General features: G+C 38.1%; 4 protein-coding genes and 1 long non-coding RNA gene across 6 annotated transcripts; 3 read left to right on the top strand and 2 right to left on the bottom strand.

Annotated features, from left to right (window-relative positions):
* Nucleotides 1-9,184: 9,184 nt before the first annotated feature.
* Nucleotides 9,185-11,463, top strand: MARS2 (methionyl-tRNA synthetase 2, mitochondrial). The gene has a single exon (XM_060151375.1). It carries the CDS (start codon nt 9,206-9,208, stop codon nt 10,985-10,987), a length of 1,782 nt encoding a protein of 593 aa, XP_060007358.1. The 5' UTR covers nt 9,185-9,205; the 3' UTR covers nt 10,988-11,463.
* Nucleotides 11,464-25,691: 14,228 nt separating this feature from the next.
* Nucleotides 25,692-31,052, top strand: LOC132521707 (uncharacterized). The gene is made up of 3 exons (XR_009540940.1): nt 25,692-25,761; nt 30,765-30,829; nt 30,982-31,052. It is a non-coding gene; the product is annotated as an uncharacterized LOC132521707 (long non-coding RNA).
* Nucleotides 31,053-36,098: 5,046 nt separating this feature from the next.
* BOLL (boule homolog, RNA binding protein) lies at nt 36,099-90,618 on the bottom strand. The gene is made up of 11 exons (XM_060151374.1): nt 90,482-90,618; nt 86,650-86,793; nt 84,018-84,109; nt 81,899-81,953; nt 80,577-80,652; nt 76,936-77,063; nt 70,863-70,934; nt 66,374-66,421; nt 65,450-65,578; nt 60,011-60,109; nt 36,099-36,247 (listed from the first exon to the last, which is right to left on the bottom strand). Exons 1-11 carry the CDS (start codon nt 90,500-90,502, stop codon nt 36,224-36,226), a joined length of 888 nt encoding a protein of 295 aa, XP_060007357.1. The 5' UTR covers nt 90,503-90,618; the 3' UTR covers nt 36,099-36,223.
* A 676-nt stretch (nt 90,619-91,294) lies between these two features.
* PLCL1 (phospholipase C like 1 (inactive)) lies at nt 91,295-484,302 on the top strand. 2 transcript variants are annotated; one of them, XM_060152383.1, is made up of 10 exons: nt 91,295-91,465; nt 91,666-91,706; nt 114,700-114,789; nt 122,512-122,610; nt 123,054-123,819; nt 411,868-414,342; nt 417,045-417,248; nt 437,162-437,237; nt 439,303-439,412; nt 482,598-484,302. In XM_060152383.1, exons 5-10 carry the CDS (start codon nt 123,496-123,498, stop codon nt 482,778-482,780), a joined length of 3,372 nt encoding a protein of 1,123 aa, XP_060008366.1. In that variant the 5' UTR covers nt 91,295-91,465; nt 91,666-91,706; nt 114,700-114,789; nt 122,512-122,610; nt 123,054-123,495; the 3' UTR covers nt 482,781-484,302. The 2 variants fall into 2 exon arrangements, with proteins under 2 accessions (XP_060008366.1, XP_060008365.1); XM_060152382.1 differs by lacking the exon at nt 91,666-91,706.
* LOC132521705 (RNA-binding protein 3-like) lies at nt 245,868-246,638 on the bottom strand. The gene has a single exon (XM_060151373.1). The coding sequence runs from the start codon at nt 246,568-246,570 to the stop codon at nt 246,184-246,186; it is 387 nt and encodes a 128-aa protein (XP_060007356.1). The 5' UTR covers nt 246,571-246,638; the 3' UTR covers nt 245,868-246,183.
* Nucleotides 484,303-508,248: the final 23,946 nt, after the last annotated feature.

Here is a 508,248-nt window from a genome sequence, read left to right as displayed (position 1 = left end):
CTCATATCTTAACATTATGCCTGGCCAATAGCATAAATTTGTTAATGTGCTTACATTATAAAACAGTGTTGAGAATAGTAGTAGAAGGGAAGTGATTCTGCCACCATTCCCATTATTTACAAAATAAATCTCACATTTCAGATTTTATAGAACACAAGCCTGGAAAGATTTTTCAATTACATTGAAGAGTGCACATGAAAACTTTCAAAAGGGTATGGATTATTTAGTTTGTATATCACTATGACCTCTTGTCTCTTCCTTCTACCTCCTTGTCTTTAAACAATTTACTTTTCAGAAGTGTTTTTTAACAGAGGAAAATTCCATAGTCCTTCATTCTCAAGGGTGAGCATGGTTGGCGGTAGCAATTTCTGGGTAAATTTGGCTAAAAAGATAGCAGACTCTGACCTAGTGTGACTCATTTGACTATTCCCAGTGCTTCCATGCCTGTCATTTTTCATGTCCTCTTTTGCTGTGAGCTCCTGGATGGCAGAAATAGAATATTTGAAGTTCACTAGTTCCTATTGCAGAGCCTGGAGTATTATTTATGAAATATTCATTATATTTATTAAGCGCCTGCTATTTTCCAGGCACTAAATTAGATGCTGTTTGGGTACACAAGTTGACTAAACATGGCCTCTGCCCTAAAGAAACTTAAGGCTTAATGGGGAAGAAGACAGACTTATAAACAGGTAATTTCAATTTGATTTGGTAGCTGCTAAGATAGAAGTATGCATAGGTTGCTATAGAAACCCTAGAAGGGGTCTCTAACTCAGCTTGGAGGATGATATCTGAGCTGTCTTGAAGGATGAATATGCATAAGATAGATAAAGAAATGTGGGGAGCATGTGCCAGGAAAAGGGAAAGGCATGAGCAATGTTATGGAATCATGAAACAGTATGGCATGAACTTGAAGGGACATGAAGCAGTTGAGAATTACTAGAACATAAAGAAGTAACATAATTACTAGAACACATCTAGTAACATAATTACTAGAACACGTCTCTAGTAGTCTTCTTTGAAAGAAGACTAAGCTATAAGGGAGGTAAGAGCCAGTTGTAATGGGTTGTATATGCTGCATAAAAGGAATTTTGACTTTATTTTGTAGGCAGCAAATGAGAATCAAATAATACAATGGAAAATTCAAACGAGGAGCTTGAAATAGGCAAGTGACATAAGTTTGTGTTTTTGATGGGTTACTATGGCTGCTTTGAGGAAGATGGTCTTAATAGGAGCAAGAATGGGGGGAGACTAGTCATTCAGGAGAGTATTGCAGTAGTCCAGTTGAGTTGATGACTGAACAAATGAATGAATAGGATGCATTATTATGTCTTTAAAGAATTTATTTTATCTCTAGTGAAAGGAACTGTACTTCCTTTTGTTCACAACTAAGCCATCACTTAATCATTTTTCTCTCCAAAAATCCAACAAAATAAAATTTTATTTGACCCTTAATGATGTCTTAAAACACATTTCCATGTCCATATGGCACACATTCCCTCTATTTTAACAATTATATGGGATTTCATTGTATTAATATTATGTTTAATAAGCAGCATTTTGGCTATTTTCAAAGTTTCATGGTAAAGAATTTTATAAAGATTACTTTTTTCTCCACATTGGATTATTTCCTAAACACTTAGATTTTACTTCATAAATGGTCAAAGGAAAGAGTTTACATACAAGGAAATCAGTTAGAAAGTAATAAGCAGAGAAAATGTATTCTAATGGGTAAATAATTCATTTACATTACTTACATAAATATGTGGTTGGCCATAAACTGTTTAAGATATTAACCTTATTATTATTTTTTTTTCTTTTGTCCACACTCTGCAGCAGGTGGGATCTTAGTTCCTTCACCAGGATTGAACACGTGCCCCCTACACTGGAAGCATGGAGTCTTAATACTGGACCTTCAGGAAAGTCCCAGATTTTTTTTTTTCCTTTAAAACTGTATTTTGGGCAGTAAGATTTTGTTGGTTATCACATGTATTTGCTCCATGCCTCTTTAATGCTTGTACATTTTTAGACAAATACTTTTAGTCAAAAATTTTTCTGCATCTCCAGAAATATGTACATTTCTTCAATAACATATTTCTCCATTTGAAACAAATGTCTGTTTTCTGTTTTTTTATTTTGTTTTTTAAATAAATAAGCTTGATATTTTAGAATAATATTAGGTTCACAGCAAAATTGAGCAGAAAATACAGAAAGTTCCCACATACCCCCTTATCCTTACTCATGCACAACCTTCCACTAATATCCAGCACCATTGTGGTGCATTTGTTACAATCAATGAACCTTCACTGACACATCATTATTACCCAGAGTCCATAGTTTACATTAGGGTTCATTTCTGGTGTTGTACCGTCTATGGGTTTTGACAAACATATATTGACATACACCCACCATTATAGAATCATACAGAATAGTTTTCACTGTCTTAAAAAAATCTGTGCTCCACCTGTTCATCACACCCTTACTTCTTGCTTAAATTAACTCTGATGTATCTGGCAATTGTAGTACACACGGTAAGATGTGGATCTAAGTCTGTTCTCCGCACCCCAGCACACTGATATCCAGCTGTCACAACTACATTTGTTTTCATAGAAAATCTTTTATTAATCGTGTGTCCCCAGGCTTGTCGTATATTGAGTACTTACAGTAATTAGGATAAATTTTTGGAATAAATGTTTTCTAACATTGGTCATTATTTCAGTATTGATTTACATTTGCTGCCAATTGTAGATTTCAGGGACAGCTTTCAGTTCTGTATTGTAAAGGGGGTTTCCCCAAGTGCAGACTCTTATGTGGCTGGATATGATGGAGATATAGTACCAGTTCTTATCTGTGTTCTAGTATGAGCTCACTTAGTCCTTGAATGAATGAATGAACCTTATGAAAACATTCTCCATAACTGGTAGCATATTATTCTCATAGTAACTACTCAAGTTTGGAACACTTGAGTTTACCAAAGTCTTAAAGCTTTTAAGAAATAATATGGGGCTTCCCTGGTGGCGCAGTGGTTGAGAATCTGCCTGCTAATGCAGGAGACACGGGCTCGAGCCCTGGTCTGGGAGGATCCCACATGTCGCGGAGCAACTGGGCCCGTGAGCCACAACTGCTGAGCCTGCGCGTCTGGAGCCTGTGCTCTGCAACAAGAGAGGCCGCGATAGTGGGAGGCCCGCACACCGCGATGAAGAGTGGCCCCTACTTGCCACAACTAGATAAAGCCCTCGCACAGAAATGAAGACCCAACACAGCAAAAGTAAATAAATAAATAAATAAATAAACTCCTACCCCCAATATCTTCTTAAAAAAAAAAAAAAGAGAGAGAGATAATATGTATCATTCAACCCATTCCCTACAGAAAAAAGTTTTTGCATAATAGTAATTTTTGAATCCAATCTATTTTATGTGGCTCTGATCCAAAAAAATAAATTAAACAGTGTTATGGAGTGCCTACTATATAGTAAGGCACTACATGGACACAAAGATGAAAAAGCCAGTTTATGCTCTCCAGAATTAACAAGCTAGCAAACCAACATTGAGTTTTAACTATTTAAAGTACTATTAGTTTCATAATGTAGTCAAACTTCCTAAGTAATGACTTATTGAAAGTACTACTTATTGAAAGGGCCATTCTTTCTTTAATAATTAGAAATCCTACACTCATCACATACGTAATAGTTATATAGACTAAGAATTATATTTTGACTTTTCATTTTGTTCTATAGTTGGGCTTCTCAGCATTACATATTAAATTTTTTTTATGGCTTTATAATCTTTCAATGTCCAGCAGTTGACAATATTATTATTCTTTAAAACATGTTGACTATTCTTAACTATTTATTCTTCTAGATCAGAAGTTTTGAAACTATGTATGACAGAGCCTTCTGATTCCAAAGAGGTGCCACCTTTGGTGAAGAGAACAGGCTTTGATCACGTGGGGAAGCTGAGCAGGCAGGGCTCTGGGTCCCCCTGCCACTCTTTCTTCAAACAGAATATCTTAAGATTTTATCAGTTTCATATACCAGTAACAGACAATAAGGAAATCATAATTTTCAGAAAAGGACACCATTTGCATTATTGATAAACTATGCTGTTTCTAGGAATAAATCTACCAAAATATAAGCCAGACTTGCACTTAGAAAATTATAAAACTATAACAGCATTAAAGGAGTCTTAAGCGTATGGAGCGATATGCATAGTCATTTTTAGGAACACTTAATACTGTAAGTATAGGGCTTCCCTGGTGGCGCAGTGGTTGAGAATCTGCCTGCCAATGCAGGGGACACGGGTTCGTGCCCTGGTCTGGGAGGATCCCACATGCCGCGGAGCAACTAGGCCCGTGAACCACAACTACTGAGCCTGCGCGTCTGGAGCCTGTGCTCCGCAGCAAGAGAGGCCGCGATAGTGAGAGGCCCGCACACCGCGATGAAGAGTGGCCCCTGCTTGCCACAACTAGAGAAAGCCCTCGCACAGAAATGAAGACGCAACACAGCAAAAATAAATAAATAAATAAATTAATAAACTCCTACCCCCAACAACAACAACAAAAAATACTGTAAGTATATCTCCCTCTCAGCTCTTAACACCTGTCACTGAGCTATAGATTTAATACAATGGTGACCTTAACCCCAACAGGCTTTTTTTTTTTTGCATGGAATTTGTCAAGTTGATTTTAATATTTATGTGGAAGATAAAAGGGCCAAGAAGGTCCGAGATACTTCTGAAGAAGAATGAGGAGAGGTTAGTTCTCTGTATATTAAGACTTATTATAAAGCCATAGTAATTAAAGCTATTTTTAGCAAGGCATAGACAAATTAACCAATCCAACAGCATAAAGAGCCTAGAAACGGGAACATACATATGTGGAGATTTAACATATGATGGAGGTGGCATGGCAGATGGTGGGGAAATGGTGCTGGGACAATCGGCTATCTATATGGAGAAGAAATTGGATCCCCATCTCATATCATATATAAAAATTTTAATTCTACAGAAACAACTTGAACATCAAAAGCAAAACTGTTATACTTTTATATGAAAATATGAATATTTATTGACATCAGAGTACTAAGAGCATTTTTAAGGCAAAAAGATAATCATAAAATAGTCCTAAATGATTAATTGTGACAACCATAAGATATATGTTGATAAATTCTATATTAAAATTAAGAACTTCTATTCATTAAGCCTCTTTAGTGTGAAAAGACAAGATACAAAATGGTAGATGATATTTGTCAACCATTGAAGGAACAATATCAAGAATATGTAAAGAACTCCTGCAAATAAATAAAAAGACAAGCCAATAGAAAAATAGACACAAAATATAAATAGGCACTTCACCGGCAAAGAAACATATGTAGTTAATAAATATATGAAGAGATGCTCAACTTTACTTCTATTTAGGGAAATGCAAATCAAGACCAAAGTGAGATAACATTTTATTGCAGTAAAATTCAAGTAAAAAATTTACCATTTTAACTATTTTAAAGTGTACAGTGAGTTAAGTACAGTTAACCCTTGAACAACATGGGGTTTAGGGACACAGACCCTCCATATGATGGAAAATTCGAGTATAACTTTATAGTCAGCCCTCTGTATCAGTCGTTCTGCATCTGTGAATTCAACCAACAGTGGATTGTGTAGTATGTATGTATTTATTTTTTTAAAGATAATTTAAAAAAAATTAATTAATTAATTAATCTTTGGCTGCATTGGGTCTTCGTTGCTGCGCGCGGGCTTTCTCTAGTTGCAGCGAGTGGGGTATACTCTTTGTTGCGGTGCACATGCTTCTCATTGCGGTGGCTTCTCTTGTTGTGGAGCACCAGCTCTAGGTGTGCGGGCTCAGCAGTTGTGGCACTCAGGCTCAGTAGTTGTGGCTCGTGGGTTCTAGAGTGCAGGCTCAGTAGTTGTGGTGCACAGACTTAGCCACACTGTGGCATGTGTGATCTTCCTGGACCAGGGCTCGAACCTGCGTCCCCTGTATCGGCAGGCAGATTCTTAACCACTGCGCCACCAGGGAAGTCCCCAGTAGTATGTATTTATTGAAAAAAATCTGCATACAAGTGGATAAACCCATGCTGTTCAAGAGTCAGCCGTACATTCACACTGTTGTACAATGATCATCATTATCTAGCTCTAGAACTTTTTTATTACCCTCAAAAGAAAACTCATATCCTTTAAACATTCATTCTCTATTCCAACCTTCCTCCAGCACCTGACAACCACTAATATTCTTTGTGTTTCTGTGCATTTGTCTATTCTCAATATTTCATATAAATGGAATCTAAAACATATGGTCTTTTGTGTCTGGTTATTTTCAAAGATTTATCTAGGGACTTCCCTGGTGGCGCAGTGGTTAAGAATCCACCTGCCAATGCAGGGGACATGGGTTCGAGCCCTGGTCCGGGAAGATCCCACATGCCGCGGAACAACTAAGCCCGTGCTCCACAACTACTGAGTCTCCGCTCTAGTGCTCGTGAGCCACAACTACTGAGCCGACGTTCCACAACTACTGAAGCCCACGCGCCTAGAGCCTGTGCTCCGCAACGAGAAGCCACCGCAATGAGAAGCCTGCACACCACATTGAAGAGTAGCCCTCACTCACCGCAACTAGAGAAAGCCCACGCGCAGCAACGCAGCCAAAAATAAAATAAATAAATTAAAAAAATAAAGATTTATCTATGTGTTGGCATTTATCAGTACTTCATTCAGTACTTTGTATGGCTGAATAATATTCCACTGCGTGGTTATATTCAATACCACATTTGTTTATCTAGTCATCAGATGATAGATGTTTGGGTTGTTTCTGTCTTTTGGTTATTGAGACTAGTGTTTCTATGAATATTAGTGAGATAACTCATTTTATACTTAGTTGAGCTGACAAAAAATTAAGAAGTAGATGATATCAAGAATTAGGGAGAACTCTTTAAGGGTATGTCGCTGATGGGAATGTAAATTTGTTTAATCATGTTGGAAAATAGCATTATCTTGTGAAACTGAACTTTCACATCCTCTATGATCAAGCAATAGCACTCCTAGGTATACACCCATGAGAAACTTTAGCATATAAGTACCAGGAGATATATGTAGATGAGAAAGTTAATAGCAGTACGATTTCTAAGAGCAAAAAACTTGAACCACTGAAGTGTGCATTACCAGCCATTTCTTTTAAGAAGCTCTGCTATAAAGGAAAGGAAAGAAATGCAGCAGTAGTGGAGATTGAGAATTTTTTTCTTTTTAAGATGGGAGAAAAAATAGCATGTTTGTACACTGAAGAATTGATTCCATGGACAAGGGTGAAAAAAAGAATTGAGGGAGAAAAAAAATAATTTCTGGAGAAACTGATTTCTCAGATACTTAAACTGGGTTTGTCTCGTAGTTCTGGAGGGTACCGTACATACCCTCCAGTTTTAAGTTTTATCTATCCTTCTCTTGCCCTTCTTAAACTGCTGGATCAAATAGCACATTAACTAAGTAGCCAAAGGATATTTGTTGTATCTATTGTAACTCCTAAAGAGCATTTGATTGGTCTACTTTCTATACCACCACGGAAATCAGATCCAACTTACCATATGCCTCAATTCATAAATTATTATGCAGCAGTCAAAATGAATTAACTAGTTACAGGCAAAAACATGAATACACTATACGTGGCATGGTATCTTTTTTTGTTTTTTGGCCGTACCGCGTGGCTTCTGCGATCTTAGTTCCCGGACCAGGGATTGAACCCCAGCTACTGCAGCCACTGCCAAGTCCTAACCACTGGACCAACAGGGAATTCCCATGATATCCTTTTTTAGAATGTTTCATACAAGCAAAATTAAACAATATGTTGCTTAGACATACTTTATATGTAATAACATAAATGCCAAAGTACAAAATTCAGGACAATGATGACCTCTGGGAGGAAGACAGGAAGACAAGGAGAAAGAGAGCATATAGATCTAAATCACTGGTAATCTCCTAGTTCAGTGGTTCTCAAACTTTGGTGTGCATCAGAATCACCTAGAAAACTCATTAAAACCTAGACTGCTGGGTACCACCCCCAGAGTTTTTGATTCAGGAGGGGAGTGTGGGGCCTAAGAATATGCATTTCTAACAAGGTCCCAGGTGCTGCCAATGCTGTTCTTTTGGGACCGCATTTAGAGAACCACTTCTAGTTCTTAGGTTGGCTTGTGGGGTCACAGGTGTTCCATTCCATTTTATTATTAAATTTTATTATTAAATTAATCAAATAAAATTTTTTATTACTAAATTATTATTATTTTAATTATTAAGTTAAATGGGGGAAAAAAAAAAGACAGACCGAAGATGAGAGTATGTCAAGAAGCAAGGGTTAATATTAATCCAATTCTGGGCTCCCGAGTCATCCTTTTCGAAAAGAGCTAGGGTTACTAAAGCAAACTTGAAAAACACTGCTCTAGAAGAACTTCAAGACCATTTAAAAAGAATATTACCAACAACAACATTGAGAAATAAATTTGAAGACTGCTTTTTCCTTAGGTGCAGAGTGACAACGTACTGCATTCCAGCTTTCTGGATCTCAGTAATCTTTGCAAAGACTGGGAACATCACAAGCCTACCTCTTTTGTTGATTCAACAAAAACTGCGTTTAGAGAAAGGATTTCTCTTACTTTTTCAGTTGTTATCCTTCACTCAAGTGCTTTAGGTCATTGTTTTTCTTCCTTCCCTTCTCCCCCCTCCCTTCTGGATTTATTGTGCCCACTAGGCTCTGAGAGGAAACGTATATGATATTTCAGATCCCTACATTTACCAGAGCCTACGTAGAGGGCACACTCCTGCAATGTGCCAGCCACTGGCTGGTGTTTCAGAAATGCCTGAATACAAAATTCTTGCCCACAAGCAACTCAGTCTGGAGAAAAAAACCAGATTCATAAATATAAAATTACAAAGCAGGACACGCAGTATGATATAGAAAGATAAAGATTTATCTGCTTCATAACCTCTCCTTCAGCCAGTTCCTCTAAGCTACCGTTCTCGCTCGCTCCCACAATTCACAACCGCTGTAACCGAGGCCCACGGAGGGGGGAGCGCGGGCGGAGCGGCGGAGGGCCGGCGCTCGGGGCCGGACTTCATTGGCTCTCTGGACGGAAGCGGCGGTGCGGCTCGGCTGCGCATGCGCCCCTCACACGTGCTTACAGAACGCCCTCACCGCCGCTTCATCTCCGCAGGCATCATGCTGCGGATTTCTGCCTTTCGGCTGCTAGGACGCACGGGGGCGAGTAGGCTCTCGCTCCTGGAGGACTTTAGCTTACGCCACTACAGTTCGGACCCTCTCGGTGTCCGGGACGATACCCGCGACGCGCGCGCCTATTTCACCACACCCATCTTCTACGTAAACGCGGCGCCGCACATCGGGCACCTGTACTCGGCGCTGCTGGCTGACGCCCTGTGCCGACACCATCGCCTCCGAGTTCCCAGCGCCGCCGCCACGCGATTCTCCACTGGTACCGATGAGCACGGCCTCAAGATTCAGCAGGCAGCAGCCGCTGCGGGCCTGGCTCCATCCGAGCTGTGCGACAGAGTCTCTGCCCAGTTCCAACAGCTTTTCCGGGAGGCTGACATCTCCTCCACCGACTTCATCCGCACCACTGAGGCCCGGCATCGGATGGCTGTGCAGCATTTCTGGGGGGTGCTGAAGGCTCGGGGTCTTCTCTACAAGGGGCTCTATGAAGGTTGGTATTGCGCCTCCGACGAGTGCTTCCTGCCTGAAGCCAAGGTCACCAGGCAGCCCGGCCCGTCGGGGGATTTGTGTCCTGTATCTCTGGAGAGCGGGCATCCCGTCTCCTGGACCAAGGAAGAAAACTACATTTTCAGGCTTTCCCAGTTCCGGGAGCCGCTCCAGCGGTGGCTGCGGGGCGACCCTCAGGCCATCACCCCGGAGCCATTCCATCACGCAGTCCTTCAGTGGCTGGAAGAGGAGCTGCCTGACCTATCCGTCTCTCGAAGGAGTAGCCACTTGCACTGGGGCATTCCGGTGCCAGGGGACGATTCGCAGACCATCTACGTATGGCTGGATGCCTTGGTCAACTACCTTACTGTAATTGGCTACCCAAACGCTGAGTTCAAATCTTGGTGGCCCACCACCTCTCATATCATAGGCAAGGACATTCTCAAATTCCATGCTATCTATTGGCCTGCCCTCCTCTTAGGGGCCGGCATGAGCCCACCACACCGCATCTATGTTCACTCCCACTGGACTGTCTGTGGTCAAAAGATGTCTAAGAGCTTGGGCAACGTGGTGGATCCCAGGACATGCCTTGACCGCTATACTGTGGATGGCTTCCGCTACTTTCTCCTTCGTCAGGGCGTCCCCAACTGGGACTGTGATTACTATGGTGAAAAGGTGGTTAAGTTGTTGGATTCCGAGCTGGCATTTGCTTTGGGAGGTCTCTTGAACCGATGCACTGCCAACAGAATAAATCCTTCTGGGACCTATCCGGCTTTTTGCACTACCTGTTTTCCCAGTGAGCCAGGGTTGGTGGGGCCATCAGGTCGTGCTCAGGCAGAGGACTATGCTCTGGTGAGCGCAGTGGCCACTTTGCCCAAGCAGGTGGCAGACCACTATGATAACTTTCAGATCTATAAGGCCCTGGAGGCAGTATCCAGCTGTGTCCGGCAAACTAACGGCTTTCTCCAAAGGCATGCACCATGGAAGTTGAACTGGGAGAGCCCAGTGGATGCTCCCTGGCTGGGTACTGTGCTTCATGTGGCCTTGGAATGTTTGCGAGTCTTTGGAACTTTGCTCCAGCCTGTCACCCCAAGCCTAGCTGACAAGCTGCTGTCTAGGTTGGGGGTCTCTGCCACAGAGAGGGGCCTTGGAGAGCTCCATTTCTTGCCTCGATTCTATGGACATCCATGCCCTTTTGAAGGGAGGAGGCTGGGACCTGAAACTGGGGTCTTGTTTCCAAGACTGGACCAGTCCAGGGCCTGGCTGGTAAAAACCCATAAGACCTAGAAACTCAGTTCTTATTAGCTGTGGTAAAAAAGCAAACATCTTATTTTCTTATTTTTCATTTTCAGGAAAGTTATACTAATGCTTTCTGAAGTGTTGCATCAAATGAGCACATAAGTAATGTCCCTGTGAAAAGAGGTTTGTAGCCTTTCAGGAGCCTACTCCCTACTCTTCAGTTCTCTGTGTCCATTAACCACTGTCCTTTGCACCCCAGTGTCTCTAAGATGTCTCCAGGGGAAAGGTGGGTAAGAGACAACTTTGCTGATACTACTCCTTCTCATTGTGCCTCTGTCCAAACCACAGTTATTTGCCCAGACTACCTCTCATGGCTTGTTTGTCACTGGCCTGGCCTCTGCTGGGCAAATTAGTGCGTGTGGGGGTTGGAGGCCCCCTCCCTCAGCTTTTACTTTGTTATATATGTTGGGTCTCCTGTTAAAAAGAGGTTGTTTCATTAAACCTTTAAAAACCAGTGTCCTAGACTAGATGATTTTTGCCTATGTTTATATTCTCAATTCTTAACAACCATGACTCCCTGCTTTGCTAGTTAATAATCCTGTAGTTGTGCTTTGTAACATTACACTTTAACCAGTAGATGGCTCTAGTCTCACACATTTAATTACTTAACATTGAGGTTTCAGAATATTTAGAATAGGTTTTCTGCTTCCTAATTTTGCAAAATTTAAATTTAAAGAAAAAATTTTATTGCTTTCCTTAAAATAAGGATAACTGCAACCACTGCTGTTTTACAGTAAGCAATAGAAAGATCAGAATCCTTAGTTTTTTTCAGACTACTGAAAAAGGACATTTACTCTATTAAATGTTTAGTAAGCTAATAAGTAAAGGTATCACGTTTGTTTGGACTATGATGAATTATAAAGCTCTTTTTTTTTTTTTTATGGTACGCGGGCCTCTCACTGTTGTGGCCTCTCCCGTTGCGGAGCACAGGCTCCGGACGCGCAGGCTCAGCGGCCATGGCTCACGGGCCCAGCCGCTCTGCGGCATGTGGGATCTTCCCGGACCGGGGCACGAACCCGTGTCCCCTGCATTGGCAGGCGGACTCTCAACCACTGCGCCACCAGGAAAGCTCCTATAAAGCTCTTTTGAGGTACTTGGTATGTTAAAAATTTTTTAAACTTTAATAACAGGTTTATAGGTATGATTTTTTTTTTAAATAGGTATGATTTTAAAAATCTGTAGATAGTTCAAAAGGGCAATATTTTCTTTATATTTCTTGGTCTTAATTTTGTTATCCACATACATAATTTACCTTATATGATTTCTTTTGGTCAATCAGGATCTATAATACAATATAGAAACTGTGGAATAGCTAATATAAATGTTAATACATTTACTTTCAAGTAGTTTTTACTAATTTCCCTTTGCTCCTTTAACTTATTAAAGTTTAAAAGTTTCTAAGTACCTTATCCAGATCTCTTCTGTTGCATTTGTTGAAGGTGATGGTGAAGGGAGGAAATGATCAATGCTCCAGGAATCTCAAACTGGATTTAGGGATCTCTCCAAGGCTCCATAAGAGAACATCACAGAGAAGATGTTAAGGTATCAACTTATACAATGACTACAACATAGTAAGCCAGCATTATATCTCATAGGTGATTGGACAGCTAGGGCAAAGTTTAAAATGAGAACTTGCCTTGAGATATCCATTCTAAGCATGGTAGCAAGCAGAGAGGGCTCACCATGAAGTAAACTGTGCTGGTAGTTCCCCCAGATTTATTCTGGGTGCTACTGTTTAGCTCCAATTTCTGTTTATTAGTTGGTGTGGCGAAAGATTTATGGTTACTTGGAAACATTGCTTAGAAAAGAATGCTTGAAGGCATTCTAAAGGTGGAAGGACCGTTTCTACCAGTTCCTTTAGATCCTCCTTATTCTTCATAATGGAATCCTGGGCTTTCCATATGACATATTCCAGTTACCTGCTGGGATTACTAGGGTAGATTACTGGGACCTAGGATGGAGTGTAATGTCTCAGGACTGGATAGCAGAGTAGTGAAAGAGATGGGATGTGTTTACATGGATGAAGGAAAACAGACTTGGAAAACCAGCATTGATAACTTCTGCCTTCGAAGTGCCATTATAAGTCTTACAGTTCCTATCATGAACGGAGGGACAGTGTCTTCCACTTGAATGATCTTACCTATGGCCTAATGCTGGTCAGTACACTGGACATTGGCTTGCTGGGTGTTAATAGAGTTCCTTTTGTGCAGTCTGTCATTTGTGTAGGCACTTAACTTCTACCAGAGTATTTGTGGTACTGGAGGACACAGGAAAACAGGGAAACCAAAGAGGAGAGGGCATAATTTTTACAGAAGACAGGATATTTTGAGTGAAGAAGTGTGGTAAGTTGGATATGACTTATTCTGTGGTGATATGGAAGATGAACCAGTTGGATTCTCTGTAGGAGGCAAAACAGGTAAAGCAAATACCCTTTGGGTACCAAGGTGATGTGTTATTTAATCCAGCAGTTTAAGAGTGACAAGTGGAGGATAGGCGAGACTTAAAACTGGCAGGGATGCACTTCCAAGAGAGGACATCCTAACCACTTGTGGGAGAAGATGATGATAAACTTGTAGACATCTAAGAAGTCCCCTATTCCAGAATTGCTAACACCTTATCTGGCATCTTGTGGGTTCCTTGACCAGAAAGAAAGTTTCTCCCAAGTACTACCCTAAGGCTGTCAACTATTCATTTTCGAGTATTTTTGGAGGCAGTGTTGCATGAGTGATAGAGCACTGTTCAGGTGTTCATGGAATGTCACATTAAAGTAATAATAAGCTGTCAACCCAGTAGACTACAGTCTACTATGAAGTCATGCAAGAAGTTGTGGGCAATGTATATGTGTGGCACCATTGTATATTAGAGGGCTATTCCACAAGTGAACTCGTAGATTAGGCACCTCAGAAGTCAGAAGACCTATGGCTATGTGGAGGTCAAGAATAGGCAGGAACAAGAAATAGTTACAGTCTCATTTCATTGAAATCTCACATTTACTCTGGAAGTAGGCCTCATTATTTTTCTTAAGCACCTGTGTGGCTCTATAAGGGCTGAGAAGAGCCTGATAAATTGAATTTTAAGTTGATGCGCTCAAGAAGGCATAGGCTGAGACATGGGCTCTGAGGCATAGGCCTTTTTTCTTTTTCCCCTATACCTGTATCTATGATTGGCACATAACTCTTTAGATCTGGGAAGTTCCGAAATTGAAGTAAAGTTGGTCAGGTTGTGGGCCTCCAACTAGGAAGACTTATAATCATGAAGTAGCTTGGGTAGCAGGTGGCAGTACCAACCATTCAACAGATTACTCCTTGGGGATTATGGTAGGGATGGTTTCCTGGCTGGCTGTTTCACCCCTAAGTGAGTGTGTAGTTGCAGTGTTGGCCTGCATTAGTGTAACCTTGAGTTACAGTGGGGAAGCAGCCATGCCTCTTGACTAAAACTTGGTCTATAAAGCTGCTGTCTGAGAATCTATAATTGCCTCCTAGAGGCAGTCCCCCACTATCCATAGTTCTACCAGATGGAGAACAACTGTTCTTGCTGGTAAGGTCTGGGACGCTGTAAACCTTGATGGGTCCTTGCCCTCATCTTTTGCCAGAATGAGTAATATCAGTGGATCTGAAAAGGTATGGACCTACTGGCAGTCGTGTGTCTATTTTTGCTGAGAAAGTTACCTAGTTCAGAGAGCCTGGGGGGAGCTAGGGCACAGGTCGAGGTAACCAAGAGTACAAGTTAGGGGGTTCAGTTCTAGAACAAAGCCTTGGAGCCCCTTGCAAAACTAAGACAGTATGAAATATGTAATTTCAGCACTACACAGCTGGCCCTGCCCCTTCTTGTAGGAGCTTTGGATAGGACTGGTTAACTTCTATCAATAGGAACACACTAAATTTGGAGGTTAACATTGCTGGAAGGGCCAGAATAGTAACAACCAAGTTAATTAAGGTTAATTAGTGGGGATTTTAGCCTTTCAAGAAGAGGGTCGTATTCTTTTTTGAGATAGAGGATAGGAGAAGCCCAGCCTAAGCTGCTTTCTTCTATCATCAGGAACTACTTTGAGCTGAGAAGAAGGGACTAACCAGTGTTGGCCTGCATTAGTGTAACCTTAGAGGTGAAACTGACTTATTTTTTAGGTAGTCCTGGGTTACCCAGTATAGATCCTCTGAATTAAGGGGAACCATCTAACGGAATAGTTGACCATATGTAAAATACCTTGCTTAAGATTATATCACATTAATCAGTTTCTACTTAAATTTCCATGATGAGTAAAGGGGATTGGGAAGAGGTACACACCAAGAGGATCTTCCTATGGCCTTGACAACTACAAACAATATCCTCTCTACGGTGCCTCTTCTCATGAATAGCTACTGGGAGCTTCAGCCTTACTTGGAGCTTCACCAAAGTAAGGTGAGACTATATTATAGAAGTTCCATCCTTGGCTACGAACTATTTCATTCCCATTTGGTTTATGACACAGTTCACTCACCATAGATTTTCAAGTCCACACAGCTCCTCACTTAAGAACAGTATGGTATGAGATGTCAGAATGTTTCAGGAAACCAAATGTATGATCTGCAAGAAGAAAATAACTCCAAGGAGAGATGAGCTCTGCCTTCAATTCATTAAGGATTTTTGGATGAAACATCTGCAGAGGGCCTGGAAGGCTTACTGGGTAAGCTGGAGGGACAGCTCTAGGAATAACTGTGGGAATGGATGTTGCTAATTTTCTTAGTGTATGGTAGGGGTAAAATGGTACCAACCTCCCTATGCTACCACTCTTAAGGCCATGCCTTGTACATATACCCCCTCATTGGTTGACAGTCACTGGTTTGTGGGATTGAACAGGAAGATGAACCTTCAAAAACTAGTTTATGGTTGACTGTTACAGATTGCAATCATTGTTCTATTCTCTTAATTCAATACATTCAATAAAAATATGACTCATTACACATTTTTTCCTGATGAAAATACTTTTAAAAGGGTAATAACCTTTACTCTGGAACACATTAAATATGATAGTTTCAGTAATCTGACTTCCTTTGAACTAATCTAGAAATGTCTACTGGTTAAAAGCCTGTAAATATTAAATAATAAATATTAAATAATTAAATAATAAATATTAATTGTGTAAATATTACACAATTTAGTTAATCACTAAAATAATACAACTAGAATGTATTTCTTCTTAGCCAGATGAAATGTTTAAAAAACTCAGTCCAACAGAAGACAGGAAGGTGAAAAAAGGGCAAAGAAAAATGAAAAATATGGTAAAAGAAAACCCATAATAAGATGGCAGAAATGCATATAAATATATCAGTAATTATAATAAAACAAAATATCATAGGATGGACTTTCTGTCAAAAGACAGCAATATTCAAGCTTAAAGTTAGCTATATGTAGTTAAAAGGTATATACTTAAACGTAACAAAATAAGACATGAAGAAACACTAGGCATATGTTAACCAAAAGAAAGCTGGTATCATAATATTAATAGTAGACAATCTATTTTGAGGGGAAAACCATTACTAAAGATGAAGTGAGACTTAATATAAAAGGAATAATGTACCAATAAGTTATAACAATTAAACTTGTATAATCTAACAACAGCCTCAAAATATAAAAAGTTAAAACTAAAATGACAAGAAGTGTTCAAATTTGGAAAGAAATGAGACTGCCATTTGTGAGTTCAGAGAAACCAGGCAATGAGAAAGTAAAAATTAATAACTTACACTAGACATTAGCATTTCAGTCTTTAATGCTCACTACCCAAGTGTATCATCACTGTTAAGGGTAGAAAAAAATGAAAAATTTATAGCAGGTAAGGTTTTGTGACTCTAACACCTTATCTTTTCCATGCATGCTTCTGCGAAAATAATAACTTGCTTTTTGAATAGAAATGTCAGCAAATATACTTGTTCAATGAGTCCTCTCTAGATTATCAAAAGGGGAGGATCCCATGGCCATAATTCTGCCAAATTTTCTAATTGAAGAAATCTTCTAATTGAAGATAAATGAAGGTGAAGGAAGAGGACCAACCAGTTCTGTGTTCCTTATTTGTGTTCTCTCATTTACTTTTTCCATCAACCCTATGAAGTATTATTCTAACTCTGTTTAACTGATAGGACATTGAGACACAGAGACATTAAGTAACTTGGCTAAGGTTATACAGCTTATAAAACAGGAGAGCCTAGACTCAAACTTGTTATAGTGCCAGAGCCTCAGCACCATCCTTAACATCAACACCACGACAATCCCTGAGTGTGTACTGAGGGAACTGTACTGTGGGGAAGAGGAAGCAGTAAAATCAGATCCAAAGATCTGAAGATGAAAAGTCTAAATAAGAACACTTAATTAAAATACATTCAGTGTTTCAAGAAGAGGAATTGGTTCTTGATAGCTAGATTATGAAACATAAGAGTGCCAAAAATGAAACTTAGAAAAAATGCTTACCTTATCATGAAATATATTTCTTTTTTTGCTTTCAATAGTTTCCTTTGTATTTGAAGCCTGCTTATGTGTTCTAGTGTAAATTGTTAAAAATTTAAATAACTCTATAGTCTCTATTTTTCTTTTTCCTTAAGATTATTGTGTTTCTTATTTTCAGAAGTGTTCCAAATTTTTGAATCCAACAGTTCCCTAAGTGAAAGTATGTTGTCATAAATTCATAAATCTAAGTATTTAAAAATAACATTTTACTAATCAATACTTTATATATTTATCTCTAAACATGAAAACATATCAATATTTAAGAGTTTTATTTGAATTAATTATTAAAGTAACAAAGCCAGAGAATTTTATTAGAAGTCACAAACACTGAAATTTTTTCATTTCATACATACAGTTTTAATACAAATGAACTAATTAAGACTCATCTATTTATTAACAATTTAAGTTCTATGAATTTACTGAACATTTCTTACTATATTCTTATGACATCTTTCCTAACAAGCTTGCAGAAACCAGATTAAATGCCCTTGACTCTAGTTATTACCAAAGCAAATACCACCCTGTTAGCTAAAATGCCACATACTGGATAATTCCTGGTAAATTGTATCTGATATATGTCATATATGATGGTCAAGACATGTTTTAACTTCCACAGATTAGAGACTTTATTATGAATTGCATAAAGAATACTCTGTCATATTTTACTTTTTAAATGAAATGTAGCTAAAGTTGGACATGGGCTATACCTTGAAGAAGTTCAGGATGAAACCTATGTGTATATAGGTCTCTTAGCTATCATCTGAATTGTATTTTTAAAAATATATCAAAAGGTATTAAAGTCCTTGCTAACTTGGAAGCTAAGAACATCTACACCTTTATTTTACATTTTAAATAATTTCTTCAGAACTCTGTTTAAATCCAAGCTATATAATCCCATAGTTAGCAAGGCATGATGGATACTTTTCTAGTATTTTTTGCATGGTAGATTATGACTTGCTTATAGAATCAGACTGATGTATTATAAAAAATACCCTACATATAGCATTTTTAAGATTATCTTTAAAAATCACTTGCTGAAGGAATTTATATAGGCATTCCTAAAGCAAAGAACCTTCAATCCTGGTAAACTGAAATTACTGCATTAACTTTTTATATTTAAATTTCTATAAAAATTATTTTATGAAAACGCCCTACATTTTTAAAAAGCAAAACTTTTTAGTCCTGAGTTCAGTTTCATTTTACAGCTCATTACTGGAATGTAATTAAATAAATCAAGTTACAATGTGTAAGAAGCCCATTTTGGTATTATAGAAGAAGATCATTAAGTACTAAAATAAAATGAGTTATTGAAAATATATATAGTTAAGTGCATGAAAGCTGATGGTTGGATTTTCACACCATTTTAAGATTTAGAAGGAGTATTTTTTGCTGAGTATAAAGGAAATATTTTTAACATTCATTATGACATTGACCCAGTTAAAAAAAATCTATTAGTTAATAATCAGTCCTCAAAGAATAAATTTTTTTCTTATTAAAATGTTGTCCACATAAAAATCAGCTTCTAGAAGGTAATTAATTCCTAACAAATTTTAAATAAAACATCTTTGGATGTAAATACTGTCATAAAATTGGTTTTCTAGCCTAAGGAGAGTATATAGCACTTCTTCATTTTTCCATAGTTCATGGAGACCATCTAGAAGTGAAGCTATGAGTTATGGGGCACAAAAACCAGTATAAATATATAACTGTGTAGCTAAGTGTAAAAATTAGGAAATCAACCTAATCTCAGACAGAAAAACAAAGGAAAAATAATGAAAACTTACTGCTTAACATCTAACGTAGTGTGAAGGGGGCTAGCCAAGTTCAACTAAGTTATCAAAACCCATCACTGGTAAGTTTGTAGAGGTAGATGTTTTAAATATTCAATATGTGAAGGGAGGTAAGTCTGAGCTTGAGTTTTAAACAAGTCATTCTTTAAAGACAGACACACAGCTAGGGCACAGGCATAAAAATGTATTTGGTAAACATAGGATTGTTGCTGAGTTTATTTTCATTTTTCCTTTGGCACAGACATTAGGATATTAAATGTGTTATTTTATTGAGAGCCATTCTCACAAACAATTGGATATTGCCTGAATAAAATAACCCTAAGGTTGACTTTACTAGTCAGTATTTGGGTATGTATAGGGTAGGAAAGATTAACATCTATTAGTATCTTTTAAAAAATAGTTTGCATAATAGATCAGATACTAATAAGGATTTTAGGAAGTTTGCTCTGTGTGTTGCTAAAAATATGTAAGTGGATATTGTGTAGCTTTCTTTGCTTTGGTACCAAAGTTAAACATGTTAAAAACAAAAATCCTAAATATCATTAGCAAGAAACACATTGAAAGTATTAAAAATAACCTCAAGTTGTTAGTGTATACTTTAAAATTGTTATCCTTTAGATGTTTTCTCCAAAATACCAAAGGAAAAAAAAAAAAGATATGCTTTCTTAGGTAATACTATTTCCTTTATGTACTGTCATTGGTTGTTTCAGAACTATATGAGGCTAAGCATGAGGGTTTAGTTTCCTTATCTTTGTTCATTTTTATATCAGGACATAATAAAAAGGACCTTGATAATTAAAAGCTAAAACGTTGATCTCTTATAGTTATTAAAGCTGTTTTTGCTATCATGGATATGTTATATTAGCTATAAAATAAGAGGAAAACATCACAATGTAAGCAGAACAGGTTTTTTTGGGTACATTAACTTTCATACTACCTCCATTTTTTCTGTATTTTATATCTGGAGAGAAAAATGAAGTAATGTAATCTTTACAGAATTGAAAGAATGCACTGTGGAAGTACATCAGAACATTTTGGTAAAGAGCACAACTGCCTACAATATATTAGCTAAGAAAAATACCAATGTAAATCTTTTTTTGAAGCAAAATGCAATTATTCTTGGACTCTAGAAATTTATAAAAGTTTTAGAACAAAAATGCCTTGTTATATACTGAATAAGCCTGAATTATAAATATGGGATTAAAATGTATACTGAAAACACCAGACAAGTGGAGTATTATATTGTTTCATGATCTTTTTTTTTTTTTTTTTGCGGTACGTGGGCCTCTCACTGTTGTGGCTTCTCCCGTTGTGGAGCGCAGGCTCAGCGGCCATGGCCCACGGGCCCAGCCGCTCCGCGGCATGTGGGATCCTCCAGGACCAGGGCACGAACCCGTGTCCCCTACATCGGCAGGCGGACTCCCAACCACTGTGCCACCAGGGAAGCCCCTGTTTTATGATCTTTTTGACTAGGGCTCTAATTATAGAACACTGGACCATAACATACAGCATACTACTTTCAAAATTAATGTAGCAAAATAAAATACTCTCAATAGGTGGACTGGCCTTTGGTTGTGCCAGAATATTCTTTATATTCTTTATTCTATAACTGTGCTATTACATTTTATTCCTCAACATAAATATTTTAGCCCAGAAACATTTTGGTGATATACTCCAAAAATATATACATCAATGGATAGTTCATTATTCTTTATGAGACAGGGTTAAAAAAAATTAACTCAAGTTATAACTGGGTTATCTAATATTGTAAGAAAGTTTTAAAGTATAATTAAAAAAAATAATTCTTATTCTTTCCTAACAGAAGTGCAAACCAACTCTAGTTCTTTGAGTGGACATGAAATTAAAATAGTGAAAAAAATAAGACTCCTAGCATTGTGCAATCAAATTTAAATAAATGCTGTAATTTCCATGTAGTCAATTTAAATATTGCTTACTTATATAACAATTTTTATTCTTTATTATTAGCCCAACCTTCTATAAAAGGAATATAATGTTTTTGCAGAAGAAAGTTGGGATATATATTAAACAGGTAGCATTTAAAGAAAAGTTGGCATGACCATTTTTTAATTTAAAAAGTTCTACTTAATGTGGCACTTTTTAAAATTATAAACTTTTCCAATTCTGTAAGAGCAGGCAATCAAGCTTTGTATTTTGTTTTTTTCAAGCTTTGTATTTAAAAGATGAAAAATAATGTTGTGGTTAAGTTTTATTTAGTCACAGTTAATGTTTTTAAAGTCTAAAGACCTCACAAACTAAGACCTGAATGAAAGATAAAAAGTAATATTGACAGTGTCACTGTGTTGAAGGAAGAAATATGTATTGAATCGGACATAATATATGCAGTGAATGCTTATACTTGCTAAGATGCTATAAGAACCCTTATACTTCTAGTATGAATAACAAGAGGGCCAGAAATAAATATGGAGATATCTTTAAGTATATTTAAGAATTGTATCAACTTTGGCCATAGTAATTAATATAAAATAAATGGTCATAATATGACAGATTTCCAGATATTATATATACAAATTATATATATATATTAATATCTGGCAAAATTTCTAATGTAAACCTAGAATTTGAAATGTTTTATCAAAAACACTTAATATAAGTAAAATATACACAAACCTAGGTATACTGAAAACAAAATACTGTGGAAGCTAGAATCTTCTATACATATTATCTCCCTAATTATCAAAATAGTGTTGTTTTGAATTTACCGTATTACAACAAATGGTTTGTTGCTATGTATATTCTGTATATGCCATGCTGTGTCTAAAAACTATAAAACATCTGGAATAAAACTGTAAAATCCAAACACCAAAGACGTTTTTAACTGGTTGTATATGACATTATCATGTTGATAAGATAGCCAGATGATGACCAAATTTTTCACACTTTATCAAGATACTTGTTTTATAGATATAACCTTTGTTCTATTTGTTACAGATTATAAGTCTGTGTTACTTAAGTGTGTGTGAATTAATAAAGGAAACCATGATTTTATCCTGTAACTCCAGTGTTCTGGCTACTAAGATTTCTTTACTTCCCTTAAAAAAGCAAAAACATTTAACCTTAAGTACATCCAAAACCTCATACTTGTTACCAGACCACACATGGGGCTGGTTGTTTTCTATTATTGGATAAACTAGTTATCCAAGACTCTACTTAACAGAATCAGTAGAGGAAGGTGGAGTAAGAATTGAATCCTCTGCTCTGAAATCTTTTCTAGGATGAAAGTGTGGGCTTCGAGAATATCGAGGTTTCAAACCTACAGATGAAGGTTGAGAAAAGCTTCTTCTCACAGAATGTAACCTTGGTTCCTATTAAGAGATTTAAAGAAAATAATGGTTTTAATGCACTTTAAATGGCTCTTATTTTATTATTACCTAAGGGGAAGATTTAAAAAATAATATTAACTGGTCCTGCATTCTGAGGAGAGAAGGTGTACTTTAGGAAATTCCCACTAGGAAGAGTAGGTTACCTTATAACCTACTGCTAGACAGGGAGGCATCTTAGGGCTATAAGAAAGACTCACTACAAAGGATCTGAGAATAGCCACATCAAATGGTATTTCTAAATTATTAGGTTATACTTCCTTCTTTGTGCCAGCCCTGAACTTTGGTAAAGATTTGTTAAAAAAAAAAAAAAGATTTAGGTACTCAAGTGATATACAAAATTAGAAGGCAGATCCTATGGTTGAGAAAGTGACTAACTAGAGAAAATCAGGTAATTATTAATAAACTTTTGTGTTAATAGAGTGACATTCTACTGTTAAGTAAAACTTCCATGAATAGAATAAGTCCCAACAAATGATTTTTATTTCATTCACTGCTGAACATAAGGATTGCTGGAGATACTGCTTTTCTCAATGCACTTGAGAATAGGAAAATGTTAGCTAAGGCATCTCTAATGACTAAATGCCTACTTCAGAGCATCAGTGTTTAGACAAATCCTTTTGTCTAAAAAAAATCTCATCATTTGCTCTGCCTGCTTTAGATGATTTGAGTTTAAATATTGTGATTCAAGAAGAATGTATCAAGGAGCCCAAGTTTATCTCATAAAGCTGAATAAAACACTGGAGGTAGCATGTAGGCTAAATCAATTGCCCAGCTTGAATGTGACAACAGAAATGGTACAAGTGTTCTAGTAGTTCTTCTAAAAACTAGCAATTTATATTTAGTTCAGGGAAATGAACTAAAGCTCCTAAGGTAAGCCCCATTTCTCTAAAGAGGCATGGTTGATTACCTATTGTACTTTCCAGGATTTGGGCATATATGCCATTCTTTTGACTTAAGACTGAGCATGTCTACTAACAATTTAGTAGAAACAATTTACCAATGGTAGAATAGTTAACTATCAGGAGTAAGTCATAAAAGCAATGGGTAATATTTTAATGGCACATCAGACCTAGATGCTTCTAGGGTTTAAAATGTTTTAAATTGTGCAGTTACACAGAGAGTTTACTGTATCACTTAAGGATACTTTGTGAAGGTACAAAATAGTCTCCTAACCAGAAAAGAAACATTTATAAAGTATTGTAAAATAAGTTAAAAGATAGTTACCAAAGTAAGTGTTGTGAGAAAATTCATTTCAGTGACATTAAGCTATATTTAACTGTGGGCACTGTTAGAATTTTTGAGCTAAGGAGACTTCAGTAGGCAATTATGATAGTGATCCATTTGTCTTGGAATCACACATTTTATCAGTATAAAAAGTAGCATGAGTTTGGTACTTGTCATTAGGATGTAAAAAAAGATAACTAAACAAGAATAACCCTTACCCCAAATAGCAAACACTACATGGAGGGTCTGTACAAAGACTGATAAATGCCTATATTGCAGTTACTAGCAAGAAGGATGGAAAGGAAGAAGAAAAGCAACCAAAGGTTCATTTGTTTTTGTTGGTGGACTTTATGTTCTCAAAAACATGTGGAAATGTGCCATGTTCCCAAAATATAGAGTAGATGGCACTGCCTATAGGTGGGTATCTTTTGCTCTCAGAGGGATTAAAGTTTTTCTGGTATACTTAGAAGGCTTTTCTCACCTTGTGTTCCTTATATTTCCCAGAGTGCTGAATTGCACAACACTTTTAAAGAAAAATTTTGACCAACAATCTAAAAAATTAAATTCTAGGGTAATTCTATTACTACTGTTTTGGTTGGGAAACTGTTCACACTTAGGTTACTTGATAAAAGCATGATTAAACAGTTTCAGGTTTATTACAATTTATTTATTTTAGAATTGAAATATTTTTTGATCCTGACTCCAAGATGATTAAGGGATTAGAATAGACATTTTATTTGTGTCTTAAGATTTAATTTTAGTGATTCAACGATAGATGGTCTATAACTCTTGAATAAGACAAAAATTATTTCTGAAAAATATTGTGTTCTCTAAGGATCTTCTCAGGTCCCCACCCAACCACTTCCCACTTTGCCTCCTTACAGGTGACAATTAGTAATCAGAAGTTCGAGGTTCTATCACTTAATAGTAATGTCATCTTTGGCAATTTTCTTAACCTTTCTGAGCGTCCCTTCTCTTGTAAAAAGTTGCCTGATTATGTCACAAAAATATTGAGTGGATAAAATGAGATTATGTGAAGTGCTCGTAAATTTTAAGGTGCTATATAAATATGAGGTGTTATTCTTAGAAAAATATAGTAAGCAAAAACGTGATATTCTAAGCATGATTTTATAGCAGATTATCATCAACATCAACAAAGTTAAGGCAGTTTTTATAAGGAATGTTATCATGGACTTTAAACAATCTTCAGTGACTAAACCGAAGCTTTTCTTTAGAACTACCTAGAAATTATATAGCAAATTTAGTTACACAGGTTAAGTTACCAATATTTTAAGACTAACATTGTAAGGCTATTCCACAGTTGTAGACCCTGTAGTCCTTAGGTTATATGATTCTATGATTTCATGTTTATAACACAGGGAAACAGGCTTATTATACCTAAACATAATTCAGTTTATTTATATAGCTGTATCAATGGCTAAGCCAGAAACCTTCAAGGGTTAAAGTAATAGAAGAGTTCACACCTATTCCTTATGGCTTAATGGCTTTCAGACTATATTTTTTGATCCTAGTTTAATATTACCTTAATTTTTTTAATGTATTAATAGGGTTACCTACATTCTGATTTCCTGGGGACAGTCTAGGTTTATGCCTTTTGTAATATTAGAATTTAAGTTTTGAAAAATAGCCTTTGAATAGAATGATTTAATGGATTTATTAATGTGATAAACTTCTTTGTTGGTCAATAAGTACATATTTAAAAAATTATGTAATTTAAATTATTTTTGGTGTCCCCTTTCAAGTGTCCTGATTTGAATGATAAACATATCATTTAGTAAGAACTTGGGGCAGAGATGAGCAAGTCAAGAACTTTCTGACTACTACAAGGAGCAGAAGTGAAAATGGAACTTGATATGATTGATAAAACATCAGAGGATCTTGTCTATAGGTAAATGGCTTTCATTTGTATAAGATAATCAAATCAAGTCTGTCTGCTGCTCATCAATGAAGGTGGGAGTGAGATTCAAGAGGAAATAAGTGCTAGAGACAAGGACTCATAATTCTGAATCCATATAATCATATTTCAGAGAAGGTTAAGCTGATATTCATATTGGAACTTGACAAGTTGCTGAGAATGTAATTATCTCTGAGAAAAGATGAAGTTACATTCTTACACCTGACTCTATTCAGACAGACTCTAATGACAAGCTTGTCTTATTAGAACAGACTGTATTTATTGACAATAGAGACAAGAGTCTTGAAACTGCATGACCAGAGATTAAATCATGTCAGTGAATACTATATTGTTGGCTACCTTTACCTAGAGTGTATAAAGATGTTTGGTTTGAAGGATGTCTAATAAAGAAAATAGACCAACTGGATGATTTACATGAAGAGATGATCTTTAGAGTGAATTTTGGATATTTTCCCCAATAATTCATCATTTAGAAGAAAATAAGGGAAGCTGAATTCTCTGTAATGGGTATACAAAATTTAAGCAAAGGTGATGATGATTTAGAAAGTAATTTTCAAGAAGCAAGTGAAAGGATTCAAAAGTTTTTAACTTCAAAAGTACAAATCTGGGGCTTCCCTGGTGGCGCAGTGGTTGCGAGTCTGCCTGCCGATGCAGGGGACGCGGGTTCGTGCTCCGGTCCGGGAGGATCCCACATGCCGCAGAGCGGCTGGGCCCGTGAGCCATGGCCGCTGAGCCTGCGCGTCCGGAGCCTGTGCTCCGCAATGGGAGAGGCCAAAACAGTGAGAGGCCCGCATACCGCAAAAACAAAAACAAAAACAAAACAAATCTGTTAAACTACAAAGCAAAATGTCTGTATTTCATTATCTAGGGTTATACTTATGAGATCCATTGAGGAAACAGGACAGCCCATTTGAAATCTAGTAAGATACAGATTTACAAAAAGATGAATATTAACTAACATCCTTTTTTTTTCTTTTTTAAATTTTCTTTTATTTTTTTATACAGCAGGTTCTTATTAGTCATCCATTTTATACACATCAGTGTATACATGTCAATCCCAATCTCCCATTCATCACACCACCACCCCTGCCCACCGCCACTTCCCCCTTTGGTGTCCATACGTTTTTTCTCTACTTCTGTGTCTCAATTTCTGCTCTGCAAACTGGTTCATCTGTACCATTTTCTAGGTTCCACATATATGCGTTAATATACAATATTTGTTTTGTTTTGTTTTATTTTGCGGTACGTGGGCCTCTCACTGTTGTGGTCTCTCCTGTTGTGGAGCACAGGCTCTGGACGCACAGGCTCAGCGGCCGTGGCTGACGGGCCTAGCTGGTCCGCGGCATGTGGGATCTTCCCGGACCGGGGCACGAACCTGTGTCCCCTGCATCAGCAGGCGGACTCTCAACCACTGCGCCACCAGGGAAGCCATGATATTTATTTTTCTGTTTCTGACTTAACTTCACTCTGTGTGACAGTCTCTAGATGCATCCACGTCTCTACAAACGACCGAATTTTGTTCCTTTTTATGGCTGAGTAATATTCCATTGTATATATGGGCCACATATTCTTTATCCATTTGTCTGTCAATGGGCATTTAGGTTGCTTCCATGACCTGGCTATTGTAAATAGTGCTGCAATGAACATTGGGGTGCACGTGTCTTTTTGAATTATGGTTTTCTCTGGGTATATGCCCAGTAGTGGGATTGCTGGGTCATATGGTAATTCTAATTTTAGTTTTTAAAGGAAACTCCATACTGTTCTCCATAGTGGCTGTATCAATTTTCATTCCCACCAACACTGCAAGAGGGTTCCCTTCTCTCCACATTCTCTCCAGCATTTGTTGTTTGTAGATTTTCTGATGGTGCCCATTCTAACTGGTATGAGGTGATACCTCATTGTAGTTTTGATTTGCATTTCTCTAATAATTAGTGATGTTGAGCAGCTTTTCATGTGCTTCTTGGCCATCTGTATGTCTTCTTTGGAGAAATGTCTATTTAGGTCTTCTGTGCATTTTTGGATTGGGTTGTTTGTTTTTTGTAATATTGAGATGCATGAGCTGTTTATATATTTTGGAGATTAATCCTTTGTCTGTAGATTCATTTGCAAATATTTTCTCCCATTCTGAGGGTTGTCTTTTCATCTTGTTGATGGTTTCCTTTGCTGTGCAAAAGCTTTGAAGTTTCATTAGGTTCCATTTGTTTATTTTTGTTTTTATTTCCATTACTCTAGGAGGTGGATCAAAAAAGATCTTGCTGTGATTTATGTCAAAGAGTGTTCTTCCTATGTTTTCCTCTAAGAGTTTTATAGTGCCTGGCCTTACATTTAGGTCTCTAATCCATTTTGAGTTTATTTTTCTGTATGGTGTTAGGGAGTGTTTTAATTTCATTCTTTTGCACGTAGCTGTCCAGTTTTCCCAGCACCGCTTATTGAAGAGACTGTCTTTTCTCCATTGTATATCCTTGCCTCCTTTGTCATAGATTAGTTGACCATAGGTGCGTGGGTTTATCTCTGGGCTTTCTATCCTGTTCCATGGATCTATATTTCTGTTTTCGTGCCAGTACCATATTGGCTTGATTACTGTAGCTTTGTAGTATAGTCTGAAGTTAGGGTGTCTGATTCCTCCAGTTCCGTTTTTTTCCCTCAAGATTGCTTTGGCTATTCGGGGCCTTTTGTGTCTCCATACAAATTTTATGATTTTGTGTTCCAGTTCTGTAAAAAATGCCATTGGTAATTTAAAAGGGATTGCACTGAATCTGTAGAATGCTTTGGGTAGTATAGTCATTTTCACAATATTGATTCTTCCAATCCAGGAACATGGTATATCTCTCCATCTGTTGGTATCATCTTTAATTTCTTTCATCAGTGTCTTACAGTTTTCTGCATACAGGTCTTTTGTCTCCCTAGGTAGGTTTATTCCTAGGTATTTTATTCTTTTTGTTGAAGTGGTAAATGGGAGTGTTTCCTTATTTTCTAGTTCAGATTTTTCATCATTAGTGTATTTCTGTGCATTAATTTTGTACCCTGCAACTTTACCAAATTCACTGATTAGCTCTTGTAGATTTCTGGTGGTACTTTTAGGATTCTCTATGTATAATATCATGTCATCTGCAAACAGTGACAGTTTTACTTCTTCTTTTCCAATTTGTATTCCTTTTATTTCTTTTTCTTCTCTGCCGTGTCTAGGACTTCCAAAACTATGTTGAATAATAGTGGTGAGAGTGGACATCCTTGTCTTGTTCCTGATCTTAGAGGAAATGCTTTCAGTTTTTCACCATTGAGAATGATGTTTCCTGTGGGTTTGTCATATATGGCCTTTATTATGTTGAAGTAGCTTCCCTCTTTGCCCAGTTTCTGTAGAGTTTTTATCATAAATGGGTGTTGAATTTTGTCAAAAGCTTTTTCTGCATGTATTGAGATGATCATATATTTTTTTTTTTTTGCGGTACGCGGGCCTCTCACTGTTGTGGCCTCTCCCATTGCGGAGCAACAGGCTCCAGATGCGTAGGCTCAGTGGCCATGGCTCACAGGCCCAGCCGCTCCACGGCATGTGGGATCCTCCCGGACTGGGGCACGAATCCGTGTCCCCTGCATTGGCAGGTGGACTCTCAACCACTGCGCCACCTGGGAAGCCCTTTGCCTCCATTCTTTTTCCAAGGTCCTGGATCATCTTCACTATCATTCTGAATTCTTTTTCTGGAAGATTGCCTATCTCCATTTCGTTTAGTTGTTTTTCTGGTGTTTTACCTTTTTCCTCCATCTGGTACATAGCCCTCTGCCATTTCATCTTGTCTTTCTGTGATTGTGGTTTTTGTTCCACAGGCTGCAGGATTGTAGTTCTTCTTGCTTCTGCTGTCTGCCCTCTGGTAAACTATCATCATTTCTAATTTCATCTGATCTTTAGGAATTAGACACAAACATAACTGTGGTTGATCATCATCTTTCAAAGTTTCCTTTTATAATGTTTATAATACATAAAGCAAAAGAAAGAAAAGGATAAAACATTCCACGTTCAAGCAAAAGCTATCCTGGTTCTCTCTGTTTTTTTCATACTTCCAAAGTGCTCGCTCTGTTATTATTAGGAAGCATTGTGAACAATATGAAGCTTTAAGAGTACCAATGGGGGGTGCTTCCCTGGAGGCACAGTGGTTAAGAATCCGCCTGCCAATGCAGGGGACACGGGTTCGAGCCCTGGTCTGGGAAGATCCCACATGCCGCAGAGCAACTAAGCCCATGTGCCACAACTACTGAAGCCTGTGTGCCTAGAGATCATGGTCCGGAACAAGGGAAGCCACCACAATGAGAAGCCCGCGCACCAGAACGAAGAGTAGCCCCTGCTCGCTGCAACTAGAGAAAGCCCGCGTGCAGCAATGAAGACCCCATGCAGCTAAAAAAAAAAAAAAGAAAAAAGGAGTACCAATGGGAGCTTCCCTGGTGGTGCAGTGGTTAAGAATCCTCCTGTCAATGCAGGGGACACGGGTTCGAGCCCTGGTTCAGGAAGATCCCACATGCCGCGGAGCAACTATGCGCGTGTGCCACAACTACTGAACCTGTGCTCTAGAGCTTGTGAGCCACAAGTACTGAGCCCGTGTGCCACAACTACTGAAGCTTGTGTGTCTAGAGCCCATGCTCCGAAACAGGAGATGCCACTGCAATGAGAAGCTCGTGCACCACAATGAAGAGTAGCCCCCCCTCGCTGCAACTAGAGAAAGCCCGAGCACAGACATGAAGACCCAATGCAGCCAAAAAAAAGAAAAAAAGAGTACCAAGGGGTTCAGAAATGGAAGAAGGAAGGAAGCTGTGAAAACCAAGAATGACATTCTCTTAAGTATGAATTAGCTACTTGTAAGCTGGATTCCTTAAGCCAAAACATTGTTACCATATTGCCTGAATTTTTTCATGTTACATTATACTGTTGGAAATTCTACTAAATTGGATTGAGTGTTTGCATTAACTAACATTCTCTTTATTCTTAGGGAAGTCAAGGAGGAGAAAGATCCTTTTTTCTCCCTTTCTTTTATTCCTCAAATCTAGAATTCAGGTTAGTATTATTAGATTACGTACTTAGCCCAATATTGACATCTTTTCTGGGACTATCTTTTGAATTTAAATATCATCAGTAATATGGTTGGAATTTGGCAAAACTCTTCCAAAATTAAGTATGCTTGATTGCTTTCTTTTCTTTCATTTTAGAGCCATATTTGAAAATGAAAGCAGAGGTGACAGTGTACATATAATGGCTACATAGAAAATATACTTAAGCTCTATCATTTTCAGTCAATGAAAATTAATTGGGGGCTTCCCTGGTGGCGCAGTGGTTAATAATCCACCTGCCAATGCAGGGGACATGGGTTCGAGCCCTGGTCCGGGAAGATCACACATGCTGTGGAGCAACTAAGCCTGTGCACCACAGCTACTGAGCCTGTGCTCTAGAGCCTGTGAGCCACAACTACTGAAGCCCACGTGCCTAGAGCCTGTGCTTCGCAACAAGAGGAGCCACAACAATGAGAAGCCTGCGCACCGCAATGAAGAGTTAGCCCCCGTTCGCGGCAACTAGAGAAAGCCTACATGTAGCAATGAAGACCCAACGCAGCCATAAAAAGACAGGAGAGCATGCATTAAAAAAAAATCTTTGTCTGAAAGAAAAAAAAGAAAATTAATTGAATTGGGTGGATAAGAAAAGACTCAGGGTCCCTAAAAATTTGGAGAAATTCTATCCAAAATAGAAAATAGAGGTCCTCAGAATGCTAAGAGCCAGAAGGGGGAAAGCCAGATGGAGGGGGAGGTCTTTCTCATGGCCAGCACACTCAGTTTCTTTTTTTTTTTTAATTGATTCAAACATCAAGGATATGGTACTTGGCAAACAAGTTGGAAAAGAGATATTCAGGTGAATAGACAGTGAATTGTTTCCAGATTGAAAGAGTACAACTGATAGGCTTAGGGAATTCAAGGGACAGGAAGAATATATAGTTGACTTTTGAATGACACACAGGTTTGAACTGTGAGGCTCCATTGGTAGGTGGATTTTTTTCAATAAATAACTACAGTACTAATCCACCATAGGTTGAATTTACAGATAAGGAACAAGGGAGGAACCACGGATACAGAATGGTGGATATGGAGGGCCATAATTATGCATTATACTCAGGGTGTGTGTGTGTGTGTGTGTGTGTCGGTGTCCCTAATCCCCGTGTTGTTTAAGGGTTAATTGTAGTTTGATTTTTCACTTGTAATTTTCCAAAGGGAAAACTGCAAAACACTGAAACCTATTAAAGACAAAGGCCTAGAGAGAATGCAACAAAACCTGTTGATGGTAAGTAATGGGAGGAAAATAAATGCTAAGAACTTTGAGACATTTCCTTTGAAGCCTTTGTACTTGAGTCACTTTAAATAACAAAATAACACAAAAGAACTACCATTTCCTGAAAAGTGTTATTTTCCCCAGGAAAGAAAAACTCTCAGAGATGTATTTTACCCTCTCTATTCCACAAAAAAAGAAATGAAGAAAAAAGTTAGAGTCTAATAAAAAAACCTCTTTTTAGAAATTCTCTCTTTAAGCCTAAGAGCATACTGGAATCTTGTAGGTACATACATCCCAAAGGAGTGTGAGGATCTAGGGTCCCCCCAGTTTTCTCTGATGAGGAACAAAAACCAACAAATAAGAGGGCTGAATTGAGGAAAAGACTCTTAGCAGGGGAGGAAGAGAAGGACTTTAGTCCCTGTGTATAGAGAGGTGGCTTCTTACACCCCTTCTTTCCAAAGGGGAGAAAGTGCACAACGATATTTATGACTTATATCACCTTTAGAGAAGTACTGAATGACCATTACTCATGGGTACACACCTTGACAGAAATGCAAAACTGAGGTTAACATACTAGCTTCACTAAGGAAATTATGCACCAAAATATGAGTAGATAATCAAGTATTGGCTTCTTTTAACTAATAAATACATACCAAATGAGGAAAACTGACAAATCAGTAAATGGAAAATTTTAAAATTACATGTTTTAAAAATAAGTCAGATGTCAATATGGTATCACTCACTAGCCTGAGTAAAATGTCTTAATGACTATTCATACTGTTACTATGTATCTTTACTTTGATAGATTCAGACTTGTCATTATATTAGTTGATACTATTTTAAGCACCATGCCTAAAAAGAATGATAAAATGGGAAATCCTTAATCTGTTATTTCACTAGTTTGAAATCTACACCTTCTATTTTATATCTGTGGATCCTCACAGGTCAGAAAGCAGGTAACATCAAGATAACCATGAATCTTGTATATAGAAAACTAAAGAAGGATTATGTCACATGGAAAGGAGAAATAATGACAATGTTAAATAAATGATCTTGAATGGTACTTGATTTCTGAGAGGAACCAGGAGGATGCAGAAAATATTAGCAAATTTATGCAATACATAAAAGCAGAGAGACAGAAACACACATAGCAGGTCCAACAACAGCAATAACTGTAGCTGTTAATCAGAGAGTAGTACTCAACATGCAAGTACAGAAGCTGATAGCATAGTTTTAGGAATTTATATACAGGAATGAAAACACGGAATAGGGTTGAAAGAAAAAGTACCAGAGATGAATATTATATCCATCCTTTTTGTATAATTTGGCTCTTTCCCCCTGAAGTCTATAGGGATTTCAGAGTATATTTTAGTCGAAGTATAGGTTCAGGGTCCAGCAATTTACTATTATAACAATAGGGCATGTTGAAGCATGATATCAACGTTGAATTCGATGCCCTCCTAAAATTTTTTCTAGTCCTTTGATTCTATATTTTAATACTATTGAAGCACTACTTCTGGAAAAAATACAAAGAATTTTTGTGTGACCCCGATTCATTATTTTATAGTTAAATATAGCATAAATCCAGGAAACACACTCCTAACATATGGGAGTTATCATGTATAAACGTGTTTGAAAATAATGTACTGCCATTATTGGCAGAAATTTATAAAGCAATGTTATAAACTAAATCATACATCTTTTTCTAAGCTATCCTGATAACTCAGCTGAGAGGAAGTTAAAGTCTTAATTTTCCAAGATGCTTTATCTTTTGACATGCTACCATCTTTCTATCTCTGATTGTATTAGAGGTTTTAGGAAAATAGGTTGCAAATTTATTACCTTGTGATTCTGGTACAGGGACTAATAATGTATTACCCATTTCATTCTAAAACAAAGTGAACTGCAGCTGTCTTAAGATTGGCTTTTCAAAATGGGTACTAAGTAAGTAAAAACTTCGTTTCAAATTTACCTATAGGAGACATACTACAGGGAATTCTGCCGGGGAATTAGGACTCGGAGCTTTCAATGTTGTGGCCCAGGTTCGATCCCTGGTAGGGGAAGTAAGATCCCACAAGCCGTACGGCGCTGGCAAAAAAAAAAACCCAAAAGACAAAAAAACAAAAAACCTACAGAAAGGAAAAAAATAAAATGAGCTTTATGTAGTATATGTCGGGAGAATTTTCATCCTCCTAATCTGTTTTTAGAAAAACATGTTTGGGCTATCAAGCTAGGCCATGAAGAAGGTTGATGATATCCTCCATATATTTAGGTTTCAATAAATTCTACAGTTTTGATTAGCTTCTCAAAATAAAGCTAAATTCTAAGAAAGTCTATATGTGTGAATTATATATGCACGTATATATATAAAATATGTACGTGTGTATCATATTATGTATATATATTAGATGTGTGCATACATATAATCTATATAGCTCTGTAGAAAAACACGCCTGGGTATGCATAATTATCAAAATTCCTTATCCAATAATACATCATTAATTTTTATTAACAGTCCAGGATTTGTTTAGCATCATGTTTAACATTTTGAAAATCAAAACATTAATTTTTTTTGTTCTCAAGGATAGTACTATTAAAAGAAGATCTCTAACACTGGTAGTTAATAATTTTTACTTACAGAACAAAAAACTTGAAATTTCATTGTGGGACTTTAGTCTTTTTACATTTCTAAAAACTGAGCGTAATTAATGTACATGGAATCCTCATATGCTAGTATATATTTCATATGGTCCTGCTGTTCTCATGAAACCATTTGACTGGCAAGCACATTCACTACGGTTTCAAAAGAAACTCCCTGTTTGACTCATGAGGAAAAACTTTGGGGTCCAAGTCTTATTATTTCTGTTGCTGAGCATGGAATATATTTGGGGATGGAAAAAGAAAGGAAAGAGATTTATTAGGGTAATGCCAATATTTATGGCTTTTCCCCTTCTTGCCTAAAATTAGGAGGTCAGTGAAAGAACTGCAAATGGATTGAAGAAGCCTTTTTTCATACTACAAATAAATTTTAGTGATAAAAACACTTATGATTTGTTCTGTAACTTTTGAACAACGGCTTCTCCTCCCCACCTATTTTCCAATTTTATAATAAGAATTGGCTTTAGAATCAGAATTTAAAGTTTTTCTTTGGTGTAAGAAATAATTTTGCTTTTTATGGAAATAATTAATTGTCCTTTTAAGAACTGATAACATATATAACTGAATATATTGGTAAAACATAAGGAAAGGTCAAAAGATTAAAACATTAAAAGAACACCAAAATATAGTAAAATATTAGTCAATGTTATGAGATCATGTCAGAGGTGAGCCTTCTTTTATCAAAACACCTCTACTAGGTGATCCATATTATATAAAATTTGGTACCAAATGGCTTATGTTATAGGAAGGCTGGAGCATTATCTCAAATATTAGAGAAAAAATTTACTATAGTCAAATTAATCACATGAAAAGGCAAGAATACTGATCATGTTGATGGTATTTCCAATGTTTGGAAATGTTATTTAAAAAGGAGTATAAGTACTATTCAAATTCTGAAAACCATGGTAAAAGCAAAATTAAATAAGGAGTAGCAGTAACAAATAAATAAAAAAATAGACAAAAAATGACAGAATTACAAAGTAGTAGAACTGATTCATTAAGATTAAATATGTGATAAAAGGCATGAAAGTACTAAAAATTCTATTAGAATTAGAAATGACTCTTATCCTAAATATTAAAATAAATATCAAAGAATATGAAACATAACTTCTAAAAGATTGAGAGGAAAAGAAATAACACAAAGCAGAGAAAATGAAAGATACCTCACTATTCCCAATGTGGTTATTATTTATGGAATGGATAAAACATGTTGTAGAAAATGTCACTACAGTTAGATCAACACATTAAAAAACCAACATGCCACATCCACCTAAATAATTTTGTAGAACAGCTGAAAAAGCAAATTTTATCAAATTTAGACAGCTTATAGTGGAATAAATAAGTATGGCGAGGTATTAACTAACCCTAAGTTTCACAACGGGCAGCATCTAGCCGGTTCGTTGAAGCTGGGTCTCGGCCACACAAGGATCATAGGACAAGAAATCAGTTGAGCTAGACTAGAGCTGCCCAGTTGTCTTAATAATGAATGCTCCACACTGTCTGTTAAGTAAAGAGAAAGAAAATATAGATCAGAAAACCTGAATGGGAAAAAAAAGAATAAGTTAGAATAGATGAGTGTAGGACATCCACGAACATTTACTAAATACTTGCAGAACATGTGGTACTAATAGTATTAGAGTGTTAAGAAGTGAGAGGGTAGAGATTAGGAGGGGTCCAGCACTCAGGAAAGGCTTGCTCTCTCTCTGAGAGCTTACAATCTATTTTACACACTTTAGTCTAGTGTTACAGTATAAATGTTCCATATATAAAAATGAGAAATAGGTCAACAGAGAAACAAGTGAGTTACAACATTCCTTCTATTTTGAAAACATTATGTTTCTAAAAAAGGGAGTGGAGATAGGCAGAAGGCTATTTAGAAAGTTGTCTAAAACCCCAAAAGTACTCTTCAAGCTGGCGTTGGTAGAACAGGCACTTAGGTACCTATGTCATAGAATACAGAGTAATTCCATATATCTGTGTTATTCTGAGAATTTTTTTGTGCTAATGCTAGTTTGGGCCAAAGAAACAACCTAGTCCCTACCACCTTTTTGGCACTTTGAGCATAGGTCCATTCCTAATTTAGGGAACCAAGTTGTCCTATGACATATTTTTACATTTTGTATAGGCTCAAAATTTTCCATATTCCAATTACTTTAGAGAAGTACTATCTGACAGAAATTTCTATGTTGATGGAAACGTTCTATATCTACATTGTCAAATATGGTAGTCAGTAGCCACATGGGGCTATTTAGCACTTGAAATGTGGCTTCAACAAGTGGTGCTGGGAAAACTGGACAGCCACATGTAAAACAGTGAGATTAGAATATTCTCTCATACCATATACAAAAATAAACTCAAAATGGTTTAAAGATCTAAATGTAAGACATGAAACCATAAAACTCCTGTAAGAGAACATAGGTGAAACACTCTTTGACATAAATTGTAGCAATATTTTCTTGGATCAGTCTTCCAAGGCAAAAGAAGTAAAAGCAAAAATAAATAAATGGGACTTAATTAAACTGAAAGGCTTCTGCACAGCAAAGGAAACCATAAACAAAACGAAAGGACAACCTACAGGATGGGAAAAAATATTTGTAAACAATGTGACAGATAAGGGGTTAATATCCAAAATATACAAATAGCTCATCCAACTCAATATAAAAAAGAAAATCTAATCAAAAAATGGGCAGAAGACTTGAACAGACATTTTTCCAAAGAAGTCATACAGATGGCTAATAGGTACATGAAAAGATGCTCAGCATTATTAATTATTAGAGAAATGCAAATCAAAACCACAATGAGGGACTTCTCTGGTGGTGCAGTGGTTAAGAATTCGCCTGCCAATGCAGGGGACACGGCTTTGAGCCCTGGTCCAAGAAGATCCCACATGCCACGTAGCAACTAAGCCTATGTGCCACAACTACTGAGCCTGCGCTCTACTGCCCACGAGCCACAACTGCTGAGTCCACATGCTGCAACTACTGAAGCCTGTGCGCCTAGAGCCCATGCTCTGCAACAATAGAAACCGCTGCAATGAGAAACCTGTGCACTGCAAGGAAGAGTAGCCCCTGCTCGCCACAATTAGAGAAAGCCCGCGCAGCGACAACCCAACGCAGCCAAAAAATAAATAAATAAAATAAAAAAAAAATCAAATACTTTCTCATTAGAAAAAACAAAACACAGTGAGGTATTGCCTCACACCTGTCAGAATGGCCTTTATCAAGTCTACAAATAACAAATGTTGGCGAGGATGTGGAGAAAGGGGAACCCTCTTGCACTGTTGGTGGGAATGTAATTGGTGCAACCACTATGGAAAACAGTATGGAGTTTCCTTAAAAAAACTAAAAATAGCAGTACTATATGGTCCAGCAATTCCCCTCCTGGGTATATATCCAGAAAAAAAAAAAACCACTAATTTGAAAAGATACATGCACACCAATGTTCATAGCAGCACTATTTACAATAGCCAAACAATAATCTAAATGCCCATCAATAGACAACTGGATTAAGAAGATGTGATATATATATATATATATATATATATATATATATATATCACATTATACACACACACAATGGAGTATTACTCAGCCATAAAAAAGAATGAAATATTGCCAGTTGCAGCAACATGGATGGACCTAGTGAATATTATGCTTAGTGAAGTGAGTCCGACAAAGACAAATACAATATAATAGCTCTTATACGTGGAATCTAAAAAAAAAAAATACAAATGAATGTATATAAAAAACAGAAACAGACTCACAGACATAGAAATCAAATTTGTGGTTACCAAAGGGGTGAGGGAAGGGGGAAGGGACAAATTGGGGGTATGGAATTAACAAACTACTATATATAAAATAGATAAGCAACAAGGATTTATTATACAGCACAGGGAGTCATACCCATTATCTTGTAATAACCTATAATGCAATATTATCTGCAAAAGTATTGAATCAGTATGCTGTATACCTGAAACTAAAACAATACTGTAAATTAACTATACCTCAATTGAAAACAAAATAAATGTGGCTAGTTGCAATTGAGGAACTGAATTTTAAATTTCATTTAATTTTAATTAATTTAAAATTGGAATTAGCCTCATGTGGCTAGTGGTTACCATGTTTTGGGAACAGCATGACTCTAGGGGTTCAAACTTGTCTGGTTTGCTAAACTCTATAGACAGGCCAGGATTTCTCTGGCCTGTTCAATACTGTCTAATACCACTTAATATAATTCACTGCTGTATTCTCAGTGTCTTGAGTACTGACTAGCAAATGGTAGATGCTTGACAAATATTTGGTAAATGAATGAAAGATACTGTGGTAATATATAGCTATTCATGCCTAATCAACTTTTACTTGCAATATGCCCTGGTTCTCTCAGAAAAAAATAAGAGAAGCGAAGTTAAACTCTTCTCTGTATGTGGAATTGCTTGACTGAAGCTCAATAAGCCTAGAGAGAACAGGAGCTAACTTCATTACAGCTCAAAGAAAAAAAATATAAACAGTTGTATATGAATAATTTAGGTCGATAATTATGGGAATATTGAAGGAAGAATATGCAATGGCAAGGAATTTGGCAAGGAAGTATGTGGATAAGAGTTGATGAGAATGATAAGAGGAAAAGAAACTACAGATTAAAAAACTAAATTCAGATTTTATGCATGACTAAAGGATAGAAACTGAAGATAGAGAAGTCTTGAAGAAATAAATATACAGTAATCTGGTTAGTCCATAATAGAGCTTAGAAAAGGGATTTGGCAGTGGAAAGAGAAATGAGTATATTATTTTTAGCAAGTTAGTGATCTGAAAAAGGACACAAAACAGTACAAATAGACCATGCGGCTTAAAGAAGTCAGAAAAAGTCACTGGTATTGTTTTGATTTCAGGGGATAAGGGAGATGGGCAAACTAAAATAAAATAAAAGAGGTGAGGATTCTGAAAATAAAATGTATGAAATTGTGTATTCATGATTTTCAGTTTGAGGAGGTAGTGACCATCCATCCAGGTGTTGTTGTTTTAGAGTTAAAATAGGGACAGAATCAAAACACTAGGGTCAGAATCACTATTAAACACTACTAAAATTCAGAAGAAAACTGGAAAACTCCCTGAGAAGACAATTTAGAGGACAAAGAGAATCATGCCATGATTAGCTGGTAAAAAAGGAAAAAATATATTTTTTGAAAGAGATACTGAAAGATCAAACAGAGTGCAAGGAGAGTCACATATAAGAATGAATAAAATTTGAGCACAGGTTAGTTGACAGTATTGTATTAAAGAGAATCTAAGAGGACAAGCACTAGGACAAGACCCTTGCGGTTTGGCTAATAATCATCAAATCTTGGCAATAAATCTTAGGTAAGTGCTTTGACTAGATCTCAGTACTGAAAGAACAGTAATTTCATGAGTGAAAAAGATACCCCTATATTCCTCCTTCATGCCTTTCCAAAACAGATAAATATAAAATATTTTTAGTGAAGTGTGGAATACAAAATCCTATTGCTTATTATCCTGTGTCAAAGTGGGGAAAGATGTTATCCAAAAAAATTCAGGGGGCTTCCTTGGTGGTTGAGAGTCCGTCTGCCAGTGCAGGGGACACAGGTTCGTGCCCTGTCTGAGAAGATCCCACATGTCGCGGAGCGGCTGGGCCCGTGAGCCATGGCCGCTGAGCCTGTGCGTCCGGAGCCTGTGCTCCGCAACGGGAGAGGCCACAACAGTGAGAGGCCCGCGTACCGCAAAAAAAAAAAAAAAAATTCAGGAAGCAATTCTGTAAGGTATTAAGGTTTGATGAGTTCAGTCGTGAAAGTAAAATGCTCATCCAAGTAGTATGGGTGCTACGAGGAAAGAAAATAGATTGGGTAAAAGGAGGAAAAATGTTCAAATAGAGGGAATGACAGACTCAGAATGCAAGGGAAGTGAGTGCTAAAACTAAGAATGGGAATACGTAATTGGATTGTGCCACACAATGAGACAGAGTTCCCCCTCTAAACGAAGCACAAAATTTACTCAGAATACTGTGTCAATTAGTACCTATCCTTACACATTAATTAACAAATACCTCGAATTCTCTGGTGGCCTAGTGGTTAGGATTTCGGGTTTTCACTGCTGTGACCCAGGTTAAATTCCTGGTCGGGGAACTGAGATCCTGCAAGCAGTGTGGCCAAAAAACCCCCTAAAACAGAAAAACAACCCCCCCAACCCCCCCAAATATCTCAAATTATCCTTATTCACATTTCCCCCACATTGACTAAGTATTCTGACTGGTAAGAACTTATGGACAATGTGAAATTAAATCAGTCTAGAAGCTAAGGGTCAAATAATCCATGTTAGGTTAAACATAGATCAAAAACAAATAATTAAAAATGGAAATATAATATAAATATGTATATAATATATGATATTATTTTCTATAATATAAAAAAGAATGTACATATGTGTATAACTGAGTCACTTTGCTGTACAGCAAAGACTGGCACAACATTGTAAATCAACTATAGGTCAATAAAAAAAATGGAAATATAACCAAAGCATTTGTACTACATTTCACATTACACTTTAAGACGGTACATGAACCTGACAGTGGGTTAACCCAAGGGTTGTAAAACTATAGCCTATAGGCTAAATCTGGCCTATCATCTGTTTTTGTAAATAAAGTTTTACTGGAACATGGTCACAGTCATTGTTTATGTCTTATCTGTGGTTGTTTTCAAGCTACAATTGCAGTGAATAGTTGAGCTAGAGACCATGTGGCCTAAAGAGCTTACAATATTTACTATTGGACCCTTTACACAAAGTTTGTTGACCACTGGGGTTTAAACTATTCAGTCTGGAAAAAAAATTTCAGGCTGAGAACTTCTGAAAATCTTTGAAAGAAAACATTAATAAGGTGCCTTAAGAGTGTATCTACTCTATTGTGGAAATAAATTATCACTACCCTCAAATATATTGGATTCACCTTAATTAAAGTCAAAATCAGAAATTACAAGTTTAATAGAAACTTAAGAGAAACTAAGAAGCTATTGATACTAATGCTTTTGAGACTACAAAGAACAGGGATTAACTAGGTTATATATTTAGGTATATAAGAAGTACCTAAAGCACTTAAGTATTGGGACTTCCCTGGTGGTCCAGTGGCTAAGACTCCACACACCCAATGGAGGGGGCCCGGGTTCAATCCCTGGTCAGGGAACTAGATCCCACATACCGCAACTAAAAGATCCCACAGGTCGCAACTAAAAGATCCCGCTTGCCTCAACTAAAAGATCCTGCGTGCTGCAACTAAGACCCGGCACAGCCAAATAAATAAATAAACAAACAAACAAAAAAGGAGATAAATATTAGTGCTCTAGTTACCACAGTGTTTAAGTTAAATCTATACAACAGTTATTCTATGTTTTACTGTCAGAAAGTCTTTACAAAAGCACAAAGAGCTTTCTTGTAATATTAAAAAGTTTAATACTTCTTAAGGCCTTGACTTTTTAACGTTGAGACTATTAGTGTTTTTTTAATAGAAAATTACGTTTGTTATAATGTTTGTTGTAGAAAGTTGTGTTTACTTAATGTGGTAAACTGTATTTGCAATATTTGGTTGGTATTATTCCTCATCAACCTACTTCCTATGTCACTGCTTATCTAGTTGAATAACCTCAACTAGTATGGAAGACTAAAAAGCTCTCTTAGAATTAGGTGAACATGTAGCTAAAGAAATTCCTCCTGTTAAAATTTATGTTACAAATGAAATAAAGTGATTCTAACACAGAGGTTAACTGTTTTTATTTTTTAAAAATGTTTGTTTTCTATATACTTATTATAGGTACAATAGAGGTCTTCATAAATAGTTAATTGTTTTTGTATATTTGTGCCATGGACTTCTTTGGTAGTCTACTGAGGCCTATGAACCCCTTCTCAGAATCATGTTTTTAAATATCTAAAATAAAATACATAAGATTATAAGGGAAACAAGCTATACTGTAATACACATATCTACAGACTCTTTAGGAGGGGATCTTCGGAGCAGATCAACTTTAAAACTCAGTGCAGAATCTTAGTATCTCTTTTCCTTGAACTCAAAGATTAAATGTAAATGATTGGCATGGTGATTATTCTATAATATCATCAAGAATCAGTATATCACACTTTTTGCTGCAAAGGTACTTAATAACATATAGACCCCCATCTTGCATACTATCATCATTAACATTTCAAGTATAAAAAGTGACATAATATTCAGTTTGGCTCTCTTAAGGCAATCTTAGATTAGATTTTAATATTTCAGGAAAACCAAGGACAACAGTATTCAGGTCTATATATTTTCTTAAGAGCAGCAACTAACTTCTGAACTTAATTAAAAATGTAATTCCCTAATTGTTTTAGAGAATTTGATTGAGCTAGGATATACTACCATTGAAAATGTGTTAATAAGATAAAAAGTAAAGTGTGGTGATATAAATTGCCATTTATGTGGGAAAAAACAAAAACTCTCAACAATTATATAATATTATATATAAATATATAATATATACTGCATATATAGATACATGTAATATACACATATAAGGCATTATATTACCTTTTTTTAAAAAAATATTTATTTATTTATTTGGCTGCACCAGGTCTTTTTTTTTTAAACATCTTTATTGGAGTATAATTGCTTTACAATGGTGTGTCAGTTTCTGGTTTATAACAAAGTGAATCAGTTATACATATACATATGTCCCCATATCTCTTCCCTCTTGCCTCTCCCTCCCTCCCACCCTCCCTATCTCACCCCTCTAGGTGGTCACTATATTACCTTTTTTTAAAATTAATTTTTATTGGAGTATAGTTGATTTACAATATTGTGTTAGCTTCTGCTGTACAGCAAAGGAATCAGTTATACATATACACATATCCACTCTTTTTTTAGATTCTATTCCCATATAGGTCATTATAGAGTATTGAGTAGAGTTCCCTGTGCTATACAGTAGGTTATATTACCTTTCTAAGAAGACAGGCGTATAAAGAAAAGATTGCCATAATTATTAGCTATGAGGGACTAATGGGAAACGATTATTGACACTATTTCAATGTTTTCTTTCACACTGGGCACATCCACAACTAACTGTAGTACTTAACGTATAAAATCAACAGTTAAAGGTTCTGGGTTGAAACCTGGGTACCTTAATAATTTTTAAAAAAATGGACTTTTTTTTAGAGCTGCTTTAGGTTCACAGTGAAAATTGGGCAGAAAGTAGAGAGTTCCAATAGACTCCCTACGATCATATATGCACAACGTCCTCTATTCACATCTGGTACCAGAATGGTGCATTTGTTACATTTGATGAACCCATCATTATCACCCAAAGTCCATAGTTTACATTAGGGTTCACTCTTGGTGTTAACACATTCTATGGGTTTTGACAAATGTATGATGACATGTATCTATCATTATACTAACAGACAGAATAGTTTCACTGACCTAAAAATCCTCTGGGCTCTGCCTGTTCAACTTTCCCTCCCCACAACACCTGGCAACCACTGACCTTTTTACTGTTTCCAGTTTTGCCTTTTCCAAAATGTCATATAATTGGAAACATACAGTATGTAGTGTTGTCAGATTATTATTTGTTTTACTTAGCAATATGCATTTAAGTTTCCTCCATGTTTTTCCATGGCTTGAAAGCTCATTTCTTCTTAGTGCTAAATAATATTCCATTGTCTGGATATACTGTTTCTCCATTCACTTACTGAAGGGCATCTTGGTTGCTTCCAAGTTTTGGCAATCGTGAATAAGCCTGATATAAACTTCTTTGTGCAGGGTTTTGTGTGGACATGTTTTCAGCTCACTTGGGTTAATACCTGAGAGCGCAGTTGCTAGATTCTATTGTATGAGTATAGTTAGTTTTGTAAGAAACTGATGAACTGTCTTCTAAAGTGGCTGTGCCATTTTGCATTCTACCAGCAATGAATGAGAGTTCCTGTTCTTCCACATCCCTGCTTGCATTCAGTGCTGTCAGTATTGTGGATTTTGGCCATTCTAATGTGGGTGTAGTGTAGTGGTATCTCACTGCAGTTTTAATTTGCGATTTCCTAATGACGTATGATATTAAGCATCTCTTCAAATGCTTCTTTGCCAATTGTGTATCTTCTCTGGTGAGGTGTCTCTTAGGGCCTTTGCCCCATTTTTAAATTGGTTTGTTTTAAATTGTTTTAAAATTTCTTGTTGTGGAGTTTTAAGAATTCTTTGTATATTTTGGATAATATTCTACAAATATTTCCTCTTAGTCTGTGGCTTGTCTTCTCATTCTCTTAACACTGTCTTTCACAGAGCATAAGTTTTTCATTTTAATAAAGCCCCTGTATCAATTATTTCTCTCACGGATTATGGCTTTGGTGTTGTACCTAAAAAGTCATTGTGAAACCCAAGGTCATCTAGATTTTCTCCTATGTCGTCTTCTAGGAGTTTTATATTCTTTTTTATATTTACGTCTGTGGTCAATTTTGAGTTAATTTTTGTGAGGGGTGTAACATCTGTGTTTATATTCACTTTTTTGCATGTGGATATCCACTTGTTCTAGCATCATTTGTTGAAAAGACTACTTTTCTCCATTGTATTATATTTGCTCCTTTGTCAAAGATTAGTTGACTGTCTTTTTGTGGGCATATATATATTTTATCTGATTTAGTTGTGTGTAGAAAAACTCAAATTCACAGACTCCTATCTTAAGTCTGGGTAATGAAAAAGTAAGCAGAAAATTACTGCTTTAATAAGATATACAAAAGATATGGAAGACATTTCTAAGTGAACCACTGATATACAGCATGGTGACTATAATTAATATTACTGTATTGTATATTTGAAAGTTGCTAAGAGAGTAGATCTTCCAAGTTCTTATCACAAGAAAAAAATTGTAACTATGTGAGGTTTTGGATGTTTAACTAGACTTATTGTGGTGATCATTTTGCAATATATACATATATTGAATCATTACATTGTCACCTGAACTAATACAATGTTATATATCAATTATATTTCATTATAAAAAATAAACATTTAATGAAGAAAAAAAGTGGACCACTGAGATGTGTAATTATTTCCAGGTTACATAAATTTGATATAAAAGTTATCTGTAAACTTTATTTTAAAAAATGTATAAGATTAAAAAAAGGAGAAAAAACTTAAACATGATTGTGGAGTCGAGATAATTCAAAGATGCAAAAAGCTGATGGTTTTATTATTTATTTAAAAAATTACTTCTTTTATATATATATATATATATGGAATAGTACATGTGTAAGGAATAGCAAATTTCAGCTGTTTTTTTTTTTTTTTTTTGGTCACTTACAGTGTTGTTCTCAGATGTTCTGGGATTTTTACCTTGAGACAGTTTTCTCCTAAGGGTATTATCATCAGTTAAGATAGTAATACTTACAGGGGTAGAGAAAAATACTTAGAGGGTGGATAGTGGGCCAAACCAGTTCCACTAGCTTGTGCTGTGGTTTGAGAAGGAGTTGGGGTGTGTCATGTCCAGACACAGAGCACTTGGCATCTTCACCTAGGCTATCTCAACCCATATGTGCCATTTTGCCATTTCAACAGGGTGAAATGAAGGATTAAATGAAGGATCCTGAAGGATGCCTGCCAGGGAGTCAATCTCTCAATAACTCTGAGAGTTAATAACTCTCAAAAATCTCTCAATAACTGTTCCACAATATTCTTCTTTGAATATACTCGTTAATGAGTTACACTCATTAGAGAATATGGCCAGTACAATTTACTGTATTTATAGAGATTTACTTTGTGACTAAAATATTATCAACTTTTAGAAATGTTCTATGGATGCTAGAAAAGAAATAGCCTTCTCATTGCAAGGCACAAAATTCAGTATGTATTATTCATATATAATATTTTTTAGGTCTTATTTATTCAAATCTGAGTTATGATCATCATATTAAAGTCTTCCATCACAGTTATGTTTCTTTCTTCTAATATTTCTAACAGATTTACTTTATATTTTTGATGTTACATTATTAGACTTATTCATTATAGATTTAAACTTTTATCACAATAAACTGGTCTTGTTTACTGCTTTTTACTTTGTTTTTTTTTTATTATTATTTTTGGCTGCATTGGGTCTTTGTTGCTGCACACAGGCTTTCTCTAGTTGCGGCGAGTGGGGGCTACTCTTCGTTGCGGTGCGAGGGCTTCTTATTGTGGTGGCTTCTCTTGTTGTGGAGCACAGGCTCTAGGAGCATGGGCTTCAGTAGTTGTGTCACACGGGCTCAGTAGTTGTGGCTCATGGGCTCAGTAGTTGTGGCTCATGGGCTTAGTTGCTCCACGCCATGTGGGATCTTCCCGGACCAGGGCTTGAACCCATGTCCCCTGCATTGGCAGGCGGATTCTTAACCACTGTGCCACCAGGGAAGCCCACTGCTTTTTACTTTGAAATTTACTTTCTTATATTAATGTCATCCTGTTTTTCTTTTTCCCCTACTGTTGTTCACATTTGCCTGACATGTGTTGGCTGAAAACACTCAATCTGGTGTTCTTTGCACTTTTGAAGTTAATTTTTATCTTTATTAAAGTAATATATAAAAGTTTTGAAAGTCAAAGAGTGATTAAAGGGTAAGAAACTACCCCTCCCCTGCCACTGCACTCCTATCCTGAAATTTCACCATAATCTTCCTTTTGCAGTAATTGTGCCAGGTAGTTGGTGGACCCTTTTGTTTTTTTAGTTTTAATCTGGTTTTTTTTGTTTTTTTTTTTTTTTACTGATGTATAGTTGATTTACAGTATTATATTAGTTTTAGGTTTGTAACATAGTGATTCAGTATTTTTATAGAGTATACGCAAGTTGAAGTTATTATAAAACATTGGCCATATTCCCTGTGCTATACAATATATCCTTGTAGCTTATTTTATACATAGTAATTTGTACCTCCTAATCTCCCACTCCTATCTTGCCCCTCCCTTCTCCCATCTTGCCCCTCCCCTCTTCCCTCTCCCCACTGGTAACCACTAGTTTGTTTTCTATAACTGTGAGTCTGTTTTGTTATATTCATTTTTTTATTTTATTAAAAATTGTTTTTATTGGAGTATAGGTGATTTACAGTGTTGTGTTAGTTTCAGGTATACAGCAAAGTGAATCAGTTATACATATACATATATCCACTCTTTTTTTAGATTCTATTCCCATGCAGCCATTACAGAGTATTGAGTTCCCTGTGCTATACAGTAGCTTCTTATAAGTTATCTATTTTATATATAGTAGTGTGTATATGTCAGTCCCAATCTCCCAATTTATCTCTCCCCCGTCGCCCCCCGCCCTTAATGCCTGGTAACGATAAGTTTGTTTTCTACATCTGTGACTCTACTTCTGTTCTGTAAATAAGTTCATTTATACCTTTTTTTCAGATTCCATATATAAGCGATATCATATATTTGTCTTTCTGTGTCTGACTTACTTCACTCAGTATGACAATCTCTAGGTCCATCCATGTTGCTGCAAATGGCATTATTTTGTTCTTTTTTATTGCTGAGTAATATTCCACTGTATATATGTACCACACCTTCTTTATGTATTCCTCTGTTGATGGACATTTAGGTTGCTTCCATGTTCTGGCTATTGTAAATAGTGCTGCAGTGAACATTGTGGTACACGACTCTTTTTGAATTATGGTTTTCTCTGGGTATTTGCCCAGTAGTGGGATTGTTGGATCATATGGTAGTTCTACTTTTAGTTTTTTAAGGAACCTCCATACTGTTATCCATAGTGGCTGTACCAATTTACATTCCCACCAACAGTGTAGGAGGGTTCCCTTTTCTCCATACCCTCTCCAGCATTTATTGTTTGTAGATTTTTCAATGATGGCCATTCTGACTAGTGTGAGGTGATACCTCACTGTAGTTTTGATTTGCATTTCTCTAAAAATTTGTGATGTTAAGCATCTTTTCATGTGCTTTTGGGTCTTTGGAGAAATGTCTCTAGATCTTCCACTCATTTTATGATTGGGTTATTTGCTTTTTTGATATTAAGCTGCATGAGCTGTTTATATATTTTGGAGATTAATCCCTTGTCAGTTGCTTTGTTTGCAAATATTTTCTCCCATTCTGAGGATTGTCTTTTTGTTTTGTTTGTGGTTTCCTTTGCTGTGCAAATGCTTTTAAGTTTAATTAGATCCCATTTGTTTATTTTTGCTTTTATTTTCATTACTCTAGGAGGTGGATCAAAAAAAGATCTTGCTGTGATTTATGTCAAAGAGTGTTCTGTCTGTGTTTTCCTGTATGAGTTTTATAGTGTCTGGCCTTACATTTAGGTCTTTAGTCCATTTTGAGTTTGTTTTTGTATACGATGTTAGGGAGTGTTCTAATTTCATTCTTTTTTTTTAAATTTTATTTTTGGCTGCATTGGGTCTTTGTTGCTGTGCATGGGCTTTCTCTAGTTGCGGCGAGTGGGGGCTACTCTTCGTTGTGGTGCATGGGCTTCTCATTGCGGTGGCTTCTCTTGCTGCAGAGCACAGGCTCTAGGCACGCGGGCTTCAGTAGTTGTGGAGAGCAGGCTTCAGTAGTTGTGGCTTGCAGGCTCTAGAGCGCAGGCTCAGTAGTTGTGGCGCACAGGCTTAGTTGCTCCGTGGCATGTGGGATCTTCCCGGACCAGGGCTCGAACCTGTGTCCCCTGCATTGGCAGGCGGATTCTTAACCACTGCACCAACAGGGAAGTCCCTAATTTCATTCTTTTGCATGTAGCTATACAGTTTTCCCAGCATCATTTATTGAAGAGACTGTCTTTTCTCCATTGTATACTTACATCCTTTGTCATAGATTAGGTGACCATAGGTGTGTGGGTTTATTTCTGGGCTTTCTATCCTGTTCCATTGATCTATATTTCTGTTTTTTTTTTTGCCAGTACCATACTGTCTTGATTACTGTAGCTTTGTAGTGTAGTCTGAAGTCAGACAGCCTGATTCCTCCAGCTCCGTTTTTCTTTCTCAAGATTGCTTTGGCTATTCGGGGTCTTTTGTGCTTCCATACAAATTGTAAAATCTTTTGTCCGAGTTCTGTGAGAAATGCCATTGGTATGTTTGTTTTTTTAGACTTGACGTATAAGTGGTAACACACAATAATTGTCTTTGTGTGACTTATTTCACTAAGCATAATACCCTCTAGGTCCATCCATGTTATTGCAAATGGCAGAATTTCATTCTTTTTTATGGCTGAGTAATATTCCATTGTGTGTGTAAATATATATAAACAAAATAAATAAATAAATAAATATAAATATATGTAATACACCACATCTTCTTTATCAATTTATCTATCAATGGACACTTAGGTTGCTTGCATATGTTGGCTACTGTAAATAATGCTACTATGAACAGTGGGGTGCATGTATCTTTCCACATTAGTGTTTTCATTTTCTTCTGGTACATACCTAAGAGTGGAATTGCTGGGTTGTATGGCAGTTTTATTTTTATTTTTTGAGGAACCTCCTTTTGGAAAACATACTGTTCTCCACAGTGGCTGTACCAGTATACATTCCCACCAGCTGTGCATGAAGGTTCCCTTTTCTCTACATCCTTGCCAATACTTATTTGTTGTCTTTTTTTTTTTTGGCTGCATTGGGTCTTTGTTGCTGCATGTGGGCTTTCTCTAGTTGCAGCAACTGGGGGCTACTCTTCAATGCAGTGCCTGGGCTTCTTATTGTGGTGGCTTCTCTTGTTGTGAAGCATGGGCTCTAGGCACATGGACATCAGTAATTACAGCACACAGGCTCAGTAGTTGCAGTATGTGGGCCCTAGAGTGCATGCGCTTCAGTAGTTGTGGCATGTGGGCTCAGTAGTTGTGGCTTGCAGGCTTAAAAGCACAGGCTCAGTAGTTGTGGCACACGGGCTTAGTTGCTCTGTGGCATGTGAGATCTTCCCGGACCAGGGATTGAACCCATGTCCCCTGCATTGGCAGGTGGATTCTTAACCACTGCACCACCAGGGAAGTCCCTGTTGTCTTTTTGATGATAGCTTTTCTGACAGGCATGAGTTGACATCTCACTGTGGTTTTCATTTGCATGTCTCTGATGATTAGCGATGTTGAGCATATTTCATGTGCCTATTGGCCATCTGTATCTCTTTTTTGGAAAAACGTCTATTCAGGTCTTCTGCCCATTTTTTTTAAAAAATAAATTTATTTATTCATTTTTGGCTGTGTTGAGTCTTCGTTGCTGCGCGAGGGCTTTCTCTAGTTGTGGCGAGTGGGGGCTACTCTTTGTTGCCGTGTGTGGGCTTCTCATTGTGGTGGCTTCTCTTGTTGCAGATCACGGGCTGTAGGCATGTGGGCTTCTGTAGTTGCAGCAGGCGGGCTCAGTAGTTGTGGTGCGCGGGCTGTGGAGCGCTGGTTCAGCAGTTGTGGCACACGGGCTTAGTTGCTCTGTGGCATGTGGGATCTTCCCGGACCAGGGCTCGAACCTGTGTGCCCTGCATTGGCAGGTGGATTCTTATCCACAGCACCACCAGGGAAGTCCCTGCCTATTTTTTAATTGGGTTGTTGGGGTTTTTTTGGTATTAAGTTGTATGAGTTACTTATTTTTGATATTAACCCCTTATTGGTCATATCAATTGCAAATATTTTCTCCCATTCAGTGGGTTGTGTTTTCATTTTGTTGATGGTTTCCATTGCTGTGCAAAAGATTTTAAGTTTAATTAGGTCCCATTTGTTTATTTTTGCTTTTATTTCCTTTCCCTTAGGAGACAGACCCAAAAAATATTGCTACAATTTATGTCAAAGAGTGTTCTGCCTATGTTTTCTTCTAGGAGTTTTATGGTTTGTGGTCTTGCATTTAGGTATTTAATCCACTTTGAGTTTATTTTTGTATGTGGTATGAGAAAATATTCTAATTTTTATTTACATGTAGCTGTTCAGTTTTCCCAGCACCATGTATTGAAGAGAGTGTCTTTTCTCCATTGTATGCTCTTGACTCCTTTTTCATAGATTGACCATAAGTGTGTAGGTTTATTTCTGGGCTCTCTATTCTATTCCATTGGTCTATGTGTCTGTTTTTGTGCCAGTACCATATTGTTTTGAATACTGTAGCTTTGTAGTATAAAGTCAGGGAGTGTGATACCTCTAGCTTTGTTCTTTTTTCTTAAGACTGCTTTGGCTATTTGGGGTCTTATGTGGTTCCATATAAATTTTAGGATTATTCGTTGTAGTTGATTTAATTCTTTATAGTTTTCAGAGTATAGGTGTTTGACCTCCTTGGTTAGGTTTATTCCTAGGTATTTTATTTTATTTTATTTTAATTAATTAATTTATTTTAATTTTATTTTTTTGCGGTATGTGGGCCTCTCACTGTTGTGGCCTCTCCCGTTGCGGAGCACAGGCTCTGGATGCACAGGCTCAGCGGCCATGTAAATTTTTTTTACTCCCCTCCTCCATGTTTTGTGTTTTTGATGTCATATTTTACATTTCATGTTTATCATTTCACTGTCTAAGGTAATTATAGTTGGTTTTACAATTTTTTATCTTTTAATCTTAGGACTAGCTTATTTAAGTGGTTGCTCCACAGTCTTTACTATGTATTTGCCTTTACTAGTGGTATTTTTCCTTTCCTATAGATTCTTACTTTTTGTGGCCTTTTCTTTTTCACTTAGAGAAGACCCTTTAACATTTCTTTTAGGGTAGGTTTAGTATTGCTGAATTCTTTTAGTTTTTGCTTGTCTGAAAAATTCTGTATCTCTCCTTTTATTCTAAATGATAATCTTGCTTGGTAGGGTGTCCTAGGTTGCAGGTTTTTCCCTTTCAGGACTTTGAATATATTACACGACTCCCTTCTGGCCTGCAAAGTTTCTGCAGAGAAATCAGCTGATAGCCTTATGGGGGTTTCCTTGAACTGACTCTTTTTCTCTTGCTGCCTTCAGAATCCTCTCATTATCTTTAAATTTTGCCATTTTATTTATGATATGTCTTGGTGTGGGTCTGTTTGGGTTCATCTTGTTTGGGACCCTCTGTGGTTCCTGTAGCTGGATATCTCTTTCCTTCTTTAGGTTTGGTAAGTTTTCAGCCATAATTTCATGAAATACATTTTCAACCCCTTTCTCTCTCTCTTCTCCCTATAATGTGAATGTTTTCACACTTGATGTTGTCCTAGAGGTCCCTTAAACTGTTCTCATTTTTTAAATTTGTTTTTCTTTCTGCTGTTATGATTGGGTGGTTTCCATTATTCTACCTTCCAGATCACATATGCATCACCTGGTCTGCTGTTAAGTCCCTCTAGTTTCTTTTCATTTCAGTTATCATATTCTTCTGTACTGATTGATTCTTTTTCATATTTTCTAGTTCTTTGTTACAATTGTCACTGTGTTAATCAATTCTTTCCCCTAATTCAGTTAGCATTCTTATTACTAACGCTTGAACTCTTTATCTGGTAAATTATTTATTCTGTTTCATTAGTTGTTTTTTCAGGGTTTTTCTCTTATTCTTTCATTTGAAACAAACTTCTCTCTCTTCTCATTCTGCTTAAATTTCTCCATTTCTATGAAATTAGCTCAATCAGTTACCTATTGTGGTTTTGAAAGGGTGTCCTTATGTGGGACTGTCCCTATACAGTCTGTTCGTGCCCAGTGGCTTTGGTGGGAAAGCTGGATCTGATGTGATCATGAGTTACGTCTTTCCCCAGGGTATGCTGGCAGCTATCACCTTGATAAGAGGTGGGGCTGGACATGGAGGGGACAGAGCTAGAGCCAGAGCTAGGTGTGAGCCAGGGATTCTCCACTGCTCAGTGGCCAACACTACCCTATTGAAGGAAGGGTCAGGTCCCAAGTTCCTGGAGCAGAAGTCCTGAAGGTCAAGTCAGAGCTGGCTCCCTTCCCTCTAATTGTGTTCTCCCTCCTCCCAGCACTGTCACCCTTGCCCCAAAAGGGAGCAGTGCTGGAACAAGAGGGGCTGGAACAGGCTTTTGGCATGGGTTGGGGTGTAGGCTGTGGTGGTCCTGGCAGCAGTCTGCATTCCAGACTGCTCCCAATCCGCTGACTCTGCTGGTGCCAGCAATGGCTGCCCTTGCCCTGTTTAGATGCTGTATCAGGTCTGAGCCGGCTCTGTTCCCCAAAACTGTGCACTCCCCTCGGCTGCAGTAGCCCTTGCCTGGAATGGAGCTGCACCACAGAGTAGGTGGGGCTGGAGTGCCCAGTGTGGGTCGGGGTATGGGCTGTGGCAGTCCCAGCACCAGTGAGCGTTCTGGACCACTCCCGACCCACTGCCTCCACTAGTGCCAGAAATGGCCACCCTTGCCCTATTCAGATGCTTTTCTGTGTTTGAGCTGGCTCTGTCCCCCAGAGCTGTGCAATCCCCTTGGCCATGGAAGGCTATGAGCCAGTGTGAAGCTGTACTGCAGAGCAAGTGGGGCTGGAGTTGGTGTTTGTCTCAGGCCGGGGTGCACACCGGGGTGGTGGCAGGAAACTGGCCAGAGTCCCAGGCAGTTTCTATCTGCTTCCTCTGCCTTGTTTTGGTAGTGTGTGTGATCTTCACAAGTGGAGTATAGGTTTCTTACAGCCCTGCTGTCAGTCCCTCTGGTTTTCAAACCTGCTAAGGCAACTTGTCTTCTCAGTGTCAGACCCCCAGGCTGGGGATACCTGAAAGGTGGATTGAACCTCTCACTCCCCAGGGAGTGAGCCTGTGTAATCCCTCTCCTCTTCCCTGTTCCCTCCCGACCTGATCATTTCTCTTCCCTTCCTACCCAATTCCATCTGGATCTTGGATCTTCGTTACGACCTTGGTTGTATAAGAGTCTTTCTGCCAGATGACTTCCAGTGTGTTTTCAGTGAGAATTGCTCCACGTGTAGATATATTTTTGATGTGTTTGTAGTGGGAGGTGAGCTCTACCTGCATCCTCCTACTCCACCATTATGATCTCCCTCTGGGCCCTTTTAATCTAGACACTCCTGTCATTAACTTCCTAGGGAATTTTCTTGTACTAATTTTTTCCTAATTTCCCCCAAAACATTTTCTCTATGTCTTTTTCCAGAATTAATATTTGACTTCTTGAATTAATCTTCTGATTTTATCTTTTTCTCTATTATTATTCACCTCTGTCTTTTAAAAATCTGTTTTCTAAAATCTTTTGCCTATAATGTCTAACCCTTTCACATGTAATTTATTTCAGATATCACATTAGTGGTAAAACTAGCGAAATCTGAAGAAGGTATATAGTTAAGAGAATTGTATTATTGTTCATTTCCTGTACCAGTGCCCTCCAGTCAAAGAACAGCAGGGTGAAGTATACATAGAAACTATTATTTCTGTGACTTTTCTGTAAATCTGAAATTATTTCAGAATACAAAGCTGAAAAAAATTAAAAGGACTAAGATTTTTTTTTTTTTTTTTTTTTTTTTTTTTGCGGTATGCGGGCCTCTCACTGTTGTGGCTTCTCCCTTTGTGGAGCACAGGCTCTGGACGCGCAGGCTCAGTGGCCATGGCTCACGGGCCTAGCCACTCCATGGCATGTGGGATCTTCCCGGACTGGGGCACGAACCCGTGTCCCCTGCATCGGCAGGCGGACTCTCAACCACTGTGCCACCAGGGAAGCCCAGGACTAAGATGTTTGAGAAAAAATAAAGTGTTTTCTGGGATGACTATGCATGGACCACTTCTCATAAATTTTCTCTTATCTCTGAGAGGATATTAATTATAGTTTCTTTGATTTTTTTCTGCTCCCTGAATTATATGTTTTGTCTGAATTTCTTTTTTTATGTTTGTTTTGGTCTCTCATTCTGAAAGCTTTCTTCTAATGTGACTGCACACCCATATTTAATAGGGCAGACTAAAATCCTAATGGGAAGTTCTTTGTGAATGATGGGTTTGTCAGTGAGCTTCACTGTAGGTATTTCAGAGGGCCAGCCAACTTTTTCTCAGTGATATCAAGCATGCAGTAAAGACAAATTTAATTCTTTCCATCATATTAATAGTTTCATACAGTGTTTTCTTACACTGGCTAGCAACCATTTTATCTTTCCTCTTTTTTAGTTTGTAATTTCCAGGAACATGGGATATATTTTTGAAAATTAATTTAATTTCCTCTTATATATGTTCTTATACATTATATATATATGCTATTTATCCTTATCTTCAATGTACTGCCATATGCAAAAAATTTTTCATGAGACCCATGCAGTGTGTACTTTTCTGTTTATTCATCACTGAATGGAGATCCACGACAATTCTAAAAATTGGTTTCATGAGTCCTTGACTCCCCTTACTGTTCTCTGTCCCCTCTGAGGCTATCTATAGTTAGACCTATGCACAGTCCATGAAAATTTTTACCCTCTTGTATGCTCAGAGCTGCAAAGCACAGGTTTTTCCTATTCCTGCCCTCCAGAATGCAATACTTTACAACTGTCCTCCTCTACCCTGAGGATCTGCTGAATATGAAGGAATTTTAATCTCTAAATGCTTTATAGGAAGTGTTAATGATACTGAAATGAGGAAATGGTTAGGAAGAAGACAGTAGTAGAATTTTTCTGTAAGGTAAGATAGTTGCTAATGTTTAGGTGAACGCACATTATGGGTCTCTGAGCTAAAAAAACAGACAGTGGTAGTAGGTCAAATCCCTTTCCAATTTACTTTTGAATCATTCTGTCTTTCCAACAAGTAAGGTCTAACAGGCCAATAGTTGTGTTTTTCATTCAAGCCCAATCAGTGCCTTAATTAGAAGAAATTCCTCATAGCCTGGCAAGTGGTTAAATATTATCCTTAATATCAAATGTTTTCATGAATAGCTAGTAATACATTGGAGTTAAATAAAAAGAACATTTAACTTAAAGGTTAATTTCAAATTATAATTTACTCACTTTCCAGTATCTCAATTAATCCTCATAAGAATAAACTTATTAGACACTTAAATTAATGTAAAAATGGAAAAACACTGTAAGGAAACATAAATACTTTACAATTCTCCACTTACACCCTTATTACCTAGGGATCTGATATTCATCTTAAAAGCTTCAAATGCCCAAATAGACAAAGATTTTCCTTTTGTTCCTTCCTATAGTCTAGTTCAATGGGATAATTTTAACATTATGTGATTTTGCTTTATTGACTTTAAAATTAATTCTGTATGTGACTCTGCTGAACTAGGGAATGATACCCTAATTAATACCATGTTAATCTAATAAATAGTTTCTATATTGGTCTGATTTACAATGTATTGTTTGATTTGACAGAATACAGTAGCCTGTGGCTTACCGTCAGTGAGTAGCTTCTGGCAAACAGTCATTTATAGCAGTTAGACTTGTGCTCTGAACTCTGGATAAGGTCTCTATTTTATTGATTAGATTTGTTGCTTTAAGATAGTTCTGACGTCTGAAATCACTACTTCTGGATATATACAATTAACATCCTTAAAATTATAATAGAGTTTTAAAAACGACTTACACCTTACACTTTTTTATAAAAACAATAGGCTCAAATTCTTCCAAGGAGTATTTCTACAATTGCGGTACGCAGGCCTGTCACTGTTGTGGCCTCTCCCATTGCGGAGCACAGGCTCCGGATGCGCAGGCTCAGCGGCCATGGCTCATAGGCCCAGCCGCTTCGCGGCATGTGGGATCTTCCCGGACCGCGGCACAAACCCGTGTCCCCTGCATCGGCAGGCGGACTCTCAACCACTGCGCCATCAGGGAAGCCCAACTTTTCTATAATTTTAAGTCACCAAGGTTTTTGGTACACCAGGGAAAATTTGCATAGGAAGAAAAAAGGTTAATGTTTCAACTGTCAATATTTTAATATTAGTCTACTTTAATAAATTTTAGGAAACAATCGTCTCCTATTGATTTAGTAACATTTGTGGATTAATATTTCTATATTATAATACAAATGCACTATAAACAAAAGTAGATAATTTTACACACAGCAAAATTTGTATAGTAAAGTATGTCTACAAGATTGTATAGTTTTAGAAAACTATAGAATTGGTTTTGGAGTTTCTGTTGCTGAGTGGGGCACCATTTTCTATTGAGTGCCATCAAATCACCTAAAGAAAAATATTTGAGTATAAAATACATGGAACCTTCAACCTTGAAAGATAAAATAGGAAATATAAAACTCTATACAAAAGCCCTGTGTTGCAGTTTTGATTTTGAAGGTTTATTTAATTGAATTTTCTTTGTTTCCCCTCATCTCTAACAAAAGGGGAATTGTGTTTTTTTTTTTCTCCCCTTAACTCAAGCTTCCTACAATCCTGCATACCTAAATTAAAAATAAAACATGACAGGGACTTCCCTGGTGGTCCAGTGGTTAAGATTCTGTGCTTCCAATGCAGGGGGCATGGGTTCGATCCCTGGTCCGGGAACTAAGTTCCCACATGCCGCACAGCACGGCCAAAAAATATAAATAAATGAATAAAAATAAAACATGCCAAACTTCATTGATTCTGAGATATACATCTTTTCATATTTCAAAAACTCTGAATCAGTATACATTTACAATTGATGGCAAGTTTTTCTTCTTTCATAGTGATACATAAAATAATGGTGTGTTGTATAATCCATGTTAGCTCAGATTCGATGAAATCTAATTACAGTTGTGTGAGACGTGGGCTTTGGAGTAAGCTAGTTAACCACAGTTCATAGCTCTTAAACTCTTCCCTAGTCCTGAAATCTTAACTCTGTCAGGACCAAAATCTTCCGTAGGATGTATCCCATGTGAAAACCAGAATTATTATAAGCCTTAACAAGACAGATTAAATACAAATAGAAACAAGTCAGTGGTTTTGTTAGCCTTTAGCCTGTGGCACAGCAGAGCAAAGATCTGTATCAGGATAGAAAGGGTAAAGTTCCTCTTAGCAGCATTTCTCCAGACAAGCAAGAGGCAGATTTCTGATTCCAGTTTTATGCTTATATGCACAAAGAAAGGTGTCTATTCACACCACTGTTATGACTTATATTCAACATATGTATAATTTTTATATGGTAAAGAATAAGATACCAGTTTCTCTGTACAATTTCTGAATTACCTACTCACAGATTTAAGAAAATGTAGAAAAGTGTATACTCTTAAACTAGAAGAATTAAACTTTAAATCAAGGATGTTTAACATTAATATTCTTTGGAAATTTCTCCTATCCAACTACCACTCTATCCTCTATTGGAATTATTTAGAAGTACAACTTCAATCATTTGTGTTTATATATATATATAAAGTGTGTGTGTATAATATATATATAATCTGCAATTGATTATCTAATATGGCATAGCTATTTCAGATATTTCTAAAGAAGTGTATCTGGAGAAAGTATTAACATTAGGAGAAGTTTGTTTTAGAAGATTTTGATACTATAATGCGCTCTCTATAAGTAACGTTTACTAACACTTTAGGCTTTGGTATTAGGTCAAAATTATGATTTTAGTCCATGTTTGCAGTACAGTGGCAAGAGCAGTGAAGGAATGCAGTGAAGGGGTGAGGAGATTCGAAAGACTGTGGAGGCTCCTTAAAGTAGACTGTCCTGGTATTGAGTTCCAATATATGGTCTGGGTCAGAAGCAAAAATATGAGTATGAAATCGCTAACCTCCATCATTTTACTGTAAAGAGTACACTGCAAGCAAGATTCATAGTACCATCATAATAGTTAATCAGTTTGGGTTCTTAGAGGTGTAGTCACATTTCCCTAATATATTTATATATTGAATACACACATGGATCTAACTAGATTACCACTCCTGGCCTGGATCTGATTTAAGGTGCATGAGCACAAAATTCCCAAACTGGAAGAGTAGATCATTAACTGTTTTCATCTCCCCATAAATGTTACATGCCATTAACATAATAAAAATCTTAGTATATGAAGTATCTAGGCAAATTCATAGAGACAGACAGTAGATTAGAAGTTACCAGGGACTGCAGAGAGAAGAATATAAAGTTATTGCTTAATGGGTACAGAGTTTCTATTTGGGGTGATGAGAAAGTTTGGAACTAGATAGTGGTGACATTTGCACAGCAATGTGGATGTAATTAATACCACTTAGCTGTACACTTAAAAATGGAGGATTTTAAGTCATATATATTTTACTACAGTAAATAAAAAGTTTTGACCATGTGTGGTTTATAAGTTGTTCAAAACTAATTCATAGAAATTATAGCTAGTTTAGAATTGTATTTCCTTCACATGGAATAATTAACTAATTCTGTACTTCTGATTGCAAATGTGACATAAATATCCAAAGTTGTTTCTTTTCAGAAGAGAAATCTGGAAAACTTGAAATATGACTGAGAATAACAGAAAAAAATCCAAACAAACTTCTTACTTTAATTGGTTCAGGCTGCATCACAGGTGCAGGCATAGCAATGGCACTTGGAGCATAAACCTGGTGATATGTTGCTTGAACTCCATGATCAGAATAAGGCTATAACAAAACAAAGAAAAAAATATTGTTTTCCATTTATTAATTAAAAATATTTATTCAGCATTACAATTTACTAGGCATTTTGCTACACAATGGAGAAACACATTCTCTATCTTTAATTCACTTATAGACTTATCTGAGACAGACTAGTCAAAATTATCCTAAGTCCTATGACACATATATAGGGATCCATGGGAAAGAAAAGAATTACTTGATGTAGCTTTAGAAAGTTGGGGAGGGGGTCAGGGGAAGTTTTCTAGTGGAGTTTATGCTTGAATTTGAAGAATTAGGGAGAGAAGGTGGGAAAACTATGTGAAAAGGCAGAGAGGCAACTAAGAGCACACCTCATTTGGGAGACCTGTGTGGGTTGTTTGGTACAGCTGGAAGGAAGATTATTCACCGAATGACAGCTGAAAGATGAGGCAGTAGAGTAACAGGCAGGGAACAGATCACGCAAAAGCAGATTTATGGCTTTTCCAGCAGATGGTGGCACCATTCAGTGAAATATGGAATATAAGAAAAGCAAGTTTGATGTTTATGTTATTGTGAGGGGGTTAAAGAGAAGAAGTTAGTTTTGTAACACATAAAAGTTGAGATATTTGTAGGACTTCTAGTAGAGGTATACAGTCAATCAAAAGCTATTGTAGATGTGGCTCTAAAGCAGCACTAATAGAAATAATGTGAACTACATGTTAATTAAAATCAAGACAGTCAAAAGGTACAAACTTCCAGTTATAGGTAAATAAGTACTAGGGCTGTAATGTACAACATGATAAATATAATTAACACTGCTGTACGTTATATAGGAAAGTTATTGAGAGTAAATCCTAAGAGTTCTCATCACACACAAGTTTTTTCCTATTTCTTTAATTTTCTATCTATATGAGATGATGGATGTTCACCAAACTTGTGATAATCATTTCATGATGTATGTGAATCAAATCATTATGCTGTACGTCTTAAACTTACACAGTGCTGTATGTCAATTATATCTCAATAAAACTGAAAGAAAAATTTCCAGTAGCCATGTTAGAAAAGTAAAAAGAAACAAGTAAAATTAATTTCCAGTAATATATTTTATTTAAATAAATATATTAAAAATATACTAAAGTGTATTCAATATAAAATTAGTGATAAATTTTACATTCATTTTTCATACTACAAAATTAGTGATAAATTTTACATTCATTTTTCATACTATGTCATTAAAACTTGGTGTGTATTTTGCACTTACAACACATCTCAATTCAGACCAGCCACACATTTCAAGTGCTCAATAGCCTCATGTGGTAATGGCTATTGTTGTACTGGAGAGTGCAGGTCTAAAATTCAGAAGTGAGGCTGGGGCTAGAGAGATGAGTATGGATGATAACATCAGAGTGTGTATGTAGGGTGAAACAATGTAGAATCGAATATGAAATCACGGGGAGCAAAAATTCAGCTTACAAAGGAAAATGAAAGGAGGTAAAAGGATTGCCAGAAGAGAGCAGTATCATGGAAACCAAAGGTAGGAAGAGTTTCAAGGAGTATGTCCAATGTCTCTGACAGGTCAAGAAAGACTGAAAAGAAAGGAAACTATTTGGCAATTAGGGAATCACTGAGGAACTTTATCAAAGGCAGCTTCAGTGGAAAGGTAATGAAGTAGACTTCAGCAGGTGAGGGGAGGATGGGTAGTGAGGCAGTGGAAATACTAGATGTAGAGTAATTTTTCAAGCTTAGCTTTGAAAGGTAGAAGAGAATTAAGGCATTGGTGGGGGTGTGTCAAAGGATAGTAATTATCTCCTACCAGGTGCTAGGCACTATACAAAGAACTTTCTGTATACAACAACTCTAATCTTTGCATCAATCTTGCAAAATAGATTTTCCGGATGTCTTTATGTTATTAATGTGGATATTACAAAACCAACCCTGTGAAGAGTTAAGTGATTACTCAAAGAAACACACTAGTAAGTGGTGAAGCTATGAACCAATGGAGAGAAAATGTCTTAAAATACATGAGAAAAGAAGGATAATAGTGGAATGAGGTCCCTGAGGAAGAGGGAAGTTATAGTATCCAGAGCAAAGAGGCACAAATAACCTTGGAAGAGAAAGGTTACTAAAAAAATATAAGAAGCTAAGGATGGGTTATGAGTCAGGTAAGTTTGTATGTTGGGGACTGGAAGCTGAGTTGGTTTCCACAAAGTAGTTTCTATTTACTTTGCAAAGTAGAAGGCACTATATTCTAAGAGTGAAGGGGGAAATAGCTACTGAAATAAGTGAGAAATAATGTTAATTCATTTTTATATTTTAGGGAATCTAACTATCAAACTCATAAGAACAAGCCCTATGTTTTTTAATTTTAGGGAAAAAACACTTAAAATATAAACCACCCCACCCTATTTATTAAGTTATATATTAGACTTATATCTTCTACCAGAAACAATATTAAAATAAAAATATGCTTATATCATTTTGTATGGAAATATCATAAAATTAATGGTATAAGTTATAAGCTAATAGAAGCAATATTTCCAGAAAAGTCTTATTAGAGTCCACTATATAGTGAAATATAACCTGCTAAGTTACCTGATGTCAGGAATTAAGAATATGATTCAGTGCCAAAGTAGATTGTGGCTAAAAACCTAATGTAAAAGCATTCTTACCTCACTGTTCCCCTCCTTGAAAACCAGAAAACAACAAAAAGAACAAAAGATAGATTTTTAAAATGCCATCATCAAGTAAACAAGGAAGTGTCCACGATCCTGAATCACAATGTAGAATGTCTGCCAAATGCTATGCAATTTGGACCAATATAAGGGAGAATTCTGAAGCCTGAGGAAGGTTATAATTTCCCTGAAGGTAAATGTTCTGAAAGGCCTATTCAAAGATTCTTTAGAGTCTCAAGTGTAGGGGTGTGTCAGGCCAAGGCAGAAGGAGGAAAGATCTTCACAGAGATCCAATTTTACTTAATAGCAGGGGAGGCAGAATTGAAGGAGAAATTAGGTTTTCACTATTTTGTGGTCTACTACCTTGCATTATAGCTGAGGAACATTGCTGGAGGTGAAGCAGGGTGCAAGTGGAAAGTGAAGTAACAATTATTACACTCCCATACAGAAAATCTACAAAAAAAGAGACTTTGCCAGGAGCCAAATGATCTCCAGAATGCTAAAAACTGAGGGAAGAGCATCTCAAGCAGGAGACATAAGCAGACTTGGTGGTAGGCTGTTTAAGATAACAGCATGCTTCTCCTACCCTGTATTTCAAAAAATAGCTGGCATCATTTAAAGACGTGTAAAGATATGAAGGAAAAGGAAGCAACCTAAGACTCTTCTCATCCTCTCCAACTCCATCAAGGGAAAAGCAAAAAGGGGGAAAAAAAGAAAAAGATGAGAAATCACTCCAGAAAATAGTAGAAAAGTTCAGATAAATATAATTCTTTAGCTCTTAAAGAAATTATAATAACATGATCTCTATAAAGAGCTCCAAAAAGATTTTAAGCCAACAGACAACATTTACAGGCAATGATGTAAGCAAAGCATCAGAGTTTGGGATAAAAAAGATAAAAATAAAATAGAGATGAAATCTTCATTAGTCATAATAAAAAGTAGACTAAACACAATGAAAAATATAGTCATAATTGTCTTGAAAAAGCATATAAAACAACATTAAAAACTACTATGATAAATTATCTCAGAGATGACAGATATGAAAGACAAAAAAGAGATCTAACATATACATAAATGGTGTTCCTGAAGAAGAAGAAACACACTGGCATAAAAATTTTTTTTTCAAAGTTCTAACAGGAAAAAAGAAACGAATAAAAACTAGCCTGAGAATCAAAGGAGCAAACTGTGTCCCAGGAAAAATATTATAAAGACTGATAAATTCCAAGACATATCCTCGTGAAGTGATTTCAAGTTAAGACAGACTTTTCAGGCACGCAGGAAGAAAAAGCAAATTACGTATAAGGGGTAAAGTCAGGCTGGTTTCAAACTTCTTTACAGCTATACTGAACATCAGAAAACAGTAGACTAGAAGTTCTAAGAGAAAAAAGTGTTGTTATGGGTTGAATTGTGTTCTCTTAAAACTTATGTGTTGAAGTCCTAACCCCCAGTATGTCAGAGTATGACCTTATTTGGAGAAAGGGTCTTTACAGAGGTGAGCAAATTAAAGTATGGTTATTAGGGTGGAAACTAATACAGTATGACTGGTATCCTTATAAAAATGGGAAACTTGGACCTAGAAACAGGAAAGATAATGTGAAGACACAGGGAGACAGTGGTCATCTACAAGCCAAGAAGAAAGGCGTGGAATAGAGTCTTCCCTCACAGTCCTCAGATGGAACCAATTCTTCCAACACCTTGATTTTGGACTTCTAGGCTCCAGAACTGTGAGAAAATACATTTCTATTGTTTAAGCCATCCAGTTCATGTACTTTGTTCCAGCAGCCTTAGCAAACTTATACAAGTATGATGCAGCTATTTTATAGCTAGTCTTAATTTCTTTCAGACTTATAGACAACAAACATGTTGAACAAACAAGGATGTACAAACTCAGAGAGTATATAGCACATATAAGCCTTCTTTAACAAAGACTGCTTGCAGATTCAGTCAACCAAGTGATAAATGGAGGGTGAGATGAAGAATGGAGAAATCATAGTAAAAGTATTGATAGTAAACATTAAGATCCAAAATTGTGGAAATTATTGTTCCAGAAAAATTATGTTATAAACCTTAGCAATAATAATAATAATTATAAAGTAATTGTAATAATAATTACAAAAATACACTCAAATTGGGACGTGGGTATTAATAGATACCCAATAGGTACCCAATCTTTCACAACATATTTAAAACATACCATGTACAGTTTCTGGCATATAGATGATGAGGTTATTAGTAATGGTTTGCAAATATAATTTAAACACATGGAAGATAATATTTACAGTTTACAGTTATAAAATAAATTTGATTTACATTTTTGAAGGAAGAATTTTTTAAAGATTATTTTCTTCTTTGACTTCATTTTTATACACTTTTAATTGACAGACTGTTAGTAACAATACAGATTGACAGGCAAACCAGAAGGAGAAGCATTTATCTTACTCTTTCAAGGGGACTGAGTCAGGGAATAGCCTAGTAGAGTGAACAGATTTGAGAAATGGTTCAGCATTAGTTAGTGAAGAAGTCTAAGATGAAGCATTCTTAGATATAAAAAAGGGGAAGAGATGTGAATAAATCAAAGAAAACATAAGATGTTCAACCTCAATGAGGGTCTTGAATAAATATCTTTAGAAAAGAAAAATAAATAAGTGTTAAGAGGAAGTGGTTATAGATAACTTACTTTGAGACTAACACATACCTCTGGAACTGAAGCTTCAATCAGAGACAGCGGAGGAGGAACATATCCACCATCCTGTGCAATTTCCACTGGTTGATAAATAACCTCAGAAGGTTGCAGGTGTAAGAATGGAGCAGAAGAGGCAGGAGACTAAAACACAAAACCATACTTCTAATTAAAATCGGATTGGTTATTTCAATTAAACCAAATGACTTACCCAACACACAAGAGAAATATTGGTTTCACATTTTCCTAAAGTTGTTTTTCAGGGACAGAACAGAAGTATCTTAGCAACAAACCAGGAACTCTGGGTTGTTATAAATTCCAATTGTGTAGATGTTATTAATAACTTTATCACTTACAAGTACTAAAATTTCTTAGCACTTTAGAACCTTATATATAAATTAAGATAATCATTAAGATCACAATTAAAGGTTGTAATAATATAACCTATAGTATTTAAATTGTCATAAACGTCTATTCTCGGCTTTCCGACTTCCCATGGAAGTGGGACGTATCATTAAACAATCTTTTTGATGGTACACTATTTGTTATCAAAAGTTGGGAGATGGAATACTTATTTAGGAGCATAAATAAAACAAGCAAAATCTGAAGTAAAGCTATAAAAATGCTAAATTTTCTAATAATACTAATAGTAAAAAGAAGTAAATGTTCATTTCAGTTTACATAGCGCTCACTTATTTATAAAATGCTTTCACTTAAATGATCTTATTTGACCATCACAAAAATCATGTGAGAAAACTTTCAACAATATAGTATCATTACTTCCACTTTGCAAATGAGGAAGCTGAGAAATAAAGTGATTAAATGAATTGCCAAAGGTATCACAGTTAATAAATACAAGAGGAAGGTCTCAAATCTAGTTCTCCTGACTTAAATATTCAGGCAGTCTTCACAAAAACAAGGAAAAAAATTAACATTTACCTGAGGAACACCCCACTGCCACTGACCTGGTAGACACTGTGCAGGGGCCTAAAATGAAAAAAAAAAAACACCCACCCACATTATAAACAAGGGTTAAAACTGAATATCAACATGCGATAGTATGAAGCTGGACCCCTACACCTCAAACCATATACAAAAATTAACTCAAAATGGAACAAAGATCTAAATGTAAAAGCTAAAACTATAAAACTCTTATAAGAAAACATAGGTGCAAATCTTTGTGACTTTGAACCAGGTAATTAAAAAAATTATGACCTCAAAAGCACAAGCAACAAAAGAAAAAAAGGATAAACTGGATTTCATCAACCTGAAAAACTTTTGTGCTTCAGAAGACACCATCAAGGAGGTGAAAATAAACCCACAATATTGGAGAAAATATTTACAAATTATAAGAAACTTATAAGATTATAAGAATCTGATAAGAAACTTGTATCTACAATATACAAAGAACCCTTATAACTCAATAGTTAAAGGTAAGTAACCCAATATAAAAACTGGTAAAGGATATGAATAGACATTTTCTCAAAGAAGATATACAAAAATGGCCAATAAGCATATAAAAGATATTCAACATCATTAGCCTTGGGCTGTGGAAATCAAAACTACACTGTGATATCACTTCACATACACAAGGAGGGCTATAATCAAAAAGGTAGATAATAAGTGTTGGCAAGGATGTGGAGAAATTAGAACCCTCATAAACTGCTGGTGGGAGTGTAAAATGGTGCAGCCTTTGGAAAGTATGACACTTCCTTAAAAGGTTAAACACAGAGATACCATATGACTCAGCAATTCTACTCCTAGGTATAAGACCTTAGAGAAATGAAAACATATGTCCACACAAAAATTTGTACATGAATGTTCATAGCAGCATTATTTGTAAGAGCTGAAAAGTGGAAACAACCCAAATGTCCATCAACGTAAGACGGATACACAAAATGCGGTATATATCCAAATAATGTCCAGAACAGGCAAATCTATAAAGACAGAAAGTATATTACTGGTTGCCTAGGACTGGGAGGAGGGGTAAGGGGAATGCCTACAAATGGGTAAGCTTTTTTTTTTGGTGGTATGGTTGCATAGTTCTGTGAATTTAGTAAAAACCACTCTGTTGTACACTTTGAAACGATAAATTGTATGGTATGTGAATTATATCTAAATAAAGCTGTTATTTAAAAAAAAGAGGGTCAAATTACTTAAGGTACTTATTGTAAGATGATAATATAGAACATAGACTTACTATTTCTTAAATTAGTTGTATTATTCCTTAATAATAAATGTTTTACTTTTAACTTATTCTCCACATTTAAAAAGGCTTTTTTTAATTATTAAAGTAAAAAAACAGAAAAAAGAAGATACCATGAATCTACCATCTAAACTGTTAATTTCATGCTGACCACATCAATTTCTAATGGATTACATCACTGTGTTATAATGATGACCAAGATAACGTGAGGTCTATGTTCTGTATACCATATTAAAAAAGGCAGGATAATGTATAATCTCTTAAGAAAATATTTTAATAAAAAATCTGAAATAAAATGACATATATGTAGATTTGTTAGATAAATAAAATCACTATCTACTTATGAAGTAAGAAATACAAAGGAGATAAATACTGATTGAACCAGGCATTATCTGATTTGACTAACAAAAATTTCTGTTTTGCTTGCTAAAGGATGCTGCTTATTTATTATTTTTTTGTAAATTTTTAAAATTTTTATTGGGGTATAGTTGTTTTACAATATTGTGTTAGTTTCTCCTGTACAGTGAAGTGAAGCAGAGTTCCCTGTGCTATACAGCAGGTTCTCACTATTTATCTATTTTATATTGACTAACAAAAATTGATAAAACTATCAATCTCAGAATTTGTAGAAAGAAAGACCAAGGGAAGATATTATCAGAGTGGCAATTTTTAGGGCAGAATGATGATGAATAAATATATAACTGTAAAGAAATATGTGAAGTGAAATTATTTCTTACATTGCAAAATACTATGTTACAAATTGGTACAAAAATCTTTCCCGAGTATATCTAGGTAATATACTTCCAATTTTAAAATTTGTGTCAAGTGGAAAACCAGAGCCAAAGTATAAAATTAAATTGTATCAGAGTTCTATTCAGAATACATCTATGTCATGTATGTATATATGTAATCAATTAATGAAGGAGGAGCTGGTCTCCACAAGGTGCAAGCAGAAAGAAAGCAACTTTAGTCTTTCTCATCCCTGGCACTTTAAAAGCATTGTGTTGAAGCTAGTGGTTACCAGTGGTGAGAGGGACAGGGGGAGGGGCAAAATAAAGGTAGGGGGTTAAAAGGTACTAACTACTATGTATAAAATAAATAAGCTATAAGGATATATTGTACAGTACAGGGAATATAGCCAATATTTTATAATAACTATAAATGGAGTATAATCTATAAAAAATTTGACTCACTATGTTGTACACCTGAAGCTAATATAATATTGTAAATCAACTATATTTCAACAAAAATAAACTGAAAAGGGTAAAACAAACAAACAAATAAAAACCACTGTGTTGAGCTGTTTTTCCTTGCCCCTGGATAAAAATTAGGATAGATCACTGTTTGGTGTGTGGCAGATTGCAAATGCTGACACTCTGGTTAGGTACTTTGTTCCTTTGGTGATCTCCCTGCTGAGAACTTCTGACTGCAAATCTAGACCTTGATTCTAGGACTCTACTTCACACAGATATTTTTCTCTCCTGGGGTCACCTTAAAGTTTTTTGGAAAGAGTCTCTTCTGTGAGGTTCGTATCTTGCTCTTGGGAAACATAAACCTTTGCTTGCTGTGAGACGTGCAGCACATTCCTACCGTAGCGCTTCTCTTCTGGCTCTGCCTCCATAGACCACTCTAGCTTCTTCTTCAGGCCTTTTTTTAAGGAGAGGTCACGCCTAAGTGATACTGTCTCACAAATTTCAGGGGACAAATATTAAACTCTCTTAGTCATTCTCTGAAGTCACCTTCACTTGGTTGAGGAGAATGGGAAATGCCATAGCACTCTAACAACTCTCTTGTTAAAAAGCCCTCATTACCAATCTCCCTTTTTAACCTCATCCTTTCACATGCTCCAGATGGGCAATAAGCTAAGGGTCCCAAAACTGGTTTCACAACTTTTGGCTTATCATGTTAAATGGCCTGGTACTTAATGTTGTCTTTGAGGCCTCTCAAAAGTTTGAATTAGGAATAGTCACACAACATATATACTTTATTTATTTTTAATTTTGGCTGCGTTGGGCCTTTGTTGCTGCACCCGGGTTTTCTCTCGTTGCGGCAAGCGGGGGCTACTCTTCATTGCAGTGCGCGGGCTTCTCATTGCGGTGACTCTTCTGGTTGCAGAGCACAGGCTCTAGGTGTGCAGGCTTCAGTAGTTGCAGCACGCAGGCTCAGTAGTTGTGGTGCATGGGCTCTGGAGCACAGGCTCAGTAGTTGTGGCACTTGGGCTTAGTTGCTATGCGGCATGTGGAATGTTCCCAGACCAGGGATCGAACCCATATCCCCTGAATTGGCAGGCAGATTCTCAACCACTGCACCACCAGGGAAGTCCCTACATATATACTTTAAATAAATGCCATTAAGTTACTTTCATTTTTACTAAGTGAATGAAACACTTTAGATAATTTTATATTTAGCATAGTAACAGAATTTAAAAATAAGTGACCTCCCCAAAACCTAGTCTAACACTAAAAATAATTCCAGTAACCGTAACATTTCATGTGGGTCTATTTTAAAAGTCTAAAATGAACCCCCCCCCAGAAATAAAGTCTCTTCCACTAGTTCAAAGGTATAAAGGAATGCGATATTATTTGTGAATGCTACAGACAAGAAGTTGGCAAACATTTTCTGTAAAGGGCCAGAGGGTAAATATTTTAAGCTTTGCAGGCCGTATATCTCTGTTGCAACTACTCAACTCTGCCACTGCAGCACAAAAGCAGCCACAGACAATATGTAAACAAATATGGCTGTGTTCCAATTACACTTTATCTACAAAACACCAAAATGGTCTGGCATTAGAGTTCACTTACCCTCAGTCTCCCACAAGAATTAATGAAGAGTGTTGGTTAACTAAAAGGGGCTGTCATAATATAAACCATAATCTATTACTTATTCTAATATATACTTATTAAACTGACATAATGGTCACAGTAGCATTAAACAAATATCAGCTTGTGGTCCAACATCTTTATCTTACTTTGGGAATTATTTCTATGCTAACCAGGGGAGCAAAACTGACCTCATTACATTTGATAAAAGGAAGTAAACAGTCCATCTTCTTGTATGACATTGTTTAGATCCCTCATCAAAAAAGAAGAATGCCACTGTTATCAAGGCTTAACTACCTCTTTTTAATTACGAGAGTATTTGCATGAGAAAGATTAAAATGAAACTTACTCAAAAAAGGACTGAAAGTATCAAAGAAGATCTTCATTGTAATTTAATGTTTACCTGGTAGTGATTTGCAGGTTGCTGATAAACGGGCTGAGCTACCATCACAGTGGAACTAGATATAGAACGTGACTATAAGAGGAAAGAAAAAGAAAAATTATTTTAGGCAAGATTCTTTAAAATAGTTTATAATGAAATTTATCTCACATTGTTACCTAAACCCAGTCAACTTATGGCTTATGATTGGAAATGTCATTTTTCCACCTCTTATTGATATTATTACAACTCCACTTTAAGTCTATTGAAATTATCACAGTATTTCTACTTCCATGTGGTTTCATTTCCATAGTAATGCTAAAACAACCACCAGAAAAGTTGCTTTTAGTCCAAATATTATGAAAATATAGTTCTAAGAGAATGTTTAGAGGAAAAATGGCAGCTAGACTTAAGGTGACACTGCCTATTTCCATTGTGGAGACCAGCAGTAGATAATGTTTACATAGCATTTAGAGCTGAATGAATAATCATATCTGGTTTTGCCACTAATTTCCCACTATTTATGAATAATCAACATCCTATTCCTTTGTTATACATTCAATTAAAGCAAATACATTATTTATTGAAGAATTTGTTAAATTCTATTTTATCATTTTGATATTTAAATGAGATAGTCATCCAATAAATTTACAGGTGATTTATTACGTCTTAAAAAAGTACATGCAACACTTGATTATTCAAATGGAGTAAACCCCAAAATAGGTTATTTATTTATTTATTATTATTATTTAAAAAATTTATTTTTGGCTGCGTTGGGTCTTCGTTGTTGCACATGGGCTTTCTCTAGTTGAGGCCAGCAGGGGCCACTCTTCACTGAGGTGAGCGGGCTTCTCATTACAGTGGCTTCTCTTTGTTGCGGAGCATGGGCTGTAGGCACGTGGGCCTCAGTAGGTGTGGCACGTGGGGTCAGTAGTTGTGGCGCACGGGCTTAGATACTCCGCGGCATGTGGTATCTTCCCAGACCAGGGCTTGAACCCCTGTCCCCTGCATCGGCAGGCGGATTCTTAACCACTGTGCCACCAGGGAAGTCCCAAAATAGGTTATTTAAAATCAGATCATTAGAAAAACAGGCAAATTGTATTACAATATAGGTAAAATAGGCTTTAATGATAGCAATTAAAATTTAGTTTCTAACATGGGATCTAATTTGCATTGTTTTGTTTTAATGTTCACCCCTCCCCCCAAAACTGAAGAAAAGTATCATAGTTTTGCATAATTTTCAGACTATCATGTGCTAATAAAATTGTACCACAGATTAACATTAGAAAATAATAATGTAATTTATATTAATAGATTAAAGGAGGAAAAAATGATAATCTAAGCAGATGCAGAAATTGCATTGTTAAAATTCAATACCCTTTCATGATAAAAACTCTTAGTAAACAGAATAAAAAGTAACTTCCTTAATTGACTTCGGGCAATAATTCTCAACCAGGTGTGACTCTGCCACCCCCCCCCAGGAAACATTTGGTAATATTTTGGTTTTCATAAATGTAGGGAGGCTAGGATACTGCTAAAAACCCTGCAATGTACAGCACAGTCTCCCACAAAAAAGAATCAGTTATCTGGCCCAAAATGTCAATAGTGCTGAGGTGGAGAAACCTTGGTTAAGGTTAAGAGTATCTTAACATATATATGTAGGTTTTGGAAGATACTCATATAAAGCTTAATAGTGAGTTACTGAACTTATTTCTTCTTTTAAGAAGAAGTGTCATATAAATACTGTAGCAGAGACATTGCCAGTCAATAACTTGATGAGAAAAAATGAGAAACAGAAGAGCAGAAAGAAACAGAAGTATTCTGAGTCCTAAATGATTGCCTATATGAGAGTTTGGCAGGGTTACTGATAAAAGATCAACATTTACAAATCAAAAGCATTACTACACACCAGTCACAATCTATTAGGAAGTGTGATTAAAAAAATACACCATTCATAAAAGCAACAAGAACGACAGAGTACCTAAGAATAAATCAAACAAAAGATATGCCAAACATTTTTTACAGAGAAAGAAAATTTTATTGATGGATGGAAACTCTAAATCATGTTTATGAATGGGAAAATTCAGTATTATGCCTAAATGTCCCAAGTTAATCTACATATTTAATGCAATTCTAACAAAAACTAAGGCTTTTCACAGAGCTGAACAAGCTGAATTATGAAATTTATATTTATAAAAGCAAAGACTTAAGGATAGATGAGGGACTCTTAAAGAACCGAGTAAGACTATGGCCCTATCAGATTTTAAGACTTATTATAAAGCAACAGGAATTAAAACAGAATTGGGCAGGGCAAACAAATACACCAATGGAACATAACAGAGAGCCCAGAAAGAGACTCCACACACAGAAACTCAGCATTTGACAGAGGATTCATTTCAAAACAGTGGAAGAGGATGGATTAGTCAATATGTAAACTGCAGATTTAAAATCTAGATGTGAAAAACAGCAACAGCATAGTATTTTTTTAAAAAATACTAAAAGCTGAAACCATAAAACATTAATACATCTATCAACATTAAAACGAAAAACTTGTATATCACAAAAAATACCATAAAGTTAATGGACAAGCCACAAATTAAAACATATTTACAACCCATAGAACTCATATAATGAACTCAAGAAAAAGATAACAATCCCAACAGAAAAAATGGGCAAAACAAATGAAGAGGCAGCTCATAGAAGAAACTGAAATGGCAAATAAATATATGAAAATGTGTTTAATCTTACCACTGACTAGGCAAATGAAAGGTAAAACAAGATACCATTTCATAATAATATTGGCAAAAATACAAAAATCTAGTAAATTAAAGGACTGGCAGATTATGGAGAAATTGAAGCTCTCATAAACTGTTATCTAACCTTTATACTGGTACACTTTAGAAAGATATCTGGGAACATTTAGTCAAAGATGTGTATAGTCTATAAAGGTGAAATTCTACTTGTACACGTATGTCATAGCCTAGACCAATGTCAGAGAAAACAAAAATCTTCCAGTGGTGCATGAGCATGAATAGGTTTAAGAGTATTAATTTTCAGATATTTCATATGGTCTCCTTTCTGATTTGATCTGTCTGTGAATGTATCTGTGTACAATGGATTCTTCTTTTCAAAACTCCCCTTTTACAACACTTTTCCCCTTCACTATGAAAGGCACACTCTCACTCATTCTGGATCTTGCTATAATGCTTTGTTCTGGAATGTAAACATTAACAGAGCATCAAACAAACAGACAATTCAAAAAGGCAATGCCCTTCAGAAAGAGGAAAGAGCAAAGCAAAAAGAGTTTGTATAAGAAATATTAAGGGGAAGATGGTACCTTATTTCATATCCAGGGAACAAAATAAATTACAAGATGGTCACAGGGATACATATTAATTCATTTATTTGAACTTAAAAATAGAGTCAGAAAAAAAAATAGAGTCAGAATTTTCTAATAGAGAGTAAGTTTTATTTGATTGGTTAATTTTATTTGGTTGACTAGTTTTGTTAACTGAATTATAGAGCAGGCATTTTCCGTTTTTTTTTCCTTTTTTTTATTGCGAGATATTTGACATACAACATTATCCTAGTTTCAGGCGCATAACATAATGACTATATACATATATAAAGAATGAAATGATAACCACAATGAGTCTAGTTAACATCCATCACTACATGTAGGACATTTTCCAGTCTTAAATGAAATCTATAGCTACAGACTTTTATAAAATATATATCTAAAGCAAACCTACAATATATAATGTCTAAATTATTTAAAATTATGGTAAATTTTAGATTTCAACTTAAAAATGAGAGTATTCATAATTTTTCAAAAAAATTTTAGAGGCTATATAAGCAAAAAACTTTGAAGATTACTGTCCTAGACAAACTCTCACACAATACATACAAAATCTAGATGTTCAATTTAGTCTGCTTAAAAAAATTTTATACTGTTTATTATTTATTTACTGTTATGCAACTTGCAACTTTTCTAAGTGGGGTAATGTATTATAATAAATAATTGTATTTATTATATTTGTATATTCAATATATTATAATCATAAACAATATATTAATTATATTTATAGAATTATATTCATACATATATATTCTTCACTCTCAGACCTACTAAATGTAGATCAGTAGGGGTTGGTTCTGCCCATTTTTTAAAAAAAATTTTTGAATTTTATTTTTTTATACAGCACTTTCTTATTAGTCATCAATTTTATACACATCAGTGTATACATGTCAATCCCAATTGCCCAATTCAGCACACCACCATCCCCACCCCCCCGTGGCTTTCCCCCCTTGATGTCCATATGTTTGTTCTGTACGTCTGTGTCTCAACTTCTGCCCTGCAAACCGGTTCATCTGTACCATTTTTCTAGGTTCCACATACATGCGTTAATATACAATATTTGTTTTTCTCTTTCTGACTTACTTCACTCTGTATGACAGTCTCTAGATCCATCCACGTCTCAATAAATGACTCAATTTCGTTCCTTTTTATGGCTGAGTAATATTCCATTGTATATATGTACGACATCTTCTTTATCCATTTGTCGGTTGATGGGCATTTAGGTTGCTTCCATGACCTGTCTATTGTAAATAGTGCTGCAAGGAACATTGGGGTGCATGTGTCTTTTTGAATTATGGTTTTCTCTGGGTATATTCCCAGTAGTGGGATTGCTGGATCATTTGGTAATTTTATTTTTAGTTTTTTTAAGGAACCTCCATATTGTTCTCCATAGTGGCCGTATCAATTTACATTCCCACCAACAGTGCAAGAGGGTTCCGTTTTCTCCACACCCTCTCCAGCATTTGTTGTTTGTAGATTTTCTGATGATGCCCATTCTAACTGGTGTGAGGTGATAGATACCTCATTGTACTTTTGATTTGCATTTCTCTAATAATTAGTGATGTTGAGCAGCTTTCATGTGCTTCTTGGCCATCTGTATGTCTTCTTTGGAGAAATGTCTATTTAGGTCTTCTGCCCATTTTTGTTCAGAAAAAAAACAAAACAAAACTCCACACGTGATTCTCTGAACTTGTGGAATATGACCATAGAATGTACCCCAAGAAAGCTCCAAACGGATTAAAGACTTAAGTATAAAGTAAAATGAAATCATGGAATAACTAGCAGAAAGTAAATCTGAGTAGTTATCAGATCCCTAGTGGGGCAAAATTTTAAGTGATGAAGTAAAATGAAAAAATTAATTGATTCAGTTATAAAACTTTTAAACTCAGAAAGAATGAAAAAGATTAAATAATACCGTATAAAATTTATATATAAAATGATGAAGTTTTGATTCTACATTGTCATGCAAATTGACTAGAATAAAAAATAGGACCTCGATGGTTAAATTTTAAAAAATCACAAGCAATTTAAAAAGAGTACATGCAATATCAAAACTGCATTGAAAATACTTCATCTTACTAAATTTTTTTATTGACGTATAGTTGATTTACAATGTTGTGTTAGTTCCAGGTGTACAGCAAAGTGATTCAGTTATGCATATATATATAACTGTTTTTTCTGAATTTTTCCTTTATAGGTTATTACAAAATATTGAGTATAGTTTCCTCAATGTAGTCTTGATTGTAGGAAAAAACTTACAATGTCCATCAATAGGGAATATACACTCATACAATGGAATATTATAAAAAATTTAAATAAATGAACTAGATATGCTAGGATCAACATGGTTTAATCTCAAAAACATAATGTTGACTAGGAAAACCAGATTATTTATATAGTGTTTAAAAACCGCCTAAAGCAATACTATGTATCTATTGTTTAACAATCTCTACATTTGTAGTAAAAACATATAAAATGGAAAGAAAAGATACTCTGGTTAACCTCTAAGGAGGAAAAGAGGGTAAGATAATTGGGGCAAGGAGAGTTTACTTGAATTTGTCATATTTTATTCCCCCTATTAAAAGAACTTAAGTAAATATGGTAAAATGTTAACCTCTATTAAATTTGAGTGGTAGCTACATGGCTCTTATTATTTGTAATTGTCTGTGGTTGAAATATTTCAGAAATAAAAAATTTAATAGTAATAGATGGAAACCCTTCTAAAATGAAATTACTTACAGGCCAAGGTGGTGGGACAGAAGCTACCTCTGGAGTATGAAAATAAGCAACACCATTATGATAAGTGTAAGGATATCCAGTTGAAGTTGTTAGATACATTGTTCCAGCAGCTGGCATTACACTGGGACCTAAAACAAAGTGTAAATAGTAATAATTGAAATGTTCAGTTTGACATTTAAAAATGTAATTTCTGAACAATGGAAGATGTTTATCTTAACACATATATATAGTTACAGTAAAAATTGAATGTTATAAGTTCTTTAAAAAATTCCATATGTTAAAGTATATTTGAAATATATATTTTCAAACTCACTACCTTAGAGCTTTCATTAGCTTAAGGTAAATGAAAGAAAAAGAAACAAGTTTAATAAGGAATACTAAAAATTCACCAATTCAGATTTTAATACTAGTATAATGAAACACAAAACTTAACAATTGAGATTATTATCAGCAAAGTCATTATTATTACAAATATAAATTACATACAATTTAGAGTTTCCTGAAGACTATAGACACTGTAGTGAAGTTCCTAAGATCTTAGTAAGACTGTCTATTTGTAAAAGGCCAAAGAAAATGGAGGCAGTGAAATTAGACAAAATTCTACTTTCCTCAAGACACTTGTTCCACCTTACAAATTCTTTGGATCTACTATCAGCAAGCACTCACTCATGCTATGACTATATTTTATTCTCTAGTCTCCCTTTGCTACAACTGCTGCTATTACAAACATGACCACAGACCTTTATGTTGCTAATTTTGGGTCCTCATCTCTTTTCCTAGGTGAAAGTTATATATACTCCTCCCCCCCAAATTAAAAAAAAAGACTTTAAAAATTTTATATGCCAAGTTAGATTTAAGTACTTGACCAACAGGTTATATAAATTACTGAACTGGCAATCCTCCTTCCACTATACTAGTGCTTCTCAAAATTTAAAATTCATTATAATAACCTAGACAGCTTATTAAAATACAAATTCCAGTTCTTTCAAGAGATTTTGATTCAGGAGGCCTGAGATAGGGCCTGAGGAACTGCATTTTGACAGATTCCAAGTGAACTGTTGGTGGCTGCAAACCACACTGTAAGCAGCACTGGCCTGCCACTCTAAATAGCAGTACTACTTCTCAGCTTTTATATTTTCACCACATTTTATCTAGTATTGTTATAGCATATTTTAGTGGTTCTTAATCCAATGCTTTTGAGAATCTGATGAAAGCCACAGACACTTTTCTCAAAAATACATATATTCAAACAAAATTTTGCACGTAATTCAGAAGGTCCATGAATTTCCCTCCAAAGATCATCAAGGAACCACAGGTTTATCTGTTAAATAAATAAATTTTGAGTGTTTACTATTACAAGGCATTGAACTAGGCCCTAGTGATACAGCCAAAAAGAAAAAAGAAAAAAATGAGCATGCCATGGCCTCTATCTTCATAGAAGTTAGGTTCTGGTAAGGAAGATAGTCATTAGCTAATTATACAATTAATTAAATACAATTTTGATAAAGACATGAAGAGGTAGTATAGGGTACAATGGTGAACATTTCAAATATATATATATATATATGTATATATGTAGCATCTGTGAGGAAATGACATTTGTTTTGGGCTGAGCTTTAAAGAACGAATGGGATGGCAAAGATCACTCTAGGTAAAGAAAATAGTATATCAGGAATATGGTTATGTTCTGAAACTGAGGGAAGACTAGATGGCTAAAGCATGGAAAGAAAAGAGAAGGACAGCTCAAAATAAGCAGAGAATAACATGATAAGATGTGCACTTCTGAAAGATCACTCTGGCTGCCTTGTGTGTGATAGGTTGGAAGGTAGCATGACTGGATTCAGAGAGACCAGTTAGGAGGCTTTTCTAGAAATTAAGGCAAGAAAAGTGGGTAGCTGGGTCTAGAATATTGGCAATGGAGATGGAAAAGAAGTGATAGATTTGAAAAAAAATGAGATAAGAATCCCTTATATTTTGTAAATATATCTTTAATACTTATCCTTTCTTTGTAGACAAGTAAAAATAGCTTTGGAGTCAAACTGTCCTGGATTTGAAGGCTAATGCTACCATTTGGTTAAGTTATTTAACCCCATACTTCTCAAATTTGGGCCTAGCATGGTTATGTCAGGAAACATGAAAAGGCACAGGCTGAACATGGTGATCTTCTTACAGAATCAGTCTTATTCAAACAATTATTTTTAGGAAACATTTTAATAAACAATACAGTGTTATAGAACAGAATCCAAATTGCACATGAAGTTTTATATAAACCATGAGACTTTAAAGACAGTTTAAAGAAAATTAAAGAATTTAAAGAAAATTTATAATTCTGGTATGGTGCCATTGGGTTAAGACCCACAACATGACCAGATTAACTCTCCCCTACATTTAAGATTATTTCAGCAGAAATGTTTCTAAAACAATGACTTTACCTTTATAAGCTGAATTTTCTATTTACAAAAATAGAACTAATAATACCTCACAGATTGCTGTAAAGATTAAATGAAATAAATGAAAACCCATAACACTGACCCTTGCGCTGAATAGTTCTTAAATAACTATACATCTGTTTGAAAGCATTCAGCATACTGCTGATTTATGTTCTATTTTTAGCAACTTGTGGGTCATAATATGAACATTACTAGTTGTTCCTACTGATGGTGATAATGGGCTAAAGAACTGCTATTACATGTTATAGCTTAACTCTTGCATCTAACAATAGTAGTCTGAAAATATTCAGCGTTCTGCCATATTTACTGCATTCCATTTTGGAGTATCAACTTACTAAGGACATTTCAGTTATCTTCTGAATTAACAAATACTAAGTCAAAATTAAACTTGATATCTGTTAACTTCTAAGTCAAAAACAGAACAGTCCAAATGAGCACAATCTATTAATTTGTTAACAGATGTACAATATCCACCTAATGTTTTAAACATCCCAGTAGACACTAGGACACAGCTAAGGAAGAATAAAAAATTGAGTTACAAATTTTATGCGAAGTTTCTCCTTCTAGCCAAAGATTCTGTTGGAGATTTTAATAAATATTATAGGTAAAAGTTAACTGTAAAGATGTCTAACTTAATAAATGGGAAGAGTGAGGAAAAAAAGAGTAGAGTCGAAAGCATTACCAAAATTTGAGGAAGGCATCTAACTTAGCCAGTTCCTAAAGCTTTAGGGATTGTTTCCTCTGTTATGATACATGTGGTTGGGTTACAGTATGTACCATACAACCAGAGTTTCTGATATTTGTTCTATATTTTCACTTTCTGTAATTTTACTCTAATTTTAAATTACTTTGTTAATTAGAAAATTTTCTAAATAGTAATTAACTACTTTTAATTTCTTTTGTAATTTTAAACTATATTTTTATCATAAAAGATTTTTCCTTTAAAGATGTAACTATATGGAATATAGTTAAACACCATTATTTATATAAATTTTGCCTAGTCCCCCCTACCCTGCAAACTAATATATTTTAATTTGTGGTAAGAAATATTCATTTGACCACCAACTTCACTAAATTTACTTTATTAAATGAAAGAAAGCTGATATTTTAATGAAGTTCTATTAAAACTCTAATATTTCAAAAAAGAACCATGCAAAAATACTGAAAAATACATTAGTTCTCAATACATACGAGGGATCCCTACTTGTTGTTTTCTTATTGCTGGACCAATGTTCAGTTTCTTGTCCTTGTAATTAAGTTTTTCAGCCTAAAATAAGAAAAAATAAATTATTTTATTATCATTCTTTGAAAGTGGCAAGGCATAGTGGAAAGGGCAAAGTCTTTGGATTTAAATAGATCTGGGTGTAAATCTTGGTTCCAGTGCTCTGGCCCTAATTCCTCATCTGACAATTTACTAGTTATTAGTGTGTGTGAGCAGAGAGGTGAAAAATTTGAGTCTCCTTACACACGTGGTCCCAGCTAAGGTCAAACAGGGTGATACTGTTTTCTTTTTCCATCTTTTATACTGTAAACAATTGTCCTTTTCATGTTCTATTTAGTGTCATGTTTTTCACATTTTTGTGACTTATGTTGGTATTTTTGCTATTTAAAATGGCCCTCAAGTGTAGTGCTGAAGTGCTTGCTAGTGTTCCTAAGTGCAAGAAGACTGTCATGTGACTTAATGGAGAAAAATATGTGCTAGCTGGGTTTAATTCAGGCATGAGTTATAGTGCTGTTGGCCACGAGTTCAGTGTTAATGAATCAAAAATATAAATTAAATATAATATCTTTAAACAGAAGCACACATAAGACAAAGTTACATATTGATCGGCTGATGAAAATATTGTGAGCAGAAGCTTGTGGGACCCTAGCCCTGTATTCTTCTAGGTGCAGCACTTCAATATTTGCTAATTCAGTGTTCGTGGTGATTTTATAGAACACACCACTGCAAATAATGAGAATCGACTGCATATGACTTAAATACAATTTAAATAAAATGTTTTCCTAAAAAATTTAAATGTTACAGTTGCCAAATTTAAAGTTATTATATATTGAACTGCAGGCTATAGACTTTTTCTATGAGTGCTCTTAGTTTATATAAAGTTTTTCAGAGGAGGGAAATAATCTCAGATAACCTCACTCTAGGAATCTACATTTGTAGTGTTTTTTAGGAATTCAAAGTGCTATTAACACTTCAGGAAAGATACATCCTTAAATTCTTAGTTTAAGTAAATAAAGTGAAAAATTATATACAAACTTCACAACCATACTTACATAATTATTTGGAATTTGTTTTTCTGTAGATAAAATTTCTCTTTAATCTTTTTTTTTTAATTCATTTTTTTGGAGACCAATGTCAATCTTAAGATGCAAAGAAGATAAAATTTTTTTTTTTTTTTTTTAGCAATCAATCATTGTACTGGAACCCTACTATTATTAAATTAATACCTTAAAGGATTAGTTTCAGAGAAAGAAGTTCTAAAAATTAAGTTAAATATACCAAAATATCTTACCTCTTGTAAAATTTTTTGTGCATCTTCTTGTGTTTCAAAAGTGACAAAGCCATACCTAAATAAATGCATTAATTATTCTCTTAGAACATTACATTGGAATATATTAAGATTAAATTTTTTTTTTTTTTTAAGAATGGGCCATTGCGGGGGACTTCCCTGGCAGTCCAGCGGTTAAGCCTCTGCATTCCCAATGCAGGGGGCATGGGTTCGATCCCTGGTTGGGGAACATCCCACAAGCCTCAAGAAGCAGCCAGAAAAAGAAAAAAAACAAAAAAGAAAGAATGGGCCATGGTAGGAGTGAACATTTTTCCTTGGTGCACCAGTATGCAAAACTTAGGAGAATCATTCACAGCTTAACACTGTCACCTCCTCTTAAAGGGAGGGGCCTAAAAGAAAAAAAAAACCCTGGGGATCTTGAAACAGTTTCAGACCTGAGCTGTAAGTAAGGCAGGAAAGCATGCGAGATTTGTATTCTGGTTTACAAATTGGAATGCAATAAATTTCAGTCCAGAGCACTAATATCCTTTTAAAATGATAGAAGTTTGGTTTAAATAGAAATCAAAGTAGAAAAAAACCTTTAAAAATTTAAAAGTTTCAACATAATAAAATTTTTTATGTGGGTAAATGAGTATACAAACATATTATTTACTATTATCAGCATATATAAACTGATAATGCAACTATTAGTATATTTCCCAAATAAAATCAATTAAAAATATGTACAACCCAGACTTTATATATGCTTTTTCATATATACTTGTTACCTTCAGAGTATAAATCATGATCAAGACACAAATACACAATGTATGCCATGTCCAAAAAGCCAAAATAGGTAGAAAAAAAGGAATGAAAGAAATAAAAAGTATATCCCCCGAAAATGTAACCTCTATTTGTATAACTTAAGGAAACTCTTCTTTGTAGTGCTAAACTATTATTTTCCTCAATTCATAATTACTATTATATAATTATGTATTGTGTAATTAGTAAACATTTACTGTTTCTTCAATTCATAATTGCTGTATTATATATGAATTTTCTTTTTCAACAAAGGAATTTCTTTTTTTCTATTTGCCCAAACATTAAACAACGGCTAAAGAAATATTTTTACGTTATTATTAGTTTTTTTTTTTTTTTTGGTAGAACACATATACCACCCAGTGGAAAAAGCATAAAATACAGCCTACATTTCTATGTGTGTTTTTCAATGATTAAAAAATGTATATTACAAATTCTATTAAGCCAAGTAAAAGAGGTACAATCTCACTTCATCCTAATATTGATTGTCAGTCTCAGGAAATATCTCATTTGTTTAAAAATAACCTCTGCAGGATCTCATCTCTTCCAAAGTGTCCACCTGTCATACTTACATGTAGTTTCCCACTAATATAATTTTCCCTCCACCTTATTGGTCCCTTCTTTTATGCCTATAAGTATGTATATATTGTCTTTTTTTCAAGAAAACAAACATAATCCTTCATCCATTTCTTTAACTTTGCAGTCAAACTTCTTAAGCGAGTACCCTATGCAAACTACCGTTTTCTTCTCTGGTATTTGGCTTTTGAATATACCAATCCACTGAAACAGCTCTAAGGGCACTAGACAGTTCTAGACAAATCCTACTGCTTTTTTCCCTTAATTTTCATTCTCCTTGATTTGGCAATTAAAAATCATTCTCATTAAGAGTTATATTTCTCAGATTAGTCCCCTAATTAGGTCTTTGAGGCACAACCTATGGACGCTCTTTTGTGTCAGCCTTTTTCAGGTAAAGTTCTCTCTAGTCTAAAGCAGGTATACAATTCCAAAAATATCAGATTCCTTTAGCTTCTGGTGCCTTGGCTACTGGACAAGAGCTACTTGACATTAAGTGCTTATTACCGAACAATGAATGGTCCCTCAGCCTTTGCAAGAATAACTTTCCAATAGATTAAGGAATATTATAGTGTCACTATTCCTCCAAAATACACAAACACACACACACTGAAATCAAAAGGTAGGAGGAAAGAAGAAGGCATGAAACTCTCTTTTAAAAAATGGAACCAAAGTAAATTAGTATACAAAACCTAGTAATCCAATAAAAATACAATTGTCAATTCCATGTACTATCCATAGTGATACTAACCCTTTGGGCACTCCAGCTCTGTCATTTACAATCTTCACTTCTTTTACAGACCCATACTGGGAAAAAAATTTTCTTAAATCATTTTCATTTGTCTAATGGTATAAAAAGAAAACACACAAAAACCATTTTAATTGATAAAAGATGAAACAACTCCTATGCTTGGTTTGGAGACACAAAAGGTAACATAAATAACAATATGGATGTAAGAATGCCTCTCATCATAAAAACAGTGCATGAAACCACTAGGTTATTAAAATCAATATGAATACTTTGCTTTATGCAGAGTTGTTAATACTATGTCATAAAATATTACACTGCAATAAACTATTTTAAGCTGAATTTTTAAAAAACTACAAAGAAAGCTCACTATTTAAAGGAATTCTTGTTCTCTAGTTAGCCAGTTTTTAATAAAATGTACTAGGCATGGCTATAACTATACTAAGGGCATACTACTATTGGTTCTTGTGGTTCAGAGAGGCCCACAGTCATAGCAGTGGAACTAGGTTATGCTGGCCTATACCAGTCACTCTATTTTAATCAGCAGAGTCCCCAGGAAAAGTAAGGTCTTAGGAAGGAAATATATTTCCAAAAGTACCTGAACTCAATTTGTGATAACAACAGAGAGGCTACAAGATTTAAAGTTTTTAGATGCTTTATCTGTATTCAATATACATGTCAGCTAAATACAGACATTATGATGATATGCAAAAAAAATTGAGTCATAATTAGACTATCATGTACAAGATGCCTACAAAGATAGTTTGGCATATCTGGTTTTAATTGAAATAGTCTCAAAATAGACCCATATCACCTTTCTCTAGAGTATTCACACTAAATTCATTGCAATTTCATTTTCTGGTTCAGCTATAAGTGTTTGCCCCCAAGAGGTACTTTAAATATCCATAGAAAAATTTTTTCTTTATATATCTAGGAAAAGACACGCCTAACAGCAGAGCAATATTTCTTGAGTTCCACTGCTACCTCACTACTTACTGGTTTTTAGTTGGTAACCTAAAGCCTGCTAAACTGGATGATGACAAATACTGAGTTAATCTGAGAATAACTGACTGCCTCATTTCAATAAACACAAAATGGAATCAACGTCAGAATAAGGTTTCTATTAGAGACTTGAAAACAAATTAATTCAAACTATTCTCTGATAGAAAAATCACTAGCTCAATTTTGCAGCTCCATTTCTTTGCTGAAAAGTAAGGACACAGAAAGTCAAGATGATTAAATATTAAAAGGGATGGGCTGTAGGGTTCTAAAAAGAAGAATTTTAAAAAGTTTGAGACTGCTTGCTACTACGGTAAACTATTTCCTTGCTGGAAATTACCTATGGTTTTGCGAAAGGTGTAAGTATGAGGGAGAGAACCCTAGCAGTTATGTTAAAGCTATGACTGTATTGTAACAATGGCCCCCAAAGTTCATATTGTAGCTGATTGGCTTCAATAAAAACCTACACTAACCTAGCCATATAAATTATTACATTTATTATTTATTTAAAAGTATACTGAGCTAATATAATATAAATTCTGAACAAGAATATTCAACTTGAATATTTATGGTCAGCTATTAATATTTGCTACAGAAACAGAAATTTTTTTTTTAAAAATAAGCATTTCATAAGAAATTATTTTCCTTAATTTATTTTTAGTGAACCAATCACATACTTGCTTAAGACTCACAGTTTTGACAAATACATTAAGTGTAACATTTATCTTGAGCAGGAAAAAAGTAATTCCATACAAATTGTGAGAGATTGATCATTGGAAGATAGCGAGTATTAAATGTCAAATATCATACCCTAATTGCACAAGTTTTTTTTTTTTATTAAGACAACTCCCCCTGAAATTTCCAGTATGTAATATGGAAGCTTGGAAATCCTTCGATATATCCACTTGGAAGTAAGAGTGTTCCTAAATTATCCATGCTTGCCTTTCCTGTAGGTGTTTAACTACCACCACCCACATGGGGGTGCTGCAAAACATCTCACAAAACCATGCCTCTCTGAAAGAGTGAAATGGCTATTACATTATTTAAACATATTACTGTTAAAATGCTTTATTCTGACTAGGACACAGGCCTTTTTTAGTGACCAAATTCTAAATTAGGTGATAGAAAGCAACCTGCAAAAGACAGAAATCTAGGAAGTTACTCAGGAGCCTAAGATGAAAGTTGGGATAAAGAAACAGGATTTCATAAAACTGCTGTGTTTTTGTTTTTTTTTTCCTTAATTGAGTCTTCTTTTGAAAATTATAGTCACTCATTATTTGGGCTATTAGAGTGTTATGTAAAAAAGTATAATTAGTGTGGTATGGTGAAATAAAGCATGTGGAGATGAGTCAGAAAAACAGAATTCTAGTTTTCACTTTGTCACTAAGTAGCTAGGAGCTTATAGATATGTCAGTGAGCCTCAATTTCCTTGTATGTGAAATTGGACAATTATATATACTCTATTTAACCTACATTGTTGTTGAAAAGATTCTTTGTATTAAGACAATTTGAAACCTACTAATCATTATGCAAATAGCAAATATGTTATTTTTAAAGTTGCAAGAAGAAACAATTTCTGAGAAATAAAACACTTCTAATACAAAGAATACACTATGTTGCATGCATAATTAGGTACCTTAAGGTCGATTCCTCCTACAAAGATGCGATTAGGGACCACTGTTCCATATCTTGGGGCACTTGTTGGGTTATTCAAAGGCACAGGTGACACAGGATTAGGGGATGGAGATAATGAATCTGTTTGCATCTGATTCGATGTTTGCTGTAAAATAAAATTCTTTTAAACTCTTAGTACTGGGTATAAGTTTTGATGCAGGATGAAAGCATATATCCTTCAAAAAGATAAGTCATTGACAAAATGTAGTATTTCAGACTTTAATTTTATGCTAATATTATGAAGATTATAATTAGAGCTAATAACTTTTGGGGGCAACAAAAATATAAGAAATGTAGAATTCATTCCTCTACAGAGATGATCTTAAATCTTAAATATATTATTTAAACATACATATGTTAGTTATTATTAACTGTACTATTTAAATATTATAAGCATTAAGAAGGAATATTAAACTCAAAAAGAAGTTTGAAAAAGAGAAGAATAACCCTGGACAGCTAGGAGCTGGCCTGGCACAACCAACTAGGCCCTGGTGTTAGGAGTTGGCCAGGAACTCACAGCTAGGCTGTGGTGTTCTCTTGTTAACAGAACACCAACATCGGGCAAGGCTCCTCTGTGATTGTGGTGGATGAAGATAAAAACAAGATCACTCCATAATCGTATCTGTACATTGACAAAAACAAAAGCATTACCCAAACCACAAGAATGACCAAACGTCCTTCTATCCTGCCTGATAAGACTGCTCCTTTTTTTAACAATCACAGCTTTAGCTTCAATCTATTTTTCTTGTCTCCTAGGTAAGAATTAACATACCCAATTATAGAATTACTCCCACCTCCTGATAACACGTATTCAGAGTAAAGCTTTCTTCATTAAACCCTCTCTAAAAAGTGCTTAATATAAGCTTAAATCCTATAATAAGTTCTTCTAACACCTTGCTGAGAGGCTGCATGGTGTATGTTCTTCTTTGTTGTTAATTCAGAAGATCCAACTTTAATAAACTGCAGGTGTATTTGTGGTAGTCTTTGGCTAAAGGGCATTGACAAGTAAACAGACTCCGACACAAGTTCACGGTTTTTCAACTCTAAAGTCAAATTTTTAAAATGCACTTGGCAATTGGAAAAGTGGACCGATTTAGTAAAAAAAAAAAAAAAAAATTGTATACCTATAACTCATAGGTATAAATTTTTATACTAAAATTTTTTATACTAATTTTTTCTTTATGCTAAAGAATTGAGTTCATATTCATATGTTCACAATTCTAAGTCGGCAACCTAATTTAGATTCTAATAAATATATATTAACATATACACCTTCGCACAATGGCAAGATAGTAGACTCCTCAGGTACACCTGAAAAAAAACAAGACTTGAGAATAGAATTTTAAAGAGAAACTAATTTAAGAACTTGCTAATTATTCTCCTTCTGGGAACACGAAACAGACTTTTGAGACCCTAAATGAGTGCTTCAAAAAGCTTGGAGTTGATGATTTAAATTCTCTGAAAAACAAATTCATGAAAATGAATTTCCAACTTAGATAATGGAGTTGTTCTTTTTCACATTTGCTCTCCTTTCACTTCATTGACCAATAAAACCATAATCCCTAAATTAATCTCTGCAAGATGTACAGAGAAATGACTAGGCCAGTAGTGACTATGGGGCTATAGGCTGGACCTTATGGGCTCTATTCTCCATCTAGTCTTAAGGGGGAAAAACACTCCCTAGTAAGGGAGTTCATAAAAACATCTCTTAAACCACAGAGTCATCATATTTAATAATTGCTATGTTGTAGTTGCCAATTAAAGAAACTGGGAATCCTAACAGCATCCTCCCTGGGCATCTGGACGTTATTTGTAACTTCAGTCACTTTACTTGTAAGACATAGTGCCCAGACTGGATGATTCTGGGATGCTTAGTTTTACTTTTCAAGTGTGGATTTGTATTGCTAGAGATAATAGAACAGCTCTGGTAGATACAATCTTTTCTCTCTGCCGGATTACAGAATGTAGTCATTACCTATTTGCAAAGTTAAAAAAAAAAATCAATCTTCATGTAATTCTCTTCTTAAAAACAAAATGAATTCAATGGATGACCTCTTTTGTTCCAAATTTGTTTAAATAAAAGTCAACTCCATTAGTTTTCATTAAGAGAGGAATGACTTGAATGGAAGAGAACAGTGCTTTACTTCCAATCTTGAGAAATCAGTTAAATGATACCGAGGAAGGAAAAACATGAACTTTTTACATATCACTCACTTCATTCTTCATTTTCTAAGACTCCTGTTCTATTGTGGGTTCCAACTGTTTTATTTTTCTCCTTACCACTTACCAACATGTAATACCATGTAATTTATTTATTATGTTTGTTATCTGTCTCTTTCCACTATAATGTAATGTTCAAGAAGGAAGAGGGTTTTGCCTGTTTTGTTCACCGCAGCATCTAAAGTAGGGACCATATATAGCACATGTTCAATAAATATTTGTTGAACGAATGAATAAATGAGTAATTTCTTCCTGCTCACGATATGCCAACCCTTAGGTTGTGGGCTGAAGACTACAATATGAATAATAGCCTAGAAAATATTTTAATCTTGGTAGTAGCAAGGCTCAGGTAGAGACGATCTTTAAGTTCCTCAGAGAAGGTTAGCGATTCACTGAGTTAATTAAGAAAGCCTCAAATTCTACTGGCAATAATTTTGCAAACGTATGAAAAGCACTTAGATTGGTGCTGTTTTAGGGTTAGAAGTAAGGGTCCTTAATAAAACTTCTAGTACTAGTTTATTTAAAATTTCCTCCAAAGTAATGTGCCCCCACTGCCTCCTCCTCTCTAAAATTAACCTCGAAATCTATCATCTACTTTGCCAACAAAGACAACAGGAAAAGGGCGGGCTAACCGTCGCAGTTACGGCCTCCGTGCTCCTTCCCCTCCGAAGCCAGCAAGCTGAGGCGGTGGGGGAAACGGCTGAGGCGACAACTCCCTTGGGTTCTCTCGGGTCATCATGAACTTGATCACTGTCTCGAGGATCCACCCCCTCCCCACCAAAGTGCGGGAGGGAAAAGAAAGCTAGCCAGCGAGAAATTTTGCCCTGCAAACCCGCCAGCAGCAGTGGCGGGAACCCTCAACGGCACCGACCCCGACGCCGGCCTAGTGTGCAGCCTGCCCTGCGAGCCTCGCATGGCGCTCGCTGATTGGCTGCTGGCGGGCGCCGCGCGGGGCGGGGCGGCACGTTGCCGCAGCCCCTCGGGCCTAAGCGGTCTCCCGCCCCTCCCCAGCCCAGCCCTGTCTGGCTTGGGCGCGCACCTGGTGCTAGAGGTTCCGGTCCGACCTGGGCACAGGTCCCCGCTACCCAGCCCCGCCCCCGCCCCCTGCCAGGTCTCTCGGGCCTTCTGGTCCCCAATGACCAGTCGAGGAGAGGAGGCGTCAGCCGCCAGGGCAACGCCTCAGGGGGGCGGCTGGGCGGAGTCCGGTGGGAGTGGGCGTCAAAGACGCAGCAAGCCTAATTTCGGCGGGAAAGCTATTTCTCTAGCCTGGGCCCGGCCTGGTGCACAGGGCCCAGCCACCCACCGCCTCCGGTCGCTGCCGAGGTCTCCCAGCCCGTCTACACCCCGTTCAGGCCCGGTGGCCGCACCTTCCCGACCCCACGACACAACCCGACGGGGCCTGCAGGCGGGCCGCTCTTCGTGGCAGTCGATGGGGCTACCTTGACCACGTTACTTCCCGACAAAATCGCAGGCTCTAGACTCGCCCTTCCAGCCCCTCACAGACGGAGTCCACATTTCTCCTTCTCCCCACTACCCCGGGGCCCAGGACTCCGGGCCATGACCGCCGTACTCACCGCCCCGGACTCGGTCTCCATCCTCCTCTCTGTTCTTCAAAAGCCAGGGGCAAAGGAACAGAAACCTAAGGTTTGAAAGCACCTTCACACCCAGGAAGCAGCACCACGTTTGCCGACGGAGACTCTCTCCCACTGGCGGCGACGGCGTTGGTGGCAGTTGCAGGGCCGGAGACTCGGACCCGGGTCCTGAACCTGCCACCCCGGGGGGTGAGGAGGGACAGGCGGCGTCGCCTAGGGCGGTTGACTGCGGTGCGGGCGGGCGCCACAGCCCGGGGAGGGGCGCGGACGGGCGGGTTTCGGCAGTGGCCCGTGGTCGGCGAGCTGGGCCGTTTCAGGGGCAGAGCGTACAGCAGGTCGGGGCGGGCGTGGAGTGTGCGGAGCGAGGGCTCCCTTCTGGAGCCACTCTCGCCTGTTTTCGGACGGCTGGGGAGGAGAGAGCGAACGGTTATGCAGAGTTCCATGCACCGCACGCCCTTCACGCCTTTCCTTCTCCCCTTTGGAGAAAAGTTGGCCTCTGGGACTGGTGAGTTTCGAGAGGTGGAGGTGACCTCAGGCTTTACTAAGGTGCAAGAAGCCTGTTGAGGGGCGACTTCGGAAGGCTGGTGCGGGGCGAGGAGGCCAGTTTGCAGAGTCAAAGTGTGACTCCCTGGGGCCTGACGCGCCAAACTCGGAGGCTCCGGAGAAGCCGCGGACGCCGCGCCGCACCGCACCTGTTGTCGCCGTCACTCATCCCAGCCGAGCGGGCGGGGCGGCGCGGGAGGCTTGTCCGGGGCCCGCCGCGCCGCGCAGTCCGGGCTCCGGCGCCCGCCCCAGGCCCGCGCCCGCTGAGCACCGCCCGGCCGCCGCACAGCCTGGGGAGCCGGCCCGCGACAGAGCCACCCGCGCGCCCGAGGGGTGAGGACTGTGCCACTTGTCTGGAGTGGCTCTAGCCACCTTGGGATCTCCTTTGGAAGAAGACTGCTTCGTAAAATATATTGCCAGAAGGTAGCTGCGATTTATTTACATATCTCGCCGATATCACATATTTTATGTATATAAAATATATAACCAAGTTCTAAATAATTACAACTAGGTTAACTTCTGTAATAATGATGATGATTATGGCTACCATTTATCAAGGCCTCACTTTGGTGCCAGGCGCAGTGCTTTACAATCAGTATCATTTAATCATTTCATTTTTACAGCAACCCTTCAAATAGATGCTCCTGTTATCTTCATATTACAGGTGAGCAAATGGAAATATTAAGTTAAGTAATATTAAGTTAAGTTAATTAAGTTAAGTTAATATTAATATTAAGTAATTTGGTCAAGTTCTAAAGCTATAGATGTAACCCGGGTGTCTCTCTGACAGCAGGTCATGATCTTAACCATTTTGACATATATTTTTAAAGAATTAACAACAACGACTGTTAAAAGTTACCTCAGTAATAACTTTCGTACTCTCTATTATAAAAGTTTGTTTTTTTTTACTTTCAAGATAGTTAAAAATTATTATGTATTTAATTTTTAATCTGTTCAAACATTAGCTCTTCATATTATTTACCACAAATAAAATGGGAAACGTAATTATTTTCATTGAATACAGTTCAGCTAAAGCATCCTAATATACATTTGTGCATACAATTTAAGCTCAATTTCTCAGGTTTTAGTTTCTTTGGAAACAGAGACTACAAACCTATTAAAATTAAAACTCATGTTTCAAAGCAGAATAATTTTGCTGTTCAATACCATTAGAACTGATCTTCTTTGGGCATTTTTTTCCAGTAGTAATGATGGGTTTAAGTAGATATTACTGACATCTCTTTTGTCCAAGTCTTTTTTGACTAAAAACACTTATTTTTGAACACTGTATTCACCATACTAGGTGTTCAGTCTGTGACACACAATTTAACCGACACAATTTAGGGAACACTGACTGTATATTTCAAGACCCGTGTTGGGTGCTAGGGGGCTATACTGTATTTGCAGTATGGTAATTCTCTGTTCTCCTTCTAAGTCTTTTAATCCTTAAGCAAAACGTTTTTTTTGTTTTAAAACTTGCATAAAACATGTAGAATTATACAATTCAACGTAGTACACGTTTATAGAGTTCCTATTATGTTCAGTACATAATACTATATGCAGTGAGAGATAAGAAGATGAACAAGATCAAACCTCTGTCCTTGACGTGTTTTTAATCTAAAAAGAGAGAAAAGACTAATTACTCAAAATAATTACATCTAAATTGCTTATAATAAATAGGATACATACAAAATAGGGTAAGTGGTACGTGAACTATGATCAAAGGCCTGTGGGAGTACAGAGTACAGCACTGTGGAGCACAGTGTCCAGGGCTGGGTAAGGGCACCGTCAAAGCTGAAATACTAGCGTGAGTGGGAAGGGGAGAAAAGAAATTGATCCGCCATGTACCCAGCAGTGGGCAAAGCACATAAATTTTTAAAAAAAAATTTTTAAATTTTATCTTATTTTTTTATACAGCAGGTTCTTATTAGTCATCAGTTTTATACACATCAGCATATACATGTCAATCCCAATCGCCCAATTCATCACACCACCACCACCACCCCACTACTTTCCCCACTTGGTGTCCATACGTTTGTTCTCTACATTTATGTCTCAATTTCTGCCCTGCAAACGGGTTCATCTGTACCATTTTTCTAGGTTCCACATATATGCGTTAATATACGATATTTGTTTTTCTCTTTCTGACTGAATTCACTCTGTATGACAGTCTCTAGATCCATCCATGTCTCAACAAACGACCCAAATTCGTTCCTTTTTATGGCTGAGTAATATTCCATTGTATATATGTACGACATCTTCTTTATCCATTCATCTGTAGATGGGCATTTAGGTTGCTTCCATGACCTGGCTATTGTAAATAGTGCTGCAAGGAACATTGGGGTGCATGTGTCTTTTTGAATTACGGTTTTCTCTGGGTATATGCCCAGTAGTGGGATTGCTGGATCATGTGGTAATTTTATTTTTAGTTCTTTTAAGGAACCTCCATACTGTTCTCCATAGTGGCTGTATCAATTTACCTCCCCACCAACAGTGCAATAGGGTTCCCTTTTCTCCACACCCTCTCCAGCATTTGTTGTTTCTAGATTTTCTGATGATGCCCATTCTAACTGGTATGAGGTGATAGATACCTCATTGTACTTTTGATTTCGATTTTTCTAATAATTAGTGATGTTGAGCAGCTTTTCATGTGCTTCTTGGCCATCTGTATGTCTTCTTTGGAGAAATGTCTATTTAGGTCTTCTGTGCATTTTTGGATTGGGTTGTTTTTTTTTTAATATTGAGCTGCATGAGCTGTTTATATATTTTGGAGATTAATCCTTTGTCTGTTGCTTCATTTGCAAATATTTTCTCCCATTCTGAGGGTTGTCTTTTCATCTTGTTTATGGTTTCCTTTGCTGTGCAAAAGCTTTGAAGTTTCATTAGGTCCCATTTGTTTATTTTTGTTTTTATTTCCATTACTCTAGGAGGTGGATCAAAAAAGATCTTGCTGTGATTTATGTCAAAGAGTGTTCTTCCTATGTTTTCCTCTAAGAGTTTTATAGTGTCCAGTCTTACGTTTAGGTCTCTAATCCATTTTGAGTTTATTTTTCTGTATGGTGTCAGGGAGTGTTCTAATTTCATTCTTTTACATGTAGCTGTCCAGTTTTCCCAGCACAACTTATTGAAGAGACTGTATTTCTCCATTGTATATCCTTGCCTCCTTTGTCATAGATTAGTTGACCATAGGTGCGTGGGTTTCTCTCTGGGCTTTCTATCTTGTTCCATTGATCTATATTTCTGTTTCTGTGCCAGTACCATACTGTCTTGATTACTGTACTGTACTTTGTACAAAGCTACTGCAGTTTTGTACTATAGTCTGAAGTCAGGGAGCCTGATTCCTCTAGCTCCGTTTTTCTTTCTCAAGATTGCTTTGGCTATTCAGGGTCTTTTGTGTTTCCATACAAATTGTGAAATTTTTTGTTCTAGTTCTGTGAAAAATGCCATTGATAGTTTGATAGGGATTGCATTGAATTTGTAGATTGCTTTGGGTAGTATAGTCATTTTCACAATGCTGATTCTTCCAATCCAAGAACATGGTATATCTCTCCATCTGTTTGTATCATCTTTAGTTTCTTTCATCAGTGTCTGATACTTTTCTGCATTCAGGTCTTTTATCTCCTTAGGTAGGTTTATTCCTAGGTATTTAATTCTTTTTGTTGCATTGGTAAATGGGAGTGTTTCCTTAATTTCTCTTTCAGATTTTTCATCATTAGTGTATAGGAATGCAAGAGATTTCTGTGCATTAATTCTGTATCCTGCTACTCTACCAAATTCATTGATTAGCTCTAGTAGTTTTCTGATAACATCTTTAGGATTCTGTATGTATAGTATCATGTCATCTGCAGTGACAGCTTTACTTCTTCTTTTCCGATTTGGATTCCTTTTATTTCATTTTTTCTCTGATTGCTGTGGCTAAAACTTCCAAAACAATGTTGAATAATAGTGGTGAGAGTGGGCAACCTTGTGTTGTTCCTGATCTTAGTGGAAATGGTGTCAGTTTTTCACCATTGAGGATAATATTGGCTGTGGGTTTGTCATATATGGCCTTTATTATGTTGAGATAAGTTCCCTGTATGCCCACTTTCTGGAGGGTTTTTATCATAAATGGGTGTTGAATTTTGTCAAAAGTTTTCTCTGCATCTATTGAGATGATCGTATGGTTTTTCTTCTTCAGTTTTTTAATATGGTGTATCACATTCATTGATTTGCCTATATTGAAGAATCCTTGCATTCCTGGGATAAGCCCCACTTGATCCTGGTGTATGATCCTTTTAATGTGCTGTTGGATTCTGTTTGCTAGTATTTTGTTGAGGATTTTTGCGTGTATGTTCATCAATGATATTGGCCTGTAGTTTTCTTTCTTTGTTACATCTTTGTCTGGTTGTGGTATCAGGGTTATGGTTGCCTTGTAGAATGAGTTTGAGAGTGTTCCTCCCTCTGCTATATTTTGGAAGAGTTTGAGAAGGATAGGTGTTAGCTCTTCTCTAGATGTTTGATAGAATTTGCCTGTGAAGCCATCTGGTCCTGGGCTTTTGTTTGTTAGAAGATTTTTAATCACCGTCTCAGTTTCAGTGCTTGTGATTGGTCTGTTTATATTTTCTATTTCTTACTGGTTCAATCTCGGAAGGTTGTGCCTTTCTAAGAATTTGTCCATTTCTTCCAGGTTGTCCATTTTATTGGCATATAGTTGCTCATAGTAATCTCTCATGATCCTTTGTATTTCTGCAGTGTCAGTTGTTCCTTCTCCTTTTTCATTTCTAATTCTATTGATTTGAGTCTTCTCCCTTTTTTTTCTTGATGAGTCTGGCTAATGGTTTATCAATTTTGTTTATCTTCTCAAAGAACCAGCTTTTAGTTTTATTGATCTTTGCTACTGTTTCCTTTATTTCTTTTTCATTGGTTTCTGATGTGATCTTTATGATTTCTTTCCTCCTGCTAACTTTGGGTTTTTTTTGTTCTTATTTCTCTAATTGCTTTAGGTGTAAGGTTAGGTTATTTATTTGACATGTTTCTTGTTTCTTAAAGTTAGGATTGTATTGCTATAAACTTCCATCTTAGAACTGCTTTTGCTGTATCCCATAGGTTTGGGGTCATTGTGTTTCCATTTTCATTTGTTTCTAGGGTGTTATTGACTTCCTCTTCGATTTCTTAAGTGATCTCTTGGTTATTATGTAGTGTATTGTTTAGCCTCCATGTGTTTGTATTTTTTACAGATTTTTTTCCTGCAATTGATATCTAATCTCATAGCATTGTGGTCGGAAAAGATACTTGATACAATTTCAATTTTGTTAAATTTACCAAGGCTTGATTTGTGACCCAAGATATGATCTATCCTGGAGAATGTTCCATGAACACTTGAGAAGAAAGTGTATTCTGTTATTTTTGGATGGAATGTTCTATAAATATCAATTAGGTCTGTCTTGTTTAATGTATCATTTAAAGCTTGTGTTTCCTTATTTATTTTCATTTTGGATGACCTGTCCATTGGTGAAAGTGGGATGTTAAAGTCCCCTACTATGATTGTGTTACTGTCGATTTCCCCTTTTATGGCTGTTAGTATTTGCCTTATGTATTGAGGTGCTCCTATGTTGGGTGCATAAATATATATAATTGTGAAATCTTCTTCTTGGATTGATCCCTTGATCATTATATAGTGCCCTTCTTTGTCTCTTGTAATAGTCTTTGTTTTAAAGTCTATTTTGTCTGATATGAGAATTGCTACTCCAGCTTTCTTTTGATTTCCATTTGCATGGAATATCTTTTTCCATCCCCTTACTTTCAGTCTGTAAGTCTCCCTAGGTCTGAAGTGGGTCTCTTGTAGACAGCATATGTACCGGTCTTGTCTTTGTATTCATTCATCCAGTCTATGTCTTTTGGTTGAAGCATTTAATCCATTTCCATTTAAGGTAATTATCAATACGTATGTTCCTATTACCATTTACTTAATTGTTTGGGGTTTGTTATAGTAGGTCTTTTCCTTCTCTTGTGTTTCCTGCCTGGAGAAGGTCCTTTAGCATTTGTTTTAAAGCTGGTTTGGTGGTGCTGAGTTCTCTTACCTGTTGCTTGGCTGTAAAGGTTTTAATTTCTCCATCAAATCTGAATGAGATCCTTGCTGGGTAGAGTAATCTTTGTTGTAGGTTTTTCCCTTTCATCACTTTAACTATGTTCTACCACTCCCTTCTGGCCTGCAGAGTTTCTGCTGAACGATCAGCTGTTAACCTTTTGGGGAATCCCTTGTATATTGTTTGTTGTTTTTCCCTTGCTGCTTTTAATATTTTTTATTTGCATTTAGTTTTTGATAGTTTGATAAATATGTGTCTTGGCGTGTTTCCCCTTGGATTTATCCTGTATTGGACTCTCTGTGCTTCCTGGACTTGATTAACTATTTCCTTTCCCATATTAGGGAAATTTTCAACTATAATCTCTTCAAATATTTTCTCAGTCCCTTTCTTTTTCTCTTCTTCTTCTGAGACCCCTATAATTCGAATGTTGGTGTGTTTAATGTTGTCCCACAGGTCTCTGAGACTGTTGTCAATTCTTTTCATTCTTTCTTTATTCTTCTCTGCTGTAGTTATTTCCACTCTTTTATCTTCCAAGTCACTTATCCGTTCTTCAGCCTCAGTTATTCTGCTATTGATTCCTTCTAGAGAATTTTTAATTTCATTTGTTGTCTTGTTCATCATTGTTTGTTTGCTCTTTAGTTCTTCTAGGTCCTTGTTAAACATCTCTTGTATTTTCTCCATTCTATTTTCAAGATTTTGGATCATCTTTACTATCATTATTCTGAATTCTTTTTCAGGTAGACTGCCTATTTCCTCTTCATTTGTGTGGTCTGGTGGGTTTTTACCTCACTCCTTCATCTGCTGCATATTTCTCTGTTTCCTTATTTTGTTTAATGTACTGTGTTTGGGGTCTCCTTTTCGCAGGCTGCAGGTTCGTAGTTCCTGTTGTTTTTGGTGTCTGCCCCCAGTGGCTAAGGTTGGTTTAGTGGGTTTTGTAAGCTTCCTGTTGGTGGGGACTAGTGCCTGTGTTCTGGTGGATGAGGCTGGATCTTGTCTTTCTGGTGGGCAGGTCTGCATCTGGTGTTGTGTTTTTGGGTGTCCATGACCTTATTATGATTTTAGGCAGCCTTTCTGCTAGTGGGTGCGGTTGTGTTCCTGTCTTGCTAGTTGTTTGACATAGGGTGTCCAGCACTGTAGCTTGCTGGTCATTGAGTGGAGCCGGGTCTTAACGTTGAGATGGATATCTCCTGGAGAGCTTTCGCTGTTTGATATTACAAACATCTGAGCTGGGAGGTTTCTGGTAGCCGAATATCTGGAACTCGGCTCTTCCACCTCAGAGGCAGAGGCCTGACACCCAGCGGGAGCACCAACATCCTTTCATCCACATGGCTCATAATAAAAGGGAGAAAGAGAGAGAGAGAGAGAGAGAGAGAGAGAGAGAGAGAGAGAGAGAGAGGGAATAAAGTTATTAAAATTAAAGGTAATTATTAAAAATAAAAAAATTTGAAATGTAATTTAAAAAAAAAGGAGAAGAGAGCAACCAAACCAAAAAACAAATCCACCAATGATAAGAAGCACTAAAAACTATACTAAAAAAAAAAAAAAGGGCAGACAGAACCCTAGGACAAATGGTAAAAGGAAAGCTATACAAACAAAATTACGCACAGAAGCATACACATACACACTCACAAAAAGAGAAAAAGGAAAAAAAAAATATCATTGCTCCTAAAGTCCACCGCCTCAATTTGGGATGATACCTTGTCTATTCAGGTATTCCACAGATGCAGGGTACATCACACTGATTGTGGAGATTTAATCCACTGCTCCAGAGGCTACTGGGAGAGATTTCCCTGTCTCTTCTTTGTTAGCACAGCTCTAGGGGTTTAGCTTTGGATTTGGCCCCATCTCTGTGTGTAGGTCGCCTGAGGGCATCTGTTCTTCGCTGAGACAGCACGGGGTTAAAGTAGCAGCTGATTCGGGGGGCTCTGGCTCACTCAGGCCATGGGGAGGGAGGGGTGCGGATGCAGGGGGAGCCTGCGGCGGCAGAGGCCGGCCTGACATTGCAACAGCCTGAGGTGCGCCGTGTGTTCTCCCGAGGAAGTTGTCCCTGGATCACGGGACCCTGACAGTGGTGGGCTGCACAGGCTCCCGGGAGGGGAGGTGTGGATAGTGACCTGTGCTCGCGCACAGGCTTCTTGGTGGCGGCAGCAGCAGCCTTAGTGTCTCATGCCCGTCTCTGGGATCCGCACTGATAGCCGTGGCTCGCGCCCATCTCTGGAGCTCCTTTAAGCGGCGCTCTTAATCCCCTCTCCTCATGCACCTCGAAACAAAGAGGCAAGAAAAAGTCTCTTGCCTCGTAGGCAGTTGCAGACCTTTTCCCAGACTCCCTCCCAGCTAACTGTGGCGCACTAGCCCCCTTCAGGTTGTGTTCACGCAGCCAGCCGTAGCCCTCTCCCTGGGATCCAACTGAAGCCCAAGCCTGAGCTCCCAGCCCCCGCCCGCCCCAGCGGGTGAGCAGACAAGCCTCTCGGGCTGGTGAGTGCTGGTCGGCACCGATCCTCTGTGTAGGAGGATTGCTTTGCCCTCTGCACCCCTGTTGCTGCGCTCTCCTCCATAGTCCCAAAGCTTACCCTGCGCCCATCCTCCGTCTCCGCCAGTGAAGGGGCTTCCTAGTGTGTGGAAACCTTTCTTCCTTCACAGCTCCCTCCCACTGGTGCAGGTCCCGTCCCTATTCTTTTTTCTTTTGCCCTACCCAGGTATGTGGGGAGTTTCTTGCCTTTTGGGGGGCCTGAGGTCTTCTGCCAGAGTTCAGTAGGTGCTCTGCAGGAGTTGTTCCATATGTAGATGTATTTCTTTTTTCTTTTTCTTTTTTTTTTGCGGGTCTCTCACTGTTGTGGCCTCTCCCATTGCGGAGCACAGGCTCCGGACGCGCAGGCTCAGCGGCCATGGCTCACGGGCCCAGCCGCCCCGTGGCATGTGGGATCTTCCCGGACCGGGGCACGAACCCGTGTCCCCTGCATCGGCAGGCGGACTCTCAACCACTGCGCCACCAGGGAGGCCTGTAGATGTATTTCTGATGTATTTGTGGGGAGGAGGTGATCTCCACGTCTTACTCTTCCGCCATCTTGAAGGTCTCCTCCTCCATTATTTTATTCTTTTTTAATGGCTGAGTAATATTCCATTTATATATATAACTGGACAATATATTAATATTCCATTTATATATATAAATGGAATATATATATATATATATAGAGTCACTTATATACATATCAGAGTGTTTCCATGTCTTGGCTATTGTAAATATTGCTGCTGTGTACACTGGGGTGCGTGTATCTTTTTGAATTAGAGCTTTTTGTCTTTTCCAGATATATGCCCAAGAGTGGGATTGCTGGATCATATGGCAACTCTATTTTTAGTTTTTTGAGAAACCTGTATACTGTTTTCCATAGTGGCTGCACCAATTTACATTCCCATCAACAGTGTAGGAGAGTTCCCTTTTCTCTGCACCCTTTCTCCAGCATTTATTATTTGTAGACTTTAATGATGGCCATTCTGACCAGTGTGAGGTGATACCTCAATGTAGTTTTGATTTGCATTTCTCTGTTTGCCACATGTATGTCTTCTTTGGAAAAATGTCTATTTAGGTCTTTTGCCCCTTTTTTGATTTTTGTTTGTTTGTTTTGTTATTGAGTTGTATGTGTTGTTTGTATATTTTGGACATTAACCTCTTGTCAGTTGCATCATTTGCAAATATTTTCTCCCATTCTGTAGGCTGTGTTTTCATTTTGTTCATGGCTTCCTTTGCTCTGCAAAAGCTTATAAGTTTGACTAGTTCCCGTTTGTTTATTTTTGCTTTTATTTCTATTGCCTTGGGAGGCTGATCTAAGAAAACATTGCTACTATTTATGTCAGAGAATGTTTTGCCTATGTTCTCTTCTAGGAGTTTTATGGTGTCACGTCTTAAGTCTTTAAGCCATTTTGAGCTTATTTTTGTGTATGTTGTTTGGGAGTGTCTTAACTTCATTGATTTACATGAGGCTGTCCAGTTTTCCCAATTCCACTTGCTGAAGAGACTGTCTTTTCTCCATTGCATATTCTTGTGCTCTTTGTCAAAGATTAATTGACTATAGTTGTGTGGGTTTACTTCTGGGCTCCCTATTCTGTTCCGTTTATATGTCTGTTTTTGTTCCAGTACCTCGCTGTTTTGATTACTGTAGTTCTGTAGTATTGTCTGAAGTCTGGAAGGGTTATGCCTCCAGCTTTGTTCTTTTTCCTTAGGTTTGCTTTGTCAATTTTGGGTCTTTTGTGGTTCCGTATAAATTTTAGGATTATTTGTTCTAGTTCTGTGAAAAATGTTATGGGTAATTTGATAGGGATTACATTAAATCTGTAGATTGCTTTGGGTAGTGTGGCCATTTTAACTGTATTAATTCTTCTAATCCAAGGGCATCAGATTTCTTTCCATTTTCTTGAATCACCTTTGATTTCCTTTATCAGTGTTTTATAGTTCTCAGCGTATGTCTTTACCCTCCTTGGCTAGGTTTATTCCTAGGTATTTTATTTCTCTTTGATGCGATTTAAAATGGGAATATCCCATTTTCTTATATTTTGTGCTAGTGTCCCAGTGTCCCTCAACTTTTTCCTTCACACAGTCTGTTAAGAGATTTACCCAAGCTTACCCTCTTTCTTGTTTGCCTTCCCTTACTGGCAGTTCTCCTGTTCCTGCCTCTTAAGTTTGCTAGCTTCAGATTCTAATGCCTAATATCTATTTTCAGCAGTCCTCTTCTTGATAACCCTTTGGATGCTTCTCTAGCTTATAGACCTAGATAACCATTTGCTTACCTCCTGTGGACCAGCCTTTAAGGCAGGGGATATGGCAATGATTAAGACCTGGTTCTCGCTCTTCCATAGCCTGTGGTCTAGTGGGAAAAGGAGCTAAGTAAATAGAATGTTTATACACTCAGTGTGCTAAGTGGAAGCATAGAAGAGTTGCGAGGTTCAGAGATACCCCAGACCAGGGAGTGACTTAACTTGGTAGATAGAACAACATGAAAAGACATATTTAAAAGATGCCTCTGCTTCCATTTTATTTATTCCTTGTTCTAAGGTCTATTAACCTATTGTTGTATTTTGGAGGATTATTAGGTGCTTTCTTTTTCTCTGTGCTGGTTGGATATTTGAAATAGGAGAGGTGAGAGACAGGATTGAAAAACAATCTGCCTTAAGGAAGCAAAGAGGTAAGATTTCCTTTTCTTCTACCAGGAACACAATACTTCCATGTAGAGAGAATATTATAGAGATAGTTTAGAGCAATTTCTGATTTATTGGAAAATTCCTTATAAAAATTAATGGGTTTATTTGATTATGCTGTTTACTTTGAGCAATTACTTAGACACAAGAATATACAATGTAGAACCTGTTGTGCAGCATAAGGTAGGAGCTCATAAATATTTATAGAATAAGAGACTAAATTAATAGACAACCCTCACTGCACCCTCCACCTAACTATTTTACTCTTCCTTCTGGACTGAGAGTGAAGAACAGTCAATCATTGCCAGAGAACCTTTTTCTTTTCTTTTCTTTTTCATATCTTTATTGGAGTATAATTGCTTTACAATGTTGTGTTAGTTTCTGTTGTACAACAAAGTGAATCAGCTGTAAGTATACATGTATCCCCATATCCCCTCCCTCTTGAGCCTCCCTCCCACCCTCCCTTTCCCACCCTTCTAGGTGGTCACAAAGCATCACGCTGATCTCCCTGCGCTGTGCAGCAGCTTCCCGCTAGCCATCCATTTTACATTTGGTAGTGTATATATGTCAATGCTACTCTCTCACTTCGTCCCAGCTTCCCCTTCCCCCCCGTGTCTTCAAGTCCATAGAGAACTTTTTTCTTGATTCATTCACACAAGTATGGTTTGATAATTATACACATGTTTTCAGTTGCTTTTTAGGGAAAGACCTCATGTTTGGAACATCTCACCTGTATAATTCTTTGAACATTCTCAGATAGTTCCTTAAGAGCAAATCATACTACTGTGTACAAAAATAAGACCCACAGGGCTTCCCTGGTGGCGCAGTGGTTGAGAGTCCATCTGCCGATGCAGGGGAAGCGGGTTCGTGCCCCGGTCCGGGAGGATCCCACATGCCGCGGAGTGGCTGGGCCCGTGATCCATGGCCACTGAGCCTGCGCGTTCGGACCCTGTGCTCCGCAACGGGAGGCCACAGCAGTGAGAGGCCCGCGTACCACAAAAAAAAAAAAAAAAAGACCCACAGCAAGACTTAAGGACAAGAATGATTACCCAGAACATATTGTTCCCTTGTAGACTCAGTCCTACAGTGTTTGCCTCACCTCCTGACCACTAAGTTTGCTGGTTTTTATTCTCTTCCCATTCTTATCTCATTCTTGGATTTGAACTGTAAGGGAGGAAAAAGTTTTCCTCGACCTTCTTAGGGTCCTTGGCTGGGTCTGAAAATTAAACTGACAAAGACAGATTAACAGGAGAAAAGCATACACATTTTATTGAATTTTCACATGTACATGGGAGCCTTCACAAGAGAATGAAGACCTGGAGAAGTGACCAGAACAGGAAGCTTTTATACCTTTTACACAAAGAAACAATAAATTTGTAAGGAATTGACAAGATGAAAGGGTTTGGGCTAGAGATAGTAAGTGGTGAAGAAGTAACTAGTAAGATAAGGGTTAGTTAAACAAGATTTGTTTGCAGATTCTTCTAGGCTGATAGGAGAATTTGTTTTCTTTCTTTAGGAAGAAAAAGGGGGGCTTTTTCTGCATTTACTGCTTCTTAATTGCTTTCAAATTAAAATAATTAGTATGTCAAAGAGACATATTTTGGGGTGACATATTCTGGTTTCCTTCAAATGCATGAGATATTTTCACAGCTACAATCATGACACCTCTTAATGAATTTTTCTTACACCCTTAGGCATCTTGGCAATACTCATGTCATGTCTCTAGTGTTCTTCTCTCCTTGACCTTTCAAACATCTGTGTATAAACATTTATTGAATTGAATTGTCACTGGTCTGCCCTCCTCCAGCAACTACATTGTTTGAGTAGCATGCAGTTGTTGCCTTGGTGCACACTGATCTTTTGTACCTAAGGCAGGCCACCATGTACTGTTGTGTAGATTATTCAGTGCGTAAGGGTGTCTGGCCAAAGGAGTGAGTAGGCTGAAATCCAGTCCTTGCTGCTCCACTCACATCACCTTGTAGCCATAGGGCCCCATCCGTTCAATGGGAGAGCTTTTTTCTAATTCATAAAAAGGTGCTGAATGGGTCAGTTGCAGCCCTGCCTAAATATAGCTTCTGCACATTATAAGATGGTATCAGGAAACACTGGTTTATATTCATCATATTTTACTATCACATTCTCAGAAATAAGTAACTGCTTGACATTTGGAAAAATTTTCATCTGGGTGAGTGTTTCAAGTTGAGTTCCTCAGGAAACAGACTCTGAGATTTGCAGGCAGGAGTTTTTTGCGGACCTGTGCTTGGGAACAGCACCTGAGAAGAGTGAGGGAGACAGAACTGGGCAGAAGAAGTTCAATTGTGATGTTGCAATAAAGTCCTCAGCATGGATGACTTTCAAAGTTGTCCCTAGTGACCAGGATTCCCCCTCCCCACCCCCTACAGTCTATAGTCGCTGAATTCAACCTTCTCTCAGGGAGTAGACCTGACTTTGGGCATGATGGCTCTCTTCAGCTTATGGCAACTTCTGGAAAGGGGCTGAGCTGAGAACAACCCACACTCCCAACATCTGGTGGAACAAGGGCTCAGTACTGAAGTGGATTTGGGCACACCACAGCATATACTAAAGTAACTTCATAACTATTGAGTGACTTTTTCTCCACAATGGGATTAAGCAAGTTACCACTGCTTGCTTTTGGTTGAAGGAACACATGATAGAAACAATAATTCCAGGAAAAATTCAAACTTTTTTCTTAGAGAGGGCACCTCAGAGATCACAGTGAATACCAGTAGCATAGATCCAGTAACCTAAGATTGTCTGAAAATCCAGGTTGCACATTGTATTTAAGGACTGTAGGCTTGAAAATATCTTTCCGTGAGTTTGTCCTCTGTTGGTTCCATGCTCAAGAAAACATCCATATTGGTTATCGCTGGGGAAACATAATTAAAAAACAAAACCTTCTTGCACCCAGAAAACCTCTCCACAAAAGTGATAGAGACAGAAAACAATTTCATTATTGAATAAGCATGAGACCTGTGGTACCCATGACAGGCAATCCACCCTTAAGAGACTGCAAAGACAGAAAAGAATCTTACCCCCACCCCCTTATATAGCCAAGCATATACAACCCATTACACCACACATAGTCCATCCCAAATTTACCTGGTAACTGGGGTGACCATCTTATTGGCTTTATCCAGAGGAAAAACAAACTTCTCATATCTTTGTAACAGGAAGTAGTTTTGCAAATTAGAGCCAGGCAACCACCTAAATTAAGCTCTTACCTTCTTACTGAAACTGAGAGATAGGGGAGCTATAACTCTTGAAATTTGAATTTCCAAAAGTTGCACTAAAAAATGATGGTTCTTGAGGAAACATTTCTGAGACTGGCAAGAGGCTTATTTAGCCACTATACAGATTTACATACATTTGAAAAGCACAGGGAAAGAAAGTCCGAAAGAAAAAGAAGGGGAGAAGTCTCTTCCCTTATTTTCAGAAGGGAGAATTAAGCCTCTTATTTTTAATTTGTATTTTCCCTTTCACAATATATGTGGATGTGTTTAAGCCTGGGTCTCCTTGAAGCACTGAAAATTTTTAGAGGCAACCAAAATTCAAAGCCATCGTTTAAGCATCTGGAGTAGCTTCATTGACTATCATGTGATGATAAGTTTGGGAGATGTCAAGTTTTGAGGGGGTAGTGTTATAATATAGTGATCCAGTGGTGGTGATGGTGAGGCTTTGGATTCTGACTCTGCTGTGTGCCCTGGAGAGAGTTATATAACCTCTGTTTTCCATCCCCCAAATAAGGATGATAGCATTTACTACTACAGTCTATAGATTAATTGAGATAATGCACATAAAAGTCTTAGCACAAAACCTACATTCAATAGGAGCTCAATGATTGATTGATTGTTGATGTTCTGTTGTTCTGCTGAGCTCTATTTCCCCACAGTAGTAAAAATATGATTAACTTAAGGACTTTGTTTCTTTTTTTAAAAATTTTATTTTATTTTTTATACAGCAGGTTCTTATTAGTTATCTGTTTTATACATATTAGTGTATATATGTCAATCCCAATCTCCCAATTCAAACGACCACCACCACCTCCCCTACCCCCACTTTCCCCCTTTGGTGTCCATACGTTTGTCCTCTACATCTGTGTCTCTATTTCTGCCTTGCAAACCGTTCCATCTGTACCGTTTTTCTAGATTCCAAATATATGCGTTAATATACGATATTTGTTTTTCTCATTCTGACTTACTTCACTCTGTATGACAGTCTCTAGGTCCATCCAGTTCTCTACAAATGACCCAATTTTGTTCCTTTTTATGGCCGAGTAATATTTCATTGTATATATGTACGACATCTTCTTTATCCATTCGTCTGTCGATGGGCATTTAGGTTGCTTCCATGACCTGGCTATTGTAAATAGTGCTGAAATGAACCTTGGGGTGCATGTGTCTTTTTGAATTATGGTTTTCTCCAGGTATATGCCCAGTAGTGGGATTGCTGGGTCATGTGGTAATTTTATTTTTAATTTTTTAAGGAACCTTCATACTGTTCTCCATAGTGGCTGTATCAATTTACATTCCCATCAGCAGGGCAAGAGGGTACCCTTTTCTCCACACCCTTTCCAGCATTTGTTGTTTGTAGATTTTCTGATGATGTCCAATCTAACTGGTATGAGGTGATACCTTATTGTACTTTTGATTTGCATTTCTCTAATAATTAGTGATGTTGAGCAGCTTTTCATGTGCTTCTTGGCCATTTGTATGTCTTCTTTGGAGAAATGTCTATTTAGGTCTTCTGCCCATTTTTTGATTGGTTTTTTAAAAAATATTGAGCTTCATGAGCTGTTTATATGTTTTGGAGATTAATCCTTTGTCTGTTGCTTCATTTGCAAATATTTTCTCCCATTCTGAGGGTTGTCTTTTCATCGTGTTTATAGTTTCCTTTGCTGTGCAAAAGCTTTGAAGTTTCATTACGTCTCTTTTTTTTTTTTTTTTTTTTTTTGCGGTATGTGGGCCTCTCACTGCTGTGGCCTCTCCCACCGTGGAGCACAGGCTCCGGACGCAGAGGCCCAGCGGCCATGGCTCATGGGCCCAACCGCTCCGTGGCATGTGGGATCCTCCCGGACCGGGGCATGAACCTGCGTCCCCTGCATCGGCAGGTGGACTCTGAACCACTGTGCCACCAGGGAAGCCCCTCATTTTTGTTTTTATTTCCATTACTCTAGGAGGTGGATGAAAAAAGATCTTGCTGTGATTTATGTCTAAGAGTGTTCTTCGTATGTTTTCCTCTAAGAGTTTTATAGAGTCCAGTCTTAGATTTAGGTCTTTAATCCATTTTGAGTTTATTTTTGTGTATGGTGTTAGGGAGTGTTCTAATTTCATTCTTTTTCATGTAGCTGTCCAGTTTTCCCAACTGCTTATTGAAGAGACTGTCTTTTCTTCACTGTATATCCTTGCCTCCTTCATCATAGACTAGTTGACCATAGGTGTGTGGCTTTATCTCTAGGCTTTCTATTCTGTTCCATTGATCTATATTTCTGTTTTTGTGCTGGTACCATATTGTCTTGATTACTGTAGCTTTGTAGTATAGTCTAAGTCAGGGAGTCTGATTTCTTCAGATCTGTTTTTCTTTTCTCTCAAGATTGCTTTAGCTATTCGGGGTCTTTTGTGTTTCCATACAAATTTTAATATTTTTTGCTCTACTTCTGTAAAAATGCCATTGGTAATTTGATAGGGATTGCATTGAATCTGTAGATTGCTTTGGGTAGTATAGCCATTTTCACAATACTGATTCTTCCAATCCAAGAACATAGTATATCTCTCCATCTGTTTGTGTCATCTTTGATTTCTTTCATCAGTGTCTTATAGTTTTCTGAGTACAGGTCTTTTACCTCATTAGGTAGGTTTATTCCTAGGTATTTTGTTCTTTTTGTTGCAGTGGTAAATGGGAGTGTTTCCTTAATTTCTCTTTCATATTTTTCATCATTAGTGTATAGGAATGCAAGAGATTTCTGTGCATTAATTTTGTATCCTGCTACTTTACCAAATTCATTGATTAGCTCTAGTAGCTTTCTGATGGCACCTTTAGGATTCTCTATGTATAGTATCATGTCATCTGAAAAGAGTGACAGTTTTACTTCTTTTCCAGTTTGTATTCCTTTTATTTCTTCTTCTTCTCTGACTGCTGTGGCTAGGACTTCCAAAACTATGTTGAATAATAGTGGTGAGAGTGGACATCCTTGTCTTTTTCCTGATCTTAGAGGAAATGCTTTCAGTTTTTCACCATTGAGAATGATGTTTGCTGTGGGTTTGTCGTATATGGCCTTTATTATGTTGAGGTAGTTTCTCTCTATGCCCACTTTCTGGAGAGTTTTTACCATAAATGGGTGTTGAATTTTGTCAAAAGCTTTTTCTGCATCTATCGAGATGATCATATGGTTTTTCTTCTTCAATTTTTTAATATGGTGTATCACATTGATTGATTGGCATATATTGAAGAATCCTTGCATCCCTGCGATAAATCCCACTTGAGCATGGTGTATGATCCTTTTAATGTGTTGTTGGATTCTGTTTGCTAGTATTTTGTTGAGGATTTTTCCATCTATATTCATCAGTAATGAATGTAGGTCCTTTTTTTGTATATCCTTTTCTTCTCTTGTGTTTCCCACTTGAGAATTTCCCTTAGCATTTGTTGTAGAGCTGGTTTGGTGGTGCTGAATTCTCATAGCTTTTGCTTGTCTGTATAGCTTTTGATTTCTCCACCGAATCTGACTGAGATCCTTGCTGTGTAGAGTAATCTTGGTTGTAGGTTCTTCCCTTTCATCAGTTTAAATATATCATGCCACTCCCTTCTGGCTTGTCGGGTTTCTGCTGAGAAATCAGCTGTTAAGCTAACGGGAGTTCCCTTGTATGTTATTTGTTGTTTTTCCCTTGTTGCTTTTAATAATTTTTGTTTGTCTTTAATTTATCTCAGTTTGATTACTATGTGTCTCAGCATGTTTCTCCTTGGGTTTATCCTGCCTGGTACTCTCTGTGCTTCCTGGACTTGGGTGCCTATTTCCTTTCCCATGTTAGGGAAATTTTTGACTATAATCTCTTCAAATATTTTCTCTGGTCATTTCTCTCTCTTCTCCTTCTGGGACCCCTATAATGTGAACATTGGTGCATTTAATGTTGTCCCAGAGGTCTCTTAGGCTGTGTTCATTTCTTTTCATTCTTTTTCTTTATTCTTTTCTGTGGCAGTGAATTCCACCATTTTGTGTTCCAGGTCACTTATCCGTTTTTCTGCCTCAGTTATTCTGCTGTTGATTCCTTCTAGTGTATTTTTCATTTCAGTTATTATATTGTTCATCTCTGTTTCTTTGTTCTTTAATTCTTCTAGGTGTTTTTGTCTTTAGTTCTTCTAGGTCTTTTTTAAACATTTCTTGCATCTTCTCGATCTTAGCCTCCATTCTTTTTCTGAGGTCCTGGATCATCTTCAGTATCATTATTCTGAATTCTTTTTCTAGAAGGTTGCTTGTCTCCACTTCATTTAGTTTTTTTTTCTGGGATTTTATCTTTATCTTTTATATTCCTTCATCTGGTACATAGCCCTCTGCCTTTTCATTTTGTCTATCTTTCTGTGAATGTGGTTTTCGTTCCACAGGCTGCAGGATTGTAGTTCTTCTTGCTTCTGCTGTCTGCCTCTGGTGGATGACGGTATCTAAGAGTCTTGTGCAAGCTTCCTGATGGGAGAGACTGGTGGTTTGTAGAGTGGGGTGTTGCTCTGGTGGGCAGAGCTCTGTAAAACTTTAATCCTCTTGTCTGCTGATAGGTGGGACTGAGTTCCCTCCCTGTCAGTTGTTTGGCCTGAGGTGACCCAGCACTGGAGCCCACAGGCTCTTTGGTGGGGCTAATGGCTGCCTCTGGGAGGGCTCACGCCAAGGAGTATTCCCCCGAACTTCTGCTGCCAGTGTCCTTGTCCCTGTGGTGAGCCACAGCCATCCCCCCCGCCCCTGCCTCTGCAGGAGACCCTCCAACACTAGCAGATAGGTCTGGTTCTGTCTCCTATGGGGTCACTGCCCCTTTGCCCTGGGTCCTGATGTGCATACTACTTTGTGTGTGCCCTGACAGAAACAGTGGAGGCCACACACAGAGTGGAGTCTCTGTTTCCCCCAGTCCTGTCAAAGTTCTGCAATCAAATCCCGCTAGCCTTCAAAGTCTGATTCTCTGGGAATTCCTCTTCCTGTTGCCAGCCTCCCAGATTGGGAAGCCTGACATGTGGCTCAGAACCTTCACTGCTGTGGGTCGACTTCTGTGGTATAATTGTTCTACAGTTTATGAGTCACCCACCCAGTGGTTATGGGATTTAATTTTATTATAATTGCGCCCCTCCTTACGTCTCCTTGCAGCTTCTCTTTTGTCTTTGGACGTGGGGTATATTTTTTGGTGAGTTCCGGTGTCTTCCTGTCGATGATTGTTCAGCAGTTAGTTGTGATTCTGGTGCTCTCTCAAGAGGGTGTGAGCGTCCGTCTTTCTACTCCGCCATCTTGAACCAATCTCCAAGGACTTTGTTTATAAAACAAATATAGGCACACAAATACCTCAGTTTAATTTAGGCTTTCTTGTGATACTAGTTACTTTGGCCCACTGAATTTATTAGTTTGGTTTGGGTACAGCTTATTTGATTATGCACTCAAAATGCAAATTTTCCTTTTGCTTGTTCCTTTTTCCTTTTGAGAAAGTGGACTCAAGCAATGGCTGTCTAGTGTAGGGGAATGCCTTGGGAAATACCTTGACAAATTTGAATTGTTCTGATGGCTTGAATGCCTTGACTGCTGTGCTGATTCCTAATGAAATGGACCAGTTCCTCTTCATGAGTTTTTTGCTTTGCTCCTGTTTACTTTCCTAGACTCTCCTTCAAGCTTCCCTTTATGATTCTTCTTTCTACCATTAAGTTCCTTCCCATCCTTTCCCCATGGTAATTCATGGTAAAGGATTTCCTTTCATCCTCAACATGTTTGATGAATACTTCCTCCATCTTCCTGACCTAATAAAACATGAATAGACCCTGAGGACCTCACTCATCTGCAGGGGTCTCCACACTTTAGTTTCACTCTCTTACTGGTTTTTGAGGATATCCATCATTTATATTTATTTATTTATCTATTATATGTATTTTTTTCTTTACTAATATTTATGCACATCATAAAACATACACAAAAGAGTTTTTAAAAAATGAAGCAAATATTTCTTTAAAATGTTTTGTCACTGGTCATGGTTGTTTTCAGAAGTGAATATGTATCTGCATGTCAAAAAGTGAAAAAATTATTTTGGCTGACTTCTTGTCAGATATATGGTCATTGTTTTTTCCTCTTAATATAAGCAATTGTGTCCTTGTATTGAACAGGAGAAGAGTCAGCTCTGCTATTTTGAAATGCTCACTAGAATTATCTTCAATTCAAGATGTTTTCTAGGAATATTTTAAGCCATCCATCCATTTTGGGTTAGTTTAATTTAAACTATACAATATAATTTTAAAATTTATTTAACTGGATTTATGTACCAGGTAACGAGTTGGCACTGTCAACTTCTCCAAGTTCTGGAACTCCCAATCATCCCTCAAAATACCTCTTTCACCCCCATAGGGATCAAGTGGTGGTGTCAGTGGAACCTGCATATTAACATGGGCAAAGCTTGATTTACTTCTTATTCAATTTAGATAAGTATAAATATAAGTCCTAATATTTTCTTCCCACATCCTCAGAGGGGAATGGCCAGAGGACCATTGCTTTAATTTAATAGTTTAAGAAAAATGTATTGAATGCTTTTTTTGTATCATAGGGTCAAGTTCGAAATGTACAAAAATGAATAAGAAATGAATTTTACAGCCTAAAGCAGAAGGCAGACACACTTAAGAGATGTATCAATGTAGTGTAGTAGGTACCAACATATTAATGGAGGGTAAAGTGTAAGCTGTGGGTTTTGGAAAGGCTTCCTGGAAAAGATGAAGTCTGAACTGAATTTTGCAGAAGGAATAATGGTTAGTTCAGTGAAGAGAGGTGGGAAAGACTTTTCGTGTAACCAAAATGTGACAGCATGAAGCAGCATGTGGTATTCAGTGGACTTTAAGTAACCTGATAGTCCTAAAGTATGAACGAAGAGAAGTGGAGTCGTCAGAAAGGAAGCCAGGGATGTAGATAGGAGCCATGGCCACATATGCCAAAGAGCCTGGACCCTATTCAGCTGGCACTGGGAAGCCAATAAAGCTTCATAGTGGGGAGTTGGGTTTTTTTCTTTAGGTAAGTCCCTCTAGCTACAATATGGAGTGAGCATGGGTATAAGAACATACCACAAAGTCACTATAAACAAATTAATATGTATTGGATGGGAATCAGAACAGAAAACTCAGAAGTAGACTGAAGTACATGTAAGAATTTAATATATGACAAGAAGGATAATTCAATTCAGTAAGAAAAGAATAGATTAGTTCATGAAGAAAATAAAAAGTAGACCACCATCTTATTTTTTAAAAATTTACTTAACTTTGTACACACTTATATAGACATACAAACTAAATTTAAAAATAAATTATAGAAAAACCAAATACTTAAATGTTAAAGAAAAGCAATAAAAATCTTACAAAAATGGTAGGAGATTACATGTACAATCTAGGCGTTGGAAAGTGTGTCCTAACCAATGCTGAGAAGAGACATATTTGATTATATGAAAATTAACATAATGCATATGCAAAAATACCATAGACAAAGTCAATAAACAGTTCTGGAAAAAATGTTACAAAAGCAGATAACGTAATAACTGTTAACATCTATAATATGTTGGTTGGGTTCTTTGAGAAGCATGATGAGTTAGAGGTACAAAAGGTTTATTGGAAAGTAACACAATAGAGGAAAAAGGGAGGGGCAGGATTGGGCAGGAGGAGCCTAGGTACAGACCTGACAAAGTCTCAACCAGCCCAAGGGGCAGCTCTGGAGCAGTGATTGCCTGTTGGAGGAGCCCTGCCACGGTGGAAATGGCCAGGACCCATTGGCTGGAGATTGCCCAGAGAAGAGAAGAGCTTGTCCTCAGCCATCAACGCCTCACTCATTCATTGGCAAGGGGCTTCTTCAAGAAGAATAAGACCATGGGTCAAAAGTTGACGTGGACCCTAAGTTACTGGACAGCTGAAGGCTGCCAGTGAACCATACGCCTTGCAGCTGCAGAGTGAGCCCTTTATTGAAGCAGAATCTGAGCGTGGCATCTCTGTGTTTGACATCTAACTCTCACAAACTGAGAAGAAAAAGGCATTTAATCCAAAGGAAAATTAGGCGAAGCACATGTATAGTTTACTGAAGATTAAGTCTAAATGGCCAAGAAACATTTGAAATGTGCTTAGTAATCTGGAAAGTGCAAATTACAATAATGGAATATAATTTTATACCTATAAGAGGCAGAAATTAATGAGAACTACAACACTCATTGGGATGGAATATAAAGTGTTGTTACTCTTTGGAAAATCTATCTGGCATTATCTAATAAAATAAAAAATACATATACCCTTAGACCCAAAATTCTACTCCTGGGAATCTATCTGATGGAAATGAAATGACTGATTCATAAAGATGTGTGTACAAAAATGATTATTACAACATTGTTTGTAGTGGTAAAAAATTAGACATAAATTGAATACCCCAAATAGAGAAATGCCTGGATGAACTATGATATATCCATACCATGGACTATTATGCATTAATTTAAAAGAATGAATTAGTAGATATTGCGGATGAGGTGGTGGGATCCTTACCAGGTATTGTTGAATGAGAAAAGGAAGTTTCGAAATAGTATGTATAAAAATGTCTCCCCCTGCTTTTTTTGTAAATCAAACAATGACAAAAGCACACTCTATTTATATGTGTATATCTACATATATGCATGTAAACCAAAACTGAAAAGATGCATACTAGGTTGTTAATTTGAGTTATTTTGCAAGGAGGGAGAGGGTTGAGTGGTTTGAGGAGTAGAGAAATGTGCAACACAGGTAAAAGAAGATTAAAAAATTATATGAAAAAATATGCATATGACCATATTTATGCTGTTATTTCTAAATCTCTTAAGAAAGGCAAAACCAGGCTTATACAGCTTGCAGGGTAGAAATAAATGAGAAAAATATGTCACAGAAATGGAAATGATCATACAAAATTTTATTGAATATACAAAAATTTTTTAGTTTTTACTGGTTTAATAGATGCCAAGATTGTTTATTCGCTGCGCAAATCAAACAGTATCTGACCATATGAACCAATAGCATGGTTGTGGAAAGAACAGGGCTTTCGGTAAATTTATGTGTCTGTATCAGGAGAGTTTAGAGACTACTATAGTAACAAATGACCTCCAAATCTGAGGGACTTACCACAAAGGTTGCTGTCTTGCTCATGTTTCATGTTCATTGCAGATTTACTTCAGCTCTGCATCGTGCCATTTTCAAGATCCAGCCTATGTCTGGTGAACAATTAATACTGTGGCAAAGGAAAATGAGATAATGGTAAGTATATACTGGCTCTTAAATCTTCTGTACACAAGGAGTTCTTCCACTCATCTTTCATTGGCCTAAGCAAGCCACATGCCTGTGCCTGCTGTCAATGGGATGAGGATGTATTAACTCTTGCATAGAGAAGCATCAGTGAACATCTCCCAGAGTAGGATGATCTGCTTTACAACAAAGAGTATTAATGAAGTATTTTTATGTGATCATAATAATGAATGTTGTTAATGATTGGTGAGTGAGTAGAATTAATGATGAGAAATAAGAGAAAATATTTTTTATAATTCATTAAGTGCTTGTTTCTCATCCTCTGGGTGTACAGGTAAGAGACACCCTTTTGATTTTAATTTAGTTTCAGTCACAGATCACAGACTATTCTTGACATTTTCAGAACACAAACTAAAACCATTTTAATCTGTATTTTGCATAGGAAAAATTCAGGTAGATGGAAGGGTAAGATTCTATTGTATCCACATATTTTATTTCTCTGAAGTTTAGAATTAATAGCAGTAGGTTGATGAGAAATGTAACGTTTATCAAAAATCAGAAAAATATTCCTTCCTTTAGAAGTGATAGTCTGGGGACTTCCCTGATGGTGCAGTTGTTAAGAATCTGCCTGCCTATAAAGGGGACATGGGTTTGAGCCCTGGTCCGGGAAGATCCCACATGCCGCAGAGCAACTAAGCCCATGCACCACAACTACTGAGCCTGCACTGTAGAGCCAACGAGCCACAACTGCTGAGCCCACATGCTGCAACTACTGAAGCCCATGCACCTAGAGCCCGTGCTCTGCAAGAAGAGAAAACACCGCAGTGAGAAGCCCGTGCACTACAACAAAGAGTAGCCCCTGCTCACTGCAAGTAGAGAAAGCCCGCATGTAACAACGAAGACCCAACACAGCCAAAAATAAATAAATAAAATTAAAAAAAAAGAGAGAAATGATAGCCTGAAAATAATAGTGTTTGGTACTTTTTGCTTAGAGTTTAAGTATTTGCTCCTAAAGAATCTTCCAAATAAATTCTATCTGCAGTTATCAGTTTAGTTATTGAAAACTCAGTTTGGCTAGCAGAAACTTTAAAGAAAGCTCTGTAACCTCTCATTAAACTAATTATAGTATTGTACTATGTTTGTTGTTTGTTATCTCACTTCACAGTTTCAATTAAATTTTAGTCCTGTGCTTTTGCTCAATATTTCAGATGATTCTTGCAAGATGTTTTTTCCCCTAATCTTTATTTTGTTTGGCTGTGTTGGGTCTTCGTTGCTGTGCGCGGGCTTCCTTTAGTTGCGGTGAGTAGCGTCTACTCTTTGTTGTGGTGCGCGGGCTTCTCATTGCAGTGGCTCCTCTTGTTGCGGAGCATGGGCTGTAGGTGCGCGGGCTTCAGCAGTTGTGGCACGCGGGCTCAGTAGTTGTGGCTCCTGGGCTCTAGAGTGCAGGCTCAGTAGTCGTGGCGCACGGGCTTAGTTGCTCTGCAGCATGTGGGATATTCCCGGACCAGGGCTCGAACCCGTGTCCCCTGCATTGGCAGGCGGATTCTTAACCACTGCACCACCAGGGAAGTCCCTCCCCTAACCTTTGAAAACAATTGTGACATTATCTGAACAGTTTCACCAGGACATTTTATAAAGAGCAGAGAATGGCAAAATTCCCAAGTGCAGTTCAACAGCTGTTGCTCCTCCACTGTGGGTTAAGGGTAGAGGCACTGTGTCCATGGTGACCTATTTGAGTCAGTGAGGGTGGGAACTGTGAGATTCTCACAGAGGTTAATGACAGAGCAAATGCTAGCAATCCAGTTTTCACTAGACATTTGGCTTCTTAAGGGAAATTTATGTTTTTAAAGAAAGGATCCACTCTCTAATTTCCTCATTTTAATAAAGCAGATAAACTTGTACTAAACCAGAGTTATACACCTGAAAACTTATTTGGAGCCAAGAAGTGCTTATGAAAGAGACCATACTTTACTCTTGTCTTACATTTTAATTTAGAACATGCATTATGATTTTGTGCTTATTTAAATATCTCACTCTGCTTCTTCCAAAAGATTTGAGGTAGGCTACAGCAAAGGCATAATAAGGCTAACAAAATAGGTATAAGAGTAATGCATCATGATCAGGACTTCCCTGGTTGTGCAGTGGTTAAGAATCTGCCTGCCAGCAGTGGTTAAGAATCCACCTGCCAATGCAGGGGACATGGGTTCGAGCCCTGGTCCGGGACGATCCCACATGCCGCGGAGCAACTAAGCCAGTGCGCCACAACTACTGAGCCTGCACTCTAGAGCCCATGAGCCACAACTACTTAGCCCATGAGCCACAACTACTGAAGCCCACTCACCTAGAGCCCGTGCTCTGCAACAAGAGAAGCCACCGCAATGAGAAGTCTCCACACCGCAACGAAGAGTAGCCCCTGCTCGCCGCAACCAGAGAAAAGCCCCTGCGCAGCAACGAAGACCCAATGCAGCCAAAAATAAAGTAAATAAAATAAATAAAAAAAAGAATTTGCCTGCCAATGTAGGGGACACGGGTTCGAGCCCTGGTCCGGGAAGATCCCACATGCTGCGGAGCAACTAAGCCCATGTGCCACGACTACTGAGCCTGCGTTCTAGAGCCTGCGAGCCACAACTACTGAGCCTGCGTGCGCAACTGCTGAAGCCCGTGCGCCTAGAGCCTGTGCTCTGCAACAAGAGGAGCCACTGCGATGAGAAGCCTGTGTACCACAACGAAGAGTAACCCCCTCGCCACAACCAGAGAAAAGCCCGCGAGCAGCAACGAAGACCCAATGCAGCCGAAAATAAAATTAAATAAATAAATAAATAAATAAATCCGCCTGCCAATGCAGGGGACATGGGTTCGAGCTCTGGTCCGGGAAGATCCCACATGCTGCGGAGCAACTAAGCCCATGCGCCACAACTCCTGAGCCCACGCACCGCAACTACTGAAGCCTGTGCGCCTAGAACCCGTGCTCCTCAATAAGAGAAGCCACTGCAATGAGAAGCGTGCGCACCGCAACAAAGAGTAGCCCTGCTCGCCACAACTAGAGAAACCCCGCACACAGCAACAAAGACCCAACACAGCCAGAAGTTAAAAAAATAAATAAATTAAAAAAAGTAATACATCATGATGAAAGGAGTGCATTAGAGAAAGAAATATGACTCTATATTTTCTTCTAGTGGGTCCTGTGATACTGACAAGCATTAATGAACTTCATGTCTTGGCAAAATTGGAGGAAGAATCCCCATCACATGCGGATGAATTAGATTTGGGGTTTGTACCTGGGGTGGGGGAAGAGGAGGAGGAGGAACCTACCCCATATTCACTCCTGTATCACAAGTGTCAGGCATTGGGTGTATGTTTGATTTGAAGAGGTTTATATTATAAAACCATACCTGGAAACAGCTCAAGTTGTTAAATAAAACAAATAAAGAAGAGAAGCAAGTTTTCATAGGGGTATCATTAGTGCCATTCTAGTGGTACTTTTCATAAATGCCTTTGTGGCTTCTGCATCTGTAGGGAACATAACCACGACCTGAGCTCCAACTGCAGGATCTGTGTCAAAGTAAATTAACACATAGAAAATAATTCAACACTGACTCTATTTTTAAAAGACCTTTGCCCTGAACATACAGACTGTTCCCAGACGACTGGCCTGGGGCTCCTGATAGCATATTTTAGCCTCAGGGTCTATGTGGGGTGATTCTTGAGGGGCAGTGGTAATGGACAAACACCTGGCATTCTGTTCTCATGCAGGTAGTACAGGTTTGCAGCAGCCATCAGACATTGAAGAACATTGTAATTAGAGATTTCTTAAATATTTATTGTCTTTCAGTACTTGGAAGATTTATTAAACTGATGAACCTAGATCTATCCTAAACAATTAGTAGCTTCTCATTTTTTTTTTTTTTTTTGGCTGTGCTGCGTGACTTGTGGGATCTCAGTTCCCTAACCAGGGATTGAATCTGGGCCACAGCAGTGAAAGCCCGGAATCCTAAACAGTAAGCTACCAGGGAATTCCCTGTAACTTCTCATTTTTGTAGGACTGTTATCAAGAAGTGGAGTGTCCTACTTAGAAATGAAAGTAGTTGATTTTTATGTTTTAGTTACTGAAATAGAAGGGATGAAGGAATACCTGTTGAGAAAAGGTAATCTTGAATTTTAAGAGGTTGTATTAAGTTTTGCTTATCTTTCATTGACTTAGCATATATTTGCTCTACTATAATACTTATACTATAAGTTACCCTGCAAATTGCTTTTTCTTGAACTAGCAAATCAAAATGACTACAATGTGTATTGGGGAGCTCGGTGACTGAATATAAAGATATATGTGGCTCATTTGAAAATGCTGTACTCATATTAAATGCATCTTTGAACTGGCTCTTAATATCAAAATATTCTTTCTTACGTATATGTGGATCACAGGATAAATGTGTTTCTTCACACACTGATAAATCAATCAGCCTTATACTCCGTCATGATGAAACAGAGGTAATGCTGGTGTTAAGAGAAGAGGTAGTTGTGCCTAATGTGAGTGGTCCCAGATTTGAAGGAGTGGTTCTTCAGAATAACTGAAGTCTCCAGGACCATCCCGGGACTTGTACCCTATGAGAGCCTTGTAGTACAAAGAGCCACAAGCTTCAAAGTCATCATCTGGGACTCAAATCCTGGTTTTGTCACTTGAGCAAGTGAATTGACCCTTTTGATCCTATGTTTCCTTATCTGTAAAGAATTCTTCATAGAGGATTATCTGGTACATAGAAAGCAGTGATAAGTTCTCTTCCCAACTGTGATTTCCTGGTAATGTATGGAAAGTCTTACTATTCTCACTGGATTTTTCTTAGGCCCAGGGTTCTGAAGTGACTAACCTGAGCTGGAAGGACTACATTGACATACCAAGCCTTCAGTTCTGGGCTAGGTATTTTCAGGTTTGCTGCAGCTGGCTAGGTTCCCATCAGTTGTTTTTCAGTCCAATTCTAGATTTCATGTTACTCCAATTTATAAGCATCCTTCTAATTTTGCAACTACTTGCTTTGGGTCTGCTCTGATTTTTGCCCTAGGATGGAATTCCAGGATCCTTGACGATAAGAAGTCCTCAGTGACAGAGCCCTTTTTCTTTATCAGAAGTGGTTGTTTTATTCAGCTAGAGAACTGCAAAGGTAAAGATTCTGTCCACAAATATTTATTGAGCACCTACTCTGCCAGGCATGGTTTTGGGAGCTGGAGGTACAGCACTGAACAAAATAGACAAGTTTTTTATGCACATGGAGATTACATTCTCCATTTCAGTGGGGCAGAGACAGGAGGTCAGCGTGAAAGACTATATAAGTAAACAATTCCATGGATAGGACAGTTTATTTACAGTGAAAAAATCCTATGAGAAAACAAAACAGAATAATATGAGTGACATGGTATGTGTGTGAGGTTGAAGGGGCAACTTGGGACTTGTGGTCAGAGGAGACCTCTCTGAGGTGGTGACATTTGAATTGACAATTTATGATTCTTACGCACATCCCTTCTCCCTCTCCCTCCCATTCCCCCAACTTCCAATTTGCCCATGAAGTGGTTGTCACATTACTTGGTGAATGATTGGGAGACAGGAGTTGTGGGTCATAGTAACTTGGAAAGGGTTTTTTTTTTAAATGGAGGGTAGGAGTGTTTATATGGCTGCTGATCTGACCGAGTCTGGCTACACCTTGCTCTCAGTCTTGGGAGTGGGGCCACAGAGTAGAATCTGTGTATGGGTAGGAGCAGGTTCAATGGAGGGTTCTTTATTTTTAAACTGGAAACATGAATATCAAGAGAAGCCTTCTGAGCTTATGCTAGAGGACAACAGTATGAAAGACTTGATAGATCAGGGTCCAACTATATTCTCAAGGCAGAATGAATTAGACAACAGTCTGAACAGATGCTCAGAGCAAAGATGCGTGTGTGTGTGTGTGTGTGTGTGTGTGTGTGTGTGTGTGTGTGTTTGCCTTCACATGAGGGTGAGAGAGAAGGCTGCTAAGGGAGAAAAGAGATAAGAGAAGATTTCAATTGGCCATCATCTAGTTGAAACACACAAAAAATTTTATACACTGCATGCTATACTTTCTGGTTTATTTTTTTGAAGACCACTGACTGTAAATGTTAGTAAGGTGACACTAATTTTTCTTTTTTTTTTTTGCGGTACGCGGGCCTCTCACTGTTGTGGCCTCTCCCGTTGCGGAGCACAGGCTCTGGACACGCAGGCTCAGTGGCCATGGCTCACAGGCCTAGCCGCTCCGCGGCATGTGGGATCTTCCCGGACCGGGGCACGAACCCGTGTTCCCTGCATTGGCAGGCGGACTCTCAACCACTGCACTACCAGGGAAGCCCCTGGTGACACTAATTTTAATATCAAAAAATAATATCAGGATGGTATACACAAACCATTTACATGGGAAATCCCTGTAAATGACATTAATATCATAGAACAAGATGATGAGTGAGATAACCACAGTTTTACATTTCTCAGAGGACAACCCAAGAATGGAATTTTTATGAGGGTAACACAGAAAAATAAAGCTCTGAAAGCAACTGTAGAAGACAGAAATAAAACATAGTAATACCTGAATACCAAAGAAAAAAGTGGTAGGTTAAAATAGGTTATATTTGTGAGTATAGCAAGTAAAAATATTTCTGAAGATGAAGGACATGTATGGCTGTTTTAAGTCTGGGTGACCTTCTACTTCCTCTTGTCTGTGGGTTATAAGGGCAGATCAGTTGAAAGGAAACTAACTGAGTTTCCTCTCCTGTCTTTTACATATGAGAAAGAAAGAAAAAAGCATTTGCTATTATGGATGCAGTTCTCAGAATCTCACTAGAGGGTGGTGTTGGTTCTAAAACCAGAGATTGCTAATCTGGTACATTCATTACCAGGCTGCATTTATATTTAAAGAAAAGGTAAAATCAAGCCTTCTCAGTCTTCCCTAAAAGTTGGTAAATGTCAAGTCTGAAAACTCCCAAGGGCCTCATCCAGTTCTGGCTGCTTGCAGCCCCAGAGGAGCCAGATAAAGTAGTGAAGAGATTACCGGAGGAGTTAAGTGGCAGATTCTAATTTCACCTCTTGCACTAACTAGTAGACAAGAAACTAAAGCTCTGTGGGCCTTCATCTCATCTGTAAAATAAAAGAGTTGCGCTAGATGATCCCTAAATCCCCTTGCATCTCTAAAATTCTGACATTCTAACAAATTCTGGGTCTAAAAGGCTGAAGAATTTCTCATGTTCTTAGTCAAAGGAACAAGTAACATCTCAAATTATAAAATTATTAATAATTAAAATATAATTTAATGTTATAAATAAGGTTTAACAGAGATTCTAATATTAAAAAGCCTTTAAATTAAAATGTCAAATCTTCTGTCCTACTAGGAAACCTCAGAGCCATCCTTTTTTCACCTATCTGAACATTCTGTGGTTAATTTCACTGCCTTAATGCATCATTCAAGGATATCGCTCCTCTTGCTAACTTGCTGGAAATGAGCAAAATATGTTTATACAGGATTATCTAGAGAAAGGAGGTTAAACCATTCATTATCAAATAGGGATGTTTTAGGATAGAGATTAAATCCCCTACCTCACCTTGTGCTTAGCCAACATGCATCATATCTACGCTTTGTGAGGAGCCACTCTCCAGAGGATTTAGTTGGTTTGGCTTCCTATTACTCTCACCTCTTTTTATCTGATTTCATTTCCTTGTTATATTTATTCACATTGCAGAGTGAACTGAAGATGTTTACACGGAAACTGAAGCAAATTATCCAACAACAGGGTCCCAGTAAACCCTAATTTATCTCTGCATGGACTTAACTTCTAAAGGTGAGAGCCTGCAATTAACCCCTGATGGTGCGAAGCTGCACTCCGCGTCACGCCAAAGGCTTTGACCTTAATACTCAACACCCCATTTCCTCCAAATTGCTTTGCTTTGCAAACGAAGGTTTCCTTTCCCCCGCCTCTGTCCCATCCCCGGATTTTGTTGCAACTTCAGGTTCGTTTCGGACATCTGAACTTCCCAAAATACACACGGAGCGCCTCCGGGTGCGCACACGCGCGCTCTCACACCCCACTCGAGTACACAAGCCCGTCTGGGTCGGCTCCCGGTTAGAGAACACATTCCATTCTTCGCGCTTGGGCACACCCCTCCCTAGTGGGGATTGGTCGGGCCGACCCCCCCCTCGGCGAGGCGAGACTCCTAAGTAGCCCAGACGCCTGCCAATCCCCACGGGCTGTCAAAACAAGTCCTTCCCTCCCTGTCACAACAGAGCGGAGTGGAGGTCGTCGCCGCCGCCGCCGCCGCCGCCGCCGCCGCCGCCGCTGCCGCAGCCGCCGCACTTCCTGGGGCCACTGCGCCGCCGTCCGCGGGCAGGTGGTTGGTGCGCCGGGCAGCGGTCGCCGGGCTCCAGCCCCTTTCAGGCCGCGCGCGTCCCGGCCTCAGAGGCAGCCCGGCCAGGCGCCCGATGCCTTTTGTCTGGCGCAGAGCGGGCGTTTGCATCACGTTTCGGACACCTCCCTCTCCTTTTCGCCTCTCCTTCTCCCTGCCGCTCACATCTCACTCCCGCCGCGGTCCCCCCAAGGACTGCCGGCCTCCTGGATCAAAGCCCGCGGACGTCTCTACTCGAGCGATGTCTCCTCTCCAGAAAGTTGCCGCCACCGCCGCAGCCACCGGGCGGTGAAACAAAGTCTGGCGCGGTCGCCTCCCGGTGCATGAGCGCACCCGTGCCCAGCGGCTGGACTCCGCTGCCGGGCGTGCCGCCTCCCCCCGGGGAGCCCGAAACGCGCTCGGCTATGGCCGAGGGCGCAGCCAGCAGGGAGGGTCCAGCGCCGACAGACGCGGCCGGGAGCGAAGACGAACCCCGAGTGGGCCCGGACGCCGCCTCCGGGGATGGCGTGGCGGCGGCCCCTGGGGGCCAGTGGAGGGACCGTCGCAGCGGGGTCGCGCTGCCCAGCGCTGCCGGGGCCCCGGCGGACAGCGAGGCCGGCCTCCTGGAGGCTGCGCGGGCGACCCCCCGGCGCAGCAGCATCATCAAGGTAAGCGAGGCCGCGCGACCCCGGGAGCGTGGGTGTGGATGGTGGACCGTGGATGGGTCATGGGCCGGGGCAGGATGTATGGTGTCCGGAGGCCACGCAGGCTTAGCATTGTTTTCTCCCATCCCCTTCATTACCGAACCTTCCTTCCTTGTCCGGAGGTTCCCAGACTCAGTTCTTGGCTGTGAGAAGCAGAAGTGACCTTTTTTTTCTTGACAGAGGAGGAAAAGTTCCGCTCTGCGTCTTTGCGTTTTCATGGATGCTTTTCCTCATCTTCTCTGAAAGTTTCGCTAAGCCGTTGATATGCGGAGGAAGGGAGGACTCAATATAAATGCAGACCCGCGGGATGGTTGTGCACTGCTCTCCAACGAGAAGTTAGCTTTTGCCGCCCAGTAAAGGAAATGCACAGTTTACCCTCAAGTGAAGCAAAACAAAACAAAACAAAAAACCCCAAACCCTCGAGACTCAAACTGTCCTGAGATCTCACGAAGCGTGAGCTTTCCCCGTAGGCAGGCAGAGTTTTCAGTGGCCCCTGCAGCAAAGTAAAGAGCGATGTTGGAGCCCAGAGTTTCCGCGCTGCAGAGAGCGCAACCGAAAAGCAGCCAATCCACCAAGCAGCACCCCGGGGCCTTGTGGTTACCACCACATGCAGGGAAAACGCTTCTCGACCCCTCAACTACCAGTCAGGGTTTCTCTCCATCCATCTTCCTTCCACTTGGGGCTTGTTTCCTGTTTGAGATTTCATCTTGGTTGCATGACATCGGGTTAAGGTCCCCTGGAAGTCAGAACCCTTCCACAGGCTTTGGAAAAGGGCCTTTTAGCGTAAATGCACGTGGGTAATCTTTGGTACGCGATGTTAAAACCGATCTTGGTAGAACAGTCAGTATGAAACTACTTCCATGTAAAAGTAAGCCAAAGATGATAATGAAGGATGGACTTGGAACTACTTACTATTCAATGTACTTGTGTTAATACATTAAAAACCCTTGCTCAGGTTTAAGCTGTGTATACACCACATAATACGTGTCTCTTTCTCAAGCTCTAAACTGGAGCTCCTAGTGCCGGTGTGGGTAGACTGCTCCCCTAGTCCAGCCAGCCAGCTCCAAGTATAGTCTAGGCTTTTCCCCAGTACTGACACATGGAAGTTTAAAGCCACACAGGGAGATTTCTATATTAAAAGAAGAGTGGGTGGTAGTTACAAATGACTTGTAGTAGTTTCTGTTATTTTGTGACTTTTAGATTATGTGAAAAGAAGTGTTCTATTCTGGGTGTGAATTTGGATAAAAAGGAAATGATCACTTTTTTTCCTTTTAACCCACAGGTCAGAAAGCATATTGTTTTGAATCTTAAAAAAAACATCACAATTAGATAGCACACATTTTGGAATCTAAGATATAGACACTACATGTGTTGTGTGAAAACAAGAGCCTCAAGATAGTTTAAAATATACCATCATAAAAAGCAGTGGGCTTTTTTGTTGTGTTGTAAAAAATGAAAGTAACAGAGCGTAAAGGAATATACAAATTCTTGCAGCTAAGTTTGCACTTTTTAAATTTTAGTTATGTGCTGGTTGATATTCTCAGAAGAGTCCTTGCTGAGTAATGATGCCTCTGTTGTTTTGAAGTTTCTTTTTGTGACAAAAAAGGAGGGAGACAACAGAGTAGCAGCTTGATTCTTTCCCTATTTAATAGTAAAATAAATATTTAATAAATGACCTTTAAAATTAAAGATACCAGAAAATGAAGTAATTATTATTATTATCTTAAGCTAACTCTTATTGAAAAAGTAATATATGCATATGATAGAAACAAATGTTGCAAAGGAGTTTGAAGGGAAAACTCCCAGCCACTCCACATTCCCACTTACATGGTCCACCCCCATAGCTGTTAACACTTTCTTGTGTATCCTTCCAGTAATATTCCATGTATATATAAGCATATGTATCTGTACTTATCTGTGGTGAACTACTGATGCTGCTGACTTATGTAATAAAGTTTCGCTAGAGTTTACAGGCCTCATATCTTCAGATTTGCTCCAAACATTTTGATGTCTAGAGGGTTGTCTAAGGTCATTGTGGTGGGTCTGTTAATCTTCAAGGATAAGCTGGTAGGCCATTGGTGGGTAGCGGTCCTTGGGGTCTATTCCCAGAGCCCTTCATTATCTTACAGTGGGGAAAGAGGCAGTTGGTGGACTCTGTGCCACTCCCTCTCTGAGATTAAGGACCTTTCTGTTGACATCTTGAATCTGCTGCCCCATGGTTTGTTCACTTTAGCATAGTAAAAATGAGAATTTCTAAAAAAGGTCTAGATCATGTAAGAAATAAGTAGCACATGTTCTGTATTGAGAAAAGATTGCATTCTTCATAGTTTTGCCAAGAGTTCTTTTTATTTGGCACTGAAACATACACAAAAAAGAAAGGCTCTAGTACATTTTATATTAATCAAACTATTAAATGCTGTTCCAAACAGCCTTAGTACAGGGATAATTGATATTCATGATCATAACTCTGAGCCACTGAAAGATCGTGAATCATCAAATATCAAATTATTTTCAGCTCAATTTAGGTATTGTTTCTAGTCTAATTGTTTGACTGCTAATTCTCTATAAACATGGATATTAGATAAATCAGAATAGTGCATTCCTCTATCATGCCAGAAAACAGACTGTCTTGTATATTAATAAAAGGAATGTTTTCAGTAAATTTGCCCTCCCTAATTTGCGAAAATATGTGTTTAGTTGAGAAAACAATTTCATTCTGAGCTGATGAAAACAATAGCATTTATCTTTACACATCTTTGGAAAGTCTTCTTTCTACTATAATTATGTTTCTTCCCTTATATGCCCAGTCCTAAGTTTTAAAAAATTTAATGTGAGAGTTAAACTAGGTTCTCTTTAACCTGTCCATTTTTTCCCTGTGTTTTCCTGTGTGAGCTTTTGGGCAGCATTGACGTTGATAAATGTTGCATGTTTTTTGGTAAGTTCATTGTTATATACCACAATATTGCAGTAGACTCCATCTTAATTGCTTCTTCATGACTTGTGGTTTAAAATTGCTTCTTCATGACAAGTTAGTTACATGCAAGGTTGATAATATCTAAAAATTATGTACTGTTGTAGGTTCAAATATATTTCTCCTTAAGGAATTAGACCATTTAACTATCTGGTACATGATATCAAATTTATACATTTAAAATATTTAACATTTTAGATTATAGTTTACAGCTCTATAACTCTATAATAGAAATTTTTGGAAACAGAAAGCAGTGTAGCTTATTCCTTATGCCAGATGGCAGGAATTGAGATATAAAAGAGCAGTTGTGGGACTCCCCTGGCCGTCCAGTGGTTAAGACGCTGCACTCCCAATGCAGGGGGCGCGGGTATGATCCCTGGCTGGGGAACTGAGATCCCACATACTGTGCGACCAAAGGAAAAAAAAGCAGTTGATTTGTCTCCCACTATATGTAATGTATTGAAGAGTTCTACTTTTTTCCTTTTGATTCTACTTCAGTATGAATTCTTGAGAAGAAATTATCACTTGGATCCCATGGACATAGGTGTGTGGGATGAAGATAGGAGCTGGAAATGAGGTGCTGAGACGTGCACTGAAGCAGCTAGAGTAGTGACTTCCATGTTCATGTCTCTTATTTTATATTATGGCCAGTCTCATTCTGTCATGTTCATTGTGGGGCTGGTGTAGTGAGTTTCTGAGCTGCAGCCTCAAAAATGCACCTTGGGTACCTATTGACCCATGTAAAAGTTATGGCTCTCCTCAAACGGGCAAGGGAAATTTTATTCACTTTTATGAAATGCTGCCTACTATGAGTCAAGTACTAAACTAGGAGCTTTCATACATTATAATCAATCCTCATAGCAAACTCTCTAAAGTAGAGAAGGGAGGCATGGACAGCTACTGATACAATGTGGATTCAGGATTCATACCCATGTCTGCTTAACATGCTGATTCTCAGATGCAGAAAGCCCATAACCCATGAATACTTTTTTAGGTTAGAAACAACATGAACATCTAAGAACGGGGCATATTCTTCGGCTCCCAGGCTTGTGGGCAAACTATCTTGTCTCAGCTCCACCTCTCCAATTCAGAACACCTGGAAATGGATGACTCTAGAAAGGGATTGCTGTTGCTTTTGTCTTTGGTCGTTTTGTTAGGCCTGTACTGTATTTTAAAAGGTAGAGCAGCTTGGCAGATGTTCTACTTGCTGTCAGTATATGAAAGGTACACCTGTTCTTTTACGCCCGGCCCACTTCTCCCCTGCCCATGCACACAATTGAGTTTGTGAAGGACTGTATTCTCTTTTAGACTGATATATGGGGCATAGGAATATGTATTATTCTAGAGGAATGATGCAGTAAGGGGTATTGTGTGGGAGCTCTGAAAACATTCTGAAAACATTTCTTATAGAGACAGTTATGAAGGGAATTAAGTGTGATTGAAAAATAACTCAAAAATTTTAGACACATTATAAGTTAAATAGGCTTCTGTAGATTGGCGTGGGAATTAATCAGAATTTATAGACCCTTTTTCCTGTAGAAATATGTGTTAAAAATTCCAAATAATCGACTTATGGGTGAACTTTGGCTAAACAACCTGATTGTACAGTGGGGCTGGCCAGCCTTACTGCGTGCAGTTAGTGTGCCTTGGTTGTTTCAGTCGTGGGTGCTCCTCCTGAGGAATGATTCATAAATAGCGTTGAATTTCTTGCGTGGATTTGTTTTATTATCCTAGTAACTTCAGTCAGAGTGTTTACTTTTCCTGAAATTGCCATAGAAACATGGTCACATTTCACCTTAGAAGTGGTTGCTTCTCATTGTGGTGTTTTTCTGATGTGATTTCTTATAGCATCTCTCAAGAGAATTCAGAATAAAATTTTGATAGAGAGCCTTGTCATGTTTTGATGAGAGATTTTAGAAGTACCTGTTGATTAGTGCTTGCTACTACTATCAGAATTTACAAGAATTTTTTTCCTTCTTGGAAAATATATTAAGGTTTAAAAGGTAGACATTAATTGCATAGCCACTGAGAGGTCAAACATACATTGCAATTAAGACTGAAGAGTTGTTTTCCCAGCCTTTCCCCTTTTACAGTAGAGAAAAAAGGTAATTAAATTTTGTACAGTAAAATGTCAATTGAACATTTATTACCAAATAACACCTCAGGCACCACAGGGTATTATGAGAAGACATCAGGGACAGCCGACTTTACCTTTGGTGCTACTGAACAAACAATCCATGAATGCTTCTAGGTAATGCCGGAGCAGCTGGTCAGGCAGCATGCTGGGGAGTAATTCAAAGAAAGAATTACAGCAGGTTTCCCTGCTCCCCCAGTGACTGCTCAGCTTTAATAACTGTGAGCATTAAACATAATTCCATTTTCAGTAGCAATGTCTAAACTGAGACCTGTATAAGATTGTACATTAAAAAAATTATCCAGCTGAAGATGACTAAACAGAAGTAAGAGGCAAGAGTAAAGTTCCTTTCTGAGTTTCCACTGGGGTCTCAATGCTAGTAAATGAACCATTGTTTATTAGATGGGGAGAGAGAATAATTTGATTACACTTCCAATCTAAACCTAAGGTAATAAATCAGTAAACCTATTACAGTGGAACCTGTGAGTTCTACAAAATCTCATATTTTGATGTTTTCTAATAATGTAAAAAAGGTTTATTTGTAGTATTATCAAATCTTATTTATCTTTGCATCCCCAGTTCATCTCTGTATCCCAGTTCCTATAAAGGTTATGATAGACAGAATTTATTATAATTAATGAGTATACTAAATTGATAAAAACAATTAGAACTGAATAGTCAAGTTCTATAATGACAACATTCTGTTTTGTTTTAATTCTTGGCCAATGTGTTGTGTATTTCAGCTAACATTAGATGGCAACAAAATTATAGTGTGACAAAGTATTGGAATAGTCCTTTGGATTTAAAATTGGATTTGATTTCTAGTTTAATTTGTAACATTTTATGTGGATGTGTTGAAGAGAGATATAATCTAGTTTATTTTCAACAGTACCATTTTAATTTACCTCACTAATAATTAAACTAGCATTATTTTGAGATAAGTAGGATTGTACATTGTGAGTAGAAAAGAATCATATTTATATTATCATTATCACTCCAGGAAGAAGAAAGGCAAGTTAATTTTGAAAACAATATAATCCATCCAAAACAAAACAACATAACAACTAAACTATTTTAGTAAGTGTGCTTAGTTCCCAAAGATTTCTTAATTTGTATTTGTGAATTTATGATACCTGTTACTGGCAAGGATATTGTGTTTTTCCTTAACCACACAACTTTGTATTCAAAAGTTTAAAATCTTTGAAAGATAATATCTGCTTTCTTTTTTTTTAACATCTTTATTGGGGTATAATTGCTTTACAATGGTGTGTTAGTTTCTGCTTTATAAAAAAAGTGAATCAGTTATACATATACATATGTTCCCATATCTCTTCCCTCTTGCGTCTCCCTCCCTCCCACCCTCCCTAATATCTGCTTTCTTAACTCTTTCACACTGACTTGTTCAAAAGCCTGTTAACAGGTGCTAAATCTATACTAGACTAAGCTCAGGCAGTATGTATAAGTAGGCACACTTGTATCATTGTATAGTACTATGTAATGGTTAGAAATGATAGATTATACTCAGAACACCTTCCCTGTGAGATGTTGAGGAAGATAAAAGCACAAGGAAGTAAAAAAGAGACAAAAGCCAAACAAACAAAAAAACCCCTTTACTGTTAGCTGGGACCAAGATTACAAGGCAGAACTCTAGAAAGCTGGACCTGATCATGTTGTAGGTACTTTTCTCTGAGGCTCAAGTGATTTCAAACCAAAGCAGGCCAAGTAGCCTGTGTTCTTAAAGCCCATATCTTTCATATCAGATCTGACAGCTGATGATGAGGGTGGGCTGCTCAGGAGCTCACCCCATCGGGCTAGAGAATAAGGAGTCAGCAGGAGGAGAATGTGTTTCCCCTCCAAACCTCCCTTGGCTCAGGCTGGGTTAGGGTCTGGCTCAGGAAAAGGGCAACTGTGTGGGAAGCGTGAGTGTAAACTGCCTTGCTCTGCTCCCCTTCAGGTCAGCACGTTGTTGGGTGAGGGGAGAAAGAGGATACCATGCCATGTGCACTCTGACCTTTATCTCCTTTGAAAACTTCACCTCCACAAAACAGATTCTATCAATGTCCTTGAACTTGCAGTCTTGTAACCATTTATCATGACTAATTTTTGGAGGCGGTAGTAGGGGCAGAAGTGGGGGATGAAGGTTGGCAGAGTCTGTGCTCCCCCTGGAGACTGACATGCAAGATGCAAAGACATCTTCAGCACTTAGTGAACTCCCCTTTTAAAATACTTTGGAATTATTGATTCCATGCTATAATTATTATATATTTAGATATGTTATTAATAATTAAATGCTTTATTTTGATGTTTAATCTAATAGATAAAACACCTAGTACATCTTGCAGAGATTTTCCTGTTGAGAAATTTTCTTATAGCAAATGCTTATATAAGTTGTATGATGAGTCTGGCATTGTTCAGTTAATGTGTATTAATTCATTCAATCCTCACAATAACCATATGAGTTTAGTATTTTTAATTGTTATTTCCCTTTTTACAGTTGGAGAGATATGACTTGCCTAAGGTCACACAGCTAGTAAATGCAGAGCCAGGAAATGGACCCAAATGGTCTAGCTCCAGAGGTTGCTTTTAATCTTTATGCTGTACATCCTCTTAAATAATATTGATTTAAACCTTAGCTAGTATGCATGAAATAGCAGACATTATATAGCTACCTTAAAAACTAAGTTTAGCTGACAAATCGAAAAGAAACTATTCTGAAAACAACTTCGGGAAACTCTGATAAGGATTCTTTGATTATGTTTTTTTAGCTTCTTAACCTTTCATGTAAAATACCCATGACTTTACAATAATATCGTACACTACTTTCCCTTGAGACGACTGGAAGTCCTCTTAGTACATTTTTACTCTTTTATCAGAATTAGCATCTTTACCATGTAGCAAGAATTTATGATCCAACTTTGCTGTAAATTACACAGACTAAGGATGGACTGTTACTTAATCAATGCAAACTGATATGATTTATTTTATAGTTTGATAGTTTTGTCTTCCAGCATCAATAAATCAGTAAGGAGTATCTGAGTCTCTAATACAAGGAAGTTGGAATTTTGATAAGTGGTAGTGGATATGATGCTTTACTATTAATATTTCTTCCCAATTACATTTGAGGTAGGTGAGTTCATCACACATATGAGGAATATCTTAGGAATTCCATTAAACTGAAAGTCTGTTTAATCATTTACTTCCTTTTTTGGGGGGTGGAAATTCCAAAAAAAAATGGGAAATTTAAATATGTGAGTATGTCATGAAATTACTGTGCTTGTGGCTACTCTATTGTGTTGATGGTAGTGAGTCCATTCTGCTATGCAGAGATACAGTACCATGGCCAAATCGTACCCAGAGGTTTGTCCCCATCACTTGGAGACTGGCCAGGTGTTAAAGGCACAGTCAACTCTCGTGTTGAAACACTCCTCATATGTCAGGTTTAATTACCTATGTGCCGTTATATTAAATTATTGAAAGGACATAGGACTTTGGCTTTTTCTTTCTCTTCTCTCTCTTTTTTTCTATTGCAGCATTTGCACAATAAGGTGTTTAGTCACATTCTCTTAAAGTGGAATTTTTTCTTTTGGAAAAAACAATAAAGCTTTCCCCAAACATCTGAAATTTACAAGAAATATTTTTCCTAATACCTTCTCATATTCAGTTAGTATGGAATCAACCTGGTTTTGTGATAAATGCAGTGGTATGTATGTGTGTACACACTTAATGCTAGACACATTGGAAGTCAGAAGCCTCAACAGCAGGTGACCTTTTTTTCCCCAGCTTTATGTCCTACAGCTGGGATGATGGTCTTTATCCCAAGACATGTTTTTTATGAAAGTAACTGCGTGGGCTATGAGAAGCCACACTCAGAAATGTTAGCCAAACTCAGAAAAGTTTGGTCAGAAGTTGAGATTTTTGTGGTTTGGGGAGAAGAGAAAGAGGATCAATGTGTGCTAAAGAGAATGGAGTTGGATGGGACCATGTTTATAAATGGAAAAAGTAATGCTTCAACAAATAGCTCTCTACCTAGATCATTCTGCTGGAAGTTGTACATTTGGGAATTCAAATTTTGGGGATTTTGATGGCTTTTTGGTTCTTCTGGAGAGTCTTTTAACTAATTAACACCTCACACCTTAACACACCTAATAGTGAATACTCAGCTTAGGGCCCTTTGAGCCTAGAGATTCCTGGGAAGGATCTAAGAAGGACTGGTCTAGTTTGTTGGTGGGAATGCATGGCATTAAAGACAAGTTTTGTCTATTTTTCTGTTTTTCTAGCCCTAGCCCTAAGAAAGTCCAAGGAAATTCTTCATAGTTGCACCCTTAGCATGGCAGGGTCACCAATACAGAGAAATGGCTTCTGGTAAACAAGATATCATAGCAGTTGGTGTAACAGGATGGAAGTAGTTGTGAGTGCTGGAATTAGCCATCACAGCTTAAAACAAAAGACTCTAAGATTCCATAGACTCAGGGGACCGTGAACTGTTGTGTTCAGCCACCATTTCCAGTCTTACAGAGAGGCAGCCTTTACTACTGCTCTTGTCCACCCCTTTTCCCCAGGCTAAATAAGGGGAGGACTTCGAGGGAGGAGGTAACCTTGGAAGAGGGTTATGGTTTCTGAAGAGAGTCTTTTCCTTCCACTTTCCTCATTTTGGGTGGAAGATCTCATGACCCTTTCTGAAGTTGAGAGAGAAAGGACTCAAGAGAATCATGTGTAAAGATTGGGCAGGTAATGGTGGTGGCATGGAACAGTTCCCCTCTCCACCAAGTCTCCCTGTAAGTTGGGACTGATGCTCATCTCTTCTCTGGAAGATACTGAATTACCAGACCATCAGAGCCCTGATGCCATCTTGATTGTGGAGGAAGATGGCCAGGCATCTTGCTGTGCCCCACCCAAAGAACCCATTTGAGCATAGGGACTCTAGTAACAAGAGGCTGGGGCAGGGGCTGGGTAAGTGGTGGGAGGAAGAGGTCAGTGTCCAAGCCAGATCTCTAAAACCAATATGATGAATATGCAGGAAGAAGGGCACTATGGAGAACCATCAACTCCACTCAGAGTCAGCATTTGCATGCCTGCCTCACAGAGAGAACCAACAGTAAGTTCAGTGTTAACCTGAGGAGCAGAGAAAGCCAACCCAGTGGGGCCTTCAACTTCCCTACGATGCCATCTATGGAGAGACTGTGGCCTTTCCTATGCCTCCTCCAGCCCAACCCTAGAAGGGAAGTGTAGGGAGGAAGAGAAAGAGAGAAGCTGGTAGACCTACCCCCAGCCATGGCAACTGCCACCACCATTTTAGCTTGCTTTGGGGGCTATGGGATGGAAAGAGGACCTTGAATTGAACATCAGATTGAAGTTTTAAAATGAATAGGAAAGAGTTTTTAAGGACTTGAAAGAACCCTTCTAATAACTGAAAGAGACTGAAACACTGTAGAATCTGAGTGAGTTCAGTTATTAGTGGTAACTGGAGTACCCAGGGGCAAGGGGATCTGAGATGGCATAGTTGGGAGGGAGCAGTTGTGGGAAATATAAAACTCACTTGTTTGTACTCCAGCAACTTAAGACTGCTTAATTATCCAATTACATTATCATAGAATGTAATCTATCCCATTCTTCCAGGGAGCTACTAGAGAGATTGTTTATGACACCGTGGATAGGTTATGGAGGCTTCTTTTACAATTTCATGGTATAGAATAATAACAGGCACGAACATTGTCAAGATCTTACATTATTTTTAATTCTTACAAGAGTCTGGCAAGACATAGCTATGGTTATCATTTCAACCTTACAGAAAAGGAAGCCAAGGCTCTGTGAGGTAGAGAAACTTGTTCCAGGTCTCACAGATATTAAGTCTGTGTGTCTTTGGTAGGGTAGAGGTGGGGGAGGGCAGAACTTTTTCCTCTCTATTTTCTTTATCCCTCAAACCTGCAACCCCCAGTATCCCAAATTTCCAAAAAACAAACAATGATTTAAGAATACGTTGATCTGGTTGCATGGGGCCAGTGTTAAAACTAAGTTAAGGTGGTTCAACCCTGCATTGTTCTGCAGTGAAAGCAACCACCACATCTACTGTGCTAAGGACACATATTTCAGTTGAAAGTCAGAAGGATCTAAGAAACAACAGTAGGTTTGAGGGGATTGTTTTGGCATACCTTCTAGATGGCAGGTTTAGGTTTCTTACTCTTCAAAACCTACATTTTAGAAACCCTAAATGTTAGTTTTCTATTGTTGCTTTGACAAATTATCATGGTGTCTTCAAACATAAACTTATTATCTTACAGTTCTAGAGGTCTGTAGTCTGAAATGTGTCTCGCTTCGCTAAAATCAAGGTATTGGCAGGGCCATGTTCCTTTTTGGAGGTTCTAGGGGAAAATCCTTTTTCTTGCCCCTTTCAGCTTCTAGAATCTGCTGCATTCTTTGGATCACAGCCCCTTCTGTTTTCAAAGTCCAGCAGCAGCCAGTGGAGTCTTTCTCGTCTCACACCACCTTTAACTTTTAGTTTTTACCCTGCCCCATTCTAAATCTTCTGTCTCCCTCTTCCATATTTAAGGATCCTTTTGATTAAATTGGGTTCACCCAGATAATCCAAGATAATCTTCCTATTTTAAAGTCAGTTGATTAGTAATCTTAATTCCCCTTTGCCATGGAACCTAACATATTCACCGGTTCTGGGGAATAGGACATAAAGACCTTTGGATACCATTATTCTATCATATCCTGGTTTTAGAACTAGGTCATTGTTGTAGTGATGATTTTTTTTCCCATTCCAGATGAATTTTATTAGATTCTTTAAATACAAATATAATTTGTTACCAATATGAACAGTCCACTGGATTAAGATTTAGGATTTTGATAGTAGTGTTAATAAAAAACAATTAGTTTATGGATTTTGTGAACATTTCATTTCTAACTGCATCTGCATTTTTACATGATATACTTTTTATACATTAATATATAGAGCTTTAATAGAAAATTAAACTAAAATATCCTTAGAGTTTACCTCATAATCGTTGAATCTACCTCTTTACAGATTTGGAAACTGAGACTTAGGGGGATTACTGACTTCCACAAATCATAAAGCAAATTGGTGGAGAACTGGTACCAACATCTTTCAACTTTTTATGACCTCAACTTCATAAGATTTAAAAAGAAGGAGATTCAGATTTCTAGATTTTATTCTTAGTATATCCTTCACAAGAACTGAAGAATGACTTTCAGGTTCTCACAACATTCTTGTGCATTTGTTTTGGTTCTGAGTAGAAAGTACTTCTGAAAACTCTCTGGGAAAATTGATTCAGCTGATCTGTTTTGGGCAGATATCCTCTACTGTCTTCACTGTTAAAAGTCTAAAACTTTATAAATTATAATTGGAAAGAAGAGATGATGTTCCAGACAGAGGAAGATTTTTTTTTGTGGTTAAAGATGTGGGTCTTCCTTTTTTTTCTTTGAGAGGTATTTTGATGAGTCCTGGTGGCTAGTGTGTAAGATCAATTATTTATTTTACCCGCTTTCAACTTAATTGAATGAGTTTCATTAGAAGAATCATATTGTGGAAGCTACTCATAACAGCCATATACAAAACACACACTTACCAGGGTCATTACCTGTGTTCCTGTATGTATTGTCAGAGGAAAGGAGTTTGCAGCCTGTATGGCAATGCAAGATGTTAAAATAAGAATAAAGCCCACAGTTTCCTCAGTGGTGCATATATTAAAGAGTAATTTCCAGGCAAGCCCACATCATAGAGAGTGAACTACTGTCCGGTTTCATGGATAGTAAGACCAGCTTATGGAATATTTTCCATTGTATAAAGCCTGTTAAAAGCCAGAAGAGGGAAATAGCATTCTCCACTGACATTGGGATCAACTGAGGATGGGGTGGGTTTAGTGGCATTAAATAAAATTTAAAAAGTTGGAATCATAATTTTTAAAAATCCTGGATGTGGTTATTAGATATTTATTTAGATAAAATGAAAACTTTCCTCCAGATATTTTTGTTGTTCTGAACTTCAAGAAAAGTCTGGAGAAACCAAACTGTGACTTACATCCTTTAACAACTATGCCTAATATGTTATTTTCTTTGAAAAAATCTGCTTTCTTACAAGGTACAAAACATTGCTCTGAGGCTTTTTATGGACGTAAAAGCTCAACTTTGTGTTTATCTGATTATGTCTTAGATCCTTCTGAACTCTTATTCATGGTTCCAGTTTTGACAGTTGAAAATGATTTGAACATTTTAAAACATTTTTAAACATTTAAAGGATTTAAAGTAGATGACTAAGGTAGATTATTTGTCTTGTTCCTATAAGGATCTTGATACTATGACCCTCGAGGAACTGTCTTTGTAGTTTTCTTCAAGCGCTCTTCTTCTTTCATAATTTGGGTGTTTTCCTTCATAAACTATTCTGTTTCTATCTTCCAGAAGTATATCATTGGTGGTACAAACAAAAGCATTGTTTGCTTTAGATGGCTGGCTCAACCTACATCAGAATTTTAACTTTCACTATTAAAAGTCTTTATTAAAAGAGGAATTTAGCTGAGAATATTTATACACAAATCTCTGAGGCTTTGGAATGAGGGAGTTCATTCTTCATATTTATAAATACTTGCATTTATTGGGAAGCTAAGTTGCTCTACGAAACATATGTTTTCTTGAACAAGATAGAAGTTTATTTCTCTAATAAGTAACATTCCATAACTAGGCTGTTTCTTCTGAATCAGGTAAGTGGCTCTGATCCATAAAGTAATTCAGGGATACAGTTTCCTTTTGTCTTCCTTTTGGCCATCCTTTAGGATGTTGTTTTGTCCCTTTGATTAAACTGGCCCACTACCACATCCCCCTTCTGTCCCATAGGAAGGGGGAAAAAGAAAGTGTGGGGCAAGCAGTTTGCTTTTAAGGAAGTTATCTGTAAGTTGCACATATCACTTCTACTTTTATCCCATTGGCCTGTTAGCGATATAGGTATACCCAGCTGGGAAATGTAGTCTCTATCTAGGTAGTTATGTGCTCAGCTTAAAGTTTAGGAGATTCTTATTAGTAAAATGAAGAAAAAGAGACTGTAAGTTTTGTTAAGGTTAAAACGGTTAGTCACAGAATATATTCTTAACTGGAGAAGGAATCAAAGTATTTTGTGATCTGAGGGAGTTAAACAAGACTCTGATATGTTTTTAGGTTCCCACTGTTTGATCTGGTTAGGGCTACTGATGAGAATATGACTCATGTGCTATTAGGTCCTATTCCAATACCTGTATGAACCAGTTAACTTCAAAATTATGTTTCACAGGCATGAACCACACTTTGCATCCTGACTTGCAAATTCATACCATATGTGAAATACAGAGAAACCCCAAACAAGGACAATCCAGGATATCTAGAGTAACTACCGTGTACCATACATGGTGGGAAGGAATCTGATGGACTGTCTTAGGTGAGCATTTGGAGGGTGTCAGGTGCATAACTGCACTAGAATAGGAGCCTCTGTAGATGTGGGGATAGTGGCCTCTAGTCAGCAAGGAGCTCCCTTTCTTACAAGGGAGCCAATACCATTTTCAGGCTGCTTTTGTTGTTTGAAAAATTCTTATGTTGAGCCCAAATCCAATTCTTCTCTGATGCATTTCCTAGTCAGTCCGATTTCTCCCTCAGGAGCTAGAAAGAGTAAGTGAAATACTCATGTGACAACTCTTGACATAGTTGAAGGGAGTTATATGGATGTCTCCTCCCACACTCCCACCATAGCAGTGAGCCCTGACATTTATTGAGTGCTTACCATGTGCCAGACACTGTTCTAAGCACTTTACATGTATTAACTAATATAATTCTCACTAGGTTTATGAAATGGTGGATATCTACCCTATTTTCACAGATGAGGAGATTGAGGGACAGGCAGGTTAAATAACGTGCTCAGATTCACATAGCAAATAAGTGGTATGTCCTGATTTGGCAGTGTTCCGTTTAAAATGTTGTTCCTAGATTACAACATTGGTTACAATACTAGGGGCTCTGTGGTCCACTATAGTGGACTGTTTTACCTCCATTTTTCTGGAGGCTGTATTTCTATGAATATAATCATCAGGGGAATTTTCTTTCTGGGGAAAAAAAAAACCCAACATGTTCCATTGACAGCAGTTCAGCAAGTTGTCTTTGTGTTCCAGATGCTGTGCTTCTGAATTTGGGAGGATCTGATGGGTTGAATGGAGCCAGGCTTGATATGGCAGCGGCATTCAGTTTAATATGATATATAAAGGCATTGTATTTTTCTTAAATAGGGGCATAATTGGTAAAAAAAAAAAATAGTAGTTAAGATTTTCTTAATAGCTGTGTGAAACAATAGAGGTAAATTGGGATTAAGAGAATGACTAGAAGTTTCCAGAATTTGGTGCTAAGTCTAGGAGGTAATATAGCACTGCCATTAAAAGGGTAGGCCCTAGAATTGGACTGCCAGAGTTGGAGTCCCGATTCTCTGCTTACTAGCTCTGTGATATCAGGCATGCAGCTTAATCTCTTTGACCCTCCTTCAGCTTCATTATTGTAGTAGAACCCACCTCATAAGGTGGTTGGGAGGATTAAATGAGAGGAGTCATGTAGAGTGCTTAGCTAAGTAAGCTAAGCACATAGTAGGCAGTCAATAAATGTTAGTTATTATAATTTGGAAATGGAAAAGGTAAAATCTGAGACTAGTATTGAGGTACAAATAGTCAGGACTTTTCAAAGACATAAAGGAATAAAGGAATCATTAAATAAAAATAATTCTTAAGATTTTGGTCACAGAGGACTTTGAAGAGAGTGGTATCTTTGAGTCATGGAGCAAAACCTGTCTTGTGGCTGTTGTGTATAACCTGATTAGGGTTGGGGTGTTCACCTTTCTAAAGTGATGGGAACTCCACTGTCTCTGCTCACGGTCTTTGGAGTTGTAGAGATTGGTTATCATTGTTTTTTCTCTGATTTCTTGCAGCATTACAAAGAAAAATGCACAGAAACTTTGATTTTAATTGATATAGTCAGTTATTAAAAAAGAAAAAACAAACCTGCCCATCCCTACCAAAAAAGTTCTGTAAACCAACCAGCAGTGTTTCTAATTGTTACCCTCTTTACTCCTTCTTGACAAGACAATTGCACAGGTTTTGCTAGAGGGTCAAGTTTGTGCAAAGATGGGTTTCAACTTCCTCAAATTCTAGAGTAAAAGAGTGAGCTATATGTGAAAGTTCAACTTAGTTCAGTGAATGATTTTTAAGTACTTACTGCTTATGACACAGTGCTGTGTGCTCGGCTTTGATTATTCTCTTGTCTAAAAATCTCATAATAATGAACTTTTTTCTTGCTAAAAGTTGATTGAAATTTTAGAAAAAGCTCCCATAACCTCCACCTTGGCATTTACTCAGCCTTAAGGGACACTTAAAACTTGATAAAGACGTCTATTAGAAATAGCTTCCTCATTAATTTAGCTAAACCTTTCACATTTCAATTTCCCTTTACAATTCAACTAAATCTTTGCTTTTATTAAACAGAGACCTCTCACAGCTAATTACTTCTGACTCCTTTTTTTCTCCTGGAATTAGGCTTATTTTGGGAAAGTTTGTGAGTATAAACAAAATGTGAATGAAACCTTGGCTCAAAGTATTAAAAAAATCATGTCTGACTCAGACTCAGGTTTACTGTGTGTTTAAATTTGTTTTCCTTGTTAGATTGTAAATTGCTTAAAAGGAAGAACTCATTCAAACCTCTCAGTTTGTGGTCTTTAAAAGAGAGGGTATAATGCTCTGTAAAAATGGAGACCTTGAGCTGTGTGTCACTTCTCCAGTTGCAAACCATTCAGAAGAGGACTTGGAGAAATGGTGGAGCACAAGATGGAAAAAAGCCTTGGTCTCTTAACCACCATGTGGAAGCTTATCTTCTGACACTTAATGATTGGAGATTGGCTGCCTGGCAACTGCTGACCAGGCTTGACATTTAAAACAGACATAGCTGTGTGGCTGACAGGGTCTTGGTGCTCCGGCCTGGTGTCAGGCCTGAGCCTCTGAGGTGGGAGAGCCAGACCACCAGAGACCTCCTGGCCCCATGTAATATCAATCGGCAAGAGCTCTCCCAGAGATCTCCATCTCAATACTAAGACTCAGCTCCACCCAACAGCCAGCAAGCTCCAGTGCTGGATACCCCATGCCAAACAACTGGCAAGACAGGAACAAAAACCCACCCATTAACAGAGAGGCTGCTTAAAATCATAATAAGGTCACAGACACCCCCAAACACATCACTGGAGGTGGCCCTGCCCACCAGAAAGATAAGATCCAGCCCCACCCATAAGAACACAGGCACCACTCCCTGCCACCAGGAAGCCTACACAAGCCACTGAGCCAACCTCACCCACTGGTAGCAGACACCAAAAACAACGGGAACTACAAACCTGCAGGCTGAGAAAAGGAGACCCCAAACACATTAAGTTAAACAAAATGAGAAGACAGAAATATGCAGCAGATGAAGGAGCAAGGTAAAAACCCACCAAACCACACAAATGAAGAGGAAATAGGCAGTCTACCTCAAAAAGAATTCAGAGTAATGATAGTAAACATGATCCAAAAGCTTGGAAATAGAATGGAGAAAATACAAGAAACATTTAACAAGGACCTAGAAGAACTAAAGAGCAAACACACAATAAGGAACAATACAATAAATGAAATAAAAAATTCTCTAGAAGGAATCAATAGCACAATAACTGAGGCAGAAGAACAGATAAGTGACCTGGAAGATAAAATAGTGGAAATAACTATTGCAGAGCAGAATAAAGAAAAAAGAATGAAAAGAATTGAGGACAGTCTCAGAGACCTCTGGGACAACATTAAACACAGCAACATTCAAACGTTAAGGGTTCCCAGAATAAGAAGAGAAAAAGGGTCTGAGAAAATATTTGAAGAGATTATAGTTGAAACTTCCCTAACACGGGAAAGGAAATAGTCAATCAAGTCCAGAAAGTGCAGAGAGTCCTATACAGGATAAATCCAAGGAGAAACACACCAAGACACGTATTAATCAAACTATCAAAAATTAAATACAAAGAAAAAATATTAAAAACAGCAAGGGAAAAGCAGCAAATAACATATGAGGGAATCCCCATAAGGTCAACAGCTTACACTTCAGCAGAAACTCTGCAAGCCAGAAAGGAGTGGCAGGATATATTTAAAGTGATGAAAGGGAAAAACCTACAACCAAGATTACCCTCCCCAGCAAGGATCTCATTCACATTCAATGGAGAAATTAAAACCTTTACAGACAAGCAAAAGTTAAGAGCATTCAGCACCACCAAACCAGCTTTACAACAAATGCTAAAGGAGCTTCTGTAGGCAGGAAACATAAGAGAAGCAAAGGCCTACAAAAACAAACCCAAAACAATTAAGAAAATGGTAATAGGAATATACATATTGATATTACCTTAAATGTAAATGGATTAAATGCTCCAATCAAAAGACATAGACTTGCTGAATGGATACAAAAACAAAACCTGTATATATGTTGTCTACAGAGACCCACTTTAGACCTAGGGACACTTACAGACTGAAAGTGAGGGGATGGAAAAAGATATTCCATGCAAATGGAAATCAAAAGAAAGCTGGAGTAGCAATTCTCATTTTAGACAAAATAGACTTTAACATAAAGACTATTACAAGAGACAAAGAAGGACACTACATAACGATCAAGGGATCAATCCAAGAAGAAGATATGACAATTGTATATATTTATGCATCCAACATAGGAGCACCTCAATACATAAGGCAAATGCTAACAACCATAAAAGGGGAAATTGACAGTAACACGATCATAGTAGGGGACTTTAACACCCCACTTTCACCAATGGACAATCATCCAAAATGAAAATAAATAAGGAAACACAAGCTTTAGATGACACATTAAACAAGATGAACTTAATTGATATTTATAGGATATTCCATCCAAAAACAACAGAATACACTTTCTTCTTATGTGCTCATGGAACATTCCCCAGGATAGATCGTATCTTGGGTCACAAATCAAGCCTTGGTAAATTTAAGAAAATTGAGATTGTATCAAGTATCTTTTCCAACAACAGTGCTATGAGACTAGGTATCAATTACAGGAAAAAATATGCAAAAAATACAAACACATGGACGCTAAACAGTACACTACTAAATAACCAAGAGATCACAGAAGAAATCAAAGAGGAAATCAAAAAATACCTAGAAACAAATGACAATGAAAACATGATGACCCAAAACCTATGGGATGCAGCAAAAGCAGTTCTAAGAGGGAAGTTTATAGCAATGAAATCCTACCTCAAGAAACAAGAAAAATCTCAAATAAACAACCTAACCTTACACCTAAAGCAATTAGAGAAAGAAAAACAAAAAGAAAACCCAAAATCAGGAGAAGAAAAGAAATCATAAAGATCAGATCACAAATACATGAAAAAGAAATGAAGGAAACAATAGCAAAGATCAAAAAAACTAAAAGCTGGTTCATTGAGAAGATAAACAAAATTGATAAACCATTAGCCAGACTCATCATGAAAAAAGGGAGAAGACTCAAGTCAATAGAATTAGAAATGAAAAAGGAGAAGTAACAACTGACACTGCAGAAATACAAAGGATCATGAGAGATTACTAAAAGAAACTATATGCCAATAAAATGGACAACCTGGAAGAAATAGACAAATTCTTAGAACAGCACAACCTTCCAAGACTGAAACAGTAAGAAATAGACAATATAAACAGACAAATCACAAGCACTGAAATTGAGACTGTGATTAAAAATCTTCCAACAAACAAAAGCCCAGGACCAGATGGCTTCACAGGCGAATTCTATCAAACATCTAGAGAAGAGCTAACACCTATCCTTCTCAAACTCTTCCACAGTATAGCAGAGGAACACTTCCAAACTCATTCTATGAGGCCACCATCACCCTGATACCAAAACCAGACAAAGATGTCACAAAAAAAGAAAACTACAGGCCAATATCTCTGATGAACATAGATACAAAAATCCTCAACAAAATACTGGCAAACGGAATCCAACAACACATTAAAAGGATCATAAACCATGATCAAGTGGGATTTATCCCAGGGATGCAAAGATTCTTCAATATATGCAAATCAATCCATGTGATACACCATATTAACAAATTGAAGAAGAAAAACCATATGACCATCTCAGTAGATGCAGAAAAAGCTTTTGACAAAATTCAACACCCATTTATGATAAAAACTCTCCAGGAAGTGGGCATAGAGGGAACCTACCTCAACATAATAAAGACCATATATGACAAACCCACAGCAAGCATCATTCTCAATGGTGAAAAAGTGAAAGCATTTCCACTAAGATCAGGAATAAGACAAGGTTGCCCACTCTCACCACTATTATTCAACGTAGTTTTGGAAGTTTTAGCCATGGCAATCAGAGAAGAAAAAGAAATAAAATAAATCCAAATTGGAAAAGAAGGAAAACTGTCACTGTTTACAGATGACATGGTACTACACATAGAGAATCCTAAAGATGCTACCAGAAAACTACTAGAGCTAATCAATGAATTTGGTAGAGTAGCAGGATACAAAATTAATGCACAGAAGTCTCTTGTATTCCTATACACTAATGATGAAAAATCTGAAAGAGAAATTAAGGAAACACTCCCATTTACCACTACCACAAAAAGAATAAAATACCTAGGAATAAGCCTACCCAAGGAGACAAAAGACCTGTATGCAGAAAACTGTAGGACACTGATGAAAGAAACTAAAGATGATACAACAGATGGAGATATATACCATGTTCTTGGATTGAAAGAATCACTATTGTGAAAATGACTATACTACCCAAAGCAATCTACAGATTCAATGCAATCCCTAGCAAACTATCAATGGCATTTTTCACAGAACTAGAACAAAATGTTTCACAATATGTATGGAGGTACAAAAGATCCCCAATAGCCAAAGCAATCTTGAGAAAGATAAATGGAGCTGGAGGAATCAGGCTCCCTGACTTCAGACTATACTACAAAGCTACAGTAATCAAGACGGTATTTTATGAGACTTCCCTGGTGGTACAGTGGTTAAGAATCTGGCTGCTAATGCAGGGGATACAGGTTCCCTTCCTGGGCAGGGAAGATCCCACATGGAACAGAGCAGCTAAGCCCATGCACCACAACTACTGAGCCTGCGCTCTAGAGCCCATGAGTCACAGCTCCTGAGCACGAGTGCCACAACTACTTAAGCCCACGTGCCTAGAGCCTGTGCTCCGCAACAAGAGAAGCCACCACAATGAGAAGCCCGTGCACCTCAATGAAGAGTAGACCCCACTTGCTGCAAGTAGGGAAAGCCTGCGTACAGCAATGAAAACCCAACACAGCCAAAAATAAATTAAAAAAAAAAAAGAAGTATGGTACTGGCACAAAAATAGAAATGTAGATCAATGTAACAGGATAGAAAGCCCAGCGATAAACCCATGCACATATGGTCACCTTATCTTTGATAGAGGAGGCAAGAATATACAATGGAGAAAAGGCAGCCTCTTCAATAAGTGGGGTTGGGAACACTGGACAGCTACATGTAAAAGAATGAAATTAGAACACTCCCTCTCACCATACACAAAAATAAACTCAAAATGGATTAAAGACCTAAGTGTAAGGCCAGACACTATAAAACGCTCAGAGGAAAACATAGGCAGAACACTCTATGACATAAATTATAGCAAGATCCTTTTTTACCCACCTCCTACAGAAATGGCAATAAAAACAAAAATAAACAAATGGGACCTAAAGAAGCTTAAAAGCTTTTGCACAGCAAAGGAAACCATAAACAAGATGAAAAGACAACCCTCAGAATGGGAGAAAATATTTGCAAATGAATCAACAGACAAAGGATTAATCTCCAAAATTTATAAACAGCTCATGCAGCTCAATATAAAAGAAACAAACAACCCAATCCAGAAATGGGCAGAAGACCTAAACAGACATTTCTCCAAAGAAGATATACAGACTACCAACAAACACATGAAAGGATGCTCAACATCACTAATCATTAGAGAAATGCAATCAAAACTACAATGAGGTATCACCTCACACCAGTTAGAATGGCCATCATCAAAAAATCTACAAATAATAAATGTTGGAGAGGGTGTGGAGAAAAGGGAACCCTCTTGCAATGTTGGTGGGAATGTAAATTGATACAGCCACTGTGGAGAACAGTATGGAAGTTCCTTAAAAAACTAAAAAATAGAACTACCATATGACCCAGCAATCCCACTACTGGGCATATACCCTGAGAAAATCATAATTCAAAAATACACATGCACGCCAATGTTCATTGAAGTACTATTTACAATAGCCAGGACATGGAAGCAACCTAAATGTCCATCGACAGATGAATGGATAAAGAAGATGTGGCACATATACACAATGGAATATTACTCAGCCATAAAAAGAAATGAAATTGAGTTATTTGTAGTGAGGTGGATGGACCTAGAGTCTGTCATACAGAGTGAAGTAAGTCAGAAAGAGAAAAACAAATACCGTATGCTAACACATATATATGGAATCTAAAAAAAAAATCGTTCTGATGAACCTAAGGGCAGGACAGGAATAAATACGCAGACAGAGAATGGACTTGAGGACATGGAGAGGGGGAAGGGTAAGCTGGGATGAAGTTAGAGTAGCATGGACATATATACACTACCAAATGTAAAATGGATGGCTAGCGGGAAGCTGCTGCACAGCGCAGGGAGATCAGCGTGATGCTTTGTGACCACCTAGAGGGGTGGGATAGGGAGGGTGGGAGGGAGGCTCAAGAGGGAGGAGATATGGGGATACATGTGTACATATAGCTGATTCACTTTTTTATACAGCAGAAGCTAATACAACATTGTAAAGCAATTATACTCCCATAAAGTTGTTAAAAAAAATGGGACCTTAAATAATGACCAATATCAAAATAAATCCTTAAAAGTAAGAAGAGATGTGAACCATAAAATTGGCAGCTATTACTCAATTTGTTGTGAGTAATAGTATGGTTAAGGGGCAATGCTATCTATTTTTTTCTGCAGGCTTTTCTGCTAAGGCTGCTGAGAATCCGAGGAGCATCCCTCTGGTCTTCTTTCTTAGGTATTAAGAAGGGTTCTTATGAGTGAGGTGCAAGTGGATATAAAGGACGTAACATTTTTGGCCTCTCTCTCTCTCTTTTTTTTTTTTGCGGTACGCAGGCCTCTCACTGTTGTGGCCTCTCCCGTTGCGGAGCACAGGCTCCGGACACACAGGCTCAGCGGCCATGGCTCACGGGCCTAGCCACTCCATGGCATGTGGGATCTTCCCGGACCGGGGCACGAACCCGTGTCCCCTGCATCGGCAGGCGGACTCTCAACCACTGCGCCACCAGGGAAGCCCTGGCCTGTCTCTTTATACTCCTTAGATTTAAACACAGCCTCCTTTGTTATTATTATTTTTGGTATTACGTTGTTTTGTTTTTAAAATTGAGATATAATTGACACGTAACATTATACTTGTTTCAGGTGTACAGCATAATTCTTTGATATGTGTATATATTGTGAAATGATCACCCAAGAAGTTTAGTTAACATTCATCACCACATATAGTTACAAATTTTCTCTTTCTTATGAGAACTTTTAAGATCTCTTAGCAACTTTGAAATATACAATATTCTTAACTATAGTCACCATTACATCCCCCTGACATTTATTTTATAACTTAAAAGTTTGTGCCTTTGACCACCTTCATCCATTCTCCGCATTCCATATCAGCCCCCCACCCCTGCTCCTACCTCTGGCAACCCCCAGTGTAATCTATTCTCTGTATCCGTGAGTTCAGGTTTTTTGTTTGTTTGTTCTATTCCACATATAAGTGAGATCATATGGTGTTTGTCTTTCTCTGTCTGACTTATTTCACTTAGCATAATACCCTCTAGGTCCATTCATGTTGTAATAAATGACAGGAACACCCTTTTTATGGCTGAATAATATTCTGTGGCATATATACCACAAATTCTCTATCCATTCATCCATTGATGGGCACTTAGGGTGTTTCTATATCTTAGCTACTGTAAATAATGCTGCAATGAACACGAGGGTGTAGATAGCTTTTCGAGTTAGTGTTTTTGGTTCCTTTGGATAAAAATACCCAGATGTGGAATTGCTGGATCTGCAGCTTCCTTTATTAAGGCCTCTGAAAGAATTGGAATTTTGGCTGGAATCCTTGTGCAAACCAATCATGGATTCAATATGAACTGGAGATAATGTATTGCAGCAGCTATGTGGGGGCCCAATCTTAGCCCCCACCCCCAATAAACGTAATTGAGGAGCCAGTGTTCTTGGAAGTTTAAAAGCTGTAAGCCTTTTCAGTAGAACATATAGGCAGTATTCCCTAAGTTTATCAGCTATAACCTTGATTTTGACAAGAAGGATCTAAATTAGAAAATATTCTATAAACACTGGGGGGACTTCCCTGGTGGAACAGTGGTTAAGAATCCACCTGCCGGGCTTCCCTGGTGGCGCAGTGGTTGAGAGACCGCCTGCCGATGCAGGGGACACGGGTTCGTGCCCCGGTCCGGGAAGATCCCACATGCCGCGGAGCGGCTGGGCCCGTGAGCCATGGCCGCTGAGCCTGTGCATCCAGAGCCTGTGCTCCGCAACAGGAGAGGCCACAACAGTGAGAGGCCCGCATACCGCCAAAAAAAAAAGAATCCACCTGCCAATGCAGAGGACATGGGTTTGATCCCTGGTCCGGGAAGATCCCACGTGCCGTGGAGCACCTAAGCCTGTGCGCCACAACTACTGAGCCTGCGCTCTAGAGCCCGAGAGCTACAACTACTGAGCCCGTGTGCTGCAACTACTGAAGTCCGCGGACCTAGAGCCTGTGCTCTGCAACAAGAGAAGCCACCGCAAGGAGAAGCCCGTGCACTGCAATGAAGAGTGGCCCCCTGCTCACCTCAACTAGAGAAAGCCTGCACGCAGCAATGAAGACCCAACGCAGCCAAAAAAATAAAATAAAACAAAACCAGCAAGGAAAGTGTATTTATATATATAACAAAAATTGGGAAATGTTTACATTACCCTTGGTTTATTCTTTTTTAGTCTCATCTCACCAACTCTGAAGAGAGAGACACCACATATTAGACTTTGTGTCCTCTATAGCTCCTACTAAGTGTCAGGCATGTACTTGATTTATTTCTCTCCTGAGATTGAATCGATGACTTATTTTCTTCCATATTCCTGGAAGGATCCTTTATCTGAGTTAATGCAGTCTACCATTTCTAGGTTCACTTTCCTTAGTAGGAACTTAAATCTTTGGGAGACAGCTTGGGCAGGGAAGGGAACACAGACTTCAGAATTTGATCTGGGATCCTGGAATCTCAGCTTTGCTACTTACTGTGTGATCATGAGCAAATTTTTCTGAGCCTCGGTTTCTTCGTTGGTAAAATGGTATTTATAATGGCTGTTCTGCTAATTTGCTGTAAGGCCTGGAGGTGAGGAATATAATAAATATATCTATAGATATATTTGAGATATATCTTAGGCTGTATGTAAAAAAGAGAGGACTTGGCGATCCATTTCACTAGCAGCTCCTCTAATAAAAATACTGCCTATTGGCCAGTAATGGAAAGTCTATAACTGTACAGAAAATTTTAAGACATGGTTTATATACATTCCCAGTAGCTGTGGTCAGTATTTCCTTCTGAGTGGTTTTTCACGCACCCTCCCAACAGCAGTGTACTAGTGTTTTAAGAAGCAGTCCTATTGGCTGCCACCATCTCTTAATCAAACCATGTAGGACATTCATTCAGTCACATTATCCTTCTGTTATCTGAAGATGCCTTCCCTGCAGTCCCTTAGGTTAATGTGTGTAAATGTGGGCCATGTCTGGCATCTGAGGTCTGTCATCTACCTGTATCTCATTCTGTGAGCTACAACTAAAATAAAAACAATGTTAAATCTTTAGGTAATTATACATAAAGGAATTTCTTAGTTATGACAGATCTTGACTCTTTCATTCAAATACTGAGAAATTGAGTTGATACATAATAACACATATGCCAGGGCCGGGAAGGATGTGGACCTCGTATCTCATTATTCAATGTTTTATATTATTAATTCATTAGATATATGTTTAATGTCTCTGTCGTGGAGCCAAGGCCATTGAAATTTGACTCTGCTAACAGCCTTTTTGGCAATGTTCATCAAATTTTTTTTCATGCCATAGTACACTTGGCAAACTTACTTTTAATGATTGATTCATTCATCTGTTCATTGATGCTTCTGTTATTGTGCCAAGACTATACTTTGTAATACGGAAATTCAAAAGTGACGCAGACATACTTTATACTCAATGTATTAAAATCATAATCCCAAATAGAAAGTAGTTGCTGTAAAAGGGTATAGATCTGAGCTAGATGCTTAAAAATGCTTATTGAATAAATGAATGCACCCAGGCCTGTATATGTGTTTGCTGGATATTTCTATACCCCCGCCTTTGCTCTCCTCTGTGTTCCCCATCTCATGAATAGCACCACCATTCCCCCAGTTGCCGTTGCTAGCGATCTGGATGTCATCTTTGTCTCCCTCCTTCTCTCTCCCGTCACATGCGATCTATTACCATATTCTCTTTATTCTATCTCCTGAATAGTTGTCACTGCTACTCTGGTTCTGGCTACTTCCGCGTTTAGCTTCTATTACCATGGCACCTTCTTCGCAGGCTGTCTGCCTCCCACCACCTTCTTTTTCCTAATCTATTATCCAGAAAATAGCTAGAGTCATGTTTCTAAAAGGCAAATCTAACTGTATCACGTCCCTCCTTAAAACTCTGTTGACTTCCCAATGCCCCATGAATAAAGTGCAAATCCCTTCAGGTGGCTCAGGAGGCCGGCTACAACATAGACCCCTCCCCCCGCCCTTATCTGTCCAGGTCCATCTCCTACCACTTCCTACTCTCACATTCTGTTCTGTGAGATGATACTATATACAAAGCATAGGGCCCTGCCCATAGCTGCTCTATATACGTTAGCTATTCTTATTCTCGACGTGCCGTCTCTGGAAGTGGCACAGCTGGAAGAAAATGTTTTTAGTAGCATTAAACAAGGAGGTTGGAAGGGAGAGAAGTTCATAGTTGACAAGAGGATATAATAAATTTGTGTAGGTGCTGGCAATTTGGATAACAGGTAACATGATAGAGATTAAGAAATTATTAAATCCACTAAACTTTTGAATAACCTTTTTTGGGGGGTTGGTTTTTGAAAAATAAGTCAGTGTAGCATATGAAAAAGGACTCTGTTGGATCTTAAGTTTGTTTCCTGAGATTATGATCTAGTTTAGAAAAGTTGCCAGATATTCACTTTTTAAGATTTACATTGTTTTCCAAAGTTCCCCAAATGGCCATGGCACTGTTGTTAAGTGTTTGGTTGGCTACAGAATTTCCTTAAATTGTGATTTTTAGTCAATGGAATATGATGACTCACAAGGAACGTAACTGTTTGCTGTTTTAGCTTACTGATCTTTGTGTGGTCAAAAGGCTACATTTCTGTTACTGTCACAGATTATAAAGTGTGTTTGTGTATAAGGGAGGAAATAAAACTTAATTTAGCTAACATTTAACATCTAGCGTGACAAATATTATTAATAACGAGTTTTAATCATTTAGGTCATGCTTTAGAGATGAATAGTGAAAATTTTGTCACTACTGTTTTTCTGTAGCATTGTAATTGGGTTTGAAGATGTTTTTTCATTAGTTTGGAGTAAATAGATCTTTTGAAAATATCAGTATCTCAGTGATATTGCTTTATTTAATGAAACTTTGTGCAAGAGATTGGTTGGTTTATCTGATGTCTGTTGTCGAATTTCTTTGGAATAGTATAAACACTACATAAAGGATTTTCTTATATTGTTGAGATATTTTGATGATCAAAATTACCTTTGAACTCAAAACTTATCAAAACTGACAGTAAAAAAAAAACAAAACATTTTATTTAATGGCTTTGAATTTTTAAATTGGAATCAAAATTTTAATTTTTGGCTAATTCAACATATATGTTTGATTAAGTAGAATTGTTATCTAGCATAGGATTTAAAAATTCTTATGCCTGGATGATTATGATTTAACAATGAAGTATGGATTTTGGAAAAACGTTTAGTAATGGTAAATAAGATGTTTAGAATAAATCTTTTAAAGCTTCTCACAACTTTACCATGTTAAGCAAACCTTTGTAAAAGTATCCACATGGTGATGTGAAATGCATGTTTATGGGCAGAAAATTGATTGCTCTGATCACTTTTATAATTATGTAAATAAGTCCATAATTGAATATTCTAGTCATTGCCATTTGGGTAAAAGCACATACTGAAAGCTGTTGTGCCCCTTTAGGAAGCATATCAAGAAGAGATGGAAACAGAGTGACTTTAACTGTCTTAAAATAATTCTTTAAATGGTTACCACTTTCTTTCAAAAGTTAGGAATCCTATTGAATACATTATAGTTCTTTACACAGGCTGCCAGCTGATTGTGTAATTATGGGCCATATAGCACAAAGCATGACTTATGATGCTGTTGTTACAGTGTGTTTACTAAATAGAATGAAAAATAGAGAATATAGTATCAGCAGTATTGTAGGTAGGATTGTCAGACAAAATACAGGATGCCCAGTTACATTTGCATTTCAACTAACTCAAAAAGGTATATGCACCCCCCATGTTCATAGCGGCATTATCATACAATAAAATACATTATTTCCAAGACATGGAAACAACCTAAATGTCTATTGATGGGTGAATGGATAAATAAGTTGTGGTATTTTATGTATATCTATATCTATATCTATCTGTATATATTATGGAATATTATTTAGCCATAAAAATGAGGAAATCCTACCATTTGTGACAACATGGATGGAACTTGAAGGCATTATGCTAAGTGAGATAAGTCAGACAGAAAAAGACAAATACTGTATGATCTCACTTACATGTGGAGTCTGAACAAATACCCCTCCCCCCAAACAAACAAACAAACAAAAACTTACCCAAACCAAACTCATAGAAAAAGAGATCAGACTTGTGGTTACCAGAGGTGGAGGGTTGGGGGAGGGGGAATTGGATGAAGGTGGTCAAAAGGTACAAACTGCAGTTACAAGATAATTAAGTACTAGGGATACAATGTACAACATTTATGACTACAGCTAACACTGCTGTATGATATATAGGAAAGTTAAGAGAGTAAATCCTAAGAGTTATTATCACAAATAATTTTTTCCTTATTTTCTTTTTCTTTCTTTTTATTGTATCTATATGAGAAGATGGATGTTAGTTGAACCTATTGTAATTATTTCATAATATATGTAAATCGACCATTATGCTGTACACCTTAAGCTTATACAGTGATGTAGGTCAATTATTTTTCCATAAAACTGGAAAAAATTTTGCATTTCAGATAAGCAACATATAGTTTTTCACTATAATTATGTCCTATGCAAAAATTATTCATTGTTTATCTGAAATTCAAAATTAACTGGGCATCCTGTATTTTTATTTGTTAAAATTGGCAATCCTAGCTGTAGGTGATTGGGTAAAATATAGGTAACAGTAAAGGAATAGATTTTTCTAATGGAACTGAATCTTTCCATAAAATTTCTCCAGAATCAAATGAAGTATATCTTGGTCACCAAGTTGGTAAGTCAATCTGTAGCTTGGATTTGAACCCAGGGAGTTAGTCTTAAGAGCCATACTCTATCACTACCTCCCACATACTGGTGTTTGTGTTAGTGAAATTAAAAGTAATGTAATTCTAGGGCTTCCCTGGTGGTGAAGTGGTTAAGAATCCGCCTGCCAATGCAGGGGACACAGGTTCGAGCCCTGGTCTGGGAAGATCCCTCATGCCGCAGAGCAACTAAGCCTGTGCACCTCAACTACTGAGCCTGCACTCTAGAGCCCGCAAGCCACAACTACTGAGCCCCTGTGCCATGAGTACTGTAGCCCGCATGCCTAGAGCCTGTGCTCCGCAACAAAAGAAGCCACAGCAATGAGAAGCCCAGGCACTGCAACAAGGAGTAGACCCCGCTCGCCGCAACTAGAGAAAGCTGTGCACAGCAATGAAGACCCAACACAGCCAAAAAAAAAAAAAAAAAAAAGTAATGTAATTCTAGGGAGTTCCCTGGTGGCTTAGTGGTTAGGATTCTGGGCTTTCATTGCCGTGGCCTGGGTTCAACCCCTGGTTGGGGAACTGAGATCCCGTAAGCTGCATGGTACAGCCAAAAAAAAAAGTAATTCTAATATCCTACATCTTCCATCCTGTAGTATATTGAAGTTTTGCATTATTAGAGTCATTAAAATACATCTTTGATTTTATGCTAAGAATTGAACTCAGTTAATAAATTGAATTTTTTCTTTTCTAGTTAGTTTTTTTTTGTTTGTTTGCTTGTTTTTTTTTTTTTTGCGGTACGCAGGCCTCTCACTGTTGTGGCCTCTCCTGTTGCGGAGCACAGGCTCCAGACACGCCGGCTCAGCAGCCATGGCTCACGGGCCCAGCCGCTCCGCGGCATGTGGGATCTTCCCAGACCAGGACACGAACCCGTGTCCTCTGATCTGCATCAGCAGGCGGACTCTCAACCACTGCGCCACCAGGGAAACCCTAGTTAGGTATTTTTGACTTGAGAATTTTCAAAAAACATGTAGATTTTAGCTGTTCTATTTTTAAGCGGCGCTTATTAGTTTAACAAATGTTTTTGTTTGCTGCATGATTAATAATACTTTGCTTTAATTTTCTTGTTAAGACTAAATTACTGTGTTTGCATCATGCAACTGGGAAGCAGCCATGATTTAGAACTGCGCACTCTTCTGCTTGTTTCTTTAGCTTGGCTGGCCTCTGCCTGTTCTGTTGCAGGCATCAATCATCCAGTGATCTTTCCATGCTATAGGACATATTTTTCCCCCCCATGAATGACAGTAGTTGCCCTTTATGACCTAGCCCTCATTAATAATTAGGCAGGTACCACATGTGAGATCTTGCAGTAATTCATGATCTGCATTCATTCATTCATTTATAAATATAAATGCATAAAATCTAACAGTCACAAAAAACTTGAAACTGGTACTATTAAAATATGAAGATGAAAAACATTGCAAGCTATCTTGGTTAAAAATCTCTTGAGAATGGTTCAAATGACTTAGCCTGATATTTTATTTTTTGACATCTTTTTGTCTTTTCTGCTCTAGTGGAAACTTTCTTCATAGGGAAACTTGTTAATAATACCAATTGAGAATATTCAAGAGTAAAGAAGATACTTTGATTAAATAATAGAAAAACAGACCAGGAACTAGTTAAAAAGATGATAAGGGCTTATTTACTAATTAATTAATTTAATTAAACATACCGATGTTGAACTATATCAATAAATAGACTGTCTTTCAGAGTTTTTTTTCTTAGTTTACATTTTATATTTTAAAAACAAACTCCATGAAAGAATCTAATGAGATTATAATGAGTAGTATAAAAAAGTATCAATTACAGTGATACAATATTTGTATTTAAACATGTTTATCATTATTTCAGTATGCAGCTTCAGATTATCTTGAAATTTCTTAGTATGACAATCATACAACTGAAATATCCATGATTTAAAAGCCTTCTGAACTCTGCATTAAAATTATAGAATTTGTAGGAAACCAACAAAATGGGTATGATGTTGAATGCTACTTTTTTATTGTGGTTAAATATACATAACATAATTCACCATTTTAACCATTTTTAAATGTACAGTTTAATGTCATTAAGTACATTCACATTATTGTGCAGTCATCACCACTGTCCATCTTCAGAACTTTTCATCATCCCAAACTAAACCTCTTTACCCATTAAACAGTAACTCCCCTTTCTCTTCTCCCCCCAGTGTGGCAACCACCATTCTACCTTCTGTCTTTGTGAAGGCCATTTTCAATATTGCTAAAAATTGATACCCACTAGTAAAAGGTCCAACATGAGAAGGTGGGAAAAATCGGGGACTGGAGTCAAACCCTTTCTGTCATTCTCCAGTTAGTAATTTGGACCAAATTGTCTGACTTCTGTGAGTATCAGTCTTCCCACCGCTAAAATGAAACTAGGTATTTACTGTGCTGTTGGGAAGATGAGATAATGTATGTAAAGCATCTGGCTTCAGACTATTATTGCATATATAGAATGTTCTCAAAAAATTTTTTTAACATCTTTAGTGGAGTATAATTGCTTTACAGTGTTGTGTTAGTTTCTGCTGTATAACAAAGTGAATCAGGTATATGTACACATATATCCCCATATGCCCTCCCTCTTCCGTCTCCCTCTCACCCTCCCTATCCCACCCCTCTAGGTGTTAACAAAGTACCGAGCTGATCTCCCTGTGCTACGTGGCTGCTTCCCACTAGCTATTTTACATTTGGTAGTGTACATATGTCCATGCCACTCTCTCACTTCATCCTAGCTTACCCTTCCCCCTCCCCATGTCCTCAAGTCCATAGAATGTTCTCAAAATATTAACTCATTTTTTCAGTTAGAAAAATTTTAGATGACTTCTGCAGGAGCCAGTAAAAATTAGCTTAATATTAGGGCACTGTGAATTCAAATCTACCTATTACCCAGAAGGTTTACAGCATGTTACAAATGACGTTTTTTCTTCACCTGGGAAAGTAGAAATTTCAAATTATTGCATTTTACAAACTGAAGTTTTAAACAGTGGTTTCATATATTTACAGAAATAAAAAGTTTAGCTTTTGCCAGTAGAGAACTAAATAGTTATTAAACTCATGAATTTTATTTTTGGTTGGTGCTTTTTTTTTTTTTTCAATCATTCTCTGGTTCTCCTATTCCAGTTATCCTGTTTGTAAACAATCCATGTTCATTTGTCTAACTGACTAATTGTCACTTCCACCTTAGGGCATGTGGAGGAAATAAAAGGAGGTTTAATTTAAGTTTGCCAAAATTTTGTTAACTCTGGTAAGTATTTATAAAGCAAGTCTGTATTATAGGAATCAAGGAATGTGTTAATAACAGCCACCCAAATAATCAAGTTGTGCAAACTTAGCCAAATTTTTAAGTTACCTATTTAACTATTTTTGATATACCCATTGACAAATATTTACTGAGCAATTTCTTATTGTAAAGTATCAAGGATTAGTTTCTATGAGGGATTTTAAAAAGTCTAAATTATGGTCTCTTCCCTCCAAAGAGTTTACAGTCAGTCCTCTTGGAAAGGGTTCCATCTTTGCATTAAGTTTAAGGTTATAGTTCAGTAATTTCAGGGGCATGGACTTTGAGAGAAAGATGACAGTTTAAGCTGTAGTCATGTTGTATCTGAGATGAAGATGAAACATCCTAATTTAAATGAGGCCCTGGGCCTCAGAACAAAAGACTGGAGAATTAGCTACAAAAAGGGTTTTATACACATTAATCAAAAAAGCAGAATGTTGACACAATTTGTAAATCTTGCTCCCTAAATAGTAAGTATATTTTAAGTGTTCAACAAAAGGATCAAGTTTCATAATAATTATCAGTTGTTATTTCTTTCTGTGGTCTCCACTTGCTTAGCTATTTTCTCTTCTTAAAGATAGAAGAATCTGTGTTTGAAGGGCATCAGGAATATATTAGGATTGCACCTCAAGCTCAGTCTGCTTCAGGCCACACATCTTCACCACTTCCTCCAGACAGCTGGGTGCCAAAAATCCAATTTGGCTGCATTGAGGGTGGGCATTGGAGGATGCGGGGATGGAGAGCCAGGATTGAGTGGGGCAAATGGAAAGGCTTCTAGCAATGTCCAGGGGATGAACCAGTGATTCACCTAAGTGAGTGAAGAGTTTCAATACACAAAGTTAGAGAATAACATTGTTAGCTAAAACTAGATTTCTGGAAAAATTTTGGGGACTTTATTCCCAAAGCTGTGTTAGTCCTTAATTATCATAGGAATCATTTGGTCCATATTGAAAGTGGAAGAAACTTTCATCCTAATTAGAATACTATGCAATTTAGCATCACCAGGGAAGGAAAACAGTAGCAGTATTTCTGTTTGAAATCGAGGGCTGCTTCTTCCAATTACATCTTTCAAAGAACAAAAAGTCATTAGTGAGTTGAATTTAGCCATGCATTTAATAATTCTTGTATTCTCCAGTTTGTATGTGATGCTTCAGATTTCTTTCCTCAGTAGCTGAACCTGGCCAGTCAAGTTCAAGATGAAAAATATACACAAATATGTATAAAATGGATAACTAATGAGAACCTGCTGTATAAAAAAATAAAGAAAACAAAATTCAAAAGAAAAAAAAAGATGAAAATACTTAACATTTAAACTGGTCTTAAAGGACTAGCATGTTTCTGAAGAAGCCCACTCCAGGGGCTGTGGATTTGTTTGAGCTCTGTTGCTACTCATGATGCATGGCAAATCATCTTTCAGGGTTTGAGTTACCCTTTGGTTCTCTCAAGAGGTCAAATCTGATAAACTGGCTTTTGCTTTCCTCACTTAAAACGGGAGGGCCCATGTGATTCTACATTTGAAGAGCTTTTAGATGCTCCAAAGAAAAGCACTTAACTAACTGATGAATCGTAAGAGTCCTAATGCTTTTAATTGTTAATATTTAAAGTTCACTTGGTAGTGGGAGAAAAATCTAGGCGGTGGATATTTCCTCAGTTTTAGTGTTGGGAAAGGATAAAGCTCAGATTTTCAGGAAATGAATGACTCTAATCTGAGAAATATTGGATCAGAAAGAACATGATCATGCTCTCGGTTTCTTTTAGGAAAAAACTCAAGAATAGAAAAAGTCTTTAAAAAGCCTTCTGTTTGTACTAGGTACTTCTTTACCATTAGAACCTAAGTCTGAAGACACTGTTCAAAGGAAATATAAACATGTGCATCACAGAATGATTGACATTTGACTGTAAGGGGATGAGTTGCAGTGGAGCTTCTGCTAGGTATGCTTCCTATTTTACTTTACAGGGGAGGATGGAAGCTGGCAGCAGAGGAACTGATTTGGTTTTACGTGGCTGTGTCAGTAATGTGAGCCAGAGGTGCCTACATCCTGACCCACAGTAGAACCAGTGGTTCAGTTGTAATTGACCTGTGAATGATTTTCTCCCTGATTCATCTAAAGAGGCCACTTTGAGAATCCTCTTAGGAACCTATTTTGGAAATATGACAGCTAGTAAAATTGTAAAGATGAACAATCCACTGTTTTAGTGCATAGGCATTTAAGTGGAAGACTATCCAATGGGAAAGGTATTGCCTTATATATTCACTCGATTTTTGAATCCCTCTAATGCTGTCAATTTTTATAAAAGAAAACTTTAATACCACATTATTTTTTCTTGTATCTACTTTTGAACAGCAGTTGTTCTCAACACTACTGTAAATACTTAAAAAGAAAAACGTTTCACTAACACAAGATTTATTTATTAATTTCTCTCTGTCAACAGTGTACAGGGTAGTTTTATAAAAAACTTTGAAAATGACCTTTAGAAATTGTCTAGACTCATGGTTCATGTCAAACAAACTTATATTCTAAATAATAATTCTAACAAGCCACGTCAATATGAAATGCAAGAATACAGTGCATTACAAAGTAAAATGAAGTTTAAAGAAACAGGTTTTATATTTCATATCTCTAGGGAGTCCTTTAAGCTGGTTAGACTATTCAGAGAAATTACCTATATATGATTAAAAATAATTGCATTAGTATGTTCCAAAGCTGCATTTTCATTTCTTTTGTCATTTTAACTTTTGGAGAGTATAGCTAAAAATACCTATTAGAGATGAAGTCTAGGAAAATAAATGTAAACAGAAACTCAGGCTGAATTTAGTTTTCTTCTCTACAATAACTCTTTAAAACCTGGCAACAGAAGACTGTTTTCTTATCTGCAAAGTATTATAGCAGAAGATGCAAGATAATCTCTAAATACAAAAGATTAGATTTCTAAGGGAAGAACATATCTTAAGAAAAGTAAATGAAATAGTTCGCTAGAGGGGAGGGAAATTTCCTTATTTCACCCTGAAACTCGGTAGCATTTCTGAAACAGAGCTTGAAACATTGGGAAGAATTAAAGATAGCTTGGATCACCTTCTTTGGCAGCTCTTTTGCACCCAATTTACTTTCCCCATGTGGGGTCAGTAAGGTTCTTCACCTTCAAAGATTTTGCAAAACTTCATTGGTTGATTAAAATGCGAATAGTAACCTTTTGGTGAGAAATTTTCAATTTTGTCAGCTTTGGAGAACTGTCCGCATATGCTTTAGGTGAGATAACATGCTTTCAAATCTGAATTTTTTTTTTGCGGTACGCGGGCCTCTCACTGTTGTGGCCTCTCCCGTTGCGGCGCACAGGCTCCTGACGCGCAGGCTCAGTGGCCACGGCTCACGGGCCCAGCCGCTCCGTGGCATGTGGGATCTTCCTGGACCGGGGCACTTATCCGTGTCCTCTGCATCGGCAGGCGGTCTCTCAACCACTGCGCCACCAGGGAAGCCCTCAAATCTGAATTTTTATGTAGGCTTGCTTACTAACGTATGTTTGCTAACTGAAATCTACTCTTTCAAGCTTCTTTGCTTTGTGTATTGTGGGGAGACTGAGAGTGAGAAAATAAAAGATTTTGGCAGAGTTCAAGCTGCTCAATTTTATTTCAAACCATTTTATTTCTCCCTGATGAAAAGGGAGAGTCCCACTCTCAGCACCATCTTCTGTAGAAATAGGATGAATAAACTCTCCTAAAATGTATGCAAAGTAAAGAAGGATAGGAAAGAGGCCATGGTCTCTGGGTCCAGAGAGATATATATCTATCTCCAGATTATCTATCTATCTATCTATCTATCCATCTATCTCTACAGATCTAGATCTCTCTCTCTCTCTCTCTCTCTCTCTGTGTCTATACAATTCAGCTCAAGGCAGACATTAAGTGGGTGAGTTTTGGTGCTGTGTATATTGGCTACAGTAGACTAATAAGCTATTCAGTCTTATTTCTGTGGTTTTAGGTTTGAATCATTTAATATTTGTAGCACTTCTATAAGATTAAAAAATTAAGATATAGGGGGAAAAATGACACAGGAGCTCTGATTTCCTGCCTTTGAGGAACAACATATAATATTGTCAGGAAAACAACAAATATGAATAAGATGGAATCCCCTAGATCTCAAGAAGCCGACAATTAAATCCAATAAAGAACTTAAGATAGTTGGGATAAAAGATAAAATATTTTGTGATGCATGAGTGCCCAGCAATTTACAAAATAATTATTTTGTAATTATTCCTAATTTAATTTGACATAGGTAAGAAAGAAGTAGTGCAAACATTTAGGGTAAAAAAGAAAAGTTGTGCAAATGCAGTGGTTAGATGCTAAATTTGGCAAGGCAGAGCCATATACAGATGAAATACCCTCAAGGATGTTTTATGGGTTTAATATATTGACGATGAAAAATAGGTCTTGTTCTTTAGGGAAGGATCTAGGGAGCTGTGCAGTTGTATTGCTGGTATGAGATTTATGGCTTCTTTTCCACATTTTTTAACTATTAAGTAGTGGGCTGGGTCATTGAGCAAATGTGTGTTCTTTGGTTTGCATGAATGGTATGTACTTTGAATTCTCAAAATAGAACTCCAGTTTATTTTCTCAGTAGTCCCAGTGAGAAAAGATATATTTCTTAAATATGGTCAGAAAGCACTTGGGGAGGAGTGTTTACTGTAGGAACCTGTGATCATCTGCAGGCACTAGCATAAATATGTTTCCATTCCTGAGCCCAGGGGGTAATCTGATAATTAAACCTGGGGAAAATATAAGTAGGTTTATTTCTTCAAGCTTGTTTTAGTATTGTAAAAGCAACAAGTGAACGTGGAAAAAAGTTCAACAGTGTAATAGAGTACATAATGAAGAGCAAGTCCCAGATCCCCAGCACCCCAAAGGCAACCACTGTTACCAGTTTCTAGCGGTCTTCCACACAATGGATGTTTTCTTTTTGTAGTGAGAATGGTTTTTATTTTACCTCTGGAAAGCGTAAAGGTAACTATAGTTCCCCAGCTGTGCAGTCAGCAAATGATCTTTTTTTTTGTTTTTTTGGGTTTTTTTTTGCGGTACACAGGCCTCTCACTGTTGTGGCCTCTCCCATTGCGGAGCACAGGCTCCGGACGCGCAGGCTCAGCGGCCATGGCTCACGGGCCCAGCCACTCCGCAGCATGTGGGACCTTCCCGGACCGGGGCACGAACCCGTGTCCCCTGCATCGGCAGGCGGACTCTCAACCACAGCGCTACCAGGGAAGCCCAGCAAATGATCTTTAACTTCTCTTTCCAAGGCAACTTTGAAACATGAGTTTTGAAGAGTGGGATTAAGCACGCTGACCCAAGAGATATAGATATTTGGATTTTTGTGAAGACGTGCCCCCAATGATACTGACATTTAGAGGTGGAATTGATAGCTTTTCTCCTCCTGCTAAAACATGGAAGTTGAATGGTTTAGCTCTAATTATGCATTTATGTTTTATTCTGAATGATGCAAGGGAAAATACTCAAACATTTTAGATCATCAAAACACTTTTCCCACTCTCAAGGTTGTCTCTCTGCTGTATGTGTGCTGAAATGACAAGCTGTATTTAAGACAGCAGAAAAGTTGGCAATATTTGTCTTAGAATGAGCTTTCACACGCAGCTTCAAACACCTTTGTGGTTTGGGTTGTATTTTGACAGTTGCTAGGTAGCTTGAATCAGAGAGTACAGCTGTGCAATTTAAGATGTTTTTTTTTTTTTTTTCCTATTCTAGCCTCTAAAGAGAGCTCAATGAAATAAAACTATAATCAGACTTCTAAAGTGTTAAACTTGACCAAACTATTTAGAACCCACAAAATAGAACAAAATAGTTGAATCTGGACTGAAACACATATATATTAAAGTATACCAGTGAATTTAAGTCCAATGAAACTAGTTAGGCTCAGTGTAAACAGATGAACTTCTGAAGTTTCTGAACTGTTTTGTTGAAAGGAAAACGTTGGGTTTGGGAGCATGCCGACCTCGGCACAGGTGAGTGTTTGGCACTCATTAACCATTAAATTCCAATATGAGTATGCTGTTTATGATAGAGAGTCAGGGAGAGAGACAAAGATTTCTGAAAGGAAAGGGTAGAAGAAGATGTTGAAATTCCCCTTACCTGGTAAAGTGGGAACACTCAGGATTTGAAACTTAGAAATGGGTTCTTGTAAAAGGAGAAAGGAGTTTTCCTTGTGGGTCTTCCTGGAGACAAGGACTAGACTGAAGTATGTTTGACATACATGTGGACAACCATTTGTTACAGACTGTAATGGACTGCTGTAGGAGAGCAGTGTTCACAAAAGAAACAGGGAAGGAAAATTAGCTAAAAACTTGGCAGAAGGCTGTCCAAGGCAGATCTTGGAGAAGGGCCGATTGAAAAGATTAGACCAAATGGTGTTGGAAATAGACAAGGTCATAATTTTTCTGGGTAAGGGGGACAGTCAAGCCAGCTACTCAGTGTTGTGCTGCTGCCTGGTTTGGGCCTGATTCCTGTGATGGTGTCTGGAAACCCAGACATTTACCTGTAGAAATATAGGGCCATGGAGCTGGGAGATGAAGTGCTGCATGCCCTGGGGATAGAGCAGGAAATCAAGAGAAGGAAAATTCCTTTCTTGAAGTAGAGGGAATGGTCCCTGCAGCCAACATGTGTACTTGCAGATCTGTATGTCTTTGTGTTCTGATACATCACAAGGTATTTCTTATGCTCTAGGTGCTTGATCGAGTTGATGCTGAAGATTTGGTACTGAGGGAATTAAGTAAGCGGGGCTCTGTTCCCAAGGCCACAGTCTGCAGAGTGTAATCTGCCTCCCTGCCTCCTTTAATCCCTGGATGATGCTAGCAAGCAAAAGAATAGCAAATGCAGGGGATGGTAGGTTTGCAGTGCCGTTGGCATTCTGCCATAAATGTAATTTAAAGGCCATAAAAATAATAATGGAGAAGAAATTAGTCTTTTTAAAGGGGGGATCTTTCTTAAGCGTTACCTTGAATTTTAAAGGAACGTTTACCCAGCTGTATGATCAAACTAATTAGGAGCTGCCCAGTTAATACAGAGTAATGAAAATTGAAAAATATATCAGTTTTGCCTTTTTTAAATTAAAAAAGTAACACAGACAAAAAGTAAGAAATTTGAAGAAACCTAGAAGTAGATGAGTGGTAGTTTAAAGTAAAATATTCTCTTAGAATATTCAATGGTGGGGTGGGGTGGGATGAGGGGAAGAAACTTCACAAACCTTGAGGCAATCAAAAGGGTTCGAAGAGTTACAAAGGAGAGTGGACACATCTCCTTTAAGATGTGTGGAACTGGCCTTAATTCAGTTGGATCAAATGTAGAAATATGTACCAAAGAATGGTCTCTCTGGGGACATCATTAAAATGAGAATAGATTATCATTTGAGAGACTGGTTCAAGTTTACTCAGGTCCTCTTGAAATGGCCCTGACTGTTGAAGCATGTATCTGAAATTGCCTTCTTACCCAAATTTTCATTGCTTCCATTAAATAGAAACGTGGGCGTGTGCTCAGGGACACACACACACACACACACACACACACACACACACACACACACACACACACACACACACACACACACACACACACACACACACACACACACACACACACACACACACACACACACACGGCAGCCAGAAAGTCTGGCCACACTTATCAGGTACTGGCAGGCCCTTGGGCAAATAATTTAACCTTTCTGAGGTTTAGCAGGTCCTTCATTATTGACATGACAAGATAGAATCAGATTTTCTCCAAGGTCCTGTTCAGCTCTAACCCTTTTGTTCTAAGGCATTGATATCCTCTCTTTGTGTCTCTGTCTCACTCCACCATTTCCTCTTGCATTCGAGGTAATTAAACTATTGCCGGTTCAGACATTGAGCTAAGTGCTTTTCTGAGCTTATGAACTCAAGGAATGCAGGAATGATATAAGAAAGTGTAAATCCTGCCTGGAATTCTGAAAATGTGATTGCCAAATTGTCTTCATAAATAGAAGCGTGTGTTCGTGTGAGAGAGAAAACATACGGGAGATGGGAACAAATGAGCAAGCTTACAATTTTTAGTAATATTTGGAATGAAAAATTAGGATTGTGCAGTACTTGTTGAGATTATGGGTTTCATAAAGGGAATTAACCTGAAGGACATTACGCTTTAGGAGAGTTACTTTATTGCTTATACTTTTATCTCCCTTCTGATCTTAAAGAAGATAGGCCATACTCTATACAACAACTATACTCAGCTACTCAAGATCTTCATTTTCTGTTGCATGTGAATGTAATTTTTGTTACATGGAGATAGGATTTCTGGAAACTTCAGACTTCGGGAGCAGTTCTGTGTCTAGAAGTACATAGAACAAATAAAACAAAAACTCAGTACAGATGTTTTGGGTAATGAAGAGGTTTGTGAATATCAAGGAACGACAAGCCTAGAACCTGAAGATTTTTTCTACGGCACCGTGATGGAAGTATTGATTAGCTAGTTGCAAAGGAAAGCAACTATGCTTGGCCTCAGGGGGTCTTTATTTGAAGAAGCACGTGAGGTAATTGTTGTTTATGAGAAAACGCAGTGCCCGAATCACCATGTTTAGAGTCACTGTTCTGGGAAGTGTTTTCCATGATCCAAATAATACAAGGAAGATTTTCTAATAATACAGAAAACCTGGGTACAAGTGGGAAGAGACAGAAGAGACAAAAATTGGAGGAAGTGGGGAAAAGCAGCGGAGACAGTGGGGGAGAAAAGACAGCAGCTCCAGGGGGAGCGACTTCACTTCTCTCACCCGCACCTGCAGGTCCTGGTGCAGAAAGAGGCATGGCAGAGGAGACCAGGAGGTTGGGAGGGTGCAGTTTTGAACCAAGTTCAAGGGGCTTTAAACCCACACAAGGTGAAAAAGAAGGAGAACTGGCTCCATTCACATGACTCCCTCTCCCCCATGACTGATAATTATATATTAAGATGGAGTTTCTGCACTCGTGTGAGCCCACATGAAAAGTAGCTTGCGGCCCGGCATTTGGATTTGCCATTAAGAGTGAAAGGTGAATGTAGAACGATTTCCAGATGACATTCCTCTCGTGTATAAATAAGGATGGCTGGCATTTGATTTTGCCGTGTATTTGAAAACTGCAGCAAATGCAGTGAATGAATTCAATGACAGGCTTTGGCCATGTTTTTGATGTACTGGGTGGTGATAGCTGGAGGTAAGAGGGGCATAACAGCATGTAGAATGAGGGCAAAAATGTCATTCAAGGCAATGTGCCTCTCAGTTCTTGGCAATCCCTGCTGCACAGCTGCAGTGTGGCAGGGTGGGGGAGGGGGCAGGGAGGACGGCAGGGAGATGGCACCACTGTAAGCAGCGGCAGCCTGCCCTGAGTCTGTAACCATCCTCTTAAATCGCTTTGCGCTCAGGGTTAATGCATCACATTGCATCTTTTCATTTAAAATTTTTACATTTGCATTGATTGATTTTTTCAATATTCAAATACATACAGAGATGTTAATAGGTGCCAGTCATATTATGATTCTAAGGTGGTGGGGTTGTTGGTAGCTTTGGACAAAACTCTTTAAACCTCTCCTATTTCGGTCCTTAATGATGAAACTAATTGTTCTCTCTAGGAAACAGAGCTGGGCTTGAATCCCTATGCAACCAGTAGGACACATATTAAAAAAAAAATTTTTTATTGTGGTAAAATATACATAACAAAATTTACCATTTTTAAGTGTACAGTTCTGTGACATTAAGTACATTCACGTTGTGGTATAGCCATCACCTCCATCTATCTCCAGAAATTTTTCATCTTCCCCAATTGGACCTCTAAGCAATAGCCAAACAACCTCTAACCAATTGGACACATTAAACAATAGCACTCCATCCCTCCCTCCCCCCAGCTCCTGGCAACCACATTTTATTTTCTGTCTCTATGAATTTAACTACTCTATACCTCATATAAGTAGAATCATACAATATTTGTCCTTTTGTGACTAATTCATTTCACTTAGCATAATGTCTTCAGAGTTCATCCACGAACTCTTACCTATAAGACTTGCCCAGGGGCTGCCTTCTCCCCAAGCTATGCTACATGCCCCCTTTTATGCTTTTATGGCACGTCTATTACTGCACCTACCATACTGTATGGGGATTATCTCTTCACTCTGTCTCTTGTTTGTAGGTTCATTCAGTACATACATACTGAAATATTGACTATGTGCTCAGTGCTGGGGATTCAGTGGTGACACAACACACATAAAATCTATCTGCAGGGAGCTCCATCTGGACCAGTTTCTCAGGGTGTGATGTATAAGACCACCTGTATCAGAATCACTGGGGAGTTTTGATGACCCACTCTGGGCTCAGACATCTGAATTGGTAACATTCACCTTGGGTGGCTCTTGTGCAGGTTGGTCTGTGAGTTAGGAGATTCCATGAGGGTGGGCCCTGTGTCAGTCCAGCATCTCATCCTTAGCCCTGAGCATGATTCCTGGCTCAAATAGCCATGCAGAAAATAGCTGTTGCAGAAGTAGGGTCCTCTGAACTGAAATGAGTTTGGAAGGACATGCTCCTTATGGGTCCTGGGGTAGGCGTGGCCAGCAGTAGTATGAGGTGACGATTAACTCTACCTTTTCCCAGCAAGGGAAGTACCAAGTCAGTTCAGGGCTTTAATCATTTATTGACTTTTTTTTTATGCTAAATGGGGCTTCTCTGCCTCAACTTCATCTCTAGGAGATTTCCTAAAGGAAAAAGATGGGCCATTTTCACCTTAAATTACTTCAGATTCATGCCAATCTTTTTTAAATTATTATTTATTTGTTTATTTATTTTTGGCTGTGTCGGTCTTAGTTGCCGCACGTGGGATCTTTCTTTACGGTGCGTAGGCTCCAGAGCCGGTGGGCTCTGTAGTTGTGGCGCTTGGGCTCAGTAGCCCTGTGGCATGTGGGATCTTAGTTCCCTGACCAGGAATTGAACCCGAGTCCCCTGCATTGGAAGGCAGATTCTTAACCACTGGACCACCAGGGAAGTCCCTCATGCCAATATTTTGAATGTTAATGCTTCTTTATTCTCTAGGGAAAAATCTTTTTGAATTAGCTTTCATTAAGGATTACAATGGTTGAAAAGGTGTATCATGCAAAAACTTGACATTAAGTTCTCTGGATGACATAATTTATACTGACATTTATATATACGTAAATAGTTTATATGTACATAATATAAACTTGTTTGCTAGGATGAAACTTGTCTACTAGGATTTGTAGACTATGCTTTTTTGCTGAACTGAAGAGATGTTTATTTTTGATTATAAGTGTGAAGGAGAAAACGTAGGTAGATATGAATTATTTAAGGGCCTGATAATTAGTAGCAGTCAGGCTCTACTTGAGTTTATTATGGAGTGGCTCAATTGGATGACATCATTTTTTTTGGTATTAATAAAATGCTGTGCTTTCCTCCCTCTTTGGCTTTTTGGTTTAGAACTTAAGTTAAATATCATTCTGAAAATTACTTGTGTTTAAGATAAAGACAGAGTTTTTGCAGCCAGTCCTATGGTCATTGTGAATATTCTTTTGGATAACTGAATTGGTCAGGCACGAGGATAAATACCCCTGTGGTTGCTGAGGCCCTCTTTTAGCTAATATTCTAGAAGCAAATAACTCAATAAACCTCATAACTACTCATGTCAGTAAACTCATTAAGTTTAAGGAAAATGCAGAAGTAATTTTGATAAACTGAGCATTGGACTAAGAGAATAACATCTTTCCTTGCATCAGTGCTTGTGATTAGCACCTAGCATTAGTTTCTTTTCATCTGAAATGCTTACCCTTTCTTTTCTATCCTAACTAAATCCACTCTTCATTTTACCTTTGCCCTCTTTCCCACCACTCTGCTATTTTTTCAGAGCTGAAACCACTTAATCTCCACATGTGGGTTCTGCCCTGTTTTAGGTTTTGGTAACAATCCTGTTCAATAATAGACCTTTTTCTTTGTGAACAAACTTCTCTATTATTACCTTCCACCTTGACTGGTATCCTAGTTATTCCGGGCCTGGGCTCCTACTTGGCTTCTGTAGTCTTCTCTGGAACAGCCTGGTTGGATGGGTTTTAATTTACCTGCTACCACGTCTTCCTAATGCCAAGAGCTTAGTTATTCAGACCTTTATCTAACTCTACTGGCTGTCTACATAGGCTTGCCCACTTGATGTCCTTCACCTGTCTCAAAAAATCTCCCCATTTGGGTATTTTTCATCTTTATGTCCTAGTCTTCCTTAATAGGGCCCATCCTGCTTCAGCTGAGTCCTGATTTGGAGAACCAAAGCCCAATTCAGTGGCTAAATTATCAACATCTGTGCTACTGATCACTGAAAGATAAATGTCTGGTTAACCCCCATGTCTCAACCAGTTGTTCAAATGTGCCATATGAGCACAATAAAATATGTCGTTTCAGAATGTTACTCAATAAGGGCATCTGTTTTAGCCTGACTGCCTCTTTTTGAGCTAAAACAGAATTCAGCCATATCTAAGCAAGGGTCGTCACCAATTTTCTCCCCACTGCATAAGCCTTACTTTCTAAGGTGATTCTGAACTGACCTTTAAAAGCATAGCAGGCAATTTTGATTTGCTTGTTTAGTTGTGCTTTTCATTGTTTTGATCCTAGAGAAAACACACATATGCAAAATGGTTTGTAAATGAATGCAGGAGCTCATGGACCCCTTATAGGTCCATAGGCCCATAGGCCATAGTAACACTGTGATGGAACTCTGACTGTTCTCTTGTGATGATTATATAAACCATGTAAAGACAACCTTTAAATGAGACGGAAGTGGATTTTTCTGATTAAAGGTCTCGCTTGGTGAAAAAAATGAAGTTGAAATAAAGTTATGATTTTATCATCATAAGTTCTTGGATTTATGTTGTTTGGCTTGCTATTACTACAGTGATAGTTTTATAAATGTTACTTTTATTATTATTATTTTTTGCGGTACGCGGGCCTCTCACTGTTGTGGCCTCTCCCGCTGCGGAGCACAGGCTCCGGACGCACAGGCCCAGCGGCCATGGCTCACGGGCCCAGCCGCTCCGCGGCATGTGGGATCTTCCCAGACCGGGGCACGAACTCGTGTCCCCTGCATCGGCAGGCGGACTCTCAACCACTGCATCACCAGGGAAGCCCATAAATGTTACTTTTAACAGACAATCTATCAAAAGCTACATATGCATGGAATGAATGTGAAAAATAGCAGAAGTATTTATTTTAAACAGAATGTTATTGTCAAAACCTTTTTTATTTATTGTATGTATACATTCAGTTACAAATGATATAAAAATGAATTTTGACTAGCAACCAAAGAACATATTTTATTTGAATCATTTGGAATTTTATTAAAATTTAAACCTGGCATATTTTAATTGAAAGTTTAAGAATGATAGCTAGTCTAGTGGTTTGTATAATGTATCGGATAAGAAATCCGCTTTAAAGGATATTTCACTGATTTGTTGCCAAGTGTCCATAACCAACGTATAGATAAAGATGAAATGAACCCTTAGTTTGACATTATTTGCAATATTTGTGACTTAGCAGTTATTATCTACATTATTCTGTTGTTTAAACTACTTGTTAAAATACATTTTGATGGGGCTGCTTGAAGTGTTTTTGAAGTGGTCCAACTTTGAGAAGATTGTATATAATATTGAGGATTCTCATACTTTTAAAAATATTTATTGGGAATTGAACACTTTTAAAAAGATCACTTTGATAAGGATAAAGGAGAAAGTCAGTAGATTTATAGAATTTTATAGCTGAAGGGACCAGAAAGGTCACCCAGGCCAGCTATCTCAGATGGAGGCTCAGAGATGATATGTGGCTAGTTGAGGTCTCTGATTCCTTCTTGCATTTTTTCCACTGTATCCCGCTGCCTGGTATGCTTTTAAATCACCACCAGTACAACCTTTGCAGAGAGCTTTAGGTAGTTTCCCCAGCAACTTAATTTTTCCCCAAGGTTAAACCTTACACAGAAAGTTTGTTCTCTGATAGGAATAAGTAAATTGAATAAACTACTGCAGTACCCCTGTTTAGGACTTATAACCTTGAAACTGAGCTGCAAAACAAATGATCAGCTGATTGGATCAGCTTAGTGAGGTGAAAAGCTAGAAATTCCTTGAACACTAACAGCCTATGAAATGTTAAATGAGAAGAAATCTGGTTTCCATGTAGTAATGATTCACCTGTTTTTTTACTGGAGGTCATTTGAAGGGAGAGGGAACAACAATAAATATAGCTGAACATAGAAGCATTAGAAATTATTAAAATCTGACTTTACTTATTCTGTATAGGCAAATTTAGCTATGTGCTTTTAAGAACTTGATGTAAACAGACCAGGCACAAGGAGACCAGGACAGGGAATAAATAGAAAAGTGCCTTGGCAAGGGCATAACAGGTAGGAGAGCAAAATAGCTGTACTCAGTGTTTTTGGCATTATATAACTTTATCTATGAGGAGGCTGGCATATGGTAAAAGGGATCCTGAAAGAAAGGAGGCTAAATCCTAATGTTCATTGCACCACTGTATACAATAGCCAAGACATGGAAACAACCTAAATGTCCATTGACAGATGAATGGATAAAGAAGATGTGGTACATATATACAATGGAATACTACTCAGCCATAAAAAGAATGAAATACTGCTATTTGCAGCAACATGAATGGACCTAGAGATTATCATACTAAGTGAAGTAAGTCAGAAAGAGAAAGGCAAATACCATATGATATCACTTAAATGTGGAATCTAAAATATGACACAAATTAACTTATCTATGAAACAGAAACAGACTCACCAGACATAGAAAACAGACTTGTGGTTACCAGGGGGGAGGGGTTTGGGGGAGGGATGGATTGGGAGTTTGGGATTAGCAGATGCAAACTATTACATAGAGAATAGATGAACAACAAGGTCCTACTCTATAGCACAGGGAACTATATTCAATATCCTGTGATAAAGCATAATGGAAAAGAATATGAAAAAGAATGTATATATATGTATAACCGAATAACTTTGCTGTACAGTAGAAGTTAACACAACATTGTAAATCAACTATACTTCAATAAAATAAATTTAAGAAAAGAAAGGAGGCTAAAAGGATCCCCGATTTAAGGCACTCAGTCTGCATTTTCTTCATTTAATCAGAGAAATGGACAGGAAGCCACGTCCTCTTGCTCCTGCTTCAGAGGGCTGTTGAGCATACCTAATGACATGAGAAATGCTCAGATGGGCTCTGTTAGAGAACTCCATTTTCCTGGGGATACATTTGGGGATATTGAAGTAGAGGTGTTTTCAATTAATATAAAACTTGGCATGGAGCAGGTCACAAGGTAAAAATGAAAACATGAGTAGTACCAAGAGCACATGTTTTGGAAACAAAGGAATCTGAGCTCTGATCCTGGTTCTTTAGCTCACCATCCATGTGCCTTAAAACAAGTGACAGCCACTCAGAGTTGTAGCTCCTCTTTGTAAAAAGGAGTAGTAATGTTAACTGTTGAAGTGAATTTCCTATGACATTAGTGAAGCCTAGTTTATGAAGCCGCCTGGGAGGGACAGTATCCTTGTGTTCCCATGCCATATGTTTTAAGTTTTTTTTCCATTCTGTTTCTCCTCTACCACTTCCCCTTGTATGAGGTGGCACTGGAGTGGCCATGGACGTTTTTGGGTTTAGTGTTATATATTTATGCTCTTTGTAATTTTATATTATTATCTTATTTTTGTATTATGTACACTATTTTTTTCCTAAGGAGAACTCCCCAAATTGTATAAACTTTATGCCTCACAAAACCTGGGTCTGCTCTGATTCACTTCATAAGATTCTTACTATGATGAAGTGAAATAACCATGTAAAGCACTGTATTGGTTCTTTATTGCTAAAAACAACGCACCCTCCAAATGTAGTGGCTTAGAACAAGAACTGTTCTATTTCCTCATAATTCTGTTGATCAGCACTTTGGCCTGAGCTCAGCTTGGTGGTTCTTCTGCTGGTCTCCTGGGCTCACTTCAACAGTAGCAGTCAGTTGGAGACTTGGCAGGGACAAGATGGTCTAGGATGGCCTCACTCATATGTATGGCAGCTGTCAGGCTGTCGGTTGAATTACGTTGTTTCTCCTCCCTGGGGCCTTTCCAGTGGGCTAGTTCAGAGCTGATCACATGGCACAGCATTCTGAGAGGGAGAGAGTGAAAGCTGCAAGGCTTACAGCTCCTACAGTGCCACTTGTGCTGCATTCTACTTGTGAAAGCAAGTTGCAAGTTCAGCCCAGATTTAAGAAATGCAGACATAGGGGCTTCCCTGGTGGTGCAGTGGTTAAGAATCTGCCTGCCAATGCAGGGGACACAGGTTCAAGCCCTGGTCCAGGAAGATCCCACATGCTGTGGAGCAACTAAGCCCATGTGCCACAACTACTGAGCCTGTGCTCTAGAGCCCGAGAGCCACAACTACTGAGCCCGCCTGCCACAACTGAAGCCCGCACACCTAGAGCCCGTGCTCCACAACAGGAGAAGCCACTGCAATGAGAAGCCCGCGCACTGCAATGAAGAGTAGCCCCCGCCCCCCGCTCACTGCAACTAGAGAAAGCCCGCACGCAGCAACAAAAACCCAACACAGCCAAACATAAAAAAACAAGAAGTGTCGACATAGACTCCACTCTTTTTTTTTTTTTTGCGCGGGCCTCTCACCGTCGCGGCCTCTCCCGCTGCGGAGCACAGGCTCCAGACGCGCAGGCTCAGCAGCCGTGGCCCACGGGCCCAGCCGCTCCGCAGCATGTAGGATCCTCCCGGGCCGCGGCACGAAACCGCGTCCCCTGCACTGGCAGGCGGGCTCCCAGCCACTGCGCCACCAGGGAAGTCCCTAGACTCCACTCTTGATAGAAGAAGCTGCAAAGAATTTGTGGCCATTTTTAATCTACCACAAACTCTGTGCCTGAAATAGAAGATGCTTCTTCCTCTTCCCACCTTGCTTCTTATTAAATAAACATGAATTGAAGAGAGGCTTCCACAGAAGAGAAAAATAAATGAGGATTCCACTGGTGAGTCTGATATCTGATTTTGTAAATTCTTTTTCTTTCCAGTTTAATGAGATATAATTGACATACAACACTGTGTAAGTTTAGGGTATGCAGCATAATGATTTGACTTACACATATTGTGAAATGATTACCACAATAAGTTTAGTTAACATCAATCATCTCATATAGACTATATGTATATATTTTTTTCTTTCCTGGTGATGAGAACTCTTAGGATGTGCTTTCATAAATATCATACGGCAGTGTTAACTCTAGTTATCATGTTGTACATTGTATCCCTAGTACTTATTTACCTTATAATGGAACTTTGTGTTTTTGACCACCTTCATCCAGTTCCTCTCCGTGTAAATTTTTAATCCATCATTTAAATTAGATTGAATTTTTAATCCATTCATACCTTAATAAAAATAAAATACTTAGAAGTTTTATGGTATTTTAATAAAATATTTATATATGAGGCATTAAATCTCTTACCTTTATTCAGTTTATATCAAATAGAGAATTTACTAAAGAAAATTTGGATTTGTTATAAAAGTGATTAATAATTTAAAATACAGGAAAAAGATATATTTAGCAGTTTATTAATAATGGCTATGACACTCTACTAGTTTAGTGGAATTGTATACATGGCATTAGGACAATCCAATAAAGCAAACTTCTAGAATTTTCCCCTTTAAGTGATAGTTGTCTGTTTTTTGAGTAATTAAATCAATCAGTCTAATGAGTTACATGCTGTGTTTTATAAAAGCCTGTTAAATGGTTATGAGAGTCACCCAGGTCCTCCTAGTGATGCTATGATTGTAGTAATCACATCACAACTGAAAACAATCATTTGGAGAATTAGTTTTAAACACTTGTTTTTTATATAGTTGACAATAATAAATGTTTCTCTTATGAATACTAACTTGACTTTATGACTATTGAAGAGATAATAAGGAGTGAAAAGAGATATGGAAAATAAAAGGACAAGGAAGTACAAGCTATTAGTTGTCTTTAGTTTCCTTAGTTGCAAAGGACAGAAAATAGAAAAATGGGAAATTACCAGCTCATTTAAAGGGAGAGTCAAGAGGAAGACGTTTAGGTACAGCTGGACTCAGGGGCCCTAGATGGAAGTCGGGACCCAGTTTTTCCCTCTCCATGAGTTGTGTCTCTTTTATATGTGTTGGTGTCCGTCTCAGGCTTGATTTGGGAGCAATTTGGCTGTAGTAGTTTATATCCCTATATCGTTTTAGGCTTAAGCACAGTGAAAAAATGTGGTTGTTTAGGAAAAGCCCCTGAGATTAGCTCTGATTAGTTGTGTGGGGTTTGCCATGAGTCATGTGTCTGTCCATCCCCAGATGGTATGACCAGGAGGATAGAATACATTAATTGTCTCAAGCCTCTCTCATGCTTCACATGCTCTTCTTCTGGAGCTAGGTCAGGTACCCTCATTCCAACTCCACTGACTGAGGTCGGGAAAGAGTGGACCCCAAGCAACAATTGGGGGCTGTTGTTGAAATAAGGTGAAGTTATGATGGCAAGTGAAACACAGCTAAGGTCTATTACAAATGTAATGTGCATATTCTTGACATAGAGTAAAAACAATAATACATCTTGAATTAGAGATGGTTATAAACAAAGGATATTTTAGGTATTAATTCTTATGTAGTTATTTTGCTCTCAAACCTCTGCTAAGTAGATACAGATAAGAATTTGCACTTTCTGGTCATTATTTCAAAGCATTTGTTAATGACAATATTCTTTCCACCTAGTTATTTAGCAGTAATAATGTTCCCATTTTACAGATGGAAGACACTGTATATGATGAAGAGGCTTGATGTTGTTTATAAAATACAATATTGGACAAACTTAAAAGAAAATCTTTTCTCCATTAGTAGACTTTGTAAATTGTGTTAAGAAGTACTCAAAGTATATAGCTGTATATATTTTATTTGCCCCAATCAATTTTTTTTTTTTTTTAGCGGTACGCGGGCCTCTCACTGTTGTGACCTCTCTCATTGCGGAGCACAGGCTCCGGACGTGCAGGCTCAGCAGCCATGGCTCATGGGCCCAGCCGCTTCACGACATGTGGGATCTTCCCGGACCGGGGCACGAACCCGTGTGCCCTGCATCGGCAGGTGGACTCCCAACCACTGCGCCACCAGGGAAGCTCTGCCCCAATCAATTTTTATAGATAGTCTGTAAATATTAATATGATATTATTGCATATCTTTGAGAAGCTTGTTATATAATACTATTTGTAGAATTTGGGGACACAATTAATGTATTACTTTAAAAACCAAAAAAAAAATCTAATTTATTTTACCTGTTGGTAAAATTCAAGTCAGATATGAATTAACTCCTGCCAATTTGGCCTCTTTAAGAAGTTTAGGGGCTTCCCTGGTGGTGCAGTGGTTAAGAATCTGCCTGCCAATACAGGGGACACGGGTTCGAGCCCTGGTCTGGGAAGATACCACATACTGCAGAGCAACTAAGCCTGTGCACCACAACTACTGAGCCTGTGCTCTAGAGGCTGCGAGCCGCAACTACTGAGCCCGTGTGCCACAACTACTAAAGCCTGTGAGCCTAGAGCCCATGCTCCACAACAAGAGAAGCCACTGCAATGAGAAGCCCTCACACCGCAATGAAGAGTAGCCCCCACTCACAGCAACTAGAGAAAGCCCGCGTGTAACAATGAAGACCCAACATAGCCAAAAATAAATAAATTAAAATAAATTAAAAAAAAGAAGTTTAGGGGTTTTATGCCATAAGGTATCATGAAATTGCCTTTTTTTGTCATAGATTATAAACAGATGATCATATAATCAATTGTCCAAACCAGGACATTGTTGTGAAGGAGAGGGGATAATTATAGTGGGAGATCAAGAGTAATCTAGACAAATCAGCACTTATAGTCACCTATGTATAAACAATATAACCTTTATTAGTTATAAACTTATTAAATTATCTATATGAGGAGCAGCAAGAGACAATGGAACCCCCATAAGACTATCAGCAGATCTCTCAGCAGAAACTTTGCCACCCAGAAGACAGCAGTATGACATATTTAAAGTGCTGAAAGAAAAGAACTGCTGACCAAAATTACTCTACCCAGAAAAGTTATCATTCGGAAGTGAAGGAGAGATAAAGAGTTTTCCAGACAAGGAAAAGCTAAAGGAGTTCATCACCACAAAACCAGCCTTACAAGAAATGTTAAAAGGACTTCTTTAAGCTGAAAAGAAAGGGTACTAATTAGTAACAAGAACACATATAAAATAATAAATCTTCCTGAAAAGGTAAATATACAGTAAAAGTAGTAAATTAATCACTTATAAAGCTAGTATAAAGGTTGAAAGATAAAAGTAGTAAAAATAACTTGATTACAATAATTAGTTAATGGATACACAAGATAAAAATATGTAAAATGTGATATCAAAAATATAAAATGTGCAGGGGAGAGTAATAGTATTGAGCTTTATAATGGGATCAAACCTAAGTTGTTATCAACTTAAAATAGACTGTTATAAATATAAGTTGCTATATATAGGCCTCATGGTAACCACAAAGCAAAAACCTGTAGTAAATATTTGAGAAAGAGAAAGGAATGTAAACATACCACTAAAGAAAGTCATCAAACCACAAAGGAAGAGAGCAAGAGAAGAAGAAAGGAACAGAGAAGAACTACAAAAACAGCAAGAAAACAATGAACAAAATGGCAATAAGCACATACCTAACAATAATTACTTTAAATGCAAATGGGCTAAATTCTCCAGTCAAAAGACATAGAGGGCTGAATGGATAAAAAACCCAAAACTCATATATATGTTGCCTACAACAGATTCACTTTAGATCTAAGGACATGCACAGTCTGAAAGTGAAGGAATGGGAAAAGATATTCCATTTAAATAGAAATGAAAAGAAAGCTGGAGTAGCTATCCTTATGTCAGACAAAATATACTTTAAAACAAAGATGGTAATAAGAGACAGAGCAAGGCATTACATAATGATAAAGTGGTCAATCTAACCAGAAGATATAACATGTGTAAATATTTATGCACCTAACATAGGAGCACCTAAGTATATAAAGCTCATATTAACAGACCTAAAGAGAGAAATAGATAGCAATACAATAATATTAGAGAACTTTAATAGCCCACTTACATCAAAGGCTAGATCATCCAGACAGAAAACCAATAAGAAACCATCGACCTTAAATGACATGTGAGACCAGATGGACTTAACAGATATATATGTATATATATATATATATATGTTTCATCCAAAAGCAACAGAATACACATTCTTCTCAAGTGCACATGGAACGTTTTCCAAGATAGATCATATGTTAGGTCACAAAACAAGTCTTAATAAATTTAAGAGGACTGAAATCATATTAAAATATTAAACATCTATTCTGACCACAATGGTATGAAACTAGAAATTAACATCATGAAGAAAACAGAAAAATTCACAAATGTGTACAGATAAAACAACATGCTACCAATGAGTCAAAGAAGAAATCAAAAGAGGAATAAAAAATACCTTAAATATACCTAAATGCCTTTGCTCATGCTGTTTTCCTTTAATTGAAATATTTTCTTTTCTCTTTTGTGTTTCCAAACTCTATCCATTCCTAAAAGCCCAGTGAAAGTCTCATATTCTCTCACTTTGAATGAATGTAGCCCATATTGGTCTTATTCTTCTCTGAGTCCCTATTGCTCTTATTGTCATATCCATAGTTTTGTATGTGTTCTCTCCTTGCTTCCCCCACTCTGCCACCTGCTAGATTGTGATATCCTTGAGGGTAGGGGAACTGGGTCTAATACTTCTTTTGTGTCCCTCTTTAAATATCTGGTATAGTGTTGGGAATACATTGGACAGACCATTTGCTATTCCAGATGGGAGCATAGGATCTGTGAATACTTCTTGAGTTTACCCCATTATAAATTTTAAAAACAATTTTGACTAAAAAAAGTCCAAATATAGATGGAAATGCTAATTAACACATTAAAATATGAAACATGTCAATGGAATCCAACTTCATGCTTCAAATGAAATATTTTAATATTTTAAATATTTAATATGGATTAAGATGAGCAGAATTGAATAGCTAGGCAGAAATTTATGATAGCTTTTCTTAGATTAAACACTAAAAATATCTTGAATTTTTGCATTGGTTGAAGCTTCAGTTTTCATTTTTTTTTAAAAGAATTAGTTATATCTCCTCATACTTTCACATTGAGTTAATTTGTCATTTACTCTAGTAGACAAACAAAAATGAGCTAATTTACCTGAATGTTGGTATGACAGATGCTGTCAGCACACACTCTTATTCTTGGAACCTTTTACTCTGTTCCAGTGGACTTCCAGCTGTCAGCATCTGCATCTCTGTGTCTGAGGGCTGCCCTCAAAGGCCACTTTGTCCATGGTCAGCTGATTAGCTCTGGAGAATTCATATTCCCCCTTCCCCACCCAGCAGACCTCATCCAATTACTCTCTAGAGCTGGTGTATAAAATACCCCACCCAGCTCCCCTGCCCTCAGATAAGATAATTCTGACACTGTTTTGCACCATTTTCAAAGGTTTCCCCAGAAAATTCAGCTTCAGGCACCCACCCTAGCAGCTTATTTGAGAGATCACCCTTTATTAGATGCTTTCCTTTCCTTGTCTCACTTCCCCACTTTCCTACCATTGTTCTCTGCACCTCCTGAATAAACAGTTTATACTTGAAGCCTTGTCTTGGGGTCTGCTTCTGGCAAATCCAAACCAAATCACAACGTTATGCATTATTTTTATTACATTTCCAAGAACTTACTAGATGAACTCCAAGAAACTACTAGATTAACTAGATCATGGTTTAGGAGCTCTCAAGTATTTTACATAAAAGGCATTGCTTTTAAAGCTAAAGAAGGCCCTGTGGGATCAACAGTACACGCTAAAGATCTGGAAGCGTTATCTAGCAAGACTGGAGATGCATTAGCAAACACAGGAAATCTGGTCTTTGGAGGAAGCCCCTGACCTGAGCCTGGAGAGTAAGACTCAAGTTAGAGTGATGAGCCTTCCTTATGCTATGTCAACATTGCTTCGGGTGTGCTGCAGAGCTAGCGGTCCAGAGAGGAGGATTTCTATGACTTCTTTTACTCTTACATTTCCTCCCTTGCCTGACTGATGCCGGCAATGATTTCATTTTATTCTTCCTAAATCTCAGCCAGTGCTATGCACTTAGATAGTGAATACTTGTTGATTAATGGGCTGCTATGTGCTAAACACTGTGCTGTCAGGAACTATAGCAAATTTTGTTACGTTGGTTACTCTTAGCATCTACAGGTCTCTTTTGGACCATAAGGTCCCTGGTCTTTGTCACTGTTACTTTATAGAGAATTGTCAAATATTCCATTTTCTCTTCAAGGAGTCCTTGGCAAGATTAGCTTTTAATTATTTATTTTGGAAGACCAGTGATAAAATAGTTGTGAAATAAGTACTACTGCTGACCTTTTGTTTCAACTCTCATTAGTTCTTTGCAAGGTCTTGTAAATGGCAACTTCCATATGCTCAGGAAGTCTTCCAGCCGTCACTGGTGGCACTCTGGCCACCCCACTCTGCACATTGCTTTTCTGGCTGTGGTTTGCTGGGGTCCCCAGGTTAAGTGAAAACTACCAGCCTCTTCTCTACTCTGCTCAGGGATTTCCTGTGGCTCATCTTCCCCAACTAGATGTCCTTATCAGCAGTTTCTTAGAGGTGTCACTTTGTTACTCTGATCTTACAGAAATACTCATAAAAATTTTTAAGAATTCCTATATGCCATGAATTGCTTTTCTCAATTTGGAATCATACCTCTTTAACTGCTCTTAATCATTTCAGTGACAACTATATGAGTATACTGTGTGCTTTAAACATGACAATGATTGATCCTATAGGTAAAATACAAAATGGTAATTGTAAACAAGGGGCAAGAATTTTTATAATTGAAAAGCCTATCCACCTCATTACCGCTGCATTATTCATTAAAAATGGGCATAATCTGTGAACCTTTTGTGTCCAGTCAAAACTGCATACTCTGTATATTCTTATGAATATTGCTTCAAGCTAAACAAATGTCCATACATATTTTTTCCATTTAAATACATTGCTAGGCATTTACCGGCCAGTGAGCTGACTACAGCAGCATCTTTCTCATCAACTGTTGCTTATCTGGCAATGTAAACTAGGTGGAACCTTGCCAGGAAACAGGTAAAAAGTTGAATTTATCTCATGAGATGACCTGAGATATCCCAGTGTTTCTGTACTGCCTATTCTTGTGTACTTTATTCACTAAAGAGCCCCTTGAAGACCTCCATGCAACATCTGTTCTTTTTTATTTTACGTATGATTTTAACAGGTTTGCTTTGGTTATGTGATTTCTTGGTTAGCAGCAAACTATTCAATAGAAGGGGGAGGAGAATAGACTGCCAGAGAAAACATGAAGAAATTATACTTTATTAATACTTAAACTATGGATTAGACTTGGATTGGGTAACATTTAACTTCTGAAGGGAAGATTTGAATCAGATTATTAACCATCACCCCTGGCTGGTTAACCAAAGTTTAACCAGCCAGGGGTGATGATGGCATTAAAAAAATTAAATAAAAATGCCTGATTCTTGGCAATGATTATAATAATTAAAAAATACTTAAACTAGATAAACTTAGTGGAAGAGTGGATTATAGTTACATTTTAATTGAAAACTGATAACAACTATGTTAGAAGGCTTCAAACTGTTTATTCAGTGCTGATTAATTTGTCAAGCAATGAAATGTACTCTTTACAATGTCCTCTCGTCCTTACATCCTGTCTTTGAGATAGACATTAGTATTGCCACTTAAAAAATAAGAAAACTGAGGCTTACATGAATGAAATGATTTGCTCAAAGCTAAGTTGTAAGTGACTGAACTAGAAAGCCTCTGTTGTGGACGAATGGATAAAAAAGATGTGATACACACACACACACACACACACACACACCCACACAATGGGATACTACTCAGCCATAAAAAGATGAAATCTTGCCATTTGTGGTAACATGGATGGACTTTGAGGGTACTATGCTAAGAGAAATAAGTCAGATGGAGAAAGACAAATACTCCGTGATTTCACTCATATGTGGAATATTAAATAAAGAAATAACCAAACCAAGTCAAAACAAACAGATAGATAAGTGGTTACCAGAGGGGAAGGAGCAGGGGCAGAGGCGGGGAGGGCAAAATAGGTAAAGGGGATCAACTGTATGGTGACAGATGGAAACTAAGTTTTTGGTGGTTAGCATGCTGTAGGGTATACAAAAGTAGAAATACAATGTGCACATGAAGCTTATAAAACATTATAAACCAATGTTACCTCAATAAAAAATACATTTAAAATTCAATTAAAAAATAAAAGCCCCTGTTATTTCTATCATTCCAAGTTACATCCCTAGAGAACATTGCATAATGTACTTAGTGGAATTATTGTTTTAAGAGTAATACACTCCTTAGAGGGACTTAATAGTAACCTCTTTTGACTCTCCTGAGTTTACATTTTGTCTTTTTTGCTCCTGAAAGGATATGTAGAAATCTTGATTATTTTGGTCTCTATTTATATAAATAACTTTCCCACTTTGTGTCGATCAGTGACTCTAATAGTACTGTTTCTGGCTTCAGGCCTGATGCTGTTTGAATCACTGTCATATATTTGCACTTTGAATGTTTGTGGTGAGGAAATTGTGCAAAGAAGGGACAGCCAGGAAGGCATCAGAACCCCTTTCAAGATAATTGTGGCAACTGCCACCAGTGGTACAGATTGAAAAGAGCAGATAATATGTAAAAGTAATTTCTTTGCTGAACCATCGCTGACGCAGAGAGCAAAATAATGGGGACAGATGTGACTGATAGAAGTTTTGATGTTATCCTAGTGTTTGGTTTTAATCCCTCCCCAGCCCTTAATACTACTGATTTTTATCTGTCATGTAAAAATAGAGGCAACAACCTGGAGTAGAAGGTGTGCTGTAATAGTAAGTTTCATGGTGAGACTTCTTACATAATTCAGGGATGGCATGAAAGAAAACCACAGCATTATTTTCTGGCTTCTTATCTGATTTAGTAAAATGATTTTGAGAATACCTCTTTTTTTTAACATCTTTATTGGAGTATAATTGCTTTACAATGGTGTGTTAGTTTCTGCTTTATAACAAAGTGAATCAGCTATACATATACATATATCCCCATATCTCGTCCATCTTGTGTCTCCCTCCCACCCTCCCTATCCCACCCCTCTAGGTGGTCACAAAGCACCGAGCTGATCTCCCTGTGCTATGCAGCTGCTTCCCACTAGCTATCTATTTTACATTTGGTAGTGTATATTTGTCCATGCCACTCTCTCACTTTGTCCCAGCTTACCCTTCCCCCTCCCCATGTCCTCAAGTCCATTCTCTAGTAGGTCTGCGTCTTTATTCCTGTCTTACCCCTAGGTTCTTCATGACATTTTTTTTCTTAAATTCCATATATACGTGTTAGCATACGGTATTTATCTTTCTCTTTCTGACTTACTTCACTCTGTATGACAGACTCTAGGTCTATCCACCTCATTACAAATAGCTCAATTTAGTTTCTTTTTATGGCTGAGTAATATTCCATTGTATATATGTGCCACATCTTCTTTATCCATTCATCCGATGATGGACACTTAGGTTGTTTCCATCTCTGGGCTATTGTAAATAGAGCTGCAATGAACATTTTGGTACGTGACTCTTTTTGAATTATGGTTTTCTCAGGGTATATGCCCAGTAGTGGGGTTGCTGGGTCATATGGTAGTTCTATTTGTAGTTTTTTAAGGAACCTCCATACTGTTCTCCACAGTGGCTGTATCAATTTACATTTCCACCAACAGTGCAAGAGGGTTCCCTTTTCTCCACACCCTCTCCAGCATTTATTGTTTCTAGATTTTTTGATGATGGCCATTCTGACTGGTGTGAGATGATATCTCATTGTAGTTTTGATTTGCATTTCTCTAATGATTAATGATGTTGAGCATTCTTTCATGTGTTTGTTGGCAGTCTGTATATCTTCTTTGGAAAAATGTCTATTTAGGTCTTCTGCCCATTTTTGGATTGGGTTGTTTGTTTTTTTGTTATTGAGCTGCATGAGCTACTTATAAATTTTGAAGATGAATCCTTTGTCAGTTGCTTCATTTGCAAATATTTTCTCCCATTCTGAGGGTTGTCTTTTGGTCTTGTTTACGGTTTCCTTTGCTGTGTAAAAGCTTTTAAGTTTCATTAGGTCCCATTTGTTTATTTTTGTTTTTATTTCCATTTCTCTAGGAGGTGGGTCAAAAAGGATCTTGCTGTGATTTTGTCATAGAATGTTCTGCCTATGTTTTTCTCTAAGAGTTTGATAGTTTCTGGCCTTACATTTAGGTCTTTAATCCATTTTGAGCTTATTTTTGTGTATGGTGTTAGGGAGTGATCTAATTTCATACTTTTACATGTACCTGTCCAGTTTTCCCAGCACCACTTATTGAAGAGGCTGTTCTTTCTCCACTGTACATTCCTGCCTCCTTTATCAAAGATAAGGAGACCATATGTGAGTGAGTTTATCTCTGGGCTTTCTATCCTGTTCCATTGATCTTTCTGTTTTTGTGCCAGTACCATACTGTCTTGATTACTGTAGCTTTGTAGTATAGTCTGAAGTCAGGGAGCCTGATTCCTCCAGCTCCGTTTTTCATTCTCAAGATTGCTTTGGCTATTTGGGGTCTTTTGTGTTTCCATACAAATTGTGAAATTTTTTGAGGAACAGTGCCTTTTGCAAAACACTGATGTGTCAGTGTCTCAGGCTGCCCAGGAAGGATTCTTTTGCACTATAAACACTTGAAAGAGCAAATCATTATTAGAATTTTCTGTAATAATAGCTGCCAATTATTGAGCACTGTGCATTAAATTAAATGCTTTAATGTATGATTTCATTTAATATTTACAATACTCTGAGAAAGATATTATGGTCTTATTTTAAAGTGTTAAGAGCTTGCCAGTGTCACATAATAAGTGGTGGGGATTTGAGCCCAGTTCCCTGGGATAGCCTAACCAGAGGACCATTTTGGTATGCAATCTCCAAACACTTGATTCAGCTCAGGCATAATCTCCCCAGGAAACTTCTTTGACCACCACCCCTCCCCCACCCAAACCACTACAAAGCAAAAACAACAAAATCTATAACTTAAATAAAGTTAGGTTGTCTCTTTAGTGGCCCCTTCCCCCAGTGCTCTGCATACATTTCTGATCAGTGTGTTCGTAACCGCTCAGCTGGTAAGACATCTGGGTCTGCAATGTAGATGTGCGTCCGACAAGGAAATCTGTGCTTTCCCCTGGGTACCCCATCACCCACCACCCCACAGAGACCCTGGGAAGCTCTTTAGCCAGTCAACCCTGTGACCTTTCTAAGTGACTTGCCTTCAGTAAGTGGGGAGCTGGGACGGGTGCTTAGCTCCTTTGACTTCTGGTTTGCTCAGCTGTACCGCAGCTTTATTGCTGTTGATACTAAATTCCAGTCTTGGATTAAAAGATTTTGTGAGCAATTCTTTGACTAATATTTACAATTGCAGGAAGACATAAAATTAAAAAAAAAAGTCAGTTGACCTGAAACAGTTTGTCAGGTTTTTTTCCCCTGGCTTAAGCCAAGAGCTTTCTGCTTAGTTCATCAGGTCCTTCAGTGACCTTCATTTAGTTTTAGGTGGCAGAGTTCCTGCTCCATGTAAGTAGAGGAAGTTCTTTGAGTTAAATATAGCAAAATCAGCACAATACCAATCACCTATTTGATTCCTTTATACAAATTCTGGAAGGCATTTAAGATTTTGAATCTCTTTGCTGCCTGCTTCTTGCCTCCCGCTTCATTTATATCCTCAATCTCTCTCTCTCCATCCCCCTCTCTCCCTTCCCCTCTCTCCCTCCCTCTTCCTCCCTCTGTCTCTCCTACTTCCCCTCATTCTCCCTCTCCCTCTCCCTCTCTGTTTTACCTCTTTAAACTGTTGGTAGACATCAGTGCCCACCAGAAGTTTATACCAAACATATGATCGGTGCCCCTTGCTGGGAAGCATTGTATCCTCATGGTTAAGGGCTATGCTGCAGATCCACATTTGTATTCCAGCTCTACCATTTACTAGCTTGTGACCCTGGCCAACTTATTCAACTTCTCTAAACTTCGGTTTTCCCGTTTGAAAAATGGGGACGATGATGATGATAATGTTGATGATACCTATCTCATAGTATGATTGACAGGATTAGATGAGGGAATCCTTATAAAGTGCTTGGCACATAATAATTTCTCAGTAAGTGTTAGGTACTTCTATGACTAATGTTATTATAATAATTATTATTTTATTATTGTTGCTGTTGTCTAAACTGCTTTGTCTATTCTGTTTTATTTAAAGTGTATATAAGATGGACTTGAAAAAGAGTTCTCATAATAGAAAAGAAGTCAATGACTACAGGATGATTGGCTGGAATACAATTATTTGATAATAATGAACATCGATTAGGCTCTTAATAGATGTTAACACCGTTCTAATGTGTTTCACATGCACGATCTCATTGAATCATCATGTATGGTAAGAGCTATCACTCTTACTCCATTTTTTTCTGATGAGAAAACTGAAGCACAGAGAGATTAAGTAAGTTGTTCAAAATTTCTGCCATGCACCATATTAGAGTCACTCCACTGGCTTTGACAGAATACTGGAGGGAGCATTTCCAAACTACTTATTTTTGTTATAGAATTATTCAACATGAAGTTTATGCTTATTCAATAAAAATTATCCACTACAAAATCATTCAAAAAAAACTTTCCTGTTAAAACACACATGTCCTTTGGGGTAAGGGTAAAAAGCCTCAGCATCTGATGGGAGCCTGGAGACACAGAGTGCCCTTTTTCTCTCTGGTAGCTGCCTAGGTCACATAATCAGTGTCAAGTCCAGTGCCTGTGGCCAGTGGAGGAACAGCATGGACCCTGCAGCAAGATGGTGTCATCAAGGTGTGATGGTCAGTTCCTAAACTTTGTGGCAGAGAGGCTTGGAGAAGCTCTTCTGGGCTCTGGCTGCCCACAACCAGGCTATAATTGGCCTCTGCAAAGTAGCAAGCACGTGGGCTCTGCTACTGCCACCCATCTGGCTGTGAGTTTTATGAATATGCAAGTAATGGAACCCTTACTTGTGGCTATCCCTGGGACTGATGAGTCACAACTCATACATCCATATGGTTCACAGTGTCACACAACCAGGGGAGGGAGTGAAGGGAAATAGAGCTTTTAGATTCAGGTAGTTGGCCTGCACTACATCTGTGTCTTGCCACTGTATCAGAGCACCTTCCTTGAATAGGAAAGTCTTAAAAAACAAAAAACAAACAAAAACAATAAATAAAAGACCTGAAATTGGTGTCTCAATCTTTGCTAGATTCTTGGCACACCATAATCAGGGCTTAAATTGTGATGCAAAACACAATATATTATATATTATTAAATATAATAATATTATATTAATATGAAAATATATTTATTATATTTAATTAATTATTATATTTAATAATATTAAATATTATATTAATTTGAAAATCTATTAACAGAAAATGAAATTATCTGTTTAGAATAACCTCGAGAGATTTTTCAAAAGAGGCCTTAGTCCTACAAATCATTAAGAAAAGTAAAAAAACACCCTCATCTAAGATTTTAAACTGCAAAAAAATTCAAATTAAAAATTAAAGTTATCTTACATAGCTGTTTTAGATTTAGATTAAGTTCATGACTCAATAATTATATTTTTGTATTATGTAGCATAATTTTGTGTTGAGATACAATTTGCATGATACACTGAGGTTTCTTATGTATTGATAGTATGTAGTATATTTGTGCCTGTTTTAGGGTTTGGAGCATAATTTTATTAGTTTAAATTTATAATAGTAAAAATAACTAAAATGTTCTTTAACAGTAGAATAGATAAAAATGGTTTACATTATTATACGGAATACTACATAGCAATGAATGAGTGAACTACAGCCATGCACAACCACAGGAATAAATCTCACAAGCATAATGTTGTCTGAAAGAAGCCAAACACAAACTAATACATGTACTGTGTGGTTGTGTTTATATAAAGTTCAACAATAAGTATAACTATAGTTGGAATGATCAGGATAGTCAGGGTGTAAGGATACTTGTTACTTTTGGGGAGGCGGAAGGGGTTAGTGATTGGAAAGGCAGAGAGAATATCAAAATGATCTACTTGTTCACCTGGGTGGTAGTTATATAGGTTTATTCACTTTTAAAAATAATTCATTGACCTTCATTTACATTTTGTGTACTCTGTTGTATGTATGATATACTTCAATGTAAAAATGTAAACAATTATTAAAGAAGTCATATTTATTTGATATCTGCTCTTTGCTGGCCACATGACATTCAATCGTCATATCATTTCCTCGAGAAATACTATCTGCTTTCCTGTCATTCATTCATGGTTTCCAAGAAGGCACTGGGGGTAAATAAAAGGTAGAATTGCTACCATTTTTTTCTCTACTGTGAACAATTTCCAAGTTGTCTAAATATTTTCTAGGTGGCTGATAAATTTTATTCTTGTGCACAGCAGATGTGTGAGACAGGCTGGTATTGCTGTCTCTACTGTTCAGATAAGGAAAATAGACACAAGGAGGTAAATGTTTTGCTGAGCCAGGAATTGGAATGCAGTTCTTTTGACATTCCTCTGTGTTGTCTGATTATAGAGCTCTGCTATAGTCATAGATATCTTAGAATTTCAAAATACCTTGACTCTCCGGGAAAAAAAGATTTCCATGAGCATGAAGAGACTCTAACCATAAAAATATTTTTGTAGATTAAATTTACATTTGTATCTAAGAACTATGGATAAGCACATTGCAGGTGTGGAGAGGGTACTCATGGATGCAAAAAAAATTTCTGAGCACTGGGTATTGTGTCCCTCTTTGGGGAAAGCAGATCCAGGAATATGACTATAATACAAAATGATAAAGGTTTGCACAGGACTTTGTGGGACCACAGAGGAAGGGCCAGTAACCAGCTTCATACGACAGTAATATTTGGGAGGTCTTCTGAAGGAGGGGATGGCTGAATCTAATCTTAAATATATAAGGTTGTATTTAAAACTAGATAGGTTGTTTAGATTTTCTTCATTTTTTCCCTTGTGATATTTCCACCTCCCAATTTTAGGAAACTTTAGATTCTCATAGAACATATAATATTTTTGAATTTGAAGCACCAGATTGAATTTCCAGAGATGATGGCAGGAAGCTCCTTGAAGACAGGGTGTCTTAATAATACGTTCTGGGGCTGATTTTGGAAGGGACTTTTTTTTTTAAAGACAGTTTTTTAGAGTGGTTTTAGGTCCATAGCACAATTGAGAGGGAAGTACAGGGATTTCGAATACACTTCCCTCCCTCATGGATACATAGCCTTCCCCTTATAGCATCCCCCACCAGAGCAGTGCATTTGTTACAACTGATGAACCTATGTTGACACATCATAATCATCCAAAGTTGATAGTTTACATTAGGGTTCACTCTTGGTGTTGTATATTCTATGGATTTGGACAAATGTAGAATGACATATATTCATCATTATGGCATCAGAATATTTTTACTGCCCTAAAAAAACTCTGTGCTCTGTAGAAGGGGCTATTTTTGGTAGGAGTAATTTCTTCAGTATATACCACATTTGCCTTATTTGTCAGCAGATCTAAAGTGCTGAGCTGTTAGGTTCAGTGTTGTTTGGATGTTTTATTTCGGCCAAACTCTAACACCGTCAAGTCATGCATATCAAATAAATTTGATTGAGCTGTATAGAGCCTTTTGATGGTAATAATTTTAAAAAACAAGTACTATGGATTTCATTTATAGGCCTTTAAATGAGCTTAAGCTTCCCAGGAAGCAAAATCTCATGTACATTACCTAAGACCGACATAGGAAACCTCCCAAGGTTGACATTTTCATTTTCAGATCTGATGTCTGCATCATCTTACTCTTTTTATTACTTTCAGTGCGTGATCTCTTGTTTGTAAACAGACCTAACCAAATTTCAGCAATGAGATTCAGTTACAGAAGGAGAATATAATAGCATCAAAACCTTTATTCAGAAGTAGTATTTTGCATTTCCCAATAGACATATCCTAGCATGTCTAATGACATTAACTAAGGTGGCTCTCTAAAATATTTTATAATCACTTCTAGAGTAGTTAGATAATAAGTATAATTCCTTAAATCCTGTTTCTTTTTTATAGTAAGAGTACCTTGAAAATTTCAAGTGGGAGAGAACAGGGTGTTAGTGATACAGCGAAAGAGGAAACTTGAGGGAACTGTGTTTATTCATGGATTTTGAAAACTGATCATACCATTTAAAAAAAATAGTAAAATGGAAAATATTGGCCCATCTTACATGGTAGCTGAGGGAAATATCTCTTGAAAGTGAAATTCTCACCCTTTGCCCTTTTTCCAAGTCCCCTAAATATTTGTAACAACCTATTAATGGAAACCATAAAAAACACTTATGGTCCAGAAATAAAAAAAGGCATATTTTTTTTTTTCAGTTTTTGAATTTTATTTATTTATTTTTATACAGCAGGTTCTTATTAGTTATCTATTTTATACATATTAGTGTATATATGTCAATCTCAATCTCCCAATTCATTCCACCACCACCACCTACCACTTTCCCCCCTTGGTGTTCATACGTTTGTTCTCTACATCTGTGTCTCTATTTCTGCCCTGCAAACCAATTCATCTGTACCATTTTTCTAGCTTCCACATGTATGCGTTAATATACGATATTTGTTTTTCTCTTTCTGACTTACTTCACTGTGTATGACAGTCTCTAGATCCATCCACGTCTCTACAAATGACCCAATTTCATTCCTTTTTATGGCTGAGTAATATTCCATTGTATATATGTACCACATCTTGTTTATCCATTCGTCTGTCAATGGGCATTTAGGTTTCTTCCGTGACCTGGCTATTGTAAATAGTGCTGCAATGAACATTGGGGTGCATGTGTCTTTTTGAATTATGGTTTTCTCTGGGTATATGCCCAGTAGTGGGATTGCTGGATCATATGGTAATTTTATTTTTAGTTTTTTAAGGAACCTCCATACTGTTCTCCATAGTGGCTGTATCAATTTACATTCCCATCAACATTGCAAGAGGATTCCCCAAAAGGCATATATTTTAACAAGTGAATGGTAACCTATTCTTAGCCAATATAGTAGCCTAATTTATCAGCCCAGCACTTACAGGTTTAAAAAAATTGTGCTCTCAAGTATGAAAGAATATTTAAATATATGTAAACAAGAAAAGAAATACATGTAAATATACTACCTTAATTTCTTAGAGCATATCCTGAAAAAAATGTTTTTGGGAGGTTAACATAAATGAAACCAGATGGAATTATAGTGTTTTGCTATGGTGTTCTTAAATAAGGGTCCTTGGATGAACTTCTTCAGGGGGTTCTTGAACCCCTTAAAATTGTGTACAACATGTGGTAAATCAAAGCATTTCTTCAAGGGCAGGGTGGGTCCTCTACTTTTATCAGGTTCTTAAAAGGGTTAAAAACCATTGACTAAACCAATGTGACCAGTGTGTTTTTATTAGAGAGAGTGGGTAAATAGTTGGAAAGTATAACAAGCCTGTAAAATACGTCCATGTATATGGTGACAAAGATGGACACTTACAGTTCTGGGAGTGCAATAATATAATGCCTATCTTATTAAAATATTTGCATAGAGTACTTTATTCCCTTGGTTGTGATGTAAAACTTTAATTTTCCTCTGCGTCATGTTGCCTTGCTCTGGAAACAGTGAGAAATAATATTCGCCATTATCAGAGCTGTGTGTAATTCAGAAGTTGGTACTTTTTTCTGTTTATTCTTCTCCTATTACCAGTTTGCTTGTACCACATCATAGAATGAATGATGGATAAAGCAAGGGCGATCTGGTAGCAGCTAGCATTTGACTTGTCACTGAGGATGAGCTTATTGGATTTTGAATGGGCTACTTCATGCCCCTGAGAACAATATGTACCTGTTAAGTACATTTTGCTTTTTGTTAAGAGCAAAGAAAACTGTAATTAAGCTCAGCCTATATTTCGGTATATAAATGTGTTTTAATGGATTTCCATTTTCTTGGTACACACAAACAAGATATCCCTTAACTCCATGGTGGAAGTGCTTCAGATTTGTAATCTTGGATCTGTGGAAAGATAAAATGTGTTTGTGTGTGTGTGTGTGTGTGTGTGTGTGTGTGTGTGTAAAATTCATTGCAAAAAGTATGGTAGAAGAGTAGTGTTTCCCTTAGGACCAAATTGAAGTCTCCAAAGCATCTTTGATCCACCTTTGACTAGACCCCCACAGTGATCTCCAAGGCTGTGAATTACAAGTTGGTGGAGGGAGAGTCAAGGAAATATTTTACTTCTTTCTTTCTTTCTCCATAGTTTCCCTGAGATCTCAAACTGGCAGCCAGCTGGCTGAATCTGCCCACAGACATGTTTTATTTGGCCCATGCAGTGTTTTAAAAAATTTTGTGCCAACATTTTAATAGGAAGATTTCACATAGTAATCTACATTTCTGGCTTGTCTTGAGAAATCAGAAGATAGGGGAACACTTGGCTGGAGCTGAGAAGCAGCTGTCCCCCTCCCCCTGGGCCACAGCCTCCTTCTGCAGCTCATTCAAATGCCCCCACCCCACCCCCAATGAATTTATGCACTTATTTACCTGCTGGATTACTGGAGGCATCTGAGTTTGAGACTAATTTAAGGCTGCCTTTCAGACCATCTTAGTTTTCTGATTAACAACCACATTTTGTATGAAAGCCATATTCTTGATCCTCGAGAGCCTTATTATTTGTTATTACATTGACATCTGGCCATCAGATCTAATAATTTTCATGTTCGAAGGATTTAGAATTCCTAATTATTCCTAATTTGGGTCCAGGATGGGAAGGGAGTGCAGATAAAGAGAACATAAATACCTAAAATGCTTATCTTTCCTAATACACATTCAGTTGTTGCTGTCTACCAAAACTGGTCTGAAGCTGTAGCTTTAGTGGTGCTTTTAACTAAATTGTGCTTGCTGGCTTTGGAATTTAATCCTAGAATTGTGTGTGTGTGTTAAGAAAAACAGTTGATTCATTTAACAGGCATTGAAACATGTAGACTCCTAGGACATTATACTTTCTTTATGCTTTGAAGTATAATGGGCAAATCCTGAGGAAAATTTAATAGATTTTGGGTTGTCTCTTTAATTCATGAGGCTGCAACTTTCTAATTTCTAAACTTTCAATTACTTTGGTCAGGATGGAGGGAGAGACAAATTTAGGCAGCCTTTCTTTCCAGTTCTTCCAAATTACTCTTCCTGGTAAAGACAGAGAAATCTTGCCAGAACTCATACTCAACTTGTTGGAGGGCTAGCCTTATCTTGTTATCTAAGGTCTATGCAAACCACTTCTAATCCCAGTAGATTCTGCAGTTTAGACAGAGGGGTTGAAACATGAGGTGTTTAGTAATGTTATGAATCTGAAGGTCATTCTTATCTAACTTTTAAAAGGAAAAAATAAAAACTTTTCATGTGTGGTAATTTGGAGTAATTATATTTCCTTCAAAACAATTTAGTTTTCATATATGCTAAGCTAGCAATGCAATGGAAGCATAATAGCACAAAAGCTCAAGGGATTTGAATGTGGGAATGGGTAAATGTTCTATAATGAGTGAGAAAATTCTTGTCCAACTTTAGGAATAAAAGCTCCACAAAATTATGAATGTTTTGGCAATGCTTATTTATGAACAGAGAAGTGATCTAATGATTATGTAATTAGGTTTCTTCATTTTTTTTCTTCTTTTTTTTCTTTTAGAGGCAGCCCAAGGACTTTAAGTAAACCACTTTAACTTGCTAAGTTTCCCCCAACAGTGAAATTTTTGGAAATACATTTGAATGTTCTCAGTACAGATTATATTATTTCTGTGATTTTTGAGACTGATCAGAGGAGACACCCATTTTTATGTGAAAAGTAAAAACAAGATACCTTAAGAAAGTTGAAAAATTTTTATTGCTTTTCTACTTTTAAAGTCATATAGTTTTTACTTGTCTTCAGATGTTCCAATATACAATGGAAAACATAAGAAAAAATTTGAATACCTTTCCTTGTCTATTATGGGAAAGGCAATCTACTCCAAAAGAACTAGAGGTAAGAATATGCCTGGTTAAGACTTTATCTAGCACATCTAGGGTTGAGGATGAAAAACATTTATGTATAGATGGAAATTGGAACATTTATAATCTATGCAGTTTGGTCTTGCTTTGTTCCTTCACTCATGAAATATAAGTACATTTAAACTCTGTGCTAGTTTGTCCTAGAAGGACTAAAACATGGACTTTGTCCTTAAGGAGCTTAAATCTCCTTAAAGTCATTCATATTCCTCCCTTATGGGAACATCACTTAGGAAAATATTCAGATTATACGTATCATGGTCAAAAGCAAACATTTACCAGGGCCTGACAGTTTTTGTCTTCTTATAGGAAGTTGCCTTGACCTTATTAGTGCTTGACGATTTACTGGTTAGACTATAACTGTATCTGGTTTATTTGTTTATGCAGATTTATTTCTTTAAAGCCATGCATATCGGAAAATGTCTAAATATGCAGAAGTGTACCTTTTATTTATTTATTTTAAATTTTTATTTATTTATTTATTTCGCGGTATGTGGGCCTCTCACCGCTGTGGCCTCTCCCGTCGTGGAGCACAGGCTACGGACGCGCAGGCCCAGCGGCCATGGCTCACGGGCCCAGCCGCTCTGCGGCATGTGGGATCTTCCCGGACCGGGGCACGAACCTGCATCCCCTGCATCGGCAGGCGGACTCTCAACCACTGTGCCACCAGGCAAGCCCAGAAGTGTACCTTTTAAAGCAAAGTCAATTTGAATCTAGAGCTGTAATAGGGAATTTAAATTTATTTACTTTATTTATTTTTGTCTGCGTTGGGTCTTCGCTGCTGTGTGCGGGCTTTCTCTAGTTGTGGTGAGCGGGGACTACTCTTCGTTGCGGTGCGCGGGTCTCCCATTGCGGTGGCCTCTTCCGCCATGGAGCACAGGCTCTAGGACCGCGGGCCTCAGTAGTTGTGGCACGTGGACTCGGTAGTTGGGGCTCATGGTCTCTAGACCATAGGCTCAGTAGTTGTGGCACACGGGTTTTGTTGCTCTGCGGCACGTGGGATCCTCCCAGACCAGGGCTCGAACCTGTGTCCCCTGCATTGGCCGGCAGATTCTTAACCACTGCACCACCAGGGAAGTCCCTGTAATAGGGAATTTAGATTGGAGCACCCTGTGGTTCTCCTTCAGAATCATTTGATTAATAATTTTCTGTCAGCCTGGGAGCCCCGAGTGCAGGGACTGTGATAATCTCTGCAGTATCTCCAACTCCTAATACATTTCTTGGTATCCAGTAAATGCTCACGGTACCTTGCCTGACTGACAAATGAGGGGTGATCAGCCACTAGGGTTTCTGTTGCTCAGGTGTGTAGGTCTCAGCACACTGTGAGGAAGCTGTGTGACTCTGGGAGAGACAGAGGTTAATGCAACAATCATGCAAATAAACATAAAATTCTTGCCTTACTAATCAGATTTTCTCTCTTTTTTATAAGGAGGACAGCCCTCTTAGTTTTGTGGGCAGAGCACAATTTGTGAAATAGTCCAAGATTTCGCATTCTAGGTGGTGTCTTCCATCTGCATTCTTGTGCATCTAGTTCAGACTAGCTTCATGGCTTTGCCAAACACCACTTTGCATTGCAGCAGTCTGACTGGAAGAAAGAGCAGTGCCTGTGTGTGTGTGTGTGTGTGTGTGTGTGTGTGTGTGTGTGTGAGAGAGAGAGAGAGAGAGAGAGAGAGAGAGAGAGAGAGAGAGAGAGACCTAGTTTTCTGTATCACCTCTGCCAGCAACTGTGTGACCTTGGCAAGTCACTTAACCTCTAGGCCTCAGAGTCACTCCTTTCTAGGTGTTGTCTTGGTTTTACAATGCCAGGGTTGGGATTCTTAACTGCTGTGGCCCCTTTAAATTCCAGTTGGCTATTTGAATGCATATATTAGTTTTTCTATTAGCCTGTATGCTCGTGGAGGTCAGACTATCTGACACATTTTGCGTATGTGTGTTTTCAAACTTTTTATTATAGAGAATTTTGAACACACACAAAGCAGACAGATCAGCTTAGTGAAACCCCTAGAATTCATTACCCTGCCCCAACCATCAATCTATGAACACATGGCCAATCTTGTCCCATCACGCCCCATTCTCTTACCCTCCTTTATTTGGAAGCAGATCTTAGGTATGTCATCTAATCTGTAAATATTTTATATTTACATCTTTTTTTTTTTTTTTTTTTGCCTCTCAGGCATCTAACACAGAACCTTGTACACATTAGATAATAAGAAGATAAATTCTGAATAAATGAATGAGAGTGGGCTGGGAATGGCACTCCAACACACACCCAAAATTATACACATTTTAAACATTTAATAAAATTTGTAAAGCTTTAGCTTCTCAGAGTGGAGGAGGAGGAGAAGCCAAGGCTTCCAGCTATTGGAATCCTTATGTGGTTGGAATATTAAAGAGTGTCTTTACCTATTACATGTAATCATCCCATCACTAGGGAGCCCAGCATACTCCAGGAAGTTAAGGTACATGCCAAAGATTAGCAAAAAGCCATCCAACTTTATGGCTGCATCTTGAGGAACTATCTTAGTGGTAGTAGGGGACACAACCTAAAGGCTTTGCAAACTATGAGTTTTTAATTTACTGAGAACTTGAAAATTCATAGGAAGGACTCAGCTACTTCTCTTTATTTTATATTTCCTATTACCTGTTTCCTAAGCTTTCTCTATCTTCTCTAAAACAACCTGTTTACCCTTCTTTCTTTTCTTCTCATTATTTTTCTGACCATGCTCAGGTCTTCAGGGGAATTTGCTGAGAGCATTGAATTAGGCGGAATACATTTTAGCCAAAGTATGTGCTTGCTTTGGAGGTATTACTCCCAAATATATAGGCAATGTAGTTTGTATAACACCATGAATAAAATAGTAAAACAATCCTCTCCCTATCTTAGTAAATGGTACCACCATCCACCAGATAGCTCAGTCTAAGAACTTGGGATTCATTCACCATTCCTTTCTTTTCCTTATACCTCATATCCAAATAAACACCAAGTCCCACAGCTCTGAAATATATCCTTAAATCTGAACCATCTCTCCATCTCCACTATTAAATCCACAATTCAAGTCACCATTATCTCTCATCTGGGTTATTTCAGTTGCCTCCTGACTGGTCTTCTTGTTTCTTGTCTTGCTTCTCTACAGAACACTGCCTGTATAATAAACACAATGATTTTTTCAAAAAATAAGTGAAATCATATCACTTTCCTGCCTAAAACCATCCAATAGCTTCCCATTGCAATAAAAACAAATGCCACCTTCTTATCTTGTCCTACAAGGCCTTCCATGGTTTGGCCCCTGTCTCTCTAAACTATCATCCCAGGCCTTCATGCTCCAATCATAGTGGCCATCTTTCTTTCCCTTGAATGTACCAATTATGGGCTACTGTTAGTGAGAGAGTAATAAGGAAGGGGTGGGGTCAAACCAGAGTATGTCATATCTTACAGCAGTAAAATAAAAGGCAATGAGAGAAGTTGTAACATGCACTATAGATAAGCTTAGGTTGAGAACCAGAGCATGAATTTCAGAACCCTTTGTGTTCTCTTTACTGATGATTGGGAGAAAGAGGAACTATGGCCTGCTCCTTTGTGTGGAAGAATAGGTTTCAGTGATTATGATTTTAAAAAGAACAAAGAAGGCAGGAACAAATGACTATTATTAGGCAAGAGAAGTAACCATAGAAAAGATAATAAATCAGTCATAAAGACCTCCAATTCTGTTTCAAAGGTAAAGATCAGCCTGAAGCACATTCTTGAGCAGTTTTGCAGGATCCAAACCCTTTCTAGCACTCAACCACCGGAGTAACTGGAGCCTACGGAAGGATGATGCTGACCTTTGCTAACCCCCATGACTTCACTCAATAAGGTGCCTGGATTTTGTCAACCTAGAGTGACCTTTGCCTCATTTTAATGCTGAAATCTCCACCCCAAGGGCAGGGATTGCTGCCACTTTTAAACATGCAGTGTTTGTTTGAGCCTGTTGTCACACTGCACAAGCACATCTAGAACTCCACTTCTACACGGGAGATTACTCTCGCCCTTTCATGAAAATGCATATGCATCCTTAGCTTAAAACTCCTTGATCTTGCTCTTCAGGGAGTCAGTGCTTTGAGAGCTGTCTCCTTGTCTCCTTACTTGTCACAGGAATAAATGCTTCCACCTTGACTTAAAGTGCCTGGCATGTTCAATGGCTATGTACGTACCCCAAGCAACTGACCCATTGAGTCTGGTAACACTACCTCACACCTTTGCCCTGGAGCAATATTTCCCATTTTTGTATGGCTAATGCAATATTTGAGTGGTGTCTCAGCTCAAATATCCTTCCCTCAGGTAGGCCTTCACTGATCACCTAGATAAAATAGTTCTTTCTAACCTCATGTCTAAGTTACCCTCTGTCCCACTTTCTAATTATATTTGATTCAGTGCTTGACATGTACCTCCACCCAGCTAGAAAAAAAATTTGGCCATGTGCTGAATTGACTACGGTGTGGGAGAAGAAGCACTCTCATACACTATCAGTGCAGAATGCATTAGTTAAAACCTCTCAGAAGGGCAAATTTTCCAGTATCTATTAGAACTAAGAACTATAGCTTTATGAGGGCAAGGGACTGTAGCTGCAGTAGGCGTTCAGGAACTTATTGAAAGAATGGTGATTCTGAGGATTAAGTCACCAACTGTTTGATCCCAGTTTTTTTTTCCTCCTCCTTTTTTATTCAATGCCCTTTATCTCATATTTAAAGTCTCCTCTGCTAAGATGTTAACACATATCCTTTAAAGTCAAATGTCTCAAATGGGTGTATCTTAGCTCCTTGGGCAAGGCCTCAGGATTAACCTAATTCATCTTCCTGGAATGTAAATTTTATTAGAAGGATTGTGAGAAAAATGCTTTTCTACCAAAAAGTTTGGAGATAGTTAAAGTTTGAGGACCGTCTAAGTTTCTTGGGGACGGAGCTCAGTATCTTTGACATTAGGGACAATTTAGTGGAAAAGTTTGAGAAGCAATGATTAAAGGTATTAGCTCTTAGAAGGATATTTGCATTTTAATACAGAATTCTTCAATTCATCATGAAGTTTCTATTGAGGAATTGTGTTTACCAGTAAGCATAGTTTAGCTTGAAGCAGTAGGTGCTGAGTCTTCCTGAACTGTACATTTGCATATTCTCTTCAGTTTGCAAAATGCTTATATTATTATAACATATATTATTTTATCTAATTGAATTTTTTAATTGAATTTTTGTATCAGCCAAGTTGAGTATAAGCATGGGATCTGCCTGCAGCCCACAAATAATCACTACGCATGCAAAGCATTAAACTTTTCAAATAGTGTTAAATTTTAAAATAACTGAAATGTGGAGATGATTGGTTCAATATGACAGAGTAGAAGGACATGCTCTCACTCCCTCATGCGAGAGCACCAGAATCACAACTAACTGCTGAACAATCTTTGACAGGAAGACACTGGAACTCACCAAAAAAGATAACCCACATCCAAAGACAAAGGAGAAACCACAATGAGATGATAGGAGGGGCGCAATCACAATAAAATCAAATCCCATAACTGCTGGGTGGGTGACTCACAATATGGAGAACACTTATACCACAGAAGTCCACCCACTGGAGTGAAGGTTCTGAGCCCCACATCAGGCTTCCCAACCTGGGGGTCCAGCAGTGGGAGAGTTCCTAGAGAATCAGACTTTGAAGGCTACCAGATTTGATTGCAGTATTTCGACAGGACTGGGGAAACAGAGACTCCACTCTTGGAGGGCACACATAAAGTAGTGTGTGCCTCAGGACCCAGGGGAAGGATCAGTGACCCCATAGGAGACTGAACCAGACCTAACTGCTAGTGTTGGAGGGTCTCCTGCAGAGGCAGGGGGTTGCTGTGGCTCACCGTGAGGACAAGGAAACTGGTAGCAGAAGTCCAGGGAAGTACTCCTTGGTGTGAACCCTCCCAGAGTCTGCCATTAGCCCCACTAAAGAGCCCAGGTAGGCTCCAGTGTTGGGTCACCTCAGGCCAAACAACCAACAGGGAGGGAACCCAGCCCCACCCATCAACAGACAAGTGGATTAAAGTTTTATTGATCTCTGCCCACCAGAGCAACACCCAGCTCTACCCACCACCAGTCTCTCCAATCAGGAAACTTGCACAAGAATCTTAGAGAGCCTCATCCACCAGAGGGCAGACAGCAGAAGCAAGAAGAGCTACCATCCTGCAGCCTGTGGAACGAAAACCACATTCACAGAAAGATAGACAAGATGAAAAGGCAGAGGGCTATGGACCAGGTGAAGGAATAAGATTAGACCCCAGAAAAACAACTAAATGAAGTGGAGATAGGCAACCTTCCAGAAAAAGAATTCAAAATAATGATAGTGAAGGTGATCCAGGACCTCTGAAAAAGAATGGAGGCAAAGATTGGGAAGATGCAAAAATGTTTAACAAAGACCTAGAAGAATTAAAGAACAAACACCTAGAAGAATTAAAGAACAAACAAACAGAGATGAACAATACAATGAAAATACACTAGAAGGAATCAATAGCAGAATAACTGAGGCAGAAGAACGGATAAGTGACCTGGAAAACAGAATGGTGGAATTCACTGCCAAAGAACAGAATAAAGAAAAAAGAATGAAAAGAAATGAACACAGCCTAAGAGACCTCTGGGACAAATTAAATGAAGCAACATTCGCATTATAGGGGTCCCAGAAGGAGAAGAAAGAGAGAAAGGACCCGAGAAAATATTTGAAGAGATTATAGTGAAAAAATTCCTTAACATGGGAAAGGAAATAGCCACCCAAGTCCAGGAAGCACAGAGAGTCCCAGGCAAGATAAACCCAATGAGAAACACACCGAGACACATAGTAATCAAATTGACAAAAATTAAAGACAAAAAAAAATTATTGAAAACAACAAAGGAAAAATGACAAATAACATACAAGGGAACTCCCATAAGGTTAACAGCTGATTTCTCAGCAGAAACTCTACAAGCCAGAAGGGAGTGGCATGATAAATTTAAAGTGATGAAAGGGCAGAACCTACAACCAAGATTACTCTACACAGCAAGGATCTCATTCAGATTCGGCAGAGAAATCAAAAGCTATACAAACAAGCAAAAGCTACTAGAATTCAGCACCACCAAACCAGCTCTACAACAAATGCTAAGGGAACTTCTCCAAGTGGGAAACACAAGAGAAGAAAAGGACCTACAAAAAAAGGACCTATATTCATTACTGATGAATATAGATGGAAAAATCCTCAACAAAATACTAGCAAACAGAATCCAACAACATATTAAAAGGATCATACACCATGATCAAGTGGGATTTATCCCAGGGATGCAAGGATTCTTCAATATATGCAAATCAATCAATGGGATACACCGTATTAACAAATTGAAGAAGAAAAACCATATGATCATCTCAATAGATGCAGAAAAAGCTTTTGACAAAATTCAACACCTATTTATGATAAAAACTCTCCAGAAAGTGGGCATAGAGGGAACCTACCTCAACATAATAAAGGCCATATACGACAAACCCACAGCAAACATCATTCTCAATGGTGAAAAACTGAAAGCATTTCCTCTAAGATCAGGAACAAGACAAGGATGTCCACTCTCACCACTATTACTCAACATAGTTTTGGAAGTCCTAGCCACGGCAATCAGAGAAGAAAAAGAAATAAAAGGAATACAAACTGGAAAAGAAGAAGTAAAACTGTCATTCTTTGCCGATGACATGATACTATACGTAGAGAATCCTAGAGGTGCCACCAGAAAACTACTAGAGCTAATCAATGAATTTGGTAAAGTTGCAGGATACAAAATTAATGCACGAAATCTCTTGCATTCCTATATACTAACAATGAAATATCAGAAAGAGAAATTAAGGCAACAATCCCATTCACCATTGCAACAAAAAGAATACAATATGTAGGAATAAAACCTACATAAGGAGGTAAAAGACCTGTACTTAGAAAACTGTAAGACACTGATAAAAGAAATCAAAGATGACACAAACAGACAAAGAGATATACCATGTTCTTGGACTGGAAGAATCAATATTGTGAAAATGACTATACTACCCAAAGCAATCTACAGATTCAATGCAATCCCTATCAAATTACCAATGGAATTTTTTACACAGCTAGAACATAAAATCTTAAAATTTGTATAGAGACACAAAAGACCCCGAATAGCCAAAGTGGTCTTGAGAGAAAAAAACCGAGCTGGATGTATCAGTCTCCGTGACTTCAAACTATACTACAAAGCTACAGTAATCAAGACAATATGATACTGGCACAAAAACAGAAATATAGATCAATGGAACAGGATTGAAAGCCCAGAGATAAACCCACGCACCTATGGTCAACTAATCTATGACAAAGGAGGCAAGGATATACAATAGAGAAAAGACAGTCTCTTCAATAAGTGGTGCTGGGAAAACTGGACGGCTACATGTAAAAGAATGAAATTAGAACACTCCCTAACACCATACACAAAAATAAAATCAAAATGGATTAGAGACCTAAATGTAAGCCTGGACACGATAAAACTCTTAGAGAAAAACATAGGAAGAACACTCTTTGACATAAATCACAGCAAGATCTTTTTTGATCCACCTCCTAGAGTAATGGAAATAAAAACAAAAAAATGGGACCTAATGAAACTTCAAAGCTTTTGCACAGCAAAGAAAACTATAAACAAGATGAAAAGACAACCCTCAGAATGGAAGAAAATATTTGCAAATGAAGCAACGGACAAAGGATTAACCTCCAAAATATATAAACAGCCCATGCAGCTTAATATTAAAAAAAAAAAAAATCCAAAAATGGGCCAAAGACCTATATAGACATTTCTCCAAAGAAGAAATACAGATGGCCAAGAAGCACATGAAATGCTGCTCAACATTACTAATTATTAGAGAAATGCAAATCAAAACTACAATGAGGTATCACCTCACACCAGTTAGAATGGGCATCATCAGAAAATCTACAAACAGGGCTTCCCTGCTGGTGCAGTGGTTGAGAGTCTGCCTGCCGATGCGGGGGATGTGGGTTCGTGTCCCGGTCTGGGAGGATCCCGTGTGCCGCGGAGCATCTGGGCCCGTGGGCCATGGCCACTGGGCCTGCGCGTCCAGAGCCTGTGCTCCGCAAAGGGAGAGACCACAACAGTGAGAGGCCCGTGTACCGCAAAAAAAAAAAAAAAGAAAAAAGAAAATCTGCAAACAACAAATGCTGGAGAGGGTGTGGCGAAAAGGGAACCCACTTGCGCTGCTGGTGGGAATGTAAATTGATACAGCCACTATGGAGACCAGTATGGAGGTTCCTTAAAAAACTAAAAATAGAATTACCATGTGACCCAGCAATCCCACTGCTGGGCATATACCCTGAGCAAACCATAATTCAAAAAGAGTCATGTACCACAATATTCATTGCAGCACTATTTGCAATAGCCAGGACATGGAAGCAACCTAAGTGTCCATCGACAGACAAATGGATAAAGAAGATGTGGTACATATGTACAACAGAATATTACTCAGCTATAAAAAGGAACGAAATTGGGCCATTTGTAGAGTTGTGGGTGGACCTAGAGACTGTCATACAGAGTGAAGTGAGTCAAAAAGAGAAAAATGGTGCTTCCCTGGTGGCACAGTGGTTGAGAGTCCTCCTGCCAATGCGGGGGACATGGGTTCGTGCCCCGGTCTGGGAGGTTCCCACATGCTGTGGAATGGCTGGACCCATAAGCCATGGCTGCTGGGCCTGCGTGTCCACAGCCTGTGCTCTGCAATGGGAGAGGCCACAACAGTGAGAGGCCCGTGTACTGCAAAAAAAAAAAAAAAAAAAGAGAAAAACTATTATTGTATATTAACTCATATGTGTGGAACCTAGAAAAATGGTACAGATGAACCAGTTTGCAGGGCAGGAATAGAGACACAGATGTAGAGAACAAACGTATGGACACCAAGGGGGGAAAGTGGCGGGTGGCGTGGTGGTGGGATGAATCAGGAGATTGGGATTGACATGTATACACTAATAAGAACCTGCTGTATAAAAAAATAAATAAAATTAAATTAAAAAAATAAACAAAAACCAAACTGAAATGTAAGTCCTCCTCCCTAACCAGAATCCTGAGTCCTCAGTTCCCTTGTTTATAGGGGAATTTCTTGGGTATCTTTCCAGAAATATTTTAATATTCTGGCAACTGAGCACTAGCTCCGATCTTAGAGTATGATCTCCTTGCGTTCTTTTTTTCCATTCACAAATGAGGAGTATACAGTAGTATTCTGCTTTTTTTAAAGAAAAAATGTAGAATTTTACATTGGGCTGTTGTATTCTGTTGTATGAGGTACACAAAGTTTATTTACATTATTTCAGATGGGTGTACATTTTCATCGTCTTCAGTATTTTGCTGTAATAACTGATGCTCTCAGGAACATCTTTTACATGATAAGCATTTTTTTCTTTGCCCACATAAATAAACTAAATAATAACTTTCTAGTAGTAGTATTGCTGTGTGTCACGGCTGTATGTTTTCAGTTCTGCTACATATGGAAATTTGCCCTTCAGGAAAGCTTTGACCAGTGCATTCTCCATGATGGTGTAGGAGAGTAAATTTTTCCCTAAACCATGGTCGATTCAGCACACGACCAATTTTTAAATTTGTTAATAAGATAGTGAGAAAATGAAGCTTATTTTTACTTGAAGTCATTTAGTTGACTGAGATTAAGTCTTTTTAATTCAAATATTTCAAAGTTATTTACATTGAATTCTTTGTAAACTCTTTGGTTATCTTTCTCTTCTAATTTTCCTGTGAGTTGTTGGTCTTTTTCTTTTTTTTTTATTTGTAAAGACACAAAATATATTAAGATATGAAATTAACCCTCTTCTGTCATATATGTTTTAAATATTTGTTCCCAAGTAACTGTTTAAGGTTTTTAGGAGCAACCTTTGACTTTAAATTAGGTGAAAGTGTGCTTCATTTGAAACAAAGATTTATGAACTGATGGAATGTCACAGAGAGAGCAAGAGATTCAGAGGAAAAGTCAGGAGGTTGTCATAAATATGGTGCTTTCTAGCCTTATGAACTTGGGCAATTAATGTCAGGGAGTCTCATTTTCCTCAGCTGTAGCATGGGGATGGTTACAACATTTCCTCATAGAGTCATGAAGGTTTGGTAACATCATGCATGTGAAAGTGCTTTATAAATAGTACTAAGTGAATATTAGTTTTTATTACTGATTTGATAAGTGAGCTATTTATTTTTTAAGTGAGCTATCTTTTACATTGAAATATAATGTTTTGGGAAATTAGAATTTCTGCCTTGCTTTTTTGGAAAACAAAACTAATTATCATATCTCAGATATTTTTCTGCCTTTAGTTCATCTCATGATTCCTGCTGATTCAATAGTTAGGAAAGGCAAAGTTTTTTCTAGTCATGAGACTAGAGAAAAGAGAAGCATCGTTTAATAATGCTAATGAGTAATAAAGGATGATACTAATATTTGAGAAGTGAAATAATTATGTTAAAATGGTAGAATTATTATTTTCCTTTTTCAGAATTTTAGTGGAAAAAATCTGCAAAAATGCAGTTCTTTTATTTGTAGCTTTCATATATTATAAAAATATGATATTTTCAGGTTGTATATGTGTGGAGAGAATGTGTAGAATTAGAGCTTAAATTTTTTTTGATTTGGGAAAGAACCTAGAATTCATCTAGCCCAATGCCTGTTTCTACAGGTAAGGGAGTCAGAAATTCTGAGAAGCAAAGTAACTAGCTTGAGTAATGTGGTCACTGCAGAACAAAAGGGAGGAACTCATTCTGTCTCCTCCCTTCTGTTTAGAGTCCCTTTGACCTCCTGTGAAATTTTGGAAGCATAGGTTGCATGTCTGCATGTTTCGGGTTTATGACAATAGCTACGTTTCTTCTAAACTTGTCAAATGAGCAGTCATGTTTCTTGAACCTAGGGAATAATAAGTTGTAGTCACATCTTGCCTTTTGGGAGAGATTATTTTGAGCTAGTTTAAAAAAATGGCTTTAAAAATTCTTATATTTCAATTTACTGAATTATAATATTCTAGCAAGCCTTTTAGTTTTTTTCCCTCTATTTACTTTATGTTTTAATGTAGTAAGGACATTTTAGGAGAAGCTAAGTCGGAAAAGTGTTCAAGCTATTAATCTATAATAATCCATATTTTTCTGTTGCTATTCTTCAAGCAGAGTATATATTCAAAGCGTTCAAAATTGATCCAAACTGTAGTAAGAGCCTACTGGTTATGAATGAAATTATTTCTGTTTTTATCTCTTTGTAAATCTCTTTGAGTTGCTTTTGCTTTAAGTTGAAATTAATGAAAAAAATACCAGATTAATTGACATGTTCTTCCTGTTGTTGGAGGTATAATTTTAAGTTGTTTTAGTTATTTTTCTTCAAATCATCTTTGTTTCATGTAAAATATTAATTGAAATGAAATTTGCTTGAAGGTTTTCCTTATACTAGAATGAAAAAGGCTGGAGGCATCCTTTCATTCTTCTCACCTACCCTTCTCATAGCAGAAGCAATGCCCCAATTTGGTGATAGTAACTGAAAGTCATTGACATGTGCAAGGACATCCATTTTTGGTATCATGCTAAATAAAGTAAAACATAGTATTTAACAAATCATCTTGGACAGTGAACATTATGAAAAGTGAGAGAAGAGCCAACAAGGGAAGTGTGATGAGGTTGGAAGCTGATGTTCACAACTGAAAAAATTGACAACAGGTAATTTCTTTAGGCTGAGGCTAATTGATATTGTCAAAATTGTTTCCACTGAAAGCCACAATTTTTATTAGAAATGTATTAGGTAAGAAGATGTTAAAGGACATTTAAATACTTTTCTAAATCCCAGATAATAAGAGGAACATTGGTGAGAGCCAGTTGCTAAGGACTACCGATTTCCTACATTCTTCTTCTTAGCAACAACATTGCCGGCCTTTGGATCATTGCCAACATTTGGATCATTGCCAACCTTTGGAAATCCCTGTCCTTGGAAGCTGAATAAGTGAAGCTATCATTTACTATAACGACACTCATTCCATAAGCATTTATAATAGGAATAGCTTTAAAATGTAAAAAATATTATGCACACTTGTGAAAAATTCAAATAATAGATATAAAGAAGACAATAATGTAATTCACAGTCCCACCAATCAGAGATAACCACTGTTAATGTTTTTGTGTATATTCTTTAAGATCATTTTGTACTATATTTGCAATTTTCTTTTTGTTTTGCTATAGAAAAGGAAAGGTTGGGGTATCCTTCCAATCAATATATAATCAACGTCATCATTTTTAATGAATGCATAGCATTCCACTGGATGGTTGTACTGTAGTTAATTTAGGTAGTTCCCAAATGATGGCGCTTAAGCTTGTTTCAGTTTCTTTTTATCCTAGTATGAGCAGTGCTGCAGTAAATCAGCAAATATTGAACACCTACTGTGCCGCACAATGTGGTAGATGTTAGGGATACAAGGATACATAGTACACATTTCCCATATGCAGGGACTCAAAGGGGAAACAGCCATGGAAACATGTAACTGTAATACTGTGTGAGGTGGACAACAGACCTCTGTGTGGGGCCAGTGTTAGCACTAAGGATGGAGTGCCCCCCTGCTTGGGTGCATCTGGAGGAACTTGACCGAGAATGAGAGACTTAGTCCTGAAAGTTTGGGCGATTGTTTCCTAAGAATCACCTGGGAGAGCTGGTTAAGATCACTCCTTGCCAGCTTCATTCCCATAGAGAACGTGATTCAGAGGGTCAAGGGTGAGGCCCCAGGTGGTTCTGTTGCAGGCGGCCTTCCCTTTACACTTTGAGAAATAGGCATAAGGCGGGTGGAACACCACATGATAGCGGACCTTGACTATCAAACTAAGGACTTTAGACTGATGTGGTAGATGATGGGAAGTCACTGAAAATTTTGAGTGTCATTATTAGAAGTGTGTTTTAGGTAAACTAATCAGAAGGGCAGACTATTATGGAAGCATTTTCCTAGCTTCTGTACAAAGGTAGTTAGCTCCTCTTTGTTTGCTAGGGATTTTTATCAACAATAAATAGAACTTAATGCTGGTTGGGCAGAGAACAGTGCTTCTCAACTTTTAATGTGCTTATGAATCACCAGGGATCTCGTTAAAATATAGATTCCTACTCAGTAGGTCTGGGCAGATGGGAGAGCTGACCTGCTTTTCTAACAAGCTTCCAGGTGATGTTGATGGCCATGGTCTGTGGACTACACTGGCATACAAGATGTGCTAGTAGAAGGTTTCAATTAAGTGAGGATTTCCATTTTATTCTTTACATGTGAATGTGCCTTATGGTCTCAGAACTTTGGTAAGCTCATTTTGCAAATCTGTTATACAACAAAGTTATATTTCAATTGACTCCTTTCTCTATGCAATAATACCTGTTTACTTATGATTTACTATGTGAAAGTATAAATGGGGAGCCATCCAATATGTGTATGTAACTTGGAGCCAGTTTTTGAGTTAAATCTTAAGCCTTTTCAAAGAATTGAAAAATGCTCTTGAGTTTTCACAGAATAAGAGGTTTGAATTGGTTAACTATATTGAGTCACAAAGTTACTATTGGTTATTTCTTGGTATAGTCTTTCCTTCTTTTGTTTGCAAAAAAGTTTATTTGTATCATTATTTTTATTTGTATCATTTTTTTAACATCTTCATTGGAGTATAATTGCTTTACAGTGCTGTGTTAGTTTCTGCTGTATAACACAGTGAATCAGCTATATCCATATGTATATTCCCATATCCCTTCCCTCTTGCGTCTCCCTCCCACCCTCCCTATCCCACCCCTCTAGGTAGTCACAAGCACCGAGCTGATCTCCCTGTGCCATGCAGCTGATTCCCACTAGCTATCTATTTTACATTAGGTAGTGTATATATGCCAATGCTACTCTCTCACTTCGTCCCACCTTACCCTTTCCCCTCCCCGTGTCCTCAAGTACATTCTCTACATCTGCGTCTTTATTCCTGTCCTGCCCCTAGGTTCTTCAGAACCAATATTTTTTTAGATTCCATATATATGTGTTAGCATATGGTATTTGTTTTTATCTTTCTGACTTACTTCACTCTGTATGACAGACTCTAGGTCCATCCACCTCATTACAAATAACTCAATTTTGTTTCTTTTTATGGCTGAATAATATTCCATTGTATATATGTGCCACATCTTCTTTATCCATTTATCTGTTGATGGACACTTAGGTTGCTTCCATGTCCTGGCTATTGTAAATAGTGCTGCATTGAACATTGTGGTACATGACTCTTTTTGAATTATGGTGTTTACAGGGTATATGCCCAGTAGTGGGATTGCTGGGTCATATGGTAATTCTATTTTTAGTTTTTTAAGGAACCTCCATACTATTCTCCATAGTGGCTGTATCAATTTACATACCCACCAACAGTGCAAGAGGGTTCCCTTTTCTCCACACCTCTCAGGCATTTATTTGTAGATTTTTTGATGATGGCCATTCTGACCAGTGTGAGATGATATCTCATTGTAGATTTGATTTGCATTTCTCTAATGATTAATGATGTTGAGCATTCTTTCATGTGTTTGTTGGCAATCTGTATATCTTCTTTGGAGAAATGTCTATTTAGGTCTTCTGCCCATTTTCGGATTGGGTTGTTTGTTTTTTTGATATTGACCTTCATGAGCTGCTTGTATATTTTGGAGATTAGTCCTTTGTCAGTTGCTTTGTTTGCAAATATTTTCTCCCATTCTGGGGGTCGTTTTTTTGTCTTGTTTATGGTTTCCTTTGCTCTGCAAAAGCTTTTAAGTTTCATTAGGTCCCATTTGTTTATTTTTGTTTTTATTTTCATTTCTCTAGGAGGTGGGTCAAAAAGGATCTTGCTGTGATTTACATCATAGAGTGTTCTGCCTATGTTTTCCTCTAAGAGTTTGATAGTGTCTGACCTTATATTTAGGTCTTTAATCCATTTTGAGTTTATTTTTGTGTATGGTGCTAGGAAGTGTTCTAATTTCATTCTTTTACATGTAGCTGTCCAGTTTTCCCAGCACCACTTATTGAAGAGGCTGTCTTTTCTGCATTGTTTATTCTTGGCCTCCTTTATCAAAGATAAGGTGACCATATGTGAGTGGGTTTATCTCTGGCTTTCTGTCCTGTTCCATTGATCTATATTTCTGTTTTTGTGCCAGTACCATACTATCTTGATTACTGTAGCTTTGTAGTATAGTCTGAAGTCCAGGAGCCTGATTCCTCTAGCTCCGTTTCTCTTTCTCAAGATTGTTTTGGCTATTCGGGGTCTTTTGTGTTTCCATACAGATTGTGAAATTTTGTGCTCTAGTTCTGTGAAAAAGGCCATTGGTGGTTTGATAGGGATTGCATGGAATCTGTAGATTGCTTTGGGTAGTATAGTCATTTTCACTGTTGATTCTTCCAATCCAAGAACATAGTATATCTCTCCATCTGTTTGTATCATCTTTAATTTCTTTCATCAGTGTCTTACAGTTTTCTGCATACAGGTCTTTTGTCTCCTTAGGTAGGTTTATTCCTAGGTATTTTATTCTTTTTGTTGCAATGGTAAACGGGAGTGTTTCCTTAATTTCTCTTTCAGATTTTTCATCATTAGTGTATAGGAATGCAACAGATTTCTGTGCATTAATTTTTGTATCCTGCTACTCTACCAAATTCATTGATTAGCTCTAGTAGTTTTCTGGTACATCTTTGGGATTCTGTATGTATAGTATCATGTTATCTGCAAACAGTGAGAGTTTTCCTTCTTTTCCAATTTGGACTCCTTTTATTTCTTTTCTTCTCTGATTGCTGTGGCTAAAACTTTCAAAACTATGTTGAATAATAGTGGTGAGAGTGGGCAACCTTGCCTTGTTCTTGATCTTAGAGGAAATGGTGTCAGTTTTTTACCATTGAGAACAGTGTTGGCTATGGGTTTGTCCTATGTGACCTTTATTATGTTGAGGTAGGTTCCCTCTCTGCCTACTTTCTGGAGAGTTTTTATCTTAAATGGGTGTTGAATTTTGTCAAAAGCTTATTCTGCATCTATTGAAATTATCAAATGGTTTTTATCCTTCAATTTGTTGATATGGTGTATCACATCAGTTGATTTGCGTATATTGAAGAATCCTTGCATTCCTGGGATAAACCCCACTTGATCATGGTGTATGATCCTTTTAATGTCCTGTTGGATTCTGTTTGCTAGTATTTTGTTGAGGATTTTTGCATCTATATTCATCAGAGATATTGGTCTGTAGGTTTCTTTTTTTGTGGCATCTTTGTCTGGTTTTGGTATCAGAGTAATGGTGGCCTCGTAGAATGAGTTTGGGCGTGTTCCTCCCTCTGCTATACTGCGGAAGAGTTTGAGAAGGATCGGTCTTAGCTCTTCTCTAAATATTTGATAGAATTCACCTGTGAAGCCATCTGGTCCTGGGCTTTTGTTTGTTGGAAGATTTTTAATCACAGTCTCAATTTCAGTGCTTGTGATTGGTCTGTTTATATTTTCTGTTTCTTACTGTTTCAGTCTCGGAAGGTTGCGCTGTTCTAAGAATTTGTCCATTTCTTCCAGGTTGTCCATTTTATTGTCGTACAATTGCTTTTAGTAATCTCTCATGACCCTTTGTATTTCTGCAGTGTCAGTTGTTACTTCTCCTTTTTCATTTCTAATTCTATTGATTTGAGTCTTCTCCCTTTTTTTCCTGTTGAGTCTGGCTGATGGCTTATCAATTTTGTTTATGTTCTCAAAGAACCAGCTTTTCTTTGCTCTTGTTACCTCATTTCTTTTATTTCCGATCTTATCTTTATGATTTCTTTCCTGCTGTCTTTGGGTTTTCTTTTTGTTTTTCTTCCTCTAGTTGCTTTAGGTGTAAGTTTAGGTTGTTTATTTGAGTTGTTTCTTTTTTCTTGAGGTAGGATTTTATTGCTATAAATTTCCCTCTTAGAACTGCTTTTGCTGCATCCCATAGGTTTGGGGCCGTCGTGTTTCCATTGTCATTTGTTTCTAGGTGTTTTTTGATGTCCTCTTTGATCTCTTCAGTGATCTCTTTGTTATTAAGTAGTGTATTATTTAGCCTCCATGCGTTTGTATTTTTTAGATATTTTTTCCTGTCATTGATATCTAGTCTCATAGCATTGTGGTCAGAAAAGACATTTGACACAAGTTCAATTTTCTTAAATTTACCAAGGCTTGATTTGTGACCCAAGATATGATCTGTCCTGGAGAATGTTCCGTGAGCACTTGAGAAGAAAGTTTATTCTGTTGTTTTTGGGTGGAATATCCTATAAATATCAATTAAGTCCATCTTGTTTAATGTATCATTTAAAGCTTGTGTTTCCTTATTTATTTTCATTTTGGATGATCTGTCCTTTTGTGAAAGTGGGGTGTTAAAGTCTCCTACTATGATTGTGTTACTGTCAATTTCTCCTTTTATGGCTGTTAGCATTTGCCTTATGTATTGAGGTACTCCTATGTTGGGTGCATAAATATTTACAGTTGTTATATCTTCTTCTTGGATTGATCCCTTGATCATTATGTCGTGTCCTTCTTTGTCTCTTTTAATAGTCTTTATTTTAAAGTCTATTTTGTCTGATATGAGAATTGCTACTCCACCTTTCTTTTGATTTCCATTTGCATGGAATATCTTTTTTCGTCCCCTCACTCTCAGTCTGTAAGTGTCCCTAGGTCTGAAGTGGGTCTCTGTAGGCAGCATATATACAGGTCTTATTTTTGTATCCATTCAGCCAGTCTATATCTTTTGATTGGAGCATTTAATCCATTTACATTTAAGGTAATTATCGATATGTATGTTCCTATTCCCATTTTGTTAATTGTTTGGTGTTTGTTATTGTATGTCTTTCCTTCTCTTTTGTTTCCTGCCTAGAGAAGTTCCTTTAGCATTTGTTGTAAAGCTGGTTTGGTGGTGCTGAATGCTCTTAACTTTTGCTTGTCTGTAAAGGTTTTAATTTCTCCATCGAATGTGAATGAGATCCTTGCTGGGGAGGGTAATCTTGGTTGTAGGTTTTTCCCTTTCATCACTTTAAATATGTCCTGCTACTCCCTTCTGGCTTGCTGATTTTCTGCTGAAAAATCAGCTGTTAACCTTATGGTGACTCCCTTGTATGTTATTTGTTGCTTTTCCCTTGCTGCTTTTAATATTTTTTCTTTGTGGTTAATTTTTGATAGTTTGATTAATACGTGTCTTGGTGTGTTTCTCTTTGTGTTTATCCTGTATGGTACTCTCTGTGTTTCCTGGACTTGAGTGACTATTTCCTTTCCCATGTTAGGGAAGTTTTTGACTATAATCACTTGAAATATTTTCTCAGACCCTTTCATTTTCTCTTCTTTTTCTGGTACCTCTATAATTTGAATATTGGTGTGTTTAATGTTGTCCCAGAGGTCTCTGAGACTGTCCTCAATTCTTTTCATTCTTTTTTCTTTATTCTGCCCCCTGGTTGTTATCTCCACCATTTCATCTTCCAGCTCATTTATCTGTTCTTCTGCCTCAGTTATTCTGTTATTGATTCCTTCTAGAGTATTTTTAATTTCAGTAATTGTGTTGTACATCACTGTTTGTGTGCTCTTTAATTCTTCTAGATCCTTGTTAAATGTTTCTTGTATTTTCTCCATTCTGTTTCTGCGATTGTGGATCATGTTTACTATCATTACTCTGAATTCTTTTTCAGGTAGGTTGCCTATTTCATCGTCATTTATTTGGTCTTTAAGTTTTTACCCTGCTCCTTCATCTGTAAAATATTTTTTTGTCGTTTCATTTTTTTTTTTTTTTTGATGGGTGGTGCTATATTCCTGTCTTACTGGTTGTTTGATCTGAGATATCCAGCACTGGCGTTTGTAGGCAGTTGGATAGAACTGGGTCTTGGTGGTGAGATGAGGGCCTCTGGGAGGTGTTGCTCTGATTGATATTCACTGGGATCTGAGGTTCTGTGTTAGTCCAGCGGTTTGTACTTGGAGCCCCCACTACAGGGGCTCGTGCCTGACCTCTGGCCTGGGAACAAAGATCCTTCAAACTTTGTGGTGTGGAAAAAAAGAAAAAGGAAGAAAGAGAGAAAAAAGGAGCAGTACAATATCAAAGAATAAAAAACAAAATAAAATTAGAAAGATAAAAATATATTAGGAAAAATAAAACTATAATTGAAACAACTGCAAGAAGGTAAAATTGTTGTATTTTATTAAAATAATTGTAATTAAAGTAAACAACTATTTTTAATTGTTTTAAGGGGGAGAACAAGCCAGAAGGAGAGAACAATAACAACATGTAAAGAATAAAATAAAATTAGAAAAATAAAAGATTTATTAGGAAAAATAAAAATATAAAAGAATCAAGAACAATGAACCAACAAGATAAAACAGAACCTCAATCTAAAAGAGGAAAAAAAAAAAGCCTTGGCTATGGGGGTGGAGTTTAGGCAGGGGTGGTACTTAGGCAGGGGCGGAGTTTAGGGTGGCGTGGGACCTAGGCAGGTGGCGGGTGACGTTTGAGTCTGGAGTGGGGCCTAGGCGGGTTGATGTTCAAGCATGGGGCAGAACCTCTGCTTACGACCTGCGTGGAAGGGGAGAGGCAGCACGTCCAAAGGAGGGCCTCTGGAGTGTGGATTTCCAGAGTTTGGAGGTCGGGTTCTGAGTGAGGGCATGTGGATGGGGTTTAGGCCCAGATCATTGGAGGGGGTCTCTGAGTGTAGAGGTAGGGCCCTGGGTGGGGGTGTAGGCGTGGGATTTGGGTTATGCATGGCAGGAGGGAGGTTCCTAGGGCAGAGAATTAGGCCCAGGAGCCCAACAGGGAAAGCACTGGCCCTGTTTCCTTCTGTTCTTCTGAAACCCCCCCACCATCTCCTCCAGGGTCTCCCCCATCTCCGCTGGACCCGTAACCATGGGTGGGTCCCACTGGGTGTAGGAACTCCTCTTCTCCCCCAGCCACCCCTCGGGGTGCTGGTGCCAGAGATCTGGCCTTTACTTTTGCTCCCCCTTCCCTCCCTCCCACTCCCTCGGGACCTGCACAGCTAGAGGGGGCTTAGGTGGGCAGAGGGTCAGGCCCGGGACCTCAGCAGGTTCCCGGGAGCCCAAATGGGCAGGAGAAACCTGGCCATGTTCCCTTTTGATCCTCTGCCCTCCCAATGGTTCCCCAATTTCCCCCTTTGGGTGTGGGATTCCTTCCCTTCCCCCAGCCGCCCCTCAGGGGCGCCAGACCTGTCCTGCCTCCACTTCTCCTCCCCATTCACTCCCCCCTACGCCCCATGTCCTACCACTTGCTGGGGGTTCATCCCATCCCCTTAGGTGTCCGTGGTCCCCCACTAGTGCCTGGTAGGTGCCCTGGTTGTGAGGAGACACAAATTCCACGTCCTTTTAGTACGCCATCTTCAGTATAGTCATTCTTTAATCAAATTTCTTAATCAAGTATGACCAACCAACCAATGAATTAAAAAGTAGGATTTAGAATATCTGTAACTTTAAAGTACCTCTTTTGTTTGCCTTGACTACACTTAACCTGTGTCTCCATTAGATTTGAACCCCTTTGATGTATAGATTCTGTGTTGGCTAGACAGGTAGCATAAATATCCTATAGGGAAGAACAATTAAAAACCCATTAAGTAATATCTTTTTAGTGTTCTTCAGTGAACTCAGTGCCATAGTATATTTGCTGTAGGATTTGGGAGTAGGAGAGGTGGCAACTAAACATATACTGTACAGGAGCATACAACTTTTACATTCAGGATGCACTTTAGGGTTTATTCAGAGTCAGGCCTTTCATTTGACCTCATAACAATCATGTGATATAGGCAGGGCAGGCATCATTATCCCTGTTTTAGAAATGTGAGAAGACTGAGGCTCAGAGAGGTGAAATGATTTGCCTAAGGTCAAAAGCAGTCATTGTCAATACCTGGTTTAGAGTCCAGTGTATTATTCATCTCAGCATGCAAAACTCAAACTCAAAGTGAGTTAGGGGCTTGAATGCTTTAGGTTGGTTAGACTTTAACTGGGTACTTACCACTGACATTGTTTTGTCTGTTAGGGAAATGCTTAACTTTAAGCAATAGAAGGCTTGACTTAAAGTGGCTTAAACAAATAGGTGTCCAGTGTTTTCATATAATTAGAAACCTGGAACTAGCAGTTTCTGGTGCTGGATTTGCTGCTGAGTGACCCAGACTCTTTCTGACATTTTGCTCTGCCATTCTTGTACTCTTTGACTTTTGTCCTCATGTTTGCCTCTTCATAGTTGCAAGATGGCTGCCCCAGCTTTGGGCAGAAAAGGATGGAGTGTGTGTGCAGTAGGGGGGATGCAACTTTATCTGTTCCTCTTATCAGGAAAATCAGAAGCTGCCCGGAAATTTCACCAGCTGACTTCTATTTGTCATATTGGCCAGAGACTTGAATCTCCTGTCCCCTTCCCACACCTTATAAAAGAGGCAGGAAAGTCAATACTAGCTTCATCAGCCTTAAAAGTAGAGGAAGACAAGGGAGAAAGGTGGTTGGCAATGGGTGTTGAGTAAGCCAGCCTACGGTGTGTGTCACAGTCTTACTGTAATTCCATATGGAGCAAACAGCATTGGATAAACACCAGTTGAACATCCCTGTACATTCTTGCCACTGTGTGAAATTTGTGATTATTTGTTCTGAGTGCTAGGCAGCTTTTTCCTGATCACCTCCTATGAAAGTCAAATTTGAATAACTTCCATATCACTTATTTTGGTGTAATAACATGGGGGGCTGTTATGGGAGGTTGGGTTGTTTATTTTTTGTTTAGTAGTTCTTTACCAGCATATCTATTTCATGAGATTATTTGTGAGATAGTTACACAATTACTTTATCATCCTTTGTAAACATTCATTTTCTGCGTGCTTTTAAATTAGGAATGAGTAGGAATTAAAATGTGTTTGCTGTCTCTAAGAATGGCTGTCTAGACAGGATGAGCAGGACTTGGGTTGTGTGTTTGCCTAGGGCTGAGTGTTTCTGTGGACAAGCACAGGCCTATTCATGAAGCTACTTGTTTAAATTATAGCAAAATGATAACACATGTTCCTTTTCCCAGTTTAGTGGTGTAGGAAGAGAAGTTTTGGAGTCAGACGCACTTGTGTTATAGTCCTGGGTCACCTCCTGAACCACAATCTCTTTGTTTTTCCTATGAGGATTCATGATGTGACCCATGTGACTGGCAGCACCACAGAGCTGGGGTTAGAGAAGGTACTTGTTGTGTTTTTAGCTCCTTTTTCCCTCTGTAGTTCCTTGCTTCCCCTATAGTACCCTGGCTTGTTAAACTTGGAAGCAGTTTATCTATTTCCCTTGATAAAAAACTTTAGTTTTTGTTTCAGATAAAACAATGTCAGTGGGAAAGGGGAAGTAATTTAGAAATTTTGGCCCAGTGGACTTCCCTTCTGATTAAATACACAGCAATCCTGTGTAATGAAAGAAAGGCAAGTACCCAATTAAATTATCATTATCACTTTGGAGAAAGGATATCTCTACTCAGGTTAAAAGTGCTCCCTCAAAATGAAATCCACTGCTGTCTTTCTCTACCTTTCTTTCCTCTTCGTCCCACCCCAGTAAGCTATCTTGAGCCAGGGAAAGTATAAAAAATGCCATCATAAGGCCATTTTGAAAGGAAAACTCTAATTTGGATGTGTGAAGCTAAAATAAGAATATGGGTAAATCAAAGATCATTTTAATTTTTCTTTTTGTTGTATATTTTTCATATACATGTAACCAAATTTTCATATATAGAAATTCATGTAATTTTTTTTTTTTTTTTTTGCGGTAAGTGGTCCTCTCACTGTTGTGGCCTCTCCCATTGCGGAGCACAGGCTCCGGATGCGCAGGCTCAGCGGTCATGGCTCACGGGCCCAGCCGCTCCGCGGCATGTGGGATCTTCCCAGACTGGGGCACGAACCCGTGTCCCCTGCATCGGCAGGCGGACTCTCAAGCACTGCGCCACCAGGGAAGCCCCCATGTAATTCTTAATGAAGTCAATAAGGGCTACTTTCTGATACAGATAGTATTGTGATATTTGTAAAGAAGGTTGTAAAATAAAATACTACCATCCTTTTGGTTTGCTAGTTTCAATGAGCAAATTTCATTATGTTTACTTTAAGCAGCATACCTTGAAAGCATTTTTTTTTTTTGCCCAAGTTTGGTCAACAACCAAGAAGCACTTCAGTAATAAGTTGGATCTCACCACACAAATGCCATTTGTATTTAATAGAAGAAAAGTTGGGAACTTTGCAGTTTGGTGCCATAGAATGATCAGGAGAACCAAAATTAACATATGAAATATGGGCTTTGAATGAGAAGACTTGAAGGAGAATGAGAACATCAGTGGAAGTTCTAAGGCATGTGGTTTAAAAGCATATTGGAACTATACCCTGCAATTCCTACTGAGATGATCATCTTTTGGTGATACTGTTGCATATAATGAAGTCTTTTATTGGTAATTGCTGTTCTCATTCAAGGATTGTATAGAACCCTTTGTTTTACAGGAAAAAATACATGTTTGAGATGGCTAGCTGACATTAGAATTATAAAGCTGAAGAACAGAAGAAATCAAACTAGGTCTTAAAAATGGAACCCATGACTTTGACCTAGTTGTCCCAGGCTTTCACTGAACTCAGTGAGGTAGATTATAAACTGTGCACGATTTAGTGGAGGCATCTGTATTCTGCTCATGCTGAATTTTAAATTGTTCTCAGAGATTATTTTATTCGGTGTACAAATATATACCAAAATAAACACAGTGTAAAAATACTTTAAACACTCTTAAACAGATTAAAAAACTTTCATTGTGGGACGTGTCAGATTTAAATAAGTAGAATAGTATAAATAAAACATAGAGAACCATATAGTGAGTCCTCCTGTATCCATCCCACAGCTTCAACAATTCACAGCTCATGGCCTGTTCTGTTTCCTCTGCTCCTCCTTCCACTGCCTTCTTTTCCCAACATGGATTGTTCTGAAGCAAATCATATCATTTCATCCACAAATATTTCAGTATGTGACTCTAAAAGATAAAGACTATACCCAATATTAAACAGTATGAAATGGCTTTTTTATGTAGTAGAAGTGTGAAATGTGTGAAGGGCGTTTAACATCAGGCATATTAAATTGCACATCCACATGATTTTCACACATCTGACTACTTCCAAGCTCATTTACTACAAGCTACCGCTTTTGCTGCTTAATGTTTGGTGGTCTTTGTTTACGTATAATTTAGTGAAAATGTTAGAACAGCTTTGAGTTTGTTTTCCTTTCATTGGTGGTTTTTTCCTAGATGGAATTTTCATCTCTGCAGAGTAGTTGATCTTGTTTTACATGGAAATATTATCTGGGAGAACTGTTGCACATGATCTCTGGTGACTCTCCAATAGTGCTCTTCGGTCTTGAAACCACTCCCTGTATTTGACAGCAGATGGAAAGAGGATAAAAATCCCTAAATTTAAGATTTGGTATTTAAGGCACACATGGCCATTTTCATTTGGAAAACTATATACAGTATTGCTTTTAGTATTTTCTGATTAAGCTACAAAGTATAGATGAACATTTTCATAATGATACTTTTGGGGATGAGGCAGTGACCTGTTTTTTTGTTTTTTGTTTTGGTTAATCTGTTATATGTAGTATCTGCTTGTGCTAGATTAGAGGATTTGATTTGACATTGGTTGGTTTGCAGATTAATGTATAAGGGCATATATAATAATGAAGTTTTATTTTTGTAGAAGAGAATGGTTGTAATATAGAGTGTTTTTGGTTCAGATTGTGGTTCTGGAGTCAAGTTGCCCAAAGGTTTGAGTACCTGCTCCACCAACTAATAGCCATGTGGTCTTGGCCAAGTCACATAACTTCTCCAAATCTCAGTTTCCTTATCTGTAAAATCAGGATAATAAGAGTACTTATCCCTTGTATTTTTTTGTTTGTTTGTTTGTTTTTTTTTTGCTGTACGCGGGCCTCTCACCGTTGTGGCCTCTCCCGTTGCGGAGCACAGGCTCCGGACGTGCAGGCTCAGCGGCCATGGCTCACGGGCCCAGCCGCTCCGCGGCATGTGGGATCTTCCCGGACCGGGGCACGAACCCGCGTCCCCTGCATCGGCAGGCAGACTCTCAACCACTGCACCACCAGGGAAGCCCTATCCCTTGTATTTTTAAAAAATATGGATTAAATGAGATGAAAACAAACAAAATTATTACTAATTTTGGCTTAAATTCAATAGAGATATTTGTTACTGAACATTTTTTAAAGATACTCTCATCACTATAGTGACCCAAAACATAAGGATTGTTGGTTTCTGGATGTCAGGTGAATGTGCATTATAAATTGAGAAGTATTAAGAGACACGTTTGTTACTCTGAGGTCTGTTAGCTGCTAAATATGTTATATGAAAAGTTTCATACACTTCAGGCCTGTGATCTATTCAGATCTAGTACTGCATATACAATATTGCTTCAAGAAGCATTTGATGGCTGAAACCAATCTTCTTTGTCATTTTAGAAGTGGCTCTAGTTTACCTTAAATCCCATTTAGGTTAAGAAGCTGTTGGTATTTCAGTTTGTGCCATGTGTCGTACTAATGAGTCCAGCAGGCTCGCCATCTCCATGTAGAGTAACCAGGCACGTTGGCTGGAGAGGCTTATGTCCACTTTGAGGAGGTGGAGCGTAGCACAGTGTTCTGGCATCTGCTCCTTGAGGACTAGGCCTGGTTGGGCTCTTACTAGTCCACAGGACTTGACAGCCTATCCTGAACCCCAAGCCTTTGGTCAGGTTGAATTTTAGTCCTTGGTTGGCTTGATGGGTCCTTGGGGGCCTTAGCTTTGCCCTGGGATAGATTACCACATCCAAGGGCCTCAATAGATGGGGGACAGTGAGACATGCTGAACAGGGAAACAGTACCAAAATGAAATTGGAGAGATACCTACCTGCTTCATGGAGTTGCCAGATCCCACTCTTGGGTCCTATGAACTTAGAGCTTGTCACTCTCTAAGTATACTTTGTTTTATTTTTGTCAGGTTGGCATTTCACACCCTAGAGATGCTCAATGTGTCATTTGCAAAATTTGAAACATCAGATTACTCAGTCTCTTCTAGTCCATTTATAAAATGTACAGAGAGGCTGATCTTGGCATCACTCCGAGAACACTCATGCTTGGCCCTTCTTCCATCTGAGAAGTACCTCTTCATCCCTAAATTTGTGCTCCTCTCCTGTTTCATGTTTCTGATGGAACATTTCTCATAATACCTATAATTTATTAAAATGAGATAGTGGGACTTCCCTGGTGGCGCAGTGGTTAAGAAGCCACCTGCCAGTGCAGGGGACATGGGTTCAATCCCTGGTCTGGGAAGATTCCACATGCCGCAGAGCAACTAAGCCCATGCACCACAACTACTGAGCCTGCGCGCCACAGCTACTGAAGCCTGGGCGCCTAGAGCCTGTGCTCTGCAACTAGAGAAGTGCACCGCAATGAACAGTAGCCCCCGCTCGCCTCAACTAGAGAAAGTCCGCACACAGCAACAAAGACCCAACGCAGCCAAATAAATAAATAAATTTAAAAAAGAGATTGTTTGTGTGTATGTGTGTGTTTCTTTGTTTCCTTCATCTTTGACTCAAACATCCTGGGTTCAAATCTAAGTCCTGGCACTTTTAAATTGATTACATTCACCTCTCTCAGCCTCTGTTTCCTCAACTGTAACATGAGGGTAATGATAGTACTTACTCCATAAAGTTGTGCACACTGCATATTGCACTACAGCGCAGTTAGCACAGTGCCTGCCATATCTTAAGGACTCACAAAATATTACTAGTTTTGTTATTGTCATCACCACACCAACATACTTTCTCTTTAACCAAAATAACACGGCATGTTTCTGTCTCCTTTTTGTCATGTTCCTATTTGCCCTTCAACATTTATTGAGTGTCCAGTGGACAGATCAGGTACTGTTTTCTAGGCTCTGGAAATAGAGGGTTGAGCAAAACAGAGTCTCCATTAAAATCAAATTTCTGTTTCTGCTATTTTGGTAAATTGAATTGGCAAAGATCTCCAGTGACCTTTTTGCCAAATCTAAAGAATTCTTTGGTCCTGCTCTTACTTGATGCTTTGTAAAATTTGAAACTGTTAATTATTCCCTTCTTTAAACTCTCTCTTTCCTTGAATGCTCTAGTACTATACTTTCTTTTGATTCCCTTCCTAACTTTCTGACTTTTCCCCTGACCACTGACCTGATTTCTTCACCTGCCTTTTATTCTTTAGTTTTCTGTTCGATCCATTTATTTTTCTTCCCCTACTCTTCTCAGAGATTTTAAACTGGTGACTTGAGAGGAACTGAATTACTAGCACACTATGTCACATCCAGGATGCTTTAGAGCCAAGTTTTGTCCATATGGAACTATCTGAATACCTATGGTTATCAGCAATAATTAATTCAAGGGGACAGTATAGTGTAGATGATTTTGCATTTTACAGGGCCATTTCTATTGAGAAAGTAATTTAAAAAAATAGTAGAAAGTTTAGGAACCTTAATTAAATGAAGTCTTCAGCTGGTGTAATCTGATGAGCTGTAGAGTTTTCTAATTATCCATTGTTATTCATTGACCAGATCAAGCAGGCTCCTGCTTCAGGGCCTTGGCAGTTAGGTATTTTTCTCCCAGGAACGTTTTTCTAGATTTTTGTAGGGTTTGTTCCCCCACTTCACCCTTCACCATGCTACTGAAAATAGTGCTCTCCCCGTAGCACTTTCTAGTCATTTACTGCTTCACTTTTCTTTATAGCACTTAATACTTCCTGATGTACATGTGTCTGTTATCTGTCTCTCCCACTAAAATTAAAATTCGTTCTTGAGAGCAGGAATTTGTGTGGCTTGATCATGGCTATATTCCCAGCATCTAGAATAGTGAATGGCATGTAGTAAGTGGTTAATAAATATTCACTAAGTGACTAAATCAATGCAGAAGAGTTTACTGACTTTGCATAAGAAATGTTTTAGGATGTATTGAGTAGTACAAATTAAATTCCAAGTTTAGGTGAAATGGAGCTAAAGATCATGATTGCTTTTATAAGAGGAGTAAGGCAAGTAATGATTAACAATAAGTGGAATGGACTCTTGGAGGAAATAAAATAAATCTTAGTTGGGGAAATTAAGAAAAGGATAAGAAAAAAGATTGAGGCAGGCAATTTAATGTTATTCGTTTGAATGCACTGTCCAAGAGTCTAAATATTCAGAAATATTTGTGCAAAAAATGCTGTGGCTTCCATGAGTGTGTGACAGAACAGTCCTTGGACCTTGGTACAAAATCTCTGAAGAATCTGGGCAAGATAAATTGAGTGTTTGGGATTTCCTCTCAGTTTATATTATTATCTCTTAGTCTCCTATTCTTTTACTGGTGTTTTTATTTTCTATTCAATTATTATTTATTGGTTGCTTGCAAAGTGAAAGGTTTACCGTAGATAACTTTTTTTCAAATCAGGAAAAAACTTCATTTCCTATAACCGGTAAAACCTAAGGGCTTTTCTCTTGCTTGAAGGTACAAGAGAAGGTTGGTTGAAGTGGGTATCCTGTCCCCACCCCCAAAGTTTCCACACCTACTGTGATTTTTCTCCAAAGATTGTAAACAGTCTTTTTTTTTTTTTTTAAACCCTTTGCTGTCAACCTGTTTGTTACTCAACTTTACCACCTTGAATTTTCAAAAAAAGTCTCTGAATTAGACAAAAAGTGGATTAGGTATACATACATATATGTATATGTATACTCAATACATATACATTGAGAAGTGATGTCTTTTGGGATTGAATCTGTGACTAGTAGGTAATTTGCTCAATAATAAAGGTATGTTTTTCTAAAGTGTACCCCTTTCATGGTAGGGACTACAGACAATAGAAGTTAAGATTTTACTAATCAGAATATGGAATCAGTATATGAGGAGACTTTCGATCTATTTTATTCATCATTACTCAGTACAGATTGAATACTTATTATGTGTGAGACATTATAAAGTATACAAAGTTGAGTGAGAAATAAGTAGTTTATAATCTAGCAGAAAGGATAGGGCAAGTGTACAATCATTGCAATACAGGTGAGCACCATAATAAATGAATAAAATAAAAGCTGATGAGGTGCACCAGACAAAGGCATTGCGGCTAGTCAAGATTCAGAAAAGGCAAGAGGTAGGAAGTGGTGTTTGTGGTGGATCTTGAATAAGATTTTCTGATGAATGGAATGGCAATCCATATGAGCAGAGGCATGGAGGTGGAAAATTATGGGTCATGTTAAAACAACAACAATGTTCCAGAAGAAGCAGAAGGGAATGAAGTCGAGAGCTAGGGTGGAAAATTTACCTGTGATAAGAAGGAAGAATACTTCCAATTTAGAGAGAGAAACAAAGACCTATGGGGTGAATATTCAGAGTAATTTGAGGTGTAGGGGTAAAGGAGATAGTTTCATAGCTTCATACTCATTAGATTAGGGGGCAAGTTCATCTTTTGAGAAGGAAGGGGATAGAAGTTACCTTCAGATCCACTTATTCTAGAATTTTGCTTCAGAGATAGAGGTCTTGAAAGGTTGTGGCCTTGTCCAAGGTGACAGTTTGACACAGGAAACTAGAATCCATATCCTGTGATTTCAACTCCAAGTGTTCTTTCTTGGTAAAAGTCAAAATTCCCCAAAGACCTATATACCAAAAATAATTTTCTAAGTTAAGCATTTCTCATCAAATAAGTAACTTTGATCTGTGAACACGATAATTCAGGCTATAAAAGAAATCAGATGAACCCTTATGAACATGTCTTCTTAGAGGGAAAAAAAAGATTTATCGCTTTCAACTGAAATACCACAATAGAAGCACTATCTATGTGTTAAAGCAAGGATAGCATCCTGGCTATGGCCGAGGAGACTGAGTAGGGCCTTTTCTTTACTGCCACACTGTTTTTGTGGGCCTGGTGTCCAGCTATCCTGGTACAACCAAGAAAGAGAACTCTGGGACTGCTGCTCTTGTGGATCTATAGACCCTGAAATGGATAGTTCCAAACAATATCTTATTTTCAGTTAATTTCATGGGTTTTTCATAATTTGAAGTTAGATATTCGAAATGGTTTCTGGTCATTCATGCCACTTGATCATGCAAGGATGGGGTGGCAACATCAGTAATTGTTGGATTTCAGGCAGCATTTGCAAGTTTGGGGTAGGCAGCTATGTCTCAAGTGTGAATGCAGCATTGTATCATGGGCATCACATGAGCTTAGAGGAGAACAAGAAGTTAAGGTCATAGAGGAGAAGTTTCGGTAGACAGTATAGCCCTATTTTTTTTAATCTCTGGCAGAGGCAGCTCCCCAGTAGTTTTGTGGGCTCAAGGATTGTTTGCACAGATATAAAAATGAACTTACTGGGATGAAGAGCAGGATGGATTTACCACCATTGGCATTTAAAAATGGCAAATGCCAGGCTTTTCCATGTGCACACATATGTGTGTTAAGAGACTGAAAATCTTGAGATAATCCTTGTGTCAGCATAGGGGAAACAGTAGATCAAGTCCTAGGAATAAACCTCTATGATTCTAAGTGAGTTGAGATCCTTCACAAGAGGGTGTTTTGAGGTTCTGAGAGTTCTCAACCTGGATTTCAGTTATGAGATTTAGTTTCAGAAGCAGATTTTAGCATCCAGGGCAGGAAATTGATGATTCTGCACTTGTGTTACTGTTGATGTAAGCAGAAGCTACAATTTGCACAAAATTTGTTTCTAAGATCTGTTGACATGGATCATGAGATTTTATAGGCTGTAGGGTGGTTAACCTAAACAAACATTTATGGAAAGCACCAAAAAGAAATTTTGGTCCATTAGTGGACCAACTGATGTTAGCATGTTTCAATACGATTTTTTTTTTCTTCATTTCAGTCTTTATTAGGAGAAGTTCTAGGAGTTCTGTAGCTCAGGGTTGGGAGTCTTTCCTCAAATGACCAGATAGCAAGTATTTTAGGATTTACAGGTCATGTAGTCTTTATTGTAGATATTTAAGGCTAGCTACTATTTTAATGTGCAAGGAACCGCAGACAGTATGCAAATGAATGGACTTGGTTATGTTTCAATAAATCTTTGTAAAAACAGGCGGTGAGCCATAGTTTGGTGACCTTTGCTCTAGTCCAATGTCTGTATTTTACTAAATCCCAGAAAAGTGTCTGGCTAAAGGTTATACAATGGCAGTCTTGGGACAGAAATCTAGATATCTTCCTTTCTACTCCATTAAAAAATTTAAAAAGTTTTAATTACTAAATAATTACAAAAGAGCATTCATTAGGTATGTTGAAGGTATAAAAATAACAAAGAATTGAATTTCCATGTAACCATTATAAAGTTAGTTTAAGAAAGAGCACATTATCATTTCCTTTGAAGTTCTGTTTGTGCCCCTCTCCAATCCCTTCTTTTTTTTCTTTCCACTCTAGAGGTATTCACCTGCCTGAATTTTGGGCTCTTTATTCCTTTTTCTTCATGATTTCACCCCATGTATTCCTATTCTTTTAGTAGGGTTTAAAAAGTTATTCTTACATGCTTTTATTTCATTTCTCTAATAGTATTAGAAAGTTTAGAAGGAGATAGCCAAATTTTGCTTAGCGAAGAGTTGCAGATTTCTCTTTTGTTAACTCTTGGCAATATGCTGAGAAGGTCCAGGAAGCCAGAGTAGAGTGCCTACAGTATTTGACTTTTAATTCACCTCATGCCTATTCTTGGGTTTCTCATGCCAGAGCAGGGAACGTCATGAGCTGACAGCCAAGTGTAGGAGGTTAGTGGCTTTCTACTCCCACCCCCATTCCTGAGGAAATTGCTGTGGTAAATTGGGGCCGTTTCTAGGAATGGCAAGTTCTATTAGTCTGACTGTGATTTTATCTTTGAACTAAATGCATATGATAGTACCATATTTTTCCAAATTCTATTAATTGGAGAAAATTTTTTAAAGAAAAATTTTGTTTGTGGCATATAGTAAACAAAAAGATCAACCTCAGGCATAATATTTGGTCAACAATCAAAAACATAAATAATGCTAATATTCGTGAATATTAGATATGTGTATATTAGATATGACTATCTTTTAGACAAATACATTTCCTTACTTTCTTGGTACCCGAAACTTTTTTAAAATATAATTTTTAGGACATGCTTTTGGTGACTCTGTATGAAAAACACTTTGAGATCTACTTACACAAATGCTCCAGTTTTTTCATACTTCTGTAGATAATTCACCTCGCTCACTGTAGGTTGTTGCCCAGGGATAGTAAAAAGTTTGAGCTGATCCATCTGCATGCTCCACCTGGTCCCCTCTGTGACTGACTGTGACTGGTTGGTAGGTTATATTCTCTGACCATACCTGGTATGAAAAGAATTGGGGTTTTGCCATGAAGGTTGGCACCATGTTCCAATATCTCTCTCAACTGTCTCAAAATATTTTTCAAATTTCTATCCCAACTACACCTCCCTAGAGGGATGCATATAAGATGTTGCCTAGGTTTTGGACTTGTTCAGTGGATGGGATGATGGTGCCGTTTACTGAGATAGCAAAAATAGGCATCATACTTAGGAGAGAAACTATGATTCAGTTTTGGACTGAGAATTTGAGCAACCCATGGGACATCCATTTGGAGATAAGAAAGAACATCTCAAATATTAGAGCTGGCCAAAATTGGAATAGGAATTTATTCTTTATTGCTAGATATATTAAAGAATGCCTGCCAGATGCTTACTGACTTTTGGTTAAATATTTCTAGCAATAGAGAATGAATTACCCATTCTATCTTGGAAGAGCTAAAATAGTTCAAAAGTTCTTCCTTATATTGACCCTGAATCTGTTTTGTTCTATCCAGTGATCCTTTCTTTGCCTTTGGAGCTATTCATAACAAGTCTACTTTCTCTTCCATGCCTCAAAAGAAATTTATTCTCAAATATTTTCTTCCTTGGGATCAAGGTTACCAGTTCCTCATTTAACATGTTTGTAATACCGATGCTTTCTAAGGTATCTTCTTACCAAGCTATCTAAAACATAAATATTGATTAAACTTGATTAAGGGAATAAGCACTTCCTGCTCATGTCTTCATCTAATGACATTAAATATCGTTAACTCTTTTTAAAAAAATTCTCTATATGTTTGCAGTATAGAAGAGGTGATATTCTCTGAAATAGATGTTTTTCTTTCTTTATATACTCTGTCATATTTTAAAAAAACAGCTTTAAAAATAGCAAATTGATGTAAAGTACATTACACTTTGTTAAATAAAAGATCACTTATAATTTTCTTAAGAATTTATCTCATTGTAGAAAAGTACTTGACTTCTTTGTTTCAAGAGTGAAGATAATGATTATTTAAAAGTCTGTAAAGTTATAGAAGAATATCGTCACACAAAAAAGGCCAAACATGAGACTTTTGCTACTCCTTTGGTGGAAGATTTAATCTTCACAGATTAATGCGGCAATTTCCCATTGCTTCTATTTCAGAAGGTATGCACCCATTTAGTTAACTGATCTCTCTTTTCTTCCCTTGGAAACTGTTTTGAGCTTGGAATTTGTTGTTTAGATCATCATTCTTATGTCAGAGAAGAACTGGAGAGTCTCCTTCAGGTACTTGGCCTAGCCAGGACAAGTTTCCATTTATAGCTGGAAAAACCTTTGTCATCCATTCTGGTTTGAGAGAATGCTATTAAAAGTTCATTCCCGAGTTCTTTTTTGCCAAGGAACAGCAGTGGGCACTGAAAATTCATACCCGGAAAAACCACGGTTTGCTCCAACATAGAGGACTGGCTTTGTGTCCCGAGAACCTTTCCAAGGTATCCTCGGTCACTCCCTTTATAGCGCTTACATGTGCATTTGTGGGTGGCTGTTATTGATTCCTTCCTGACCCACTTCCTACTCATGTCCCTGGGAAGCCCCAGAGACAGCTTTTGCAGAGATGAATCAAGGCAGTGCCTAATCTCCTGACTCATAGCCAGAGGCTCCTCAGTTACTCTCTGAGGTTGGGATCTGTTTACCTCAGAGTTTGCTCTCTGAGAGGATATTTGGAATTTTGGATGGTGGCCTGGAATTTTGGAGAGTGGAGTTCTCTAGGGAAAAGTTGTGCTAGTAGCAGTCAGCTTGTAAAGTTTATACTGTCTGCCCTTTGATAAGGGTCATATGATGTAGTAAATGTTCTTTGGGAAAATGAAAAATCCAGTAGACCTTCAGTTCTGGCTTTGCACATACTGTGGCCTCCAGGCATCAGTACAGGGAAATGAGAAGGGAGCTCTATCTGTACCTTTCTTTCGATCCCCACCTCTTGCAGTTCTATTCTGCTTTCAAGTTCATCTTCAAGTTAGAGTGAGACAGAACCATGTTTAAATCTTGGTCCTCACTCAAAGTATGAAACTTTGGTCAAGTTAATTTGCTTCTTTGGACTTGTTTTTCTTATCGGTAAAACGGGGTTATTAAGCCTATTGCACAGGGTGTTAGATGGGGACTAAATGAGATTAGATGGGTTAATGTATATAAAGTGGTTAGCAAATCTTCTCAGGAAAACAAGTGTTTTTAGACAAAAGAGCATGAACTTTGGAACCATTCACATATGGGTTCTACCTCGTTCTGTCTTTTCTTTCCTAGCTGCATGATCTTTAATTAAAGACTCCAAGCATTTATGTTGTGTAATCCTCAGCTTCATCCTATGTAAAAACGTATCTTCCTCAGAGGGCTATTTTAAGATTTAAGTGGACCATCTTGTCCTACTTAGGCATCAATTAGTTGGTGCCCAACAAAAGTTAGCTCCATTTCTCACTTCCCTTCTCCAAAAGCTTTTCCCAGGCCATACCTCTACCCCACCACTCCTCAGAAGCAGTTATTCCTTGTCTTACCCTTTCAGTTGTTTTTTGTTTTTGTTTTTGTTTATAACCTTACCCCATAACTTATTTCATTTTGTTTCTCACGGCATGTCTGTCTCTTCTCCACTTGATGGCAATTACTTGGAAACAGAGTCTTCAGACACAGAGGCCTCAGACACTGAACCACATTTCTTTTCTCCCAGCAACTTGGAAAAACTCCCTTGAAGTCTCTTCAACTTGAACTCCAGGTTAATTAAGAGTTAATTTCTTAATTCTCATCTGCCCAACTCAAATATCCTGCAGTATATTACTAGAGAAGTAAATAACTTTGTGTTCAATGTGATGCGTGTTACATTTGGTACTTACTTCAAAGTTCAATAACTTTGTGTCTTTGTTTTTGCTCTGAAAAGTTGTAAGAGGGAAGCTGGAATCAATAAAGACTATTCAGAAATGAAAGCTTTACACTTTGATGTAAAATTAATGGACATGGCGTTCATTTAAAACAAATTAAGCTTGTGCACATTGTAAAATGAATCCTAATCCAGAAAGTTGATACTCTGGGTACAATGCACTTTATTTAAAAGCCCCAAGTGGGAGCACGTATTTGTGATATCGATTTACTCATCTTTAATAACAGTTTAGTAATTTGGAAAAGAGAAACCTTTGAGGGAATATGCAAAAATCAGATTTTCTTCAGGAATAGAAAAAAATCATGTTTCCTTCAGAGATGATAAAGATTTAATACAAATTAGATCTGCGTGGCACAGTATATTTTGCCTTTTGAAGATCATCCATTGCTTGCTGGTATCATGAGCATTAGGTAGGCAGAATTCGGGAGTTCCCAATATTGTTAATCATTCCTCTCTTTTCCTTCTCTTCTTTCTCTAGCATCTTATTTAATTTGTGTGAAATGCATATAACCTGAGTCTCATACCTGAGCACTTTTAGAATATAATGTTGGTTGGAACAACAGATCAAAAATGGTGTTCAGTAAAACATTGGCCATCTGCTCAATGACCTGTAACATAGCCTGTGCTTCTTGTCCCAGGCTCCAGTATCTGCTGCCCCTTAGTCCCTGCCAGAACACACAGAGAAGCATTCCAAGCCCCTGTGGAATGCATTCCTTGCATGCATAGCAATCTCTGGAGTCATGCTTTTGAAGAAAATGGAGAGAGGTGCTACAACTTCATACATCGTAACATGTCCAGGGTTATTTCCTGATACCACACCCTTTAGGTCTCATTAAAAATAGGTTTGAATTGGGTGCCTTGGACACTGCTACAGGGAATATTGAAGCTATTCACTGCCTTAGCTATCACACAAAGTCATGGTTGAGGAAGCGGGTGCTGACTGTGAACCATTAACTCGGTTTTCTGACTAGGCAAGGAATGTTAAAATCTTTCTCTTTTTTTGCCAGACCTTTAGATTTTGGTTTGGGAAAGGTCCATTGACTTCAACAGTGTAATTGTAATTCAACAATGTAAGCTGAAATACAAAGAGGTAAAATTATGGGAGCAAAGCGGAAACTGCATTTAGCATAAAGGATAGGAAGTAAATAGCTTTCCCTGTGTTGTGACTTCATGGGTGTTCCCCACTCCTTCCTTCTGAAGGCAGAGGTGGCTTTTAGCTACCAGGCAAAAAATGCCTATGTGAAAAGACTTGGAAGGTTTTCATGTATGTGTTAATCATATGTGGTACTCCCAAGTGCCACTTTGCCAAGTTAAGAGTTTCATACCCTAATGAAGTTGCTAATTCTGTTCTCTGTCAATAATATGTTCAGCTGTAGAAAAGCCTGCTTCATAGTGAAAGCTTTCTTAGCATAAGTGCAAATAAAATAAAAGCAGCAAGAAACAGCAACCAGTTTATAGGGGTGTTGCAAACTGACCTAAGCCAATGTGTTATATGGGACTGTTAAGTGATAGATAACAGCTGCCAGTAGTTAGGGTAGGCAACTGTTAGCTTCTTTACTACACTCCCCTACCAGGTTACAATGACGTTAAGACTTGACCAAATTCCATCACACACACAGACATGTTTCAGATATTTTAAGATGAACATTAATTAGACAACTTGTTCTGTAAACTTAATGAAGCTGCAAGTGGCCAGGGAAGAAATGCTTTGTCCACATATGGCATGGCAGATTCCCTCAAGATAAGACAATATTCTTAGGGCAGGATTCAGTTAGCCCTTTCCCAGAATCCTCCAAACCTATGGCTGGACTCAGGATTGTTTAGCATAGCCTTCAATGCCATCTTGGAGGGTGGAGGCGAAGGGTCTCCTAGGTTCCTATGCCCTTTTCATGCTAGGGTGGGAAATGTCTTGTAATATTTTCTAACCAATTCATGTATTTTGAATATCAATAATTTTGCCAACAACAGTCCATTTTTAACATCCATTGTACCAAATAATAAGCTGTATTTTTTTTCTTTTTTTTTTAAAGTGAAGTATAGCTGATTTACAATACTATATGAGTTTCAGGCTTACAGCATAGTGATTCAGATTATACTCCATTAAAAGTTATTGAAAGTTAGTGGCTATAATTCCCCATGCTATACTGTATATCCTTGTTGCTTATCTATTTTATACATAGTAGTTTGTATCTCTTAATCCCATATCCCTAACTTGCCCTTTTCCCCTAACAAGCCATTTAAAACTATGAAGATTCATTTCTAACATTCATTATGCTAATTAGTAAACTCATTTCTAACATTCATTATGCTAATTAGTAAAGCCTGTGGTTATGATCAGAGATAAAGAGATTTGGAGCATTTGTAGTAGCCACGGATAGTATGACCTTTCTTTCTTTCTTTCCTCCTTTCTTTCTTTCTTTCTTTTATATTACACTATTTATATTTTATGTTTATTATCTGTTCCCTCACACTAGAATGTAAGCTCTTCAAAGAATTTCTTATCTGTTCTGTTTCACAGAACCCAGTGGTTGTTACATAATAGTTGTTCAATAAATATTCATCGTTTGAATAAATGCACTCAACAGAGGATTGTTAAACAATATGGAGGATGAAGTCCTGATAAAAGGAACTGTATACCACATTATCAGATAGTTGTTAAATAATATGAGACTTCAAATTCCTGTATAATATCAAATGGAAGAAAAATTTTGACCAAAAATGTTTAATAAAGATGTCTGTACTAACTAGAATAAAAAGGCTGGAAAATATAGGAGCACAGAAAGAAAATTTGGTGACCATCACTATCTGTCACAGGACAGACTGTAAATAATTTCGGTAGAAGGCCCAGCTCAGTGGATGTGTAAACTCTGAGATGAATGCATCCAAATGATTATATACCATGCTCTTGCAGTAGAGTAGGGTTTAATCAGAGTATAATCTCTAAACTTTGTGCAGCAAGATGCAGACTCTGGCTCAGAGCTGCTTGAGTGTGAATCCCACCTCTGCCACCAATCAACCGTGTGACTTTCGGCAAGTTACAGATTCTTGCTGACTCAGTCTTTTCATTTGCAAAAGAGGATAACTATAGTACTTAAATCATAAAGTTGTTGTGAGGATTACATGAATAATATTAATACTCTTGAAGAGTGCCTCACACAATAAATAGTGCTACACAAGTGGTAGCTAAGTATGGCCTTTCTGATGAAATGTTCACTAACTATCCCAGGAGGGTGAGTCCCTGATTAAGGTAACTGAAACCCTTTAGCTTAACATATTAATTCATACATTCATAATGTTGAAGCATTGGAGAGTAAATTGCAGACACTGTGAAGTGGGATGTAAAGAAAAAGAAAAAAATGAATATCTGATTTATATTTTCATGCAAATGTATAGGTCCTAGTTACTTTGTATTATATTTTTAGGTTGAAACGTGTCCTCAGCACATGAAAGAGATACTGTTAAACAGATTTATCAAATAAGAACTCTGTGTGTCTCAGGGTGATATATTAAGTCAGTTAACTCTATGTTTATTGAGTACCTACTCTGTGCAGGGGATACTGAGATGAAAGGACACAGTTCTTGCTCTCAGCCCACTATGACTGGCATAGATGGGGTCACGACACAAGGCGATGGCTGCCCAACTCCAGGAGGCACCGTTCCTTGCAAGTAAACAGTGGACCAGCTAGTGCCTGGAAAGGAGCAACACAGTGGCTGAGCAACACTTGTTTCCTCCTAAAGTAACCTGGAACATGACTCATCTTGTTGGAATTAAGAGTGGGATAAGGGAGAATTTGTTTAAAACATTGTTAAGGACATGGAACTCTTCCCAAGGAGCCAAAATACCATTTAGAGTTCCAAAGATCCTGGATTCTTGTTTTGGCCTCATTCCTTAGCTTGCAGTTCAGGTTAAGAACAATCCCATCTTCCCAATGAGATTGAAGTGATTAATAAACTTGGAGCTCAGAAGGGGTTTAACCTTCAAATAATCTGCTTTCTTTTTTTAATGTTTGGAAGCAATAATGATTCACATGATTAAAGCTGATCTCAAAGATAATCCATTAGAAGAAGTAATGGCAGCATCAACCATGCAAAATAAAGTAGCAGGATTTGTACTACACAGTCCCATTTTATAGAAAGCCAAGAGGTCCAAATCTTACTTCCTGCCCATATTTAAATGGGGAATGAGTTTAGGAGGGATTTTAAGTGTTAAGTGTGAAAGAAAGAGATGGAATAGAAGACATTCTTTCCAGGAACTCTGTGATAAAGGGAAGTTTTTTTCCCAAACTTAACATTTTACTTTTTAGAAGGAGGTCAAAAAGAAAAAAAGTCATGGTGACAGCAGGATATGAAGTTCCCAGTTGAGTGGTGCTAAGACTTAAGCAGAGGAAGGTAGAGCATCTTAACAGCACGTGCTCCTCTCACAGATGTGGCTGGCTAATCCTCAGCGAGGATTTCAGGTGTCCTAATGATGATTTCTAGCCCAGCAGCATTCACTTCCATGGGGCACTGACACCCCATTTGTTTCTGATAAGGGAGTGATTTCCTCTCCATCTTAAAGCTCCAGCTCATGTGGCTGGTGGGGCGTGGTGGTGGGGAGGCTGGCAGGCATTGAGGGGTCATTCAAAATTTTGCCAGTGACACTTCCTGAGGTATCTTAGCCGCAGTGATTTCTAGAATTAGCAGAAGATTTTTCAGAGGACAATGGAAGAAATGGCTAAAGTAGCATCAAACAATACAGCAGATTTAGTTGCTACAGTTGAGGAATCTGATAGGCACAGTTCTGTGCTGCTTGTGGTCATGTAATTTCTATGACTTGGAGACGTTGGAATCTTCCTTTGTCCTAAGCATTACATCCTTGAGGCAAAGACTGTGCCTCTCTGTATCTTACCTCTTCTGTATCTTACTCAGTAGCAGTACATTTCCAGCATTAAGTTTCATTATTTTGACTACTCATCTGTTGTTTGTGGAGACGAGTGGTTGTTCCATTCCTGTTTCATAGGTAATGATGATTTTTTTCATAGTTTCCCAAAATGACTGATTTGGTGTCTCATATGAAGTATTTTTAAAAACTGAGAAAGAATATAAATTGTTTTTAGCTTTTTAACCTTTAGTTTCTAGGCAGCATGAATATTCCATAGTGGTTAAAATCACAGGCTTTGGACTCCCTGGATTCAAATAGTGGTTCATTTGCTTGCTATAAACACGGGCAAGTTTCTTAATGTTCTCAAAGTCTCAGTTTCCCAATTTATGAAACAGGGATGCCGATAGTACCTAACTTTTAGGGTTGTGAAGGGTAAATGAAATAATCCATGCAATGCGCTCCAAGTATCTGGCACTAGTTAGCACTCAAAGCATATTAACATGATCATCATGGTCATTGTCCTCATAGTCTTATCATCACCAGCTGCAGCAGCTTAGAGGACAGGATGTAGTAGTAATAGTTAACAGGGCAGGCTTTTAGAGAAAGCCAATTCAAATTGCATACCATGTGCTGCCCAAAAATTAGAGTGAAGGGAAAATCAAGGATGGATTCTGATACCCAGTGCCTAGGAAAATAACTTACGATAAAGAATTATCGCTAAACAGACACCTCACTAAAGAAGATGTACAGATAACAAATAAACATATGAAGGAGGCTCAAAATTATGTCATAAGGGAACTTCAAATTAAAACAACAATGTGATATCATTGCACATCTTTTAGAATGGCAAAAATCCAAAAAAAAAAAACCTGACAGTACTAATTGCTGGCAAGGATGTGGAGCAATAGGAACTCTCATTGATTGTTGGTGAGAGGCTGTCTGGCAGTTTCTTACAAAGCTAAAAATAATCTTACCATACGATCCAGCAATTGCACTCCTGGGCATTTACCAAATTGATGTGAGAACTTATGACCACATGAAAACTTAAATGTGAATGTGTATGGTAGCTTTATTAACAATCACCAAAAACTGGAGTCAACCAAGATGTCCTTCAATTCGTGAATGGGTAAACAAACTGTGGTATATCCATACAATGAAATATTATTCAGTTTTCCATGGGGATATGAATAAACAATTCTGATGCAGCTATACATGTGAGCTGGAAATGAACAATTAAATAAGTGAGCGGTAGATGGTGGGAGCCAATTTTCCCACTGTAGGTGTGAGAGTTTACAAATAAGCCAGGGGAGGAGGCTAGAATAATCCATGTGGTAATGGATTAGAGTTGGAGACATCAGTATGAACTCATGTTTAGCTTAGTATGGATAAAGATGGATACATATAGAGATATTTATAGATTTGTGTATATACATGAGTTAGTATACACACATATCTCCTTGCTCTGACAGCTGAGAGTACCTCGAAACAATGACATTCTAGTAGCAACAAGCACACTTCTTGTACATGTCTTGGTTTCTAATACCATTCTCTAATGAAAGGAACCAGGGCTCCTTAGAGAAATAGATGATTCTCTGGGCAGGACAAGTCATTTTAACCTCTATTGGACAAGACAGAATTTGCAAGTCTATAGACAAAAATTATTTTGCATTGCAGTCAGTTACCTACAATTTACAGTGTTGTAAAATAACATCCATAGAATCAAAATCAGATAACTCAGAGGGGTGTTTTCTAGACAATACATAGTTTTCTACTGAAGCACAATTTTTTTTCCTTTAGGGCATTTATCCCATATACCATTTGCCATGATGATCTTTCAACATAACTAAAAGATATTGAGGTTGTTCTTGGAAGTTCCACCTTCTTGCCAATTCTAATGTTCCTTTTGTCTTTGAAAACCCCATTCATTGACTTCCGTTATGGCTGTCATTAGTTCTGTTCTGAAATATTTTGGCTCTCTGCCTTCCTGGCACATAGTAAGATTGCATTTCTCACCTCCTTGGAAGTTTGGCATAGCCACCTGACTGTGATGACCAATGAAATAGGAGAGGAAATGACTTATGTTTTTTCCTGGAAGAAGTTTTAAGAGCTGGTGTGAGATTTGTTACATTCATTTTTCTTGTCTTGCTGAGTGAGGAAATATGTATCTATCTTCTGTATGCCTTCTGTATGCCTAATTTTCTGAGTGGTTATGAAGAGCTGAACCATTTCCCACCCTTGCCACATGACCTGTGTTGGACTTGAAGTGTGATGAGAAATAAATTTTCATGATGTTAAGGCAGTGGAAGAAAAATCACAACATCTTTAAGTCAGAGTGCTTGAGTTTGAATCTTGGCTACACCATTTCCTAGTTTTGTGATCTCAGGCAAGCCTCTTAACTTCTCTATGTTTTGATTTCCTCATGTGTAAAATGAGAATAATAATAATGCCTATGTCATAGGTCATTGTGATGATTGATTAAGATAATATATGACATGCCTCGACACAAAGTTAATAACAACGGGGTCCTTGTTTATCCTTTTGTCTTTTTGGTTCTGTAACTTAAAATTTATCAGTGGTCTCTCAAATTAAACTTTTGAATGTAATATATTAAGCACAATGCTGCCCAGAATAGTATAGCTATTCCTACAGGGTAGTGTCATAGGGACAGCTGTTCCATAGACTGTCTCAGAATGCTCCCTGGGAGGCTCACTTGTATCATCTTTCTCTCTAGTGCTTTTGATGTTGAGTGGCTTGTGAAACATGAGAAAACTGGATACCACACTATAGTATGAGATGCTACATCAGTGACAGGCAGAGCACAGAGCGCTTGAGGAAGACAGATTTCTTTTCTTGGAATTGGAAATTGTTACTATTTTTCTAGCTCCTGAAATGGTATCCTCATCTTTTCTTTATTATTAACCAAATGGTTGCTTCATTTTATTGTAATATTTCTACTAAGTGAAGTTGATGAAATGTTTGCAAAATAGAGCAGTGTATAATAAAATATGTAGAAGTACCTAAGTTTGCACACATAGTTTAACGTATACCCAAATGATTGTAGTTATTATGGACAGTGTATAGTGTAAAAAGATACACTTGTTATGGTTTTTTGCCCTCTAGAAGAGAAATGTATATATATATATTGAATGAGTTGGCATATTTTCTGTAAATATATTGCAGCTGTTTTCCCAAAGTGGACAAATATCCAGCATTATTTGCAAACCAGTTTGATGTTCATTGGAAACCAAAGCACATAAGCCCTTTGTATTTTGATTTATGAGCAGTTTAATTTCCCAGCTCAATGAAAAAGGATATAGAGATGAAATTGAAGGTATATTTATGCCTTTAGTATCTAGTGATTATATTTCTCTGAAAAGTTGGTTTATATTAAATGATAGCAAGTATTTTAATCCATTTGGGCTGCTATAAAAGAACACCATAGACAGGTGGCTTATAAACAACAGAAATTTACTTCTCACAGTTTTGGTGACTGGGAAGTCCAAGATCAAGGCACTGGCAGATTTGATGTGTGGTGAGAGCCTGCTTCCTGATTCATAGACGGTCATCTTCTTGCTATAACCTCACAACAAGGTGAAAGGGGCAAGCGAGCTTTTTGGGGATTCTTTTATAAGGGCAATAATTCATGAGGACTTTGCGTTCATAACATAATGGACTCCTAAAGGCCCCACGTACAAATACCATCACATTGGGTGTTAGCTTTCAACATACGAATTTTGCGGGGATACAAATATTCAGAATATAGTAGTAAGCCACTCAGATTATGTAAGGCATGTATCATTTGCTGAGTGTTACTTATAATGTCACAAAACTTATGGGATAGAAAAATAAGAGGCACCTGTATTAATTGGAGTCCTTTTCAAAGTTTGGGGCTGAAAAGGTTTTAGCTGTGGTAAGAATGTATGCCTTGATTATAAATATTGGCATGCAGAAATGTACTCATATTTAATTCTGACGGATGTAAGCTTCTGATAAAGGCAATGTAATTTAATTAAACTGATAAAAGTTGAAAATATAAATACAATTTTAATAAATAAACAAGCAGTTTTTTAGCTTATGTTTGGAGAAACTCATCTGTACTTACCCTCAAAGATCTCTCTGCTTTGTTGCTTAATTTCTACGCATCTCCACTCTTGTTCCTGCCTCTCTACCTTTGATCACACTGTCTCTCCACATGAAATGCACTTCTTTGAGCTTAAGGTCCAACAGAAATTGTATATCTTTTCCAAAATGTCAGCTGACTTCTCTGGCCCACACTGATTTTTCTCAGAATTTCTACAAATCTTGTGGTTGGTTCTTATAATCTAGCGGCTATGCAATCTTGTGTTATTATCTCTGTATTTTGTGTTCCTGTATTTTTTCCCCCTTGCATTTGGGCTGTGTGATTTAAGAAAGCCCCCTATATACAGAGTTCTGGGCACTGATAGAGATATCAAGTGCAGGTTGATGGATGAATTCTCAATTGCTGGGGAATTGAAAGCAGTTATATCACGATACACAAACGTCTTTTCAAGTGACTCTTCCATTGGTATTAACCATGGAGGAAGCTCTGATAGATTCACCTTTAGATTTGAGCTAATTTTAATTGTGGTAAATTCTAATAACAACAATAATAGTAGTGGCTAAGATTCATATAGTGCTTACTCTGCCATGCATTGTATAGAGTATTTTACACATATCACTCTATTTAAGCTTCACAACAACCCCATGAGCAATACTGCGATTGTCAACACTTTACAGACAAGGAAACAGAAGCACGGAGGGCTCAAGCTCTTTCCTGAAGGTCCAAAGAGCTGAGGCTGACTCCACAGTCAAGGTCTCAAGCATTAGGCTGACCTGCCTGTCCCCATGGGGCAGATGGCAGCTAAAATATCTTTCTCATTTTGCGGGTCTTCAGTAGAAAATTAAGCATTATATTCTGAGGACTTAAGTGGTTGACTGAAAATTCTGAATAGTGAAGGATTAAACAATTAGGTTTCCATAACAATTGGGGATGGTCTAGAATTTGAACATAGAATAAAGTGAAGGGAATATCAATTTCTAGCTCTGGTTTTCCTATCAATTTGTTGAATAAATTAGGGGAGTAGACCATCCTGAGATGCAACAAGAAACGGCTGTTTTGAAGATGGAAAAAGTGGCTTATCACTCAAAGGATTAAGAATTCCTCTTGACTTTTCCTGATGGACTTTTGTGAATAGTGATATAATTATTAATAATCTCCAACTTATGAATGTACTGGCTAGGAAATTATCAACAGCATATACAGTTTCCCACACTGAAAACATTTAAGTATTTAGAAAAATGTTGGGTTTTATTTGGGTGATAAAGTAAAAAGTATAAAATATATTCTTCAGAGATGTGGAGGATTTATTTATACACTAAAACTGTGTTGAGGAAGTCTGAAAAATCAGTTGACTAAAAAAAAATCAGTTAGCTTGAATTTTGGGTGGGGTAGCTCAGTTCTAGCCAGTGGATTGCTTAATCAGTCATCAATGCTCAGCTTCTGGGAAGAAATTTCTTCCCAAGTGAATACAAGTAGACTTTTTTTTTTTTTCTTTTAACATCTTTATTGGAGTATAATTGCTTTATAATGGTGTGTTAGTTTCTGCTTTATAACAAAGTGAATCAGTTATACATATACATATGTTCCCATATCTCTTCCCTCTTGCGTCTCCCTCCCTCCCACCCTCCCTATCCCACCCCTCTAGTGGTCACAAAGCACCGAGCTGATCTCCCTGTGCTATGCGGCTGCTTCCCACTAGCTATCTGTTTTACGTTTGGTAGTGTATATATGTCCATGCCACTCTCTCACTTTGTCACAGCTTACCCTTCCCCCTCCCCATATCCTCAAGTCCATTCTCTGGTAGGTCTGTGTCTTTATTCCCGTCTTGCCCCTAGGTTCTTAATGAACTTTTTTTTTTTTCCTTAGATTCCATATATATGTGTTAGCATATGGTATTTGTTTTTCTCTTTCTGACTTACTTCACTCTGTATGACAGACTCTAGGTCCATCCACCTCACTACAAATAACTCAATGTCGTTTCTTTTTATGGCTGAGTAATATTCCATTGTATATATGTGCCACATCTTCTTTATCCATTCATCTGTTGATGGACACTTAGACTGCTTCCATGTCCTGGCTATTGTAAATAGAGCTGCAATGAACATTTTGGTACATGACTCTTTTTGAATTATGGTTTTCTTAGGGTATATGCCCAATAGTGGGATTGCTGGGTGTATGGTAGTTCTATTTTTAGTTTTTTAAGGAACCTCCATACTGTTCTCCATAGTGGCTGTATCAATTTACATTCCCACCAATGGTGCAAGAGGGTTCCCTTTTCTCCACACCCTCTCCAGCATTTATTGTTTGTAGATTTTTTGATGATGGCCATTCTGACTGGTGTGAGATGATATCTCATTGTAGTTTTGATTTGCATTTCTCTAATGATTAATGATGTTGAGCATTCTTTCATGTGTGTGGTGGCAATCTGTATATCTTCTTTGGAGAAATGTCTATTTAGGTCTTCTGCCCATTTTTGGATTGGGTTGTTTGTTTTTTTGATATTGAGCTGCATGAGCTACTTATAAATTTTGGAGATTAATCCTTTGTCAGTTGCTCCATTTGCAAATATTTTCTCCCATTCAGAGGGTTATCTTTTCATCTTATTTATGGTTTCCTTTGCTGTGCAAAGGCTTTTAAGTTTCATTAGGTCCCATTTGTTTATTTTTGTTTTTATTTCCATTTCTTTAGGAGGTGGGTCAAAAAGGATCTTGCTGTGATTTATGTCATAGAGTGTTCTGCCTATGTGTTCCTCTAAGAGTTTGATGGTGTCTGGCCTTACATTTAGGTCTTTAATCCATTTTGAGTTTATTTTTGTGTATGGTGTTAGGGAATGTTCTAATTTCTACAAGTAGACTCTTAAGCTTTCCCAAATTTAACATTTTCAGTTTCCAGTATTTGGGAATGGACCTTAAGCTCTGCAATGCAGTGCTTTATAATTCTGTCAAATCATAAATATGACTTTGAGAATACAAGGCTGGTTTGTTGGAGCCATTCACAGTCAAGGAGAAAGTCTATACCCATATCTTCTCATGTGTGTATTTTATAGAAGAAATCATATGCTGTTTTTGTAATTACAGAAACCCGAGGACATCCATCACGAATGTTAATGGTCTACTGTTTGTACTTAAATTACAATTGTTTCCATTTACTCTCTCACTCACTCACTGAGACCTCCTCTGTGCCTGCAGAACCTCCTACCAAACGCTTCCCTTACCTTTGTCATTAGCCTCTTCTCATTTTGATCTCTCTTCTGACCAGTGACCTGATTTTTCTACTCACTTTCAAATGCCCCGAGTATCGCATTTAAAGTCACTTCTTTCATAGCACATTTATCTTTTTTTCTTCTGTATTCCAAACACATTCTGAATCAAATTCAATCTTAATTTGAAGGGCACCTGTCATTGTATTCAAACTATGCTGTCTGCCTGTTAATGGCTTTTGGTTTGTCTTTGCTTTCTCTCTCATCTTTATGAATGCTTATTTGCTGCTTTACAACATGTGTGAACTTCCTGTTCACAGCATGTCAGCAAATAACTTGTCAAACTTCAGTGGGCTCTTGGTGATTTCTTTTAACCTCTAAAGAGTATATGGAGGGCTTCCCTGGTGGTGCAGTGGTTGAGAGTCCGCCTGCCAATGCAGGGGACACGGGTTCGTGCCCCGGTTCGGGAAGATCCCACATGCCGCAAAGCGGCTGGGCCCGTGAGCCATGGCCACTGAGCCTGCGCGTCCGGAGCCTGTGCTCCGCAACGGGAGAGGCCACAGCAGTGAGAGGCCCGCATACCGCATAAAAAAAAAAAAAGAGTATATGGAGTGAACAGTATTAGGATAGCAATGCTACAGAGCCTCCACACAACCCCTCTGGGAGAGGTCAGGGTTGCCATCAGATCCTACAATGGAAACTCAGGAATATATGGTGACATCTGAACAGAGAACATGAGAACATGTCAAGTATGGACTGAACCTACTTCTTGATTTTCCAACGCCGTTTTACCTCTCCTAAGCAAAATAACAGATTTCTGTTTCCTGATCCCAGTCTGTCTTTTTAGAACCTCTCCATGTTAACCTTCTTCTCTTTGTGCAGTGTTTTCCAAATGCTATTCACAATCACATTTTTTGTTATAAGCTTTCAAACTCAAATGATAATTTCCTTGATATTTTAAAAATTTGTCAGCCTAAATATATTCATATGACATTTCTCTTTCTAATCATTACCGTCAATAAAAACCCCACTACCAATTGCCACAAACATAAATAAGATGAAAAGAAAACAGTCTTTTTGTACTTTCTACTATTGGCCTCTGTACTTGCTGAACCTGAGCCTATTCTCTTTATCTTGCAAAGGGAGAGCAGGAAGTGTTCTGGTTATCAGTTGCTGCAAAACAAACCACCCAAATTTGGGGCTTAAAATGACATTTTACGACTATTTCTCACATTTTTGTGGGTTGACTTGGGTCATCTGGTTGTTTTCATTTGGGGTCTCTCATGTGGTTGCAGTTAGCATCTGGAGCAGGAGTCATCTGAAGGCTCAGCTGGGCTGGATGTCATGATGGCTTTCTTATTTATTTATTTATCTGTGGCTGCGTTGGGTCTTCGTTGCTGCACGTGGGTTTTCTCTAGCTGCGGCGAGCAGGGGCTACTCTTCGTTGCGGTGCACAGGCTTCTCATCATGGTGGCTTCTCTTGTTGTGGAGCACGGCCTCTAGGTGCACAGACTTCAGTTGTGGCATGCAGGCTCAGTAGTTTTGGCTCGTGGGCTCTAGAGTGCAGGCTCAATAGTTGTGGCACACGGGCTTTGTTGCTCCGCGGCATGTGGGATCTTCCTGGACCAGGGATTGAACCTGTGTCCCCTGCATTGGCCGGTGGATTCTTAACCACTGCATTGTGATGACTCTCTCTGGTTGGGCAATAGATGCTGGCGGTTTGCTGAGACTTCCCTTAGGATTGTACTATAGGGCCTACACATCGCTTCTTCATGTGGCTTGTCCTTCTCACATATAGCAGCTGGGATCTAAGAGTAATTGTTCAAAGAGGTCTTGGTGGACCCTCCTGGGCTTCTTATGGCCTAGCCTCTGAAGTCTCATAAAATCTTAGTCACATTCTATTGGTTAAGAAGTCACTAAGGCTAGTACAGATACAGGGATAGAATGGCAAAGAATTTGTGGTCATCTTTAATCTACCACAGCTTACTGTTAGAGTGGTGTTAAAAACTAGCACCAAACTTAGATGTTCTCTATGTTGCAATCAGAACTGAACCAAAAAGGGAATGACTTTCTCACTATGTAAATCAATGTTATTTAATTCCATCTCCATTCATCTCCTAAACTCATCTTGGTGCTGGCAGTGAGCACCTCCTTACTGTATTCACCCTCTTCTGTGTCTCTTGCCTTTGATATTTCAAGTATTAATTTGGCTGGTATGTTCTCACATTCTCATTCAGAGGGTTACCTTCTGCCTTTTGCTAATGGCAGTATACAAAGAAGAAAGATAGAAAGCCCAGAGAAGCATTGTAATAAACAGAATTAGCTTTTTCAAGGCAAATAGCCAGGTATTATATAAGTCAACTTAGAAGGCATCTTTACAAAAATTCTGGAGATATAGCTACACTGGTTTCCAGATTTAGCAACTTCTCTGGCTCATTAGGAAGGACTATTTGGGAAGAGGGGTTCTTAGTAGACATCTTTCTTCATGGGTCAGACTTCTGATTCAAATGTGTGGGTGAGATTTTAACATTTTTCCCAGGAGTTAAATGGTGTGGTTCCATTCCTAAGATGAAATAATTTGAGCATCAACATATGTGTGCATTATGGAAAATTTTAAGATTATGCAGTTTTGGGGAATAATCCAAACAGATACTTATACTTAGCATTAGTGAATTTATGGCAAGTGCATGTGAAAATTGATAAACAAATAGGGTGTAGTATTTTTTTTCTCTTTTAGGAAAAGCACAAAGAAAGACCTATTTTTTTTGTTTTGAAAAATGCACAAACTATTAAACTTAAATTTGAAAACAAAGGTCATTGTTATTGAAATTTGATGGTATGAAATATTTATTTATTTTTTTCATCCTTTTAACCAACTCGGTGAAAGACATCCTAAACGCTACATGAAACACAACGGAATATTTTTTTCTTCCAGTATTAAAAAAAAAATGACACACAAATATTTTTAAGAAACTTCTATATAATCAAGGCAGAGATCTGGAGTAAAAAACACCTCTAAGTAATCATGTTCTTCATTTCTTATAGTTACAGTCAGAAATTGCTTCCTAATCATAATTAAACATTGTATACCGGTATTTAAAATGTTCCTAGATGCACATTATTCAAAAAAATCAGTCTGGCCAAACATTTTTTGCCAGAACCAACATTCCTGAGAGCCTGAACTAAAAAACTGGTAAAAAAAGGAAAAGATATCCAGACTCCACAAATGGCTCAGAATTTGTCTTTAAATGGGAGAAAAATTTAAAAAACACACATGGAACTTTCTGAAAGGTCTTTAACAAGCTACCTTGGGAGCTCTACTCCAAAAAAGAAGTTGATGTAACTAAAACAGATGTTTCAGTGCAGCTCCAAAAATCTTTATAAATACAGATATTTGGAGGGATGGTCCTGGATCAGAAGAAATTTTATTCCTTGTGTATCTACATTAGGTGTGCATGCCTCATCTCAGTTGTCATAATTATCCCTGTAATTTCCTCCTGAGTAGCGGTCATACCCACCCTGGCTTCTGCCGCCATAGTCTCAGGACCTTCCATGTCCATATCCTCCAGGTCGGCTGTCATACCTGCCATTTCCATAGCCCTGGTCCCCGCCACCTCTAGAGTAGCTGCGACCACGCCCATAGGCCCCAAAGGCACCCCCTCTTGTTCTCCGGGCCGACTTGCCCGCGTGGTCTACACGGATCTGACGACCGTCCAGAGACTCTCCATTCATGGCTCTCATGGCATCTGAGGCATGCTCTGGATTGGTGAAGGTGATGAAGCCAAAACCCCGGGATCGCTGAGTGTCCCGGTCCTTGACAACCACCTCAGAAATAGGTCCGAAGCTGCTGAAGCGGTCTTCCAGAGCCTGCTCATCAGTGTTGAAGTTGAGCCCTCCCACGCAGAGCTTCCCTTCTTCAGAGGACATGGCGGTAAATTCAAGTCCTGGAAATTAAGTAAAAGGCCGAAGAGACAGCTACCGCCAAGAAAGCGAGAGACTGGCTATGAAAGATTTTTGAATTGGTGTATTGCTTTATATTTGCATCTAGTTATTCTGTGCATATATTTCAAATAAAAGTATACAGTTTCAGAACATTCCTTTCATACAAGTGTCCGTGCTTCCTTTAACCTTGCTCAAAACATTGTGTTGTGGATAAACATGCAGGGTGATATAATAGTTCTTCATTTTGGACAAGCAGTTTCTTCTAATTTACATTATCGCTCAATATAAATGGCTTAACTGTCAAGGTTAAATCTCCTTGGCTCTGTACTCAGTGACATTAAGCAAGCAAATGTTGTTTATTTGGTAGTAAGTCCTAACTGTGAAGAGCTATTAGGAGCTTCCAGGCAGTTAGTTATACAAAAATTCTTTCTTGACCCCATTAGATTTTTAAAGAAGCAAGATAGGTACTAGCTAATGCTTGAAATATATCTTAGATAAATATTTGAGATGTTGTGAATGGAATCCATGCTAACATTATTGTCACTGGCACAGTTTTTAGCTCTGAAGTTTTCTGAAATGGATTATTTTTTGAAAGTGCTGTTAAACATGGTTAGGGACCTGTCTGTCTCTGTCTCTCTGTCTCTCTCTCTTTTAAATTACACTGGATCTCACAATTTAAAAAGTTCTTATGAGAACAGTATGATGAAATGTTAATGATGGAAATACATATTTGAACTTTCTTTTTTTGTGGGTATTAAATCACTAATGGGTCACTAAATCACTAATGAGTTTCCCTACTTTTGCTTAATTTCAAGATTAAATTCAGTCAAACATATTTATTAAGAGTTGTTAATAACTTAGATGCTACAATAGTAAATGAAATAATAGGATCTCAATTATGTACACATCTGGGCATAACAATGTAAAAATAAATATACCTAGAAAAATATCTGAAGAAAATATACTAGCATGTCAATAATCACTGTCTTAATATGTTTGCATGATATTTTTCCCTTTGGTAATTTTTTCTTTATACCTTTCTTTCATTTTAACTTTCTAAAATGAGAACGTTTTAGCATAGGCGTATGTCAAATAACTGAATGAAATCCTGTAATTGCTAATGTTTATGCTTCAGCTGGGTTGTTAGTTTTTAAATTATGTTCATAAATAAATGATTAAAGAAAAGGTATCTAGGTCAGCCATTTTCTAGCTTCATTTGTGCCATAGTGACATTTGTTATACACATCTCGCCCCTATTAGTTTTATACATTTATATTAGTAGTCTTATAAACACTCCAGGTGGAAACAGCTCTGCCTTCTAGGTGATGAGGCAGTATGTTCCTCTACCTATGAATGAAGCTGCTTCCCCTCTTTCACTCTTTGTTCAGTGGCCAAGAAGTCTCCCATTCTTCACTTGGAAGTGACTGCAGCTCTTATTAGCAGACCAGTAGAAGTGGCCTGGCCCATTTCTCTGACTCAAAGTGACTCACTGGGATCCTCAGCAAAATTCCTTTCCCTTGTCTTCTCAGCTTTCAGGAGCTTCAGAAGGTTAGGTAGAAGGGATGTGAGTGATTAAAGGATATTTTATAGGAATAATTGAAAGCTGTGTATTTTACATATTTTGACCTAGGTTAGAGGACAGGAATGCTATGCATTCAGATTCTGGACAGATGTGAATTCTCACGAATAACCATGAAAAAGATAAAAACAGTGCTAGGTAACCAGCAAAGTGAGTGATACAGAAGACTTTGTACTTCTGCCTCTTCTATCTTTGTTTCTCATTCTTCGACTTGTATGATCCCTTATCCTTTCTCTATCAGTGTGAAGTTGTAGAATAATGGAAAAAAAGAGAAAACAATATACTTAATACCAATCCATTTATTTAATCAAATTTGTTGCCTAAAATTGTCCTATTGCATTTATTTTCTCCTGTAATGCACACATGTGTCACTGAGTGAGAGAAGAGGAAGCCATTCCCATGGGGTGAATCTTCATGGAAGAGTGTGCAGTAATTTGTGCAAATGACTACTAATCATAAGACTTCTGGATTAAGGAAAAATCCATTACAACTGCTGTGTATAAGTGAACAATCGAAAAGTAATTAATGTGGTTTGAAATGGACTATGTGCCATCTTTTAACCTGATCATACTTTTATAAGAGAAGATAGTGATCTTTTTTTTTTTTTTTTTTAAGTCTGTGTCTTTATTCCTGTTTCACCCCTAGGTTTTTCATGACATTTTTTTTTAAAATTCCATATATATGTGTTAGCATACGGTATTTGTCTCTCTCTTTCTGACTTACTTCACTCTGTATGACAGACTCTAGGTCTATCCACCTCATTACAAATAGCTCAATTTCGTCTCTTTTTATGGCTGAGTAATATTCCATTGTATATATGTGCCACATCTTCTTTATCCATTCATCCGATGATGGACACTTAGGTTGTTTCCATCTCCGGGCTATTATAAATAGAGCTGCAATGAACATTTTGGTACATGACTCTTTTTGAATTATGGTTTTCTCAGGGTATATGCCCAGTAGTGGGATTGCTGGGTCATATGGTAGTTCTATTTGTAGCTTTTTAAGGAACCTCCATACTGTTCTCCACAGTGGCTGTATCAATTTACATTCCCACCAACAGTGTAAGAGGGTTCCCTTTTCTCCACACCCTCTCCAGCATTTATTGTTTCTAGATTTTTTGATGATGGCCATTCTGACTGGTGTGAGATGATATCTCATTGTAGTTTTGATTTGCATTTCTCTCATGATTAGTGATGTTGAGCATTCTTTCATGTGTTTGTTGGCACTCTGTATATCTTCTTTGGAGAAATGTCTATTTAGGTCTTCTGCCCATTTTTGGATTGGGTTGTTTTTTTTTTGTTATTAAGCTGCATGAGCTGCTTATAAATTTTGGAGATCAATCCTTTGTCAGTTGCTTCATTTGCAAATATTTTTTCCCATTCTGAGGGTTGTCTTTTGGTCTTCTTTATGGTTTCCTTTGCTGCGCAAAAGCTTTTAAGTTTCATTAGGTCCCATTTGTTTACTCTTGTTTTTATTTCCATTTCTCTAGGAGGTGGGTCAAAAAGGACCTTGCTGTGATTTATGTCATAGAGTGTTCTGCCTATGTTTTCCTCTAAGAGTTTGATAGTTTCTGGCCTTACATTTAGGTCTTTAATCCATTTTGAGCTTATTTTTGTGTATGGTGTTAGGGAGTGATCTAATTTCATACCTTTACATGTAGCTGTCCAGTTTTCCCAGCACCACTTATTGAATAGGCTGTCCTTTCTCCACTGTACATTTCTGCCTCCTTTGTCAAAGATAAGGTGACCATATGTGCGTGGGTTTATCTCTGGGCTTTCTATCCTGTTCCATTGATCTATCTTTCTGTTTTTGTGCCAGTACCATACTGTCTTGATAACTGTAGCTTTGTAGTATAGTCGGAAGTCAGGGAGCCTGATTCCTCCAGTTCCTTCTTTCGTTCTCAAAATTGCTTTGGCTATTCGGGGTCTTTTGTGTTTCCATACAAATTGCAAAATTTTTTGTTCTAGTTCTGTGAAAAATGCCAGTGGTAGTTTGATAGGGATTGCATTGAATCTATAGATTGCTTTCGGTAGTAGAGTCATTTTCACAATGTTGATTCTTCCAATCCAAGAACATGGTATATCTCTCCATCTATTTGTATCGTCTTTAATTTCTTTCATCAGTGTCTTATAATTTTCTGCATACAGATCTTTTGTCTCCTTAGGTAGGTTTATTCCTAGATATTTTATTCTTTTTGTTGCAATGGTAAATGGGAGTGTTTTCTTGATTTCACTTTCAGATTTTTCATCATTAGTATATAGGAATGCCAGAGATTTCTGTGCATTAATTTTGTATCCTGCTACTTTACCAAATTCATTGATTAGCTCTAGTAGTTTTCTGGTAGCATCTTTAGGGTTCTCTATGTATAGGATCATGTCATCTGCAAACAGTGACAGCTTTACTTCTTCTTTTCCGATTTGGATTCCTTTTATTTCCTTTTCTTCTCTGATTGCTGTGGCTAAAACTTCCAAAACTATGTTGAATAAGAGTGGTGAGAGTGGGCAACCTTGTCTTGTTCCTGATCTTAGTGGAAATGCTTTCAGTTTTTCACCATTGAAGGATAGTGATCTTTTAGCATATAATTCTTACCATATATCTCAACCTCCCATTTTAAGAGGTGCTTTTGAAAATATCAGTTAAGGAGAATCTCCAATTACTACATTGCTTCAAGAAAACATACTATTTTGGTCGTTAGAAACACGACTCCATCAGATCTGCTCTTCACAAAATAGAATACATGCAAATGATGTGACTGGACTCAACCTCAGATGTTTTGCAGTTGAATTATTTGGTGCAGTATCTTGAGAGAAAGATGTTTGGGTTATTTCATATTTGATGACTTTGAATATGTGAAAATTAAGGGGTTAAAAATAAAATGCAATAACTGGATATTTATTTTTCTTCTTAATAGTTTATTGCATAAAGAGACCTCATTTTTCTACTGTGCCTTATTCTTTGATACTATTCATTTCCTTGTAAGTTTAGGAAAAGTGATGTATGTTCTTAGATCTCCAGTTTATTGATTTGTATCAAACCTCTGCTTTTATCAGTGGTCAGGCCTGCTGAGCTACAAAGTATGAACAGTGAAAGGGACTTTGTAATCCAGTAGGTCATCTGCCTCCAGAATTTTCAGAGAACCATTTTGCAACTGCTAGGACAAATCTGGAGGGGGCATGTGTGCAGTTTTATTAATTGCATTTGTAATTCACAGAAGTTCTTACATAAGGAGAAAGATGGACAAAGTGTTTTTTTTTAAAGTTTTTCTTTCTGTCTGGAAAGGGTGTATTTGGTTTATTGTATCTTCTATTATCTCCTTTTCTATAAAAATGTTTTAGTGAATGATGTAGAAGTTATTCTTTATGATACTCATGCTTCATTCTGTATCAAATCTCTGAGTGATCAGGGCTTGTGCACAGCAGAGTTGTGAGGGACAGGTTGGCTGGAGGATGGCAGGGAAGGTAAGTGAGGGGTTTGGGCCAAGTCACATTCTATGTTCACTGTCTTAAACTTCTCGCGGGTAAATTCCAGCTGGAGTGAAAATAAGGGCCACCTTGACAGGGAAAGGAAAGTGGGAGGTGTCTCAGAAGGGAAGACATAACCTACGCAGTGTCTGTTGCTGGCAGCCAAGCCCGGGATCGCTTTGTCCCTATAAAAGTGTTTAAATCAGGCTGATGGAAGTCATTTTCATTATACACTTTCCTGTTGCCTCACCCACCTCAGAGCAGTGGTCTGGAATTGGTGCTGTAATTTATACTACTCTGAGGATATTTCATTTTTTTTTTAAAAGAGGATAAAGTCATTGAACTGGACTAGAATCACATGCAACTCAGCTATTGCTGTAACGGCAAATTATATGGCTGATCTTTAAGTTACTAATTTCTTCATCCAAATTCTGCCCATTCTTTTCTCTTCCATGCAGAAGTTACCAGTACCTTTACACAAGTGGACTTGATGGGGTTTCTGCCTTCCTATCTAGAGACGGCTTTTCTGAGAATGATTTCAGGGACATTAGGATGGACCCTGTGCCCTTCTTCAAACAATCTACCAACCCACGGACCAATCAATCCTTTTACCATGGGACAGAGCCCTTATTCCCAGGTTTAAATTCAGTGTAAAGTATAGAGGACTATGATAAAACTCTTTCTTGAATGTTTTTATTACTACAAGATCAGTTGAACATGAAAGGCGAAATGGAGAGGCTAAAGGTGTTTTGGGAGGTTACTAAACTGGAGGGCTGTGGTCATTCTACACACTATATATGTGTATTCCCGGTTTTGTTTAGGTTGGACCATCAAATATTCTTCATGGATCAGCATCGGGCTATTTTAGAAGAAATTCTCTTGAGTGGTGAATGAGTAAGACATGGTGTCACTAAAAGACCCAAAGAATGATCAGTTTCTCTGTTTTAGGCTTTGGTGGTCCTTCCCACAGTTTTTCTGTTTGGCCATTGCTACTAATATTGCAGAGCCCTCTGCTACTTGGTTATCCATTCCACAGTCACCGTCTGACATGAGATGGGGCTAGTTTCTGTGCTGATCCTGTGGAAGGAGGTTGTGTTGGGAACTTGGGTTTTTTCTTCAGCTTGTGATGGCTGAGGAATTGCCATCCTAAAACACCTCTTTACTGCACTGGAAACAGTTATTTCCCATTTCCACAGACTTGTGCTTTCTTGAGAACTCAAGATCGTGTGTGTGTGTGTGTGTGTGTGTGTGTGTGTGTGTGTGTGTGTGTGTGTGTGTATAGAAAGATGATTTCAATTTCGTTTAATTCAAGAGCCATTCCTTAGTCATCTACTATTAGTAAGACACTCTGCAGGTGTTGGAGGGGTTCAAGGTGAGGCAAGGACTGTGGCCTCGAGTTAACATTAAAGTCAGTGGGGACTTGGGGTTCAGAATGGAGAAGAAATAGAAGACAGCATTTTAAGCATTACACTGTAAGTGCTGAAAGGAAAGGGAGATCACATCTAATAGGGAAGACATCCAGATTTGGTCAGGTCTGCTGGTTTGGGCCTTGTTTTCTCCTCTTTTGGTGAGGCTTAGGGTCAATCTATAAAAAGTAAGAAACTAATAAAGGAAATATTTTAAAGTACCTGCTCCTAGAAACAAAGCATGTGTGAGAGGAGCAGTTACTGGCTCTCTGCTTTTCTAAAGGCTTGCCCTTGATGTAAGGCTATGGAAAGAGAACTTGTAAAAATTTCAATGAGTGGGGTGGGCACCATTTCTTAGCCGATTCTTACTTATTCAGGAGCTCATTATCTAGTTGGAGAATTATCTAAGTTGCCCTCTTTTTCTCCTCCTTTTCTTTCTGCCTCTTGTCTGATATTTATGTCATTTCTATATATGAATTCCTTCATAGCAGGTAGAAAGGAAATGAAAAAGATTAATCGCAAATCTAGAAAGACTGGTTGAGGAAAAGGCTGTGATATTTGGACACAATGAGAGTAGTAGTTGGTAAATTGGCTATTTATTCTGGTTCATCATCATCATTATGGATAATGACTGTGGAAGTCAATGGCACTGGGCCTGTTGAGTGACTTAAGATCAAGGTGTATCTTGGACAAGAGTGGGAGGAAAGTTCTTTATTTTATATATTGTCCTGAACTATGGCCTACATTATATAATGATTTTTTGAAGTCCTTATGCTTTTCTTCTTCTTTTTTTTTTTTTGATACAGTATTTAAATTTCTGAGCCTAAAATAGACTTCCTGGAAAAGGAAGCTAGGTTAGAAATGGTTATAGCTGCAGAGATACACGCTGTGAGATGCTTCCAGAAATCTGTAAGGCAGATAGATATAAGCGCATTTTGGCTTGATACACTTAACTCTAATGCACCTCATCCAATTAGAATTTATGGCAACTGTCATTCAATATTAGCAGCTATAGTTAAAAAATGAGTACTTTAAAATGAATGTGTTTATGGTCCCTTCTCTTATCTCAGGAAACATGTTGGTTTGCCAGCAAGTGTTTTTTTCTTTTGTTAGGATCCTTTCTAGGTTGTAAATGGATAGGAAGGGATTTCTTTCTTCAGCTCCTTTAAAAGTAGTATGAGCAAGGGATAATATGATAAAGTGCCTAATGTATCCCCAAACCGACTTTCACTGAGTTCATGGAAGTTTATAAATGTGCTGTAGTGAGGGAGTGTTCATTAGAGACGAGAAGGAGATTACTGTTCATACCTTTGACTTTGTGAAGGCGGCATATCCACATTCACAATGCCTTCCCCATAACGATAGCAATCAAGTCAGGATGTTTCTCTCTCTTTTTTCTCTCATATTGAAAAGCATTATTAGAATGTTTAATACTATTTGGATGAGTATATTCAGGTAAGAGAGGCATAAGTTTGAATTCTGACCTCTGGATAAAATTTTCTAAGGTCCATTTCTCTCTTTGTCTCACCTCTCTCAGCAGCTACTTCTATCAATTACATGTGGTCCCAAGTACCCATGATGTTCTCTGCCATACTGGCTTCTCAATATTGTAGAGATTGTTTGGACAAAGACATTTTAGAAATAAATGTTAGATATAGAATTTTGAAAACAAACACAAACTACACACAGTTACAATGAAAGGTTAAATAGAAATCAATCAGATGTTTGATATAAGGATTAAAGAACTTGAATTCATTAATCCCAAAGAGAAAGGCTGAGGGGAAGGTCAAAAGAATTATGAATTTTCCATGTAGAGGAATGACTGACTTAGGACTCCATCCTGTTCTCTAACCATTTAAGATGGTATCTGGCACCTGGGCTTACTCTACGCTTTGTAGTTGGGATGGGTCAGGCAATGATCCCCACGGCTGGTGATGAATAGAGAAGTTACTCCCAAATTACCTTTGGAACAGACTTGTTTAAATTTCAGATTTTCACCTTCGACTCTGATATGACAGCTCCAAGTCTGTGTCTCAGAGACATCTCAAGTTTTACATGGTTAAATTTCTTGATCTTCCCCTAGAAATATGCTTCTCTTCTAGTCTTCATGAGTAAATAAATGCCTGTGTCTTCTTAGGACCTTGGGATCCATCTTTGACACATCTCTCTACATTCAGTGCATCATCAATCTGTGTTGATTGTACTTCCAAGTGTACCTTTGCTGCACCAACTTCCCAAGTCCACCTTCACTGCCACTGTGTTAGTCCAAGCCACAAACTTCTACACCTGGATGTCCGCAGTTTTACCTTCTAATTGATCTCATAACCTCCACATTTTCCTTTCTTCAAGCTCTTTTCCATACAATGGTTAGACTATGGAACAAGCTATGCTGCTGTAATCTAGTATCCCTGAAATAATGTGTTTCAGACAAGAAAGACATTTAATTCTCTCTCAAGTAATATCTAAGCTAGGCAAGTGTCTTCAGCTGCTTGGGCTATTCTAATATCCTCAAAACATGATTTCTATTTTGGGCCCTAAACTCCACTTGTTACTCTCTTCCACCAGTGAGTAGAGGGTTAAGGGCCTGGTGAACACATACCCAGTCCTTAAAGAGGACTGCCTAGAAGCTTGGAGAGTTTATATAACTTCCTGAAGGTTACACAGCTATTTGGTAGTAGAGCTGATTGGATCTGAGGTTTGTGTGACTCAAAAGCCCACGAGACCACTTGTAGGGGGAAAGAAAGAAAACATATAGCTGTTGCACCCCAAATTAACATTGAACCTATTAAAATCCATATTTTGCAATAATTATGTAAAATTTTCAATTATGTAGAGATAAAAATGGCATTATTAAGAGTGAAAAGATAGAGAAATAGAAATAAGAACGTTTGAAAACTATATTTGTGAATGATATGAAACAAATATATCACTATCATAAGAAAAAATAATACCTTCCACTGATGGGGGTGGGAATGGAGGCGAGACAGCACTAATGGCACCCTTTTTTTGTGGGAATTCTTCATTAGGTGGAGCAAAATACTCAATAAAATGAAAAACAATTTTCTATCCAACTTCTCGGTTATATCCATTTAAGCTTTCTTTTTTATTATTCAAACAGAAAGTCACAAAAATTATAATCATCCTCATCAGTTCACTCAGTCCCATGTAATTAACTTTTTTTTCCATCTTGATCTTTTGTTAGCATTTTTATGAATTCATCAGTTTTCCATTAGAGCTCTGAAAATGCTTATTCATTCAGTTCAGCAGTATAGTCAGTTACCAGAAACCTGTACTTGTCAGTCTTTTCCATGAATTCCTTGAAGATGAAACCCTTTTACAGGAACATTTTTGCAAAAGCATCAGAGTACACCTAGAACTGTCTGTAAATGACAAAAGACTTAAAAATGACCACGGTTAAAGTTTTTTTTTTTTTTTTTTTTTTTTTTTTTTTTTTTTTTTGCGGTACGCGGGCCTCTCTCTGCTGTGGCCTCTCCCGCTGCGGAGCACAAGCTCCGGACGCGCAGGCCCAGAGGCCATGGCTCACGGGCCCAGCCTCTCTGCGGCATGTGGGATCCTCCCGGACCGGGGCACAAACCCATGTCCCCTGCATCGGCAGGCGGACTCTCAACCACTGCGCCACCAGGGAAGCCCATGGTTAAAGATTTGATGAAAGTTCATAATAATGCAATTGACAAGGAAATTTAGTTATTTCTGAGATAATACATTTTAAAGTAATAACTAGAATTATGACTTATAACATTATACCAGAACATATAAGATTTTTAGAAATTTCATGTAATGTCTGAAATATTTATATTAACATATTTCCATACAAATAACCCAAAGAAGGTTTAGTATTAGTTGTTTTTTTGGTTTGTTTGTTTTTTTATACTGCAGGTTCTTATTAGTCATCAATTTTATACACATCAGTGTATACATGTCAATCCCAATCGCCCAATTCAGCACACCACCATCCCCACCCCACCCCGGTTTTCCCCCCTTGGTGTCCATACATTTGTTCTCTACATCTGTGTCTCAACTTCTGCCCTGCAAACTGGTTCATCTGTACCATTTTTCTAGGTTCCACATACATGTGTTAATATACGATATTTGTTTTTCTCTTTCTGACTTACTTCACTCTGTATGACAGTCTCTAGATTCATCCTCGTCTCAACAAATGACTCAATTTCATTCCTTTTTATGGCTGAGTAATATTCATTTAATAGCTTCAGTAGGGAGATGTTACACAGTGTAACTAGCTGCTCTCAAGTTAACATAAAGTAGAAAACAGGTGAAATCAGACTTCAGGATACCTAAAGCAGTGGCTCTTAATCCTGGACACACGTTGAAATCACCTGAGGTGCATTTAAAGCTTCCTGATCCCAGCTGAAGCCATGTCCATGAAATCAGAATTCTGGGAATAAGACCTGCACTCGTTTGCTAGGGCTGCCATAACAGAGTACCACAGTCTGGGTGACTCGTGATCATTTATTTATTTACTATGATTTATTTTCTCACCACTCTGAAGGCTGGAAGTCCGAGATCAAGGCGTCTGCAGCATTGGTTTCTTCTGAGGCCTCTCTTCTTGGCTTGTGGATGGTGGTTCTTTGCTCCCTGTTGTTCCACATGGTCTTTCCTCTGTACCTGTTTGTGTCCTAATCTCCCCTTCTTGTAAGCACTCCTATTCTTATAAGGATTGGGGCCCATCCTAATAACTTCACTTGACCTCTTTCGAGAACCCATTGCCAAGTACAGTCACATTCTGAGGTACTAGACGTAGGACTTAAACATATGAATATGGTGGGGGTTTGGGGGGCAACTTAGCCACAACAGGACCAAAGGATCGATGTTTTTAACCTCCACCCTCAAGAGGTACAACATGCACCCGAATGTGAGTCAGTGCCCTGCTTAGGATTCTCAAACCTGGCTGCATTAGAATCACCAGGCAAGCTTAAGAAAAAGGAGAAAACACCAATGCTTAGGCATCACCCTCAGAAGTTTGATTTCATCTATGTAGAAGGCAGTATTGTTAGTTTCCAAAGGCTCCCAGATGATTTAAATGTGTACCCAGGTTTGATCATTGCTGTCCTAAGATATGTTTAACTGTATAAACGAAAGCATATTTCTTACCTTTCTCTCAGTTTTTTCTTTGAAAATTTGTTAAGAAATACAGCTTCTTTCTATGAAAGATGTATATGTAACAAAGAACAATTCAGGTCTAAAAAAAGAGCTATATACTTCTAAGGTGGTATAGTTTCAAACTATGGGTTTTGATATTATTTTGCATGTGACTTACAGTCTTTTTTTTCTCTGCTTAATGGAAGTAAATCAAAGGAACTAGGGCATATCACTCAGAAAGTAAATGAAGTGAAGCAACTGACATTAAAATGATTAACTAAAATGTCATAACTTTTAGTGAAATTTCTTGATGAAAGAAATGATGTTTTTCAGCTCTCAGAAGGAAGCTAGAAAAAAAAAAAGGAGGCTAGATTTTCCTTTCCAGATGATATAAATATATGATAGAAACTCATTGATTTAATCAGGCCAATTTCTGTGTTTTGAAGTAAAGCAACTTATCTGGCATTTTTCATTAAGGCTGTATGACAGCTGGCTGCTTCCTAGAATGCAGTACTGTGACAGAGATTATTTTATAAAGCCGTGGATCAGCTGCCCTTGTAATTTGCTTAAATTAATTATATGTATTTCTTCACTCTCTGGGCTTAAAAAAGGCTGCACTTGGTTGAGGAAACAGTACTATTGTTTCAATTACAAAAGACCATTTCTACTGTGCTATGTTACACACGGACACACTGTCTTTCCCATTGTGCCTTAATACTATTTTTGGTTTCATTTTTTTCAGAAAGTTATTTTTAAATAGTATGATTTCATTTTGACTGAATTATGTAGCTTTAATCAGGCAATTTGGAAGGGGTATTCAACATCAGAAAAAGCATCATTTAAACTATAAAAGTATACAGTTCCAGGAGAGTAGTTAATTTTTATTTGTCCTTTCTCTCTGTTGATTTCTGACACAGAGGTCTGATGATGTGAGCTTTTATCTTAAAACAAAACTATGATTACATCTCTGCAGTAAGTAATCACTTTCTAAAGTTGTGTGGTACCCATGTCTTGCTGAAAGCTCTACAGGCATTCAAAAGGCTGAGATTAAACTGGACTTAAATATACCAGTAAATTTAGATATTTTATTTTAAAACACTTAAGAATTCAGCCCTAAGAAGTTCACTAGCAAAGTACCCAAAGGCAAAACCAAATCATATGTTTTCCTTTTATTCAAACTAATGACTGACCTGGGACACAAGTGCCCACATGGACTGAGGTAATGATTTTCTTAGTGACAGGAGCTGCTTTTGGTTAAAAACGGATTGAATGGAAAAGAATGAGAAATGAGGTTTTTTGTTTTGATTTTAGTCATTTTTTTTACCACGGAACCAGAGGTGAGGTTTGGTCACAACTCAATGCCGCTGTAATTCCCAGTTACTGTGTGGATCATAAGCCCTCATAATTCTACTTTCTCTGTTTCTTCCATTGTTGTGAGAAAATAACAAAACCTCGTAGATATGCCTCATGGCAAAGTTTTACATTTTGCACCTACGAGTGCCTTTAATACTGTTTGGAATCCTTTTATTCGTACCTCGGGGATCCCTATCCAGTGGCTTCCAGATTTAGCTACTCATAGAGATCTCCTGGGGACCCTGTTAAAAATTGATCCCCCAGTTTCATCCTGGACCTGTTGAATGCTCCTGAGGATGGGGCTGGGGAGTCTTTCTGTTTGACTGCCTCCCTGGGTGATTCTTGGTGAGATCAGCCTTTCTCTGGTCCAGGGAATGGTCTTTGGGGACTCCTGGTGGTTCACTCTAAGAGAATGACTGTTCTTAATTCCTTCCACTCCTGTAAATACGCATTCCTCATTTCCCCCTAAGGAGATGACTGGGCCTTTCCTTCACTTGAAAACTAAGGCCAGCCAGGAAATAACCCTCATATTCCCTCTGTTTACCTCAGAAACATGTTTCTAGATATCATCTTTCTTTGAATTTCATAGGGAAGGGCTTCCTGGTTGAAAGTAAACTCCTCCATTTTTGCTTCTCAATTCATCCATTTCCATCTTTAGTTTCCCTTCACACCACCATCTAACCTTTAACCTTTTTAAAAAAATTTAATTGCATCGTTTCCCTTTGCCTTTGAACAATCCAGATTTCCCCTGTCTGGAAAATTCTTTCTCCCATGACCCTTGCTACCACTGAAGTAGTTGAATTTCTCAGTCTTTTCCCCGTCAAACTTCCAAAAAGAATGATTTATTTCTTCCTTACCACTAAGTTTTTCAGTTCTTGTTCTTACTACTCTAAACCACCCGCCTCAGTAATTTCCTCTAATTATGAAATCAGTTTTCTTTTCTAGCAGTTAGATCAGTGTTTCAAAGCAGAAAATAAAACTGTGAAGACAACTATGAAAAGAAAAGGTTTTTCTTCTTCATCTTCTTTAGAAAATGAAATTAGAAATACACAAAGGATGAATGAATTATCTATTGTGAACATCTGATGAGTAAGTATGGTGGCCCCAGTAAAGGTTCTGGCATCCCCCAAAAGATAAGGTCAGAAGATAAATCTGTCCTGGTTTATCCTTGGCATGGGTTCATCGCAGGTTCTCTTGTTTAATGGCCCATAACTAAGACTTTGATAATCGTACTTGGTGATGAATACTCACATATTTTATTGCAAGATGTTTTAACCAGATCTTTCTTGATTTGGAAAAAATTTTTCTGTTGCTACAATGTGGGAATCCCTTTATTATTAGAATATCAGAATAATTTCCACATTCTCTGGGGTTGCCTATAACTTACAAACTATTTTATTTTTCTCTGTATCTAAACTAAGTAAATCAAAACAATTATGATGAAAGTATTTCATGAAAATGATTAAGTCAAATACTTCTGTAAAGCAGACTTAAAACCCCCCAATATTCTTTTCTTCTCCTACTGCCTTGTTCCACTTACTAGACGAACCACTTCAATGTTTTTACCTATTTGTTCTAGTATTTACTTCCTTACTTGAAAAGAATATGCTTCTTGATTAATCAGTTTAATTCCTATTAGGGTATATTAGGATCTTCACTCACTTATACCTCCTCTTCCTTTAAGTTCAAAATCCCATCATGAACAGATAATTTCTAAGCATGGCCTGATCTGAAATGAGTATACTGCAAAGCTGCACTGAATAATTTGGTCTATGTAGCAAAGTCAAAAATTTTACTTCTTCCCTATATAATTTATTATGTTTAAATGTTTGGTTAATCTTTTCCCAATATCTTATTATGTCTATGTGAGTGCTTTCCACAGCTGAGTAATCCACAGTGTGACTGCATTTCTTATTTTTGTTGTCATTTTTACCTGGAATAAATAATTGCCTCATTTTTTTCCCTTTGTTTTTCTTTGAATGCTATTTCTTCCAACATCCTATAACAGTTCTGTAAAATATCTCTCACTACAGTGTTCCACGTGCTCAAGCAGTCAGATAATTTACTACTTCCTTTTTTTTTTTTTTTTTTTTTTTTGCGGTACGTGGGCCTCTCACTGTTGTGGCCTCTCCTGTTGCGGAGCACAGGCTCCGGACGCACAGGCTCAGCGGCCATAGCTCATGGGCCCAGCCGCTCCGTGGCATGTGGAATCCTCCTGGACCGGGGCACGAACCCATGTCCCCTGCATCGGCAGGCGGACTCTCAACCACTGTGCCACCAGGGAAGCCCCTACCAGTTCCTTTTCTATTCCTGCTTCTTGGAGCCTCTGTCTGCTGCTCCAGTATGCACTGTCTTCACTAGGCCTGAGGCACAGCTGTTACTCTGGCAGTGCCATTGCCTCTCTCCTGTATTTCCTAAATCCACATCCTCTTCTTTCTTGGTTTTTTCCTTTGTTTTGGTGGGACATATCCTATAGTGGCTTCTTGAGAAAGGTGCTTGGGAAAAGAATTTTTACTCTTTGCATGTCTTAATGGACTAATTCACTGTAGGATGATCAGACATGTTAGATTTTTCATTGAGACCCACCACCCCTCCCCCCTCCCCGAAAGTATCACTATTTATAAATCTTTTCTCTTGGGCAGTTTAGTTTCTCCAGAGAATGCTCAGTGTCCTGCCAGGGGAATGCAGTCTGAAGGTAGATGTTCTCGAGTTGAACAAAATACAAATTTTCATATATTATTCCTGTTTTCAGCACCGTACCTCTCACTTGACCTCTTTTGTGACTGCTGTGCCCAAATCTGAAACCCCCATGGTTCACTTTCTCTGGAGAGTAAACCTCAGATTTCTAGTGGGTGGTAAAGATTAAGACTTGGGAGCTATGGTGTGCTGATAAATGTTTAACAACTAGCTCTCTGAAAAAATCAGAACAAACCAAAATTCTGATTTGTAGAATTTGCCAGTTCCTGTAGTGTAAATATTCCCACTATGGTTGATTTCAAGCTACCAGTGTGAGGTCATTGCAGAGTTGGCTCTTGCAAGCCAGTAAAAACCAGCTGCAGCCCAATGATCGAGAGCCTAAATATGCCTTCATTTTTAGCAACTGCCCTTATTTTCATCTTCACAGTACCCAGTGTCTCCACTTCCTAAGCATGTACAGAGGCAAATTGGTTTGCTGCTTGTAGTCATTGGCTTGACTTTTCTCCACTCTGCTAAAATGTTTCCTGCATCTGCTTTCCATCTTCAAATGTTAGATTATAGTTACGTCATTTCATTGAAGTTGGAGTTTGTGTTTCCTGTCAACTTTGTGGCTTTAGAATTTTGAGAGAAGAAGGGAGTGAAACTGCCTTTACTTTGCCATCATCAAACTGAAAATTCTATTCATTTTTCTAAATAAAAGCTAGAGTTATGGGACTTCCCTGGTGGCGCAGTTGTTAAGAATCCGCCTGCCAATGCAGGGGACACGGGTTTGAGCCCTGGTCTGGGAAGATCCCACATGCTGCGGAGCAACTAAGCCCGTGTGCCACAACTACTGAAGCCCCCGCGCCTAAAGCTTGTGCTCCGCAACAAGAGAAGCCACCTCAAGGAGAAGCCTGCGTACCGCAATGAAGGATAGCCCCTGCTCGCTGCAACTAGAGAAAGCCCGTGTGCAGCAACAAAGACCCAACTCAGCCAAAATAAATAAATAAAAACTTAAAAAACTAAAAAAGAACTAGATTATAAAATGACACCTGTTGAATATCATATATCATATGTGGAATCTAAAAAGATGATACACATGAACTTATTTACAAAACAGAAATAGACTCACAGACATAGAAAATGAACTTATGGTTACCATAGGGGAAGGGAGGGGGAGGGATAAATTAGGAGTTTGAGATTAACAGATACTACACTACTATATGTAAAATAGATAAACAAGAAGGACCTACTGTATAGCACAGGGAACTATATTCAATATCTTGTGATAACCTATAATGGAAAAGAATCTGAAAAAGAAAAAAAATATATTAAAATGACACCTGTCATTGTTAATAGTATTAATATTTTAAATAATCTTATCTACATCTTTAAAAGTCTAACTTATAGTATAAGATGCTGAGAAATAATTTTTGACTTTGCTACACCAAATTATTCAGTTCAGCTGTGTCATATTAATATTTCAGATCTGGTCATTTTTGGAAATTATAGCAGTTCATGGTGGGATTTTGAACTGAAAAGATGTGAAGGAATGTGGGTTAGTTGAGAAAGATGTCAAAATTTGAGTTACCTTATGTTGGACCCTCATAGGTGCTTTATCAGATATTGCAGTCAAAGGCATTATTGAGTTCTGAGGTAGGTTTTGTTTTGGTGGGGGTGGGAGGAAGTTGGGTGAGGGTGGGTATAGGGACATGTTTATTCAATTTTCAAATTAGAAATACAGAATTAGAATACAAACGTCCTAATAAAATGTGCACACCTTTTAGATGTTAATAGCACAAACACCCTGTTGCTCTTTCTATTTTGTGGTCAACAATGATCTTTGAGACAAGATAGCATAGTTGTTAAGCCACAGGATCCTCTTTGCTTCTGTCCCAGAATGCGACTCTGCCAGTTGCTAGTCATCGGTCCTTGAGCAAGTTTCTTTATCTCCTGGTGCCTCTGTCTTCTCATCTATAAAATTAAGATAGAATAGAAACTCCTCATAGGCTTGCTTTGAGGATTAAATGAGTTAATCTGTTAGCACTTCTAGTGTGTGAAGCATAAGTGCTCAATAAACAGTAGTTATTATTATTGTTACTCTTGTTGTCATAGTGATCACCAAATTGGTATTGGTTCATACCTGTCTACTTTTCTTATTAAGATGTACATTAACATACATTAATGTCACATATGAACACACTTTTTTGGGGCTGTGTTGTTGTGTGTGTTCCATAGCTATTTTGTACCTTCATCACCCTTCTGATAATTCAATTTAACAGACAGAAATTGAGTGTCAACCATGTATATAATTTTTCTATGCTAAATGCCGAGTTACAGAGTTTCCCAAATGGATTTGTTATTTGGAAAAAAATAATACTAGAAACTTTCCTCAACCTTCACACCAAAATGAACTCCAGATGGATCAAAGATTTAAACCAAAAAAAGAAAGAAAGAAAGAAAGAGCCATAGAAGTACTGGTAGGAGATATGGGTGAATATTTTAATGTATTTGGAGTAGAGGAAGCTTTCCTATTTATTGACATAAAAATAAGAAACCTTAAAGTAAAAGATTGGCACATTTGACAAAATAAAATTTTAAGTTTTGACTTGGGGGAGGAATCAAAACAAAGTCAAGAGTGAAACACAAACTGGGAAAAATATTGACAGCACATATGAAAGATGAATAAACTTAATTGTCAGTCAATTGGAAAATGGCAAACAGCCTAAAAGAAAACTATAGGAACAGGCTATTCACAGAAAAAAAAAAAAGTTACAAATGGTATGTATAGAATTGCAAAGGTCCTTACTATAATTTAAAGAAACTTAAATGAAATAAAAGATATTTTTCATTTATTGGGAAAAGTGGTATGGGTGGAGGGTGGGAAGAGACCCATGTGAACACATAACCACTGTTTTCAGAGTCAAGGGAGAATAGCCTTTGGGGGTAGGATTATCTTGGCCTCTGACCTGAGTACCAAGCTGCCTCTCTATCTCTGCTTTCAAGATACCCTCTTGAATGCCCTTCCTCTGTATTTTGTTTCCTTGGAAAAATGCCTTGGCAGGTATTTGAAATGTAATGAGGACTTCGAGCTCTGCATTAATCACAGGTAGCAGTTACCTCACATTCATGTGAACTAAGCATGTTCAACATTAAAAAAGGCTCCCTTCTGAAAGAACCAGAGTTGGCTGGTGCATGGCCATTCTGTTGGATTTTGATGTTGTTTTCTGAGAACTTCTCCTGTAGATTCCCGTGCACATTTTCTTTCCTCTCTAGTGGAAAATAAAACAAGACAGAATAAACCCTTAGGGCTTCTGGGGGAGAAAGAGACTACATTGGTTTGTTTGTAGGTTCATTTATTCAATAAATATTTATTGAATACTTATTGTGTGTCAGATACTATTGTAATCATAGAACATATAGGAGTGAACACAAGTTTCCATGGAGCTTGTATTTTGGGGGTAGGGACAGTCAATTAAAAAATTAAACAAGAATTTCAGATGACTCATAGGAAGAAGATAAAATCAGGTAATAAAGAGTAGAGGGAAAATTGATTTGAGGAGGAGCTTCAAGATGGCGGAAGAGTAAGACGCGGAGATCGCCTTCCTCCCCACAGATACATCAAAAATATATCTACACGTGGAACAGCTCCTACAGAACACCTACTGAACACTGGCAGAAGACCTCAGACCTCCCCAAAGGCAAGAAACCCCCACATATCTGGGTAGGGAAAAGAAAAAACAGAGACAAAAGTATAGGGACCGGATCTGCACCAGTGGGAGGGAGCTGTGAAGGAGGAAAGGCTTCCACACACTAGAGGCCCCTTCGCGGGCGGAGACTGCGGGTGGCGCAGGGGGGAAGCTTAGGGGCCGCGGAGGAGAGCACAGCAACAGAGGTGCGGAGGGCAAATCAGAGAGATTCCCGCACAGAGGATCAGGGCCGACCGGCACTCACCAGCCCGAGAGGCTTGTCTGCTCACACCCGCTGGGGCGGGTGGGGCTGGGAGCTGAGGCTCGGGCTTCGGTTGGATGCAGGGAGAGGAATGGGGTTGGCGGCGTGAACACAGCCTTCAGGGGGTTAGTGCATCACGGCTAGCCGGGAGGGAGTCCGGGAAAAAGTCTGGACCTGCCGAAGAGGCAAGAGACTTTTTCTTGCCTCTTTGTTTCCTGGTGCGCGAGGAGAGGGGATTCAGAGCGCCGATTAAAGGAGCTCCAGAGACGGGCGCGAGCCGCGGCTAACAGCGCGGACCCCAGAGACGGGCATGAGATGCCAAGGCTGCTGCTGCTGCCACCAAGAAGCCTGTGTGCGAGCACAGGTCACTATCCACACCTCCCCTCCCGGGAGCCTGTGCAGCCCGCCACTGCCAGGGCCCCGTGATCCAGGGACAACTTCCCCGGGAGAACGCACGGAGCGCCTCAGGCTGGTGCAACGTCACGCCGACCTCTGCCGCTGCAGGCTCGCCCCTCACTCCGTACCCCTCCCTCCCCCCGGCCTGAGTGAGCCAAAGTCCCTGAAGCAACTGCTCCTTTAACCCCGTCCTGTCTGAGCGAAGAACAGACGCCCTCAGGCGACCTACACACAGAGGCGGGTCCAAATCCAAAGCTGAACCCCGGGAGCTGTGCGAACAAAAGAGAAATGGAAATTTCTCCCAGCAGCCTCAGGAGCAGCAGATTAAATCTCCACAATCACCGTGATGTACCCTGCATCTGTGGAATACCTGAAGAGACAGCGAATCATCCCAAATTGAGGAAGTGGACTTTGGGAGCAACAATATATATATATATTTTTCCCTTTTTCTCTTTTTGTGAGTGCGTATGTGTATGCTTCTGTGTGTGATTTTGTCTGTATAGCTTTGCTTTACCATTTGTCCTACGGTTCTGTCTGTCTGGTTTTTTCTTTCTTTTTTTTAGTATAGTTTTTAGTGCTTGTTATCATTGGTGGATTAGTTTTTTGGTATGGTTGCTCTCTTCTTTCTTTCTTCTTTATTACTTTTTAATTTTTTAATAATTATTTTTTATTTTAATAACTTTATTTTATTTTCTCTTTTTCTTTCTTTCTTTCTTTTTTCTCCCTTTTATTCTGAGCCGTGTGGATGACAGGCGCTTGGTGCTCCAGCCAGGCATCAGGGCTGTGCCTCTGAGGTGGGAGAGGCAAGTTCAGGACATTGGTCCACCAGAGACCTCCCAGCTCCATGTAATATCAAATGGCAAAAATCTCCCAGAGATCTCCATCTCAACACCAAAGCCCGGCTCAACTCAACGACCAGCAAGCTACAGTGCTGGACACCCTATGCCAAACAACTAGCAAGACAGGAACACAACCCCACCCATTAGCAGAGAGGCTGCCTAAAATCATAATAAGGTCACAGACACCCCAAAACACACCACCAGATGTGGACCTGCCCACCAGAAAGACGAGATCCAGCCTCATCCGGGACTGGATGAACACAGGCACTAGTCCCCTCAACGAGGAAGCCAACACAACCCACAGACGAACCTTAGCCACTGGGGGCAGACACAAAAAACAACGGGAACTATGAACCTGCAGCCTGCAGGAGACCCCAAACACAGTAAGTTAAGCAAAATGAGAAGACAAAGAAACACACAGCAGATGAAGGAGAAAGGTAATAACCCACCAGACCTAACAAATGAAGAGGAAATAGGCAGTCTACTTGAAAAAGAATTCAGAATAATGATAGTAAAGATGATCCAAAATCTTGGAAATAGAATGGAGAAAATACAAGAAACTTTAACAAGGACCTAGAAGAACTAAAGAGCAAACAAACAATGATGAACAACACAATAAATGAAATTTAAAATTCTCTAGAAGGGATGAATAGCAGAATAACTGAGGCAGAAGACCAGATAAGTAACCTGGAAGATAAAATAGTGGAAATAATTACTGCAGAGCAGAATAAAGAAAAAAGAATGAAAAGAATTGAGGACAGTCTCAGAGACTTCTGGGACAACATTAAATGCACTAACATTCAAATTATAGGGGTCCCAGAAGAAGAATAGACAAAGAAAGGGACTGAGAAAATATTTGAAAAGATTATAGTTGAAAACTTCCCTAATTTGGGAAAGGAAATAGTTAATCAAGTCCAGGAAGTGCAGAGAGTCCCATACAGGATAAATCCAAGGAGACACACACCAAGACATATATTAATCAAACTATCAAAAATTAAATACAAAGAAAAAATATTAAAAGCAGTAAGGGAAAAGTAGTAAATAACATACAAGGAAATCCCCATAAGGTTAACAGCTGATCTTTTAGCAGAAACTCTGCAAGCCAGAAGGGAATTGCAGGACATATTTAAAGTGATGAAAGGGAAAAAACAACAACCAAGATTACTCTACCCAGCAAGGATCTCATTCAGATTTGATGGAGAAATTAAAACCTTTACAGACAAGCAAAAGCTAAGAGAATTCAGCACCACCAAACCAGCTTTACAACAAATACTAAAGGACCTTCTCCAGGCAGGAAACACAAGAGAAAGAAAAGACCTACAATAACAAACACAAAACAATGAAGAAAATGGTAATCGGAACATACATATTGATAATTCCCTTAAATGTAAATGGATTAAATGCTCCAACCAAAAGACATAGACTGGATAAATAGATACAAAAACAAAATATGTACATATGTTGTGTACAAGAGACCCACTTCACACCTAGGGACACATACAGACTGAAAGTGAGGAGGTGGAAAAAGATATTCCATGCAAATGGAAATCAGAAGAAAGCTGGAGTAGCAATTCTCATATCAGACAAAGTAGACTTTAAAATAGAGACTATTAGAAGAGACAAAGAAGGACACTACATAATGATCAAGGGATCAATCCAAGAAGAACATATAACAATTGTAAATATTTATGCACCCAACATAGGAGCACCTCAATACATAAAGCAAATACAGCCATAAAAGGGGAAATTGACAGTAACACAATCGTAGTAGGGGACTTTAACACCCCACTTTCACCACTGGACACATCATCCAAATGAAAATAAGGAAACACAGGCTTTAAATGTTACAGTAAACAAGGTGGACTTAATTGATATTTGTAGGACATTCCATCCAAAAACAACAGAATACACTTTCTTCTCAAGTGCTCATGAAACAGTCTCAAGGATAGATCATATCTTGGGTCACAAATCAAGCCTTGGTAAATTTAAGAAAATTGAAATCATATCAAGTATCTCTTCTGACCACAATGCTATGAGACTAGATATCAATTACTGGAAAAAAACTGTAAAAAATACAAACACATGGAGGCTAAAAAATACACTACTTAATAACCAAGAGATCACTGAAGAAATTAAAGAGGACATCAAAAAATACCTAGAAACAAATGACAATGAAAACATGACGACCCAAAACCTATGGGATGCAGCAAAAGCAGTTCTAAAAAGGAAGTTTATTGCACAACAATCCTACCTTAAGAAACAAGAAACATCGCAAATAATCTAACCTTAAACCTAAAGCAATTAGAGAAAGAAGAACAAAAAAATGCCAAGTTTATCAGAAGGAAAGAAATCATAAAGATCAGATCAGAAATAAATGAAAAAGAAATGAAGGAAACGATAGCAAATATCAATAAAACTAAAAGCTGGTTCTTTGATAAGATAAACAAAATTGATAAACCATTAGCCAGACTCATCAAGAAAAAAAGGGAGAAGACTCAAATCAATAGAATTAGAAATGAAAAAGGAGAAGTAACAACTGACACTGCAGAAATACAAAGGATAATGAGAGATTACTACAAGCAACTATATGCCATAAAATGGACAACGTGTAAGAAATGGACAAATTCTTAGAACAGCACAACCTTCTGAGACTGAACCAGGAAGAAATGGAAAATATAAACAGACCAATCACAAGCACTGAAATTGCAACTGTGATTAAAAATCTGCCAACAAACAATAGCCCAGGACCATATGGCTTCACAGCCGAATTCTATCAAACATTTAGAGAAGAGCTAATAGCTATCCTCCTCAAACTATTCCAAAATATAGCAGAGGGAGGAACACTCCCAAAGTCATTCTACCAGGCCACTGTCACCCTGATACAAAAACTAGAAGATGTTACAAAGAAAGAAAACTACAGGCCAATATCACTGATGAACATAGATGGAAAAATCCTCAACAAAATACTAGCAAACAGAATCCAACAGCACATTAAAAAGGATCATACACGATGATCAAGTGGGGCTTATCCCAGGATTTCAAAGATTCTTCAATATATGCAAATCAATCAATGTGATACACCATATTAACAACTTGCAGGTGAAAAACCATATGATCATCTCAATAGATATAGAGAAAGCTTTCAACAAAATTCAACACCCGTTTATGGTAAAAACCCTCCAGAAAGTAGGCATAGAGGGAACTTACCTCAACATAATAAAGGCCATATATGACAAACGCACAGCCAACATCGTCCTCAGTGGTTAAAAATGAAACTGTTTCCACTAAGATCAGGAACAAGACAAGGTTGCCCACTCTCACCACTATTATTCAACATAGTTTTGGAAGTTTTAGCCACAGCAATCAGAGAAGAAAAAGAAGTAAAAGGAATCCAAATCAGAAAAGAAGAAGTAAAACTGTCACTGCAGATGACTTGATACTATACGTAGAGAATCGTAAAGACTCTACCAGAAAACTACTAGAGCTAATCAAAGAATTTGGTAAAGTAGCAGGAAACAAAATTAATGCACAGAAATCTCTGGCATTCCTATACACTAATGATGAAAAATCTGAAAGTGAAATTAAGAAAACACTCCCATTTACCATTGCAACAAAAAGAATAAAATACCTAAGGATAAACCTACCTAAGGAGACAAAAGACCGGTATGCAGAAAATTATAAGACACTGATGAAAGAAATTTAAGATGATACAAATAGATGGAGAGATATACGATGTTCTTGGATTGGAAGAATCAACATTGTGAAAATGACTCTACTACCCAAAGCAATCTACAGATTCAATGCAATCCCTATCAAACTACCACTGGCAGTTTTCACAGAACTAGAACCAAAAATTTCACAATTTGTATGGAAACACAAGAGACCCCGAATAGCCAAAGCAATCTTGAGAAAGAAACACCGAGCTGGAGGAATCAAGCTCCCTGTCTATACTACACACTATACTACAAAGCTACAGTAATGAGGACAGTATGGTACTGACACAAAAACAGAAATATAGATCAATAGAACAGGATAGAAAGCCCAGAGATAAACCCACACACATATGTTCACCTTATCTTTGATAAGGGAGGCAAGAATATACAATGGAGAAAAGACAGCCTTTTCAATAAGTGGTGCTGGGAAAACTGGACAGCTACATGTAAAAGAATGAAATTAGAACACTCCTTAATACCATACATAAAAATAAAGTCAAAATGGATTAAAGACCTAAATGGAAGGCCAGACACTATAAAACTCTTAGAGGAAAACATAGGCAGAACATTCTATGAAATAAATCACAGCAAGATCCTTTTTGACCCACCTCCTAGAGAAATGAAAATAAAAACAAAAAGAAACAAATGGGACCTAATGAAACTTAAAAGCTTTTGCACAGCAAAGGAAACCACAAACAAGATGAAAAGACAACTCTCAGTATGGGAGAAAATATTTGCAAATGAAGCACCTGACAAAGGATTAATCTCCAGAATTTACAAGCAGCTTATGCAGCTCAATATGAAAAGAACAAACAACCCAATCAAAAAATGGGCAGGAGGACTTCCCTGGTGGCGCAGTGGTTGAGAGTCCGCCTGCCAATGCAGGGGACACTGGTTTGTGCCCCAGTTTGGGAAGATCCCACATGCTGCAGAGCGGCTGGGCCCGTGAGCCACGGACACTGAGCCTGCACGTCCGGAGCCTGTGCTCCACAACGGGACAGGCCACAACAGTGAGAGGCCCGCGTACCGCAAAAAAAAAAAAAAAAAACAAACAAAAAACGGGCAGAAGACCTAAATAGACATTTCTCCAAAGAAGATTTACAGATTGCCAACAAACACATGAAAGAATGCTCAACATCATTAATCATTAGAGAAATGCAAATCAAAACTACAATGAGATATCATCTCAGAGCGGTCAGAATGGCCATCGTCAAAAAATCTACAAACAATAAATGCTGGAGAGGGTGTGTAGAAAAGGGAACCCTCTTGCTCTGTTGGTGGGAATGTAAATTGATAGAGCAACTATGGAGAACAGTATGGAGGTTCCTTAAAAAAGTAAAAATAGAACTACCATATGGCCCAGCAATCCCACTACTGGGCATATACTCTGAGAAAACCATAATTCAAAAAGAGTCATGTACCACAATGTTCAATGCAGTTCTATTTCCAATAGCCAGGACATGGAAGCCACCAAAGTGTCCATCGACAGATGAATTGATAAAGAAGATGTGGCACATTTATACAATGGAATACTACTCAGCCATAAAAAGAAACGAAATTGAGTTATTTGTAGTGCGGTGGTTGGACCTAGTGTCTGTCATACAGAGTGAAGTAAGTCAGAAAGAGAAAAACAAATACCGTATGCTAACACATATATATGGAATCTAAAAAAACAAACATAAAAGACATGAAGCACCAGGGGCAAGATGGGAATAAAGGCGCAGACCTACTAGAGTATGGACTTGAGGACATGGGGAGGGGGAAGGATAAGCTGTGAAAAAGTGAGAGAGTGGCATGGACATATATACACTACCATACGTAAAATAGATAGCTAGTGGGAAGCAGCCACATAGCATGGGGAGATCAGCTCGGTACTTTGTGACCACCTAGAGGGGTGGGATAGGGATGGTGGGAGGGAGGGAGATGCAAGAGGGAAGATATATGTATATGTATAACTGATTCACTTTGTTATAAAGCAGAAACTAACACACCATTGTAAAGCAATTATACTCCAATACAGATATTAAAAAAAAATAAGAGTAGAAGGGTGGGGGTAGTCAGATAAATATATATATATACATATGATACATATGTACACCCATTATGTGTACACACATGTACATACACATGCATATTAGTGCTTCTTAAACTTTAATGTGTACCAGAATCACTTGTAGGACTTATTTAAACAGATTGTTGAGCCCCTCCCTCAGAGTCTCTGATTCAGTAGAGGCCTGGTGTGGGGCCCAGAATTTTACATTTTTAACAAGCTGTTGGGTGCTGTTGTTGCTGCTGCTCTAGAGACCACACTTTGAGACCCACTGGTGTAGGGCACTGAGTGGTCCTAGAAAACTTCCAAAGAGGTGATATTTGGGTAAAGAACTGAATGATGGATGAGAAGGGACCAATGTTGTGAAGACGATCAGTGGTGGAAGAAGAGGGTAGGAATGAAGAAGAGCTTTCCAGATAAAGCAGAGAAACTGTGGATTGAAGGAAGCAAAGAGGCTAGTGAGGCTGCAGAGTAATGACTGGAGGGGAGAATGGCAGCAGCTGAACTAAGAGAGGAAGATAGACAGTGGGCAGGCCATGGAGGACAGGGGTCCTCTATTCTGAAAGCATACTTAAAAAACAAACAATGCCAGAGCCCACCTCCAGAGACTCTGATTTAATTAATCTGGGTGACAGTTATTTTTAAAAGCTCCTTAGGTAATTCTGTAATATCAGGTATTTCTGATAAGCAGTCAAGGCTGAGAATAATGGAGACAGGCCCTTTGTAGCCGTGTAAAGTTGAGATTTTATTTCAAATGTGATGAAAAGCCATTGAACTGTAGAGGATGTATTTGGATTTAATTTCCAGCTGCTAGAATGAATTTTGTAAGAGGTTAAGAGTGAATGAGCAGACCAGTTAGAAAATGTTACAGTTGTCCAGGTTGAAAGTGATGTTGGCTTCAGTTTGGTGGTAGTAGCAGGGATGATGAGAAATGGGATGCTGGATAGTAGATGGGATTTGGGGTAGAACAGAAAGGACTTGCTGATGGATCCTTGGATATTGGAAGTGAGAGAGAGAGAGAAGACTCAAATATGACTCCAAGGTCACCTTTCAACTGAGTGAGAGGTGACACCATTAACTGAGAACATTGGGGGTAGAAACAGGTTTAGAGAGAAACTATAAATTTTTAATTTTGGTATATTAACTCTAAGATGCCTCTTAGGAACAGTTAAGAACCAGATTGTTTTAGGGAAAGGGAGTGGAACTGAGGATGAACTGATGCCTTGCTCTTTTGACAGGCCCATTGTGATCGCTAGCCAGGATAGTATTAATTTTAATGTGGATTTCACATGCATTTTGGAAAGTGTAACCTCTCCTGTAATGTGTAACTTTTTAAATGGGTGGATAGAATCATGCCGGGAGCTTTCAAGAGGCTTAAACCCATGAGCTTAAGCTGGTGGGCCCATGGTAGGCACTCAATATATATTTGTTGAATTAATCAATGAATGAATGGGTGAACTTACTTTTATACATGAAGCCCATTTGTCATTTTGATGGGCAATGTGTCTTCAGATCACATGGTATAAGGGGCACCAAATATCCAGTGGTCAAAGTTTATGTCTCGATTAGATTGTCATAAAGTATTTAACTGGTCAAATGAATCCACGAACTCCAAAAGGGCAGAGGGTTGTTGGTGTAAACAGTGTTGTGTTCCTTGTGTTACTACGATCTCCGAAGATCTGTCTTGTTTCTAGTTCTGTATCTCTGTATTTTTGCTCATTTTCATGAGCTAGTGTTGTCTGTGATTTCAGCAGAATCAGACCAGATTTAGAACATGACTTTACAGAAAGTTCTCCTGCTTCTCTGTATTCCAGGGCCTGCCAGGCACAGTAGGGAGAGGGTTCAGGGGCAAGAGGTCCTATAAGCCAGCTCGGTGCAGTGTGGAATGTGAGATCAGAGCTGACTTACCTGAGATTTCAAAGATGATCAACATCTGCCTGTAAGTATCTCTTCTAATGAACCAAAAGTCAGAATTTGTTTCTGAAAGGGGAAATCAGTTCCACAACTAGAGAGACCAGAGAAGCTGCTGAGAACTCTTCCCAGACTGTGTTCAGATGCCCAGACTTGTGCATGAACAGGTGGAGCCTCTCCCTAGTCATGCTGCCATATCTCTAGATTATGGAGTGGAGAGCCACTCAAGCTCATTTCTCCTTATTAGCTGCATTCAGGGACCAATGATTCCACTTCAGTCTTGTGTAATGAGAGTTAGAAGTTAAATCCATGATCTTAACAGTAGTCACCCAAGTTCTTCTGAAGGGAGAAAAACTCTATCTGTGAATGCCTTGATAATCCATGTAGAGGCATAAAACAAAACTGGAGAACACATTGGAGGCTAGACCCAAGGTAGGAGAGGGGAATGGTTAAGTTGACACCTGACCTAAGGAGGGGAGTTTGTTGTGCTCTTTGAAGGAGGTAAATAGAGAAAGGAGGGAGGAAAAAGAAGCTTGCAGTTGCTGCAAAGTTGGGTGAAGAGACCTGTGGAAATAATCCGGTGTTAGGGTGGCCAAAAGATAATTTAAGAGGAGAGATGTTCAGTGTTCTACTTGAAATTGTTTACTTTGCTGTCATGTAAACTCCTTTTACACCTCCCTTTGAATAACTGATAAAGTCTCATATTCATGGAAGCTTTATGTGAGTGGAGAAATGGATGGGGAACTCAAGAAAGCTTGAGCTTCACATTGGGTCTACTGGTGGAGAACAGAGAGGGGGCTGTGCAAGTAGATGAAGAGCTGATTTTGAGAATACAAGTTCTGCCCTCATCCTTACCTTACACACATCTAAGGAATCCTCAGAAATTTGGGGCAGAGCTTTGGTGGGAGACCCAAACTCCAAGTGACACTTGAGTTGTAAGATTTGGGGTAGCAAAAATGATTTCTCTCAAAAAAATTAAGGGTTCTAGCTCTTTTAACGTGATTTGGCCTCACTGGCTCTTCTTCAACTTTACTAGCTCTTTCATTAAACCTGCACTCCCGACTCACAATCTTTGTACTGTTTCTCTAACTGGTGCAGGTTCCTTTGTCTAATCTCTCTTTGGTTTGCATCTGGTTCTCCTTCCCTTGTTCCTGTGGCATTGGGGAAGACCAGTTCTTCCATTTCATACCTGGGGGCCTATTGTACCCAGTCTAGCACCTGAACCCTGGAGACATCTGGTCACCCAAGAAGAGAGGTCAGACATGACTAATATTCTGGGAGATTGTTTTCCTGAGCATGAGTATGGGTGAGGCATTTGTTTTTCAAAGGTCATGTATTATATGGTCACATGATTTAAACAGGTAAGGATTTATGGCATATCAAGTAATATTAAAAAATCATTTAACTCGAGAGGAAGAGGGCAATAAAAGATTCATTCTCAGCCATTTTGTAAACCCCAGAACCAGCACTTTGAAAATACTCTGTGTACTGCAAATGTCAAAGTCAGCATACATGTTTTTGGAGGAAATAATTACAAATGCTAATATGAGGTAATTAAAAATATTTTAATGTTTCTGTTAGGTCTGTTTTGCTACTTCAGAAGTTGCTATATCTAAGTAGGCAGGATTGTAAGATAGGAATATATTTATATGTCGATACTGGCCTTTTCACTTCATTCTTACAGTTGCTTAATATTCTCTTATAATGAAATTGTTTCCAGTAATAAAACTGCATTGCAAAAACTTCTTAGGTTATCTGAGGCCAAAATTAGAAACCTAAAATAATAAAGAAAATAATTCTTGCCTGAGGGCTTCTCTAAACAAGAGAAGCGTGGCTGTGCAATCACTGTGAATGTACTCCCTCCTGTAGAAGTTGCTACTTAGGAGGTTTATTGTGTTCCAGCTAAGAGTCTGGAGGTGGGAATGGTGGAAATAGTGAGCTGGGAAGGTCAGGAATACATTAGGTTACCTGACTTGAATGATTATAAAATTTACGGCCCATGGTTAAGTTTGGTGAAGGTTTATTTACAAAATGAAAGAACATGTATGTTTTCATACCATGCTGATTGTTGAAATAAAAATTGCATGTATTGATATATACCTATAGCGGTCTGCCATTGTTGTTTATACAACCCTCCCCTCAGCCTTTCTTCTGGGAACAACAACCCCTTTCCTTTGGGAATGGCTCAAGCTTCCTGTGGGCACCACCTTGTTCTTTATGTGACCCTGCCCCTTCGCTACTCCCATGTTTTCTCTTACTAGGGCCACAATGGACTGGCCAGGAGTGGACATCTGACTCAAGCTGGTCCTTCCCCTGAAGTTTGCAAGTGAATTGAGAAGGAGTCCGTTCATTTTTTCTGGGAAATTTATAAGATGTGAAACCCAGGAGCTTATAATAGCAGATTTACTGCCCAGAGAAGAAAGCCAGTCTATAGTGAGAGGGTCAGACCGTAGAGAGATACATACTTCCTGCAGTTTAAGTGGCCAATCCTTTAATATCGTAGGATACTTTAGTATGCTCCCTATATATTTTCATGTTGCTTAAACTAATCTAAGCTGGATTTCTGTCACTTAGCAAAAAGCATCCTGATGAACATATAGGCACTGTGCATAGGAAAGATTATTAAAAGCTGAAAGACTGTGGCATCAAAGTAATCTTGAGGTTTATAACACTCTGAACTGGTTGGTTGTTGGACATGACTGAGGAACATTGACTTGTGTCATAGAAATCTTATTAATTGAGTGACTAATTGTCTTCTGATAAATATTTAATATTCCACAAGGCTAGTCCAGAAACCTAAAGACTAATCAGTCTCTTTTGGTTAGTTAGGACAGTTGTTCAAACTCATTCTCTCTTTGTGATGAGCATTCATGATTAATACACTAGAACTGATAGGACCCTGTTACTCTGTCCCCTAGCAGAGCAAATAGGTCCTTTCTTAAACCTTAGTCAGGATAGCTTTGAGGCCATTTATTGGCATTATAGCTAAGTAGTGAAAGTTTATGTTCTGTCTTAAACCTCTGCCCTGAGTCAGTACTCTTTTGCTGATCAGCGAAAGAATTTGATACTCTACTTTGCTGAAGTGAAATTCATTGATAATGGCTTATTTTGTTGCCTTCTCCAGTTAGTGCTTACCTTTTAACTCACTGGAGTGAGTTAGTTGTGGATTTAAGATACTATAGTAATAAGAAGGGGGAAATGACTTTTTGTGGAAACAGCACACAGTTATCAGCAGTCGAAGCCATTAAATTTATTGATGCTGAAATTCTTCCCAGGGGTGAGTCTCCCATACGGCATAACCATTCTTGGTAAACAGTGTTTTATATCATACATATATTCTGATGTGGAACCTACATTATTGTTCTTGTATGGATAAATCATACCTCCATATAGTATAATAATAGGTATCATTTGTAGAGAGCTGCCATATTCTAGATACTGCTGGTGCTTTCACACTTTATCTCTTTAATTTGATCTTCAGGAAAATGTTATGAAGTAGATATTATCATCATTTTGCAGGAGAGGAAAACTCAGCACAGAGAAGTTAAGCAGATTGGCTAAGGTCCTTTGGCTGATGAGAGAACATAACTCAGAAAACACTCACCAGTGCTGCTTCCTTCAAGTTGGACTCCTTGCCTGTATGAGTTACCTCCTTACTTGCCTTTAGGTGGGGAGTAAGGAGTGGTTGCCATGGTTAATCCCAAGGTAGAAAAAGCCTTTGGCATCTGGCCATGATCATAATTTAACCCAGCTGTGGAAGAGTCTTGATATTAACCAAGAATCACTAAATGGTACACACAGACTGGGTGCAGATTGAGTGTCTGCTGTTTTGATCAGAGGCTAATTCCTTGGGAGTATTGGGAATTATTAGGTGATAACCTTATGGTGATTGAGTTACTGATTGAGAACCTGTGGGTCTTTTAATAACTTATTATAATTTTGATTCCTAGAGGCATGTTAGGGATATTCCTTTTTGAAAGTTCTAAATGGATCATAATACTATACTTGCTTATATATTAATATGTCAACAATCAACATCTCATCATTAACTCCATTTTAGAGGTATCTGCATTAATGTATTGATATTCTCCTAATAACTGAATTAGATATATAAGGATCAAAATCATTTCTCAGTGCTTTTATTATCTTTTCAAAGTGTTTTTAACAACACATTGTGTATTCCAGAGTTATTTTTTAAATGTTGTTCTATTTTTCCTAACTTCCTAAGTATACACCAATGCCATAGTGGAATAAATCTGCATGAATCTTGCCTGATCCACAATATGGAAACAGTACACATGTCCATGGTGGGGAAAAGCTGGAGCAATCTTGCCCCGTGTGTATATGGCTGGACTTTTACTTTTCTGCCTTGACTGTGATCCAGTATATAGTACTGGGGTTGACACTCCATCATTTGGATATTTAGAACTGAAGGCTTGTAATAGACAATGTGGAGGGCAGTGAAAAGAATCTTAAACTGGCAGTGTGAATACTTACACTTTGCCATACCAGCTGTGGGACCTTGATCCTCATTTTTTTTGGCCTTGGAAGGACATAAATGAGAGAAATGATCTGCAGGTAAATTTAAACCTTAATGCTGGAATTCTGTAATGCTAGATAATTGGAGCTCTGTTTTCTGGTGTCTGATCACAAACCCTTTTGGAAATAGAAGAAAACACCACAGATTATGTTGTTCACTGGGTTGGAATAGAAATTGAAGGCAGGAAGGCCTGCAGAGAGCCTCAGCTTAGTTTCTTCTCAGATAACTTGCCTCCTGTTTCCTTTAAAAGGATGGGGAGAGATTTTAATCTCTATCGATTCAGCATCTGTGGTTTCTTTCATGAGCAAGCATCATAGTGGATGTCAAGAACTATGTGGTAATTTACAATTATTCCATGGCATCATGTAATATGTATTTGAGAATAATTGTTTAGAGGTGCTTTCTTGCTAAAGTATGATTATATTCAGAAAGGAGGAGCTTTGTAAGTGACGCAAACTTCAGAGTTCTATGAATTTCACGTTTAAGCTCATTAACGGGCAGGAGCTAATTTAGGCATTCTGTGATGTGTGCTGTTCTTTGGTCCTTCCTCTACATGGCAGTTGTGGGAAAACCTCTGACAGGAGATAATGGTAAGTTATCTTAATTTAGAGGCTAAAAAGTATTAAAAGAAAATTTCTCTTTGAGAAGAAACATTAGAGGAATGTTTTAAGAATTTGAGGATGGTATTTTGGGAATTACACTGGAATTGGGAAGTTTCTAATTCCATTGAGCATAAACATTCATTTTCTTAGCAGTGAATATGCTGATTAATATCAGAACACTCCACATATTAGGATCAGGTACCACTTCCGTTAATCTTTTCCTTCCTATATCTGTACTCATTACCTTAATTTAGGCATTTACTGGTACTCTGATGTATTATTGTAGGAGTCTCCTAGTTTTCCTCCTGACTCTCACTCTTTTCTAAAAACCACTTTGTACATTCACAGAAAAATAGACACGATGAAAAGGCAGAGGGCTTTTTACCAGATGAAGGAACAAGATAAAACCCCAGAGAAACAACTAAATGAAGTGGAGATAGGCAACCTTCCAGAAAAAGAATTCAGAAAAATGATAGTGAAGATGATTCAGGACCTTGGAAAAAGAATGGAGTCAAAGATCAAGAAGATGCAAGAAATGTTTAAAAAAGACCTAGAAGCATTAAAGAACAAACAAACAGAGCTGAACAATACAATAACTGAAATGAAAAATATACTAGAGGGAATCAATAACAGAATAACTGAGACAGAAGAACAGAGAAGTGACCTGGAAGACAGAATGGTGGAATTCACTGCTGCAGAACAGAATAAAGAAAAAAAAATGAAAAGAAATGAAGACAGCTAAGAGACCTCTGGGACAACATTAAACGCAACAACATTTGCATTATAGGGTCCGAGAAGGAGATGAGAGAGAAAAAGGACCCGAGAAAATATTTGAAGAGATTATAGTTGAAAACTTCCCTAACGTGGGAAAGGAAATAGCCACCCAAGTTCAGGAAGCTCAGAGAGTCCCATACAGGATAAACCCAAGGAGAAACACACCGAGACACATAGTAATCAAACAGCAAAAATTAAAGACAAAGAAAAATTATTGAAAACAGCAAGGGAAAAATGACAAACAACACACAGGGAATGCCCATAAGGTTAACAGCTGATTTGTCAGCAGAAACTCTACAAGCCAGGAGGGAGTGGCATGATATATTTAAAGTGATGAAAGGGAAGAACCTACAACCAAGATTATTCTACCCATCAAGGATCTCATTCAGATTTGATGGAGAAATCAAAACTTTACAGACAAGCAAAAGTTGAGAGAATTCAGCACCACCAAACCAGCTCTACAATGAATGCTAAGGGAAGTTCTCTAAGTGGGAAACACAAGAGAAGAAAAGGACCTACAAAAAAACCCCAAAACAATTAAGAAAATGGTCATAGGAACATACATATCAATAACTACCTTAAACATAAATGGATTAAATGCTCCAACCAAAAGACAGAGGCTTGCTGAATGGATACAAAAACAAGACCCATATATATGCTGTCTACAAGAGACCCATGTCAGACCTAGGGACACATACAGACTGAAAGTGAGGGGATGGAAAAAGATATTCCATGCAAATGGAAATCAAAAGAAAACTGGAGTAGCAATACTCATATCAGATAAAATAGATTTTAAAATAAAGAATGTTACAAGAGACAAGGAAGGACACTACATAATGATCAAGGGATCAATCCAAGAAGAAGATATAACTATTATAAATATGTATGCACCCAACATAAGAGCACCTCAATACATAAAGCAACTGCTAACAGCTGTAAAAGAGGAAATCGACAGTAACACAACAATAATGGGGGACTTTAACACCTCACTTACACCAATGGACAGATCATCCAAACAGAAAATTAATAAGGAAACACAAGCTTTAAATAATGCAATAGACCACATAGATTTAATTGATATTTATAGGACATTCCATCCAAAAACAGCAGATTACACTTTCTTCTCAAGTGCGCATGGAACCTTCTCCAGGATAGATCACATCTTGGGTCACAAATCAAGCCTCAGTAAATTTAAGAAAATTGAAATCATATCAAGCATCTTTTCTGACCACAATGCTATGAGATTAGAAATCAATTACGGGAAAAAAAACGTAAAAAACACACACATATGGAGGCTAAACAATACGTTTCTAAATAACCAAGAGATCACTGAAGAAATCAAAGGGAAATCAAAAAATACTGAGAGACAGGGCTTCCCTTGTGACGCAGTGGTTGAGAGTCTGCCTGCCTATGTAGGGGACCCGGGTTCGTGCCCCGGTCTGGGAGGATCCCACATGCCACGGAGCGGCTGGGCCCGTGAGCCATGTCCGCTGAGCCTGTGCGTCTGGAGCCTGTGCTCTGCAGCAGGAGAGGCCACAGCAGTGAGAGACCCGCGTACCACACACACACACACACACACACACACACACACAAAAATACTGAGAGACAAATGACAATGAAAACACGATGACCCAAAACCTATGGGATGCAGCAAAAGCAGTACTAAAAGGGAAGTTTATAGCAAGACAATCCTACCTCAAGAAACATCAAACATCTCAAATAAACAATCTAATGTTACACTTAAAGGAACTAGAAAAAAAAGAACAAACAAAACCCAAAGTTAGTAGAAGGAAACAAATCATAAAGATCACAGCAGAAATAAATGAAATAGAAACAAAGAAAACAATAGCAAAGATCAATAAAACTAACAGCTGGTTCTTTGAAAAGGTAAACAAAATTGATAAACCATTAGCCAGACTCATCAATAAAAAGAGGGAAAGGACTCAAATCAATAAAATTAGAAATGAAAATGGAGAAGTTACAACAGACACCACAGGAATACAAAGCATCCTAAGAGACTACTAAAAGCAACTCTATGCCAATAAAACGGACAACCTGGAAGAAATGGACAAATTCTTAGAAAGGTATAACCTTCCAAATGTGAACCAGGAAGAAATAGAAAATATGAACAGACCAATCACAAGTAATGAAATTGAAACTGTGATTAAAAATCTTCCAACAAACAAAAGTCCAGGACCAGATGGCTTCACAGGTGAATTTTATCAAATATTTAGAGAAGAGCTAACACCCATCCTTCTCAAACTCTTCCAAAAAATTGCAGAGGAAGGAACACTCCCAAACTCATTCTATGAGACCACCATCACCCTGATACCAAAACCAGATAAAGATACTATAAAAAAAGGAAAATTACAGGCCAATATCACTAATGAACATACATGCAAATATCCTCAACAAAATACTAGCAAACAGAATCCAACAACACATTAAAAGGATCATACACCATGATCAAGTGGGATTTATCCCAGGAGTGCAAAGATTTTTCAATATATGCAAATCAATCAATGTGATGCACCATATTAACAACTTGAAGGAGAAAAACCATATGATCATCTCAATAGATGCAGAAAAAGCTTTTGACAAAATTCAACGCCCATTTATGATAAAAACTCTCCAGAAATTGGACATAGAGGGAAAGTACCTCAACCTAATAAAGGCCATATATGACAAACCCACAGCAAACATCATTCTCAATGGTGAAAAACTGAAAGCATTTCCTCTAAGATCAGGAACAAGACAAGGATATCGACTCTCACCACTATTATTCAACATAGTTTTGGAAGTCCTAGCCACGGCAATCAGAGAAGAAAAAGGAATACAAATTGGAAAAGAAGAAGTAAAGCTGTCAATGTTTGCAGATGACATGATACTATATATAGAAAATCCTAAAGATGCCACCAATAAACTACTAGAGATAATCAATGAATTTGGTAAAGTTGCAGGATACAAAATTAATGCACAGAAATCTCTTGCATTCCTATACACTAATGATGAAAAATCTCAAAGAGAAATTGAGGAAACACTCCCATTTACCATTGCATCAAAAAGAATAAAATACCTAGGAATAAACCTACCTAGGGAGACAAAAGACCTGTATGCAGAAGACTATAAGACACTGTTGAAAGAAATTAAAGATGAAACAAACAGATGGAGAGATATGCCATGTTCTTGGATTGGAAGAATCAATGTTGTGAAAATAACTATAGTACCCAAAGCAATCTACAGATTCAATTCAATCCCTATCAAATTACCAATGGCATTTTTTACAGAACTAGAACAAAAAAACCTTAAAATTTCTGTGGAGAACCAAAAGACCCTGAGTATTGAAAGTGGTCTTGAGGGAAAAAAACGGAGCTGGAGGAATCAGACTCCCTGACTTCAGACTATACTACAAAGCTACAGTAATCAAGACAATATGGTACTGGCACAAAAACAGAAATATAGAAAAATGGAACAGGATAGAAAGCCCAGAGATAAACCCACTCTCCTCTGGTCAACTAATCTATGACAAAGGAGGCAAGGATTTATAATGGAGAAAAGACAGTCTCTTCAATAAGTGGTGCTGGGAGAACTGGACAGCTACATGTAAAAGAATGAAATTAGAACACTCCCTAACACCATACAGAAAAATAAACTCAAAATGGATTAGAGACCTAAATGTAAGCCTGGACACGATAAAACTCTTAGAGGAAAACATAGGAAGAACACTCTTTGACATAAATCACAGCAAGATCTTTTTTGATCCACCTCCTAGAGTAATGGAAATAAAAACAAAAATAAACAAATGGGACCTAATGAAACTTAAAAGTATTTGCACAGCAAAGGAAACTACAAACAAGATGAAAAGACAACTCTCAGAATAGGAGAATATATTTGCAAATGAATCAGTGGACAAGGATTAATCTCCAAAATATATAAACAGCTCATGCAACTGAATATTAAAAAAATAAACAACCCAATCCATAAATGGGCAGAAGTCCTAAATAGACATTTCTTCAAAGAAGACATACAGATGGCCAAGAAGCACATGAAAAGCTGCTCAACATCACTAATTATTAGAGAAATGCAAATGAAAACTACAATGAGGTATCACCTCACACCAGTTAGAATGGGCATCATCAGAAAATCTAGAAGCAACAAATGCTGGAGAGGGTGTGGAGAAAAGGGAACCCTCTTGCACTGTTGGTGGGAATGTAAATTGATACGGCCACTATGGAGAACAGTATGGAGGTTCCTTAAAAAACTAAAAATAGAATTGCCATATTACCCAGCAATCCCACTATTGGATATAAAGCTAGAGAAAACCATATTTCAAAAAGGCACATGCACCCCCAATATTCACTGCAGTTTACAGTAGCCAGGTTATGGAAGCAACCTAAATGCCCATCCACAGATGAATGGATGAAGAAAATGTGGTACATATATACAATGGAATATTACTCAGCCATAAAAAGGAATGAAGTTGGGTCATTTGTAGAGACGTGGATGTATCTAGAGACTGTCATACAGAGTGAAGTAAGTCAGAAAGAGAAAAACAAATACCGTATATTAATGCATATATGTGGAACCTAGAAAATTGGTACAGATGAACCGGTTTGCAGGGCAGAAATAGAGACACAAATGCAGAGAACAAACGTATGGACACCAAGTGGGGAAAGTTGTGGCGGCGGGGGGGGCATGTGATGAATTGGGAGATTGGGATTGACATGTATACACTGATGTGTATAAAATTGATGACTAATAAGAACCTGCTGTATAAAAATATAAATAAAATAAAACCCAAAAATAAAATTCAAAAAAAAATGGTGTTGGGGGCTTCCCTAAAAAAAAAAAAAAAAAATACCACTTTGTATCTCATCAGATTGACCAAACCCAGCTATGGCCAAGTCAAAGCCTTTAGTAGTTTCCTTCTGCTTAGCAAATAAAACCCAAACACTGTAGCATAACAGTGAAGGTCTGTGACAGTCAGGTGAGATTTCAGCCTTGTCCCCCACAACTCTGCAGCCAGTACTCTAAGTCCCAGTAGATTTGAATACTTGCTTTAGTCGGTTGTTCTCTGTTCTCTCCTTCATAGACATCTGCCTGTGCCACTTCTTTACGTATTGTCCTTCCATCTTATAATCAAGTCAAGCCTGACTTTTCAGGTCTTCTCAAAAGCCCTTAACTCCATCCATTATTTCCAATTCACTTCTGTTAGAGAAATCTTTCCTTCCTTTCGCTCTGCTAGAATACTGAAACTCACTTTAAGAATTATGATTAGTCCTTTGTGTTATTATTGTTTCTTATATGTATGTTCTTTATATTATATCCTTTACCTAGATTATTAGTTTTTGGGGTCGGGGCCATATCTTTTTGCTATTTTTGTTTTTCCCTTGAACAGTACCTTGCACAGGTTTGGTCTTGATAACTGCTAAGTTCATGCGTGAGTGAATGAAGAGTTTTGTTGAGTCCCCTTCTCTTGTAGCTTCTTTATTCTTGCTTATTTCATTGATTTTGAAATCTCCCACTAATGTGAAGTTGGTAAGTTTTGTGTGATACTGGGCACGCATAGATGTGTTAGTCTTCTGTTAGGCTGATAAGTTGTAACCACTGCTGTCTAGTCCAGAGTCTAGTTTTTGGATTGCTGATTCTCTCACGTATCCTTAGACCATCTCCTCTACAGGGAACAGCCACCCCACTCTTGGTCCATCTGCCTCTGCTCAACCAGGATGTCCCCTCCTGGAGAGCCCCTCATCCTGATTCAAGCTCTAAATGAAATACTGATACTTTTAATGTCCAAAGCCTTATTTTCCCTTATTTTTCCTTGTTTTCATGGGCATATTCCCTCTGTTCCAAGTCAAATCTTATAGTTATTTTTGGTCTCCATTATTTTTATTTTTCACCTTCAAGTCCTTAATTGTGCCACATGGGATCTGCAAAATTTTCCACATGTTTTAAGTTGTCCTAAAGCAGATGTGCTCTGTTAAAAGACTACTTTTAACTATCTCAAATTCAAACGCAAAGAGATCTCAAGTTTATATTTAGAGCTAAATTATCCAAAAGCCTACCATATTTCTGGCCTTACTCAATTTCCTCTCAAGTGGTTTCTTTTTACTTGTGTGTTAGCTGCTGTATTTGTGCAGGTTCAGTTTATTAGCTGATAACTGCTCTCAGGTTAAGAGTTTGGTGGAATGAAAGATTGAAAGATGAGTGAATTGGGCTTTTTTTTGGTGGGAGGAGACAAATATTCCATGTGTCATTATTTCTAACCTCCTTTTGTAATGTCTGTTTGTATATCCTTCTTTAGATATCTTTCTTTAGGTATGTTTTTTTTAGATATCATCATGAGAATTTGTTAGTGAAAGAATGTTGGATCAAAGCCATTATGTCAGTGTGAAAATTTAATTCGACAAATATTTATATTTGAATGCCTGTTGTGGAGGCTGTCTAAGCTAGGGGCTGGAGAGCTAAAACATAAATAAAATATAGCGTCAACCCTTACAGAAATAGAGAAAGAAGAGGAGGTACGCTGCAGAAAGACCACACTACCTAAGAAAATCTCTCACTCTTCACACTACGTGGTACACATATACAGCAAACTCTGTTACATGTTATAGTCAGGTGTGGTATTAAGGTTTATTGAATGTTCTAATCTCTAGAAAGTTACCGTTGATGTTACACGCAAATTACCAAGTTACAAAGAATTTGCATAAAATGAAACATCTAACTACACTGATCTTTGCTTTAGCAAGTATTTCAAGATCTTAAAGTGCCACTGTGATCTCGCTATAAATATCAATTAGCATGATACTGAAAATGTGCCAGAACGCCTGTGATGAGAGAGTTTGGTAATAGCTCCCATTAATTAAAGGCTAACTATGCATAAATGTTTACAACCTTTCCTTGTTCAATCCTCGCACCGTCTCTGAGATGTGAGGTGTGAAGTATACTCTACATTGAAGCACAGGGGTTAAGTAACTGGCCCAAGGTCACTCATGTAGCTGCTAAGTGATGGAGTTGGGCTTCAAACGCAGGCAATCTGGCTCCAGAGACTGTGCTCTTAACCACTAATCTATTTTACCTCTTAATTACTCCAGCGTTCTCAAACTTTGGTGTGCACAGGAACCATCTTGGGGAGCTGCCAAGATGCAGATTCCTGGGCCCCGAACCTAGAAAGCTGGATTCAGTCCTTCTGGAGCTAGACCTAGGAATCTGTATATAAACAAGCCTCTACATGATTCTGTAGTGCTGCAACTACACTCTGAGAAATGCGTGTTGTATGTGCTGTCTCCAGGTGTTGTATATACATACACAAAGACATATCTGTAATGCCGTCTTCCACTCCACAAGGATTCCTGCTCCAGTACAGTATACTGGAACATACTCTAGGGAAAGAGAACAATTCATTTAAAAATTTCCCCAAACTGGTTCTGTGACTTTGGCCAAATCAGTTGTATTAGGTTTCTCCAGAAACACAGAATCAATAGAATGTGTATATATTTATTGTAAATAATTGGCTAATACAATTATGGAGGCTGGTGAGTCCAAAATCTGTAGCGTGGACCAGCAGGCTTGATACGCAGGAGAGCTGATGGTGCAGATGAAGTCCGAAGGCATTCTTCTGGAGAATTCTCTGTTGTTCAGCAAGGGCACTCTTTTTGTTCCATTCAGGCCTTCAGATGAGTGGATGAAGCCCACCCACATTATGGAGAGCAATCTGCTTTACCCCAAATTCACTGATTTAACTGTTAATCTCATCCAAAAATACCCTCCAGACTGATAGTAAAATTAATCATTATATCACGTATTCCCCCCAGGTTCCATAGTTTAAAATCCCACTGGTAAAAGTATCAGGGATTGGGCTAGGTGATCATAACTATATAACAGAGGCACCAAACAGGTAACCAATGGGACACACCCTGACAACTGATGGCTTTAGTTTGGCTCACCCAGGGTTACCCCATCCAGGGTTTTTAAACATTTGCATTACTGGTAGTTGCTAACAAATTTCACATGAAAATCTGTATTTTGTGTTTTTAAAAAAATTTATATTGAGGGATAGTTGATTTACAATATTGTGTTAGTTTCAGGTATACAGCAAAGTGAATCTGTTATATATATACATATATCCACTCTTTTTTAGATTCTTTTCCCATTTAGGTCATTACAGAGTATTGAGTAGAGTTCCCTGTGCTATACAGCAGGTCCTTATTAGTTATCTATTTTACATATAGTAGTGTGTATATGTCAATCCCAATCTTCCAATTTATCCCTCCCCCCTTACGCCCTGGTAACCACAAGTTTATTTTCTACATCTGTAAATCTATTTCTGTTTTGTAGGTAAGTTCATTTGTAGCCTTTTTTAGATTCCACATATAAGCGATATCATATGATATTTGTCTTTCTCTGTCTGACTTACTTCACTCAGTATGACAATCTCTAAGTCCATCCATGTTGCTGCAAATGGCATTATTTCATTCTTTCTTATGGCTGAAGAATATTCCATTGTATATATGGAATATATATAATATGGAACACATCTCTTTATCCCTTCCTCTGATGCTGGACATTTAAGTTGCTTCCATGTCCTGGCTATTGTAAATAGTGCTGCAGTGAACATTGAGGTGCATGTATCTTTTCAAATTATGGTTTTCTTTGGCTATATGCCCAGGAGTGGGATTGCTGGATCAAATGGTAGCTCTATTTTTAGTTTTTTAAAAAACTTGGTAATCTGGCAACATCGTATGGCCACAGCGTAGCTGAGTCACAGATGCCACCTGTTGGAGGGTTTTGTTGTCTCCTGGATCTCCACCACTGCCCGTATGTCACTCACTTTGTTCACAACATTTATTTCTGTGAGCTGCTGAGCCCCTGTAGGCATTTGAGTTTTGGACCCTTATCTCACTAGCTACCAAACATCTGTGGCAGCTCCACCTCCCTGATTAAAAATGACAGAGGGAGAAGTAGGATTCCTGACATACGTGAAAGCCTTTTCCTGGTTAGGAAATAGCTATTTCTTCATTGTGTGCAGTGTGGTTTATCACCCTTCCCAGGGTTGCCCTCTCTGGGCTTCTCAGATCACTACCTTCTTTTGAATTAATAAAAGGGATGCTTTTATATTCCTGCATACTTTTTTTGGTAGGCAATGATAGAAATTGTGAACTGGGTTCTTCAGAGTTACTTAGTGGGGTCACCAGATACAAAGATGGAGGAACATTGATGTAAGAAGAGAACCTGCTAATTTTGCATGGAGTTGAATTAGTTCAACAAGCAGTTTCAAATGTGAGAATTATCTTTCCTATAGCCAGGCTGGCTTTATAGGAAAACAGAATGGGCTGTTGTTTAAAGTAAGATTTCCAAGGTAAAATAGTTTTATAACTTTTGCAGTTGTTCTCTGAATGCTAAAATGACTTCAGCCAGGACAAAGGCTTTTATTTTGTAATGGGAAAAAGTTCAGCCTTTTATTGCATCATGGGAAAGAAAGCAGAGACCTCTGAGAGTAGCAACACATGGCCTAAATTGACACAGGAAAAAAGTGATGATATTAGATCCATATTGCAAATACATTTTAATAGGGGACTAGGGAAAAGAAAAAACCCAGGGGCCTTGTAGGTCTGAAAATAGTAGAGGGAAAAAGGGAACAGTAAGGGAGAGGCTTAGAGGACGAGGATTTTCTTTACTAATGGCTTAGTATGGCTAAGCCAGCTACATCCTTTTTACATGTTAACATGACTATGGCCACTTTTTTGGGGACAAAATATGTATAAATTTTCTTCAGGACCTTGAAAATTAATTCCATCAGGCATATGCTTTGCAAGCATGCTCTATTTTTCTGTGTTTAAAAAAATGCATTTCAGATGTATGGCATTATTATGGTTTCTCTAGAAGTCAGCCTTCATAAAAGTAATTCAGGAATGTTAGAATCTTTGTCAGTTTCTTGGCAAATAGTGTTCGATTATATATTTACGCTCCATAGGACACACAATTTTAGAAGTATTCTGGAATGTTTCCAAACTGTATTTTGGAATTCAACATTTAGTTACTCTTTATTAATCCCAATCAATAATAGTTTATAATAATCATAAATGTGTTAGCTCTAAATAGCTGCTGTATTCCATTTCATCAAGAATGTTTTCCTTTTTCCAGAGTGTATATTTGCATATTAAATTTTGTATGCAGAGTTTTTCCCTTGATACTTGGATTCCTGTGGATAATTTGTATGAAGATCTTCCGGAGAGAGAATGCATAGGTTTTAATGTCTAATGTTGGATTTTCTGCTTGGGAGGCATATGCTTACCTATAGATTTTCCATTTTTAGAACATTTCTTATTACTTTTTCTTTCTATTAATTTTGAACATATTAAGGTCATCATTAACTCTAACCAGGTGCTCATTTTCATCTTGATTTGTAGCTTTCTTATTTTTAAATCCACGTAGTAGTTTATTTCTAAATCCCTTTTTCTTTAAATCATAGAAAAAGAAATATTATACTAAGCAAAAGTTTTATGCTTCCTATGCTGTCTTTTGGAGTAATTTTAGTAAATTACTGACTATAGCTCTTGGAAGATTGCTTACTATGCTATTCTGTTAGGAACTATAGTCTTGTTTGGCTCAGAGACAAAATAAGCTTAGGTCCTAGGGCTTTGGCAGTTAATGTCTTTTCCTTCAATCAGCTAATAGACTATGTGAGAGGTAGTTTTGGAAGTGAAACTTTAGACCTCAGGGGGTTATGTTTGATCTACAAGATAGGTAATAATGGTGCTTTCTATTGGCCCAAAGGCTGAGATACTTCCTGTTTCTCCATCAGGTAAAGGTGGAAAGTAACAAGAAATATACTGTTTCAGAAAAATAAATAAATGGACTTGGAGAAAGACTGTATCTGTTTAAAGTAGTAATTCTATTATAATCAGAAACATGAATAATTTGTATTTGAATAATAGAAGTGATTCAACTTGTAAGTTTAATCCTTGGAATTTACATGGCATAGTATAAAGTTTTTATTTTGAAATGAGAGAAAACTAAATTGTAAAAGGCTCTATGTCCTCAGAATGGCTTGCAGATTTTGTTCTTAATGCTTTTATCTTCATTTTTGTCCTCCTTCTCCCTTTAAAGATATATAAACACAAAAGGAAAGATGGTAAATGTATTGATGGGTCATTTAGGATGTCAGTGGAAAGACCACCCCTGAGCAAACTGCTGATGCTTAGGATTGCCATGTGCAGTTTAGGACACTTAAAGAAGAGTAAAACACATGTTTTGACCGTGTTACCATTTGATTTCACCACAGGTGGATTGTCCATGGTGGTTTTAAGTCTCTGCTTAGCTTTTTCTTTACCTCACAGCTCTTCTGGACCACCTATCTTTGTGTACTGACTAGTGCCAACTAATTTCTTACATAGCCTTGGCCCTACAGTAGCATCAGAGTCTGAGACAGTAGCAAACCTGGAAAAGGAGGTTGCTGCTCCAGCTTGGAAATTAGAAGGGGTAGTTAGTGAGTTTAGGATTGACATGTATACACTGCTGTATTTAAAATGGATAAACAACAAGGACCTACTGTATAGCACAGGGAACTCTGCTCAGTATTATGCAACAACCTAATGGGAAAAGAATTTGAAAAAGAATAGATACATGTATATGTATAACTGAATCACTTTGCTGTACACCTGAAACTAACACAACATTGTCAATCAACTATACTCCAATGTAAACTAAAAAGTTAAAAAAAAATTTAAAAAAAAGAAGGGCAGGAAGTTGAGCAGGTATTGACACCATGGAACCCCAGGGAGATTTGTCCCTGCACCCTTATGAAAACCTGTTTTTCTATTATGCAGGAGAACACCGTGTTATGTTAGAGGTTTTGTTCCCTTTCTGCTCACTCATTGATAACTGTCCTAAGTTTAGAAGTAACCTGGGTTTCATTAGATATATACCAGCAATAGGGCCTGTTGCTAATTAGACCTGAAATTATTACCTGCTTAAAGATAGGAAAACCACTTTTCACTTTGTTCATTAATTTATTTTAGGGTTTGTATGTGTGTGTGTGTGTGTGTGTGTGTGTGTGTGTGTGTGTGTGTGTGTATGACTCTCTGATGACTTGTATGTATATTCATTATCTACTTGACAGTTAAAAAGTTGTTCAGAAAAGTTATGTCTCCCTCATGGCCCTAGATGAAAAGGTAAGAAACTCAGAGAAAATAATTACATCTTCTCTCTTGGTTTATTTTTAATATTAGTAAAATGTCAGTGCTCTTTAAATGCTGAACTTTTAAAAAATTTATTTTATTTTTTTGGCTGTGTTGGGTCTTTGTTGCTGTGTGTGGGCTTTCTCTAGTTGTGGCGAGCGGGGGCTACTCTTCCTTGCGATGCACGGGCTTCTCATTGCGATAGCTTCTCTTGTTGCAGAGCATGGGCTCTAGGCGTGCGGGCTTCAGTAGTTATGGCGCGCACGCTCAGTTGTGCTCACGGGTACTAGAGCACAGACTCAGTAGTTGTGGCACACGGGCTTAGTTGCTCTGAGGCATGTGGGATCTTCCTGGACCAGGGCTCGAACCCATGTTCCCTGCATTGGCAGGCAGATTCTTAACCACTGCATCACCAGGGAAGCCCTAAACGCTGAACTTTGTAATGCACGTGTACTTTGAATTATTTTGTTCAATAGAGAGGAACATGAAAAAAATTCTATGGTTCCTCATGTGGCTCAAAGTCCTGAGCCATCAAAACTGGAAAAGTTATAGTCATTTTGGGTGACTTTCAGTTTCTCCCTTGTTCTTGTAAGGTCCACTGTCTTCCATACACTAATCTCTAACAGCTTCCCACTGGTAATAATATGTGTCTGGTTGAGTAACTTTTAGTGAACATAGCCATTATTGAGCTTAATTGTATTTCATTTATTATTCCAGTGACATTCTATTACCTCAAGATAACTTACAAGTCTAATTTACCTTTGTGGATATTGCTTTTGTGTATTATATTATGCGCTAAAATTTCAGCACTTTGATTATTTTCTGTTTTCTAAAGGCCCCAAAGTCAAGCTGTCTTCTGTTGTCTCTTTTAATCTTTACAAGTATATTGAATTAAGTTGGATGGACCTCTGGTCTTGGGAGAGCTAAGTTCAAGTGGTCACATAAAATCCAGACTACGGAGGGCCCAAGAGGACAAGCCAGAGGTCCGAATGATAAGGTGAATGCACTGCATAGAATGATCAGGGGCCTGCTAATAATGATAATAACAAGAATAGCTATCAGTTTTTGGATACTTATTAGGTTTTGGATTCTTTATATACATATTATCCTAAAGCAATCAGCTGGGAAGGTAGGAATACAGTTTAAACTCTTTTTCTTTGCATTAAAGTGCTGCCAGCATACCACAGTGGCAACTTAGTTTTCCAGTTTTAGTTTCCGTTCCTCACTATCAAAATTACTGTATCTTGTCAGAATGGTCTATTTATGGTTTCCTATAAACACACCTTGCATTTTTTTTAAAGAACTGTTTCATTCAGATAAAATTCACATAACCACACAATTCTCCTATTTAAAGTGTACAGTTCAATGGTTTTAGTGTATTCACAGAGTTGTTCAACCATCACCATAATCAATTTTAGAACATTCTCATTACCCGACCTTCCCACAAAAAGCCACCCTCATTAGCAGTCACTCCCCGTCTCCTCTCCACCCACCCTTCTGCAAGCCACTAATCTACTCTCTATCTTTATAGATTTGCCTATTCTGGACATTTCAAATAAATGGAACCATACTGTATATGGTCTTTTGTGAATAGTTTCTTTCACTTAGCATAAAGTTTTTGAAGTTTATCCATGTTGAACCAAGTGTCAAAATTTCATTTCTTTTTATTGCCAAATAATAGTTTATTGTATGAATATACCATTTTTTTAATCCATCAGTTGATGGACATTTGGGTTGTTTCTAATTTTTGGCTACTGTATATATGCTGCTGTGAACATTCATGTTCAAGTTTTTGTGTGGACACATGTTTCTATTTCTCTTGGGTATATACCTAAGAGTGGAATTGCTGGATCATATGGTCCCTCTATGTTTATTCTTTTGAGGAAGTAGTAGACTGTTCTCAAAAGCAGCTGCACCATTTTACACTCTCATCAGCAGCAGTTGCTTAGGGTACTAATTTCTCCACATCCTTGCCATTATTATTATCTTGCCTTCTAATTATCTGTTTTTTGGTTATAGCTATGCTAGTGTAGGTAAAATGGTTTCACATTGTGGTTTTTTGTGTGTGTGTGTGGTACGCGGGCCTCGCACTCCTGTGGCCTCTCCCGTTGCGGAGCACAGGCTCCGGACGCGCAGGCTCAGCGACCATGGCTCACGGGCCCAGCCGCTCCGCGGCATGTGGGATCTTCCCGGACCGGGGCACGAACCCATGTCCTCTGCATCGGCAGGCGGACTCTCAACCACTGTGCCACCAGGGAAGCCCACATTGTGGTTTTTAAAATAATTTTTATTGGAGTATACTTGCTTTACAATGTTGTGTTAATTTCTACTGTACAGCAACATGAGTCAGCTATATGTATACCTATATCCCCTCTTTTTTGGATTTCCTTCCCATTTAGGTCATCACAGAGCATGGAGTAGAGTTCCCAGTAAGTTCGCATTAGTTATCTATTTTATACATAGTATCAGTAGTGTATATATGTCAATCCCAATCTCCCAGTTCATCTCACCCGCCTCCCTTTCCCCCTTGGTATCCATACGTTTGATCTCTACGTCTGTGTCTCTATTTCTGCTTTGTAAATAAGATCGTCTATACCAATTTTTTCAGATTCCACATATATGCATTAATATACAATATTTGTTTTCCTCTTTCTGATTTACTTCACTCTGTATGACAGTCTCCAGGTCCATCCACATCTCTACAAATGACCCAATTTCATTCCTTTTTATGGCTGAGTAATATTCTATTGTATATATCCTACTGGAAGTGAAATGGTATCACACTGTGGTTTTGATTTGCATTCCCCTGATGACTAATGATGTTGAGCGTCTTTCCATGAGCTTATTTGTCATTTGTATATCTTCTTTGGAAGAATTTGGAGAAAATTTATTCAGATCCTTTGCCTATGTTTAAAATGGATTATTTGTGTTTATACTGATATGTTGTGAGAGTTCATTATGTATACCAGATAAACATTCCTTATCACTTATATGAATCAATATTTTCCCTCCTTCTGTGGGTTGCCATTTCACTTCTTAATGGTGAAGTACAAGAGTTTTTAATTTTAATGAAGTCCAACATCTCTATCTTTTCTTTTGTTGTATGTGATTCTGTTGTTATAATTAAAAAGCCATTGTCAGCAATAGGAACATACACATTGATAATTACCTTAAATGTAAATGGATTAAACGCTCCCACCAAACGACATAGACTGGCTGAATGGATACAAAAACAAGACCGTATATATGCTCTCTACAAGAGACCCACTTCAGACCTAGGGACACATACAGACTGAAAGTGAGGGGATGGAGAAAGATATTCCATGCAAACAGAAATCAAAGGAAAGCTGGAGTAGCAATTCGCATATCAGACAAAAGGCTTTAAAATAAAGACTATTACAAGAGACAAAGAAGGACACTACATAGTGATCAAGGGACCAATCCAAGAAGAGATATAACAATTGTAAATATTTATGCACCCAACATAGGAGCACCTCAATACATAAGGCACATACTAACAGCCATAAAAGGGGAAATCGATGGTAACATAATCATAGTAGGGGACTTTAACACCCCACTTTCACCAATGGACACATCATCCAAAAGGAGAATAAATAAGGAAACACCAGCTTTAAATGATACATTAAACAAGGTGGACTTAATTGATAATTATAGGACATTCCATCCAAAAACAACAGAATACACTTTCTTCTCAAGTGCTCATGGAACATTCTCCAGGATAGATCATACCTTGGGCCACAAATCAAGCCTTGGTAAATTTAAGAAAATTGAAATCGTATCAAGTATCTTTTCTGACCACAATGCTATGAGATTAGATATCAATTACAGGAAAAAAAACTGTAAAAAATACAAACATATGGAGGCTAAACAATACACTACTTAATAACCAAGAGATCACTGAAGAAATCAAAGAGGACATCAAAATATACCTAGAAACAAATGACAATGAAAACACGATGGCCCAAAACCTATGGGATGCAGCAAAAGCAGTTCTAAGAGGGAAGTTTATAGAAATACAATCCTACCTCAAGAAACAAGAAACATCTCAAATAAACAATATAACATTACACCTAAGGGAACTAGAGAAAGTAGAACAAAGAAAACCCAAGTTAGCAAAAGGAAAGAAATCATAAAGATTAGAGCAGAAATAAATGAAATAGAAATAAAGAAAAGGATAACAAAGATAAATAATAGTAAAAGCTGGTTCTTTGAGAAGATAAACAAAATTGATAAACCATTAGCCAGACTCATCAGGAAAAAAAGGGAGATTCTTAGAACAGCACACCCTTCCGAGACTGAACCAGGAAGAAATAGAAAATATAAACAAACCAAACACGAGCACTGAAATTGAGACTGTGATTAAAAATCTTCCAACAAACAAAAACCCAGGACCAGATGGCTTCACGGGTGAATTCTATCAAATATTTAGAGAAGGGCTAACACCTATCCTTCTCAAACTCTTCCAAAATATAGCAGAGGGAGGAACACTCCCAAACTCATTCTACAAGGCCACCATCACCCTGATACCAGAACGAGACAAAGATGTCACAAAGAAAGAAAACTACAGGCACATATCACTGATGAACATAGATGCAAAAATCCTCAGCAAAATACTAGCAGAGTCCAACAGCACATTAAAAGGATCTTACACCCTGATCAAGTGGGGTTTATCCCAGGAATGCAAGGATTCTTCAATATACGCAAATCAATCAATGTGATACATTATATTAACAACTTGAAGGAGAAAAACCATATGATCATCTCGATAGATGCAGAAAAATCTTTCGACAAAATTCAGCACCCATTTATGATAAAAACCCTCCAGAACGTAGGCAAAGAGGGAACATACCTCAACATAATAAAGGCCATATATGACAAACCCACAGGCAATATCACTCTCAATGGTGAAAAACTGACACCATTTCCTCTAAGATCAGAAACAAGACAAGGTTGTCTGCTCTCACCACTATTATTCAACATAGTTTTGGAAGTTTTAGCCACAGCAATCAGAGAAGAAAAAGAAATAAAAAGAATCAAAATCAGAAAAGAAGTAAAGCTGTCACTGTTTGCAGATGACATGATACTAGACATAGAGAATCCTAAAGATGCTACCAGAAAACTACTAGAGATAATCAATGAATTTGGTAAAGTAGCAGGATACAAAATTAATGCACAGAAATCTCTTGCATTCCTATACACTAATGATGAAAAATCTGAAAGAGAAATTAAGGAAACACTCCCATTTACCATTGCAACAAAAAGAATAAAATACCTAAGAATAAACCTACCCAGGGAGACAAAAGGCTTGTATGCAGAAAACTGTAAGACACTGATGAAAGAAATTAAAGGTGATATAAACAGATGGAGAGATATACTATGTTCTTGGATTGGAAGAATCAGCATTGTGAAAATGCCTATACTACCCAAAGCAATCTACAGATTCAATGCAATCCCTAGCAAACTACCAATGGCATTTTTCACAGAACTAGAACAAAAAATTTCACAATTTGTATGGAAACACAAAAGACCCCGAATAGCCAAAGCAATCTTGAGAAGGAAAAACAGAGCTGGAGGAATCAGGCTCCCGAACTTCAGACTATACTACAAAGCTACAGTAATGAGGACAGTACGGTACTGACCCAAAAACAGAAATATAGATCAAGGGAACAGGATAGAAATCCCAGAGATAAACCCACGCACATATGGTCACCTTATTTTTGATAAAGAAGGCAAGAATATACAATGGAGAAAAGACAGTATCTTCAGTAAGTAGTGCTGGGAAGACTGGACAACTACATGTAAAAGAATGTAATTAAAACACTCCCTGACACCATACACAAAATAAACTCAAAATGGATTAAAGACCTAAATGTAAGGCCAGACACCATCAAACTCTTAGAGGAAAATGTAGGCAGAACACTCTATGACATAAATCTCAGCAAGATCCCATTTGGCCCACCTCCTAGAGAAATGAAAATAAAAACAAAAATAAACAAATGGGACCTAATGAAACTTAATAGCTTTTACACAGCAAAGGAAACCATAAACAAGACAAAAGACAACCCTCAGAATGGGAGAAAATATTTGCAAATGTAGCAAATGACAAAGGATTAATCTCCAAAATTTACAAGCTCGTGCAGCTCAATATGAAGAAAACAAACAACCCAATCCAAAAATGGGCAGAAGACCTAAATAGGCATTTCTCCAAAGAAGATATACAGATTGCCAACAAACACATGAAAGGATGCTCAACATCACTAATCATTGGAGAAATGCAAATCAAAACTACAATGAGGTATCACCTCACACCAGTCACAATGGCCATCATAAAAAAATCTACAAACAATAAATGCTGGAGAGGGTGTGGAGAAAAAGGAACCCTCTTGCACTGTTTGTGGGAATGTAGATTGATACAACCACTATGGAGAACACTATGGGTTTCCTTAGAAAACTAGAAATAGAACTGCCATGTGACCCAGCAATCCCGCTGCTGGGCATGTACCCTGAGAAAACCATAATTCAAAAAGAGTCATGTACCACAATGTTCATTGCAGCACTACTTACAATAGCCAGGACATGGAAGCAACCTAAGTGTCCATCAACAGATGAATGGATAAAGAAGATGTGGCACATATATACAATGGAATACTACTCAGCCATAAAAAGAAATGAAATTGAGTTATTTGTAGTGAGGTGGATGGACTGTCATTCTGAGTGAAGTAAGTCAGGAAGAGAAAAATAAATACTGTATGCTAACACATATATATGGAATAAAAAAAAAAGGTTCTGAAGAACCTAGGGGCAGGACAGGAATAAAGATGCAGACATAGAGAATGGACTTGAGGACATGGGGAGGGGGAAGGGTAATCTGGGACAAAGTGAGAGAGTGGCATGGACATATATACACTACTGAATGTCAAATAGATAGCTAGTGGGAAGCAGTCATATAGCACAGGGAGATCAGCTCGGTGCTTTGTGACCACCTAGACGGTTGGGATAGAGAGGGTGGGAGGGAGACGCAAGAGGGAAGAGATATGGGGATATATGTATATGTATAGCTGATCCACTTTGTTATACAGCAGAAACTAACACACCATTGTAAAGCAATTATACTCCAATAAAGATTTAAAAAATAAAATAAAAAGCCATTGTCTAATCTGAGGTCATAAAGATTTACTCCCCTGTTTTCTTCTAAGAATTTTATAGTTTTAGCTCTTACATTTATGTCTTTTATCCATTTTGAGTTTATTTTTGTAGGGGTTCAACTTCATTCTTTTGCATAGGGATATCCAGTTTTTTCAGCATATACCTTGAATTTTGGGCCTTTTTTTCCTCCCAGAATACTCTTCTCTCTTCTTGGCTGTTGAAATCCTTTGAGTCAGCCCACCTTCTGCTTCCTATGAGATGTCTTGTGAGCACCTTAACTTAAAGCAATTTCTCTCCTTTTAACTTATCTTTCCATGGATATGTACTTTTCCTCTCTGCCAAGCTAAGGGCAGGGAACTATATCTTATACTTACTGTGATCCACAAAGTGCTAACTGATTAGTGTTGCCTTATGCCATTGTCAAAGTCAATGAAAGGCTGGAGGAGCAAGAGGTTTTACTTGGTCCAGTAATTCTGATGTTCTTAATAGTCTCAGATGCGACTATGTTTGAGATGCAAGAAGGAATCAGAGGTGTTATACCTAATTCATGGCAATATTCTGTAGATCCTTTTGACCTTATTGAGAATTATGTTAAGTACACTAAAAATTCTATTATATAGTGTATTTTTAAAGAACGATAATATTGACATTTGTTTAAAGCTTTCAGGATTTAGTAAATAATTATTAATATTTGGTTTTTGTGTGGAAAGAATTTGAGAACAAGGTTTCTTCTGGTGAGAAATTCTATGTGTTATTATCTAAAATGCTTTTACCTTAAATGATTGACAGAATGAGATGCATCTTTAGTAACAACATAGGTAAGTGGATATTCTGCAAATTGTTATTTTTTTTCCTGGATTTTAACATTGATGACACTGCCATTTCCAGGGCTAATACAGAATTGTCTGCCATTTGGTTACTATGTGAGGATATGATTTGGGGGATAAGGTTGTATTTGATGAGAAATCCTGTAAGTTATTTCGCATATCAAATATGCTACCTTTAATGATTGACAGAATGGGACATGTCTTATGCAATGCACGGCAAATCAGTAGATATTCTGCAAGATACAATTGTCTTTTTCTGAAGTTTATATTACTGAACCCAGTCACCTAAGCAGACACGTGAAGATAAGTTGTCTTCTATTTTCCATGAGTTATTCCTTGGAAGTTGGCATCCAGCAGTTCTACATTCCTTGATACTTTAAAAAAAAATTATTTATTTTATTTATTTATATTTGACTGCATTGGGTCTTTGTAGCTGCATGTGGGCTTTCTCTAGTTGCAGCGAGTGGGGGCTACCCTTTGTTGCAGTGCGCGGACTTCTCATTGCAGTGGCTTCTCGTTGCGGAGCACAGGCTCTAGGCGTGTGGGCTTCAGTAATTGTAGCACGCCGGCTCAGTAGTTGTGGCGCACGGGCTTAGTTGCCCCGCAGCATGTGGGATCTTCCCGGACCAGGGCTCAAACCCGTATTGGCAGGCGGATTCTTAACCACTGTGCCACCAGGGAAACCCCCTTGATACTTTTTAATTCAATAATCTCACAGCTCTGTAATACATAAAATCTTCCCAGATATATAGCTAACACCTCTCCAAATAGCCAGGGAAGCCTACAGGGCAAACGAGAAGGTTTCTCAACCAGTCTCTCAGTAACTTCACAAGATATTGCTTAGGAAATTGAAATTGTCTTTTTGATACTATGTTCAGTTTTTCTTTGCATTTCTTATTCTGCTGGAGGTTCCCAGAACATGGTGCTATGTTAGTCACTGCAGAGTACTTCCCTCCTTCCCCCTTTTCTGAGATACTAGAATCGTCTGGGTGATCTGATGACTGGTTCAGAGACGGCTGTTTTATAATTTCGGAGTGAGTGGTTTAAAAGGACAGTTTCCACAGAATTACTCTCAGAGTGCATGTTTGAGTCTAGTATATATTGTACTGTACATTTTCACAGGGTGTTTGCAGCGGCAACTTGTACTCTATGATAGAGATGAGCTATCTGGTTTCTCAAGGCTGGCCTCTGAGCTAATTAGGTGGGACTGTCTTCCAGCTGTGTAAGGTAGTTCCAGGCAAGTACTTACTATTTCTAGCTGCTACTCCATTGGTGCCAGAAGTCACTTTCCTCTCCCCTGAACTCCTTTGGCATTTTATCTGTCCCACGCTGAGTGCTGTCATTACCTTCCACCCCCTGTTGTAGCTTAACTCTAGCTATCTCCCTCTTTATCTCCCTTCTTGCTTTTCATATGTTTTGACTAAGGGTGTTTGCCTAAGAGATGTGGTAGTCACTAGTGTTGGGCAGCAAATATTTCAGCTCTCAGCTTTCTGGGCCGGTGATAGGACTGCACTTTCCAGTGCCTCTGGCTACATGTCTCCCTTTGGCACAGAAGTAATGCATGTCATTTTCAGGTGGATGCACTTGATAGCTGGTGCTCAACTCCTGCATTTCATCCTTGTTCACTATGATCGTGTGTTGAGATGGTGCCTGACTCCCCTGCTGACGTGCAAAGGACGTGTAGCTTGAGCAAGAAATATATTTTTGGTGCTTTAAGCAGCTGTGTTGTTGGGTGGTTTGTACACAGCATAACATGGCCTGTTTTGACAGGTGCACTAAACTTGTGCTTCCAATACAGTAGCCCTTGAAATATGGCTGGTCCAACTGGAGATGTGCTATAAGTGGAAAACACACACTGGATTTTGAAGACATGGTACGCAAAAAAAGTATGTAAAATGTCTCATTAGTAATTTTTTAATGTTGTTTACATGTTGAAAAATATTTTGGACATATTGGGTTAAATAAAATATATTATTAAAATTAATTTCACCTGTGTCTTTTTACTTAAAAAATTATACATGTGGCTTGCATTATCTTTTGTCAGACAGTGCTGCACTGGACCATAAGCTTATTGAAGACAGGAGCTCTGTCTGTTTTACCCTTACTTTCGCACAACATTTATGAGTAAACTATTTCCCCATTCATATTTCATTTAACATAAAAAAATAATGCAGGGCTTCCCTGGTGGCGCAGTGATTGAGAGTCCGCCTGCCAATGCAGGGGACACGGGTTCATGCCCCGGTCCAGGAAGATCCCACATGCCGTGGAGCGGCTGGGCCCGTGGGCCATGGCCGCTGAGCCTGTGCATCCGGAGCCTGTGCTCCGCAACGGGAGACGCCACAACAGTGAGAGGCCCGCGTACCAAAAAAAAAAAAAAAATGCAATCTTCAACATGAATCTTATTTGTATTTTGTGTTTAATAATCCTCTCTTTTATTTCCCGTAGCTAAAGAATAAAATCCTTAATCTCTTTAAGCCATCAAAAAATTAAATATGTTTATGTATGTTTATGTTATTTAAAAAATGTTGCACAATATAAAAATTCTGGGATTATGATCATTAAATATTTGTCCTGATCAAATTTTTAGCGAGGTCCCTTTTTATGTCTAGCGTTTTCTTATCTTTGTAAAAATAACCAAGAAGTCCCTGTTTTTTCAGTCATAATTGTGACCTTTATTTATTTGCAAGTGTCATCCATTTATGTTATTTAATATATAGTCTTGCCCTTTATATGAGGCCTTGTGCTACAAATCAAAAAGAAACAGAAAGGGAGAAACAGAGCAGCCCTGAGGACCTTCTGCAATGTCAGGTGTGGGGGACCCCACCCACGTGAGGAGGCAGGGCTTTCAGTTTCTAGATGAGTGAGATAGATAGCAAAATAGGCGGTGAAAGGGGCCCCTGAAGTAACAACACATCTTTAAAAAATAAAGGGTAGAGGAAACACCAAGTAACAAAGATGATGGAAAATATTTTAAGCATCTTTAAATGTAAATTATAATAAATTATAGCTATTGGCATAAAAGTGTATGAACTTGGAGTTATGGAAGGACATAAACTATGTTGTTCCATTGGCTAAGGAGGGGGGAAGAGGTGGTACAGGGGAAAGGAGGATAGATGGACTATAGAATAAGGATGGACTTATCCACAAACCAACCTATGTATGATTTCATTTGCATAAAATCATATATTACGTGTATGCATAGAAAGACATACAACATGTCGCTTACCAAAATATTAGTGATTATTCTCTCTCTAGATGGTGGCTGGATTTCAGGTGATTTTTACTCTCTTTGCTATACATTTTGAATTTTTTCCCCAAATTAGCATTTATCATTTGTATAGTCAGTAAATAATTTGAACCAGAATTTTTGCTTTTATGAGTAACATCAGGACAAAGTTTAAGGAACCAACCCAGAGGCTGCCTATATTGTTTGCATTCTGTTGAAATAACTGTCAAATTATTATATATTAAAAAAAGAAATGAGGGAGGAGGTTGGTGAAGGAGAAATTGGTGAAGGAGATTAAGAGGTACACACCTCCCGTTATATAATAGATAAGTCATGGGGATGTAATGTATACCATAAGGGATATGGCCAATAATATTGTAATAACTTTGTATGGGGACAATAGTTAGACTAATTGTGATCATCTCATAATATATGCATATGTAAAATCATTTTGTATTACACCTAAAACTAACATAGTATTGTATGTCATCTATAGTTCAATAAAAAAAGAAAAAAATTAGTAAAAAATGTTGTAAACAGAAAAAAAATTTTAAAAGGGTAGCGAATCAGATATGTACTGAGTGAATGCATTCATTTTGGTAATCAGGGACTTTTTAAATGAGCACATTTGTAAGTGTGGTAGTCTCCTCCCTGAATTATTCTCCAATTGACTTCCTAACTGACAAAGGGATATAGCTGGTTCAGATCATGGAAGCATCTTATCTAAAAGTGAACATTTCTTCAGAAAGAAAGAAAATGTTTTGTAAGATTATAGAGCATTTGGGAATTATGCCATGAGGATACATGCTGAATAATGTCAGTTTTCTAGGCAGGCTGCCAAGTTTTGTCAAAGAAAGGCAAATATGAAGTTTGTTTTGCAATATCTGGAAAACTTGGAACTCTAATTTCTTGGAAAATCTTTCCAAGATAAATTTAGTGTGAAGGCATTCTACTTCAAAAAAATTACACGTAGCAAGAGGAAAGGAAAAACAAAGTGGAACAGACCTAAAAAAAAGGAGGTTTTTCTTCCCCCCAAGAGATTGTCACCTTGTTGAATTTAATTACATGTCTGACAACCTCAGAAAGCATCCTCCTAAGGTTAATTTTACTGAAACTCCTGAGCAAGGGCAAAATAAAGAAATTATCCTTCACGATCAGTTCACTTTTTTTTCCATCTTCAAAAATGTGCAAAAGAGGGCTTCCCTGGTGGCGCAGTGGTTGAGAGTCCGCCTGCCAATGCAGGGGACACGGGTTCGTGCCCCGGTCCGGGAGGATCCCACATGCCGCGGAGCGGCTGGACCCGTGAGCCATGGCCGCTGAGCCTGCGCGTCCGGAGCCTGTGCTCCGCAACGGGAGAGGCCACAACAGTGAGAGGCCCACGTACCGCAAAAAAAAAATGTGTAAAAGATAAGGTGTTATGTATGAAAAGCATTCTGAATTGCTGGGGGATCTTGAGTTATTTAAACTTCCTGAGTTCCATTTTTCTTATTTATCGAACCTAGAGGACTTGGATTGTAAAACCTAGTATGGTCTTTTCTGGTTTTATTTCATTTTTATTTATTTGTTTAATTGAAGTATAGTTGATTTGCAATGTTGTGTTAGTTTCAGGTATACAGCAAAGTGATTCATATATATATATATATATATATATATATATATATATATAACTTTTTCAGTTTATTTTCCCTCATAGGTTATTAAAAACTATTGAGTACAGTTCTCTGTGCTATGCAGTAGCTCCATGTTGTTTATCTATTTTATATATAGTAGTGTGTATCTGTTAATTCCAAACTCCTAATTTACCCCCCCCTTTGGTAACTGTGTTTGTTTTCTGTCTGTGGGTCTATTTCTGTTTTGTATATAAGTTCATTTGTATCATTTTTTTCTTTTTAGATTCCACATATAAGAAGTATCATGTGATATTTGTCTTTGGCTTCCTGGTTTTATTTATTTATTTATTTATTTATTTATTTTTGCTGTACGTGGGCCTCTCACTGTTGTGGCCTCTCCCGTTGCGGAGCACAGGCTCCGGACACGCAGGCTCCGGACACGCAGGCTCAGCAGCCCTGGCTCACAGGCCCAGCCACTCTGCTGCATGTGGGATTTTCCCGGACCGGGGCACGAACCCGTGTCCCCTGCATCAGCAGGCGGACTCTCAACCACTGCGCCACCAGGGAAGCCCAATTTATTTTTTTAATCTTTTTATTTTTCTGGTTTTATTTTAAAAAGTAAAACAAAATCTATTTTATGATTTGTGACATATTCATATATCATTTGCTATGTATCAGCAAAAATTTAAAAAAAAAGGTCAAATTTTTCTATGGTGTGAAAAGCTTTGTGGGTAACTTTATTGCATTGCCTAGAACTACGACCTTCCTCAAAGTCCCTTCAAGTTGTCAGCACATTTTGAAAGCCTTTGCATGGTTGTCACAAGTGTCATGGTGTTTGACAGGAAGAATCCAACTGATGCTGGTTCTTGTTTGTGTCTACAAGATGGCTGTACAGAGAAGGAGATTCAGCAATATTCCCCATTGCAGGGGCAAATGTCCCTTGCCGTTAAGTCTTCTTGGAGCCCCCCTGCTGCTGGTGACTCTGTCTGCCTGGGGTGGGGGGGGTGGTGATGCTGCTCAGGTTCTTCAAGAAACACAGTCTGGGTCTTTGTCAAGAGAGTCCTAGCTGCTCTGAGAGGCTCTTAGCCAGAACAGTGCATGCAGGTATGAACTATGAAGCTATACCAGGGTACATTTATTGAGTGGCTACTACATGCCATCTCAGTGACAACAAATATGAAAAAATAAAACAGTATAATTCAATAGAGAAAGACTAGAAGGAGATACCAATTAAGATTGGGAAAGCCTCATTGAGGAGTTAATATTTTCTCCTCCATGAAAAGGAGGAGCCAGCCATGAAGAGGTCTGGTGTTGGGATATTCCAGGCAGAGGAACTAGCAAGGGGAAGGTAAGGATGAGCTCCACATGTTCAAAGAATGGAAGGAAGGCCAGTGTGGCCAGAGTGCAGTGTGTGCGGGGGAGAATGACAGGAGTTGAGGTCAGGGAAGTGGGTAGGCATGAAGTCAGGTGTACCTTGTAGGGAAAAGTTTGGATTTCATTGTAAGAGCAATGAACCATTGGAGGATGTAAGCAAGAGAATGATACCATCTGATTTGTGCTTTTTATGGTTCCTCTGGCTGTTTGGTGGAGAATGGACAGTGGAAGAGTAGGGAGAGTGGTTAGTGAGTTAGTAATCCAGTAACCCAGGTGAGATGTAATGGTGACTCAGGCAAGATTAGTGGCAATTGAGAAAGAGAGAAGTGTTGTGGCTTTGGGACATATTTTAGGGGGCAGCCCACAGGGCTAGTTAATGGATGCTTGTAGGGCAATAAGAAAAAATATAAATCAAGGATGACTCCTGTGTTTGGGGCTTGAATAACTAGGTAGATGGTGGTGCCATTTACTGAGGAGGGGGAAGTCTGGGGAGGGACTGGTTGGGAAGCATGCCAAGAGTTCTGCTTTCACCATGCTAAGCTGGAGCTGCCTATTAGCTATAAGGCGAGATGTTAGAGAGGTCTCTTGGACCTCATTGGAAAGGTCTGGACAGGAGGTTTAAATTTGGAAATCATTGTCCTGGACCTAGTATGAATTGTGAAAAGCTAAATAAAATTGTAAACCAGTCCCATTGTGTCTGTAAACCAGACACAATCTTGAGTGTGTCCTACTTTCAAAAAAAAAAATCTCCTTTATGAAATGATACGGTAGTTATTACTCATTACTTAGGCTTTTTGTAGGAGTTGATTATCAGGTAATTAAAGTAACCACTTTTATCTGATAATTAGAATTAATTTACAAGTGCCGTAATAGGCTGACTCACTGAATAAACAAAAGATAAATTTTTTTGCACAAAGTGTGCCTCTGCAACTATGTGTGTGAAGTTCCTCTTCAGGTCTTTTTAGGCTCAGCTGCTGAATTATTGGGAGTTTAATTCAGAATTTTCATTCGTTTCCATTGCTAAGCCAATAACTTTTTCCTCCAATGGTACTGTGTACTTTGGGAGGAATGCTGTTGGGGGAGATGCTTATGCCTCCCTCACCCTGAGATGTCCCTTCAGAAGATGTTTGCACTGGCAGGCCTAGCAGCTTGGAAGCTAGCTGTAGTCGTAGAGAAACCCTTCACCTGAGCAAGTGACCACTAAATGTTACATACATTATCTTGAAGTTTTATTCAAACCTCTGCAAAGTCCGCAATTTAATTTCCATTGTAATGATGAGGAAACAGAAGCTTGAGGTCACACGGCTAGTAAATAGTGGAGTCAGGACTCAGACCTAGGTCCGCCTAGTTCCAAATTTATTTATGATTTTTATTTTGCAAGGCTGTTAAACTACCAAAATTCCCCTTAGTTTATTCTCCCTGTTCTGTTTTCCGCTATCAACCCTTATGCCAGCCAAATACCCAATTAGAGGCCACCACATTTCTCTCTAAAAACGCTCTCTCGAGGTACACATGCCCACCTCTGATGCTTCTGCTTTCTGTCCATAGATTTCAGCCCCAGCCCCCATGCCATACCTGCCTTCCCCTCCCTTGCCCTTCTGCTACACTCTAGTATTCTACTAGTTGAACAAACCTCACATTCTTAACCTTTCCCTTCAACATTTCCCTACAGTCTCGCCAAAACTCAGTCTTGGCTTTATTCTAAGTTATAAGTTTCTGAGCCAAATTCGTCACTAGTGGTCACTTCTTCTACTTTCTCTGACACTCAGAGTGAGGAGTAGGGGTCAGCAAATTTCCTGCTTCCCACTGTCAATGACCAGACTATTGTTTGTTCACTGTCTCTCAAGAACTTGTGGTGTTTTTTTTTTTTTTTTTTTTTTTTTTTTTTGCGGTACGCGGGCCTCTCACTGTTGTGGCCTCTCCCGTTGCGGAGCACAGGCTCTGGACGCGCAGGCTCAGCGGCCATGGCTCACGGGTCCAGCCGCTCCGTGGCATGTGGGATCCTCCCGGACCGGGGCGCGAACCCGTGTCCCCTGCATCGGCAGGCGGACTCTCAACCACTGAGCCACCAGGGAAGGCCCAAGAACTTGTGTTTTGAGCATCACTCTATCCTTGTATACCACACTTCTTCCATATTATATTCAACTCACACCTTGTGCTTGCATCTTACACCATTAAGAGTCTGCTTTTGCTCACTTCCTCTCTTTCCTCTGTCATCTTGAGGAACCTGAACACTTATCTGCTATTCCAATCCCTGTCCTCAGAGAGCTTCAGTTTCTGAACCTTAAGCAAGTTTATTTCTATGACACTCTTGCTCCTCGTAGGCACAGACACACTCCGTGTGAAATGATCTTCTCAGGCCATGTTGGTTATGGTTCTACCTCTTAATCTTTTCTCCTATTGAATCTTGGCTTTACTCTTCACTGAAACAGCTCCTTTCTCCATCTATTGCCTTGACATGTCACATTGGCCTTCCCTGCCTTCCCTATCCATAAGGACCTTTTGGCCTGACATTTAAGTTTTTGGCCTTCAGGCTCTGGTCCCCATGTCCTGTTTTATTTGCTTTGCAAATCTCCAATTCTGAGTAGACTCCACCCTCTGATTTCTCTACTCCTTCTTTGACATTACTGAGTTTTAAAAAAACCAAAAAAGTCAAAAACCCTATTTTTTTTACAATAGAGAAAATTTATTTTAACATTTTAACATGTAGTCCCAAATCCCGTGGTTAGTTAAATCAGTGACTCAAAAGCATCATCAAAGACCTGGGATCTTTCATCCTTCCTCCACCCTATTGCTCCTGTTAGGTCAACTTCAGCATGACTAATTGTCTTCCTGATTGCAGGACAGCTGCTGCAGTTCCAGGGGCCATACAGAGATAAGACTCAGCAGAAAAACTGGTCTGATTGATCTTACCACAAGTATCAACCCCTCAGTTAGACCTTCTCTGGCTCCATTGCAATCTCATTGCTAATTAGCTCCCAGTTGATTTCCCTACTGGGACTAATCTGAGTCTTTTTCAATCCCAATCTTGTTAAGCCCCACCTACTTTCTTTTTTATTTTTTTTTTTGCCTCAAAATTTTCTCCCATATCTGTTCCTATTGCCCCTCCCCTATTGTCCTACCCATTCATTCCATTTTACCTGCCCTGACAAGTGACTCTTCCTGAAGCATGGTGTTGAGCATGCCACATTTTGTTCAACCCACCTACAGTGGGTCCTTCAAGCTCAGACTCCTTCCTGTGGCATTCAAGGTCCATCATGACCTGGCCCCATCCTACATTTTCAATCTTAATTTCCATTATTCCTGTTCATGTATCCAATGAGCCAGTCAAACCGGAGATTGGCCATTCCTTCAATGCTACCCAGATTTTACCACTTCTGTCATTGTTCCCTTTTACTGAAGAGGACTTCCCTTCAGCTCCGCAAATGAAATTACTACACACTTTTGAGTGTAACTCCAGTGCCACTTATTGTAAAAGCTTTTCTGATCTCTCTCGTTCCCAGGGGGAAATGGTAGTTTTTCTGAATTTTGAAGTCCATTGTCTTAGGTCACTTTTAATTTTGTATGATTATTTTTATATACCTCCACTATCGATTGCTCTTTAGCCCCAGTTTTCAATACTTCCCACTAATATCATTTGAACAATTTTTCAAGTGCTTGGTGTTTTGTCATTTTAGTTGTTGTTTAGACTTTGTTTCTGGCCTCTGATCCTTCTTAAGCTAAAAGTATCTGTTATGTGCTTAGAGGACATCCGGCTTTGAGGCCCTTTGGGACTGCGCATAATTTTGCCTGGAAAAATCACAAATGCTGTAGTGAAAACTGTTCCCCTGGGTATTTAGTTCTATCGATAGGAGGTTTTTTGTGTCTCTTCAGTTTTAATATAGTGTTTTAGTTAAGAAATAGCAAAAAAGATTTAAACAAGTACAACCAAGTTAATATTGAGGTACCATTTTATCTGACGTCCTGCAACTCGATTGATTCTACCTTTATTTTTAATTTTTTTAACATATTTATTGGAGTATAATTGCTTTACAATGTTGTGTTAGTTTCTGCTGTATAACAAAGTGAATCAGCTATATGTATACATATATCCCCATATCGCCTCCCTCCCAATCCCACCACTCTAGGTGGTCACAAAGCACTGAGCTGATCTCCCTGTACTATGCAGCTGCTTCCCACTAGCTAGCTATTTTGCATTTGGTAGCATGTATATGTCAATGCTACTCTCTCACTTTGTCCCAGCTTACCCTTTCCCCTCTAGGTGTCCTCAAGTCCATTCTCTACATCTGTGTCTTTATTCCTGTCCTGCCCCTAGGTTCATCAGAACCATTTTTTTTTAGATTCCACATATATGTGTTAGCATAAGTATTTGTTTTTCTCTTTCTGACTTACTTCACTCTGTATGACAGACTCTAGGTCCATCTACTTCACTACAAATAACTCAATTTCGTTTCCTTTTAATATTCCATTGTATATATGTGCCACATCTTCTTTATCCATTCATCTGTCGATGGACACTTAGGTTGCTTCCATGTCCTGGCTATTGTAAATAGAGCTGCAATGAATATTGAGGTACATGACTCTTTTTGAATTATGGTTTTCTGAGGGTATATGCCCAGTAGTGGTATTGCTGGCTCATATGGTAGTTCTATTTTTAGTTTTTTAAGGAACCTCCATACTGTTCTCCAAAGTGACTGTATCAATTTACATTCCCACCAACAGTGCAAGAGGGTTCCCTTTTCTCCACACCCTCTCCAACATTTATTGTTTGTAGATTTTTTGTTGATGGCCATTCTGACTGGTGTGTGATGATACCTCATTGTAGTTTTGATTTACATTTCTCTAATGATTAGTGATGTTGAGCATTCTTTCATGTGTTTGTTGGCAATCTGTATATCTTCTTTGGAGAAATGTCTATTTAGGTCTTCTGCCCATTTTTGGATTGGGTTGTTTGTTTTTTTGATATTGAGCTGCATGAGCTGCTTGTATATTTTGGAGATTAATCCTTTGTCATTTGCTTCATTTGCAAATATTTTCTCCCATTCTGAGGGTTGTCTTTTGGTCTTGTTTGTGGTTTCGTTTGCTGTGCAAAATCTTTTAAGTTTCATTAGGTCCCATCTGTTTATTTTTATTTCCATTTCTCTTGGAGGTGGGTCAAGAAGGATCTTGCTGTGATTTATGTCATAGAGTGTTCTGCCTATGTTTCCCTCTCAGAGTTTGATAGTGTCTGGCCTTACACTTAGGTCTTTAATCTATTTTGAGTTTATTTTTGTGTATGGTGTTAGGGAGTGTTCTAATTTCATTCTTTTACACGTCGCTGTCCAGTTTTCCCAGCACCACTTACTGAAGAGCCTGTCTTTCCTCCATTGTATGTTCTTGCCTCCAAAGATAGAATCAATTGAGTTGGGTGATGTCAGATAAAAGGGTACCTCAATGTTAACTTGGTGATACTTGTTTAAATCTTTTTTGCTATTTCTTAACTAAAACAGTATATTAAAACTGAAAAGACACAAACAACCTCTACCTTTAAAATAACTGTGATATCTATCTCCTTCTCTCCATTCCCACTGCTGGTGCCTCACTTCGGACCCTCACCACCTCTGTCTGCCACCAGTTTCTTCCCACTGCTATCTGTCTCCAGCAGACTTGTCTCCACTGAAAATAAAGTGGTGATGCCACTCCTCTGCTTATACACATTTTTTGATTCTCTGTTCCTTCTAGAAGTTAAATTCACCTGTGGTACCTCAAGTTCCCTTTAGATTCCCAGTTACCTTCCAGGCTCATCTCTAGCCACATACTCAGCTGTCTCTCCTGTCCCGGCCATGCTGAGAGTTTCACTACACCAAGAAAAGCCCATGATCTTCTGAAGCCTGAAATATCCTCCTTATTTCTTACCCTGGCCGATTCCCATTGATCATTTAAAACCAGCTCAAATATTGCCTTGTCTGTGAGACCTTTCCTGACATCCTCAGAAGTGGCTTCTTTTCTGTTTTCCTATACCATTCATTCATTCATTCACATATTGAAGTCCAGATGGTGAAAAATGCTGGGATACAATTATATGTAAGTCCTTCTATATGGGCTGTAAGAGGCTGTGCAGAGAAATGTACAAGAAAATGACAATACAGAGGGAATGGAAGGGATCAAATTGGAGAGATCTCAATGCACTAGAAAGAAATACTAAGACTTAGTGACTGATTAGATGTGGTGAAATGCACAAAGTGGAAGAGAATAGAATAACCCCCAGATTTCTGCCTTGAGTGATACAAGAGGTATGTGAACATCCATGGAGATAGAAATAAAAGGAAAAAGAAGATCAGATGGGAAGTATGAGTGCAGTTTTGAGGTACCTCTAGGATATGAGTGGATATGTCCAGCATACAATGGGATATATGGATCAAGAGCTCAGATGAAATATATTTTGGGGAGATTCCAACAAGTAAATGGTAGCTGATGTCTGGGAGACTTCTGAACATACAAGGTACTTGATTTATACCTTTCTTTTGTTTCCATACCATATTGTAACATGATGTGCCTTGTTTCCCGCATAAGGACACAGACTCACTTATTACTTTACCTTGTTTCCTGTCACACTGCTTTGTGCATAAAAATTTCATTTCAAATGAGAGAATGAATGTATGAGTTCACTCAGCTGTGCCTTAATGATGAGTGAGAGAAGAATGTAATAATTTATTTAATAAAAAAATTTATTGAGCACCTTCTATGTACTGGGCAGTGTCCTAGACACTGGAAAGATAGCAGGGAAAATGACAGTGAGGGGATAATAAGAGGTAATGTCTGAGGACTTCCCTGGTGGCGCAGTGGTTAAGAATCCGTCTGCCAATGCAGGGGACATGGGTTCGAGCCCTGGTCCGGGAAGATCCACATGCTGTGGAACAACTAAGCCCCTGCGGCACAACTACTGAGCCTGCGCTCTAGAGCCCGCTCGCCGCAACTATAGAAGGCTGGTGCGCAGCAACAAAGACCCAACTCAGACAAATATAAAAATAAAATAAATAATTTTTAAAAAAAAGAAATAATGTCTGATAATAGCTAATACTATGGAGATTTAATTATGTGTCAGGCCTTATTTTAGTATTTAATATGGATTTAAAATGTTAATCCTCATAAAATCCTATAAGATAGGTGGTATTAAATTCTATGAGGGAAATTAAACAGGGTAATATGGTGACAAGTGACTCTATTGGTGGGTTGGTACTTTGGTTAGAATGGTCAGAGAAGGCCTCTGAGGTTATATTTGAGCTGAACTGTGAAGGAGCTAGCCATCAGGGGATCTGGAGGAGGGATGTTCTAGTTTAAGCAAATTAAACATTTTCTTTTAATGCTAAAAGAATAAAGACTTTTCTTAAGCATTGAATTTGCATTTGCTAGCCTTCAAATACGCTACATCTCAATCTAACTACAGTTAATCAAACCAGCAGTAGTTCTTCTCGTACGGTGTAAAGGTAGGGCGAAAGACCTTTCAATGTACATTAAGACACCCACTTAGCTCCTCTGGATGGGGATTAGGGAATTACACTAATGTGTAATGAAGATTATCAGGGAAGTTATATGAAAACAAATGTAAAGAAATGATTCTGATTTTAAAATAGACTAGGTTTGGAAACACTATTGAAAAGAGCAAAATCATAGACATATGCTAGCTTTGCCTGCTTACCTGCTCAGACTAAATTATTAATGAGAAAGTTCTCAAGAACAAGCAATTATAAGTCATCCCTTTTTAATTCATTTTTGCCCTCTTCTGCATAGGTATTTTGCAAATAAATCATATTGACACATAGCTGTTACTCTGTCAATCATTTAGGGCAACCGTGAAGATAAGTAGCTGGAACTGTACCTTTATTTCCCTTCCTATTCTCAGATGGAGTTTTTGATGAGATTGATGGCTAAACGGAGACAGGAAGTTCATTAAAGACCTGATATGTCTGTTCTTAAAAGGAGTCTCCACTTTCAACAATGAGTTTATCTATAATAATCAATAAAAGAAATCCTTGTAGAAAGACCTCTCAAACTAGGGGCATGATGAAAAATTAGTATCATACTGCAGGAAAGAAGCTGAATAGGGATCTTCTGATTAAGTTTCCCTAGTTTACAAATGAAGAAAGGCCAAGTGTCTTTCCAAAGTCACAGCCTTGAAGTGATGATATTCTGGGTAGCATTTCTTGGTAGACTAGTGTGTTTGCCTAGAACTTTGCATTTATAATCTGATCTGTAGATTTTGATCATTTTAAATTGAAAAGGATAGAATTACGGTTAGTTGTTGTTTTTGCCATTATTGCTAGACCCTGTGCTAGACACTGAAGATAGAAAGAGGATGAAAAGACACTATTTCAAAGGGATCAAAGGCTGGTGAGAGGCCTGGAGGGATGTGGTTAGAATTACCATTGTTCTCTGAGAATAGAATTTTGGCTATTTTGTATGTTGCATTTAAAGCCATCTGCCAGCTTACACTCCAGGTCTGGGTATCTAAGTAATACACAGATCTACAAAATGAACAAAAGATTACGGAAGGATGAATAAAGTGTAATATTTTCATCATGACATACCATTAAATCCCAGCATCTTCTAGTTAAAAAGTTTAACTATGCTTCCCAGGTTTTTTCATATCCCTTCAAGGGAAGCATAACTGGAACACAACTACTAGTTGTATTTGTGTTAAACTTCAACTAGTTGGTTATCAAGGCACAAATCTTGCTTTGCTGAAGAACTTTTTAGACTTGTTTTTATTAGTGTAGTGATTAAGCAGATCTGTGGAAAATGGGTACTTTCCAATTTCTTGAAAATGTAAACATGTTTTAATGGTTTGTTTCAACAAGTGTTACTTTCTATGTTTCAGTAATTAAAGGCATATTACTGATTTGAAGACAAAGAAACTCTTAAATTACTTCATTAATTTTAATTTTTGAATGAAGTAAATTACTTCATTAATTTTAATTTTTTTTATTTGTAATGAGGTGGATAGACCTAGAGTCTGTCATACAGAGTGAAGTAAGTCAGAAAGAGAGAGAAAAATACCGTATGCTAACACATATATATGGAATTTAAGAAAAAAAAAATGTCGTGAAGAACCTAGGGGTGAAACAGGAATAAAGACACAGACTTACTAGAGAATGGACTTGAGGATATGGGGAGGGGGAAGGGTAAGCTGCGACAAAGCGAGAGAGAGGCATGGACATATATACACTACCAAACGTAAGGTAGATAGCTAGTGGGAAGCAGCCGCAAAGCACAGGGAGATCAGCTCGGTGCTTTGTGACCACCTAGAGGGGTGGGATAGGGAGGGTGGGAGGGAGGGAGACACAAGCGGGAAGAGATATGGGAACATATGTATATATATAACTGATTCATTTTGTTGTGAAGCTGAAACTAACACACCATTGTAAAGCAATTATACTCCAATTAGAAAAAAATACATTTACTCCTTATGGTAATTTGTAGTTAGAAAAATTTGGTTATCTTGAAAACATTTGAAACTAATTTTTTTAGCAACTAAAGTGGTAATGTTAGAATGTATTACAAAACCTTCAACAGTGACTGGCTCTGATTTTCAAGGAAGTTAAGGTACATTACTTCCTTAGAAATCAGAGTCAGTAGGCTGGAATTTATAAATGAACTAAGATCCATTGACAACATTTTCACTATTAAGAAAATACATTAAAAAACCCATTTAAATATGGTTTATTTATCAGATCCTCAGTAGAAAGAATATCATGTTCATGATTTCTTCCTGCTAAATATTTGAATTGTTTAATAATGGAGTTCTTTCCTTTTAATGATTGTCTCCTAGGTGGTCCATAATATCGACTTTGTTAGGTTTGCAAAATAGATTTCTATTTCAAATTTAAGCACCAGAGAAGGCAAAACATGTTTCTGGTGACATTGTTTGTAGGGAGAGAATAGGAAGTCCCAGTGAAAATTCTAGAAAAATGGTTTATCTTATCTAGAAAAGTCTACTGCATTAGAAATGGGCCTGTGATTAGTTCACTGGCTTCTTCTACAAAAGGGTTTATAAGTAAAATTTTATAGGCTCAATCGAAAACAAAAGGATAGTGAATGGAATTTAGTCTTACTCTTCCTGTTGCATGATTCATTCTAGCTAAATTTTTTTAATAATCACTTTCATTATGAACATTCTTTAATGAAAGTTTAATGAGTATCTATATTTCAGATTAGCTCAGGAATTTTTGGAGGCATTCAGAAATCCCTGAGTATACCACATGGGCAGCTGAATGCTTTGGTGGAAGGGCAAGGTAGGGTCAGAGAAACCTAGGAGGAAATCCTGGCTGTCATCCACTAGCTGTGTAACCGAGCTGGTTTATTAAGCTTGCTACGTCTCAGTTTCCTCACTTGTAAAATGAGGAGCAAAATAACCACCGCATAGGGTTACCTTGACAAGAAAGCAAACTCCATTGTATAGAGCATGTTGCAGTGTTTTGTTAGTTTTACTTGGCATCCTTTTTCATAAAAATAATTCTTCAAAAGTTCAATATCATCTGATATTGACTATAGCTCACAGAATGAAGTGAATAAATAGTCCAAAGCCGGGGTTGGGAAGCTGTGACCTCCCGCCTTTTTGGTAAATCACAGTTCCATTGCAGCACAGTGTGCTCAGTCATTTAGGTGTAGTCTATGGCTGCTTTCCCACCACCACAGCAACACGTTGCGACAGAGAGCTTGTGGCCCATAAAGCCTGCAATATTTACTATCTGACCTTTTACAGAAATAGTTTGCCAACCCCTGATTGCTTAATTGATATTATGGAGTGTCATGGTTTGTACAAATGGGAGGACCCACGTTAAGTGAGGCGCCATGGGAGGGGACCACAGGATTACTTAGCTATTCTCAGAGTTAACCAGAAAAGTCTAAGCATTCTCTGTGATTAGTGGTGGGGTCCCCAGAACAGATGAGAATAACAAATCTAGGACCTATAGAAGGGGACTTGGATAGGACTGAAAACTCTTCTTGTGGTTCAGTTTGAGAGCAGGGACTGATATCAGATTCTACTGTATGGCATCCTTTATCAGCCTATGGCTATGGAAATTGTTCAGAGCTCTCATCACACTGTGGATTCTGTCGTTATAAACAGGTCCTGTGTATCATTCTAAATCCTGAGTTACAAGATTACCACCAGTCTATCTATCTAGAGACCCTGAACTGAGTAGATTTTGCCTGGTTATTGGAGTGGATGCTTCAGGGGCCAGAACAGATTAAACTCTGTGTGTGCGACAAATTACCCGAAGGTTCGACACCACGTTTAACTTAATTTAATAATTTAAAAAATATTTATTTATTTTGGCTGCACTGGGTCTTAGTTGAGGCATGTGGATTTAATAATTTTGATAGATTTAACATCAGAACAATTGTTGGCCTCTGAGAAGTCTCTCTCCTTTTTTACCGTAAGTGATATTCAGCTAATCTCAAAGTCTGTTTTTTCTCCTGAATTGATCTCTGGGGAGTTAGACAATACAATAATCATTCCTGAGAGCTGTTTAGTGCTTTAGAGTTTACAAAGTGCTTCCATTTACACAATTTCGTTCAAATATCAGCATCACCGTACAAGCTAGAACAATTGAAATTATCCCTATTTTACTGATGATGAAAACTTCAGTTTCCAAAAAGGTAAGCCGCGTGCCTAAAGCCATACAGCTCTAGAGAATGAAACAGAGACTTGAACTGGTTTTCTGACTTCATATCCTGTGTTTTCTCTGCCATGTCATTTTGTCTGATGTTCCCTTTCAGCCAAGTTTCTTGAAACTGGCTGAAATGGGTAAAATATAAAATCTCATTAGTTTATAGAATAATCATACAGAGGGGAACGCACAGAGAATTTTATAGAAGTAAGAAAGGAAGCTCGTTTAAACCTGAGGTTGCAAACTGTTCAGCCATAGCTCTCATCTGGCCTGCAGCTGTGTGTGGCTGAGCCTACACAGTATCAGATATACACAGTTTTATTTTAAAAAGACAGGGAATTAGCTGTCAGTTAATATCACAGATGAGTCCTGACTTCCAGCTTCTTTAGATAAGTCAGAAGATCTGGCCATATTGCTCCCACATTCCGACATGGCAATAGGCTAGATTTAAACACTTAAACACTCGTGTCCTTTTTTTTTTTTTTTTTTTTTTTTTTTTTTGCGGTACGCGGGCCTCTCACTGTTGTGGCCTCTCCCGTTGCGGAGCACAGGCTCCGGATGCGCAGGCTCAGCGGCCGTGGCCCACGGGCCCAGCCGCTCCGTGGCATGTGGGATCTTCCCGGACCGTGACACGAACCCGTGTCCCCCACATCAGCAGGCGGACTCTCAACCACTGCACCACAGGGAAGCCCCACGTGTGTCCTTTGGAGCAGGATTTGCTCTCCACTTTCCATCAGTCTCTACCATTCCCTGTTGTCCTCCTGGCCAAACCCGCTCCAATCGTCTCTGGTAGTTGTCTGGCTCCTCTGGGCATTTGAGTTTGTGACCCCTGATCTAGACTAAAATACTCACTTTGTGAATGAGGAAATGAGATGTGAAGTAGCAAGGTAATTTGGCAGCATCAAGATTAGAACTTGTTTTCCTTAGACAGAGTCCTTTCTCGAGCTCTGGCACCATGTCTATATTATTCTTCAATACTGAAGAATAACAACAGCAAGGGCATAGGGATTAGTAAAGAAATGATGCACAGTTTTTAAATAAATTGATAATGTTTTAGTGAGGGCCTGCTATACATTTTATATTTATGCCACATGAGCCATATGTCAAATATTTCATTATCAGACCATGGCTTCAGTTCTTGACAACGTGGTCATGTAAACTGAATGAATAGAGTTTATTTTCTATATTGGAGAAGTTGGTTGGAGGGTGTATTTTTGAATGGATTTCAGCACAGATACTGAGTTTCAGTTTCAGGAGCAGAAGTATGTTTTTCTTCTGTAGATAATGGAAGCATCATCAGGCATGTGATAAATGCTTCCTTTGTGGAAGGCCTCCTGTACGCAATATTTTATGTTAAAGAGGGAAAGAGAGCCTGAGAGATTGGAGAGAGAGGTGTAGGCTGGGGCTGACTGAAACTCTGCCACAAGGAGGAATATGCAGAGGCCGAGTGTGTGTCAGTGGTTTAAAGGAATTGATGGTCGGACCTACTCAGAGATAGGAAAGGGTGTCGGGTATACAAATGGGCTGAGTGAAGCAGAGTGTTTATCACTTATTTTTTCTGAAGTGTAATTTCTAGGATGGATTATATAGTTCAAACCCAAGGGGATAAATTATATCCTATTGAATGAAACAACTAACTGGGGGACTTTCAAAAAATAACTTTAATAAACAAAGACTAGTTGGCATTCTTTTTTGAATGAATCTTTACAATGCATAAAACAAAATGTTAGATGAATACATTTCCAGACAGTTATGATTGCTGTTCTTCTTCTTATTCTTCATTCAATAATTATTTATGACAGTTTGCTATGTGTAAGATACCATACTAAGCAGTGTGAATACTAAGCCATGGAATATCCAATGGTAGAACCACTAGTCCTTGCCCATGGAGTGCTTTCGACCTAGTTGGGCAGTTAAGACAGGAAGGCTGGGAAATTCTGTACAAGACAAGCCCATGTGAGTCAATGTTTTGGCAGTTTAGCGGAAGAGACAGTACTTCTCCTGGCTTGAACTGGAGAAAGACTTTCTCAGGAATGAGGACTAGGGATTTGCATTAGACCTTGAAGGATGAGTAGGATGTGAAACACCAAAGGAATGGTAGAAGTTTCTTTAGAGAGAGCTAGCGGCAGAACAAAGGCCCCCAGCAGTGAGCTGTAAGGAGACAAATGTGACTGAAGTACGCGAACTTCCTGGCAGAGTGGAAGAGAGAGCTGGACCATTGGAGGGTGCCGAATTTTGAAGGGCCTTGACTCCCAGGCTAGAGAATTTGCATTTCAAAGATATGGTTTCTATAGTTATCAAGGGAGCTGGGTGCCAAGATTAAGTGTACACTTAAAAGTGTCTGGGAAAGGATAACTCTTGGTGGAACTTGTAAAATGCCTTTGCTAATAGTTGTAATTTAGAAGCCCATTTGCTCAGGAGAGAACCCAAACCTTCCTAAGTAGAAATAACTCCCTAGACTCTCACTTGGAGTCCACTTGGAGACTCCCCAAGGCATAACATACAATGTGCAGAGACCAGTGTACCACATGAAGGGCAAATGCACAGGGCATTGCCTACCAGGAAAAGAATACAATTGGAGAATTTTATTTTGTTGAAGATAGTCTGAGTCTGGAATGTTATTTTATTATCAGTCTCCGTAACTGCCTGTGGGAATCACCTCATATTGGAATCCTGATAAAGTGTCTCATGTTACAGGGCACTCACTCAACTACCTTATTTTGAACAGCAAAGTACTATTTGGGGAAAACCCATTAGACTGAAATGACCTCACTCAGTGCTATTTTTATTTGCTCACAGAGGTGTGCTGACATGATGGGTAAAAAAAGAGGCAAAGCAATTTAATACAATTTCTGTTATTATTCCTGGAGGTATGAGTCCGCAATGGCAGGTACTGCATATAATTTTAAACATGCCTTTTAAAGCAGTACAGTAGGTATTTACATTGTGGATATCACAAATGTATACCTCAGGACAGAAGAAAAACAGCTCTCTAACCTAATATGACTGGAAAGTCATGACTTGTAAATGTTGTTTCTAACAATTTAGACATATGTGAAGATGTGATTTTTAGAGAGCTGATTTCTTAAAGTTTGAGTAGAAATGGAGAGTCTGGATAAAATTGTTTCATGAAAACTGCAATATTCCAAAATTAATATATAACTCTATAGAATGCATGTTTTAAAAGATGGACAATTAAATTACTCATATAACCATTAGGTTTGAACAAGTATTTATCATGGAGGGTCATCATAAAGCAAATTAATTTTTGTCACCTGCTGTTCGTTTAAATTTATTGTGCTCCTACTTATTCTTCTTGCTCTTGTTTGAAGTTTAGATATAACCTCATGACTCTTCTGGTCACTTCCACGTCCTCTGAAAGGTTATGAAACAGTCTCTGTTTAGTAACTCATGTTCTCAGTCCAGGGTATTTACCCCAGACTTCAAATTTTATCCAAGTTACAGCTTCCCCGTCATCCCAGGGCAGGGCTGTTGCAGGCTGGCCGTCTGCAGTGGGAGATATCGGGACTCTTCTCTCTCTCTCACTCAGTGCTTCTGTTTCTTCTCCTCTTCAACCAGCTTGCTAACCTTGAAGCACGGTGGCATGTGTAATCAGAGAGAGGAAAGGTTGGGCAGGAAAGTACTCACTATCTTCCGTGGGTTCTGGAAATCTCTCCATCACTGGGAATTGCTCATCTATAATATTCTTACGTGGGTGACAGCATTTCTCCTGGCTGGTCCCTCACAATGCTTTGCTGGGCTCCTAGGCTTCTGGCCGTACACTTCCAGGTCCTTTAGTTGAGGCCTCTTACTTGCTAATCAGCATTCTTTTTTAAAAAAATTGTGGTAAAATATATGTAACATAAAATTTACCATTTTAACCATTTTAAAGTGTACAGTTCCATGGCATTAAGTACATTCACATTGCGGTTTCGCTGTCACCACCATCCATCTCCAGAAACTTTTAGTCTTTCCAAGCTGACTGTGTGCCCATTAAACACTAACTCCCCATTTCCCCTTCCCCTGGCCCCTGGCAACCACTATTCTACTTTCTGTCTCTATGAATTTGACTACTCTAGGTGCCTCATATCAGAGGAGCCATATACTATTTGTCCTTTCATGACTGACTTATTTCACTTAGCATAATGTCCTCGAGGTTCTTCTATGTTGAAGAGCGTGTCAGAATTTACTCCCTTTTAATATTCCATTGTATGAATATACATTTTGTTTATCCATTTATCTGCTGATGGATACCAGCGTGCTTCCACCTTTTGTCTCTTGTGAATAATGCTGCTATGTACATGAGTATACAAATATCTGTTCAAGTTCTTACTTTCAAGGTTTTTTTTTTCCTTTTTAGTATGTTCAAAAGTAGAATTTCTGGGTCGTACGGTAATTTTATGTTTAAGTTTTTGAGAAACTGTCACACTGACTTCCAAAGCAGCTGTACCATGTTATGTTGTGTACTAGCAAGGCACAAGGGTTCCCCACCAACACTTGTTATTTATTTATTTATTTTTGACAATAAAAAATCCTAATGGGTGTGAAGTAGTATCACATGGTGGTTTTGATTTTTGGTTCGCATTTTCCTAGTGACTAGTAATGAGCGACGAACGTTTCATGTGCTTATTTGCCACTTTGTATTTCTTCTTTGGAAAAATGTGTATTCAAGTCCTTTGCCCAGTTTTTAATTGGGATGTGTGTTGTTGAGGATCAGAATTCTTGGTTAGAATCTAAGGAGATCTCATGCTGGCCCCTGTGTGCAGTGTCACCTGGGTCTGGGGAGGACACAGATGGCACATTCCAATTGAGGAACTGAGGAGAGTTCAGTGAAGGGACTCTTCATAGACGTGTGGGCATGGTTAAGGAACACAAATAAGGGATGTGAAACACCTGTTAATGGTGTAGGGCCATTATTGCTCCTGGGCTTGGGGGACAAAGGAAGGAAGTAGATGGAGAGCTTAGAGAGACCTATATATGCAGGAGAGGACTGTCCAGCAGGAGGGGTGGACTTCCCAAGAGCCTCTGTTAACTTTCAGACAGTAGGGAGGGAATGGGGGGAATAAACACACCCTCTTCTCTCTCCTCCCTTGCTCGGCTGGTACCTCCCATCGGGTGAACCTAGCTGGAAGCTTGGTAGATGCAGTCTATAGAGGTCAGCCTCCAGGACACAGAGCAGGATGGTAAAAGGTAGAAGCTGGATCTGGGTTGGTAAACAAGATTTCCAGCATATATGTGTGGAGTTCCTTTGGGTGCACAGGACCGTCCACCATCATGGGAGTGCAGTTGCTTCTCAAGCCACAGCCACTCCTTTGCTGCCCCAGGCTGCTTCAACCAGCCTCTTGCCCTTTAGAATTTTTGGGTGTGTGAATCAGTTGCCATTCTGCCACATCCAGGAAACACAGGTTATTCTAAGTAATTCTGTTGAGGCTCTTCACCGTAGGCTTGAGGTGAGGGGCAGGTCCTTCCCTGGCCCCTCCCTCTTGTGGGATGGATGAGGCTCACAGCATACCAATAGCTTTCTCCAATATTCTCCTTTACTGTCTACCTATGCTTTTATGCCCTCAAGAAAAGTGAGGAGAAGGGGTAAACCCACAAAACTACAGGTCTTGGACAGTGTCTCACACCTCATTCTGGAATGTATCAGCTCTGCTCTAGGGACTTCAGCAGAAACTGGGACTGAATGAGTTCAACTTTCACATCCTGTTACAAACATCATATGCAATCTGTATCCCTAAAAGTTTGTGTATTTGGATTAATGTACATACATTATTTTTCCAAGTCATCTCAATGAGAAATGGGGAAGATTACTTTATACTTGAGGTCCCTTTATATTTGGGGATATAAGATATGCTTTCTTTGGAAGCTTTTCTGATATAGAAACACAAGTCAATTAGAATAGCTCATGATTCCCATGAAATTTACTTAGGTATTAATTATCTTTAAAAAGCTAAAAGCTAAATTAGGAAAATAGAAATATTTCAAGTTGGTAAGGTGTGCCTAAATTAAAGTTCCTGCTAGAAATATTCTTGTTCAATTCTTTGTAAGTTCAATAGAGTATCTTCCTTGGAATAAACAATTTCACATCTGATTTGTTTGTACTTTTAAATTTTTTCTAATCATGAAGACCTAATTTTTGCATTTACTTTAGAATGAGTTTTAAGCCATTTTCTTCTTCACGTGTATGATCACTCCAAGCAAATGTGTTCTAGGAACACATTTCCCTATCTTGTCAGAGTTTCAGTGGAGAAAAGAGGATGCTGTCATCTGCATTCAGAGACAAGGTATTAAGCTGTCATTTCTCAAAGCATTCTCCTAATACTTGTCCCATAATTTTCAGGTTTTAAATGGATTTAGTGGAACTCTGGAGCTTTAACTTGTGACACATACCCATGACTTTAATAAATTACAAATATTAAATTTTGTTCTTTCTGGTGCAGATGTGTTGTCATTTTGCTTTGTTTTCACTTATAACTTACATATCTCTTATAACTCCAGCCTTCTTTCTGTTATTGATGTAGTTTCCTGTACTACCATTTTAGATAAAGCCTTTCCTGTTCTCCCTTGTGAATCTCCTAAGAATGAACCCATTTTGAGAACCAGTGGTTCTTGGAGTGTGGGGTGGGGGGGAAGGGGCCAGGATGGATAGGTGGAGTACAGAGCATTTTTAGGGCAGTGAAACTGTTCTGTATGATATTGTAATGGTGGATACATGACATTACGCATTTGCCAAAATCTAGAATTATACAACACAAAGAGTGAACCATAATATAAACTATGGATTTTAGTTAATAAATGTGTATCAATATTGGTTCACATGCCACACATTGATAAATGTTCCACAGTAATGCAAGATGTTAATAACAGGAGAAACTGCGGGGGGGGGGGAAGGGGAGTATATGGGAACTCGGTGGACTTTCTGCACAACTTTTCTATAAATCTAAAACTGCTTTAAAAAATAAAGTCTGTTAATTAAAAAAAAACTTTTGCTTGTGAAGATCGGTTATGTGCCTAGCAACTTTACCTTTGCAGAATCTCTTTGGTGAGCATACTCTTTTCAGGCTTACATAATACAGTTAAAAAAAAATAGCACTCCTCTCAAAGAGAAATAATCAGTTGAACAAATCGGTAGTTATCAGAATGCAGACTGTAGCACATCCTGTTTTTCTAACGTCTCTAATTTACTAGTAAAGCAACCCAAATTGCACAGAGGAAAGGAGGACATTGCTTGCTTTTAATGCTATGTAAATTGTGTTAGGGCCCCATTAGAACACTGGAGGACAGTCTTCAGTACACCAGATTCTAGCATTTTGAAAAAGTCTTGTATGGAGAGCAGGTGGGGCAGGAAGGGGAGAGGGGAGGCAGAGGGCAAGAGGGAAAGAGAGAGAGTCTGTGCTTCTTTCTATTACCTGAAGGAGACTCAACTGTAAAGTAATTTTAGTGTCATTTTTTTGTGCTCACTGAATACCAGGTACCCACTCTGTGCCTGGCCGCTCCCACTTCCTCTTTCTGGTCTTGGTGTTGAAGCTCAATTGGCAGCTGAGTGGTTTCTTCTGGTCTGCTGAGGTCAACCTCTAATCATCAGAAGTGATAGGTGATGACATTCCCTTCTTAACCTGCAACAGAGCTGCGTCCACACACACTGCACTGTTCCAGTTCTAAAGAGTGGATAGTAGAAACGGTCCTCTGTTAAAGAAGCTTGCTCTCAGCTCTGGATGACCTTCCTCATTCACACCCAAAAGAGGACTTTTCATGACCCTGCATATGCCAATGTCTGTTTCAGACAGACAACTCCACAGGCCGGGAACTTGAATCTCTTCAGTGCTGTGTGTGAAGGGGCTACCTGGATTCTGAAATTTAACTAGGTTAGATCTAATAGGGTGCATTATAGGTTTGAGGTAGCATGCCATTCCTGATCTCCATGTCCCATTCCCTCAAAGTGGAGCCGTCAGAGAGAAAAAAACAGAAGAAAAGAGGCCTTGCATTAGTCGGACGAAGTTGTGCCCCATGCAGTGAAATTTCAGGAGCTGCAAAAAGGATCTCTTTAGGGCTTTCCTGGTGGCGCAGTGGTTGAGAATCCGCCTGCCAGTGCAGGGGACACGGGTTCGATCCCTGGTCTGGGAAGATCCCACAAGCTGTGGAGCAACTAAGCCCGTGAGCCACAACTACTGAGCCTGTGCTCTAAAACCCGTGAGCCACAACTACTGAGCCCGCATGCCTAAAGCCTGTGCTCTGCAATGAGAAGCCTGCTCACTGCAACGAAGCGTAGACCCCACTCGCCACTACTAGAGAAAGCCCGCGCGCAGCAACGAAGACCCAACATAGCCAAAAATAAATAAATAAAATAAATTAATTATTTTTTTTTAAAAAGGGTCCCTTTGCTCCTGTCCCCCCTCCCCTCCCAAAAAGTATACTGAGGGCTGGTTCCTTTAATTCTATAATTAATCATGTGTTTAGTAACACTTGGATCAAGGATGGCCTTATGTTAAAGTATAAATATCTCAAGGGTGTTACTCTTTTCAATCATAGTCTTTATGGTGAATGAGTTGCTGAGCTCAGATATTGATAAGGCAAATGGAGCAGAAAGTCTCATTTGGGTGGGAGTGGTGGAGAGTGATTCTAAGGGACACAGGAAATGAAAACTGAAGTCAATGGAAGAGAAACTGTACTTGTTTATCCAGTTTTACCTGGGAGTTTTATTGAGAAGAGTTGAGCAGGATGTGTGCGAATTATATGAGTGTGTGTTTGTGTGTGTGAGTCTGCACGTGTGTGAAACATGTATGTATTAAAGGGTATTGTGGAAGGTTGGGCTAGGAAATGACAGTTGGGAAGAGCCAGACATCTAATGTACTCTTTTTAACTAACATACATCTTCTTGGAATGATGCTAGGTTCCCTGGAGATTTTATGATCATTAGTGCTGAGTCTGTGAGAAGTGTGTGAGTGGTGTGTGTGTGTGTGTGTGTGTGTGTGTGTGAGTGGTGTATGAGCAGGTTGTGTGTGTGTGAGTGGTGTGTGAGCAGTGTGTGTGTGAATGGTGTGTGTGTGTGAGCAGTGTGTGAGCAGTGTGTGTGTGTGTGAACAGTGTGTGTGTGTGTGTGTGGTGTGTGAGCCGTGTGTGTGTGTGAGTGGTGTGTGACCAGTGTGTGTGTGTGAACGATGTGTGTGTGGTGTGTGAGCAGTGTGTGTGTGAATGGTATGTGAGCAGCGTGTGTGTGTGTGAGCGGTGTGTGTTTGAGCGGTGTGTGAACAGTGTATTTGTGTGTGTGTATAGGCGGTGTGTGTGTGTGTGAGCAGTATGTGAGCAGTGTGTGTGTGTGAGCCATGTGTGTGTGAGTGGGGGGTGTGTGTGTGTGAGCGGTGTGTGTTCGTGTGAGTGGTGTGTGTGTGTGTGAGCAGGGTGTGTGTGTGTGAGTGGTATGTGAGCAGTGTGTTTGTGTATGTGTGTGAGCCATGTGTGTGTGAGTGGTGTGTGAGCGGTGTGTGTGTGTGAGCAGTGTGTGTGTGAGCTGTATGTGTGAGTGGTGTGTGTGTGTGAGTGGTGTGTGAGCGGTGTGTGTGTGTGTGAGCCGTGGGTGTGTAAGCAGTGTGTGAGCAGTGTGTGTGTCTGTGAGCCGTGTGTGTGTGAGCGGTGTGTGAGCAGTGTGTGTGTGTGAGCAGTGTGTGAGCGGTGTGTGTGTGTGTGAGTGGTATGTGAGCAGTGTGTGTGTGTGAACGGTGTGTGTGTGAGTGGTGTGTGAGCGGTGTGTGTGTGTGAGCGGTATGTGAGCGGTGTGTGTGTGTGAGCGGTGTGTGAGCGGTGTGTGTGAAGCGGTGTGTGTGTGTGAGCGGTGTGTGTGTGTGTGAGTGGTGTGTGTGTGTGTGAGCGGTGTGTGTGTGTGTGTGTGAGTGGTGTGTAAGCGGTGTGTGTGTGTGTGACAGTGGTGTGTGTGTGTGTGAACGGTGTGTGTGTGTGAGCGGTGTGTGAGCGGTGTGTGTGTGTGTGAGTGGTATGTGAGCAGTGTGTGTGTGTGAACGGTGTGTGTGTGAGAGGTGTGTGAGCGGTGTGTGTGTGTGAGCGGTATGTGAGTGGTGTGTGTGTGTGAGCGGTGTGTGAGCGGTGTGTGTGAAGCGGTGTGTGTGTGTGAGCGGTGTGTGTGTGTGTGAGTGGTGTGTAAGCGGTGTGTGTGTGTGTGACAGTGGTGTGTGTGTGTGTGAACGGTGTGTGTGTGTGAGCAGTGTGTGAGCGGTGTGTGTGTGTGAACGGTGTGTGTGTGTGTGAGCGGTGTGTGTGTGTGAGTGGTGTGTAAGTGGTGTGTGTGTGTGTGTGACAGCGGTGTGTGTAGGGAGGCAGGCAGTGCATAGTGATGCTTTCATGGACGTCCAGCACACCACTTTTGTAAAAGCACCGTTTGTCTTTGCTTGATCTCTACCTGCTACATAGCAATGTATTTACTGCCCATTCAAACCACTTCCTCCTGTTATGGTGGCCTCCTATTTCTGTGGGAACATAGAAAATCAGGAGTGTGGATGATATTGCATCGGGAAAGCTTTTATCCCCAGTTGGTTTAAACCTGACCAAGAAGTTGGCTGTAGAGCACCTCCACAGACAGCTGATCCAGTGACTTAAAATGAACCTGCGCCTATACCCCAACCCTCCACGATTAAGATATGCTCATCACCCAATCCAAAGTGTACAACTCCTTCACTTCTATTGCCTCACCCTCTTACAACCTTTATCAAACAGATGACACACTCAAAGGGCTAATTGAAGAAGAGTTTACAAAGATGTGGTGGGAAGGGAACCAACAAATGATGGTGAATCACTCAGGGACTAGCCACAGAAGGAAACATTGCCACCCTTAAGCCTAAAAGGGCCAGAGGAGAGAGAGTTTGTTCTTGGAACTCTAGGTGAGGGGCCTCCCTACAGGAGTTGTGGTTAGGGGTAGAAGAAACTCAAGCACTTCAAGACCTTGGCCTGTCTGGGAGAGAGAAGGGGAGGAATCAACATCCTCTCTTCAGCTGGTCCCTTCATTGGCAGAACCCCAAGAGCAGCATGAGGACGAGGGCCCGTAGAGGTGGGCTTCCTGGGGCACAGAGCAGGGCAGAGAAAGATGAAGAATGGTTTGGGAGGGATGAGTAGGAAATAGTACCACCTCAGTTTCCCCATCTATAAAATGAAGATGATGTAGACTGCCAGGATTAAATATAATGATCTATATAAGCACTTATTATGCACTTGCAGCATAATAAGAACCCTGTAAATGTAGGCTAGTAGTAGTAATAGTAAGAGTAGGATATTTTTACTACATTTTAGCTGTACCATCCCTAACTGGCTCTACCTGTACCTTAATAACTAACTTCCATTTCATATCCCAACATTATTATGGAATAGACTTAAGTAAGAATTGTTTGTTTTGTCACAGTCATACCTGTAGTTGTGAGTATATAACTACACGCCTTCTTAATTGATGGAAATGTGCAGAGTTGTAATTTACTTAATATTTCAACTGTACAGAATTCTGTAGATTAGACGCATAGGGCATTGCAGCCCTCATGGATATGCATAGGAAGAAATACTCAGTCTGTTCTTTTCCTAATTTATACCACAATGCAGATTTTGGAAAGGAGGGGATGGGCCATGAACTTCAAGTTTAATGGATAGATATGGCTATGAAAGTTATATAGAACCCACTTTCCCTTTTTTCTCCCCTACCTCCTATCTTTGTGTGAGAGTGTATGTATGTGTGTATCCACAGAGTGTGTGAGTTTGAGAAAGAAAACAGAGATATAGATGCCTAAGGTAGTGCAGTTACAAATAGCTAGAAGGTCTATTGAATGGTTAATTATATTTTTGTTTGGAGCAAGTTATTACATGCCCAAATTGACATCTGCACTGTTAAATTACCCAAAGTGTTATCTCCAATAACCTTTGACCTCCCAGAGTTGATGATAATTTCATGCAGAGAGTAGAATCTTTTTTGTGCGTCCATAGTGTATCTTAGATTACCTGTAAGAAAGGTGGTGCCAGAATGGTTAAGGGGTGTGTTTTCAGTTTCGTCCCAGTTCAGTAGATTATAATTGCAATGCTTTGCACCCCATAGAACTTAGTGCAGTTTTGTCTGCTTAATTTGAAGTTTTTGAAGGAAAAACTGAGATTCAGTTTAACATTAGAGATAGTCCCTTCTCTCCCAGGCCAATTTAGTGAGCTCAGAGTTGACAATGTAATGCTCTAGTAGCATTATGCACTTGTCAAAATTACTTTGACATTTAATATTCATTTGCGGGGTCTTCTTTGTGGTCAGGGAGGCCTAATATAATACACATTGAAGGGATCAGAGAAGTCATATGGTTTAAACCCTCATTTTATGAACTGGGAGACTGATGCCCACAGGGGCTAAGTGAGTTATTCAGGTCAGAACGTTGGTAAGCTAGAGAACAACTAGAAATCACTTTACTTACTCAGTTTTTATTTTGGAGACTTTTGTTGAAAAGAATCATTCAAATTTTCTTTTAAGCCTTCTTTTATGAAGACTGTGTCCTAATTTGCTTATTTAATCAAAGATATTTATTAATCTTCTATTATGTGCCTATATGCCAGGCACGATGTTATACAAATGTAAAAGCAAAAACTGAGTGCTGTATACATCCTCTCATTTATTTAATGGTAGGAGAACCCTGTAATAAAGATGCCTCTAACACCAACAAGGGGTGACTGAGATCAGACTCTGCAGGCATGGTGGCTGGTACATGAGTCTGAGCCAATTTTGCTCTCTAAAGACTATTGGACCGAGAGAAGACTAGGGTAATGATAATTTAGCTAGTAAGCCAATTATTAACTTAGTTAAGCTAATTAACTTTTCAGAGCCTTAAGTCTTCTATAGACTCAGCAAACTTTGTTAGTAAAAACTTGGGCTTTGAAGGCAGAAAGGCATGGTGGCTTTTCTGTTTCCTAGCTATGTAACCAACTCACAGAGGAATAATAGCTCTTATATAGGGTTGTTTAGAGGATAAAATGAGGTAACCTGCATTAAAGTATGCGATGTTTATTCCCTTCCTACTACATCTATAATTTGGGGATAATACTGCACAACCTGTCTACCACACAGGATTGTGATTGCCATGGAGACGATGGATGGGAAAGGGCACTGTAAACAATGAAACATTACACTTATAGAGGGATTTAAAAAAAATCCCTCTAGTTATTTTAATTTTTTTTTTTTGCGGTATGCGGGCCTCTCACTGTTGTGGCCTCTCCCGTTGTGGAGCACAGGCTCCGGACGCGCAGGCTCAGCGGCCATGGCTCACGGGCCCAGCGGCTCCGTGGCATGTGGGATCCTCCCAGACCGGGGCACGACCCCGTGTCCCCTGCATCGGCAGGTGGACTCTCAACCACTGCGCCACCAGGGAAGCCTCAATATGTTTTCTATTGAAGTTTAATATGTATACAGAAAAGCACACACATCATTAGGGTACAATGCCATGAATTTTCACAAAGTAAATATACTCATGTAACCAGAACCCATATCATAAAATGGAGCATCCTAGAAGGCCCTGTGGCACCCTTTCCCAGTCATTCCCTCACCACAAAGATGATTATCCTGACGTCTAACACCCTAGATTAGTTTTTCCTATTCTGGAAATTTTTATAAATGGAATCATACAAAATGATCTCTTTCATTTCTGGCTTCTTTAGCTCCCATTATGTTTGAGAGGTTGATCCATTTGTTCCATGCAGTTGTAGTTCATTCATTGTCATGGCTTTAGAGTATTCTGTTGTATGAATATACCACAATTTATATATTCATTCTTTAGATGATGGACATGTGAGTTGTTTCTAATTTTTAATAACTTATATGAATAGTCCTGCAATGATCATTCTTATACATGTCTTTTGAGAACATACATGTGCATTTTTGTTGTATATGTATCTTGGAGTGAAATTGCTGGATGACAAGGTGTACATATATTTGATCTTAATAGATACAGCCAAATCATTTTCCAAAGTGATTGTACCAATTTACACTTCCATAAATAGAATATTTTTTAACATCAGTAAAATTATGTTAAATCCATAGTAGGATGTTATAGAAATATAGTTTGGATCATGTGAAAAATGGGGATGTGGTTTTCTCTGTTGTTGACATCCTATTTTAGTTTTGCTCTTAAATTGCACAGAATTGAACCTCATTTCTATTAACTTAGCTTGTGGGAAGGGGTTTGCTATTGTAAAGGTTCATTTGCACTTGAAATTAGAAAAAGCTGAACTGTGTAGTTTTAGAAAGGCCATAAAAATTCAGTCTCCATGCTGTGGGATCTTGAGTGTCCTGCTGTTCAGGCTTGCTTCTTCCTGTAAGATATGCTGGTATCCTGAGGCGCAGTCCATCCTCCCTGGGCCCATGTTCAGCAGGCAGTTATCACAAGTACGGCTGTGAGCCAGCATCCATTCTGACTGTTCCAATTGGTTTCTCCCTTGCCATGTGCTTTGTTAAACATTTGATTATCACCTCTACTTAACAGGAGCTATTCTTTGCAATCAATTGTCAGGATTTCCAGCCTTCTATCTGAACTATGTACCATTCCTAACCCAATCAACCACTGGAAGCTACCTGCTCCAGTCAATTCCCAGGGAGCAGATGCATGTACCACCCAGCCTTCTAGATTCAGGGGTTGAAAGATACCCATTGTTTATGATAGATGCTAGATGAATTACACAGAATCATTAGAAAGTCATATGAAAATTTTAGCAATCATTATTTTGAACTAATAATGAGAATTTTTTTATAATAAACATCTTAATGCAGACCTCTACTAAGACTTGCCAATTTTTTTTTGATCTTTATTGCTGAAAAAACAAGGGGTAGAGCTTGCCATTTTGTGCTAACTTAGACTATGCTGGTTCAACTAGTGTTGAAGTAAGGAATCTATTTATTGTGGGGGTCAAGGAAGACAGGTCTAAACAGTTCTGCACTTAATGGTCAAATGAATGTATAACACAGGTGCTTCTTATGGAACCCAAGCTATGAAACCCATTCCTGAAACTGCCACATCTTGGAGTTACTTTCTGGAATCTTTTGTTGGTTCAACGGGTTTAGTTGTAACGTGGGAAGCAATAGCCAGAAACTTACGCTCTTGCTTCTAGCTTTTAGATTCTCTCCTCAAGATAGAGTACCTACCTATTTCACCTCATCTGCCTTCTGGTATTAGAGATAATTTCTCCTGGGCGCCTTCTTGGCCCAACTTATGCTTAATATTTTAAACTAATGCCCACTTTGTCATCATCTAGGTGGTTTGCAGAAGAATATGCAGCCTAGGCAAATAATTTCTTACTTTGCATTCTTTATACAGACCTTTACAAGTATTTCTGCAGCACTTCTGAACTGGAGGTGGAGCCATTACAGTGTTGTGGTTGGACAAAGCTGGGCTTCTGATGAGTCCAGGTTGTTCTTCAAGACCTCTTTCCACCACAGGCACACAACTGAAGATCCTAATTAGAGACTCCATTAGAAAGGACTTGGCCTAGTCTGTAACAATTTATACATGTGATGCTTTTCTGAAAGTGAAGTGATTAATATTAATCAGTGCATGCATAAGACCAGAAAGTCTTGTTCTCATATTATTAAACTAACAGAGTAATTAAAAATTGGAACTAAAATGTCATTTCACTGCTGTATTCCTATAAATTAAATTAAACTTTACACAATATTTAAGGCTTCAATGTAATATATTTAGCATTCTTTTTAAAGCAAGTCTGGAGCTAGGCCTATTTCTATAAATGTTCTGCTCAGCAGCTAGCCTTTTGTGGAAACAGTAGGTTTTAAACACTTGGTTTATTTAAATTACTCCTCTTTTCACTTTCAAGAAAGTTTGAGAAGCGTTACAAGGAAGTTTAGTCATTCAATTTAGTGGATCATTCACAATGTACCAATGCCAGGGAACATTTAACTGATTAAAATATTCTGAATGAATTTGTCATTTGAGAGTACTCTTTGAATGAATGTCCCTGTTATACTGAGTGTATTCTACTGATATTATTTAGGCTTGCTTCCAATATTAATTCATAAGAGGCTTTGGCTGACTTATCCATAGAATGTGTGTCCAGGTTAAGTCCATGATGTATCTGGTTACAGAATTTTTGTGGTTCTTGAGAGAAATACAGGGATTTAATGGTCAGTATTGTTTATAACATCTAGGGTGGTAATGTTTAAAGGTTAAATTTAGTGGGAAGATTAATTTTACAACTATGTTTAGGTAGCAAACCTTAAATAGTGGAAAAGATAGATTCTGTAAAAAAATCCATAATATTTATAACCCAAGTGTTTAAAAATATATGAGTCTCAGTCTTAAATACAAAAAATCTTAACTTCCAGCATTGCTTATCAGCATAAGCACCTCCTGCATCCTTTTGTATAAGAGGTTTCTTAAGAGAGAATAGATTTGCCATGTGAGACTGATTATTTGAAATCTAAGTTCTGTTTCCAATTTCAGATTCTTAAAAAGGTCCGGCTTGGCCAGTGGACGCAAAAGCGCTTACTACTAAATTAGCTGTTGCTGGAGAACATGAAAGGAAATCATGAGGCCATTAACACATCTAGAAATAGTCTTTTTCTAGCCTTCAGTTCCTAAAATAGCTTAGTGAAAATAAAATATTCAGATAAGGTAGGGTAGGTAGGTGAGTTTTAAAATTATTTTCTTTTTAAGCTTTCCTCCCTTCCCACCCTCCCTCATTTCCACCACTCCTTTATTTCTCTTTCTCCATGTGTGCTAACTTAAAACTTCACATTTAAGATCTTCCTGGTGCTAAGTGATGGGAACAGTGAAGTACACACATTATTTTTGCATATGCAATGAGTGAAAAAGAAGGGAAATTATAGCACATTCACCATTAGATTTCAAAGGTTAAAATGTCCTTCCTGTACCAGCATTTGATGTGACTTTCAGTGGAACACACCCACTCTGTTGATGGGGAAGGAAAGTTCTCCTTCAGGGGCTCAAATGGAGACTATGTTTATTTTCACCCTGAGAGTCCCGCTAGGCCAGTGCTTGAGAAAGATCTTTATTTCCTTCATTTGTTTATTTCTTCAATACAGAATATTTATTGACTGCCCACCTATGTTTGGCACTGACTTTGGTTCTGGGGTCCTGCCCACAAGATTGAAGTGTTAAGGAAGAGGAAGACGTTAATTAAAGACACACATAAATATCAACTGACACAATGGGATGAAAACCTATGTGTTGCCATGAGAGTGTGCAACATGAGGGAGGTGGTCAGGGAAGCCTGAGACTGGTTAATTGGGCAAAGGGGGCAGAGAAGGTGGCTCCAGGCACATCTCCTGAGGAGGAGGAGGTTTAGGCTGGTGGCCGGGAGAGTGGACTGTCATACACAGCGATGCCAGAAGATGCAGGGGACTGGAGGCTTCTTTTCAGCCAGGCAGATGGTGCACATTTCTTCAACTCAGACTGTCCCTTTTCTAATAAAAAGATGGGAACATCCACATCTGTACAACACAGCCCATGTGTGTGTGTAATAGCGACTTAATAAATACCTACTGAAATAGGAGAGCTGATTAAGGCACTTATGCCCACAGTTGTAGAATGCTTAACACATTCAGAGATGATTCCCGTGTGTCTGGAGAAGAATATTTTAAACACAGAGAAGAGAGAGTCAGTTTAACAGTTTCTTTCCTTCAAAAGAAGCAACATAAAAGGATGGGGGTTGTTAAAAGTAGGAGTGAAATGTTTGATGACAGAAAACATGAGAAAATTACGTTAATGATGTTGTGATTCAGAAGTAAGTTATTGCTGTTGAGAGTGATAATGGCATTGATTTTATGAAGAAGGGCTCTTCTTTTTTCCCATTAAATGTCAGTGTGTGTGTATGTGTGTGTGTACATGTGTATGTGCATATTTGAGGCCAAATTAAATTTTTGTAAAAGAGGGTAGGGTTGCCAGATTTAGTACATAAAATATAAAATGCCTAAATTTGAAATTCAGGTAAATCAAAGAATAATTTTTCATATACGTAGGTCCCAAATACCCTACAAGAGGGACATTTTCCTCTAAGAACTTCACGGCTAAGTTGTCCATTTTCCCATATTTTAAACCATTGCTTATACACTGTTTATGTTTGTATTTATTTATTCTCAGTTCATTCCTGCCACATATATTTTTAGACTCTGAATTTTCTCAACAGTCTGGAACCTCTGGTGAGTGTGCAGGTACATGATGGAGGACCCCTTTCTTGCTGATTTATAGATGAGGCTCTGCCTCCTTGCTCTGGGCTTCTGTCTCTCCAGTGTTAATATTCCAAGAATGAGACTGGAGCATTTTGCTAACCGTGGTGCCCTTTGGAGCATTGAAACAGAGGGCAGCTTTTGCTACAAAAACCTTGTAGAATGATTGTTGATCTGCCTTCTAAAAATTTAGTTGTACCCCAAAGCCTCTAACCAGTTTCATAAGGCATCTGCTTCTTCTTCATAAGAAGGTCTTTCAGGTGAGCAATGGGAACCCTTGTAGCTTTGCAATGCCAAGTAAACAGCTCACTGTGTGTAGGTACCATGAAATAGAAATAGATCTATGAAGATAAAGATTAGAAAGTAATCTATACAAATAAAATTTTTTGCTTTAGGTGGGAGAATTTTAAAATGTTTCTCAATATTGATGATGATGTTGATGAATTAAAAAAATAGAATCAGATTAGGAGACATGAACAAAGCTATAATATAAATAATGGACTGTTCTTCTAAAGAGGAAAGTAGAAATTTAAAACTGGGATGTTACTATGAAGATTGATGTCAGATGAAACACTATCCATAAAAATGTTTTGTAAACTATGAAGTATTCATACCCCTGCAATTTAAAGGCAACACATTATTAGAATTAATACATTCCCTAAAATGAGTAAATTTTTGTGCTTTAAATGTTAAGACATTTTGAATGAAAATTGTAGACCATCAAAGCCGGCAGATGGCATTGAAGATCAGCTGGGATCTTATTTCGCTGAGGTGGCTTAGAAAAGGGCAATGATTTGTCTTAGGGTCATCTGGCTGATTAGAACCTGGTAGAGAATCCAGATATCAAGATGAACTCTCTACCGCTCTTCCTATTTCACTTAGCTACGTCAGTTTTGAAATTTCCACTATGGGGCTCAAACCTGTGTTGCTGAAACTTTCGTAGAAGGAACAGGTTATTTGTCATATTTCACACATAGCACAGATTATAGTCCAAAGGGATTTCATGGTGTATTAGTTTCCTGAGGCTGCTATAACAAATTATCACAAACTTGGTGACTTAAAACAACAAAAATTTATTTTTTCAAAGCTCTGAAAGCCAGAAGTCTGAAATAAGATCTCAGCAGGGCTATACTCCCTCCAGAACATCTAGGGGAGAATCTGTTCCTTGCCTCTTCCAGCTTCTGATGGCTGCTGGCATTCCTTGACTTGTGGCTGCATCACTCCAGTCTCTGCCTCTGTCTTCACATTGCCTTCTCCTCTGTGGTCTGTGTATCTTATCCCTTCTGCCTTTCTCTTATAAGGATACATGTGATGGCATTTAGTACCCACCAGGATAATCCAGAATAATCTCCTCATGACAAAATCTTCAATTTATTCACATCTGCAAAAATTACCATGTAAGGTAATATTCATAGGTTCTAGGGGACTGGTATCTTTGGGGGTCACCATTCAGCCCACTACACACAGTAAGGAAATAAAATTCCTTAGAAACCTAGAAATTGAACCAAAAATTTTCCTACCTGCCTCATTTGTCTGTATTCTCTTCTGATAACTACTAGCTGTTAATTACAAAGTGGTTTTGGAGGTCAAGAACCCATACAGAAGAGCAGAAATTACCAGTCTCAACAGAGACAACTAATGTATATGTGTGTGATTCAATACATGTATTAAAAATTACATGTATTATACCAGCAAAAGAGCCCACTGATGTGAAGTTTCACTGAAATGGTGCAAAGAAAAGATGTTAATTAAATATCACTATTTGTATCAGTGGAATGTTAGCCCTCTCTTTATGAGTCAGTTATGCTGATTTTATCGAAACCTTAAAAGTATAGGTTTAGCACCTAGCTGTACTAAAGATTTCTATAACTGTTTTCATCAGGAAGTTGTTTAAAGTTCCAGTTCCACTCCTCATTCTCCACAACCATTGATACATCCTAATTTATTTATAATTTACACCCTGACTACCTCCAAAAAATATAAAGTGGCTTATAAAAAAAGGTATATGCAACTAGATATAAAATTTCAAACAATTGTTGAGGGAGACGAAAACAAACATGCCTTCCCAAACCTAGGCTAATATATTCATTGAGAATGAGTACTAATACTTACTTCTGAGCTCCCTGGCAGCCAAGGCAAAAGGGGTCACCAAGAGCAAAATATAATGCTTATTATTTCAGTGTTTACTTTTACTGCTTCCCCCCTTCCCAAGCTGAGATTGTTATAGAAATATTAGTAATCAGGTCCAGTTTTAGTTATTAACTCCAGAAGCAAATTTAAATTTTGATGTTCAATCACAATAAACTCTTCCCAATTTTTATATGCTCTATTACGTTTGCTTGAATAATTCTTTGGTCCTGGTTTTGGATTTTATACAGTGATATTGAAAATCAATCTGTGATGATAAGTGCTATGACTAAACAAGACGTCATCATCCTTTATCTGTGGGCATTTTATTAAGACGGGTGCTTTTCCCTCATGGTCGTTTTTTGTTTCCAGCTGAATCCCATTAATTGATTCAAGGTACCCTCTGAATAAATCTTACCTGGAGACTCTAACTATGTCTGTGTACCATCCTTATAACTGTTACACTGGGAGGTGGTTTGCTGTTTTATTCAACCACAGCTTAACTGAAAATCTTTTGACTTTCACTAAGAAAATCTGAGAGAGCATTCCATAGATAGTCAGAACGGAAGGCAAATATGGGCAGTGATTAGACCAGTTATAGATAAATGGGTGAGGAAGCTGTGAGGATATGCGTCAGATGAATCATTATGAGACACCAGTAAACCAGCACAATTGGGGATTTAGACAACTTTGTGGGCTTAATGCATCATTTTATATAGCTAAACCAAATTAAAATGATATTTTGTGTGAACATTAAACTTTTCTTTCTTGAGGCTGAATACTGTATGGGATTTGGCATAATAGATTTACTAATTTTCAGCCCAAGTAGTTCACACCTCTTTTGAGATCTTAAAGTAATTTGTGGCCAGTTGAGCGGGTGCAACTGTGAAGCAGTGAACTCTGCTTTCTTCGTGGCCACGGATTTTGCCCCTAATTCCTCTGGCCTGTTTCACCCTGTGTATTATTGCTTCCAGGCTGAACCAGGAAAAAGAATGTTGAGAACTGGTGTGCTACCTATGAGGACATGCTCTGGTTTAGAGATTCTCTGGCTATCTTAGGTAGAAGAGTCTGGATTAGAAAGAAAAGTGACATGTGTTTCAAAGGAATGGAAATTCTTAGGCTTTAACTATAGTTTATTAATTAAGAGCATAGCTCTGGCTCAAGTGTCAGACTGCTTGAGTTCAAATTCAGATTGCTCCATTTACCATCTGTGTGACCTCCGTCAAGTTATTTTTCCAATCATGTCTCCTCATCCAAAAAATAGACACAGTGATAGGACCAGAAGTTAGTGGATTCTGGTTAGAATTAAATGTACTAATATGTGTAAAGCAGTGATTAGCACAATGCCTGGCACATGATAAGCTCTCAAAGGTATTAGCTCTTTTTTAAAATTTTTGTTGTTCATGTTATCTTCATTATTATTACGTGGGAAAGTTTGTGCTGAATAATAAATGATACTGGATATTGTTTTTAGAGAGAATATGTGATAGCATCTGTAATGAGTGCATAAACAATTCTTGCATTCCCCCAAGTGCCTCATTTATTTTAAATGAAAGATTCATGACTCAGTTCAAATGTACAAGTAGATTAGCCTTTGCAAATAATCCATTTAATACCGGCTACAATACGTGGCAATTGTTTTAAAGTCCTTGATCACTGGGAGATGTGCAGAGGACATCTGTCTGTGTAAATTGCCTTCTTTTTTATTTAATCAACTCTGAAAACGTAGGTTGATTGCAGGAATTTTTTTTCCCCCAAAGATTTTTGAATCTTATGTAATTTTGTATAGCTGTAGCCAGTGAAGCTATCCTTATTGCTTTCTCTGGCAAAGTCACTGAGTCATTTTTGTCTTAATGTTTCAGAATTTATTGTCTGCTTTACCCTTGGCACTTACATGTTCAGAGGCTCAGAAGAAAATAAAATGAAGGAATTCTTTGATTTCCACCCCACTAGAAACAGGGTGACCAAAAAAAAAAAAAAAACAAGTGACAAGATATATATCATGTTTTCCTTTTATTTCATTAAATCTGAAATCTTGGGAAGATTATGGCTACCTGTTGGGCATCTTGCTTCTCTTGTCTCTATATCTATCTATCTTATCTAATCTATATCATTTGTTTTAGGGGCACAAAAGAGTTTAGCAGGATTACAAAAGCAGAGTAAATTATCATTGGCAGATATATTTACAGGAGTGGGAAATGGTAACTACTTAGCAAAAGAAATCCAAAACATTGTTTCATAAAGTATAATTTTCCCAAATTCTTCACGATTTAAATAACCACTTGAAACATCAGAAAGCAAAATTTATTTGGCCTAAATCTAGTTGGTTTGTAGAAAATCTTGTTTGTTACGGCGAGCAATTAATTAAGAGCTGTTAAGAAATCACTAAGTAAGAGATATATTGACTGTTTCTTGGTATGGAAACGGTTAATTTCTTCAACAAATATTTACTGAGTGGGTTAGATACTGTTTTAAACACTGATAATACAAATGGTGAATAAAACGATCTACAGTCCAATGGGGGAGACTGACAGTTCCAAGTTAACAAATAAATAAAAATATAATCACATATGTAATACAGGTAGTGCAAGACAATGAGGGGTGGTCACTGTGATGATGGTGGTGGTGCTAGTAGTAACCTACCTGAACTAGTGTGCTCAGAGTATTGTGCTAGACAAATGAAGTCATTGCAGCATGTTTAAAACGTTGGAGCCAAAATTTTGGGTGTAATTTGTGGCCAGTTGAGCATGTGTAGCCTTATATGACTATCTCTCTGAAGGTAAACTTATCTTACAACTTTATCTGACAAGATCTTTTCAAGATTACAATGGATTTTATCTGTTGGAAAACATTTAGGTGAAATGTACAGTGAGCCTGAGATGTGGATTAAAAACAAATTTTTTTTTTATTCCTTTCAAAGTTACTACTGTGGCCTGTATAATACCTTGTAAAATAGTGACATGAATGTCTCGCTCAGTGGGCAGGCAGATGCTGTTGGGAAGGGACAGATGAATGGTTCCAGTTGGTAGTTCTGGCTGATCAATAGAGTCTTACACTTTTAGGATCAAGGTGGGAACAGCTAATTAACAGGAGAGCAGGCTGGAAAAAGAGTAAAAGATCTACACGTTAATGTTACTTGTGTTGTTCACAAAAAGCAAACCGGTTTTCTGTGAGAAAACTGTTTCCCCCTAACTTGAAAGCGTTAAGAATTTGTTCACCCTTGAGCTTTCTTTGATATGCCTCCCTTCAAGTCCCATATGGCTCTCTCCCTTCTAAGAAAGCCTTTAGAAACCGATGCTCTATGCCTCTGTGTAAGCACCAGAGGCTGTGGCCTAGTGGAAACGGTTTGGGGTCAAAAGTAGTTCTAAATTCAAATCCTGGCTGTGACTCTCTCCTGCTGTGTGATTGGAACAAGTTATTTAACTTCCCTGATTGACAGTCTCCTTGACTCTAAAATGGGCGGTAGAAAACCTCCCTTCTAGGGTTGTGTGAGGATTAGTGAGATGGCCACAGGGAAAGCGGCTTGTACAGTGTCAGGCACTTGGTTCTGCTTAATACTGAAGGCTCAACTCTGAAAGCATTTGAGGTTACAAAGCTCAGTGTCAGGTTATTTTCATGTCCTTTCATCTGTGAGCCTCGTTTCCTCCACAGTGTGGTGAGAATCTTGAGGGCAGGAAACAAATTTCATGCTTCTTTTCTGTCTTCCATTGCAGAGTCCTCAGAGCCAAGTCAGCACTTAATAAATGTTTATATTGCCACTTCTGGTCTGTGTTTTGAAACGTTTCTTAAAATTAGGGACCGTGAGGGGTGTGGTGCTTTTCACACCGTGCTCCCACGGATTTTGGTGGGGGGTGACGATGGGGGAAAGAAGGTGGCACCATATGAAACTGACTCTCAAAATCATGATGGTGGGCTTCCCTGGTGGTGCAGTGGTTGAGAGTCCGCCTGCCGATGCAGGGGACACGGGTTCGTGCCCCGGTCCGGGAAGATCCCACATGCCGCGGAGCGGCTTGGCCCGTGCGCCATGGCTGCTGAGCCTGAGCGTCCGGAGCCTGTGCTCCGCAGCGGGAGAGGCCACAACAGTGAGAGGCCCGCACACCGTAAAAAAAAAAAAAAAGTCATGATGGTGAGTAGGAAGATAAAGTGTGCCATATCGCTTGATAATCTCTATGCATAGCCAAAATTGCATAACGTATTATGAGTAAACCATAATGTAATGTGTGATGCCCGTTTAGCCTGCTCCAAAACACAATGGGAATTCACCTTGATAAAGAACAATAGTCAGGGGGCCAAGACCTTGGATTCTTGCCAGTTCTAAACATCTGCTTCCTCCTGAGGCAGTCTGGAATTATGAGATTCAGCCTTAGAACTGGGCTTGGGAGCAGAGGGCCTGGTTTAAATTAAATCTGAGGAGACCTAGGTTGGCTGACCATGTAGGATGGTAATGCCCTTGTCCCACTAAATCTGCGGAGGTTGTATTCTGTCCTACAGTGGAATATTTCCAGAATTTCTGTCAGCACTGCAGTTACCTACCACAATAAAGGAATCTAGGAAAAATCTTCCACATAGCAGGCCCTCAATACTTATGATGAAAGGAGAGAAAAAAGAGATGTTCTCTTTGTATATCTCTATATTCTAACACAATATAAAGATTTGGACAGACCCATGTAGTATGTTGTAACGATATTTGGCTTGCTGATTTCTCAGCTCTAAGGAAGTCTTTGCTTCTGGCAATAGGGACAGATAATAGTGTTCTTCTCTTTAATGCTTTGGGAATAACATAGTTGTCCAAAATGCTAAACTTTATTCTGCAAAGTTACAACCTGAAACAGATTTTTTAAGTAATTTTATATGTATCCCCTGAGCAATACTGGTCAAATATTCATTCATTAATCAGTAACTGTTTATTTAAGTGCATACTGTATACTGTTCCAGGTTGTGTGGGAGTTTCAAAGATAAATGAGGTTCTACCTTTGCCACTTAAGACATTACAATTACTTGTTACATAGACACCATAATTTCATACCTGGAAGCAATTACTACAATGAATGGTAAATATTTTTACAATAATATCTCCTTTATGTGACATCATGAGAAATTCTGAATAGATGAATTTCCCTAATTAACTTAATTGCATTATTCCTAGAAACTAACATAATTTCTAATGATAGTACCATAAAAAGCAGGGCTACTGAATACAGTTTTCAGTATTTCTTTGTGGTTCTTTTGATTTCCCACTGAGGTGTTAGACAATATTTGGTATTTTAAATTCAACTTCATATACATTTAGTTTCATTTACTTAAGTTTGTTTTCATTTTTAGGGATTGCCTTACTTTTTTCCTTTTAACTTTGTTTTTTAATGATCTAAAACGAGTACATGATTCTGAAATCAAAACTATAAAATATGGGGCTTCCCTTGGTGGCGCAGTGGTTAAGAATCCGCCTGCCAATGCAGGGGACACGGGTTCGAGCTCTGGTCCAGGAAGATCCCACATGCCGCAGAGCAACTGAGCCTGTGCACCACAACTATTGAGACTGTGCTCTAGAGCCCATGAGCCACAACTACTGAGCCCGTGTGCCACAACTACTGAAGCCCACACGCCGAGAGCCTGTGCTCCACAGCAAGAGAAGCCACCGCAATGAGAAGCCCGCACACTGCAATGAAGAGTAGCTCTTGCTCACCGCAACTAGAGAAAGCCTGCGCACAGCAACGAAGACCCAAAAATAAAATAACTTTATATAAAAAAAACTATAAAATTAGGTACATTTGGAGCAATCATTCCTGTTCACTCTCTACCCCATATTTAAAAAACTAATTTTTAAAATTAATTTTTAGTCTATCATTTGTTTTTTTATTTTTTCTTTTTGAAAATATAAACAAATATATACACATACATATAAAAATAAAAGGCAAATATGTGAATATTTATACATATATCTATTCATAAATCCTTTCCCATTCTTACACAAATATGGTATAATAGATACGCTCTTTTTGATCTTGCTTTTTCCACCTAACAATAGAACCTGAAGATCACTCTGTTTCTCTTCATAGCAGCACAGTGCCGTATTACATGACTACACAATATTTTATTCATTAGGTTGCCTATTGAGAGACATATGGCTTGTCATATCCGACTCTGAATAATATTTCCCAAGTGGGAAAGGAAATGGGCAGATCTGAATGTCTGTCTCGGTGGTGGTGATGTTTCATTGCAGACTAATATTTAATATAAATCAGTGTACGTGTGTGTGTGTGTGTGTGTGTGTGTGTGTGTGTGTGTGTGTGTATGTATGTGAGTTTGAATATCATTTTTTCAGTTATGGCGCAACCCTGAGGAAAACACTGGAGTCCTAGACTTTTGCACCTAGTGCAACTAAAACTGCCAAGACACACTCCCTCTTGAAGGACATATCATGGATGGTCTGGGAAAACTCCTATGTAAATGTTAAGAACCCAGTAAAAGGAGTGTTTGAGGGGTGCTAATTATCACTTAGGACTTTTCTGAAAATCTGAAAAATGTTAGATTGTGAATTTTCAAAGCAGTGATTAATAACCTGCTTAGATGACTGATTTTGGAGCCATTAGACCAAAACTTTTGTTCAGATTGAAAATAAGTTAGGATTGATCATATTTCTGATGGGGTCATTTGTTGTCTGTTTATAGGCTTAGTTTTCAAGGCCGATGTTAGAGTCTTGTAAAAAAAATTCCTGGGGGCTTCCCTGTGGCGTAGTGGTTGAGAGTCCGCCTGCCGATGCAGGGGACGCGGGTTCGTGCCCCGTTCTGGGAAGATCCCATATGCCGCGGAGCGGCTAGGCCCGTGAGCCATGGTCGCTGAGCCTGTGCGTCCGGAGCCTGTGCTCCGCAACGGGAGAGGCCACAACAGTGACAGGCCCGCGTACCGCAAAAAAAAAAAAAAATTCCTGGGCACTGTGTCTGAGAACTTGGTAGAGGTGATCATGTGGGTGGTGGTGTATTTACCGGTTTCATGGACTCATGCAGTATTTACCACAGTGTCCTCTTGGGAACAAAGTGTATGCCTGGGAACGGAGTTCCAGGATCAAATCAATTTGAAAAATTCTGGCTTAGACAAGTTTCTTTACAGTAAGGTTTCTTAGAGCCTTTAATAATTAATATACCCATGACTTCTCAGGACAGGGATGTAAAATGCTACTTTTCACAGACTTGTTTCTTTATGCAGCCTATTTTTTCGTGGAGCACATTTTAGGAAAGTTGGATGTAATGGTTAAACTTCTTATAGTTATGAATGTGAGAGTGAGTTGGAGGGAGAGAGAGGATGAATTGAACAGGGTACTGTCATTCCTGTGTTACAGGGGCTGAGACTGTGGCCCAGGTGTTAGCGACGTGCCTATTCTGGATTGAAGGCAGATCTTCAGGCTGTACATAATATGGAAAGATTTGAAGATATAAGAGATCTGGAAAGAGTTTAGTAAAAATATCAGTTGCTACATCTAATGCAAGATTTTCCTAGCCTCACTAGGACTTTTCATTTTAAGAATAAAAAATTTTCTAGGCCACATATAATTTCAGTAGTCACTGCATTTCCCCTTTCTGTACAGAATTTTAGATGAATGTATAGACGTCAGATGGTGGGTCCTTTGCTTCAGATGTCTTGCAATCAAAACCCTGATAGGAGGATTTATTCTGTTTTCAATTTAGCAGAAATAAGGAATTATTTTTATCCTTCAAATAGTTACTTTTTTTACTCTATATTTCCCATTTCCTAATTTTTTTCTCCTGACAAGAATAAAACTAGTTATCCTTCATGTGACAGTGGAAGAGAAGCCACAGTCTTTTTTTGTACAAAAACCTTCTGTACCTCACATCGGTGTTGAACTTTTTCTGTTCAGGGAGAAGGATATTAATTGTCTGCTTTCTCACCAAGTTCCTTAGCTTCTGATGTTCAGAGCTGTTATAAAAGCAAATTTGAAATTTTGTGGAATTATTTTCCTTGATTGAGGTGACAGGGTTTTTGGGGTTTTTTTTGTTTTTTGGCTGTACCATGCAGCATGTGGGATCTTAGTTCCCCGACCAGGGATTGAACCTGTGCCCCCTGCATTGGAAGCACAGAGTCTTAATCACTGGCCTGCCAGGGAAGTCTAGATGACAGGGTTTTAATGTGGCTTCTATCTGGCCTATTCATACAAACTGTTCCATCTTGGAACTTCCTTTTTCTTTTCACAGAACACACATTTTAAGTCTATTTAAAGAGATTTCATTATACATGTATAAATGAATCACTTCGCTGTACAGCAGAAATTAACACAACACTGTAAATCACCTACACTTCAATAAAAATATATATTAAAAAAAGAGATTTCAAACAATGATTTGCGAACATTCTGTAATTAGATACAGTTGGATTCAGATGAATTGAACAAATAAATGAACGACAATTCTTAACTTGGTATATTTACAGCATATCACTGAAGGAATGACTAGATTTACTTTTTTATTTACAGCATGGTCATGAATTTTAGCTGATGTTTGAGAACTCTCTGATGCTGAGACCAAGAGTAATTCATCTTTCTAAAGACTTTCTGTCTTTAGGAAGGTGATAGTTCCTGTCTGGCTTTTCTGATGATTCTCACAACTTAATTATTTTTGGCATGCCCCATTGCTTACTTCATTGTATAGGTACAACACTAAAAAGTCAGGATGATTTTTGTCTTATCAAGCTTAGAAAACATAATTGTTTTAGAGGGTAATTTAAGGATTTTCACAAACACAGGACAATTTTCTACTAGATGGTGTTATTAGAAATTATATTTTTCTTGTAGTGAGGATGAGACTTGCATTCTGTTTGGGATCTAAATTGCTTTGGTGGCAGGCATTTTTGTGTATTGTCATCACTGTGCCTTTGGGGAACCACCAGAGCACAGGAAAAGCAGTATTTTAGACAACTGATAGAGGGATATACCACGTGGAATGATGGCTACACTTGGCATCACCAAATGGACACCTGAGAACCCTTTGCCGAGTATAGGCTAGTGGAAGCCCTCTGCTGTCAGTGCTGATCATTCTTCCAGCCGCATCCCTTTCTCACTTGGTTTTGTTGAGCTGGAGAGTGGCAAATTCTGCCTGATGATAGTTCTGTCATTTCACTCTGTCCTTCAAAATTTTGGTCCCCAGAAGTACTAATAACTAAAAGGCTTTCCACAAATTGAAGGAAGGAAGATGAAAGAAGTTTAGGAAGCCGAGAAGGTGATCATGGAGTTTTTCATAGCCTTTTTTGTGCGGTTATTGAATGTTTATGTACAAATGCAACATACTACAATCATATGATGATAATAATAGTAGTAGTTATCATTATTGGACACTTACCGTGTGCCTGATACAGTGTAACTGCTTTAATTCATTATTGCAGTGAATTTCCTTAACTGTTCCATGAGGTAAGTGCATTGTTACTCTGACTGCAGCTTAGAGAGTTTAGTGGAGCAACTTTGCCAAGTTTACACAGTTAGTGCACCGCAGAGGCAGAATTCTAAACAAAGTATTTTCTATTCCATTTTTGTTCTGCATTGACCCAGGAGGCAGGGTAGGTATCTGTACAAGAACTAGTGAATGTTGTAATGGAGAACATACACTTCCTGTGTTCATAGAGCACATGGATTTGCCAGATTTCCTTTTTTTGCTTCGTTTTACATTTTATTCAAAATTAGTAAGCTTAATCATCATTTTCTTAATAAGGTGCCCCAAAATGTTTAAACAAAATCCCATACATCATACCTTAGTTGCTTTAGTCATGTAATGTTAAATAAATATTTTCTGCTTTTTGTGACTGCATAATTATTAAATTTAAAAACATATAATTTGGTTTTACATGGTGAACCAAGAGAGCGATTTTGGGCTTGTCTCATTTCCTGGGTTGGGGTCATCAGAATCTTTTGAGTGGGTATTTAGTTTAAAACAACATTTTCAGTATTATAATTGGTTGTTTTTAAATTATGATATCTACTTTATTTAGAAATATCAGCAACATAAAAGTAAGGGGTGACCAATGTTCATTGCAGCACTATTTACAATAGCCAGGTCATGGAAGCTACCTAGATGTCCATCGACAGATGAATAGTTAAAGAAGATGTGGTACATATATACAATGGAATATTACTCAGCAATAAAAAAGAATGAAATTGGGTCATTTGTAGAGACGTGGATGGACCTAGAGACTGTCACACAGAGTGAAGTAAGTCAGAAAGAGAAAAACGGATATCGTATATTAACACATATATGTGGAATCTAGAAAAATGGTACAGATGAACTGGTTCGCAAGGCAGAAATAGAGATACAGATGTAGAGAACAAATGTATGGACACCAAGGGGGAAAAGAGGGTGGGTGGGAAGAATTGGGAGCTGGGATTGACATGTATACACTAATATGTATAAAACAGATAACTAATGAGAACCTGCTGTACAGCACAGGGAACTCCATTTCACTGTACAGTAGAAACTAACACAACATTGTAAAACAACTATACCCCAATTAAAAAATTTTTAAAAATTAAAAAACAGTAAGGGGTGAGGTTTTGCATTTATTAACTATAAGATAACCATCCAGTGGTACTTTTTATCTCTTCTTGCACATCACTTTTGGTTTACATTATTGTTATTCATATGTATGTCTTGTTTCCCCCTATTGAATTGGAGGCTCTTTGAGGTTTTGTTTTGTTTTCATTTCATAGGTCCTCGATAAATATTTGAGTCACAAATGATTGAATATTTAACTTATTATTAATTCTGTGCCTCTCAATATGTTGGGTGACAATCAGAAACTGATAATTATTGTATCAAAAATAATTTGAGAGCACAAATCCCATAGCATTGTTATGCAAGGATGGTACCTATAGACATAGGTTATCTTTCATTCTTTGGGTATGTGGAATTAGTCTGTAAAATTTAGTGGAATTGAAGCTTATTTCTGCATGTGTATTCAGAGAGATATAAAATATTGATTCTCTTCCTTGGAAAAAAAGAAAAGTTAATGACTAAAAATTTCTTTGTGATCTCTATGACAGTTTTATCACATATGTCTCCAAAAAACTAATCATTTTCTAAGAACAAATCTGTCTGTGTGCTAACAGACTGTGAAAATCTATCAGCCGCTTTTCTTTTCTGCCTTTCTTTAAACCAAAAGCCAAAAGAAGTCAGCCTTTAAATATTTGGAAGCTTTTTCTCTGAGATACGGCTGTACTAGGCAAACACTCTGGCATTAACATTTCTAAAGCAGGCTCAAAGTAAATGAGATATTAAAAAAACCCAAACTCCTTCCAATCCCTATGTTAATTGTCATTTTAATTAAAGCTCCTGTGTGTTATCAGTGGCAGGAGATTGCCCCAGAAAGATAAAGTAGGACCGTGTCTGTCTTTAACTTTCATGAAGGCAAAGGAGTGTGCCAAATAGTCAGATAAGTTTGCTATTACGTTAAAACAAATAATTTGCTAAGCATCAGGTGAATCACATCATTAGTTGATTAACATCCTTTTCTTTAGATTATTGCATTTCCTAATCTAACTTATGGGTGGATTTCCTGCTTTGGGGGCTTAAACTAGTGTGCTAGCCTCTTCCAACACAGGCTGTTTTATGGAGATAAAGGAATCTGGAAACAAAAATCACTTTTTTCAGTGGCTTTTGACTTGAAAATTTATTTATTCAGGTTACTACAAGGTTGTGAGATCAAATAAGAACATACTTGAAAGAGTTTTGTAAAATGTAAAATATTACTCGTTATCATCAATTATTATTATCTGGACAACAAAGTAAATTGCCTGTGTTTATTCAACCCCTCCTTCTGACCTACATCGCTCTATTAGGAAACTGGGAATCATCTTTGGAGTATCTGCTGTACATCAAAGTGACTCAGTTATACCTATATCCATTCTTTTTCATATTCTTTTCCATTACGGTTTATCACAGGATATTGAATATAGTTCCCTGTGCTATACAGTAGGACCTTGTTGTTTATCCATTCTATATATACCAGTTTACATCTACTAATCCCAAAATCCCAATCCAACCCTCTCCTTTCCCCCTTCCCCTTGGCAACCACCAGTCTATTCTCATGTCCCTGATTATGTTTCTGTTTCATAGATAGGTTCATTTGTGTCATTTTAGAGTCCACCAAAACCTATAACTCTTTATTCAACCTCATCTTGTTTACCTTTGTGCAACATTGAAAATCACACATCTCTCCTCCTGTTTGACACTCTCTTTCTTAACTTTCCTGATTCTCCTTTTACATGATTTATTGCGACTTCTTCTGTCTTTCTAAGTCCCAGTCTCCACCCACTCAAGCTGGCTACTTCCTATGATTCTGTTTCCAGCCCTCTTTTTTATATTTTTTGTCTGGCTGGCCATGCATCAGAACCGCCTCTCCACACCCACCCCCTATCCCATAACACTGTGTGTATGGAATATACTTTTCTGAAATGTCCCTTTATATCTCAGTGTCTATTTCTAAAAACAAGAACATTCTCTTATAGAGCCACAATTATCGAAATATAAAAATTAACATTAACAATACTATTATCTAACTTAAAGACTTGGTTAAGATTTTGCCAGTTGTTCCACTAATGCCCCTTATAACAAAGGGAAAAAAACCCAAAATTTTTGTGGTCTAGGAATTCAGTCTAGGATCACAAGTTGCATTTTACTCTAATTTTCTGCAGTCTCTTTTAACTTGGAGCAGTTCTTCAGTCTTTCTTTGTTTTTCATGACCTTGACATTTTTGAAGTGTACAGGCCAGTTATTTTGGGTTCCTCTGATGTTTCCTAATGTTTAGATTTAGATTATATATTTTTGGCAGAAATACCACAGAAACGATGTTATGCCCTATTTAATGTCTCATATCAGGGGCACAAGATAACTTGTGCTATTATTTGTGGTCACTTAGTGAGGTGTCTGTCATATTTCTGCACTGTAAAATTATTCTTTTCCTCTTATAATTAATAACTATTTTGTTATAGCAAACAAAGGTAGAAAGGTAGAAGCCTAAAATGAAAGGTAGAAACCTAAAATGAACCCATGTGGTACTGGATTGGGATTGGAGATACCAGTATGAACTCATGGTTTTTATATCTATATAGGTATAGATTCTATCTTTATCTATCTATCTATCTATCTATCTATCTATCTATCTATCTATCCATCTACCCATCCTCCTAGCTCTATCCATTTTGAGGATAAAGAAGAAACGATAACGGTAACAATGAGCACAATTACTATCATATCTTGTTTTCTAAACACCATTCTTCAACAAAAATCAATCAAATCTTCCTTGCTGGGGTAGGAAAAGAACAAGATAAGCCTGGAACAGCTTGTTTTGCCAGAAAATAAGGAAGTGAGCAATGAATGATGGAGATATGTCAAAAGGACTCAAGAACCAGCTTGAAGGGCTAACTTCCCAATGAACATAAAAATAAATGGTAGTAACAGAATAAAATAAGAATCTATGAGTCCATACTCAAATAAATAAGAAGGGGAAATTATTTTTTAGAATAGAATTCCAAAAAATAAATGTAAAAGGAATGATTGAATGAAAACTATCTTTTGTCAGCTACTATAGTAATGGTTGTTTGAGGAAAGAATCATCAATGGATTCTTTTCGCTTTAATATTATTAGATTTGCTCTTCCTGATTCTTCCCCACCCTGTCATTCAATCCACAACTTTCAGCACAAAATTATGTCAAATCTGTTCTTAAGCTGGCCTTCCCTCTGCCCATCCTGCCATGTGCCTGAGCATCTAAGATCAGGAAATACCCTGCTTTCCCAGTATTGGATTAATATCTTACCCCACCTATTTAGATTCTTCAGACTTTCTAAGGAAACACTTAGCTTATTTTATATCAGTTTATATCAAGATGAGAGCTAGAGAAATTCCCCAGAAACATCTTTCCCTGTCAGCTCATGTGAGTGCATTTTTTGTGTGTGTGTGGTACTGCGGGCCTCTCACTGTTGTGGTCTCTCCCATTGCGGAGCACAGGCTCCGGACGCGCAGGCTCAGCGGCCATGGCTCACGGGCCCAGCCGCTTCGCGGCACGTGGGATCTTCCCGGACCGGGGCACGAAACCTTGTCCCCTGCATTGGCAGGCGGACTCTCAACCACTGCGCCACCAGGGAAGCCCGTGAGTGCATTTTTAAAATTGCTGTTGGTAAAATCCAGATAGGTAAGAAAGGGCTATCTGTCTGGGAAACAGGTAAAAGGAAATCTGTTGGGGGTTAATAAGACTTTGGGGCCTCCTCTTATATCATAGGATAGATTGGTAGATAATTTCTTCTTCTGCCTTGGAGAAAAGTGTTGAGAATTAGCGTTAAGTTGATGGTCATGCACAGCCTTTAGGTTTTTTTGTTTTGTTTGTTTTGCTGTTTACTTTTCCCCCCTTGGTTTGTAATTCAGAAGAGATTTGAGGTAAGTGGGTATTATCTACTACTCCCAAATTTGCTACTATATTATAATAAAAGCAAGTCTCTGACTAACTACTGCTGCTCACAGAAACATTTATTAAGTAAACACTTACTAGCAAGCAAGCAAAAAAAAGTTTATATAGCTTGTTTTAGAACTTGTTAGGAAGTCCCAGTTCTATTACCTTGCATAAAGGTTCCTTCAAGGCAGACAGGGCAACATTCAGAGGCTGAATTCTGTTACCCTTTTCTCAACTATCAGGCAACTCCAAATCCTTTTAAACTAACAGATAGATTCAGGGCCACTTAGAGATCAAAGGTCAAGTTCACCTCCATGGGGAGAGCCTTCCTGGATTCTTCTATTCAGTTCACACTAGAGGGGAGAGTGTCTCTAAAGTATGTTTGCTATTCCACATATTCTTGACCATTTTTAATTTTACTTATGAGAGCCCATTTCTAACTTCTTCACAGTAATTAGTAAGCCACTAGTTTCACCAATTAAAATACTAGCTAACATTTGTTATACTGACGATCCAAGTCTTAGGTGTTAATATGGATAATGAAGTACTTATACTGCCATGAAAATAGGGAGAATGGAAGTGGTGGTTGCTTCTGGAGTGTCACCTTTCCGATAAGATATGGGCTGAATGTGGAGTCTTGTTTAGGGCAACCTACTGCCCCTAGAGTTAAAAACTGAACTAAGTAGCATGCACACAATATCACACGGTCCATGCTGAAGTCTTAAAAAGTAAATTATAGAAGTTGCAGTGGAATTGGGGGAGGAGGAGATGGTCTAAGCACCAGGACATACCCAGGAATTCCAGTTCCAAGAGGTTCTCGATGAAAACAAAGTCCGTGATCAAATGCATTGGGAAAACACTACATTCTATAGCGCCATTTTGGAAACTAAAAAATGCACGTTAGCTATTTGGAGGTCTATGTCCTGCAATAAAGGAACCTGCTTAGCTTTGACCCTGCATTTCCCAAACTTAGTTGACCACAGAGTCCTTTTTTTTCACCTCACTCTTGAAATTAATTTTCCTTCGGCCATACTTTAAAAATCACTTCTTTAGAAATTATAGAAGAAGCTTTCTTAACCAACATCCACTTAACTGACACTCAGCATTCCCTTCCTAAAATTTGGGATTGACAGTCTTTTCTCTAACATGCTCTTCTATCACTTGAGTTGTATGCTTACAAAGAGTCAATTGAGTTGTTTCCAAAACCTGTTTATTCCATTTGTACTTGTAATTAAAATTGCATAACTTAATTAAATATTACATAATCCTGTGACTTGTGAGTGCAAATATAAGGAGTTATTGTTTCTTTGAAAAATAAATCGAATGCTTTGGAAAGACACAAAGCATTCAATTTATTTGCTGAAAGTGTTGTTAAATGAGAGCAGGGAAACTATCAAAGATTTGGGAAAAAATAAAGTATTTCATGTGTAGATTGCTTTGCAGGTTTCTTTTATGTTGTTAATGCAATTTAAAGAAACTACAATGTATCATTACTCAAGAAAGATTAACTGTATAACTTGAATTAGTGGATTCATTCTGAAAACCTTACATTTAAACAAAATATCTAAGGTACATATATATCAGTTTTTATTATTTCCTGCTTTTCCTGAATTTTTTGATTAAGTGACTAATTACAGGCCCTGTGGGTGTCAGATAAAAGGGCTCGTGTTCTAGTGAGAGAGACTTGAAGAGGAGACTTCACAAAGGGAAGTGTATATATTCTCTGTGGTATGTTTTTAAATATTCAACACAGATTTTGTCCATGTCTCTTGAGCCAGGATCAGTTGTCTTTAGAACCTTTGCCCCCCTTGCCTTGCTGCCTTCATGCTCAGTGCCCATGATGCCGTTAAACTTCTAAATTTTCTCTGAGAGGAGTCCATACATATACACATATGCGTCCTTCTGAGTCCAGTCCTCTGTTTTTGATTTTGTGGCTGGGAACAAATTTTATTTATTACTAATGTACTCTTTCTATATTATTTTGTAGTAAAAGTTCTTGAAGAATGTGCAGTAAATAACATTTGATTTCTATCTGGGTTCTCTTATGCCATGGCTGCCTATGATTTAAGGTTAATGTTATGTTTTCTATTTAAGAATTTTGGGGATCTGTACGCATATGTGCTGTGTAAACAAAACAACTGTTTTATTGTGGACCAGGTTTTTCTTTTGAAATGAATAATACAACAATCATTTCTCAGGTTTATTTAAGACTGTATTTGTACAGAGATCTGTAGTTTATAAAAGCAGCGAAACAAGGAAATGCTTTTGATATGTTCAGAACAGAACAAAAAGAGAAAATATTGCCTAATCCTTTCATTAAAAAAAAATGGGACACAGAGAAATTTGGAATTCACTCAATTTTTATCTTTTTTATTTTCACAAATACCAGAAGCAGAGCTATAAGATAGCAATTTGTCAAGCTGCATATTAAGCTGGTATTTGAATATGAAAAGGATATTTCCATCCAGTGCAATATTTCTTTTTTGAAACATTGAAAGCCCTTCTATTAAGGCAGTAACTGAAAGAATGCTTTAAAAAACTCCAGTGTGCTTCATTTTGACAGATCCTTTGTACATTTTTTGGAGGGTAAGCTGGTCAGGATGTAGTGGGACAAAGGGGGAAGGTGGAATTGAATAGGTGCAAAGGCATAGCTTTTCACTCTCAAGAAGGGACTAGTTGGCATGAGTGTTTTTGGGATCTGTTTGTAGTTGTTTTAGATTCAACATGAAAAAATTATTCTAAATTCTAGTGACCTATCTGCCCATACTTTATGCTAAGCAGCATGGATTATTTGCTATCGATGCCCATAGACATTTTAGGGAGCTTTCTTGATGTTATGTTGAAATCTTATTCCTCTAGTCAGTGAAGTAACTTTCTATTTTCCCCTTGTGGAATCGATACATAATGACTTCACAGGATTTCTTTATTAAAGCAGTGATGGAATCTTTTTTTGTTTCTTGGTATACCTACATGGACTGTTTTGTTTATTTTCTAAGTCTCATGAAGGAGAGATGACCTCTATTTTTGTGCTATTGTAATTGAATTCTTAAACCTTTTTCTTGGGGGGCTTTCATGTTTCTGATCATTTTGTTATGGTTACCTGATTATTTTTTGCTTCTTTAGGGTCAATTTACAGGATTACAATACAGCACTTTCAGAGTGTTATATTGTTGGAGCTTTTATTATGTTAGGAAAAGTAGATTATTTTAAATATGCAATCACATCACTCATTCAGCTAACATCTATGGGTCAGATAACTGCTAAGAACTAGAGATATTAAGATAAATGAGAGAATTTTCTGACAGTTTGCTCAACTTTTAGTTGCTACTTTCTCGAAAATGTATAGTGTACCATATAAACTTGTGACTGAAATGGAGAACCTAAGTTATTTGCTAGAGTGGGCAAACATATGTCTTTGTCCAAGTGAAAAACATGGGGGTGACATTGAAATTGGAGTTAGGGAGAGGGAATGGATCAGATATGAACATTGTGTCCTAAATAGTACTCAGTATCCAAATCCAAGAGTAATACTTGCAATAATATTTCTTGTGGGTGTACTTACTTTTTTGAATTTTTAAAAGAATTTTATTTATTTACTTTTGGCTGCATTGGGTCTTCATTGCTGTGTGCGGGCTTTCTCTAGTTGTGGCGAGCAGGAGCTACTCTTCACTGTGGTGCGCAGTCTTCTCTGCGGTGGCTTCTCTTGTTGCAGAGCACAGGCTCTTGGCGTGCAGGTTTCAGTAGTTGCAGCATGCAGGCTCAGTAGTTGCGGCACACGGGCTTAGGTGCTCCATGGCATGTGGGATCTTCCCAGAACCAGGGCTCGAACCCGTGTCCCCTGCATTGGCAGGCGAATCCTCAACCACTGTGCCACCAGGGAAGCCCACTTTTTTGAATCATATTTCGTAGTAGAAGTCACAAAACGTGCTGATGTTCCCAGCATTGGGGGCTAGCTGAGGAATTTAGGAACAAATATAGGCAAAATGTGACAGAATTCTTATCAGGTGAGCATAGGCTCACTTGAAAAATTGGCTTTTGGGCTTTGCATTTTGGGCAATCAGCATAGTAGTCCCTTTTAGTGATTATTTCACAGAAGTTAATATTTGCAGCTTTTTCTCTCTTTGAGAATGCAACCATTGTAATACTATCACGTGGTGTTGAGAGCAAAGGAAGTAGGGAAAGGATGCCTCTTTTCAGCTTTGCCCTAAGGCCTATTGTTGGTCTTCCTTGTCCTGGTGGAGACAGAGGAGATACAGAGAGAAACCTAGTACCCGGCAATGGTCCGGCAATGGTGCAGTACATCCGGGCTACAGCTCTCTGGGGGTGGAATTTTAGCTTCTGACAAGGACCTGAGGAGGTTTATGAGCCTTCCTATGAACTATTTTCTCTTCCCAACTTCTGAGAGGCTGTCCCCGTTCAGGCCCAAGAAGAATGAGGCAAATGTTGCACAGCTTTCTATTCTGCAGGCTCCATGAGGAGTGGTGAGAAAACATGTCCCCATAGGTTTTAAGTTATCTACGCAGTAAATAGGACAATGAAAAGACAATAGGCAAATTATAAGGACTGTTTAAAAACCTAGTTAGTATGGGGTTGGGGAATTATGTCTCTTGCCTAAGTTGCTCCCAGTTTGAAATCTTCTTAGTACACTTCGAAAGCTGCTCTGTGGCTGACAGCAGTGTTAGTCGGAGATCTCTTAATCCCCATATAGATCAGCATCTCTGTAAAATAAATCACTTGACTTTTTTTTCTGCCTAAGGGGATGGCTTAGGAGACTAACCCTTAGATCTGAAATGTCTGCAGACTGCTTCTCTACTTGACAATTTGAATTGTACTTAGCTTTGCTGGTCTTTTAAGCTTTCAAAGGAAATAGATTCACCACTGAAATGCAAATAGAGTCATTGTTATTTTCTTGTCTTGTGGACTATATTTTCACTGAAATAAGTAGGTAATGTACTGTTTTCAAAGTCCCAACCACAGTGTTTTGTTTTGTTTTTTTTACATTCAGTAATTCATGTATTCTTTATAGGCAATTATAGAATTTTTCAGTCAGTCAGTAATTTACTAAGCATATTTCATGTTTTCAGCACTTTGCAAGGAACGCGGGCATAACAAAAGAAATCTGAGGCACAGTTAATGTTTCTGTGTAGGGTATAGTATTTGTAGAGAAATGAAGTCAAGTCAGAGGAAACAAAGAACAAGAATTAAATGTTCAACTGAGTAGTACTCACCATAGGAACCACATGTAAGTAAATACTGAATATGGATGAATGAATGAATAAATGAGTGAATAAAAGTGTTCATTCAGGAAGAAATCATTATGGACTCCATGTGTCATGGAGTAGATGGGATATGAGCAGAGCCACAAAGGATGAATAGGATTTGGCAAGTAGAGAGAAGTAGAGGAAAAATGTTCCAGATAAAGGGAGCAAAGGTAAAAAGGTGAAGGTGAGCATGCGATGTTTGGGACCCTGAGAGAAGAGACCAGGCTGACCAGAGAACAGGCTTAGTATGCAGGAGGAAAGAAAAAATAAATTTGGGCACCCCCCCCTTTGATAAGTGAATCTCAGTTTTGTGCCTGTCCTCAAATGATGGGTCATGAGTGGTCTAATCCACTCACAATTCTATTTCCTACTTTCCCAGCTTCCTTTGCAGGTAGAAGAGCCCTATGACCTCATTCTGGCCAAGCTGAAGACAGTTGATGGCATTTATGGAAAATTTTTTTTTTTAATATGATAACATGTTTATGATAACATGCAGGAACTTCCTTTTCCCCTCTTTCCTGCCTCGAATGAAGATGTAAAGTCTAGAGCCATATGGCAACTTTGCTACCACAAAGAAAAGGCTAAGAGTGTTGTCTCTGACACCACCAAACTGCTATATCTATACCAAGAGATGCCTGCTTCCTGACTTCCTGCTATGTGAGAAAAATCAACCTCTGTTTATGTTATATGTGTTGTATAACACTCCAAGTCATGGTTTTTTAAAGTTATTTGCAGTGTTTTAACATTATTTTAAGAAGCCTAATCTGTAATAGTGGGCAAGGTGAATTGGAAGGGGGTGAAAATTGAGGTGGTTGTCATAGCAACATGGGGCTGGGATGAAGAAGTTCTGGACAAGACTTATGGCAAGGGGAATAGGAGGGAGGCAGACATCTCTGAGAAGAAGCCACATAACTTCAGAGTTTCTAAACAGGAAAATTAGTGGGATAGCCATACTGCTTTGAGAATATGCAAATATCATAAAAATGAATTCACTTTTAAGGCATGTTGAGTTTTGGATGGTGATGGACATCCAGGTGGAAATGTTCTGTAAACAGTTTAGAAATAGAGCATTCGAATTCAAGGGAGTCTATAGGGTGCCTATGACCTTGGATTTGGACAGAGAGAAAAGCATTAGACAATATCTCCAACTATGAGTTGAGAGGAAGCACAGAGGTCAGTAGTACAAACATGGAGACAGAGAAAGGAGATAATACAGGGTTTGAAGATTAAATATGGTGTGATGCCATCAAAGCAAAGGGCACATAGAAAGGTCAAGAAAGATGAGGACTGAGGAGAGAAGTGAATCTGGTAAAAGCAGGACACCAATCATTTCCAAGAGAGGAGTTTCTGCAGACTTGAGAGCCATGTATCAGCTGCCCAGATCTGAGAAGAAGATGGGGTAGTAAGTGGGAAGGGAAGGGAGTAGAAACGGAAGGCGGTAAAGGAAGAGCATGCATTGAAGGAGTTGGAGATTGAGAAGTGCTGATTCTTAGCACTTAGACTTAGCAAAAGATCGTTTTAAAAAGGTTGAAAACCAAGAAGGAAGTAGTTAGGGGAAAGGTCCAAACACACAGCAAAGTAAGGCTATCGGTGATGTTGGAGAAAGATTTTATTTTTAGGGAGGTTCAGATGCTTCTCTGAAGTTGGACACAAGGACGACAAAGGAGCTGTGGAAACTAGTAGCTGGAAGCAAACATACTTGGGTGTGTCTGTCTCCACGGGGTAGGTGAAGTCAGGTGTTAGCAGCTGGGGTGGTGGTGGGGGGAAGTGACGAGGGAGCCTTGGGAGGAATTAACTCTGGAGCAGCTATTGTGAGGATGTGTGTTAATGAGGCATCTGTGCAAAGATCAGCTGGCCTAACCTAGGTGAGATGGCAACAGTCCTTGTCAAGGGCAAGGCTCCGTGATTTTGTGTCTTCCTCAGGCAGGTCCTTAGCAGAGAACCAGCAACTGAGAAGGAGACCCAGCATCAGGTGGAGATTTCGTGGGGAGTAGCAAAGGTGAGAGAGTGTAGAACAATGTTCCTGGGGAGGGAAGAGGATGAGAAGTCTAGTGTTCCAGGAAGCAGGAAGACCGTCCAGAGGATAGAGAACAGATCTGGAAGGTGTGGTGGGGGAAGTGGCAGAGAAAGGGGTTCTGACCTGAGAAGAATAAATGCAGGTTTTGGATGGAGCAGGACCTTGAGATGGAGAGGCCCAGGCATTGCCCGTTAGTACTTGGACACAGTGGCTTGTTATAAACAGAGAGTTCCAAAAAAAATTTTTTTTTGGCAAAAAAACACTTGGGTGAAATTACATGCCATTTACTCAAAGTATACTGGTGTATTATTTACTTAGAAATACAATTTAGGCTGAGTACAACTTAGTCCCATATCTGATAAGCTTTATGTCACTTTGGTAAGACTTCCTAAATACGAAATAAAAAGCATTGAAGTGCCAGTTCTGGCAGTATTTTACCCTTCCACGCATTCAGCTATAGGCTTGCTGGACTCAGCCTTGGGTTTCTGACAGTGTGGCTGAAACCTGCCATCCATTCACAGTGGCTTCTCCTAGTTAATCTCTGTGAAGGACAATATTTTTAAAAGTCCTTAAAAAGCACACTAATGAGCTAGCAGATGGCGTTTTGCATGAGACCCTAACTGGTCCACACTGTAATTGAACTATATAAGGAACTTTGCTCTCAGCTCAGGAGGAATCCTGTGAAACTCAAGTTTATATTAACTTATGAAGGGGTCGTTTCTGTATATTGGGACTGATTTTCATATATGTGTTATAGCACCAGTTTTAGTGTATGAAAACTATGTATAAATAATAAGGGATAAATGTGATGCAAATTGTGAGGACCTTAGTAGGTTTTTACACTCTTATTTTCTTCTGATTTGTAAAAGTGAGGCATTATAATGGCAGAAAATTTGAAAAATAGGGAAAAGCAGAAAAGAAGTAAAAATTGCTCCAACTTCCTGCAGAATACCACTATTTTGCTTATTTTTTGGTGGGGTTTTTGTTTCTTGAAACTGGAATCATATTAAACATACCTTTGTTTCCTACTTCAGTAGGTCAATTCACTTCTAATTGTAGTTTCATTTTCTGAAAACTCTCTAAAGTCAGCAAGAAAGGGTTAAGGAGGTAGCACACAACATAAGAGTTAGCAGAAAGCTTAATTTCTGTGGGAAATAGAAAGACTGGCTAATTTGCTACCTCCACTAACTTTCTACTCAGAAAAATGTGGCTGCACTGAGTATAGTCCCCATTGCCTGTGATCTTTAGATGATATGCTTTAACTCTATTATGATTTATACTAAATTCTTTTTAAGATTAACTCTAAGTATAGGTAAAATTTAGTTTTCTACCTTGGTTTTAATTGTTTACTTACAGCCCAAAATGTAGGAGTTAATTTTGAGTGATAAGTCCTTTCATGTTGTCAGATTATTTTCCTTTTAACATTTATGTATGGTTTTTTGCATTATGCTTTCTAGTGGAAATCAGATGTCCATTAGAGTGAATCAACTGACTATTCAAGTCAGATTTGCTTTAATTTTCCAGCGTTTATTGAGCTTTATTTAATACTCTAGTTTTTTGAGGGTTATGAATCTTAGGAATGTAGAGAATATGAAACATATTACATTATTTTAGGTGGAAAGTTAAACCATTTGTAATTTGGATATGTTGTCCTAATTTTTATTACATAGGATACTTTCACTGTTTTTTTAACTGTGGAAATATTTGATATGTCAGTTCACTTTGCTTTATAGAATTTCCATTTTGAAATTGAGGACAAAAGGAATAATTATTTTGCATTGATTTGTATTTAATACAAGCACTTGAGAAGTAACTAGGAGTGGGAAAGAAGGGGGAAGATATTCATGGATATGCATTCTGGAGTAAAGAATTTTAATTGCCAGAAATCAATGGGGCTGCCAAGGACTCAACTGTTAATTTTTTTTCTTTTAACATCTTTATTGGAGTATAATTGCTTTACAATGGTGTGTTAGTTTCTGCTTTATAACAAAGTGAATCAGTTATACATATACATATGTTCCCATATCTCTTCCCGCTTACATCTCCCTCCCTCCCACTCTCTCTATCCACCCCTCCAGGCAGTCACAAAGCACTGAGCTGATCTCCCTGTGCTATGCGGCTGCTTCCCACTAGCTATCTACCTTACGTTTGGTAGTGTATATATGTCCATGCCTCTCTCTCACTTTGTCACAGCTTACCCTTCCCCCTCCCCATATCCTCAAGTCCATTCTCTAGTAGGTCTGTGTCTTTATTCCTGTCTTACGCCTAGGTACTTCATGACATTTTTTTCCCTTAAATTCCATATGTATGTGTTAGCATACGGTATTTGTCTTTCTCTTTCTGACTTACTTCACTCTGTATGACAGACTCTAGGTCTATCCACCTCATTACAAATAGCTCAATTTCGTTTCTTTTCATGCCTGAGTAATATTCCATTGTATATATGTGCCACATCTTCTTTATCCATTCATCTGATGATGGACACTTAGGTTGTTTCCATCTCCGGGCTATTGTAAATAGAGCTGCAATGAATATTGAGGTACATGACTCTTTTTGAATTATGGTTTTCTGAGGGTATATGCCCAGTAGTGGGATTGCTGGGTCATATGGTAGTTCTATTTTTAGTTCTTTAAGGAACCTCCATACTGTTCTCCACAGTGGCTGTATCAATTTACATTCCCACCAACAGTGCAAGAGGGTTCCCTTTTCTCCACACCCTCTCCAGCATTTATTGTTTCTAGATTTTTTGATGATGGCCATTCTGACTGGTGTGAGATGATATCTCATTGTAGTTTTGATTTGCATTTCTCTAGTGATTAGTGATGTTGAGCATTCTTTCATGTGTTTGTTGGCAGTCTGTATATCTTCCTTGGAGAAATGTCTATTTAGGTCTTCTGCCCATTTTTGGATTGGGTTGTTTGTTTTTTTGTTATTGAGCTGCATGAGCTGCTTGTAAATTTTGGAGATTAATCCTTTGTCAGATGCTTCATTTGCAAATATTTTCTCCCATTCTGAGGGTTGTCTTTTGGTCTTGTTTATGGTTTCCTTTGCTCTGCAAAAGCTTTTAAGTTTCATTAGGTCCCATTTGTTTATTTTTGTTTTTATTTCCATTTCTCTGGGAGGTGGGTCAGAAAGGATCTTGCTGTGATTTATGTCATAGAGTGTTCTCCCTATGTTTTCCTCTAAGAGTTTGATAGTTTGTGGCCTTACATTTAGGTCTTTAATCCATTTTGAGCTTATTTTTGTGTATGGTGTTAGGGAGTGTCATAATCTCATACTTTTACATGTACCTGTCCAGATTTCCCAGCACCACTTATTGAAGAGGCTGTCCTTTCTCCACTGACTCCTTTATCAAAGATAAGGTGACTCCTTTATCATTCCTGACTCCTTTATCAAAGATAAGGTGACCATATGTGCGTGGGTTTATCTCTGGGCTTTCTATCCTGTTCCATTGATCTCTCTTTCTGTTTTTGTGCCAGTACCATACTGTCTTGATTACTGTAGCTTTGTAGTATAGTCGGAAGTCAGGGAGCCTGATTCCTCCAGCTCCATTTTTCGTTCTCAATATTGCTTTGGCTATTCGGGGTCTTTTGTGTTTCCATACAAATTGTGAAATTTTTTGTTCTAGTTCTGTGAAAAATACCAGTGGTAGTTTGATAGGGATTGCATTGAATCTGTAGATTGCTTTGGGTAGTAGAGTCATTTTCACAATGTTGATTCTTCCAATCCAAGAACATGGTATATCTCTCCATCTATTTGTATCATCTTTAATTTCTTTCATCAGTGTCTTATAATTTTCTGCATACAGGTCTTTTGTCTCCTTAGGTAGGTTTATTCCTAGATATATTATTCTTTTTGTTGCAGTAGTAAATGGGAGTGTTTTCTTGATTTCACTTTCAGATTTTTCATCATTAGTGTATAGGAATGCCAGAGATTTCTGTGCATTAATTTTGTATCCTGCAACTTTACCTAATTCATTGATTAGCTCTCATAGTTTTCTGGTAGCATCTTTAGGATTCTGTATGTCTAGTATCATGTCATCTGCAAACAGTGACAGCTTTACTTCTTCATTTCTGATTTGGATTCCTTTTATTACCTTTTCTTCTCTGATTGCTGTGGCTAAAAATTCCAAAACTGTGTTGAATAATAGTGGTGAGAGTGAGCAACCTTGTCTTGTTCCTGATCTTAGTGGAAATGCTTTCAGGTTTTCACCATTGAGGACGATGTTGGCTGTAGGTTTGTCATATATGGCCTTTATTATGTTGAGGAAAGTTCCCTCTATGCCTACTTTCTGCAGGGTTTTTATCATAAATGGGTGTTGAACTTTGTCGAAAGCTTTCTCTGCATCTATTGAGATTATCATATGGTTCTTCTCCTTCAATTTGTTAATATGGTTTATCACACTGATAGATTTGCGTATATTGAAGAATCCTTGCATTCCTGGAATAAACCCCACTTGATCATGGTGTATGATCCTTTTAATGTGCTGTTGGATTCTGTTTGCTAGTATTTTGTTGAGGATTTTTGCATCTATGTTCATCAGCGACATTGTTTTGTAGTTTTCTTTCTTTGTGACATCCTTGTCTGGTTTTGGTATCAAGGTGATGGTGGACTCGTAGAAGGAGTTTGGGAGTGTTCCTCCCTCTGCTATATTTTGGAAGAGTTTGAGAAGGATAGGTGTTAGCTCTTCTCTAAATGTTTGATAGAATTCGCCTGTGAAGCCATCTGGTCCTGGGCTTTTGTTTGTTGGAAGATTTTTAATCACAGTTTCAATTGCAGTGCTTGTGATTGGTCTGTTCATATGTTCTATTTCTTCCTGATTCAGTCTTGGCAGGTTGTGCATTTCTAAGAATTTGTCCATTTCTTCCAGGTTGTCCATTTTACTGGCATAGAATTGCTTGTAGTACTCTCTCATGATCTTTTGTATTTCTGCAGTGTCAGTTGTTACTTCTCCTTTTTCATTTCTAATTCTATTGATTTGAGTCTCCTCCCTTTTTTTCTTGATGAGTCTGGCTAATGGTTTATCAATTTTGTTTGTCTTCTCAAAAAACCAGCTTTTAGTTTTATTGATCTTTGCTATCGTTTCCTTCATTTCTTTTTCATTTATTTCTGATCTGAATTTTATGATTTCTTTCCTTCTGCTAACTTTGGGGTTGTTTTGTTTTTCTTTCTCTAATTGCTTTAGGTGCAGGGTTAGGTTGTTTATTCGAGATGTTTCCTATTTCTTAAGGCAGGATTGTATTGCTGTAAACTTCTGTCTTAGAACTGCTTTTCCTGCATCCCATAGGTTTTGGGCCGTCATTTCTCCATTGTCATTTGTTTCTAGGTATTTTTTAATTTCCTCTTTGATTTCTTCAGTGATCACTTCGTTATTAAGTAGTGTATTGTTTAGCCTCCATGTGTTTGTATTTTTTACAGATCTTTTCCTGTAATTGATATCCAGTCTCATAGCGTTGTTGTCGGAAAAGATACTTGAAAGAATTTCAATTTTCCCAAATTTACCAAGTCTTGACTTCTGACCCAAGATATGATCTATCCTGGAGAATGTTCCATGAGCACTTGAGAAAAATGTGTATTCTGTTGTTTTTGGATGGAATGTCCTATAAATATCAATTAAGTCCATCTTGTTTAATGTATCATTTAAAGCTTGTGTTTCCTTATTTATTTTCCTTTTGGATGATGTGTCCATTGGTGAAAGTGGGGTGTTACAGTCCCCTACTATGATTGTGTTACTGTCGATTTCCCCTTTTATGGCTGTTAGTATTTGCCTTATGTATTGAGGTGCTCCTATGTTGGGTGCATAAATATTTACAATTGTTATATCTTCTTCTTGGATTGATCCCTTGATCATTGTGTAGTGTCCTTCTTTGTCTCTTCTAATAGTCTTTATTTTAAGGTCTATTTTGTCTGATATGAGAATTGCTACTCCAGCTTTCTTTTGGTTTCCATTTGTATGAAATATCTTTTTCCATCCCCTTACTTTCAGTCTGTATGTGTATCTAGGTCTGAAGTGGGTCTCTTGTAGACAGCAAATATATGGGTCTTGTTTTTGTATCCATTCAGCCAATCTGTGTCTTTTGGTGGGAGCATTTAGTCCATTTACATTTAAGGTAATTATCGATATGTATGTTCCTATTCCCATTTTCTTGATTGTTTTGGGTTCGTTATTGTAGGTCTTTTCCTTCTCTTGTGTTTCTTGCCTAGAGAAGTTCCTTTAGCAGTTGTTGTAAAGCTGGTTTGGTGGTGCTGAACTCTCTCAGCTTTTGCTTGTCTGTAAAGATTTTAATTTCTCCATCGAATCTGAATGAGATCCTTGCTGGGTAGAGTAATCTTGGTTGCAGGTTTTTCTCCTTCATCACTTTAAATATGTCCTGCCAGTCCCTTCTGGCTTGCAGTTTCTGCTGAAAAATCAGCTGTTAACCTTATGGGGATTCCCTTGTGTGTTATTTGTTGTATTTCCCTTGCTGCTTTTAATATGTTTTCTTTGTATTTAATTTTTGACAGTTTGATTAATATGTGTCTTGGTGTATTTCTCCTTGGATTTATCCTGTATGGGACTCTCTGCACTTCCTGGACATGATTAACTATTTCCTTTCCCATATTAGGGAAGTTTTCAACTCTTCAAATATTTTCTCAGTCCCTTTCTTTTTCTCTTCTTCTTCTGGAAACCCTATAATTCAAATGTTGGTGCGTTTAATGTTGTCCCAGAGGTCTCTGAGACTGTCCTCAGTTCTTTTCATTCTTTTTTCTTTATTCTGCTCTGCAGTAGTTATTTCCACTATTTTATCTTCCAGGTCACTTATCCGTTCTTCTGCCTCAGTTATTCTGCTATTGATCTCATCTAGAGTATTTTTAATTTCATTTATTGTGTTGTTCATCGTTGTTTGTTTCATCTTTAGTTCTTCTAGGTCCTTGTTAAATGTTTCTTGCATTTTGTCTATTCTATTTCCAAGATTTTGGATCATCTTTACTATCATTATTCTGAATTCTTTTTCAGGTAGACTGCCTATTTCCTCCTCATCTGTTAGGTCTTGTGGGTTTTTATCTTACTCCTTCATCTGCTGTGTGTTTTTCTGTCTTCTCATTTTGCTTATCTTACTGTGTTTGGGGTCTCCTTTTTGCAGGCTGCAGGTTCGTAGTTCCCATTGTTTTTGGTGTCTGTCCCCAGTGGCTAAGGTTGGTTCAGTGGGTTGTGTAGGCTTCCTGGTGGAGGGGACTAGTGCCTGTGTTCTGGTGGATGAGGCTGGATCTTGTCTTTCTGGTGGGCAGGTCCACGTGTGGTGATCTGTTTTGGGGTTTCTGTGGACTTATTATGATTTTAGACAGCCTCTCTGCTAATGGGTGGGGTTGTGTTCCTGTCTTGTTAGTTGTTTGGCATAGGATGTCCATCACTGTAGCTTGCTGGTCCTTGAGTGAAGCTGGGTGCTGGTGTTGAGATGGAGATCTCTGGGAGATTTTCACTGTTTGATATTATGTGGAGCTGGGACTTCTCTTGTGGACCAGTGTCCTGAAGTTGGCTCTCCTACCTCAGAGGCACAGCGCTGACTCCTGGCTGCAGCACCAAGAGGCTTTCATCCACACGGCTCAGAATAAAAGGGAGAAAAAGTAGAAAGAAAGAATTAGTAGAAGTAGAAAGAAAGAAAGAAAGAAAGAAAGAAAGAAAGAAAGAAAGAAAGAAACAAAGGAGGGAGGGAGGGAGGAAGGGAGGAAGGAAGGAGGGAAGGAAGGAAAAAAGAAAGAAAGAAGATAAAGTAAAATAAAGTAAGATAAAATATAATAAACTTATTAAAATAAAAAAATTATTATTAAGAAAAAAATTAAAAACAAACAGAAAAAAATGGACAGATAGAACCCTAGGACAAATGGTGGAAGCAAAGCTATACAGACAAAATCTCACACAGAAGCATACACACACACTCTCACAAAAAAGGAAAAGGGGAAAAAAATCATAAATCTTGCTCTCAAAGTCCACCTCCTCAATTTGGGAAGATTCGTTGTCTATTCATGTATTCCACAGATGCAGGTACATCAAGCTGATTGTGGAGCTTTAATCCACTGCTTCTGAGGCTGCTGGGAGAGATTTCCCTTTCTCTTCTTTGTTCGCACAGCTCCCAGGGGCTCAGCTTTGGATTTGGCCCTGCCTCTGCGTGTAGGTCGCTGGAGGGCGTCTGTTCTTTGCTCAGACAGGACGGGGTTAAAGGAGCCGCTGATTCGGGGGCTCTGGCTTACTCAGGCCGTGGGGAGGGAGGGGCACGGAGGGCGGGGCGAGCCTGCGGCGGCAGAGGCCGGCGTGACGTTGCACCAGCGTGAGGTGCGCTGTGCGTTCTCCCGGGGGAGTTGTCCGTGGATCCCGGGCCCCTGGCAGTGGCGGGCTGCACAGGCTCCCCGGAAGGGGGGTGTTTATAGTGACCTGTGCTCGCACACAGGCTTCTTGGTGGTGGCAGCAACAGCCTTAGCGTCTCATGCCCGTCTCTGGGGTCCGCGCTTTTAGCCGCGGCTCGCGCCCGTTTCTGGAGCTTCTTTAAGCAGCGGTCTTAATCCCCTCTCCTCGCGCACCAGGAAACAAAGAGGGAAGAAAAAGTCTCTTGCCTCTTCGGCAGGTCCAGACTTTTCCCTGGACTCCCTCCCGGCCCGCCGTGGTGCACTAACCCCCTGCAGGCTGTGTTCACGCCGCCAACCCCAGTCCTCTCCCTGCGCTCTGAAGCCCGAGCCTCAGCTCCCAGCACCGCCCGTCCCGGCGGGTGAGCAGACAAGCCTCTCAGGTTGGTGAGTGCTGGTCGGCACCGATCCTCTGTGCGGGAATCTCTCCGCTTTGCCCTCCGCACCCCTGTTGCTGTGCTCTCCTCCGCAGCTCCGAAGCTTTCCCCCTCCGCACCCGCAGTCTCCGCCAGTGAAGGGGCTTCCTAGTGTGTGGAAACTTTTCCTCCTTCACAGCTCCCTCCCACTGGTGCAGGTCCCGTCCCTATTCTTTTGTCTCTGTTTTTTCTTTTGCCCTACCCAGGTACGTGGGGTGGGTTTCTTGCCTTTTGGGAGGTCTGAGGTTTTCTGCCAGCGTTCAGTAGGTGTTCTGTAGGAGTTGTTCCACGTGTAGATGTATTTCTGGTGTATCTGTGGGGAGGAAGGTGATCTTCGCGTCTTACTCTTCCGCCGTCTTCCCGGAAGCCCTCAACTGTTAATTTTTAATGCATAGGCATTTGCTTAAGAACTGATTTATTTTGACTTAAATGAAACATAAAAACAAATGAAAATTGTCAGTACATAAGTGCCTCATTGAGTTTAGCTGCAGTTATCTCTGGAATAAAATACTCAGGGATGAGGTGGGATGTAAAGGGGCACAAAAATCTTGGAAGTGAGCCCTGCCAGGGCACAGGTGTACCTGTGATACAATCAAAAACTTATTGTGGAGTTGAGTTTGAATTACAGTGTTGACTGGTGGAGTGCTAATATATCATTTGTCTTTTTTGATGTTTTCACAGTTTAACTTTGAGGTTGACAAACTATGGCCTGTAGGCCTAGTATAACCTGTCACCTGTTTTTATAAATAAAGTTTTATTGGGACACAGCTACATTCATTTATTTACGTATTATTTCTGGCTGCTTTCACACTACAATGGCAGAGTTAAGTAGTTTCAACAGAAGCTATATGGACCAAAAGCTTAAAATATTGACTAACTTTTTACTGAAAAAGTTTGTCAGCTCCTAGTTTAAGTCAAACTAGGGCCTTCCCTTCTAGTATTCTTTAAACCTGATAGCATACAATTTCTCTACATCTCAATATAGAATCAAATTACCAAGATGCTAAGGGAGACAGAAAAGAAGTGAAAAACCTGTTCACTTCCTTGCAGAATTCTTCAGACAAGACATATGTAAATGAAATAATCAGAGAAAAATATAACACTTTATAATCAAGGACTAATTGTGTGATAGTAGCAAAAAAAATCTCCTATATTCTGTATCATAAATGTATATGAATTGAAAGTTATTTCAATCTGGTCAGAGCTAGAGTTCTCAAAAGTGCAGTGTGAGGACACTAATATATGAGATACTTTTTTGACTTTATAACTTAGAAATGGGAGTGCCAGCTTTTTGCCACACAGTTACATGGTAAGATGTAGATTATCCAGAGTTCTTAAGGAGTCTGGGGCTTTTCCAGAAATCGTAGAGTCAGAAAGTATGCTGAACTAGGCTTTGTTGCTTATAGGCTAAGAAAGAGGCAGTTACTTTAGGATAGTTCTGTGATCCATGTATAGGGATGCCCCCACGACTGCTTCTGCAGAAACTAATTTTAATAACACAGGTGGGGAGCCTTGGGCTCAAAACATAGTGAATCTCTATCTTCAAGGACTACATGGAGTTGAGAGAAATAACCTGGCACACAATTGAACGTATGTAGGGAGAAGGGTGAACTTGGAAGGGGCACTAGAAGCAATTATAAAGTGATGTGAAACTACGTGCACACATGAGCAACACAACATGTTGTATCTCTAATTTGTTTAATTTGCATTTAGTCTTGTACCTTGACTTTCTTGCGTTATAAAAAAATCAGGTCCTAACTTTAAACAGTGGGGTGTTTCTTCTCTATATTGAAATGGCTGTTACAGGGCATGGAGATGGAATTCAGAGAGTGGAGTGTCCATTCACTTTGCATAAGTCTTCCATGTGCATGATGGCAGATTAAGAACCTTGTAGAGTAGAATCATTTCATCACACTGTACCAAATACCAAATGCCATAAGAATCAAAAGAAAGGAGAGGTCAGTGTGGTGGCCTGGATTAGCTGTGAAAAAGTTTGTGGAGAATATTGCATTTAATCTCAGTTTCTGAGAAGAGTATGAATTTGGTTTGATAGAGGAACAAGATGGTGACTTTAGGAGTTGAACAAGCATGGTTCCTGTGGAAGAAGAGCTTGGATGGAGTGAATGGTTTATGTCTAGAGTTAGAACACTAGCTGAGTAGCAAGAAGCGTGCGGAGAGGGAGCAGGTGGGTGGTGGCAGAACATAAAGGAACTAAGGTGCCATTTTGGTGAGCCTGGTTTCTGTGATTCCATTCCATTACAGGGTTGAGGGTTTAGTGCTCAGAAGAATTACCTGAAGTAAAGCAGGGAGCTCAAGGGGTATGAGCACGTCTGCATGGTTTGGGAGTCACCGGGATTGTTTCGTCTGCTCCTACTTGTGACTGATGACAGATCACATTCCTGGAGGGAAGGAACATCAAGTGCCTCAAATACAACAGCGTAAATCTTTTCTCTTAACCAACAGCCCCTGAAGCTTTCTGGCTTTCTCCTCTAAACCTTTCATAGAAGAATATCTGATGCAAATAGTAAATAAATAAAATTACCTCCTGATTTTATTTCACTATAGAGCTAGTGGGGAATCCTTTGGAGAGCAGTCATAGAGCAAAAGAGAGAAAGCAAAGATAGGACCCTTTCTCTCATTTCCCCAAATGGACTCTCCTGATGAGTGTTGCCTTTTAAAGAAAAGTGGATGGCACAGGAAGCCTTTGAATACAGTTTAGCCATAAATTCCCCTAAGGGGGAGGGGGTGCTGTCCAACAGCCCGGGACGTGGCAGTAGAGCTGGCAGAGGCTGCAGAAGCAGCAGGGGCTTACAGGTCCAGAATCTCCAGCTCATTAGGATTGCCATAAATCACAGCATCTTTCACGCCTTTTGAGTGAAACTTGGCACCTCCAGTTTACTACTGTGTGGTGGTCACACCGTCCCTGACTTCAACATTATTAATAGATGGCGCCTTCCATTGAACAATGAAAGTGGGTGGGCCTGTGCCAGTAGTGATGGACTGGGAGCCTGAAAGATTCTGCTGAGAAGAGAGTAAGAGGGTGCCAAGAAAACCTGTCTTTTTATAACTGAAGACTGCTAGATATGAAGAGTTGCTGGGCACATCTATCACCCACAGTGTCACTGCATCCTGGAAGAGCTTGTATGAAAACTGTGAGGACGACTTTGACAAGGATGAATGCCCCAGCACCTGGATGAGTGTGGGCCTCACAGGCTGGGCTGGTTAGGGAGGAGTGAGGAGGTGAGGGTTGTGATTTGAAACTTGCCTCCTATTGTGTTCAGTCTGATATGGAAGGTGTTCTGGCTCACCCTTGCCTGGTAAGGCCGTGGAAATGGCTTCAAGGCCTGTTTTATCTTCTTCTTCTTTTCTTCATGGTTATTATTGTATGTAGACAATGGTAGGTGAGATGTGGAAGAAATAAGAGACTTGAGGAAAACAGACTTTACCAGAAAAGTAAAAATAACTCTTTCCATTATCCAATAACATGACTAATATGTAGATGCTTAAAGATCCTTTATCTCTCTTGCATCCCTGAGAAATGGTGGGTTGTAGGGAGTGGCGGGGGGGAGAAGAAAGAAAAGAAAAAAAGGTATCTTTAAGTGTATAAAAGGAATATCCAGCAAAGGTACTCTTTTGGGAAACTTGGGAGTAATAAAAAGAAAAGAAGAAAACACTTAATAGAACGCTTTTAGTTTAAAGCAGACTGTTAAAGATTGTTTTGTCTGATGTGTGCTGTGAGAAGGTTTTTTTTTTTTTTAACATCTTTATTGGAGTATAAATGCTTTACAATGGTATGTTAGCTTCAGCTTCACAACAAAATGAATCAGTTATATACATACATATATTCCCATATCTCTTCCCGCTTGCGTCTCCCTCCCTCCCACCCTCCCTATCCCACCCCTCCAGGCGGTCACAAAGCACCGAGCTGATCTCCCTGTGCTATGCGGCTGCTTCCCACTACGTAAGGTAAATAGCTTGTGAGAAGGTTTTAAAATATAAGTCTCATAACATTCCTTTGACTTAGATGGTGGTTTTTAAATTAAGACTTACTTATATCAGGTATCATTCATTTGGCAATTTGGCTGATATGAAATGATCTGGAATTAAAAATTCCTCTCTGGCCTTCACCCCCAAAAGTCTCTGTCTTATACTATTTTGATCTCCTTGCCTCTTCTTTTCTAATTCTTCCTTTATTTTCTCTCATATGCTAAAGAACATCTGGAAACTCTCTTTAGAGGCTTCTAGAATCCTAGATGAAGCAGTTTGTTACCCAGTCAACACCTTTGTGGGCTATTTTTGATTTTCTAAAATTGGTTTTCTTCAAGTAGTTACATTTGAAAGTGCTATGCAGTATAATTGTTTGAAGGGGAAACATTTCAACCACAATGTAGAGAAAGTAAGCTAAGTGAGTTCTGTCTCTTTCAAGTTCACATTGCTGGAGTTTCCTGGCTTGAACACAAAATGCAATCAATTTGAGGGATCAGGGATGACAAGAAAGCTCTGAACAATGAACAAAGTGATTGAAAAGGGGACTGAGAAATGGACGACAAGAGGAGCAAACACACCGCTCTTCCATATCGATGGAGACATTAAACATTCAGTGGGTCTTAAAAAATAAACTTTTTATTTTGCAATAATTTTTATAGAAAAACTGTAAAGATAGTATAGGTAGAGCCTGTATACACTTAACCCTGCTCTTGCTAATGTTAACATAGTTTTACATTTTTAATGCTTATGATAAACATGAGTCTATGGTTTATAGATGTTACTACTTTCTTAATTAGGAAAACTTAGAAATAATGAATTTATTCTAATGTTAAGAAAACTTAACATTCTTGTCTACACTTCGAGACTATACCCTATTATGGTGTAAATATTATAGCTGAAGAGTTACTGGCAAGAGAAAGCAGTGAAGCAGGGGAAAGAAAAAGGAGTTTAGAGCTGGAGAGATCAAGGTTCAAATCTTGGCTGCACCATTTGACCCCAGGTATGTTACTTATCCTCTTGAGACTTAATTTCCTACAGTGTAGAATGACAGTATCAGTTATTTATTGTGGGAACTAAATATAACAGAGTATATTTAGCTTATGAGCTGGTTCTTGGCCTTTTTGCTACCAGATTTGTTCCTTGTTTCCCACTCCCCTTCTTTGCATGGCAGAGGGTTCAACCCCTGCTGCCTATTTCCCAGCTCCGATTCTGGCCAATGGGAGGCACCGTTAGGGGATGGGCGAGATTCTGCAGCTATGTTTGTTTGCTTTGTGGTCCAGCTTCTGCAAAACAGGCTCGCTGTGGTTCTAGCTTCTTCCATGACTCTGGCCCTTGGGTACTGGTAACACCACTTCCTCCTTTTGTGGGAATGTAGTAACTACCTACTGTGCTAATCTCTGGGTTACCTCCTTGTTTGCTCTTGGTTTCTCAGCTCTTCCAGCACTTGTGTATATGAGGCCCTGTGTTAAATTCCCTCTCTCTTGAACACTTGGAGTGGTTTACTTTTTCTCTCAATGGACCTTGATTGATTCAGTCCATTTCGGTAACCTAACTGTGAGCTACAGGGAACTCCAATGAAGCTGAAGAGGCAAAGTTCAGGAGAAATCAGGCAGTTAGGCTAATGGTAACTGTCACTGATGGAGATAGGGCTATGGAAGGGGAGTTGGCTTTGGGGTAAAAGCTATGGGTTTGGTGTAGAGCATGTCAAAGAAGAAACTTCATAATTTTACTGTCTCTGCACCCTTTGCCTTTCCCACTCAAGTGTACTGAAGCTTCAGGAGTGTGAGGGAGAAAGGGTAAGGGGAGAAGCTCAGAGGGAAGACAGGAAGGCTGTGTGTGGCCCAGAAGGGAAGGCACTCTGGCGCCTCGCTCAGCCTGGAACCTATCCCCCCAACTCCATTGACTCCAGCCCTGTCACTGTAACCTCTCTGGGGAGTAGAAGGGGAGGCTGGCTGCTCAGAACCCATTCTTTGCCCGTTGGGAAGCAGCTCTTCACCAGAGGGACTGAGATGAGCCAGCTGTTCCTCTTGCCAGTGTAGCATTTGCGAGAAGAGTGCCGTGGGAAGAGATAAAAATTGACTTCCAAATGGCCTGCAGGAATTGAGAGGCATTTTTGGGACCAGCTTTTAGGTCCAGACTTAATAAGCAAAACAGCAGATACTTGGAGTCTTAACTTCCTCATGGGCTAAGATAGTTCATGGTGGGGATGGTCGCCATTGCTACAGCAGGCTGGAAGCCGCTTCCTCGGTGTGCCGGAGCATTGTGGAAGATGACGTCTGAGGGACAGAAGTGAGTTCGCATCTTCAGGAACGATGTCTGGATATATTCAGAAATGACCTCAGATGGAAAACAAACATAAAATCACTCTGGCAAATCAGAGACAGCACATTATATGGCATTCATGTTGTGTTTTATGTGTGTGTGCTGGGAAAGAGGAGAAGAGTCTGATAAATGAGGACAAACAGGAAGCCCTTCCCAAACTCTCTTCCCAGATACTTTTCAGTCACGTTGTGCAGGTCGAAGGTTCTGGGAAGAAACAGCTAGTGCTCTGACCTGCCTTCTCCAACTATAATGTCTCCTGTTTTATAGGAACTTGGGACTGAAAAATGCACAAACCAATGAATTTAAACTCTTAAACTCATACCATTCACAAACCTCAAGGACTACTAATTGAAGCCTTTCTCTCTCTCTTTTTCTCTCTCCCTGTGCGTGTGTGTGTGTGTGTATGTGAGAGAGAGAGATTCCAGATGTCCTTGGAGTGTCACGTTATATCTCACTTCCACATAACCTCCCGTTAATTAAATAATGGATTCAATTGAACTGAATGTTAAATACATCAATATTCTATAGCTTCCCAAATGAACCTTTTGTTTTCTATGGTCTTTTTCAATTCTGAGTGAAAGATTTGGCTGGAGAAAACCATTCATAGTATGTCCTCTAAAAATATGGTGAGATGAGCATGGTTTTCCTTGGATTGATGCTTGTATTAATAAAGCTTTTTATTCACAACAACCTAAATAATACAAAAGTAATATCAACTGCTGACCTCAGGGAACAAGCAGACTTTTTGATAAGGGTTGTATAGCCACTTTTACATTTCTTCCTTTCCTTTTTCATAAATGATGAAAGCTCCAGTGTTGTCATACGATCACATTTATTCGTAGTGATAAGAATGAAGCTAATCCTTGTTTCATCGCTCTGATCGCAGTCACACAAACACAATGGAACCTGACATGCTGGCAGCCTCTGCTCATTACAGCTTTCCAACCAACCTCCAAGCCCATGGCTGGAAGTCAAATGGGATGGGCTGGTTCCAAGTAGGAAAGAAAAATAATTGGCTTTGGAGAGAAAGGGATTATTAAAATTTCCATATGAAATTTCCACCACTTCTTAGCTTCATATGGAGTGGTAGTTACACTAAGATGCCCCTCCTGCAGTCTTGAAATGAAAAGCATTCAAAGAAATGGAGAAAATTATTACAGACAACACCACTTCAAAAGCATTTCCCTGTCTTCATGTTGTTTATCTCATTATTAATTACCTGCTAATTAAAAACAAAATAACTAGAAAAATTTTAGCAACAAATGTTTTCATCAGAGAAGTCTTTTGGTTAAGGCAGTTTTTCCTGTCCTTACAATATCAAAGTGTTTTCCCACCCCAAAGGGATTGATTAGTTTTTTAAATTTCTGTAGACATCAGGGACAAAGTGTAATACTTTGTATGAAACATCAGAGTGGACAAAGGCAACTTTTCTGGCCATCTGGTTTTTAGAGACAAACACTTTGGAGTCCAACAGACCCAGGCTTAAATGCTCAATAGTCTCTCCTTGGCCTAGGCTTGAATCTTGAGTCATCTTTTCTATGTGATCTTGGGCAGGTAACTTCATCTCTTTAAGCCTCAATTTCTCCACCTGCAAAATAGAGATAAGGAAACCTCCACAAAGATCTGTTGTGAGGGAAAAAGAAAGTGATAGTGTGTAAAAAGCTTACATGACAGAGAGCCTGGCACACAGTAAGATTCAAACCTTAGAAGCTTTTTTTTTTTTTTGCGGTACGCGGGCCTCTCACTGTTGTGGCCTCTCCCGTTGCGGAGCACAGGCTCCAGATGCGCAGGCTCAGCGGCCATGGCTCACGGGACCAGCCGCTCCGCGGCACGTGGGATCTTCCCGGACCGGGGCCCGAACCCGCATCCCCTGCATTGGCAGGCGGACTCTCAACCACTGCGCCACCAGGGAAGCCCTGTTTTTTTAAGTTATTGTGCTGTCTGTTTGCTTTTGTGACTATTAAGCATTTGACAGTCTGCTTACTGCATTGCTAAATGTTGTCATAATAGAGTAGCCCCTGAGAGATGGTTGAGGCCTCACAGATTAGATAGAATCATGGAAGTGTTGGGTGTTGCTGACTCTCATTTGGACTTGAGGATACTGCATTCAGCCCTTGTATGGCTTTAGCAGCAATGGCAAAAAATAAGCTCAATTTCACTCTTTGCTACCCCAAATCCTTGATTTTGGCTTTTTGAATGAAAATAGATTTTATGCTTGAGGATATAACAAACTTGGAGCTGCTGAGGGAGACTGCACCTGGCTTCTCTGGGTGCCCTGGTGAAAACCGAGGGCGCTTTGCCTTTCATTATATTTTTAATAATACTTAGCGAGTAGCAGAATTAAACTTACAAGTCATTCTAATGACTACTTTTCTTCATGGAGATGAGCCTCTTTATCTCTTACTGGTTAATACCTTGTGGTTCTAAATTAGGATGCTTGATGTGATTGTATTCCTCCCAAACATTAAGAACTCATTTTACAATGGAGAGGCTCGTAATGCAAACAGTCAGGGGAGCAAGGTGTTCTAGGCTTTTGATGGCCTTAGGTTAAGGGACAGAATGAACTGATTGGGATATGGCTGGAACGTGCTTCCTAGTGTGGGGAGAGGAGGGGAGGGAACTGTCATTTATTTACTGAGTACTAGAAGCTTTGTATACATAATTTCATTTCATCCTCTCAGTGCATCTTTAAGGCAGGTATGATCATGCCCAGTTTAGACTCAGAGAGATGATTTGTCCAGGATTACGCAGTGAATAGGAAAGCAGTATTAGGAGGAGAAGAAAATACCAGTTCTGGTTATACAGTGTATTCTGTGAAAATCCAGCAAGATATATATTTAGAATTCATGCACTTTTCTGTGTATATGCTATACTTCAATAAAAGTTACTTATCAAAGCAAATAGGTCTGCCTGGCTCAAAGTATATGCCCTTCTCTCTCTATTGTGCTGCCTCCTAAGAAGCATATGATGGATGGAACTCCACGGAATTTCCTCCATCAGTCACAGCCGGTTGTAGCCAGGAATAGTGCTACTCCTATTAACCAGACCTGGCTTTGAAAGACTTGGGTATTTCCAAGGAAAGATACACTCAGTGGAGTGCAGTTTCCAAAAACTGAGGGTGTATATTTGCATATGAAGAGAATTCTGAAATGTTGTTCTGAAAATGCATTGAGCTTGTTGCAAAGTTGTTCATAATCATGAAAAATCAAGGGGAAAAAACACTGAAATACCCATCAAAGAAGAATTTAAGTAAATAGCGGTTTATAAAACTGCTTATTTTGAATGATTCTTATGTTGTGGAGTGAAAAATGGTTATGGAACCACATATATAGTAGGATGATATTTTTGTAATTTTTTTGTTTACATAACATATGTTTGCATAAATAAGTGTCTGGAAAGATATTTGCTAAAATATTAAGAGTAGCATCTCTGCAATTTGTGATATTGGTTGAAATTTACTTTTTTTCTATGTCTTTCCATATTGTTTGACATTGTTTCTCTATAATTCTATTAACAGAAATTTTGTTTTAATATTTAATAAAAGAATGCCTTTAAGCAAAGGCAGCATCCTGAATTAAGTATATCCCTTCTCAAGTTGTCTACTGTGAAGGAGGAAATACTCATTTTACCGTATGAGTTCTGACACATTAAAACAATATAATATAACCTCATAGTCAAACCACAAGGGAGCATTCAGGAGTAAAAAGAATCATTTTGTAAGCTCAAACACGTTCAGTTACCAAACTGGCCTCTTTAAGCATTTAAGAAAATTATTTTAAGGAAATAGTTTAAAATATTTAAAAAATAAAATATTTTAATTATATTCTGTATAAGCAGATGTTCTACATCTCTGTACCAGGTATCATAGCAACCTGAAAAATGGTTGTTTTACTACCCAACTATATTTCTTGTATGGCTCATTTAAAAAAGTTCTCCATCCTCTTTAGATTTTAGTATAATGATTGAGACATATGATTGCTTTATTTTATTTTGTTTTATTCCATTTTATTTCATTCTAGTGACTTTCTTCCTTAAATCAGGCTAACTAAAGACAGAATTGAAATCATACAGATTACATATTCATGCAAAAACAGTTAATAGAGCAGGATATGACTTTCTTTTTTTGTCTTTTTCTTGAAGATTTTCAAGGAACTAGCATAACAGAATCCTGAGTATACTAGTATATACTATTTCATTACTTGTAACCTCCAACACAAATTGTGAGCTCTGGCTAAGTTCCTATAATTTCTACCCCTGAACAATTAGCAGTCTCAACAACATTTTTCCCTTTTGCATTAGCAGGTCCCCCAATTTGGAATGCTGTCCCCCACACTTACTTGAATTTAGCCAGCTCAAGCCAGAAACCAGCTCAAGCCTCTTGGACACAGCAAGGTCTCTTCTTTGAACACATTAACTATGAAAATGGACAATGTGGTCTGACAAAATTCTCTTTCTGTTGTGAATTGATATGTATGAACAGACTTAGAATGTGTAAAAAGAAAACCAAAGGTTTGTATTTAACAAATCTCATTTATTAAAAAGAATGTATGAAATTTGTATGGAAACCAAAAAGACCCCGAATAGCCAAAGCAATCTTGAGAAAGAAACACCGAGCTGGAGGAATCAGGCTCCTGGTCTTCAGACTATACTACAAAGTTACAGTAATCAAGACAGTATGGTACTGGCACAAAAACCAAAACATAGATCAATGGAACAGGATAGAAAGCCCAGAGATAAACCCTCGCACATATGGTCACCTTATTTTTGATAAAGAAGGCAAGAATATACAATGGAGAAAAGAAAGCCTCTTCAATAAGTGGTGCTGGGAAAACTGAACAGCTACATGTAGAAGAATGAAATTAAAACACTCCCTAACACTGTACACAAAAATAAACTCAAAATGGATTAAAGACCTAAATGTAAGGCCAGACACTATAAAACTCTTAGAGGAAAACATAGAACACTCTATGACATAAATCACAGCAAGATCCTTTTTGACCCACCTCCTAGAGAAATGGAAATAAAACCAAAAATAAACAAATGGGACCTAATGAAACTTAAAAGCTTTTGCAGAGCAAAGGAAACCATAAACAAGACCAAAAGACAACCCTCAGAATGGGAGAAAATATTTGCAAATGAAGCAACTGACAAAGGATTCATCTCCAAAATATACAAGCAGCTCAATATCAAAAAAACAAACAACCCAATCCAAAAATGGGCAGAAGACCTAAATAGACATTTCTCCAAAGAAGATATACAGATTGCCAACAAACACATGAAAGAATGCTCAACGTCACTAATCATTAGAGAAATGTAAATCAAAACTACAATGAGGTATCACCACACACCGGTCAGAATGGCCATCATCAAAAAATCTACAAACAATAAATGCTGGAGTGGGTATGGAGAAAAGGGAACCCTCTTGCACTGTTGGTGGGAATGTAAATTGATACAGCCACTGTGGAGAACAGTATGGAGTTTCTTTAAAAAAGTAAAAATAGAACTACCATACGATCCAGCGATCCCACTACTGGGCATATACCCTGAGAAAACCATAATTCAAAAAGAGTCATGTACCACAATGTTCATTGCAGCTCTATTTACAATAGCCAAGACATGGAAGCAACCTAAGTGTCCATCGACAGATGAATGGATAAAGAAGATGTAGCACATATATACAATGGAATATTACTCATAAAAAGAAATGAAATTGAGTTATTTGTAGTGAGGTAGATGGACCTAGAGTCTGTCATACAGAGTGAAGTAAGTCAGAAAGAGAGAAACAAATACTGTATGCTATCACATATATATGGAATCTAAAAAAAAAAAAAATGGTTTTGAAGAACCTAGGGGCAGGACAGGAATAAAGACTCAGACGTAGAGAATGGACTTGAGGACACGGGGAGGGGGAAGGGTAAGCTGGGACGAAGTGAGAGAGTGGCATGGACTTATATATACTACCAAATGTAAAATAGCTAGTGGGAAGCAGCCGCATAGCACAGGGAGATCAGCTCAGTGCTTTGTGACCACCTAGAGGGGTGGGATAGGGAAGGTAGGAGGGAGATGCAAGAGTGAATAGATTTGGGGATATATGTATATGTATAGCTGATTCACTTTGTTATAAAGCAGAAACTAATACACCGTTGTAATGCAATTATACTCCAATAAAGGTGTTAAGAAAAAAAGTACATGGATTAGTCAGTGAGTTGAAGCTGTTTGTGTGCAAGTCACTACAGATGTTAAATTTAGCATATACATATTATTTCCCAAGATTGGAGACTACAGAATATCGTAATATTAAACACACTTCATTGTAATATTAAACACACTTCCACTCAAATGAGCTACGTGTTTAGTTGGTCTCATGCATTTTCCTGCTGAGCTGCAACAGTAGTTATGGATGTGTCAGAGCACTTCAGTTCCACAGTTCACCCTCATGCTGTCAGTTTGTCCATGGAGACGGCTTATGGGAATGCATGAACACATATACATGCTCTGGAAATCTTGATGGAGTCCATCCTTTCCTCCCTACCCACCCCAAGCTTTCATATAGAACTTTTTGATTAATACATTTGATTATTCATTTTAAGTTATGTTTTGAAATAAATGAAATAGGTTAAATTGATCAGAGAGTTCTGCCTTTGTATTACTATTTGTTTTGAAATAACAATGTTGAATTTGTTACAAGGTGAGAGGAAGGGAAGCGAAAAGACCTACAGAAAGAAACCCAAAACAACTAAGAAAATGGCAATAGGAACTTACTTATGGATAATTACCTTAAATGTAAATGGATTAAATGCTCCAACCAAAAAACATAAACTGGCAAAAATAAGACCTGTATATATGCTGTCTGCAAGAGACCCACTTGAGGACCTAGGGACACATACAGACTGAAAGTGAGGGGATGGAAAAAGGTATTCCATGCAAATGGAGATCAATAGAAAGCTGGAGTAGCAATAAACATATCAGACAAAACAGACTTTAGAATTTGTTACAAGGTAGTGGTAGATTTCATTTCCTGAGGCGACTTGAAAAATGTCTTTCTCATGTCACCTTCCTTTAATGTACCATTAAGTGAAATGAACATAAAGAATGTTAATAGGATTGTTTCAGGATTCGTGCCTGATACTGATGTATCTAAAATTGTGGTTAGTAGCAGAAAGCATTTATCAACACTGTTGGGTATAGAAGACCCAGACCCACTTTTGAAAATATATCAGTAGCTGTATGGAACTTTCTACTTTACTTTCTCCATAAGCTACTTTGGATGTAAACGAGTCCCAATTGGAAGTAAGGACTGCAGATTTGACCCAGTAAGTGTAATGATTAGAATTGGTAATGTTCCATTGTGGAACCCTAGTTCCATCTGCTTATGAAAAAAAGATTATGGGTAATTATAATTAGGAATTCAGTGTGCGGCAGCGGATTAGATGTGAAAGGAATGATTGCTTGAAAGCCACTGATAATGGAGGGAGGCAAAAGGAATGTGAAAATTTCATTTGGGACCTGTGAAGCACACTTTGTTAATTAGTGACTCAATCCATTTATATCCTGCAGGTAGAATTTCTATTATTTCTTGAATACTGCAAAATGCTTGGGCTCCAAATAGTGTTTCCCAGTATAATTTGTACTACCCGCAAATAACAAAGAGATGTCACCCATTCCCATCCTCTATAATGACCTCTAACAGTAAAGGATAGTAGAGGTAGCGAGAGGAGCAGCTGTTACTGAAGAGGGGAAAGGGTGAGAAGGGAGCTAAGGGGAATTGGTGAAATATACACTCACTGGTGGATAGTCTGAGTGGGAGACACTGGTTTAGGAATTATCAAACCATTCCTCTCATTCGAATGCATTATTAAGTCAATAGATATGTTGACTCCTAACTTTTTACACTCCATACGTATTGCAGGATACTGAGAGAGATGGCATTTCACCCTTTGTTGCACGACAGTGGTTAGACTTCACTAAATTACAGCTCCTTTCCTCTTCATTTGAGTACATTTAACAGTACTAGTTGTACATGTAAGTAGTTTATATAAGACTGTTGTGATGAATTCTTTCTTTTTTTCTTTTTCTTTTATTGAGATATAGTTGATGTACAATACTATGTAAGTTACAGTTGTACAGCATAGTGATTCACAATTTTTAAGGTTTATACTCCGTTTATAGATATTATAAAATATTGGCTTTATTTCCCATGTTGTACAATATATTCTTGTAGCTTATTTATTTTATACATAATAGTTTGTACCTCTTGGTCCCCTACTCCTGTCTTACCCCCCACTTCTTCCCTCTCCTCACTGGTAACCAGTAGTTTGTTCGCTATATCTGTGAGTCTGTTTCCTTTTTTTTTTTCCACATTGGCCACTTTTTAAAAATTGAAGTATAGTTGATTTACAATGTTGTGTTAGTTTCAGGTGTACAGCAAAGTGATTCAGCTATGTATGTGTTACTTGTGTTCATATATATATATTCTTTTCAGGTTCTTTTCCATTATAGGTTATTACAAGATACTGAATATAGTTTATTGAGCTGTACAGTAGGTCCTTGTTGTTTATCTGTTTTATATACAGTAGTTTGTATCTGCTAATCCCAAACTCCTAATTTATCCTTCCCCACACCTTTCCCCTTTGGTGACCATAAGTTGGTTTTCTACATCTGTGAGTCTACTTCTGTTTTGTAAATAAGTTCATTTGTATCATTTTTTTTTTAGATTTTCCACATATAAGTGATATCATGTGATACTTGTCTTTCTCTTTCTGACTTACTTCACTTAGTATGATAATGTCTAGGTCCATCCATTTTGCTGCAGATGGCATTATTTCACTCTTTTTTGTGGCTGAGTAATATTCCATTGTGTGTGTGTATGTGTGTATGCACACACATACACACACAGACACACACATCTTCTTTATCCATTCCTCTGTCAGTGGACAATTAGGTTGCTACCATGTCTTGGCTATTGTAAATAGTGCTGCTATAAACATTGGTGCTGCATGTATCTTTTTGAATTAGGGTTTTCATCTTTTTTTTTTTTTTTTTTTTGTGGTACGTGGGCCTCTCAGTGTTGTGGCCTCTCCTGTTGTGGAGCACAGGCTCCGGACGCGCAGGCTCAGCGGCCACGGCTTATGGGCCCAGCAGCTCCGTGGCATGCGGGATCTTCCCAGACCAGGGCACAAACCCACGTCCCCTGCATCGGCAGGCGGACTCTCAACCACTGCGCCACCAGGGAAGCCCTAGGGTTTTCATCTTTTTCAGATATATGTGCAGGAGTGGGATTGCTGGGTCATATGGTAACTCTACTTTTAGTTTTTTATGGAACCTCCATACTGTTCTCTATAGTGGCTGCACCAGTTTACATTCCCACCAACAGTGTGGGAGGGTTTCCTTTTCTCCACACCCAGCACTTGTTATTTGTGTTCTTTTTAATGAAAGCATTCTGACAAGTGTGAGGTGATATCTCATTGTGGTTTAGTGATGTTGAACATCTTTTCACATGCCTTCTCCTTTGTGTGTTTCATGTGTATGTCTTCTTTGTAAAAATGTCTGTTCAGGTCTTCTGCCCATTTTTTAAATTGGGTTGTTTGTTTTTTTTGATGTTGAGTTGTATGAGCTGTTTAAATTTGTTGGATATTAATCCCTAATCGGTCATGTTATTTGCAAATATTTTCTCCCATTTAGTAGGTTGTCTTTTTGTTTAATTGATGGTTTCCTTTGCTGTGCAAAATATTTTAAGTCTAATTAAGTCCCATTTGTTTATTTTTGCTTTTATTTCCTTTGCTTTAGGGGACAGATCCCCCAAAATATTGCTACAATTTATATCAAGGAGTGTTCTGCCTATGTTTTCTTCTAGGAGTTTTATGGTTTCTGGTCTTACAGTTAGGTCTTTAATCCATTTTGAGTTTATTTTTGTATATGGTGTGAGAAAATGTTCTAATTTCATTCTTTTACATGTGGCTGTCCAGTTTTCCCAGCACAACTTATTGAAGAGACTGTCTTTTTTCCATTGTATATTCTTCCCTCCTTTGTCATAGTTTAACTGACCGTAAGTGTGTGGGTTTATTTCTGGGCTGTTTATTCTGTTCCACTGATACATGTGTCTGTTTTTGTGCCGGTACTGTACTGTAGCCTTTTAGATTACTGTAGCTTTGTAGTATAGTCTGAAGTCAGGGCACATGATTCCTCCAGCTCTGTTCTTTTTTATCAAGATTTTTTTGGCTGTTCAGGGTCTTTTCTGTTTCCATACAGATTTAAAAATTGTTTGTTCTAGTTCTGTGAAAAATGCCCTTGGTATTTTGATAGGGATTGCATTGAATCTGTAGACTGCCTTGGGTAGTATGGTCATCTTAACAATGTTAGATGAATCCTTTCTTAAAGCAAGAAGTCCTTTATAACACAAATAGAGACACTTTATTAAGTTCTCTACATTTGAATGGATACTGGGCTTTTCTCAAAGTTGCCTGCAATTATATGTAATTATTAATCTCTGGGAATCTGGAATTATACTAATTCAAGTTAAGGTATTGAAACAATATGGTTTCAATATACAGATATTCTTAACATGGAACTATCACATAATTATATGTGATGTCTACTTTAAAAAGTGTACAAAGTTGAATATACTGATTTGGTACAGTGTTATTAAATTTCCTTGACCAGAAAAAATCACTTGAGGTGGGGGTGGGATATCACTTGTTAAAATTTTGTGTTCCTGGGACCTACCTCAGACCTACTGAATCAAATGGGTAGGACCTGGCAATACATTATTTTAATGAGTGGTCTTAAATGATTTTTTATGGTCAGGGTATGGGGAATTGGATAAAGGTAGTCAAAAGGTACAAACTATTAGAAAAAAAAACCAACCCAAGTGTCTGAACCCCACCCCAGATTCATTGGGTCTGGAGTGGAGCCTGAAAAATCTGCATTTTTTACAAATTCCCCGGTGATGCTGTTGCTGCTGGTCCAGGCATCACACTTTGGGAACCACTGATGTAGCAGAAAGAATGCAAATTTGAGACCAGATACATCTGGGTTCCAGTCCTGTTTGTTAGCTGAAGCTTTAGTGTAGTTACTTAGTAACCCTTAGCTTTCTTCTCTTCTTTCTCTATTTTCAGGTTTCTTGTGTGTACTTAAATAAGTTTTTGCATACATTATGCATATATATGTATATGTATTGTGCTTGCGAAGTTCAGTATAGGCTACCTTGGTTAAATATGGACTACAGATGGATACTGAGAAGGAGAAGACAGAAATGAGTGGAAGAGAGGAGGCTGAAAAGGGGGTGAGGGGGTGGTGAACAGTCAGCAAAGTAATAACTGGGCTGTAATAACCACATCTTAGTAAAACAACATAATCTGAGTTCAACTCAAGTATACAGAGTGAATCTAGTAAAAGTCAAGCTAACCGTTAACTGTGTGAGAAGAGAAGGGTCACTTGACTGTATGAGTTTGATAGCATTGATAAATCTGAATGCTTTGTCTGAATAATTACTGTCAAGATTCTGTAAGTTTAGATACTGAAGAGAAGAAATTAATATTGAAATGGAGAAACCAGTCATCTGAGAGCTGTTTCCTGTGTCAGTTGGGGATAAAATCATTGCTACCTGCTCTCCTTACACACATGACAAATGTGATATTTGTACATTTAGTTGAGTTCTAAGAAAGAAATATAGTCATCACATTCAGGGATCAAACACCATTATTTAAACATGAATACTTTGTTCCATAGTTTCTCATAAAGTCAAACATTTAAGAAGTATTTTTTTTCTCATGATAGAAGGAAAAGCCAGTTTGAGTACAAAGGTCCAATGCTCATATAGAAGCCATATATTATATGGAGATTGTATTCTCATGGAATTGAACTCCTGGAGTAGCTGTCAAGAGAAAGGGCCCAGGAGTCAGATGCCTGGTCAAATCTTGCTTATATCTCTTAGGCAGGGCCCTTAGCACAGTGCTTGCATTGTAGTAGATGCTCAATAAGCTAATAATAATCATCATCATAGCACACAGCCATGGAATTTCTACAAGCTTTTATTCAATATTTATCGAGTGCCTACAAGGTGCCAGGCATGGTCCTAGGTACTGGGGACATCTACTCTCAAGGAGCTCTGGAAGGTTGGCGATAAACTTGAGAATGAGGAAGGTACTATAATAATACTAGATGCTAAAGATGGAGCAATGATCAAAACAAAACCAAAATCCTTATCTTTGCGAACTTCCATTACAGCACCTTATATTTAAGTTTGTTCACATTATTCTGGCTCATTACAGCTAGCTTATAATTTAGATTTCCTGACTAGAGTTTTCTGCTTTAACCACAAAACTGATCTCCTTAATTCGATGATTTAGAGGTTAGTTTGCAACTTAAAAATATTGTCCATTTTAATCCTCTTTTAGGCATTAATAGATTTTGTCCATATTACCAGTGCAAATAACTGTGAACTTTCTATGTGTTTACTCTCTATTTGATGACTTATCCACAATTTAAGACTTAGCTACAATTAAAATATTGTAACTATAATTTTAAAATTTAGGTTTGCTTTATATCTTAGGAATTCCATTATTTATAATCTAGTAATTTCCATTTTCTTGAGGACAGATTTGACTACAAAATCTAGGAAGCTATTGATTCCTGCCAACCTCATCATTTTCATAGTCTTATGTTTGAAAATTTAAGCAAAATTTGTTTCCTGAGCCAAAGGGAGAGTACTATCTTAGTCTTGACAAAATATACCAAAATTATATTAATTATTATTGGTGACTCATATAAGACTGTACTTTCTTCTGTAAGATTGCAACTAATTTGAAGCAAAGACTGAATGAAAGTCTTTATTGCTTTGCAGACCAAAGAACACCCATTTGTCCTCAGGCATGTGAATTGTTGGAACAAAAAATTGCAGGGGACTGTCTGGTATGGGGAAGATTATGGAGGCAGAATCATTAACGGGCTGGGCAGATTTCTTTCTGGCCCAGAGACCAACACCAGTTTCTCTATGACACACAGAAGACACTGAAACGTTGTTTCCCCTCTAGTCTACCCACCTGGAGGATATTTGGCATGATCAGTAGCATACTTTAGATGGATAGATTTGCCTATGGACGTGAATTAACAGAGCTCCACAGAAGCCCCCCACATCAGGGGTCAAAACAGCATAGTGACAGCAAGAAAACACAAGACTAGAAACTAGAAATGCAACATAGAAGACCGGAGGGAGGCAGCAAAGATTTCTTCTTTAAGAATGCAGATACACACGCACATATTATATACACCCTGCACTGTGGAAATAGTGGAATGCTCAAAATCCTCTAAGATTAGAACAGAGAGAAGTACTCTCTCATCATATGAAGTAATGAGGAACAATTTTTAGGACGTAACACTAGTATAGAGAGAAATTTTGCATCTTCTGTGGTAGTCCTCTCTGGATTGGTTTAGGTATCACCTTGCCAGAAAACCTTTACAGGAAACTTCTTTAGAAAACTTTCTTCAGTTTAGAAAATGACTTTAGTCCGAGCATACTCTCAACCCAGGATTGGTAAGACTAATCACTTTTCCAGTCCACATGAATAAGAAAGTCAGAAAAATCTATTTCAAATCTTGATAATCTTTTTCTTACAGAATTCTCTCCAATAATTGCTTGATAAATGTCAATTCAGTGAAATGACTTTTATGTTTAGAATCTTGGTAAAAAATTTTTTTCCATATTCTTCAGATTGGTTTTTTTTTAAAAAACTTCTCCAAATATCTGGCTTGTGAATGACTCATTATCTTGTCACCCTGTTTGTGTTTCCTTTGTCATTCATAAAAGGGTTGTATTGTTTGGCTTTATGCAAGGATGCTGATTGAGCACCTGTGAATGTTTGCTTTATTGGCATTGAGAGAGAAGAGAGAAAATTATTTGTTTCACTGACAATGAATTATTGCATCTGTTTGTGGCTGTTAAATAATTTAATAGAATTTATAGGGCCTGTTTTCTCTTGGTTAAACTGCAGGCAAATATCTATCTCTGACTCATCTTGGATACAAATGTAGAAGAAAGCCATCCTCTTAATTCATCTTTTTCCAGTTTAGATGTTGTTAAGACACTGAGTGATCTTATGTTACATCCCTTTTACACTTAAGTTGAATGTCTTTATATTTTATTTTATTTTTAAAAATTTTATTTATTTATGACTGTGTTGGGTCTTCATTGCTGCGCGTGAGCTTTCTCTAGCTGCGGTGAGCGGGGGCTACTCTCATTGCAGTGTCTTCTCTTGTTGCAGAGCATGGGCTCTAGTAGTGCGAGGGCTTCAGTAATTGTGGCTCATGGGCTCTAGAGCACAGGCTCAGTAGTTGTGGCACACGGTCTTAGTTGCTCTGCGGCATGTGAGATCTTCCCGGACCAGGGCTCAAACCTGTGTTCCCTGCACTGGCAGGCGGATTCTTAATCATTGCGCCATCAGGGAAGCCCCTGAATGTCTTTAATTTAAACTTTAGACAAGGTAAAGACTGTTACACAATAAAATTAAAAGGAATGTACAATGATTTCCCATATACCCCTTGCTCCCATACATGTACAGCCTCCTCCATTACCAACATCCCTCACCAGAGTCGTATATATGTCACAATCTATAAACCTACATTGACACATCATTATCACTCAAAGTCCAGAGTTTAAAGTCCAGAGTTTACCTTAGGGTTCACTCTTGGTGTTATACATTCTATGGGTTTGGACAAATGTATAATGACATGTATACACTGTTATAGTATCATACAGAGTATTTTCACTTCCCTAAACGTCTTCTGTGCTCTGTCTATTCATCCCTCCCCCAACCCCAACCCCTGAGAACCACTGATCTTTTTACTGCCTTCATAATTTGCCTTTTCCAGAATGTCATATAGTTGGAATCATACAGTATGGAGTGTTTTCACATTGACTTCTTTCACTTAGTAATATGCATTTCAGGTTCCTCCATGTCTTTTCATGGCCTAATAGCTCATTTCTTTTTAGCACTGAATAATATTCCATTGTCTGCATGTATCACAGTTTATTTATCTATTCACCTACTGAAGGATATCTTGGTTGCTTCCAAACTTGGGCAACTATGAATAAAGCTAATGTAAACATTCATGTGTAGGTTTTTGTTTAGATATAAGTTTTCAGCTCCTTTGGATAAATACCAAGGAGTGTGATTGCTGGATCATATGGTAAGATTATGCTTAGCTTTTTAAGAAGCCACCAAACTGTCTTCCAAAGTAGTTGTACCATTTTGCATTCCACCAGCAATGAGTGAGAGTTCCTGTTGCTTCACATCCTTGTCAGCATTTGGTGTTGTCAGTATTCTGCATTTTGGCCATTCTAATTGGTGTGTTGTACTATCTCATTGCTGTTTTAATTTGCATTTTCCTGATGATATATATAATGTGAAACATCTTACTTTTCATCTGTAAATCTTCTTAGATGAGATGTCTGTGAAGGTCTTTGGTCCATTTTTTAATAGGGTTGTTTGTTTTCTTATTGTTGACTTTGAAGTGTTCTTTGTGTATTTTGGATAATAGCCCTATTTCAAATGTGTCTTTTGCAAATATTTTCTCCCACTCTTTAGCTTGCCTTCTCATTCTCTTATATTACTTTTGTTTTTAAAAGCTTGTTTATCACATAATAGTAGTGATTATATCAAATTGCTAATTACATTAAATATCAAAGTGCTAGGTATTATGACTGAAAATTTCAAAGAATTTCATTTATCTAGTGGAAATCCTAAGGTTACTGATTTCACCACAAATTCATGACAACTAGAAGCCAAATCGAACCTCAACAACGCCTGACAATCAGTTTTCTAGTAAGTTATTCTCTGACTTGCCACAGGGATTAAAATTACCCAAATCATATACTCATATTCTCTCAAGCAGAGAGGGATATTAGCTCAGATCCTGATGTCTGGGAGTATCTAGCTGAATCCAGAGCAAGAAAAAGTTATCAAGAGCCTTTTTTCTTTCTACCTTTTAGTTCTGTGTTCCTCAGGTTTTCTTCCCAGGAGAGATAAAGTTGGGTGCCAGTAGTTCCAGACTTACATCCCCCCATGTTAGAAGCCCTAGAGGAAAAAGTGTGCTTCTTTCCCCGGGGCTTCTTTTTTCCCAGTGGTTTCATCAAAAGTTCTGCGATGGGTTGAAACAATGATTAATGCAAGAGTGGTGAATGCTTCAGCAGACCTGGGCAAAACCACCCCCAGGATCTAGGTTGAAGGGGAAGGGAGTGGAGCATCAGTTCCATCTCTAGACCATAGACTGTGAGTGGGGAAAGGTGATTCCCTGAGGAATAGGAGGGTGAATGGAAGCTGAGCCAGCAAAAACAACCCAAGACTGTTTCCGCTCCTGTCAGACCTCTGATTTTCCTTACCTCCTTCTCTATCCTCAACAAATGACTTTGCCTTATCCTTTAGAGATAAAATAGAGGCACCAGGTGGGACTTCCTTATTTTACTACCACTCATCCCTCTCATCTAATATTTCTGCACTCATCCTCTTTTTCTTTCCTGCTATAATTTCTATTATTAAAGCTATTTTCTCCACATGAGCCCTGGATCTCTTTCTATCCCTCTTCTCAGTTATCCTCCCCACACCCCATTGTCCTTATCTTCAATTGCTCTCTCTTTCTTTCCCCTTGGTACAATAGCAAAAACAAATTTAAAACCTCTTTGATTCATCTCTCTCTCCAGCCGTTGCTCTTTCTCTCACCTCCCTTCCTCAGCCAAACTTTTGTGTTCTCTACACATTAATTCTTCAATCTACTGCTTTCTATTCTCTATATCCTCTGCTTCACCACTCCACTGACACTGCGCATTCTAAGACCACCAATAGCATTCATGTTATCAAATCTAGTGGACACCTCTTTTCTTTTTTTTAATGCTTATTTATTTATTTATGGCTGTGTTGGGTCTTCGTTGCTGCACGTGGGCTTTCTCTAGTTGCAGCGAGTGGGGGATACTCTTCATTGCGGTGTGCAGGCTTCTCATTGTGGTGGCTTCTCTTGCTGCAGAGCATGGGCCCTAGGCGTGCAGGTTTCAGTAGTTGTGGCATGTGGGCTCTAGAGCACAGGCTCAGTAGTTGTGGTGCACGGGCTTAGTTGCTCCACGGCATGTGGGGTCTTCCTGGACCAGGGCTCAAACCCGTGTCCCCTGCATTAGCAGGCGGATTCTTAACCACTGCGCCACCAGGGAAGTCCCTGGACATCTCTTTTCATCTTACTAGACTTCTTACTAGCATTCACCACAGCTGACCACCCCTTCCTTCTTGCAATGTTCTATTTTCTTGGCTGTCATGACAACATACTCTTCTGGCTTCCTCCTACTGCTTTGGCTTTCATTATCCATCTCCTTTGTAACTGATCTCAAAATATACTTTCCCAAAGGTCAGTGCTAGATATGCTTCTCTTTTTATTTTGCCTTTTTCCCTTAAGTTATTTCATCCAGTTCTATGGCTTCAGATACCACAACTAACTTGACAGTTCCCAATTCCCAAATTTATGTTGAAACCACATTTCTATACTGAGGTCTGGTTCTCTTTTTGCAACTGCATTCTCAACACCTCCAGAACCACTCACAAATCTGCTCTTTTTTTATTTCTACAAATGGCTCCTCCAGTCCCTCTACTGCTCAAACCAGAGATCTGGGGGTCATTTGTGGTAGTCTCTTCTTCCTTTCCCCATTTCCCATTTCAGTTCCAGTAAGTCCTCAAAAAACCCACTTCTCTCTTATTCCCACCCATTTAGTATACTTGGATCTCCTGCAATCACCGTCTAAGGGATCGCTCCCTTAATCGTTCTGTATCCCCAGATTCGTTATCCAGCAGCTAGAGATATTTTCAATGTACGAACTTTCACATTTCTGTCTTAAAATCTCAATGGAATAAACTCCAGATATTTTCAGAAATGCTTTGCCTTCTGCCTACCCTTCCAGCTTCATTTTTTTTCCCCTTCTTCTCTCATTTGCTACACTGGTCTGCATTGCTGTAGTTACCTCAAGATCTTCCCATGTTATTTCTTCTGCATAGAATATTCTTCCCACTCTATTTGCCTGGCAGTTTCCCTAGTTTAAATGCCAGTTCCTCAGGGGACTTGTAGGACCCCACTCCAATCTAAGTTAGCCCCTGTACCTAAAATACGTTCTTTCAGAGCATTCCTTATAATTTTTAGTAATATGTTTATAAGATTATTCTTTAACATATCTTTCTACTACAAGTGACATTATGATACACCTATTACCAAGCTGAGTGCCTACCTACTCACCTGGATGAATGCCTGCACTAAATTGGGGCTCCATAAATTTATGTTGAAAGAATTTAAAATATTCCAAAATTATCTTCCATACTGTATCCTCTTTTTGTGGTCTTTCTTCTTGAGGGGCATTTTTGCCAAGCAAAATGGCACAGTTGGGAGGAGATAACTAGTAAAGTGACAGTCCCCTTTATTCAATATTGGGTGAGAGAAAATAGCTAGAGTTGTAAAACTTGCATTCCTTACCATGGTGAAGGGGTGAGAAAATACGCAGAAAAGTAGAGCAGTAAAATGCAGAGGTAATGTGAGCTTACAGAAAAAAATTCAATCAGGAATAGGACTGTCTGGTTTGGAGTTCAACTCTGCCACTGATTTACATGTTTTTGGCAAGTAATTCAGTCCTTTTGTATCTTGGATTTTCTCACCTTTAAAATGTTGTGGCGATTTCATGAGAAAACAAATGTGGAAGCCCTTTGCAAAGTATAAAACGTCTTAAAAATGTGAGATGCTCTCCTTATTTTGATTTTCATTTATGAATATAAAGTGATTTTACTTGGAGGTGGTTAAACGAATAATGAATTTAGTTAATCTCAGAGTAAGACTAGCTGTCACTCTCTTTCAGTTTATAAAATTACTATTAAGAAACCACCTAGTGATGATAATATGAAAGTAAATGTAGTGAATTCATGATGGATCTACTTTTTAATTCTTTAGAGGCTTTCCTGATAGTACTACTAATTAAATTTAAATATGTTGTGGTGTCAAGTCTCTTTTTCTAAGAGATTAATCAGAGGTTAATCTCTAAGCTATTTGTAAATTACTATGCCTTTTCATTATGAAGTGTTTACTAGAAATGCTGCTTTAAGAAAAGGGTTATAGATTATAAATGGTTTCATTAAGTATTTTACTTCTGTCATTCTACCAGTTTTATAGTAATACATGACTTTAATGTTCTTTTACTGACAAAAAAATGAGATCTAAGAGATGAAACATTATTTTGAAACAAGTTTAATTTAATTGACCCAGCATAGCTTGGAAGCCATGCTGCCCATGATCCTTTTATGATTAAGTACTAAAGAAGAATCCGTAATGTGAATATTTTTCTTTTATTTCTTCACCATGGGATTCACACTCCCTGGGATAAAAATATCTTATCCTTTTCAGAGAACATTAGTAGATGTATTAGAAATTTAGCCTCTCAGGGGTGTGCCAGTCAGTTTCATCAACAAACGGGAATTCAAAGCTTTTTAGTAAAACTAATGACTTTATATAATGACAACAAAAACCCCCGCACATTTCAAGTTGTGTTTTAAATATCTTTGTGTTCAGACAAATTGATAGCCTAGCGATCAGTATGTGTTAATTTATAGTCCTATAAAAGGCTATGATGTTCATCCCATTTTTAAAACTGCTAAGATGAGCAAGTCTATCTCAAATTTCATAAGGTTTTGTAAACTTTTCTCAGTGCCAAGAAAGCAAGCCACCTGGCAGTTTTTTAAAACAGTGAGCCAGTGCTTAGGAATATGAACCGTAATTGACTGTTAGTATCTCAGCTGAATTTGGCTCAGATTTACAAGGGATATGAGAGCATTTTTATTCTAGTTACACTGCTTATTGTTTCTTATGATTATATTCTCATACTGCAGATTATATTCTCATGAGGCAACCATCCTGGTGGTAATTGAGCAGATTTAGTGTATTTTAACGTATTGACAACCATTATTTTTTCCTGAAAGTGTAAAAATGATTCAGAAAAATATTGGCTATTTTAAGCATTAGTTAAATTTATTAGTTAAATTTCATTAGTTAAATTTCCTAAGATTCACAAGTTAAATGTAGAGAGTTAAGTGTATTTGGTAGAAGAGTGTTCTAAGTGGCAAAGATGGACAAAAACCACTTTGTGAATTGGGATTAGTTGAGTGTAGATAAGAAACCTCTGTTAAGGAAGGGACTCTATAGCTATAATTAAAGCAATAAAGAAATGTGGATTAGGAGACAATGAAAGACACTTTTTGGGCACTACAATATGTTTTCCAAAGAAAGACTTGAGAGTGTGTTGAGGACAGAATACAAAGGCAAATTTGGGATCCATATCTGGACATGAAAATAGAGGATTAGGCCAAGGCTACCAGAGAAGAACTTTTAAGGCTACACTTTTTATTTAATGAAAACTGTTGAAATTTTGATAATTAGGATGTGTTCTCTGAAAGATTAGAGTTCTTGTAACCTATATGGAATTCTTACTGAATCCAATTTCTCTGAAGCATATTTAAGTCCTAATTTAATGCAGCAGATTTAAATCTCATTATCAGTGGAGTGCATTTAATTGAAATCAAATTGATTTAAACAACTAGGCAGGAAATCTGAGTTTAATCTCCTTTTCTTCCTCTGGGACCATTCATCTGCTTATATCTATTCTCAAAGCTTAGAGGTAGCAAAAGTTTGATTCAAAAGGAGATATACTATACATTTTCATTTAAATTGATTGTTTAAGTACTCATGAGGTTAATTTTACAGATAAACTACAAAATTGAATTGTGCTTTGGACATTCTTTTCACCAAGCTAATTAAAGTCAATAATTCTAAAGTGTAAGGTCTAAAATAATTTCCAAATCAAAGACTTATGGTATTTAGGGGATGTTTTGTCATACTGTAATAGAGATGCATTGACCTGTCCCAAGAATAGTAAATATTTAAAGTTTTGTATTTAACTAAAATAACATTGGTTATTTTAATATTTTAAAATATTATTTTAATAAAATAAGCTAATGTACTTTATGCCTCAAGTAAGTCTTCAAAGATATATATTATCTCTATAAACTGCAACTTTCGGATAACTAATGAGGTAATTATGGAACTAATGCTATGGAAATATCTTTAATATGTTTTCTCGTAATATATACTAATATATGTTAAGTTTAAGTAATTTGAGCAAAACAGAGAAAACTAATTTCATAATTCTGCTTCTTTTCCCCTAGAAATAACCACTATTACCAGTTGGAATATATCCTTCCAGATTTGTTATATATAAATGATGAGGTCTCATAATATGTAGTCTTTTATATTATCTATTTTTTAAGGACACATATACACACACACATACACACACACAGATTATAAGATTTATAAGATTTAAGATTTATAGATCTATGTCATCCATTATAAGAGCTTCATAGAGTCTTTTCGCATGAATGTACCATAATTTATTTTGCCAGTCCTTACTGGGGATAAGTGTTTAGTTTATTAGTTTATTTCTAATTTTTTTAATATTACTGACAGAGTAGCACTGAACTGCCATGTACTTTTTTTTTTTATGTGGACCATTTTAAAAGTCTTTATTGAATTTGTTACAATATTGCTTTTGTTTTATGTTTTGGTTTTTTGGACGTGAGGCATGTGGGATCTTAGCTCCCTGACCAGGGATCGAACCCATACTGCCTGGCTTGGAAGGCAAAGTCTTAACCACTGGACTGCCAGGGAAGTCCCTGCCATGTACTTATATCTTTGCCCGTTTGTTCAAATATTTCCTTAAGATAAAGTCTCAAAAATGATATTGCTGGATCAAAGTAGACACATCTTTAACATTTTAAAACATATCATCACATTGCCTTCTGAAAAAGTTGTACCATTTTATATTTAACAAAATTCCCATTTCCCCATAACCTCACATTTTTTAACCTTTGATAATTTGATATGCAAAAGTAATAATTTTATTTGTGTGTTTATAGTACCTATAAGTATTTGTGTTTGAGCATCTTTTCATTAATTTTGAAGTGGTTGTATAATTTTGTGAATTTGTCTTTTCCAAAATTAGTTTGCGAACACTTTTTATAAATCAAGAAATATATATCAAATATTTTTCAGTTTGAGATTTTTTTAAAAATTTGGACAAAGTTTTAATGTGCTCATTTCCATCAGGCTTTTCCTCTATGGCTTGTGGCCTTGATTTATTTGTTAAGAAGAGATCTTCCCCACCCCAAAACTATAGAAATATATGGTTACATTTTTTCTAGTACTTCCATGCTTTGTTTCATCTTTAATCCATCTAAAATAATTTTTTGGCCTGGCATGAAACAGAAATCTACTTATATTTTTTGTTCAAATGAATAGTGAATTTTTCAGCACTAATAATTGAATAATATATTGTTTCCTTCATTATTTGAAATGCCACTTCCACCCCACCCCTTGAAACAATCCCACCAGGCTTTTCATCAGAATTTTATTGTATTTGTCTACCGCTTAGTGGAGAATTTGAGTTTTACCAATATTATCTTTCCAGCAACTTTTATGTTTTCATTTACTTGATCCTTCTTTTTCAACTTTAAATGAAATAAAATTCTATATATAATTTTTGCACATATCTTGTTAAGTTTATTCTTGGCTTGTTTACAATATCTGTTGTTAATTTGAATGTGTTCCTCTCACTTCTACCCATCCCTGCCATTACATTTAGAAGATTATTGTATAAGACAGCTATTAATTTTTTTACATTAATATTTTATTTTGCCACCATCAGTTTTATTATTTCTAATAATTTTCAGTTGATCATTTTGAATTTTCTAGGTAAATAATTATCTTCTCTGCAACTAGTCATGATCTTTCACCTTCTTTACAATATTTTATGCTTAATTTCTTATCCTTGCCTTATTGCTTTGGCTTAAGTACCCAGAATTATGTTAAAATATAGAGTAATATAGTAGCCTTTTGTTTCCATTTTTCATTTTAATGAGAATTCTCCTAAATCTTTACCAGTTTGTATGATGTTTCCTTTAGGATTCTGAAATAGGATTTTGATCATGTGAAGGAAGTTATCTTCTTTTCTCAGTTTAGTGAGAGTTTTCTTTGGAATTAATGTTTATTGCCTTTGAGGAATTTATAGGTAGGATCATATTGTTTTTCTCTTTTAATCTATTTATTTATTGAATTACATTGATGGCTTGCTTAATGTTGATACATTCTTATATCCCTGGAATAAACCTGACTTTTTGAAAAATTGATTACTCTTTTAATATATTGCCATATTTTACTTATATTAATAAATAAGATGGATCTATAATTCACTGCTTTGGAGTTTTATGCTTTTCAAAGTGCTTTAGCATGCTTTATTTCCTTTGATCCTTGAGATAGCTGTATGAATTAGGCAGAAATTATTACATTATTCTGATAAATAAGAACAATAGATATAGACCTTTTTGCCTGTCACAAAGTCATACAGGTAGGTGGTGATCGTGACACTAAAATCCATTAGCCCCCAACCCAAATGCTGTGGGGAGAAGAAATTTAATTATTTCAGTAATTTCTATAAGTAAGGTGTTTATGGACTTTGAGTTGTATTATCTCAAATAAAAACAGTCCTTACATACTTTGCTTTTACGTTTTTCTAAATTCAAACAATAGATTTGTTTCTGCTTTAACCAGGGAGCCTTCACCCTAAATGAGACTCTGTGCTGAGAATACACATTCTCTGAGTTCTGCCATCTGTTTGTTGTACGTGGACAGATGCCGATACTCAGTTAAAGAGAGGTAATACAGTAAGGATTAAAGTGTTAGTTGCTACTAACCCATTCCAGAAGTTATGGATAAAACTTGAAACCTTTAATCAGATTCATCTTGATTTTCAAGTCAAGTTAGCTATTTGAGTCAAAGATTTTACATCTCTATGGTAACAAGTACTGAAGCCACATATTCTATTATTATCATAAGAGAAAAAAAATATTAAGGATGTGTTTTTACATTGCATTGGGTCAGAGAATTGATGTTCTATTTTATATGTGATTCAGGGATCTACCTTATACAAAGTTTAGAGATTGCTCTTAGGGATCTATTACAGAAGAAATATTCAACTGGGAAGCTTAAAATAACAAGTATAAATTTTAGAATCTGTAAAACTTAATGCAAATGCAAGAAATGGTCCATTAGTTATGATATACATTTATTTATTAAGTAGTAGACTAGACTTCCCTGAGTGTAGAGAAAAATGGATTTAGACTACAAATGAATTGTATTTTAGGTTTCAATGGAATTATACTTTTATAAAATTGACATTTAATCTTCATGTCCTGAGTCACACACATTTACAAGATGTTTTTACAAAGTAAATTTATTGTTTTTAAATCTCTTGTAAGATTTTTTTCTCTTAATGAGAAACCTAAACATGTTTATTTCTATATAGTACAATGGCACTGATTCTATCTCTAAGAAATACCACTGATAGTTATATATTTTATATTTACTCCAATTGGAATTTATAAATGATGTATATAGTCTGAAATCTTGTCCCTAACAAATGTTGCACAGAAAATCATGAATTCCTGGAATTTGACCATTTTTCAAATTCTATTTCATTAATTCATCTTTATGCTCTGTAGCAAGGCTGACTATAACCTTATTTCCACTTAAGCTAATATAACTCTGAATGATTTTCTTTTTTAAAATTGAGATTTAATCGACACATAACATGGTATTTGTTTTAGGTGTACAACATAATGATCTGATATATTTATATATTGTGACATAATTACCAGAATAAGTTTAGTTAACATCTATCAGCACACATATTTAAAATTTGTTTTTCTTGTGATGAGAACTTTTAAGATCTACTCTCCTAGAAACTTTCAAATTCTACATGATTTTATTTTTATAAATCACATCTGTTTCTGAAACTCAGCTCCAATAACACCCTATGATAACAAATGGTAGAACTCACATAGTGTTGAAACATATTGGGCATTTCCTTTTCAGTTTTAAATATGTTTTATTCAAATCTAGATGACTGGAGAATACGTTTAAATTCCAAAGTGACTGAAATCAATGTAGATAATATGTTGGTGCCTCATATTTGATGGTAAATATTACCATTAAAAATTGAAAAGTCAAAATGAAGCAGAAACTATTCTGTGAACTGGTTATTTAGCACACAAAGGAAAATGCAAACATTTTTCAGGAACATTTTTGACATGAACTATATTTAATAATGTTCCATTCCTACTGATATTTTAATTTTTCAGATAATGTAGTTTAAGTAAATGTGCAACATTAGTTGGAATGAAAAAAAATTATGCATAGGTTTAAATGCCTCCCTAATCATATATCAGTTTCTGATGGATGCCCTAATTAAGTGTTAATTATACAGTTATACCTACGAAATAATTAGGGCATTCTATTTAATCTCTACAACAATACACTGAAAGAGATGTGTTAGCAAGATAGGTATTAAAAGCATACATTGGGACTTCCCTGACGGTCCAGTGGTTAACACTTCATCTTCCAATGCATGGGATGTGGGTTCGATCCTTGGTCGGGGAGCTGAGATCCCACATGCCTCACCGCCAAAAAGCCAAAACATAAAATGGAAGCAATATTGTAACAAATTCAATAAAGACTTTAAAAATGGTCTACATCAAAAAAAAATCTTAAAAAAAATAAAAGCATACATTTACATATTCTTCATTACAGACTTTCTTTTTATAGGGACCATGACATGTTGCCTTCTATAAAGAGCACCTCTGATTAATCCTCACACCAGAAACAACAAAGTAGGCTCTGGCATAAGTTCAGCCAGAATTCCTGAGCCTGCTGTGTAGGGAGTCTTGTGATGAAGGACAGAATCATATCTCAGTCTCCAGGCCCACTTGGTTCTTGGCACCTCTGCTGAGAGTTGCACAGGCTACTGATAAATTTTAAATGTAGTGTTTTTGAGCGTGAGGTGGACATCTGTCTTAGAGGAATAGGATTGATAGCAGCATGTCATTCTTCAGAAGCCACTGAATAATTGTCAGATGACCTTTATTTGTGTCCACTTCATTTTGTTCATATTGGTGCTGCTAAGACACAGTACTGTAACATATTCTCCTGGGACTTACAATAAGCAAAACCATGCATTTCATGTAGCAACTGGATTAGTTGAAAACATCATGTTTTTGACTAGAAAAATGGGAGTGTTGATGTACCTTGTACCACTACTGTATACAAAGTAGTGGACTGTGAAGGATGCAAGAAGAGATTGGTGAGATTTAAGTGAGAAACAAGCCTTTCCCAAGAAGGCAGTTGACACTATAAAGGAACATCTATGCTCGTGGACTTGCGGGGAAATAAGAGTTGAAAATAGAAAGTCCATCAGTTAGTGAGGTTTCACAATAAACAATAGCAGGGTTTGTGCCCTCATTCTGTGGGCAAAACAGAAACGGCAAGAATCAATGGCACAATAGAATGATCGGACGTCTGGAGACACGGGCTTCCAAAGTCAATATCGACCTGGTTTCCTCTGTGGCCAGATCTCCTCACCTATATGGACTTAATTTCTGTACAGGTGAAAAAAATTCCAAACAGGTGAATAGTCTTTGATTTTACCTATGAGCATTGATCTGCAATGAAAGGTCAGAGATTTTTCATTAGGTTTATGATTTTGCCTCTTGAATGAATCACAGGGATGAAGGTATATAGAAAAAAGTTCAAGCAGTGGTAATTCTTCACCTTTAGTCCACTGTTATTGAACAAACATCATAAATAACATTTAAAATATATAAATCAGGATACAGCGTTCCTAAAATTGTGAGCCAGAAAGGATACTTTGGTATGATTTACTGTTATTGTTACTATTCCTTTGAGTTGGTTTCTTCCCAGTTGTGTTAAAAATTTCAAACCAAAGGCTTTTTAGCCTGTGCCACTCATTATGCTCTAGAGAATAAAGAAGCCTCTTGTTGCAAAATGAAACTGATAGAATGTGCCTCCTTAATCTTGATTTTGCTATTCCAGTTATTTTAGGAGGCATTATAAAAACGTTAACCTATTGAAAATCCAGTACTATTGTGGTTAATAATGTGCTTTGCAGTCTATTAGCAGTTACTGTGAGAACCTGGCAACAGGACTTTGGTGTGACTAAACCCACTGATGTCATCTTCTGGGTTCCTGCAGCAAACTCTTACTAGCCACACTGTCAGTGGCAAGGTCTTTCTAGAACATCTGGGAATAATGGAGTCACAGGTAGGGCTATGTAATTCAAGATTTTTTCTCATGGCATAAAATTATAGTGTAGCTCCATGTGAAAACCATATTTGTTTTCTTGTTAAGTGACAATAATTTAAAAATTATTTTAACTAAGACCTTTATAGATTTTGAACATTTCAAAGCTTAATTTTTTTCTTGTCCAATTTTAAGTATCTAGATAAACGCCCTAGTGGTAAAGCTGTAACTTAACTGTACTTAATTACCAGTACTCCCTTTTAAATATCACCTCACCAGCTCTTGTGCCCCTTTGTGGTTTTGGTTCTCAAACATCCTCAATGTTATTTAAAGCTGTTTTTATTTATTTAGAAGCATGCGTTATATGCTTTGATTTATTAAATTTGAAGATTTTGTCATTATTCTACTTACAAATTTCATCAGTTATAAAAACCTGTGTGTGATGGAAAGAAAGCATTTATTCCAGGCGCCATTAGTGTTGGGATTAATAATTTTTAAAGCACTAATCACTGGGATGGTGTCTAGCACATAGTATGTGTTCAGTTAATCTTTGCATAAGTGAATGCTGTATTTTGAACTAATGCATGGAACATGCATGATGAGAATTATACTTGCAGAAAAACCCTAACTGGGTAGAAACCATACAGCAGAAGAACTTGAGATAACCACTTTTATTTACAGTAATGTCTTAATGAATTCTAATGAGTGAATGATCGCAGTGAGATATAGCACAGCAGAAAGCTTCCTCCGTTAAACAAAACAAATCAAAGGTACTAAGAACCCACGCTGAAATAGACTCTTTCTACATTTTATTCCATCTTTGCCTTTAGAAAATCAACAATTTTTGTTTTCAAGTGAGGAGGGTCACTTAAGAGATGTCATTTAAAAGAATGTTTAGAGGGTCCCCGGCTTCCTATAATTCAGTGAATTTCATAACACAGCCATGGTATGTACACAGTGGAGTAGGTTTCCTAAAGGGGATGGCTTTAGTGCATTTTATTAAGTGGATCACCTTTTATAAATTAAATGTAATGTTAAATACAGACATAAAACTTAATTTGGCGAGAGATATGTGCGTGAATAACTTCACACATTGCCTTTAATGAATCCTCTTGAATTATAAGATGGTGTAGAGAATGAACACTTACTTTATGGATAAGAAAATTCAGCTTCTTACCAACTAGGCTTAGTGAGAGCCACCAGGGAGAGCCCGTGGTTCACAGAGCTTGGGCCAGGCTTCAGCCACTTCTCAGCAATGCCCATCAGGACCTCCACCCCCACTGTCCCACACAGTGACATCAGGTGGGTCACATGGTGCTCATCACAAGTAAGTGACATCACCTGTTTGTGACTTTGCATTAAGTAATTTGAGTTTACTGTGAGAGAATAACTTTGGAAATTTCAATGTGAAAAAAATGGTGTAATCCTACAGTTGCAACCTTCCCTTACTTGAAACTTGAAGGCAACAGTTGTAGTGACGATACCACCATCCCCAACTCCTGGAGTTTTATGGGAAGAGTTAGGCCTTGTGTCGCGGGCTGGGTTTTTTCCAGAGTGCCTAACTGCCAGGTACGGTTGTGGATTTGGGCATAGACGCATTGGACACGATACTTTAAATATAGGTATATATGACACACATTATGCACATCTAATGGATACATTAGACTTGGATTCCATTCCTTGAACTATCACCAATATAAGTCAATAAAGCCAGCATTGCGAGGGTAGCCTTCTCTTGGCCTATCACTCTCAGTCTCTGCCTGTTGTTTCCTTCTCATCTGGGGCCTCTCTACCCCTCACTTATTATACTGTAGTTATCTTGACCATCTTTCCCACCAAAGGACTTTTGTACCTGCTCTTCCGCTTTCCTGGAACCCTTTGCTCTCAACTCTTTTCAGGCTGCAGTTTGGCTCTCACCCCTGTCACCATCCTCACCATTTTGAAGGCAACATAAGACATTCTCTTATTAAAGTTACCAGTAAATATCTTGATGACTGAATCCAATAAGCCACTTTAACATCTTATTTTCTAACACTTGCTCCTTCAAATCTGTTCCTTGGTTCCTGTGAGATTCACGCCCCTGGTTCTCTTACCCTTTAGCCTTTTTTTCCCTTTAGATCTTCTCCTCTGCCCAGCCTCTTCACCTAGGTGGCCCATACTCATCTATAATCCACCATAACCCGAAGTAAACCTACTTCATTTTTCAACTTTACCTCTCCTTGTATTTCCTCTCTTTTAGCAATATTTCCATTCACATCTCATTCAAACCAGAAACCTAGGAGTCATCCTAGACTGAATCAAGAACTTCTGATCTTACCTCCAATTTCTTGATACTTCACACTTCTCACCCTTCCTTTTATTAGCTATTTACCTCAGGCCATCACCATCTCTTTCCTTTGATGCTGCTTACCTACTGCACCATCTTCAGTTTTGTCCATATCACATCCTTCTAGTGCGCATCCAAAGTGATCTATTTAAGATAAAAGTCAGACTTTATCAGTTTCTTCAAAACTCTTAAATGTGCTAGTTCTTAGCATGAAGTAGGTACCTATCATTGTTTGTTGAATGAATGAATGAAGAATGGAGACCAAAGGCCTCTCAGCATCCACTGTTGGGGCTCATTTGGGTCCTAGATTATATTGTCTACAATCCTTTGAAGGTTTCATGTATCAACTAAACCTTTTCTGAATTTTGCTTGGAAGTTCATAAAACCAGAATGAATATTATTAGTATAGAGTTATAGTTCATAGGTTGTCTATAAGAAAAAGATAGGCTCCTTATGGTGAAAATAAGATTTATGTGCTATATTTTTGCTTGCCTTTTAGTTATAGTCTATTAAATTTTTATGTGGAGACTTTCTTAAGAGAACTATTCAAAAATAAGTGTTTCCCCCCCTCTTTTACTAAAAAGGAAAAGCAAATGTCACTTTAGTGTATCTGCATTTCTGTAGCTGGATTTCTGTATTATGAAATAAGTTTCTTTCTAGTCACAGTTTTACACCTGCTGTTTTGATTGCCATTCTTAAAGTTTTTGTAAATTTGTTCTGTTTTAACAAAGAATCGTCATTCAGTTAATAACAACTTACCAAAAAAAAAAAAAAAAAAAAAACCAAGGAAGGAATACATTACATTACAATTAGATGTTTAAACATGCTTATCAGGTCAGAGGTAGGGAAACCTGGGTATGTTTCCTTTACTCTTAAGGTTTTGTACAGTGCTTCAATATGTTCTTTTTTTGTGGTAAAATGGGCATAACATAAAGTTTACCATTTTAACCATTTTTAAGTGTATAGTTCTATGGCATTGGGTACATTCACATTTTTGTGCTGCTTTAGTACACTTTTTTTGAAATTATTATATTGAAATAATTCATTATTGAGACTCAAAACTGTGCTTTCATTGAATAAGCAGAGTTCTCTCTGGGGCTTATGAGTGTGTTCTGATGAAAAATGATTTTGTTTGCTGAGTTTTGTTAAGAAACTTGCAGCATATCTTATCTTGTTAGGCTCAGAGAGCAAATGCCAATGGGAACTTATGGAAACAGGTTTATTAATTCGATTTATCTGAACATTTTCCCCAAAATTTAGTTTAATAAAACATGTTTAGGGAGCTATAAAGCCTTTACTCTTGTGTGGGAATCTCATGTGATCATGACTGGTACCCTACTCCTAAGAGTGTATGAGCAACAGTATTGTAGAAAATAAGGAAAAATTTAAAAAAAACTAGAACAACATTTGACCATTTTCCCCTAATATTTTGAAATCATTCTTAAGATTAGACATCAACCCTTATATCATGAGGTTAGATAGAAATTATCTTTGATATGCATATATTAGAAACAGTGTTCATAGACAAATCAATGTCTTGTACTGTTTTAATAAAAGACTAAAACATTTGTCTGTTGCTTTGCCAGTTTATGAGACTCTTCTTGATTCTGATGATTAAATCCTTCATGTAGAGTATTGATTAATTTAAGAAGACAGTAGATCCAAATGTAAGGTCTTATCTGGAAATGTTCAGAGAACATATAAACATATTTATAAATAACATATAATAAATAACATATTTATTATATAACTTGATTAAATGTGATCCCTTCTTGTGAAATTATAATTTGGAAACTTAAACACAAAACGTTAGGAGATAGAAGAAATTGAGCTCAACGCCTGACGAATTTTTGGACCCCACTAGAATATTAGGCTAAGCTTTAATTTAGGGGATAGAGGCATCACAATGTGCTGTTCATACTTTTTATTTTGTAAGCTGCTCTAAGAAAAAATTTTGGGGGGAGGAGGAATTTGTACTCTAGCCTCTTCTTTTCATTCCAGAGTGAGGAAATTTAGCTTTGAAATAAATGTCAAGTTCTCATACCTTATAATAATCTCCTTATAATAATGACCTTATGGTCATTGGAGTCAATTCAATCATCTCATGAGCTAGAAACTGGCAAGAGTACACCGGAACTAAAAACAAACTTTGGTTTCTCTTGGAAAGTGCCAGAAGTACCTGTCTTCCTAATATATAGATAACTGCAATGGATTTGCTCTTATTTCATCATCAATTTTTTTCGGGTGTGTTTATCAACAGGAAGATCTATAACCAGTACTTTAATTTTCTTCAGTTGGAGATACCCCCAGTCTGTTTATTAGAATAGTACTCCTTTCCCACCATCAATCTGCTAAGATCATCTTGAGGGAACTACAGAGGGGTGTAGGGCTCAGCAAAGAGGCCTTGGTGGTGAAGAAGCTCAAAAAGAGATTTGGAGTAGCCCGTCGTCCCCGTCCACTCTAACACAGTTTCCATCTCCCCTTCTGCCAACTTTTCAGAGCTAATGCATAGCTTCACCATTGAAAGAACAGACGTAGAGAAACATCAGAGTCCTGAAACTTTTCCAGCATATTTTGAATATAAATAATTTTGGCTCTAGTCAACAGCAAACTATTTGTTCATATGTACTATGGCTCGCTCTCTATATTATATATATAAAGTATATATATTTGCTCATTTGGGGGCTTGTAATAACTTTGGATTTTGTCCTTTGTGAGACGACAACCTAAAGATTGTTATCTTTTCCACTGGTTCCGAGTTTTAAAGCATTTTAAGTTAAGTTTTATAATCATGTAAAAGTTGCATGTCAAGGCAAGAAATAAGCATTACAAGGCAGGTGGACTCTTTTGTAGGGTAGATATAAAACATTTATTTCTTGAAGACTTATCTTACTAGGAGAGAAAGTCTTGATATGAGGCAATATCACCACAAAGAAGAGAGGCTTATAAGAGAAAGCTATTCTTACAGCAGTAGTTTTGCTCTCAAAAAATAGTGGCTGAAGTCAAGATTGGCACTTAGACCATGGAGAAGGATGGTATAATACCATGCATAGGGTAGAGGAAATATATACATGCATTCGGAGGAACACTGATTTCCCATTTAAGCTTTGTTATAAACTATTAGAGGTTTTATAATTCTGTTGACAATCATCTTATTTGGAATATGATCTGCTTATATAAAAATAATATTTAATGTGAAAGCTCTCAATACTTAAAAGTCTAGTGAAACAGTAGCTTTAAAAGCTGAGTCACAGTCTAATTTACCATCACAATTCACAGTTTCCTTCAGTATTTTACTTGTTAGATTAATCCCATCTCAGCAATACCTTTAGGTTCTTGCCTTGATGATGTGGAAAAATACACACAAACATCTGATATTTCTGAGCATGTGGGCTGTGACAAATTTAAATGTGTTCTAATAGTGCATCTGCATATAAACAGCTGAAGATTTATGGTTGTTTTTTAACTTAAAGATGAGGAAATTGACCACTGTGGGATAATTAAAAATAACAACTCTCTGGGAAAGCAGGGGCTAAGTTCTTAAATGCCAGGGCACCAAGAGACAATATCCTCTAATCTAAATTGAGTAATTTATATCTTTGTCACTTGAAGATCAGACATATATTTGAGTTAATGAATCACCCCACCTACATCCCATAACTAAAGCAAATTTTGTTTCTTTTTCACAGGCAAGGTTTTAGTCAATTGAATAATAAATCATCCTGCCTTTTTCTGAATCATAAGATAGGGAGACTCTTACAGGCAAGACCACAATTAAATGATACCCTAGAAGAGAGATTCTAACCTGTTTTAAAAGAATGCCTGAAGGAAACAGCCTAGATTACTTTGGCTACACTTTTCAGTGTTTAAAATAGTAATATCATATGGCTGTTTTTAAACATTTTCAGTTTTTCACTGAAGATCTGTCTTAAATGCTCATAGGTCAGGAATGAATCAACTTCTGGATAACCCCCAATATCCTGGTCGGTGCCTACTGAAAGCCCTACAGAGACCAGGTGTATGATGAAATGTTCCTCTCCCTTCAAAAAGATTAACCTTACAAAGAATATTCATGAACATTTTCTCTTTTGAGTCTCACAGTAATGCTCTATTATATATAATGATTATTAGTTCCTACTTAAAAGCAGAAATTAAGATTCAGAGAGGCTAAGTAACTTACCCAAGGTCACTAGTGAGTGGAGTAATACCAACTGGAGACTAGTTATTTCTACCCTAAGGACCATGCCCTTTGCTCTCTATACTTTGCTGCTTCTTTGATATGCTTTATAAAATTGGGCACTTTAAACATGCACTAAGGTACTTTTAGGAAATTTGTTCCTGGGAGAATTATCTGAATTGATAATATGATTGGGAGCATTGTTAATTTGAGTCTATGGTCTGAACAGAAGAAAGTGTAAAGAAAAATCCAGTTTTAAGTGGCATTGTTCAGATATTCAGTGCAAATGAATTGGGAGTGAGAGACACAGTGGATGGTCCAGGACTAAGATGAAATACATCGTCTTATGATTATGAGTATCCAGAGGACTGGACCTGAAATTTAGAAAAGACAATAGGTGAAAAGACCTAGACACACCCAAGACGGAAATAGCCACAAGAAATTCACCTGCTTAAAATACACTAATCTGCGCAGATGAAGTTTGATGCCCTGTTGTTCAGGGAAGGGCTAAGTGGGCTGAGGAAATTGGGACTCTGTGAGACTAAGATACAAGGACACTTACAGAAATGGGTAAAAGGTAAGATGCTAGTGTTCCCTGTGAAATCTTATGGCAAAAGGCTTTGAAATTTAATTCACATTGGAAGAACCTCAAAAATTAGTTGAGCCATTCATATTTCTGTTTGGTTTTACACAGTGGCTGCTAATAGCATTATACTGAAATGTAGGTGTGACTCTCATAATGTTCATTTATTTTTATTTTTTTATTGAAATATAGTTGATTTACAATGTCTTAGTTTCTGGTGTACAGAAAAGTGATTCAGATATATATTACATATATTATTATATATATATTCTTTTTCATAATGATTTATTACAGGAGATTGAATATAGTTCCCTGTGCTATACAGTAGGACCTTGTTGTTTATCTATTTTGTATATGGTAGTTTGTATCTGTTAATCCCAAACTCTTAATTTATCCCTCTCCCATTCCCTTTCCCCTTTGGTAATCATAAGTTTGTTTTCTACATCTGTGAATCTGTTTCTGTTTTGTAAATAGGTTCATTTGTATCATATTTTAGATTCCACATATAAGGCATATCATATGGTATTTGTCCTTCTCTTTCTGACTTACTTCACTTAGTATGATAATCTCTAGGTCCATCCATGTTGCTACAAATGGCATCATTTCATTCTTTTTTATGGCTGAGTAATATTCCATTGTATACATATCACTTCTTCTGTTTATGGACACTTAGGTTGCTACTGTGTCTTGGCTATTGTAAATAGTGCTGCTATGAACATTGGGGTGCATGTATCTTTTCAAATTAGAGTTTTCATCTTTTGCTGGATCCTATGGCAACTCTATCATAAATGTTCATTTAAATTGTTTACCTGTGTCTGAAAAATTGCTCGGGTGAGAGTCATTTGTCTATTGTTAGCTCTCAATCTGACTTTCAAGTTGCCTTTATTCTTCAAAATAATTTGAGGAAAAAAAGTGACTTTTTTTTTTTAGTTAAGCTATATTGTAAGCCCTTTTTGATGTAATGCATGTTAAGGTAAAAATCTTTTATTTGAACTAGTTTTAAGTATAAAAATTAAACTGTTGCAAAGTGTAAATGAGAAAAACTTTTTAAAGAAATCCAGCTTCATTTCTTCCATATATCTATAGGGACATGAGCAAGGTTGTCAAAATACCAAGAGGTAGAGGATCTTAGGAAATCTACTTTAATGAACAAATAAGAGTGATTTGTAGTTCACTTCATACTTGATTTTATTTCAAAGAACACACAGGTGTTGGAAAAATAAGTTTTTTTCCTGAACTTAACAATATCAATTTTCTTGGCAATTTCTCTTTTCTGAAACACTGAAAAGGTAAAATTTAGGCTAGCTCCCGTCCAAATAATCATAATAGCTGAATGGAGTCTGAGGCGCTCGTAGAGTGTTACTGAATTTGTCTATTTTCTTAAGGAAATTGACTCATTATTTTCAAATTGCTTTACAGGATCCTGCAAACCAAAAATGTGGTGGAAGAAAGAAAACCGTGTCTTTCAGCAGCATGCCATCCGAAAAGAAAATCAGTAGTGCGAGCGACTGCATCAGCTTCATGCAAGCTGGCTGTGAACTGAAGAAAGTACGGCCAAATTCTCGCATTTACAACCGTTTTTTCACTCTGGACACAGACCTCCAAGCTCTTCGCTGGGAACCTTCCAAGAAAGACCTTGAGAAAGCTAAGCTTGATATTTCTGCCATAAAAGAGATCCGACTGGGGAAGAACACAGAAACATTTAGAAACAATGGCCTTGCTGACCAGATTTGTGAGGACTGTGCCTTTTCCATACTCCACGGGGAAAACTACGAGTCTCTGGACCTAGTTGCCAATTCAGCAGATGTAGCAAACATCTGGGTGTCAGGGTTACGGTATCTGGTTTCTCGAAGTAAGCAACCCCTTGATTTTATGGAGGGCAACCAGAACACACCAAGGTTTATGTGGCTGAAAAAGGTGTTTGAAGCAGCAGATATCGATGGGAATGGGATTATGTTAGAAGACACCTCTGTAGAGTTAATAAAACAACTCAACCCTACCCTGAAGGAATCCAAGATCAGGTTGAAGTTTAAAGAAATCCAGAAGAGCAAAGAAAAGCTAACCACCCGAGTGACCGAAGAGGAGTTCTGTGAAGCTTTTTGTGAACTTTGCACCAGGCCAGAAGTGTATTTCTTACTTGTACAGATATCTAAAAACAAAGAGTATTTGGATGCCAATGATCTCATGCTTTTTCTAGAAGCTGAGCAAGGAGTCACCCATATCACTGAGGACATGTGCTTGGACATCATTCGGAGATATGAGCTTTCTGAAGAGGGACGTCAGAAAGGGTTTCTTGCAATTGATGGCTTTACCCAGTATTTGCTGTCACCAGAATGTGACATTTTTGATCCTGAACAAAAAAAGGTTGCCCAAGATATGACCCAGCCATTATCTCACTATTACATCAACGCCTCTCACAATACCTATCTCATAGAAGACCAGTTCAGGGGGCCGGCTGACATTAACGGGTATGTTAGAGCTTTGAAAATGGGCTGTCGAAGCATTGAACTTGATGTAAATGATGGTTCAGACAATGAACCAATCCTTTGTAATCGAAATAACATGACAACACACCTTTCCTTTCGAAGCGTCATAGAGGTGATAAATAAATTTGCCTTTGTGGCTTCTGAGTACCCACTCATTCTTTGCTTGGGGAATCACTGCTCCCTACCCCAGCAGAAGGTAATGGTTCAACAGATGAAAAAGGTCTTTGGCAGTAAACTCTATACTGAAGCACCTTTGCCATCAGAATCCTACCTCCCATCACCAGAAAAATTAAAAAGAATGATCATTGTGAAAGGAAAGAAATTGCCTTCTGATCCAGATGTTTCAGAAGGAGAAGTTACAGACGAAGATGAAGAAGCTGAAATGTCTCGAAGGATGTCAGTAGATTACAATGGTGAGCAGAAACAAATCTTGCTGTGTAGGGAGCTCTCTGACTTGGTGTCTATCTGTAAATCTGTTCAGTACAGGGATTTTGAACTATCTATGAAAAGCCAAAACTATTGGGAGATTTGCTCATTTAGTGAAACAGAGGCCAGCCGAATTGCAAATGAATACCCAGAGGATTTTGTAAATTATAATAAGAAGTTCTTATCACGAATCTATCCAAATGCCATGAGAATCGATTCCAGTAACTTGAATCCACAGGACTTTTGGAATTGTGGCTGTCAGATTGTGGCAATGAATTTCCAGACTCCGGGTCCAATGATGGACCTTCACACAGGCTGGTTTCTTCAAAATGGAGGATGTGGTTATGTTCTAAGGCCGTCTATCATGCGAGATGAAGTTTCTTACTTCAGTGCAAATACAAAGGGCATTGTACCTGGGGTGTCTCCTCTAGTGCTTCATATTAAGATCATCAGTGGTCAGAACTTCCCAAAGCCCAAGGGAGCTTGTGCCAAAGGGGACGTCATAGATCCCTACGTGTGTATAGAGATACATGGAATTCCAGCCGACTGTTCAGAACAAAGAACTAAAACTGTACAGCAAAACAGTGATAATCCTATTTTTGATGAGACATTTGAGTTTCAAGTGAACCTGCCTGAGCTGGCCATGATCCGTTTTGTGGTTCTCGATGACGACTACATTGGGGATGAATTTATAGGGCAATATACGATACCGTTTGAATGTTTGCAGCCTGGATATCGGCATGTTCCCCTCCGCTCCTTTGTGGGTGACATCATGGAGCACGTGACTCTTTTTGTCCACATAGCAATAACTAATAGAAGTGGAGGAGGAAAGCCACAGAAGCGCAGCCTTTCAGTGAGAATGGGGAAGAAAGTTCGGGAGTATACCATGCTCAGGAATATCGGTCTTAAAACAATAGATGACATCTTTAAGATAGCAGTTCATCCCTTACGAGAAGCCATAGATATGAGAGAAAATATGCAGGTAGGAAAAATCCCATACTGTCCTCCCTTACCCCTGAGTCTTCTGACCCCTCGCTCACCAGTGAACATTGTGTTTTACTAATGATGTGATTCCTCAAAAAATTATCACAGAGGATGTGTAACCCCATGTACTGCTGAATTGCCTGTGATAAAACAGATATTTGAAAAATAATTTATTGGGGTATAGTTGATTTACAATGTTGTGTTAGTTTCTGCTGTACAGCAAAGTGAATCTGTTATACATATACATATATCCACTCTTTTTTAGATTCTTTTCCCATACAGGCCATTACAGAGTATTGAGTCGAGTTCCCTGTGCTATACAGTAGGTCCTTATAAGTTATTTATTTTATATATAGTAGTGTGTATGTGTCAATCCCAATCTTCCAATTTATCCCTCCCCCCCACCCAGTAACCATAAGTTTATTTTCTACATCTGTAACTTTATTTCTGTAAAACAGATATATTTTATGTTTCTAATGGTGAATGCTATGTTAAATCTGGCCTGAAATCTGGCTTGAACTAAGCCAGTTAATGGAGTATAAATGTAGCAAAATGCTTTATATATCCATTAAATGTTCCTAGTACAAAACTAAGTTGATATATGGGAATGTGTATATGAAACAGCGTGAAAAGAATAGAATATAAAATATTATATGTGCATGTAACATACAAAATGTTATATATACAAACACATGCATACTAATTATAAGTATACATGTAAAATATTTGCAGATAAGAACACAGAAGGGTATTTGAATTCATATAAAACAAATGTAATGCCTATTAGATGATGTCTTAGTTGTTTGTGTACAACAATAATAAATTACCCTCCACGAAACAAAGAAGACTAATAAACAAACAACATTCAGCACTTGAACTTGTTGAAAACTATTTAGTCTTCTCTTAGAAATGTGCTTTAATTGAAAGGACATGGATTCTGGATTAAACTCTATCCCTGTGTGATCTTGAGCAAATTATTTCAGATATCTGGCCATCAGTTTTCTCCTCATAAGGTAAGAAAAATAGTAATAATTACATCACAGGATTATTATGAGAATTAAATGAGAGTGTATGTAAATTACCCAGCCTTAGCATGTAGGAATTCAGTGTCAGTTTTCTTGCCTTCATTAATGCTTATAATCAGAGATGGCTGCAAACTTTTTTCTTCAAGACTATTTAATATGCTTATTCTAGGCTCATGTTACTAAGAAACAATCAAACGGCAAATGCTTGCTTAGTTCCTGCAATGTGCAAGAAGATGTTGTTTGGCAGAAGCAGTAGGAGTCTATGTATGAGAGCAAAACAGGAGAGGAATATTTTTCAATGTACTTTATCTGTTCCTTTAACTAACATTTTTATAGTAACCTTCACCAAAAATCCCTACATTCAAAATAGAAAACAAGCTTGAAGAGGTTAAGTAATTTTCCCAATATTGCATTTAATAAATAGGAATATTGAGCTTTAAATCCAGAATTAACCACCACCAAAACCCGATGATCATTCATGGTTTTTAGTCATGTGATGCTGAACGCCAAACCATGACTTGGTGAAAACTTTATTTTTACATTATTTCACAGAGGAATCCTGGAATGGGTTTAAAATCAATTTTAAATCACCAAAATGGTAGAAAATACTATATTATATAAACCACATACAAATACTTAGATTGTAAATGTATAACTTGTGGTGGGTTGCCTTGGCTGCTGTTTTAAAATTAGGCTCCAAATGTCAGCATTATCTACCTGACTTTTTCTGACATAATTCTATAACTATTATAAACCCCTATGTTAGATTAGTTATAAGTCATTTCTACACCTGACTTTATATATTAGAAGTAGATTTTAGGTAGTTCTATATAATTCTTGGACTATGTCCTTTGCATGTATTACGTGTTTAAAATACATAATAAGGAGAGTTGACTATAGATAAAATTTTTCCAGTTAGTACTGATAATTTATCTCACCTCAAATTTCTTTTGGTTTGGGATTATTCAGAGCCTAATTACTAGAAAAATGAATACCATCATTGTCACTGAATTCATGAGACACACATTAGGTTAGGTATTGTTCATTGTTAGTAGGCATAATTTCTATTTCAAATGAATCTTTTAAACGCCTGTCACATGGACAAATGTAGCTTTACGTGAAATGTGTTTTATTATGTGTGTCTGTCAGGTGCATTTCTGGTGAGATGACAAAGGAATACCACTGATGGTTATGTGAAAGGAGTATGATGAGTAATAGCAGCCTGCTACCTTGAGGGGAAAAACTCAAAGATGCACTCCAATGTGTAACCACTGACATGCTTTTACGATTATCATGATACAGATTTAACAAGATATTCATGATCAGCCAATATTAATTTGTGTGCATTGTCCAGAACATTTCAGACATTCCAGAATATTCCACAGCCCTGCTTTGAAAAGCACTATGTAGCCTTGGGTCATAATCTGCTTTGCTTTGTGGCATATTTGTGGCAGTTGTTAAAAGCTGAGAAAGATGAAGTGTAGTTGTGAATTAGCTCTGTGTGTTATCTCCATGCGTATCTCAACATTTTTGGTTGGTTATAATCCAGTTTGCTTCAAATTTCATACGTATTTAAGGGTATACTTTTAATGAATATACTTTTGTGTAAACCTAGAAGTGCTGGGGGGATGTATCATGTGGTCAGAAGTGTAATTCCATGTTTTCTTCCCCACAGAACGCCATAGTGTCTGTTAAAGAACTGTGCGGACTCCCTCCAATTGCCAGTCTGAAGCAGTGCCTGTTGACCCTGTCCTCTCGGCTCATCACCAGTGACAATACTCCTTCCGTCTCTCTTGTGATGAAAGACAACTTTCCTCATCTGGAGCCTCTGGGGGCAATTCCAGATGTGCAGAAAAAGATGCTGGCTGCCTATGATCTGGTAGGAAATTGTTACTCTCTATTTTTTCTCTGTGTTGGGAGGAAATCATATGGCAGGGGCTCTTTTGTGGAACTCCAGTGAATAACACAGAGTGACTGCCTTTAGAACCTCAACTGGGAGTGGCAGGCAGAGCTGGCCCACTCAGCCCCACCTAAGCCCCAGTGGAGACCTCTGAGGCAATGCTTTGAACCTAGAGCTCCACAGATTAAAACTGGAAAATCTCTGCTTTAGCAAGCAATGAATTATTGATTAAGTCCTCAAAACTATACACAATTTCTCATCATCTAAATGACTTTAGCCTGCAATGTAACCATTTAATTGCATACCTATAGGAAGTAAAATTATGCCTCAGTACTGCCTTATGATGGTTGAGACAAACTATTTCTCTGGAATTTATATTTCTAAGCTAATACTGTTATCTGATTTTTCTGAATATATAATGGAATTTAAATAGCAAATAAATTTAAGAATAACTGTATTTCTGCATCTCCTAATTCCATAAAAAAATTAGGACCAAATGAAAAACTGGAAAATTTGTGACATGTGTGCCAGGTAAAGTGTAAATAACCTTAAAATAGAAAGAGCACTTAAAAATCAATGAGAAAAAAAAATGAGGAAAAAAATCTTAATCTACATCAGTCAGGATTAAGTTCAGCTTCATGAAACTAAAAATGCAAACTAATCATGGCTTAAAAATACAAAGTTTTATTTTCTCACATAAAAATCTGGAAACCAGCCATGCAGGGTGGCACTTACATAAAATTCTTAAGCACCTAGGCTCCCTCTAGCTTTCTGCTCCACCATCTCTAGCACATCCTTATGGTCCAAAATGGCTGTTGAAGCTCCAACCATAATATCTGCATTCTAACCATCAGGAATGATGAAGAGGAAAAGGAGGGCATTATCCTCTCCCTTTAAGGACGTTTCTCTGAAAAAGCATAGATCACATTTGCCTACCTGGAGTTGACACATAGACACACTTAGCTGCAAATGGAAACGGGAAATGTCTTTATTTTAAAGGGCTATGTGCTCAACTAAAAGTCATCTCTTCTGTTACTAAGAAACAGAGGTAGAGTGGATATTAGGGGACAACAAATAGTCTTTGCTTCAGAGGTGAACAGGCAATTTATATATCTCCTCACCCTAAAAAAATAATGAAAATGTAAAAACATATTTAACCTTAAAATAAGTTTTAAATTTAAGATGTTAAAGAAATATAATGAGATACTTCCCCTCTCCATCAAACTGGCAATTTTTTTCTTTTTAAAAACTGTACCTCTGATAAAGAATTTGAGGAAATGGATACTCTTATCCATCTACCTTCAGTGGGAAAATAAATTGATATAATTTGGGGGGAAAATTTGGCAATATAATTTAAAATGTTTATCCCATTTGATCCATGTATTTCATATCCAGGGATTTATTCTAAGCCAATAGATGTGTACATAAACATTTATGGTTAATAATGTCAGCATAGAGGGGTAAGTTAAATAAAATACAGTAAGCCATATTATGGACTCCTTTGAAACCATTAAAATTGCATGTTAGAATACTTAATGATGTGAAGAATTCCTCATAATTTGTATGTTAGAATACTTAATGATGTGAAGAATTCCTCATAATATGTTTGGTGAAAGAGTCTGGTTACAAAAAAATATACACTATAGCATTTAAGTTGTATTTATATGTATACACATCTAAAATGCTAGCAGGATATTAATAGTGATTATTTTTAAATAAGGAGAGTGAGTTTTATTTTCTTGGATATGCTTTTCTACATTTTTTCCGTATTTGCCAAACTATTTACAATGAACCTGACTAATTTTCATAATTAAATAAAAATAAATATTAAGGAAGAAAAGAATAATATTTTATCATCCAAAAACAACTAGAAGAGAGACATTGGGGATAAATATCCTACACCTGAAAAGGAAGAAAAGCCCACAGAGTATATTCTGCTTATGAATGATTTTACATCTTACAAACTGTACTTCATGGTTGCTGGGGGATAAGTTTGCTTATAACCTAAATAGCATTTTTCATGAAATCAATTTTTTCATCATAATAGTAGGGACTGAAAGCTATTCAGTGAATAGGTATAGTTGCCATCTAAGAGGTGAAATTAGGATACCTGTTGCCATAGAGACAGACAGTGGAAATCACTTATTGTTCCAATTCTCTTTTAAGCTAAGAAAGAAAAATCACTCACTGAGAGGGGAGCCTGGTCCCCTGGAGCTGGGCCTGTAATAAGCAGAAAAGCACCTGGACTGTGGTCGGCCAATTTCCATTTCACATCCCCAAGCGTCCCATGGTGTTGGTACCACACCTGCTGGCCAAATAGGAACATCAGCCTTTTCTCATTTGTATTTCTAAAATGCAATTTCTAATTGCAGGTACAGCATGGTTTTCCAAAGCTTAAAATAAAAGGCTATAGTGGAAAGCAGAAATACTTCTTTTTATTTAATTTAATTTTATCTTTTGGCCGTGCCACGTGGCTTGTGGGATCTTAGTTCCCCAACCAGGGAGTGAACCTGGGCCCTCGGTAGTGAAAGCGTCGAGTCCTGACCACTGGACTGCCAGGGAATTCCCATGGAAAGCAGAAATACATCTAATGAAGTGTTCATTTATAGTTCCCTATGGAAATGATTTTTCATTTTGGTAAGGAATTAAGTGTAAATATCCCTATACGAAATGGTAAACACGGCAGATCGTGGACATAATCAAAAATACTGTTAATGTCTCAGCTGGTTATTTCTTTTCTGGGGTGCTGCAGATAAGGACCAGATACATGCCAGGATGATCTTGAAACACCATTTTTACTTTAGGATTTGCATTGTATTGCTTGGCATCTTTAGTACTCTTGGTGTATTCACGTTAGTATTTATTTTAAAGATGTCTTTTAAGATACTCTGCAGATCCAGAGTGATCATTTAAAAACGTAAATCAGATCATATCACTTTCCTGCCTCCAATGGCTTCCCATTAAAATAAAACTGAAACTCCTTACTGTGGCTTACAGGGCAAATTATGACCTAGCCTTGCCTACCTATCTCACCTGCTTCCCCATGCACTCTCTCCTGCTCACTCCACCCAGTCATGTGGGCTTTCAGACTCAGCTTGTTCCCATCTCCAGGCTATTTTACTTGCAGTTCCCTCTGCTTGGAGTGTTCTTCTCTTGCATGGATAGTTGCTTCTTATCTCTTAATTCTTAGCTCAAATGTCATATCCTCAGAGAAGCCTTCCCTAACCACTGTCTCCAATTGTCACTCTATCACATAACCCTATTTGATTTCCATTATCTTACTTGGCAGTATTGAAAATACTTGACTTTTTGTTTAATTTCTGTCCTTTTCCTTTACCCTCAATTTGAGTATACACTCCAGGAGGGCAGAGAAGCTGTCTGCCTTGTTTACTATTGTTAACTCTAGCACCTAAAGCACTGCTGACACATAGTATGTTATCAATTAATGTTAGTTGAATAAAATATAGATAGATGCATCTGTATAGTTGGTGAAAATAATGTAGTTCCCATGCTATCTTTGAATGTGCTTTATGGTAAATCTTTAATCCCCTATGTTTTTTTTTCCGGTACGTGGGCGTCTCACTGTTGTGGCCTCTCCCGTTGCGGAGCACAGGCTCCGGACGCGCAGGCTCAGCAGCCATGGCTTACGGGCCCAGCCGCTCCGTGGCATGTGGGATCTTCACGGACCGGGGCATGAACCCGTGTCCCCTGCATCAGCAGGCGGACTCTCAACCACTGCGCCACCAGGGAAGCCCTAAATCCCCTTTGTTATATCTCTATGACCCTACTCTAGTCAAATTGTTCCCTGTCTTACACGTATAGTTGGTAACCTATAGACTAAGGCAAAACTATGGAGACGGGAAAAAAGATCAGCAGCTGCAAGGGGCTGGGGGCAGGATAGGGTGAGGGAGGGATGAAGAGGTGGAGCACAGGGCATTTTTAGGCCAGTGAAACTATTCTGCATAACAATATAATACATGTCATTATGCATTACCCAAAACCCATGGAATGTACAACACAAAGAGTTAACCCTAATGTGAACTAATGAACTAATGTGAACTAATGTGAACTATGAACTTTAGCTAATAATAAAGTATCAATACTGGCTCATCAATTGTAGTAAATATACCACACTAATGCAAGATGTTAACAGTGGGGAAAACTGGGGGTGAGGTGGGGTGAGAGGGTACAAGGGAACTCGCTGTACTTTCTGTTCAACTTTTATGCAAACCTAAAACTTCTAAAACTAAAGCCTAAAAAAGACCCACAGAGACTATTAATAAAAACTTATTTAGGTGACTAAGGCAGAAGACGAATCTAGGGTTTGTTGCCTGGTGGTGGTGGGAGGGGACAGGTATTCCCAAATGAGCAGCTTGTGTGCTCGACTTAGGCTCAAGCTGCTTAAAGATTTCTCAAAAATGGTAATGAACTGTATAGATGCCATCCAAGACGAGCTGTTGTAACCACTAAAAAAAGAATACAGATTATGTTTAGAATAAAAAGCAACCTGAAATCATTTCTGAACAGACACACATGTTTGGCCTATTTCAGTATCAAAAGAAACAAATCAGGCAACCAGGTAACCTACATTTGTTGAAAGTCAACCTGAGTGCATCAGACTCTACTACTTATCATCAGGAAATAAAATGAAAATATTCTAGAAAACATTGACCTTGAGTTCATCTGCACAGATTTTTTTTTTTTTCTTCTAAATTTAGCTTTGCCCTAATGACCTGAGATGGTCCTATTCTTTACCAAACACTGGCTAATTTAATATTTGGAAATATTTCCTCTAGAGGGTTTTGGAAATTCAGTCTTAAAAGTCATCTTATACTGAAATTAAAATGATAGTATCTGTGTTGGTATGAAGGAATCAAAAGCCAAATATATCCATAATAGAGTGGATTTATTTACATGGCATAATTTCAGAAGACACCCCCCCCCATTTCGTATCTTATTTAAGACATATATTTTCTATCTGCTTACTGGTACTTGAAATTTCAAAATTATAATAAATTCCTTAGGGTTAAGACATTTAATCTCTTTAAAAATGCAAAAACATCTCTGTAAGTAGTAACACATTGGGTTATCAGTAATTTGTACCTTTGGATGGTTGTAACCTATCCTGTCCTACAGGCAGTTTTTTTACCTGGGGAAAGGAAGAGATCCTAATGACAGAGTGTTCCCCAAGTCTGGGTAAGGTGGGTGTGAAGTTGCTCAAATAATTGCAATTTTACTGAAGAGCATCCCTGTCTACAATCTCCCTCAATGCTCTGAATAGGGATGTAGCTACGTAAATGCCTGGCTGATATTTAGGGCAACAAAATCAGAGGTGACTTTCCTGATTGATATATCAAATACATGTCACAGCCAGAGGTGGGAAGTGACAGCTTCTGAAAAGCACTAAAGCAAACTGGGAACATTATTAATCAGTAACTCAAGCAAGTAGAACAGGCTCTAAACATTGAAGGTGGAATTGATGTCTCCTTCCCAGGCTAAAGACACACAGAGTAGAACTGTGGTGTTAGACTCCTTGCCACAGTGTCATTTTGGTGGCTCTGTGGTCATCAGACAGTTTTTCAGAAACTCCCCAAACCTTAATTTAGAATCAGAATGCCACTTCTAAGTGACTTGTCCCTTTATTGCCCCGCGATCGCCAGGGGAGTGGGGGGAGTGGGGCGGGGGTGGAGCTCTGGTCTCTGAAAGAGCAAGCCTCACTTCCCCACTCTGGATTTTCACGTTCTCTAAGAAAATATCCACTAATGTAGGTCATAGCGTCACTGCTAAGTCTTTTAAGGCTATGAAAGTAGTATAATTATGTTTTGCAAATAAAAGGTAAGGTTTTCTTTTTTTGTTTAGGATTAACCTTGGGGTTGTTAAAAATAAAAATTAGTTACTGAAAGAATTGCTTAGTGCTAGAGCCAGGAACAGAGATGTTTAATTTTATAAACATTTACTGAGTTTCTCCCCTGGGCAGCCGTCTGTGTTCACGCAGTGGGAAGTACAGCAGCCCCTGTGCTCCAGTAGCTTACAGTCAGGGCAGGCGACCTGGTAAGGTCCAAACCAGGCTTACACATGGATCATTGGTGATCAACTTATGTTCCTCATCATTGAACACAAGGTTGTAACGGTGGGTGATTACATTGGGAAATACATTGCAATTTCAGTAGAACACTATCAAAATTTCTTTGGCTAGGTTAGACATTTTTCCTTCTACAGTGGTGCTTTTAATGCATGGACACTGTACATTATTTTCAAAACCCATCTCTAGCCTCAGCCCTAAAATTTTACTTTAGTCACACTTCTACATTTGATTATAGGACATCACCTAGGTGTCTCAAGAACAAACTATAGAAATTTAATAGGTCAAAAACTGGGTTCATATTTTAGTTCCCTAGGTATTCATTTTTCCTTTTCTGACCCCTGCAAAAGATAACAGCAAGCCAATGGTCCTCAATTCCTCCAAGTGCTTTTCAAATGTTCTTTCTCTCTCTCTATATTAACTCCAATGAGGTCTTTTTTAAAGTTTTTGGCCGCACCCCACGGCATGTGGGATCTTAGTTCCCCGATCAGGGATCAAACCCACGCCTCCTGCATTGGAAGGCAGAGTCTTAACCACTGGACCACCAGGGAAGTCCTGAGGTCTTAAAAAAAAAAAATTATTGAAGTCTAGTTGATTTGCAATGTTGTGTTAATTTCTGCTGCACAGCAAAGTGACTCAGTTATACATACATACATACATACGTACACACACATATATATTCTTTTCCATTATGGTTTGTCACAGGATATTGAATATAGTTTCCCATGCTGTATAGTAGGACCTTGTTATTTATCCATCCAATATATAAATAGTTTGCCTTTGCTAATCCCTAACTCCCAATCCTTCCCACCCCTAGCTCCTCTCCCCCTTAGCAACCACAAGTCTGTTCTCTATATCTGTGAGTCTGGTTTTGTTTTGTAGATAGGTTCATTTGTGTCATGTTTTAGATTCCACATGTAAGTGATATCATATGGTATTTGTCTTTCTCTTTCTGACTTACTTTGTTTAGTATGATAATCTCTATGTCCATCCATGTTGCTGCAAATGGCATTATTTCATTCTTTTCTATGGCTGGGTAATATTCCATTGTGTGTATGTGTGTGTGTGTGTGTGTGTGTGTGTGTGTGTGTGTGTGTGTATGTATATGTCTTGGCTATCCTATAAGGTCTTTTTATTTACAATTCAACATCAATGAGAGCTACTGCTTCTTTCATCACCGTATTTCTCATGTGTATCCATTTCCTTACATTGATACAGCCAAGGTTCTCAACAGGCTCTCTTCTCCTCCCACCTGAATTTTTCAATAGGCTGACTAGTCCTCCATCTAGTCTCTACCTTTTTTTAATTCAACAATGGGAATAATCATCCTCAGATTCTATTTTTGATTTTTAACTAGCCTTGGAAAGCCTTCACCCACCATGCTGCCTGTTTTGCCACCCTCACCTCCAATTTCCTTCTATTTGAACCTTCTCCTTCAGTCAAGCTGATTTATTTGCCACGTACTTTTCATTCTCCATCCTTTGTATTTCTGTTCTATACCACCTCAAATGACTTCCTAGCCTTAATTCCCTCTCCATCAACCTAAGTCCAGCCTTTTGTCCTAACCGCTTGCAAAACTGACTTTAAGAAAAAACTCATTTATTGACTTTAGTCACGGCATTCAACTCATACCAACTATAAAGAATTTTAGTAGATTGTGTGCGATACAGAGATGAATAAACAGAGAGAGGTATCAGCACAAATAGCCATAGTGCAAAGCATGACAGCTCTTTCAACCAAGAGAAATGTAAGTAAAATGAGATGGGAGCATGTGTATTTGCTGCTTGTAACACAGCACTTTCTCTTTTGATGTATCATTTTGTATATGTCTTTAGGCTTTTGATTAGTCAATTCAACAAACACATTTTGCACACACGTCACTACTCTGCAAGTTGCTGGAGGAAAGAAATGGTATGAAGAAAAATTTTTGTCCTTGAGGAATGGGAAATGCTGATAGGAAGGCGAGATTTACACTTAAAAAGGGGAAGGACAGAGTCACACAGTGTTCAGACAGTGAACCAGATGATGTTTTATGTCCTGAGCTGGAGTCTAAGGACCTTGAGTCCTTATGGTGGACTTTTCACAGTGACTTGTAATATACTATACCCCCTCCCCGACTTTCACCCTGTCTCACCCAGTGCTCAGCAGAATTTTATTTGCAAATAGTTTTGAAAGAAAAATATTGTCTAAACTTTGTACATTTTTTCTTTAGATACCTGAATTTTTACTTTTCTGTTGTTCTCACCTGTCTAATTTTTCATGCAGAGTCAAGAAGTATTGCCTAACATATTTTGGTCCTCTTAAGTGTTTTAAATTAATGTGAATACTTTTGGGTAGTTAGTGTTTTAAACATAGCAATCAGAGGTGGAATAGTTACAGGGGATTGCAACTGTAAAAAATAAACCCAAAGCATTCTCTGAAGGTGACTGCTGTGCTGAATTATTTAACATTAACATAAAAGTTAAAACTTCGCTATGATATGAGCGACAGATTTTCTGAACATAAAATCAAAGCAACCTAGATAACATGAGTCAAGGGTTATTTAATCTTTTCCTCTGTTGTGTGATTTGGAGAACAGTTGATTATGTTAGCATGACTAGGAATCTAGCAAAAAGAGCCAATCAGTATCTTTTATCACTCTTGCAATGGAATCAATACACTGGCCGGTATCACAATTAAGCCAAACATAATGGTTGGATTAAAATACAGTCTCTTCTCTCAGGATGGGAAAAAATTGTCAACAGTCCCCCAATGTAGTTTTACTTATTGAAATAAGTTTAGATTGAAATTAAGTCAAAGGCACTCTCTCTCCATCATTCTCTCTCCTTATGAAGTTTGTGTGAAACTTTATATTAGTTTGCATTTTAAAAAGTACGTTGGGTTGTGTAGTCATGGAACCCGGAAAAAAAAGAAGAGCCCACTGGCATGTGCTCAACCAGAGCTGGTTATTTAAAAACAAAATGTTGTGCATTTAGTGCATTGAAATTTCTTTTACTCTTGGGTGTGACAATGTCTTGTGATACATTTTCTGTATATTGGGGGAAATGTCAGCATCTTGAGAGTTGGCAGCATTTCCACTTGGTACCAGGGTCCCAAGGACACAGAATATCACAGATGCATCAATAAGTAAGTATCTCAGGGGGGCTCCTTTGTGGAATATTGTGCACGCATCCTCAGAGTTTGCTTTGCATTCCTGAATATTCAAGTTCTTGAAACAGTTTTAGTTTAAGGCAGTGTGAGATCGTCAAATTGGCCTGAAAATTCTGGAGAAAGTTCATGAAGCTTAGTCACCTGGTAATTTTATGAATGAACTAAATTTTAATCATAGTGGGATAAAAACAAACGTTTCTAATGATTACTCAAGATATAGCTGACAACTATATTTTGGAAACAGAACAACTGGAGAAAAGAAAAGATAAAATGATCTTTTTATGCAGAAAGCTTCTCATGCAGTAGATCCTATTACTAATGTGGAGACAGAGGTCCTTTGGCCTGCTCTGTGTGAGTTTCCCTGTCCTGCTCTATTATAAATCAGGCTAGGAAAAGTGATTCAGAGCTGGTTCCAGGACAGAGAATACTTACTTCATCACATACACCAAAGGCAGTGGATTTCCAGTAAGCTTGCAAATGTTCTAACCTTATATGTGTTCCTGTTTTACCAAAAATTAGCAGTCTTATAGGATTGGCTTTGCTTAAAACCAAAAGATACCCATCTATCGAGTGCTTTTTAACCATCTGATTTAAAATGTTTAATTAAATTAAAAATTAAAGGAAATTATCTTCATTCTACTTAGCAAATGTATTTGTAACAACAATCAGATATTAAAATGTACCAAGTTTAATAAAATTCAAGTCTTATTTTAAACAATTTGAAAAGATGAGCCACTATAGAACTAAAAACTAAAACCCAGCATTTTGATTAGAAGGAAGATAGAGACAGATTAATTATTTCAGTCTTCTTAATAGGTCTAGAGCAGATTGACTTTTTCTTGACTCACATGTTCTTAAATGATTGCCTTTCCAAATTTGATAACTCCTTCCTGAAAAAACAGTGGACACAAGTAAGTACATTGCTTACTAGGTTTCATAGGAAGAATATCTATACTGGTTCATGTGTGTTGCAAGTTAGACTTGGAGGGGGAAGCAGTCATGGCAAAAATGTTTCATGTTGCTCTACTTGGTCAATTCTAATTTATAAAATGTTATCACCAACCTGCACTTGCAATAGGAATTCTACACTCTAATATAATATTAGCAGCACAGAACAGTTTATAATGTCTGCACCTCAAGAATGCCTGAGTTCTAGTCTAAACTTTTCCACTAACTGGCCATGTGGCTTAAGGTAAGTCAGTTGGGCCTGAGTTTTTTCATTTGCAAAATGGGGTGGTCCATGACAGATGGTTGTTAAGGTTACTTCTAGATATAAAGTTCTGTGGTTCTAAGAACTTAGATGTAATTCAGGATAAAATTGGCATCTATGGAAGGTTTCTGAGTCATGATTTGATGAAATCTCATATTTTCAGTACCATTAAATAGTTACATTGACTCTGCAATGATCCTAGGCAATTAGTCAAACTCCCTATTGAGTTGGGAAGACAGTTTTTTTCACACAGGTTAGACAATTTAATCTACCTTCGAGTAAAAGCATTACTGTCCCCTTCAGTAAAGTTTTTGTTTTAAATAAATGATTTTGATCTTAACTGACAACTTTACACTCCCCAGTTCAGGACACATCTAATGCTTAAAGTAATGCCAACCTTTATCTGGGTAAGTCCTCTATTCTTTTAGATTCAAAGCCGTGGCTAGGAAATAAGATGCATTAGGAGATATTCATGTGACAGAGCCAAAGAAAAGCTCTTTGTATTACTATAACAGCAAAGGCAACTGGGAACTCAGGCTGAGACATCAGATATGTAAATCAGGCTGCTGTCAGATTCTATCCACTGAGTCAATCCAGCCTTGGCTGGCTGTCTACTGACTACCCAGCTGGGGGATTATCTGAAGACATGCTTCTCACCTTCTCTCCTTGGCTTTAGCACTTTGTATGTCATTTCCGTCAGGATCTGTAGAGATCTAGGAAGGAGATGAAACTCAAATCAACCATTTTCCCTTCCTAACAACTTAGATAAATTACTTAGCTGGGGGGAAAGGTTGAAGTTGTTGCTTTAAATGTGGTTTGGAATTGTTGGTACATTTCAGCCATCCATCTTATTTGTTTTCTCTATAACTACTAAGAATTGAAAGTTGACTGCAGAAATTAGAATAAAATTATTCTTCTAAATACAATGGAAGCTGTTACCATAGAGAAGAGGATCAAATGCTCTTATGACAAAAGTTTACATGAGCAATGATTTTAAGTTCTGAGAATATTAATTATGAGGTGTTTTAAAGTTATGACTTTTGTTATTAAAGGTTTTAAAGTTATCCTCGGGGATACTCTTCTATGTTGAAGGTTAAATCACACTTGACTATCTCTTATGAAGTGATCTATTAGACAATGGGAAAAACAAACTTCTTACACTATGGGGTTAACAAATATTTACTTGAAAGATTTTGAAGATAACTTGAATCATAGTGTTTGTTCTGTGTTTTGGTCTTGAATTTATTTTGCCTCAAATAAGTAATAAAGTTTTAAAATTTATTTTCTGATACTTGAGTATTATATTTTCCATAGGTATAATCCTACTAAAAGCTGTATGTTTAGTTTTCAGTACTCAGTTTGAAAGGGAATTAAGAACATGTAAGGTGGATAGCCTCATCCACGAGAGGGCAGACAGCAGAAGCAAGAAGAACTACAATCCTGCAGCCTGAAGAACAAAAACCACATTCACAGAAAGATAGACAAGATGAAAAGGCAGAGGGCTATGTACTAGATGAAGGAACAAAATAAAACCCAAGGAAACAAACTAAGTGAAATGGAGATAGGAAATCTTCCAGAAAAAGAATTCAGAATATTGATAGTGAAGATGATCCAGGACCTCGGAAAAAAAATGGAGGCAAAGATTGAGAAGATGCAAGAAATGTTTAACAAAGATCTAGAAGAATTAAAGAACAACAAACAGAGATGAACAATACAATAACTGAAATGAAAACTACACTAGAAGGAATCAATAGCAGAATAACTGAGGCAGAAGAACGGATAAGTGACCTGGAAGACAGAATGGTGGAATTCACTGCTGCAGAACAGAATAAAGAAAAAAGAATGAAAAGAAATGAAGACAGCCTAAGAGACCTCTGGGACAATATTAAACGCAACAACATTCGCATTATAAGGGTCCCAGAAGGAGAAGAAAGAGAGAAAGGACCCGAGAAAATATTTGAAGAGATTATAGTCGAAAACTTCCCTAGCATGGGAAAGGGAATAGCCACCCAAGTCCAGGAAGCACAGAGAGTCCCATACAGGATAAACCCAAGGAGAAACACTCCGAGACATATAGTAATCAAATTGGCAAAAATTAAAGACAAAGAAAAATTATTGAAAGCAGCAAGGGAAAAATGACAAATAACATACAAGGGAACTTCCATAAGGTTAACAGTTGATTTCTCAGCAGAAACTCTACAAGCCAGAAAGCAGTGGCATGATATACTTAAAGTGATGAAAAGGAAGAACGTACAACCAAGATTACTCTACCCAGCAAGGATCTCATTCAGATTCAATGGAGAAATCAAAAGCTTTACAGACAAGCAAAAGCTAAAAGAATTCAGCACCACCAAACCATCTCTACAACAAATGCTAAAGGAACTTCTCTAAGTGGGAAACACAAGAGAAGAAAAGGACCTACAGAAACAAAGCCCCCAAAATTAAGAAAATTGTAATAGGAACATATATATCAAAAATTACCTTAAATGTGAATGGATTAAATGCTCCAACCAAAAGACACAGGCTTCCTGAATGGGTACAAAAACAAGACCTATATATATGCTGTCTACAAGAGACCCACTTCAGACCTAGGGACACATTCAGACTGAAAGTGAGGGGATGGAAAAAGATATTCCATGCAAATGGAAATCAAAAGAAAGCTGGAGTGGCAATACTCATATCAGATAAAATAGACTTTAAAGCATGTTACAAGAGACAAGGAAGGACACTATGTAATGATCAAGGGATCAATCCAAGAAGAAGATATAACAATTATAAATATATATGCACCCAACACAGGAGCACCTCAGTACATAAGACAACTGCTAACAGCTCTAAAAGAGGAAATCGACAGTAACACAATAATAGTGGGGGACTTTAACACCTCACTTACACCAATGGACAGATCATCCAGACAGAAAGTTAATAAGGAAACACAAGCTTTAAATGACACAATAGACCACATAGATTTAATTGATACTTATAGGACATTTCATCCAAAAACAGCAGATTACACTTTCTTCTCAAGTGTGCATGGAACATTCTCCAGGATAGATCACACCTTGGGTCACAAATCAAGCCTCAGTAAATTTAAGAAAATTGAAATCATGTCAAGCATCTTTTCTGACCACAACGCTATGAGATTAGAAATCAATTAAATGTAAAAAACACAAACACATGGAAGCTAAACAATACGTTACTAAATAACCAAGAGATCACTGAAGAAATCAAAGAGGAAATCAAAAAATACTTAGAGACAAATGATAATAAAAACACGACAATCCAAAACCTATGGGATGCAGCACAAGCAGTTCTAAGAGGAACGTTGATAGCAATACAATCCTACCTCAAGAAACAAGAAACATCTCAAATAAACAATATAACATTACACCTAAGGGAACTAGAGAAAGAAGAACAAAGAAAACCCAAAGTTAGCAAAAGGAAAGAAATCATAAAGATTAGAGCAGAAATAAATGAAATAGAAATAAAGAAAAGGATAACAAGGATAAATAATAGTAAAAGCTTGTTCTTTGAGAAGATAAACAAAATTGATAAACCATTAGCCAGACTCATCAATAAAAAGAGGGAGAGGACTCAAATCAATAAAATTAGAAATGAAAAAGGGGAGGTTACAACAGACACCACAGAATTACATAACATCGTAAGAGACTACTACAAGCAGCTCTATGCCAATAAAATAGACAACCTGGAAGAAATGGACAAATTCTTAGAAAGGTATAACCTTCCAAGACTGGACCAGGAAGAAACAGAAAGTATGAACAGACCAATCACAAGTAATGAAATTGAAACCATGATTAAAAATCTTCCAACAAACAAAAGTCCAGCACCAGATGGCTTCACAGGTGAATTCTATCAAACATTTAGACAAGAGCTAACACCCATCCTTCTCAAACTCTTCCAAAAATTTGCAGAGGAAGGAAAACTCCCAAACTCATTCTATGAGGCCACCATCACCCTGATACCAAAACCAGATAAAGATACTATAAAAAAAGGAAAATTACAGGCCAATATCACTGATGAATATATATGCAAAAATCCTCAGCAAAATACCAGCAAACAGAATCCAACAACACATTGAAAGGATCATACACCATGATCAAGTGGGATTTATCCTAGTGATTCAAGGATTCTTCAATATATGCAAATCAATCAATGTGATACACCATATAAACAAATTGAAGAAGAAAAACTATATGATCATCTCAATAGATGCAGAAAAAGCTTTTGACAAAATTCAACACACATTTATGATAAAAACTCTCTAGAAAGTGGGCATAGAGGGAACCTACTTCAACATAATAAAGGCCATATATGACAAACCCACAGCAAACATCATTCTCAATGGTGAAAAACTGAAATCATTTCCTCTAAGATCAGGAACAAGACAAGGATGTCCACCCTCACCACTATTATTCAACATAGTTTTGGAAGTCCTAGCCACAGCAGTCAGAGAAGAAAAAGAAATAAAAGGAATACAAACTGGAAAAGAAGAAATAAAACTGTCACTGTTCGCAGGTGACATGATATTAAACATAGAGAATCCTAAATATGCCAGCAAAAAACTACTAGAGCTAATAAATGAATTTGGTAGAGTAGCAGGATGCAAAATTAACGCACAGAAATCTCTTGCATTCCTATACACTAATGATGAATATTCTGAAAGAGAAATTAAGGAAAACCTCCCATTTACCCCTGCAACGAAAAGAATAAAATACCTAGGAATAAACCTACCTAGGGAGACAAAAGAGCTGTATGCAGAAAACTATAAGACACTGATGAAAGAAATTAAAGATGATACCAACAGATGGAGAGGTATACCATGTTCTTGGATTAGAAGAATCAATATTGTGAAAATGACTGTACTACCCAAAGCAATCTACAGGTTCAATGCAATCCCTATCAAATTACCAATGGCATTTTTTACAGAACCAGAAGAAAAAAATCCTAAAATTTCTATGGAGACACAGAAGACCCTCAATAGCCAAAGCAGTCTTGAGGGAAAAAAACGGAGCTGGAGGAATCAGACTCCCTGACTTCAGACTATACTACAAAGCTACAGTAATCAAGACAATATGGTACTGGCACAAAAACAGAAATATAGATCCATGGAACAGGATAGAAAGCCCAGAGATAAACCCATGCACCTATGGTCAACTAATCTACAACAAAGGAGACAAGGATATACAATGGAGAAAAGACAGTCTCTTGAATAAGTGGTGCTAGGATAACGGGACAGCTACATGTAAAAGAATGAAATTAAAACACTCCCTAACACCATACAGAAAAATAAACTCAAACTGGATTGGAGACCTAAATGTAAGACCGGGCACTATAAAGCTCTTAGAGGAAAGCATAGGAAGAACACTCTTTAACATAAATCACAGCGAGATCTTTTTTGATCCACCTCCTAAAGGAAATAAAAACAAATATAAACAAATTGGACCTAATGAAACTTAAAAGCTTTTGCACAGCAAAGGAAACCAAAAACAAAACGAAAAGACAACCCTCAGAATGGGAGGAAATGTTTGCAAATTAATCATCAGACAAAGGATTAATCTCCAAAATATATAAACAGCTCATGCAGCTCAATATTAAAAAAAAAAAACAAACCAATCCAAAAATGGGCAGAAGACCTAAATAGACATTTCTCCAAAGAAGACATAGAGATGGCCAAGAAGCACATGAAAAGCCACTCAACATCACTAATTATTAGAGATATGCAAATCAAAACTACAATGAGGTATCACCTCACACCAGTTAGAATGGGCATCATCAGAAAATCTACAAGCAACAAATGCTGGAGAGGGTGTGGAGAAAAGGGAACCTTCTTGCACTCTTGGTGGGAATGTAAATTGATGCAGCCACTATGGAGAACAGTATGGAGTTTCCTTAAAGAACTAACAATAAAATTACCGTATGACCCAGCAATCCCACTACTGGGCATATACCCAGAGAAAACCATAATTCAAAAAACACATGCACCCCAATGTTCATTACAGCACTATTTACAATAGCCAGGTCATGGAAGCAACCTAAATGCCCATCGACAGATGAATGAATGAAGAAGAAGTGGTACATATATACAATGGAATATTACTCAGACATAAAAAGGAACGAAATTGGGTCATTTGTAGAGACGTGGATGCATCTAGAGACTGTCATACAGAGTGAAGTAAATCAGAAAGAGAAAAACAAATATCGTATATGAGCATATATATGTGGAACCTAGAAAATGGTACAGATGAACCAGTTTGCAGAGCAGAAATTGAGACACAGATGTACAGAAGAAACGTATGGACACCAAGGGGGGAAAGCGGCGTGCGGTGGGTGTGGTCGTGGGATGAACTGGGAGACTGGGATTGACATGTATTCACTGATGTGTGTAAAATGGATGACTAATAAGAAAATAAACAAGTAAATAAACATTAAAAAAAAAAGAACATGTAAGGTTATAGAAAAATGGAGAACCTAGGAAAAAAGACTAGAGACAAAAAGAAAGATTAGATTTCAAAAAAGACAATGTTGGGTTTGAGCAGGGATCTGTTGTGTACATGTGTGGGTTAATTAATACTAGAAAAAATAAGTATCACAAAATAAGATAAGGAAAAGGTGATATCGATGGATAGATATGAAAATGGATAGATGAATCTGGGGATATAAAGTGGGGTCAACTGCTGAGTTGGCAAGAATGAGAACTGAGAATTGGCCAGGGGGTAGTCTGTGATGAGACCAAACTTTGGGGGGTCGTCAGTGGAGTCCCACAAGAGTCAAAGCAGTGAGCATGGGCTAGTGTTTTAAGGAAAGATTGATGAGGTCAACCACTTGAAGGCCAATAGAGTATTTTGTTATTGTTTTTGTTTGCTTACTTTAAGGTAGGAGATGTTGTATGGAAAAGGGAAAAAGCAAGGGAGAGGTAGAAATTGTAGATGAATAAAGAAGGGGTCATTAGGAATGGGTTCCTGAAGGGAAGAGGGAAAGGTGAGATTGGAAGTCAAGGTAGAAGAGTTAGCTTTGGCGAACAGGACACTTCCTTCTCAGGTTCTCACAAAAAGGCTGTGGCATTTTTGGATGTAGGAAGTACATTTTTGGATGTAGGAAGTACATTTTGTACTCAACACTGAGGAGATATTTAGTAAAATACTGCAAAAACAAAAAAGCTGGCCACAAATCAATAGAGTTTCTTTTCTTTTTTTTTAAATCAGATAATGGTATCATATGTTCTCCACTGAGTGCAAAACCAAGAGAAATGAATGTCAGTCAAGATATTATCAAAGGAAATTACCAATGCTATCCCTTTTTGGAGTTTTTCTTGAAAAGGACATATTTGAACCTGGCTGAAATAGATTGATTACGGTCATGGCCTCATGTTATTACTGATGGGCTGGGTCAGGTGACTTTGGAAAGCTACATTTCAGGCTCAAAAGACTGAATGTGTGAAAGCGTGGCCAGGCTAGACAAAATCAGAGGGTGCTGTTTTTTCATGAAAATAAATGGATTCCAGGAAACCGGGATTTTAATTCCAGTTTGATCACTAATTAGTTCCATTTTTTGGACAAGGATTTTAACTCTTATAAGTCTTAGTTTCCTTTTTCACAAAATTAAGGGTGTGGTCCTGACAGCTAAGATTCTCTTAGCCTTAAAAATAAAATGATTCTAAAATTGTGCAGTATATTGGCTATTTTGCTCATGGTAAAGTCACAGAATGTGTTTGTTCTTTATGAAGGTTTCCCTTGCTTGAATTTTATGAAAACATTTTGTATGCTATCTGACTAATTTGGAACATCTGATAACTTTGAAAGTATTATGAAAACTCAATTGATGCTGCATGGGTAGATGCTAAACTTAGCATCTTTCTAAACTTAGAAAAGACTAAATCAGATTCCCTTCATATTAAATCTTTCTTTGCCTGTAAGTTTCCTTCACTTGGAAGCTGCAGTAACTCAGGCAGATAACCATTTGAGAAATTATTATTCAGAAGCATTCCACTTCCTCTTGGGAGTTGGAAGAGTTAATGCAGTTAAAAAGTTTGACGCAGCTTAGACCTTCTTGGGTGCCTAGTTTTATGGTTTTAATAGTCACTTTAGCCCTCCAAATAAGTCACTTCAAACTATCATTTTAGGTAGAAAATATCAGTAATTGAAGTTTGGTTGAATTAATTATCATGTGTCATTTAATCATTTGAGTAGACTTCCCTACTAGACTATGAACTCCATGGAGATAGAAATGTGTCTGTTTTTGCTCATCCATGTATCATACCCCTTGTAGTTACTACAGTGCTTACACATAGTGCCTGCTGAGTAGATATTTGTTAAATGAATGAATGATTTGATTTTACTTCTATAGAGTTGTTAGGCACTAAATATTCATGATTCAAATATTCTTTTCCATTTGAAGATTTGTAGTCATAAACCACTTTATATTTGAAAGTGATTGTATAAAACTACAATCTTGTACAACAGCATTTAATTTTGAAGAATGTCTTACTCAAGACTTTTTATGTTCACTTTGGATTCTGCCTTGAACTCTCTTCAGATTATTGAGCCAGACAGATAAAACATGGAATAGTCAGACTAAAAGGTACAACATTTATTAGGAGTAGAAGAGTGGCTAGAAATTCAGGAAGTGTTTGCCTATTGGTGCCTTTCTTTAGTCATTTCTTCAGAAGGGCCCCAGTCCGTTGTCTTTCTGATCACAACTTCTTTACCTACTCTCATCTTCCCCCTTCTTCACATACAGATTTCTCTTTTCTTCATCTCTCCAACAGCTGTCCTATTTTCCCTACTTCACTCAGTATATTAATTACTTCTTGGTCTTTTTTCTTTCTACCCAAATGTGGAGGGCAGGGACACCATTTCAGCATTGTTGCCTACAAGCTCTGTGGAATTGCTGGTGAATATGACCCACAGTTCATTCTTGCCAGTGGAGCTGGAGCCCTTCTCAACGAAGGACCAGGACTCCACCATCTTTGCACCACTTAAATCCAATTTGCCGACTTCACTGATGTGTCCTGTAGTTCTTTACCTCATCACTAGGTGATTCCCTGTTCTGATATCTCATTGCTGTTGTTCCAGTACCACTTGCCTTGATGTTGCAGTAACTTTGGGGCGAGGGGATAAAATAAGAGGTGTTCATGAATGTGATCTGGGACTTAAAAAGAGTGTGTATGCATTTATTCAAGAGTTATTGATTTGGCACCCATGGTGTGCCAGGCATATTACGTAAGTGGAGCAACCATAAGGTAGGTGACTCTAGCTGGTGTTAGAGTGGGTGGGGCTTGGAGCAGAGATCATCCTTCCCTCTCCCATCTCTTGTGGTTATGGCCAGGGTGCCCCATTACTGGCAGTTTCATGTGGGTCTTTATGTTGTCTTTCCAATGTGCCAGTTTAAGGATTTCTGACAACCACCTTTTTAATGCTTATTTTGTGACAGATGATCCAAGAGAGCCGGTTTCTCATAGAAATGGCAGACACAGTCCAGGAAAAGATCGTGCAGTGTCAGAAAGCAGGTAACCTTCCCCCCTTGCCCCCATTTCGTTTAGAAAACATAATGATGATTTTTGGCAGACTTTTAAAGTTTAACTATACTTTGAGTTACACTGAAGCCTTTGTTTAGTACAGAAGAGATCTACATGATAGTAGGTAGGTGGTCTGTGTGTATATAGAGGGGGTATCTGAAGATGTCTGGAGAGGTGAGGGTTTCTGAGTTTACTTTTGTGATTTGGGAACCGATCAAAGCCTTTTTATTACTGATATGGAAACTGTGGTTTCACATTGCCCCTTAAGAAACACTTTATTTTTACAGTTTGAACCATAATCTTGTTAACCTTCTAGGCTTTTGCCTCATTTACTTGTCCTCAGTTTAGATTTGTTCCTTCTTTAAGGGTGGGATGGGTCCCATGTCTCTGATGGCACATTGCTGTGTTTATTTACTGTCACTTCATCCACACCCCAGTACTTTTATCTCTCTTGGATCCATGTTCTCCCTGATCCACACACACACACATTAGTGTGCAATAAGGAAGATGACACTGACAGTTGCTTGATATATATGTATCTGATACACTAAGCACATATGCTATGTTATTTAGTCCTCATAACAACTCTGCAGTGTAGTCATCATTATATCCAATCTAGAGATGAGGCATCTGAGATTCTGAGAGATTGAGCGAATTACCCCAAATCCTATATCAACACGTGGTAGAGGTGACCTTTGAACCCAGACCAAACTTTGAAAATGGTGCTCTCCGCTACTGATCTGGAGGCTTAAATATTTCCGTTGATAGGAAGCACGAAAATAATAACAATACGAAATACTTATATTATGCTCCTATGTACCATGCACTACTTTGAGAGTTTTGTATGTGTTGACTCATTTAATCTTCACACAGTTCCATGAGGTCAATACTCTTGTTATCACCGTTGCACCATTGAGGAGACTTAATGGCAGACAGTTTCAGGGATTCGCTCATGCTCACGTAGCTAGTCAGTGGTAGAGCCAGAGTGTAGGTCTGGGCTCTGTAGCCATGCTCTTACTATGTACTGGGCTTGTGATGTTAGCATCAGAAAAGTTAATGTGGTTTTAGGCTGCATTAATACAAGCCTAGTCACTAGAACTAGGAAGGTGGTGGTAAAACCCTATGTCATGTGGGCAACTTCAATCCCATTTTGAGAACGATGTTCCTGGATGTCATCCTTAAAGAGAAATTATAATAAGCTGAAACATGTTAGAATGTTTAATCTGGAGAAGGGAAAACTCTATTTGACTTTATCCAACATCTTTCTTCAAATATTTAAAGGGCTGTACTGTGGAACAGAGATTAGACCTTGTTGTTCTGAGGCTAGCTAGCACCAAGGAGTAGAAGTTTCAGGGAGAGAGACTGGTTTGATATCAGTCACAGCTTTCCAAAGATGGAATGAGCTTTCCAGAAGAAAGTGTGATTCCCATCTCTGAGGTGCTAAGACAAAGGCTTAGGAGAGAAAGATGATGGTGATTTTTTTTATAGTATTCAAGCTTGGGGGAATGGTTTAGCTAAAAATAACTTTAAGGCCATTCCCAAATCTGACACATTTGGGTGTTTCCAGGAATGCTATTTTAAAAAAGCTTTTTATTTTTACTCAACATTTACTAATTACCATTGTTATCTATGTGGGCTCCAGGCCTACTGTCAAGCCATATGGATGGTTCATAAGGCAAAGTAAGATATGTGCATCCTTCACATATGGTAACCACTCACACATTACACCATTTTATATAAAAACCAGGCAGAGAACAAACAAGATGGATGCCACCTGTTGGAAGAATTTGCTTCTTAACTTCTCATGTCTTTGTCTATGGCCCCTTGCTGTTTAAAATCTAATTTAATCTAATGCATTGATTATTTTTAGTTGCCCTTTAAGGATAGCCATTTGGTGGTGATGAAAAGAATGAGAAGGAGAATTCAATTTTGGAATGTAGAGATTATGAGGAGGACAGAAATGGGAAATTATATTTTTACTGATAATATTTTCACAATAAAATGCCTGTTTTTCTGAAATTTATACGAAGAATTCTCTCATGTTCTCTTTTTAAAGGGATGGAGTTCCATGAGGAACTTCATAATCTGGGGGCAAAAGAAGGCTTGAAAGGAAGAAAACTCAACAAAGCAACTGAGAGCTTTGCTTGGAACATTACAGTACTGAAGGTAAATGAAGTACTCAGGTGCCCCTTTGTCTTTATTTTTCTTCTCATCTCTCCAACGTGTAGAGAAGCGTCAGTGGTTAAATACGGTGACTTGAATTTTTAATTAACACTTGACCTAATTAATTTGTGCTCTAAGTGACGGGAGATGCATACGGGGATTAACACACGGTTTGCCATAATAGGGTAATGAGTTTTGTGGTGGAGGCAGAAGACAGCACGACCTAATTCTATTACCTGGTGTTTGTGTGTGTGTGGTTTACTCATACTTCTAGTCAAGTCAATATGGCTGTTCTGGTTTGTGGAAAGAATAACACAAAATGTTGCTGGAGAAGGATCCAACACAAGTGACTTGGAAAAGCTTTAAACTACAGAATATCTGGATTTAGGATTATTTAGGATTATTTGATTTTAGGAAGAGTCTCTATAAATACATTTATTTTTGCAAAAATTTTGGAAGTCAGTTTTTTGAGATTATGATTTGCTCCACTGAAAATTAATTTTAGGACTTCAAAGTAAAGATGCCACTTTTCATATTTTGTTACATGAATGGACAAATGATTTAGGCAGTTGGAATAGCTTATTCTTAGTAGTGTGATGGAGAAAAACAGCTACAAACAAAATTAATAATTGCTGACATTTAAAGAACGCTGATGCGCCAGGCGCTGTTTTACAAGGTTTATATGAATTAACATTTTAATACTTTCATTAACTCAATACTGTTATTATTCTCATTTTAAAAGTGAGAAAACCAAGGCACTGAAAACTTATGTATATTACCCAAGGTCACTCAGCTAGTAAATGGTGGAGCTGGAGTTTGAACCCAGGCAGTTGGCTCCAGAGCCTGCTCTACAGAGAGCACACGTTTATGTGAAGGTGCTAGGTGAACTGTAATACATATCACAAATGTTTGTTAAAAATTCAGTCCACACATATTTGTTAAGCTCCTACTATGTACTGGGCTCTCTGCTATGCACTGGGAACCCATGAAGAACAAAAGCGATACAGACCCTGAGCTCGTGAGTTAACAGCCTGGGGGCAGGAGGTGGGGTGGGGGAAAATAGGTGTCATTTGCTTAAGAGGCAGGAACTCTAGTGTTACTATAAAGAGGAGCTTGTTTTATAATACCTGAGTACAACATGGCAGTGTGAGCCCTGATACAGACGCTTTCTGTGCAGCGTGTTTTTATGTGGGCTCATTAATGTGCTGATCACTGAGAAAGGAGCTACAGACACAAATATCAAAAAAGTAATACCTGGGCCTCCAGAACTAGTCTACTAGGGGAGACAGACGTGTGACTAATAGCAGCCATTGATTATTCAACACTTCACATGTGACAAGTAGTTCATGTATGTTTCCTCCTTTCCTCTTCACGACAGCTGTGTGACATTGCAGCAACTCATGCTGACCCTCTCCATCTCACAGATGAGGAAACTGAGGCTCAGGAAGGCTTTCGTTTCTTACCTTCAGCTAGTAGATGGCAGAACTGAGATGCTATATCATGCCCATCGTTCTAACCACTACCCTGTCCTCCTGCCTCCTGAAAGACTCAATCCATGTGACTGACTCCAGGCAGCCTAGTACAGGGGTGAGGGCACAGGCTCTGGGTGCAGACTGCCTGATAGCTGTGACGCTTTGGCCAAGTTATGTAGTCTCTCTGAGGGTGATAATAATACCTACACCCCAGGTTTTATAAGAATGAAATGAGATAATACATATAAAAATATCTAAGTCACAGTGCACAAAACTTGACATTATATCTATACCTATACTATTATTGTATATATATGCTCTTATTTTTGCCAGGGTGAGGATGACCATTGGGATAAAAGTCTTTTGGTTTTTCTTAATTTAAATTTAAATTAAAAAATCAACTAATTAATTTTTTTAAATTGAGGTATAATTGTTAGTTTCTTTGTTAACTTCTGACTGAAGCCCATTCACTGTTTTCGGAGGTTTGTTTGTGTGTTTGGTTTAGTGACAGGAACTGATTGCTAGATGGGGCCTAGCAAATGCTGTACAAATCATTCTCAGACAGATCTTTTGAAACAGAATCAATCTTGTATTATTTTAGCTCATGTACCAGCTACTAGTGTTTCAGCTTGAGCACTAGGAACTTAAACAAGAATAGTGAACTTCTCCAAACTTCTATTTCCCTTCTCTCCCCCATTGCGTTTAGTGGACCTGTTAATTATGTGCTCTTTCCCCAAGTGCTAAACAAATGACCTCCTTGGAATTTGAATTTTTAGCTGAGGCACAAAGAGACCAGGCTTTTTTGGAGGTTGTGTACTCTAGTGTTGCCTCTCTGAGAAGAACCTCCTCTCTAAGGCTCTTCCTTTATTTCTTGTATCTTGGATCTGAAGTTCTTAGTTCCTTCTTTGTTCTCCAATCTTCCTTTTGATTTTCAATCTCCTAAAAATGCCTTTTTTCTTAAGTTTACTAGAGGCAATTTCCATTGCTTACAACTGGATGAATTAGTAACAACCACATTGGTAAGACATAATCACTGAAATAGTAGGATATGTCAAGACTCACCTGAAAGTTTTGCATTGCTTACTGAAAAGGTTTCCTTACACACAATTTTTACAAGTACTGCTCGATATCTAGGGGAAGAGAATGATGATTGACCAATATTTGTTGAACATGTGTGTTCAAGTAGCTAAAATATTTAATTCCAATGCAATTTCCAACAAGTAAGGGAGGATCTACAAAAAATGAGAAACGTGTCCTCAGGAAAATGGTGGGTGGGCAGCATGGAGCGGTAGAAAGGGACATTGACTTTAAAGGAAATTGAGCTGAGACTAAAAAATAAATTCTTTAGTTTGTGTTTTCTGCAATTCAAAATTACATTGATCTGATATTAATATATGACAGAGAAGCTGGAGAAAAATTTGCAGAGACAAAGATGAATAGCTCTGCAATATAACAAACATGAATTATACTTACAGCGTCCAAATTTTCAAAGCTAGAAATGAGGATTTATAATCCAGCATTAGCACTATGCATGGGTCCAGAGTAGGGAATTGCTTAGCAGATCTTTTGCATCTCCCCACGCTTTTGTCACATGCCAATAGCCAACTATTACAGTCATTTTCCTCCTCTTCCTTTCTTTCTCTTTCACTTCTGAGCATAAAATTGAAGTCTTTAAATAGCTTCTGTGTTCATTTGGGATGATATGATGATGCAGGTCTCAATGACTCAGTCTGCAGTGTCTTTTCCAGATAATCATTGGACAAAGATAGCTCTATTTCATCCCACCCTCACGAATTAACTGTTCCTTCCATCTGTCTTTTCTCCATGCTGTCCTTCATAAAAGAGTTTTGTTTGGTTATTAGCATAATATTAAAATCTTACAATGAAAATTTTTCCTGTTCTTTACGTCTTCCAGAAAGAGATACTACAACTTCACCTGCACAGCCAGTTTATTGTAGTAAATTATTATCAACCTTGGAAGTATTTTGCTAACGAGAATTCTGAAGGTCTCTTGGAAAAGAGATATGAATTTATACTATATCACTGATAAAACGTAATGTATCATGAAGTGGAATTCATTTAAAATTTTGGACTCTATCCAGAATGATTTAATTCTTTAAGTACGAAAAGAATTTCATTAAAAGGTGGTCACACTTATAAAACCGAAACTAGTAAGAACCTGAGAGTAGCATTTTAGTGAGTTTCCCAATATATATATTTCTAACTTGGCCTGTCGGCTATTTTAAGGAACTAAATTCCATTATCTTAACATTTTCAAAAGTTTGATGAAAAAATCAATTCTCCAAGCTGGAGAAGTGTCAAATAGAGATATATAAAAAAATTGAAGAAATATAATTAATAAACATTTTATTATAATGAAAAAGCTATGAAGTAGGTGATCACTAGAGCTTACAAATAAATAAAAGGGTTAAGAAGTGGCTGACTTCTTATTTGTTCATGAATTTCATTGATTACTAGTTGAATGACATGTGTTAAATAAATTATGAATAGACGATTTCTTCATCAATGGACACTTCTATTAATTGATGTGTATCTATACTTTCCCTAGATAGATTTCCAGCTTATAATTTAATGCATTTCATTGTATGCCACAAAAAACTGGGTCTCTTTTATAGATTTATGTTCAGTAGATATGACTAATCTTTTTCCACCTAACTTTTTGGCTTTCCATCACTGCTTAAGCTTTGCTCCTTCTGTTTTTATCTTGACAACATTTTCATTTTCCTTGGGAAGAGCAGAGACTAAAGCTCCTTGGGTACTTGTGTTTCTAATTCAGACAGATTCTCTTGCTCAGTCCCTAAATTTTAGGCCCTCACATCTCTGGGGAATCTTGCTACATAAGGAAAATTACATGGATGTCAGTAATATGCTTTCTGATAGAGCCTGCAAACACATCTGAAGTCTTTGCTCATTGTTGAGAGGCAGGAAAAGAAGGGAAACAAGATTATGGGCTAATGGGAAAAGAAGTATGAGAAGAGGCATCCATTTCTGAAAGACTGAGTGACAGAAAAAATGGGGTCACCCTCAGCAGAAGGACCGTAGATATTTTAAATCATTCTCTGAGATACTGTGTGTGTTGGGGGGATCCAACCAGGCTCTACTGGTGGCCATAGTGACTATGCCCCTGGGGGCTGCTGTGAGGTTATATAAAGAAGGAACATGTCCAGGGTCCTCCTTGTCATCCACTGAGAAATTCTCCAATGGTGTTCTGTCAGCTGCTGGCTGTTGTTATAGCAGAGGCTGGAGAAAGGCTAGGTTTCTACCTGAGCCAACTCTTTCAGAAAAGAACAGCTACTTATGAAGTCTAGAAACAGACCTTCACTGACAACAATGCATTAATAATAAACTATTCTTCATGTTGATGTTACTATCAATTATTAAGAAACATAAAGTGGTCAAGAGTACAGACTCTGGAGCCAGATACTTTCTAGCTGTGTGGTCTTGGGAAAATTTCTTTTTGTCTCTACGCTTCTGAATCAATTAGAATATGCCAGATTGTGCTGTGGTAACAAAAATGAAAATCTCAGTGGCTTAAAACAATAGCTTATTTCTTGCTCACACTGTTTGCCTACCAGGGTCAGCAAGGGTCAGTTAGGAGCTCAGGCTAATGGGGACTCTACCTCAACTAATCCATCTATAATCCTAGAGGTAGGGAAGCACAAATTGGTTTTAAACTTTTCTGCCAAGTAGTGTCACATGTCTCTTCTATTTAAATTTGACTGGTCAAAGTAAGTCAAATGGTCATATCTGACTTCAGTGGAGTTGGGAAAGTATATACTTCCTCAAGGAAGGGAAGCAGATGTTAGTGAATATAATCTAGTAGTGACAGGTTCCTCAGCTATATCCACCTTTAGTCATAGGACTAAATGAATTAATGTCTGTTAAGTGCTATCTGAGATATAAGAAATGCTATGTAAGAGTTTGTAGGCATTCAGTGCTTACAGTGAGCAGTTAAGTGATTTTCACACAACATATTAAGTAATCTTAAGGGTCACCCTGTAAAGTTACTATTATTATACTCATCTTACAGATAGGAGAACTGAGACTTGAGAGGTTAAGTAACCTTCCTGTTGGCATACGGGTACTGAGTGACGGAGCAAGGATCTAACTCCAAAGCCCATGCTGTTAGCCCATTATGCTAAGTTGCCAGAGTATATATAGCCCCATAATAATGATGGCTTGTATTAACTGAGTACTCTCTGTGTCTCAAATATTATACTAAGTGCTCTATTATCTTCATCCAAGAGGGTGAGTGTCCTGTTCAGCTAACATGAGTATTCCAGCCACCTTGACAGTGTATTTCTACAATGCAGAACAGTACTTTGAGAGAGTGTAGCTTGGGAACATCAGTTCTCCTTGTTCTGACACTACATTCATCAAGCAACTCTGTTCTCAACTTGGCTTCCCAAGCACACTTTTCCAGTGAAGATGGAATGAGTTGATCAAGTGACATAACTAGTCCCATCTGCCTGGCTGTCTCTTTGTAAATGAGTCAGTTAACTTCCTTTTTTTTAATCAGTCCATCTCCTATGAGCTTGGTTAGCGTGAATCAGCTCCCCAGGGCCTGATCACTGCCGAGTGATTGGATGCAACTGAGCCCCTGGACAGATACCACTGAGGTTAAGAAAACAAAACAAAATAACAACAAAAATACAAAAGCAGAAGGCCAGATCCTGGACCCACCTTGAGAACCCAGGGAAACATGGGGGATAAGTATCTCAGTGAATCATCGAGACAGCCCCCGGTTTCTCTTGGACAGCTCTACTCTTTATTGGCTTTTAGTCTAGCTGTTGCCAGCCTCCGCATCTTGATGAGACAGAGGAAACTTAAGAGCCGTGCTGCCAGCAAAAACTTCGCAAAGAGCATACTCCTGTTCATATTCCTTCCTTCGCCCAGCCTCTACAGCCTCAGTTCTTCCTCTCAGGGCCTCCATCTTTCCTGTCAGAGCAGAAGCTGTCAGAGCGGAAGTCCTGGAATCTTCTTCCTTTGAATAACAAACCTGAGTTGATTTAGAAGTGAGGTGAAGTCCCTATAGGTAAATTCCTCAGGTTTCACTAAGAAAGGAGCCTCCTGAGTGGCAAAGCTGAGGAGCCTTTAAGTCACCGATCTTGAGAAGCAAGGTTCAAAGTGTTTAAACAAAGTTTTAAATTCTGTTAAGTCTAAGGAAAATACTTCCTAGTGATACATATAAAATAACAAATTCTTGGGCTGTGAATTCCCGTCTGTGTTACCTTAGAATTATGTAAGGGTTTAGACCTATAGAAAGTTGGACTATGAGTCTAGGAATCTGCAACTGATTAATACAATTTTTAAAAATTATCTTCTCTGGGGCTAGATTTTTCTCACCTAAAAATAAGACGAGACCGTATGACTGCTGGAATCCTTACCCATCTTTACATTTTATGATTGTTTGTTATTTTCAGTCTTTTTCTGTGGCTAAACTACATTACATTCTTAAAGACATTGATCCTTTTGTCACTAAACCTATCAATAACATAAATCTTTCTGCTTATATATCGTCTCTGTTATGTCTTGCTCCGACCACTTTTTTTAAAATCCATGACACTATAAAACCCTAATTATACTCAGTTTCTATCCTTACTTCCCACAGTCTCCCACTATTATCCCTCCTACTGTTACCGAACTCAGGATTAGCTGCTCGCTGCTCAAACGCCAGTAATTCGAGAGGCAAGTGTCAATAGAAAGGAAAGGTGCTTTAATCAGAAAAGCCAGCAGTCTGGGGAGAAGGTGGACTGGTGTCCTGAGACCAACTCTGAAGATTTTGCTCTGCCATGATGGTTTTTTAAGGGAAAATGGGGGGAAGTATCTCAGTGAATCATCGAGAGAGGAGGTTGGGTCATCGTTCTCCACTGTGTGCAGTCCAGCTGACTTTTCAAATGTTATCTTGCCAGAGTGATCTGCCTGCAAGATTGCTTAGGGGGCTTTGGGGTAGAGGGCTAAACATTCTTTAACTACTTAATTTTTCTTTCTTCTTTTTATCTATGAGAAATATCAACAAGTTAGGCAAGGCATGGTGTGCATTCGGGAAAGTATAAGTCAGGAGTTGTTTCAATTGCTTAGTGATCTCATTCCTATAATTAGGTTCTTTTACAGTTAGAAGGGAACAGAAATGGGCAAACAGGAAAGGGGCAAAAGAGATGCTTTTAATTCCCTGCTGTCAAACATCATCCCATTTTTATGGGATTGGGGTGAAGGTCCATCTTCTGTAACTTCTTTGTGCTGACATAGGGTGCTGTATTCTCAGAGTGAAAGATGTCAACATGGGTCTGTAGCATCTCTTTGCTGACAATTTTAGTTGCCTGCTTACATATATGGGCAGAGCAAGCTACAATTATTTTGATGCCCACAAAGATATAGATTATTATGAGCAATAATGTTAATCCCATTCTCTTGAGGCCAGTTCTTGGAATTGTGCTAGCCATAGATTCAGTACTGCTCAAGATAGAGCAGCTTATGTCATGCCTTCTAGTGGCTGTTATGGTATCTGTAAAATGACTCAGGAATTTGCATCAGACACTGAGTCTGTGACTCTATTGTCCTAATCATTAACTATTCAAACCTGCTTTTTTGTGACTCTGGGAGGCCTGGGAGACTTCAGCTTTTCTACCAACAAGAGGCAGAGGACATAGAGGGGCTTTTGTACTTGGTGGGGGTATGGGGAGACTGCAGGGTTCTGCTTGGTTCCACTACTGCTGTCTTCTCCCTTCCTGACTGATTTTTCCAAATAAGATGGTCTCTACCTACCATCTTGTTGGGAATTTTTTTCTGATTTTTTTTTTAATTGTGGTAAAATACATAAAACATAAAATTTACCATCTTAAGCATTTTTAAGTTCAGTGGTACTAAATATATTCATAATGTTGTGCAGCCATCATCCCATCCATCTCTAGAACTCTCCTCATCTTGTAAAACTGAAACTCTGTATTCATTAAACAATAACTCCCTGTTGCCCCCTCCTCCCCAGCCCCTGGAAACCACCATTCTACTATCTGTCTCTGCTTTTTGACTACTCAAAGTACATAATATAAATTGAGTAATGCCTTTTTAAGGCTGAATAATATTCCATTGTATATAAATGCCATATTTTGCTTATCCACTCATCTGTTGATAGACACTTGGACACTTCCATGTTTTAGCTTTTGTGAATAATGCTGCTATGAACGTGGGTATACAAATATCTCTTTGAGACCCTGATTCCAATACTTATAGATATATACCCAGAAGTGAAATTGTTCGATCATGTGGTAATTCTATGTGTTTTTTCTTTTGAGGAACCACCATACTGTTTTCCACATCAGCTGTTCCATTTTACATTCCTACCAACAGTGCACAAGAATTCTGATTTCTCCAAATTCTCACCAACACTTATTTTCTGTTTTTTTGATAGTAGCCACCCTAATGGGTATAAGGTGGTATATCACTGTAGTTTTGATTTGCATTTTCCTAGTGATTAACGATGTTAAGCATCTTTTCATGTGCTTATTGGCCATTTGTATATCTTCTCTGGAGAAATGTCTATTCAAGTCCTTTGCCCGTTTTTGAATTGGGTTACCTGGGGTTTTTTTGTTACTGAGTTTTCTAAGTTCTCTATGTATTCTGAATATTAATCCTTTATCAGATATATGATTGGCAAATATTTTATCCCATTCTGTGGTTTGCCTTTTTACTCTAATGATACTGTCTTTTAATGCACAAAGTTTAAAATTTTTCATGAAGTCTTATTTGTCTATTTTTTCTTTTGTTGCCTGTGCCTTTGGTGTCATATCCAAGAAATCATTACCAAATCCAATGTCATGAAATTTTGGCCTATATTTTCCTCTAAGAGTTTTATAGTTTTAGTTCTTAATTTAAGTCTTTGATCCATTTTGAGTTAATTGTTGTATATATTGTAAGGTAAGGGCCCAAATTCATTCTTTTGCATGTAGATATCCAGTTTTCTCAGCACCATTTGTTGAAAAGAATATTCTTTCCCCATTGAATGGTCTAGGAACCCTTGTCAAAAATCATTTGATCATATTTATGTAATGGTTTATTTCTGTGTTGTCTATTCTATTCCATTGGTCTATGTGTCTGAGTTTATGCCAGTACCACACTGTTTTGATTACTGTAGCTTTGTAAGTTTTAAAATCATGAAATATGGGTCCTCCAGCTTTGTTATTCTTTTTCAGGATTGTTTTGGCTATTCAGGGTCTCTTGAGATTCCATGTGAATTTTAGGATAGGTTTTTCTATTTCTGCAAGAACGTCATGGGGATTTTGATAGGGATTGCATTGAATATATAGATTGCTTTTGGTAGTATTGACATCTTAACAATATTGTTTTCCTGTTGGGAATTTTTGCAAACAGAGTGATATTTTATTCTTTCTTTTGTTCTTCAAGGCCATCCTGCAGTGAAAATACTCAATAAACAGTATAGAGGTTCTAATAATTAAAGTCAGTTTATAATTCACAGAAGTTCTTCTACTCTGGAATTATAGATTATAGTCTGTTAAACTCCATAGGTTAAGTGCTCTGTAATAAAAAGCAGATTGTACAGAGTGGACCATATAAGTAGTCACTACCTTAACACGTACTTGTCTGTCTGTTCACCTATCCAGCCAGCTAGCTATGTATCTATCTACTCAAAGACTTACCTGTCAACCTAAAGAGTTTTCTACATTGTTAGGTTAAGTGTGCCTAATAGCTAGTGGAAGGAATGTTGTGTATTGACCTAGTATATATCTTCTCTAGGTTACATTTATTTAAAAATTTGTCAGTTTATTTAAAAATGTATTTTAATTATTTGGCCTGTTAAATGTTTTTAAAATAATATTTTAATTTTGGTGAGCAGTTGTAGTACTTGTCATACTGGAAATGTTTGGTAACTGCAACTGGGAAAGGCAAAACAGTGATGATGCCAAAATTGAGGATCTGATTCTAGTGGCAGCCGGTTTAGTCTCACTCAACTTAGCAAGCCTCGACTCACTTGTAATCTCAGCCAGCTGCCTTACAATGCATGTCATTTTATCATCAGGAAGAAGGTGGCAGGTGAGAGAGAATGAATGGATAAGTACTAGAAAAACAACTGTGGTCTCATGTGTCAGTACCATTATCTTTACACACAAAAGAAAATATTATTAGACCTTAAGAAGAGTATGCCTTTAGAAGGCATAGCATCTATTCCAGGGGTTTTATAAGCTAAGTTTGAGGTATTTATACTCAGACTAGGGGTTTGAAAAGGTACTCCTAGACACATTTTTAGAACCCTGTTATTGTTTGGCTTATTAGTACAGAATAAAGATCTTTTACTCCATCGCAAGAAGTTGATTTAATTTATTTCCACTTTAACATTTGTAAATAAGAAGGTGCACAACATAAAAGAGGCCTCTAAGCCATAAATTAGCAAATAGTAATTTTGGGCTTTTTTTTGGGTAAAACCACATTCATATATTCAGTAAATACCTATACGCCCCTATTGGGTTCTGAGTTCTATGCCTAAGAATGTACTCATGAATGAAAAACATTCATGAATGAAAACGTGGTCTCATGGGGCCATGAGACCCATAGTTGGGGCTGTCATTAATAATCACACACTGCATATTATATTCGTCACTGTGATGAGTGATGTGAAGGAGAAGTATGAGAATGTGTAATGGGATTTGACCTAATGGGAGGTCAGGGAAGTCTTCCATGAGGAAGTACCAGTTGAACAGGGAGTAAATATCTTTAGCCTTCCATGGATTCCAAAACCCTGCCTTATATCTTGATACTTGAGTGTGGTTGCCAAAACAATCTGAAAATAATGGTGAAAAGAAAACAAATCAAAATAAAAATGTGGTAGAGATCCTCAACTTGGTCTGTGGAGTTCTAAACTGCCTGCCTTGCTCATTACCACTCATTAGCATCATAGCTAATTTGTTAGTATATCAAATCTGGTCATGAGTCATATAGTTAATTACATGTGAATTTAATCATCTATCTCCTAAAAAATGATCTGCAGCAACATTCTCTGTCCATGTGTATCCATAAAATTCATTTGACAGCTTGTAGTTGTAGAGGAGGATGTTTAAAGGTTGGTTTTTGAGAGATTTCTGTGATTTAAAGCTGAAAAGATGCAGAGAGAGCATTATAGAATACACAGTATGAACTGTATTAGTGTTAAAAAAGTAAAGTCTTTTTTTAAAGAGTATAATTAATGCATGTATAATAATAAAAAATCACAAATCTAAAATGTTATTCCAAACAGCCCTTGTCCAACAATATAGGAGGGTTCAGATGGAAAGTTAATGCTTCTTAGCAATAAGCAGGCTGGTTACATGGTGTCTAGATTTCTGCCTGGGGTGGCTGCATCCCAGCTGTGTTGCCTAGGAGTTTAGTATAGATAAAAGCCAGGCTGTTGATATGATTATGGAAGCACAGACCACTTTCCTTTATCTCCAGTAGAACTAAATTTAGTGTCTCTTGGGGGGGTCCATTTTTTTTCGGATGAAAGCTGCACTTCATAATGATTTTGAATAATTCAAAAATGGCAGAATCCAAATGAATAGATGCATTATAGACTTTGCTCCAACTTGTGAGGTTATGGAAGGTCTTGCTTTTCTTGCAGGATATTTTTTTTTTTTTTTTTGCGGTACGCAGGCCTCTCACTGCTGTGGCCTCTCCCGTCACGGAGCACAGGCTCTGGACACGCAGGCTCAGCGGCCATGGCTCATGGGCCCAGCCGCTCTGCGGCATGTGGGATCTTCCCGGACCGGGGCACGAACCTGTGTCCCCTGCATCGGCAGGCGGACTCTCAACCACTGCGCCACCAGGGAAGCCCAGGAAAACTTTTTTTAGAGAAAATATGTTTCTTACACACAGAGTCTTAGTCTAAGGTGAGTTTGATGTCCTTACTCTGTTAACTATTTTCTTCAATTATATGTGGAAAGAAAACATTGGTAGCAAAAGTGCTTCATTCTAACTTCTTATATAGCCCTTTTAGGTTTTTCAGACACAAGCTCCTCTTCTTTCCTTGTTACTCTAGGGAGAAGAAGATGGGATACATCTATCTAATTTCCTCATTCTTAACCCAAATCAGAGCAGCGTGAGCTCACTACTCTGAATGTATATGTAAGTGTGGTGTGTGCCTTGTCAGGTAAAGACAAACCCAGATTTAGGTAAAGAGAGATATTATTTAAAAGGATTATTGCAGTATGGGGAAGGGGACCATTGCAGTAAATAGGGAGAATGATCCTTCCATAAAATCTGTAAGCTTCTTAAAGGTCAGACAAAAACAATTTTTCTTTTACTGGAAGGGGCAAACAAGGCTAGAAGAACCAGGTCTGGGGAAGGCGTGGCTGAGTGGTATGATCCTGAGAGGCCATTAAGAAGGGGCTGAATGCTGACTCAGGCTGGGGAGAGGGTCGAAGATCGGGGCCTGAAGGGAGGAGAGAAGCTTAACTTAAGTTTGGCTCAGTCAGGGAATTGTATTTTGTCCAAATTGGTTAATGTATTTTGTCCAAATTGGTTAATGGGTACAAACAGTTCAGCTAATCATTTCCGAAAGGGAACTTGGAGGATCTGTGTCTGGCATAGGTAAACAAGGAGGGCATCCATGAGTCTTATCTAAGTCACATGGGGAAGGGTGGCTCTGGGCAGTAAGCCATTTCCTGGAACGCAAAATGCTGGGGTTTCTTAACCATCCCTGTTTTCCAAGAACATAGGGCTCGGATAAAGTTTAACATTGTCAACATACACACATACATATAGAAATATGTGTATAAGAAATGTTATAGTGTGTGTGTGTGTGTGTGTGTGTGTGTGTGTGTGTGTGTATGTGTATGTATACACACACACACATATATATATATATACATATCTGTAAATATTAATGTGTAAAGAACATTTTAGGGTAAGAATAATGAAATTAGATGTTACTCTTTTAAAGCCATATTGAAAAGATCATACTTTCCCTCAATCCAGAAGTGATTATCTTCCAGTTTAGTTAGACTTCTCTTATTTTAAGTAGATCTAGTGTGCTCAAATATACAGCATGTATGAGATTACATATTCATGGTAACAGACTGGCGTTGGGGGTGGAGGGATTTTTTTCTCCTTTATTTCCCACTTCTTGTAAAACAATTTTCTATTTTTAAATCACTCCGCATATATTAGTGATACTTTAAGCATCTGTAATAAGTGGAGGTCCTTTTCACTAACACAGAATAATTAGGAACTGAATTTCCCATTTAAGGAAAAATCCATGGCTTTATGAGAAGATTAGTTACAGATTTTTTGAAAAAGAAATATCTTTGGATTTTTAAAACTAAGTTTAGTTTATTTAGGTTCATAAAAAAATCTACACGTAACTGTTCAGAAAAGTATTTGAATAAGAAAGAAACACTTATCATCATTATCGTTACAATCATCATATTAATGTTTTGAAAGAAGATAATTTTGGAAAGGAAAAGACTCCCTGTCACAGAACTATGACATAAAATTGAGTCTTAAACTTTTTCATTATCATATGATTTTAGGGAAAGGTTATCAAATTATTAGGTAGAAACTGCTTGCTTTCAGAGACAAAAAAGTATAGGTTTCTTTCTAGCTAAAGAGAATCGTTCACTCTACAACAAAATACACTAACCCCTTCTGATTTGGTTTGTAAATCTGCCACGACAAAGCTATGTCTTCTAAAATTAGCCAAACTCTTTGAGTGTTTATTTAAGATACTATTCTCAATGGAGTTTTGAGTCAATGGACTCAGAGATGGAAAGTTCTTAAATTACTTCACAATGTATTCCAGGATAAAAAGATTGCAATCCAAATCTCTCAGAGGTACCCTTTAATCAACTAGAATACCCTAGATCTCCCAGTTGTCTGCTACTCAGCAGCTGACATTATGGAAAAACTAGCATTAAATGGGTTTGTAAATCCTGTTGCCTGAGAAATATTAATCTTGTGGGCCAAAAAAGAAGTTACTGATCAATTCCTAACAAATCTAGTTTCAGAAAGTTGAGCTTTTTTCCTCACACATGCATTAAGAGATGTATTTCTCACATACATTTGAAATACACAAGATGCCTTAAAATTATGGCCTGGGTTTCAGCAGCCATTTCTGATTGCTTTGGGTCAGAAATAGGGGTCTGTCTCACTGTAATTTTCTACTTCTCCAGATTTAATTGAGCTTCACTTTTTTTTTTAAAGCAATAATATAGAGAGAGGGAAGGTTGAAAGTTTTAGAATTACTCATGCTCTCTGATGGGTACATTACTGAATCAGTAGTTTATTCCTTCAGACTGCTTTGATGAGTACATTTTGAACATCATGGAAAAGTCATATTGACGTTTGAGAGCTATAGACAGTTTATTTGCTGGTGAAATCATGGCTAGTTGCACATGACTTCCTCATTCCTTTATCTTCCAGATGATTCTTTACACTTATTAAAAATGTTGGAGGAAACAGACTCTTTTGTTTATTGTGGACTTGATATCAACCAAGAAACTGATACCCCAGCCTGCTAAAAAATGAAGCTGGCATGTAAATGCTTGTGTATGAAAAGTGTGTTTTAATTGTAGCTATGGCTTAATATTAAGTCTGAATAAATGAGACTAAAGATTCTTAACAATGTATATTGTGTATCCTCTGAGTCAGCCTATAGAGTCTTTTTATGCAATCTGAAACCAGAGAGGGAAAAACCAGCAACTTCCTTCCTCTTCTTTTTTATCTATAACACATTTTTGTCCGGGAGAGGAAGAATACCATTGAAAGAAACAATTATGTGTATATATAGTGTGTGCTGCTGTGTGTGTGTGTGTGTGTGTGTGTGTGTGTGTGTGTGTGTATGTGTGTGTTATAACATAGCCCCCTGACAGACACTTATATTAAACAATCCATTTACTAACCTCACTCATTGTAAGCTCTGTAATAATACATGTAGATATAATAATAATATTAGAGAAATGACATCTCTTCTGAGTTTTTGGTTATCTAAAAGTATCCTCAGTTGTTCTTGTGAAAAACATAAAAGTGTATAACAATATCATAATTACAAACATTGCCAGGGTGGAAATTCCATTTCTGAATTTTGGAAAGTACTGTCTTAGCCTACTAAATTACAGTTATATCACTCAGACTGAATCATTTCTGTCATCCTTCACTTACCAACCACCAACGTACAGATTATTGGGTTCGTCTCAGAAACATCTTATTCTTGAACTTCCTCTCTGGTCAGAGGGAAAGGGAGCAAATAGTAAAGTGATTACCACTGTTTTTACTCTTTAAATAACTGCTCCTGGGAAGGTCATTTCCTTTGGCTCCTTTGTCAAGGATACCCAGGAAGAGTTTTCACAGGAGACTGTGAACTACAGCTGGCCTCGATAATTAATCACATGAGACTTTATGAATTTCAGTGAAGTTAAATATCAGTACAACTAAAATTATCTTCCTGGAGCTCTTGACTGCACATTTCTACACCAGCATAGTCTCCTTTTTGCAACCCAAGGTTTAACAATCTGATCCTTGAATGGGGCAGAGCTGCTATGCAGTAATATTACCGTACGAGTTGTGTACTACACAGCTCTAGGGGGCGCCATTCCCTTTGAGCCTATGTGAATGATGCCTTCTGGATTTGTCACATAGCTGCCATGAAATGGTCAATGTAATCATTTTTCTGTCTCTAGACTTCTGTTTCCCATGAAGTTTTGGGGGAGTGTCCTTAAGTATTTATTACTTATATTAATTGTATTTATTGCCTACTACAGTGATTTTTCCTACTAAGATTTACATTTAGGAGAAGTCTTTAGTAATTTCCAAGGATCCATGTGCAGTGTGTGTCTTCTTGTGAACCTGCCACTTAATTTGTCTGTTGAAGCACGGTAGAGAAGCTCAACAATCCAGAGTATTAGATACATCAGGTGAGGAAATTTCATTTGTAGCTTAGCTAGGTCTTAACTTTAATTGGTTTTGACAACCAAACTTGGTTGATTCCATTTGTAACTCCAGATGACAGAAACAAGAGGCATTGGAAAAATAATATCCAATCCTCATTTCAAGTCTAATACAAGCTTGTGAGAGAAAATTTAATTAATATTTTTTTAATCTTCAGGAAAGAATGCTCTAAATTCATTTAAGAGGATTAAAAAACACAAACAAGCTTTTTTTTTTTTTTTTTGCGGTACGCGGGTCTCTCACTGTTGTGGCCTTTCCCGTTGCGTAGCACAGGCCCCAGATGCGCAGGCTCAGCGACCATGGCTCACGGGCCCAGCCGCTCCGCGGCATGTGGGATCCTCCCGGACCGGGGCACGAACCCGTGTCCCCTGCATTAGCAGGCGGACTCTCAACCACTGCGCCACCAGGGAAGCCCCCAAACAAGCTTTTTTAACAACCCAAGTAGACTTGAGTGAGAGAAGTGTTTTTTGATGTTTGCCTGTCAGCCATAGGAACGACTTCTAAGTTCTTGGCCTGGTTAGAAGGTCCAGTGTGATGGGGCCTCTGTACAGCTCTGCACCTCCACGTTTTATGCTCCCACTCTCCCACAGTTCTGTGGCTCCTGGACCTACTGGGCAGTTTCAGGACTCTGTGCCTTCGCACATGCTGTTCCTGCCAGTTGTAACGTTCTTTCTGTCCTCGGTCACCTGCCCAGCCCCGCCTCATCACTCAGTCCAGCACAGGGTCATCTATGACTTTTCTACGGAAGCTTTCCCTGCTTTTTGCTCTCCATGCCCCCATTCTTCAACTTCCAACAAAACCACATCATCTTCCTTTTAGAAGTGCTGTATCTGTAGCTGATACACAATCTCGCTCTTGTACAGTAAGGATTTGTTCCCATGTCTTTTCTCGTAAGAGGTTGCGCTCCTTCAGGGCTGGGCCTGTGCCTCACTGTGGTGCTGAGCTTGAGCTGAGAACACAGAGGATTACAGAAGCTAAGCAGCTTGTTCAAGAGAACATAAATGACTAGGAAGCGGCAGAGCTCGATGAGGACCTCCATCTGTGTGACTCCAAAGCTTGTTCTTCACGTCCCCAGTCATGGTGTCCAAGGTCACCACTTGATGCCTGTATGCCAGTTGGGGAGCTGGGTGTTTCTGCAGTTCTTGGCAGCTCCATTTCCTCATGGGGTTGGCATATTGTCCTCTTGCTTCCTCTTCCTACTGCTGGGGAGTGTCGTTTTCCCTGGCCTATTCCTCTCCATCTTTTCTGACCAGGGCATTCTGTCTTCACAGAACCAGGGAGGCACCCATGGGCACTCGATTGGTAATTTGGCTTTAGCTTTTTCTCTCAGGAGGCCCACTGCCCACTTTTACTTTTCTCATCCCCCAGGTACTCATGTACTCTCTGTCCCGCAACTAGCGACTATTCTCAGGTTGTTTATAGAGTCCCACAGTTTTCCAGATCACTGCTTCAGCTACTTCCAGCCATTTTCCTCAGTTCATGCCACGTAAATGAAGTGTGCACACACGTACACAGCTATTCCGAGTACACATTACAGAATCTTTTTGGTGGGCCTATTCTACGTTTTACAACTAGTTCCCCCATTCAGTTTTTTATTATTGCAATAGAAGCAGCGGGTGGTATGTTGTCAAGATGTATTTGCTGAACTGAATTATTTGATTCTAAACCTGATATTAAAAATTGCCCTACTACAATAAGACTTTAGACGATTGCCTTTATTTGGTTATAAGAGGATGAAAAAATATACTTTAATTATCTTTGGGTTTTTTGTCTTTTTCCAGCATGGTTCACATATCATTAACAATCCAAGTGACTGGACTTTAGAATTTTTTATATGATCTTTTTTTAAAATCTGGGTAACTTTTATCTTTGAGTTCCTTCCTCCCTTTGTGAATCATCACCATCTTCATCACTGTCACTCTTTAACTATTTATCAAGAGCTCATCAAACACCTAGGGCTATAAATATGTGAAAATGCCTTGAGACTTTATCTCCTTCCTGGATTTCACTTATGCCCCAAACAGGCAGACCTTCTCCCACTGGTCTTTGTTACGCTTGTGGAAAAATCCTCTCATCTTGAGATCATCATTATTTTTATAATAACTTAGAGATTTATTGAAAAACAGCTTGTGTACACCAGAAAGAAATGGGACATTTTAGGGAATATTCACCTTAAAACTGGAATCAAGCATATGACTGGTTGAAATTGATGAATATGATTCTCTTAGAAATATTTTTCTTAATACAGAAAGCACTTTAGCAACAACAACAAACAATAATAGCTAACAGTTATAAAATGCTTATCCTCTGCTAGACAGTGTTCCAAATGCTTCATACTTATTAAACCATTCAATTCTAATAACAACCAGATGGTGTAGTACTACTAATATTTATGATTTACAAATGAGAAAACTAAGGGACAGAGAGGTTAGGTGATAGCTAACCTTTAACAAGGTCAACTAGCTAATGAGTGGCAGAGCCAGAATTGAAACCCAGGCTGTCTGGACCCAGAGTCCTTGTCTATCTTATGACAAGACTGCCCCACTGGTTATGTGTCTATTTCATATATAACATATGAAAAAGCATATTGACAGCAGTAAAGCCATACATTATAATAATAATTAAATCTTAAACTTAAAATCTATAAATGCAGGGGGGTCTTCAGATGGGCAGAGAAGGGCTCTTGATTCATAGTACAATAGGAAAACTATCCCCAAATTTTAAACATGGGTTTCCAGTGTGTTTGCATATAGATAACACGTTAACTTGAGTCACAGATTGGAGCATTGGGAGAGAGGTCACTGTTATGGGCTGGATTGTGTCCCCCTAAAATTCATATGTTGAAGTCTTAATGCCCATTACCTCACAATGTGACCCTATTTGGAGGTAGTGTCTTTAACGAGGTAGCTAAGTTAGAATGAGGTCATGGGGAGTGCCCTAATCTGATGGGTGGTCCTTATAGGAAGGGGAGATTAAACATAGACTCCCAGAAGAAAGGCCAGGTGAGGACACAGGGAGAAGGAGGTCATCTATAAGCCAAGGAGAGAGGCCTCAGAAGAAATAACCCTGCCTACACATTGATATCAGAGCTCTAGCCTCCAGAACTGTGAGAAAATACATTTCTGTTGTTTAATCCACCCACTCAGTCTGTGCTTCTTTGCTTTGGTAGCCCTAGGAAACTAATACAGTATCTGTCTTCATCAGTTAGGGCTGCTATTACAAGAATACTATAGACTGGGTGGCATAAACAACAAACATTTATTTCTCACAGTTCTGGAGGCTGGGAAGTCTGAGATCAGAGAGTTAGCAGGTCTATTGCTGGTGAGAACCCTCTTCCTGGTTTCCTCACATGGTGAAGAGAGAGTGAGCTTAAATCTCTTTACCCTTTTATAGGAGCACCACTCCCATCATGGGGGCTAATTACCTCATCCAAACCTAATTACCTCCCCAAAGTTTCACTTCCACATACCATCATGTTGGCGATTAAGGCTTCAACAGATGAAAATCCATAGCAGTGACTTAGGAAGAGAAAAACTGTAAGCTAAAGTTTAAGGAATTTTCTAATATAAAACCCATTAGGAAAACACATGCCACAATATTCTATTAATCATTGGCCAAAAATATAATTTACTTAGAATGCATTTTTACATGATGTGGGGTGCCAGTGGTCACATGACTTGGTCTTGATGTGGGCAGATAGGACAGTCTCCTTAGTCGTGTGATTAGAAGGATTCCACTGGTTCATGTCTCCCACGAAATATATCCATTATTACTCCATTGGTTCCTGCCTCCCCAGCGAGGTGGAGAATTCTACCTGTTATCACTCCACCTGACCCTGACATTGCACTGGTATCATGGTCATCCTCCAGAAAATTCTTGTTAAAAAGGTCCTGAGTAAAAGGTAGGGGGCAATAGATTTGTTATAAAAGGATGGGCTAGTTTTTGGGTGAATTGACTATTCCTTGCCAGAATTAAAAAGTTGGGAAATGAGATTTTGCAGGAGGTGGTTGTCAAGGGAATTCTAGGCTGAGGTGATTGTGTAGTCAATGGCACCTAGTTTATTCTTTCACTTGACAGGTGCTTTGGATCTCTGCTTTGGGCAAGGCTCTGTGCCACCTGCTAGGCATACAGCTGTGCCCATGACAAAGGCAGCCACTGCACTTAAGAAGTGTGTGTTCTCATGAGATACGCAAATGTTAAAAAGTGCAAGCCATCATCAGTTATTTAGTTGTAACTGTGGCAAGTGCTATGCCAGGAAAGAGGCTGGAGAGAGTGAAAAATAATTTTACTAAACTCACTGTATTGCTGAAGGTTGGCACCGTCTTTTAGCCTGTGTTGTCCAATGTGGACAACACTAGCCACAGGTATCTATTGAAATGGAAATAATTGAAATTAAATAAAATTATATATTCCGTCCTCATGGCACTAGTCACATTTCAGTTGCTCAGTAGCCACATGTGCCTATTGTCTGGGCTATAGAGTTATACCAGAATTGCAAAGTAAAGTAAGAGAGTCCTTAACTGTTAATTCCTTAGAGAATAGAAGATATCTATATATCTATGTATCTATATCTGTCTATATATATGGACCAAAATAGTCCACTTTTGGCTGCAGGCCAAGGTACAAATCTCATCTTAGGCTGGCCTTCAAAATGAGGAATGGGCTTGGTTTTAAACTAGAGATAGATTTATTTTTCTTTTAATATTATGAATATTGAGGTTTTGCATTCTTACAGTGTTCATTTTTATATTTATGAGCAGTTTGTCCATAGTAACTAGGGGATCTTTAAGATTTTTCTTTTCCTTTTTATTTAAAACACCTGACTGTACAAAATAAACCTCCTATGGTTTATAGAGATGAGAAATGTTGGAAACTGTTCCCTTGAAATAACATAGCAGACTTTGGACCCTCCACAGCCGAGAAAACTAATCTCGACTTCACTACAGCCAAGCTCCATTTTTCCAAGTACATGGGAAAAAAGAAGAGACAGAAATGTGGGTAGAGAAGAAGGAAATCAGTTGTGATGGTTCAGAACCCTTGAAGTTGACACTAGTGGGAGACTTTATTAAAAATGTGCAACCTGAAACGGAGGATTAAAAAAATTAATATGTTATGGAAGGGGATATGTTTTTGCTGTCACACCTAAAGGTCACCCTTTGAAGGGAGCTGAGGTGGCTGCCAGGACCCATTGATTTCTCTCAGTGCTGAAACATCCTCTGGCAGGTGTCAGCCTGGCTGCTCCAAGACATAAATATGGAAAGTTAAAGGGTAAGTCAGAAAGAGAAAAACAAATATCATATATTAACGCGTATATGTGGAATGTAGAAAAATGGTGCAGGTGATGTTTGCAGGGCAGTAATAGAAACACAGACGTAGAGAACGGACGTGTGGACATGGTGGCGGGGGAAGGGGAGGGTGGGATGAATTGGGAGATTAGGTTTGACATAAATACATTATCATGTGTAAAATACATAGCTAGTGGGAACCTGCTGTACAGCACAGGGAGCTCAGCTCGGTGCTCTGTGACGACCTAAAGGGGTGGGATGGGAGGTTGGTGGGAGGGAGGTCCAAGAGGGAGGGGATAGATGTAAACATAGAGCTGATACACTTCAAGGTACAGCAGAAACTAACACATCATTGTAAAGTAATTATACTACAATAAAAAAAAAATAAAGGGTAAGGAAGAGTGGCCCCGGGGATCCCGCTAGGAGGTGGTGAGACTGTGTCAGTAGTTGTTCTGAACAGACATGACGTACATTTTTACATAAGCAGCACAACAAACATGCTTCTATGAAACGAACAGGTATTTCCCTTAGAGGAATACAGCTTCTCAAGTCTCTAGGGTAACAAAGTTTTAAGATCCTGTCTGGGTGTATACAGTTCTTTTAATTTGTCTCTGATGAGGTTGTTTTACCTTGTTAAGTAGGTTATTTTCCTTAATGACCTTAATGCTGCGTTTATTTTTCTTGTACAGTATTCATCTTCACTTTCCCCCTGTGCTCCAGCCATGGCAATCCCTCTGCAGTTCTCCAAATATCCCATGGGCATTCCGGCCTTCTGAGGTGATTTTGCTCAGTGGCTAATGTTTTGGATTTTTTTCCTTCAAGTTTCTCAGAAAATGACGAAAGAGGGATAAATAAGGAGTAACATGATGTGCTGTCCCCAGGGATGGTCATGGGGATTTCCCAAGGGGCCCTGTGGAGGGAGCCACACCTACCTTAGTGCTTCTCTCATTTCCATTTGTGTTCCAAACCTGAGGTGCTGACGTTCATGCTGTACTATTAACAAGTTAAAAATGCTAGAACTGTCTCCTAAAAGATAGGCAAGTGAGGGAAACTGGTTTTAGCTAGTATGGGGTGTGTGTGTGTGTGTGTGTGTGTGTGTGTGTGTGTTTAACCCCTTTGTACACTGGTAGTTGTAAAACTAATCTTTTCCCTCCCCTTTCCTGTGTTATTTCTGGTGTTAGTGGGTGTTTCAGGTACAGCAGGATGGGAGAGGGGCAAAGAGAAGTATCTGTGGGGGGGGGGTGGACCTTTCCAACTGCCCTTCAACCCACATAATTTGCTTATTGTGAATATTCATAAATGCATAATGATAACATTTCCTGAATGCTAAATCATGCTAATAACCCCTATCAAGTAGAGGAAAGATCTTTATGTCTTAGAACAATCAACAGATTATTTAAACCTGAGAGCTTTACATCATATTAGATTAAGTTGTGTATGTTAAAATTCTCCAAACAGCAAGTATAAAGATACTGCCTTATACATAAAAGAGGCATTGAGAGCTTCCCTGGTGGCGCAGTGGTTGAGAGTCCGCCTGCCGATGCAGGGAACACGGGTTCGTGACCCGGTCCGGGAGGATCCCACGTGCCGCGGAGCGGCTGGGCCTGTGAGCCATGGCTGCTGAGCCTGAGCTTCCGGAGCCTGTGCTCCGCAACGGGAGAGGCCACAACAGTGACAGGCCCGCATACCGCAAAAAAAAAAAAAAAAAAAAAGAGGCATTGATATTTTAACCCATTTATTGTTATGTAAAACAAATTTATTGGACATTTTAGAATTAGTGTTTTTTCCTTTCACCAAATTGAGAAAGCAAGTAGGCAGATTTTTTTTTTTTTTGTCTTTGAAGAGGCATGACTATTCAGATTTTGCTGGGAAAGATATTTTCCATCTAAAAATGCTTGCATATACCGGTTGGTGATACATGGATATTTTTTTATGACATAGTAAGTTTTCAGAATTTATTTGAGGTCTCTCTTACATACGTAGAATGATTGAGGTGCAAATCTACATGGAAGCAGAGGAATTAACCAAATGGTGTTAGAAGGTGGTTTCTAACCATTGGAACACAAGCTTTTTGTGGACAGACCGGAGCTCCCTACCTAAGCCCAAAACAGGGGAGCCACCTGGTGGACAATGTGAGAACTTCATTTTCTGGGGGTAGTTATAAATGCATAGACCATGTGCAATCCCTGCTTTTTTACTTTTAAGTTTAGGTAGATTTACTTATATATTTAAATTAGTATGCTTTACATGTTTAATTGCTGGGTAACTTTCCCACTTCATACAAATAACAGGCTCTGATATAAGGAGAAGGAACCATGAAGATCAAGTGAGAACAACAATCAGTCCAAGAAGTAGAGGCTTTTATTCCATTTCATGTTTTGTCTTTTTGCTTTCACAATTCATTGTTCAGCTTAACCGTGTTTCCACATAGAAAATGGTTTTTATAAATACTTTCAGCTCCCCTCCAGCTACTTTACTTCCTATCTCTCTCTTCGCCTGCGCTGCCAAACTTCTTAACAAGGTTGTTTACACTTGCTGTGTGTACTTCCTTACCTCCCATGCACCCCTTAGCCAACTTTACTCTGTCTTCTTCCCCTGACACTCCATTAAATTGTTCTCATCAGAGTCACCAGTCACCTTCTCGTCACAAAATCTTGTGGATGTGTTTCAGCTTTTATCTCCCTTGACTACTTGGGAACGTTCTTCATGGCTGATCACTCCCTCCTTCTGGCATCACCGGTTCCCTGGATTTGGGGGACATCCTCTGGCCATTCCTGGCCTTCTTACATCTCTGGCTTTTTCTTCTCAGCGGTTTTTGCAGGTTACCCCTCCTCTACTCTTCTATGAAATTCTGGTGTTTCTTAGGGTTCTAGCCTAGGCTCTCTTCTCTTACTCCATCCTCTCTTTCTGCGTCATCCTGTTCATGCTAATGGTTTCTATTGCCCCTCTATGCTGTTGAATCCCACATGTATATCTTTGGTCCAAGTGTGTCTTCCTATCCCTGAATGACCTCCACTCCCCACACATCCCTCCCAGGGACCCACCCGGCATTGCACTCTGGGGGTCTCTCAGCCACAGCGAGGCCAGCGTGTCTCAAACTGTGCTCATCTCCACCTACATCTCCTGCCTGCCCTCCACGACACCTCTGCTATCCCTACTTGAATGAACGAATGACAACTCAGAGCAATCCAAGCAAGAATCCTGGGGTTATCCTTGATTTTTTTCCCCTAAACCTCCATCTCTAAGCAATTACCAAGTATCGCTGGGTCAGCCTCCTAAATATCTCCCTAAGAGATCTCCATCCCCGTAGCTATGGCCTTAGTTATTTATCCTCTGGTTAGTGAAAAATCTTTCCTTCTCCATATACCCTTGCCCCCCTCTGAAGCACAGCAGCTTGATGACCTTTCTAAACGTAAGTCTGGTCATGGCCATTCTGTGCACTTAAAGCCCTTCCAACGTTTCCCATGGCTCGTCCTGCAAACTTCTTAACTTCGCCTGTGGAGCCCTTTGTGACCTCCTCCCATCCAGCTTGGCCTCTCATCACCTTCCTCTTTCAGGCACAACCCCAGACACACCGAACTTTTCCCTCAGTGGTACCAGTTAGGCTGCCATGCTGAGCAGTTATGCAGGCCTTCCCTTCTGCTGTCACCCCCGCTCCCCGGGAGCCTTTGTTCACACACTGCATTGGGCACTTCACCGCAGGTGCCAGGCCTTCAGGGTACCTTTTCTGATGTGGAGCCTTCTCCTGTCCCTCCCGCCTTATCAAGGTTAGGATCTTTGCCACGTGTTTTCCACAGCACCCTGTTCTTCCCCTAACATGACACTTTCACTGCTTCTTTGTCTCTTTCCCACGAGACAGTCTCTCTTACTTAAAATAATGAGGTAATGAATTTTAACACAGCCCTTTTAAATCGAGCCCTAATTAATAAATGATAGACATTGGGTATATAAGGTGAACTCAGAGAACATCTCATCCAGTCCTCTTGTTTAATAGAAAAGGAAACAGGAGTTAATGATAGTCCCAAGGTCACACAGCCAATTCATAATTTGTTAATTGTCTTTGCACTACAGACATCAGCCACAATCCCTGTCCTTTGTATCTATTTGACGGATTCTGGTTTTCTCTACAAGAAGCTTAGAAAGCCTTAGCTGGGATGAAAGCATGGTTTAAACTCTGTTTTGGTAGACTTTGGTGTTTTTTTTTGCCTGAGTTACAGGGAACAGGGACTCATTTAGGCTTTTTTCAGGTGAGACTATAAATGACAACGCAAGCAATGCATCTCCTGGGAAGAAGGGAAGCCACAGACTCACAGAACCTCCGGCTAGAAGATCATGACAGATCAAGGAGGCTTTAAGGCACTGTGTTATCTTTTCCTCTCTCAGGAGCAAGAATTCAGAATTTTCCCTCTAGTGCTGTAGCCTTAGTTCAGCTCTCTGCTCTCTCTTTCTTCCCTCTGTTTCCTAGCATCTCTTTCTGTGAGCAACTAAGGCTTTTCGAATTTCCCAGGCTCACTTTCATCTGATTGGTTTGACTAATTGGTGTCATTGCTGCCTGGAGTCATAGGTCACTGGCCCCCATTGAGTGGCCGCTCTTGGGCCAGTGTGATGCTTGGTTTAACCAGTTGTGGCTGGGGAGATGGGTTTTTAAAGCACAGAGCAAAGCCGTCCCAGCTCAAGGTCAGCCTGACACCGTTTTCTTTAGCAGGGGTCTGTGGACTTGGACAGGGTCATGCAAGGCTTGGCAAATGGTGTTCATGGGGATAATTTAAAGTTCCTCTAAAAATTTTTGGTTTGCCTAGCTAAGGCCTAAAAAACTACCAGCTACTGAAATATTGGAATTGAAGTTTCTGATAGTCTGATTTTCACAGTCATCTATTCTGGAAAGAAATCTGAGGCCTGCCTTGGAAGAGCAGCCTGACATTCACAAAATTGAATGGGCTTGGTGAATGTATGGTGAGTTTTTCCAGGCGTATATATTTATAAAGTTGATTTAAAAAGAAGAATATAAGAGTGATGGTATTTGACAGTCAGAAGAAATGTTTTGACAAGTGTATGTGATGATTTCGTGGTGCGTATTCCGCTAAGTGTACAGGAGTGAAGCTGAGGTAATAAATGTATGTCTTTCAAGGAAGTGGTACTTATTGCTGTGAACTTGCTGTTGAGTTTTCATGTGCACTCACCTGTCATTCGTGATTTTGCTCTAACCCACATTGCTGGATCATTATTTCCAAAGATGCTAGGAACGTGGGAAACTTGAATGGATTCTGGACTTTTAGAAAAGCTGTAAAAGTTGTTTTGGGACATTTGGGCAATTTAATATGCACCGCAATCAGATGAAATTACTGAATAAACGTCAGCTTTGTTGGGGGCAATGATAGTGGAGTGGTTACGTAGCATGTCCTTATTTTCATGATATGCCTACTGAGGTATTCAGGATGATGTATACACAGACAGATGGATAGCAGTAGATAAGTTGATTAAGCCAACATGACACAATATGGAAACTTGGATGCTATTATTTTAACTTTTGAGCAGCATAATTTTAAAAACAAACATATAAAGCATGAGGAAAATGTGTGGCTAATAGTTTGGTGTTGTGGATGGCTTGAGTTTGAGATCTGAAACTTGAGCGAGTCTCACATTAGGGAAAGCAGGTCTTGACATTTTCTTGGAGTAACAGTAGTCTAGTATTTTACCAAATGCCCTACTGGATTTGGGCCACCAACAGTGAGTACCTCATTAATGACTAAATCTCTAAACAGTCACTGTGGAGGGAGCTGAGTTGGCTGCTGCTTGATTTAACTGCTAATAAAAGTAGCCCATTTCATTTAATAGCTGCCTTACCCTCATTAAAAAAAAAAAAAAAAGGTGGAGAGTACAAGGCAGTTGCCCCTTTGACAATGCCTTGTTAATAGCTGTTTGGCCATTGAAACCGACACTGAAACTAGAAGTCACGCCAGTGTAAATGGGTGCCTATAGAGCCACTGGGTAGGCTAGTTCTGCACATGCCATGATGCACTCCTAAAGGGGACAGTTTCAGTCTTTTTAAAAGCATTATGATTTGGCAGAGAATAAAGAATAAACGTCCTTGGTGAAAGGACACGTCTAGACCAGATGCAGTACGTCTGTCATTGGGCTGCAGGGAATGCTGTGCGCATAGAAGACAGTATGAACGGAGCCCCTGGAGTTGTGCAACACAGGGCCAGATGTCACAAGAAACCACTTGCTTACTGAAAGTCTCAGCGCTGCGGCCATTAAGCAGCTGAAGCCATTTTGTGATCAGTTCACCCTGATGTTGGACCTTGGTTATTGCATCTACACTCTTATTCTGGCATTTTTGCAGATTTATTTTTTGGGTGAATCAAGTAGCCAATAATTTAGGCAATGCAATCAGTAATTTCTTAAAGTGAAACCTTACCAAGTAACTTCCAGAATGGATTTTTTAAAATATCCTTCTAATATTAGTAACTAGTAACTAATATTAGTAACTATCCCTGTAGCCTTTGTCTGCTCTGGGGTTTGAGGCATCCTACATCCTTCAAGCCATTGTAAATAATCTTTTTGAAATGGAAATAGCACGAGTTGGTGAAGCAGAGGTTTTTATAGGAGCTTGTTCTGCGTGTGGCTTGTGGCACTCAAGATAGTTGTATGAAGTTGGATTTCAGGGTCATTCATTACACAGGGAAAGTTACTTTGAGATGCTAGAACTTTTAAACAATATATTTTTTGTGATGATGACCATCTACTACCAAAGTTTCATCTGAAGTGCAATTAGTTACCGTTGTCACCTTGCTAAAGGTTGATATCACTCTTCTGTCCTTTCTTATTAGATCTGTTGACATAGAGGCAGATGATCACGATAATGGGGAAGGAAAGAGCAGAGAGGGGGGAAATCAACAGGCAGTGACTTATTGTTTTATTGAATGGCTCTTTTGTCAAAATGCCTGCAAGAGAATTCTCAGGATACCAGTATCACCACACACACCTCAATTCACAAAGCTTTCTGCAGTTGAATCATATTTTTAGAATTTAGCTCGGGGTTTTCTATTATTCAGCTCACTGGTGCTGAAGCAATTTTGTTGACATTTTCTGTAAGTGGATTAGGTTCACAGTCATTTGCCCAAAGCAGATAGATGGCTTCTTAAACAGAGTACCCTGGCAGAAATCTCTCTTATGGTATCTTCAGAAATATAACAGTCCTGTCACAAAAGATAATGTTTGTCATTAATTTCTTTTGGTGACAGATGATTTCAGTTCATTTTCAGTTTCTCATCTGGCCTAAATGAAACAGCTGTTTAAAACTTTTTATTCCAATAGTGAGCAATGCTTCTGTGTTTTACACTGAACAGTGTTGTAACTTCTAAATTACAAATAAGAAAGTAGACTTTTGGAGGGGGGAAGATTACATGTTCTGGGGTTTCCCAAGGAAAGTTCCCACATCAATGCAATTGTTACTCTTTTTATTTTAAACATTATGAGATTTTTCATAGGGTTAACGGGTGATCAATCCTGAATTTTATTCTCAGCAATGGTTTATTCCCCCTGACTTTACCAACTTGTCTTTTTTAAGCTTCAAAGTGCTTATGTTTCCTCACAATTTAGAAGGTAAAATACAGTAGATATCTATAACATTACTGATACATATATCTAATGTTACTGATAGTGAAACACTGCATTTACTGAAAGCTTTAAATTTTCAGTTTATAAAATGATAGTAATAGCTAATAATCATTAGCGTTTACCATGTGTGCCAGCCGTTGTTCTATATGGTTCACACGTATTATCTCTCTTAATCTTGCTTTTAAACCTAGAGATGGGTACAATTATCATGGTCATTTTATAGGTGAGGAAACGGAGGCATTGCATGACCTTGCCCAAGGTCAAAAAGCTAACACTTGGTGGATTTGAACCCAAGTAGTCTGATTGTGCAGGTCATACTATATGTTCACCTGTAGAATAGCAGTATGGTTACAGTTCAAAGCCTCTAGGCCAAATTGTTATTGTATGACAGAAATGTGGAATCCTTAGAATCAGATATATTCCTTCATCACTCCTGGGGTTCTGGTTCTGCTCTCAACTTGTGTGTACCATCCTGGGCAGCCATCTTATGTGGGTGACTTTTAGGGTTCATGAGTACTGCAAGGAGAATCAGTATCCTGGGGATCTGAGAACTAACTGATGAGTTTTTACGTTGTAGCATTCTTCAGAAAGGTTTGACATAAGTACACTACCATGTGTAAAATAGATAGCTAGTGGGAACCTGCTGTATAGCACAGGGAGCTCAGCTTGGTGCTCTGTGATGACCTAGATGGGTGGGATGAGGGGGTGGGAGGGAGGTCCAAGAGGGAGGGGATATATGTATACATATAGCTGCTTCACTTCATTGTACAGCAGAAACTAACACACCATTGTAAAGCAGTTATACTCCAAAAAAAAAAAAAAAGTTCAGCTGGTACTTGTAATGGATTGATTCACTTATAATCTTCTTTTTTGGATCTGATCTACAAGCGCTTATGATGAGGTCTTTAAAATGAAAACCAGTCATCTTCTCCACACTTTCCCTAATCATGAATCTTCTATCATTGCTTTTGTATTGCAGTTTTCTGAAAAGTTGGCTCAGATTAAAATTATTAAATTATTCCAAACTCTGTACCCATATTGAAGGCAAAGGTCAGACATCAAAGTATGAGCACAAAAGTAGTATTTATGTGAGTCTATCAAAGCATTTTTGAGGGTCTATCAAAGCATTTTTCTTTTTAAAACCAAGTAAGTCTTAAGCTATTTTTTTCTTCTCTGCATTTCTAAGACCTATTAGATGACATGAGCGATATAGCATGTAATGCACCTAAACACAAAGAAAAATAATGCAGTGAAGAAAAAGCATCTGTTGGTCTCGGAAGCAGGCGTTACTAGTTATTTCCTTCACACTTATTTTCTGTGTGAGCTTGAGCAATGTATTTATTTAGCTGTCTTGAGTCCATTTCTTCATCTATATATTTATGAAAACATTATAGCTGTACTTCAAAAATTTGAAATAATTACTAAGAACTCTTACTTAGCAGAACAAAATGATACTGTCACTAAATTAAACTTTATTGAGTATTTTCCACTTTCAGTGGTTTTTCCCAAGTATAAATTTCAAGGAAACAAAGTAAATTCTAAGTAAATAAAATATGAGGAAAAATGGGATATATTAGACTATTTTGGTACTACGTCATAGAGGCAGTATCCTTCCAGAACACTCTCCCATACTCTCTATATCTGTATCTGTAAGACTGTAGAAGGATTGAGGACTCAAGGTGAGCATCAAAAGATCCTTACATCGTATTTCACTGATTGTAAGATGAAGAAGCTTCTCCATCTTTCAAATTGTTGTTCCGTTGTCGCTTTTATGAGGAAGCCTTGACTCATCCCCTAGAATACCCATTCTCACAGCATCACAGTCCTTTCCTTTAAGCACACAGCACAACTTGCGATTAGACATAACTTTCTTTTTGTGATTTTTTTTTATTTTTGCCTGTGTCCCTCACTAGACTTAAGTTTTATGTGGGCAGGAGGGGATCTGTGCTCACCGTGTTATCCCCAGAGTCTAGCCTGATGGTTCTTAATGGGCACAGTACTGACCCCTAGAGGGTGTTTTGGAACATTGTAGAGGTGACTTGGGGGGATTCTCCTGCCATTTAGTGGGACTGGCCAGGAATGCTGGCCGTCCTGCACTGTGCAGGATGGTGCAACATAATGAAGAACTGCCCTATGTCCTGCAAGACTTTCTCAAGTCCTGCTTGACTACACCCTCTAAAATACAAATCAGAGTACTTTTGTAAATGATGTTTATTTAACAAGAAGTTATGTGAGAGGCCCAGTACATGAGGAAAAGGTAGTTACTGAGAGGGAAGCCTAAATGAATAAAGACATTGTTTCCAAATTATTGAATAATGTATTTCCTCTGGGTATTCTGTCCACCTGATTGTATAATTGCTATACAGTAATACTGGAACAAACTGAAGTGAGATATTCGTTTTAATATGATACTTTATTATTGATAATCCATGATAAGCATCCCACAGTATCCTGCGAAGTAGAAGCTGATATTGTCAACCACAAGGAAAATGCCCTTTGAGCTACTTTTGAAGATTTGGCAAATTTGGTGGGGTGTATGGACTTTACTTACTTCCTCACTTGTGGGATTATCAGACTTTTTCTCCGTGGTGAGACTCTGTACTCATCTTGACATATTATCCCTATCTTAATTAAGGTTATTTCCTTCCTTCTTTTATTGTATGTAAATAAGTCTGGTCAGTTGCCATTATTTGTTTTTATACTAGTGTCTTTGTAGTACATCTGCATTGTCATTTTCCTGTATCTTGTGTGTGTGGAAAGGCATCTGATCTTATCTCTCTTAAATTTAAATGAATTCATATTAAGTAAGTACAGGCATTTGTCTACTTCATTATGGTTTCTTGTGTGCCTGCCTGGGCATTTACATATTGAAATACATATTATTTTATTTTAAATGACCATTCTTATTTCTCCTTATATTATAGCTAGGATACTACATTTACTTAATTTTTAATAATGTATATAGCTAGGTTATATTATTTATGACTTTAATTTTAGAATAATAAAGGAAGCCTTACAAAATATTTGTTTTAAAGGATCTTGGTTTTGATAGGGTTGACAACCACAGGTGAAGACAAAGTCTGGCATATGGTAGATGTTTAATAAATATTTGCTTGATGTATTGATAGGTGAATAAGACAAAAATGAAGACCCAAGTCCTAACTGATAGCTAACAAAGACCACCAGTATTCCTAAATCAAAGAGAAAAAGCAGTTCATATATCCATAGCTTAGAACAGGATACAATAGGGACAATAAGTGGGAATTGGAGACATTAAATTCCATACTTCTTTTTTTTTTTTTTTTTTTTTTGCGGTACACGGGCCTCTCACCGCCGTGGCCTCTCCCGCTGTGGAGCACAGGCTCCGGACGCACAGTCCCAGAGGCCATGGCTCACGGGCCCAGCCGCTCCGCGGCACATGGGATCCTCCCAGACCAGGGCACGAACCCGTGTCCCCTGCATCAGCAGGCGAACTCTCAACCACTGCGCCACCAGGGAAGCCCCTATACTTCTTTTTATGATCTGGTCAACAAAAGCATCTCAATGCAATAGGTTTTATTGATGAATTCAGGTGTTACCCATCAATACTACCTGTCATCAGCACTCTTGTTACTTGATTATTATTAATTTTGTATTATTATTATATTATTATTTTTTCAGCTTTATTGAGATATAATTGACATATAACATTATGTAAACTTAAGGTGTTCAGGGTGATGATTTGATATATGTATATATTATGAGATGGTTACCGCAATAAGGCTAGTTAACAAATCCATTACCTCATGTAGTTACGTTTTTTTTGATGGTGAGAACTTTTAAGATCTACTCTCTTAGCAACTTTCAAGTATACAAAACAGTATTGTTAACTATAGTCACCATGCTGTATATTAGATCTCCAGAACTTATTCATCTTGTTACTGGAAGCTTGTACCCATTTACCACCTTCACCCATTTCCCCCGACCCCCCAGCCCCTGGCAACTACCAACCTACTCTGTTTCTATTAATTTGGTTTTTTGAGATTCCACATATAGTCTTTCTCTGTGTGCTTGTCTCACTTAGTATAATGCCCTCAAAATTTATCTATGTTGTTGAAAATGGTAGGATTAACTTCTTTCTCATGGCTGAATAATATTCCATTTTACACACACACACACATATATGTATATAAAATCTCCATATATATATATTACATCTTCTTTATCCATTCATTAGTTTGGTGGACACTGAGATTATTTCCATGTTTTGGCTATTGTAAATAATGCTGCATTAAACATGGGGGTGCAGGTCTCTCTTTGAGATCCTAATTTCATTTCCTTTGGATATATTCCCAGAAGTGGAATTGCTGGATCATATAGTAGCTCTATTTTTAATTTGGGGGGAACCTCCACACTCTTTTTGTATATGACCGTACCAATTTACTTTACCACCAACAGTGTGCAAGGGTTCCCTTTTCTCCACATCATTGCCAATGCTTATTACCTCTTGTCTTTTTGGTAAAACCCATTCTAACAGGGGTGAGGTGATATTTCATTGTGGTTTTGATGTTGGTAGGTATTGAGCACCTTTTCATGTACCTGTTGTCCATTTGTATATCTTCTTTGGAAAAATGTCTATTCGTATCTTTGCCAATTTTTTAGTCAGATTGTTTTTTACTATTGAGTTATATATTTTGAGTTAGTACATGCATATTGAGTTCCTTATGTATTTTAGATATTAACCTCTTATCAGATATACGGTTTGCAAATATTTTCTCCAGTTCCATAGGTTGCCTTTTCATCTCCTTCTTTGTTTCTTTTGCTGTGAAGAAGCTTTTTAGTTTGTTGTAGTCCCACTTGTTTATTTTTGCTTTTTTTTTGCTTGTGCTTTTGGTGTTATATTAAAAAAATCATTGCCAAGATCAATGTCAAGTTTTTTTTCCTATTTTTTTGCTAGTAATTTTATTATTTCAGGTTTTACATTTAAGTCTTTAATCCATTTTGAGTTAATTTTTGTGAATGGTGTAATATAAGGCTGCAATTTATTCTTTTGTATGTGAATACCCAGTTTTCCTAGCACGATTTATTGAAAAGACTATCTTTTCCCCATTGAATATTCTTGGCTCCTTTGTCAAATATTAGTTGACCATATATGTATGTGTTTATTTCTAGTCTCTCAGTTTTGTTCCATTGGTCTACATGTCTGTTTCTACTCCAGTTATCATACTGTTTTGATTAGTTTTGTAATATAGTTTGAAATCAGGATGTATGATGCCTCCAACTTTGTTCTTCTCTCTCAGGATTGCTTTGGCAATCTGGGGTCTTTTGTTGTTCCATAAGAATTTTAGGATTGTTTTTCTTTTCTTGTGAAAAATGCCATTGGAGTTTTGATAGGGATTGCACTGAATCTATGGATGGCTTTGGGTAGTATGAACATCTTAATAATATTAATTCTTCTGATCCATGAACATGGGATATCTTCCCGTTTATTTGTGTTTAATTTCTTTCATCAGTGCCTTGTAATTTTCAGTGTACAGATCTCTCACCTCCTATGTTAAATTTATTCCTAAATATTTTATTATTTTTGGTGCTAATATAAATGGGATTGTTTTATTTATTTCTTTTTCTGATAGTTTGTTATTAGTGTATAGAAACACAACTGATTTTTTTTGTATGTTGATTTTTTATCCTACAACTTTACTGAATTCATTTATTAGTTCTATTACTGAATTCATTTATTAGTTCTATTAATTCATTTATTAGTTCTATTATCAGTTTTTTTTGATGGAGTCTTTAGAGTTTTCTATATATAAGATTGGGTCATCATTTTACTTCTTCCTGTCCAGTTTGGATATCTTTTATTTATTTTTCTTGCCTAATTCCTCTGGCTAGGACTTCCAGTACTATGCTGAATAGAAATAGTGAGAGTGGGCACTCTTATGGCACTCTTGTCTTGTTCCTGATCTTAGAGGAAAAGCTTTCAACCTTTCACTGTCGAGTGTGGTGTTACCTGTGGGCTTGTCATATATGTCCTTTTTTATGTTGGGGTACATTCCTTATATACTCACTTTGTTGAGAGTTTTTATCATAAAAAGATGTTGAATTTTGTCAAATGCTTTTTATGCAACTATTGAAATGATCATACAATTTTTATATTTTATTCTGTTAAAGTGATGCAATTATATTATTATTAGTGATTAGTATTTAAATACTATTAAACTACTTTATTTACATATAGTATTATACACACACACACACACACAGGGACACAATAATGGTCTCCTCTATATTAAAAACTATTTTTAAAAAACATGGTTAATACAAAGGCTTTCTGCTTAAGATGCAGTTAATTACCATTTTGAAGTAAATAGGGTCCTTCATTCTGTCAACACTCAAGTCAGTCAAGATTTCCTGATGAGAAAGGTATTGTAACAAAGCAGGATGTTATTTGAGAAAGACTTGTGGAAAAAGAAAATCTTATTTGTCAGGTCTTAAAACGTATGCTTTCAAATTTAACTTTCAAACATAATTTTCATTATGTTGAATTTTAATAGAGTATGACTTCATATTTTTTTAGAGCCTTTTCTATGGCTGTGCTTATTAAACATGTCATTCTGCTTTATTCTGTAATGTTGTGTGGTCTTGTTGGCATTGAATTATTCTTAAAATTTCTTTGAAGTATCTTCTACATTTTGTAAATTATTCTTCCTTCAGATCTAGATTCTCAGATATTAAAAATATTTACTTATATTCTCTTTCCATAATCTTCAGAGATATCTGATTAATTGGAGTTTCTGACCAATACTAAAATGTATCAGTCATAAAACTAACTTAAAAAACTTAACTTTATAAAGGGTATAAAATCTAATGGCTCAGGTAAACATGTCCAATGTAATTCACTTTTTGTTCCTATAAAAATGAAATAGTTTAATTGCATTATGTGATAAAGATTTGAAAGGTAGTGTCTTTTCCTTTGTTTTGAGTTCAGAGTTTCAGGAGAAGAGTAACATAAGAAGCTCCAATAAGTCAGTACTCTTAGACCAGAACTGCTCTACAACTATTCATCCATATTTCTTGAAAGTTCATAGAGTAAAAATTCAACTTCTTAAGTGGTGAGTAGAATGCAGTTGAAATATTTGGTGGACAAGGTCTTGAAAAATAATAAATCTGAGTTTTAATAACTTTAGGCAATGAGAACTTCTATTTTTGTGCAGTTGAGGTATTTTGTACATAATTTCCCTAATGGCTACATCTTTGTGCCCGTAACTCTTGCTAACATGTTGTATACATTCCCTACAAAACTAGGCTTTCATTCTGGAGAGCAAGGATCCCAGGCCATCTTTGCATCGTTTTACCCAATATTCCAGTAATCTAACATCAAGAGAAATGTATCTGTCATGACATCAACACATTTTTGATTTGCTATTTTAATTTCTCAAATGAAGGACATTGTAATAGTTGTTTCTACCTCTTTGGAGCAAAACATTTACCCCCTTTAGATAATACAGAGATTCCCCAAAAGCATGCTTTTTGAACTGTTAATACGGTGGTAGTACACAGCTCACCACAACATGGTCATGTCCACCAAATGGAGCTGGAGCAAATAAAGCGGTGCTAATACCACCATGCTGTCTGTGGCGGACTTTTGTTGCAGTATTATCCAGGGGTGGCTCTAGCTGTGGGTGTGGACGCTCATATGGGACGAATTTCAGGGGAATCAGTCAGCCGTTGAGTGTGTGCTGAAAAATACCCATACACGCCTGCCCGGTGACAGAGCTGCATTTGTTTATACGCGTAGTTGTATATATGTGAGGGCCTTTCCATTCCCAGAGTCTCAATTAGCTGCTTTAAATATTTGTGGTGTACTCTGAGACAACCCACACATTTCCTTCACACGTGACAAGGACACTAGTTATGATGTTTGACCACTCTTTCATACACTAATATCACAAGGGATAGGGCAGTTCATGGGAAAAATGGGTATTTTAAGAGCCATGGATGTCAATGTCTTTTGGAAGTTACTCTGCCAGATTGTAGCCAACACTATTTTCAAACTATAGAAGGAAACTGCATTTCTTAGTAAGAACAGGAATAACACAAATTCTAAATGTCTTTTGATAGATTATAAAATATAGTTATTAAATAACTTACAAATATATAACTAATAGATAACTCACATTTAGAATTCTAGCCCCTTTTATGGTTTTGATATAATGAGATAATATGTGCAAATTGGTTTACATTTAGTATATTAAGTGTTCAAAGTGTTAGCCTCTGTTTAGTGTTGTGATAGCATATTATTGTCAGTAATAATTTATGAGTAATAATAAGAATTGTGGTGGTATGGTAGTATATCAGTCCCATTTACAATCTCATTGCATCCGATATTTCTTGATTTCTAGATGATTTATTTTAATTGCAGTTTAATGACGTTGGAAGGATTTGGTTATGAATGCTTAATGTCTCCTTTAAAAAAAATTCATTAATCATTACTAATTTTTAGGTTCAAAAATCTCTGTAGTGGGCTTCCCTGGTGGCGCAGTGGTTGAGAGTCCGCCTGCCGATGCAGGGGACACGGGTTCGTGCCCCGGTCCGGGAGGATCCCACATGCCGCGGAGCGGCTGGGCCTGTGTTACCTTTTAAATGTGTTGGGATTTCCATGGACTGTGGCATTTGGAAGTCAAATAGCTGTGGAGGCTGAATTGGTAGTCATTGCTGTTGATACTTTTGATAATCCTGTTGTCCCATCAGCATAAGTCTGCCTGAAATGCTTTCTATTACTCTTACTTTTCTTTGGATTAAAGCAGTCCTTCTCATGTTTTTCCCCCTGAAGCATCCCTAGTACCAGAGGAGAGAAACTAAAAATTCCCATGAGATTGCTCGTATATTGAAATGTTGGCAACAGCTTGACATTTCTTTCAAGTTGAGTATTCGGTGGTCAAATTGTCCATTAATTTTACATTCCAGGCCGTAACAATCCCAGATTTATTTTCCCAGGAGATGTTACAATTTATATACCACCAAGTAAAATGAATTCTCTTGGGCTTCTCTCCTTTCTGCCTCTCTTCCAAGACCTCTGTTTGAGGAGAATTTCTGAGCATATTCTTTAGAAATGCCCTGTTATATTACTCCTTAAATGCATACTACACACCAATACCTTTAAGTGGCTTAGCTGATCTGAGTACCTAATAGGTCTTGTGGGAAATGATACACAGGACAGAGGCGTTTTGAGGGAGGAGATGTGGTATAAGCTGGCTAGTTAGGAGGATTTTGAGAGGGAGTGTAACAGAGTAGAGAGAGGGATGCTAGTTGGTCAGTGGAAATCACTGCAAGCATGGTGGGAAAAAGTCAGCCCGGAAAAGGAATGCCAAGATGGGGTTGTTAACAATAAACTTCACCCTCTTTACAATTTTGCCTAGAATGAGTCTTTTCTGCTTCTGCTAACTTAATCCATAAGACTCAAGGAGTTTAACCACAGAACAGAAAGATGACCTCTATGCCTCCTTCTTAAAAAAAATATTGAAAACAACATTTTTACATCAGTGTTTCAATGGAAACTCTTCATAATTTAGTCTTTCATTTTTTCTTCTTCTGTTAGTTAATAGCTTAATCTCTTTTCCAATTTTTTTTCTGCCTGTATCCTGCAGCCAGGGCGTGTTGTCCCCTGGTTATCAGGAGATGATGTCCTTTGTTTTTGTGCACTGGCACAAACTGTCTTCTCCAATTGGCCTTTGTTTCCTAGAGAGACTGACTTCTATTTGCCAGAACTGACACAGTCTGACATTTAGGCCTGGATGCCACCTCTCAGAACCGATGAGATGATATTCTGGCTGATTAATTAGATACGTTTTATAACCTGCTGCAGGAAAAGTGACGTGAGAGCATTATTCATTAGTAGTATCAAGCCTTATATTTTTGCATGTTTTACTCCTCTCTTGCAATTAGGGAAGATGCCAATTTTGCTATTTTTGTGCTTTAAGAATGCCTGATGAAAATTTTAACACTAAAAGAAAAGGGAGCACTTAAAAGTAATACTCTGAAAATGAGTGTGGGTATGATCTGTTTATTAATACAGTTTTTTTAAAGGAATCTTTGTGCTTGTAAAAGCAGTAGCAATATACATATCTCTGTAAAAACAGACTCTTGTAGATGCATTTTAAACAAGTTAGTAAAATTTATATTAAAATATGCACACTATCAAGATACTTCTTTTAGTAATAGAGTATGTTAATTGCTTTTCATATCACCTTAGAGCATAGTTTACTTGTGATTATTTAAATCACAAATAGCTTTTCTTTCTTTCTTTGAAAACATCTTTATTGGAGTATAATTGCTTTACAATGGTGTGTTAGTTTCTGCTTTATAACAAAGTGAATCAGTTATACATATACATATGTCCCCATACCTCTTCCCTCCTGTGTCTCCGTCCCTCCCACCCTCCCTATCCCACCCCTCTAGCTGGTCACAAAGCACTGAGCTGATCTCCCTGTGCTATGCGGCTGCTTCCCACTAGCTATCTATTTTACGTTTGGTAGTGTATATAAGTCCATGCCACTCCCAGCTTTGTCCCAGCTTACCCTTCCCCCTCCCTGTATCCTCAAGTCCATTCTGTAGTAGGTCAGTGTCTTTATTCTTGCCCCTACGTTCTTCATGACCATTTTTTATTTTTTTTTTTAGATTCCACGTATGTGTGTTAGCATACGGTATTTGTTTTTCTCTTTCTGACTTACTTCACTCTGTGTGACACACTCTAGGTCCATCCACCTTACTACAAATAACTCAATTTCATTTCTTTTTATGGCTGAGTAATATTCCATTGTATATATGTGCCACATCTTCTTTAACCATTCATCTGTTGATGGACACTTAGGTTGCTTTCATGTCCTGGCTATTGTAAATAGAGCTGCAATGAACATTGTGGTACATGACTCTTTTTGAATTATGGTTTTCTCAGGGTATATGCCCAGTAGTGGGATTGCTGGGTCATATGGTAGTTCTATTTGTAGCTTTTAAACCAACCTCCATACTGTTCTCCACAGTGGCTGTATCAATTTACATTCCCACCAACAGGGCAAGAGGGTTCCCTTTTCTCCACACCCTCTCCAGCATTTATTGTTTCTAGATTTTTTGATGATGGCCATTCTGACTGGTGTGAGATGATATCGCATTGTAGTTTTGATTTGCATTTCTCTAATGATTAATGATGTTGAGCATTCTTTCATGTGTTTGTTGGCAGTCTGTATATCTTCTTTGGAGAAATGTCTGTTTAGGTCTTCTGCCCATTTTTGGATTGGGTTGTTTGTTTTTTGGATATTGAGCTGCATGAGCTGCTTGTAAATTTTGGAGATTAATCCTTTGTCAGTTGCTTCGTTTGCAAATATTTTCTCCCATTCTGGGGGTTATCTTTTCATCTTGTTTATGGTTTCCTTTGCTGTGCAAAAGCTTTTAAGTTTCATTAGGTCCCATTTGTTTATTTTTATTTCCAACAAATAGCTTTTCAACATTTTTTGTAATCTTTAAAACTGTGAGGAAGATGGAAGAATATTTTCATCATTTTTACAGGAGATAAAATGGCCCAGGGGGAAATTGTTGGAGCTAAAAGCAAAACTAAGATACTCTGACTTTTGTCCCTGCCAACGAATGTTGGTGCATCTTATCTTCCTGACTCTGTAGATCTCATCTCTGAGTTCTGTCCGACTGTGCCACCTGGTTAATGATTGTCTTTTTATCCGTGTTGTTTCCATGGGTGACAATGACCGGGAGGCTTTACTGTGCTTTGCTGAGCGTTCACAGTTTGCCTTGAAGGGATGCCACATCATGTAGTGGTTAAGACTACAGATTCTGGAGCCAACTGCTGGACTTTATTTCAACCCCAGCTCCATCACTTAGCAGCTGTGTGAGTCTGGGAAGGAGGATCACTCTGGACCTCTGTTTTCATCGTAAACTTAAAGTAAGAAAAGAGCCTATGTTGTGGGGATGTTGTGACAAATAATGAACCTCTGTAAAGTATGAAGAAGAATGCCTGCAGAGAGTGAGCACTTTCTATGCTGTATTATTACCATTATCACTTCAGAATTGCATGTTTCAAAGTCGATGTGACTTTTTTTTTTTTTTTTTTTTTTTGCGGTTCGCGGGCCTCTCACTGTTGTGGCCTCTCCCGTTGCGGAGCACAGGCTCCGGACGCGCAGGCTCAGCGGCCGTGGCTCACGGGCCCAGCCGCTCCGCGGCATGTGGGATCTTCCCGGACCGGGGCACGAACCCGTGTTCCCTGCATCGGCAGGCGGACTCTCGACCACTGCGCCACCTGGGAAGCCTGGATGTGACTTTTTTTAACGTCCAGAGGGGACTCATTATGCCTATACTCCCCAAGTTCTGCTTGTGTCATGCATATTTTTCTCTTAGAAAGTCCATCTCTATCTGAAAGAGTGTTCATTCTCTAGTCTCTAGTTTTAGTCTAAATTATAAACATGGTGTGTGGAACAGGGCACTGAACCGCGAGGCAGAAGACCTGGACTTAAGTCCCAGCTCAGTCATTAACCAGCTGTGACCTTGGGTCAGTCATGTCACCTCATCAGACTCAGCTTCTTTTCTCCTCATGAGAAGGCTAAACTATACAACTTCCAAGTTTACTTCTAAAATCCCAATCCATGATTGAGGTACTTGGAGGTAAGTTCACCTTAACAAAAGTATTAGGCCAAGTTGTACTTATTCATCCCATATATTTAAAGGCTGTTGTTTGAAGGATTTTATGACCTAAGATAGAATTGGCAAGTGCTTGTACAGATTTTGAGGAAAGAAATATTCCAAGGCATTTTTAATGCAATGCATTTTTAATTTTAGGGTCCTCATGCATCCTAAAGTAAAAGCTTTCATCAAATTAAAGAGATCAAACAGTGTATGATGAAGTACCTCGCATAAAATAGGTGACTTACCGTTTCTCGAAGTCTCTGCTTTGTAGAGGAACTCTCCAGCAGCTCGTGTAACCTCCAGTTTCAAGGTCACACTCTCAGGCATTGTCATGAGAATGGAGGGGAGAGGCGGAACTCCTTTCTCTTTTGTCTGTACACACCGGAAACATGTTCTGGCTTCCCCACACTTACTCCTTCAGCCCCTTGGGCTAGTGTCAGCATATACACTTGATAATTACAACAATGACCTAAAATAAGAAAAAAAATAATTGGAAAAGATCTTTCTCAGACTCTGATATAACTGACAACTGATGATTTCCTGTGATCCTCGTTTGCTTTTTTGTTTTGATTGACACACTAAGCCTCTGGAGCCTCTCTCCATCAGCCAGATGGGAACATTGTCCTCAGGATAATAGAAAAGAACATGGGTAAATAGGAACTTATCAAAAGGCAGGCTGTAGCGATGACCCAATATACTACAAACAGCTTACCAAGCATAAGGGTGTGTGGTTTACTTTACAGAGATTTGCTTTGTAAGCTCTTTTACACTGAGAAGATGATTTAATTTTCAGTTCTTTGAGGAAGAGCTTCTTCCCTTGTTTTCTCCCAAGCCTAGGAATGCTGGGCTGGGTGGGTTAGGAGTTACAGCAGTGTGCAGTCTCGAACCCTGGTGATGGAAGGGCTGATTGTCCTTGGTACATTCAGATAAGGGTCCCCAGACGGTGTTCCCTCCTACAGGAAATCTCCAGAGGCTCCCAGCAACTACAGAGACAATGGGGAAGGCTCAGGTTGAGGTCCTTGACTTAAAGAGCAAAGACCCTCACTAATGCAAGGAAAGGATGTTGGAAAAGTGGGCTCTCCAGTCTGAGTCTGTTTCCTCACTGAGCAACAGCATGAAGGATATAGAGTGATGTCACTTAGGATCTGCCTGGCCCATAACATTCTTCTTTGGTGTCTATTTCTGCCTGTTTGTAGGGCCAAGGAGATCTGTTGAAGAATGCCAAGAATGAAGCTATAGAGAACATGAAGCAGATCCAGCTGGCGTGCTTGTCTTGTGGCCTTAGTAAAGCCCCCAGCAGTGGTGCCGAGGCCAAGAGCAAGCGCAGCCTGGAGGCCATAGAGGAGAAGGAGAGCAGCGAGGACAATGGGAAGCTGTGACCCTGAGTGGCAGCCACGCCTTCACCCAGGCTTCCTGCCAAGGACTCTGGTTTTTCCTTCTGGTTTTCTTTCTTTAAGCTTTTTAGAAGTTCACAGAAAGATGCCCTCTCTGGGGTATTGGACATAAACAGATATTTTCACAATGTCAGTATTTTAACATAGTTAATTTATCTAAGTTAAAATCTTTAGTAGCAGTGTTTTAAAATTCTGAGATGTGTGTACACACTCACGTATGGATGTGGGCGGAAGTGTGTGTATGTGTGTGTGTGTGTGAGAGAGCAAGCGAGAGACAGAGATAGAGAGAGAGAGACAGAGAGGGAGAGAGAGAGAGAGAGAGAGCAAAAGAGAAGGACTGAGAGAGGTGGGGACGGGAGAGAGAGATTGAGATGCTGTTGAAATCTATTCTGTGTTGCATTATTCATTTAGTAACTTATTACTTTATCATTTTGGGACAAATTTGTTCATCTGAAATTCTAAAGAGCAATTCACTATAACCTGTTGCTGTGTTTAATTTTACTTCTCTACCTTTATCATTTAATTTGGAAATCGTAACACAGCTTATAATTGAAGGAAGCCAAATTTATCATGCATAGATGTTTTAATAGATTAAATATAGATTAGACAAATTCCTAAGAATCACAGTAGAAATAAAAGTGAATGAAGGATAAACAACTGATCAGAATTTCTGGGAAGATCAGCAAAGTCTTCAGTTAGTGAACTCTTTAAAATATTTATTAAATAAAATCAATTTTTAGAAAGTTTTCTGTAGTTGTTTACTTTTCAGTGGAAAAGTTGATCTTAAGTGAATTTATACCCACTTATGTGGTACTCTGAAACACCATGAAAACTCTGTTGAAATTAGGATTTTGATGTGACAACGATATTCAGTTATGAAATTTCAAGGTTGTGATTTATAGGAAGGTTTCATTCTTCCTAACTGGGAATCTTAGCATTCATTTTCTATTACACACATGGGCAGCTAGGAGGTCTTGACTTTCATTGCATTTAATTGAGCACTAAATTTAAATTTAAAGACATTGTTCAAACAATATCATATCATCACCTTGAGCTGATATAAATTCTGTGGGTCAGATAACACTGTGATGATTTAAGGACTAACCGATTACAAAGTATCTGTGATATAATTTTAACACATGCAGAAAAACATACACACAAAAGAAGCAAATGACTAATTAGGGTACATTTATAATTGCATCCAGATCATTTTTACCCTAATATCTTCAGAAAGTACTTGAGTGTAATATGTTTGTTACCTCCAACAGAACTAAATGTTCTATGGTTATGAAAATATATCTATTTAAAACATTGCTTTTATTTTGAAAAGCTTCTTAATTAATTTGGTTAACAAATATGCTAATTTGGGGGAACCTAGGGAAGATCATTGTTGAAATTTTGCAAATATAAACATCTTCTATAGCAACTGTGTTAAGTTATTTCTGACTTCTTAACACTATTATGTTCATGTTGCACATTACTGAGAGAGTAAAGATATGAAACAACACTTTTATTGTTCTCTTTTATTGTGAATTAATTGAAAAAGGAATGATAATGAAAATGAGTTACTATATAAAAAATATCTTACAGGGTATGATATTTCCATGGACCAGATATGATGATATTTCTCCCTAGGTTTAAAACTGGGCGCTTGGGAAGACACATGAGCTCATTTGAAGGTAGGTTTCCAGTGGTACTACAATAGCCTGAAAAAATGTCTTTACCCTCCATTATACTTACCCTTCACAGTGGAAGGAATAGTGGAATGCAGATATCTAAGACCCTTATGATGAAAACGAGGTGATATAGACAGAAACAAAACCCTCCTTGCATTAGCCAGTTGGTTGGTTTCACCTGTGGACCTCTTCACCTCCCTGAGTACCATGTGGAGAAATTCATGTCTTTACAGAGAGGTGGGAAGAGAAGCTAAAGGGTGGCAAACTTTCAAAGAATATTCATTCATGTCTTTACTTGAGGGTCAAATCCAATCCTTGAGAGCGGCTTCTCTAGTTTATTCCATTTGTCCTGGGGCTCCACGCACACTTAGGCTCTAGTACCCAAATATTCTTGAGAACATGATATGATTCCACCTCATCTAATGCTGCTTCTGGTGTCAGCGACTCTCTGCTCCACTGCGCTGGGTATCCTTCGTAGGTAGGGATTGAGGTGTGGGGCAGAGAGGAGCTTTAGATTCTGAGAGTAGAGAAGTTGCCAGGGAAGAGGTCTTACCTCCTGATGGAATAGCAAAAACAAACATACAACCTTTTTTCATTATTATATTCTACAAGTGTCTGGTTTTTTTCCAAACTTGAACTTCTCTAGAAAAAGCCCCCTTCTCTCCACTTAGCTTTTGGTGATGCTAGGAAGGCAGAGTGGTAGATATTCATTCTATTTTTGTTTATTAATTTTTACATTACCCAGGGAATTTGAGGCGGTGATGGTAGGCATTATCACTGATATTTTGTAGGTGAGAAAGCCAAAGGCCTCTGATATAGTAAGTGGAAGAACTGATTTTGAATTCTGGTCTGTCCAAATTTTGTGCAAGAGTATTTATTCAATGATTTTGATTTTTAATTTAATTCTCAAAACTTTAAACTAAATTATTAACTCTTTCCGTTACAACCACAAATAAAAAAACTTCATCCTATTTTCTTATAATAAAATATTAATGATCAATATAAAAATGTGAAAATAGAAAAATATATAAAAAATAAAGATCTCCCGCTATTACATTTAGATTTATACCTCTTAGACCCTGTTTAGCATTTCTTTATACATATAAATGTGCTTTCATTTTTAACAAAAAATGAGATCATATTATATAAACTGCTTTGTAACAGGCTTTTTACAACAATAAAAACAATACATCGTGGAGATCTTTTTATGTCAATAATATATATATGTACACTGGAGCTCTCAGCCTTTGAATTGAATCTAGTCCATAAATGACATATTTTATTTGGTCACTGAATTTTTTCAAAAAATTCTAAACAATAGACAACTTTTAAACATGAGGAGATTTCACATAAAAACTTCAATTTTCTACTTCTTTTAAAATATTAGGTATAGGGCTTCCCTGGTGGCGCAGTGGTTGAGAGTCCAACTGCCGATGCAGGGGATGTGGGTTCGTGCCCCGGTCTGGGAAGATCCCACATGCCGCGGAGCGGCTGGGCCCGTGAAGCCATGGCCGCTGAGCCTGCGCATCTGGAGCCTGTGCTCCACAGTGGGAGAGGCCACAGCAGTGACAGGCCCGCGTACAGCAAAAAATAAATAAATAAAATATTAGGTATACTGACAACACTAGACCCTCCCCCACTTCTTACTTGGTATCAATTGATTTGAGTTGCCCTCTTCAAAAGGCGCATGTGCTATCCAGTTTGCCAAAGAGCCTCTTTACTCATTTATGTTACATCTTGCCCCTGTGGACATCTTAGGTGGTTATCCTTGATCCAAATCATTATTTATAATTTTGACATAGTGTCTTTCTATATGGATTATCATGACATATTTAACCCATCTCCTATTGCTAGACTTATATTTCCTAACTTCTTGTTATATAAGCATTGCAGTGATGAAAATCCACTTTTGCAAAACTTCCATATCCCAAAGTCTTTAGGATGAATTTCTAGAAGTGGAATAATTGGTCAAAGAATAGATATATTTTTTAGGGATTCTGTGATACATTGCCATATAGTCTCTGGAAAACTTGTCCAATTTAATTTCCTACCATAAGTTTATGAAAGTTCTGAAATCTTGGCTAATACTAAATTTAATTTTTTTTTAATTTTCATCTTTGCCAATCTACTAGGTTAAATTTCTTATTTCTCTTTATCTTTATTCTCTAGTGAGATTGAACACATGTTAATATGTTCATTGACTATAAATAATCTCATAGAGATTGCCTTTGTTTTCTGATCATTTTTGGGTGGGGTGGTAAATTTTTATCTTTTGTTATTTATTTTTAAGAGGCATTTACTTAAGAATCTTAACGCTGTGTTTGTCATGTGTGTTGCTAATGTCTTTTGATGTATAGATCCCTAATTTAGTCTAAGTTATTTTTTTTTCCCTTTATGGTTAGTGTTAAGACATCTTTGCCCTGGATGTTCATGAAGATATTCTCTTATATTACCTGCTAGTAGCTTTTTTTTTTACTTTTCACATTTAACTTTACAAGTCCCCTAAAATTGATTTTTGTGTATAGCATAAGGTATAGTCCCAATTCCATCTTTTCCCAGCATGGATAATCAGTTAGCCCAGTCCATTTATTGTAAAGACTGTCCTTTGTCCAAGACTCTACAGTGCCACCCTTCTGAAAAATGAAGCACCCATGTATGTGTGTGTGTCTCTTTATGGAATCTCTATTCAGTTCCATTGGTCTATGTCTGTCCTGGCAATATTACTGTACTGTCTTCATTGCTATAGTTTTATAATTATTATTATTTTTTCACATCTTTATTGGAGTATAATTGCTTTACAATGGTGTGTTAGTTTCTGCTTTATAACAAAGTCAATCAGTTATACATATACATATGTTCCCATATCTCTTCCCTCTTGCGTCTCCCTCCCTCCCACGCTCCCTACCCCACTCCACTAGGTGGTCACAAAGCACCGAGCAGATCTCCCTGTGCTATGCGGCTGCTTCCCACTAGCTATTTTATGTTTGGTAGTGTATATATGTCCATATCACTCTCTCACTTTGTCACAACTTATCCTTACCCCTCCCCATATCCTCAAGTCCATTCTCTAGTAGGTCTGTGTTTTTATTCACGTCTTACCCCTAGGTTCTTCATGACATTTTTTTTTCTTAGATTCTATATATATGTGTTAGCATATGGTATTTCTCTTTCTCCTTCTGACTTAACTTCGCTCTGTATGCCAGACTCTAGGTCCATCCACCTCACTACAAATAACTCGATTTCGTTTCTTTTTATGGCTGAGTAATGTTCCATTGTATATATGTGCCACATCTTCTTTATCCATTCATCTGATGATGGACACTTAGGTTGTTTCCATCTCCTGGCTATTGTAAATAGAGCTGCAATGAACATTGTGGTACATGACTCTTTTTGAATTATGGTTTTCTCGGTATATGCACAGTAGTGAGATTGCTGGGTCATATGGTAGTTCTATTTGTAGTTTTTTAAGGAACCTCCATACTGTTCTCCATAGTGGCTGTACCAATTCACATTCCCACGAGCAGTGCAAGACGTTCCCTTTTCTCCACACCCTCTCCAGCATTTATTGTTTGTAGATTTTTTGATGATGGCCATTATGACCGGTGTGAGATGATATCTCATTGTAGTTTTGATTTGCATTTCTCTAATGATTAATGATGTTGAGCATTCTTTCATGTGTTTGTTGGCAGTCTGTATATCTTCTTTGGAGAAATGTCTATTTAGGTCTTCTGCCCATTTTTGGATTGGGTTGTTTGTTTTTTTGTTATTGAGCTGCATGAGCTGCTTGTACATTTTGGAGATTAATCCTTTGTCAGTTGCTTCATTTGCAAATATTTTCTCCCATTCTGAGGGTTGTCTTTTGGTCTTGTTTATGGTTCCATTAGCTGTGCAAAAGCTTTTAAGTTTTATTAGGTCCCATTTGTTTATTTTTGTTTTTATTCCCATTTCTCTAGGAGGTGGGTCAAAAAGGACCTCGCTCTGATGTATGTCATAGAGTGTTCTGCCTATCTTTTCCTCTAAGAGTTTGATAGTTTGTGGCCTTACATTAAGGTCTTTAATCCATTTGGAGCTTATTTTTGTGTATGGTGTTAGGGAGTGTTCTAATCGAATACTTTTACATGTACCTGTCCAGATTTCCCAGCACCACTTATTAAAGAGGCTGTCCTTTCTCCACTGTACATTCCTGCCTCCTATATCAAAGATAAGGTGACCATATGTGTGTGGGTTTATCTCTGGGCTTTCTAACCTGTTCCATTGACCTATATTTCTGTTTTTGTGCCAGTACCATACTGTTTTGATTACTGTAGCTTTGTAGTATAGTCTGAATTCAGGGAGCCTGATTCCTCCAGCTCCGTTTTTCATTCTCAAGATTGCTTTGGCTATTCGGGGTCTTTTGTGTTTCCATACAAATTGTGAAATTTTTTGTTCTAGTTCTGTGAAAAATGCCAGTGGTAGTTTGATAGGGATTGCATTGAATCTGTAGATTGCTTTGAGTAGTAGAGTCATTTTCACAGTGTTGATTCTTCCAATCCAAGAACATGGTATATCTCTCCATCTATTTGTATCATCTTTAATTTCTTTCATCAGTGTCTTATAATTTTCTGCATACAGGTCTTTTGTCTCCTTAGGTAGGTTTATTCCTAGATATTTTATTATTTTTGTTGCAATGGTAAATGGGAGTGTTTTCTTGATTTCACTTTCAGATTTTTCATCATTAGTGTATAGGAATGCCAGAGATTCCTGAGCATTAATTTTTTATCCTGCTACTTTACCAAATTCATTGATAAGCTCTAGTAGTTTTCTGGTAGCATCTTTAGAATTCTCTATGTATAGTATCCTGTCATCTGCACACAGTCACAGCTTTACTTCTTTTCCGATTTGGATTCCTTTTCTTCTCTGATTGCTGTGGATAAAACTTCCAAAACTATGTTGAAAAATAGTGGTGAGAGTGGGCAACCTTGTCTTGTTCCTGATCTTAGTGGAAATGGTTTCAGTTTTTCACCATTGAGGACGATGTTGGCTGTGGGTTTATTATATATGACCTTGATTATGTTGAGGAAATTTCCCTCTATGCCTACTTTCTGCAAGGATTTTATCATAAATGGGTGTTGAATTTTGTCGAAAGTTTTCTCTGCATCTATTGAGATGATCATATGGTTTTTCTCCTTCAATTGGTTAATATGGTGTATCACGTTGATTGCTTTGCATATATTGAAGAATCCTTGCATTCCTGGAATAAACCCCACTTGATCATGGTGTATGATCCTTTTAATGTGCTGTTGGATTCTGTTTGCTAGTATTTTGTTGAGGATTTTTCCATCTATGTTCATCAGTGATATTGGCCTGTAGTTTTCTTTCTTTGTGACATCTTTGGCTGGTTTTGGTATCAGGGTGATGGTGGCCTCGTAGAATGAGTTTGGGAGTGTTCCTCCCTCTGCTATATTTTGGGAAAGTTTGAGAAGGATAGGTGTTAGCTCTTCTCTAAGTGTTTGATAGAATTCACCTGTGAAGCCATCTGGTCCTGGGCTTTTATTTGTTGGAAGATTTTTAATCACAGTCTCAATTTCAGTGCTTGTGATTGGTGTAACCATATTTTCTATTTCTTCCTGATTCAGTCTGGGAAGGTTGTGCCTTTCTAAGAATTTGTCCATTTCTTCCAGGTTGTCCATTTTATTGGCATAGAGTTGCTTGTAGTAATCTCTCATGATCTTTTGTATTTCTGCAGTGTCAGTTGTTACTTCTCCTTTTTCATTTCTAATTCTATTGATTTGTGTCTTCTCCCTTTTTTTCTTGATGAGACTGGCTAATGGTTTATCAATTTTGTTTATCTTCTCAAAGAACCAGCTTTTAGTTTTATTGATCTTTGTTATCATTTCCTTCATTGCTTTTTCATTTATTTCTGGTCTGATTTTTATGATTTCTTTCCTTCTGCGAACTTTGGGGTTTTCTTGTTCTTCTTTCTCTAATTGCTTTAGGTGCAAGGTTAGGTTGTTTATTCGAGATGTTTCCTGTTTCTTAAGGTAGGATTGTATTGCTATAAACTTCCCTCTTAGAACTGCTTTTGCTGCATCCCATAGGTTTTGGGTCATTGTGTCTCCATTGTCATTTGTTTCTAGGTAATTTTTTTATTTCCTCTTTGATTTCTTCAGTGATCACTTCATTATTAAGTAGTGTATTGTTTAGCCTCCATGTGTTTGTATTTTTTACAGATCTTTTCCTGTAATTGATATGTAGTCTCATAGTGTTGTGGTCGGAAAAGACACTTGATACAATTTCAATTTTCTTAAATTTACCAAGGCTTGATTTGTGACCCAAGATATGATCTATCCTGGAGATTGTTCCATAAGCACTTGAGAAAAATGTGTATTCTGTTGTTTTTGGGTGGAATGGCCTATAAATATCAATTAAGACCATCCTGTTAAATGTATCATTTAAAGCTTATGTTTCCTTATTTATTTTCATTTTGAATGATCTGTCCATTAGTGAAAGTGGGGTGTTAAAGTCCCTTGCTATGAATGTGTTACTGTCGATTTCCCCTCTTATGTCTGTTACTATTTGCCTTATGTATTGAGGTGCTCCTATGTTGGCTGCGTAAATATTTACAATCGTTATATCTTCTTGGATCGATCCCTTGATCATTATGTAGTGTCCTTCTTTGTCTCTTCTAATAGTCTTTATTTTAAAGTCTATTTTGTCTGATATGAGAATTGCTACTCCAGCTTTCTTTTGGTTTCCATTTGCATGGAATATCTTTTTCCATCCCCTCACTTTCAGTCTGTATGTGTCTCTAGGTCTGAAGTGGGTTTCTTGTAGACAGCATATATATGGGTCTTGTTTTTGTATCCATTCAGCCAATCTGTGTCTTTTGGTGGGAGCATTTAGTCCATTTACATTTAAAGTAATTATCGCTATGTATGTTCCTATTCCCATTTTCTTGATTGTTTTGAGTTCGTTATTGTAGGCCTTTTCCTTCTCTTGTGTTTCTTGCCTAGAGAAGTTCCTTTAGCAGTTGTTGTAAAGCTGGTTTGGTGGTGCTGAACTCTCTCAGCTTTTGCTTGTCTGTAAAGGTTTTAATTTCTCCATCAAATCTGAATGAGATCCTTGCTGGGTAGAGTAATCTTGGTTGCAGGTTTTTCTCCTTCATCACTTTAAATATGTCCTGCCAGTCCCTTCTGGCTTGCAGAGTTTCTGCTGCAAGATCAGCTGTTAACCTTATGGGGATTCCCTTGTGTGTTATTTGTTGTTTTTCCCTTGCTGCTTTTAATATGTTTTCTTTGTATTTAATTTTTGACCATTTGATTAATATGTCTTGGTTTATTTCTCCTTGGATTTATCCTGTATGGGACTCTCTGTGCTTCCTGGACTTGATTAACTTTACCATATTAGGGAAGTTTTCAACTATAATCTCTTCAAATATTTTCTCAGTCCCTTTCTTTTTCTCTTCTTCTTCTGGAAACCCTATAATTCGAATGTTGGTGCGTTTAATGTTGTCCCAGAGGTCTCTGAGACTGTCCTCAGTTCTTTTCATTCTTTTTTCTTTATTCTGCTCTGCAGTAGTTATTTCCACTATTTTATCTTCCAGGTCACTTATCCGTTCTTCTGCCTCAGTTATTCTGCTATTGATCCCATCTAGAGTATTTTTAATTTCATTTATTGTGTTGTTCATCGTTGTTTGTTTCATCTTTAGTTCTTCTAGGTCCTTGTTAAATGTTTCTTGCATTTTGTCTATTCCATTTCCAAGATATTGGATCATCTTTACTATCATTATTCTGAATTCTTTTTCAGGTAGACTGCCTCTTTCCTCTTCATTTGTTAGGTCTGGTGGGTTTTTATCTTGCTCCTTCATCTGCTGTTTGTTTGTTTGTCTTCTCATTTTGCTTATCTTACTGTGTTTGGGGTTTTCTTTTTGCAGCCTGCAGGTTCGTAGTTCCCGTTGTTTTTGGTGTCTGTCCCCAGTGGCTAAGGTTGGTTCAGTGGGTTGTGTAGGCTTCCTGGTGGAGGGAACTAGTGCCTGTGTTCTGGTGGATGAGGCTGGATCTTGTCTTTCTGGTGGGCAGGTCCACGTGTGGTGGTGTGTTTTGGGGTGTCTGTGGACTTGTTATGATTTTAGGCAGCCTCTCTGCTAATGGGTGGGGTTGTGTTCCTGTCTTGCTAGTTGTTTGGCATAAGGTGTCCAGGACTGTAGCTTGCTGGCCATTGAGTGAAGCTGGGTGCTGGTGTTAAGATGGAGATCTCTGGGAGAATTTTGCCATTTGATATTATGTGGAGCTGGGAGGTCTCTTGTGGACCAGTGTCCTGGAATTGGCTCTCCCACCTCAGAGGCAGAGCACTGACTCCTGGCTGTAGCACCAATATCCTTTCATCCACACAGCTCAGAATAAAAGGGAGAAGAAAGAAAGAATGAAACAAAGAAAGAAAGAAAGAAAGAAAGAATGGTAGGAAGGAAGGAAGGAAGAAAGAAAGAAAGAAAGACAGAAGGAAGAAAGGGAAGAAAAGAAAGAAAGGAAGAAAGGAAGAAAGGAAGAAAGAGAAAGAAAGAAGATAAAATACAATAAGATAAAATATTTATTAAAATAAAAAATAATAATTAAGAAAAAATAATTTTTTTTTTTTAAAAAAAACGGACCGATAGAACCCTATGACAAATGGTGGAAGTGAAGCTATACAGACAAAATCTCACAGAGAAACATACACACTCACAAAAAGAGGAAAAGGGGGAAAAATAAATCTTGCTCTCAAAGTCCACCTCCTCAATTTTGGATGATTCGTTGTCTATTCAGGTATTCCACAGATGCAGGGTACATCAAATTGATTGTGGAGCTTTAATCCACTGCTTCTGAGGCTGCTGGGAGAGATTTCCCTTTCTCTTCTTTGTTCTCACAGCTCCCGGGGCTCAGCTTTGGATTTGGCCCAGCCTCTGCGTGTAGGTCGCCAGAGGGCGTCTGTTCTTCGCTTAGACAGGACGGGGTTGAAGAAGCAGCTGCTTTGGGGACTCTGGCTCACTCAGGCCGGGAGGAAGGAGTGCGGGGCGATAGCAGAGGCTGGCGGCATTGCACCAGCCTGAGGCGCGCCATGCATTCTCCCGGGGAAGTTGTCCCTGGATCCCGGGACCCTGGCAGTGGTGGGCTGCACAGCCTACCCGGAAGGGGGGTGTGGATAGTGATCTGTGCTCACACACAGGCTTCTTGGTGGTGGCAGCAACAGCCTTAGCGTCTGATGCCAGTCTCTGGGGTTTGCGCTGAAAGCCGCGGCTCGCACCCATCTCTGGAGCTCCTTTAAGCAGTGCTCTGAATCCCCTTTCCTCGCACACCAGGGAAGAAAAAATCTCTTACCTCTTCGGCATGTCCAGACTTTTCCCCGGACTCCCTCCTGGCTAGCCGTGGTGCACTAACCCCCTGTAGACTGTGTTCACACCACCGACCCCAGTCCTCTCCCTGTGCTCTGACCGAAGCCCGGGCCTCAGCTCCCAACCCTGTGCATCCCGGCGGGTTAGCAGACAAGCCTCTCAAGCTGGTGAGTGTCAGTTGGCACCGATCCTCTGTGCGGGAATCTCTCCGCTTTGCCCTCCGCACCCCTGTTGCCATGCTCTCCTCCACAGCTCTGAAGCTTTCCCCCTCCGCCACCTGCAGTCTTGCCCGTGGTGGGGCTTCCTAGTGTGTGGAAACCTTTCCTCCTTCACAGCTCCCTCCCACTGGTGCAGGTCCCGTCCCTATCCTTTTGTCTCTATTCTTTTTTCTTTTGCCCTACCCAGGTACGTGGGGTGGGTTTCTTGCCTTTTGGGAGGTCTGAGGTCTTCTGCCAGCGTTCAGTAGGTGTTCTGTAGGAGTTGTTCCACGTGTAGATGTATTTCTGGTGTATCTGTGGGGAGGAAGTTGATCTCTGCGTCTTACTTTTCCACCATATTCCTCTCATCCTTCCTATAATGTTTTGATATCAGAGAATGTGGGCTCCCACTCCTCTTCTTCTTATTTTCTTGGTTATTTTTGGCTCTTTTATTTTTCATATGGATTGTAGCATCAGCTTGTCAATCTCCCTCAGGCACCTCCTGGAATTTTGGTTGGTATTACATTTAAAGTATGTATCATTTTGGGGAGTTCTGATAAATTACATTATTGTTCCAATCCATTCATGTGGTATATGTCTCCATTTTTAAGACCTTCTTAAATTTCTCTTAATACAATTTTATAGATTTCTGTTTAAAGGTTTTGCACATCTTTCATTAGACTTATTCCTAGGTATTTGATGTTTCTCTTGCTGTTAGAAATAGTAACATTTTAAAATTTAAATTTCCAAATTGCTTATTTGTGGTATATAGAAAATGCAATAGATTGTTTTGTGATGGCCATGTATAAAGTAAACTTGCTAAACTCACTTGTTAATTCTAATTACCTCTGTATCATTTTGGATTTTATAGGTACATAATCATGTCATTTGCACATAATGAGGGTTTTTTTTTTGTTTGTTTCTGATCCTTTTACATTTTATTTATGTATTTTATTTGCTTTTCTTTCTTTGTTGAACTGGCTAAAACCTTCAGTACAATATTCAATAGAAGTGATGTTAGTGAACGTTCTTTCTCATTCCCAATCCATTCCCAATCTCAGGGGAAAGTTTCCAATATTTCATCATTAGTTATGATGTATACTCTAGATTTTGGTAGATTTTATTGGGGAACTAAAAAAAATTAAATGTAAGTTTTGCCATTTATATAGAGATAAAACTATAATACCCTTAGGAAAAATATAGGAGTAAATTTTGTGATCTTGGGTTAAGGTCATGAATTTTAGGTGTGACACCAAAAAAAAAGAAAAGGACAAAAGAAGAAATAAGATTAGACTTCATCAAAATGAAAACTTCTGTACTTAAAAGGACACCATCAATAAAGTGAAAAGACAATCCACAGAATGTTTGCAAATTACATATCTGATAAAGGCTGGAATCAGAATATAAAAGGAACTACTACAACATAATAAAAAGACAACCCAATTTTAAAAATGGACAAAGGATCTGAATAGACATTTTTTTCAAAGAAGATAGACAAAGATGCTTAGCATCATTAACCGTCAGGAAAATTTAAATAAAAAACCACAGTGGGATACCAGTTTACATCCACTAGGATAGCTATAATAGAAGAGGCAGATAATAGCAAGTTTTAGCGAGGACGAAGAGAAGTTAGAACCATCATACACTGCTGGTGGAAATGTAAAATGGTGCAGCTGCTTTGGAAAACAGCCCAGCATTTAATCAGAAGTTTAAACATAGTTACCACAGACCAGCAATTCTATTCCTAGGTATACACCCAAGAGAAATAAAAACATATGTTCACACAAAAACTTGTACACAAATGTTCATAGCAGCATTATTCATAATGGCCAAAAAGTGGAAACAATCCAAATGTCCATCAACTGATGAAAGGATAAAAAAAAATAGTACCTCCATACAATGGATTATTCAACAATAAAAACAAATGAAATACTGATAAATGCTACAACATAAATGATTCTTGAAAACGTTAATGCTAAGTAAAGGAAGCCGGATATAAAGGCCAATTACTGTATGATTCCATTTATGTGAAAGGTCCATAATTGGCAAAGCCATGGAGACAGAAAGTACACTAGTGGTTGGCAGGGTCTGGGGCTGGGTGGAATGGGGAATGACCGCTAGTGGACATGAAGTTTCTTTTTGGGGTGATGAAAATATTCTGGAATTAGATAGTGGTGATGGTTACACAACTTTGTGAATGTACCAAAAACTACTGTGCAGTTTAAAAGAATGAATTTTATGGTATGTAAATTACTAGTAAAATGGTTATTATAAAAAGAAACATAAAATAGAGAATTTATATACTGAACAAAGCACCAGTAAAGAGTGGAATAGGGCTTCCCTGGTGGCGCAGTGGTTGAGAGTCTGCTTGCCGATGCAGGGGACGCGGGTTCGTGCCCCGGTCCGGGAGGATCCCACGTACCGAGGAGTGGCTGGGCCCGTGAGCCATGGTCGCTGGGCCTGCGCGTCCGGAGCCTCTAGGTGGTCACAAAGCACTGAGCTGATCTCCCTGTGCTATGCGACTGCTTCCCTCTAGCTATCTATTTTATATTTGGTTGTATATATAAGTCCATGCAACTCTCTCACTTTGTCCCAGCTTACCCTTCCCACTCCCTGTGTCCTCAAGTCCATTCTCTACACATCTGTGTCTTTATTCCTGTCCTGCCCCTAGATTCTTCAGAACTTTTTTTTTTTTTAGGTTCCGTATATGTGTGTTAGCATATGGTATTTATTTTTCTCTTTCTGACTTCACTCGGTATGACACTCTCTAAGTCCATCCACCTCACTATAAATAACTCAATTTCGTTTCGTTTTATGGTTGAGTAATATTCCATTGTATATATGTGCCATATCTTCTTTATCCATTCATCTGTCAATGGACACTTAGGTTGCTTCCGTGTCCTGGTTATTGTAAATAGTGCTGCAAATAACATTGTGGTACATGACTCTTTTGGAATTATGGTTTTCTCAGGGTATATGCCCAGTAGTGGGATTGCTGGGTCATATGGTAGTTCTATTTTTAGTTTTTAAACGAACCTCCATACTGTTCTCCATAGTGGCTGTATCAATTTACATTCCCACCAACAGTGCAAGAGGCTTCCCTTTTCTCCACAAACTCTCCAGCATTTACTGTTTGTAGATTTTTTGATGATAGCCATTCTGACTGGTGTGAGGTGACCCTCATTGTAGTTTTGATTTGAATTTCTCTAATGATTAGTGTTGTTGAGCATCCTTTCATGTGTTTGTTGGAAATCTGTATATCTTCTTTGGAGAAATGTCTATTTAGGTCTTCCGCCCAGTTTTGGATTGGGTTGTTTGTTTTTTTGATACCGAGATGCATGAGCTGCTTGTATATTTTAGAGATTAATCCTTTGTCAGTTGCTTCATTAGCAAATATTTCCTCCCATTCTGAGGGTTGTCTTTTCATCTTGTTTATGGTTTCCTTTGCTGTGCAAAAGCTTTTTAGTTTCATTAGGTCCCATTTGTTTATTTTTGTTTTTATTTCCATTTCTCTAGGAGGTGGGTGAAAAAGGGTCTTGCTCTGATGTATGTCATAGAGTGTTCTGCCTATGTTTTCATCTAAGATTTTGATAGTTTCTGGCCTTACATTTAGGTCCTTAATCCATTTTGAGTTTATTATTCTGTATGGTGTTAGGCAGTGTTCTAACACCATACACAATTTCATTCTTTTACACGTACCTGTCCAGTATTCCCAGCACCACTTATTGAAGAGGCTGTCTTTTCTCCATTGTATATCTTGCCTCCTTTATCAAAAATAAAGTGACCATATGTGCATGCATTTATCTCTGGGCTTTCTATCCTGTTCCATTGACCTATATTTCTGTTTTTGTGCCAGTACCATACTGTCTTGATTACTGTAGCTTTGTAGTATAGTCTGAATTCAGGGAGCCTGATTCGTCCAGCTCCAGTTTTCTTTCTCAAGATTGCTTTGGCTATTCGGGGCTTTTGAGTTTCTATACAAATTGTGAAATTTTTTGTTCTAGTTCTGTGAAAAATGTCATTGGTAGTTTGATAGGGATTGCATTGAATCTGTAGATTGCTTTGGGTAGTACAGTCATTTTCACAATGTTGATTCTTCCAATCCAAGAACATGGTATATCTTTCCATGTGTTTGTATCATCTTTAATTATTTTCATCAGTGTCTTATACTTTTCTGCATACAGGTCTTTTGTCTCCTTATATAGGTTTATTTCAAGTATTTTATTCTTTTTGTTGCAATGGTAAATGGGAGTGTTTCCTTAATTTCTCTTTCAGATTTTTCATCATTAGTGTATAGGAATGCAAGAGATTTCTCTGCAATATTTTTGTATCCTGCTACTTTACCCAATTCATTGATTAGCTCTAGTAGTTTTCTGGTAGAGTCTTTAGGATTCTCTATGTATAGTATCATGTCATCTACAAACAGTCACAGCTTTACTTCCTCTTTTACAATTTGGATTCCTTTTATTTTTCTTCTCTGATTGCTGTGGTTAAAACTTCCAAAACTATGTTGAAAAATAGTGGTGAGAGTGGGCAACCTTGTCTTGTTCCTGATCTTAGTGGAAATGTTTTCAGTTTTTCACCATTGAGAATGATGTTGGCTGTAGGTTTGTCATATATAACCTTTATTATGTTGAGGTAAGTTCCCTCTCTGCCCACTTTCTGAGGGCTTTTATCATAAATGTGTGTGAATTTTGTCAAAAGCTTTTTCTGCATCTATTGAGATGATCATATGGTTTCTCTTTTTCAATTTGTTAATACGGTGTATCACATTGTTTTGCGTATACTGAAGAATCCTTGCATTTCTGCAATAAACCCCACTTGATCATGGTGTATGATCCTTACAATGTGCTGGTGGATTCTGTTTGCTAGTATTTTGTTGAGGATTTTTGTGTCTATGTTCATCAATGATATTGGCCTTTCTATGTGACATCTTTGGCTGGTTTTGGTATCAGGGTGATGGTGGCCTCGTAGAATGAGTTTGGGAGTGTTCCTCCCTCTACTATCTTTGGAAGAGTTTGAGAAGGATAGGTGTTAGCTCTCTCTAAATGTTTGATAGAATTTGCCTGTGAAGCCATCTGGTCCTGGGCTTTTGTCTGTTGGAAGGTTGTTAATCACAGTCTCAATTTCAGTGCTTGTGATTGGTGTAACCATATTTTCTATTTCTTCCTGGTTCAGTCTGGGAAGGTGGTGCTTTTCAAAGAATTTGTCCATTTCTTCCAGGTTATCCAATTTAGTGTCATATAGTTGCTTATAGTAATCTCTCGTGATCCTTTGTATTTCTGCAGTGTCAGTTGTTACTTCTCCTTTTTCATTTCTAATTCTATTGATTTGAGTCTTCTCCCTTTTTTTCTTGATGAGTCTGGCTAATGGTTTATCAGTTTTGTTTATCTTCTCAAAGAACCAGCTTTTAATTTTAGTTGATCTTTGCTATTGTTACCTTCATTTCTTTTTCATTTATTTCTGATCTGACCTTTATCTTTCTTTCCTTCTGCTAGCCTTGGAGTTTTTTTGTTCTTCATTCTCTAATGCTTTAGGTGTAAGGTTAGGTTGTTTATTTGAGATGTTTCCTGTTTCTTGAGGTAGGATTGCTATAAACTTGAGGTAGGATTGCTATAAACTTCCCTCTTAGAACTGCTTTTGCTGCATCCCATAGGTTTTGGGTCATCCTGTTTTCATTGTCATTTGTTTCTAGGTATTTTTTGATTTCCTCTTTGATTTCTTTAGTGATCTCTTGGTTATTAAGTAGTGTATTTTTTAGCCTCTATGTGTTTGTATTTTTTACAGTTTTTTTCCTGTAACTGATATCTAGTATCATAGCATTCTGGTTGGAAAAGATACTTGATACAACTTCAATTTTCTTAAACTTACCAAGGCTTTATTTGTGACCCAAGATATGATCTATCCTGGAGAATGTTCCATGAGCACTTGAGAAGAAAATGTATTCTGTTGTTTTTGGATGGAATGTCCTATAAATATCAATTAAGACCATCTTGTTTAATGTATCATTTAAAGCTTGTGTTTCCTTATTATTAATTTTTTTTGGATGATGTGTCCATTGGTGAAAGTGGGGTGTTAAAGTCCCCTACTATGATTGTGTTACTGTCGATTTTCTCTTTTATGTCTGTTAGTATTTGCCTTATGTATTGAGGTGCTCCTATGTTGGCTGCATAAATATTTACAATTGTTATATCTTCTTGGATCGATCCCTTGATCATTATGTACTGTCCTTCTTTGTCTCTTCTAATAGTCTTTATTTTAAGGTCTATTTTGTCTGATATGAGAATTGCTACTCCAGCTTTCTTTTGGTTTCCATTTGCATGGAATATCTTTTTCCATCCCCTTACTTTCAGCCTGTATGTGTCTCTAGGTTTGAAGTGGGTCTCTTGTAGACAGCAAATGTATGGGTCTTGTTTTTGTATCCATTCAGCCAATCTGTGTCTTTTGGTGGGAGCATTTAGTCCATTTACATTTAAAGTAATTATCGCTATGTATGTTCCTATTCCCATTTTCTTGATTGTTTTGAGTTCGTTATTGTAGGCCTTTTCCTTCTCTTGTGTTTCTTGCCTAGAGAAGTTCCTTTAGCAGTTGTTGTAAAGCTGGTTTGGTGGTGCTGAACTCTCTCAGCTTTTGCTTGTCTGTAAAGGTTTTAATTTCTCCATCAAATCTGAATGAGATCCTTGCTGGGTAGAGTAATCTTGGTTGCAGGTTTTTCTCCTTCATCACTTTAAATATGTCCTGCCAGTCCCTTCTGGCTTGCAGAGTTTCTGCTGCAAGATCAGCTGTTAACCTTATGGGGATTCCCTTGTGTGTTATGTGTTGTTTTTCCCTTGCTGCTCTTAATATGTTTTCTTTGTATTTAATTTTTGACCATTTGATTAATATGTATCTTGGCGTATTTCTCCTTGGATTTATCCTGTATGGGACTCTCTGTGCTTCCTGGACTTGATTAACTATTTCCTTTCCCATATTAGGGAAGTTTTCAACTATAATCTCTTCAAATATTTTCTCAGTCCCTTTCTTTTTCTCTTCTTCTTCTGGAAACCCTATAATTCGAATGTTGGTGTGTTTAATGTTGTCCCAGAGGTCTCTGAGACTGTCCTCATTTCATTCTTTTTTCTTTATTCTGCTCTGCAGTAGTTATTTCCACTATTTTATCTTCCAGGTCACTTATCCGTTCTTCTGCCTCAGTTATTCTGCTATTGATCCCATCTAGAGTATTTTTAATTTCATTTATTGTGTTGTTCATCGTTGTTTGTTTCATCTTTAGTTCTTCTAGGTCCTTGTTAAATGTTTCTTGCATTTTGTCTATTCTATTTCCAAGATTTTGGATCATCTTTACTATCATTATTCTGAATTCTTTTTCAGGTAGACTGCCTATTTTCTCTTCATTTGTTAGGTCTGGTGGGTTTTTATCTTGCTCCTTCATCTGCTGTGTGGTTTTCTGTCTTCTCATTTTGCTTATCTTACTGTGTTTGGGGTCTCCGTTTTGCAGGCTGCAGGTTCGTAGTTCCCGTTGTTTTTGGTGTCTGTCCCCAGTGGCTAACGTTGGTTCAGTGGGTTGTGTAGGCTTCCTGGTGGAGGGGACTAGTGCCTGTGTTCTGGTGGATGAGGCTGGATCTTGTCTTTCTCGTGGGCAGGTCCATGTCTGGTGGTGTGTTTTGGGGTGTCTGTGGACTTGTTATGATTTTAGGCAGCCTCTCTGCTAATGGGTGGGGTTGTGTTCCTGTCTTGCTAGTTGTTTGGCATAGGATGTCCAGCACTGTAGCTTGCTGGTCCTTGAGTGAAGCTGGGTGCTGGTGTTGAGATGGAGATCTCTGGGAGATTTTTGCTGTTTGATATTATGTGGAGCTGGGAGGTCTCTTGTGGACCAGTGTCCTGAAGTTGGCTCTCCCCACTCAGAGGCAGAGCACTGACTCCTGGCTGTAGCACCAAGAGCCTTCCATCCACACGGCTCAGAATAAAAGGGAGAAAAAGTAGAAAGAAAGAGTTAGTAGAAGTAAAAAGAAAGAAAGAAAGAAGGAAAGAAAGAAAGAGAGAAAGAAAGGAGGGAGGGAGGGAGGGAGGAAGGGAGGAAGGAAGGAGGGAAGGAAGGAAAAAAGAAAGAAAGAAGATAAAGTGAAATAAAATAAAGTAAGATAAAATATAATAAAGTTATTAAAATAAAAAATAATTATTAAGAAAAAAATAAAAAAAAACAAAACAAAAATAACCGGACAGATAGAACCCTAGGACAAATGGTGGAAGGAAAGCTATAGAGACAAAATGTCACACAGAAGCATACACATACACACTCACTAAAAGAGGAAAAGGGGAAAAAAATCATAAATCTTGCTAAGTCCACCTCCTCAATTTGGGATGATTCGTTGTCTATTCATGTATTCCACAGATGCAGGGTACATCAAGTTGATTGTGGAGCTTTAATCCACTGCTTCTGAGGCTGCTGGGAGCGATTTCCCTTTTTCTTGTTTGTTCGCTCCCAGGGCCTCAGCTTTGGATTTGGCCCAGCCTCTGCGTGTAGGTCGCTGGAGGGTGTCTGTTCTTCGCTCAGACAGGAAGGGGTTAAAGGAGCCGCTGATTCGGAGGCTCTGGCTCGCTCAGGCCGGAGGGGAGGGAGGGGCACGGAGGGCGGGGCAAGCCTGGGGCGGCAGAGGCCGGAGTGACGTTGCACCAGCGTGAGGTGCGCTGTGCGTTCTTCCGGGTGAGTTGGCCCTGGATCCCGGGCCCCTGGCAGTGGCGGGCTGCACAGCCTACCCGGAAAGGGGGTGTTTATAGTGACCTGTGCTCGCACACAGCCTTCTTGGTGGCGGCAGCAACAGCCTTAGCGTCTCATGCCTGTCTCTGGGGTCCGCGCTTTTAGCCGCGGCTCACGCCCGTCTCTGGAGCTCCTTTAAGCAGCGCTCTGAATCCCCTCTCCTCGCGCACCAGGAAACAAAGAGGGAAGAAAAAGTCTCTTGCCTCTTCGGCAGCTCCAGACTTCTCCCCGGACTCCCTCCCGGCTAGCCGTGGCGCACTAACCCCCTGCAGGCTGTGTTCACGCCGCCAACCCCAGTCCTCTCCCGGTGCTCCAACCGAAGCGGAGCCTCAGCTCCCAGCACCGCCCGCCCCGGAGGGTGAGCAGACAAGCCTCTCGAGCTGGTGAGTTCCGGTCGACACCCATCCTCTGTGCGGGAATCTCTCCGCTTTTCCCTCCGCACCCCTGTTGCTGTGCTCTCCTCCACGGCTCCGAAGCTTCCCCCCTCCGCCACCCGCAGTCTGCGCCTGCGAAGGGGCTTTCTAGTGTGTGGAAACTTTTCCTCCTTCACAGCTCCCTCCCACTGGTGCAGGTCCCGTCCCTATCCTTTTGTCTCTGTTTTTTTTTTTCTTCTGCCCTACCCAGGTACGTGGGGGGTTTCTTGCCTTTTGGGAGGTCTGAGGTCTTCTGCCAGTGTTCAGTAGGTGTTCTGTAGGAGTTGTTCCACGTGTAGATGTATTTCTGGTGTATTTGTGGGGAGGAAGGTGATATGTGCGTCTTATTCTTCCGCCATCTTCCCGGAAGCCCTCGAAGTAATTCCAAAATAGATGCTTTAGTCTGTTTTTTTTCCCCACGGTAATCAGAATGAATGAAAAAATGTGTATATCTAGTTGTGTGTATGTGCATATGTATATATGTGTGTGTGTGTATGTATGTGTATAATTGTGTCATGCTTCTACTTTAAACCCTCAAACAGCTTCTGATTGCACTTAAACCTCAAACTCCCAGAAATGATCCCCATGACTTATGAGCACTGGCCCCTGTATATTACTGCCAGTTATGGACTGCATGTTTGCGTTCTCTCAGAATTCATACATTGAAACCCTAACCTCCAATGGGATGTATTAGGAGGTGGGTCTTTGGGAGGTAATTAGGTTTAGATGAGGTCGATAGGTTGGAGCCCCCATGATGGGATTGGTGTCCTTATATGAAGAGAAATAGACTAGAGCTTCTCGTTTCCACCATGTGAGGACACAAGAAGATGTCTGCAAACTAGGAAGAGGGCCTTCACCAGGAAGCAAATAAGTTGGCACCTTGATCTTGGACTTCCCAGGATCCAGAACTGTGAGAAATGAACTGTTGTTTAAGCCACCCAGGCTGTGGTATTTGTTATAGCAGCCCGAGCTAAGACCCTGCCCTTATCTTCTGTCAGTCACTCTGCCACTGTATTCCAACCTCATATCCATCAAGCTTGTTCTTGCATCTGCACTCCGTATTTTTTCTTCCAGTGACTGTGGTGTGTGTGTGTGTGATTCTGATTTCAAATGTCATCTTTTCAGAGAGACCTTCTCTGACCACACAGTCTGAAGTAGTGTCTCCAGATATTCTCTATCCCATTCCTGTTTTCTTTGGAGCACTGTGTTTATTTGTTGATTTTTTGTTGTTGTTGATTTTTATTATCAGCCTTCTCCAAGTAAAATATAAACACTATAAGAACAGGGATCTCATCTGTCTTATTCACCACGATACTCCTGGCTTCTAGCACAGTGCCTGGCACATAGGATGCACCCTGTAAAAATCTGTTTCATGAATGTTATAAGGCAACTGGCACAACAGTAAAGTAGCTTAACTGCATGAGGAAGCTGCATAAGGAAGATTATGTATCCTTTGCTTCAGGAAAATCTCTGACTTTTACTAAAGGATTTATTCTGGAGTTCTTTAATCTTCTCTGGGATACTTTTCCAGGTCCCCAAATTCTATATTTTAAAATTTATCTTCCTCCCAAACACATCTGCTGTTACTGTGTATCCTATCTCCATGAAAAGAGCACTGACCTCTTATGATCTGAGTTCAGTACATTAGGCTTCCCCTTGTATAGCAAGGGTAGCTGGTGTTTTTCATGTTTATTTAATCATAATGATATAGTCTCCTTTCCCTTTTTTCCAGACTTGGTACCTTGGAATAATGGCTAACAGTAGCAAGTTAATTTACTTCACTTGGCTGTAAGAATTAGCTCTGGGCTTCCAGATAACTTGGGCAAAAAGTGTGACAGAGTGAATAATAAAATTCCCATGTAAAGCAAGGACAGATAATAATTCATTGGTAGAGAAAAATTTTCACATCTTTGCACCAAACAAAAGTCTTAATTCAATACCATATTCAATAAATATTAATTGAATAATTATTATGTACTAGATACATTTATTGAACTCACATTATTGACCAGCTGTACTACTAGGTACTGTATTTCATTGATCCAAGGCACCATGAATTATAAGGTGCACCATTATTTTATGTCCCATTTAGAAATTTTAAAAAATCCTGTTCATTAAACAATAGTATAACATCAACTAAAAGACATTTACTGCTCAAAAAGAAAAAAATATATATATGGGCAAAGATGTGCTTAAAGCGTTTACAGTCAAGTAGAGGAAGCAGAGATATTAGTAAATAAGGTTATAATACAGTTTGATAATGCAATAGTAAAAATATATGCAAAATTCTGTAGTATCACAGAAGAGGAAATGATGAACTCCAGGGTACATGTGTGGAGGGGGTGTATCAGAGAAGCTTTTCTGAAAAGGCTATTGGGTCTCCAATGGATAAGAGTTTTCTAGGTAAAGACTGTAGAAATAAACATTTCAAGAAATGGTTTATACTATAAAAGAGTTTGATGAGGTCTAAGGTTATAAACGGTTGAGTACTGCTGGAATGTAATGCATGTAGTTTAAGTGAGAAAAAGAAAAGTGTGGAGGGGGTGCTGCTAGAGTCAGGCAGAAAGTGGTTGGGAGAGTTCTGCCTTATTTCAATATTTTGAAAAATCATTTGGACTTATTTAATGGAAAGCCACTAGAAGTCTCTAAGCAGAATGAGGCATGATCTGATTATTTGAGTCATTAATTAATACATCAATACAATAATGATTTATTAAGCAACTATGATATAGCAGGCATTGGAATAGGTCTGAAATTTCAGTAGTGAGCAAACTGGAGTTCTTCTATATCCAGTGTATAGTCAGTGGAGAAGAAAGACAGTTGAGTTAAGCCATCATAAATTTTCTTGATACAGTATATTAATACAAAAAAAGGAAATAGTGTAGTGCAAAGAACACAGGCTCTGGAATTAGATTTACTGTGTTCATATCCAAGTGCCTCTGCTTAATAGAAAATGGAGTTTAAACATCTGTAAAATGGGAATAATAGTATACACTTCAATAGCTTGTAGAGAGAATTAAATGGGAACAGGCACATAGTAGGCACTTAATAAAAGTGACTTCTTGTAAGTGTCATGATAGAGGAAGGACAGGATGCCAACAGGGCTCATGGGAACCTCCCAAACTAATCTAGAGGGAGTCTGGGAAGATATCCCACAAGGAGGGAAGCCCAGGTGAAGACAAGGGATGAGACGAAGTGAGTGGGGCTGGTACTTAAGAGTGTTCCAGGCAGAAAGTGTGGGGTTGAAAGAGGAGAAATAACCAATATATAAAGAACTATTACAACTCAACAATAAAAAGATAAGTGGCCCATTTAAAAAGCAGGCAAAAGATCTGAAATAGACATTTCTTCAAAGAAGATATACAAATGGCCAAACAAACACATGAAAAGATGCTCAATATCACTAGCCATCGGGGAAATGTAAATCAAAGTGTAAATCAAAGCCACAATTAAATACGCAATTATAAAGTTGAAATGTTGGGAATAGGAGGTCACTCAGGAAGAATATGGAGCCTGAGAAGAGTTCCAAATCTGGAATCCTAGGAAACCCAGTTACCAGAGTCCAAGGAGGTGCTGAATGATGTTCTGGGCCAGTGTGCACGATGCGGGTACCTCGTGAATAAGTGCTTCTGTCTCTAGTCCCTCCAGGGGACAATTTTGGGAGGTACTTTCTATGCTGCTCAGGAGATCCTATGAAATCAAGCCTTTGTTGTTCACAGTTACAATATCAATAGCATATATATGTATTTATTTCCCCTTTCTCATTCTTCCTGGTGATTCACTTCTCTTCCCCGGAATCAGCAACTAAATAAACTACTATACAGAAATCTTCTCTCAGGCACTGATTTGGGGGGAACCCAAAATAGTTATTTGATATCAGGAATAGCTTTAGAAAGCAGCCCTTTAGGATGATATTCCGGAGCAATCACTCACTAGTCAAATAGCAACAAGGACCTGTTGCTGATAGTCAGTGGGTGATTCCTGATGATAATCTGTAGCATAGTGAAACATCACAATAAAAGAGACTCACCTGAGGTAGGTTAGGAAGTGGGATAGATGAAAGGTAAAGTAGTTGCTCTAGCACTTGAGTGGCATGAGGGTATTGATAATTTAAAGGATTGGGCGCTGGCTGCGGAAATCTCCAAGAATGAAAACAACAGGCTCAGTTCAGCCATCTGTCAGTTCAGAGTGAGGCATCAAATCCAGAGGGCCTTCATGGCAGCACTTAAAGAGGTTCTCTTCTTGTGAAGCCACAGGGAAGATTTTCAAGCATGTTGAAAATCGTGCTTATGTGATAGAGCTAAAGGGGGACTGAGTGCACAGGTGTGACAGTTTCTTCTGAAAAACAAGGACTCTGATAAGGAAGACCTGGGATGGGAACATTTGGATGGATAAAAGCTTGCACCTCCAGAGTCTTCTGAGTTCTGGGTCTGCAGCAGTCACTTCTTCCCTTTGTCGGAGGGTGGAGGAAAGCAGCCTTGTTTTCCCTGGAGCCTGTTCAAAGACCTGGCCTGAGGAAGATGCCTTGAAAGGAGATGCTTTTTCTTCTGAAGATCCACCCTCACCTTGTCTCATTCCTCCAGACCAGTAAGTAAAATAAGAGGGGAAGTAAGTTCTCCAGGAGAATACAGTTTACTCACTGAAAAAAATTGGCTTACATATACTGGTGAAACCAGAAGAACCCATGTGGGTTTGGATCTTGAAAGTATTGGGTCAGGGAGAACAGAACATAAGGCTTGACAGGATGGTGTATATTCACATGGGAGAATTTTTGTGTAACACAGGTTCCCTGGAGAGGGTACAGACTTGGGGCTGGTATAATATGCTGATGGGTAGCTCCTTGAAGTTTGGACACATCAATGGTCTATAGTTTAAAAAAGGTGGAAATTCCTGGTGGAGTCAGATGTCTCAGGGAGTCCTCTGCTTTCTCTTAGTTCAACAAAAGCAGCTTTTCTCCCACTGCTTTATCACTAGGACTTCCACATAAAGTTTCACTTAATAAGAAGCTTCCATTGCTGTAAAAAAAAATTGGAAAAGCACTAGATTAGATGCTCTCCAAGGACCTT

The sequence above is a fragment of the Lagenorhynchus albirostris genome, chromosome 6 (genome assembly GCF_949774975.1).
Source record: "Lagenorhynchus albirostris chromosome 6, mLagAlb1.1, whole genome shotgun sequence".
Taxonomy (NCBI): Eukaryota; Metazoa; Chordata; class Mammalia; order Artiodactyla; family Delphinidae; genus Lagenorhynchus; species Lagenorhynchus albirostris.
The sequence above is the reverse complement of the archived record's forward strand: the minus strand, read 5'-3'. Positions and strand labels throughout refer to the sequence as shown.

What these genes read in the sequence shown, in the direction of transcription:
- PLCL1 (XM_060152382.1), top strand. Translation starts at nt 123,496, where the DNA reads ATGAGCGCACCCGTGCCCAGCGGCTGGACTCCGCTGCCGGGCGTGCCG. An exon ending in GGCGCAGCAGCATCATCAAG is followed by an intron (nt 123,820 to 411,867) that starts GTAAGCGAGGCC and finishes ATTGCTTTACAG; the next exon opens with GATCCTGCAAACCAAAAATG. An exon ending in ATATGAGAGAAAATATGCAG is followed by an intron (nt 414,343 to 417,044) that starts GTAGGAAAAATC and finishes TCTTCCCCACAG; the next exon opens with AACGCCATAGTGTCTGTTAA.
- BOLL (XM_060151374.1), bottom strand. Translation starts at nt 90,502, where the DNA reads ATGGAGACCGAGTCCGGGGCG. An exon ending in TAGGAGGAATCGACCTTAAG is followed by an intron (nt 84,110 to 86,649) that starts GTACCTAATTAT and finishes TTATACCATTAG; the next exon opens with ACAAATGAAAATGATTTAAG. An exon ending in GGCAGTGGGGTGTTCCTCAG is followed by an intron (nt 65,579 to 66,373) that starts GTAAATGTTAAT and finishes TTTGTGTTTTAG; the next exon opens with TCTCCTGCCTCTTCTGCTCC.
- MARS2 (XM_060151375.1), top strand. Translation starts at nt 9,206, where the DNA reads ATGCTGCGGATTTCTGCCTTTCGGCTGCTAGGACGCACGGGGGCGAGT.
- LOC132521705 (XM_060151373.1), bottom strand. Translation starts at nt 246,570, where the DNA reads ATGTCCTCTGAAGAAGGGAAGCTCTGCGTGGGAGGGCTCAACTTCAAC.